The sequence below is a fragment of the Anas platyrhynchos genome, chromosome 34 (assembly GCF_047663525.1).
Source record: "Anas platyrhynchos isolate ZD024472 breed Pekin duck chromosome 34, IASCAAS_PekinDuck_T2T, whole genome shotgun sequence".
Classification (NCBI taxonomy): Eukaryota; Metazoa; Chordata; class Aves; order Anseriformes; family Anatidae; genus Anas; species Anas platyrhynchos.
In genome coordinates, this window is record NC_092622.1 from 641,531 (window position 1) to 1,159,723 (window position 518,193).

The 518,193-nt window shown below is 63.7% G+C and overlaps 56 protein-coding genes, 2 long non-coding RNA genes and 2 other non-coding genes across 116 annotated transcripts in view; 37 read left to right on the top strand and 23 right to left on the bottom strand.

Moving 5' to 3' along the window:
• The first annotated feature begins 4,713 nt into the window (after window positions 1-4,713).
• On the top strand, window positions 4,714-8,905 carry AQP5 (aquaporin 5). The gene is made up of 4 exons (XM_005030608.6): window positions 4,714-5,566; window positions 7,004-7,168; window positions 7,428-7,511; window positions 8,048-8,905. Exons 1-4 carry the CDS (start codon window positions 5,204-5,206, stop codon window positions 8,231-8,233), a joined length of 798 nt encoding a protein of 265 aa, XP_005030665.1. The 5' UTR covers window positions 4,714-5,203; the 3' UTR covers window positions 8,234-8,905.
• Window positions 8,906-19,047: 10,142 nt separating this feature from the next.
• LOC101800338 (exendin-3-like) lies at window positions 19,048-22,627 on the top strand. Its single transcript, XM_005030627.6, has 5 exons — window positions 19,048-19,966; window positions 20,522-20,630; window positions 21,182-21,334; window positions 21,684-21,752; window positions 22,178-22,627. Exons 2-5 carry the CDS (start codon window positions 20,530-20,532, stop codon window positions 22,185-22,187), a joined length of 333 nt encoding a protein of 110 aa, XP_005030684.2. The 5' UTR covers window positions 19,048-19,966; window positions 20,522-20,529; the 3' UTR covers window positions 22,188-22,627.
• Window positions 22,628-22,979: 352 nt separating this feature from the next.
• On the bottom strand, window positions 22,980-44,582 carry SLC4A8 (solute carrier family 4 member 8). Of its 2 annotated transcripts, none has more exons than XM_038171585.2 (25): window positions 44,416-44,582; window positions 38,854-38,935; window positions 38,105-38,239; window positions 37,576-37,711; window positions 37,213-37,373; window positions 36,123-36,311; window positions 35,843-35,931; window positions 35,553-35,710; window positions 35,056-35,143; window positions 34,463-34,609; window positions 34,287-34,378; window positions 33,714-33,888; window positions 33,365-33,498; window positions 32,247-32,492; window positions 32,051-32,156; window positions 30,970-31,131; window positions 30,316-30,429; window positions 30,022-30,183; window positions 29,174-29,425; window positions 28,279-28,347; window positions 27,561-27,734; window positions 27,332-27,469; window positions 26,788-26,888; window positions 26,182-26,286; window positions 22,980-25,955 (listed from the first exon to the last, which is right to left on the bottom strand). In XM_038171585.2, the coding sequence occupies exons 1-24, from the start codon at window positions 44,458-44,460 to the stop codon at window positions 26,199-26,201; spliced, it is 3,243 nt and encodes a 1,080-aa protein (XP_038027513.1). In that variant the 5' UTR covers window positions 44,461-44,582; the 3' UTR covers window positions 22,980-25,955; window positions 26,182-26,198. The 2 variants fall into 2 exon arrangements, with proteins under 2 accessions (XP_038027513.1, XP_005030663.1); XM_005030606.6 differs by lacking the exon at window positions 44,416-44,582 and adding an exon at window positions 40,985-43,600.
• A 775-nt stretch (window positions 44,583-45,357) lies between these two features.
• LOC101796470 (uncharacterized) lies at window positions 45,358-54,618 on the bottom strand. Of its 3 annotated transcripts, none has more exons than XM_038171601.2 (6): window positions 54,500-54,618; window positions 52,796-53,212; window positions 51,958-52,025; window positions 50,167-50,289; window positions 48,625-49,133; window positions 45,358-47,568 (listed from the first exon to the last, which is right to left on the bottom strand). In XM_038171601.2, exons 3-6 carry the CDS (start codon window positions 52,004-52,006, stop codon window positions 47,404-47,406), a joined length of 846 nt encoding a protein of 281 aa, XP_038027529.1. In that variant the 5' UTR covers window positions 52,007-52,025; window positions 52,796-53,212; window positions 54,500-54,618; the 3' UTR covers window positions 45,358-47,403. The 3 variants fall into 3 exon arrangements, with proteins under 3 accessions (XP_038027529.1, XP_012964888.1, XP_038027528.1); XM_013109434.4 differs by having other exon boundaries at window positions 54,391-54,592; XM_038171600.2 differs by having other exon boundaries at window positions 52,796-52,880; window positions 54,500-54,590.
• Window positions 51,171-64,965, top strand: GALNT6 (polypeptide N-acetylgalactosaminyltransferase 6). Of its 5 annotated transcripts, none has more exons than XM_038171597.2 (11): window positions 51,171-51,323; window positions 56,708-57,298; window positions 58,223-58,395; window positions 59,524-59,673; window positions 59,783-60,017; window positions 61,584-61,701; window positions 61,808-62,008; window positions 62,465-62,596; window positions 63,405-63,506; window positions 63,644-63,796; window positions 63,914-64,965. In XM_038171597.2, the coding sequence occupies exons 2-11, from the start codon at window positions 56,811-56,813 to the stop codon at window positions 64,025-64,027; spliced, it is 1,866 nt and encodes a 621-aa protein (XP_038027525.1). In that variant the 5' UTR covers window positions 51,171-51,323; window positions 56,708-56,810; the 3' UTR covers window positions 64,028-64,965. The 5 variants fall into 5 exon arrangements, with proteins under 5 accessions (XP_038027525.1, XP_027301260.1, XP_038027524.1 ...); XM_027445459.3 differs by lacking the exon at window positions 51,171-51,323 and adding an exon at window positions 52,105-52,262; XM_038171596.2 differs by lacking the exon at window positions 51,171-51,323 and adding an exon at window positions 53,754-53,875.
• A 1,364-nt stretch (window positions 64,966-66,329) lies between these two features.
• On the top strand, window positions 66,330-68,316 carry CELA1 (chymotrypsin like elastase 1). Its single transcript, XM_072031856.1, has 8 exons — window positions 66,330-66,396; window positions 66,517-66,599; window positions 66,695-66,795; window positions 67,039-67,164; window positions 67,293-67,429; window positions 67,669-67,814; window positions 67,891-68,040; window positions 68,186-68,316. Exons 1-8 carry the CDS (start codon window positions 66,357-66,359, stop codon window positions 68,201-68,203), a joined length of 801 nt encoding a protein of 266 aa, XP_071887957.1. The 5' UTR covers window positions 66,330-66,356; the 3' UTR covers window positions 68,204-68,316.
• A 477-nt stretch (window positions 68,317-68,793) lies between these two features.
• Window positions 68,794-73,878, top strand: BIN2 (bridging integrator 2). Of its 2 annotated transcripts, none has more exons than XM_038171590.2 (12): window positions 68,794-69,094; window positions 70,150-70,230; window positions 70,408-70,462; window positions 70,583-70,677; window positions 70,824-70,919; window positions 71,004-71,111; window positions 71,192-71,277; window positions 71,727-71,802; window positions 72,234-72,316; window positions 72,528-73,296; window positions 73,482-73,562; window positions 73,650-73,878. In XM_038171590.2, the coding sequence occupies exons 1-12, from the start codon at window positions 69,017-69,019 to the stop codon at window positions 73,731-73,733; spliced, it is 1,692 nt and encodes a 563-aa protein (XP_038027518.1). In that variant the 5' UTR covers window positions 68,794-69,016; the 3' UTR covers window positions 73,734-73,878. The 2 variants fall into 2 exon arrangements, with proteins under 2 accessions (XP_038027518.1, XP_038027519.1); XM_038171591.2 differs by having other exon boundaries at window positions 73,656-73,878.
• A 306-nt stretch (window positions 73,879-74,184) lies between these two features.
• SMAGP (small cell adhesion glycoprotein) lies at window positions 74,185-78,008 on the top strand. 4 transcript variants are annotated; one of them, XM_072031860.1, is made up of 4 exons: window positions 74,185-74,440; window positions 76,946-77,033; window positions 77,161-77,238; window positions 77,348-78,008. In XM_072031860.1, the coding sequence occupies exons 2-4, from the start codon at window positions 77,003-77,005 to the stop codon at window positions 77,518-77,520; spliced, it is 282 nt and encodes a 93-aa protein (XP_071887961.1). In that variant the 5' UTR covers window positions 74,185-74,440; window positions 76,946-77,002; the 3' UTR covers window positions 77,521-78,008. The 4 variants fall into 4 exon arrangements, with proteins under 4 accessions (XP_071887961.1, XP_071887958.1, XP_071887959.1 ...); XM_072031857.1 differs by having other exon boundaries at window positions 74,190-74,546; XM_072031858.1 differs by lacking the exon at window positions 74,185-74,440 and adding an exon at window positions 74,656-74,912.
• A 98-nt stretch (window positions 78,009-78,106) lies between these two features.
• DAZAP2 (DAZ associated protein 2) lies at window positions 78,107-81,797 on the bottom strand. Its single transcript, XM_038171593.2, has 4 exons — window positions 81,677-81,797; window positions 80,688-80,809; window positions 79,979-80,221; window positions 78,107-79,423 (listed from the first exon to the last, which is right to left on the bottom strand). Exons 1-4 carry the CDS (start codon window positions 81,687-81,689, stop codon window positions 79,295-79,297), a joined length of 507 nt encoding a protein of 168 aa, XP_038027521.1. The 5' UTR covers window positions 81,690-81,797; the 3' UTR covers window positions 78,107-79,294.
• Window positions 81,798-87,165: 5,368 nt separating this feature from the next.
• On the top strand, window positions 87,166-99,918 carry POU6F1 (POU class 6 homeobox 1). 4 transcript variants are annotated; one of them, XM_027445454.3, is made up of 13 exons: window positions 87,167-87,314; window positions 91,445-91,509; window positions 93,841-93,950; window positions 94,249-94,447; window positions 95,498-95,610; window positions 96,159-96,295; window positions 96,384-96,508; window positions 96,892-97,139; window positions 97,452-97,580; window positions 97,700-97,906; window positions 98,266-98,404; window positions 98,515-98,689; window positions 98,817-99,298. In XM_027445454.3, the coding sequence occupies exons 3-13, from the start codon at window positions 93,897-93,899 to the stop codon at window positions 99,160-99,162; spliced, it is 1,872 nt and encodes a 623-aa protein (XP_027301255.2). In that variant the 5' UTR covers window positions 87,167-87,314; window positions 91,445-91,509; window positions 93,841-93,896; the 3' UTR covers window positions 99,163-99,298. The 4 variants fall into 4 exon arrangements, with proteins under 4 accessions (XP_038027530.1, XP_027301255.2, XP_027301257.2 ...); XM_027445456.3 differs by lacking the exon at window positions 96,384-96,508 and having other exon boundaries at window positions 96,070-96,295; XM_038171602.2 differs by lacking the exons at window positions 96,384-96,508; window positions 96,892-97,139 and having other exon boundaries at window positions 87,166-87,314; window positions 96,070-96,295; window positions 98,817-99,918.
• Window positions 99,919-100,773: 855 nt separating this feature from the next.
• TFCP2 (transcription factor CP2) lies at window positions 100,774-112,658 on the top strand. 4 transcript variants are annotated; one of them, XM_072031903.1, is made up of 15 exons: window positions 100,774-101,170; window positions 103,349-103,500; window positions 104,048-104,124; window positions 104,353-104,458; window positions 104,599-104,705; window positions 105,298-105,450; window positions 106,437-106,547; window positions 106,953-107,041; window positions 107,525-107,696; window positions 108,171-108,264; window positions 108,872-108,962; window positions 109,122-109,228; window positions 110,314-110,456; window positions 110,800-110,851; window positions 110,969-112,658. In XM_072031903.1, exons 1-15 carry the CDS (start codon window positions 101,049-101,051, stop codon window positions 111,004-111,006), a joined length of 1,614 nt encoding a protein of 537 aa, XP_071888004.1. In that variant the 5' UTR covers window positions 100,774-101,048; the 3' UTR covers window positions 111,007-112,658. The 4 variants fall into 4 exon arrangements, with proteins under 4 accessions (XP_071888004.1, XP_071888005.1, XP_038027510.1 ...); XM_072031904.1 differs by having other exon boundaries at window positions 100,776-101,170; window positions 107,525-107,666; XM_038171582.2 differs by having other exon boundaries at window positions 100,781-101,170; window positions 107,618-107,696.
• A 424-nt stretch (window positions 112,659-113,082) lies between these two features.
• Window positions 113,083-120,723, top strand: CSRNP2 (cysteine and serine rich nuclear protein 2). 3 transcript variants are annotated; one of them, XM_027445476.3, is made up of 5 exons: window positions 113,083-113,243; window positions 117,458-117,711; window positions 118,033-118,292; window positions 119,217-119,513; window positions 119,792-120,723. In XM_027445476.3, exons 2-5 carry the CDS (start codon window positions 117,561-117,563, stop codon window positions 120,674-120,676), a joined length of 1,593 nt encoding a protein of 530 aa, XP_027301277.2. In that variant the 5' UTR covers window positions 113,083-113,243; window positions 117,458-117,560; the 3' UTR covers window positions 120,677-120,723. The 3 variants fall into 3 exon arrangements, with proteins under 3 accessions (XP_027301277.2, XP_071888003.1, XP_038027507.1); XM_072031902.1 differs by lacking the exon at window positions 113,083-113,243 and adding an exon at window positions 115,781-116,940; XM_038171579.2 differs by lacking the exon at window positions 113,083-113,243 and having other exon boundaries at window positions 115,781-117,711.
• A 605-nt stretch (window positions 120,724-121,328) lies between these two features.
• On the bottom strand, window positions 121,329-127,477 carry LETMD1 (LETM1 domain containing 1). Of its 2 annotated transcripts, none has more exons than XM_038171580.2 (9): window positions 126,931-127,477; window positions 126,185-126,347; window positions 125,982-126,097; window positions 125,607-125,689; window positions 125,018-125,204; window positions 124,805-124,906; window positions 124,423-124,575; window positions 124,221-124,317; window positions 121,329-123,923 (listed from the first exon to the last, which is right to left on the bottom strand). In XM_038171580.2, the coding sequence occupies exons 1-9, from the start codon at window positions 127,123-127,125 to the stop codon at window positions 123,853-123,855; spliced, it is 1,167 nt and encodes a 388-aa protein (XP_038027508.2). In that variant the 5' UTR covers window positions 127,126-127,477; the 3' UTR covers window positions 121,329-123,852. The 2 variants fall into 2 exon arrangements, with proteins under 2 accessions (XP_038027508.2, XP_071888006.1); XM_072031905.1 differs by having other exon boundaries at window positions 126,196-126,347; window positions 126,931-127,089.
• Window positions 127,478-128,912: 1,435 nt separating this feature from the next.
• SLC11A2 (solute carrier family 11 member 2) lies at window positions 128,913-143,251 on the top strand. 2 transcript variants are annotated; one of them, XM_072031900.1, is made up of 17 exons: window positions 128,913-129,067; window positions 131,648-131,728; window positions 132,645-132,775; window positions 133,187-133,312; window positions 133,615-133,734; window positions 134,695-134,801; window positions 135,499-135,569; window positions 135,650-135,717; window positions 135,812-135,967; window positions 136,333-136,491; window positions 136,723-136,809; window positions 137,251-137,370; window positions 137,589-137,738; window positions 138,022-138,095; window positions 138,226-138,379; window positions 138,811-138,864; window positions 142,525-143,251. In XM_072031900.1, exons 2-17 carry the CDS (start codon window positions 131,692-131,694, stop codon window positions 142,600-142,602), a joined length of 1,692 nt encoding a protein of 563 aa, XP_071888001.1. In that variant the 5' UTR covers window positions 128,913-129,067; window positions 131,648-131,691; the 3' UTR covers window positions 142,603-143,251. The 2 variants fall into 2 exon arrangements, with proteins under 2 accessions (XP_071888001.1, XP_071888002.1); XM_072031901.1 differs by lacking the exons at window positions 128,913-129,067; window positions 131,648-131,728 and adding an exon at window positions 131,794-132,125.
• On the bottom strand, window positions 139,304-145,712 carry LOC140000886 (uncharacterized). The gene is made up of 3 exons (XR_011806105.1): window positions 145,207-145,712; window positions 143,658-143,816; window positions 139,304-143,538 (listed from the first exon to the last, which is right to left on the bottom strand). It is a non-coding gene; the product is annotated as an uncharacterized lncRNA (long non-coding RNA).
• A 421-nt stretch (window positions 145,713-146,133) lies between these two features.
• TSFM (Ts translation elongation factor, mitochondrial) lies at window positions 146,134-148,619 on the bottom strand. The gene is given in 10 exon segments (XM_072031887.1): window positions 146,134-146,355; window positions 146,358-146,400; window positions 146,403-146,458; window positions 146,461-146,691; window positions 147,070-147,112; window positions 147,114-147,155; window positions 147,234-147,356; window positions 147,442-147,570; window positions 148,137-148,301; window positions 148,468-148,619. Coding segments are annotated over 10 exon segments (1,002 nt in total). The 5' UTR covers window positions 148,498-148,619; the 3' UTR covers window positions 146,134-146,215.
• A 468-nt stretch (window positions 148,620-149,087) lies between these two features.
• EEF1AKMT3 (EEF1A lysine methyltransferase 3) lies at window positions 149,088-151,977 on the bottom strand. Its single transcript, XM_072031813.1, has 4 exons — window positions 151,960-151,977; window positions 151,029-151,283; window positions 150,546-150,657; window positions 149,088-149,903 (listed from the first exon to the last, which is right to left on the bottom strand). Exons 1-4 carry the CDS (start codon window positions 151,975-151,977, stop codon window positions 149,503-149,505), a joined length of 786 nt encoding a protein of 261 aa, XP_071887914.1. The 3' UTR covers window positions 149,088-149,502.
• Window positions 151,978-153,750: 1,773 nt separating this feature from the next.
• METTL1 (methyltransferase 1, tRNA methylguanosine) lies at window positions 153,751-161,063 on the top strand. The gene is given in 8 exon segments (XM_072031814.1): window positions 153,751-153,879; window positions 154,185-154,449; window positions 155,070-155,255; window positions 155,344-155,456; window positions 155,734-155,844; window positions 159,754-159,945; window positions 160,469-160,668; window positions 160,771-161,063. Coding segments are annotated over 8 exon segments (1,458 nt in total). The 5' UTR covers window positions 153,751-153,766; the 3' UTR covers window positions 161,049-161,063.
• A 3,323-nt stretch (window positions 161,064-164,386) lies between these two features.
• CDK4 (cyclin dependent kinase 4) lies at window positions 164,387-168,186 on the top strand. The gene is given in 10 exon segments (XM_072031815.1): window positions 164,387-164,733; window positions 165,105-165,240; window positions 165,326-165,493; window positions 166,245-166,358; window positions 166,550-166,599; window positions 166,846-166,901; window positions 166,904-166,957; window positions 166,960-166,982; window positions 167,045-167,110; window positions 168,151-168,186. Coding segments are annotated over 10 exon segments (1,050 nt in total).
• An 871-nt stretch (window positions 168,187-169,057) lies between these two features.
• Window positions 169,058-170,686, bottom strand: LOC140000876 (uncharacterized). The gene is made up of 3 exons (XR_011806092.1): window positions 170,526-170,686; window positions 169,451-169,617; window positions 169,058-169,188 (listed from the first exon to the last, which is right to left on the bottom strand). It is a non-coding gene; the product is annotated as an uncharacterized lncRNA (long non-coding RNA).
• A 1,121-nt stretch (window positions 170,687-171,807) lies between these two features.
• On the top strand, window positions 171,808-175,279 carry LOC140000880 (uridylate-specific endoribonuclease C-like). The gene is made up of 6 exons (XM_072031884.1): window positions 171,808-172,270; window positions 173,122-173,324; window positions 173,409-173,525; window positions 173,897-174,003; window positions 174,531-174,673; window positions 175,132-175,279. The coding sequence occupies exons 1-6, from the start codon at window positions 172,062-172,064 to the stop codon at window positions 175,244-175,246; spliced, it is 894 nt and encodes a 297-aa protein (XP_071887985.1). The 5' UTR covers window positions 171,808-172,061; the 3' UTR covers window positions 175,247-175,279.
• Window positions 175,280-176,033: 754 nt separating this feature from the next.
• Window positions 176,034-186,963, top strand: LOC140000878 (arf-GAP with GTPase, ANK repeat and PH domain-containing protein 2-like). 3 transcript variants are annotated; one of them, XM_072031881.1, is made up of 12 exons: window positions 176,034-176,359; window positions 183,548-183,606; window positions 183,689-183,776; window positions 184,015-184,100; window positions 184,217-184,358; window positions 184,455-184,589; window positions 185,227-185,348; window positions 185,420-185,572; window positions 185,835-185,921; window positions 186,012-186,116; window positions 186,200-186,362; window positions 186,452-186,963. In XM_072031881.1, exons 1-12 carry the CDS (start codon window positions 176,200-176,202, stop codon window positions 186,946-186,948), a joined length of 1,797 nt encoding a protein of 598 aa, XP_071887982.1. In that variant the 5' UTR covers window positions 176,034-176,199; the 3' UTR covers window positions 186,949-186,963. The 3 variants fall into 3 exon arrangements, with proteins under 3 accessions (XP_071887982.1, XP_071887980.1, XP_071887981.1); XM_072031879.1 differs by lacking the exon at window positions 176,034-176,359 and adding an exon at window positions 179,743-180,280; XM_072031880.1 differs by lacking the exon at window positions 176,034-176,359 and having other exon boundaries at window positions 183,043-183,606.
• A 48-nt stretch (window positions 186,964-187,011) lies between these two features.
• LOC140000850 (arf-GAP with GTPase, ANK repeat and PH domain-containing protein 2-like) lies at window positions 187,012-190,744 on the top strand. Its single transcript, XM_072031816.1, has 7 exons — window positions 187,012-187,174; window positions 187,536-187,595; window positions 187,852-188,003; window positions 188,081-188,171; window positions 188,506-188,728; window positions 188,946-189,729; window positions 190,739-190,744. Exons 1-7 carry the CDS (start codon window positions 187,096-187,098, stop codon window positions 190,742-190,744), a joined length of 1,395 nt encoding a protein of 464 aa, XP_071887917.1. The 5' UTR covers window positions 187,012-187,095.
• Window positions 190,745-196,354: 5,610 nt separating this feature from the next.
• Window positions 196,355-200,417, bottom strand: OS9 (OS9 endoplasmic reticulum lectin). The gene is given in 16 exon segments (XM_072031817.1): window positions 196,355-196,477; window positions 196,564-196,647; window positions 196,650-196,683; window positions 196,773-196,848; window positions 197,155-197,215; window positions 197,298-197,402; window positions 197,404-197,577; window positions 197,719-197,758; window positions 197,760-197,805; window positions 198,435-198,622; window positions 198,690-198,811; window positions 198,900-198,923; window positions 198,926-198,981; window positions 199,068-199,128; window positions 200,252-200,275; window positions 200,277-200,417. Coding segments are annotated over 16 exon segments (1,359 nt in total).
• Window positions 200,418-204,112: 3,695 nt separating this feature from the next.
• On the top strand, window positions 204,113-210,652 carry B4GALNT1 (beta-1,4-N-acetyl-galactosaminyltransferase 1). The gene is given in 17 exon segments (XM_072031818.1): window positions 204,113-204,204; window positions 204,251-204,419; window positions 205,112-205,153; window positions 205,155-205,247; window positions 205,649-205,681; window positions 205,911-206,010; window positions 206,013-206,087; window positions 206,841-206,937; window positions 207,034-207,076; window positions 207,078-207,107; window positions 207,109-207,177; window positions 207,180-207,224; window positions 207,900-208,049; window positions 208,676-208,824; window positions 208,826-208,856; window positions 209,523-210,236; window positions 210,632-210,652. Coding segments are annotated over 17 exon segments (1,953 nt in total).
• Window positions 210,653-211,198: 546 nt separating this feature from the next.
• Window positions 211,199-215,213, bottom strand: DTX3 (deltex E3 ubiquitin ligase 3). Its single transcript, XM_072031819.1, is given in 9 exon segments — window positions 211,199-211,276; window positions 212,157-212,296; window positions 212,299-212,362; window positions 213,523-213,656; window positions 213,659-213,902; window positions 213,982-214,025; window positions 214,028-214,169; window positions 214,172-214,215; window positions 215,195-215,213. Coding segments are annotated over 9 exon segments (909 nt in total).
• A 14,532-nt stretch (window positions 215,214-229,745) lies between these two features.
• Window positions 229,746-238,064, bottom strand: LOC140000854 (kinesin heavy chain-like). Its single transcript, XM_072031820.1, is given in 20 exon segments — window positions 229,746-229,956; window positions 230,290-230,494; window positions 230,497-230,521; window positions 231,053-231,121; window positions 231,322-231,533; window positions 231,648-231,796; window positions 232,348-232,373; window positions 232,375-232,497; window positions 232,624-232,728; window positions 233,277-233,401; window positions 234,076-234,108; window positions 234,111-234,162; window positions 234,278-234,333; window positions 234,941-234,989; window positions 235,098-235,202; window positions 235,288-235,361; window positions 235,958-236,015; window positions 236,017-236,046; window positions 237,922-237,995; window positions 237,998-238,064. Coding segments are annotated over 20 exon segments (1,833 nt in total). The 5' UTR covers window positions 238,050-238,064.
• Window positions 238,065-239,872: 1,808 nt separating this feature from the next.
• DCTN2 (dynactin subunit 2) lies at window positions 239,873-246,275 on the top strand. Its single transcript, XM_072031878.1, has 14 exons — window positions 239,873-239,977; window positions 240,658-240,726; window positions 242,998-243,094; window positions 243,197-243,258; window positions 243,975-244,073; window positions 244,175-244,335; window positions 244,458-244,605; window positions 244,684-244,749; window positions 244,832-244,870; window positions 245,169-245,246; window positions 245,385-245,456; window positions 245,571-245,673; window positions 245,779-245,870; window positions 245,957-246,275. Exons 1-14 carry the CDS (start codon window positions 239,942-239,944, stop codon window positions 246,041-246,043), a joined length of 1,209 nt encoding a protein of 402 aa, XP_071887979.1. The 5' UTR covers window positions 239,873-239,941; the 3' UTR covers window positions 246,044-246,275.
• Window positions 246,276-252,515: 6,240 nt separating this feature from the next.
• Window positions 252,516-255,996, top strand: LOC119715302 (tubulin alpha-1A chain). Its single transcript, XM_072031876.1, has 4 exons — window positions 252,516-252,677; window positions 253,805-254,027; window positions 254,111-254,259; window positions 254,840-255,996. The coding sequence occupies exons 1-4, from the start codon at window positions 252,675-252,677 to the stop codon at window positions 255,818-255,820; spliced, it is 1,356 nt and encodes a 451-aa protein (XP_071887977.1). The 5' UTR covers window positions 252,516-252,674; the 3' UTR covers window positions 255,821-255,996.
• A 2,384-nt stretch (window positions 255,997-258,380) lies between these two features.
• LOC119715301 (tubulin alpha-1B chain) lies at window positions 258,381-262,534 on the top strand. Its single transcript, XM_038172586.2, has 4 exons — window positions 258,381-258,523; window positions 260,161-260,383; window positions 260,467-260,615; window positions 261,352-262,534. The coding sequence occupies exons 1-4, from the start codon at window positions 258,521-258,523 to the stop codon at window positions 262,330-262,332; spliced, it is 1,356 nt and encodes a 451-aa protein (XP_038028514.1). The 5' UTR covers window positions 258,381-258,520; the 3' UTR covers window positions 262,333-262,534.
• A 641-nt stretch (window positions 262,535-263,175) lies between these two features.
• LMBR1L (limb development membrane protein 1 like) lies at window positions 263,176-269,169 on the top strand. The gene is made up of 17 exons (XM_038172533.2): window positions 263,176-263,593; window positions 265,385-265,469; window positions 265,727-265,763; window positions 265,929-266,068; window positions 266,158-266,261; window positions 266,336-266,462; window positions 266,584-266,652; window positions 266,767-266,831; window positions 266,962-267,037; window positions 267,137-267,220; window positions 267,349-267,425; window positions 267,531-267,608; window positions 267,691-267,764; window positions 267,864-267,954; window positions 268,138-268,204; window positions 268,289-268,450; window positions 268,534-269,169. Exons 1-17 carry the CDS (start codon window positions 263,522-263,524, stop codon window positions 268,590-268,592), a joined length of 1,467 nt encoding a protein of 488 aa, XP_038028461.2. The 5' UTR covers window positions 263,176-263,521; the 3' UTR covers window positions 268,593-269,169.
• A 23-nt stretch (window positions 269,170-269,192) lies between these two features.
• Window positions 269,193-270,520, bottom strand: LOC140000855 (uncharacterized; the record flags this gene model as incomplete). The annotated part of the gene is made up of 1 exon (XM_072031821.1): window positions 269,193-270,520. A coding segment is annotated over one exon (1,023 nt), but the record flags the coding sequence as incomplete, so codon positions are not given.
• DHH (desert hedgehog signaling molecule) lies at window positions 270,500-275,131 on the top strand. Of its 2 annotated transcripts, none has more exons than XM_038172534.2 (3): window positions 270,500-271,368; window positions 272,833-273,094; window positions 273,673-275,131. In XM_038172534.2, the coding sequence occupies exons 1-3, from the start codon at window positions 271,057-271,059 to the stop codon at window positions 274,380-274,382; spliced, it is 1,284 nt and encodes a 427-aa protein (XP_038028462.2). In that variant the 5' UTR covers window positions 270,500-271,056; the 3' UTR covers window positions 274,383-275,131. The 2 variants fall into 2 exon arrangements, with proteins under 2 accessions (XP_038028462.2, XP_038028463.2); XM_038172535.2 differs by having other exon boundaries at window positions 273,715-275,131.
• Window positions 275,132-276,790: 1,659 nt separating this feature from the next.
• KMT2D (lysine methyltransferase 2D) lies at window positions 276,791-303,277 on the top strand. Of its 9 annotated transcripts, none has more exons than XM_072032003.1 (55): window positions 276,791-276,971; window positions 278,721-278,803; window positions 278,896-279,022; window positions 279,114-279,346; window positions 279,473-279,579; window positions 279,687-279,849; window positions 279,958-280,123; window positions 280,232-280,346; window positions 280,434-280,600; window positions 280,730-281,658; window positions 281,812-281,946; window positions 282,031-282,860; window positions 283,101-283,214; window positions 283,637-283,747; window positions 283,834-283,938; window positions 284,167-284,348; window positions 284,432-284,596; window positions 284,914-285,023; window positions 285,129-285,173; window positions 285,264-285,479; window positions 285,560-285,703; window positions 285,796-285,912; window positions 286,092-286,216; window positions 286,341-286,530; window positions 286,691-286,765; window positions 287,015-287,119; window positions 287,207-287,452; window positions 287,718-287,802; window positions 287,914-288,158; window positions 288,321-288,394; window positions 288,484-288,534; window positions 288,708-290,429; window positions 290,690-290,863; window positions 290,950-291,098; window positions 291,314-293,376; window positions 293,541-293,664; window positions 293,756-293,843; window positions 293,998-294,064; window positions 294,175-294,407; window positions 294,490-297,474; window positions 297,564-297,707; window positions 297,785-297,949; window positions 298,047-298,203; window positions 298,296-298,377; window positions 298,483-298,658; window positions 299,071-299,219; window positions 299,318-299,453; window positions 299,534-299,673; window positions 300,015-301,188; window positions 301,331-301,467; window positions 301,624-301,754; window positions 301,837-302,122; window positions 302,237-302,310; window positions 302,402-302,510; window positions 302,639-303,277. In XM_072032003.1, the coding sequence occupies exons 2-55, from the start codon at window positions 278,755-278,757 to the stop codon at window positions 302,729-302,731; spliced, it is 16,284 nt and encodes a 5,427-aa protein (XP_071888104.1). In that variant the 5' UTR covers window positions 276,791-276,971; window positions 278,721-278,754; the 3' UTR covers window positions 302,732-303,277. The 9 variants fall into 9 exon arrangements, with proteins under 9 accessions (XP_071888104.1, XP_071888102.1, XP_071888106.1 ...); XM_072032001.1 differs by having other exon boundaries at window positions 287,914-288,157; window positions 288,311-288,394; XM_072032005.1 differs by having other exon boundaries at window positions 287,207-287,410; window positions 287,914-288,157; window positions 288,311-288,394.
• Window positions 303,278-304,886: 1,609 nt separating this feature from the next.
• On the top strand, window positions 304,887-308,610 carry PRKAG1 (protein kinase AMP-activated non-catalytic subunit gamma 1). Of its 3 annotated transcripts, XM_038172536.2 has the most exons (12): window positions 304,915-304,995; window positions 305,192-305,270; window positions 305,960-306,063; window positions 306,193-306,274; window positions 306,356-306,414; window positions 306,507-306,552; window positions 306,682-306,736; window positions 306,828-306,954; window positions 307,301-307,466; window positions 307,588-307,625; window positions 307,717-307,863; window positions 307,971-308,610. In XM_038172536.2, the coding sequence occupies exons 1-12, from the start codon at window positions 304,990-304,992 to the stop codon at window positions 308,073-308,075; spliced, it is 1,014 nt and encodes a 337-aa protein (XP_038028464.2). In that variant the 5' UTR covers window positions 304,915-304,989; the 3' UTR covers window positions 308,076-308,610. The 3 variants fall into 3 exon arrangements, with proteins under 3 accessions (XP_071888112.1, XP_071888113.1, XP_038028464.2); XM_072032011.1 differs by having other exon boundaries at window positions 304,887-304,995; window positions 306,193-306,414; XM_072032012.1 differs by lacking the exon at window positions 305,192-305,270 and having other exon boundaries at window positions 304,903-304,995; window positions 306,193-306,414.
• Window positions 308,611-308,745: 135 nt separating this feature from the next.
• DDN (dendrin) lies at window positions 308,746-310,978 on the top strand. The gene is made up of 2 exons (XM_038172537.2): window positions 308,746-309,702; window positions 309,811-310,978. The coding sequence occupies exons 1-2, from the start codon at window positions 309,533-309,535 to the stop codon at window positions 310,874-310,876; spliced, it is 1,236 nt and encodes a 411-aa protein (XP_038028465.2). The 5' UTR covers window positions 308,746-309,532; the 3' UTR covers window positions 310,877-310,978.
• Window positions 310,979-315,689: 4,711 nt separating this feature from the next.
• WNT1 (Wnt family member 1) lies at window positions 315,690-318,066 on the bottom strand. Its single transcript, XM_038172615.2, has 4 exons — window positions 317,843-318,066; window positions 317,283-317,536; window positions 316,837-317,102; window positions 315,690-316,582 (listed from the first exon to the last, which is right to left on the bottom strand). Exons 1-4 carry the CDS (start codon window positions 317,941-317,943, stop codon window positions 316,094-316,096), a joined length of 1,110 nt encoding a protein of 369 aa, XP_038028543.1. The 5' UTR covers window positions 317,944-318,066; the 3' UTR covers window positions 315,690-316,093.
• Window positions 318,067-320,915: 2,849 nt separating this feature from the next.
• On the top strand, window positions 320,916-324,397 carry ARF3 (ARF GTPase 3). The gene is made up of 5 exons (XM_038172591.2): window positions 320,916-321,059; window positions 322,130-322,312; window positions 322,425-322,535; window positions 322,746-322,870; window positions 323,313-324,397. The coding sequence occupies exons 2-5, from the start codon at window positions 322,165-322,167 to the stop codon at window positions 323,472-323,474; spliced, it is 546 nt and encodes a 181-aa protein (XP_038028519.1). The 5' UTR covers window positions 320,916-321,059; window positions 322,130-322,164; the 3' UTR covers window positions 323,475-324,397.
• A 1,598-nt stretch (window positions 324,398-325,995) lies between these two features.
• FKBP11 (FKBP prolyl isomerase 11) lies at window positions 325,996-327,932 on the top strand. Of its 2 annotated transcripts, XM_038172589.2 has the most exons (6): window positions 325,996-326,202; window positions 326,628-326,693; window positions 327,220-327,307; window positions 327,397-327,430; window positions 327,544-327,614; window positions 327,694-327,932. In XM_038172589.2, exons 1-6 carry the CDS (start codon window positions 326,095-326,097, stop codon window positions 327,909-327,911), a joined length of 585 nt encoding a protein of 194 aa, XP_038028517.1. In that variant the 5' UTR covers window positions 325,996-326,094; the 3' UTR covers window positions 327,912-327,932. The 2 variants fall into 2 exon arrangements, with proteins under 2 accessions (XP_038028517.1, XP_038028518.1); XM_038172590.2 differs by lacking the exons at window positions 325,996-326,202; window positions 326,628-326,693 and adding an exon at window positions 326,725-326,835.
• A 220-nt stretch (window positions 327,933-328,152) lies between these two features.
• CCDC65 (coiled-coil domain containing 65) lies at window positions 328,153-330,791 on the bottom strand. 2 transcript variants are annotated; one of them, XM_072031873.1, is made up of 8 exons: window positions 330,586-330,791; window positions 330,039-330,206; window positions 329,788-329,957; window positions 329,490-329,628; window positions 329,163-329,360; window positions 328,861-329,067; window positions 328,615-328,767; window positions 328,153-328,504 (listed from the first exon to the last, which is right to left on the bottom strand). In XM_072031873.1, exons 1-8 carry the CDS (start codon window positions 330,688-330,690, stop codon window positions 328,253-328,255), a joined length of 1,392 nt encoding a protein of 463 aa, XP_071887974.1. In that variant the 5' UTR covers window positions 330,691-330,791; the 3' UTR covers window positions 328,153-328,252. The 2 variants fall into 2 exon arrangements, with proteins under 2 accessions (XP_071887974.1, XP_038028515.2); XM_038172587.2 differs by having other exon boundaries at window positions 328,849-329,067; window positions 330,586-330,790.
• A 228-nt stretch (window positions 330,792-331,019) lies between these two features.
• RND1 (Rho family GTPase 1) lies at window positions 331,020-333,770 on the top strand. The gene is made up of 5 exons (XM_038172588.2): window positions 331,020-331,203; window positions 331,296-331,383; window positions 332,508-332,617; window positions 332,749-332,883; window positions 332,969-333,770. Exons 1-5 carry the CDS (start codon window positions 331,084-331,086, stop codon window positions 333,212-333,214), a joined length of 699 nt encoding a protein of 232 aa, XP_038028516.1. The 5' UTR covers window positions 331,020-331,083; the 3' UTR covers window positions 333,215-333,770.
• A 2,499-nt stretch (window positions 333,771-336,269) lies between these two features.
• Window positions 336,270-341,706, top strand: DDX23 (DEAD-box helicase 23). 2 transcript variants are annotated; one of them, XM_038172541.2, is made up of 17 exons: window positions 336,270-336,428; window positions 336,816-337,033; window positions 337,156-337,254; window positions 337,416-337,512; window positions 337,620-337,685; window positions 337,814-337,952; window positions 338,071-338,204; window positions 338,290-338,402; window positions 338,520-338,663; window positions 338,817-339,042; window positions 339,163-339,308; window positions 339,432-339,609; window positions 339,723-339,965; window positions 340,124-340,275; window positions 340,417-340,525; window positions 340,823-340,997; window positions 341,092-341,706. In XM_038172541.2, the coding sequence occupies exons 2-17, from the start codon at window positions 336,816-336,818 to the stop codon at window positions 341,313-341,315; spliced, it is 2,463 nt and encodes an 820-aa protein (XP_038028469.1). In that variant the 5' UTR covers window positions 336,270-336,428; the 3' UTR covers window positions 341,316-341,706. The 2 variants fall into 2 exon arrangements, with proteins under 2 accessions (XP_038028469.1, XP_038028470.1); XM_038172542.2 differs by having other exon boundaries at window positions 338,074-338,204.
• A 204-nt stretch (window positions 341,707-341,910) lies between these two features.
• On the bottom strand, window positions 341,911-348,686 carry CACNB3 (calcium voltage-gated channel auxiliary subunit beta 3). Of its 4 annotated transcripts, none has more exons than XM_072031999.1 (14): window positions 348,435-348,686; window positions 348,140-348,232; window positions 345,351-345,473; window positions 345,144-345,266; window positions 344,936-345,051; window positions 344,802-344,863; window positions 344,670-344,689; window positions 344,393-344,473; window positions 344,163-344,221; window positions 343,955-344,064; window positions 343,723-343,874; window positions 343,543-343,638; window positions 343,295-343,444; window positions 341,911-343,193 (listed from the first exon to the last, which is right to left on the bottom strand). In XM_072031999.1, the coding sequence occupies exons 1-14, from the start codon at window positions 348,474-348,476 to the stop codon at window positions 342,879-342,881; spliced, it is 1,542 nt and encodes a 513-aa protein (XP_071888100.1). In that variant the 5' UTR covers window positions 348,477-348,686; the 3' UTR covers window positions 341,911-342,878. The 4 variants fall into 4 exon arrangements, with proteins under 4 accessions (XP_071888100.1, XP_038028472.1, XP_038028474.1 ...); XM_038172544.2 differs by having other exon boundaries at window positions 344,802-344,866; window positions 348,435-348,673; XM_038172546.2 differs by lacking the exons at window positions 348,140-348,232; window positions 348,435-348,686 and adding an exon at window positions 347,100-347,216 and having other exon boundaries at window positions 344,802-344,866.
• A 2,222-nt stretch (window positions 348,687-350,908) lies between these two features.
• Window positions 350,909-361,614, top strand: ADCY6 (adenylate cyclase 6). The gene is made up of 22 exons (XM_038172540.2): window positions 350,909-351,176; window positions 351,947-352,790; window positions 353,985-354,134; window positions 354,259-354,380; window positions 354,476-354,587; window positions 354,691-354,818; window positions 355,310-355,468; window positions 355,573-355,714; window positions 355,802-355,930; window positions 356,383-356,408; window positions 356,506-356,653; window positions 356,933-357,030; window positions 357,112-357,199; window positions 357,295-357,411; window positions 357,498-357,656; window positions 358,316-358,491; window positions 358,593-358,622; window positions 359,210-359,339; window positions 359,427-359,690; window positions 360,405-360,609; window positions 361,227-361,351; window positions 361,436-361,614. Exons 2-22 carry the CDS (start codon window positions 351,948-351,950, stop codon window positions 361,565-361,567), a joined length of 3,483 nt encoding a protein of 1,160 aa, XP_038028468.2. The 5' UTR covers window positions 350,909-351,176; window position 351,947; the 3' UTR covers window positions 361,568-361,614.
• Window positions 361,615-362,343: 729 nt separating this feature from the next.
• CCNT1 (cyclin T1) lies at window positions 362,344-372,433 on the top strand. 3 transcript variants are annotated; one of them, XM_038172543.2, is made up of 9 exons: window positions 362,373-362,727; window positions 363,566-363,647; window positions 363,957-364,085; window positions 364,677-364,737; window positions 365,954-366,016; window positions 366,309-366,354; window positions 369,105-369,268; window positions 369,613-369,683; window positions 370,021-372,433. In XM_038172543.2, exons 1-9 carry the CDS (start codon window positions 362,552-362,554, stop codon window positions 371,455-371,457), a joined length of 2,229 nt encoding a protein of 742 aa, XP_038028471.2. In that variant the 5' UTR covers window positions 362,373-362,551; the 3' UTR covers window positions 371,458-372,433. The 3 variants fall into 3 exon arrangements, 2 of the variants coding, with proteins under 2 accessions (XP_038028471.2, XP_071888099.1); XR_005262425.2 differs by lacking the exon at window positions 369,105-369,268 and having other exon boundaries at window positions 362,344-362,727; window positions 370,021-370,162; XM_072031998.1 differs by lacking the exons at window positions 362,373-362,727; window positions 363,566-363,647; window positions 363,957-364,085; ... (1 more) ...; window positions 365,954-366,016; window positions 369,105-369,268.
• A 637-nt stretch (window positions 372,434-373,070) lies between these two features.
• On the top strand, window positions 373,071-383,459 carry KANSL2 (KAT8 regulatory NSL complex subunit 2). Its single transcript, XM_072032000.1, has 10 exons — window positions 373,071-373,135; window positions 374,289-374,547; window positions 375,378-375,556; window positions 376,012-376,126; window positions 376,526-376,693; window positions 377,738-377,900; window positions 378,380-378,476; window positions 380,642-380,895; window positions 382,171-382,365; window positions 383,042-383,459. The coding sequence occupies exons 2-10, from the start codon at window positions 374,297-374,299 to the stop codon at window positions 383,114-383,116; spliced, it is 1,497 nt and encodes a 498-aa protein (XP_071888101.1). The 5' UTR covers window positions 373,071-373,135; window positions 374,289-374,296; the 3' UTR covers window positions 383,117-383,459.
• Window positions 378,543-378,679, top strand: LOC113840051 (small nucleolar RNA SNORA2/SNORA34 family). The gene has a single exon (XR_003492734.1). It is a non-coding gene; the product is annotated as a small nucleolar RNA SNORA2/SNORA34 family (small nucleolar RNA).
• LOC113840052 (small nucleolar RNA SNORA2/SNORA34 family) lies at window positions 382,833-382,961 on the top strand. Its single transcript, XR_003492735.1, has one exon. It is a non-coding gene; the product is annotated as a small nucleolar RNA SNORA2/SNORA34 family (small nucleolar RNA).
• Window positions 383,460-383,801: 342 nt separating the features above from the next.
• On the top strand, window positions 383,802-392,204 carry NCKAP5L (NCK associated protein 5 like). Of its 2 annotated transcripts, none has more exons than XM_038172578.2 (12): window positions 383,802-383,921; window positions 386,631-386,843; window positions 387,156-387,224; window positions 387,336-387,374; window positions 387,481-387,600; window positions 387,710-387,823; window positions 388,224-390,103; window positions 390,499-390,661; window positions 390,752-390,830; window positions 390,913-391,209; window positions 391,358-391,491; window positions 391,655-392,204. In XM_038172578.2, exons 2-12 carry the CDS (start codon window positions 386,742-386,744, stop codon window positions 391,889-391,891), a joined length of 3,234 nt encoding a protein of 1,077 aa, XP_038028506.2. In that variant the 5' UTR covers window positions 383,802-383,921; window positions 386,631-386,741; the 3' UTR covers window positions 391,892-392,204. The 2 variants fall into 2 exon arrangements, with proteins under 2 accessions (XP_038028506.2, XP_071887940.1); XM_072031839.1 differs by lacking the exon at window positions 383,802-383,921 and adding an exon at window positions 385,235-385,344.
• A 749-nt stretch (window positions 392,205-392,953) lies between these two features.
• Window positions 392,954-396,204, bottom strand: TMBIM6 (transmembrane BAX inhibitor motif containing 6). Of its 2 annotated transcripts, none has more exons than XM_038172585.2 (10): window positions 396,054-396,204; window positions 394,614-394,712; window positions 394,402-394,510; window positions 394,179-394,299; window positions 393,963-394,011; window positions 393,783-393,880; window positions 393,620-393,699; window positions 393,392-393,492; window positions 393,241-393,313; window positions 392,954-393,098 (listed from the first exon to the last, which is right to left on the bottom strand). In XM_038172585.2, exons 2-10 carry the CDS (start codon window positions 394,667-394,669, stop codon window positions 393,075-393,077), a joined length of 711 nt encoding a protein of 236 aa, XP_038028513.1. In that variant the 5' UTR covers window positions 394,670-394,712; window positions 396,054-396,204; the 3' UTR covers window positions 392,954-393,074. The 2 variants fall into 2 exon arrangements, with proteins under 2 accessions (XP_038028513.1, XP_071887943.1); XM_072031842.1 differs by lacking the exon at window positions 396,054-396,204 and adding an exon at window positions 394,788-395,007.
• A 641-nt stretch (window positions 396,205-396,845) lies between these two features.
• On the top strand, window positions 396,846-409,337 carry FMNL3 (formin like 3). 5 transcript variants are annotated; one of them, XM_038172580.2, is made up of 28 exons: window positions 396,847-397,157; window positions 399,865-399,948; window positions 400,037-400,117; window positions 400,201-400,277; window positions 401,375-401,458; window positions 401,732-401,884; window positions 402,550-402,658; window positions 402,741-402,817; window positions 402,898-402,991; window positions 403,189-403,263; window positions 403,381-403,491; window positions 403,584-403,730; window positions 403,844-403,945; window positions 404,048-404,294; window positions 404,416-404,484; window positions 404,766-404,890; window positions 404,989-405,191; window positions 405,361-405,595; window positions 405,687-405,755; window positions 405,879-405,959; window positions 406,056-406,185; window positions 406,275-406,435; window positions 407,267-407,368; window positions 407,450-407,539; window positions 407,627-407,738; window positions 407,859-407,957; window positions 408,809-408,843; window positions 408,943-409,337. In XM_038172580.2, exons 1-26 carry the CDS (start codon window positions 396,999-397,001, stop codon window positions 407,948-407,950), a joined length of 3,069 nt encoding a protein of 1,022 aa, XP_038028508.1. In that variant the 5' UTR covers window positions 396,847-396,998; the 3' UTR covers window positions 407,951-407,957; window positions 408,809-408,843; window positions 408,943-409,337. The 5 variants fall into 5 exon arrangements, with proteins under 5 accessions (XP_038028509.1, XP_038028508.1, XP_038028510.1 ...); XM_038172579.2 differs by having other exon boundaries at window positions 396,848-397,157; window positions 403,581-403,730; XM_038172581.2 differs by lacking the exon at window positions 407,859-407,957 and having other exon boundaries at window positions 396,846-397,157; window positions 403,581-403,730.
• Window positions 409,338-410,648: 1,311 nt separating this feature from the next.
• Window positions 410,649-412,864, bottom strand: ATG101 (autophagy related 101). 2 transcript variants are annotated; one of them, XM_027445755.3, is made up of 3 exons: window positions 412,704-412,864; window positions 412,048-412,318; window positions 410,649-411,379 (listed from the first exon to the last, which is right to left on the bottom strand). In XM_027445755.3, exons 1-3 carry the CDS (start codon window positions 412,838-412,840, stop codon window positions 410,975-410,977), a joined length of 813 nt encoding a protein of 270 aa, XP_027301556.2. In that variant the 5' UTR covers window positions 412,841-412,864; the 3' UTR covers window positions 410,649-410,974. The 2 variants fall into 2 exon arrangements, with proteins under 2 accessions (XP_027301556.2, XP_027301555.1); XM_027445754.3 differs by having other exon boundaries at window positions 412,048-412,315; window positions 412,704-412,837.
• A 2,314-nt stretch (window positions 412,865-415,178) lies between these two features.
• On the bottom strand, window positions 415,179-422,472 carry NR4A1 (nuclear receptor subfamily 4 group A member 1). Of its 2 annotated transcripts, none has more exons than XM_027445747.3 (7): window positions 422,369-422,472; window positions 417,226-417,992; window positions 416,816-416,945; window positions 416,567-416,718; window positions 416,268-416,470; window positions 416,009-416,187; window positions 415,179-415,913 (listed from the first exon to the last, which is right to left on the bottom strand). In XM_027445747.3, the coding sequence occupies exons 2-7, from the start codon at window positions 417,988-417,990 to the stop codon at window positions 415,663-415,665; spliced, it is 1,680 nt and encodes a 559-aa protein (XP_027301548.2). In that variant the 5' UTR covers window positions 417,991-417,992; window positions 422,369-422,472; the 3' UTR covers window positions 415,179-415,662. The 2 variants fall into 2 exon arrangements, with proteins under 2 accessions (XP_027301548.2, XP_027301547.2); XM_027445746.3 differs by lacking the exon at window positions 422,369-422,472 and adding an exon at window positions 420,477-420,636.
• Window positions 422,473-423,968: 1,496 nt separating this feature from the next.
• TAMALIN (trafficking regulator and scaffold protein tamalin) lies at window positions 423,969-428,564 on the bottom strand. Of its 2 annotated transcripts, none has more exons than XM_038172593.2 (8): window positions 428,381-428,564; window positions 426,882-426,931; window positions 426,450-426,504; window positions 425,978-426,080; window positions 425,793-425,886; window positions 425,639-425,705; window positions 425,471-425,537; window positions 423,969-425,318 (listed from the first exon to the last, which is right to left on the bottom strand). In XM_038172593.2, exons 1-8 carry the CDS (start codon window positions 428,537-428,539, stop codon window positions 424,900-424,902), a joined length of 1,014 nt encoding a protein of 337 aa, XP_038028521.1. In that variant the 5' UTR covers window positions 428,540-428,564; the 3' UTR covers window positions 423,969-424,899. The 2 variants fall into 2 exon arrangements, with proteins under 2 accessions (XP_038028521.1, XP_038028522.1); XM_038172594.2 differs by having other exon boundaries at window positions 423,969-425,315; window positions 428,381-428,563.
• A 4,419-nt stretch (window positions 428,565-432,983) lies between these two features.
• On the bottom strand, window positions 432,984-448,588 carry ACVR1B (activin A receptor type 1B). Its single transcript, XM_027445751.3, has 9 exons — window positions 448,414-448,588; window positions 439,295-439,534; window positions 437,848-438,096; window positions 436,395-436,625; window positions 435,911-436,078; window positions 435,277-435,433; window positions 434,671-434,795; window positions 433,870-434,000; window positions 432,984-433,692 (listed from the first exon to the last, which is right to left on the bottom strand). Exons 1-9 carry the CDS (start codon window positions 448,553-448,555, stop codon window positions 433,567-433,569), a joined length of 1,569 nt encoding a protein of 522 aa, XP_027301552.3. The 5' UTR covers window positions 448,556-448,588; the 3' UTR covers window positions 432,984-433,566.
• Window positions 448,589-450,246: 1,658 nt separating this feature from the next.
• ACVRL1 (activin A receptor like type 1) lies at window positions 450,247-460,388 on the bottom strand. The gene is made up of 11 exons (XM_072031874.1): window positions 460,322-460,388; window positions 458,964-459,183; window positions 456,179-456,249; window positions 455,119-455,343; window positions 454,555-454,769; window positions 454,354-454,453; window positions 453,913-454,059; window positions 453,558-453,833; window positions 452,856-453,053; window positions 451,483-451,613; window positions 450,247-451,219 (listed from the first exon to the last, which is right to left on the bottom strand). The coding sequence occupies exons 1-11, from the start codon at window positions 460,371-460,373 to the stop codon at window positions 451,085-451,087; spliced, it is 1,770 nt and encodes a 589-aa protein (XP_071887975.1). The 5' UTR covers window positions 460,374-460,388; the 3' UTR covers window positions 450,247-451,084.
• Window positions 460,389-462,302: 1,914 nt separating this feature from the next.
• Window positions 462,303-466,492, bottom strand: ANKRD33 (ankyrin repeat domain 33). 2 transcript variants are annotated; one of them, XM_027445750.3, is made up of 5 exons: window positions 466,116-466,492; window positions 465,153-465,550; window positions 464,770-464,899; window positions 463,911-464,051; window positions 462,303-463,379 (listed from the first exon to the last, which is right to left on the bottom strand). In XM_027445750.3, exons 2-5 carry the CDS (start codon window positions 465,444-465,446, stop codon window positions 462,610-462,612), a joined length of 1,335 nt encoding a protein of 444 aa, XP_027301551.1. In that variant the 5' UTR covers window positions 465,447-465,550; window positions 466,116-466,492; the 3' UTR covers window positions 462,303-462,609. The 2 variants fall into 2 exon arrangements, with proteins under 2 accessions (XP_027301551.1, XP_071887976.1); XM_072031875.1 differs by lacking the exon at window positions 466,116-466,492 and having other exon boundaries at window positions 465,153-465,948.
• Window positions 466,493-485,776: 19,284 nt separating this feature from the next.
• FIGNL2 (fidgetin like 2) lies at window positions 485,777-503,145 on the top strand. 2 transcript variants are annotated; one of them, XM_027445717.3, is made up of 2 exons: window positions 485,777-485,924; window positions 499,462-503,145. In XM_027445717.3, the coding sequence occupies exon 2, from the start codon at window positions 499,473-499,475 to the stop codon at window positions 501,630-501,632; it is 2,160 nt and encodes a 719-aa protein (XP_027301518.3). In that variant the 5' UTR covers window positions 485,777-485,924; window positions 499,462-499,472; the 3' UTR covers window positions 501,633-503,145. The 2 variants fall into 2 exon arrangements, with proteins under 2 accessions (XP_027301518.3, XP_038028537.2); XM_038172609.2 differs by having other exon boundaries at window positions 485,836-485,914.
• Window positions 503,146-503,268: 123 nt separating this feature from the next.
• TMDD1 (transmembrane and death domain 1) lies at window positions 503,269-506,950 on the top strand. Its single transcript, XM_072031855.1, has one exon. It carries the CDS (start codon window positions 506,087-506,089, stop codon window positions 506,780-506,782), a length of 696 nt encoding a protein of 231 aa, XP_071887956.1. The 5' UTR covers window positions 503,269-506,086; the 3' UTR covers window positions 506,783-506,950.
• A 2,113-nt stretch (window positions 506,951-509,063) lies between these two features.
• The window catches only part of SCN8A (sodium voltage-gated channel alpha subunit 8), a 54,507-nt gene continuing 45,377 nt past the window's right edge, over window positions 509,064-518,193 (bottom strand). For all 4 annotated transcript variants that reach the window (XM_072031849.1, XM_038172607.2, XM_072031851.1 and 1 more), the window contains 6 exons: window positions 517,839-518,123; window positions 517,361-517,414; window positions 516,349-516,486; window positions 515,560-515,664; window positions 514,823-515,093; window positions 509,064-513,881 (listed from right to left, as the gene is read on the bottom strand). In XM_072031849.1, coding sequence (XP_071887950.1) covers window positions 512,734-513,881; window positions 514,823-515,093; window positions 515,560-515,664; window positions 516,349-516,486; window positions 517,361-517,414; window positions 517,839-518,123 — 2,001 coding nt within the window. In that variant the 3' untranslated portion in view covers window positions 509,064-512,733. The remainder of the gene's footprint in view (window positions 513,882-514,822; window positions 515,094-515,559; window positions 515,665-516,348; window positions 516,487-517,360; window positions 517,415-517,838; window positions 518,124-518,193) is intronic.

Here is a 518,193-nt window from a genome sequence, read left to right on the forward strand (position 1 = left end):
AGACTGCAAGAGGGAAAATCGTGTTCGGGTGTAGTCCAGGAAAGGACCACAGACGTTTGCAGAAGGTTGGGAATAGGCGGCGCTCCATGGGGAGCTTTGGGGAGCTAATCCCCAGCTAATTCCTACAGCTTCAAGGCTTGCAGCGAGCCCTGTTTCACAAAGCTCTGTTGATGGGTCTGGGTACAAGACCAGAGGCTCTGCTTCAATTTTCAAATCAATTTTTCAGGAACGTGAGCAAAATCAGACATTTCTTAAGAGACCACTCAATGCAAGAGTCTTTAGCTCCAACTGCAGATGATGGTACCACCACAAGTCTCTTTAAATCCTAATCAGTGTAAACTATCTGTAACTTTTTAGGTTGAGAAATTTTGTCTGGGTCTTGGAGGCAGGACGGGGTGAAAAACTTGTTTTCCAGTTCACGGAGTTAACTAACCGCATATTGTCACCAACATTTCATTTTGCAAGGTCCTAGGCTCTTGGAGCAATTATGCGAGAATTTCAGCTTTTGAGTTTCCAGATTACTCTCTATTATGTTATCTACTGCATTCAGTTGCTTTGGAGCCTGGTTGTGCTTTCAGCTCCCCTCTGCACAGATGTAGCCCAACAGCCTCCACCCATTACACCCCCATTACACCCAACAATGCGACCCGGTGCCAACCCAGCACTCTCCAGCCAGCCCTGTGCCTCCCCATCCCAGCAGCGTGTACACTACAGGATGCCATCCCGCCTGTCTCACATCCCCGTGCCCAGGCAGAGGTGACACTTCTTTCCTGCTGTCAGCTCTCTCCCCAGACCATTTCAGTGTTTATTACCATGCGTGTTCCTTGCAATCCTAAAAAGAGACAGCATGGGTGAAGACAACACTTCCACAGTAAACACGTTTCAAGAAGAAAACCACCTCCCAAAGGCAGGTCTGTCTGAGCCCCGAGGATCCTGGTGAATGGCTGCTGGCCCATAAGAATTCAAAGCATTTACCTAGATGAGCAGAAATGCAACCTCTTAATGTCGCTGATGCAGGTGGCCTTGGTGGAAAGGGCTAGACCTGAAAATCAGGACACCAGAATTTCAAACCCAGCTTTCTCGCTGTGTGATCTTGTACAGATCTCTTTTCTAATCGGGCTTTGCTTTCCCTGATACACATTATTATCCCCATGTGTCAATTTAATGATGATTATGATGCAAATTAATTATTAAGGATGCTGGCATTTCCATTGCAGGCCAGCCCCAAAGCGTTTGCATGCACTTACTTGAATGCCTTAGAGACTGCCAAGTAATTTCTAAGTGAAGAGCAGAGCAATGTTGTTATTAAGCATTAACACTATTCAGCATTTAAATGGCATCATCCCTGTTTACAGACTCATGGGCTACAAGGTCAGCGACCAGCAAGGGCTGGATGGCAGCTTCAGGACTGGCTTTGCAAGCCAAAATGGCAGCTGCCACACAGTGGGATGGCAGCAAGGGACATGGGGACACCCTCAAGGCCAAACCTGGCCCCTAAACCCCATCCCCAATCCCACCTGCCTGCCCCAGCGAGTGCAAGAGGGTTTCCCAAACTGAATGCAGCTCAACATGGGAAAACAACCCAAAAGTTGCCACAGAGACACCTCCACGGCAAAGGTTCCCACAGCCAGCTGTGGTGGCTGGTTGCTTAGTCGACCTCATGGGCTTTTTGCTCCAAGGAGCTGGATCAGGTTACTGAGGGAAGCAAAAACCTCATTGCTCTGGGGTAGATGAGGGTGGAAGTACCATCTGCCTCAGGCCAGCAGAATAATCCCTTGCCTTTAAAGCAAGCACTAACAGATCATGGGTTAGATTAGAGAAATCCTTGAAAGCCCCATCTGAAACACCTGTGCAGAGACATCCCGGAGCACTAGAGAGCGGCGAGGCTTTACCCTAACCCCACCACGGCAAGCAGCAGCCCCAGGACCAGGATGAGGAAGGGAAAGTTTGCCGGCTCTTGCTCTACATTAAATTCCCAGTCCAGATCACTTTTTTTCTTGCTGAAAACTCCCAAAGCTCAGCCAGCAAGAAACACCCTTTCTTTTTAAACAAACTAAACCAAACTTTCTTCTCCAGCCATCCAACCCCAACTAATTCCAAATTCCAGCAGGAGCTGTCTCTGGTTACTGTCTTGTGCCAGTTTTAAGGTCTTTGGTTAAGGTACAGAGCCAGGTGAGAGGGCAAGACCAAGAATTGGACCAGTCTGGATATCAGCAGCATTTGTGATCTGAATTCATCCACCTGCAAGCCAATCCACCAGGTTTGAAGTCTGACACAGGGTTGAACTCATCAGAAATCTGGGCTGCAGTGGAAATGACAAATTAATAGCAGCGCTGTGCGGGCTCAGAAAATGCAATCAGCAAACTGGGGACGACAGGGACCAGCACACGTATCCAGTTAATAACACACACGCCTCCGTGGGTGAGGCAAAGCTGCAGGAGGGCCCCAGGCGAGGATGAGGCTCTGGCTGCCTTCCTCCTGCCCAGACACCCTCAGCCAGTGGGGGGCACAGGTCCCTGTCCCCCTCCAAGCGAGCTGTCCCCAAAGTGCCACCAAGCCACGCAGCTGTGCAATGGGGTGGTAGAAGGGGGTGATTGGGGTTGCAATGTTTGCTCGCTGATACCAGCAATGAAGAGGAAGAGGAGGAGGAGGAGAAGGAGGTGGAGGAAGAGGAGGAGGAGGAGGGAATGGCTGAAGCTCCTCACAGCGCCAAATCCTCCTGGTCTCCTTTCCTCCAAAAGCCTAGGGGAGAAGTAAGGTATGCATGACCTTACCACGTAGGTGTCCGTCTGTCAGCAGGGCCCTGCGCAATGCCTTCTTGCCCAATTCAATTATATTTGACACATCAAAGGCACTTCCAGCTCGCACAAGCTCCTTGGAGGACATGCAGCCGGTGAGAGGAGAAGGAGCCTTCCCACTGCTCAGCATAGTTAGACATCAGAGAAGCCAAGCAGGAATGCCCCAGAGAAGAAAGTCTAGCAAATTATCATAGGAAAATACGTTTCGGAAGACCTATAGTTAGAAAAACAACCTGCTTCTCCATGGAAGTTTTTCCCCATCATTTTCAGCATTATTTGATTACATCCTCTAGTTGGGCCGGAGGACTTTCTCTCCGGACAGAGCCCGGCTAGGTTATTATCCGCAGCTGGGATCCCAGCAGAGCGTCTTTCGGCTCAACACCACTGATGTTAAAGCCAGGCGTGAGGTGGAGGAGCCTGCAAATGCAGTCACCTTGGAAGAAAAGCCACGTTACGAAAGGGTTTGGAGGATGGGAGCAAGGCGCATCTAATCCAGAAGGAACTACAGGCAGGTTTGAAGGGAAGTGGCAAGCAATTACTCCGGCTGGAATCTGGCCAGGGTATCTTGAAAAACCAGCTTGCAAAACTTTCACCAAAACACGCCAACGGACCAGGTGTTTCTAGGATAACAGATCTGGTTTTTAACTCGGCAATCTCCCCAGGACCAGCAGAACCGGGAGAAAATGATCGTCAGGAATTACACTGTAATGAATCCTCGGTCCCTTGAGACTCTCTGGGTCTGTGTGCTGAGCTCAGGGCTTTGGGTACAGCTGGAGGAAAAGGACTCGTGTACTTTTGGCTCTGGAGGAAGGAGTGCCCCTCTTCTTGCTCTGAAGGGGAATCCCTCCTAGCTTTTGACCCCAAATGCTACAGGAAATGTGTAAGTCTGACTGCACCCAGCAGAAGGCAGCAGTGAATACAATTTTTTAGCACTTGTTAAATTTTTAATTTTGGTTTAAATTTAAAGAGGATTTTAAATGATTTTACCACTCTCCTACACAAAGAGATTTGCTCACTGAGCATTGGATCACGACTGTTTCTGCAGAAGCACACGGCAGCTGTGGATAATCCTGGCCTGAGCTCACTGCATTAGGCACGGAGAACGGAGTTGCTTGAGAAAGGCGATATACAACCAGCCGAGCTGGAGTCCAGCAAGGAGAACAGAGCTGGCACCCAAACCCATTTGAAACAAATATAAATCCTGGCACAAAACTGCAAAGGGATCAAGAATTCATTGTTAAGTGTCACCAGAGCCTTTTCCACCCCAAAACCTCAGTGCCCAACAGTTCCCTGCCACAGAGCACTGAGAGCCTCCCACCTCCGCTCGCTGCCAGCCAAGGATTTTCAGCCAGACAGATTTAGGATGGAGGCCAGCACCATGGGAACATGAAAGGAGACATGCAAACATGGCCTGTGCCCATGCAAAGTCTATGGCTTTGTGCTGGCATTCCCAAGAGCAAAATCCTTGACCTCATTGAGAAAGAGCTTGAAAAGCAAAAAGAACAGAGACGACAGAGGTAGGATGCACCCTCCCTGGCGATGGGCACGGAGCACCCAAAACACCGGCGAAACCCACACCCGATGCTTATCAAGCTCCAGAAGGAGCAGCAAAGCAGAAAGGCAGCAAAGGGGTTTGGAGCCAGGCTCGCCAGGGATTGCTCCCCTTTATCAGGGCCACCCCATCCCATTCAGCCTCCACCTGCACACTGCAAGGAAACCCAAACTTGGCAAAGTGCCCCCTGAGCCCTGCCCAGCTCCCAGGAAGATCTCAAGCCACTCGTTTTTTGCCGTTGAGCTATCTTGATAGCCTGGGAGCAGCTCCAGGTGCTTAACTTTGTTTAACGTTTTGACACCCCATCTAAATTGCCTGTCAAAGTTCGGAGCCCTGCCCCAGGAGAGCTCCTCCAGCCTGACACCAGCAATGAGACTTTCCAAGCAAAGCTCCAGTGCCCTCCACTCCGCAAGCAAATGGAGGACGGGAATAACAAGAACACCTCTGCTAACAAAACACCCAGCACCTGGTGGGAGGGAGGTAGTAAAAGGGAAACACCGAGGAGGGAGCACGGCGCCGTTATGCAATCGCGTTATCTAACGACCACAGAGACACCCTATAGGGGCTCTTTGTTTGCGGAGGGTAGGAGAAAGAAATGCCACCAATATCTGAGTCACTGGTTCACCAAGAGGCTCCGAAGTTATTTTCAGATGGAAACTTTTCCAGTTTCACATGATAATTTGGGAGGCCTGGCTAACTCCTTGGCTCCACCCCCCGCCTTGTAACACAGCTCCCTGCTGCTGTTGCATATATAGATAGGTATGGCCCTACAACTCGGTGCAGACAGAAGAGCCTGGAGACAGAGGAAACCTAAACTTCCTTCCTTGCTGGCCGCCCTCTACCCACTCCCACTATGAAGAGGGAAATATTAACCTTGGCCTTTGCTCGATCCGTCTTTGTCGAGTTCATCTCCACGCTCATCTTCGTCTTCATCGGCCTCGGCTCAGCCCTGAAGTGGCCGTCTGCCCTCCCCAGCATCCTGCAGATCTCGCTGGCCTTCGGCCTGGCCATCGGCACACTGGTGCAGGCGTTCGGCCACATCAGCGGCGCCCACATCAACCCCGCGGTGACCATCGCCTTCTTCGTCGGGAACCAGATCTCCTTCCTCCGGACGCTCTTCTACGTGATCGCCCAGCTGACTGGGGCCATCGCCGGCGCTGGCATCCTCTACGGCGTGACACCAGCCAACACCCGCGGCAACCTGGCCATCAATTCGGTAAGTCTCCCCAGCTGGAGGTGATCCGCCGTGATGATCACCTCCCATGCAGGCTTTGCTTCCCTTGTAAGCGAGCAGCTGGCACGAGCACCAACCCGGAGGGCCAAATCCGTACGGATGGCTGGTGTTGGCACGGTGTCCCGCATGCACGGAGGGACGGGAGCAAGATAGGAGCAAACGTCGATGTAGCCAGCAGAGTATTGACATGACAGGTTTATTGTGTGGGGTAATGAACGGCGTGGGTTTTTCTCCTTTAATAAGTGCTTCCTTTATCCTAAGGGCCCCAGTGAGTCACCAGCACCATTGAGATGTTCTTGACTGCAGCCTCTCCACCTGGAGATTAGTGTCAGGATAGGAGCTGCACCGGGAGACAGAGGGGGAGGGCAGAGAGCAGAGCCCAGTCAAACCAGTATGGGCAGGGGCAGCAGAAGCCCACTGGGGAGCTGGGAAATGGCTGTGGATGGAGAGAGGGTGGGGAGAGGAGCAGGAGAAGGTGAAAAAGGAGAAATGGCTGGGAGGGCACAGAGGGGCTGTGAGGGGAAGGGGCTGCTCTTGGAGGAGGAGGGGAGACAGCGGGACCCTCCAAGAGCAGCAAGGCCAGGGAGCACGTCTCAAACCCTCGGGGCAGCGCTGGGAAAGCAGCTGAAATGGGAGCAGTGGAACTACTGCTTCACCTGAGCCCAGGTCCGGACCCCTCGGAGCAGCACAGGCACATTGCAGAGGGTTTGATCACTGGGATGAGGTGCTGCAAGGTGCCTTACTGCCACATGCTACGTGTCCCAAACCAGTCACCTTGAGGTGAAAAGAAAAAAAAAAAAAGCCACCACAGCTTAGGTCACTTCGTCCTTCCCATGCCTGTTGAGGTTGAGTCCACCTGACACAGTCCCCAGAGGCTGGGGAGGCCCTGGGACAGAAACAGCCCAGTTTACCCCCACGACGTGCCCCGTTGTCCCCCCCAGCCTGTACCCTTCCTCCCCTGCCCCTCTGCAGCGGCTGCTCCCCAGCCTCCTGGGGAGGTGCTCCACAAAGCAGAGGGGGGAAGAGCCAGGATAAATTGGCTTGCAGTGAGCAAGGGGGAGAGTAGTGCAGGTAAAAAAGGACAAAGTGTGCAGGTGGAAAAGCTCTGAGTGCTGCAGCGAGAGGCAAACGAGGAGAGATGTGGACTGTCAAAGGAAAGAAGGGGCTTGGGGGGGGGAAGAGAAGGGTTAGGGGGAAGACTTTGGGGAATTAAACAGAGAGAAAGAATTTCTTCCCTTGCAGAGAAAGGAGCAGGGAGCCTGAGCAGCAGGAAGCTCCGTGCCCTGCAATCTGGGCATGGGCAGACCTGCTGGGGCTTCACACGCATGGCTCTGCCATCCCAAATCCACCAGAAAAAGCCCTCCCAACGCTGCCAAGCCCTGTGGACGGTTAATTATTGCCATTCTTGGTGGTTCACAGCTCAACAACAACACAACCCCAGGCCAGGCCCTTGTGGTGGAGATCATCCTCACCTTCCAGCTGGCTGCGTGCATCTTCGCGTCCACAGACAACCGCAGGAACGGCAACGTGGGCTCCCCAGCGCTGTCCATCGGCCTCTCTGTCGCTGTCGGCCACTTGGTGGGGGTGAGTGTCCAGGCAGGAGGACAGGGCAGGCACTGCCACCGGGATGGGGCTCCCCAGAATGGTCTCACACAGTCGGTCCCAGAGGGACCTACCTTAGAAGCAACAGGGGTTTGTCCGCGATGCGTGGCTCCCTGCCTCCCTGTGAGAGAAACGGCATCAAGGGCCACTTCAGCCATTCCAGGCCCCAGTTCTGCAAAGCTGCTCGTGTTTCCTAAGCAACATGACACCCGCTAACCCCGTCTCCTTTCCTCACCAACAGATCTACTTCACCGGCTGCTCCATGAACCCAGCCAGGTCCTTTGGGCCCGCAGTCATTGTGAGGAGGTTCAGCTCCGCACACTGGGTGAGCATCAGCTACGTGCTGGGACGGGCTGGCTGGGGAGACACCGGGGCCAGACACAGGCGACAAGGGGGAACAGGCAGTAATTCCCATGGGAATACGGCGCTGGGAGTTTCAGAGCCCATCCTGGACCTGCAAAGTCAACAGGAGGGAGGTTGTTCCCCCAAAACACAGGGAGGAGGGATCAGATTAGCCCCATGAGGTGCAAGGAGAAAAGGATGGAGAGCATTGAGCTAGGGCATCACCTGAGGTCAATAAAGCACACAGAAAAGCCCAGGCTAGGCTTTCTGCTCACCCAGCACCATCTGCAAGCTCATCCCCAGCCCTCCAGCACATCAGAGCTCTGCGCTCACAGAGCTTGGCCTCTTCACCAAGCAAAGGTGGAGGGGACTTCAACCCACGAAATCTAGTGGAAGGGGTATTCGCATCTCTCTGGGGGCTGGGAGACGTGGGGCAGCAGGGGGGTGCTGGTGTGATGGCTGCAGCTGGGGCACCAGCCTCTGAGACCTCCTCTCACCCTCTCCCCTGTTGCTTTCTAGGTGTTCTGGGTTGGGCCCATCCTTGGGGCTTGCTTGGCTGCTCTGCTGTACTTCTACATCCTCGTCCCCTACTGCATGAACATGTCAGACAGGGTTGCCATCGTCAAGGGCACCTACGAGTCAGAGGAGGAATGGGAAGAGCAGAGGGAGGAGAGGAAGAAGTCCATGGAGCTGACCCCACCGTAGGAGCAGATGGGGAAAACAAGCAGAAGGAGGGGAGGACACCCCACACGTGGTGTATGCACCAAAACCAGGAATGAACACATCCAGCTACAGTAGACTCTTAAGCAAAAGTCTTCTAACTCAAAGGCCATCCATGACTAAGAAAGAAGAGAACATTGCAGTGTGTGTATATAATCTCTCTACATGAGCACGAGTGCTAGAAGCTCTCCTACCCTAACTGCAGCCAGCTAAGCCCAGCGAAGGAGTCTCAGCCCAGGGCAGCCCTCCGTTGTGCTTTCACACCCAGTCGGCTGCATCCATGCCCTTCTAGGTGTGATATTTGCACAATTCAGAGATGCCTAAGACCACACATTTGGCCCACGCAGGATTTCAGCCCTGCCTTTGGTGGCCCAAGGGATGGAAACACCACTTAGACACCAGCAAAGAAGAATGACCACTTTGGGCAGGTGGGTGCAGCAAAATCCCCCTTTTTCTCCCCACCCACTCTGCTCATAGATGCTCTTTCATGCATTAACTGGTGCTGGTGGGTCCTGTTTATTCACAGCTGCAGAAAGAATGCAATTTATTTTTTTTTTTTTTGATTTTGTGTGAGTTCTTTGTAATATAGTGTGTTATTTATTGTGAATAAAGGAAACTTAAAACACATCATGGGTGCAATCTCACTCAGGTATCAAATTTTTAGGAGCAAAAATGGATTTAACTGGACGCAAAGCCATCTCAATGATCCAGGGAAAGAGCAGGCAGCTGAACCCAAAATCCTGCAGCAGCGGATGGCTAGGGCCACATTTGCCACAGGGGAAGCAGGCATCAAGGGCTGCTTTCCCTTGAGGGCATCTCCCAAGGACTGGAGCTGAAGCAGAGGTTGCCAGGAGAGGTGACACCTTAAAATTAGTCCCACTGATCCTGCTGAAGAAAGCCAGTCCTGGGCAGGACCCGAAGGGGGAACTGTCAGTGCAGCCGACTTGGACACACAGACACTGAAAGCACGTCCCGAGGTCCGGTTTGGTTACGCTTATCTTGCTGTGGATAAAGGGGAGAAGAAGGCAGCTTGGAAGGTGATAAAGTCCTTAATCCTGAGAGAGAAGGAGGAACAGTCACCGGTGCTGGAGTGGGGAGAGAGCAGGGGGTGCCCAGGCGCAGGGCATTGTGAAGCCCATCTCCCGAGGAGGGTGCGAGCTGGGAGGAGCCCAGAGCAATCCTCCTTCGCCGGTTTGACTCAGGCACGGCTTTCTGCCATACCAGTTCTCCCACAAGGTTCCACAGGTGCCCTCAAAAACTGACCCGCAACGCTCCCCAGCCCCCTCGCCGGTGGCACCGATCCCAGGTGCCAAACCCACACCTTCACCCTGACCTTCTGCTGTGGCCCTGCTCTTCCAGTTCTGCCACCACCTTCTGCCAAAGCATCTCACCCAGGCTATCCTGGGCTCACTGCAACATGGGTGCACTGAGCTGGCACAGTCCTGGCCGTCCCTCCTGCCAGCTCCCTAAATCCCGTGCAGAGCTCCACCAGCACTGCCCCTCCTCGTGCTGCAGCAATGAGGTTTCCCCCGAGCACCGATGCCCAAGGTGATGCTTTCCTGCGTGCTCCCAAATACCAGATACAGCTCAAATGTGGTAAGACAGGTCACCTGTAGGTCAGTGCCAGCTGTCTGAGCATGCCAAAGCCATTTTGCAATCCAGGCGATGGCACCGGAGGAGCCTGGGTAGCAGCAGCCCCTTGTCTTCCTCTGCCACCCCAAAGTTCTCAAAAGAAGAGGCAGCTGACAAGCAGGAGCAGAGGAGGTGGAAGAGCTCTTAGCTGGGGTCACACAGATTGGTGGCAGAGCTAGGAAGCAAAACCGCAGTGACCCAGAGCTCAGCATGGGGCTGGGGAAGCACCCAGTGCCCATGGAAGCAGGTTGGCATCCCCAAAAGCCACATCCCAGTCTCCTACAGATGCACCCCTGGAAACTGAACACACCGGGGCTGTCCCTGGGCATCCCTCATTGCTTTTTTGACCCCATCCACCTTTATGCTGAGAAAGGGCCCACGGCTGCTCTGGCAGACCCCACACCCCTTCCCATGGTGGGAGGACAGGGGGGCCCAGCACCCACCAAGGGGCCCAGCCCCGGCAGTGTGATCAACAACAGGGAGAAGAAGCCCGGCCTGGGTGTGAGCCCTCCATGGGGATGAATCAGAGGATTCTGAAGCAGCAGCTTTGCGTCACCACAAAAGTCAGCAAGGGCACGGCTAGAAAACACAAGCAGGATGGCCCCACACAGGGCTGGGGACAGCGGGAAGGGGGGTGCTGCCTGTTGAGACCCTTCCCCTGTTCGTAGGCAGGGGAGGGCTCTGATAAGCCAGGGATGAATTCATCCACTGGTGCCAGCACCATCCCATGCTGAGCACCAGCATCCTGCACTGCACAAGCCCCTCGCATGCCCGACTTCCCAATGGTCCCTGTTGCATTTAATGGGGCAGAGAGGTTGCATTTAATGCATCCTGCAAGCACCGTGACCTCACCTTCACCAGGATGGGAAACCCTGAGGTCCTCCTGCCTGCTCCCATGGATGGGAACAGAAATGCTGTAAAACAAAGAATGGGTATTTATTTTGATTTTTCCTCTCAACACTCACAGCTCTTCATCCCCATTTTTGATGGGCCTGTTACCACAGAACACGAGGTTTTCAACACCCCTTTGCAAAAATAGCCATTTTGTGGGAAACAACCTTATTTCAGCAGATGCAGAAAGGGCTGGTATTATCCCTGCACATTTGAAACTGGATATACCTACAGTGCCTAATACTGGGCTGTGGTACATACCCGAGGACACAGTCACAAGGTGACATGCTTGTTTTCCCAGGCCCTACTGAGAAACAAGAGTTTCAATTTCTGGAACAGCATCTCCACATACCTCCAACCTGAACACCTACGCTACTGCCTGCGTTTCCTTGCAGCCATACAGATCCAACACCATGGTAAAAAGCCAGCTATATCTGTGCTTCTTGTTTTTAAAAATATATATATGAGATATTTATTGCCAGGCAAAACTGTTACGCTAAGGCACCTCAGCATGCCATTCCTGCAGTGCCATTTGCTGTAATTAAAGATCAGGGGTGGGGGGAGTGGTGGTGGTGGAAGTGGATGCAGTTATTTCCTGAGTATACCCATAAGCAATTTCTTTGCACTAAGAAGATTACGCAGGCTGTTTCTCATCCTTAAGTCAAGTATCTCTTCCACTGGTAGGTAATTACCACAGAATTTTCAAGATTTCCGACTTTTTTCTGGCAGGGAGCAAAAACCCAGCTATTTTCACGTGTTGTGACAGCTCAGAAACCTTTTATGTTTATATGCATCAGAGGCCCTTCCGTCTATGCAAGGAAGGTCTCCAGCAGCTGTCTGTGAATCATTTTACACCCCTGAAACACAAGTTGCCAGGCTGTTGTAGAGGCAGGGGAGGGACCAGGTGCTTGAAGAAAGAGAGACCCAGAGGCAATATCTCAAACAGAATTCTTCAGTGGGTTGCAAAGAGGCACCTGCAAGGGGCCAGCCCCAGCTCTCTCCAACACATTGCCCAGGTGAAAAGGGATAAAATGTGGTGTTAATTGGGAGTGTATCCCTGCTGGACTGGTGGCAGGGTGGATTATTTTGCAATTCTAGATGCTTTGCTTAAAGCCACAGTTTCTGACTTCACATAGAAAGCACGAGGCTGTTTTTTCACTTGGAGAAAACAAAACAAACAACAACAAAAAAGAGAACAAGTGCCCAATCCTGCTTGTTGAAAAGAGGATGACAGATGAAAAATCCAGAATAACAACACACAGAATAGCACAGCAATGCAGCAGTATTGCAACAGACTGACACCAGCAGGTCCGTGTGGCAAGGGACGGCAGATGTCCCCTCCAGGAGGATTGCTACCACTTTGCTGCAGAGCACCAAGCATCCAGGAGCCAATTCAGGATCTGCGTGAGCCACCAAAAAGCCAGCACAGAGACATCCTCTCTCTGTGCATGACTCTGCCCAAGGCTTGCAAATAAATCAACAACAACAACAAAAAAAGTTCCCAGTGCATCGCATGCGGCTGATGTGCAGAAACACCACCGGGAAAGGTGAGCTCTCGGCACAGAGACGTGGCAAAGGCTGGCACGGGTGCTGGCATTAGTCATGGCACTGCCTGTGCCAGCACCCATCTCCTCTTAAACACAAGCTCCAAGTCCTCCCCCTCCTACTCAGCCTCTGCCCAGCCTACAGCCGCTGCAGCGCCATTTCGGTACGAGCCAGGAAACAGCTCACATGGACGTCAGGGGCAGACAGCCACCCTTCCTGTTGTCAACAGGCATCACCCTGGCTCGGTAAAGCAGCCTCCGCCTGAATACCGGGTGCCATAATTTGTATTTTGGTTTCTGGGCACTTATCAGGGATGGTTTGGGGTTGACCAGCACTGAATGAGCACGTTGGGTCAGGTTCATGTGAAGCCATCAGAGCCCTGCTTGGCCTTTGTTGCTCCCAGCAAGTCTGCAGCACACAAAATCCCAATGGGTGCATGGCTAGAACAGGGAAGATGCAGCGCTGACACTGGAAATACAGGAAAAGATGAGCACTGAGAAAGCATGCAGTTAAAGAAAAGATCAGGTGGAGACATCCAGAGACCAGGCAGGATCCAAAGAGAGCTTCATGGTGTCTCAGCTCCCTCCAGCACCCTCTTACAGCCCCAAACTGCCTCTGCAAAGCCCAGCAGAGCTCGAAACTATTCGGAGGTGCCCCAAGGCTGGGGACCTGAAGGGGATGGGGCTCAGCTCACCCCAGCACCAGGCACAGGTGCTCTGAAGCAGCACCCATGGGAGAGCAATGGGTGCCCAGGGCACCTCCTGCTGCCCTCTGCTGGGATGCACCAGGGAAAAGAGAAAGAGGACCTGGAAACCCTCCCCAAAACAGGTGCACCCCATACAAAAACCCTCTTGCTTCCACCCCAAAGCCCAGGCAGGGCACCCCATGTGAAAGCAAGGCTTCCTCACCCCGGCATGCGGAGAGCACAGGCTCAGTGCCGGCTGGATCAGGGCCGCCTTTCCACTGCCAAGCTTCCTCTTACTCAAACCTTTGGCCTCCGCTTTCCAGGATACAGCCCACCACTGCCCATTTGTTCCTAATCTCCCTCTTGCAAACAAGCAAAGTCCAGGCACGGTTCATATAATGGGTCCTTGTGTTTCTGGGTGGTGGTGACATTAAAAAAAGAGTAATAAAGTAAAGAAGGGAAAATAAAAAAGCCTGCAGCCCAGAGGGCTGCCTGACAAAGGCAGCTTTGTTGGGAAAGGTCAGCTCCGGAGCCAGAAGGGTTTCCCAGGCACAGCTGTTGAGAGCAACAAGGATGCGAGGACTTAGCAAATAAGAAGGGAATTAAACACATCTTTGTTAAACCACAGCCCCTTGGAGGCCTCTGCAGTGTCCAAGCTCCTGTCCAGGAGAGACGCACGCTCAGGATTTGGGCTGGTTTACTGCAAAGCAAAAGGTTGCCAACATCAGTGCCTGGTCTCAGCCTACAACCAGCACAGTGCTTTGGGGTGGTGCAGGAACAAGGGACGAGTCCTCAAGGACCCTTCTCATGCAGCAGAACTGCAGGGCTGCATATGAGGGCTGGGAACCAGCTCAGCTCAGAAGCCACCCCAAAAAATAACCACTAACAAACCAAATAAAGCCTCTGGCATGTGTCCTCCAGCATACAGGCCCTTCTCTGCTGGCTTGACATTAATCCTATTTGGCAAGCCAGCCAGAGCTCTTTTGCCCACAAGCAAGGTGCAGCTGCAGGTTTGTATAATGCCCTCTTGTGCAGACTCAAGAAAAAAAAAAATAATGGACGAGAACAAACTCAAAACGTCCTACACAGTTTGCCTTTTAAAAAGGCCATAAACAAAACAAATAAATTCCCCTTCCCCAATAATTCTTTCAGTTTTTAACAGCCGGGAGTTTTCCCCCATCCCTAGAGCTGTATTAATTTGGTGCTGGGGCAGCCCTTTTCCTGCCAAAGCAATGTCAGCTGGAGCAAACCAGCCTTTTCTCGGCTGTTTTAGAAGTCATTACTTTTTAATCCAGTTATCCAAAGTGCCGATTGCTTTCCCACATCAACAGCCATTGCTCTCCCCGCGTAAAGCTCAGAGTTCATAGGAATTATGGTATCTTTAATCAGTGCTAATCGCCATTGGAGAGGAAAAGGATATAAATGCTATCAGCTCGCTTTGTTCCAAGGGCATAAAAAAATATTTGTCGGGTGTTTCATAAAGAAATCCTGTAAGAACAGTTAATCAGCAGTTAAAGGCTCCCTTTTAAGTGTGGTGTGTAAATATGCACCTATTAGCACTAGTGACATCAGCAGGCTTGTTTTCCATACGTCTTTGTCCTTGGTTTTGCCCCATTGTCTGTTTTATGATTTTGTTTGGATTTTGAGCTAAAAGCCACAGCTGAACCTCGCTAACAGCACAGCTCAGCTCTGCCTCTCTGCAGGCAGCATCCCTGTGCTCAAGTTTACTCCTCCCTTCTGTACCACCCAGCTCCCAAATACTCTTCTACGTGGAAAGAACAATGCATCTAAGATCGCATCTTGGCTCCAGCAACCACTGCATCTCAGCAAGGCAAACTCCGGTTCAAGCACAGCAACGTGGTTTGCTTTAATTAACAAGGCTCTTCCCCACCGCAGAGCTCACCAACCCACATCCAGGCGTGCTCAGGGACTGCCTGTGAATGAGACTTCCCTTGGCACCAGCATCGCCAGGAGCAACATCCAGCAGCCGATTAGCTGCTGGGCTTCAGCTTGTGTCACATTTATTTAGCACCAGCCCTGCTGTCTCCAACAGACCAAATTGGCCAGAAGAGGTACCCACGATTTCTAAGAAGGTTTCTACATAGGCATGGGAGCTGCAGGTCTGAAGGCTACCGCGGCATCCCTTCAGAGGGACTCAAATCCTCCTCTGCAAGGCTTGAGCATAGCAAGAATAAATTTTGCGCAAACATCGTGGAGAAAGGAGGGCTCAGCTGGGTTATTTGAGAACAGCATTGACACTTGGTGCAAGCAAGCAGACAAAACTTGAGTCTCTGGGGCAAGGAGCTGAGGCCAAAGGGTCTGAATTGTGCAGCTGGAGCAGGATGCAACTCCCGGAGTTTATCACTCTGTGTCCCCTGGGGTAGATTGAAAGACATAGCCAAACATCCCCGGCTGAGCAAACACAGCTTCCCTATCTAAACAAGCAAGTGAATCTTGAGGCATAATTTGTCATCTAATTGCACCTACACACCCAGAGTTAATTGTTGCATTTGAATGCGAAGGAGTTTTGATTTATGGCAAGATCAGGTTTCATCAGCTGGTCACCAGAGATGGCTGCCAAACTAAAAGCCACTGCAAGCAGCCAAAGGAGGTTTCTGGTAGGCAAGATTTTTGCAAATCTAAAGACACAGGGGTTATTTAATCTCACAGAAGCCTGTTAGGGGCCCACAGAGATCAAGAAGGTGAAATTAAAACCTCTGCCACATGTGCTCCAGACTCCACTGAGGACTTTTTAGCTAGTGCACAAAGGTAAACTTGTCTCGTTAGTTTATGCAAGATTTTGATAATGTTACAGGCACAACCAGAAAGCAGATAAGAAAAACCTGTCAAAGTTTTCCACATATCAAAGCCATTAACCACCATCTCTGTCTCAGATAATGAAATGGAATTAAATAAGAATCCCCAGGCCTAAATTGGGATTTTGGCAGGCTGCAGACACATAACCACCGAGGCAGTGAGCCAAACCTTTTTACAGCCACAGGAGCACCCAGTCCCATGGGCACTTCCCAACACACTCACAGTTCTGCCTGCCCAGAACTGCCCCAGCTCAGCTCCCATGGGGCCCCAGAATGAAGCAGCAACCACTTGGTGCTGGGCCAGGGTGCCCTGAGGGACCAAGCCTGCTCACCACAACCTATTAGCACAGCTGACATCTCTTTCCTTCAAAAGCAAGAGGGAAGCACCCACCTGTCACTGCAGAGCATCGTTTCACTGCGGAGCATCATGCTGAGGGCCCGCAGAGAGCAGGGAAGCCACCAGGCTGGCAGGCTGAAGGCCTTGGAGGGGCTGAGCACCAGGATTTAGAGGCATCAAGGGCTCAGCCAAGTGTCCTGCATCTTGCCCCTCCTGCTGATTGCTGGGTTTTCAGCAAAAGCCTCTGACCTGGGCTTCACATGGTCCCCAGTAACCAGCACCTCCTGCTGATGAGAAGGATGCATGGAACGGGAAGTGTCAGCACTACGGGACGCCCACAGCGTGTCCCAGTCCCAAATGTCAGCTCCCCAATGGCCCTGATGTGTTTTGCCAGCAGTTCCCCACTAGTTTCCCATATGGGAAGTTTGCCCTGGATCTCACCCATTTTCCTTCCATTCTTTTAGCACTGAAGGGAGAACAGTGACAGATTCAGCCAAAACAGAGATCCACCACGGGGTAGATGCAGTCTGGACATGGTTTGGGGATGGGCTGCATGGCATTGACCACCGTTCCTAAGGGCTCATGGATCCAGGTGAGCTCATCACAGCCTGCACATCACCCAGCTCAGCCCCACCTCTGCTTCCCTGGCAGTGGAGGTCAGCCCCAAGGGGGAGGCTGAGGACCCTCAGCTCTGCAGCATCAAAGGCAGAGAGTGGTTTCTGCCTCAAAAAACATGCATAAAGGGGAAAAAAAGGCAGGAAAATCAGCCAGCATCCTTAGGAGTTGCCAAAAACCTCTCTGGGAACACAGAGTATCCTTTTTAATGGACCTCCTTTTACTGTTAAAGAATACCTGCGAAGGAAAACACAGGAAAAAATCCAAAAGAGGCTGAAACTGAAACCGTGCACTCAGCGTCACCCTGAAGGAGATGTTTCAGGCAAAACCACTGACCCAAGAAGGTCTTTCTTTGCTCAGTTATGCCTTGGCAGTAGCAAGCTCTGACACACAGGTATAAGATTGCATTTAATTGTGACTGGGGAGGGAGGAGGCCACCAGCACCTGCAGCAATGGGGACAGTGAGAGCGTGGGGAGCTGATTCATGGGGCACTGGGCTCTGTGTCGTGGGGCTGGGAGGTGTGCACAGGGGGTTGGTTTCCCATCCCCTGCTCTCCGGAGCAGGGTGGGACCCGAAATGCACCCTGCGGAGCTGTGGGATATGACAGGGCTCTTTGCAGAGGATCCAGGAAGGTGAAGTCAAAGCCTTTATTCCTTCTTAATCACAGTAAATCCCTCCAAAATTAACCATCACCTGGTTTGATTGTGCCTGCGGCTACAGGGTGAGAATATCAGAGCAGTTTGTTGTGTCTAAGGTGGCTTCAAGCTTGTGCAGGGGGGCAGCTGGGGATGCCATCGTGACCCCATTGCTCCAGGCAGGGAAACTGAGCCCCAGGGCAGGAGCTGGCTGGTGACAGCATGAGGCTCCACGGGTCTTTGCTGTATTTTAAGGACCAGTTTAAACCTCAATGCATCTTGTTTCCAGCCTGATTTTGGACAGCCCTGGATGGCCAAGTCACACTGTCACCATCGGATCAGCCTGGCAACTCTTACCTCTCCCGGTGCTTGCAGATACCAAAGCTGGAGGCAGGAGGGCAGACTGGCCACACACCTGGTCCCGGGGGGACCTAACGGGGAAATGTCCTTCATCAGAGGATGGATGGAGCATGGATGAATTTATCTAAACGCTGGTAAAACGGGAACATGGAGCATGGTCCAGGAGTTTTCCCATCACTTCAGTCCTTGCAGGGTAGGTGCACCAAGCAGGACAGACTGAGCGCTCTGGGATCCCCTAAGCCATGGGGAGGAAGCAGCGAGGCAGAGGAAGGACAGGCAAAGGGCAGGCAGACAAAGGCTGCCACCTGCTGCCCATAAAATCCTCTCCAAGCCCTAAACCAGGACAAAATCCAGATCTGTGCATTCATTTGAAAACAGGTTCAAGCTCTCACAGTGCCATCCCCCAGCACGGGAGAGCCACCAGCAGCTCAGCCCAGGTGCAAAGACACTTGGAAAGAGAAAACTGTCACAAAAGGCCCAAAAAAGTCACCAAAGGGACAGTGAAAATCACCCCGGGTAGCAGAGAAGGAGTCTGATATGACACTTCCCCATCCCACTCTGACACTGGGAGCCACTATTAAGAAAAGTGAGAAGCAGCACAGGAGCATTGCCCTGGCTGAGCTGAATTTCTCTCCTCCCGAACCCTGCGCTGCTGCAGAGAGTTCGTGTGCCTTCCAGGCCGGGGGGGACATTGCAAACAGTGTCACCAGGAGCTAATTTGGTAGCGTTAATAAATATTCCGTTCCAGTGATGGGTGGGAGATCTGGACCTCTCCTCTGAAGGTTGAGCTAATTAATCTCCTACCTTCCTCCTCTGATGTCAGGCTTTCTCATGAGGCCATTGCTGGCCCTAATTAAAAGGCTCTTCAAGATGAGTGTCCCCGAACACCAGCCGCATTTTGGAAGTGACAATAATTACAGAAATTTCTTTGGTAGAATAATAATAATTACCCAACCACGACAAGAAAGGTCCCAGGCAGAGAGAACAGCAAATGGTGGAGAAATCATGGATTAGAGCCCTCGTCTCTTCTGGTGGCTGGTGCTGGGCGAGGGAGACGCACAGCCCCGCTTCCTTAAGGCTTTCTGTTCTCTGCCCATTGACTCTAAACCTGTTAGAAGTGCATATTTGGCCCCCCAAGCACTGAACTGCAGAGTTCTTTATGCTAAGAGCTCCCCCAGTGTCTCCAAACCATGCAGAATTGCAGTCTGCCATCAATCCTCCAGCCAAGCAGCCCTAAAAACCTCGTCCAACCTCCCGGCATCCCCAGGGAGCTCAGGGCTTTGCTCTGTGTCCATAGGGAGCTGTCAGCACCAAGCACACCTCTCCTCTGGGACCAGCTCCAGTTCTTTGGGGTTTCCATCGCTTCTGCTGTTTTCCAGCCTTTTTTCTATGGCTGGAATTGGGGATTTAAAAAGGACGAGCCCAGTTCCCAGGAGACGCCCCTGCAAAACTATTGTCCTTGGCCTGACGAGTTGCAGATGTTCCCCGTTTCTGGTCTGAGCCTGGATGTCCCATGGGATAAAACGCTGACCCAGATCCACAGCTGCCCATAGTGCTTCCAGTCACCCCCAAACTGATGAAATGACACTGATCACCAATTCAGATTTGGTCCCAGGGGGCAAAACTAGGCTTGGTTGGAAAGTGGTGTCTGTCCATCTTATAAGCTGAGCTGTAAGCCTGAGTTTTACCCTGCAGAAGACAGCAGCAAGTGCTTCTGTGCTTTTTTTTTTTTCCTTTTTTTTTTTTTTTTTTTTTATGTTTTTAACTCATACCAAAGGTGTTTGGAAGGGCAGCCCTGCAGGCACAGAAATCATCTCTCCGTGCAAGATGTGCTGTGGCAGTGAGGGGGGCAGCTCACCTGAAAGGAGGAAACCAACGGGTCACTCCTGTGGTCCAAGCAGTGAAAAAAATAAAAGATAAGAGAAAGAGCAATGACAAAAAAATCCACCTCCTCCCTAAAGGCGTAAGCTGAAAAATATGGCAACAACTATATTTTTTGCAACAGCCCCTCTTAAAAAATCCTGTAATGATTCATAATGACCCATCCAACTAAAAAGAGGAGTACCGGTGACCTACCTGTCAGCTTTTAGCATCCTGCTAACAAGCTTAAAAGCACCGGTAAGGAGTAGAGTTTAGCCACAACCAGCTTGAAGGAGGAAAATAGGATCTTGCTTTTAGGGGAACGGTTGTCCCTGCGGAAGGTAAGTGCCTTTCCCTCCCTTCTTTTCTACCAATCTACAAAGAAATTAAAGCAGAGTAACGAAAGTGCTTGATGATAAACCAAAAGCCTAATTTTCTGCAAACAAGGGGGGGGGGGGGGGGGGGGGGAGTAGCATTTTACTCCCTTAACTGCTAAGCCATCCAGCCGAGATAGGAAATGTAAAACTCTAATTAGCCAACTCTTCTGAAAGCAGCTTTTCTGAGCAGATAATGGCCAGGAAAGTTCTGCAGTATTGCGGTGATACGCGTGAGATAGAAATATTGCTGCTGGATGGAAAGGGGAGGCTCACGGTAAAGTTTATTGCAATGAAGGATGTCGTTGGGTTACTCAAACCCAGTCCTGTGGCTGTGTGCCTATGACTGGGTAACACCGTACGGATAGATAACGATGGGATTTTCCACATGCACCCACCAAAACGCTGCCAACGCACCTGGAAAGGAGGCTGTGTCGTGCTGCACCCTCCTGCTATGCTGCAAGGATCTGGGGGGGGATCAACGGTAATTGCAACCCAAGACTTTTCCATCTTGACTTCCAGGAAGGCAAATGAAGATCATCCGCTGGCTGTACCTCTCCGGGCTGGTGTTTGCCGTGCTGATTCCGGCAGGGTGGCAGATGGGTCTCAAGGACCTGGCCAACGCATCCAGGTACGGGTGTCAGCAGAGGTGGCCGAGGGCGCAGACAGCGGCTGTCGGAGCAGCTCAGCTCTGCTGCCGGCTGAGATGTGAGCGTTCCCGGCTCAGGGGCAGCCTTGCAATTAAAATGTGCCTGATTCTTTCATATTAGTCTGGACAAGCTCCCTCCTAGCACTCTGCCAGCCCACGCAGGGACATTGCCATGTCCCCCGGGGATTTCACGGTGCCCAGACCTGGGGGTTGCGTCAGCAGCACAGGGAGCAAGCCTGACTGCTGCTTTCCTCCCCACTTATAGGGGGCACTGGGCCCCCGAAGGCCAAAGACAGCTTGTGTCAGGAGCTATTAGCTAAGGCAGATTTGCTGGACATTGCAAGGAGCAGAGACCCAGGACGCGGCGATGCTGTGGGCACGGTGCTGAGCCCACCTCCACCCTGGGTTCCTCTGTTTCCTGCTATGGTATTTTGCAGCCCCTGCACAAAGAGGGCACAGGACCCCACCTATTTTATATGCATCAAACCCTGTGTTTTCACCCATCTTTCCCCCCATCCTTCCCTCCCGAGCAGATGGCACTCGTACAAACCCCAGAGTGCCCACAGCTTCCCGTCCAACACCAAGCGGCACTCAGAAGGCACCTTCACCAGCGACTTCACTCGCTACCTGGACAAGATGAAGGCCAAGGACTTCGTGCACTGGCTCATCAACACCAAGCGCTACAGGTAGAGGGGCCGGGAGAGTGGGATGGTGCTGGGAAATACCCTCCCTGATGCAAACTGATGCACAGTTTTAGATGTTTTCTACATTTTCTCTTGCCATTCCTGCAGAGGCCCATATTTTAAATTTGGGTTTCTGGCTATATACCCTCATTCATCATATATCCAAAGGAAAAAAAGCACATTATGAAATCATCCCCGGCTCATTCTTATTTAAAACATCCTTGTTGGCTTTGGCCAAGTGCCATGGGGCAGGCGAGGCGCTGACCACAGCTCTGCCTACCCTTGAGCCCATGCAGGGCTGCGTAGGGCAATGTCTGCAGCGGGTACCACGGCAGTGTCTTATTTTCGGCAGCTCCACGAAGAGGTACCTGAAAGAAGAGCCCCACAGCATCCCCTTCCCGGCCACTGTCCTGCCAGCAGCGTAAGTCATCTCAAACTGCATAAAGAGAGTAATTTCAGACTACATAGACCAGATGGGGTTGGGGCAAAGGCAGCAAAGTGCCGCTTCCTGAACCTACCTTTCCTTTTTGCTGTCTCACGTGGATTTTCCAGCATTTCCACGCAATGAAGTAAGGAAAGTGAAGCCGTTTTGGGGCAGGGTCTTAAAAAGTTTATGACAGACAGAGGCAGTGTTGTTCTCATGGTGCTCTGTTCTGACATTTTTGCTTCATTTCTGATTTAACATGGGGGGGATCTGCATTTGCAGGGGATATTATAAACGCTTCACCAGAGCAAAGTGGTCCTTTGCCAAATGAGAAAATTGCCGATGCTTTTTCAGCGTTCATAAACTTATTTCTGTTCTGTGAAGGTCTTCAGTGTTCATTGCTTCTTTCCCCTTTTTTAAAGGTACAATTAAGCAGCAAACCAAGGCTTCCCAGCAGCATCACCCTGTGCTTCGTTTCCCAGCCACCTCCCAGGAGCCTGCACCCTCCACCACTGCCGCTCAGCTTTCCCTTCCAACCTCTTCCCCACCTGTGTTTTTTCTGTACCTCTTTCTGCAGCGCTGCAGGTCCTGCAGCTTTCCCCAGCTTGCAATAAAACCCTTGCTAAAACTGTTTTCTGATGTCTCCAGCCCGTTCAAGCACCCCATGGGGATCCCACGTACTGCTGGCTGGGGGGCTTTGAGGCAACCAGGCTCCGAGTTCCAGTTCAGCTCAGGTTTTCCCATTTTTCTCCAAATTCTTTGAGATTTAGGTAAAAGAGCAAACAGGATACACCTGCCTGACCCCATGAGGAGCCCATCCTGCACAGACCTGTGCCAGATGGGGTGTTGTAGGACACAATTAAAAATAAATGAATGACTATACAAAAGACAACTAGAACCATTCTGCTCCATTTCTATGGAAAATGGTACCAAAAAATCCTCCCAGGGAGGAGAAACTGCTTGTTTTTTTGTTTTTGTTTGTTTGTTTTTTGCTACAGATCAAGGGATATAAGTGACATTGCTCAAAAAAAAAAATATATATATATATTCAAATCTTTCCCCAATCAGCTGGTTCATGACCAAGCTCCAAGGGACACAAATTTCCCTAAAATCAGCACTGCTCACTCCCCCATCACCTCCAAGACACCTGTAAAAATCTCCAAAAAACACCTGCAATTCCTCTGTCAGCAACACAGCCCTTCAAAAGACACGGGAGTGGCACAGTGAGACAAACGAGACTTTTATTGGATTATTTTCCCATTATGTTCAATGAGCAACAGAAAAACCAAGGCAAACAGCGCTGTGACGGGTGAAAGACGTCAATCGACAGCCACGATTTGCAGACAGGAACCACGAGACAGCGACACAGATTGATGGTGTTCAAGTTTCACAGAATAAGCCATATGTAAATCAAATTCTTAACAAAAAAAAAAAAAATCAAAACTTTGAACTGGCAAATAACACAGATTTGGTCAGATATTTTCTTTTCCTCCCCATTTTATTTACAACACTGAGCATTTCCAAACTAGATCATCTCTTACAAGAAAATAAATATATTATATTTCAGTTTCTCTGAAACAAAAATAATTTCTCTATTTCTACATGTAGCATGCCAGGAGGAAAAAAAAAAAAAAAAAAAAAAGGAAAAAAAAAAGTCAGCATCTTATTTATTACCTTTATTCTCCCCCCTTTCCCCCCAAGAGCTTTCCGTGCATTTTATTTTGGGGAATTTTTTCACAAGGGCCCACGGGAGGTCAGAGCTTTGCTTTTTACATTGCTGGCTTGGCAAACCTTCCTCCTCCTCCTTGCACCCCTGGGTGCTTTTAAAGCATCATCCTGTAAAGAAGCAGCTCTCGCACCTCACACATTGCCCCGGGGAGCTGTTTTAAGGCACCAAAGATGAGGATAACACCCAGCACCCTTTCTGCATCAAGGGGAATGGGGTTTGCTGCCAACCAAAACATCATGGGTCATGTTAAGGAGTTTTTTTTTAATCCTAAAGCAACTCCTGGAATACCTTTGGGAGGGTTCTCCCCACCCCCTGCAATTTTTCTCTGCACAAATCCTCTCAAAATATGGAGTAATCCACAGATTGATGGCGCATAGATGGGAGAGGCAGAAGCAGTGCTAGGACATGCAGTGGGCCCCAGGGGTGATTGCAATTTCATTATTAATGAGGCCTCATCTTTTATTTTAAATATATATATATATATATATATAAAATAAAAAGAAAGAAAAAGACTAACCCTGTAAATAGGAGAAAAGAAAAAAAAAAGGTTGAAATCCAGAAGATGATCGTGCGCCCCGTGCGAGGGCACGCTGAGGAAGCCTGGCTTGCTTTTTAAATAAGGAACCAGCAGAATTTTCCAGCAGCCCCGAGGCCGTTGGCAATGCAGACCCGAGTGAGCCCGCTCTCGCGGAACAGCGGCCACGCTCGCCTTCGGGCTGGTTTCTTTCTTGCTCTGCGAGGGAGCGCTGCCAGCTGCAGGAAACCGAGCGCGTGCAGAAAACAATCCCAGCCTCTGGCCCCGGTCCCTGGACCACAGGAGGGAACGGCTCTCTTCTCTTTAAATAGAGGCAGACAGAAAGAAAGCCATTGTCCCAAAACTCGAGGGGCAACAATTCCTTGTTGGGGGCTGCTGGCGAGCAGCAAGCGGAGCCCAAGGGGTGCAGGAAGGCAGCGGGGCCGGGATGTGCATGGGTATTGCAGAGGAGCAGGCACCAGCTTTCATGCAAGCAGCTCGGTGAGAAGCCAGGCATTGCACCTTTTCCTTCCTCCAAGCTAATTTTATTTTCCCCTTCGAGAACTAAAGCAGATCTCTCCCTCTGTCAACCACCACGCCATGCTGGCAGCCATCAGAGCACAGCCTGCAAAACCAAATCCACGCTTTTTTGCCCCACTTGCAGATGTACCGCTGGCATCCTTGGAGAGGAATTCTTTCCTCCGAGGAGCACCATTGTGTCGTTGGCCCTTGGGATTTGTGCAATGCACAGAAAGACCCCACGGAGCCATCCCATCAGATAAGATGGTGGCAGCAGCGCTCGTGCACCCATCCCAGCTGCGCTCATGGCACCAAGAGCCTGGAGCCAGTTTGGACAGGGATGGGACCACTCTATTTTTCTTTTTTTCCTCCTGGGTTCTCCTCTCTTTCCAGGCTCTGTGGCCCCCACAAAGGACCTTGACTTGAGCACACATGCCTGGGGTGTCACCCAGCCAAAAAGACAAAAAGAGCACGGTCACCATCCCTGCTCAACAGCGTTTTCCTGCAAGGCAGCAGGGAGAGCAAAAAGGAAAAGGCATCTTCCCACTTTCCTCCTGCTTCGTCCTGCCCTGTGGAGGAAAAGGCTCTTTGCAAAGAATGGGGCAAAAAAGAGAGCCCTGGGGATGTAAAAGGGAGGAAAGCAGATGAAGCTGGCTGCTCCCACAACCATACAGTGGATCTGAAGTCCTGGGTTTTAAGAGCTCCCTTATCTGAATTTACAGCCAGGGGACAAGAAGGTGGCATTTCTGCTGTTTGCTGGGTGGGTGCTGCAGCCTCCAGGCTGATGACAGAACCAAAGCAAAAATAAAAAAATAAAAATGCAAAACTGGAGCAAATCCTTTTCCTAAGCCATAGCCCAGCTGCTCAGGTGATTTCCATGCTCCCTGCCATGGAGGGCATCCCTCTTGTACCAATAACAGACATAAGAGTGAATCAAGGACCCCAAACCAGACCAAAAACCTGGCAGTGACGAAGAAGAAAGTGGAGAATGCGTCAAAAATAACAGAAAAAAATTTCGTACATTCAGAGTTTATATTTGGAAAAAAAGGGAAAGGGGAGGGGGGGGATTAGATATAAAAAAAATAGCACTGAATGATGAAGCGGTAGCCGTCCCTCTACCACTACAAAACCGCAACAACACACGCACGTACACACGGAGGCTGAACAACACCGAACTCCCACGGACTGCGATGTGCACCTCAGTTTGCTGGTCTAGAGATACTGAATGCCTGAAGCACACCAAGGATAACAGGAAATGTCTTGAAAATGGCTTTAATGGGAATCCTGCTACTCGGAGGAGAAAACCAGGGAGGGCTTGTGCTCACTTGTTTCCTTTCCTCCATGTGAAACAGCATTTTGTCCTCGCTTCTGCGCTGGCTCATCCCTGAGTCACGTTCTCACTCCTCTCCTTCAAAGCCAAGATCCCTAAAGAGGAAAACTGGGGAAAAAAAAAAAAAAAGAGACCATCCCCAAGGAGAGGACCAGTCAGCATGCATAGACTCACAGAATAGAATCACAGAATTGTCTAGGCTGGAAAAGACCTGCAGGATCACCACGTACAACCATCACCCTGTCCTACCAAGTCCCATCACTAAAACACATCCCTCAGTGCTGCGTCCACACCTCTGAAATATTCCTTCACATGCACCGTGCAATCCTTTTACCTCTTTCCTCCTCGGATTCAGAGTTTTTCTGTGTTCATGGTAAGAGCCTTCCATACGGTTGTTTTCGACATTTCATCTGAGATGTTAATCTCAGAGGGATCAGTCCTGCAATAAATATTTTAGATAGCAATCACTGTGCTAACAGGAACCAAAGCCACCAACTACATCAGCAAGGAGAATGGGGTGACCCAAAGCACCGAAGACCAGCACAAGCATGGGAGGTTTCACTGGTGATGAGTCTGGGGAAGCAAGCCTGAATGCTGTAGAGCAACAGCTCTGTGCAATTCTCTTGCAAGTGTTTAGCCCTGGCCTGGCCTCCCACTGCTGGCACAGGTCATGCCTGCAACAATTCATTTTGAAGCACGAGGATCTCCAGCTGCTGCAGACACACTGATGATGCAAGTTTTTGGGGTCAAGCATGAGTCGTGCAGTCACTCTGCTCAGAGCCCTGCTATCCCTTCCTGCAGCTCTGCCCAGAAGCCTGATTTTCACACCAAGCTGACTGTTGTTTCTAAGGGATGCTCAGCAAGGTGCAAGCAGAGCAAGTTGTGCCAAACCCCTACAAACTACTCTTGCTGGGGGTCCTGGCACTTGGTGGGGCTTTACCTGTCACTGTTGTTCTGCTTTGGGACATCCAGGTAGCTGGTCTTCACCAGGTTCAGCTGGACTGAATTTGCAGCAGCAGCTTCCATCATCTTCTGAGACTCCTGGCATCACAGGGACAAATCACCTGTTCTGCCTTTGAGCAAAGGGCAGATAAACTAAAACCCCGTACAGCCATCATGTGCTGCCCCCTCCTTCTGATTCCTGCCAGTTTTAGCTGTTGGTGGAGCAGGATAAAAAACTTCCACTGCAAACATTTTGGGAGGTTAAACACCCACCGTGAGAAACTATTTGAAATACATAATAATAACAACAACAAATAACAACTTTCTTTGAAAAGACATTTTAAAATTATATGTCTGTTCTAGTGGTAAGCTCACTGCTAACTTGGGGAAAAAAAAGTGGTTGCGATGTGGGGTCCAGGCTACTGGGATCTCCTTCTGTTTAGTTCTGATCTTTCCCAACTTTTAACAAATGGCTGCGCTAGAAATGGGCAACCTCACAACCCCAGGGATACGTCCAACCCCAAGCACATAGTAAATGTTACCTCTTCTTCTTTGGCTTCATTTTTGGCATCATCCAACTTCTTCTTCTTGCTTTCTGGCATAAGGTCATCCAGCCAGCTGAGCTCTCGCTTTGAGAAGCAGAAATCCATGACTTTCCGGACAAAAACGAGAGCCAAAACCTTCCCAAAAAAATAAAAAAAGGAAGATGCAGTGAGGCCAGAGGCAGTGCTACACCCCGCTGCAAACATCCCACTGAGAAGCACCTCCTACCATCATGGGAAAGACGATGGCAGCCCGGGACACCTTGATGACCCAGAGCAGGACGAGGCAGGTCAGCTGGATCAGGGTGAAGAGATGAACCTTCCGCAGGGGCACGTGCCGCAGGTAGATGAAATCTGGCTGGTGTTTCGCCGGCATCCCGAACAGCTTCAAGCGATCGAAGAACTGCAGAATAACAGGGAGAAGTTGCCACCTTGGGGCTGCAGAATGGTGCTGGCCTGGCTGAAATCTGTAGGGATTTTTCGGGCTCTCAGTTGCAATGAGGAAGCGTTGATCCCACCACCTTCCTCCTGGGAGCTGCACCCGTTTTCCCTTAGCTCTGTCTGTAAACCAGCTTGCCCACCAGCAGAGCTGTCCACCAAATTGCAGTTATTCCTAATTATTCTATAATTATAATTTCTTCGCTCCCCCAGCAAGGATTTCCAGCAGTGGGAGAAATTTCCTCCCATTTGCACTAAATTCCCCCATTTTCACATCGCTGAACGCTGACCTGCCCTAACACCATGAAACAGCGCTGAACCCGCCTGGTCCTCCTAGCCCCACAGACCTCTTGTGCCTCCACCAATTTCTTTGTTATACAAAATATTTTCATTGCTTGCTTTTGAAGAGGCTTTTCCCAAGCCACTGACTATCAGATTTTTTTTTTTTCTGCTTCTATTAAGAGGAAATAGCAGGGAGCAGACATGCTGCATGCTTTGAAAGTCCACACCTGGATTCCTCTGAGCGATGATACACCCATGTAGAGAAAGACACCGTACAGCACAGGCATTGGTATAAACTGCAAAGAGAAGACAGTAATTCTAAATAAAATAATTGCATTTTCAATTACATTTAAGTTTAATTTAATTTAAATTTCAAATTTAATTGCATTTTCATTACCACTTCATTCTACAGGCACTACAGAAAGTTTCCTAAAGCTTTCCAGTTTCCACAGGGTTGCAGATGCTTTAAATTTTATCCATTAGACATTTTGTGTATTTGCCTGTGAGTTAATGCTCTGCTTTAGGCTGAACTTTTGAGCTACATTTCATCGAAATAATCCTATTTTCCAGAAAGGTTGGAGGAAAATAGGTGATTTCACCCATGCTACCATATGCTGCGTTCTGAGATGTCAGAAAAACAGTTCTACATATTCCTGTGGCAACACACAAATGCAACGTGTCTCCTTTTAGCCTAGAGATGAGATTACTTTGTGGGAGGAACGTGCAAAGGATGACTGCAGCATGTTTAGCTATGGGAATGGCAGTTCTGAGGCATTTGGGGTGCAAACTGCAATCAATTAGCTTGCTGCCTGACTGAAAGAGAGCAGATGTAGTGGTCTGGATAGGCTAGATTGTAGCCCATAAACACAGGCAAGCCCAAAAAAATAAAGCAGTGATGCGGCTTGATGCCCTCAAGCACAGCAGACCAAGGTCTGCAGGGCTGGAAAGCCTAATGGGAGCTGGTTCCCACCATGGGGCATGCCCCAAGGTTTAGGATCAGCTCCTCCTGTACCCCACAGCTACCCAGGCCTAGAGAGAAAGGACTGGTTTTGGTTTTGTATAATCTCCAAAAAATACAAATAAAAAATCAAGGCTGTTGGGTGTTTTGCATTTTCCTCCTACCTTTAATACAGTGGTCAAGAAGACGGAGCAGCCCATGAGCACAAAGATCATCAAGCCAGTGACTCTCTGCTCTCGTATCCCCAAAAACCTGGGTTGTTCTCCTGGAGCTGAGCAGCCAGACTCAAGTTTGAGGCTATTCACGTGGGTGATGGACAGGACGGTCGCAGCCACAAACCACGGCAGGCCCATGACAGAGCACACCCCGAGCATCACAGCCACCATGAAAAGGTCCAGGTGGTACCCGCATCCTTTCTGCGGGAGTGAAACAAGAATCAGAGCACCCCACGGCACAAGAGCAAGGACAGTGTGGACAGCCCAAACCCTGCTGGCTCAAGTCAACTTTTTGAAAATTAAAAAAAAAGAATCGGAAATAACTAAGGATGTATCCAGTCTTTGAACAAGCACCCTGCATGAAAATCTGGCCAGACAAAGTAATTTGTGGCTTTTTTTTTTTTTTTTTACAACTCCTACCTCTATCAAGAAATACTGACTTTTTTTTTCCATTCATAAAAAAGTCACACTTGCAAGCAAGATGTGACTCTGAGTTATCCCTGGCAGCGCGTCAAAACGATTCATTCCCCCAAGCATCTGCTGACATTTTAAAACAAAAAAGCTCTTCTGTATTGCTCTAAGGTTAATTTGCTGCTCTGAAAGATTCCTTGTCCAACTGCCCCTGTCTTTTGCTCCCTGTGTCGTCACCAATGCAGGAGAGCAGCCGTCAAGCAGAGCTCCATTGTCCCAAGCCAATTTGCAAATTTGCTTCTGCAAAGCACTTGGAAAAGGAGCTTCTCCCCACACCTGCAGCCCAGAGTGGGTTGGGGATGGAGTCACCTCTTGCAGCCCCTTACCTTCAGCCTGTGCTCCTTCCTGTTCACGATAACAGCGGTGATCTGCTGGTCCATGAAGATCAAGATGGTGCAGAGCAGGGCTGGGATGAGCGCAGCCAGCACCGTCCACCAAGGGTTGGGTCCTATGGGGCTGATGAGCCACCCACGGTCATCTCTGGTGGGCTGTGACAAAGCAGGGACGTCAGCTTCATCTCCCAGCCCAGACACTTCGCTGGCTTTTGTTTTCCCCTCCATCACCTCAAGGTGTCCCCAGGGGCACAAGGTGAGGCCAGCTGTGCCAAGACACCCCATTACCTTGAACATATGGGGGACGTGGAGCTTCGGTGAGGGGATCCCAATCAGGAAGTCAATGAGCACCATGACGACGATGGTGAGGAAAACAGCAAAGTCGCTTATGGTGGACCGTACCTGCGGCAAGAAAGCAGAGCAGAAAGGGTCATGGCACGAGACAGACAAATTAGGGACATCAGCAGTATCACAGCTGGTTAACAAAATCCCACCACTCTGAGGACATGCAGCCAAACCCCTTGGTTAGAAACTGTTGCTGTGTTTGTCCCTGTGAGATCCGGTGTCAGACTTAAAAGAAAACAGTTTAATTAGGGGGAAAGGTTTGTTTTTGTTTTTTTTTTTAACTGCCTTTTTTTTTAAATTAAAATATTTGGAAACAGACACCTGCCACTACAGCCACTCTCACAGCTGCAATGGGAATAAGGCACTGAGGCATATTTGTTCCCTGCAAGGAGGAAATAATCTCTTTCTACAGCAGCTTCCCATTGGAATCAGCTTTTCCCTAATGCAAAGATGGTGAGGGGAGGAAAAAAAATACAAACAAACAAACCAAACACAAACAATCTCTGGAGGACCTGATTTCCCACTGCCTGAGTGCAAATTTGCTCCGGGACAGGTCATAAGGTAGGTGGGATCACTGTTCCACCATCTTCTACCTACTCTGGTTGGGAAATAGCGGCTGGTTTTAAACATCTTCAAGGAGCTTGACAGGACAAAGGTGGAGAAGAAGAGGATGCAGGACCAGAAGAGGACATTGGGTGTGTAGGGGCCGTTGTGTCCACAGGCAGGTCCGTGAAATTCTCCGTGCAAATGCCGACATTCCTGGAGAAACAGAGCATCAGGACACAACGGCAGTGCACATGCAGCAGGGAAACCTTGAAAACTGGGGGAAGGGTTAAGGATTTGGGTCCAAGATCCACGATTTTGTACCTACTGCTGCCAAGGGAGATTTGTATTTAATGAGCAGCAGCAGCTTAATGAGTGACATGTCACACTACACGGAGGGGAAATGCAGAGATGTGATGGGACACCACATCACAGGCCCATGGCACATCCTCCACCTGAACAGGAGGTGACTGTGGCTGAAAAAGACACCACAGGGGAAGGACACATCCAGAAGAGGACGCTGGAAACTCTTGGGGACAGAGAAAGAGGGAGCAGGGAAGGAGGGCTATGACCACCGTGGTAGGAAGGAAGACACAAATTGTCCCTTCCCAGGGGAGGACTCACAGAATCTGGCCAAAAGGGGCTGAAGATGTCCATGAGAGCCTCCATCCTATGCCTGGGCTCTGCTTCCAGCACCAGCAGCCCGGGAGGCTGCTCAGACATGCAAATTTATGCACGTACTTACAGACAGCGCTGAATAAGAAACCGGGGCCTGGAGTTATTAAGGACCAATTAAAGAACCAGTTACTACCTTCAAGCATGAACTTAAGTCCTCCAGCACCTACAACATTCAAACCACCCACTTAACCTCGCTCCCAGCCAGAAGTACTGTCCTGCAGAGGGCTGAGGACGATAGTTATCACCCGTAATGCTGGTAACAAGGCGGACTCCCCTTCCCAGGACAGACCACACGTCTTGCACTTAAGGACTGATTTTTCAGAGCAGCCCCGGCACTGTTTGAAGCATGCCATCACCCGGAGGGCGCTGATTTTCGCACCACATCAGCGCCCACAGGAGGGTGCTTGCAGAGACGCGCACACCCCGCGGCACAAGGAAGCGGCAGCCAGGGACTTACGGTCACCGTGAGGTTTCCCCAGGCGATGGCAGACACGTTGATCTTGTTGCTCTCCCAAAAGCGCAGGGTCTCGTTGCTGGGATGGGTCGGCGCCTCACACTTACAGCTGGGAGGAGAAAAGCCAAGGGCAGGGGTAAGGCGGCGGAGGTGCAGCCCTAAGCTCCTGCCGAGGAGCGTTTTAGGCCAAAAAACCCACTAGTAGATGGTGAGGAAGTCAAGCTTGCTGTGCATGTGCACAGGGTAGGTCTCTCCCAGGCAGATCAGCTTCTCCAGAGCCTCGTAGATGAAGATGATGCAGATGAGGGCAGCGAAGGCTTCTTCGGTGAAGCGGGTGATGTAGCACACCAAGCAGCTGGCATCCGTGGCCACCAGCACCACGCAGAGGAAGGCGGTCCACAGCCCTATGCACGTCCTCAGGGAGAGGTAGGAGAGTGCATAGTCCCTGGGAAAACAAAATAAAGCAAAGGGTGGGAAGCCCAGCAGGAAGCTCCAAGACGTGCCATCCTTCGGGGAAAATCCGGAGCTGTTTCGGAACGTGTCGAGCCTGTGGATGGTGAACGCGGTTTCGTTGTACTACTACAGACAGCCTCGGGGCTGCAGTGCAGGGTGTGGGCCCACGAGAGGAGAGGCCCATTAGATAATTATCATTATTTAGCAATTATGCTGTGTTAACGCCTTGGAGGCTAATTGAGGTCAGGTGCTTACTGGGGAAGGCGCTGTTCTCACCCATCACCCCATGCCCGAGCACAGAAACCAGCTGGCTTGGCACCCAGGCACTTGCTGCCAGCACGGTGGGGCTTAATAATAGAAGTGACTAATTACAGCGAGGGTGGTTAATCAAAGTCATCACAACAAAGGGCTGTCATGGAAAATATGCATTTCACATGAAAAGCTCCTACTTTCTCAATAATATCATCAAAACTCAAAATATTTCAGCAAAAAGGAAAACTATTTGGATATTTGGGCAACATATATTTATTCCCACTTCCAGCAAAAAGCAGGCTAAAAAGTGCTTAGCTTTGTGCTGGGAGCAAAGCAAATCTTCCTACTCCCAAACCAGTGTGATTTGTCTCCTTTCCCTCATGCATCCCATCTTGGGCATCCTCATTCCTGTGGTTTCTCCTCCTCGTGCTTCGATTTAACTCTGCAAACCCTTTAGTCCTCCAGAGGCCAATTGCTCTTGCACCATCACTAACAAAAGCAGGAGCACACAATGTGCACAACACAGAAATTAACTTCAATCTTACAACTACCTCTATGAAAAATAACCAGAAAAAAACAACACATCTTTTTGCCATCACTGCCCCTCCTTACTTGCAGAACTTGTAGAGGATCTTCTCAAACACGAGGACGGGGCCGGTGCTGCCGAGGATGGTGAGAGGTTGGCCGGCAAAGAGCGAATAGACCACACCAGTCATGGATGCGCCCAGTAGCGACTCCATGGCACTCTGGCCAGGGAAAAGAGGAGCAAATAAATCATGTGAGCAGAGCTGCAGCAAAGACTTTTTCATAGAACAGGTTGGAAAAAGACTTTCAAGATCATCAAGTCCAACCATGAGTGTGACCTGACAAGTCCCATCACTAACCCACGTCCCTCAGTGCCACATCCATGCACATTTCTTAAATACCCCTCCGTGCCACCCCACGGAGGAGAGGCACTCACTATGTGGCCATCGGTCGCCTCCCCCAGCAGCCCCCCGAAGGTGATGACGGGGGACATGCAGGCACAGTAGAGGAAGAGGAAGGATGCCAGACACTGCAGGCTCAGAGCATCCCGAAAGTCGCTCCAGAACCATGGGACTTTTCGCTTCACATCCAGGATCAGACCTCCAAAGAGCCTGGAGGAAGGACAAAGAAATAGGCTGTTGTCCTGGCAGACCACAGTGAATTTTCTTTGCTGCAGAAGGGCAATCACGAGCACAGAGTATTGCTAAAAACCAGTGTCTTTCTCCCAGTTTACACCCAGTAGGAACTGAGACACACACAAAAAACACCCTCCAACAACAAAAAGGAGCTAACCTGACACCCCATCCTCTGTTATTGCAACAGCCCCACACATGCAATGATGCAGTGGCTCAGCCCAGCTGCCCCAGGCCCCCCAGCTGCCTGGCCCAGGGACCCAAGCAGGTAACATGGAGCCCCTTTGCTGCAGCAACTAACCCCAAAAAAACACTAGAAGGGAAGGTGCATGCTCAGTTTTTAGAGGCAAAAAAAATGATAACATTAAAGCTCACACCTTCCCGTTCGCTCTAGTTCAGGGCCACTGTGTTTTTCTGGCTTTCTGTGAGAAGCGCTGTCATCAAGAAGTCCTGGCGTCTTCCTTTTTTTCTGTCAAAAAGGAAACAGAGATACGTATTTCTTTGCAAGCCTCCTGCCCGTCCCCCTCACACCTCCCTCCACCACGGCACCCACCTGTGAAGGGAGATTTTTGGGGGGCTCGATTCGGATCGATGGATCCCACTCTCCCGGCGGCAAGACCGTGACCTGATCCAGGAACTCGTCGATGCCAGCCACGAGGTCTGCCCGGTTCTTGGCTTTATAGGCAACGTCATGGAAAACCTGCCGACAGGAGACAACAGCTCGGATGTCCTAACCAGTGCAATAAGCTCTTAGCTAAACACAAGATAATTTCCCCCAAATTTCGTCAAAAGGAACAATCTGATGCATTTGTGGCCATCTCCTCCACAGGGATCCCGTCCCTCACAGCACTCCACAGCTTTTTGCTTAAAAAGGAGAGGTTTTGCTGGCCCTGGCAATGCCTGGACAGCATGTTGGGGATCCCAGGGAGAAGGAGAAGGATGAGGTGCAGGTCCCGGGTGGGATTTCAGGCTCTGGGACATGGGGTGATGTAGATCCAAGTGTTTGCTTTGGATGCAAACAAGGGGTGGGTTATCTGGAGAGCTGTGGACGGCTGGGAAAGCAAATGTGCTTCTTCACCACAGTGCAGAAGGGGAGAGAGGAAGATAACTAAAAAAGACCCAGAGATCTCTCTTATCTCATCACACCTCATCCGTCATGAGAGTAGCCATGGACCTGCCAATCTCGTGGTACTGATGGGCTTTTCCTTCTGGTCCCAGCAAAATAAACAGGAACCTGGGCGAGAAAAACAGGAGAGAGAAGAACATGCCCTTGCTTAGAGAGTGCCCAGAGAAACTGCCAGGAGCACCCAGCCCAGAATGCAGCTTGAGATGGGGAACGCACGCTCACCGCCTCCGGCAATGAATCTGAAATTCATCAAAACTTGCTAACTGGATTTTTGGGCTGACTCTCATTAAAGATAGCCAATGCATTTTTTTTAATGTTTGGGTTGATGTTCATTAAAATTGAGGAATGCATTTAAAAGCTGCGGTAGGGAAGGGAGAAGCAAAGGTGAGGAGTGACAGAGGTGGGAAATGTGCTTGTGGAGTCGCTCCTGCTGGCCCCATTTCCTTGGGATGAAATTTGATTTTTTTTTTATTATTTTTTTTTGTTATTTCTAAATAAAAACCTTGGGCATTCGGACCTGGTTGGGATGGGAACTTCTGTCATGCCTGAGAGGAGGACTGCCGGGGTCAGGCGGGCAAATGCCATGATGGGCTGGTGAAGGAAATCCAGCTCTCCTACGAGCACGTTTGCTGCTTCAGCCCCAATAGGAATTTTCTTCATGAAGTGCAGCTCAGCCTGGACACAACAAGCGATTTTCAGGCAATTACCTCAAAATGAAAGCCCACAGCACTCTGCTGCACGTTCTGCAGCCAAGTTTGCAAGAGCAAAGCCAGCCCTAAAGGCATAAGAAAGCTCCAGGTATCTCACCTTGCTTAAATCCATTGGGCTGGTGTCATGGTTCACCCCATTTTTAGCTTCTATGGTGGTGGGAGGAGTGTGGGGGGTGAGTGTTTGGGCTGGCAGGAAAAAGAAAAACAATCAGAAAGACAGACAAGGAGCAACTGGGACGCTCAGTCAGGGCAAGTGTAACGGGGCCAAAGCCCTGCAGAAACCTTCACCTGGTGCCAAAGCCCCGCAGAAGCTTTCACCTGGTGCCAGACCCTGCAGAAACCCTCTCCCGGTGCCAAAGCCCTGCAGGAGCCCTCACCTGGCTTGTCGAGGGGGTGCAGGTCTGGCTGCCTCTTGCTCACGTCGGCAAACGAGCGGACGATGGGGAGGAGGTTGTTTCTCTTCTTCTCGTTCTGATGGTGGTGCTTCTTCAGGAGGACTTCTCGGACTTTCTCCCGCATGCTCTCGTCAAATTCGCTGGACTGGTTTTGCTGGTCCAGGATCATATCTGAGGGTGGAAAGGGAAATGAAGCCACCAGAGGAGAAACCCCCAAATCCCGGGGGGAATGCAGGAGAGCCCAGCATAGGCCCAGCCCTGCTTAGTGAGACATTTTAATACAGTTGAGCCTTTGCAATGAAAGCAAGAATTTTCTTTTGCTAAAACCCATCATCAAAGTGCTTATTCATCACTCAGCTAAGATCATTATTTCTCATTCTAAATAATGCAATTTCCTTGCCCGATCTGGCCTTTCTGTATTACTCCACACATTTAACCAAATTATAAGCAATCTATAGCGCAGACTTTCCCTGAGTTCCCCCGGCCAATTGACTGTAATTTGCTGAGCCCAGGGAGAAATGTGCTAAGAATGGCGCTGACTTCACCAGCTTTTGAAAAGGTTGAATGGAGACCTGCCAGTCAAGGATAATTTCTCCAAAGCTGTTTTTTCAATTAACTTCAATTATCTTCCCCACAGAAACACACTGCTTGGTCATCTGCCAGATAAACTCTGCCTTTAAAGCTCCTAAATCCTGGATGTTAAGGCAAAAGAAAAAAAGAAAAAAAAAAGAATGAGAGGAAATGGCTTGTAATATATAGTTTATTTAAAGAGGTTCAGCTCTTAGACAGACTCTGTATTTCTAAGAGCAGACTGCTAAGCCCTGGTGCACACTCCCTTTTTGGCTCGAGAACATTCTCTAATTGTTTCTCTAACCCCACAGATTGCTTTCAAAAGGATCCCCTATCAGAAGGAAAAGCTGGTGTGACTGCCACACACTCAGGCTGCAGCCGGGCCGAGGCAGCACAGTCCTGCACCCAAAAAAATCCTTCCTGACTTAAAAAAGCAATGGGATTTCTGGAAGAGAGGACTTGCCACTGGGTGAGGTTTGGGTCAGAGGCAGGCGGGTGCTACCTGCAATCTCCTCGGTGCTGTTGGCGCACATGTCCAGCAGCACCGTGCCTTTGATGATGCAGTTCCTCAGCTCGAAGAGGCTGTGCAAGGAGAGCGTGGCCACGTAGGGCTTGCTCCAGCGCTCGCCGCCGTCTTCCACATCCTCCTCAAACTTCAGCCACCTGCGGACATCACCCAGCATCAGCCCCATTGCAAGAAAATAGCCCCGCTCGGCAAGCCCTGCCTTAACAGAGCTGAGGGGTGGCAGGAGGAGGAAGTTCCTCGCATCGGCACCCCAAGCTGCAAGCTTCGTGCCCTGGCAGGCAGAGCCCGTGCGTGCTGCCAGCACGGGGACTGCTCTCCCAGCTGCAGGACGGGATTTACCTCGCCGTTTCCTTCCACTCTGCATCTTCACGCTCCTTCACGCAGATCTCATCCAGCTCAGTAAATAAGTCGTGGGGGACGTGCTGCTCATCCTCCTCGGTGCTGAGGATGAACTGCACCCGCTGGGACGGGGTGTCTGGCAGAAGACAAAGCCGCATTCCATTACTGGGCCTGAACTGTGCAGTGAGCATTGGACCAGCACCAGTTCAGCCCTGAACACTGGGGCTGGTCCCTGTCCCCTGTGTCTGCCCAGGCTGGGCATGCACACAGCCGTGGGGAAGCATCTCTTCCACCTCCCCATAAGGAGGGGCTGCCTGACTTCCCCACATTTCCATTTTTAAAGCCAGAATCACTAAGGAAGGCGAGCCTAAATTTGCTATGCATTTAACTGCCTAAACAAACAAACAAATCCTGGGAGAAGTTTGGAATAAGAGGGCCTTGCTAAATAAAAGTTTTCCCTCAAAATAGCAGCTAGCCACTCAAAGCAGCCACGCTCGCCCAGGAGACATTTAGCAAATGTGGGACTTACAGTGGTAGCCCTGGTCCTCGGGGGCTGCCCCCTTGGCCCGCTCCCGTTTCCGATGCTTCTGGCTGCGGGGCCGGTGGTGCCGGTGGCTCTGCCTCACCAGGGGCATCTGCACACCCACGTACAGGGTCCGGTGGCCTGCAGGAAAGCAGCAGTGGCATCATTTTTGGCAGCATGATGACAGTCAATGCTCGTTCTTTCTTCAGAGACCGTTTTACTTCGGCTTTGTAACAACAGACCAAACAAAGCGACGGCTCCAGGTTATCTAAAATGCCCCCGAAGCATTGAACCTTTTCCCAAACTCCTGCTTCACCTGGACAGCACTCAGACTTGCTCATTAAGCGGCGACCAAATGTAATTATTTTTAAAATCTCTGTATGGCGCAAGGCGGCGGGAGGAGATCAGATCAACCCCATGATAATGAGCTCCGGAACAATAAGGGAAAAAAAAACTGCAGCCCTGTGTCTGCAGCCGTCAAATTATTCTCCTGACCTCGCCAAGCCAGGAGCAGCCTCGGCGAGAAAACGAGCCGTGAATCATCTCACCCCGTGGCTGCAGCTCACGCCGTGGCCTCTGCGGGGTTTTTTTCCCTCTGTTTTAAAAGTTACATGAAAATCATGAAAAACAACCGTGCTCCTTGATGAAGAGGCACGGCAGGTTTTGCTGCACGCAACACAACACCGAGCAAGGGATGGTTTAGGGGCTACAGGCAATGGGAAAATGACCTGGGCTGGGGGTCAGCAGGGTCTCACCTTCCAGCTCCTCCTTCTCATAGTGAATATTGACTACGTTGCTTGTTCCCCCCTGGTCGACCACCGCCTCTTCATCAGGTCTCTGTTGGGCAAGGAGAAGAAGGTCAGTGGGGCTGGGGACACGGAGCTCCCGTACATCCTCCCAGCTGATCTAACGTGGGCTTGCAGGAGGCAGCCCCGGAGCCAGAGGCCAAATAAAACAGCTCACAGGACTGCTTATTTTTTGTAAGAATTGAAGCTGGAAGAATTTGCTGCAGGGAGAGAGGGCAGAGCATTTCAGACCCACACCCCCCCAAAAAAACAACAAACAACACCTCTCCCGCCTTGTTTGTGCAGCTCCTTTGCAACTTTCAAGAATAAATAAATAAACAGAATTTTCCAAATCGGAAAAAAAAAAAAAAAGCACTTTGCACGGCCGTGAGTTTCAGTCTGAAAATACCAGTTGGCTACGTGCTGCTGTGCTGGAGATACCTGCACGACTCACTAGATGGCAGCTGGCCACAGGACATCACCTCCACCAACCTCCAAAAGCAGCAACCTGCAAGGGCAGCTCCATCTTCCGCCCAAGGAGGCTCGGGCTTCCTTTGGTGCAAGCATGCTTTCCACGGAAAACGCAATTTTATTCCTTGCAAAAGCCAACGGCTTAGAGCTAACGCCTTCCTAGGCTGAAACATCAGGCCTCGGACAGAGTCTGTGCCTTGAAAGCTGAGCAAGAGCTGCAGGACCAACTGCTCGCTGCGAGCAGCGACGGAAACAAACCCCTCTTGCTTCTCTTTTCTCCTTGCCACAGGGACGGGGAAGGGGATTGCCAGCCTCCACTCAAGGAACTAAAAACCCGGCCGCGTCTCATGCTCAAGATGCCACTGCAGCTTGGTGAAGGGCTCTGGGTCAAACTCAGCAACTTTTTTCCCCTCTTCGGGGTGTATTTGGTCTTCTAATTTCTGTGCATCTCTTAAAGATGTCTCCTTCCTTGGACAGTGCTGCCATCCACATCCTCTCATGGACAGGAATTAATTGAAGACCAAAACACGGTCACCAGTGCAAAGAAAACTCTGCATTGCCCAAATGAGTGCCCTTGAGTTTTCGCTGGTTTCCAAATTACTCTGTTATTAAAGGCACAAGGGGGCCATCAAAGGCTGGGGAGTTTTGAATTGCCAAGGTTCACATTCACAAGCCCCCTGCTGACATCACAGCAACCAAAAGCTTTTTGTCTGTTCAAACCCCAAAATAAATATCTGTGGTGGTTTTTTGTTTGTTTTTTTTTGTTTGTTTGTTTTTTAGGTTTTTTTTGGGGGGGAGGAGGGTATTTGTTTGTTTGTGTGTTTGTTTTGATTTTGAGCACCCAGTTGCTTGGTTCCTGAAAGTCTGAACAAGAGACTGGGGACTGAACTGGGGAAACCGGCTGAGCTGTTTTATGAAACTCAAGAAGCAAGAGGTTCACCATCCACTCAGATACAGCCCGAACCAGCCCAAATTCTGCAATGTTCAAGCAAAACTCGAAATGCCACATGCGCCTGTGCTGCCCGTTGTAGCAATAATGACACAGCAACCTCGAGGGCTTGTTCAATAAATAAGGAAATGATAAATAAATAAATAAATCGCTCCTTATCGCTTAAGCTGCTGACACTAATCTGAAATCTGCCCTTTTTCCCCCAGAACAGTGTTCCCTCCTGGCCAAAGCAGCACGCTGGTGGCGCCCACGCACCCCGGTGGCCGCGTTATCACGCGCTGGTGGCTTTGCCATCCTCCACCCGGTGACAGCCTCTGCCACCCTCCGTCCCCTCTTAGCAACGCGTCCGGCTTCCCCCGGTCCGGGTTGCAGAAAAACAACCACGGGAGAGGCGTGGGGTGAAAGGCCTTCGGGAAATCACCTCAAATTTGCAAGCCTGAGTGCGTCTGGTGGGCGCTGCCGGGAGGCAGAACAAACAGAGCGACCTGCAGGCCGCAGAAAGCTGCCTGCTCCCTCACAAAGCCTTTTGCCCCCCAGGACCCAACAGGTGATGCCAAACCTACCCCCGGACCTCTCACCCCGGTGCCAACCATCTCCCCCTGGCACGCCGGCTCTGGTTTTTGGGGAGTTTTCACGTTTTTGGGTGGGAGGCGCCTCTCGGCCGAGGCCTCGCCATCCTACCTGCAGCTCATCCAGAAGAGTCACGTCCAGCCTGTCGCGCTCCCGTTCGGCCTCGCGTTGGTCACCGGCTTTCCATGGAGCCTTTGGGCCATGCATGGGGCCCGACTGCCCCGGGACATCCGAGCGGATCCCGCGCCTCCTCGCCAGGAGGGCCCCAGCGCCACGGGCGTCACCGGAGGCACAAACACCAACGGCCCTTCCAGAACCAGAACCCCCAGGCAGATCCCAGCAGCAATTTAAACCCTCACATCCCGAGACTGGGAGATGCCAACAAAACTCCTGTTCCCACCAATGCTCACACCGCTACCACACCACCAGCCCCTGGGGCTGCTGCGAAATTCAGCTCTCGCATCCTACATGGCCGGAGATATCTCAGCCAAGCGGCTGCCGAAATTCCCTCGGGGGTTAGGATTTGACTGAGCCAAGGGCATCCGTGCCCAAAGCGCTCCCGGTTGAAGCCCATCTGTTAACACGTCTGGAAAAAGGAGCAGCAAGTTTGTGGACGTGCTGAAGGTCATCGGAGAGCGTTTGCCCATTGTCAGCACAGCCAAAGCTCGTGCTGAAATCAAGGGACAGGACAAACCCGGCTCCTCTTTGAGCAAAAACTGTTCCCGATGGAGTAAACAGAGTAAATGCTTTGTCCTGCTGGGCCAAGAGGCGTGTAATGTGCTTGGGTGTACGTAAAAGCATGAGCTGCTGAAATGCAAGTGAGGTGCAAACTGGTGGGAAAATAAATGCTGTGGGACAGTACTGATTTTTGTCAGCGTTTCCTTCAAAAACCACAGCATTTCAAGAAGGTCTCGCTTTGGCGTGGCCTCCTTTCAGGTTTCTATTAGTTAAAAATCCTTGTTAGTCAAAGCAAGTCCCAGCATGGCACTGAAACACAGAGCTTCGAAATGGCTCTTGGAGTACATGAAAGAAAAAAAACCACAACTGTTCCAAATTTTAAAATAAAGTCTATCTCCAACAGTAGGATTTCCTACCAAGCAAGGACACAGCAAGGCAGAGCCCCTTGCAAAGCGCACCCTTCCCTCCCCATGCTCCTGCTGGTTTCTTCTCCCCAGCACTTGCTGCCTTCCCGAGGGGTGAAATCATTTCCCGAGAAACCCTCACAAAGCGCGGGGCTGGGAGACGCATCCAGATAAGCAACGTTTTTACTCGTCTCGCTTCCCCTGCTCACATTGGCCAGCTGTCTCCAGCCCCACTTTATTTTCTGATCGGAGCTAATCCATCATTTCTATGATGCAAATTCGCTTGCTCCGATGAACTTCCTCCCCGGCGCCGCTCGGCACAAAGGTTAAGTGCCCGGCTTGCCCTGAAAGGTGACACGGGGTGTAAAATAACACGGAGAAGGAAGCTGACACCGAGGTCTAATCAGTTAAAATCTCATCATGACCCAAGCTCGAATCCCCGCTGCTTTTTTATTATTTAGTGTTAATGCTTAAAGAGCAAATACAAGCACAAACTGGACAAGCGGGCACCTCCCTCTGCCAAAAAGTCCCAGGTTCTGCTGGGTCTGTGGCAGGATGCTCTGAGCATCCCATCGCCCTTCCCTGCCCACTGCAGCATCCCCAAAATCACTGCAAGCCTTGCACAGAGATGCTATCAAAGCCAATGGCCCTAATCAAAACTCTCTGGGACCCAGTTAGGGCACCTGAATGGGCCCCGAGGGGTTATCTCACTGGGGACACTGGAGGATTTAATGGTTTAGGAGAGCCATGGCAGTGTGGAGCCATGGGATGGGACCGTGGGATGGGGCAGGGCAGGAAGGAGAGGACCCGGGACGGGCACCAGCCCTTGCAGACGCTTCGCCCTCCCTCTCTGTCCTTCTCCACCACTGACAGGCGCCTGGAAAACATCAAATCATCGAAAATGAGCCGGGAAAGGGGACGCTGAGCTTTGCAGGGCATGTCTGTGGGCTTCGGAGCAGCCAGAGTTGTTCCACTTCACTATTTTCTAAGCGAAAAGCTCCGTCTGGCTGCTTCCTAGCTGGTTTTGTCGGGAAGCAATTAGTGCTTGTAAAAATGAAATCAGAAATCACTGGAGCAAAGGAGGAAGGCTCGTTTTGACACAACTGCAGTGAACCCCTTAGTGCTGTGAGTTCAGCGCACGCCTCTCCCCGCACCCATCTCAAGAAAACTTCTCTAAATTATTGTTTTGCAGTGATTTTTTTTTTTGACCCAGCAGGAGAGAGAGGGATTTTGGAGTGCCCTGCCTCAGTTTACCTGCCCCAGGGCAACTCCTCTGGTTGAGAAAGAAAAGTCTTTCCCCAGGGAAACTCTGGTGTAATTGAGGACTGGAAAAAGCTCAAAGAGGAGGGTCAGGTCTAGCTTGGAGCCCTCCTGGTGTGGGGGAGCACCAAAAACACTGTGTGAGCAGGCAAAGCTCGCGTCCCGTCCCCCTGGTCCCACCACGTGCCAGCAGCCATGGGAGGGATGGGGTCCCTGCAGCTCCATGAGCCAAGCCAGCTGAATGGACTTAATGATGCCCCAGATGTAATTAACGAGGCTGATCCCTGTGTTACTGCGGGATGAGGATGCTGCCTGCATGGAGCCGAAGCAGGGAGGGAGCTGGGGGATGCTCCGGTTGCTTTCCCTTCGCCGCCTCCATCCCACTGTCCCCGTCTCCCCGGGGGTGAGGAAAGGTGAATTAATTCCCCCCCCCCCCTTGTCTGTCACCCAGAGCTCCCCCAGTGGGGCCAGGCCCTGCAGGAGGACTTGGGGCCACCACTCGTGGGGCACGGGGTCCCTGGGGTGCTCAGCAGCGAGGGGACGGGCGCTGCAGGGGGGGCAGGAGGCGCTCCCCAGGGACCTCCTGGCCAGGATGATGCTAAAAGGGGGGTGGGAGGGGTGGGGGCCACCTCCCCGCTGCTCCCTGCCTGCACCCCAACACCAGGCACTTGGGGGGGACAATGGCAGAGCCCCCCCTTGGCTGCGTGGCACGGGGACAGTGGCCTTTGTCCCCCTCCGACAGGCTGCGGCCTCAAAGGGGGGGGTCACAGACAGGTGGGGGGGGGGGTCAAGGCATGTGGGAGATGCTGCCGGCTGGGGCACCCCCTCACTAAACACCTTGTGCCCCCCCAGCCGCCTCACACCCCCCTCGCACCCACCTTGAGCACCCACTTGTGCCTCCCCCGCCCCCCCCTTTCGGCCTTGCAGATGCTTCGCAGCCTCCCCTCGCACCCCTTCAGCAGCCTGCCCCCCCCAGCCCCATTTTCCAGATGCCCCCCCCCCCCATTTACGGACTCCTCCTTTACAGCCTGCTCCCCCCCCCCCTCCTTGCAGACGCCCTCCCTCCCCCAAACCCCCCCCGAGCCCCCCCCTTTTTCCCTCCGCCGGCAATGCCGCAGTGAGCAGCCACCGAGCATCCTCCGGCCGCACCGGGGGGGGGGGGATGATGTGTGCCCCCCCCCCAGGGCCGCTGCCCCCCACCTGGTAGCTGAGGATCCCATCGGGCTCGTTGCTGCCGGCGGGCATGGCTGGGCCGGGGTCGGGGCTGGAGGACCGGGGGGGGATGGAAAAGGAAAGGGGGGGGTCCCGGGCTCCCCCCGCGGCTCGGGGGCCAGGGGGGGCCGCAGCCGGCTGCAGCCCCGGTGCCGCTCACACCGGCTCCACCATCTCCCAGAGCCGGGGCCAAACCCCGCCCAGGGCCGGGAGGAGGAGGAGGAGGAGGAGGAGGAAGGAGGAGGCAGGGCCGGGGCTGGGGGGGTCCCAGGGGGTGGGGGGCAGCGCCCGGTGAGGAACCCGCGGCCTCGATCCGGGCACAGCCCCCCCCCGGTCCCCCCCAGCACGGCCCCGGCCCCAGCCCCAGGAGCCCCTTTGGGGTCTTCGAGGTCTCCCTCCAGCCCCCCCCCAGCATCACCCCCCCAGCACCACCAGCAAGCCTCCTCCAGCATCACCCCAGTCCAGCATCACCCTTGTTCCCCCTCCAGCATCATCCCCCAGTCTCTCCCAGCATCACCCCCAATCCTCCTCCATCACCCCCCAGCATTGCCCCCCCCCCAAGCATCACATCCAGCATCACCCCCCCCAAGCCCTCCAACAGGCATTTTGCAAAGTGCCAGCGAACACTAAAATGCTGCTTTTCCCCCAGCCTTTTGGGGCTCAGCTGCTAGAACTTCACATCCTCTACAACCCCAAAAGCATTTCGTATTTTCAAGGGAAACCAAGCACTAAAATACCCTCAAATCCTGCTGACGAGGGACCGGCCGCGAGGCTCGCCCTGCTGCAGGGATTGCCTCTCTTTCCCTTCCCATTAGCCCCATGTTTTTCCCCAGGAAAGGCCTGTGGCAAATCTCGCATTAAAGGCAAAAGCCCCCCCCAAATTCAGCAGCCCAAGACATTGCTCTGTTTTCATACAGAAAACGCTCCAAATGACCGTGTTGTAAAGTTCTTTCATTGACTGGAAATGTACGTCCTGTGCTCCGTGTGCCAGTTTCAGACTCCCCGAGTCCATGGCCAAACGAGACGGGATAAGGAAGCATTTCTCTTCCATTAGTGGGAGATGACAACAGAGGGCTGGTCATTAATTAACAGCCGGTAACGATTTCCCATTCCTGCTGGTGGCACAGGGGGGTCCTGCTGCAGGTTGTGGGGCGATGATCCCCCTTCCCCTTATTGCTGATGGCAATTCCGGGAACGAGGGAGAGGCTGGGGACAGCCACAGTCATCACAGAGCTTCTTTCCTTCAAGAATATGTGTTATCACTTTAGGAAATATAAATATTTCGTAACATTTGTGGGTGTTCGTACAGAGTTCGGGGTGCATGTGCACGCACGTGTGTGTGTGTGTGTGCACGTGCATGGGTGCATGCACATTGCCCCAGGCTCTCAGCCCCCTCTCCCTTCCCACATCCCAGGCTCCTCGAGGAGAAAACTCAACAAGTGAACATTTTCCACCCAAATCTGGTGTTCAGCTGCTTTTGGGCTGGCTTGGTTCTCACTGGGAAGCACTGGGGTCTCCTTCTTCAGCTGCTTTAAGCCTTGAAAACAAGAGCCGTGGGAGGATGCGCATATTCCTGTGCTTGCCCGACGCACACGCCCAGCAGCCAGAATTACAGCAGGTTTAATCCGGCGCATCAAGCCTTGATTTTCCAATTTCTCCTTACTGGAAACTGCCATCATTCTGCTCCTGCCTTTTCAGAAATGACACCCACTGGAGCCCTGGTGAGCCGAACCTGGGGAAAAACAATAACACGCCGCCCACTCTCTGCAGCTAAAACAAACACCCTATACTTAAGGTTATTTAGGAAGCAGAGGCATGCTCATGCCAATGGAAAGTGTTGGATTAAAAAAAGAAGCTCCTGTGTCACCGTGGACCATCTGGCTGGGAGGGGGGTGACTAATTGCACCGCACAACGCGACATCTAAAAATATAACGAAGCGCGTCGAAGTCCACGCGGTGAAGTTAGTTGGTCGAATTTGGACAGCTCAAACGGCCTGAGTCACCAGGGATGGAGCGCAGGCGGAGCATCACGCTGAAATTTGGGGATGGGTGACCCCAAATGCGCCCGGTGTGATTTTTTTGTGTCATTTCGTGCAATGCCACGCACAGACACACGCGTGGCTCATTTCAGAGCACAGCTCATGGAAACCAGTGTGCCACGACTGCTTTTACTCTTGAGAAAAGCCATCTGTGCCTGGGATTTTTAAATTAAATTTACTGGACTTGCTCTTAGAGCAGGAGGAACTGGGATGGTTTTCTTCCTTCCGGCAAGTTTTGGATGGCTGTTACAATTTTATACCAAATAAATTTATGGCCCTTCTTGCTCTGGCTCTCTGTTTGAGCTGGTGCTTCCAGTAACTTAGCATGTTGGAAACAGATATATTCTTCCAGGTTCTAAACAAGAGCACAAAACACTATAAAGTCATGCCACAATCTAATTAATTTGAGGAGCCATGGGATAAAACTTGGAGCTGGAGATGCAAACGGGGAGGTTGCACCATGATGGGAGAAAACCCACTTTGACCTCCAGCCAAACAAGGGCCTGATCCTGCTCATGGAGCCACCCAAGCATCCGCATGAAGATGAACTGTGCTCCGAGCTGAGACTTCTCATAAAAAGCCAAAGCTTTTCAAATGTCTCTATTTACAGAAAAAGTATTTCAACCTTTGTGGTTATGGAGAATTTTGAAAAATGTTCATTTCCCGTTGAGTTACAGCTCCCCACATCCCCCACACACCTCCAGCCTCTGGCACAGAAGCTGCTTTGATATCCACAAAGCTCAAAAAGCCAAAACACACCCCGAGCCCCCAGCCGGCCCATCCAGCAGGGCACAAGGGACGGGAGCACCAGTTTGGGAGCACGCCGGATTACTCGGAACAGGATTGCTGCCTGAGCTGATCCAGCAGCAGGATCTCATGAAGGTCCAGAGCCCATCGTGGTCGCGGTGCAAATACGCAGGTTTACGAGTGGAAAGTCCTACTTCATATGGGTTAAGACTTCCTTTAAATAGTCTGCTTGGGCTGCCGCATCCGAGGGGAAAATCGCCTGGCAAATGTCATAAGTCTGAGCGGCCTCGGAGGTGAGGACGTCACCTTGCCCGAGCGGAGCATCCTCCAGCATCCAGCCTGGTGTCCAGGACGTCTGCAGGGATGGGAAGGGAGAAGTGGTCAGTGGGAAGGGCAGAGGCAGCCTCTCTCAAGCCCCTAATTGTGTCTCAACCTCCACATCCCAGGGCTGACCATGCTGAAGCAGAGCCTTTCAAACCACCAGCAGGTTCTGTGCCCACAGGAGGGCTGGGCGAAGGGCTGCTGCCCTGGGCTGGAGTCTGGGGGAGCTCAAGTCTCGCCTCGCTCCATCCTCGCCCAAATCTGCCAGAGGATGCTGTCTCCTGAGCCTCCCCCATCACCCAACGCTTTCCCCTGAGTGCTACAATCACTACCCAAGCAAGAACATGAGAAAAGTGCTTTTGTAAGAAGCAAACTTGAGAGCATTTGTAATTTCCTTTTGTGCCATTATCATTTAAGTGCTGATAAGGCACATTAGGACTTTACCAGACAGACACCGCTTCCTCTTATTTCTTTCTTCTCCTCCTTCTTCTTAAAAAGAAACTAGCTTCTAAATAAAGCCCAGGCTGAAAATCAATAGCTTTCCCCATGAATGTATAGCCACAGCAGTCACGAAATAATTTTAAGGGCCTCATATGGGAAAAGAAATTAAAGGAAATGGGCTTGGCATTATGGGGACACTCACTGCCATTCCAGCATTGGTGTCCCGCCTATAGCACACTGCGAAGCCTTACCAGAACCTGATAAATCGGAGAATAAAGGAAATATTTAAGAACTCATTTAATTTGCAGATCCCAAGGAGGTCGATACAGGCCTTCCCAGACTGAATCAATCACCTCAAGGTTTCCCCAATGCCTCAGACAGGAGCAGGAAGGACCACGGGAAAGGTTTCACTCATCAGGTGCTTGGCAGCCAGATCCCAGGGACTTTCATGGACCTAATTCCCCTCAAAACTGGATAAGTGGGTGCCTAGAAGCCTTTTCAGGACATAACCATAAACCTCTGCTCTGCCAGAGCTCCCCACGTTACCCCCGGGTTGATGGAGAGGATGATGAAAATTGGCAGATGCTGTTGCACTGGGAAGAGCGGGCAAAACCCCCAGACAAAAATCCCTGCCAGCCTCAGCATTTACCTTCATGGGTCCTCGGATCTCTACTGGCACCTTTTCCTCAGCAGCCGGAGCACTTTCACTGGGAGCATCTTCCTTCTGAAGGGCTTCTGGGCCTTTGTAAAGGTCCAAGAGAGTCAGGAAGGAGTCCACAGCCTCGGCATTTGGTGCCACGAACTCCTGCGGGCTGCAGCAAGCTCTCACTCCTTCCTCGGGGCTATTCACGACAGGAGGCATCCTGCAGTTCTTCAGCCACGTGTCTAGATCCATCTTCTCACTTCTCTCTGCCTTGTTGCTGCCAAAAGCCACAGCAAGAGCTGCTCTGCCAGCCCCGCCGTCGAAGACGCTGCCGTTTGGGGCACTCGGTGGGTAGCTGCTGTCGAAGCCGGGCACGTCGGCAGCGTGCGGCTGCACCAGGGGGTGGGCAGAGCCCTCCGGGGCCTCGGAGCACTTCTGTGGGCTGCCCGGTGGCCTTTCCCCTTCCTCCGTGGCCATGTCCTCCGTGCACTGGACCGGCAGCGACATGGGGATATCTTTGAAAGGAATCAGGTCATTTCTGGGGGATTGTGGCATTTGTGTTTTCCCTTCCCCGTGTTTCATTCTCCTTTTGTGCTGCAGTGAAACTACCAGGTATTATCTCCTCAGGGGGGGAGTGGGCAAGCAAAGCTCACTGCCCCTCAGCTAGGGGGTGGCAGCAAACACAAGGCTGGAGCAGCAAAGAAACAGCATCTGAGGAGAGCCAGAAAGGGAGGCGAGTTGGAGGAAGAGCAGCAGCTGTCCTAGGAGGGGAAATGCTGCGATATCTGCGTCCCTGCATAATGACGTTGGTCTGGGCACTGTTTGGAGCTGCTTATCTGCGTGCCAGCCCCGAGGGAAGGACGTGCAGATGGTGATGCTGCAGGCTCGCCCCCTTCCTCATGGGGGAAACGAGGCTACCGCAGGGCTGGGGAGCACGCGGGGCTGCCCGGCTGCAAAATCAGCACATGGCAGCCCTTCGTCTGGGCAAATCCCTCCTGACCACAGAAAACAGCCTGTAAGGTCAGGAAAAACTTGCAAAACCCTGCAAGATTAATGTGACTGTGGGGGACAGGGGGAAGCAGATGAGCACATGGGCCATGGTGGGGGACCAGGAGATTTCTTGGAAAACCAGGCAGGCTGCTGGGCAAGAACATTCACCCAGGCAAACCGCAGTCCAAGGAGGCTCCACCACCACCCCTGCCTTCCAAAAACGCTCTAGGCAATGAGTACCATCTGCCCCAGCTCCTCCCCACTCTCCCCAGGGGAGACACATGTAAATAGCAGCCTGTGGTGGTTTTAACACGCCTCGAAGCAGACACACACATGTTACTCCTGGTTTGGTGGTGAAGGCGAAGCCAAAAAGCTAGGACAGCCAGCACAGGGAGTGGAGCACGCGTGCCTTAAGCCTGCTTTAATGTTACCCCCACTTTTGGCAGCAAAGCTCTTGCCAGCATGAGGATGAAGGTTCAAATCACTCCCATCAGCGTAGATCTGCTCTTTTTAGCGAAAGAGCAATTTCAGCACGCCCTCCCCAGCCCTGCTGCTTACCGAGGACAGGGCCCTTCCTGGCAGTCAGCTTCTGGAGGAGCTTGCCCTGCTTCGCACACAGATCCTGCAGCCTGGTAACCTCCTCACACAGCTGGAGGAATATTTTGTCCATCTCCATTGTGCCTAATCAGGAAAAAAAAAAAAAAAAACAAAAACGAGAGGAAATGACCCACTGGGTGTTTTTCAAAGGCAGCAAGGAGCCGCAGAGGTTCCCCAGAGCTGGGGAGGACTGTGCTCAGTCATGGTGCAAGACCTCCAGAGATCTCAGCTTGTGCGTATGGGACTGTGCAGAAAGAAGCGTTGCCAGTTCCAGTTCTCTTGCTATTTACATAGAAAATAGAAAAACTGAAAAGGGAAGTGATTCTGTCCGAATCAGGAGATAACTCAACAGCCAAGTTGGGCTCTTCCATCTTGCAGCCCGCAGCTGAGCTCCAAAACACCAAAAAGTCCCATTTATGTAAAAATCTACTTGGAAACTTGCATTTCACATTCATTTAGTACCAAAGGCTGTGTATTCAGGGGATTTATTTTTCTTGTGCAGTGGTGTGAGAGCAAACAAACTCCTGGCAACGAACACCAGCAGGGAAGGAGGTCCAAGCACAGGGGCTCAATTCCCTTTTCTTGAGATGCTCAGCCCTGAGCTGCCCCTTCTGCTCCTGAAAATACTCTGCAAATGAAAATCCAGCTCATGCCCACATGGTATGCTTTAACCAAATATTGTTACTACAAAGAAAATTCTCCCTGTGTTGTGTTCAGTACATTTCTCACTGCTTTAACAGCTGTATTGTGGATTAGACTTTCCAGTTTTACCATATTGCACCAATTATTACCAGTCTGAAAGATAATAAATAAAACCAAAGTGTGGTATAAATCTGCAAGCCATCTGCAAAGTACATTTTGATTTGAAAGATTTGTGCAATCTCGATAATCACAGACATGCAAATCAGCTTTGCTTCCTGTCATGTTTTCCAGGTTCGCTGCTGCTTAGTGCTGTGAATTTAAGCTCCGGCTCTGTAATTAGAGGCTCAGCTGATGGGTTTTATGAAACCTCCTCTGGCACCCGGAGTGTTGTGGATTCCCCAGTAGGGGCGAAGGGCAGAAATCCCAGCCGACGTGAAGGAAACGCACCGAGCGCAAAGAAAACTTCAGACCAAATGGTAAGGTCCGCTTCCAGAGCAGGGTATTTCTGCGCTTCTTAGCCCACAAACAAGCCGTGATGATAGCTGGCTTGTATTTTCAGCTGTTTGGGTCCCACTGATTCCTAAAAGCCAAGGATATAAACTTCGCAACCTCCAAAGCAGCTAACGCCATTGGTAACATATCAAATTAAAGATTAAGGGGATATATTTTGCCTAGGAGTTATATATAACCATGCCAATTAATTATTAAGAAGTGTGTGATTTGGAGCTGTCATTCCCAAGTAAGCCTGTATTGATTTTTTAAGATTCCTGCTGTTTTTTCAGTCGCTCAACGCTTCTTAATTTCCCCCAAATTACTACTGTAATTTAGGAGGGCAGGAGATTTTAATCTCCTGTGTAACCTTGAAAAGCGTTTTTCAAATCGCAATTAAAGAAAGCAATCCAAGAACAAAAACAAAAACTCGGGGACCCGGTCGCTCACCGAGTGACTCGGAGGGGAAGGACGTGCCGTCAGCCGCGTTCCCCCATGGCACTGGGGATTGGGGCTGCTTTAATGAGGAGAAAAACCCATTCCCACCCTGTTCCCCGCGACACAGACCTGTGTGGACCCCGCGAAGCCCCAAAGCTCCCTTCTCCGCAGGACCACACTTACTCTTGGGGGGGGCCCTCCTTCCCCCAGCCGGGTAGCTGCGGCGTGACATCGGGCTCGGCGCGTCGCAACTGAAAAAGATCAGTAACAGAAAAAATTGGGGCAGGGAATTTCCCTTCAGTTTTTTTGTGTTAAGAGCGAAACCTCTGCACAGCAGCGAGACAGGAAATAAAGCAGCAGTGAATTACAGGCGACTGCTGTGCAAACCCTGGGTTTAAAATTAGCTCTGAAAAGCACAGGAGACTATTATGGAGGCCATGGGTGGCCTTGTGGCGGGTGAGTTTTGGCTCTTCTCTGCACCATGCCAGGTAAGACACTCGTCTTTTCTGTTACTTAGCCTTCCCCTGCCCTTCTCGAGCAATTTGTTGCTGCTTTAATGCGGAGGCTGCCGGGTAGTTGTGCATCTACGAAACTGACCGCCACAAAGCTTATCCTCTGTAAGGCAGCTAATATTCAAGCTAATATCCCAATAATCCAAATTAATACTCGCTCCACCCCAGCTCAAATCCCCAAATCCTCGGTACAGCACAGGAGCCAACGAAAAGGCTCTGGCGGGTGTTAAAATCCTCCCAGCACTCGTCCCTTCTGCCTTTGGGAGCCCGGAGAAAGCCGCTGGGGTTTCCCCGGTGCCTCCAGCACCTCCCTCGTGCTCCTCTGCCCTTCTGGATGTCGCGACAGAGATGCTCGGGGAGGCTGGGGGCTGCTTGTGCCCTTCCTTCGGTGTGCAGAAAGCCCCTGCAGAAAGGGCTGCCCGTGCCTGTAGCTGCCACATTGTCCCCAGCCACGTCCTTCCCCCACCCACGCTCTCCGGAGGGTCTCTCTCCCACCACCGCTGTCTCACCTGGCTTTTCCAGGGACTTTTCCTGCCCCAGCAGTGTCGGGCAGCCAGCAGCGCTCAGCCCGCAGCTCCAGGAGGACACCACCACCTAGCGTTAAGCACGGGGCTTGAGGACGAGGGGGACGGGGTGCGCGGAGCGGGGCTCAGGGCTCGGGGCTGCTGCCGTGGGGACGCGTCCCCGGCCCGGCCCGACCCCTCCGCGCTGCTGGCGAGCAGCAAACTGGTGCCATCAGCAGGTCAGTGAGGAGATAAAGGCTGAACAGGGCCGGCAGAGAGATGGGAATCATCAGCGAGTGCCGGTGTCCGTGCTCTGTTGACCCACTCGCACGCGGAAACACGAGCGGCAATTACCGCAGCCCGATAAAAGGACCGTAAATATCCAAGCTGCAGCCAAACGCTGCCGCCGGGCTGGGAGCTCCGCTGCCGCCACGGAATAATTAACAAAGGAGAATAATTAACGCACCGCGAAGCAAGGGGAGCACCAGCGGGGAGGGCACCGCGGCGGGCCGGTGCCGCTCCCCCAGTGCCCAGCCCCGGCAGCCCCCGGCCGCTGGGTGCTGCGGGACACAGAGCACTGGGACCCGGGGCCTTTACTGGTGCCCACAACCCCAGGATCAGGCCCCTGGAGCCCCCTATGGCCCCGTGGCTCCCAGCACCCTACAGATCCCGCCACCCCCCAGACCCCCGGCTCAAGCCCCTCTGGGTCCCCCCCGCTCCCAGGACCCCCGGTGCCAGGTCCCTGCAGCCCCTACAGGTCCCCGTGGCTCTCAGGACCCCCAGCTCCATGCCCCGGTGTCCCCGACGAGCCCCGCCGTGGCCGGTACCGGGGTGTCAGACCCTTACCGCCCCCCCGTCCCGTCCCGTCCCGTTCCCCCGGCCGGGCTATCCAGCGGGCGGCGCTAGGACCGCGGCTGCGCTCCCTGGCGGGCGGCGCTAGGACCGCGGCGCGGGCGCCGTGCACCTGTGCCCCGGGGCGGCGGCAGGTGGCGGCGGTGGCCACGCCCCCCGGCCACGCCCCCCCGGCCACGCCCCGGTCCCGGTCCGGCACCTGCGGCCCCGCGCCCGCCGCCGCCACGGAGCCAGGTGAGGGGGGGCGGGGGCTGGGGAGGGGGTGGGTCCCGGTCCCGGTCCCGGTCCCGGTCCCGGTCCCGGTCCCGGTCCCGGTCCCGGTCCCGGTCCCGGTCCCGGTCCCGGTCCCGGTCCCGGTCCCGGTCCCGGTCGGTGCCCGGGGGAAGGTGCTGGGGACCGGGACGGAGCCGGTTCGGTGCCGGTGCCGCAGGCTCGGGGCCGGCACGGAGCCCCCCGGTGTAACCCAGCGGGTCCCGGTGCTGCGGGGCTCGGGGCGCTGAGGTGGGCAGGATCCGTCCCTCAGCCGGCCGGGGGTCCCGGTTCCTTTTTCAGCCCCCGGTAGGCAGAGCCCACGCCACGCTCCTGGCCCCGGTGTCCCGGCTGCGGAGGGACCGGAGCCCTGCCCGGAGCCCCCATCCCGGCCAGGGGACGGCGGGGGCCCTCCCACCCCCTAGGGCCACCCGGGTCCGTCCCGTAGCACCGAGCCGCGCTCACGTTCCCTTTCCCACCCCATTTTCGCTGTTTTTTACCAATCTGCTTAAAACTAAAGCCGCGCCGCGATGCTCCGGGGAGAAGCGGAGGCTCCGATAGGGGGACCGGGACCGGGTTTCCCCCGGTGTGCACGGAGCGGGGTCTCACCGGGGGGCTGCATCCCCCCGGCGTGGTCCCAGGGGGCCGTCGGCACCCGGAGCCCGCCGGGGCCGTGACTCGGGGCGCGGCGTCGAGGTCCCTCAGCTCTGCCTTGGTTTGTTCCCCCCCGCGGGGCTTCCTTCCCCGGAGGAAGGTCCCGATTTGGGCTCCGAGAGCTTCCCCACCCGCCCCGATTCCTCCCTCGGGCGTCAAAGAGGAAGCGTTGGGTGTCGCAGCTGCGTGGGAGCCCCGGCCACTCGGGCTCTGTCCCGCTGCCACCCTCGGCCTGACCGTGCTGGTGATTATTTCAACCCACTCTCCTTTTTTTTCCTCTCTTTTTTCCTTTTTTTTAACCTCTTCTGAACGCAACAGGCCCCACTGGGGACCGACGCCACGCAGCTGCGACGCGCTCGCTCCGCCGTTGGTTTTGCTGGGTGTTGGGCGAGCCCTGTCCCAGGGGGGGATTTTGGGGTGCTGTGGCCAGGAGGGAGCTCGGGGGACGATGCCCAGCGGGGTCGGTGGTGGCTCTGCCCCGTGGGAATGGGTTTGTGGTGGAGGACTGGGAGCAGAAAGCAGCGCACGGGAGTTCCTGCTGCAGCTCGTTGCAGAAGTCACCCCGGGGACCCATCCTGCGCCGTGACTCAGTGCCTGCACTGCTGCGGGGGTGTCACTCGGTGGTTTTGGGGAGGAAACGTCCCATGGCTCATGTTTGTCCCCTCGATGCCATGTCCACAAACCCCACGAGCTCCGCTCTTCATGGCTCGCTTACAGCACCTGCCAGAGGTTAAAGCAGGGAGAGAGCCCTCTGAGAAAGGCTGGCCTGAGATTTCAGCGTGTCGAGGGGTCGTTTTGCTGCTTGTCGGGGTTTTTTGTTGCTTTTGGGGCAGGGGATGGGGCTGCGGTTTGAGGTAGGAGCCCCCCCGGGATGGACCCTTGGGGGCTGCAGCCGCTGTTGTGCGCTAAGCGGTGCCCTGGCCCTGGGTGCCGTGCTGGGGCTTATTAGCGGGTAACGAGCGCTTCATTAGTGTGGTCACAGCAACGTGGCAGGCAGGGGATTATTGGAGAGATGTGGGGATGGTGGAAATAGGCATTTCTCCCCAAAACAGGTCACTCCTCACTGCCTGATGCTGCCTTGCCACACGAGGCTTTGAGAACCTCAGGACCCAGAGGTTCAAGTGAGGCGGGAGCTCAGCTCTCCAACAAGTGAAATGGGGAGAATTGGGGTTTTTTCCTTACTCCTGCTTTTTGTTTTCCCCCCTGTGCATTGAGTGGTTCTCAGCATCCTCCTCGGGAGCCGGGACCCCTCGCTGCAGGCGCACTTGGCAGTGAAGCGTGCTCTGGCTGCCGGCTTTGATCCCGCAGCCCTTCGGCACTAAAAGCGGTGACCTCGGGTGCAGGGACCGGGCTGTCCCCCTCCCTCCTCCTCCTCCTCCTCCTCCTTTACAAGCCCGCTGCTTTATTCCCCCAGCCCATAAAGCCTCGCATGGCCACAGAAGAATAAGGAGCCCCGAGCTGAGCTTCCTCGCCCTTGAAGTTGATGGCAGGTGCCCTTTTCCACTCCAGGGCGCTGTGGGGGGCTTCGCAATTTTCAAAGCATCAAAAAAAAAAAAAAAAAGGAGGGGGAGATTCTGAAGAGGAGGAGGGGAGATGCCGGTGAATGGCTCCCACGGAGCTTGTCCATGCTCTGGTGGCAGCAGCTCACAAAGAGCGGCGGGAGGCAGAGCTCGGCGGTCCCGGCGGCATCGCGGAGCGCTCAGCCAGGCTCTGGACCTGCTGCTCCCCTTCAGCAAAAAGCAAAGCTCTGGGGGGGACTCGCACGTCTTCTCCTTCCCAGCAATGCTGCAGGCAGGAAAAGTATCTGGGAAAGGCTTTTTCTGCATATCTGGGAATATTAGAGGGAAGTTAGTGGCTCTTTTAGCTCCGTTGCGTGGCTCCTTCCCCGCGCGCAGGGTTGCGGGGTGATGCTGCAGCAGCCGGCACAGCTCGCAGCTTCCCTCAAGCCCCGCTTTTTGTGTGGGGTTTTATTTTCAGCGTGGGTTTGTGGGCTGGAGGCACTGGGAGGTGCCACGTGGGAGAGGCTCCGCTCGCTGGCAGCGATGCCAAGAGCCAGGCTCATTCGCTGCCCCGCCGAGAGTGAACTTTATATATCGCAGCCAAAGTGCATCCTGCTGACTGCGGTCTGGGAATTAACCTGCGGGTGTTTTTCCTCCTCCCCAGGCTAGCAGAGCGCAGCACGTCACCATGAAGCGCCTGGAGACCCCGTGTCCCTAAACGCACGTCGCTGACACGTGGGGAGGACGGCGCGGCCGCCCCGTGGAGGATGAAGCTCCTGCGGCGCCGCTACAGCCCGCTGAAGGTGGCTCTGGTGGGCGCCATCTTCGTCCTCTTCCTCTTCATCCTGCAGAGGGACGTCGGGGACAGAGACCCGAGCGAGGAGCCCTGGCTGAAAAACATCGTCCACGGGAAGGACCAGGTCATCGACCTGATGCTGGGGGCGGTCAACAACATTCGGGACTCGATGCCCAAGCTGCAGATCGGGGCTCCGGTGCAGCCGGAGGAGCCGCCCCGCAGCGCCCGCTCCTGCCTGCCCGGCTTCTACACGGCAGCGGAGCTGCGCCCGCTGATGGAGCGGCCCCCCCAGGACCCCAACAGCCCGGGAGCTGATGGCAAAGCCTTCAAGAAGGACCAGTGGACGCCGGAGGAGACCAAGGAGAAGGAGCGGGGCTACGAGAAGCATTGCTTCAACGCCTTTGCCAGCGACCGCATCTCCCTCCAGCGAGCGCTGGGACCCGACAGCCGCCCGCCGGAGTAAGAGCCCCCTCCACTGCCCTGGGCTCGTTTGAATCTTCATTTGCTCCTTCCAGGGCAGGTTTAAGGGGAAATAAAAGCGAGGCTCACTGCCTCCGCTATCAGTGGGGTAGCAGTCCGGCACAGGAGGCAGAAATTCACTGTTTTGGGGCCGGCGGGCTGGGGAGCCAGAATTTCCCCTAATTTCTGTCTGCCTCATGCTTGGTTTTTAATTGCAAGGGGTGAAAGCGTGCGGCGGCTCTTTGTGTCCCCAAGTACCTGCTCCTGGCCCCACGGCCGGCTGGCTCCAGCATCTCCCCCAGCTCCTCCCTTCCCTCTTTTATTTCGGCCAGCTCTGCCGTAATCTGACTTTTTCTTTTCTTAGCCGAGTGGAACAGCCTCAGAGCCGGCCAGGCAGGGGGGCGAAGGAAGCGGCCTCAGCTCCAGAGACTGCACCGCCTGCCCTCCGGCGCTGGGCCGCCGGATTAGAGCGTGCCCCCAGCCCCTGCCTGGTCGGGGGTGGGTCTGGGGGGGCTCCTGGAGAAAAAAGGCTTGAATAGGAGGTAGAAACCCAGCCCTGGTGCGCAGACCGGCCCCCCAGCCCCAAGCCGGCAGGCGATTATCTGTGCCTAGCAGGTGTAGCGGTGACAATGGGGGGACACCGGGTCTGGGGTGGGACGGGAATGTTATTCACTCAACCGGAGGTGGCGGCGACAGGGCTGGGGGGGAAGAGGTAGAAACCAAGAGAAATCAAAGCGATGGCAAGCCGAGAGCCGCGGGGGCTGCCGGTGCTGCTGCCTCGCCATGCAGAACGCCCCAGCAGGGGGACGAGGGGTATTTTGTTTTGGCATCCCTGCCCCGCTGGTTCTTCATGTCCCATCCATGCTGTGCTTAAATTCTGCTTTATTTATTTTTTTTCCAACCCCCACCCACCCCCCCCCTTAGGTGCATCGACCAGAAATTCAAGCGCTGCCCGCCCCTGCCCACCACCAGCGTGGTCATCGTCTTCCATAACGAAGCGTGGTCCACGCTGCTGCGCACGGTGTACAGCGTCCTGCACGCCTCCCCGGCCGTGCTGCTGAAGGAGATCATCCTGGTGGACGACGCCAGCACGGACGGTGGGTTGGGGCTGGCAGCGGGGGGACACGGGACGTTGCGGGACGGGGGGCGAGGAGCATCGCTGCCACCCCGTGAGCAGCTGGGAGCGGCGCTGAGCAGCTCTGAGGAAGAGCAGAAAGCTCTGATGGGTGGCTCAGGGCACGGACGGGTGTTTTTCCATCTTGTTTCACACCTGCTGTGAGTGCTGTTGGGTTTTTTTCCTTCCACGCTGCTGGTTCCTTTTAACAAAGCCCCCGGATAAACCCGGGCACTCCTCCCACCTCCTGCAAACACCTTGCCACCTCAGCAAACAGCTCGCTCACCCGCTACACCGCAATTTGGCAATCTTAATTAGTTACACCCAAAGCAAACTAATGACATGTTTCAATGTCAGGAGAGGAGCAGACTTTACCCTTGCCCTGTCCCGGAGATAAACGCTCCGTTTCCGCCCGTGGCAGCTGTGTGAGCTTCCAGGGCGCAGAAACCTGTGTGTGCCACGACAGCACCTTGGCATAAAGGGGTTTCTGCACCCAAAACATCCCCCGGGGCACGCGGACATCCTATGGGGCAAGAGCAACATCTTGCTCAGCAGGCAGCATCCCCGGGAAAAGCACTTTGGGGCTTTCTCACGCAGCAGCTATTCTTTCCTGGGTTTTCTTGCCCCAAGCACAGGTCGTCCTCTCCATGCTCTCTGCGCGGGGTGACACTGGGTGACACTGGGTGCAGCTGGGTGCAGCTGCCTTTCCGCCCCAGCGAGCTCTCGGCCGGTCCTTGGCCAAGAGGTTGTGGCCTGGCTGCATGAACGCGGGCAGCAGGTGTAAGCTGAGGGCAGGGCGGGCGCAGCCTCTCCCCGGGCTGCCGGGAAAAGACCTTGGGAAAGGCAAGGCGTGGGTCTGGGAGCTCGTTTCCTCGGGTCAGGGCAGCGTGGGGGTTTATCACCCACCTAGTTTTTAGTAACTAAAACCTCTTGGGCCGGGGGAATGGGGATTTGGGTTTCCCCAAGCTCGCAGTTGGACCCCAACCCGAGTGCAGGGTCCAAGCAGGACCGGGGAAGCCCCTACCCCAATTCCAAGGGGCAGGGACCCAGTGGGATGAACACCCCCGCTCACCTGGAGCCCGTGGCTCTCCTCCCTCCCTGACTCCCCCAGACTACCTGAAGGATGAGCTGGAGCACTACGTGAAGCAGCTGCAGATCGTGCGGGTGGTGCGGCAGGAGGAGAGGAAGGGGCTGATAACGGCCCGGCTGCTGGGGGCCAGCGTGGCCAGCGGGGAGGTGCTGACCTTCCTGGACGCCCACTGTGAGTACCCCCCTCCCTGTCCCACTGGCGGGTGCCCCCGGGTCCCCGAGGAGAGGGGAAGGGGACGGTGGTGCCCGCGAGGTCGGTTCACCCTTCCCCGTGCCCCCAGGCGAGTGCTTCCACGGCTGGCTGGAGCCCCTCCTGTCCCGCATCGCCGAAGAGCCCACGGCCGTCGTCAGCCCCGACATCACCACCATCGACCTCAACACCTTCGAGTTCTCCAAGCCGGTGCAGTACGGCAAGCAGCACAGCCGGGGCAACTTCGACTGGAGCCTGACCTTCGGCTGGGAGGTCATCCCGCCCCGGGAGAGGCAGAGGAGGAAGGACGAGACCTACCCCATCAAGTAAGCCTTGGCAGGGGGCGTTGGCGTCCTCTCCGGACCCAAAATCTGCAAAGTTTGCTGGCCGAGCAGGCGATGCTCAGGCGAGGTGGCAGAGCTGGGTGCGAGCCCCGGCTGCCCAGTGCCAGGAAGCTGCCGGCTCCTCCGGTCGCTTTTCCTCCTTTCCCAGCACGCTGGGGTTTTCCCCGGTGTTTTTCTCTCTGCAAGCCACAGCTTTGAGGCCCGGCGGGTGAAGCTGTGTGTTCCCAGGGGATCCCCCCCATGGGATGCTCGGGTCAGGGCCTCTCGGGCAGCTTTCCCCCAGCAGAGGATGCTCAGGGAAGGTCAGGGCCATGGAGGTAGCAGAGGGGAAACCTCAGGGAAGCTTTGGTGAGTGCAGAGCCACAAACATCTATGAAAAGAGCTTTTAAATCACCTCCAGCTGTATCTCGGTTCTTGCACAGTCTCTCATTAAGCGCTTAATTGCTGCCTTTTATCTTCTTGCACTTGGAAATCCTGGGCACCGGTGGCTGCCTGCGTTGGCGCAGCACCCAGGGGATGTTACCTGTGGGTCGGGCTGTGCACAGACACCTCGGGTTTTCTTTCTTCCCACCCCATCATACATGCAGAGAACCCCCCCAGCGCCCAGGCACGCTGCTTTGCTCGCAGGCTGCAGCCTGCGGGCCACTTCCATGGGGTTTTCTTCTCCCCGTGGGGTTAAACAGCAGGAGAAAAATCCTCCCCTCGGGGAGCTGGGGCTGTCTGCAGGCAGAGACCCCATGTGGGTTGGAAATAATGCAGAAAGGATGCCCGACGGGTCAGTGTAACCCCCTAAAGCAGGTCCCTGTTCATCCCGGCTGTTCAAAGCAGCCGGGGGGATTTTGGCAGAGCTGCAAGACCACAGGGGTGTTAGAGGGGGGGAGATTTCCCTCTGCATCTCCGGCCGGTGCCCCCAGCAGCCCCGCCGGGAGACACCCGACACTGTTTGGCCGTGGCCGCATCCTGCCCGCAGCAGGGCTGGCTTTGTGCACAGGTCACCCGGGCGACGTCCCTGCCCCAATAAAGGTCCCTTTTTCCGACGGTTTGGCTCCCAGCAGCGTCTAATCTCTCTCTGCTCCTCTCGGCAGGAACGCAGCCACTCAACAAGCCCCCCCTTTTTTTTCCCCCTCCTTTTTCCTGAATAAAAGCAAGTTTCTATTCCAGCCTCCCTCTTGTAAAGATCAGATGGAGCAGATTAGAAAAGCCGGAGGAGTGAATAGGGTGCCCGGTCACTGAGCTAATCTCTGCCTTTCTTTTCTGCGATAGGTTTTCGGTAATAAAATCCTCCTCTCGCTTTGGCTCGCAGACCAGCAGCGAGGCCCCTCGGAGTCATGCTGCCACCGCGTTCCTGCTGTCCCCTCCTGGCAGCGGCTCTGTCCTGGCCGTGTCCCCCCTGCCAGAGCTGTGGGAGCTGCAGCTGCTCTGTGGTGTCCCCAAAATTCAGACCTCTGCTATTTTTTTTTTATTTTTTTTAACCCATTTTGTGGGTGGAGGCGCAGGGGGGTGCAGGCAGCCTCCCTCCAGCCCCCGTTTTCTCTCTCTCTCTCTCAGATCTCCGACCTTTGCCGGCGGCCTCTTCGCCATCTCCAGGTCCTATTTCGAGCACATCGGCTCCTACGACGATCAGATGGAGATCTGGGGGGGCGAGAACGTGGAAATGTCCTTCAGGGTGAGGGCCAGGCACCTCCTTTAAGACACGGCTCTGGGGAATGCCCTTTATCCGGGGGCACCGATGCCCTCGGGGGGTGCTGGAGCCCCGCGTCTCATCCCCGCAGGTCTGGCAGTGCGGGGGCCAGCTGGAGATCATCCCCTGCTCCGTCGTGGGCCACGTCTTCCGCTCCAAGAGCCCCCACACCTTCCCCAAGGGCACGCAGGTGATCTCCAGGAACCAGGTCCGCCTGGCCGAGGTCTGGATGGACAGCTACAAGGAGATCTTCTACAGGAGGAACCAGCAGGCTGCGCAGATGGCCAGAGAGGTACCGTGCACGCCGGCGGGGCTTTCGCTGTCCTGGGGGCCGGATCCTGCACGGAGCTCAGGGCTGAGCAGAGGGAGATGCAAGGGATCTGCGTGCTCAGCCCGGAGCTGGGCAAACAAATGCGGGTGGAAGGATATAGCCCAAAAAAAGCCCTTTTTTGCCATACCCGTTTCCAGCAGAAAAATACACATTCTTTTACAACACCAAAGGGTTTTTGGCAGCTCGGCTTTGCTCTGACACCAGAACATCCCAGGTGTGAGCAGCCAAATCCTGCCTGGGACCAGCGGTGTCTCGTGGGACCCCAGAGCCTGTCTCGGTCCCGGCTGCTGCGGGACTCGGGGGCGATGTGACAGACGGTGGCAGAGCTGGGAGGACAAAGCTCTGTGCTGGCTCGGGGGGGGTTTCCTGGCTGGCTTCGGAGGTTAGTTTAATTTTCTCACGTGACTTTGTCGATAGAAGACGTATGGTGACATTACAGAACGGCGCAAGCTGAGGGAGCAGCTTCACTGCAAGAACTTCACCTGGTACCTGCAGACCATCTACCCCGAGATGTTCGTCCCCGACCTGACTCCCACCTTCTATGGGGCGGTAAGTAGGGGGGGTGTGGAGCTCCTGCCACCCCCTGGGCTGCTCCCTCTGTTAGAGTGGTGGCAGCAACGTCCCCAGCAGGCTGGGCTTTGCTTTCTGCATTTAGGGCAGCCCGGAGCAGGGTGCTGGAGGGGCCCCTGCCTGTCTGGTTCAGCTGATGGGGCTGCTTCAGGCTCCGGCTGACAGCGGAGAGGTGAAGCTGGGAGCTGGAATCCAGCAGAGCTGGTTTCGGGGCCCTGGAGGGGCCGTGGCATGGGTTAAATCAGGCAAAACAGCTGAAAATTTCCCCAGCTGAAAGTTTTCCTAACCCATGCCATCAGCTCTGGGCATTGACAGGCGGACCCCAAAAAAATAAATGAGCTGTGCCAAGAGACGAGGCAGAGGGGGACGGGCAGGACGTGAGGCACTGGCCCTGCCTGCGGGGAGGGAGCTGCCAAAAATCCCCTACTCCAAGCTGGCACCCGATGGTCTGTGTGTGTGTGTAATTCCTCGGGCTCGTGGGACCGGCTGCAGGGAAGCTGAGCGTGGTTACGTGTCCGCCGAGGGCTCGGCGCTGGCTCCCACCCGGGTTTAAATCCGCTTCTATTTCCTGAAACTTTGGCCGGGCGGCTCTCGCCCTGAGCCGCGGGGAGGAGGCGCTGCCGCGGGCGTTCCTGGTGTCCTGGAAAGGACGAGGGACCCGGACCTGGCACCGGTGCCAGCACCGTGTTTGCACGGCGATATTTAGGTGCCCTGCGACCCCAGCACCGAGCGTGGCTCCATCCGCTCTCCCTGGTCTTCTTCTTATTATTATTTTTTCTCCCTGCAGATTAAAAATGAGGGCACCAAAAGCTGCCTGGATGTCGGTGAGAACAACCACGGTGGGAAACCGCTCATCATGTACCCGTGCCACGGGATGGGGGGCAACCAGGTAGGCACCTGCATGACCCCAAGGAGCACTGCCCCTCTCGCAGCCCCTCCATGCTTCCCCCAGGGGTTGTTTTATCGGGGTGCAGCTGGCGAGGGGCTGACATTCCCCCTCCCTCACCCTGCTCTTGCCCCCCACAGTATTTTGAGTACACAACGCAGCGGGACCTGCGGCACAACATCGGCAAGCAGCTGTGCCTGCGGGCCGGCTCGGGGCTGGCCGAGCTGGGCGAGTGCCAGTACCGGGGGAAGCCCACGCGGGTGCCCCCCAACGAGGAGTGGGAGCTGGCGCAGGTGAGCAGCCCCCTCCAGCCCCGTCCCCGGGGAGCGCCGCGGGATGCGGGTGCTTCACCCCTCACTCCTGTCCTTTGGGGTGAGCTGAGCCAGGCACTGTCTTTTGTTTTTGGCCAGGACCGGCTGATTAAGAACCCAGCCTCCCGCATGTGTTTGACGGCACGAGGCAAGCACCCGTCGATGGTCCCCTGCAACCCCTCGGACCCCCACCAGCTCTGGTCCTTCACCTAGTGGGCGAGTGGATCGAGCCCCGGCCAGCCCCGACTGCGCTCAGGAAACCAGGATCCAAAACTTCCCCCTGTTTATTTTTATTTTTATTATTTTAATTTAAAAGAAGCAAAAGCCTTAAATATGCTGCATTTCACATCTGCCTTGAACTCAGTCCTGTGCCTTTTGACCGCTCCCGTTTGCGAATTTCGGGGGCACGGCAATAACGCAAGGAGCCTGGAAGGGGGTTGTGGAGGAGCCCAAAGGCGTTTTGGTGCCCAGATGTGGAAGGAAGGCGCTGGACTCATGCCAGGGCCCCTGGACTCCTTGGAGAGACTCCGAGCTTCACGTCGGGCATTCGAGAAGCTGCGTGTGGAAGCCGCTGGGAAGCTCCTGCAGCCAGGAGGAGGGCAATGACCGACGGCCACGCAACCCAAAAGGGCCGTGGGGTCAATCCTGCAGCGGGGCTGAACCAGGGGCTCAACCCAGGTGGAGAGGAGCCGGGTGCGTGGTGCCGGGACGCGCCTGTCGGCCGCCAGGATCCAGCCCTGCCTTGCTGCCAGCACCGGGCATCCCTGCTCCTGGGAAGGGAGAGGGATCTCGGGCTGCTCCTCGGGCTGTCTGCGTTAGATACCAGGCTTGATTTTGGGGGGGGGAAAGCATTAGATGATTTTTTTTTTAATTATGATTTCATGATTGTTATTTCTTGGTGAGGTTCTGCTCGTGCTGAGCAGGAGGAAGGGTCCCTGCCCGGGCTGCTCGCACCCCCAGTGAGGGTCTCAAAGGTGAGGTCTGGCTGGGAGCGATGCCCCCGGCGCTGCCCGGAGCCCCTCTTGTCCTACGTAGCTGCCAGAACTTTGTCACCATTCAGTTTACGGGAGAGAAACCCTTCCTGGAAGTAGAGAGGGAGAACTCGTCTTTGGATACACAACCTGAAATAAAGAGATGATTTATTTTACAGACAGCCCGTCTCTGCCTGTGCTTCCTCACACATTGCGGCAACAGAACCACCAAAACCCCGTGGGCTGCCCCAAAGCTCTGCCCCCACGCTCCCGCCCCTGCTCTCATTCCCTCCACAGCTCCCCCTGGGAACTTCCTTTAGCCAAAGCATCCGTCTCTAATTCCACCTGTGCAATAAGGTGTTGAACTGGGGGGGGATTCAGCTTTATTGTGGGAAGGGGAGGGTTTGGGGCAGGGCTGGGGGGTGTCCATCAGTGACACCAGTGACACTTCTGCACCAATAAAAATAGTAAGTGATTATTCAGAAACAATTTTCCGAACAAAATCTTTTTTCTTTTTTTATCCTGTAGAGATAAGAGCAGGTGCATTTTTTTCTTTCCTTTTTCTTTTTTTATTCTTTTCCCCTTCAAAACTGTCAAACCTGGGACAGGTGTTGGCTGCTATCTCCAATGCTGTTTTCCATCACCTGCTCCATTTGTGGAGGAAAACCCCAGCACTGCTGGTTTCATCAGATGGAGGATGCCCGAAGAGCAGCGTGCGATTGCCAACATGCCCCAGAACAGTCTCCTTTTTAAAGGGAATAAATAAATATGTACATGGGGGGTTGTTTGTTTGTTTGTTTGTTTTCTTTATTTGCCAGAATTCAGATTTTTACTACGCCCTGAAGCCATGCTGACATTTCATTTAACCTCAAACTGTCCCGTGTAGTTGTCTGGTTCCAGCCCCATTGCTGGCTGTGCTCAGTGGCATTTTTTTTTTATTATTTTTATTTTTTCTTGTAGGGGGTGAAGGTCTTGCATGGCATTTGTCTCCATTTTCCCACCCTGGGGTGTTGCAAGTGCTGCTGTTGTGCTGGGTAAAACAATCAGAGACACCCCCCAGAGAAATCTGATGCAAGAGCTTTGGGTTGGGCACCCACAGGGCTCAGGACTGGGATGAACGTGGGCTTTAGAGAGCAGAAGGTGAGAGCCCGTCCTTGTCTCCCCGTGGATTTCTGACGCCCGTACAAAGTCGGTGGAGGCTTGGGGTCAGGGCTCTGCATCCCGCTTTGCTGATGCCTTGGAAAGCTGCTGGAGAAGTGTGGCAGGGCAGCTGTGCCAAGCTGCTGCTGGCAGGAGCCAGGTGAACGCATCCTGCCTCGGTTGTGTAAATTGGGACAAAACCCACGTTTATAATTAGTAACTTGCCTAGAGGTTGTTTTTTTGTCCCTGGCACCTCTAGAGCTCCAGTCTGACCTTCGTGGCCCCGTATCTTTCGGAAAAAGGACAAAGGCTGCTCGATAGGGCCGAGCCACCTGCTTTCCTTCCCGTCCCTCCTTCTCTATCCCCTATAAAACCAGCTCTGGGCAAGGGTTTGGTCACACAACGGGTCCAGCTCCGAGGTGATCACCACGATGCTGCAGCTCCTGCTCCTCGCCACCCTCGCCCTCTGCGGTAAGTCCCAGCTCCCGGGCCCCTTGGGCTCGTTAGCGGCTGACGATCCCTCATTACAATTAACCCCCACTTGCTCTCGGAACCGGGGGGCTGCTGCCAACACCACCCCTTTGCCCGCAGGATGCCGCGCCGAGCCGGTGCCGGATGGGTCGGAGCGGGTGGTCGGAGGGAGCGAAGCGCGCTCGCACGCCTGGCCCTCGCAGGTGGGTCCTCGTGGGGAGCAGTCGGGGGTCCCGGTCCCCTCGTGGCCGCTTGGGGAGACCCCCACGCCTCACCCCACACCATGTCCCCCCCCCAGATCTCCCTGCAGTATTACTACAGCGGCGGCTGGCACCACACCTGCGGAGGGTCCCTGATCCAGAGGAACTGGGTGATGACAGCAGCTCACTGCGTGGACAGGTGAGCGGGCACGGGGGCCCGAACACCTCTAAAAACTGCCATTTTCCACCAAAAACCTTGCCGAGGGGAAGCGTAGGTTGACCCCACTCAAAGAGCAGCAGTTCTTGGGTGTCTTTGCTGACCTTTCTGTTAAGGAGGGCTGTCCCTGGGGAAACCTCCTTGTGTTGGTGATTCTCATTGTGTTAATTCTCCAAATAATAATAATTTGGAACCCAACCCTGTGCTGCCTTCCCTTCCTGGCAGTGACAAGACCTATCGCGTGGTTGCTGGTGACCACAACATCTACCAGAGCGAGGGCACCGAGCAGGTCTTCAGCGTCAGCAAGATCATCATCCACCCCTACTGGAACAGCAACAACGTCGCTGCAGGGTAACGCACCCGGGGAGGGATTTGCTGGGGGGGAGGCAGCACAGATGGAAATGTTTTTTTTCCCCCGTGCACCCCTCGTTTCCCTATCCTGGGGGGTCTCTGCAGTGCAATTTGCATCTTCTCCGCAGCTACGACATCGCCCTGCTCCGCCTGTCCAGCTCTGCCACCCTGAACAGCTACGTGCAGCTGGCGGTGCTGCCCCAGGAGGGAGCCATCCTGGCCAACAACTACCCCTGCTACATCACCGGCTGGGGACTCACCCGCAGTGAGTGCCACCACCATGGGATGGGATGCCCAGGGGCACATCTGCCCCCAAATCCCACAAAAAAAAAAAAAAAATGCAAAAAGAGGGGGGGTAACCTTTTTTTTTGAAGTCAGTTGAGGTCCCAGGGCGCAGAACCTGGGGTTATGCTCCAGGTATGGGGCTCCCTGGGGCTGGATGCAGTTGTGCAAAAATTTGGGGGCATTTTGTGGGATAAGAGGTGCTCATTCACTGCCTTGCAGCTAACGGGCAGCTGTCGAGCGTGCTGCAGCAGGCCTACCTGCCCGTCGTGAGCTACCAGATCTGCTCCACCGCATCCTACTGGGGCTCCACCGTCAAGAGCACCATGGTCTGCGCTGGCGGGGACGGCGTGCGCTCCGGCTGCCAGGTAGGGCCCCAGCACCCGGTTCTCCCACCCGGCACCCCACCAGCACCCCCTCTCTGACGGTTCCTCGGTCTGGCAGGGTGATTCGGGCGGCCCCCTGCACTGCGCCGTGAACGGGGAGTACCAGGTCCACGGCGTCACCAGCTTCGTCTCCAGCTTGGGCTGCAACTACAAGGGCAAGCCCACGGTCTTCACACGCGTCTCTGCCTACAGGACCTGGATATCCAATGTAAGAGCAAATTCTCAAATTTGTCGCACGTCACACTGCCTTTTCTGCACCCTCTGGGGCGATGCTAGCGAGGCACTGGGAGAAGAAGTAGATTTTGGGGGGTTTTGTGGCGGTGACCCCAGCCCCGTGGTGCTTCTCCTCCCAGGTGATCGCCCAGAACTGAGCGGCCGCGGGAGGAGGACCCGAACCCCAGCCCAGGTGATGGACGAGGAGCGTTTCAGTCGGAGGTGTTTAACTCTTGGAGCTGGTGTCAATAAATTCTGTTCTTCATCAAGAGTTCTGGCTGTTGTCTCTGTCCTTCAAGGCTGAGGGTGCTTTGCCCCACTCCTCCCGCATTTTTCCCAAACACACCGCGTCCTTCACCCTCCCGTCTTTGGGAGCATCCCTTTGGCCAGGTCCCTCTCCTGCCTTGCACAGAGGCTCAGAAGAGATCCGCAGGGAAGAAGCAACCAGCCCCGGGCAGCTGGAACGCCCCTGGGCCAAAGGGAAAAACCCTGAGCCACTCTGGAGCAGCGATGCTGTGGGGGGACAGGGCCAGGATTTCTCCCCGGCCCCAAGCTTTTTGTCTTCCAAAACTTTTTTGCACTGAGAGGGGACGGATGCGGTGTCTGCCTTCGCCTCGCCTAGGGCTGCAGGGCCAAAGCCCATTTACGTGCTGTTAGCACCAGGCTCACGGCGTCACGCCCCAGCCTGGCTTGGGGTGGGGAAAAAAAAAAAAAAAAAATCAAGAGAATTGCAGAACTGACTCCAAAAGCAAAATTAAAACCCCAAACAGAAACTCGTGCCGGGGTTGCCGTGGCTCAGCTGTGCCCGTGCCCCCTGCTTCGTCCCACCCTCATTTTTCGTGTTTTTTTCGGGGTGGCTCGCAGCGGGGGGTGCCCGGGTGCTCGGCGGATGCCTCGTTTCGAACTTCCGCAGCAAACACTCGACCACAAGTTGATGCCGAAAGCAGAAACCGCGCGGCAAAGCTGCAGCCATGGCAGAGGGCAAGAGCGGGGGAGCCGGGCTCTTCGCCAAGCAGGTCCAGAAGCGCTTCAGCCGGGCACAGGAGAAGGTACGGCCCAGCCCCCCCCCCACCCCCCCATCCCTTATTTCATCTTCCCATTGAGCTTCTCCCAGGGTGAGGGTAAGGGTGGCACCGAGGGGCTGCTCCTGCTGAGCACGGCACAGCACCCATGGGTGCTCTTGGGGCGTTATTTGGGGCACCTCTGCGCGCTCGCACGCATCCCTGGGCAGACTTCACCCTTGCTGCAAGGCTCCGGGTGTGCAAACTTTTCTCCAAAGCCCCTCAGGGTGATTTGGTAGCCTCCAAAAGCAGTTTTATTCCAAAAAAAAAACAACATCTTCCTGTGCAGGCTGCCAGGCGGTGGGCACAGGTGGCAGCGGGGTCCCTTGTGCTGGGGCCGTGTCCCCCTGTGCTTGGCAGCGCCGGTGACAGCAGGGACCTGGCACCAGGGTGGCCCCCCCAGCGCTGCAATAGTGGCAGGAAGCAGGGGGAAGGGCTGCGGAAGCAGGTCAAAACGGGGCGATTTGATGCTCTTTCGAGACCATCCCTTCTATTGTGTTTTTTGTTTTTCCCCCCAAAAAAAGCAAGGAGCAGCTCTGCGGTTCCTGGCGGGGGGTCAGGGCTAAATTCAGCCCTTCCGCAGCCGTATCAGCCCGGGCCAGGCCCCGGTCGCTTCCAGGGACCAGCCTCTTCCTGGCCTCCCCTCGCACTGCGCTGCGGGGATGGGGAAGCTGAGGGTGGCCTTCATCCACGGCTCCTCCTCCTCCTCGCAGCAGCGTCACCGGTTCCCAGTGGGGCAGCGCCCGGGGGCTTTGCCTGCGCCTGGATCCACCTGCAGGGATGTTTTGGGGAGCGCAGACCTGTCGGGTGTCATAAATGAGGGTGGTGAGGGCGCTGCGTTGGCCGGGCTCCCCAAAAGCCACTCTTTTCCCCCCAAAATAAAAACCACCACGTTGTTTTGTGCAGAGGTTTTGCAGCCCTAAGGCAAACCCCCAGCCCAGGTGGGCTCCAAGCTGGGGCCGTCAGGTCCTCAGGAGGGGCCCCCCCGGCCGGCAGAGCTCAGCCACGCTCCGTGCCAACGCGTCCCCCTCTCCCCATCGCAGGTTTTGCAGAAATTGGGCAAAACCGTCGAGACCAAGGACGAGCAGTTCGAGCAAAGCGCCTACAACTTCCAGCTGCAGCAGGTTGCACCGGGGAGCGGAGGGGACCTTGGGGGGGATGGGGGACAGGGCCACCCCGTGCTGTCCCCGTGCCCACAGCCTCTTGAACTTGTCCCCAGTGGGCTTTTGGCCCCCACCGCCCCTGCCCATGGGGTGCTGAGGTTCTGTTCCCCCCCCCCCCCCAATGCATTTGATTTGCAGAATGAAGGCAACAAACTCTACAAAGACCTCAAGGCTTTTGTCAGCGCGGTGAAAGGTAGGGTGCAAGCCCCCCGCCCGCACCCCCCAACCCCAGGAAATGCAGCTCAGTGGAATCGGGGGGGGGCCCGAGCCCCGCTGCCTTTCCACGCTCTGAATTTTTGCAACCCCACTGCAGTGATGCACGAAAGCTCCCGGAAAGTGGCCGAAACCCTGCAGGAGATTTACAGCGCCGACTGGGACGGCCACGCGGAGCTGAAAGCCATAGCAGATGTGAGCCCCCCCCCAGGGACAGCCCCCGCGGGTCGGGGGGCGCAGAGCCAGCTCCCAGGGGAGCCAGCCCGGCACGTCCAGCCGGCGGGGGGGGGGGACCAGGGGCTCTGCCCCCACCCATCCCCGTCCCCTTTTCGTCCCTGCAGAGCAATGACCTCCTGTGGGACGACTACGAGGCGAAGCTGGCCGACCAGGCGCTGCGGCTGATGGAGAACTACCTGGCACAGTTCGGGGACATTAAGGTACCCCCCGGGGGGGTGGCACGGCGCGGCACACAGCGGGTGGTGGCTGAGCCCCCAGTGTCCCCCCCCTCCACAACCCCTCAGGAGCGCATCGCCAAGCGGGGCCGCAAGCTGGTGGACTACGACAGCGCCCGGCACCACCTCGAAGCCCTGCAGAACGCCAAGAAGAAGGACGAGGCCAAAATCGCCAAGGTTGGAGCCCTGCCCGGGGGGGGCGGGGGGGTCGTGCATCGCGCTGGGACCCCCACGGCCCCCTCCTCGCCTCCCCGCAGGCTGAGGAGGAGTTCAACAAAGCCCAGGCGGTGTTCGAGGACCTGAACAGGGAGCTGCGGGAGGAGCTGCCCGTCCTCTACAGCAGGTATCAGCAGGGATGAGCCTGCTCTGCTCTGCCCAAATTCACCTTCTTGGGGGGGGGACGGGACAGGGCAGGAAATGAAGCCCCCACCCCAAAACCCAAGCAGACCCCTGGGCATGGCGTGGTGGGAGCGAGAGCCTTGCAAATTCCCGTGTGGCAGCTCCCCAGACCTTGGCCGATAACCAGCAGCAGTTTGTCCACTGCTGGGGAGAACCGGGGGGGGTCTCCCCCGAGCCCCCATGGGTGCTGCCGGCGGTGCAGTGGTTTGGGGACGTGGGGCTGTCACAGCCGGGAGATGGCAGCACTGCCCCCACCGCGGGGACAGCCCGGGACAGGCACCCAGGTCCCTCTGGTCCCCCCCCCTGAGGATGGGTGCTCGTGGCTGGGGGGGCTCCGCACCCCCTCCCCACCGCCCTCCTCCCTCCGCCTCCACCCCGGTTTGTGTCCCGCAGCCGCATTGCCTGCTACGTGACCATCTTCCAGAACATCTCCAACCTCCGGGACATCTTCTACAAGGAGATGAGCAAGGTGAGGCCCCCCCAGATTCCTCCCCCCTTCTGCTGGCGTCGCGCTGCTCGCTGGTGTCGGTGTTGGGGGGTGACGAGTGCTGGTGCCTCTCCCCCAGCCTCACCTGAGAGCAGTCCTGGGGCTAGGAAAAAAAAAGCTTTTTTATCAATTGATTCGGTGGTGGATAAATAGAGGGAGGGTGTGGGGGGGTGGGGGGGCTGCTTGCTTCGCGTTGATGTCAGCCCTGGGAAGTTGCACTGGGGTAAAAGTTTTTCCTGACTGCTGCCTCGAGAGCCGGGGAGAGGAAGGATGGGAGACGTGACTTCCTCGGCTGCTTTCCGGTCCCAAACCAGCCGCTTTTTAACTGAGATTTGCCCGGGGGCATGGCTGCGGGCTCCGAGCCCACGCGGGGTTCCCAGGGGGGCTCTGAGTTTTCTCTCCCGCCCGTGCAGCTCAACCGCGACCTCTACGAGGTGATGGGCAAACTGGACAAGCAGCACTCCAGCAAAGTCTTCATCATCAAAGGCGTCTCCAGGTACCGGGGGAGGCTCACGCGGCTGAACCGCCCCCTCCCCACGGGAGCAGATGGGTGCTGCACCCCCCAGGCTCTGCCCGGGGTCCCTGGGGATGGACGAGCCCCTCCCGGTGCAGGGCGCTGCGGTGCTGCTGCACGCACCCAAGGGGGACCAGGCTGCGTTCGGGGGCTCACAGGGACTTAAAATCCCCTCTGCCCTCCCTCCGTGCAGCAACCGGCGCTCCCTGGTCATCTCCTCACCCGTGAGCCCCCCAGCCATGTACCCATGCCCAGGGAAGGCACCGGGAGAGCCACTCAGCTCGCCAGCCCCGCGCCCGGACTGGGAGCCCGTGCTGGAAGCGGAGGCGGCCGCAGCATCCCCCGAGGACAGCAGCGACACCGCCGAAAGCATCTCCAACGGCCCTGCCGAGATGGGCGCTGCCGAGCTGGGTGCTCCCGTCCCTGGTCCTCCCCCAGCCTCCCCCGCGAGCATGGGGTCTGCGTCAGAAACCGCATCGGTGTCCAGCGAGGAGTCCCAGGAGCCCGCCCTCAGCCCCGAAGCTCCGTCCCCTGAAACGGGGGTGTCCAAGGGCACTGGGGCCCCTGGGCTCCCCAAAATCCAGGCTGAGAGCCCCGTGTCTGCTGGTCCGGAGGCTTCAGGGGCTGACGGGGGGGTGCAGGCAGGAGCCGAGGGCATCGCCGCCTCCCTGGCCTCACTGATTTTATCCGAGGCGATTGCCACGGCCACCGGCACCGCGCCAGAGGGGCCAAAAAGTGCCACAGAGGAGCCGGACGGCGCCGACAGCGAGGGTCACGCACGTCCTGAGAGCACCGGGGACAGCTCGGGGGGGGACCCGCCGTCCCCAGCCAGCACCCACGGTGCCACCGGGCCCACGGCAGAGGCAGGAGGGTGCCAGCTGGCTGGGGCCGAGGCGGAGCACAGCGACTCGGAGGAGAGCGTGGAGGTGGTGGACGTGTCGCCAAAGGTGGCCAAAACGCAGGTGAGAGCAGCGAGGGGGGGGACGTGCCATGAGCTGGTGTCCCGAGGGGGCAGGGGGGGCCAGGACGCCATGCTGGGGGCTGCTCCCAGCGGTTCCAGCCCCATCGCAGGGATTTGGGGCTGGGGGCGTGGAGGGGGGTGCATGGGGGTGAGTCCCAGCCCGGTGCGTTGCTCATCCGGCTGCAGATGGGGCTGGAGCTGACCCCCGAGGAGGGATCAAGAGGCTGCATCCAGGACAGCGCCGCCCCCCCCGGCCCCCAGCCTGAGGTGGGTGCAGCGAGGGCTCTGCTTCATCCCCACCGCCCGAAGCACGAGGTCTCCAGCCCGGCGTCACCCCGCTCTCTGTGTCCCCAGGAGCAGGGGACACCCGGGGCGCTGGAGCAGGACCCGAGCCAGGACCCCCCCCAGGACCCCAGCGAAAACCTCACGGCCCTGTGAGCCCAGCGCCTGCGGGCAGGAGGGAGGGGAAGGAGCTTTTATGGGGCTGCCTGCAGATAACTTTGTTTAACCGAAACGCGCTTTACAACCCCCCCGTCACGTCTGAAATAAAGGCAGAGGGCAGACACCGGTGCCTGAAAACGCAGCAAGAAGAGGTGGAATTTTCTGGAAAGGCGACCGAGGGCCGAATGTCAGCGCCGGGCATCTCGTCTCCATCCTCAGAGGCAGCTCGGGGGGGGGCTGCAATGCGGCACAGCTGGGGCAGCCCACCCAAAATTGCCAAAAAGCAGAGCCTGGGGATGCCCAGGCATCGTCTCCGGCTCACGTGGGGGCTCCCTGCCCGCGGGTTTAGGGCCGGATCCAGGTGGGATTTGTTTCCCCCTTCTGCCCCGGCACCGCCGGGCTGCCGCTGCGGTTTTGGGGTGACTCACAAGGAAGGCGTCGGGCTGGTTGCTTCACGCCAGGCTGGCTGCTCCTCTCCCCCAAACCTTCTGCCATGCAGAAAAAGAGCCCCAATTAGCTCTGAAATCCCACAAATTGAAGCGGACCCCTCTGGCCGAGCCCCGTGCGATGCGTGGCCGCTCTGGGGCGCACCCAAAGCGCTCGGGTGGCCACGGGGCTGCTGCGGGATCCCCGCTCCCTCGGCAGCAAGGGGTTAAGCAGGGAGGATTTGCAGCCTTTATCATCGGGGCAGTGGAACTGGAAAGGTGAGGCAGGAAGGGGAAACGCCTGGGCTGCGCCCTGCGAGGCTGCACAGGCAGCGGCGAGCGCACATGGTGCCGGCAGCCCCTCGCCGCGGCGCAGCGGGCACAGGTACGGGGAAACGTGGGGAGATTTGGGGTCCCAGGGGTGTTTCTGCACGCGTGGGTTTGCAACGCAAATGGGCACTCGACGAGGCACGAGGTCCTGCATCGGTGGCTCTCCCGTGGGGCTGCTGGGTGGTGAAATCGGCTCGGCCCCACTGCAAGGGGGCCCGGCTGCCGTGCCAAAGCATCGCCGCCTCGGTGGGTGTGCGGCCGCGGGATTTCAGCTGGGGAGCAAACGGGAAGCGGAACGGCCTCAGCCCACCGCGGCGAGAGGCGGGAGAAGCTGAAACTGAGCTTCAATCAGCAGAAACCCGAGCAGAAGCCCAGCAGGGCGCTGGGAGAGCACGAGGCGCCGTTCCCAGGATGTAGCGCGGTGAGACGGGGCAGGGATCGGGGTCACCCGGCGGGTGCGCTTCCCCCAGCCTCTGGGTTTGGGGTCTGGGGGCTGCGAAGGTGCCGCCGAGCATCCCCTGCACCCGCCTGCTCCCGAGCTTTTTGGGAGCTGCGGGACGGGGAGGGCTCCGCTGTGGGAACCGCTCTTGAGCAACGTGGAGGATTTGGCCAGCACGCAAGAATGAGGAAGATTCGGGTTGGGTTTTTTGGTAGCTTTTTTTTTTTTTTTTTTTTTCCCCAAGTCCCGCTTTAAAAGCCCATGGAGCTCTGTAGGGATCCGGTGCGCTGCGGGAGCTGGGTCAGCCTGGCTGCAGCACAGCTCCCTGCGTGCCCCCGACCCCACACCAGCTCGTGGCTGCATCCTGCTCCCCCCCAAGGTACCCCCCGTGCCGCGATCCCCGCCCTGTTGGGCCCCCCCATGCCGAGCACGGGGGCTCCATCCTGCGGTGCCGGTGCAGTGGGGAGGGATACGGGAGGGGTACGGGAGCGATGTGGGGTGGCCAGGCTCCTGCTGGGATGCGGCACGGGGTGGGCTTTGCTGTAATGGTTGAGTGATGGTGTTTGTTTTCCTGCCGGGGTCTCTTCCCACTTTTTCAGCTTTGGCTAAACACCTCACAGGGACCCCTCTCCTCAAAGCACCCAGCTCCCTGTGCAGTCAGCAGCGGTTTTTTCCTCCTTTCCTTGAAATCCCAGCAGTAGGCTCTTACGGAAATCTTATCCATCCCTCGCCCCAAAGCAGCCCAAGCTGCTGCTGCTCCACGGCCTTCGAGGCTGTGCGCTCGCAGGTTGTGCCCAGGCAAGGCAGGTTGAGCCCCAGAGATGGGCTCGTTCCCAGCCCCTCCGCCCAGACACCGCTGTCGGCAGAGCTTTAAAGCAAATTTCCTGCTTTAAATGCCATGCAAGCCTCTGCGCTGGGCTTTGAAACTTTGTCCCACATCGCTGGGCTCAGACGGGTTTTTTTGCAAGGCTGGATTGCAGCGGCGCTGCCAGCGGGGCCGTCTGGTCTGCATCGCACTGGAGAAACTGGTTCTGAGCTCTCCAGCCCGGCCGGGGCTCGCCTGAGCCCGGGGCAAAGTTGTCGAGGTTGGGGCACAGTTGTGGAGCTGGGGGTCCCGGCATCTCGGGGGTCCCGGGCCACCAAGCGGGCACGGAGCGAGCACCGCCGCACGGTGCCGGGCAGGGGGCTGGGTTCCCAAATTCACCCCGCTGGCGGCTGGGCGCAAACCCTGCTGCTGTCAGGGCTGCTGTGCACGCTCAGGCTGAACAAGCCCCGGCCCGGCAGCGCTTTGAGTCACACGGGCACACGGCAGGACGAGCAGAGAGCAGCTCCCGGGGGCCGCCGGAGCCTCGCCTGGCGTCTCCAACCCTCCCGGCATCCCCATCGTGCCGGGGGGGCCACATCCAGCAGCTCCCACTTTGGGCACGCGGCCAGCGCTCGGCTCGCTCCTGTGGTTCAATTTGCTTCTTTTTTTGTGTTTTTTTTTTTGGGGGGGGGGGGTGATTTATTTGCTCCTGACATCTAGCGGTGTCTCTCCGCAGAGCCGCTGAGTCACTTGTGCCCGAGCGCAGGAGCCGCTGCCCTGGGCCTGCCAGCAGCAGCAGCGACCACTTAATTTTGGGGGCTGCCAAGGTTGTTGCTCGTCCCCCGGCACGCTCAGGAGGGAGCTTTGCAGGGGCAGAGTTTGGGCTGCAGCAGCTCCGGGTGCCAGAGCCGCGAGGTTTTGCAAGGCTTTACAGGCACAGGCAATTCGGCTCCGCAAAACTTTAAACTTCTGAGAGCAAATTGCCAAACCTGCAGCCCCTTTCCTCAACGCACACCCATGGGCTGGGATTCACGGCCCCAGCACAGCTCCCTCCAACCCTCAGCACCAATTCCTGCCCCAGCCAAGCCCCCGCAGGGTTTCCCAGCTGTCCGGCACCACCAGTGCTGCCCCAGCACCGAGCCCCTCGCAGCCCCGCGCTGTGCCAGCCCCCGCCCCGCTCACTCACCGCTTTTCTTCCTTTTCTTGGTAGTCGTGCAGGAGCCCAGACCCTCGCCTGGAAGGAGCCGGCAGCGCCAGGGCCGATGCCATGGAAGGAGCTCAGCCCCCGCTAGCTGCAGGTAAGACCCCGGGACCCCCTTTTGTGCCCCCAAACCCCCCAGGAGCCCTCGCCCGGGGCCGCTGCGTGCCCAGCGCGGCTCAGGGACGGCCTCGCTCACTTTCCCCTCTCCCTCCCCGTGTCTGCAGAGGAGCTGACAACCCCAGGGCTGAAGAAGGCGCACACCCCCCCTCTGCATGAGGACGCCAACACGGCCGTCATCGCAGGTAGGGGCTCCCCACCACGGCCACCCCACCGAGACCGGGCGGCAGCAGCTCCGTACGGACCCCCCCGGGGCTAAACCCTGCTCCTCTCCGCCTTTCCCCCCCCCGGCAGTTGTCATCACGCTGGTGTTCATCACCCTGCTGACGGTCCTGGTGGTGATCATCATCTACCTGTACAGAAACAAAGGCAGCTACCTCACCTACGAGCAGCCGGCGGCCGAGACCGAGGTGTCGGTGCAGATGGAGGACGCCCCCTCCAAGGAGAAGGAGGAGTATTTCATCTGAGCCCCCCCCGGGGCCAGCGCGCACCCCTCTCTTGCACTCAGGTCTGATGCCATGTGGCCTAAAACTCTCAGAGTCTGGGATCTAGAAGCTTTTTTTTTTCTTTTTTTTTTTTCCCCTTAATTTATTAAGCAAACCTTTAAGATAAAGCCAGGCGTGGCAGAGCGCAGCCCGGCTCCGGCTGCTCGCAGCCTGTCCTCCTCCCTTTGGTGCTTTCTAATACAGCCCAGTGACAAATGCCTGAAGAATTGCTCTTGTTTGTTTTTTTCCTTATCTCCCAAAACAATTAAGTTATTCTGCTCTGGGTTGAGGGTTGGGGTAATCGGCATGGCTCATTTCGAGGCTAAGGGGGAGAACGCTTGTAAAGCAGCCCAATCGATCACCCAAGTCACGAGGGGCTGCTGGCAGGGGCAGTTCCTCCTTTAAATCAACCCCCCCCCCAAAAAAAAATAAAAAAACAACACAAACACAGAAGGAGGAAGTTTGCAAAACAGCAGCAAAGAGGAAACAAGTGAAGAAACCCTAAGGCGTGGGACGGGCAGGAGCCACGGGGGTTTATTGGAAGTCGAACAGCCAGTCTGCCACTTCATTCAAATTTTCAAAATAGTCTTTATTCTACTTTTTTTTAGTATAAAAAAATCCACAAGTTAAGTGCACCACAGTGTATACAGAGAGATACGTAATGCTGAACTTCCATAACAGTCAGTTGGATGGTTAAACACAACATATACAGGACACAGATTTAGATTAAACTGAAACCTCGAGATAAAATATATTTGAATCTGATATTTTTCTTCATAAAACAAAAACAAAAAAAAAAAAGAGAAAAAACACTGAGGATCCCTGAAATATTCTTCTTAACCCTACTAAGACTTCATTACACCCAAGTCATTTCTGAAGTATGCATTCGTAAAACAACCGATTAACCAAGCTAATTTGTGTGTTGATTGACAGTTGCTACACACCCCTGTGCAGATGGTGACCAGCCTCTGTTTGAACAACAGCCTTAAGGAGTTTTGGTGTCAGGACACCAGGTTGAGTTCAAAAAAAAAGAGGAAAAAAAGAGTTGGTTTATTAAGCGTCGTCCTAAAAGCCTAGTTAGCATTAATGAAATGTTCAAACATGAGTTGCATTGTGTTTCTGGCACCAAAGCATGGCTTTGATTAGATCTAATGTGCAAAGAAATCCAAGATTACTTGGAGTGTACAAAAGAAACCCCATGACACACGCCAGCTGCGCCTTCCTGGAGGGGAGCGAAGGGCGACGGTGAGCACAGAGCGCCCCGAGGGATCCGCTCTGCAGTGAGGTCGGGCAGGAAGCAGCGCCGAGGTGCCCCCGGCGTGGGGGGGGGAAGGTCGCCTCGCCCCCCACACAGCACCTCGGCTTCTCTGGAGGGGAAACCCCAAGGTTTTCGGGGCTGGCTCAGAAGGATCGCGAGGGGAAGGGGTCGCGCCCTGCCTCCAGCTCGCCCCCCTCGCCCTCCCCAAAGCAGCCGATCAGTAAAGCTCAGCGGCAGCGCTGCGAAACGCCAGGGAGAGGCTGAGGGCTGCCGTGGTTTGGGGAACCCGCCTCTCCCCCCCCCAAATCAGCAGAGGCCCCGCTCAGCATGGGGGTCCTGGCCAGGAGGAGCCCTGGCGTTGTGTCTGCGCTGCAACCTCGGGTTAATATGGACTAAAGCAGTTACATGGTGAGAAGTGCTGACGGGATGTGATGTCTTCCCTTACACAAACGTAGCCCCCCCACCCCTTCCCGCTCCCCCCCCGGCCCCTTTCCTTCTTCACCAGATGGTGTAGCCGCCGTCCGAGCCTCCCAGGAAGAAGTTCCCCTTCCGCTGCGTCACCAAGACGTTGGCTCCCTGCATGACGGCCAGCTGGGCGGCGTTGGGGGGGCACCCGGGAGGGGGGGGCTGCAAAAAAAAGAGAGGAGCAGGGGGCTGGAGGAGCGCCGCAGCTCCTCCTGGCACCCATCTGCAGCGGGGTGCGGGCACCCGGCACCTGCTGCTGGTGGCTGCCAGGCAGGGATCGAGGCCAGGGGGGGAATCGCTGGGCTTCCACGCCCTCCCTCTGCTTTTTAGGGGTTAGGGTTTTTAGGGGTTTTAGGGGTTAGGAGGCTTTTTGTGTGCGCAGAGGAGCAAAACCCTGGCGTGGTTGTGAGTCTGAGGAGCTGCAGGGCAGCGGGGAGTGAGGCTGAGCTGCAGGCAGGTCACTCAGCTGCTGCCTTGCCCCCCTCCGGGGCACCTTATAGCGGGGTCCCTGGGCTGGACTGGGGTCTGCGAGCAGACGGAGCCCCGGAGCCACCCGTTGGCAGCTCTCAGCTGAGCTCGGGGACAGCAAAACCCCCCCGCACGAAGGCAGGAGGCTCCTCGGCTCCCCAAAACGCGATGAATTCGCTCTGCTCACAAACCCAGGCTCGTCTCCGCGCGCCCCCACAGCCGAAGCAGCCGGGTTGTGGCCGTACTCACCGGGATGCTGGCCGTGCCGCCGGCCCCAAACCTGGCTCCAGCATCGAAGCCGCCTTCCACCAGCACCGTGGAGCCGGGGGGGTACACGGGGCCCACGGGGTAATAGGCCATGGGGACGGAGGAGCCGATGGGACCCACGGCCACGGACTGGGCCACGGGCAGGAAGACCGAAGCGCCCGGGTACGCCGCGGACATGGTGGGGACGGTGGCGGCCCCCAGAGGCACGAAGCTGGGCCGGTAAAGCTGCAAAAAAATAAAATAATAATTAAAAAAAAAATAAAAAAGCCACGCAGGCAGGTTCAGAGCTGGAGGACTCCCCACACCCACTGCGTACTCAGAGCCAGCCCTGAGCTCGACTTTCACCCTCCCGCCCGGCCAGGGGAGCGCTGCCCCGGGGGATTACCTGTGGGAGTCCCGGGGGGGGGGCAATTTCCCACTGCTGCTGCTCGGGGCCAGGTCCCCACACCCCCAGGAGCCCACCCAGGACGTTTCCACAGACGGGTTCTCGGCTGGGGATCCCCTGGGCTCCAAGGGAGGCTCCGAGCAACGCCCGGGGCTTCGATTCAATTCGAGTTGGGGCCAGGGGTAGGAGCAGCAAACCAGCCCCCCCGGTTAAAAATAATAATAATAATAATGATAATAATAATAATTAATAATAATAATAATTTAGCCCGGGATTGCTTTTTTGGGAGGAATCTCCCCCACCTACCTCGGAGTACGCGGGCGGGGCGTCCGTGTAGGGCGGCGGCTGGGGCAGCGGCAGGGTCTGCGGGTACACGGGGGGGTTGGCGGGGGGCTGCACGGGGTAGGCGGGCTGGGGGGGGAACTGCCCTGCGGGGAAAAAAAACAGAATTTAACCCGAGTCAGAAACGCGAGAATTCACCCCAAAACTGAAACGCGCGGCAGAGCGGCACCGGGGGGGCACCGAGACCCCCCCCGGGACACCGGGACCCCCCCCAGGGTCACTGAGACCCCCCCCCCCCCAGCATCCCCCCCCCGGGGGTCCTCGGGGCTGCCCGGGGGGGTCCCAGGCTCTGGGGGCGGGGGGGGGGGGGGGGCAGGACACGGAGCCCTCCCCCCGCCCCTTTTATTTTTGGGGGGCCTCAGCTGCCCCCCCCGCCGCCCCCCGGGTCCCCAAATCACCCCGGGGGGGTTTCCCCGTGCCCCCCCCCACGTGACGTCATCCCGACGCCCCCCCCTTGCCCCCTTCCCTGCGAAGCGGATCCCCGATGACGTCACCCGGGGGGGTTCCCTGACGTCACCGGGGGGGTCCCCACTCCCTGCCCCCCCCCCCCTTTAGGCTTCCCCCCCCCCGTCCTGCGGGGTCGTCCCAGGGACCCCCCCGTTACCTCACTCGCCCCCCGTGACGTCATGCGGAGATCCAGTGACGTCACCCGAGGGCTCCCCCCCCCCACCCCAGCGCTTAACGCCCCCCCCCCCGCCCCTTACGTCACCGGGCTTCACCCCCCCCCCCCCCACCGCCCGGCACACACAGGGTTAACGGCCCGGCCGAGCCGCTCGGCGCCATGGCAACCGCGAGCCCGCCCCCCCGCCCGCCCCGCTCCCATTGGTCCGCCCGGCCCCGGCCCGGCCGCGCGGTCACGCGCTGCGGCGAGGCCCTTAAAGGGGCCGCGGCCCCCGGTAGGGGGGGCGCCGGGTGGGGCCGGGGGGGGGGTCGCGGCGCGGCCCGGTCCTTGCCTTTGCCGTTCATGGCGGCGGCGGCGGCGGCGGCCCGGTCCCGGTGCCGGTCCCGCTGTGCCCGCGCCGCGCGCGCTCCCGCCTGCCTGTCACTGCGGCCCGCGGGGGCGCGGGGGGGGGGGGGGGAAGGGGCGGGGGCAGGAAGCGGCCGCTCCACGCCCGCTGTGGCGTCACCGCGCGCGGGGGCGGGGCCGAGCGCTCTTAAAGGGGCCGCGCCCCCAATTTACAACCAGACCTGGGGGGGGGGGGCTCAGGTTGGGGGAGGGGACCTGAGGTGGGGGGGGGGCTCTGGAGAGAGCCCGGGGGTAAAAGGAACCGGGGGGGGGGGCAGAGTTGGTCTGGGGGGGTCTTGTATGGCCTGGGGGGAATTTTGGGGGGGGGGCACCCTGTGTGGCCCATTTGGTTTGGGGGGGGTCACCCAGCATGGCCCAGGGTCATTGGGGGGGGGGGGCACCCTGTATGGGCCAGAGGTGATTTTGGGGGGGGGGTCACGCTGTATGGCCCATTTGTTTTTGGGGGGGGTCACCCAGCATGGCCCAGGGTTTTTTTTGGGGGGGGTCACTGTGTATGGGCCAGGGGGATTCGGGGGGGTATAACCCTGTATAGCCCGGTGTGATGTGGGGGGGGGGGGTCACCCTGTATGGGTACGGCCTGGGGTGATTTGGGGGTGCCCCAACCCAAGGAGGCTGCTCCAAAACGTGTCCCACGAGACACGGCGACGTTTGGGAGCCTCACGCGAGTGCCTCAGGAGTTCCCGGTGTCCCAGTTCCCCGCTGACACCTTCCACCGCCGTGTGGAGGTGTCCGGGCCCATTTATTCAATACCAGCCCCATTCAGCAAAACCCCGGCACCCGCCTCTGATCCCAAACTGGGTTAGGGAACGAGAGTGAGGCTTCCTGTGAAAACACTTAAATTTGGTGGGAGTTTAGGGCTGATTGCCACTCCAAAAACCTGTTGGAAGCAATAAACCGCTGAAGATCCAGGAGCAGAAGGTTCAGCCAGGGGGCTGGAGCTGCGCTTCAAGTGTGGTGCAGTTCTGTGTGTGAAGTCTTCCTTTAAAAAAAAAAAAAAAAAAATTTAAATATATATATATAGTAATGCGTATGGGTGGCAATAAAAGAGCACAAAAAAAAAAAAAAGCCCTTTCCATTCCTTTTGTGATTTTGATGAACTTTCTGGCTGCGTTTTGCCCAGCGTTTGAGGGCACAGCCGCCTTTTTCAAGCCCAGTCCCAGGCATCTCAATCACCAACATCATTGTTCTCTCCCAATTTCAGCGAGCCTCTCATGAATAATGTACCGGCTGCCTGATGAATATGCACGCTGGCTGCTGTGCCTGGGAGGGCTTCATAAATAATTCATGCCCAGAAAATGTTCTTCACCTTGTAACAGCACAGGAACTGTAAAAAAATATTTACCCTTTAAAGTGGGAGAGAAGATGGCTTGGAACTTGCCCGTGGAAATGCAGAGCGAGGGGGGTGAAAGCAAGGGAAGGGGAAGGAGCTGCACTGGGAAGATTTCCGAGGGACCAAACCCTGATGTTTTCTCCCCAAACCCAACCCTGCAAAGCCCTGGAACCTGCTGGAGCAGCCGGGGGTTAAGGCTGTTCAGCAGCTCCTGATTTATTCTCAGAAATGTGCCTTTTTCTGCTCCCCTGATGCCGTTATAAGGAAAACTTCCTTGCAGAGGACAAGTGGAAATGCTCTGCGAGGTGTGAAAGGCGAGGAGAAAGCGTCTCCAGCCAGCAGAGCCGGGCTCCTCTGCAAGCACCAGCCTTCAGACGCGCTGGGATTGTTTCAGTTGTGGTTTTGTCACCCATTGCCTTCGTTAAGGGTCTCTTGTGACTCCAAGAGGAAACCTCCCATGAAATCCCCAAGCTGTGTAAAATCAGCTCATGGCTCCTCATGCCCTGCAGCCCTGGGATGGAACCTGGAGGAGGTTTCGGGATGCCCGCCCACGGACTTTGCTTCCCAGGCCGGGCACGGCTGGAAGGCGAAGGGGCTGCTGCAGATAACAGGAACCAGATAACGCCCGGACAGAGGCCTGGGCTGGGAATCCTTATTTACACAGCACGAGGTTGTTTGACCGCTATTAAAAGCCGAGCTGGCTGGGGTAACGTCTGCTTAAAGCCTAAAAAATGTGCTGGTGACATCCGTGGCCTTAAAATCAGAGCTGTGGTTGTGAAACTGCTCATGTGAGTGACTGGGGGCCAGAGGCACTTTGAGACAGGAGGCACGCTATGGGTGCAGGCCTGTAGTTAATTATATAAAAGCAATGAATAATCATTTGCTAATTATTTAATGATGTCTCCCACCTGGAGAAAATCCTGCCCTTCCTCCCCCTACCACTGAAATCGAGGGGATTTGTACTTGGATTTGCCGGGACTGGATTGCGTCCAACACAACAAAGTGGCCTGGAAAAAAAACACGGAAATTTTAGAGTCTATTTCCAGCTCTAAGCAGAAAAGCAGAGCAGAGGCCGGATCTATCGGAGCACCAAAGAAATCGTGTGCTTAACTCAGGGGTGTGGAGGGTTTGGGGGCAGCAGGAGTCGCTTTGCAGTGCGGAGGCCAAAATAAAACCTGGCTCCCTTTTTCCTGCGCTCCCAGTCATGAAGTTCTTGGAACATCTGGACGAGGCTGGTTTGTGGTACACGCGTCCCTGGCAGGGCTGGAAACCTTTCCGCAGCAAATTGGATGTGCCAGAAGCAGTTGGGTCAGGTGCAAACCCTTCCCTAACCCATGGCTGCGTGTGCTGGGAGCAGCGAAAGAAGCGCGGGCAAGAAAGCTGCGGTGTTAATTTGGGCACCTACCAAGAGTTCTCGTCGGCAGAGCGAGCTCTGGAACAAAGGACACATTCTTGCAGTCAGCATTTTAGTTTTGCCAGCTCTTCCTGTCAAACAGTTAATTAAAATCCACCCCCCTCTCCAAACAAGCTATTTTCCCGGGGAAAAAAAAAAAAAAAAAAAAAAAAAAAAAAAAAGCTTTTCAGCACTCATAAAATCAATTCCTCTTCAAGAAAAATTAAAAATGCAATGTGCACCCTGTTCCCCGTATGCATTATATTAAGCAGTATGCCAATGTATGTAAATGAGCCTGCAATTCAACTCGATGGAGGTATTTAAATATTCATAATCACAGCACAGCATATGCAAACCAGGCTCTCAGCAGAATTGCGCTGCAGCCTCAGATAGCAGCTGTATGCAAGGGAAGATGCTTTCACCTATCCAGTTCTGTTTTTAACAAAAATGTGGCCGGTGCCGGCTGCCCGTTGGCAGCATTTGTGGGCACTGCCTCGGCCGGGCACGGAGCTGTTTAATTCCTGTTGAATGTGAGCGTGAGCCCCCGTGCCCCCTGGGCTCCTCCAGTTTGGTGTTAACCAGCACAAAACATTGCCACGGTGTGTTGCGAGATGAGGCTCGCCGAGGGTAGGTTGCAGTAATTCAGGAAACCTTCCTGTACACCCAGGAAGGGACGAGGGGCAGGATTTTAGGCTGGGAAGAACCGCCCGTGGCATTTACACTTGTTTTTTTTTTTTTTAAACAACAACCTAATACAAACTTCAAATACTTTTTTTTTTTTTTTTTTTTTTTTTTTGCATTCATCAGAAGTGCATTTTGGAAAAAAAAAAAAAAAGTTATGAAATCTTACGATGGACTGAAAAAGCCGTATTACAAGAGAAAAATATAAACCAGCCCACTGTTTTTTTCTGCAAGGCCAGACGGAAGGTGTAATTCTTCCAGCTAACATAGATGTGAAAGAAAAATAATTCAGCCTTGTCAAGCCGTGCTCGTTTTTAAGCGGCACCAATAACTGAGTTGCTAAGTTGGAGATTTTGTCTTTGTTTTCCTCCTTTTTTCCTGCTGGGAGGTAAGAAGAAAGTCGCAATTTAAAAAATTGTAAAAGACACAACAGGCAGGAGAATGCACTTCGCTGCCTTCCCTTCTGATGGTTCCAACCAGGCTGTAATTGGTCCGCAAGTTGGCTTGAAAAGCCACAGAATTGCACCTGTGCTCCTAACGAGCTTTGCAATTACAGGAATAGTTTTCCTCCTTCTTTTAATTGCGTGGTGACAGGGTTCACACTGCACCTGAGTTCCTTTTGTGTGCCTTTCCTCGCTCCTTCCCCCGGTGCCCCCCAAGCCTGGGTCCCCCCGAGCTGGCGGAGGGGCCCGGGGAGCGGCACAGTTTTGGGGCACATTGCACGGCTCTGCACAGCTGTGAGCAGAGCTGAAACCTGCCGGTAGGATCCCAGAGCCTCCGGTGTCCTTGTTCCCGGTCCCCAGCGGGCAGAAATCCAGCAGTGACCCCAGCACAGGGCGCTGGCACTGACCCCATACCCCGTACCCCCGCGCTCCGTGGCCGGTGGGCGCGAGCAGCCAGCAGCATCCTCGCTTTTGCCCCCTAGGACAAAACTTCCCCCCCACAGCCCCCTCCCAAGGCTCCGAGCGGGTGCCCCGAAGCCCCCCGACACCCCCCAGCCCCAGGGAGGGGAGGCTGCGAGAGCCGAGCGTGGCTCCGAGCTCAGCCTCCTGCATATTCCAGCGGGAGGCTGGATCTGAGGCTAATGCTATGCCGCGAACATGGAGCCTCTTGAATTATTACTGGGGCTTCCCCGGGCCTCCAGCTCCCTCCTCGCAGCCTCGGCGAGGCTTTTTGGGGTGGTTTTGGGGCAAAGCCCTCGAGCCCCGTAAAGGGTTTGGCCCCGGGGTTTTATCCCGAGACGCAGCCCCCAAAAGGGAAGTGGCTGACGGGGGGCACCCTGTTTGTGCTGCCCCCGGGAGCTGCGCGTTAATGTGACAATTAATTTCTGGTGATCAAATGCCGAATTAGGGTGACGATGAGCCGGCTCGGAGCCAGAGGGATTGAGGGGTGGCGCAGAGTGGGGGGCTCCCCGGCTCTGCAGGGGGACACGGCTGCTGGGGGGTTGCAAAGGGTGACCCCAAAGCGTGGGGGTTGCTGCTGGGAGTGGGGTCGGGGGGCTCTGGTTTTGGGGAGAGGTGGGGATTTAATGGGGTTGGAGAGGCTGGGATTGGGGTTCAGGGGGAATTTGGGGTTTTAGGGGTCGGTGGTTTTGGAGGAGTCTGGAGGTGGGGGTTTGGGGGGGGGTTATGGCACTTAGGGGTCTCAAGGTTTGAGGGGCTGCGGTGCGGTGGACTTGGGGGGCTCTGGTTTGGGGGAGCCCTGACTTTGGGGGTCTCGGGGCTGAGGGGGGGGGGGGCTCCGTGCGCCCCCGGCGGCGGCGAGCAGCGTGGCAGCCCGGGGATGCGGCAAAGGCCTGCGCATAAATTATGTTCATGACGCAGCAGCTAAAAAATCCCACCGAGGGAAAGGAAAAAAGAAAAAAAACGAAAAAAAAAAAATAACACCAAAAACCCCCCAAAACCCACCCCAACCTCCCTTTTTCCCCCCCAAAAAACCACCACCACCTCCCTCCTCGGGTTGCTCCGGGCCGGGGCCGTCCCCCCTTAATTTTATTTTTTATTTATTTATATTTTTTTTTTCCTTTCCCCCCCCCCCCTCCTCTTCCAGCCTCCGGGCCCCGCTCGCCGCCTCCCTCCCCTTTGTGCCGCCGCCGCCGCCGCGATGAATTTTTAATTCTCGCCGGCAGCGGAGCGGGAGCGGGGCCGCGCGGAGCCGCCGGTGAGTGCGGGGCCGGGGCCGGGACCGGGGCCGGGGCCGGGGCGGGGGGCGGCGGGGCCCCGGCGCGGTGAATATGCAATGCCGTAATTAGCATAATTTATATATTTATGATAAAGAGAGCCCGGGTGAGTTCGGGCCGGGGGGGGGGAACGGGGGGGGGGAGAGGGGAAAACGGGGAGAGGCGGTGGAAAGAGGGGAGGGGGGGGGCACCGGGGAAAGTGGGGGGCACCGAGGGGAAAAGGGGGGGGAATGGGGAGGGTGGGGGGGGCACCCCAAGCGCCGGGACCCCCGTGCCCCCCCCCTCCCGCACCCAGCGGGGAAAATGTGATCGTAGCGGGGTTGGGGGGGGGACACGGTAATAATTTGGGGGTGAGGGAGGTGGGGGCTGGGGGGGCAGCAGGAATAAATCGGGGGGTGAAGGGTGCTGCGGGGGGGGGGGGGCGGTGTTGGGGTGCTGGAGGTGCAGGGCAAAGGGAGCCCCCTCCCCGGGTGGGAGGGGAAGGGCCCCCCCCAGCTCGGGGTGAGGGGTCCGGGGGGGTGCAGGTGCTCGGAAGGGATTTGGGAGCCCGGGGGCTCCGGGGGGGGGCGAGCAGAGCCCTTGGGGGGGGGGACACGAGGGGGATGCTGCACCTCGGGGAAGGATGGAGAGTACAGCTGGGGGGGGGCAAGGACATTCGGGGGGGGGGGGGCATAGTGTGGGGCTGGGCACAGCGTGCGGCAAAGTGGAGGGGGCCGCGTGTCCCTGCGGGGGGGTCCCTGCCCCGGGGACATCTCGCCCCTTGGGGGGGGGGACAGCTCGTGCTGCTGCTCTGAGACCCCCACTTGTATTTTTTTTTGTTTTTTTGTTTTTTTTTGGGGGGGGCACTTTCCATGGTGCCGCAGAGCCCCAGCTGGAGGAGCCGGGGATGGGGGGGCTGCCTCCCTCCTCGCCCCCCTCCCCATCCCGTGCCGCCGTCACGGGCTCCATCTTCACCCAGGAACCCCCTTTTAGCCCCCCCCCACCCCACGGAGGGGCAGAGCACTGCCCCCCCCCCATTACATTCCACAGGACCATAGTGTTATTTTTTTTGTGTGTGTGTGCGGGGGGGTCCTGTCCCCCCCCAGACCCACTGTGCCGTCCCTCCGAGACATCCTGGGCCCCCCCAGGGTGCCTCTGGCGTTGGCAGCCCCGGGCAATGGATGCTGCGGGCGCTATTTTTGGGGGGAGCCAGATGGGAGCTTCGAATGCAGCGGCTCGGGGGACGGGAAATCTGCTCCTGGTTTTGCCACCCTCCTCTGGCATGACCTTGGGAGGTGAACTTCATCCCTCGCCTCCCCGGCGGCGGCGGCGCAGCGGGAATAAAAATCCTTCTCCCGGCTCTCCGGGGAGACCAGCGGGTCCCTGGGAAGTCACCGCGCGGCTGCTCCCAGTGCCGGGGGAACGGGGGATCCCCATCGTCCTCCGAGGTTTTATTTGGGGTCAGGACGGGTTTTTGACCCCCAAGCCCCATGGGGGTGGAAGTGATGGGAGGTGAAGTGATGCAACCAAGGTCGTGCGAGCTGTCGGTGGCGGAGGTGGGCGCAGGGCTCGGGGCTGCCCCGCACCTTCCCGGGGGCGTTTTAGGGCAATAGTGGCCGGAAAGGGTAAAAGCACAACGCAGCCAGCAGAAAAATCTTCATTTTCAACGGCACAAAGAGGATTTTGCGAATAATGGAGTTAAACCCCCAAGCTGGCAGGAAGCTCTGCTCGACTGATTTGGGGTCTTTCCCCTGCGAGGTTGTGCTTGGGCTGGGGTCCCGCAGTGCGCGGTGCCAGCACCGGGCTCCCTTTGGTGCCCCGTCCCACGCAGGTGTCTGCACGCCAAAACGCAGCCCCGGGGCGAGGGGCTGCAGGCTGGGACGTGCCGGGGGCTCCGTTTCAGCCACGCAGACCCCTCCCCACGCTCGCTCCTGCCATGGTGCCTGTGGGCACGCAGCCAAGCTCGGCTCAGCCCCGCTCGCTTCGCTCAAAGTGGCTCTCGCTGGCTCCAGGCAGCCCCTGCGTCTTTCCGCTCGCCTTGGCAGGGCTCCCCTTGGGCTCGTCGATGCCTTTTCCCGGACTCGTCTTCAAGATTTGGCCGGCCCAAGCCCTGGCATGGGTTTTTCCAGGAACGAGCTTGACTCAAGCCATGGATGAGTAACCAGGAGCACCGGGAAGCTGCTCCAAAGCCCTCCCAGCAGAAGCAGCCTCTGTCCTGAAGCCTTCGCCGTCTTCCAGTTACGGCTGACGCCAGCTTTCCCTCAGAGCCCCAATCTCCAGGAATTTACAGCTGGCTGTAAAACCTCGCTCCCTGCTGCTGCCAGCCCGGCAGGGCTTGGACCGGGGACCGAGGAGCTGCTCCTGTAACGGGACAGCAGCGTTTTGCAGTCCTGCGCCAGGAGCCGGGGTCCTCGTGCTGTGCCACGCTGGGGTCTGGGGCCTGATTTTGGGGTGAAATCAGCTCAGCAACCTGGGAACGCAAAGGGATGTGCCGGTGGCTGGAGCCCTGTGCGCCCAGGGGCCGTTTCACCACGACCGAGCGATGCCAGCGGGCTGGCCCGGAGTCCCTGCGGCGCCAAAATTATGGGGCAGAAATCAGATTTGCATCCTGTCGCTGCTTAGTGGACAGATTTTGATTAGGGCACGTGTTTTTAAGCACAGCCGAAGGAATTAGAGGCTCATCTCCTGGGGCTCCGGGTCCCGTAAGCCTCTTTGCCCGGCCAGGTTGCGTTAAGGAGCCGCGTTCAGGTCCGGCAGCGAGATGCTGCGGGGCTGAGCCTCTGGGGTTCAAAGAGAAAACCCCAACGGCCGTGCTGTGCAAACCAAAGAGGTTTCAGGGGCCGGATTTCCCCTTTGCAAAGGCCGGCGGGCGCACTGCGATCACCCACGATTGAACAGCGGGTCAGCCCCGCACTGACACGTCTCAGGGGCCATGAACTTCAAGAAAGGGTCAAGAAAGGGGAAAAAGGCGCGCTGGGTCCTGCCCCGGCCACGTTGGGGTGCGAGTGTGAAAGGCCCAGCTGGGGGGGGATCGGTGTTACCGCGGTTTTGGGGCTCGCCCACCTGTGGCAGGGCCTTTCCCCCGCCAGGGAGCTTGGAAAGTCCCGAGCCTGGGGCAGGAATGGGCGTCCAGAGGAATTAATCTGGGGTGATGACAGCGAGTAATTAGCGAGCTGGAACCGTGTCCAAAATGTCTTCTGTCCGGACCGGCCCTAATTAAGCTCTGAGGGTTCCTCACCTGTGGCAAGTTTGTTCAAACTTAGATTTCTGCCCACTTGGGATCCGAGTGGCCACGTTTCTGACTCATCAACGCTTGTAATTAACATGGCAATTATATTCACAGTGAGACTCAGAGCATCTTAAATTATCCTCTCCTTTTTTACCCCCCTCCTTTTTTTTTTTTTTAAATATTATTATTATTTTGTGCATTTCATTTCCTTGTCGCCATCTGTTGCGAAATGGCTGTCTTCTTGCTGCGTGCACTTAACACCACCATCTGGACAAATTATTTGTCCCATTAATTGCGAAAAATGTGTGAAGAAGGAAAATGAAATGGTAGTGCCGACCTGCAGAAGGGCTGCTGGAGGAGAAGCAGCCCGCTCCCAAACCCAAAGCGCCGCCAAAGCGCGCCGAGCCTGACATGATGAAATGTCTGTTTAATCGTCTAGCGCACTAATTGGTCTCTTTGCACAGCACCGAGGAAAAAAAAAAAAATATCTCTCTCTCCTCTTCTCTCTGCGTTATTTGAGTCTTCCCCCGCGGGGCAAGCCTGAGCGGATCGAAGCCCCTCGCGGCGATCGAGGCGGTGGCTGGCGCGGGCGCGATGCCCTCCGCAGCCTCTCGCTGCTCCGGCCGTGCTGGGAGAAACCCAGGGGCTGGAGAGGGTCCCGGCATCGCCTCCCCTCGTGGGGCTGGGGGCTTGGATGGGTGGAAACGAGCCCTGGTGCTTGCGGGGGGGTCCCTGCGTCGCGACCCCCCAAGTCCCCGAGGGAGGCGAATTCGTGTCTTAGCTTTTAGCTGCTGCGCGTGCTGGGGACGGTGCTGGGGACACTTCGCTTCTTGGGCTCGGGGCTCCTTGTCCCAGGGCTCAGCCCCCCCCTCCCCTCCAGCCCTGCTTTCTCTCTCCCCACAGCACTGCGTGAACCCGAGGACCGGCCCCGAGCCCCTCCAGGAGCCTGACTGCACCCCGAGCAAACCGTGAGTGAGCGCCGGCGTCCCCTTCCTAAAGGCAGCCCCGGTGCCCCCCCGGGGACACGGTGACATCCCAGGCGGGGAGGGGACGGGATGGGACCGAGAACCTTCCCCAGCTCCTGGGTGCCAGGGGACACATCGCGACATATCGCGATATGCAGCACCCAGACTGCAGCCGGAGGGGGGAGTCCAGCAGCAGGCAGGGCAGAGCCCCCCGACCAGCGCCTGCCCACCCGCTGCGAGTTTTCCTTCCCCCTCTCGCCCTGCACGGAGCAGGACCCTTCGCACCTCGGGTCCAAGAGCTTTCCTCCCCACCTGCCCCTCACAGGCAGCACAAGCATCCCCTGCTCCGGCTTCCTCACCACTCGCCCAGCTCTGGCTGCCGGGGAGCTCATTAACTTTTAATTACGCCAGCTGCCTGCGTAAGCCGCTAGCTCGTCCCTCGCTCTGCTCTCCGTTGCACCGGAATAAATTGTTAATTAAACCGTGCGCTGGCATCCCAAGGTGTTTGTGTGCTCTGAAGCTCGGGCCAGGTTTAAAAATTCGCAGTGGGTACCGGGGAGCAGTCACCGGGTGTGGGGATGCCCCCCCCAAATCCGGCCATGGGGCTGAAGCTCTGCAGCCCCCCAGCCCTGGGTGAGGTTTTGGGATGAGCCCGGCAGGACCATGGCAGGGGCAGGCGGCTGCCGAACCCCGTCCTGGTGCTGTGCTGGGCCCCCCGGCATCGTTTGGCTGCCGACAATAAATGATGAGCAGTGGCTGAAAAGCCTCAGGGAGCGAGATGCTCGGCCCCTGGTGAGTTTCAAATGAGAATTTGGCTCCTAATTCCATTTGGGCACCCTTGGAGTGACGGGATCCAAGTGATGTTTAGGAACTGCAGATGCTGGCCCCAGCTCAGGACGCAGGGCAGAGGCAGGATCAGAGGGCAGAGGGAGCTGCAGGACCCAGCGTTTTGGGGCATTTTGGGCAGGTTGAGCTGGGGTCTGGCTGCTCCCACCAGGATAAACACGCCCCAGGCACCTGCGCAGCTCCACAAACAAGGACACCTTCGCACATGCATCAAGTAATTTTGAATGTCATCCAGGCCGGCTGGTTAAATGCGTCCCAGAGACATTCCTAATAAAAAATTCATAAGCCTCTTATAAAGGCAATTATGCTCCTGTAAGGCGGCGAGGGGACACTACGTGACCAAACGGGATAATGAGGGGCGCTGGGGGAGGAGGAGCCGCCTGCCAACAGGTGTGCCGAGCCCCTGCCATCGGCAGCGACTCATCTCATCCCCAAAAACATCAGCCGAAGCACCACAGCGCCCCAGGTCCCCTTGGGATGGAGCAGGTCATGGCTCCTGCTGCTGATGTTCGGCACTGGGGGCTTGGGAGAGCCGGGGGTGTCACCGAGACCCCTGGAAACCCGCTCCGTGCCCAAGCAGCCGTGGGTTCACAGCTGCTTTTTGAGGGTTTTTGAAAGGGGATGCAGGAACCCTAACCCTAACCCTAACCCTAACCCTAACCCTAACCCTAACCCTAACCCTAACCCTAACCCTAGCCCTAACCCTAACCCTATTCCTAACCCTAAACCTAATGACCCTAACCCTAACCCTAAACCTAATGACCCTAACCCTAACCCTAGCCCTAGCCCTAACCCTAACCCTAACCCTAACCCTAACCCTAACCCTAACCCTAACCCTAACCCTAACCCTAACCCTAGCCCTAACCCTAACCCTAACCCTAACCCTAACCCTAACCCTAACCCTAACCCTAACCCTAACCCTAACCCTAACCCTAGCCCTAACCCTAACCCTAACCCTAACCCTAATGACCCTAACCCTAGCCCTAACCCTAGCCCTAACCCTAACCCTAATGACCCTAACCCTAACCCTAAAACGGATCTAACCCTAACCCTAACCCTAAAACGGATCTAACCCTAACCCTAACCCTAACCCTAACCCTAATGACCCTAACCCTAACCCTAACCCTAATGACCCTAACCCTAGCCCTAACCCTAGCCCTAACCCTAACCCTAGCCCTAACCCTAATGACCCTAACCCTAACCCTAACCCTAACCCTAACCCTAACCCTAACCCTAACCCTAACCCTAACCCTCATCTCCCCAAGCACGGTGGGAGAGGAGAGGGGAAGAGGCTTGGCCCCCGCTGTGCGTTTTGACCCTCACCAAACAAACTGGGCTAGCCCCACAGCCCCAGCCCCTCCTGGGGGGGGGACACCGACTCTTCCGCAGCCTCCTGGAACGTTCTCCTCCAGGCACGTTCGGCTCCCAGCGCGTGGCCCCGCGGTGCCCGGTGGCTCGGGGACAAACTGCGGTGTCCCTCGCTTGCAGCATGAGGAAGGTGTGAGCCGCCTCCCCCTGCCCTCTCCCGCCTCCCCGGGGACACCATGGACCCCGAAGCCGTGCAGACCCAGGAGGCCCCGCTGACGGTCAACGAGCAGGTAGGGGCACACAGGGCAAGGTGGGGGGGGGCAGCAGCTGCAGGAAAACTGCTCCACGCCTCGGCTCCCCGCAGCCCTGGGAGCTGCTCTCGGTTGCTTTTGCATCCAGAGGAGCAAAACTGCAGCTGCAGGAGCAAAATTCCAGCCACAGGAGCAAAACTGCTCTGGGCTCCCCACGTTCCCGTGCAGGAGGTGGGGTACCGGGGGCTCGCCCAGCCCCAGCCCCATGGGACGGGGGGAGCCCAGCAGCCGGGGGCCAGCCCCTGGAGCTGATGGGTGTTTGGGGACACCTCTGCAGGTCATTGTCATGTCCAGCCACGAGACGATCCGCGTGCTGGAGGTCGGCGTGGACGCCCCGCCGCCAGCCGAGGAGGACAGGAAACCTTCGGAGATGCCACCCGGGGAGGGCGCACGGGGCTCCCCGCGAGGGAGCGGCGACCCGGGCAGAGAGGAGGTGCCCCCCAGCACCGAGACCTCGAGCAGCACGGAGGCGGCCGGTGAGATGTTCTCCTGCCCCGCTCCGGCCAGCCCTGCAGGCAGGCTGGGCTCCGGGGCGCTCAGTGGGACGAGCAGCTCCCATCCCTCACTCCAGAGCATCCCCGTGCCGAGCTCCATTAGGGTTCAGCAAAATAATTCCCCCTCCGGCAGCTGCGAGAGGGGAGGATCCTGCACCCAGAGCAACGCTCAGACCTTGTCTTAGAACCGCGGCAATTTTGCTAAAAAAAAAAAACCTTCGTGGACCTGTAGCTATTTCTGGGCAGCGACCCAAATCTGAGAAATGCCTGGCTCGTAGATGAGAAAAGTATTTATTTGGTAAAAGTTTTTTTTTTTTTCTGACGAAGGAGAAGACAGGAAAACGGTGTCTTTCTTTTTACAAAAATAGAAGAGGATTATGAGGATTTTGTACCCAAGGGCTGCCCTTATTAGAAGTTGTGCAGAATAAATACAGGAGGTTGCTCAAAAAATAAACAGGTCTTTCAAAAGTAATAAATAAGGATTAGGAACGAGGTTTCCTCTTACCTGGATGTTAATGATAGCTTAGAAATCTTACCATCTCCTGTGCATTTGGGTTGGAAAATGCAAATTAACTGAAACAGCTTTAGCAGGAGAATGCAAGATTTCAGCCGCGCAGTGAATTGCCTCCATTTTCTGGGAACTGTTTTTGTGTAGTTACAAAACTTCCACCGCCCCAGGGTGCCCCCGTCGGGTGCTGGCACCGCTGCAGCCGCTGCTGATTTGGGCTGGGGGGGGGGGAACAGGCGCATTGTGCACTCCCCCAGATCTCCTAACCCCTTCCTTCCCCCTTCTTGGGTCCCTGCCCCGTAATAAGCCCCAAACTCCCTTTTCCTGCATCCCATAACCAAGGCGACGACCCCCCCAAATCCCATGGGGGGGCTGCTGCTCCGGTGCTGCCCCAGCACCATCCCCGGGGGGGGGACAGGGACAGCCCTGGGAGGGCCGCTCATCCCCGGGGGGGCGTTGTGGCTGTGATTTGGGTCCCCCCCTTATCCCAGCGCCTCTCGAACCCTCTCCTCTGCCCCCCCAAGGCAAAACCAAGCCGGCAGCCGGAGCATCCCCCAGCAGCGGCCCCCCCAGCGGCACCTTCGGCCACGCCGCCAGCCAGCAGCCGCAGCCCTTGGCCCCGCTGGCTGCCCCGCAGGTAACTACCCCGGGGGGGGCATGGACGGGGCTGGGGCACTGGGGGGGGGCTGGAGGGGCAGGGGGAGCACGGCAGCTTGCAGGGGACCCCGGGGGGAAGGGGAAGGAACCCAGGGATGGGACTTGGGGGGGGGGGGCACCCGTTGGTGGTGGGCACCCGGGGCAGCGACGGCGGCTGCTGGCACGGGGCGCAGGAGCTGCCTCCCGGACCACGCCGCCCGAGGTGCTGCCAGAGCCACGGCCGTGGTGGTGGTGGTGGTCTGGGGGGGGGGGGATATGGGGGGCATCTCCCCCCCTCGGGGGGGTCGTGGGGGGGGGCTCCGCGGAGCTGGGAACCCAGCTGCTGAGATGGGAGGGACCCCGGGCCAGCTGCGCGCCCCTTTGCTCGCTCTTGCCTCGCTGATGCTGTCTGCAGTGGCGTTGATTTTTGTTCTTTTTTAAATCTTGTTTGCTTTTGCAGGTCTTGACTCAGGAAAACTTAGCAACAGTTGTGACAGGAGTAATGGTTCCAGCAGGGACAGTTACTCAACCTCTTCTTATCCCCATCAGTATTGCAGGTCAAGTGGCAGGTCAGCAGGGGCTGGCTGTGTGGACATTTCCTACAGCAACGGTCGCTGCCCTTCCCGGACTGACGGCTGCTTCTCCTACAGGGGGAATTTTCAAACCACCTATAGCCAATCTGCAAGGTAACCGCTGCTCTTCTGCTTTGCAGCATCCTTAATTGCACGCCTGGTCCTCCCCGGCTTGTTGCCGACCCGAGGCCGTCCTCTCCAGGAGGGGTCTGAAACGGTGTTTAATCGCGGGCGCTGGAAGAAGCAGGGTTTGTGGCGACCCCCCCGAGGCCGAAAGGTGCTGGGAGCGTCGGAGAGGGGCGGCGAGAGGGAGGGAGGAAGGAGACGGTGAGGGGGAGGAAGGCAGAGGTTGTGGGGGGGAGGGGAGATGAGGCTACAGGGACAGTGCTGGGGGTCTGGGGTCCGGGGCAGCTTTGGGGCTGTGGCCGTGTCACACCACTGCAGCGGGTGCAGGTCCCCAGGGCTGTGACCCTCCCCAAGGGGCAGCGCCGTGGGGGCTCTGCGGTGCCCGGGCAGGGTCTGTGCCCGTCTGCAGCGGGGCATCGCCTCCTCTCCTCTGGGCCGTGCGAGGAGCACCCGGGCGATGCGGTTCCCTTTGGGTGGGGGGCAGACCGGGGACCCAGCGAGCCTCGGGTCCCATCCTGGAGCCTCCCCGCCGTCCCCACTGTCCCCTGCTCCCCCCGGCTCACGCTCTCTCTGTCTCTTTGCAGTCGCCGCCGTCCTCAACACGGTGATTCCGGCCCCAGTGCAGCCTGCCCAGCCGCTGCCGGCCGCGGTGCAGCCCCGGCCCCCCCTGCAGCCTCAGAGCGTGTTCCCCCCGGCGCCCGCCGTGCCCAGCCAGCCCCCCATCCTGCCGCAGCCCGCTGCAGCGCCCACGCCGCCCGTGGCGAAGCCGCTTGAGCCGCAGCCCCAGCTCGCAGCAGTGCAGCCCGCGGGATTTGCCTTTAACCCCGGCATAGTAAGGAGCTGGGCAGCCCCAGGCCCGCGCCCGCTCCCCTTTCCCGGCACCAGACCCCGGCCTCAGTTTCCCCATCCCCGTTGGATGCTCGTCCCCCTCCGGCGGCCTCATGGGCAGCCCCCGAGTGGCTTGGGGAAAAAAACCCTCGGGTAAAGGACTGGGAGCAACCGCTTCCCATCACGGCAGCGAGGCGGGGGCCGCCCTGCCACGGGGGGGGACGCGGTGACCCCGGGATTAGCGGTGGCCCGATGAGGGGGGGGACGAGCAGCCCCGAGCCCCCGTCCCTAACCCCTGCCTTTCGGTTCTCCGCAGATCAGCGCCGCCTCCCTGGGGGGGCAAACACAGCTCCTCAGCTCCCTGGCGGCCGCCCCCGTGATCGCCAACACCATCTCCAGCGTGCCGGGCATCACGGGGCAGATCCTCACCAACGCCCAGGGCCAGGTACCGCCGGGGATGGGGAGGGGGCGTCCCCAAGGTGCCCCCCACCCTTACAGCGGCTCTGGGAGGGGCGCTGGAAGGACGTGCCCCCCCCGCAGCCCCCGCTCTCCTCCCTCACGCAGGTGATCGGGACCCTGCCGTGGGTGGTGAACCCCCCCGGCATCGCGGCCGCCAGCCCGGTGCCGGCCCCGAGCCTGCAGGAGCAGGCGGTGACGCCGCAGCTGCTGCTCAATGCCCAGGGCCAGGTGATCGCCACGCTGGCCAGCGGCACCATCCAAGCGGCCGCCATCAAGAAAAGCGGCCCCCCCGAGCCCCCCACCAAGAGCGAGGTGAGCTGGGGCTGCGCCGCGAGCCCTTCTTCTACCTACTTCTCCTTCCCCCTGCACGTGGTGGGCTGCCAGTACGGAACTGGGGCGTCCCAGCACAGAACTGGGTGGCTCTGTACTGGGTGGCTGGCCGGCCACTGGGACACGGTGCCAGATTGGGGACACGGTGCCAAATTGGGGACACGGTGCCGGACTGGGGACACGGTGCCGGACTGGGGACACGGTGCCAGATTGGGGACACGGTGCCGGACTGAGGACACGGTGCTGGATTGGGGACACGGTGCCAGACTGGGAGCACGGTGCCGGATTGGGGACACGGATCGGGGTGCCAGCCCCGCTGCTGACCCTCGCTGCCCCCCCAGGTGCAGCCCATCCAGCCGGCCCCAGCTCTCCCGCAGCCGGCCGTGGTCATCGCCAACCCTGCGCCGGCGGCGAAGGCGGCCTCGGCACCCGTCCCCATCACCTGCTCCGAGACGCCCACCGTCAGCCAGCTGGTGGCCAGTGAGTCCCTCGTGGGGGGGGGTACTGGGATTTGGGCTTCCCTACTGGGGGAGAGGATCCCCCGGGGGGGTCACCGCCGGCCGCCTTTGATGCCACCCCTCCGCTCGCAGAGCCCCAGGCCCCCAACAGCGGCGTGGAGGAGGACGGCATCAACCTGGAGGAGATCCGGGAGTTCGCCAAGAACTTCAAGATCCGGCGCCTGTCCCTCGGCCTGACGCAGACCCAGGTGGGCCAGGCCCTGACGGCCACCGAGGGCCCTGCCTACAGCCAGTCGGCCATCTGCAGGTACCGGCACAGGACCGGGGGTGCCGCGGGGTGGGGGCAGCGATCCAGGAGGAGGAGGAGGAGAGGAGGGAGGTCGGGACGAGGCAGCAGCCCTGCCCCCACAACGCCTCCTGCTCTGTCCCCGCAGGTTCGAGAAGCTGGACATCACCCCCAAGAGCGCCCAGAAGCTGAAGCCGGTGCTGGAGAAGTGGCTGAGCGAGGCCGAGCTGCGCAACCAGGAGGGGCAGCAGAACCTGATGGAGTTCGTGGGGGGGGAGCCCTCCAAGAAGCGCAAGCGCCGCACGTCCTTCACGCCGCAGGCCATCGAGGCGCTCAACGCCCACTTCGAGAAGAACGCGCTGCCCACCGGCCAGGAGATCACCGAGATCGCCAAGGAGCTCAACTACGACCGCGAAGTCGTCCGCGTGTGGTTCTGCAACCGCCGACAGACGCTCAAAAACACCAGCAAACTCAACGTCTTTCAGATCCCCTAAGGGAAGGGGGCCAAGGGGGGGCCCCCCATGCCCGGGTGCCCTCCCCGAGCCCGGGCGCCCTCCCCGAGCCCCCCTATCCCCCCTCCCCGCCCCCAGCCTCCTGCCATCAGCACTTTGTGACCGACTTTCCCCGGCCCCCGCCCCCTCTGCCCGGCTCCGGCGGGGGGCTCGGGACCCCCCCAGACCCCGCGCCTTGGTGTCCGTGCCCCCCTCCCGCCCCACACGTGGCCCAACCGTGTTCGCCTCCCGTGTGCCTCGTGGCCCCGTTCTGTGCGTGGTGCCGGACCCCCGCCTGCACTCACCGTGTCCCTGGGTGAGGGGGGGGCCGCCCTCCCCGCCTTTCCATGTCAGGTCTCCCCCCCCCTCCAGGAGTGATTTTTCATTTTTTTGGGGCCGTTTTCTCCCTTCTCCGCGCCTTCTCTATGTTTCCGAGGCCCGGTAGCGGTGAGCCCCGGTTGAGTTTCACCCCCTTTTTATTTCATCGCCCCCCCCCCCCGGTTCCCAGCCCTCTCCCCTCGGAGCAAACAGAGCCGCGGGAACCCGAAAACGAAGGCGTCGAGCCCCCGAGGAGCTGCTGGACCTCCAGAAGGGTGGCCCCGTGCCCGTGCCCCCCCTGTCCCCGTGGGGACATTGCACTATGGGGGGGGGACCGCGCGGGGTTAGCGGGGGGCAGAGCGAGCCGGGAGGAGGATTTGGGGGTCCCGCAGCGGGGGGAGCGCCCCCTCCGAGCCCCCCGCCCTGAGCCTGGGGACAGACAGACGGATGGGGAGCGCGGTGGGGGGGGGGGGGGGCAGGCCCCGCCGGGGTCACGGCAGCCTGATGCACTTGATGTAGTGGTGTGAAATAAACAGTATTTTTCTTTTTTCTTTTCCTTTTCCCTTTTTTTCGGAGGGGTGCGGGTGGGGGGGGGGGGCTCTCCCTTGCCCTGGGTGCACTCCCACTGCCGGGCTGCTCCCCCCCCCCGCCCCCCCCCCCGTGCCACCGGGGCCTGGGTTTTGGGGGAGGGGGGGGCTCGGAGCAGCCCCGAGGCCGGAGCGGGGCCGTTTCCATCGGGTTCCCCCCCCCGGGCTGAGGCCGCGCAGCTCAGCGCACGAATGAGCCGGGCCCGGGCCTCGAACCCGCGGCCTCAGCGGCTCCGCTCCCCGCCGGGGGGACCCCGAGCGCCCCGCGCCGCGCCGCTCTCGCCCCGCCCCCCTCCCCCCAACGACCAATCGCAGCCCACCACCGCGGCCCCCTCCCTGCGTCACCAGGCCGCGCGGGGCTCCTATTGGCTGAGGGCGGCCGAGGGGGCGGGGCCGGCTCCCCGCTGGGGGCTGGAGCGGGGGGTCCGCGGCGCCGCCGCCTCCATTTTGAGGGGGCCGCGGCCCGGGGCCCTCGGCGGGGCCGCAGCGGGGCCGGGGGGGTCCCGGGGTTGGGGGGGGAGCCTGTGGGGGCTTGGGGGGGTTGCAGCCCCTCGGGGGGGGCTCGGCGGGGCTGGGGGTGCAGCTCCTGGGGAGGGGGCTGCGGGGCGGGGGGTCCCGGGAGGGTCCCAGAGGGGACCGGGGGGGCTCGAGGGGGTCCCAGAGGGGTCCCTGGGGGGGGTCCGAGGGGCCCGGGGCTGGAGGAGCCCAAGGGGAGGGGGCTGCAGGGCTCAGGGGGGGTACAGATAGGTGGGGGGGGGGCGCTGAGACCCTGAATTGGGTCTGGGGGCGCCCCAAAGCGGCCCGGGGGGGGGCTCGGAGCCCCTGAGGAGGGAGCGGAGACCCCCGGAGAGCCCCCGGCCGGCCCCCGCCGCCTGCCCCTTACCCTAAGGGACCGGGACACCCCCCCCAAACTCGCCCCCTTACCCGGGGGGGGGTCCACAGCCGACCCCGGGGCCTGCCCCCCATTTGGGGGGGGTCAGGATCATGGCCTGGGCGCTGAAGCTGCCGCTGGCGGACGAGGTGATCGAGTCCGGCCTGGTGCAGGACTTCGATGCCAGCCTCTCGGGCATCGGCCAGGAGCTGGGCGCCGGGGCCTACAGCATGAGGTAGGAGGGCTGGGGGCTTGTGGGGGGGGGGGGTCGCCCCTGTGCCCCCCCCCCAGGCTCCTGGCACACCCCAAGACAGCGCCCGGCGCCCCCCTCAGGGCGGTTTTGTGCCATTTTGTGCCTGGTTTGGGAGGCTCGGGGGGGGGATCCACGCGTCCTGGTGCTGTGCCAGCCCCTGGGGGTGGTGGGGACGTGGGGGGGGGGGGGCTGCAGCCGCACCGGGACCCCCGGGAGCCACAGTTGGGTTCATCGGGTTTGGGACTGGAAGGGCTGAGCTCGGGGTAGGGCTGGGGGTGGTCGCTGGAGGTGTTTTTGGGGGCCGTGGCGCTGCCAGGTGGGGGTTGAGCAGTGCACAGCCCCCCCCAGCCCGCGGCTCGTAGCGGGACCATGGCACCGGTGCCGTGCCTCTGGTGCAGGGGTCGTTGGCAGAGCCCCTTCCCCATCCCCTGGCTTTGTGTTCCTGCCCTGACTGCCCCGGGAGCTCTGCCTTGCCACCAGTAATCCCCTCCGGACCAGCTCTGAGCAGAGCCGGGAGCCCAGGAGAGCACCGGGACCCCCGGGGGTCCTCGCGCCAGGGCAGGGAGCAGCAGCAGGACCCCCGGGATCGAGACCGAGCTGCTCCAGCACGTGGCACGGGCTCCGGAGGTGGCTTCGTGCCCGCTTGGCAGCTCTGCCCGGCTGCCCCCAGCTCCGTTCCTGGCCGGCGGTGCTGGGAGCTGCAGGGACGCAAGGTTTGGGGCCAGGTGGGATTTTGGGGTGAGCTGGCACGGAGGTGAAGCTGTGGGAAGCTGCTCCGGTGTCCCCTGCAGCCCAGAGGTGCAGCCAGAAGGAATTCCACGTAAATCTTGGGCCGTGCCCCCCGTGAGAGGTTTTCTGGGACGAGCTGACGCAAGGCTTGAGTTTTTTGGGAGTGATGCAGCTGGAAACGTTGGGATTAAAAACAAGGCACTGGGAGAGGGGGAGCCAGGAGGGAGGAAAGGTGGTGGGGAGAAGGAGCTGCTGGCTTGGTGCCCCCGGCCTTCCAGAGACAGGGAGAGGCAGCGCCTTCCCCGACTGTTCCGAGTCCCCTCCTGGGACCCCAAAATCGTTTGGTTTTGTTTAATCGAGGCCCCCCCAGGCTGCTCGCTGGCCAAATCGCAGCCAGGCAGGAGCTGAGGGGAGCACGCCCGTCCCCTCTCCATCACGGTGGCCGTTTGGGATCGCTTCCTCCACTCGGGAGCACCACGAAGCCGCCTGAAACCCGACTCTATTTTTTTTTTTTTTCTTTCCCCGAGACTTTTGTTGACCTCAGCTGCCCATAAATAGAGCGCGTACCCCCCCGGAGGTGAGCGTGCTGACCTTTGTGGGGCCTGACCTCTGGCATTTTCCTCCCGTCTCTCGCGGCACCGCGCTGCAGGACGGGGAGGGGGGGACGTTTTTCCACGGGACCCCCCAGTTTCGGTGCCCACCCGGGGCTCTCCCCATGGAGGAGGCACGCTGCTCCCTCGGGGCCGAGCGCTGGTAGGTGGCTGCCTGGCCGGCGTGTGCAGGAGCCTGGGGATTTGGGGGGAGAAGCGGTGTTTTGGGGGCGATAACGGGGCGCTGAGCGGGCGCTTCCAGCTGCAGGGCTTGGCTGCAGCTCCTCTGCTCCTTCTGCTGCAGGAGCTCCTCTCCCACACCACGATGGGAAGCGTGGAAGCGGAGGCTTCCCCCAAAAGCACGTGGGGTTGGCAGGGAGCTGATGCTGTGGTCCAGGGAGCTGTCCAGAAGCCTCTCCCGGAGAAGGAGCAGGGCTTAACCTGGTGGCAGAGCTCAGCGCTTCGGTGCCACCCCAAAAATGGGCTCCGGGGGGGCTCTGCCCCACGCCGCCTCTCCCCGTGTGGCTCCCGTTCCTGTGCCGTGCTGCCCGAGGAGCTGGGCTCGCTTCTGATGGAGCTTTGAAGCAGGAGAGGTGTGACAGGGGGACAGCTTGAAAAAGCTGCAGCAAGAGCAGGAGTCAGGGCCTCTCCCCAGATCTCCTTGGTCTGCTTTAATGCTCCTCTGCAGCCCTGCAGGGCTGTCACAGCTCGTGGTGGTGCTGTGCCTTGGTTTTGGTTTAATTTAAAAGCCCAAAGCTCTTCCTCGCAGGAGGAACTCGACGCCTGCCACCCCATCCCTGGAGCCAGGGCCGAAATGAATGCCCGTCACCTCTCTTTTCAGTGACGTCCTTGCCCTGCCCATCTTCAAACAGGAAGAATCAAGTTTGCCTCCGGAGAACGAGAACAAAATTCTGCCCTTCCAGTACGTGCTGTGCGCGGCCACGTCCCCTGCGGTGAAGCTCCACGACGAAACGCTCACCTACCTCAACCAAGGTGGGCGAACCCCGGGGGCTTGGTTTAACCCCGCCATGATTTAACCCTAAAGCTCTGCCTCTGGCTGTTTCCCCAAACCCCACGCTGCTCCTGTTTAAAACCACCGGCTCCTTCAATGGGGTGCAGCCAAGCTCTCCAAGCTGCTCCGTGCTGCCAGAGCTGGGCAGCAGTGTGCTGGGCTGCCCTGCAGTGGGCACACGTTGCAGTTTCCAGCTGCAGCCATCACTTCTGGGTAGGATCAGGAGGTCGGGGCTGGTGACTGTGACCAGATGAGGCTGAGTGATCGATTTCTGCCCCGTGCTGGGGCTGCACGCGGTTGGTGAGGGTTTGCCAGGACATCCTCCAGCAGAAAGGGAGAGGATTGCCTGTCGCTGGAGAGGGTGTGGGGCGGTGAGACGGCTCCTGCTCCTGGGACCCCACACTGAAACGTGGCAAGGAGCTGGGGTGGCGTGGTGCAGCACCAGAGGGTGTCAAAACGCGAGGGAGGGAGGCAGCAAAGGCTCATAACGTGGTGAACAACAAGGAGCCTTCGTCTTCCTTCCCTCAGGGCAGTCATATGAAATCAGGATGCTGGACAACAGGAAAATCGGGGAGCTGCCAGAGATCAATGGGAAACTGGTGAAGGTAAGCGGAGAGCCTCGGTGCGTGAGTCCAGCTGGGGCTGTCGGGAGCAGCACGCGAGGTCTTGTCCTGGCAGGGGTCCTGCTGGGCTTTGTTTTGTTGTCCTGGCTTCTCCATGAGGCTTCAGGTCCCTCCGGTTCCCTCTCTGCTCCTTTTCTTGTGCTGGGAAATGCCCTGAGGACGGGGGCTTTGCTGGGAGAGCCGCAGCTGCTGATGGTTTGTCCCCTCCAGAGCATTTTCCGGGTGGTGTTTCACGACCGGCGCCTGCAGTACACGGAGCACCAGCAGCTGGAGGGCTGGCGGTGGAACAGACCCGGGGACAGGATCCTGGACATCGGTGAGTGCCCGGGGCAGCACCTCGGGGTCTGCCTCCGAGCCCCCAGAGCTCTGCCGCGTTCTGCAGTCGGTCCCAGATTCCCCGTGACCCCTCTGCTTCTCCTCCTAACAAAACCTGGCTCTCTGCCTGTGCTCCTGCAGATATCCCCATGTCCGTGGGCATCATCGATCCCAGGGCGAATCCAACACAGCTCAACACGGTGGAGTTCTTGTGGGATCCTTCCAAGAGGACCTCGGTGTTCATCCAGGTGAGGGAATGGACGGGGGAGCTTCCACTTGCAGGGGTTTAGGAAAAAAAAAGAAAATTATCCTAGGGGAAAAACAGAGATGGTTTTTGACTCAGAGCTCTGAAATAGCAGCCAGATGCTGCAGTGGCAGAGGCTGCAAACTGAAATTGCCTCGCCTCTACCACAAGCAGTGCGAGAGGGCAGCAGCTTGTGGGTTGGCAGCAGACAAGCTCGGCTGGCCACCTGCGAGTTGTTCCATTCGTGTGGTGGTTTAGGCCCTGCTGGTGTGGGTGATGTGCTCTCCATCCTGCTTAGATGCTTTTGCAAATCTCCCCGGCTGCCTCAAACACCTCCTGGCCACATCCCAGCCCCGCTGCCCAGAACGAACAGGCTGCGGCGCGCAGAGGCTGGTGCAGCTGAGCTCTCTGCCCCGCCGAGCCGGGGGCTGCTCCTCACAGCCAGGAGCTTGCCAAACTCGCTGGAAGAGCTGGAAGAATGCGGCTCCACCTCTGCTGCTGCGGCCCCTTAACTCCTTACCAACCCTGGTGCTCTGTGAGCTCTGCCTTGGGCCCTTCTCACGGCACTGACAGCAGGGCGCCGTGCCTCCCCCCAGGTTCACTGCATCAGCACGGAGTTCACCATGCGGAAGCACGGCGGGGAGAAGGGGGTGCCCTTTCGGGTGCAGATTGACACCTTCAAGGAGAACGAGAACGGGGAGTACACGGAGCACCTGCACTCGGCCAGCTGCCAGATCAAGGTCTTCAAGGTACCTCTGCCCCGCTGTGCACCCGGCGTCTGCTGCATCCTGCCCCTGCTGGCTGCAGCCCCAGCGGGACGTGGCCGAGCTTGCAGGCGGTGAAAACCCTCGGTCCTTCTGGTGGCTCCTCCTTTCCTGGCCTGGTGGAGCCTGGGCGCAGTTGTGGCTCCAAAATCAGGAAGCCAAGGACAACGCAGTGGGGAGTAAACGGGTTGTGGTGCTTCCCTCCCAAAGTTCCCACATTCAGCTTTGAGTCTTACCCTCCTGGGAGGTCCTGGGGGGGTTTTGATGTCCCTCTGACCTCCTCACCCCATTATTACCAGTTCCCGTTGTGGCTGCTGCCGGTCTGTGTGCGTGCAGCCCCTCCAGGCCTTCCGAATCCTTTGCAGGGCACCCAAACCCACATCTGGCCGTGGCAGCACGTGCCAGCGAGGTGACTGCAGCACCACCCAGGCATCGTGCCTCGGGGCACTGACATTGTCTGGAGGAGCCTGCCCTGTCCCTGCCCTCCCTCCAACGCCACGCAGCCTCTTTGGCCGTGCTCCCTCTGCCCTGGTCCCCCCCCAGGGGTGCTTGGCTCTCTGCAGGTCGGCTGCCTGGCTGGGAGCCTGCAGCACTCGGCAGTTTTATCGTGAGGTTGCTGTAGGACGTCGGGCAGCGTGCCCTGCTGCTGGTGACTTGGCTTCTTTCCCCTTCTCTCTCTCCTGCCTTGCTTGCATTATAAAATTTCGAAGGCAGGGAGGGTGATTTGTTAGGGCTTGTTGGAGCTCTGGCTCGTGTCTGGATGGAAATAGCCCCGCGAGGGTGGCAGCGGAGCTGGGAGCTGAGAGGCTGAGGCTGGCTGCAGACGAGCACCCTGAGCACAGGCAGTGGCATGGCCAGCATCTGGCGCTGGGTTTCTGCTGAGCTGCAGCTCTCTTCCTTCCCCCCCATAAAAAAACAGGAGGGAGAGCAGGAGGCTGAGCCCCCTCCTCACACCGATATCTCCTCCCCAGCCCAAGGGAGCTGATCGGAAGCAGAAGACCGACCGGGAGAAGATGGAGAAGCGAACGCCCCACGAGAAGGAGAAGTACCAGCCCTCCTACGAGACCACCATCCTCACCGAGGTGGGGCGCGTCCTCCTGCGGGGGGGGGACGTTGTTTGAGCAAAGCCTGAACTGCCCTGGCCATGAGGGGCTGGCTGCTCTGCTCTGAGGTGTTTGCCTCAGTTGTTTGTGGCTGCAAGATAAATATTCTAGGTAGAGGAGGTAATTTTTAGCAGGCCTGAAAAAGGGCTCTTGTGCCTCGAGTCTGATCTCCCTGCACTTGAATTTGGGGGCTTTGGGCTTTTTGAGATTAAGGACTGCTTGGCCTGAGGCTCCTTTAGGAGCGGGGCTCCTTTTAATCCCCGACTTTGTTCTTTAATTCTCTTTTGTCGCCAGCCAGCAAACGGCTGTAAACCTGCGCTGAGCAGAGCGGCCGCGTGGCCTTGTCCAAAGCCACCTGTGACCCTTCTGGCTTTTTCTTTCCAGTGCTCTCCCTGGCCAGAGATAACGTACGTCAATAATGCGCCATCCCCTGGCTTCAACAGCTCCCACAGCAGCTTTTCCATCGGAGAAGGGTGAGTGTGGAGGGGAGGCTGCCTGCCTGCCCGCTCCTGGCTCGCCGGAGAGGTCGATGCACCCCAGCTGGCAGCAAAAGGAAGAAGCTCCCGGTGCCAGGGCGCAAGGAGGCAGAAGCAGCCCGCACAGAGGCAGCGTCAGGGTGGAAAAAAGGAATGAAAACCCTCGGAGCTGAGCGCTCTGCCCTGTCCTTGCTCCCAGAGAGCTCAGCTCTTGCACGAGGAGCGTGTGCGCGCTCCATCGGCAGCCCCCTGCTTTCGGCTTCCAGCCTGCTTCATTTTGCCTTCCCCCGTCGCGTTACTGCTCTGAACCCGAGCCATTTGAGCTTGTGAAGTGTCCCAGCTGAGCCGTTTGTGCTTGCAGAGTGTTTTGCTGCAGCAGTGGTGGTGCTGCCGGTGTGGGGCTGCCTGCAAGCAGCGGTGCCCCCGTGCTTCCGCGGTGTTGGAGCGGCACTGGCACCAACTGGGCGCTGTGCTTTGCAGGGCGGTGTTGTTGCCTGCGGGCATCCCGTGCCAGGAGGGGAAGGGCAGTGCTAACCACGTGTTGTGCTCTGTCTGGCTCTTTCCCCCATCTAGAAACGGCTCCCCCAACCACCAGCCCGAGCCGCCCCCTCCGATCGCAGATGTAAGTCACACTTCAGAGCTTGTGCTTGTGGTAAGGATGGGACACAGGTCGCTAAAGGGGCTTTGCTGTGATCGAGTGGTGGTGGGCTCGTGGGTGGCTGTGCTGCGGTTTGCCTGGGATTAGACTGCTGTAGTTTAACGTCTTTGGGGACTTACAACTTCATTTTTATTCCTATTTATAAAGAAGAGGTGATAGTGATAAATGTCCAGTACGGCAAGGCGGAGCTGGGAGCAGGCTGCTCGGAGCTTGCTGCGATCTTTGCTGATCCATTTATCTTTGTTGATGCTCTCCCTGTTGCTTCTTTCCTCCCCCTCTGTCCCTCTGAAGCCTTTTAAACCAAAACCCATCCAGGCTGCAGTCCTTATTGCATGTGCACGGTGAGCCCAGCCCACTCTGCTCTCGATGTGCAGTTACAGACACCGAACCAGCTGGCCTGTGCTCGTTCCTTGGTGGAAACGTCCGTGCCACCTCTGAGGCTGTGACCCTTCTTTTCCTGCCTTGCAGAACCTCTTGCCCACGAGCACCCCGCAGGAGGCCCAGCAGTGGCTGCACCGGAATCGCTTCTCCACCTTTTCTCGGCTTTTCCGAAACTTCTCAGGTAGGTTCCAGCGGCCCCTCCGTGTCCGTGCCGAGTCTCTCTGCTTCCTCCTGCTCCCCAGGCCACCTTCCTGCCCCCGTGCAAATTCGTCTGTTTGAAAAGCTCCTGTCTTTGTAACGCAATAAAGCTTGGCTACCTGAAAGCTGTCGGCTTCATTTCTCACCTCGCTCTCAACTGACAACGCCGTGGGGATGGTGGAGGCTTCTCTTCCAAAAGCTCGCAGCTTGTGGTCTTAAAACAAGCTGGGAAATGCTGATCTGGGGCGCTGTGTGTAAAGGACTGCTCGTATTTATCTTCCTCTCATTCCCTGGTGATGCAGTCTCCACTATCCAGGGTCACCGAGGCACTGGGTAGCAGGCTGTAAGAGGGAAAAGGCTGATCATGCCCGCCGTGGGGTTGTACCAAAGCACATTCTTGCAAAACCAGCCTGCAAAAACATGCAAATGTCCTTCTGTGGGAAGCGGGGGGGAGGTTGTCAGCAGAGGGCTGAAGGCTTTGGGGTGGGGTGAGCTCTGCAGGGGGAGCTGCCACAACCCTGAGGTCCGGGGCCCCCACCCCAGGAGCTCTGGGCTGCTTTTGTGACTCTCCTCTTGCTGTCAAACTGCAGGTGCAGATTTACTGAAGCTGACCAGAGAAGATGTTATCCAGATCTGTGGCCCTGCGGATGGCATCAGGCTCTTCAATGCCTTGAAAGGACGGTGGGTTTGCTCTAAAAGCTGATCGTGCGTGGCAGGGAAGCGAGGTGAATTCCTTAATCTGCTCGGTTGTTTCTGAGGACAGTGGGGAGAAGAAGGCTGCTGGCTGAGTGCCTCGGGCAATCCTGCGGGTGCTGCGCTCACTCGCTGCTCTGTCCGTAGGATGGTGCGGCCCCGGCTGACCATCTACGTGTGCCAGGAGTCCCAGCAGCTCAGGGACCTCCAGCAGAAGCATGAGGACGGGGACACCGTCACCAGCACCTTCTTCGGTAAGGGCTCTGGGGCACCGCTGCGGGCACGCACGCCTGGGTGGTGGCGAGGAGGAGGAAGCAGCAGCAGGGCTCGGCAGGCAGAAACGCAGCAGCAGTGGGGCTGCTCCCCAGGCTGCTGTCCCTGGGGTTTTGAGCTCCCCTCGAGCATCCCCAAACAAACAGCCGGGGCTGTCCATACCTTACCAGAACACGCTGAGTCTGCGTAGCAGCTCAAGGAGGGTTTGTGGCTTTGGCTGTCAGCTCCCGTGCCTCGTTTTGGCTGCTTTCTCATCTCCCTGCAAGGAGGCAGAGAGTTCCCCCGCAAGCTAATGCAGGCTGTGTGTGTGAGCCAGGGCGCTGTGCACGCTCTGTTGACCAGGGTGGCCCAGGATTGCAGGGAGCACTCCTCTTACTTGCCCCAGTCCTACCCAGCTGAGTTTTTTTTCCCCTTGCTGACCAAACGGGTGGCTGCAGACTGCGACTGTTGGCGTGCTGCCTGCTCTGAGCCGGCAAATGATAGCTCCTGCGAGAACCCAGCCTTGCCCAGACAACAATGAGTGACCTACATTCGTGGAGCAGCCAGGCGCCGGTTTATCCACCTCTGGGATTGGAGCAGCAAGCACAAAAGCCAGCGGCGGGGCCTCTCCTCGCCCTGCTCCTGTCTGGGTCCTTTCACATCCCCCCAGGACCCGCTGCAGGAGTGGGAGACCGAGGGGGCTCAGGGGTGGCTTTTCCACCCTGCTGCGACTGCAAACCCTACCAGGAGTGGTGCAAAGTGCTGCTTAGCTGGTGGCAATTAAAAGAGAAGCTTTTAGGGGTGAGGACTGCATGAATGCAGATTGAGCATTGACGATGGCCAGGTTTTATAGCTGGGGGCACGTTGCAGCCACGTAGCCAAAGCAGCCACCGGAGAGCAGCTGCAGTCGCATGACAATTTAGCAGCTTGGGCTCGGGAAGCTGACAGAGCAGGTAGCCCACTGCTGAGAAGGTGCACGGCCCTTCCAGGGGGCTGGGGTGTTCCTGCTCGCGGTGCTGCTCTGCACACCAGCAGCCCAGCAGGCAGGGTGCAGGCGCTGAGGCTGCTCCCTGCCCTCTCCTCGCAGTGTACCACGCCATTTACCTGGAGGAGCTGACGGCGGTGGAACTGACGGAGAAGCTGGCCCAGCTGTTCAGCATCTCCTCGCAGCAGATCAGCCAGATCTACAAGCAAGGCCCGACGGGGATACACGTGCTGATCAGCGACGAGGTAGCAACCTCACAGTGCTCCTTATTCCCTGCCTCTTGCCTCCGCTGGTTTGTGGCTGATGCTGCCCAAGCAGGTCTTTGGGAAGGGCCCTGCTCGGCTGTGCTCTGGCTTTGCTGTGAGAGCAGGGTGGGGAGCTGCTGTGGGAGGACTTTGGTTCACTTGGCTTGTTGGTTCGGATCTTCAGCTCTGGAGAGCTGGATGAAGGAATAAATATTTATGGCTGGTGCATCTCCTGCCTCCCAGAGCGCTGAGCTCCTGAGCAAGCAGCTTCCAGCCCTTTGTGTGAAACTTGCCGTGTTTAAATACAGCTTCAGACTCAGCTGCTTTTCATGGCTTCTTTCAGATGATTCAGAACTTCCAAGACGAATCCTGTTTTGTTCTGGACACCATGAAAGGTGTGTAAGTGCCCGGGCTTTGTGTGCTTCCTGGGGAGCTCTTGTGTCAGATCCGCTGAATCCAGTGGATCCCTTTGCTCTTAGGAGTGTCTCATGAGCTTTTTCCTTCTTTTGCAGCTGAAACCAATGATAGCTACCACATCATCTTAAAATAGAAGGAGACGGGATAAGAGACATCTGTGATCCTTCTGTCACGCATGAAGACCCCTCACTTCCAGCACAAGGACACGAGCAGAGATCTGGACGCTCCTGGGCACCCTCTCAGCCCCGAGCTGTTGGTTTCTGGGCTGCCTTTCTGGCAGGGGAGCGCCTTGCTCTTACAGCCTGCGAGCTGCCGGTGATGGAAACGTGCTGCTTGGTCGCTGGAGCTGCGAGCCCGAGGTCACCAGGCTGCACTCTCCTGGAGCTCTTGGTAGAAATTTGTCATCGGGACCTAAGATTGTGAGGGCTTTTCTCTGGCAAGCATGCTCTGCTTTTCGGAGAGGCACCAGCTCCTGTGACGCTCACAGACAGGCAGGAAAACATGAATTGAAGTGGTCCAGCACACCCAGCTGGCCCTCTGGCACGTGCTGAGCTGAGCAGGTCTCACACACGCTGTGTGCTGTGCTGGCAGAGCGGTAGGCTAGGGCTGGGAGGGATTTCCTTAAAGATTTTGTTAAGCTTTCATTTCATATTACAACGCATCTGTTAGACAGAGGTGGTGACTTCTTTTTTCTCCTCTCCACCCACCCTGGAAATGTGTGGCCGTGGTGCCATCCTTCCCTCGCAGGTGTGAGGCTGTCACGAACTTTCTCTACAGATTTAATTCATGTGGACGTGTAAAGCTGGAGCAAAACGTGGAGTGAAGCAAAGCTGGATAAAGAAATCGCTAACGAGCTCGGTCTGTGGGATTCCTTTCTGCATGTCTTAGGGGTTTCAAGGGAAAGGGAGAAAGACTTGGATACCTTCATTGAACATTGGGGTGATCTCTGTGTGCTGCCGTTTTCTGCCCCTGCGCTTCCCCTGCCTGGCCTCTGCGGCTGACCCAGCGTTGGTGGAGCCCTGCATGCACTGAGGAGGAGTTAAATGAGTTCAGGGGATCTGATGGAGACGAAAGTGCCTGTGTGGAGCTTCCCAGGACAGCGGCTGCGCCTCTGGAGTGAAGGGTCTGCTGTGTGCTGCGGTGATGGATCCTGCTCCCCACCTGTGAGATGCCCTGGGTGACACCTGCCTGCCTCCTAACCCCGTGGGACTGCAACACCAGAGTGGTTTTGGCCAAAAAAAAGTATCTTGGAGGGAAAAATACAGCATAAAGCAGACCTCTTGCTTTAAATCGGGCTTCAGCAGCACCCAGAACAAGGCGGATCCTGGAACAGGCCGGGGGGAGAAGGGAGGCAGCGGTGTGCACGACAATCCCCTCACCTCCCTGCTGCTTCTGTGTTCGTAAAGCCATAACCGAGCCTGTTCCCAGCCTGCTCCCCTGGCTCCTGGGGGCGGCTTCTCGGAAATTGGAACCAAACCCCGGGGCTGGGGGGCGAGAAGCGAGGAGGGGCCCCGGCACCCCCAGCACCCAGGGCAGGACCTGGGGCTGCAGCTCTGCAAACCCCCTGCTCCCCTGAGCCCCCAAAACCTCCCCCACTGCAGGGATGGAAGGAGCCTGGGGGATTTGGGGTAAAAACCCCTTTTCTCTGTGTTTTAATTCATCCTGGGCTATTTTAACCCTGTTTTTTTTTTTGTTGTTTTATTTTTTTCTCTGTTAGTATGCGCCAAGTGTAACGGATGTGTACGGCAGCGACGCGGGCTCGGTAAACTTTTTGTATGGATGCTTCTGGCTGCGTGCGGCTTCTTTTAATTAATTAAAATTAATTGCGGTGGGGTTTTTGGGGGTCGTGCAGGGCGGCCGCGGGAGGCGATGGAAGCCCCCAGCTGGAAACAAGGGGGGACGAAGTGCTTGGAGTGGGGGTGAGGAGGAGGGTTTTTAATTACGGAGCACATGATTAAAGGCGCCTAATTAATAACTCAGGTAATCAACCAGGCCAGGCCCGGCGCCCACTTCCGCACTCCATTTCCCATCGCCCCCCGCGGCCCTCCCCGCTCCCGGCTCCCCTCACGCCTCTTTGGACTCGCTTTCCCGACACCCCCTGCGGCGGGCGCGGCGGGGGCGGGGGCGGGGCCGTCACGTGACGCGGGGTATATAAGGGGCGGCGCGGGGCCGGCGGCCCCATTGTTGTCGGCGAGCGGCGGCGGGGCGGGACCGCGCGGCCGCAGCCCCAGCGCCGAGCCGCCCCGGGGGCCGCCCCCGCCCCGCCGGCCCCGCCCCGCCGCCGGACCCTGGCCTCGGGGCCCCCCCACGGACCCCTCCCGGGACCCCCCCATCCCGAAGGCCCCGCCGCTGCCTCGCCCCGGGGAGACGGTGAGTGGGGAGGGGGGGGGGCGCTGGGGGATGGGGCCTGGGGGGGGGTAGAGGGGGTCGGGGGGGGGGCTATAGGGGATGGGGGGGGATGTATGGGGTGAGGGGGGGCTATAGGGGATGGGGGGAATGCAGGGGATGGAGGAGCTATAGGAGATTGGGGGGGCTGCAGGTGGGGGCCTGTAGGGGATGGGGGGGGATGCAGGGGGCGAGGGGGGGCCTATAGGGGATGGGGGAGCTATGGGGTATTGGGGGGATGCAGCTGGGGGCCTACAGTGGATTGGGGGTCTATAGGGGATGGGGGGGATGTATGGGGTGAGGGGGGGCTATAGGGGATGGGGGGGCTGCAGCTGGGGGCCTGTAGGGGATGGGGGAGGTCTATAGGGGATGGGGGGCTATAGGGGATTGGGGGGGGGGCTGCAGCTTGGGGCCTATAGAAGATGGGATGGCTATAGGGGATGAGTGGGGGATTATAGGGGATGGGGGGGCTCTGCAGCTGGGGCCTTATAGGGGATGGGGGACCGTATAGGGGATGGAGAGGGGCTATCGGGGATGGGAGGGGGCCTATAGGGGTTGGGGGGGCCTTTAGGGGATGGGGGGGCTCTCTGCAGCCGGGGGCCTGTAGAGGATGAGGGGGGGATATAGGGTATCGGGGGGGGCTCTGCAGCTGGGGCTGTATAGGGGATTTGGGGCTATAGGGGATGGGGGGGCTCTGCAGCTGGGGGTCTGCAGCTGAGGCCCTATAGGGGATGGGGGGGCTATAGGGGATTGGGGGGGGTTCTGCAGCTCGTGGCCTCCAGGGGATGGGGGCAGCTGGCATCGTCCCTTTGCTGTCTGGGGGCCTGTAGGGGATGTGTGTGTTTGGGGGGGCTGTGGGGTGGGGGGGTCGTGGCTGTCACCCCTCAGAATTGGGGCACCAGGGGAGCCCTGGGCTTTTGGGGAGCCCCCCAGGAGGACCCCGAGTGGAGGGGACGAGGTCATGGAGGAGACCCCAGGCAAGGAGGGGCTGGGGGCAGCTCAGGGGGGTCCTTGGGGTCAGGGGCTGCCCGGGTTCCCCCCCCCGGCCGTGTGGGTGCCCGGTGGGGTTTCGGGGGGAGCCGTGAGGGTGGGGGCACGGCTCCGAGCCCCTCGGGGTGCCCTTGGCCTCGGGGCGAGACCTCCCGGGGTGGCCCCGGGCTCGGTGCTCACCGGGCGCAGGCCCCGCGGTGCTTTTTGGGGTCAGCCCTTCCCACCCTGCCCGCTGAGCCCGGCCTGGAGCCGCGATTTTGGGGCTTTTTCTGCTGATTTGGATGCTCGTTGCGTAAGGCGCTGCCGGGGGGGCCTTGCCCGGATTGATTCGCTGCCTCTGCTTTTAGGGTGGGAAAGAAACCGAATTTGGGGTGGTCTGGGGGGTTCCTCAGGACACTGTGACCCAGGGGGGTTCCCCGGGGCACAGCACCCCTGGAACGGGGTCGGCTCGGGGCGCAGCGGGTCCCTAAATCTCGGGGCCAATGACCAACCCCTTTGGGAAGGCTCTGAGTGGTGCCCCCCGAGCTCCTCGCCCTCGCCGAGCCCAATTACCCCGTGGGTGCCGGCGATGCTCCCCGACCACCCCACGGCCCCGGGGGTGCTCCTCAGGCTTGGGAAGGGAGCTCAGCGCCCCGGCATTTTTGGAGGAGCTGCGGAGCGGGGTCCAAGGGTTTTTTTTTTTTTTGGCCCCCCCTTGGCCTCAAGCAGCCCCTCTGGGGGCGCGTGGGGGGCGCGCGCTCATCCGGGCAGCCGCCAAGGGCGCCCGCAGCGTGCCACGGCCGAGCTGCGGGGCTGCTCCCGGCCTCCCTCCATCCGATCCCCCCCCGTCCGTGTGTCCGAGCCCCCCCTGTCCATGTGTCCGAGCCCCCCCCGTCCGTGTGTCCGAGCCCCCGGCTCTCTCTGCAGCTTTGCTCCGGGGCCGGCGGCGCTGCGGCTGCTCTGCGGCGCTGCTGCCGCGTCATCCCCGGCTCCTGCTGCAGCGCGGCGAGCGCCGGCCGAGCCCCTGCGGGGTGGGATTCCAGCCCGGGGAGCAGGAACCCGGCCCCCGGCGGGGCCCTTGGCCCCCTGCCACCGCTGCCCCTGCTCCCAAAGGAAGGGAAATGGCCCCAAATCCGATCCCCCGGCAGCCGCGGGGGATGCTGAGCCGGGCGCCGCAGCGGAATGAAATGGGAAAATGGGCTCCTTGGGGTTTTTCTCCTCGCTCCCGGCTTTTTTTTCCCCGTTTCTTCATCCCTCCCGCCCTGCTGCGGCCTCAGACATCAGCAGTGGGGTCGGGGTGCTTTTGGGGCATGGGGGGGCTCGAGGGCTGCGCGCTGCCCTCTGCTCCTGCGGGGCCGATGCCCGCCTGAGCGCGCCCCCAGTGACCCCAGTTCATCCTGGGCTGCTTTTTCCACTGGTGTCAATAAACCGGGGGGGGGTCTCCCCGCTGCTCACCCCTCCCCCCCCGTCCTCTTTCCGCAGCCCCCTGCGGGTGTCTCCGTCCCCCCCCTCCCTCCCTCCCTCTTCTCCCCCATCTGCTGAAACAATCGGCTTTTGCTGCCTCGCGGCCGGCCGAGGAGCTGCTCTCTGCTGTGGGATTCGTGGGCAGGGGGTGGGCGGACGGACAGACGGATGGATGGACGGACGGACGGATGGACGGACAGACGGACACCGGTGTCTCTCTGGTGCCGGGCTTTGTGCAGGCTCAGCCCCCGGGAGCTGGGAGCAGGAGGGCTCCTTCCCACGCCCGTAGGTCAGCAAAGGTCGTCTCCCTTCCAGGCTGGAATTTGGGGTTATTCCGCGCAGATTGGGTGTCGGACACTTCTCAACATCATAAAACCCAGGAGGCTGTGCGGGTTTTGGCCTCTTGCTCTTTTCAGGCCACTTGAGAACCCAACCCGGCCCCCTCCAAAACCCCGGTGCCGCTGCACCCAAAGGCGCTGCTCTCACTCCAGCCCTGCGAGGTGCTGGGCTCGAATTTCTGCTTGCCTCCTGCCCCAAAATGAAGGAAACCTGCAGGGGATGGCAGGGAGCACGGGGGTGCCACAATGTCACCCCCACAACACCCGGGCAGGGTCCCAGACCCCACGGGGACGAGAAACCAGCAAGGCCAGGGGCAGGGGGCTGGTTTGGAAAGGGACGTGGTGGCACGGGGGATTTGGTGCTGGTTCGTTGGGGCAGGGGTGCTCGAGCCGCTGTTTTCTGCCCTCACTTTAATTTTGGGGCTCATCCACATCCGTCTGCAAGCACCGCGCTGCTCCCAGAGCTGCTCCTTCCCCCTCCCCAGCACCACGATTACCCAATTCCCCTAAAAAAAAAAGCTGATTTTAAGCCTGGGCTCAGCCAAGCTGGGGCAAATCGTGCTCAGACAGTGCTGCCTTTTTGGGGCAGAAAACGAGATCCTCTGCAGTGCTGGGGGCTCCTTGGGGCGCATCCACTCCGGCTGCACCTTCCTGGTGGATGGATGGACGGACGGACAGACGGATGGATGGACGGATGGATGCAGTCTCCCGGAGCCGTTTGTTCCGTTGCCATGAGAACCGGCGCTGCCGCACCGAGGGACGGGGATGGAGCCACCCGCATCCACAGCAGCCTCGGCTCTGCCTTTCCCCAGCCGGGGGGCTCCCCAAAACCCCCCCTTGCCCAGCCCCTCCAGGCTTCCCAGTGAGATCCAGCAGCTCCCCGTCCCTCGGATGCGTCCGGGTGCTCCCAGGCAGGGCTCTCCCTCTGGTGGGGGCTACAAATGGGGATGAGCCCGGCTCTCGGCCGGTCTGCGGCTAGGGGGAAGCGCTGCGGTTGTTTAAATGGGAATAAAACGTGTTAAATGGGAACGAAATGTGGGCAGGAGGAGCTCACCTCTGCTCCTGGGCCCTCCCCAGCTCTGGGCTGGGTTCCTCCACCCCGCGGGTCCCTGCGCCCTCCTTGCCAGGCTCCATCCCGAGGGCTCTGCCTGAAAATTGGCCGTTTTTTAGCAGCTCTCGGGGCCTCTGAGCCGGGTCCTGGGGGTCTCGCAGCTCTCCTGCCTGTTTGGGGGAAGCTTCGGGGCACCCCAGGTGTCGCTTTGCTTATCCACGAGCGCTGCCAAAGCACCGCAGCTCCATACCCCTGAGAGCAGGGCAGTGGGGCTGGGGACCGCCACCCTCCCCGGGCTCGGGGTGCTCTGGTGAGGAGGAAGGGATCGGGATGGGGCTCGGTCCCTGGGTGCTGACTTTCTTTCCCCGTGCCCACAGGTCCGTGGCGAGCCCGCCGGCAGCTGGGGCTGGCGCCGGGGAGCCGGTGGCAGGTCCCCCCCCCGCCCGCTGCGCACCCCCTCTCCATGCGAGCCGCGGCCAAATGGATGCGATCGCGAGCGGCGGCCTCAAGAGGAAGTTCGAGGACGCGGACGTGGGCTCCCCGGCCTCCAACTCGGACGATGAAATCTCCAACAGCGACAGCGCCGACAGCTGCGACAGCGTCAACCCCTCCAGCTCCACCGGCTTCATCCGTGAGTGGCCTGGGATGGGGACGGGGACAGGGACGGTCCCTGGAGGTGCCGCGGTGCCACGCTGCTGGCTCAGCTCTGCCCACGCTCAGCCCTTTCCAGCTGGGAGATGGCGAGCGTCCGTCCCTGAGCCTTTATTCCTCCCGCTCCTTTCCCAGCCCCTACCCAAACCTTTGGGTGTCTGAACGGGGCGAGCAGCCCAGGGCTGCTGGCACGAGCGAGGGGCGCGGAGACGCCGCTCTCCGGGGGTGGGAGGCCAGCACGGGGCACCGAGGGGGCTTCTCTTCCTGCTCCAACCCCTCCTGGGGCTCGTCCTCCCCGCAGCCACCTCCATCCTGAAGAGGCAGAAGCAGCTGCGCAGGAAGAATGTGCGCTTCGACCAGGTGACGGTGTACTACTTCGCCCGGCGCCAGGGCTTCACCAGCGTGCCCAGCCAGGGCGGCAGCTCCCTGGGCATGGCGCAGCGCCACAACTCGGTGCGCCGCTACACGCTCTGCGAGTTCGCCCAGGAGCAGGAGGTGAACCACCGGGAGATCCTGCGGGAGCACCTCAAGGAGGAGAAGCTCCACGCCAAGAAAATGAAGGTACGGCCGCGAGCTGCAAAGGGAGCACACGGGGAGGGGGGGACCCAGGCTGCTGCTTCGTCTGGATTTTGGGGTAGTTCAGCTCTGTTCTGTGCCTTCTTTTTTAACTTCTGTTGCCACTGCTCTTGCTGCCTGGTTACTCTGATGCTCCCCCCTTCCCTCCTGGAGAGCCCGGACAAACCTCTCCAGGGCTGTGCCGGTGGAAATTCCAGTCTGGGAAGTGGCTGTGCCCGGGGAGGATCCGGATCCAGGTCCGGGTGGCTCTGCCCGTTCCCGTTCCCGAACCCGTCCCCAATTACAGGCGCAGGGTGCGCGCCCTTGGGCGTTGCCTCGGGGCCGGGCTTCGTTTCGCAGCGATGCTTCGTTTAGTGCCAGCCTTTAATCAGGCTGCTGCTGCCATGACAACGCGCTTGGCAGAGGGACGCAGGCCCAGCCGGCCGCTTCAGTTTTATCATTTTTTATCATTTTTTCTTAGCATTTTGCTTTGCTGACGGCTCCACGCGCTGCCCATGGAGCCACGGGGGCCAGAGGGGCTGGTGACAGCCCCTGGGTCCGGCTGCATCTGCCCAGGGAGCAGCGGGGCTGGGGTTTGGGGGCTGAGAACAGGCTGGACCCCAGCAGGGAGGCGAAGTTGTGTCCTCAAATTCCTCCTCTCCCAGGGCCCAGGTATTTTTAGGAAGCGGCGACCTCCTTTTGTCGTGCTCCTTGCAGGGAGGAGGGAAGGCGGCGGAGCCTCTGCTCTGATCTCCTTCATGTTTTTTTTCTTGTAAACTGCTGTGGGACCAGGGGGCTGGGGGTGGGCTCGATCCTTCCCGCTGGCTCTGCCCCGAGGCGCGCAGTCGGGGTCGGCGCTGCCCCCCAGGGGACCCACAGCCCCCCCCCAGCATCGCTGCGGGGTCTCAGCCCTGTCCCCCCGCCCCGCAGCTCACCAAGAACGGCACGGTGGAGTCCGAGGAGGCGGAGGGGCTGACGCTGGAGGACGTCTCGGACGACGACATCGACGTGGAGAACGTGGAGGTGGACGACTACTTCTTCCTGCAGCCCCTGCCCACCAAGCGGCGCCGGGCGCTGCTCCGCGCCTCCGGCGTGCACCGCATCGACGCCGAGGAGAAGCAGGAGCTGCGAGCCATCCGCCTCTCGCGGGAGGAGTGCGGCTGCGACTGCCGCCTCTACTGCGACCCCGAGGCCTGCGCCTGCAGCCAGGCGGGCATCAAATGCCAGGTGAGTCGGGGAGGGAGCTGCCAGCACCCAGCCTTCAGCCTGCCCGCGGTGCCGGGCTCTCCGTGAGACGTGGAGAGCTGAGAAAAGGGACTGGAGGAGAGGGGTGTGCGGCCCCAGCCTTGTTTTGGGGACCCCTCGCAGGGAAAACCTTCCCGGGGGTCGAGCCCCTGTTGTGGGGTGGCGTTTGGGCAGCGGTGGGGCTGGTTCAGGAGGCAGAAATCGGCGTCATGCAGGCTCCCGGCGCCGCCGTCCTCAGCTGCGGCGTCTCCCTCTGGCAGGTGGACCGCATGTCCTTCCCCTGCGGCTGCTCGCGGGACGGCTGCGGGAACATGGCCGGCCGCATCGAGTTCAACCCCATCCGCGTGCGGACTCACTACCTCCACACCATCATGAAGCTGGAGCTGGAGAACAAGCGCCAGGGAGCCCGGCCCGCCGAGGAGGAGGCGGTGGCGGCAGCGGTGGCGGCAGCGCAGGGCTCCGGCAGCGCCTGGCCGGGGACGCAGCCCCCGGAGACGCAGGACTTCCAGGAGTTCATGGCGGAGAACGAGACGGCCGTCATGCACCTGCAGACGGCGGAGGAGCTGGAGAGGCTGAAGGCCGAGGAAGACTCGAGCAGCAGCTCCGGCGTGGAGAGCTTGGGCGTCTGCATCCTGGAGGAGCCCCTGGCCGTGCCGGAGGGTTTGTGCCCCGGCCTCGCCGCCCCCATCCTCATCCAAGCGCAGCTGCCGCCGGGTTCCTCCGTCCTCTGCTTTGCCGACGGCGCCGAGCAGGCGGCTGCGGCGGGCAACCAGCCCTACCTGAACGGTGGCCCCGTGGTCTACTACCAGGTGGAGCAGCGCTCCGTGCTGGGCACCAAGGGCGAGAGCGGCCCCGAGGAGCTGGAGGTGCCCCCGACGTACCCGAGCGAGAAGGACCTGGGCGTCATCTCCGTCCCCGTGGCGTCGCTGGTGACTTGCGGCCGCGCCGCCGCTGCTCCGAGCAAGGGAGAAGCGGCAAAAGCCCCGGCTCCGGAGGCTGCAGCCCCGGGCGAGGGCTGCCGTGGGGCCCCCGCCGCCCCCTTTGGCACAAACTCTCCGTCCCCTGCACCCGAGCAAGCCCCGGAGCACGCACGGGAGCCGCCCGCCGCCGAGGAGCGCGCGCTGGGAGCCGCCCTGCCCGTCTGAGCAGCGGCGGGCGCCCCTTCCTCTATTTATTGACGGTTTTTGACGGACCAGCAGTGGCCACGTGAGGTTATTTAATTGGGGGGGGTGGGAGGGGCGCGGGGCTGCTTTGTACAGGGGGGTTTTAGACGGACCCAGGCGGGTGCTGTGCGGAGGTGGCTCCTCGCGCTTGGCGCTGGGCGCGCTCCCCGGGACCACGGCGCGGAGCAGCGGACTCGAGGCCCCCGCGCTTGGCTGCTTCCAGGTGGCAGCGGCCCCGCTGCTCCCCCCCCCCATCCCCAGCCCAGCAGGGACGGTTTTGGGGGACGGTTTTGGGGCCCGGCCACCGCCCGCGGCTGCTCGGTTGCCGTCCGCATGCGCACGCAGCCTCCTGCTCCCCCCCCCCCGTCCTCTGCAGCTCCCCGCTGCAGCGCCCGCCTGGGCACCTTTCTCCCCTTTTAACCAGAAGACGCCGTTTTTAGTTTTTTTTTTTTTTTTTAATGTGTTGAATGTTTACGGGGCTGGGCCGCAGCCAAGCAGCTCTCCGGGGGCCGCGCTGCCCCCTCGCACCCCAGCAGGGACGGGGCGGTGAAGACCCCGCACCGCTGGGAGGGGGCCCGAACCCCCCCTTCAGCTGCACAGCACGGGGCGAGGACGGCCCCCGGCCCCCCCCAGAAGGTTTTTTTTTTTGGTTCCTCACCTCGTTGCTTTTATCGACGCCGCGGGGGCAGCGTGGCAGGAGGAGAGCCCGGTCCGGCCACCAGCTCCGTCCGTCCTGCAGGAGGGGCAGAGGCGAGCGCGTCCCCTCCATCCCCTCGGCGGGTGGTGAAAGCACTTTGCAGCCCCCCCCTCGGGGCTTCGTTCCTTCGAGCTCCTCGCCCCAAACCCCGTGGGGCGTTTGGCAGGTGGGGGGGGGCAGGACCCAGCGTTTTCCAGCTGTCCCCCGGGGCTGCTCCCCAGCCGGGGGGGGGGCACGATGCCATCCCAGCTCGGGATGGGCCCCCCCAGGAGCTCGGCGCTGCTCCAGCCCCAGCCACCCTTCGAGCACCCCCTGCCCGAGGGGCGCCATCCCCTGACCCCCCCGTTGGGCACAGACGGACTCCAGCTGAGCAAACCTCGCAGCGAGGGGGAGAAGAGGGGCACCCGGACCCCCCCCAAGACCCCCCCCCCAGGACCCCCCAGCGGAGGAGAAGCTGCCGAGCTCCGAAGCTGTTCCTGATGGGAACCCAACGCAGCCCCCGCGCCACCACCGCCAAACGCTGCTGCTGGCAGGAGCCCCCCCCCTGCTCCAAAGGGCCGTGTGTGTCCCCCCCCCCAGCCCTGGGGAGCGGGGGGGGCGGCCTGGGACAGACTGCGTCCTGCACAAGTGCTTGAATTGCTCGGCCTTCGTTCGGTTTCACGGCTCCTCTCCTGCTTCTGCTCCGCGGCCGCTCGCTGGGGTCCTGGGGGGGGGCACCTCCGAGCTGCTCCCCCCCCTTGGGACCTTTTGGTGCCCGTTAGGGTTGGGGTTAGGGTTCTCTGAACCCGTTCTCTGAAGCTTTGTGCAGAGCCCGGGGGTTGCAGCTTTGGGGGGGGGGGGGTTTGGGGCAGACCCCCAGTGACTGGGGGGGGGCTCCAGCTTTGGGGCTCGGTGCCTCCTGCCCCCCCCCGCGCTCCCTCCAACCTTACCCAAGGGCTACGTCCCCGCGGGGGCTCTGGGGGGAACGAAGCCTTACCCGGGGCCGTGCCCCCCCCCCACCCCCAGCTCCCCGTCCTGGGGGGGCTGCCGTGCCCCCCCTGTGCAAAACTCTGCCAAGGCAGAGCAAACGCTGACACTTGAACAGGTTTAAATCTTCTGAGATTTTTTGTTTTTTGGGGGGTTTTCTTGTTTTCTTGTTTTTTTTCTTCCTTTTAAACGAATTCAGCGCCCCCCCAGCTCCCACAACGCAGCCAGGCCGGGCTGGGGGGGTCAAGGGGGGGGTCTCTGCTCCTAGGAGTGACTCTGTTTTTACAGCTCGTTCGTGGTGCAATCAAAGCGTTTCTGCCTCCTGCCCCCTCAGCTGCGTGACGAACTGGTCAGCCCCCACTGGTGCTACTGGGCTGCTCGGGAGCGGTGGCACCGGCGCCCGGCCCCCCCCCTCCCCCTGGCCCCATTTAAATCCTATTTAAATCCCGACCCTGCTCCCCCCGCCCTCGCCCCCCCCCTCACACTGTACGCAGGTGGCATTTCCCCCCCCCCCCATTTCCAGTGTGAATCCAAAGCTTGTCAGGTCCTCAGCATTATTTTGGTTTTTTTTGTTTGTTTTTTTGTGTTTTTTTTTTTTGGCCTTTTACGTTCTTTTCATGGTGACAATGCTGTATTTAAAGAGAAATATTTAAGTGTAAAAATAAAGAAATGCTCAAACTTGCACCGGGAGTCGCTTTGGGGCTTGGAGGGCGCCGAGAGGAGCCCGGGGGGGGGGGGGGCAAAAGCAGAGCAGGGGCAGGGCCGGGGGGGGGCCAGGGGGGAGCCAGGCGAGCCCTGCGCTTGCTTTTTTCTTTAATAAAACACAAAAAGCGGGGCCGAAACTCACTCCGGAGTCTCTCATGCACAGACCGCGCTAGGACAGGTGGTGAGGGGCTGGGTTTAATCCCTCGGGGAGATGGGGGGGGCACGGTGCAGGCTGCCCCCAGCCCCCCCAAATCCTTTCCCGAGGAGCCCAGAGTGGGGCAGGGCACGGAGGGCACCAGGCGCTGCTGGGGGCTGCGTCCTCACCACCAGTACAGCCCAGTCCTTCCCAGCGCCGCCCGTGGCTGCAGCCCTGGAACAAAACACAGGGACCACCCCCACACCTAGGGGGGGCCCTCACCCCCCCCAGGAGCTGTTTGCATTAAGACTTCAGTGACACCCCCGGGATCCCCTCTGCACAGGGAACAGAGCAGCAGGGCCCAAGCTGAGCACAGCCCACCACAGGAAGCTCCCAGGGGCAGGGGGGGGCACACGCCTGTTCCCCCCCCCCCATCCATAAAGTGCCGCAGTTCAGGAGGTGAAAGGGAGCCGTGAGGGGCAGCGGGGACAGCGCGGAGGGACGGGGACCCCCCCTTCACCTGCGTGGCAGCGCCTCGGGGGGCAGCGGGGCTCCAGGCTCTGCCCGAGGTGCCGGGGATTGGGGGGGGGGGTTGCACGAGCCCCCCCCGGCGATGCCGCAGGCGAGGGGTCGCAGCCGGGGCCCCCCCCGTGCTCACTCCTTGGCCCTGAGGTAGTTGAGGCTCAGCAGGACCATGCTGTTGGCCAGCAGGGACACCTCGGACACTGCACGAGAGAGAGAGGCTGAAACCAAACGGCTCCCGGCACGCTCAGCCCCTCCCCGGGGGGGGGGGGCTGGGGGGGGCTCCCCAGGGCCTTTTTGCTCTGTTCCCAGCCCTTTATTTCCCCCCCATCCCCATTTTGCCTCCCCCCACCAGGACCCCTTCCCACCACAAGCTCCCCAGGGGCTGCGCCCTGAGCCTTTTCCCAGCCAAATTCCAGCGAAATCTCCCCAAAACGCGTGTCCCCCCCCCGCCTCACCCCCACCCCAGCAGGCAGGAGCTGCCTCTGCCCCCCCCTCACCTTGCAGCTTGCAGGAGAGCTGCAGCCACTGCTCCAGCCACGCTCTGCACTCTGCCAGCCCGAGCTGCGTCGAGTTCAGACCCCGGAGGTAGCAAGCCTGGGGGGGGGGGGTGGAAAAACAGACAGGGGGGGGCAGAAACAGACCCCAGGGTCACACAGGGGACGGCCCTGGGCCCCCCCCGGGCACTGGAGCCTTCCTCACCGCCCTCAGCTCCTCCTCGGAGAGCTGCCCCAAGCCCAGGCGCAGCAGGGCCCGGTCCAGGTGCCGGATCTCCAGGACGTGGCCGCGCAGGCGGTGCCTCAGGACGAAGGCGGGCAGGCGGGGGGTGAGGAACAGGACCCGGCTCAGGGCCCTCTGCAGCAGAGAAAAAGGCACCGAGCCCCCCCGTGAGACCCCCCCCCGGGCACAACCCGAGCCACCCGATGGGAGCCGTGAGCACAGCCAGGAGGAAAACCAAGCAGGGAAGCGTTGGGAGCGCTTCTCCGAAGGAGAAATTAAAAAAAAGGGGGGGGGAAAGGAGAAATTAAAGGGTCAGAGGAAAAAAAATCCGCAGCCGTGGGGAGGAGGAGGGGGGGGCGCTCACCACGTGGGACGCGTGCAGCTTGCTCAGCCCCAGGGGGGGCCCCGAAAAAAGGCTCCTGAGGGCGTACAGCTCGGCCACCTGCGGCTGCGCCCCCCGCTGCACCTGCAAGAGCCCCCGGCGCTCATCACCAACACTTCCCGGGGGGGTGCCGGGCGCTGCTGAGCCCCCGGGGGGGTGCTGAGCCCCAAGGGGGGGCCGCAGCCCCCCACCCACCTTGGTGCAGAGCTCCTGCAGCTGGGTTTGGAGCCGGGGCTCGGGCAGGGAGCTGGCGGCCAGGGCCAGGCTCTGCAGCACCTCGGTGTAGGCGGCGCTGCGGATGGCGTGGTAGGCGGCCAGGAACTCCCGCTGCTGGCTCGGCGTCCAGAAATAGCGGATGAGGAGCTGCCGGGGGAAAAAATACCTGGGGGGGCACAGGTGGGGGGGTCAGGGGGGGCAGCCTCACGTGTGAATGAGCTGGGAAGGGCCTCGCTCGCTGAAGCAGTGCCCTGAGGGGGGGGGGCAGCCCCTCTCCCAGCCCCTCTCCCTGGATTTGCTCCTCCAAAGGCCACGGCGAGCTCCTGAGCTTCACGGGGGGGGGGGGGCACGGTGCTGCGGGGGGGCTGCAGCCCCGTGCCGGGGGTGTTTGTGCCCCCAGGGCACGGAGCTGGCCGGGCCCCGGGCACGCAGAAGGGCAGGATTGCGAAAACGAAATGCCAGCCAAGCCAAAACGCCAGCAGGGAGAGGAGGAGCCCGCAGCGCCCCCCCCGGGAGGTTTTTTTTTTTTTTTGGGGGGGGGGGGGAAGGGGGAGGGGGGGGTACTCACATCAGGACGATGACCAAGAAGTTGGCGAAGGGCGGGATGGCGAGCAGCCCGACCGGGATGGCCTTGAGCACGTCCCTGCGGAACTGCGGCCGAGAGTGAAGCAGCAGGAAAATCAAAGAGCTGGGGGGGCTAAAACCACCCAGCCCCCCCAAAATCCACCCAGCCCCCCCCAAAAAAAACACCCAGCTCCCCCAAAACCCACCCAGCCCCCTCCAAAACCCAACAGCCAGGCACCGAATCCCACCCAGCTCCCCCCAAAAGCAGTGTCCCGGCCCTGAGCACAGCTCCCAGGCCCTGATTTTGGGCAGGAATCACTCATACACGTCCCCCCCCCCCCAAAAAAACCAGCCCTGTTCCCCCCCCCCCCCCCCGTACCTGCCGCAGCCTCTCCATGTCCCTGTAGGGCAGCTGCTGGGGGCTCAGCCTCTGCCGGGCCATGTCCTGCCGGATCCTCCGCACCTCCCTCACCTCCAGCAGCACCGACCGGACCCCTGCGGAGGCGGCGTTGAGGCTCCCCCCGGTGGGGGGCACCGGGCAAGCTCCGGTGGGGGGGGCCGTGTGCTGGGGGGGGGTCTCACCGTGCCCCCACCTCCGGTGAAGAGGGCGTAGAGGCCGTAGAAGCGGGGGAAGGAGCGCTGCAGGAAGCGCTCGTAGCGCCCGTTGAGCCGCTTCAGGCCCCGCAGCACGGCCGCCAGGGCGCCCCGGGAACCCGCCTCGGCGGAACGGCAGCGAACGGAGACCCTGGGGGGGGGAAAACGGAGGGGGGGGCAGCCGGTTTTGGGGCGGGGGGGGGGGAGGAGATGGCCCGGTACCGGGCTGCTGGTACCCGGCACCCTCCCTCCTCCGGTGCTGGGGGGCGTGGGTGGTAACCGGGGGGTGGGGGGGGTCTGGGGGTGGTACCGGGGTTGGGGGGGGGGCACCGGGGCCGGTAACCGGGGGGTGGGAGGGGGAGCAGGGGCTGTACCGGGGGTCTCAGGGTCGGTACCGGGAGCTGGGGGGGGTACAAGGGGCACCACGGCCGGTACCGGGGGGGGAGTCGGGGGCCCGGGGGTGGTACCGGGGTGGGGGGGGGGGGCACGGGACACGGCGCCGGTAACCGGGGGGTGTTGAGGGGCCCGGGGGTGGTACCGGGGGTGTCACGGGAGGTACCGGGGGCTGGGGGGGGGGCACGGAACACCACGGCCAGTACCGGGGGGGTGTCGGGGGGCTCGGGGGGGCACCGGGGGCACGGGGGGCACCGCGGCCGGTACCGGGGGGAGGCACCGGGGAGGGGAGGGGGTCCCAGGGCCGGTTCCCAGGGCCGGTACCGGGGGTCCCGGCTCACCTCAGCGCCCCCCGCGGGGGTCGCGGCTCCAGGAGGCCCCAGGCGGGGCTGGGCCCGGGGCCGAGCCTCCAGAGAGCCCCGCGGGCCCCCGCCCGGCTCAGCGCCATCTTGGCGGCCGCCCACGTGACGCGGCGGGAGGCGGTGCGCGGAGCGGTCACGTGAGCGCCGCCGGAAGTGGCCGCTGGGCGCCGCCATCTTGGGGGCTTCCCCGTGTGGGGCCGGCCCGGGAGGAGCCGGGGGGACCGGGAGGGGTCGGGGGGGGATGGGGAGGGCTCGGGGCTCTCCTCCGACTCTCGGGACCCCCCCAGCGAGGCGCGGAGCCGCTCTGTGGGCCTGTTCCCCCCGCCCCGGGATGCTGCCCCTGCTCGGTACCGGCCCCGGTGGCAGCGGCCCCGCTGACCTGCACCGAGGCCTCCAGCCCGTCAGGCCCCGTTGGGCCCCGGTGGACGCTACAAGCACCGCAGGGACCGGCCCTGCTCCACCACGGCTGCTCCTGGCCCCCCGGTGCCTTCCCCGTCACCCTCCCCAGCACCACCGGCACCGGGCCCCATCCCGGCACCCCCCCGGGGCCCCGGGCGAGGCCTTCCCAAAGGAAACGACGTCCCGGAGGAGGGCCCGGAGCCGCCCTCGGCCGCAGCCGGTGTGCGTGGGGCCGGTCACGCACACCAACATCTCCTACGTGCTGGCTGCTGCGGGGCTGCGCACTCAGCGCTTGCTTATCGGAGGCACCGGGGGCACCGGGGCCTTTTGCCGGTGTCAGAAAGCCGGGGGTTATCGCGCTGCACCCCTGGGCTTCAGGCCACTGGGGCTCGGTGATAATTCCCCGTATTGATCCGGCCCCGGAGGGATAACGCTTTATCAGCGCTGCACGTCCCGGCAGCTGGGGAACGCGCGGCGGCGGCGGTTGGGTCCCTAATCGGTGAAACAGCCCCGGTGGAGCAGAGTCCAGGTCCCGCTCACTAATTACAGCCGCGCTCCCGCTGCTCCACCAAAAACCCTTTCAGTTGTGCCGGGAGCCGATAACGCCGCCCGGGAGCACACAAGGCCACCGGCAGAGGCCCCGCATCAAAGCTGGCGGCCGCCCGGGGGGCGTTCGGCCGGCGATAGCGCGGGCATGGCCGGGGCTGCTGGGCCCACAGCCCCCCGGGGGACTCTGCCCGTGGGGTGCAGCAGGGCGGGGACGCCTCTTATAGCCGGCGGCCGCGCGCCCGGTAGCAGCAGCGGCGTCGAGCCTCGCGCCATGCCCCACCGGCACCGCCTGGAGCCCGGCCCTGCCGCCTGCGAGCTGGGTGAGTGCCCCGCGGCTGGGCCACACGGGTTTTTTCTCCAGTTCGGGTGTTTTTGGGGATATTGTTCGGGCAGAGGTTGGACTCGATGGTCTTGAGGTCTCTTCCGACCTAGACGATTCTGTGATTCTGTGGATGGCATTTTTGGTGCCTCTGCAGCACAACCCGTCAGAGCCTTTGGGAGAACTGGGCGACTTTCCAGCCGGAGTGCTGGAAACGCGGCGTTTCTCTGCTGAAAAACAGCCAGAAAAAAACAACAGGACCCAAAACTGGGCTTTTTTTTTATTTATTAAAAAAAAAAAAAAAAAAAAAGTTAAGAAAAGAGCATTGTCTGATGGCTCCGGGTGACTTGCAGCCGCCGCATGGGGCGGGCTCAGCCTCGGGACCGGGCCGGGCCGGTGCCACCGGGACCGGGACCCGCTGGTGTCACTGTGACCGGGACGGGCTGCGGACACCGGAGCCGAAGGGAGCCGAAAGGAGCCGAAGGGAGCCGAAAGGAGCCGAAGGGAGCCGAGCGCTCCCGAGCCGAGCGGCGCCGAACAGAGCCGAGCGGCTCCGAGGGCTCCGAGCGCAGCCGAAGGGAGCCGAACGGCTTCGGTGTTTCCGAGCCGAGCGTAGTCGAAGGGAGCCGAGCGCTCCCGAGGTCTCTGAGCCGAGCGCTGCCGAACGCAGCCGAACGGCTCCGAGCGCTGCCGAGCCGAGCGGTCCCGAAGGGAGCCGAGAGTTCCCGAACGGCTCCGAGCGCTGCCGAACGGAGCCGAGCGGCCCCGAGCGCGGCCGGCCCGCTGTGGGGGCCGCGGCCGGGCATGAGGCGGCGGCGGCGGCGGGGGCGGCCGGGGGCGGCCGAGGCGGTGAGAGGAGGGACCGGGCCCGGGGGAACCCCTGGAGGCCCGGGGGGGGGCTGGGGAGGGGTTTGGGGGGGTTGGGGAGGGGTTTGGGGGGGCTGGGGAGGGGCGTGGGGGGCCCCCCCCTCAGGGTGCCAATGGGGGGGGGATCCCTGAGGGGAGCGCTGGGGAGGGGGGGGCCGGTGGGGGCCCTGAGGGGGCCCTGAGGGGGCCTTGGGGTGCTGGGGCTGGGCTGGGGGGGGTCTGGGGGTGCTGGGGGGGGCTGGGGTGCAGAGCTGGGGGTCCCTGTGGTGCTGGGGGGGGGCTGGGGGGTCCCTGGGATCCCCCAGAGCAGGTGAGGGACGGGGTCAGGCCGGGGGGGGGGCTGATGCCCCCAGACCCAATTTGCTGCCCCCCTACCCCCCAATCCCTGAGCCCCCAGCACCCCCACCCAGGGACCCCCGCGACCCCCCAGCCCCGGGGGGGCTCCCCCTGGGTGTGAGCAGGGCGGGGGCCCCGGCACCGCCTCGGGACGGGGGCTGGAGCCCAGCACCAGGCCGGGGGGGGCCGGAGCTGATGGGGGTGACCCCACTGGGTGCTGGGGACGACCCCAGTGGGTGTCGGGGTGACCCCATGGGGTGCTGGGGGTGACCCCGGCGCCGCAGGGGCCGCGTTCCCGTTGTCCTCCCGGCCCCTCGTCTCTTCGTTTCGTCCTGAACCGACCCTGCCTTCCTTCGGCCTCGTTTTTGGAGGGCGTTTCCGAGCCCTGAGCCTCGCCACCACCTTGGGGCTGCCACTTTTCGGTGGGCTGGGGGCGGCTCGGTGCCCTCCTGGCCTTGGCCACGGCCTCTCCCGGTGCAATTAGCAGGGAGGAGCTCGACTCATTAACCCGGCAGGCAGCCGGGCGACCTGGTGGCGCGGCCGAGGGTTGAGCAATGCCGAACCTGCGGGTGAGAGCTCTCACCGGGGCGTGCAGGGCATCCCGCAGAACCAAAGCAGGCAATGCCATAGGGTTTTGCCCAAAAACCCTGGTTTTTGGCCCTAGCTGGTGCTGCCGTGGCACTGGGTGGGCACAGAAGGTGGTCAGGGGCTGGGGCAGGAGGGTGAGGGGTTGGTTTCCAGTCCCCTCTGCTGTTGTGGTGATGCTCTTAGGGCTGTAGCATCCGTAGGGAATGAGGCCGGGTGCTCTGCACCATTGCACGAAGGGCTGGCCCCATGGGGGTGCTCCGGGAGAGTTAACGGTGCCCGAGGAAAGCTGCAACATCAAAGCTCGACAGCAAATGCCACAACCTCGGCGGCAGGAACTGCTCCCAGCGTGGGACTGGGGCTGAGCGATAACCGTGCTGAGCGTGCAGCCCTCGTGACAGAGCACGGCCCTGCCTGCGGGGAGAACGGCCCCAAAGGGGGGCGAGTTCCATCCGCAAAAGGACGGGCATCAAAAGCCCGGGCAGCAGAAGCAGCAGCTTTGCCTTTGGAGCAGAGCAACAGCGCGATATCCTCGGCTCCTTGCCCCGTTTCCAAGCGGGTTTCCTCCTGGGAAGGCGGCCGCCGTGCCTGGGGGTGAATCCGGAGTGAATCCGGAGCCAGACGGTGCCGGTGAGACCTGCAGGGACCAGGGTTAGGAGCGAGACCGAGCCCCAGCCCCCCACATCACTTCCAAACCAAGGAGCTCGCGGCAGAGATAGCGGCGCCTGTTTGGCCCCCGCCTGCGCGGGGCCGCGTTTGGCAGGGAGATATCGGGGTCAGGCAGCGCCGTGCCCAGCCTTCGCCCTCCTCCTCCTCACCAGTGCCCGTGCAGGGAGCATTTGTGGGGCCGGCAGCCGAGGCAAGAGCTGCTCCTCCACGGGGAACCGGGGAAAAGACGGCTCGGTGCCGAAGGCTGATCTGAGGAGCCCTCAGGGCAGCGCTTTCAACGTGAGCCTAGAAGGAAGGAAATCGTGGAAGCGTGCGCGGGAGGAAGGCTCCGTGGCTCCCCCGGGCAGGAGGGGTCTCGCTGCCCTCCCCGGGTTATTTTTGTGGTCAGGCTCGCTTGCTAATCGTCTTTGTAGCCGGGGGTTTGGTGCTGCTGGGGGGAGCAGCAAGTGAATCTTCACAAACCTAAAATGGGTTGGAATCACTTAAAATGAATTGTTCTTGAATGTTGTCCTTTGATGTCTCCGTATTATGAGGAAATCCCCCGTTAATGCACGGGGTCGTTGGTGGAGATGAGAGGCGCTGGTGGTGCGTCGAGGTGTCCGTGGGGCTCCGCGGTTGACTTTTGGGGCCAGCTTCGTGCGTCCTGCCCCAGCTCCTGGCACCTTTCTGCCCGGATCAATGGTGCAAGGGCCGCGTCCTGCTCCCAGGACAGCCCGGGATGCCTGTGAGGGCACGGTGTGGATCCCACACCCCTGCCCGGAGGGAAGGAATGCGGTTTTTGTGCACCCTGAGGGAATTCCCCTCTAGTTTCCGTAGCTGGGGTTTCACAAGAGGCGTGCAGAGCTGCCAGGTGCTCCGCTCCCTCCTCGAGCTCCCGGGGGAGGTAACCCTGTCCCTGCCGGCCGCTCTCCCGGGGGATTTCGTTCTCCTCCTCAGCACCTGCAGTAACCAAACCCTCTCCTCTCCTTGCAGCCAACAGGACCCATCTAGACCCGGGGCACCAGGAGGGCTCAGCCATGGGGACCTCCGACACGGACCTGAGGACGCCAGACGGTAAGCACACCCCGTGCGTCTCCAATCACCCCCTGCTTCACAAAAAAAACCCAAAAAAACGAAAAAAAAAACCACCGAGAGGTCAGCGTGTGCCCGTTTCTGCCCCCATTTCTGCCCCACCGGAGCTCCTGGGGCTCGCCCAGCCTTGCTCAACGCGGGCAGCCCCGGCACCGTCGGCTCTCCCCACGCTTGGCTGGCTCCAGAGGCATTATGCAAACGTGCCGCGAGGTCTTTGGGAGGCCGGGAGGAGGCCGGGAGGAAGGAGGAGCTGCCGGGCTGCAGTTTGCTCTGATGATGCAATAGGAAAGTTGGTAAAAGAGCGGCCGGTGGCGGCCGGCCCCTTCCAAGGGCTGCGAGCTGGGGAGCAGGAGCAGGATGCCGCGCACGGAGAGCAGCAGTGAGTACGGCCCCGCTGTGCTGCTGGGCGGGGGGGGGGTTGGCTGATGGCAGGGGGTCTTCACGGGTTGTTACGTGTCTGAAGGGCAGGAATTTGCAGTTTCTTTGCCAAGGTGACCCCGCACACCCCGCTCACAAGTAGAAACTGGCCCAAAAACTCTCCTGCCAGGGCAGCTTGGGGCGAGGTTCTCCATGGAAGCAGCGGCGGCTCCGCTCCTTGAGGTTTCCTTGCTCCTTGCTCTTGGCTCTGGCTCCCCGATGATTCCGGTCACGCGCTGGGGCTGCCCTGGTGTTGAGCAGTGCCCCCAAACAGCTGCGTGGCGAGGGATTTAAAAAAAAATACGTGGGAGGGGGGCGCAAAGAGGCAGGTTTGGAGCCCGCTGCTCTTTTTGTTGATTGTCTTCACAAAGAGCCCGCCCCGCGCCAGGACACGCAGGGTTTGCTTTGCGGAGCCTCTGCCAAGTTTCCCTGGGAGGTTTTTCACTCTCTCCTTCCTTTCCTCCTCTGTTCCTCCCCCCAGAGGATGGCTCCATGGACGGCATCAGCACCATCTCTGGCAGCAGGAACCCGCTGCAGCCCGCGGACACCTCCTCGGAGGAGCCCTTCACCACCTACTTCGACAGCAAGATCCCCATCCCCGAGGATGAGACGGTGGGTGCCTCCCCAGCGGGAAACGGGGTGGAAAAAGGCCTGCAGGCGTTGGGTGCAGGCGTTGGGTACGTTGGGAGCGTGCCCCAGGGGGGTCTCCAAGCTCGCCCTGGGGTTAATGATTCATCCCAGGTGATTTGGCTCAGGAGCTGCCAACGAGCAGAGAAATCCCTGGGTTACAAGCCCGAGGGAGGGGAGGTTGGCTCTTTGTTCCCTTATCAGGGAAAGGGAGCACACAAAAATGGGGCTTTGTCCCCCTCTTGGAGCACGGGGGTGACATTTCAGCTTCATCTCCCTGCTGGGTTCTGCCTGGGGTGATGAACATCCAAACTTTTGGCCCGTCGGTTGCTCTGGGGCACGCCACATCCCTGTGGCAGAGCTGGGCACCGATGTCCCCGTCCTTCCCCGTCACAGCACTCGTGCTTCAGCTTCCGCAAGCTCTGGGCTTTCACCGGGCCGGGCTTTCTGATGAGTATCGCCTACCTGGACCCGGGCAACATCGAGTCGGACTTGCAGTCTGGGGCCGTCGCAGGATTTAAGGTCAGCAGGGAAACCGGGGAGGGAAGCGCTGGAAACGGTGCCCCTGGTTGGTTTGGGGCAGGGGTGCTGGGCTGAAAGCAGCCTGGGGGGTGTGGGGAAGGGGGAAACGAGGCACCCACATGCCCTCTGCAGCATTTGGATCCTTCCCGTGCCAGCTCCAAGCCCGAAAAAAAAGCCTCCAAATGCTCATAATGTATATATATATATTTTTTAAATAAAACCATTCTGATTCAGCAGGCGGGTGTGGGATGCAGGGACCCCGCTGCGCCCAGGCACCCACTGCTGCCCTCCTCTCCCCCCAGCTGCTGTGGGTGCTGCTGATGGCGACGGTGATGGGGCTGCTCCTGCAGCGGCTGGCCGCGCGCCTCGGCGTGGTGACGGGGCTGCACCTCGCCGAGGTCTGCCACCGCCAGTACCAAAAGGTGGGTGCTCCACTGCCCGGGGGCTCTTCCACCTCCCCCTGCCACCATTCACGGTGCCAAATCCTCCGTGGGAGAAGGTCTTTGGGTTGCTAAAATACGTTTTCAGTCTCGTCTCTTTATTGTTCGGGGAGCTGGGGGATTAAGTGGATTTCTTCTGCATGGTTGGAAGGAGGCAGGTTTAGAGAGAGGCTTTCAGCGCAGCCCGAGAGCTGCCCTGGTGAAGGAGAGCCTGGGTGGGTGGCTCAGGGACACTTGAGGTCCCGTCGGTGTTTTCCCCGTTTGCAGGAGGAGGGAGGTGTGGTGAGTGTCCTGGCACTTGGCAGTGAATCGCAGACAGAGCCTGAAAAAAAAAAAAAAAAACACCCTGATTTCATTGGCTCTGTCTGGATCCTCCCTCCCGAAGTCCTGGAGGCAAGCTGAGATCCGTGTCGGTTAGATAAGCACAAGGCATCACGAGGAGAGAGATGGCATTTGTAGCAGCAGACCCTTTTCTCGTGGCACATCCCCCTGCTGCAGGAGCCGGCGGGGCCGTGCGTCGCCCTCCGCTGCGGCTGGGGAAGTCGGCGGCGTCCCCAAACCCTCGAGACTGCGGCGTGACCGTGCGAGAGGGCCCCCGGCTCCTCGGCAGGCAGAGCCGGCTGGTTTCACTCTCGCAACGCGCCGTATCTGTTAGGACGAGTAATTGGGGTTATATAAGTGACCCGGGAGCCTCCCCTGGGGATTGCCACAGGTAACCTGCATTTCTGCCCCACACCAGCCCCGAGTGCCGCTTGGCAGCGTGTTTCCCGCACCTTCATTCGGTGTGGAAGAAGCAAAGCTGGGAAAAAGCAACAGGTCCCGAGTGGGCAGGCCCCATAATCACACATTCCTCGTGGAAATGACAGGGAGAAGCGAGCTGCTCCCTCTCGTTGTGGATGCTGCTCCCTCTCGTTGTGGATGCTGACGTTTCTGCCCCCCCAGGTTCCTCGGATCATCCTGTGGCTCATGGTGGAGCTCGCCATCATCGGCTCCGACATGCAAGAAGTCATCGGCTCGGCGATCGCCATCAACCTGCTGTCCATGGGGAAGTGAGTCGGGTTTGTCGTCACGGGGACGCAGGAAATGAGTGCCCCCCCTCTAGGATTAAGAAAGGGACATCGTGCGTGCCAAATGTGCTCGGTTATTTCCTATAAAGCTCCCGAAATAAGCTGTTTGGGGAGGGTGATTCACCCACGCTGTGCTGGCTCTCTGTCCCAGATGACTCAGCCGCTGGTGCCCGATTTATTCGGGCTCGAAGGAGAGCTGTGGGTGGCTGCCTTTTATTTGAGCTGTAATTGATACATGCCAAAAACTGGGCTGCAGCCTCCCTGGCAAATTTTGTATTCCCAGTAAAGGACCGCCAGGAAGATGGCCCTTTCTGGCCACAAAGGTGGGAAGTCAAAACAGAAAAGGAAGCTCCCTTTTTGTACCAGCTTGCTGCTGAAGTCTCGCTCGCTCCTGTCCTTGCTGCGGACGTGCAGTTTGCTCGCTAGATTTGGGGAAAAAAATCTTATCAGAGCTATGCTGAGCTCTTAGCTGCTTATTTGCTGCTTTGTGCAGAAAATAAACCTCTGGGGTCTTGTCCCATGTAGGCAAACTTCTCATCAGACTGCAAACAAACCCCTTCACAACGTGGTTCCTTCCCCAAACAGATGACCTAAGTTAGAAGAGATTTTTGACCCCGAAGTGCTGGTGGGGGAGGTGGGGGGGGGTTCATCAGCTGACGCCTGCTCTCACCGCCTGCAGGATCCCGCTGTGGGGCGGCGTGCTCATCACCATCGCTGACACCTTTGTGTTCCTCTTCCTGGACAAATACGGTAATTCCTCCGGCGGAATCCTGGAAGGGAAATCGGCTTCGGCCCTCCCGAGCACGCTGACGGCCTCTTTCTCTTTGCAGGTTTGCGAAAACTGGAGGCGTTCTTTGGCTTTCTGATCACCATCATGGCTCTGACGTTTGGATACGAGGTACTTGAGTGTTTTCAGACGGGCGGGCCGAGGTCCAAGCTGCTGCGTGCTGCACCTCGCGCTAAAAATCCCCCTTCCTTGTGTTTGTGCCCAGTACATCACGGTAAAACCCAACCAGGAGCAGCTGCTGAAGGGGCTCTTCATCCCCTACTGCCAGAACTGTGGCACGCCGCAGCTGGAGCAAGCCGTGGGCATCGTGGGCGCCGTCATCATGCCCCACAACATGTACCTGCACTCTGCCTTGGTCAAGGTGAGCAGCTGCTCTGCGCCGTGCAGAGAGGGGAACGCCGTGTGCGGTGCTGAGCGGTCACAGCCACGGAGCTCTGCGGGTCAGCACGTGGGGACGCAGAAACCTCAGGCTGGTTGGGTCCCGGGACGTCGGATGTGTCCGGTTCTGAGCTAGCACAGCCACGCTGACAAGGCTGTCAGCATTTTAGTTGCCGACTCATTGCTCGTTCTGCACATTTTGTAGTTTTGCTTCCCTTCAGCATGTTCTCCATACTTTCGGTGACCTGTGTCCCACTGCCGGGCCCGCAGAATGTACTCAGAGTTAGCAGCAGTGGAGGATCCAGTTCCCATTTCTCAGACTTGCTGTTGTCACCATCTCCCTTTCAGTCCCGCCAAGTGAACCGTGCAAACAAGAAGGAAGTCCGAGAGGCTAACAAGTATTTCTTCATCGAGTCCTGCATAGCCCTCTTTGTCTCCTTCATCATCAACATCTTTGTGGTGACCGTCTTCGCCGAGGCTTTCTTTGACAAGACGAACGCGGATGTGGTGAGTGGGGCTGGGGCACGGCTGTGATTCCTGGGCCGATGCCGAGCCGTGGGGCTGCTGCAGGGGGTTCTGAGCCTTCTCAGTGCCCCCGTGTCAAGCAGAGCCCGCTTATTCTGCGTGTTGCTGGGGGGGGGAAGATGACAGGTGCTGAAGCTGCCCGTGTAAACCAGCCCAAGGGGCCCCGGCGCTCCTGCAGAGCCGGTCGAGCCGCCTGCCCTTGTCTCCTTGCAGCACGAGGTCTGCGCCAACTCCAGCAGCCCCCACTCCTCCCTCTTCCCCAACAACAACGAGACGCTGGCGGTGGACATCTACAAAGGGGTGAGGAGCTGCGGGGCGGGACAACCTTGGCTGTTAAGAGCTGCCCCTCCTGGGTAAACAGAGACGGGAGGTTGCTGAAAGCAGAGCTGGAAGAGGGCTCAGGAGGTCCTTGAGCCTCGCCCTTTGCCCAAGCACAATTATCAATCCCTTTGCTAATTGTGCTGCATCTAACCTGACCCCAGAGACACCCCCGCTCTGCCTCTTGCCCTCTTTTATTAGCTTGGCCATGACAGAGTTTTCCCTTAAATCCATCCTGAATCCCCGTTCTTACAATGGGAGCCCGCGGGGCGTTGCCTAACTTGCAGCAGATGTGGGGAGAGCTTTTCCTTCTCCAAATGGATCACTGCTTCTCCTCCAACTCCATGCCCATGATGGGAAGCGCTGGCCACGGGGGATTTACTTGGGACTGAGCAGATGGGAACCTGCAAATCTCTGTTCCAGGGCGCTGTTCTGGGCTGTTACTTTGGCCCCGCTGCTCTCTACATCTGGGCAATCGGGATCCTTGCTGCAGGCCAGAGCTCAACAATGACCGGGACGTACTCCGGCCAGTTTGTCATGGAGGTAATGAGCACTCTAACAGCTGCCTCTGTCCCTGCTCTCCCTCTTCGTGAACCTTTAGAGCTAATTTTGGTCATTTCCCTTCACTGAGCACACGGAAGCTCTGTGAAACTCCCTTACGCGCCTTTCAAACCAGTCAGCTTTTCATCCTGCCCTCACTCCCCACACACACTTGATGTCTCCTTGCTCTTCTCACCCACAGCTGCTCTTTTTCTCTGCAGGGCTTCCTGAATCTGCGCTGGTCCCGCTTCGCCCGGGTGCTGCTGACCCGCTCCATCGCCATCACCCCCACCCTCTTCGTGGCCATCTTTCAGGATGTCCAGCACCTGACGGGCATGAACGACTTCTTAAACATCCTCATGAGCCTCCAGGTGAGGGACGGGGCTCAGAACAGCGCGTGGAGCCCTGAACACCTCGGGCTCTGGTGCTAAGCCGAGCAGAGAAGTTGGCGTTGATTGATTCTGGTCTGCGGTGGGAGGTGAAGACGTTCCGCCAGGGTTTCAGATTGCTTCCTTTTTCCAGCCAGGGGAAGTCCCTTTGACTCGCTTTACAATAGCCGTGGGGAAATGCTGTCAGCTGTGAGCGGTGTTTGTCCGCGCCGAGATAACCCAAACCATTTCCACTCTTTCTTCTGCCTTTTGTTGCATGTTCCAGCTTCCTTTCGCTTTGATCCCGGTCCTGACGTTCACCAGCCTGTCCAGTGTCATGAATGACTTCGCCAACGGACTGTAAGTACAGAGAGGACGGGGAAGGCGCGGCGCTTTCTCAGGCACGCCTTTCTGACCTCACCTCCCGACCCTCCGGATGCAAGCGTGGCCCCTCCGTTTCACCCCCCCTGTGCCCTGATTTTGCTGGCAGGTTCTGGAAGATTGGCGGCGGTGCGATGATCCTTCTCATCTGCAGCATCAACATGTACTTCGTGGTGGACTATGTCAGGTCTCTGGACCACCTGGGTTTGTACATCGGGGCGGCACTTCTCAGCGTGGTCTACCTGTCCTTCGTCGCCTATTTGGTAAGTCTGGGAGGTCCCTGGAGGGGGGACACTCAGCGGACTCATTTTTTCACTGTTGTGTTAATATTGTCACGTTTGGCAGGCATTAAACTCTGCCAGGGAGTCAGAGCAGATGGGGAAATGGAGGCTTTTGTGGCCAGATTATGGGAACCCTCTGTGCTGCACCTGCACAGCCTCTCCCTGGCCCTTTCAGCTGTTCCTGGAGCAATTCTCTTGGCTGCTTCCCAAAGGGAGCATTTACCAGCTACAGCAGGTGCAAAGTTAGGGGAGAACTTGTAATAATGCCAGAGGTGCAAAATGCCATCGGTGCCTTGTTTGTTTTGCTTCTGAACTCCGCTTCTGCTATTCCAACGGGCTGTTTCTTTAGCTGTTATCCCAACGGGCTGCACACCCCGGGTCTCCCTGATCCCCGGCGCCTCCTTCTCTTGCAGACCTGGCTGTGCCTGATCGCTCTGGGCGTCTCCTTCCTGGCCTGCGGGAAAACGGTAAGCGTCACCCGGACCCTGCTGACGGAGGAGTCCCCGTCGCACGCCGCCAAGTAGCCGCGGCGCCCTCCGCAGCGAGTAGCCATCAGAGCCAGTGCGTTTCTATGGTTTACCGTGTGAACAGATCCAAGTGTATGTGCGGTTTGCACAGGGATTTACTGGTGCAGTTCTCTGCTTGTCGCGTGGGAAATCAGATGTACATACTGGGAAATGCGTTGCTGCTAAAAATACTAAGAAGTCAGTTGTTTTCTTTGCTGAACGCCTCCAATCACGGCCGTAAGAGCGGCACTGAGCACGACAGGACCCGCACGCGGGCTGCCTGCTTGCAGACACTAACACGTAGCAGAGGGCAGGGTGCAGTGCTGCTGCTGTGACTCCTCGTTGTGGCTCAGCCCTGCCTCAGCCCCTTGTTTTTGCATTACAGCCAGCAGGCTCTCTCCTCTCCTTGCATTTTAATCCAAGTAGCAGAAATTCTGAAGCACAGCGAGAAGCCAGCCCCGGGTAATTGCTGGGTCTCAGCTGCAGAATCAAAGGAGCAATAAGCTAGGAAATTCCAAGTGCGCCCTTCGGGCCACGTCGGAAGGATGCTCCTGCAGTGACACTACGTTCAGGGTCTACCTCTGCAGTCAGCTCACGGCTCTGCATCGTGAGCTGACTGCATTTGATGTTTCGCTTGAAAATACTGAGGGGAAACATCTCCAATTCGCCGTGAGGCTGAATGCCACCTGCAGCTCCCGTGTGGGTGGGAGCTGGGATGCCAGAGCAGCGTCCCCTGGTGTAAGGACAGGAAGCCTCGGCGTTAGCATGATCACGTTGGTTTTTGAACTCGCCTGGCACGTGATTTTGGTGGTCAGCAAAGGAAAAAAAAAAAAGAGTTTTAATCTGTCTGGTTATTTATGGTTTTGTGAATTAATTTCCTATGGCTGTGATTCATGGAAACACTCCAGTTCTCAAAAGTCCCTGCCGTGTGGCTCACAGGGTCACATTGCAGGGCGTGCCATCAGCCTGCGGCGCGGTCATCGCTGTAACACAACCTCAGGGCCTGATGTGCAAATCCTGTCTTAAGCTCACTCCGTGACCTCCCTCGCTGCCCTTCTCTGTCAGCACGGAACGCGTCCCCTTATCCTCTGGGGAGAACCAACCCTTCACCTGGGAGGCAGCCTCAGTCTGACGGTGCCGAGAGCAGCACCCTCGGCTCCCCGAGGAGACAAGGCAGGCTGAGGCAGATGAGTTGTGAGGATTTTCTCCTGAGGCAGATGAGTGGTGAGGTTACATCCTGCTTGGCCTCAGTTAGGTGTCCTGTGTCTGATCTGATCATGAAAACCGTGCTGGAACTGGAAGGCAGGGCTTACTGGTGAGGTTTCTCCCCTTATCTGGGAGATGTAGCGCTGTCAGGGCACAGCTCCACGAAGATCTTTAGGTACAGAGCTGCTCTCGTGGATCTGAAGGACCCAGCACGAGTGGTTTGGTGTCAGCAAAGAGCCTGCGTCCACAGACGCTTGCACTGAACAGAGCTGCTGGCAGCTCTGCCTGCCCTCCCCGGCCCCCCGCAGGGCTCAGCTCTCACAAAACGTGGGCTCAGGCCGGGCTCCGGGCCCTCCTCGGGGCTCTCGGCACCTTCCTGGGTGCTCCCTGCTCGCAGGGCGGCGATGGCTCTCGGAGGGGCCTCGCTGGGACACGCTCTGCAGGCAGCCGAGCCCTGGTTTTGCTCCTGGTTCTCCTACACGGAGCTCTCCTGCAGAAGGTGACGGGCGCGTTGGGGACACGCCGCAGGTCCCAGAATTGGTTGCAGCGGCAGAGCTGGCACGGGAGGCAGGCGCAGGGCAGGGCAGGGAGCAGAGGGTGCACGGAGCGCAGGGGAGATGCTGGGGACGTGTTAGAAGCAGGTGACACGATGCCAAAAGCCACCGCAGGGTGCTGCGGCTCCATTTTAGCTTGGACAGGGCCGTTTACACCGTTCCTACCCTTTACAAAGCCAGCTGAGCTTTACTTGCTCCCCTCTCAAACCTCACGGGCATTAGAAAACAAAAAGTGCATGGGAACAGCTGGAATTAACGCCCCTACCGCAGCTCCCACGGGTTCTGTGCCTAAACCCCCTGTCCTAGGGTGCGAACAAAAAGCCAGAGCCTGAACCCGTCTGTGAGCGGGGGGGGTTCTGCTTTCCGCGGCCGATGACTCGTGTAATTGTGCTGTTTGGATCATCTCTGATTTCGTCTGTTTGGGATTTTGGGGTTGTAACAGCAGAGGGGATTTTCCTGGCTGCTCTGCTGACGTTGTAACGTGCCGACCGGAGCTCGGAGCAGGAGTCTCTGCATCACGCTGTCCCTCGTGGCTCCTGCTCCTCGTGACCCTGATTTTTCCCCGTATCTGCCTTTGACCCAGTTTGTACAAACTAACGTTTTCGATTAAAAAGACAGATACTTTTTCCACTTGGCTCCTCGGCTCTTTTTTGTGGGGTTGGTCGGAGGCGCGAGCTGCGCGTGGCTCTAACAGAAGAAGGGTTTGTGCCTGCGGGATGGGACAGGCTCGTGTAACGACCGAGCTAATTGCCCCTTTGGGGTCTAAAACCCTCCTGCAGACAGAGGCCGAAGCTGCCACCTGCCCGTGCCCCCTCCTCCTGCCTCAGGCCAGCGCCAGCTCCTGCTTTGGCGTCCGCATTTGCTCCGACCTGGGGCCACCCAACCCTCCACGGCCTCCCCATCCCCTCTGAGGGAGCTGGGCGCTGCTCCTGGCTCTCGGGGAGCTTTGTTTGGGTTTTGTTTTTTGTTTTTGAAGAGGAAGGATTGCTCTGTAAGCCTGCTCCGCTACCCTAGCCAATGCCGTTTAGGTTTTGTGTCTGTCTGGTAAGACGCTCGTGGTAAGTCCCGCCGAGCCTGCCGGTCTGATTGGCTGCAGCCAAATCTCCTGAGCCAAATCTGATTGAATCGAGCACAAAAATGAAGTCTCCCAAGCGGCGTGGGGGGCGCCCGGCCACGTGGATAGAGCCCAACGCGCTCGTTGGTGCCGGCAGTGGGGTGAAGCAGTGCCTGGGGGGCTGCTCCCCCCGAACCCCGCTGCCGTCACACAACCCTACCCAGACTGTGATCGCATCGTGCTAATTGAGGCTTATCTACACCCAAAACTCAATTAATTTCCCTCCTTGTTTGAATTAAAGCTGCCGAGGGGATGCTCTGCAGACAAAACTGGCACTTGCGGAGCATCGCTGCGTGTAGCCCTGCCCCGGGGCTGGAGCGGTTTAATAAACAGCAGCGGCTGTTTGTGGCACATCGAGCTCTGCCTTCCTCTGCTTTAACCCCTAATTAGCAGATAATTAGCGATCCCATGTCTTAAGCAATGGTCAGCGCAGTGGCAGAAGGCACCGCGGCCCCTTCCCAAGCTGCGCGTGGCCTCGGTGATTCCAGTGACGCTCCCTGCAGATTAATTAAGCAATTGCAATTAACTAGCGCCATTAACAGCTCAGCCAATCTCCAAGAGCCCTAATCTTTCATTTTTTACAAGAGCCCTAATATTTTATTTTCTCCTGTTTTGCAAAAAACTCGCTCTGACGATGCAGTACGTGAGAAATTTGGGGAAAAAAAGAGAAACCCCCCACCCAAAGCTCCGATTCCTGCAGCCGCCGCGGTTCCCAGCCCTGACCCGTTTCTCCTTTGCCTCTTCCAGCAGCAGCTGGGCTTCGCCATGCGCCCCGAGCTTTTCCTCCTCAACAACGTCGACTCGGACTCGGTCACGGCTCGATGACGCCGGCAGCGCAGCCGTTAACGGAGACCTCAGGACCTCAGGAACCCCCCCGGCAGCCGGGCTTGGCGCAGGACCGGGCAGGATGGGGGCCGGGGAGCGGAGCCCAGGCTTTGCCCCCGGGGAGCTCTGCGGGGTCGAGCGCTGGGCCGGCGGCTCCAAGCACCCGGGAAGCTCCAGCTGAAGACATCGCCGCCGTTGGGGTTGGTGCTGTGCTTTTAGGTACCTCCGAAATTTTTATATTTAACAAAAAAAAAAGCCCGGGAAGGGCTGCTCCTGCCCAGCACGGCTCCTGCGGGTGCTGAGCGCTCCCTGCTCCGGGCTGGGCCAGGCAGAGCTGCGGCTTTGCAGGCGGGATGTGCTCCCTCGCAGAGCCCTCTCCCAAAGCTGCCCCCGTTTTGGCACCTGCTCGCTGGTTTTGTGCCATTTCACAAAATTTTGGGTGCTGCCGGGACCCTCCCGCGGCCCAGAATCGATCCTCAGGCAAAGTTTAAATCAACACCATGATTTTTCCTTCTGTTTCGGTTGATTGTTTGCGATGACGCTGTTGGGCCCCAGACGGCTGCAGTTTCACTTGTCACATCTCCGCTTTCCTTTAATGAAATCCCTGTTTTAATGAAATCTCTGTTCTAATTAAATCTCTCACCAATTACGCCTTTTCGTTTGCATTCAGTGCTCTGCGCTGACAGGGCCGGGTGTTCCCCGGGCATCTCTCAGCCCCCGTTGAACCTTTCCAGGTTCCACCCCCCTGTCCCCAGGAGGAGTCAGGGCACCGCCGCGGTTTTGAGGCACAAATTGTATTTTTTGGCTGTCCCAGAGGTAAGCGGGCGCGTTGTGCCCTGGGTGCTGGGATGTTCCACAAATTGGCCTTTTCCTCGTTAACCCCTAACGAGCGGCCGTGCGGGGGCTCCACGGGGGCTCAATTCTCCACGAATTCACCTTGAAAAGAAACGAAGCTGAATTAAATCAACAGCACCCCCCGGGGGGGGCCCTTCCAGATTTGAGGTGGTGGCTGGAGATGCCGCCCCCCGCTCGAGGCCGTTAATTTAATTAATTACCCGCGCTTCGTTAGCGGGCCGGGAGCTCTCCCTGTGTCCCTCGTTTGCCTTCGTGGTGCCATTAACAATTACCATTAGCAATTAACGGAGCTGCGGCCGAGGGACCCCTCATCGTGCCCCCCCCCGGGCCAGCCCGGCCGTGTCCAGGAGCAGCGACCCCTGCGGATGTTAATTAGCGAGCGGTGGGTAATTAACGCCGGTGGGAGCAGGGTTGGGCCCGGTAAGGCCGGGGGGGGTCTGGGGGGGCTCCGTGGTCGCAGGGGGGGGCTCTGGGTGCGAGGGAGATGGGCGGGGGGGGGGCAAAAATAAATGAATGGGAAACGGGGAGCGAGCAGCAGCCCCCCCCCGCCCCAAGCCCCGCCCCCCGCGCGTAGCCCCGCCCACCCCAGGGGAAGCCGTGAATGGGCGTGGGCGTGGCCTCCCCGCGAGCCCCGCCCCCTCCGGGAATTGTTTTCGCGGCAAAGCCCCGCCCCCCGCCCTGGCCCCGCCCCCCTCTCCCCAGCCCCGCCCCTCACCCAAGCCCCGCCCCCCTGGCGCAAAGCCCCGCCCCTCGCCCCGCCGTCCAATGGGCGCGCCGCGGCCGTTTCAAGGCCCCCCCCGACCCCCCCCCCCGGAGCGCGCGCCGCCGCCGGTGCCACAATAACAAAGCGGCGCGCGCCGCGCCCCTCCCCCCCCCCCCCCTTTCCTCCCCCCCTCCCCCATACCCCCCCCCCACTGCCCCCCCCCTCCGGGGCCGGACCGGGCCGAGCGGCGCGGGGGGGGCCTGGAAACCGCCCCCCCCCCCCGGTACCGGACCCGCGGCGCGGAGCGGCCCCGAGGGGCGCGCAGGTAACGGGGGGGGGGGGAGGGGGGGGCACGGGGGGGGGGCGGGGCCGGGAGCGCGGGGTCGCCCGGGGGGGGCCTCCCGGGATGGAGGGGGTGGGGGGGGTCAGGCCCGGGGAGGCGGATCCGGTGCCCCCCCCCCCCCCCCGAGGTCGCTGCGGCCCCCCCAGGCCCTGCCCCCCCCCCCCCAGCCCCGGATAACCCCAAGCGCCCCCCGCGTGCCCCCCCCACGACCCAAACAGCTCCCACCCCCCCCCGTTAACCCCTCCGCGACCCCAAAACGCCCCCCCCGACCCCAAAAAGCATCCTCCCAACCCCAATAACGCCCCCAATCCCCCCCGGTACCCCCCTACCCCGAAATTACCCCCCCCAAACACCCTTCTTACCCCCAGTAACCCCCCAAATACCCCCCAGGTACCCCCAGCCATGCCCCTACCCCTCAATAACCCCCCTATCACCCCCCACCCCCCCCCTTGTACCCCCCCATAACCCCCCAAATCCTCCCCTGCCCCTAAATACCCCCCCTTGTACCCCCCCAACCCCTTTCTCACCCCCAATAACCCCCCTAACACCCCCCCACTCCCCTAACACCCCCCAAACACCCCCCGGTACCCCCAACCACCCCCGTACCCCCCAATAGCCCCCCTAACACCCCCCCACCCCCCAAATACCCCCCAAATCGTGCCCCCCCCTTCCCCAGGCAAAGTTCGGGCCCCCTCCCGCCCACCCTGGCAGGGCAGCGACAGCTCCCACGGGGTCCCGGGGACACTGGGGGGGGGGACAGCCTTGGGGGGGGACGGGGACACCCCGGGGCGGGGGGGGGGCACCCGGGGGGGCCGTCGGAGCGGCGCGGAGGTGGCCGTGGCCCGGTTCAAGTAATCCAGGATAGGCGCTGAGCGCCCGGCCTGTCCTGGGTCACTTGGCCTGGGAGGCGGCCGCAGGCAGCTGAGGGGGGGGGACATCGGGGGGGGGGGGCGGGGGGGGAACCGGGGGGGGGGCACCCTCGGTGCTGGGACCCCAACCCCGCGGGGGTCGCTGCTGCTGGCCCCACAACGGCCTGGCCACATTGGGGGGGCTGGGGGGGGTCTCCTCCATCACCATGTTCCCCCCCCCAAAGCCAGGAGATGGGGATGTTGCCCCCCCCCATGGGATGTGGGGTGCTCCCCCCTAAATCGGGGGGTACTGCTGCTGGGGGGGTCCTGTGCCAGCTGTGGATGGCCACAAGCCACTCCCCCCCCCCCCCCCCAAAAAAAAATAAACCCCCATCCCCTGGGTTCTGGTTGTGCTGGGCCCCCCGTGCTATTTTTTTTTTTGGGGGGGGGGGGGCATTGATTTTGGCGTTTTTTGGAGAAATTGGAATTAAAAGAGGAGGAGAAAGGAGCCAGGCTCTGTGCTGGGGGGCGGGGGGGGTGGAAATTGGAGTGGGGGGGGCACACGGGACCAAAAAGGGGGGGGAATGGGATGGGACAGGGGGGAGGGGACAAGAAGGGGGCACAGCACCAGAATGGGACGGACGGGGGGGGGGAAATAGAATGGATGGGGGGGGACACAGTGGAAAGGGGGGGCATGGGGTGGCCAGGACAGATGGGGGGGGCACAGGACAGACTGAGGGGGGGGCACTGAGGACACCCCCGACACAAACCAGACGCCGTGAGACCGCTGTCACCTTCCTTCCATTTATTCCTCCTCCTCCTCAGCATCCCGGGAGCCCCCTTTTTTATTTATTTTTTTTTTTTTTAGGGGGGGGGGGGCGTCACCTTCCCCGCTGCCCCCCCCTCCTCCTCCTCCTCGGCCCCCTCCCCGCAGCGGAAGCGCACGAAGTCGAGCACGGTGACCCCGTGGGGCTGCAGGACCTGGGCCACGGAGCTGCCAGGGCCAGCAGGAAATCCTGCGCCAGCAGCCGCCCCTCCCGTCCCCCCCCCCCGGCTCGTCCTGGGGGGTGCCCAGGGCCTGGGGGGCCATGCCCACCACGTGCTGGGCAGCTGCCGGCATAGGGTGGCCACCTCCGGGCTCGGGGGGGCGGCCCCCGGGGCTCTGCAGGCCACCAGGGCGCCGTATTTGCCCAGGGAGGGGGGGGCGGGGGGGTTATCGGGGGGGGGGTTTTGGGGGTTGTCCTGGGGGGGGGAGCCGTGGACGTACCAGGCGATGTGGCAGCCCTGGGGCACCGCCAGCCAGGCCGCCCGCCGCAGGGCCATGTTCTCGCCCATTTTGCCTGTGGGGGGGGGGAAAGGGTCAAGGGGGGGGCAGAAAAATGGGTTTTCAACCCCCCCACAGTAAAAAAACTCATCAGGTCACTGCCCCCATCCCCTGCGCTGTGCTGCTGGGAGGGGGTGTCTGGTGGGGGGGTTGAATGGAATGGGGGGGGGCAGAGGCACAGCCCCAGCCCTAGAAGGATAAGGGGGGGCTGGGGGGGGGCAGGGGGGGGTCTATCAGCCCCCCAACCCCCCCCCAAGCTGCTGCCCCATCCCTGATCCAGCTTATCCTGGGCTACAAAGCCATAAAAAATGGGGCTGGGGGTGGGAACGGGGGCACAGCCCTGGGTCTGGGGGGGGTTAGGGGGGGTTGGGGGGGGTCAGGGGGGGGCTCTCACCTATGGCCAGCGCCAGGCGGTCGCGCAGCTCCGGCCCCCCCGGGCTCCATCCGCACCCGCAACAGCTCCTCCGTGCCCAGGAAGCGCTGCAGGACGCAGAGACCGGGGCTGAGCGCTGCTGAGGGGGGGGTCACGGTCACGGAGGGGGTCGGGGGGGGCCTCACCTTGGTGCAGGCGGCGGGGGCACGTCCCCCCCCCCCGCAGTGAGCCATGGTGGCCAGCGCCACGTCCCGCACCAGCTGCTGGAAGTTGGCGTTGCGCGCCACGAAATCCGTCTCGCAGCTCACCTGGGGGGGGGCAAAAAAAAACCCGGGGGGGGCGAGATTGGGATCCGTGCCCCCCCCGACCCCCCCCACCCCCCCCGGCCATTACCTCCACCATGAGGCCGGCCCGGCCGTGCTGCAGCAGCCCCAGGAGCCCCTCCCGCGCCGCCCGGCCCCGCAGCTGGGTGGCTTTGCTCCAGCCCTCCTCCTGCGCACGCTGCGCCAGCCACGCCTCCGCCTGGGGGGGCAACGGGGGGGCACCCCCAGGGGTCATTGGGGGGGGGTACTGGTATGAACTGGTGCGCACTGGTGCGGGTCAGGGCTCACCGCAAGGCGCCGACCCCAGCAGCTATGGGTGCCCCCCCCCCAGCTCCCCTCAGTGCCCCCTCCTGTTTTTTGCCCCCCCCGCCCCCCCTCCTGCCCCTCCAGCCCTTTGTGTGCCCCCCCCCAGCCCCTTGGGACCCCCTCCCTCCCCCTTGCCCCCCCCCCATTCCTCCAGCACCAACGCCCCCCCCCCCCCCCAGATCCCTCCCCAATACCCCCCCGGGACCCCCCCACCTCCCCCAAAAATCCCCCAGCCCCCCCCGTGCTCCTTTCCCACCCCCCCTTTCCTCCAAGCCCCCCCCCCGGACACCCCCAGACCCCGATTCCCCCCCCCTCCCCTCCCCTCACCCCCCCGGTTCCCTCCGAGCTCCCCGCCCCCCCCCCAGCTCCCCTTTTCCTCTCCCGGTTTCCTTCGAGCCCCCCCCTGGTCCCCAGCCCCCCCCAATCCCCGGTGCCCCCCCCGGCCCCGGTGCCCCCCACCTGCCGCAGGTCGGTCCCGAATCGCAGCAGGGCCTCCCTGCAGTGCACGAAGCTCAGCCCGGTTCGGCGGCGCAGGGCCAGCAGCGCCTCCTTGTCCGCCGCCAGCACCGGGCGGGAGCCGCCGAAGGCCCGGGCCGGGGGGGGGGCGCAGGGCCGTGGGCCCGCCTGGGGGGGGGAGAACGGACACGGGGTGGCACCGGGAGCCGGCCGGGAGGGGGGACCGGAAGCTCCCGGGGGGGTACCGGAAGCTACCGGAGGTTACCGGAAGTTACCGGGGGGGACCGGAAGTTCCCGGCCGCCCCCCGGGCCCGGGCCGGGCCCCGCCGCTCACCCGCAGCGCGCCCAGCGCCGCCCGCTGCATCCCGGCGCCGGCGTCTGACGTCACGGCGGCGCGCGCGCGTTTGACGTCACGCGCTACGGGCGCCGCCGAGGCTCAGCGCCGCCTGCGGGGGGCGGGGCGGGAGGGGGCGGGGCCGAGAGCGGAGGGGGGCGGGGCTTGTAGTTAGGGGCGTGGTTTGGGTATCGAGGGGCGGGGCCTGGAGCCCAGTGGCGGGACTGGGAGTTCAGGGGGCGGGGCTTGGGGCTCGGGGGCGGGGCTTGGACTTCGGGGGCGTGGTCAGGAGCTCAGGGGGCGGGGCCGAGAGGGGCTGGGCCCCCCCCAGCCCCTATAGAGCCCCCCCTGGCCCCTATAGTCCCCCCCTTCCCATTTTAGAGCCCCCCCCTCCCTGGTTTTCGCCCCTCCCCAGCCCCCCCCCACCTTTTTGGAGCCCCCCCACTTTGCCCAGCCCCCCCCCCCCCCAGAGCCCCCCCAGCACCCAGCAGAGCCAGGCCGGTCCCACCGAGCCCCTCGGGGCCGTCTGAGCCCCCCCCCCCCCCCCCGCGCTGTCCCCGTTACTGGGGGACGCAGACCCAGGGTGAGGGGGGGGCGCCACGACACTGAAAAGGAGCAGATTTAGGTGAAATGGTAAAAAAAAATCTTCACTGTGAAGGCACTGGGGGCACTGGGAGGTGGCTGAGGGGGGCTGGAGGGGACAGGGGGCCACCCGGGATCCCTCAGACCCCTTTGTCCCCAAAGCGTCCGGTGTCCCCTGTGGCCCCCGCAGGTGGCCCGGTATGGCTCAATGGGATGAGGAGGACACGGGGCCGGCAGCTGACGACCTCCAGGTCCCTTTGTCCCCAAAGTGTCCCCATGTCCCTGTGTCCTGATGTCACCCGCGGTGCCTGGGGGTGGCCAAGAGCATCCCCACGTCCTGGTGTCCCCATGTCCCGGTGTCACCCGTGGCTCTGGAAAGAACAAGGAGCCACCCAGGATCCCTCAGGCCCCTTTGTCCCCACAGTGTCCCCAAAGCGTCCCGGTGTCCCGGTGTCACCCGATGTCCCCGCAGGTGGCCCGGTACAGCTCGACGTCGCGCTGGGGACAGCGGCGCAGCAGCTGGGTGCGGAAGTGCCGGGGCAGCAGCTGCTGGAAGAAGCGGGCGGCCCCCAGCTCGCGCCGCATCCCGCAGCACAGCAGGGCCACGGAGCGGGGGCCGCAGAGGTGGCGCAGGGTGGTCAGCAGCGCCGGGAAGCTGCGGGGGTCGTACACCACATCCGCGCCCAGCACCACGTCGTAGCCCCGGGGGAAGGAGCCGTGGTCCAAGCCCCAAGCCAGGGCTCGCACCCGGGGCGGGGGGCACGGGGCCGCGGCCCCCCCCGGCACGTTCCTCCGCACGTTCTCCCGGATCTGCTCCAAAGCCAGCGGCAGGTCCGTGATGGTCACATCCCCCCCTAGGGGATCGGTAAGGGGGAGGTGAGGGGGGGGGTCACACCTCCCTCGGACTCTCTGCACCCCCAAATCCCCCCCACACCCCTAAATACCCCCCAATACCCCCCAGTACCCTTCTTACCCCAAATAAAATCCCCAAATACCCCCCTACTCCCCCAATAACCCCCCCAAAACCCCCAGTACCCCCCAAACACCCTTCTTACCCCCAATAACCCCCCAAATCCTCCCCACCCCTCCATAACCCCCCCAATAAACCCCAAATCCCCTCCCACTCCCAAATATCCCCCCAGAACCCCCCAAATCCCCCATATCCCCCCATTAACCCCCCCCAAATATCCCCCTACCCCCCAATACCCACCCAAATACCTCCCTACCCACCAATAACCCCCCCAATAGCCCCCAAATCCCCCCAACCCCAATAACCCCCCCATCACCCCCCCAAACACCCTTCTGACCCCCAATAACCCCCCAAACACCCCCCCTCCAGCAACCCCCCCCAACCCCTCCCTACCCCCCAATCCCCCCCAGTAGCCACCAGCCCCAGGGGGTGCTCACACCAGTGACCCCCACCGGCTCCCAGTCCCTTACTGGGCTCCCTGGGGGGGTACCCCCGGGGGGGGCCGTGCTGCCCCCCCCCCCCTCACCCAGCAGCGCCGCCAGGATGCCCACGATGCCGGTGCCGGCGCCCAGCTCGATGACGGTGCGGCCGCGGAAGTCGAGGTTCTCCTCCTCGAAGTAACGGCACAGCTCCAAGGCCTGGGACGGGGGGGGGACACACAGGGTTGGGGGGGGCACAGGGGACCCCCCCATGTCCCTCTGCACCCCCTTGGGGTCCCCCCACCTCCCGGTGCTCCTTGAGGTCCCCCCCAGCAGCCGGTGTCCCCGTGCTCCTGGGGTCCCCCTGGGTCTGCCCATCCCTTGGGGTCCCCAGAGCCCCCCCATCCTTATTGCACCCCCCCCCACGTGTCCCAAGAGCCCCCCAGTTCCCAAGAGCCCCCCAATGCCCCACAATCTCCCCCCCCAACACCCCAGGACCCCCCCCCAATGCCCCAGGACCCCCCCCCCATGCCCAGAGACCCCAGGGTGCCCCCCAGCCCCCCCCACGTCCCCCCCCCCCCCCCTCGCACCCCGTCCCAGACGGGCGCCGCCAGCCCGAGCCGGGGGCCGTGGTGCTGGGCGATTCGCAGGACGTGGCCGCAGAAACGGAAGCGGCTCCGGGTCGGGAAGGAGTCGGCGAAGAGAGCGGGGTCGCGGGGGAACACGGCGGCCAGCGGCCCAGACAAGCCTTCCTCATCATCATCATCCTCATCCTCATCTTCATCATCTTCATCCTCCTCCTCTTCCTTTTTCCCTTTCCCCTTCCCCTCCGTCTCCCCTTTTCTCTTTCATTTCCCTCCCTTTCCTCTTTTTTTCCCCTTTCTCCCTCAATTCCCCCCCTCCCCGCCTTCCTCCCCCCCCTCCTCCTCCTCCTCGTCCTCCTCCTCCTCCTCCTCTCCCCTCCCGGCCCCGCCGCTGGGCGCCGCCATCTTGCCGAGGGGCGGGGCCTCGCCGCTGCCCCTCCCCATTGGTCAGAGCGGACGTCGCTCCCGCCAAGGGGGCGGGGCCTCTCCCCAGCCCCGCCCCCGTCCCGTGTCCCCAAGCTGCTCCCAGTGGCCCCAGTTTCCACTAATGGTGTCCCCCAGCCCCGTCCCAGTGTCCCCTGCCCTGTCCGGTGTCCCCGTTCCATCCCCGATGTCCCCAAGCTGCCCCCCCGTGTCCCCTATTTCCACCAGTATTGTCCCCTGCCCCATCCCAGTGTCCCCTGCTCAGCCCCAGTGTCCCTCCCTGGTGTCCCCCAGTGTCCCCTGCCCCATCCCGGTGTCCCCAAGCTGCTCCCCGTGTCCCCTCCTGCATCAATTCTGTCCCCTGTCCCATCCCAGTGTCCCCAGGCCTGTCCCTGGTGTCCCCAGGCCTCTTCCCAGTGTCCCTGTCCCATCCTGGTGTCCCCACCCTGTCCAGTGTCCCCAGGCTTCTCCCCCAGTGTCCCCTCCTGCATCAGTGCCGTCCCCTATCCCATACCGGTGTCCCCAGCCCCATCCCAGTGCCACAGCCCCATCCCAGTGTCCCCTGTCCCATTCCAGTGTCCTCAGGCCTATCCCCAGTGTCCCCTGCCCCATCCCAGTGTCCCCCATCCCGGTGTCCCCCATCCCCAGTGTCCCCAGTGTCCCCAGTGTCCCAGCACCAGGAGAGCCCCAGCCCGCTGGGATCAGGCCCAGCCCTGCCCGGTGGCAGTGGGTGCGATGACCGGTAACCGGGGCACGCAGCCCGGTGTCCCCCCCCCAGTGCCACCGGGGTAATGAGCAACCAGCCCCGGCCCGACCCCCCCGGGACCCCCGCGGCCGCCTGCGTCACCACCATGGCCCCGGGTCACCGCCCGCGGCCCCGGGACCGGGCTCAGGCCCCGTGTCCCCCCCCCGCCGCCCTCCCCGTGACTTCCCGTGACTCAGCCCCGTTCCTGGAAGGCCCCGGGGCCCCGGTTCCCGACACGGCCCCCCCCCGGGGCCCTGTCCCCATCCCCCCTCCCCCCCCTCCCCCGCCCCCCGACGCATTTTGGGGACGGTTTCCCGTTCTGGGGGGTTGGGGATGGACGGACGACGGGATGGACGGACGACGGACAGCCCCGGGCCCGGTGTGCTCAACCCCCCCGGGGGCCTTCTCAGAAATCGCCCCCGGTTTCGCCGCAGCCCCGAATTCCCCTTCGGGCCTGCTGCCGGGAAGGGCCCGGCCGTGGAGCTGGGAGGACTGGGAGGACTGGGAGGCACTGGGAAGGGGGTGTAGGGGTGATCCTGGGGGGTCACTGGGGACTGGGAGGCACTGGGAGGCACTGGGGGGGGGGTAGGGGAAGAGGCCTGGCCCTGGGAAGGGCTGGGGGGAACAGGGTGGGAGCCATGGGGGGTTACTGGGAGGACTGGGAGGCACTGGGGGCACTGGGAAGGGCCCTGGGGGAGCGCTGAGGGGTGAGGGAGGCACAATGGGGAGGACTGGGAGGAATGGGGAAAACTGGGGGACGCCAGAGGGGACATACTGGGGGAACTGGGGGGATGGGGAGCACTGGAGAGGACTGGAGACCACTGGAGAGCACTGGGAGAGGCACTAGAGTGGACTGGAGGTCACTGGGAGGCACTGGGGAACAGCAGTGGGGCACTGAGGAGCACTGGGAACAGTCGGGGGAGACACTGGGGGGTACTGGGGGTGGTGGGGGTGCAGTGGCAGGGACTGGAAAGCACTGGGAAGCACTGGGGGACACCAAGATGCAGAGAGTGCCTGTGGGGGGTACTGGGGAGCACTGGGAGGCGCTGGAGAGCACTGGTGGGATACTGGGAGGGACTAGAGATGACTGGGGGGCGCTGGGGGAGCACAGGGGGGCACTGGGGGGATCTGGGGGGGCACAAGGGGATACTGGGAGGTACTGAGGGGCAATGGGGTGGCGCTGGGGGGCACTGGGGAGCGCTGGGGGGGCACCGGGGGAGCACTGGGTGGCACTGGGGACTGATGGGGGGGCACTGGGAGGTACTGGGAGATACTGGGGGGGCACTGGGGAGTACTGGGGGGGCACTGGAGAGTGATGGGGACACTGGGAGGTACTGGGGGGGCACTGGGGAGCACTGGGTGGCACTGGAGAGTGATGGGGGACACTGGGATGTACTGGGAGGCACTGGGATGTACTGGGCCTCACAGACACTCTGAGGGGCGGCAGTGGCCTAAGCCCCGCCCCTCTCTACAGGTGCGCGCCCAATTCCTCCTCCCGGCGGCCGTGACGTCAGCGCGCTGCGCCGCGCGGTGACGTCACCGTGGCCCTGCCTCGACGCCGCTCCTGGGGGCCGCCATGATGGCGGCGGCGGAGGCGGAGGAGGAGGCGGCGGCGGCGGCGCCCCCCCAGAAGCGGTTCTACCGGCAGCGGGCACACTCCAACCCGCTGGCCGACCACACGCTGCGCTAGTGAGTGCGCCGGGGCCCCCGCAAACGGCCCGGCCTCACCGGGAACCGGAGCACCGGGAACCGGACCCCCCCACGCCGGCCCGGCCCGGGAACGGAGGGAACCGGACCCCCCTTATGGCCCCGGGGCACCGAGCCCCCATCCCCCTCACAGCCCACCCAGAATCCCCTCGCAGCTTGTAATCTGCGCCCGGTATCACTGGTACCCCCCTCTGCACGGTATCACTGCAGTCTCCCCCCATCAGGTCCCGTTATCACCGAGACCTCCTCACCGCCCTGTATTACTGGCACCCCCCCACCCCCACAAGTCCCCCACCGAGCACCCTCGGGACCCTCCGGTACCTGCCAGCCCCAGCCCCCCCCCGCGGTGTCCGCAACGGATCTGGTGGGGGCAGCGGGATTCTCCTGCAGCACTCGTCCCGTGTCCCCGCAGCCCGCCAGGCCCAGGACATGGACTGGGCCTCGCTGTTCTCTTGGCCTTCTTCCTGCTGCGGCTCCCCCCGCGCCCGCCGCCGAGCCCCCCCCCAGGGGTGGAGCTTCGCCCACGTGGGCTGCGGTGATGGGGGCTGCTGGGTGAGTGGGGGGAACTGGGGAGCACCGGGGGGACATTTGGGGGGGTGGGGGGGTGTTGGGGACGTGGCCCTGGGGGGCTTGTGGGGCATGGGGGGCACAGGACTGGGGGGGTTCAGGGGCGAGGGGGGCTGGGGGGGGGCACCAAGGGGGCATTTGGGGGTGGGGAGCTGGGGGGCACTATGGGGACATTTGGGGGTGGAGGTCATTGGGGGGCACCAGGGGGCACTTTTGGGGGGGAGTGGGGCCGGAGGATCAATGAGAAGGGGAATTTGGGGTGAAGGGCTTGGGGGGGTAACTCCGGGGGGCATTTTGGGGTTTGTAGTGGTTGGGGGCATCCGGGGGCATTTTGGGGGATTATGGTGGTGGGGCGGCTGGAGGGTGCATTTTGGGGTTTGTTTTACTGGGGGCATTTTGGGGTTTGTGTCTGCGGGGGGCATTTGGGGATTTGCGGTGCTGGGGACATTTGGGGTTTGTGGTGCCGGGGGGTCATTTTGGAGCAGAAATTTTCCTCAGCCTTATTCCTGATGGCAACACCCGGCAGTGAGTCGATTGGGGGCATACCTTGGGGGGTGCGTGTTGGGGGGGTTTCCTGCTGCTCCTCACCCCTTTTTTGCCCCCAGTGGAAGCTGTTGGCGCTGTTCCCCCGCTCGCTGGCGCTGGGCCTGGAGCTGCGGCTGAAGGTCAGCGCCTTTGCCCGGCACCGCATCCGCGCCCTGCGCGCCGCCAACCCCGGGCGCTTCCAGAACATCGCCTGCCTGCGCGCCAACGCCATGAAGCACCTGCCCCACTTCTTCCACAAAGGCCAGGTGGGCTCCGAAAATACTCGGTTACACTTTTGGGGGCTCGCTGCGGGTACTCCTCTCCTTGTTTGTATTTTGTCCCCCCCCCCCCCAGCCCTAGCAGATGTTTTTTCCTTTTCTTTGACCTCACTTTGAAGCGCACTCAGCACAGTGGCGCATCATCAGCACGGCGCTGCTGGCGGACTACGGCTACGTGCTGCGCCCGGGGTGAGCCCCAATCCCTTGTCCTCTCCCACCCCATTTCACCCCATTTCACCCCATTTCACCCCGTCTTGCTCCCCCCCCAGGCCCGGCGGGACACCATCACGGACGGGCCCGAGGTGCATGAGTGGATGGCGCCGCTACTTCCGCGCCCACCCCGCCCTCGAGGAGGTGCCGCTGGAGGAGAAGCTGGTGAGCGAACGGGAGGGGGGGAGCCCCCTGTGACCCCCCCCCGGTCCCGTGACCCCCCCCCGGTCCGTGACCCCCCCCCGTGTGTCGGCAGAGCCAAGGACCCAGTGGTGGCGCTGTTGGCCACGTGCACGGAGGAGGGCCGCAAGGTGCAGCGCGGCGGGGGCAGGACCTTCCCGCTGTCTTCCTACGCCTCCTGGACCTGGCCCTGGGGACCAGGCGGCCACTTTTTGCACGGGCAAGGGGCACTCGCCTCGGGCTCCCCGGCCCCCCCCCCGGGACCTTCCTGCTGCTGCAGGGCCCCCCCCGGGGGCTGGCGCCGCCCACAACCCCAGGGTCCCTTCCGCCACCCCAGGGTCCCCCCCCCCCGGCACCCGCCCCTCACCCCAAAGGTCCTGCTCCCCCAGGGTCCCTCCTGCCCCCCCCCGCCCCCCGCCATCCCACGCCGACAAGTTCAGAGAAAGCCAGCCCCCCCCCCCCCCCCCCCCCAGGCGTCATTGTTGGCTTTGCTTCCTGCACCCCCCCCCCCCCCGCGAGAGTTTGGGTCTCCAATTGGGCTGGGGGGTCTTCACCCCCACTCTGCTCCTCCCCTCCAAAAAACCTGCTCCTCTCCAAAATCCCTCGCCCTGCCTCAGTTTCCCCCTTGGCCGCTGTTCAGGCTCAGCTCACCCCCAGGAACTCCTGGTGTCTGCCAGGTGTTCCTGTGCAGCCCGCCAGGCCCCCGGGCTCCTGTCCTGTCCCTGTCTCCCCCGTTGCCCCCCCCGCGGGTGTCTTCCACAGGCCCGGCCGCTTCTGTGTCGCAAGGCGGGGTTCCCTGAGAAATCAGGGGCTGGGGTACGTTCCCCTTCTTCTTCCCACCTCACAACCCCAGGGACACTAAGTGCCGTGACTCCTCTTTCCTCCTCCTCCTGAGTTTCCTCCTCGGACTGGTTGAACCTGCTCAGCAACGGCCTCACTTCCCTGCTCCTCCCCCATTCACCACCCCCATGGGCCACGCCCCCCCCCCCCCCCCTTCAAAAACTTGGCCTGCCTCCCAGTTCAGGGGTACCGGGGCTCAGTATGACCAGTATGGACTGGTGGGTGCTGGGGGGTCTTGGAGGGGGGGAGGAATTATGTGGGGGGGGTTAATGAGTAGGGGGCTCATGGGGCTTACCGAGTTAATGAGTGGGGGCGACTGTTTCCTGGGGGGGTCGTGGGGGGGGTCGTGGGGTGCGGTGCCCACCTCATGGCTGTGCCTCTATGGGGGTCTCATTTCTGCCCCTCTCCTGGGAAAATTGGGTGGCTGGGGCCTCCCTTTGGGGGCGGGGCTTACAGAGGGGGCGGGGCTTTGGGGGGGTCCACGTGGGTGCCTATAAAGCCCTGGGGGCGATGCCGCCCGCTCAGTCGAGGCCGGTCCCCGACCCCCCCCGGACCCCCCCCCGGCCGTGTCCCTGACCCCCCCCAGCCCCCCCAGCCCCCCGCCATGCCGCAGAGCCTTCCGCCTCCCCTCCCGGGCCGCCCCGCTCCGCCCGCTGCCTGCCCGAGCTGGGCTCCCCCACCGCCCCTGCCCCCCCCGTCTGCCCCCCCCGCAGCCCCCCAGGCCGCAGCCTGGCTGAGATGCCCGGGCCCAGCCCCTCCGCCTCCCACTGTACGACCTCCTCTGCCCGGGGGCTCCGGAGGCTGCACGAGCTGCAGAAAGGGGGCAGGGTGGGCTGAGGGCTTGGGGGCATGGGGAAGGGATCCTGGCCTTGTTTTTTTCAGGGGGCATCCTGTCCTCACCATCCTGGGGGGCTTGGGAAGGGCTGGGTGGGGGGCATGGTCCTGGGGTGCGGGTGGGACAGGGGGGCCCTGCTGGGGCAGAAGGAGATGGGTCAGGGGGGACATGGAGGGGGCAGGGGGAACCCCCAGTGCCACGTCTTGGGGGGCTTGAGGGGTCAGAAAGGGGGTACCTCCCAAGTGCAAGCTCAGGGGGGCTTGAAGATGATGGGGACAGGAATCCCTTGAGGTCACCTCCGGGGGGGCATTGGGGGTGATGAGGGACCCCTGGTGCCACCTCAGGGGGGCTTGGAGGTGACGGGGGGACCCCAGTGCTACCTTGGGGGGGCTTGAGGGTGGTAGGGAACCCCCAGCTCCACCTCTAGGGGGTTTCAGGATGACGGGGGGACCCCCAGTGTCACACCTGGGGGGCTTGAGGGTAGGAGGGGACCCCCAGTGTCAGGTCTGGGGGGCTTCAGGGTGCCAGGGGACCCCCTGGTCCACTTTTTGGGGTCCTGAAGGTAGTAGGAAGACCCCCAGTGCTATGTCTGGGGGGCTTGGAGGGGGACAGGGGGGACCCCAGTGCCACCTCTGGGGGGGGGTTAGGATGACAGAGGGACCCCAAGTGTCACATTTGGGGGGCTTCAGGGTAGTAGGAGACCCCCAGTACCACCTCTGAGGGGCTTGAGGGTGCCAGGGGACCCCAGCACCACCTCGGGGGGCCACTTACAGCTAATGGGGAGCCCCCCGGCGGTGCTCAGAGGGTCTGGGGTGGGCTGGGGGCTGCTGCCCACGGTGCCCCCTGTGCCCCCCCAGGTGGAGGGCTGGGCGCGCTATGGTTGGTGTGGAAGGGCAGCTTCGGGCCCATCCTGACCGTGCACGTGGCCGAGGCCGGGCTGATCCAGGAGGTGCTGCGGCAGGAGGGGCCCTGCCCCGTGCGCTCCCACCTCTCACTGGAAGGATTGCATGCACTGCTGTGGGGCATGTGGCGGGGCGCTGCCCACCGCGTGAGTGGGGCTGGGGGGCTGGGGGCGCCGGGAGGGGGCAAGGGGGGCTGGGGGGCTGGGGAGGGATTACAGGGGGGCTGGGGGGTGAAAATTGGGGCTGGGGGGATGTTTGGAGGGGCTGGGGGATGCAAGGGGGGGAAATGGGAAGGGGGCACAGGGGGCTGGGGGGTGAAAATTGGGGTCTGGGGAGTGTTTGGGGGGCTGGGGAGGGGGCATGGGGCTGGGGGGTGCAAGGTGGGGGTATGGGGAGGGGGTGTGGAGCCTGAGGGCTACAGTTTGGGGTCTGGGGGTGCAGATGGGGGTCTGGGGTGTTTGGGGGGCTGGGATGTGAGGGGGGGAGATGGGGGAGGGGTGCAGGGGCTGGAGGCTCGGGAGCCGGGGGTCTGGGGGCGGCAATTAGGGAGGGCTAGGGGAATTTTGCTTGGGGGGCTGGGGGCTGTGAGTGGGGGAGCTGGGGAGGGGATTTGAGGGTCTGGGGTGCAGATCGGGGTCTAGGGGGCTGCAGATGGGGGTCTTGGGGCACAATCAGGGTCTGGGGGCTGCACGTGCGGTCTGGTGGGGTCTGGGGCCGGGGAGCCCCTGCCCCATCCCCGCCTGCTTCATCCCTTCCTGGGCTTACCGGTTCTGGCGTGACTGAGCCACTATCCACAGGCCCCCCAGCCCCGCCACCTCCCTGCTTCCCCAGCCCCGACTCCCTCCAGCCAGCGCAGGATGTGAGTAAACCCGAGGGGGTGCGCCGCCGCCGCCGCGTGGGCAGGGGGCCGGGGCACGGAGCCCTGGGCACGGCACGGCCCCAAAGGCAGCCTCACCCTTTGGGCTGGCCCCCACCCCATGGGGAGCCCCCTGACCCACGTGCAGCCCCCCAACGCCCAGCCCCCAACCCCTTGTCCAGCCTCCCAACCTACAAGCAGCCCCCGACCCAAAAGCAGCCCAAAGCCTCGTGCCCAGCTTCCCAACCCAAAAGCAGCCCCCAGCCCCTGTCCAGCCTACAACCCGTGCCCCAGCCCCCGACCCCACAACAAGCCCCCCAACCCCATGCCCCAGCCACCTGACCTTCACAATCAGCCCCAGCTCCCCGACCTGATGCGGACCCCCGACCCTAGAGCAGCTCTCCAGCCCCTGCCCGGCAAGCCCCGAGACCCCACAAGCTCCTCCAGCTCGCTGCACAAGCAGTGCCTCCTCACCATCCCGTGCACCCCCTCCTCCGGCTCCGAGCTGCTCCCGCGGCGCACCGCTGCACCTTCCTCGGCCGGCGGCACCGGGGACGTGCACGGACGCGTAGGGCCGCGGTCGCTGTACGTCCCCACACGCCACCCGCGTGTGTTTGTGTGTGTGCACCCCCCACCCCTCCATCCCTTTCTGTGCCCCCCCAGGGAGGGCGAGGAGTGGCAGCGGCTGCGCAGCCTCGTGGGGCGCCTCCTGCTGCGCCCGCGGGCGGCCGAAGCGTACGCGGGGGCGGTGGGGGCCGTGGTGGGCGACCTGGTGCAGCGCCTGCAGCACCTGCGGGACCGCCACCCCCAGCAGCTCGTCCCCGACGTGGCCGTCGAGTCGACAACGGCTTGGAGGTGAGGGGGGGGCTTCCCGGGTGTCCCCCCTGCCCCCTTCCCATGTTCTGGTGTCTCGCCCTGTTCCCGCAGCGCTCGCTGGGGTTTCTGGAGGATCCCCGGGGAATCCCTTGTCTCCCCAAGGACTCCCGTGTCCCCCAGGGTGCCCCTCGTCCACGCCACGTCCCCAGGGACTCCTGCGTCCCCTGGGGGTCCCCAGTGTGCTCCACGTGCTCTTGTCCCCACCACGGCCCCCATGCCCTGAGGATACCCCGTGTCCTCATCGCGTCCCCAGGGCTCCTGTGTCCCCATGGCCTCCCATGTCCCCACGGCTCCCATGTCCCCAGGGCTCCCAGTATCCCCATAGCTCCCCAAGTCCCCGTGGCTCCCACATCCCCAGGGCTCCCGAGGCCTCCCCGTGTCCCACAGGCTCCCCCTGTCCCCAGGACTCCCCAAGACCCCCGGGATGTCCCCCAGGCTCCCCACATCCCCAAGGCTCCCTGTGTCCCCACCTCACAGCTCTCCGCCCCCGTCCCACCCGCAGGCATCCTCCGTCCTCCTCCGCATCGCGCCTGGGCTGCCTGCGCCAGGAGGTGCCGCGGGACACGGAGGCTTTCATCCGCGCCATCGGCACCATGTTCGGCATGACGCTGCTCACCATGGCCATGCCCAAGGCCCTGCACCGCCTCTTCCCCAAGCCCTGGCGGACCTTCTGCGAGGCCTGGGACTTCATGTTCGCCTTCGGTGAGGGGCGCCGGGTGCCGGGGGGGGACACACGCACACGGTGGCATCACCCAAACCCCCCCGGGGGTGCTTACGGGGTTTTGTCATCCCCCCCCCATGCAGCCAAGCGCCACGTTGACCGGCGCGTGGCCGGGGCGGCCGGGCGGATGTCCCGGGGGGAGCCGTTGGAGCAGAGGTGCCTGACGGATCAGCTGGTGCGGGAGGAGGTCCCCATGAGGGACATCTACGGCAACGTCACCGAGCTGCTGCTGGCCGGCGTGGACACGGTGAGGGCAGGAGGGACGCGGTGGGGACGGGGAGGTCACGATGGGGACGGGAAGGATGGGATGGGATGGGAAAGTTGTGGTGGGGACAATGGTGCGATGGTGGTGTGGGGATGATGGGGTGGACATGGTGGGGATGGTAGAGGGGGCAGTGGGGACGGGGAGGTCGTGGTGGGGACAGGGAGGTCATGGGGACAACGGGGTGGACCTGATGGGGCCGGGGTGGAGGCATTGGGGACGATGAGGTGGAGGTGGTTGGACGGGGTGGCAGTGCTGAGGATGGGTGGACGTGGTGCGGACAGGGTGGACGCAACGATATTGGGGTGCTGGCTGCTCCTCACCCCGCTGCTCCACCCCCCCCACACCTCCATACCTGTCTGTGGAGCTGTATGAGCTGTCGCTGTACCTCGGGGTGCAGGCGGCGCTGCACCAGGAGGTGGTGGCGGCGCTGGGCCCCGGCCACGACCCCCCCGTGGCCGCGCTGGCCCGAATGCCCCTGCTGAAAGCCGTGGTGAAGGAGACGCTGCGGTGAGCACGGGGACAGCGGGGACAATGGGGACGGGGCGGTGGCACCCGCTGACACCCCGCTGTCCCCCCCCCAGGCTCTACCCCGTCATCCCCAGCAACGCCCGCGTGGTCCCCGACCGCGACATCCGCGTGGGCGAGGACCTGGTGCGGAAAGGTGAGCGCGGGGACGCACGGGAGGGGACACGTGCGGGGGGGACATCCCGGCCCCCATCTGCCCTGTGCACCCCCCTACCCCCGCAGACCCTCATCACACGCTGTGCCAATGACGCTGCGTCCGCGACGGCCGCTTTCGCGGCGCCCGACGCCTTTGTCCCGGAGCGCTGGCTGCGCCGCGGCGCCGCGCACCACCCCTACGCCTCGCTGCCCTTCGGCGTGGGCAAACGCAGCTGCGTGGGGAGGCGCCTGGCAGAGCTGGAGATCCACATGGCCCTGGCGCAGGTCGGTGTCCCCGTGGCCCCTCCGTCCCCGCGTCACCTCCATCCCTGCAGCCCCTCCGTGCCGGTGTCCTCGTGTCCCCGCATCCATCGTGTCCATGCCACTGTGTCCTCCTGTCCCATCGTGTCTCTGTCTCCGTGCCCCCGCTCCACCCCACGTCCCCATCCCTCCCGCCCCATGTCCCCCGCGCCCCACCCTCACCCCCCTTCCCCCACAGATCCTGCTGCACTTCGAGAGGTGCGGCCGGAGCCTGGGGGGCCCGGCCAAGCTCATCACCCGCACCCTGCTGTCCCCGAGACCAGCATCACCTGCCAAGTCCCTGAGCCGCGGGGACACGGAGCCTGGTGGGACCTCCTGCCCTGACCCCCACCCCGTGATGTCCCCTCAGGGCCGTATTTAACGCCCGAGGGCACCGGTTATTTATTGCTCCTGCGGAGACGTGGCGGCCCCTCGCCTCCCGGCTTATTTAAAGCTTTATTTATTAATTGATTGCTCTCGCCCAAATTAAACCTCGGCAGCACCGCGCCGGTGACTCAGCACCCCCACCCGCTGCCCGGGGGGGGGTGCGGGGGGGGCGCTGCCTGCCCCGGCGTGCCCGTCGCGGGACCCAGACGTGACGTGGCTCGATCCCGTTCTAGCGGCACCCCCGCGGCCCCCGGACCCCCGGGCTGAGACGGGGTGAGACGGGGCTGGGGGAACAAATGGGGGTAACTGCAGGTGTGGGCACCAGGCCTGGGAGGGCACTGGCAGGTGGGAGGGGACCAAGGGGGTCCCGGTGGGCACTCGCAGCTGTTGGCCACGTTGGGATGGGGAGGAGGGCAGGTTAATGGGGGGGGGAAAGGGAAAGAACCAGGCTGTCATTGTAATTAATTAGTGGTGTTAATTAATGCTGGCGGGGGGCACAGGTGTCGCATGGGCTGATCCTAGGGTGATGTCAGCGGGGGATGGGTCCTGTGTGTCCCTCACTGGTTTGTGTCACCCTCCCTGTGACACTGCTGTCACCTCCTGTGTCACCTTGATGTCTCTTGTGTCCCTGATGACTTTGCTGTCACCCTCCTGATGCTCTCCTGTCCCACCCCGGGTTATGCTGCCCGCGGTGGGTGGCATCGGGGGGGACAGACGGGACGTCCCCGCCCCACACTGGCCGCCGCGACGATGGCACGGTGGCATCGTGCTCCCAGCCGGGGTTAATGTGCCCAACGAGGCCGGGGATGGGCTGACGTCAGCGGGGAGACTCTGGACTCCTCAACGCCGAAAAAAACGCGGCCAAGCGCGGTGAAACACCCACACGGGGCCAGCGCTGGCCCCACGGGGACTCTCCACCCTGGAGGGGGGACATGGGGCTGGGGACAGCGTGGGCATGGGGCCGGGGGCATTTCCACGCGCGTGTGCCCGCCGGGGAGGCCACACGCGTGGGGTGGTGGGGGAAAATGAGGCCCGGGCTCCCCCGTGCTCCCGCCCTCTTCCCTTTGGGGTCTGTGTCTGTGTGGCTGTTTTGGTCCCAGGACACGATCGCGCGTGGGGGTCCCCGCCGGGCCCTTTAAGAGGGCACCACGGACAGGGCGGGGCGGGGCTAGGGGAGGGGGCGCGGCCAGGGGTGGGGTGTGGCCTGGGGAACAAAGGGGGGCGCGGCCGGCGGGGGGGTTGGCGGGGTTTCGATGGGGGGCAGGGAGGCGTCCTCCTCAGCCCCCTTCCCACGCGTGTCCGGGCGGGGCCCCCCCCCAGCCTCCCTGCACTCCGCTGGTGGGGGCTGCGTCCTGGGTCCCCGCCGTCCCCTCCGACCCCCGCTCATTCTTGTCTCCGCGTCCCCCGCCCCCGCCCCCGCCTTCTGGCCGCCGTCTCGGTCAGTTCCGGTCCTTCAGCCGCTCTTGTCCTGCCCGCCAGCCGCGCGCCGCCCCCGCGTGAGTCCCGGGCCCGCACGTGGCCGTCCTCCCCCTCCCCGGGACCCCTCCGGGGTACCCCCACCGCGACCCCCGGGTCCGGGGGAACTGGGCAAGGAGGGGGGGGAGAGAGGGAGGCTTGGGGGTTGGGGGGGTTGGGGCTGCTTTGGGGGTCCCGGGGGTTGGGGGGAGCCGGGGGATGGGGGGCTGGGGGTGAGGGTGGTTTGGGGTGGGGGCTGGGGGGGGCTGCTTTGGGGTGGGGGGGTTTGGGGTCGATGGGGTGGGGGGGCTGGGGGCTGGTTGGGGGGTGGGGGGCTGTGGGGTCTGGGGGTCTGTAGGGGTAAGGGGTGTGGGGGAGGCTGTTGGGGGCTGTTTTTGGAGCTGGGGGGTTGCGGAGGAGGGGGGTTGGAGGGTTGTGGGGGTGCTGGGGGTTCTGTGGGTTAGAGGGGCAGTGGGGGTTTGGGGGGCTGGGGGGTGTTGGGGGGTGGTCCATGTGGGGGGTGCTAGGGGGTGATGGGGTGTCAAGGGGGGTGCAAGGTGTCACTGAGGGGGGGTGTCCAGTGGGCACTGGGGGGACTGGGGTGTCACCGAGGGGGTGTCCAGGGTGTCACTATGGGGGGTGCCCGGGGTGTCACCCAGGGGGATGCAGGGTGTCACCGGGGGGTGTCCGGGTGTCCGGGGTGTGGGGGGCTGGGTGTCACCGGGGTGTCCGGGGGTGTGCGCAGGGCTGCGGCGCAGGATGGCGCAGGAGGGGCGCCGGCGCAGTATGAGCTGGTGGCCGAGATCGGGGTGGGCGCCTACGGCACCGTGTACAAAGCGCGGGACCTGCGCAGTGGCCGCTTCGTGGCCCTGAAGAACGTGCGGGTGACGGCCACCGAGAACGGGCTCCCCCTCAGCACCGTGCGCGAGGTCGCCCTGCTCAAGCGCCTCCAGCACTTCGACGACCCCAACATTGTGCGGCTGAGCCCCTGAAAAAAATCCCCCAAACAAATCCCCCCAGCCCCTCCCAGGTGGCGGCTCACGGGGTTCCGCTCGCTCCAGGGTAACGTGACCCCGGGTCCTGCTGCTGTGCCGTGGGGGTAGGAGGGGCGGGTGCTGTCCCCTTGGTTTTGGGGGGTTGTGGGGTTTTGGGGGGGGGGGGGTAGGGGGTAGGGGGCTGTACCGTCGTGCCCTCGGTTCGCCCCGTGGTCCCTTTGTGGGGACGGGGACACAGGGGATGGGGCCACCTCCTGCCCCGTGGCCGTGGCTGGGCCACCTCCTGGCCACGGGGACCATGGTGGGGGACACCACGTTGAGGGTGGTCCCGGCGCCACCGCCCCTCCCCCGGCAGGCTGATGGACGTCTGTGCCACGGCGCGCACGGAGCGCGAGACCAAGGTGACGCTGGTGTTCGAGCACGTGGACCAGGACCTGAAAACCTACCTGGACAAAGCGCCCGCGCCAGGGCTACCGCTGGACACCATCAAGGTGGCCACGGGGGCCACGGGGTTTTGGGGGGCACGGCGAGGTGCGGGGGTGCTGAGGGTGATGTTTTGGGGGTTGTCTCGCCCAGGACCTGATGCGGCAGTTCCTGCGTGGGTTGGATTTCCTGCACTCCAACTGCATCGTGCACCGCGACCTCAAGCCCGAGAACATCCTGGTGACCAGCAGCGGCCAGGTCAAGCTGGCCGATTTCGGGCTGGCTCGCATCTACAGCTGCCAGATGGCCCTCACCCCCGTGGTGTGTGCGTGACGGGGGGTTGGGGGTGTGGCGGTCACCCTCTGAAGGGGCTGCGGGTCTCATGGCCTCGTGGCCGCGACGCTCTGGGGCTGGGTTCTGGGTGGCCGCGGGTCCTGGTGGCCATGGGGTGGGTTGGGGTGGCCACAGGGTAGGTTGGGGTGGCCGTGGGGTGGCCATGGGGCACATTGGGGTGGCCACGGGGTGCATTGGGGTGGCCACGGGGTGCATTGGGGTGGCCACAAAGCCAAGGAGCCCCCGGGGATCCAGGTGGCCCCAGGACCACATTCGGTGGCCACAGGGTTGGGTGGCCACCGGGCTGGCCAGGAAGCCAAGGAGCAGCCATGGGTGGGGTTGGGCTGGCCACGAGGCCGGGGGACTCCGGGTCCTGGTGGCCACAAATCTTGGTGGCCGTGGCTCCCGGGTGGCTGGGTCCTGGGTGGCCACGAGCCTGAGGTCCCAAGTGGCCACGGGTCAGGCTGGGGGTGACCCCGGGAGCTCTGGGTGACCCCGGGACCAGGTGGCCACCAAGTTGGGTGCCCACGGGTGCAGGTGGCCACCAAGTTGGGCAGCCACGAAGCCAGAAGGAGCCGGGAGGGGGGACCCCAGGTGGCCACGGCTGCGGTGGCCGTGACGCTGCGGGTCCAGGGTGGCTGTGGGGTGGTCTGGTGGCCGTGGGGGTCCAGGTGGCCATGGGGGGGTCCCATGGTGGCCACGGTGGCCACGGTGGGGGTGTCTGAGCCGTGCGCCGCAGGTGGTGACGCTGTGGTACCGGGCGCCCGAGGTGCTGCTGCAGTCGACGTACGCGACCCCCGTGGACATGTGGAGCGTGGAGCCGCACCCCGAAGAGATGTTCCGCAGGAAGTGAGTGGGGGATGGGGGGCCGGTCCCCCTGCACCCCACCCCTGGCTGGAGCCCACTGGTGGCCACGGTCACACCCTGGTCTGGGTTCCCCCCGACCCTGCCCAGGGTGGTGCTGGGGCCAGCAGCCATGGGGGGGGTCTCGTGTCCCCCCCCCCCCAGGTGATGTCCCTTTTGTCTGTTTCCTCCTTCTCCAAGCCCCCTTCTGCCTGGTAATCGGAGGCCGACCAGCTGGGCAAGATCTTTGAGTGTAGTCTGGGGGGTCTGGGGGGTCTTGGGATGGGGGGCTCTAGGGGTGTGGGGAGGGGTTTGGAGGTGGGGGGCTGAAAAATGGGATGGGGGGGTCCTGAGCTCTGGGTGAGGGGTCCTGGGGGGTCCTGGGAGGGACCAGGAGGGTCCTGGGAGGGACCAGGGGGGTCCTGAGGGATGGGGGGGTGGGGCAGCTGTGGGGCTGGATTTTTTTTGGGGACCTAGCTAATGCTGCCCCTCCTCAGCCTGATCGGGCTCCCCGTGGGCTTACCGGAGTGGCCGCTGGACGTGGCCCTGCCCCGCCTGCGCCTCCACCGTCCGCCCCCAGCCCGTGGGAGGGCTTCGTGCCCGAGATGGAGCCCCTGGGGCACAGCTGCTGCTGGTGAGGTGGGGGGCACCAAACTGGGGGGGCACAGCACACCCCCCTGACCTTGTGTCCCCCAGGAGATGCTGACCTTCAACCCCTACAAGCGGATTCTTGCCTACGACGCCCTGCGGCACTCGCTACCTGCAGGGTCAGGGGCAGCCCCCCCCCTGGGGGCACAGGACTGGACTCTCGAGGGGGTGGGGCCATGTGGGTCCTCCCCCCCCCACAACCTCCCAAGTGCTGATGGACATATGGGTTGGGGACGGGGGTCCTTGTGGCTCCCCTTGCACGAGGAGGGGGCTGAGCGCGGCGCCGGGCGCCGGCGCCCCTCTCCCCCCCCCCCCCCAAAAAAAATCTTGTGCAGAAAAGTGTCGCCCGTGCAAAGGCTCCCCCCAAATCTCTTTGCGCGAGCTCGCGCGGCAGGGGCGGCGACCTCTGCACTGGTGCTCTGCTGCGCGGGGGGCCTCCGTGCAGGGGGGTTGTGTGCAGGCTGTGTGGGGGGGGGGCGCCATGAGGATCTTGGTGCTCCCCCTCCAGCAAAGGGGTGGGGGTGAGCCCCCATCCTCCCTTCCGTAGCCCAGCCGCTCTCGTACGCCGTGGGGGGGGGGGGACACAGACTCAGGAGACCCAGAGGCGCCGGTGGCTGGGGGGCGTTTATTTATTCTCAGTACCCTTTATTTTGGGGGGGGGGGGGGACGACAGCACACTGCCCACCCCGGGGGACACGCGGTGGTCCCCCACGGCCACACAGCAGGGAGGGGTGGGGGTCTGAGCCCCGTGCAGCAGCAACCACACCACGAAGTTTGGGGGGGTGGCCAAACTGGGAAGGTGGGGGTCCTGGGGGGGGGTCTCGGTGTGGGGGGGGCACGAGCTGAGCTTGAGCCCGCGGCGTGGCCGCGTGGGTTGCGGGGCTGCCTCGTGCCCGAGGCCTCCATGTGGCCGCCAAGGGCCCGGTCAGCGGCTCGGGGACGTGGGGGACAAAGGGGTTGGGGGGACAACAAAGGGCTGGGGGGGGGGCGCACCAGGCTGGCCACGGCCCACACAAGAAGGCGCTGGGTTTGGCCCGGGTCCTTCTGTGAGGTTGGAGCGCATGGTCAGCGACACCCCCAGGATCTGCATTGAGGGGGGGGGATACAGGGTGGCTAGGGGGGTTGAGAGCGTCGTCCCCCACCCCCCCCCCCAGGACCCCCCCAGCCCCATCATTCAGACCTCTGGCTAAGCTGAAGGCAAGGTGCCCCGACCCCCCCTCAGGATCTTCAGCGCCTCGCTCGAGTGCTGCAGCACTCCCCGCACGTCAGGCACGGGGGCGCCTGGGTCCCGGCCAGCAGCGCCTTGCACTTCTGGCGGGGGGTTCGAGGAACATTTTTAATTTTTTTACTGGGGGCACTGAGAAGGTCCTGCTCCCCACCCACCGCCGGGCAGGCGCTTAACTCAGCCTGGAAGGTGCGGAAGGCGCCGGGGTCGGCGGTGCTGTCTGAGCAGCCCCTCACACAGTTCCCGAGGCTCCCTCCAGCTCCGTCTTGGTTTTGTTGTCCAGCAGGGGCCAGGCCAGCCCCCAGCCCCTCTGAGGATGGGGCACAAAGCCAGCCCCCGGTTAAGATTCTTCTCCCTCAATTTTCTTTCTCCTACCCATGGGGACTGTGCCTGGGAGGCCACCCCTAGGCCAAGGGGCTGGTGCCCCCCCCCCCAAAAAATAAAACTGTGTGCCCCCCCCCGCTCCCAAATTGTGCCCCCCCCCGCTCCCAAATTGTGCCTCCCCTCCCCATGGGGACCATGCCCAGAGGTGCCCCCCAACCCCTCTCCAAGGTGTCCCCACGGGGACCAGGGACACTGGTGCCCTCCCCAAAATTGTGCCCCCCCCCCCCAAAAAAATTGTGTGTACTGCCCCCCAAATTGTGCCCCCCTTCCCCCAAATTGTGTCCCCCCCCGCTCCCCAAATTGTGCCTCCCCCTCCCCATGGGGACAGCGCCCAGTGGTGCCCCCCAGCCCCTCTCCAAGGTGTCCCCACCGCGGTGCCAGGGGTTGGGGCAAGGGGCTGGTGCCCCCCCTCCCCAAAATTGTGCCCCCCCCAAAAAAAAATTATGTGTACACCCCCAAATTTGTGTGTACACCCCAAATTGTGCCCCCCCCCCCCCCTCACCTGCCGGCTCCTGTTGATGGCCAGGCAGGAGCAGGAGACCCCGAACTGGAAGACGAAGACGAGGCCCAGGATGATCATGTACTGGGGGGGGGTGCAGTCAAGGAGGGGGGGCACCGAGATGTGCTTGTCCCATTGAGGGGGGGGCACCCCCTGCCAGCCCCCCCAACCCCTTTATTCCCCCCTAACCCCCCCCCAACCCCCCCAAAACCACCGCCACCCCTCGGGTCCCCCTTCCCCTCACCATTACCCCAGGGGATTTGGGATTTTTTTTTTGGGGGGGGGAGGTTTTTTTTTTTTGAGGGGGGGGAATTTTTTTTTGGGGGGGGGTCCAAGGGAAGGATACGAAGAAGAGCAGGACCTGGTGGTGGTGCACGGCCCCCACCAGCCCCACCACGGCGATGAGCAGCAGGAAGACGCCCACGGCGATGACGCCGCCGATGATGTGGATGCTGGACACCAGCCGAAGCCCTTGCCCCAGGCGGCCACGGCCACCAGCAGCAGCCCCACCAGCTGGGGGGGGGGCACAGCGTCAGCCCCCCCCCCCAAAAAAAAATACCCCAATACCCCCCCCAGCAGCCCCCTCCTCTCCCCAGGGGGATGCGATGCCCCAAAGGACACCCCCCTCCCCCCAAAGGGACCCCCCAGTGCCACCAGCAGCAGCCCCACCAGCTGGGGGGGCGCACACAGCATCAGCCCCCCCCCCCCAAAATTCCCCAAGAGCCCCCCCCCATCCCCAGGGACACGTGAACCCCCCCAAAGGGACATGTCACCCCCCCCAAGGGACCCCCCCCCCATCCAGGGACCCCCCAGTGCCACCAGCAGCAGCCCCCACCAGTTTGGGGGGGGGCAGCATCAGCCTCAGGACCCCCCCCCCGCTGGAAAATAGCCCCCCCCAGCAGCCCCCCCCTCATCCCCAGGGGGACAGGACCCCCCCCCCCCCCATGGGGACACCCCCACCCAGGGGATGGTGCTGGGGGGGGGCTCAGGACCAATGTGCCTGCTGGGGGGGGCTTTGGGGTGGGGGGGGGGAATTGGTTTTTGGGGGGGGGGGCACAGCTTGGGGGGGGGTCTTTGGGGCCATCACCTTGGGGGGGGGCACTGGGGGAGGGGTCCCCGGGGACATTTTTTTTTTTTTTGGGGGGGGGGGGGGGGGCACCGGGGGACCGGGCCCATTGCGGGGGGGGGGTCCCGGTGCCCCTCCCCCACCCCCCCAAACCCCCCCAACCCCCCCCCATCCCCCCCAACCCCTCCCCCACGGGCCCAGAGGGGCCCCGAGACCCCCCCCCTCCCCCCTCCCCCCTCCCCCCTCCGGTCCCGGGTTCGCCCCTCCCCCCCCCCCGTGGGCCCCTCCCCCCCCCGGTTCGCCCCTCCCCCCCCCCACGGTGCCCCCCCGGTGCCCCCCCCCGCCCCCCGCTCACCACGTAGACCACGTTGAGCGCGCAGAGCGCGTTCCGCGAGCAGGCGAAGCCGCCGCAAACCATCGTGGGGCCGCCCCCTCCCCCCCCCCTCGGTCCCGGTGCCGGTCCCGGGGCCGCCGCCGCCGCCTCCCGCCCGCTGCGGCCCCTTTAAATCCCGGCCCCGCGCCCCGCGCCGCGCCCGCCGCACTGCGCCTGCGCAGCGCCCGGCCACGCCCCCTCCCCTCCCCTCACCGCACCGCACCGCGCCTGCGCACCGCGCAAAGCCGGGCGGAAGAGCGCACCCTTCCCCCTCTACTCTCCCAGTCCGGAGGGTTGGCGCATGCGCGCTGCCCCGCGCTGACGCCGCCGCCGGGAGGGTGCCCGGATGGGGGAGGGGCTGAGCGGGAAGGGGGCGGGGTCTCGGGTAGGGGCGGGGCTTCGGGCGCCCTCCCCGGCCCCATGGCCCCGCCCAGGCCCCGCCGCTGTCACGTGACCCGCGGGGAGCCCCGCCCCCCACAGCCCCCCTATAACGCCCCCAACCCCCCTATAACGCCCCTAGACCCCTTTTAACGCCCCCCAGTGCCCTATAACGCCCCCTGGCCCCTTATAACCCCCCCAGCCCCCCTATAGCGCCCCCCCGCCCCCTATAACGCCCCAAACCCCTCATAACGCCCCCCGCCCCTATAATGCCCCCCCAGCCCCCCTCCCCCTCCTGCATCCCTCCTATCCGCCCCCCCCCGCTCCCCATAGGCACCCTACACCCCCCCTGCCCCCCCCAGAGCCCCTCCAGGCTGTCCCACGCCCCCCTCACCCCCCTCACCCCCCCCCCCCAAACCTCCCAGGTGCCTCTGCCCCCCCCCCCTCGCCCCCCAAGCTCTGCCATGCCCTCCCCCATAGCCACCCCCTTCCCCGCTACCCATGCCCCCCCCATAGCCCCAGCCCCCTCCCCCCACTACCCCCTGTGTCCCCCAAGGCACCGCTGTGCCCCCCCCTTCCTGCCCCCCCCCCCACTATTTATCCCCCCTGCCCCCCCTGGTCTCCAGGTACCCCCTGGTTCCCCCCACCCCACCAAACCCCCCCTAACCCCCCCTGGGTGCCCCCATCACCCCCAGCCCCTTTCCACCTCCTCCCCCTGACCCCCCCAGCCCCACATAACCCCTGTAAAGTGGGGAGGGGGGGGTGTGCCAGGGGGGGGCTGCCCCCCCCAGCCTGGGAAGGCCTTGGCGGGGCAACATCTGCTCCCTGACACATTAACCGCCCCGCGATAAGGGCAGCTCCTGGGGGGGGGCAATTTGGGGGGGGGGGCACCCCCTCCCCAACATCCCCACGGGGAATGGAGGGGGGGGAACGGGACCCCCCCACAGCATCACCCCTGGGTGTCCCCAAACCACCCGAAATCACCCCAAATCCTCAGCACCGCGCCCCCACCCCGCGCCAACCCCCCCCCGGTGACCCCGGTGACCCCGTTCCCGGCCTTGGGGTGGCAGCGATAGGGGTCGGGGTGGGGGGGGGATAAAAGCGGGGGCGGTGGCGGGTCCCCGGGGGGGGGTCCCAGCCATGGGGGTGCTGCGGGTGCTGCTGCGGCTCCTGCCCCTGCTGGCGGCCGCCGGGGGCTTCTCGGTGTCGGACCGGGAGCTCCGCGCCGTGGCCGAGCGGCTCCACGCCAGCGACCGCGACCGCGCGGCCCCCGGGGACATCGTCCTCAACCTGCAGCACCGCGTCCCCGACGGGCAGAGCGGGGCCGGACACGACTACGCCCCCGAGAAGTGAGGGGGTGGGAGGGGGGGCGCTTCCACCCCATTTCCATCCCCTTTCCACCCCGTTCCCACCCCATTTCCAATGCCCCATTTCCATCCTGTTCCCAATGCCCCATTCCTGCCCCATTTCCCACCAATTTCCACCCTGTTCCCAATAATTCCATCCCCTTCCAATGCCCCATTTCCACCCCATTCCTAATGCTCTGTTTTCACCCCGTCACCCACCCGTGTCCCTACCCCCACCTCGTGTCCCCGTCCCATCTCCTTACCCCACATCTCTCCGTCTCCCCTCTCTCCATCCTGTCCCCATGTCCCATGACCCGTCCCATGTCCCATCCCCATCCCATATCCCATTCCGTATCCCTTCCTTGACCCCGTGTCCCACGACCCCGTGTCCCATCCCACCCCCATGTCCCATATCCCCATGTCCCCCATCCCATCCCCATGTCCTGTCCTTGTGCCCCATCCCCGTGTCCTGTCCCCGTCCCCATGTCCCACGTCCCCGTGTCCCATGTCCCCATGTCCCATCCTGGTGTCCCATGTCCCCGTGTCCTGTCCCCGTGTCCCACATCCCCATGTCCCCCATCCCATCCCCGCGCCCCATCCCCACATCCCATCCTCATCTCTGCGCCCCATCCCCGTCCCCGTGTCCCACGTCCCCATGTCCCATCCTGGTGCCCCATGTCCCCGTGTCCTGTCCCCGTCCCCATTCCTGTGTCCCATGTCCCCTACCCCATCCCCGTGCCCCATCCCCGTCCCCACGTCCCACATCCCCATGTCCCATCCTGGTGCCCCATGTCCCTGCGCCCCGTCCCCATGTCCCACCCCCCGTGTCCCCGTCCTGTCCCCCCCGTGCCCAGGCTGTTCTCGTGGGTGGCGGAGGCGGCTCTGTTCTCGCGGCCGACGTTCTCCCGGCTGCTGGCCCTGCTGGACAACTTCCAGGCGCCCACGGGCAGCGGCGAGGCCGTGACGGACCCCGAGCGGCGCGAGGTGGCCGCGTTCCTGGACGCCGTGCTGGACACCCCCGTCATGGCCACGCTCAGCAGCTTCTTCCTCGAAAAGGGTAAAAGGGGGGGCCCGGGGGTGGTGGGGGGGGGGGCTCAGGGTGGCTGTGTCCCCCCCCCCTCATTTTGTGCCCCCCCCCCAGGGCTGTACGATTCGGAGGCTGCGTTTCGGGAGGACCTGGAGGAGATGTGGTTCGGGCTCTACTCGCGCTCCGGTGGCAGCGCCCTCGATTCCTCCGGGTTTGAGCACGTCTTCCACGGTACCGGGGGGGGCACGGGGATGGGGACGGGGTGGGGGGCGCGGGGAGGGGGTGGGGGGCACAGGGAGGGGGTGGGGAAATGGGGAGGGGGTGGGGAAATGGGGCTGGGGGGACACGGGGGACATGGAGAGGGTGGAGGTGGTGGGATGGGGGACACGGGGACAAGGGGGGTGTGAGGATGGGGGGACAGGGGATATGGGGGGGGTTGGGGGGACATGGGGGGGGTGCTGGGGGCACAGGGGGACATGGGGAGGATGGGGCTGGGGGATGGTTTTGTGGGACTGGAGGGCAGGGGGAGCGGGGGCAGCTTGTGGGGACGGGGACAGGGACGGGGTCAGGGCCCCCCCGCCCACCCCCTGCCCTGCCCCCAGGGGAGATCAAGAAGGGGAAGGTTTCGGGCTGCCACAGCTGGGTGCAGCTCTACCGCCTGGAGAAGCTGGGGCAGCTCAACTACCTGAGCTACAGCTACGACGGGCCCGTGAGTGCCCCCCCTGGACCCCACCCCCCACCCCAAACCTGGCCCCAGGGCCCCAGCCCGGCCACCAGCACCCCTGAGCCCCCTCCGGGTGTCCCCAGTGTCCCCACTCCTCTGCGCCCACCCCCGGTGACTGTCCCCAGAGACCCCCCGATCATCCTTGGGTGTCCCCACCCCATGGTCCCATCGTGTCCCCGTGCCCGTCCCTGCGCCCTGGGGCCATGCCCGTGGTCCCTTTGTGTCCCCATGCCCGTGATCCCAAAATGTCCCTGTGCCTGTGATCTCAATGTGTCCCAGTGACCACAGTGGGACATTCCCTGGGGCCATGCCCCTGGTCCCATCGTGTCCCCATGCCTGTCCCTGCACCCTGGGGCCATGCCCGTGGTCCTAGTGTGTCCCCATGGTGTCCCCATGCCTGCAGTGGGACATTCCCTGGGGCCATACCCCTGGTCCCTGCGTGTCCCCATGGTGTCCCCATGGTGTCCCCACGGTGTCCCCACGGTGTCCCCACGCTGTCCCCATGCCCGCAGTGGGACACCTTCCCCGACATCCTGGCCCTGCAGTACCTCTGGGACGGGCACCTGAAGAGCATCGGCTCCACCTTCATGGGCTCCAGCCCCGAGTTCGACCTGGCCCTGTACACCCTGTGCTACAAGGCCCGGCCCGACCAGGAGTGAGGGGGGGCGCGGAGCCGGGGGGGCGCTGGGGGGGGCCAGGGGACGTGTCCATGGGGGGGGGAGCTGCGTGGGGACAGGGGTGGGGGGGGACGTGGGGGGGGGATGCAGGTGGGGGGGGTCCCACGGTGGGGGTAGGCAGGTGGGGGGGGTCTCACATTGGGGGTAGGCAGGTGGGGGGGTCCCACGGTGGGGGGAGGCAGGTGGGGGGGTCCCACGTTGGGGACCTGCAGCAGGGGGGGGTCTTGGGGCCACGTGGGCAGCCTGGGGGCCACACTGGGGACCCACAGATTGGGGGGGGACCCTCAGAGGGGACCCACGGATGGGGGGGGGCACCCACACTGGGGACCTGCTGATGGCGGGGGGGGGCGGTGGCAGCGTGGGACCAGCCCTGCCGTGCTGGGGGGGGGTCCCGCGTGGTCCCGTTGTCACCGTCTGTCCTGTCCCCCCCCCCCAGGTGCCACGTGACGCTGGGGGGCAAAGCGGCCACCATCCAGACCTACTCCTGGACCAGCTCCTCCTACGGGAACGGGCAGCGCTTCGTGGCCTCCTCCTACCCCGTCAGCCCCTGACCCCCCCCCAAATTAAACCCAAATTCGCCCCCACCTCCGCCTCAGGGTCCCCGTTCCCCCCCACCCCCACCCCTGGGGCCGTCCCATGGGTGCCACGTGGCCGTGGCAGGAAGCCACAGGGCTGGGGGGGGGCAGCTTCCTTCCCCCCCCCACCCCCCCACCCCCACCCCACAGGGCTCAGTGTGGGGCTGGGGGGGATGGGGACGTCCCTGTGCCCCCCCCCAGTGACACAGGGGCTGTGCGTGTCACCACACGCGTGTCCTTAACGTGTCCCTGCCACCACACGCGTGTCCCTGCCATGTCCCTGTCACCTCATGCGTGTCCCTAACGTGTCCCGGTCACCGCACGCGTGTGCCAGGAGCGTGCCCGTGTGGCTCCATGCGTGTCCCTCGCGTGTCCTCATGGCCACACGTGTCCTTAGCGTGTCCATGTGGCTGCACACACGTGTTCCTCGCGTGCCCGTGTCCCTGCACACCCATCCCTGGCCCACCCGCACCCCGGCACACGCGTGTCCCTTGGCACATACGTGTCCCTGCCGCGTCCCCACCCACGTGCGTGTCCCACCCGCTCCCTGGCGTGTCCCCATCCCGTCCCCCCCCCGCCCTGCCCGCCACCCCCCTGGGGCACCCCAGCGCGTCCCCAGCGCGTCCCCGTCGGGGCGCGGGGGCGCAGGGCAGGGCCGCCACGGCGAGCCCCAGCCTGCCCCGACGCGCCGGCGGGACGGGCAGCGCCGTTCCCAGGCCCAGCCCTGCGCCCCTGCCGGCCCCACGGGTGACGCCAGCCCCACGGGTGACACCGGCCCCACGGGTGACGCGGGCCCCACGGGGTGACGCCAGCCAGGAAGCGCGGCGAGGGCGCAGCGGGGCCGGATGGGGCCGGGGGCCGCGCGGCGGGGACGCGCCCCGGGTGGTGCCATGGCCCCGGGGCCGCGGCGCTGAGGGCGGGGGGCTGCCATGGGCCCCCCCCGGCAGCAGGTGCTGGCCGCCATCCGCGCCGAGGTGAGGCGGCACGAGGGGGCCAAGCAGCACCTCAACAACCTGATCCGCCTGGTGGGCACCGTGCCCGACCCCCACCTGCGCGCCAGCCTCACCGCGTCCCTCAGCGTCGTGCAAGGTACGGGCATGGTGCGGGGACCAGTACCGGGACTGGGAATGGGAATGGAGCTGGGAATGGGACTGGGAATGGAGCTGGGAACCAGTGCCGGAACTGGGAACTGGTGCTGGAACTGGGAACTGGTACTGGGATGGACTGGAGCTGGGAACTGGTGCCGGAGCTCGGAACTGGTGCTGGAACTGGGAACTGGTGCCGGAACTGGGAACCAGTACTGGAGCTGGGAACCGGTACCAGGAACTGGTACTGGAGCTGGGAATTGGTACCGGAACTGGGAACCGGTACTGGGAATTGGGCACTGGGAACTGGGAACCAGGCCCAGAGGCCGCGGTGGCGCCTGGAGGTTGGGGAGGGGGCGGACGGACGGATGGACAGAGGGAGGACGGACGGACGGACGGCGGGAAGGGTGGGTGGACGGATGGGTGGACAGAGGGGAGGATGGACGGACGGACAGATGGACGGACTGATGGATGGATGGATGGATGGATGGACGGACGGACAGGTGGGGGGGTGGATGGACAGACGGATGGACAGGTGGGGGGGTGGGAGGGTGGATGGATGGACAGACGGACAGGTGGGGGGGTGGACAGACGGATGGACGAGTGGCACAGCAGCGCCTGCCGGAGCAAGGCCGGCACCTCCCAGGGCCCGAAGGTGCCTCGGGGGGGGGTCCCCATCCCCATTATGGGGGGGCCCTGGGGCTGCAGCAGGCCCCCCCCCCCAATATCTGCCTGCGGGGGGCCCCCAGCACCTCGGGGGGCCCCAGCCCCATGGGGGCCAGGCCTGCGGGGGCGGCGGGACTGAGGCTGGATCCAGCCCCAATGCTGGGGGTACGGGGGGGGGGCACTGGGTGGGGGGCACAGGGACCCGCCTGAGGGGTCCCAGGGGGGGAAAAGGGGTGTGGGGGGGTCGCACCCAGCCCCCCCTTCCCCCCAGCTGCGCCGTCGGGCGGTTTCCGGTGCAGCAGCCCCGGCGCTGCGGTCGCTGACGTCGGCGTTTCCTCACCTCCGGCGGTCGCTGTGCCCCCCCCCGCTGCTGGGGGCCCCACTTTGCATGGGGGGGCCCCTCCGCTCAATGGGGCCCCCCCCTCCACCCCCAGCCCCCCCCCTTCACCTCCCACCCCATGGGCATCCGCAGGGGTGGCAGCACCAGGTCCACGGTGCCCCCCCCCCGCCCCCCCCCAGCTTCATTCCAAACCCCCCCCCCCCGCATCCCCGTGTCCCCCCCCTCCCCACCGCCCCCCCCCCAGCCTCGTGCTCTGGCATCTCCCCATCGCGGTTGCCATGGCGACGGGAAGCAGGGGGATGCCGCGTTGCTAGGCGCCCGCAAAGTGGTACCCACCGCCAGCTCCCGCGGGGGGGGGGCACAGAACCCCCCCCAACCCCCCCATCATCCCCCACACCCCCCCCAATGGGCGCCCCCCCGTTGTGCCCCCACCCCCAGGGTACAACCCCTCCCCCAAATCCCTCCTGCCCCCCCCCAGCCCCCCCACATCCAGGGTTTTTTTGGGGGGCCCGGTGGTGATGGGGAGGGGGCACGGCTGTCCTGGGGGGGGGGCACACCTGGTGACCCCCCCCCGGGTGGGACGTGGGGCTGCCACTGCCACCCCCAAGCGATGGCGAGCCTGGGGGGACTGGGCTGTACTGGGGGGTGGTCCAGTGGGGGGGTGCCAAGCCCCCCCCCCAGCCTGGCAGGGGCATGGGGGCAATGTGCCACCCGTGGGGGGGGGACAGGGGGTGGCAGAGGGGGACGAGGGGGGGTCGAGGGGGTGACGGGTGCACGCCCCAGCTGGGGGGGTCTGGGGGGGGGCACACGCCTGCGGGGGGGGGGCCGTGGGCGGGTTGCTGCGACAACGCACCCGGCTCCGTCACGAGCACCCCGGGGGGGGCACGGGGCACGTGCCAGCTCCTGGGGTCCCCGCGTGGGGGGGGGGCAGGTCCCCCGCATCCCCTCGGGGAGCTCCGTGTCCCACGGGGGGGGGGGTGTGGGTCTGGGACCCCCCCCATGTCCCTGCCAGCACCTGGGGGGGGGGCGCAGAGGGGGGGGTCTTGTGCTGCCGAGCCCACCTGGGGGGGGCTGTGGCTGTCCCCGGGTGCTGCGTCCGTCCCCGTCTGTCCCCAAATCCGTGTCCGTCCCCGGCGCCGTGGCTGTCCCCAAATTCGTGGCTGTCCCTAAATGTTGAGTCCAGCCCAAAAGCCTGTCCCCGTGTCCCCATGTCCCAAACCCGTCCCCGTGTCCCCAACCTGTCCCCGTGTCCCCTCTCTGCCCCCTCTCTGTCCCCTCTCTGCCCCCCTGCCCCATGCCTGGCCCCAGTATCCCCAGTATCCCCCCAGTATCCCCAGTATCCCCCCAGTATCCCCAGTATCCCCCCCCGGGACCCCACGTCCATCCCCAAGAACCGTCCCCGGCCGTGCCCACGTTGGGACAGGGACACGGGGGGGGGACAGGCCGGGGACAGCCCCCGGTGTGGCGGTGGCCCCGCGGGCTCGCTGCAGCGCCGGCCCCGTTGCCGTGGTAACGGGATGCAGCAGGATTCCTGCGCCGCTGCTAAAAATGCCAGAAAACGGGGCCTGGCCCCATTCCGGCCCCCGCAGCCCCCGCCGTGTCCCCGCCGTGTCCCCGCGGTGGCCCCGTGGTGCTGGGGGTCAGCCCCGGGGCTGCTGCTGCGAGGGGGGGGGCGGATCAGGGTGCCGGGATGGGGATGGGGATGGGATTGGGATAGGATTTGGGATGGGATGGGATGGGATAGGGGTGGAATTGGGATGGGATGGGGATTGGGATGGGATTTGGGATGGGGTTTGGGATTTGGGATGGGATAGGGGTGGGAAGGGTAAGGGGATGGAGATGGGGATGGGATTTGGGATGGAATTGGGATGAGATGGGATTTGGGATGAGGAGGATGGGATGTGAAGGGGATGGGGTTGGGAATGGGGTGGAACTGGGGATGGGGATGGGATGGGATGGGATTTGGGATGGGATCTGGATTTGGGATGGGATTTGGGATGTGAAGAGGATGGGATTTGGGATGAGGACGGGGATGGGGACAGGGATGGGATTTGGGATGGGATTTAGGATGAGGACGGGAAGTGATGTGAAGGGGATGGGATTTGGGATGAGGACGGGGATGGGATTTGGGATGTGAAGGGGATTGGGATGTGGTGGGGATGGGATGGGATGGGATTTAGGATGAGGACGGGAAGTGATGCGAAGGGGATGGGGATGGAGGCAGGGGGACGCCGGGCTGCCCGGACAGCCGGGTGGGTGGGGGGCTGTGGGGGGGTTGGGGGCCGGTCCCGGTGCCGGGGGGGGGGCGCCCGGGAGCGCTCGCGCCTGCCCGGTAGCACCGGGGCCGCCGCCCGCCCCCGCCCCTCCCGCCGCCGCCCCGGCCCCGGGAGCGGCGCATGGCGGAGAGCGGCGGCTCCGGCCCCCCCCGGCCTCTCAGGGCCCCCCCCCCGGCCGCTCAGGGTCCCCCCCCCGGCGGCCGCCGGCCCCGCCACAAAGGAGGAGCCCCTCGGGCGCTGCCCTCAGCCCCGGGGCCGGACCGGGAGCCCCGGCCATGGCCCCCCCGTAGCTCCCCGGCCCCGCCGCCGCCGCCCCCCCCCTCTCCGCCGCCCCCCCCTCCCCGGTCGCTAACCCCGGGTGTGCGAGGGGCGTGGAGGAGGAGGGGGGGGGGCGGGGGGGGCGCACCGGGAGAACCGGGAAAGGCGAGGAGTGGGGGGGGGGGGGCGGCCCCGATCCCGGCGGCGGAGAGCCCCGGGGGGGGTTTGGGGGGGGGCGGCGGCGGTGCCAACCCCTCCGGGGGCGGGCGAGCGGGGAAGGCTTCGGGGGGCAGGGCCGGGGGTGGGGACGGCGGCGCCGAGCATCCAGGAGGCACCGACGGGCGCGGAGCCGCCGCGCCGAGCCCCGACCGGTGCCCGGTGCCCGGTACCGGGAGGGGACGGGAGGGGAGGAGGGGAGGGGACGGGACGGGTTTGGGGGGTGGGGGGGGGCTCCGAGCCCCGAGCCCGGCCGGGTCGGGGGGGGCCCTGCCCGCACCCATGAGCAGGGCCGCCGGCCTCCAGCGCCGCACCACCTACCTCATCTCCCTCACCCTGGTCAAGCTCGAGTCGGTGGCAGCCCCGGACGAGCCGGAGCAAACGGGGGCGGCCGATGGACCCCCCCGGGACCCCCCCCGGGCTGAAGACGGCGGCGGCGGCGGCAAGAGCAAGAGGCCGGAGCGGCTGTTCCAGCGCCAGGACGCGCTCTGGATAAGTACCGCCGGCTCCGGCCCCCCGGACCCGCCGCTGCCCCCCGGCCCCCCCCGCGCCCCCAGCCCGGCCCCCCCCCGGCAACGGGGGCCCGGGGGGCAGGGGGGGCCATGGCTCCGGCCGCCCCCGCTCGCCCGCCTCCACGCCCCCCGCCGTGCCCCCCAAGCCTGACCCAGCCCTGCTGCCCCCCCCCCCCCCCCGCGCCGCCCGCCGTGCCCCCAAACCCGACCTCGCTCTGCTGCCCCCCCCCCGCGCCGCCCGCCGTGCCCCCCAAGCCGGACCCCGCTCTGCTGCCCCCCCCCCCCCCCGCCCGCCGTGCCCCCCAAGCCCGACCCGGCCTCGCTGCCCCCCCCGCCCGCCGTGCCCCCCAAACCCGAAGCCATCGCCCGGGGGACCAAGGGCACCTTGGAGGCACCGGGGGAGCGGGGCCGGGGACCCCCCCCGTGCCCCCCCAGCCGCCCCCCGCTGCTGGCCCAAGCCAGCTGGGGCTGCCCCGAGCCCCCCCCGGAGGGCTCCAAGCCCCCACCCACGCGGCCCCGGGGGTGTCGTCCCCCCACCCGTCCGCCGGCCCCCGCCGCCTGCGCCTGGCCGGCACCAAACCCTTCAAGACGGTGACCACCAGCGGGGCCAAGGTGGGCTCGGAGCCCAAAGCCCCCAAAGCCCCCCCCCACAAAGGCAGCCGCCTCTCCTGGCCCGAGGGCGAGGGCAAAGGGCGCCCCAAGGCGGGGGGGGGGGCCAAGGCGGCGGGTGCCGAAGGGGGACCCCGGCCGCCGGCCAGGGCCCGGCTGTCCCCGCGCAAGGGCAAGAGCAAGACCCTGGACAACAGCGACCTGCACCCCCTGCCCGGGGTGCTGGCGGCCGCCCCCCCCCCCGGCGAGGTGGGCGCGGGGCTGAAGCGGGGCCGGGAGGGCGGCCGAGCCTCCACCCGCGACCGCAAGATGCTCAAGTTCATCAGCGGCATCTTCGCCAAGAGCCCGGCGTCCACCCCCACGCACCCCGCGCCCCCCTGGGCTCTGCTCAGCACCGACCTGGGCAGGGGCGGCCCCCCAGTGAGTACCGGGCCGGGGGGGGGGAGGCCCCGTGCCTCAGTTTCCCCTGGGACCGCGGGAGGGTTGTTGGTTTTTTTTTTGGGGAGGGGGGCGGGGGGGCTGTGCGGCAGCGCCGTGCCTCAGTTTCCCCCGCATGGGGCTGTGACGAGCGGTGGGGTGAGGAGCGGGGTCCGGGTGCCGGCTTTCTCCTGGGGGGGGGGTTGTGGGGAAGGACCCGTCTGTGCCCCACAGCTTGGGGGGGCCTCGATGGCTGCGGGGAGGACGGGGGGGGTGTGGGTGCTGCGCCCCCGCATTGTGCGGGCAGGGCCGTGGGGAGCCGTGCGTCACCTGCGCCGTGCGACACCCCCGGGAAAGGCTCCCCCCAACCCCCCCCCCCAACGGTTCGGGGCCACCCCCGTGGTCCCCGGGGGTGCCAGTGCCACCAGGCTGTGGGCGTCCCGTCCGTCTGTCCGTCCGTCCATCGCTCGACCCGTCCGTCCTTCCATCCATCCCGGACACATCCGTGCGTCACGCACCCGTCCATCCGTCCGTCCGCGCACCCGCTCGTCCCCCCCCCCCCGTCCGTCTGTCCCACCACCCCATAGCCAGCTGCGGGCCCCCTGCCCGTCCGTCCGTCCATCCGTCCGTCCGTCCGCCCTGCCCCAACCCCGCCGGTCGGGGTTCCCATCCCCGACCCCCCCCACCCCCCCAGGGGGTGTGTGGGCAGCGCTGCCGGGGGTGGCAGCCGGGACACCCGTGGGTGGCAGCGCGGTGACGCCGCGCGGGGTGCCAGGCAGCAGCGTTAACCCCTCCACTGCTGCACACCTCGGAGCCACCCCGCGTGTGCCACGGGGGAAACTGAGGCACGGGAGGGTGCGTGGGGGGGGGGGGGGCACCCCGCCTGTCCCTGCCTCGGTTTCCCTCCCTGGTGGCGCAGGAGCCGTGGGTCGTGCCGTGGGCTGGGGGCGTGGGGGCCCACGCAGCGTCCTCGTGGCCTCATGCCGTGCCACGTCCCTGCGCCGTGCCTCCCCCTCGTGCCCCGTGCCCGTGGTGCCTGCCACGTTCCCCTGTGCTGTGCCCGTGGTGTCCCTGCGCCCGTGGTGTCCCTGTGCCACGCTGCGCCCTGGTGTCCTCGCCCCCGTCGTGTCCCCGTGCCGTGCCACCTCCTCCTCTCTCCCTGCATCTTTGTGTCCACCGTGTCTCCGTGTCACCTCCCCCCCCATGCCATGCCCGTGGTGTCCCTGTGCCGTGTCCCTGTGCTGTGCCACGTCCCCGTGCCACGCTGCAGCCCTGTGTCCTCGCGCCATCTGACACCCCTGTGCCACGCTGCGTCCTCGTGCCCATTGCCACCTGGGATCCCTGTGCCACACCACAGCCCTGTGCCACGCTGCCGCCATGCCCCTCGTGTCCCATGCCACGCTGCAGCCCTGCGCCCATCGTGTCCTCGTGGCCGCTGTGTCCTGTGCCGTGCCACATCCTTGTGCCCCCCACGCTGTGGTGCCACCACAAGGTGCCCCTGTGCCCGTCACATCCCTTTGCCGTGCCACGTCCCTGTGCCACGCTGCAGCCTCATGCCTATTGCACCACCCTCCATCCTCGTGCCCCGTGGCCTGTCCTCGTGTCCACCGCATCCTCGTGTCCACCGCGTCCTCGTGCCCGTGGCGAGCGGGGCAGGACGGGTCCCGTGGTGCCACAGCCACGTCGGTGCCACGTCGCATCCCTCCCGCCGCCCCCACCGGGCTCGGTGCGGTGCCGTTGCCTGGTGACAGCTTCGTGGCCGCCCACGCAGGGAGCTGCCGGCGGCACTGCCGCAGGGCTGGGGGCGGCCGTGGCCCCCCCCTCACACCCCAGGGCTGGGGGGCTGGGGGGGGTGCCGGGGGTGTCCGGGCACCGCCTCACCCCGCTCCTCCCTGCAGAGGCCTTGGTGAACAGCCAGGAATGGACCCTCGGCCGCTCCGTCCCCGAGATCCGCCTGGTGGGTACCGTGTCCTGGTGGCCCTGCCCCGTGTCCTGGTGGCCCCCCAGCCGTGCTGATGTCCCCTCTGTCCTCCCCCCAGGGCGTCCTGGGCAGCAGCAAGAGCGGGAAGTCGGCGCTCGTCCACCGCTTCCTCACCGGCTCCTACGTGGGGCTGGAGCCCACGGAGAGTGAGTGGCCGTGGGATGGGGGCGGCTGCGGGGTGGGGGCTGCTGTAGGGTTGGCCATGGCCATGGGACACGTGTGGCCATGAGGTGGCCGTGGCCATGGGACAGACGTGGTGGCCAAGAGAGGGACATGGCCATGGGATGGATGTGGTGGCCATGGGATGGACGTGGCCATGGGATGGACGTGTCCGTGGGACAGGCCGTGACCGTGGGCCCCCCCCTGTCCCCCCCCCTGCTCCAGGTGGGCAGTTCAAGCGCGAGGTGCTGGTTGACGGCCAGAGCCACCTCCTGCTCATCCGGGAGGAAGGAGGCGCCCCGGACGCCAAGGTCAGCGGGGGCCGGGGGAAGGGGGTCCAGGATGGGGGGGTTGGGGGGTTGGGGGCTGTGCCGGCCGGCGCCGAGCCCTGACCCCCCCTTCCCCCTCCCCACACCACCCCCCCCAGTTTGCCAGCTGGGCGGACGCCGTCATCTTCGTCTTCAGCCTGGAGAACGAGAGCAGCTTCGAGGAGGTGACGCAGCTCCACGCGCTGCTCAGCGGCTACCGGGGCGCCAGCGAGGTGGCCCTGGCGCTGGTGGGCACCCAGGGTGAGCCAGGGGACGCGGTGACAACCCCACGGGGACGGGGAGGGGTCGGCCCTCGCCTCAGCCCCCTCCTGTGTCCCGTGTGTCCCCCCCACCCAGACAAAATCAGCTCCTCCAACCCGCGGGTGATCGAGGACGCGCGGGCGCAGGCGCTGTGCGGGGACATGAAGCGCTGCCTCTACTACGAGACCTGCGCCACCTACGGCCTCAACGTGGACCGGGTCTTCACCGAGGGTGGGTGCCCGGGCACGGGGGGGGGGGTGGGAGGGGACGGGGGGGGGGGGCTGGGGTTCGTGGCAGGGTGGGATTTGGGGTTGGGGTGGGTTAAGGAGAGGGGCTGGATGGAGAGGGGGCTGTGGTGGGGGGCGGGAGAGCATGGGCAGGTGGGGTGGGGGGCATGGCTGGTGGGGGGGGGTTGGGATGGGATTGGGATGGAATTGGGATGGGGATGGGATTGGGATGGGGATGGGATTGGGAATGGGATGGGGATGGAATTGGGATGGGATTGGGATTGGGATGGGGATGGGATTGGGAATGGGATGGGATTGGGGATGGGATTGGGATGGGATGGGGATGGGGATGCAGATGGGATGGGGATGGAATTGGGATTGGGATGGGATTGGGGATGGAGATGGATTTGGGATTGGGATGGGGATGGAATTGGGATGGGATGGGGATGGGATGGGATTGGGATTGGAATAGGGATGGGATGGGATGGGATGGGAAGGGAGGGGGCCCATGCTCGGGTGCTTGGGGCACAAAGGGGACCATGTCCACGTTGGGGGGGGTCCGTGGCCGGTGTCAGGCGGTCCGGGGGGGTCCCATCAGCCCGTCCCAGCTGAGCTCCCTCCCCCCCCCCCCCCCGGCGCAGTGGCCCAGAAGGCGGTGGCGCTGAAGAAGCAGCAGCAGCTCCTGGCCTCCTGCAAGTCGCTGCCCAGCAGCCCCAGCCACTCGGCCGCCTCCACCCCCGTCGGGGGCGCCCACCCTGGCCAGGTACCCCCCAGCTGCCCAGCCCTGTCCCCCCCCCGGGGCAGGAGCCAGTGCTGAGCCCGTGTCCCCCCCAGGCCAGCAACGGGGGCCACACCAGCGACTACTCGTCCTCGCTGCCCTCCACCCCCAACGTCAGCCACCGGGAGCTGCGCAGCGAGACCCCGGCCCCCCTGGGCACCCCCAGCTCCCTGCACCGGGGGGCCAAGCGCAGAACCAGCCTCTTCGCTGTGAGTGGGCAGCGGGGGGCACCTGGATGGGGGGGTGACACTGGGGGGAATACGAGGCACGTGGGGTGTCCCCATGGCACTGGGGGCACGTGGCACCGGGGTGACCCCCGGCAGGGCGGTGATGGGGGTGCAGGTGGCACCCGGGGTGGGACCGCAGTGGACACGGGGTGGGTGGCACCGGGGCCGTCCCAGCAGCAGGGCACCCCAGGGTGCCCCCCGCAGCCCCCAGGCGTGCCACCCCCCCTGTCCCCTGTCCCCTCAGACGCGCCGGGGCAGCGACTCGGAGAAGCGGAGCCTGGACAGCCGGGGCGAGGCGGCGGGCAGCGGCCGCGCCATCCCCATCAAGCAGGTGGGCAGGGCGGTGGCGGGTGGGGACGTGTGTGTGTGTGTCCCCCCCGGCCCCTCGTCCCCGTCCCCCTCACCGCCCTCCCATCCCCAGAGCTTCCTGCTGAAGCGCAGCGGCAACTCCCTCAACAAGGAGTGGAAGAAGAAGTACGTGACCCTGTCCAGCAACGGGCTCCTCTTCTACCACCCCAGCATCAACGTGAGTGTCCCCGTCCCTGTCCCCACATTCCCCGTTGTCCCCAGGGGTGCCCCGCTCTCAGCACCCCCCTGTCCCCGCCGCAGGATTACATCCACAGCACGCACGGGAAGGAGATGGACCTGCTGCGCACCACCGTCAAGGTCCCCGGCAAGCGCCCCCCCCGCGCCATCTCCGCCTGCGGCCCCTCCGCCAGCATCAACGGGCTGGTGAAGGACGTGGCGGGGGGCACAGCGCCCGAGGCTGGCGGTGAGTCTGGGGGCGGGTGGCGGTGGCCGTGTCTCCCTCGGGGGGGGGACACACGGACGCCCGGGTCACCGCCCTGTCCCTGCCCGCAGCCGGTGCCTCCCCCGTGGGGCTCAGCCTCCCCCCGGAGCCAGGGATGAAGAGCACGGGCAAGGGCGAGCGGTCCCTGCAGCGCTGCGCCTCCGCCTCCAGCGCCAAGCTGTCAGGATCTGGTGAGTGCCCTGTCCCTGTCCCTGTCCCCGTCCCCGTCCCTGTCCCCATCCCCGGCCACCTTGCTGGGACGGAGCCAGGCACCCGGGCTGAGGTGGCCCCGCTGAGCCCGGTGGCACCCAGGGAGCCGGAGACCCTGGGGACCGAAGTGGTCCCTGGTGGCCTTGATGCGCCCGGTGGCCTCAGTGATGCCGGTGGCACCAGTGGCACCGGTGGCCCAGTAAACGCCGTGGTGATCCTGGGGGCTGCAAGGAGTCCCAGTGAGCTGGTGGCCCCAGTAAACCCAGTGTCCCCAGTGAGATCAGTGACCCCAGTGACCCCAGTGACCCCGGTGACCCCAGTGATCCTGGTGGCCCACTCCAGTGTTGGCACTGGTTGAACTCATTGACCCCGGTGGCCCAGGTGACCCCGGCACGCCCGGTGTCCCTGAGCCCCCCCAGCCAGCGTCTCCCTCGGCAGACGGCCCCCCGCCTCTGAGGCCATATCCAGCCCCGGCAGCTCGGGCAAAGACCCCCCGCCGTCACCCATGGTGGACAGGAAGAAGCACCGCAGGAAGAAGCTGTCGACACCATCCAAGACGGAGGGCTCGGCGGGGCAGGCGGAAGGTGAGAGCCGTGGGGACGGGGGTCCCGAGAGCCCCCCCCCCCGGGCATGTGGGGACGGCGGCCGCAGAGCCGTGGGGACAACGCCAGCGTCCCCGTCCCCCCTCCATGGGGACGATGCCCCCAGGACGCCGCAGGGCTCCGGAGCCTGGAGCCGACCCCCGCCACGCTCAGCCACGCCGCCCTCCCCACGCACCCCGCCCTCACCTCGCTGTGCCACCGCCTGCCACCTCCCTGCCCCCGGCGCCGTCCCCCCCTCCCCACCCCCCCACCTCACCGTCCCCGGGGGCTTTGCGGGCTCCTCTCGTGACTCTCTCTTCCCCCCTTTCCTCTCTCTGCTCTCGCTGCCCCGGACCCTCCGCAGCCAAGCGCAAAATGTGGAAATTAAAAAGCTTTGGTAGTTTAAGAAATATTTATAAAACAGGTAACGTGGTGCGTGGCGCGTGGCCTGCTCCACTCATGCATGTGGCTGTGTCCCATCCGCGCTGCCGCCCCCGCACCCGCTGCGTCCCCGTCCCCTCCCCGCCCGGTGGCCGCGGCCGGGAAGAGCCGGGGGGGGTCCCGGCCGTTGGGGGGCTTTGGGGGGGGACCACGGGGAGGTGTTGAGCCTGGTGGGGGGGGGGTCCTGCCACACCATCTGAGCCCCGTCCCACCGCTCACGGGGGTCTCTGGTCCCACAGAGGAGGAGAACTTCGAGTTCATCATCGTGTCCAGCACGGGGCAGACGTGGCACTTCGAGGCCAGCAGCTTCGAGGAGCGCGACGCCTGGGTGCAGGCCATCGAGAGCCAGATCCTGGCCAGCCTGCAGTGCTGCGAGAGCAGCAAGAACAAGGTAGGGTCCGGAGGGGGGTGTGAGGGGGTGTGGGGGGGGCTCTGTGCCCCCCTGCTCACCCTGCTGTCCGTCCCCAGGCGCGCATGGACAGCCAGAGCGAGGCCGTGGCCATCCAGGCCATCCGCAACGCCCGCGGCAATTCCCTCTGCGTGGACTGTGGGGCGCCCAGTGAGTGCCACGGGGTGCTGGGGGGGGGGCGTGGGGCGCAGGGCGGCGTGGCCGTGGGGGAGCCACAGGGTGTGGGGTGACGGGGGCACGTAGGGACACGGGGTGACCTGGGGGTCATGGGACGTGGGGTTCCGTCGGGCACACGGGGCCGTGGGACACGTGGGGCCACGAGCCGTGGGGTGCTGCTGGTCACGGGGGGCTGTGGGATGTGTGGGGACGGTCGCAGGTCCTGGGGGGCCGTTGGCTGCGGTTCCGCAGCGCTGTCCTTGCCTGTGCGGTGCCATTTGTCCTGTCATGCCGTGGGTCACACGGGGCCGTGTGTGTCACCCCCCAGACCCCACCTGGGCCAGCCTGAATTTGGGGGCTCTGATCTGCATCGAGTGCTCGGGGATCCACCGCAACCTGGGCACCCACCTGTCCCGCGTGCGCTCCCTCGACCTGGACGATTGGCCCCGGGAGCTGACGCTGGTGCTCGCCTCCATCGGCAACGCCACCGCCAACAGCATCTGGGAGAAAAACCCGCAGGGACGCTGCAAACCCACCCCCGAGTCGTCCCGGTGAGCAGCGCCCCCCCCCCCCATGCCATGCGTGTCCCCCCTGGTGCCACGTGTCCCCTCCTGTGCCATGCGTCCCCCTGGTGCCACGCGTCCCCTCCTGGTGCCGCGGCTCTCCGCGGTGCCACGCATCCATCCCCCTGGTGCCACGCATCCATCCCCTTGTGCCACGCGTCCCCCCCGTGCCACGCACCCCCTGAGGCCACTCGTGCCCCCCCAGGGAGGAGCGGGAGTCGTGGATCCGGGCCAAGTACGAGCAGCGGCTGTTCCTGGCGCCGCTGCCGGCGGCCGAGGCGCCGCTGGGGGAGCGGCTGCTGCAGGCGGTGCAGGACAAGGACCTGGAGGCCGTGCTGCTGCTGCTGGCACACAGCAGGAAGGAGCAGCTCGGGGCCAGCGACAAGGAGCGGCGCACGGCGCTGCACCTGGCCTGCGACACCGCCCTCGTGGTCATCACCCAGCTGCTGCTGTGGGTACGTCCGGGCAGGGGGCTGGGGGTGGCGGGGGGCAGGGGGTGGCTGTGGGGCAGGTGGGGTGGCCCTGGGGCACATGGGGTGGTTGTGGGGCATGTGGGGTGGCCATGGGGATGGCGACATGGCTCTGGGGGTCGTGGCATGGTTATGGGGTGGCCATGGGGTACGTGGGGTGGCTGTGGGGCACATGGGGTGGTCATGGGGCATGTGGGGTGGTCGTGGGGCGCGTGGGGTGGCCGTGGGGATGGTGACTTTGCTCTGGGGGTCATGGCACGGTCATGGGGTGGTCGTGGGGCAGGTGGGGTGGCTGTGGGGTACGTGGGGTGGTCATGGGGCACATGGGGTGGCCGTGGGCATGGTGACATGGCTCTGGGGGTCGTGGCACAGTCAGCGGGACCATGGGGTGGCTTTTGGGGAGGTGGGGTGGTGGCGGGGGTGATGGGATGCCCACGGGGAACGTGGGGTGGCCTTGGGACGCCCAGCTCACCAAGGGGGACACGGGGACACGGCATGGCCGTGGGGGGAGGTGGCATGGCTGGGGGTCGTGGTGTGGCTCTGGGGGTCACGGCACGGCCATGGGGGATTTGGGGTGGCCATGGGGGGACACGTGGGGACTCGGGGTGGCCGTGGGGGACACAATGGAGTGGTGGCCGTGAGGAGTGCCTCATCTCCGGATGGATGGCACAGCCGGGGGGACCACGGCATGGCTTGAGGGGACGTGGCATGGCCACGAGGGACATGGGGTGACCTTGGGAGCCCGGGGAGCCCGGACAGCCGACCCCGACCCCCAGGTGTCCTGAGGGATCCCCCTGCCCGCAGTCCGGCGGGGTGCGTGCTTCGGGACGGGCAGGGTCGCACCGCGCTGTTCTACGCCCGCCGCGCCGCAGCCCGGGAGTTCCGCGCCGAAATCCTCCTGCAGCACGGCTGCCCGGGGAGGGGCTCGGCGGCCCCCCCGGCCTCGCCGCAGGCAGCACCACCAGCGTGGGCCCCTGCGAGCCCGGACCGCCCTGGGTGTCACGGGGACCCCCCCCCGCCCCCCCTCCCGCCCTCCCCCCACTCGCCGCCTCCCCCGCTGAGCTCTGGGGGGCCCGGCCCTGCCCCCCATTGTTGGTGCTTATTTATTATTATTCAGCTCCCACTGGGGTCTCTTGTTGGTCCTGTGTCCCCCCCCTCACCCCCCTAGTCCTGGGGGATTTCCCCCCCCCCATGCGGCACTGCATGGGGTGGGCACCGCATTTGGTGCCAGCCAAGACGTTTTTTTTGGGGGGGGGGCTCGGTGATGTCCCCCACCTCCACTGCCCATCCCCCCTCCCTCCCATCCCACCACGGGTCCCCCCCCCACTTCCTGCCCCCCCACCCCCTGGCACAGCCCAGCTGCGTGGCAGGAGCAGAGCAGACCCCACCGCCCCCCCCGTGCTACGACCTTTTGTACAACCCCCCCTGCTCCCCCCGCACCATGGCCCCTCCCCCGGCCTCCCCGTCCCCATCTTTTCTCAGCATCCCCTTGGGAACCTCGTTAAATTTGCTTTACTTTTCTCGTTAGCGTTAGGATCAAGCCAGCCCCTCGCCGTGGCGCTGCGGTGCCCGGCGGGGGGGACACCAGCGGGGCCCCCCCCAACCTCTCCTGCTGGCCACGGGCCTTGGGGGGGGTTGGGGGGGGGCCGGGAAGGGAGGGGAGCACGGTGCCCACCCCATCCCCTGCCCCGGGACCCCCCATGAATGTAGAGGGCGCCCGCTGCCGTGACGCCCCTGTGCCCCGGCAGCGCCGGTGGGTGACAGGCCAGGCCCCCTCCGTGGGTGCCTGGGGTTTGAGGGAGGGGGTCGGGGCAGTGTGGGGGGCCATAGGGCCATGTATGTACAGCGTTTCCTCTCAGGGTTGTAACTGTGAGTCCGTGACAATGTGGGTTCAGGCACTGACCGCGGCTGCTGCTTCGTGCCGGCACCGGGGGGGGCAGGTGGCGGGGGGGGGGGGGGGCTGCTTTGGGGGGGGCTTCTTAAGAGTTTGGACCACGGAGCAGTGCCTGAGAGCCATGGGGCTGTGGGGCTGGGCCATGAGGTGCGGGGCCTGATCCTGCCCCCCACTCCCCTCCAGCACCCCAAATCTGGGTGCCACCCCCATGGGGACCCAGCCCCCGTGGGGACACAAGGGGTGGGGGGAGGGGCTAGGGACCCCCATTGAGGGGATGGGGTTTGGGGTGGCCATACTGGTACCACTGGTAGTGGTGGTGCTGGTGACAATACTGATACCAGTTATGCTGGTTGTACTGGTGGCCATACTGGTACCAGTGGTGCTGGCACCAGTGGTGCTGGTCATCATGCTGGTACCAGTGGTGCTGGTGCCCATGCTGGTGGCCATACTGGTACCAGTGGTGCTGGTTGTACTGGTGGCCATACTGGTACCAGTGGTGCTGGTGCCCATGCTGGTGGCCATACTGGTACCAGTGGTGCTGGTTGTACTGGTGGCCATACTGGTACCAGTGGTGCTGGTGCCCATGCTGGTGGCCATACTGGTACCAGTGGTGCTGGTTGTACTGGTGGCCATACTGGTACCAGTGGTGCTGGTGCCCATGCTGGTGGCCATACTGGTACCAGTGGTGCTGGTTGTACTGGTGGCCATACTGGTACCAGTGGTGCTGGTGCCCATGCTGGTGGCCATACTGGTACCAGTGGTGCTGGTTGTACTGGTGGCCATACTGGTACCAGTAGTGCTGGTGCCCATGCTGGTGGCCATACTGGTACCAGTGGTGCTGGTTGTACTGGTGGCCGTACTGGTACCAGTGGTGCTGACGTCCACATATCCGTGCCCCCCCACCATCCCCACAGACCCACCCCCAACAAGGCCCCACCCCCCCCCACCCCCCAAAATACTTTTATTATGGGGAGGGGCCCATGGTCCCCAGACCCCCAGCTCCCCAAGCGCCCCCCAGCCCCCCAGTTTGACCAGTGCCCCCCAGCCCCCCATTTTGTCCAGCGGGGCTCCGTGCTCACGGGCCGTGCCCCCCGGTGGAGGCATTGTGGGGGGCGGCGGGGGGGGCTGGTGGGTGCCGGTAGCCGTAGGGGCGCAGGCGGTGGGTGAGGTACTGGGGGCTGCACCTGCTCCCGCTCACGTAGTGGAACGAGCGCGCGGGTCCGAGCGGCGCTCGGATCGCTGCAGGGGGGCGGGGCTCAGTGAGAAGGGGGCGGGGCTTAATGTAAAGGGGGCGGGGCGGGGCGAGAGGGAAAGGGGCGGGGCTTAAGGGAAAGTGGCTTAATGAGAAGGGGCGGGGCTTATGGAAAGGGGGCGTGGTTTGATGGGAAAGGGGCGGGGCATAAGGGAAAAGGGGTTTAATGGAAAGGGGGCGGGGCTTAATGGAAAGGGGTGGGGTGTAAGGGGAAGGGGGCGTGGCAAAAAGGAAAGGGGCAGGCGTAAGGGAAAGGGGGCGGGGCTATGAAGAAAAGGGGCGGGGCTTAAGGGAAAGGGGGGCGGGGCGTAAGGAAAATGGGAGTGGCTTGGGGAAAAGGGGTGGGGTGTAAGGGAAAGGGGAGGGGGGTAAAGGAGGGGGAGTGGCTTAAGGAGAAGGGGGGCGGGGCTTAAGGAAAGGGGAGGGGCTTAAGGTAAAGGGGCGGGGTGTAAGGGAGGGGGGCGGGGTGTAAAGGGGTGTGGTCGTTATGGGGGTGGGGTGTGAGGGTGGGGCTGGGATGGGGTGCGGGGGTGGGTGGGGCGAGGTGGGCGGGGCTTGGATGCAAATGGGGTGGGCGGGGCTCTGGGGGGTGGGGAGGACGGGAGGGTGCGGGGGGGATGCAGGAGACTAGGGGGTGAGTGGGAGACGGGGGGGGGACATGGGGGACACAGGGGGTGCGGGAGGACATGGGGGGGGTGTGGGGGACATGGGGGGGACATGGGAGATGTGGGGAGGACATGGTGGGTGTGGGGGGGGGGCACAGGGGTGTGGGAGGACATGGGGGGGGTGTGGGGGACACAGGAGGATATGGGGGGGGTGCAGGAGGACATGGGGGTGTGGGGGGACACAGGGGGGACACGGGGGACACAGGAGGATGGGGGGGGTGTGGGGGACACGGGTGTGGGGGGGGGCACAGGGGTGTGGGGAGGACATGGGGGGTGGGGGGGACGGGGGGGTGTGGGGGGGACATGGGGGGGGGTGCAAAGGGGCATTGGGGGTGTGGGGAGGACACGGGGCTGTGGGGAGGGACTTGTGGGACACAGGGTGGGGGGGGGGGGCCCACGATCCCCGCAGGTGAATTTTTTTTTGGGGGGGGGGGGGGGGGGTCGTGTGCAGCACTCACCCACGGGGTAGTAGAAGTGCGGGAGGGGTAGAAGGGGTCCGGGACGCGGCTGCGTGAGGTGGCGCTCGGGGGGGAAGGGGTGGAAGGTCTCCAGGCCCCGGGGGTCCGGGCGGATCCCCCGCCGCCACCCCCAGGCGCTGCAGGCACTGCCCCAGGGCCACGTCCTCCACGGGGCTGCTGTGGCCGCAGGCCCCCGAGGGCACCGGCGCCCACGAAGCGCCCCAAGGCCTCCCGGCTCAGCACGTAGCCACGGCCCGCTCCATGTAGCCCTGGGCCACGAAGGGCCGACGTTACCACGAAATAAACGGGGCTGCGGGGGCTGTGGGGGGCCAGCAGCCGGCGTAGGTTGGCCACCACGGAAAGATGTCATCACTGAGCCTTCAGGAACCAGTCGGCGCGGTGCCGGTGGGTGCGGGTGGACGCTTTGGAAGGCGCGGATGGTTTTCCAGTAGAGCTGCTCCCGGCCCTCGCCCACCGGCAGCCCCACGGCCGGGAAGTGAGCTCGCGCCCTGGAGCTCATGAACAGGGCCAGGTCGCAGTGCCGGGCCCAGGTGGCTTCGTGCTGACGGGCCCGGGTGGCCAGAATCCCGGGAGCCGTCATCACCCCAGCACAGGATCCGCACCCGGCGCTGCAGGGCCTGCGCCTCGCTGGAGTTCACTGCGGGGACAGAGATTTGGGGGGGGCTGGGGGAGAACTGGAGGGATTTGGGGGGATTGAGGGGGTTTGGGGGGGTTGGGGGGTAGTTGGGGGGATTTGGGGGGATTTAGGAGATTTGAAGAAATTTGGAGAAATTTCGGGAGATTTCGGAGAGATTTTGGAAATTTCGGAAGATTTTAGGAGATTTGGGAGGATTTCGGGAATTTGGGGGATTTGGGGAGATTTGGGGGAGATTTTGGGGAGATTTGGGAAGAAATTGGGGGAGATTTGGGGGGATATTGGGGAGATTTGGGGGGATTTGGAGGGATTTGGGGGGAGATTGGGGGGGAATTGGGGGAGATTGGGGGAGATTTGGGGAATTTGGGGGAGGTTGGGGGGGATTTGGGGGAGATTGTGGGAGATTTGGGGAGGTTTGGAGGGATTTGGGGGAGATTTGGGGGGGATTGGGAGATTTGGGGTTTGGGGGGGTGGTGGCACCCCCAGCAGCACCAGGTGTTTGAGGGACCGGGGGACAATCGGTGGCCACCCGGTCCTGGCTGCACCACCCCCTGGTGTCCCAGCGGTGACCCCCCCGCCGCGGTGCCACCCGCTCCGAGCTGCCCTGCCATGGGGTGTGACCCCCCCCCCCCATGGTGACCCCCCCCATGGTGTCCCCCTCCCCACGGTGTCCCCGCGGAGCTGTGGCCCTGTCCCCATCCCCTGGTGTCCCCCCAACCCAGAAGTGCCCCACCGCCCCCCCCCGTGTCCCTGCCACCACCTCGGAGCCACCTCTCCGTGTCACCTTGTCCCTTCATTGCCCCCCCCCAAAAAAAAAAAAACCACCCACCCTACTGTCCTGTCCCTGTCCCCCCAGAGCCACACCACCCTGGTTGTGTACCATGTGCCCCCCCCCCCCCCCGTCCCCTCCTCTGTCCCCCCCCCAGGTGCCACTTGTCACCCTGCTCAGGGCGTGCCACGCCGCACCTGCCACGTGGCCACGGTTCCGGGATGCATGCGCCCCCTCCTTATTTTCCCCTGTGCCCCCCCCCCGTGATTTACCTGTGGGATGGGGGAATGTGGGGGACAGGAGGAGCATGGGGGGGTGTGGGGGGGCCAGGCCAGCTGCAGGAAGCCCCCGCCAGGCCAGCCCCACGGCGAAGCCCAGGGGGAAGGGGGGCACCTTGGGGGGGCGCAGCCACATGGCCCCGGGGTGCTGCTCGCTGGGGGGACACGGGGTTGGGGGGGGGGGACACAAAGTGTTGGGGGGGGCTCCCCAAATCTGCCCCCCCCCCCATCCCTCCTCTGCTCCCCTCCCAGTGAGTCTCCCCCTAAAAAAGTGCCCAAAAATTCATCCCCCCCCCCCAAGCCGCCACCACCCGGTCCCATGAGACCCCCCCCCAAAAAAAAACCGCCCCCTACCCCCCGTTATAACCCCCCTGTGCCCCCCCCCCGGCCGGCTCAGGGCCCCCCCCATCCAGCAAACTTCATTGCCGGCCCGCTAATTAGGGGCTGGGGGGCGCCGCGAACCCGGGGCCATGCTGGGGGCAATTGCTCCCCCCAAAGATCCCTCCCCCACCCCAAATCCCCCCCCCAGCCCCGGTACCTGTCCCTGCTCAGTCCTGGCCCCTCCCGCCCAAGCCTGAGCCCTGCCCAACCAGGGCGGGGGCAGCCCCGGGACGGCCCCCCCCCGAGGCTGCCACCCCCCATGGGGACACAGCCCTGGGGGGGGGGGGACACAAACAGAGCCCCGGGGGGGTCACACAGCCCCTGGGGGGAGGGGGGGGGTCGGAACGACACAGCCCGGGGGGGGGGCGAAGCGAGCCACGCCTGGGGCTGAGCTCAGTTTATTGATAAAAAACAGGGCTGGGGGGGGGAATCTAAGAAAGCGCCCCCTCAACACCGCACGGGGGGGGGCATGGAAATGGCTCCAGCAACACCCCCCAGGGCCCCCCCCTCCCCTCCCTTCCCCCCACCCCCCCTCTCTTACCCCCCATCCTGCAGGGCAAGGGGGGGGCACAGTGCACTACCCCCCCCCCCAGCAGTGCGAGGTCCCCCCCCACTTTGAGTCAATATGGGGGGGGGGCACAAATAACTGCCCCCCCCCCCAACATGAAGCACGGGGCCTGCCCCCCCCAACCTCCCCCAGCCCCCCAGCCCCCCAGCCTGCCCCATTATTTTTTTTTTGGTGGGGGGGGGCACAGCCCCATTATTATTATTTTTTTTTTTTTGGGGGGGGGGTCAAAACTCAGCGTCCTCCGAGTCGCTGGGGGGCTGCATCGGCGCGCCCCAGACGAAGCGGTAATTGTCCTCCAGCGCCTGCTGCCGCCGCCGCTCCTTCTGCGCCTCCTCCGTGCCCTGGATCTGGGGGGGGGGAACTTCCAGTGGGGGGGGGTTATGAGACCCCTGGGATCTCGGCGGGGGGGGGTCCTGTACCCCAGCCCCTGCACCAGGATGTTGAGGAAGATGTCCTTGAGGTCTTTGGTGTCCTCGTCCGACAGCCACTGCGCCTCCTCCTCGTCCCCCGCGCCCCCCCCGCCGTCACGATCTTGATCTCGATTTTCCCTGCAAGGGGGGAGGACGAGAAAGAAGGGGGGGGGTCAGCAGAGCCCCCCCCTCTCCTTTTCAAATCCACCCCCCCCCAAAGCCTCCTCCTTCAGCCCACAGCCCCTCCTTGGCCAGCAGCTCGCGGACCTCGCTCTCCAGGTGCTGCAGCTGGGGGGGTCCCGCGCCCCCTCTTTAGGAGGGGGCTCCGCGTGCCCGGCGGCTGGCGCGAACCCACACCCCCTCCTGGAGGGGAGGGGACAGGGGTTGTGTTTGGGGAGTCGGGGACGCAAATACGGGGGGCGGGGGGGGCACAGGGGACACGCGTGGAATGGGGTGGGGGGTGGTGGGGGGGCGCCCCCTTGGGATTACCACGGTGCTTGGAGCAGGGGGGGGGCGCGCTGGCCTTCCTCCTGCCCTCCTCCTCCTTCCTCCTGTTGACGGGCTGGGGGGGGGGCGTAGAGCTGTCCATCAGGCGGTTGAGGATCAGGGGAAGCTGGAGGCGCGCTGCAGGTCAAACTCCCCCTTCAGCCCCTCGGGCTCCAGCTCGTCCTCCACCTGGGGGGAGACGGACGGGGGGAGTAGGTTTTGGTGGTTTTTAGATGTGAGAGGGTCACGGGGCCACAGGGCAGGCCCCCACCTGGTTGATGATGTTGTCGAACTCCTTCTGCATCTCGCTCTTCACCTCCTCCTTCAGCTGCGCCATGCGCTCGGGGGGCAGCAAGACGCCCCCCCCAGCTCCTTCTCCAAGCCCCCCCCAGGAGCTCGCCTTCCTCCTCCTCCTCCTCCTCCTCCTCTTCCTCCTCCTCTTCCTCCTTCCCCTCCTCTTCCTCCTCCGGCCAGCTGCCCCTGCCGGGGGCTCCTGGGGGGTGGGGGGCTCGGGGGGCTTCCCCCCCCTCCTGGCTCGTCTTCTCCCGAGCCTGGAGGCACCGCAGGAGCTTGGGGAGGGGCCAAACCCCCCCCAGGAGCCAGAGCAGCCCCCCCACGACCCCCACGGGGAAACCGAGGGCGTGGGGGACCACTGGAACCCCCCCCCGCAGGGCAGCCCCCCCCACACCCACCTCCCTGGTGCTCTCCTTCAGCTCCTCGATGGAGTTCAGCATCCCCGGGGCTGCGGATCACCTTGAAGTGGATTTTCTTCCTGCCGCCTGCAAAAAAAAACGGGGGGGGAGCCAAAAAAATGGGCACAGCAGCGCGGGGGGGTCACAACGGCGGGGGGGGTCACAGTGGCAGTTGGGGGGGGGCACAGGGACTCACAAGGTCTCCATGAGGGGTCAGGCTCTTCCTCCTGGGATGGACGTGGTGGTGGGACGGGAGCCCAGCTCCTATTCCTCCCCCGCAGGTGAATGGCTCCCCTCACCCCCAGTGCCCCCCCCCCCAGGACTCACCGTGGCGCCCCGTTTCTCCCGGTCAGCCTGGGCCCCGCTCCAAAACGCCGCCTCCTTGGGGTCCTGCTGACCCCCGGCTGGGCTATGCGGATGGGAGGGGGGCCTGGACACGTCACACCCGGCCGTGCCCCCCCCCGGGGGGTGTACGATGACGGGGGGGGGGGCCTTTTTTCATCACCCCGTGCTTCTGCTGGGGGGGCTGCGCGTCCCTCTCTCGCTCCACAGCCTCGTGTCCAGCGTCTTCAGCTCCTCCGAGATCTGCTCCACCTTGCGCTTGCATGTAAGGCTTGGAGGGGGGGGGGGGACCCAAAAAAAACCCAAAAACCCATCACCCCCGCCCCACATCCGGGGGGTGCCCCCAGTTCTCGCCGCCCCCCAGTGCTACTCACAGACTTGTGCGCGGACGTACTGGGCGTGCTGGGCCGGGCTGAGGGCGGGCTGGCACAGGATGGGCTGGGGCGCGGCACCGGGGGGGGGGCCAGGTGGGGGTGGCGGCGCGGCCCGGGGGGTGTGCACGGTGGCACACCATCAGGAGCACGACTGCGGCTCGTCCACCCGCGCCAGGTAGTCCCCGCCCCTCCTCCGCATACAAACTGCGGGTGGGGGGGGGGGAAGTCCGTGGCGGCCCCAAAAAGGAGGATTGCGGGGGTGCCCCCCTCCTCAGTACCCGCACTTCGGCCTCGCGGGGCCGCCCGGTGAGGTCGCAGCGAGGGCCCGTGGCGTGGCTGCTGGCTGTGGTAGCGCTCAGGCGGTGCTGCTTGGAGGCCTAGGGGGGGGGAAATAAATTTTGGGGGGGGTCAAGGGCAGACACAGCCCCCCTGCTGTTTTTTTGGGGTGTCTGGGGGGGGCCGGACCTTGGCTGTCTCATCACAGTCCCAGGATTGAACGCCGACTGGTAGTGGCCGAGGAACAGGACGGAGCCTTTGATCTCCGACTCTGGGGGGGGCAATGGTTTTTTTTTGGGGGGGGGGGGTCCCGCCCGCCCCAGACCCGCGGCACCCATGGGTGCTCTGGGGCCGGGCACCTTCAATAATGTCTGGATGTGTTCCGTGGGCCGGTTAACAGTCTCCACCAGTCCTTGGTCTGAAGAAACTGTGGCTTTAACTGGGAACGGGGGGGGGTGTGCAAAGAAGGGGGGGGGGTCCCCATTTTTTGCCCCGCCCCGGATTCCTTGTAACGAGGCCGGGGCGGCCCCATGGGCCGCGGGAGCTCCGGCGACGCCGGAGCCGTTGTAGAGCTGCGCCTCCTCCGGGGGGGCCGGGGGGGGCCGCAGGGCGGCGGGGGGCAGGCGGCCTGAGCACTACTTGAACTTGGAGGCCACCGTCACCACGTCCTCACCGCGCTGCGGGGGGGGCACGGGGGGGGGCACGGGGGGGGGACACGGGGACAAATCAGAGCCGCGGGAGGGCCCCGGGGGGGGGGACGGGGGGACGGGAGGGCGGTCAAGGGCAAGCTTGGGGCCCTGCTGGCCCCCGGGTAAGGGGGGGTTAAGAGGAAGAAAGAGGGGGGGGGCACGGGGGGGGTACTGGGGGAGTACTGGGGGGGTCCGGGGAGGGGGGGGGGCTGCTGGTGTCTTGGGGGGGTCCCATTGGGACCCCTGGGGGTGGGGGGGGGGGGAAATGAAAGCGGAGGGGGGGGGGGGGATGGAGAAAAGTAGAAGTGAAGGGGGTGTGGGCACGGGAACGGAAATTGGGGGGGGGTCAAAGGGGCAGCGAGGAACTGAAACCGGGAGGGGAACGAGCAGGGTGAGGGGAACGGGGGGGCACGGGGGGGGCACGGGGGGACGGGGGGAGGCACGGGGAGGGTATTAGGGGGTACGGGGGGGGTATGGGGGGGGGCCTGGAGCACGGGGGGGTAACGGGGGCCAACGGGGGGGTCCCAACTGGGGGTACGGGGAGGAACGGGAGGGGACTGGGGGGTAACTGGAGCGAATGGGGGGGTCTGGGGGGGTACGGGAGGGAACGGGGGGGTCCGGGGGGGCCCCAACCCCTCCCCCTCCCCCCCCCGGGGTCCGCCTCCCCCCTTCCCGGGCCCGGTGCCCCCCCCCGGCGCCCGGTGCCCCCGTCGTGCCCCCCCCAGCGCCCCCCTCCCGGCCCCTTCCCCCGGGGCCCGGCTCCTGGCGAGCCCCAGGCCCAGGCCCAGCCCCGGTCCCCCCCCGTTCTACCCCACCCCCCTCCCGTGCCCCCCCCCGGTGCCGTTCCCGCACCTGCCCGGCCAGCACGGGCTCAGGCGAGGATCTCGAGGCCGTACTTCAGCTCGCTGAGCTCCGCCAGGTCCAAGGCGGCCCCAGCCTGCCCCGCGGCCGCCCCCGGGCCCAGCACCGCCCCCGCCAGCAGCAGCAGCGGCAGCACCGGGCCCCGCCGCGCCGCCATCTTCCGCAGCACCCGCTCCCGCCCCGGCCGCCCTCCGCGCCTGGTCCGCCCCCTCGGAGAGGCGCGCGCGCCGGTTGGTTCGTCCGACGCCGGTCAGCGAGAGCGCGCTTCCATCGCTGAGCACGGTGACGCAACGAAGCTGAGGCCGCTGCGGGAGGGAGTGGAGGAGGGTGCCTGGAGCCAGGCGATTGGGCCGGGTCGGCGGGGCGATGACGGAATAGGGCGGCAGGACCCGCCCAGGCGCGCTGACGTTAGAGGAGGCGGGGCGAGTTGGCGGCCCGTTGGCTGAGCGGGATGCAGGCGATCCCGGGCTCCTGATTGGCTGGCGGGGACGGACGTCCCGGCCGGGGTGCGGGGGGGGGGGGTGGGTGCGGGGGGGGGGGGCGCTGATCACGTGATTACCGGCACCGGGAGGTTTGGGGGGGGCTGGAGGGGAGTTGGGGGGGGGGGGGGGGCTGTGTCCCGACCCCGTTTGGCCACCGGCGGTGGGCGGCGGGGGCCGGGGGGGCACTGGGGGCCCCCCCGCCCCCCCACCCCTGCGGACCCCCCAATTCCCCCCCATCCCCCCCCATGACCCCCCCAGATCCCTCCCCCACCCCCCCGCACCCCCATCCCCCCCCGTTCCCCCTCCCCCATTCCCACCCCGTCTCCCTGCCCCGACCCCCCCTGGTGCCCCCCCTCCCCGCCCCTATTGCCCCCCCAAATCCTTCCCGCCCCCTCCCCCATTCCCCTCCCCCCACCCCCCTCACCTCCCCCCCGCTGCCCCCCCCGCCCCCCATCTTCCCCCCCTGCCGTTTGCCTGCCCCCCCCCTTTTCCCACCACCCCCGCCGCCTACCTCAATGGCTCCGTTGTGCGGCCCCGGCGCGGTGCGGCGCTGACCCGGCCCCATGCCCCCCACCCCCGGGCGGCGCCGCCCCCCTCCCTTTGTCCCCCCCGCCGCCGTTCAATCTCTCCTCCCCCCAAAAATCCTCCCCGCCCCCCTCCGCCCCTCCTCCCCGGGACCCCCCCCCCAGCCGCCGCCGCCCGCTCCCGGTGCTGCGGCGCTGCCGTTCCCCCGGCCGGTGCCACCGGGGGCGCCCTGCCCCCCCTCCGCCCCCGTCCCGTGTCCCCCCCCCGCCGCCCGGTGCCGCGGCCGCCACGAGGGGGACCCGGGAGCCGCCGCGAGAGCCTAGGTAGGGCCCCGACAGCCCCGTTCCCCCCCTCCGGGGCTGTCGCGACATGTCGCGGCGGGGGGGGGCCTCCGCCGACGCCCCCCCACCCTTCCTCCCCCTCCAGCATCGGCCACCCCGCATCCCCCCGCCCCCCAGGCCTCCCCGACACCGCCCCCCCCCCCGAGCCCCCCGCCCCCCCCGGCCCCTTCTTGGCCCCCCCAGCCCCCCATTCTCCCCCCGCTCCCATTTTTGCCCCCCCCCTTCCCTAGCCCCCCGAGCCCCCTGCCCCCCTCAACCCCCCCGGCCCCCCCCATCCTCTTCTTGCCCCCCCTCCATCCAGCCCCCCCTCCCCCCTTTCCTTGCCCCCCCCCCAACCTCGGGCATCCCTGGGGGGGCTCCGGGGGGGGTCTGGAGGGGGGAGTGTGGGGGGAGGTGCGGTGCCCGCATCCCTCCGGGGGGGGGGTTGGGGGGGTTTCACTGCCTGTGCCCCCCAGTTTGATACTCCGGCTGAGGGGGGGGCTGGGGTGTGTGCCCCCCAGACCCCCCCCCCTGACGCCCCCTTCCCCGTTACAGGCCGGTGCCATGGGTCGAGCTCCGCCCCGCCCCCCCCCCGATCCCCGGGACCCTGGGCCTCCCCCCCCCCCCCGAGGTGAGGGCGGCCGGGGGGGGCTGGGGGGCACTGGGGAGACTGGGGGGGCGGGGGCTGGGGAGACTGGGAGGCACTGGGGGGGGCACTGTGGGGTAGTGGGGGGGCACTGGTTTGTACTGGGTGGAACTGGGAGGCATGGGGGGGCTACTGGGGGCACCAGGTTACTGGTTTGCACTGGGGTGGTGGGGGGCACTGAGGAGATACTGGGGGCACTGGGTGGCAACTGGGGACACTGGGTGGCATTCAGAAGGCACTGGGAGCTACTGGGAAGTACTGGGAGCACTGGGAGAGAGTGCCAGGCACTGGGAGGTGCTGGGAGGAGCACTGGGAACACCAGGGAGCGCTGGTTTGCACTGGGAGCACTGGTATACCTGGGGGGGGGGGGTGTTGGCATGCCCAATTGTGTGGTTGGGTGTGCACTGGTTTGTACTGGTTTGTACCGGTCCGCACTGGTTTGTACTGGTTTTTACCGGTCCATACTGGTCTGTACTGGTCTGGAGTGGTATCTACCAGTCTGTACTGGTCCGTGGTCCATACTGGTCTGTACTGGTCCGAGGTGGTCCGTACTGGTCTATAGTACATAGTACCAGTCTGTACTGGTCTGGTAGTCCATAGTGGTCCATGCTGGTCTGTGCCAGTCCATACTGGTTTGTACCAGTCTGTACTGGTTCATGCTGACTGGTCCGTGCCTGTACTGGTCTATAGTGGTCTGTACTGGTCCATACCAGTCTGTAGAGGTCCGTCTTAGTCCCATACTGGTCCATGCTGGTCCATACTGGTCCATACCGTGCCAGTCTGTACTGGTTTACACCAGTCCGTACTGGTCTGTACTGGTTTATACTGGTCCGTACTGGTTTATACTGGTCCATACTGGACCAGGATGCGAGCGGTGCCGAAGTCGCTGTGCCTGCTGCTGCTGGCCTGCGCCTCGCTGGCCAGCGGCTGCTGCACCCTGCGCCCCCCGAGCTGCCCCCCGCAGCGTCGACCTGCGCCACCCCCCCCCCCGAGCGCCTGCTGCCCCCAGGCCCGGGCCCCCGCCGCTCCTACCCCCACATCGCTTTCCCTGCGGGAGGTGATGGGGTGAGGCTGGGGGCTGCTGGAGGGTATTGGGGGGCACTGGGAGCACTGGGAGTGCTGAGACACCCGGAGAACTGGGAGTGATTGGGGCACTGGGAGCACTGGGAGTACTGGGAAGACACTGGGAGTACTGTGAAACACTTGGAAGTACTCGGAAGCACTGGGAGGTACTGGGAGGCTCTGGATGAGCACAGGAGGGCACTGGGAGACACTGGTGGGTACTGGGAGCACTGGAGGGTACTGGGGGGCACTGGGAGGTGCTGGGGAAACTGGGGGTGATTGGGACACTGGGGGCACTGGGGGGTGCTGGGGGAGGCACTGGGAGCACTGGGGAGTGCTGGGAGCCACTGGGGCCATGCTGGGGGTGCAGGGACCATGGGAGGCCTGGGGAGAGCTGGGAGACACTGGAAGATGCTGGGAGACACAGGGGAGTACTGGGGAACACCAAGAGGTCGGGGGAACACCGGGAGACCTCTGGGGGACACTGGGGGGCACTGGGGGGCACTGGGAGGGTGGCAGGGAGGTGAGGTGGGCGTGGTGGTGGTGGCACCATGGTGACATAGTGGTGGCGTGGTGGCCGGGCAGCTCTGGGCTGGTTGGGGGGAGGTGGCAGTAGCAGTGACGGTGCCGGTACCAGTGCCAGTGCCATGCTGGTGCCAGTACTGGTACCAGTGCCACGCCAGTGGTAGTCCTGGTGCTGGTATCGGTACTGTCGTTGGTGGTGGTGCTGGTGGTGGTACTGGTGCCAGTGGTGGTGCTGGTGCCATGCCAGTGCCATGGCATTACTGGTGCCAGTGCCGATGCTGGTACCGGTGCCATGCTGGTGCCGTGGCGGTACCAGTACTGGTACCAGTGCCGTGGCAGTACTGGTACCAGTGCCATGCTGGTGCCGTGGCGGTACCAGTACTGGTACCAGTGCTGTGACAGTGCTGGTGCCGTGGCGGTGACGCGGTGCCCCTCAGGCTGCTGCCCGGAACGGGTGCTGGTGCGAGGCGGAGCCGGGGCTGGCGCTGCCGCTGCCGGGGCCGCTGTTCAGGGCAGGGCCGCAGCGTGGATTTGGCAGCGCCTTCGCCCCCGAGGAGCTGCCCCGGGTGCGGGGCGAGCGGGAGCGGGAGTACCGCAGCCACCGCCCCTGATGACGGGGCCGGGGGGCGCGGAGGGGGCAGGGCTCAGAGCCAGGGGTGGGGGACGGGACCCCTGGGACCCAGGGCAGGGTGGGACCCTTGGGGTGGGATGGGGCAGGATGGGGGCCCTTGGGGTGGGGCGGGACCCCAGGGAGGGATGAGAACTGGGGTTGTGGTGGGGCAGAATGGGACCACTGGGGCGGGATGGGGCAGGATGGGACCCCCAGAGCAGGATGGGACCCCTGGGGACCCCGGGGCAGGATGATACCCCTGGGGCAGGGTGGGACCCTTGGGGTTGCTGTGGGGTGGAATGGGACCCCTGGGGTGGGACAGAAACCCGGGGAGGGATGGGACCCTTGGGGTTGTGGTGGGGCAGGATGGGACCCCTGGGGGCAGGATGGGGCCCCTGGGGTGGAATTGGGCAGGATGGGACCCCTGGGACCCCTGGGACAGGGAGGGACCTTTGGGGTCATGGTGGGGCAGAATGGGACCACTGGGGCGGGATGGGGCAGGATGGGACCCCCGGGGCAAGATGGGACCCCAAGGGGCAGGACAGGGCCCCCTGGGACCCCCATGGTGGGGCAGGATGAGACCCCCCGAGGCTCCACCCAGCGCAGCAGGAGGCCTAGGGCACAGCAGGGGTCCGGATGAGGCCCCCCCAGTGCCCCGAGGTGTCCTGACCCCCACCCCCATTTCTGCCCCCCAGGGTGCAGTCCCCCGCCGACCGCCTGCTGGTCGGTCTGCCGCGCCAACTCCCCCCTGGAGTACCGGCGCAGGAGGTGGGGGGTGCAGCCGCTGCAGACGGTGCTGGTGCCCGGTGAGGGGGGGGCCGGGGGGGGGGCACGGTCAAAAAGGGGGGGGGGGCACTCATGGAGGGTATGGGGAGGGAGGGGGGCACTGGGGATGGAGGAAAGGGAGGGTTAGGGGGGCATTTTGGGGGTTGGGGGGTGTCTTTGGGGGGTTGGGGGTGTGTGGGGGGGTCATTTTTGGGGGTGGGAGGGATTTTTGGGGGGGCAGGGGGTGAGGTTTGGGGTGATGTTTGGGGCTGGGGGGGCGTTTGGGGGTGAGGGGCGGGGCTGTGTTTGGGGATGGGGGTAATTTTTTTGGTGGGGGGCAGGGGGTGGGGGAGTAATTATTTGTGGGGGTGGGGGGGGGGCAGGGGGGGATGCCCTGGGGTTTTCAGCCCCCCTCTTCCTGCTGCCCCCCCCCCCCCCGTCCCGGTTCACGAGCTGGCCTCGGCAACGGGCAGGAAATCCTACGAGGTACGGGGGGGGCTGGGGGGGCTGGGGGGGGCACGAGGGGCTGGGGATGCTGAGGAGGGGCATGGGGGGGCTGGGGGTGCTAGTGGGGGTCTGGAGAGGTAGGATGGGGGTGCCCGGGGGGGGGGCACAGGGGGGTGATGGGCTGGGGTTGCACATAGTGGGCATTCGCGGGTCTGGGGGGAATGGGGAATGTGCCCTGTTTCCCCCATGACCGGGGTCCCCCCCCCAGGTGAACCTGACGGCCACCATGGGCACGCTGGCGGTGGCGGCGGAGGTGGAGGGGGTGGCGCTGCAGGGGGAGGGGGAGGCCCGGCTGTCGCCCTCCTCCCCCGCCTCGACCACCTCGACGAGCTGCAGTTCGTCACCTACACCAACACCCTGTTCCACCCCGACACCGCCGACGTCGGTGCGGGGAAGCCGGGGATTTTGGGGGGGGGTCCCCGGGGGTGGGGGTGGCCTTGGGGTGACATTGAGTACATGGGACCTGGGGGGGGGGACCTGGGGTGGCCTGGGTGGGGCTTGGCCATGGGGTGACACTGGGGGGAGCTGGGTGGGTGGGGGTCCAAAGGGGTGACACTGGGGGGGGTTGGGGGTGGGGGCCATGGGGTGACATTGGGGGGGACTGGGGGGAACTGGGGGTGACCTGGGTGGGTGCAGGTACCAAGGGGTGACCTGGGGGGGGTCCCTTGGGGGCCTTGTGGGTGTGACCTGGGTGGTGGTGGCCATGGGGTCAATGAAGGGGAGCTTGGTGGGGTGGGGTCCCAAGGGGTGACCTGGGGGGGTCCCAGGGGGTGGTGGCCCTGGGGTGACATTGGGGGGACACCAGGGGGACCCCGGGGGTGGCGGCCATGGGGGTGCACCAATGGGACTGGGGTGGGTGCGGGTCCCAAGGGGTGACATTGGTGGGACCTGGTGGGGCAGGACCCTTGGGGGGGGTCATGGTGGGACCCGGGGGGGTGGTGACCACGGGGGTGGCACCACGATGGCACCTGGGGGGGTGCTGGCGCTGCTGGGTCACCTCCGGGCGCCCCCCGTCCCTGTCCCCATCGCAGCCCCCACGGCAGGACCCTGAGGGAGGGGGGTGGGCTGGGGTCCCCCACTCTCCCCGCCCCCCCCCCCGTGCCCCCCCCATGACCCCCAGCCCCCCTTTGCCCCCCAGTGCACTTCTCCACCACCGGCCACGAGGCCGCCTTCGCCATCCGCATCCGCCACCCGCCCACCCCCCGCCTCCAGCGCGCGGGACCCCGGGGGACGGCGACGACGGGGACGAAGGTGTAGCCCCTCGCCACGGGGAGGGGCGTCCCCACGGTGTCCTCTCAAAACACCCCCCCCCCAAAAAAATAAAACCCAGGGTACAACATCACGGCGCTGGTGACGGTGGCCACCAAGACGTTCCCTGCCGCTCGACAAGCTGCGCGCGCTCATCCGCCAGCATCCGCCGCTTCTACCCCTCCCTCACCATGGTGACGCATGACAGCCAGCGCCCCACCAGAGCCCCTGCAGGGCCCCCACCCTCGAGCACTACCTCATGCCCTTCGGCAAGGTGGGCCGTGGGGGCTGGGGGGGGGGCAGGGGGGGCGTGGGGGGGAGTGGGGGGAGGGTGGGGTGGGGGATTTGGGGAGTTAGGGGGTGTGGATGTAGAGGGGATGGGGGTTCCTGGGGGAGGGGGTGGGGGTGCTGAGAATGGGGGGTGGGGGGGTGGTGGTGCCTGGGGGGGGGCATGGGGGGGCTGGGGGGGCCGGGGGGCGTGGGGAGGGGATGAGAGATGGGGCTGGGGGGAGTCAGGGGGTGTCAAGGGGATGGGGGTCCCTGGGGAGGGGGTGGGGTGGGGGTCCTGAAGATGGGGGGTGGGGGGGGGTGTGCCTAGGGATGGGGGACACGGGAGGGTGGGGGGTGCCTGGGAATGGGGGGGGCGGGGGGGGGGGCAGGGGACAGGGGAAGTCTGGTGGTCCCCAGGGATGGGGGGCACCAAGGGGCTGGTGGTCCCCTAGGGATGGGGGACATGGGGGGGCCGGTGGCGTCCCTGGGGGGGGCACGGGGGGGCTGGTGGTCCCCAGGGACAGGAGACAGGGGAGGTCCGGTGGTCCCCAGGGGTGGGGGGGGGACACCGAGGGTCTGGTGAGCACCGCGGTGCTGGAGGGCACGGGGCCGGAGTGGGGGGGAGGTTTATTTTTTTGGGGAGGGGGGGTCCACGAGGTGCTGACGGGGGGGCGCACAGGGCTGGTTCGGGAGGAACCTGGCCATCTCCCAGGTGACCACCAAGTACGTGCTGTGGGTGGACGGCGACTTCATCTTCACCCCCCGCACCCGCCTGGAGAAGCTGGTGGACGTGCTGGAGCGCCGGCCTCAACCTGATGGAGGGGGGGGAGCAAATGGGGGGGGGCAAATGGGGAGAGGTGTCCATGCCCCCTTCCTGCCCCGGCTCTGTCTCCTGGGGGTGCCGGTGCCTGGTGCTGTACAGGACTGGTATGGGGGGTCCTGGGGGTCCCAGTACCTGGTGTTGTACAGGACTGGTGCCTGGGGGGGGTCCTGCGGGGTCCAGTGCCCGGTGCTGTATGCGTCCAGTCTGGGGGGAGTCCGGGTGTCCTGTACGGGACCAGTACAGGGGGGTCCTGGGAGTGCAACCTGGTGCTATCCGGGTCTGGTACCGGGGATGTCCTGGGGGTCCCAGTGCTGTATGGGGGGGGGAGTCCCAGTGCTGTATGGGGTCAGTATGGGGGGGGGGTCCCAGTGCCCGGTGCTGTACGGGGTAGGGTCCGGGGGGGGTCCTGGTGCTGTAAGTAACAGGTACCGGGGGGTCCTGGGGGTCCCAGTGCCTGGTGCTGTATAGGGGGGGGTCCCGGTGCCCGGTGCTGTGTGTGTCCAGTATGGGGGGGTCCCGGTGTTGTATGGGACCAGTACAGGGGGGTCCTGGGGGTCCTCATATGGGTTCCACGGCAGTCTCGGGGCTTTGTGTCCCCGGTGTCATGTGCCCCCCAATGGGGCTGAGCGCAGATGCGGGAGTCACGGGCTACACCGGTGCAGAGGGTCCGGCTGAGCGTGCGGCCGGGGGGGCCGGGGGGCGGCCTCTCCTCCCGGACGCAGCAGCGGTTTCCACGCCTGGCCGGCTTCCCCGGCTGCGTGGTCACCGACGACGTCATGAGACTTCCTGGCGCGCACCGACAAGGTGCGCCAGGTGCGGCTTCGACCCCACCTGCAAGGCATCACCTCGGTGGGGGGGGGGGCCTCAGGGGGGGTCCCAGGGGGTTGGGGGCCTGGGGTGGGGGTCCCCAGGGGGTCAGGGGAAGAGCTGGAGTCGAAGGGGGCGAAGGGCTGAGCTGGGGGGGTGAGGAGGGAGGGTCCCCAAGGGGATGGGTGGGATGGGGGATTGGGGATGGAGAGGGGTGGGGGGGTCCTCAAGTGGGGTTTGGGGGGGTCCCCAGGGGGTTGGGGGGGGATGGGGGATGGAAGGGGGCGAAGGGGTCATCTGGTGGGGTGCTGGGAGGTGAAGTGGGGGGGTCAAGGGATGGCTGGAGGGGGTTGAAGTGCCAAGGGGGGGGTAAAGGGGGTGTTTGGTGTCACCTGGGGGGGGTTGAGGGGCCTCAGGGGTGCTGGGGGTCCCAGTGGGGACGTGGGAGGCCCTGGGGGTTCTTGGAGTCTGCTGGGGTCCCAGTGGGGGGCCTGATGTCGGGGGTCCCTGGGGCTCTGACATCATGGGGGGGTCACAGGGTGGGGTCAAGAAGGGAAGGGAGGGGGGGGCAGGGTTAGTATCAGGGATCGGGCTAAATTGAGGGGGGGATCACTAAACCGGGGGGGTGTCACTAAATGGGGAGATGACTAAAACGGGGGGGGTCCCGCACAGCTGCTCGTCGGCGGCCTGGGGGTGCTGCACGTGGGGTCGTGCGAGGGCGTGGTGGTCGACCACGCGTCCAAGCTGGCGCTGCCGTGTGGCGGAGAAGTCGGAGAGCGAGCGGCTTTGCCGCTGCCGCTACCCCGCGACGCCGCCGACAGCCAGCGCCTCAAGTACAGGACCTTCTTCTTCAAGAACCACTTCCAGATCATGGTGGGCAACTTGGCCGGAGCCGCTGCTGCCGCCGTGGCCAACGCCGTGGTCAATGCTACAGCCAACGTTGGGGTCAACGGCACGGCCAACGGTGGGGTCAATGCCATGGCCAAGGCTGTGGCTACCACCATGAGCACTGTGGCTACCGCCGCCGTGGCCACCATGATCACCACGGCTGCCCTGGCCACCACCATGAGAACTTTGGCCACCATGACCGCCACCGTGACCACCGTGATCACCAACATGACCACCATGGCCACCATGAACACCAACATGACCACCACGGCCACCGTGACCACGACTATCACCACCCTGGCCACCAACGTGACTACCATGACCACTATGGCCACCATGACTACCATGGTCACCATGACCACCGTGGCCACCACCATGACCACTATGGCCACTGTGCCCACCACGGCCACCACCGTGCCCACCACGACCACCATGGCCACCACCCCGGCCACCGTGGCCACAGGACTGCGGCGTTTTTATCTCTTTTGTACCAGGCTGGTGAGGGGGGGGACCCCCCCGCGCCCCCCTGGGGGGGGGCCCTGTCCGGTCCCCACCCGGCTTCTGTTTTCTATTGCCCACCCCCGCCCCGCGCTGCGGTGAGGATTCTGTGCCAAGTCTCTGCTGCCCCCTCGCCTCCCCCCCCCCAACAAGCCCTGGGACCCCCCCCAGTGTGGGGGGGGGCAGCCCCTAACCACCTCCCCCCGGCCCTTTTGTACCCAATCGTGAGATTTTAATGAGATCCCGATGCTGCTGTCTTTGTTTATAAAAAAATAATGGGAAAAGGAGGAAAAAATGGGAGGGGGGGGCACCCAATAACACCGCGTGATGGGAGAGTGCCTCCCATAGCACTATCCCCCCATACTGCACGTGTCCCCCCACGGTGTCCCCATCAGGATCCTCAAACCATCCAGTAGGCCCCCCATGTCCCAATTGTGGTGTCCCCATCCCAATACCCCCCCCAAAGCCCCCCCCCCCAAATGCCCCCCACCCCAAATGCCCCCATTCCTAGTCCCCATCCCAGACGTCCCCCCCACATCCCCCCCCCCCCATCCCAAAGCCCCCTCCCGTGTCCCCCACCCAGGACACGCAGTGCAGGGGGGGGGGGGACACACACCCACAGCCCCCAGGGCACCCTTTGCATATTATGGATCGGAGCCAGAGCAGGGAGGGGGGGGGGGGCGCGGAGGAGGGGGGGGGAATGGAAACCAAAAATGACCCGAAGCCCCGACACCCCCGCGGGGGGGGGCACGCGCCTCCACACGTCCGTCTGTCTGGCGGGGGGGGCGGGCAGGGGGCTGGGGGGGGGGATGCTTCCGTCGCCGTCCGTCTGTCCCTGCCAGGCCACGGGGGGGCTGCCTGGCACCGTGCCCCCCCCCCCAGCCACAATCCCCGCACTGGCCCAGGGCCTGGGGGGAGCCCTCGGTGCTGCCCCATGGGGGGGGGGCACGTCCCAGCCCAGTTCAGACTGCCTCAGGTGATGCCCTGGCCCGCAGCTCCTCCTGCACCCGGGCCAGGTACGTGGGGTCGGGGTCCCAAACCTGGGGGGGTGAGGAGGGGGGGCAGGGGTCACCCCCTCTGTGTCCTCCCCCAATGCTTTGGGGGTGACCCCCACAGCCCCCCGCTGCCCCCAGGCAAGGCAAGGGAGGTGCCCCCACCCATGCAGCTTGAGCCCTTTGAGTGACCCAGGAACAGACCCCCCCGACAAACGCCCCCCAAGGGGTACTTTCCAGGATCGCCCCCCCAGGGATGTGCCCCCCAGGAGCAGCCCCCCTTCGACCCCAGCACCCCTCCCCACGCAGCATCCCCCCATTCTCCCCCCAATCCCCTCCCCACCTGCACCTCTCCCCCCACCCACCCCCCTAGGAGTGCCCCCCGCCCCATGTGCCCCCAGGAGTAACCCCCTAGGGGTACCCCCCCTGAGGACCAGCCCCACTCCAGGGCTGCCCCCCCCAGGAGCCCATGCCCCCTCCCCCACCGCAGCAGCCCCCGCATACCCCTAGGTCAGTATCTCCACCAGGGGTGTCCCCCCTAGGAGTGCCCCCACCGCCATGTGCCCCCCCCAGGTGCCCCCCCCAGGTACCCCCCAGGATCAGCCCCCCAGACCCAGCACCCCCTCCCACACAGCAACCCCCCATTCTCCCCCAGTACCCCTCCCCAGCTGCACCCTCTACCCCCAGACACCCCCCCCAGACACCCCCCACTCCATTTTCCGCCCCCCAGGAGTACCCCCCCAGTGCCCCCCCGGGCCCCAACCCCCCCACAGATCCAGCACCCCTCCCCACGCAGCATCCCCCCATTCTCCCCCATTCTCCCCCATACCCCCTCCCCACCTGCATCTCTCCCCCATCCACCCCCTAGGAGCGCCCCCACCCCATGCACCCCCCCCCCCCAGCACCCCCCAGTGCCCCCAGCACCCACAAGCTGAGGCCCGCCAGGCGCAGATGGTCTTGCCGTGGTGACGGTGATGACGTTGGCGCGCCCGGTGGTCATGGAGGTGCCGACGGTGAAGGTGAGGCGCTGCTCGAAGAGCTTGAACAGCGCCAGCACCTTGTTCCCTGTGGGCAGTCGGGCAGGTAGGCCACCCGCGTGGTGCCCGGGTACCGCACGCCGGGGTTGGATCTGGGCTGGGGGGGGGGCAAAAAAATCGATATGTTAAAAAAAAAAATAAAAAAAAATAAAAAAAGGGGATGGGGAGGCATGGGGAGAGATTCGGGGGTGGGCAGTGATCAAGGGGTTATTGGGGAGTGGGGGAGCGGGGGTTGGGGAAGGGGGAGGTGGAGGGGTTCGGGGGGTAGCTGAGGGGGGGCACCCGGATGCAGACTTGGGGGATGCCCACAGCAGGGTTTGGGGACACCCAGGGGGCACCCAGACAGGGTTTCGGGACAACCCCGGTCGGGTTTGGGGACACTTGGGGGCACCCAGTAGGGAGGCTTGGGGACACCCAGGGGGACCCCAGGGAGGGTTTGGGGACATCCAAGGGGCACCCAGCGGGTTTGGGGACACCTGGGGGCACCCCGAGGAGGGTTTGGGGACACCCAGGGGGTCACCTGGCAAGGTCTGGGAACACGGGGGGGCACTGGGCAGCCCAGCTGTGCAGCCCAGAGGGATCTGGGGACACCCCAAAGGCTTTGTGGTGCACCCCAACACCTTGGGGGGTGCAGTAGGGGGTCAGAGTTCACCCCAACCCCTTAGGGGGTAGCAGCAAGGGCTCGGGGCCCACCCCAACCCCTCGGGATGAGGGCAGCGGGGATCAGGGTGGCGGGATGGCCCCCAACCCCTTGGGGGGGTATGGAAGGGGGTCAGGGGGACACAGTAGGGTGTTGGGGTGTTTCCTACCCCTTGGGGGAACACAGCGGGGAGGGGGCTCGGGGTGCACCCCAACTCCTTGGGATGAGGGTAGCAGGGAGTTGGGGTGGTTGGGGTGCACCCCAACCCCTTGAGGGGTCACAGCAGGGGCTCAGGGCGTACCCCAACCCCTCGGGGTGGGTCATGACAGGGTGTTGGGGTGCACCCCAGTCCCTTGGGGGGTCATGCAGGGGCTCGGGGCGCACCCCAACCTCTCGGGATGAGGGCAGCAGGAGATCAGGGTGGTTGAGGGGTGCACCCCAACCCCTGGGGACCCGACAAGGGTCTCGGGGTGCTTCCCTACTCCTTGTGGGGTGGCGTAGGGTCTCAGGGTGCACCCCAACCCCTTGGGGTAGCCGACAAGGGGTCAGGGCGCACCCCAACCCCCCAGGGGCAAATCAGGGCAGGATTCGGGGGGCCGTGGCCGCCCCTCCCTTACCCCTTGGACGCCGGGCGGGAAGACGTACTGGATGATGATGGTGCCGAACTTCTCGTAGCCGGGCAGCAGCAGCCCCGCGTCGCGGCTGACCAGCATGCGGCCGTTGGGGGGCTGGTTGCCCACCAGGCGGCCGTGAAGCGGCCGCACATGGGGCAGGCGGTCTTCACCTGCAGCGCCCGCGTGATGCAGGCCTCGCAGAAGGAGTGCCGGCACTCTTCCAGCGTCTTCATCTTCTGGATCTCCCCCAGGCAGATGGGGCACTGCCGCTCCGGCTCCTCCTTCGCCCCTCGAGCCCCCCCGGGACACCGCCGTGGGGGTTGTGGTGGTGCCTGTGTCCCCCCCTCCTCCTCCTCCTCCTCCTGCTGCTGCTGCTGCTCCTCCGTTACTGCCTCCTCCTCCTCCTCCTCCTCGTCCCCGCTCCGTTCAGCTCTTTCTCCGTTTCTGAGCAAGCTTCAGGGCTTTGCGGGCGGCGCAGAGGCGGCCCGGGGGGGCCGGGGGGGGGGGCGCAGCTGCAGGACGTAGATGTCGGGGGTCTCGCCGTCCACCAGCACGCTGACCTGCGTCTCCTCCGTCAGCCGGGCCAGGCGGGCGGCGCGCTCGCGGCTCAGGAAATCCAAGCGCCGCTTGAACACCCGCAGCTTACTTCTTCTAGCCGCCCCCCGCAGGCGGCCATCCTGGACAGGACGAACGACACTGGGGGGGGGGGCCCCGGGGTTCAGGAGCCCCCGCCTGGGTATAACCCCCCCCCCAGGCCGTGCCAGGCCCCTCCAGCAGCCAGGTACCCCCCCACCTGCCCCCCATCCAACCCGGCACATCCCCCCCAGCCTCGCCCCCAGCTCGGTAGGCGAGCTGTCCCCCCCCCGTTTCAGCCTTGGCACCCCCCCCCCGGCTGGCTCCCTGCCCCCACCCCGGCCTGACACCCCCCACCTTGGCCTGCCCCCCTTCAGCCTGATGCCCCCCCCAGCCTGCTCCCCCCAAACCTGTCCCCCCAGCCTGACGCCCCCCCAGCCTGACCCCAGCCCCAGGCCCACCCCCCATCCAGCCTGCCCCCCGGCCTGACGACCCTCAGCCCCCAGCATCCCCTGGCCTGCCCCCAGCTTGACCCCTCCAACATGCCCCCCCAGCCTGCGACCCCCCCCAGCCTGCCGGTGTGGGGGGGTGCGGGGGGTCAGGGTCCCGGGGGGGGGGCACCCGCCCTGGCGAGCCCATGGGGGGCGGCGGCAGCCTCGGACAGCGGCAGGTAAGCAGCCAGGGGCTAGGGGGGGTTGGAGGGGGGGGTGACCGGAGGGGGGGGTCGCCCAGCAGCCCCCCCCCCCCCCTAAAGCGACCCTACAAAAACAAAACCCCCCCCCCCACCCCCCCATCACCGTGTCCCCAGGAGACCCTACAACAACAAACACACGGGGGGGGGGGCTCTGGTAAGGGGTCACCGTGAGAGGGGGGAGCCCAAAGGGGAGGGGGGGGGGCTGAAAAATGGGGAAATTTGGGGGGGGGGCCTTGGGGGGAGCCGCCTGAAGGCGGGAGGGGAGGATAACGGGAGAGGCCTGCGCGCCGCGGGCAGGGCCGGGCCGGGCCGGGAGCGAGCAGGAGGGAACCGGGACCCCCTGGGACCCACCCGGGGTTTTTGGGGCTCCTCCAGACCCCCCCCCAGGACCCCCCCCCCCGGACCCACCATGGGGAGGCCGCAGCATGGCGGGGGCGGCCCTGCCCCGAGCCCAGCCGGAGCCCGGAGCCGCCGCGCGTCACGTGGCACGGAGGGGGGGCGGGGCCGCGTCGCCATGGCAACGGGGCGGGGACCATGGCAACGGCGGGGCCGGGCGGGACCATTGAGAGAGATTGGGGGGGGGGGGAAAAAAGGAGTGGGGGGGGAGGCGTCATGGCAACGGAGGGGGCGGGACCATGGGGAGGGAACACGGGGGGGGACCTGGAGATGGGGGGGGTCCCGGGGGGGGTTGGGGATGGGGGGGGGTCCCGGTGGTGTGGGGGGGGCACTGGGGGGGTCTGGGGGACCTGCCATGGGGGGGGGGCACTGGGGGGGGGGGTTGTGGGGGGGCACTGGGGGGGGTACTGGGGATGAAATGGGGCCAGTGTTGGGGGGTCCCAGTGGGGGGGTCTGGGGGGTCCCGGTGGTGGGGGGGACCCTGGGGGGGGCTCCCGGGGGGGGGCACTGGGGGGGGTCTGGGGATGGAACCAGGGCAAATGGGGGGGGGGGTTCTAGGTACCGGGGGGGGGGGTCCTGGTGCTTGGGGGGGTCTCCAGGACCAGGGGGAGGGGGTCCCGGGGGGGTCCGCTGCCACCCGGGGGGGGGGCGGGAGGTGACTCATCAATTTCTCAGCCAGACTCAATGATTTTCTCAGTACACGGGGGGGGGGGGGGGCCCTGCTGGTAACCGAGGGGGGGGGCAGCACCAGGCTCAGGTGTGACCCCCCCTCCAAAAAAAAAAAAGGTGCCTACAGGGGCTTTTGAGCGATGGGGGGGGCTCCGGTGCCCCCCCCGGTCCAACTGCGACCCCCCAGCACCAAAAACCGAGGGGGGGGCACCCAGGGCCCCCCCTCGTGCTGGGGGGGGGGGCTGGGTGGTCCGCACCCCCCCCACACCCATTGTGGGGGGGGATTAGTGTTTGGTCACCCCCCCCCCCCGAGATGTGGGGGGGGATTTTGAGGAAGGGGGGGGGATTTTAGGGAAGGGGGGGGCTGGAGCAGCGGTCACCGCGTGCCCCCCCCGCAGCCCCCCCCCAAAAATTCTGGGGGCCTGAAGAGCAATGGGGGGACTGCTGGGGAGGAGGGAGCCCCTGCTGGAGGAGGGGGGGGGGGGCAGCCGGGATGGGGGGAGTGAGACCCAAGTGGGGGGGGCCCGGGGGGGTGAGACCCAGGTGGGGGGGTCCCGGGGGGGGTGGGCTCCGCGAAGATGTTGGTGATGAAGTCGAGGAAGCGCTTGGCGTACTGCTCGGGGTGCCCCGTGGAGATCTCCGCTCCTGCCTGGGGGGGGCACAGCGATGAGGACCCCCCCTGGGATGGGGGATAGCCCTGTGCCCCCCCCAAAAAAATGGGGGGGTCATGCTTCCCCCCAGGGGGCGCAGGACCCCCGAAAGCCCCCACCCCCTTCAAGGCCCCCAACACATCGCTGGGAGCCTGGCACCCCCAAACTGCCCCCATAGACCCCCCCCATAAGACCCCCCCAAAAAAAAATGCCCCCCCCCAGAGCACCTCCCCAAACACACACTCCCATAGAGACCCCCTCCAAAGGACCCCCCCAAACACCCCCCAAAGCAGGGCCATAATCAGCCCCCCCCCTGCCCAGACACCCCCAGCCCTATCTATTTTGGGGGGGTCTCCTCACACCCTCCCTATATTTTTTTTTTTGGGGGGGGTCAGCCCCAATGCTGTCCCCCTCCCTATTCTTTTTTTGGGGGGGCTCCCCGTACCCTGTCCCTATTATTTTTTTCTTGGGGGGGGGGTCTCCAGACACCCCTATTTTCTGGAGAACGTCTCCCCACGTCCCTTATTTTTTTATGGGGGGGGGTCTCTATAACACCCCTCCCTTAGTTTTTTTGGGGGGGTCTCCCCACACCCCTGCCTATATTTTTTTTGGGGGGGGTCTCCCACACCCCCTATTTTTTGGAGGAGGCCCCCCCGCCCCATATTTTTTAGGGGGGGTCTCCCTGTGCCCCCCTCCCCCTATATTTTTTGGGGGGGGGTCTCCCCGCGCCCCCCCTCACCCCGTGCTTGACGGTCTTGGCAGCGTGCGCGGCCTTCTTGCGGGCGTCGTACTGCGTGACTACATCGATCAGCCCATGAAGTACACCTCCTGCCGGGGGGCTCCTGGGGGGGGGGGCAAAATGGGGGGGGTCACCAACCCAGGACCCCCCCACCCCAAAACAACCCCCCCTCCCGGCCCCAAAACCGCCCCCAAAACCGCCCCCGGATCCCAAAGGTCCCCGAACCAGCCCCAAATCACTGCCCCCCTTGAGACAAAAATCACCCCCCCTCTGCCCCAAAAGTGCCCCCCCCACCCCCAAAAATGCCCCCAATCCAGAGCCGCCCCCACCCCCAAAAATTGCCCCCCTCTGCCCAAAAGCTATCCACTTGGACCCAAAACCAGCTCCCTGTGCCCAAACTACCCCCACCCCAAAATCAACCCCAAAACAACCCCCCCACCCCAAAACCACCCCAAAACCCAGCCCCTGGCCCCCTAAACAATCCCCTGGCCCTAAATCTACCCCCCACCCCAAAAACTGCCCCCCAAACACTCCTAACCCCAAAACCGCCCCTCCACCCCAAAACCACCCCAAAATAGCCCCCACCCACAAAACCTCCCTTAAACCAACCCCCCCCACCCCAAAAACATCCCCTTGGCACAAGAACTGCCCCCCCAGCCCCTAAAACACCCCCTCGTCCCAAAATCGCCCCAGAAACAACCCCCAAACCGCCCCCCCAACCCAAAACCACCCCAAAATCACCCCCCAGCCCCAAAACAGCCCCCTCAGCCCCCATGCCCCACCCAAGCCCAAACCTACCCCAAAATCGACCCCCACCCCAAAAACATCCCCCCTACCCCAAAACCACCCCAAAATCGCCCCCCCCCGGCCGCAAAACCGCCTCTAAGCCGACCCCCCAACCCCAAAACCGCCCCCCATCACCCCAAAGCCCCCCCAAAACCACCCCCCTGGCCCCCGTCACCCCCAACCCCAAACCCACCCCAAAATCCCCCCCCAGCCCCATCCCACCCCCCACCCCAAAAACCCCTCGCCCCCCCTCACCCTGGGCGCTGCGGGATCACGTCAGCGTCGATGGCGAGGTAGAATTCCCCGGGGGCGGGGGGGCGGTGGTGAGTGGAAGATGGCGCCAATGCCCTGGGGGAGGTCCCGTCAGACTTACCCCACGCCCCCAGCCCTCATCCGCCCCCCCCGCCTTCTTCTTCCTCCCCCTCCTCTTCCTCCTCCTCGGGCCGCCCGGCCTCGTGGATGCCCAGCAGCAGGCTGTAGTCCATGATCTTCAGCTGCACCGAAAACTGGGGGGGGGGACACAAAATAAACAACGCAAAATTGGGGGGTCCCCAGGGGGTGGGCTGTGCCCCAGCCTCAAATTCCCCCCCTTCACCTCCACCTGCCCGTTTGAGCTTCTCCATGAAGTCCTTGCGGGCGGCCTGGCTGACGTACACCTTCTCGCTCTTGTTGAGGAAATCCACGTCCTTCAGCGTCGGCAGCTCCTTGCCCTGCGCCGTGGGGGGGGGCCACAGACTTAAAACGCCCCCCCCCCATCTCAATAAACCCCCCCCAGCCCCTCTGACGCCCCCAAAGAGCAAAGGAGCCGTTGTGCTCCTTACCTTCTCCTTCTTCGCTCGCCTCCGCGACACGAGGGACCCCTGAGGATTTTTGGGGGGGGGAGCAGAAACAAAAAGTGCTGTGAATGTGAGAGAGCTCCGGGGGGGGGTCTAATTTTTCTGGGGGGGTTCAGGTCCCCATTTACCTTGAGGTGGTATCTCCTGCTGTCACGGCCAGGCGGTGGCTGAGGGTCTGCGCATGGCCAGCAGGTAGCTCTCCTCGCTCTCCACGCTCGCCCGGTACATGCCCAAAAACCGGGGCAGCAGCGTGCTCCGCTGACACTGCACCACGTACTGCCGGGGGGGGGGACAAGTTAAGACCTCGTGACCCCCAGGAATTGGGTTTCCCCGAGAGCCTTTTCCTGGTGGTAGTGGGCCAGCAAGCCGTGCACGTCGGCCACGTCCTCGCTCGACAGCTCCTTCACACCAGCGGTGCGGTCGAAGGAGAGCAGCAGGCGCCGGTCGCTGCCCTCGCGTGGGGGGGCTGCGGGGTCAGCGAGGCCTGGGGAGAGGCGGGAGGGGGTTAACCGGGACCCCCCCCTGGGGTTAACGGAGCCCCCCCGGGGATTAACGGGACCCCGCCCCCGGGGAGTTACCTGGTAGTCCTGGTCGTCGATGCCGAAGCGCTCGCGGAGGTTGTTGGGAGCCTGGGGGCAGTACTCCTTGAACTTGAAGTGGCTGGGGAGGTTTTCCCTTGGGCGCCCGGGAAATGTCAGCGGCCCCCCCGTTATCTCCCGGGGGTCCGGTTGCCTTCCAGGGGTCTCCGGTAGCCTCTCCGGGGGTCTCAGGTGTCTGTGGGTGCCTCCCGGGGGGGTCTGGGCACCTCCCCGGGGGTCCGGGTTACCCCACGGGGGTCTCCGGGCACCTCCCGGGGGTCTCCGGTAACCTCCGGGGGGGTCCCGGTGCATCCCGGGGGGTCCCATCACCTTTGGGGGTACGGACACCTCCCGGGGGGTCCTGGTTACCCCCAGGGGGGTTGGGCTCCCTGCTGGGGGGGGGTCCTGCCACCTGCCAGGGGTCTTCCGGTCCCCCCCGGGGGTCCGGTCCCCCCCCCGGTGTTTCGGTCCCCCCCGCCCCGTGCCGCTCCAGGTTGAAGAGGTGGTTGTTGACCTTGATTTTGGAGCTGGCCTTGAAGTGGTGGGTCTGCAGCGGACTGACGTAACGGGGGGCGGCACCTGGCTCAGCTCGTTGATCTGCGGGCAACGCGAGGCGCGGGGGGGTCTCTGGTTCCCCCCACCCGTTACCGGAGCCCCGGAAACACCGGGGGGGGGGAGGGGCAGGGAACCACGGAAACCCCTCAGGTTTGGGGGGGGGAGGGGTGGAGGGGCAGCGCGGGGCCTGCTCCCGGTTCTGCTCCGGTTCCGGTTCGGGTCCGGTGCCGGATCCGGGGTCCCGGTCCCGGTTCCAGTACCGGTCCCGGTCTCACTCGTCGTGACCGCCCAGGGCCGAGCGCGGCGAGCGGGGTCGGCAGCCGCAGCCTTTGACGCGCTGCGGCACGAATCACTCTGTCTTCTTCTTCGTCTTCGTCCGCGGCACCCCCGGCCCCGGCCCCGCCGCCGCCGCCGCCGCCGCCGCCATGGCCGCCGCTTCCGCCAGCCCCGCCGCGGCGACGGAAGCCGGAAACAGCGAGACGGAAGTCGCCGCGCCGCCTAGCAGAGGGGCGGGTCACGTGGTGTGTAGGGAAGGGGCCGGTCACGTCTCTTAAAGCGGTGCTTAGGGTTCCGCCCTCTGTGCACCGCTGCCGGGCGTTCCGAGCAGGTAGGCGCCCTATGGGCTCTATAGGGTTCTACGCGCCCCCCTCTCGGGGGGTGCCCATGGGGGGGGGGGGCCCATGGGGGTGCCCGTGCTCTGTGGGGGGGCCGAGTCCCTTGACAGGGCTCCGTCAGTCCCTATAGGGGCCTGCACACCCCATATGGGGCCCACTGGCTCCATCTGTGGGCACCCTATGGGGTCCCTGGGTGCCCCTAGGGGGTATTGATCTCTAGGGGTCTGGTGCCCCCTATAGGGGTCTGCGTGCCCCCTATGGCTGTCCACGTGCACACTCGGGGGGTGTTGTGCTCTCTATAGGGGTCCATATGCTCCTTATAGGGTCCATGTGCCCCCTATAGGGGCCCATAAGTTCCCTATAGGGTTTGTGAACACCCTATAGGGTCTCTCTCTCCCTATAGGGGTTAGTGTCCCCTGTCCCTGCGTGGGCTGTGGCCTCTGCCTGGGGCACTACAGATCCCATTGTGTCTGTGTGACCCCCAACGGTGCCCTGAGCCCCCTATAGGCCCCGTGTGCCCCTAGGGTCCCTGGGCCCCCCCTATAGGGCTCCAGCTGCCCCTATAGGCTCCCCTGTGTTCCTATAGGGCTCCATGTGCCCCCTATAGGAGTCCCAGAACCCCCCATCCCCCTCCAGACCCCAATCCCCCCCCGACTCCCATGGGTCCCTAACCCCCTATGAGCTCCCAGGGCCCCCCCATATGTCCCAGCCCCCAGAAACCCCCCCCAGACCCCCAAACCCCTCCAGCCCCCCACCTCCTTCCAGCCCCCAGCCCCCTGACCCCCTAGACCCCCAGCCCCCACAACCCCCCGACCCCCTAGGACCCCCAGCCCCCACGACCCCCTGACCCCCCCCAGCCCCCACACCATCTTTCAGCATCTCAGCCTTTGGGTAGCCAGTGGCCCCCGACAGCGAGAGTGTGTGCGGGGACATGCAGCGCTTGGGGGGGGGAGGGGGCACACACACACACATTTCAGGGGGGGGCACAACACTGCGCTGCCCCCACCCCCCCGATTATTAGGGGGCTGGGGGAGGCCGACATTCCTGCAGGTCTGGACTTGTGGGGCCAGCATGGAAGCAGCCCCCAGCCGGGTGATGCCCCCGGGGGGGGGGTCGGATGGGAATTTTTTTGGGGGGGGGGGTGGGAGTGTGTGTGGGGTCTTTTTTCTGGGGGGGGCCCTGGGGGCACAGGGCGAGCGCGGCGGTGGCGAGCACACGGGGCATCCGGAGCGGTGCTGGGGTCCGGTGGGACCTGGGGGGGGGAAAGATGGGCTGGGGGGGGGCACAGGGCATGGATGCCCCCCACAGCCCCATGACCCCTCCCCCAAAAGGAACACTCCGGGGGGGGCTGGAGGGGTCCCCGGGGGCTGCAAGGGGATGGGGGGGGCACAAGGGATGGGGGGGGTCCCCAAGAGGGAGGGCTGGGGGGGGGAACGTGGAAAGGGGGGGGCACCCAAATGATATGGGGGGATCCCAAAAATGGGGGGGGGGGCAGCTGGGGAAATTGGGGGGGGCAGGGAAATGGGAGGGGCACTGGGGGTGAGGGTCAGTGGGAGGCACTGGGGGGGTAGGATCCTGGGGGAGGACATGGGGTGGCTTTTTTTTGGGGGGGGGGCTTGGAGGGATGCTGGGGGGGGGATATAAGGAGTAGGGGGTGGGGGGAGATGGGAATGGGTTAGGGTGGGAGGGGTCCAAGGGGTGGGGGGGCATCCTGTGGGCTTTTGGGAGGTCCCAGGAAGTGGGGGGGGGGGGTGTCCAGGGAGTGGGGAGGAGTACCCGGGGTTGTGGGGGTGTACAGGGGGTGTGGGGGGGGGGCATTACCTGGCGGGGGGGCCATTGGCTGGCACGGTCCCTCACCAGGGGGAGCAGCGGGGACGGCTCCCTGACCCTCGCAGGCGCAGGAGAGGTCGCTCCTGGGGGGGGGCACACACGGGGGGGGGGGGGGTGAGCCCCCAGCCCCCCACAAGCCCCCCCAACCCCCCCCCACAGCCCCCCTCTACCTGTTGTCGTTGATGTCTGTCACCACCTCCCTGCAGGGGCAAAGCAGCAGCTCCCAGTGGGGGGGGGGCTCACAGGGACCCCCCCCCTTGCACCAACACCCCCATCCTGGGTCCCAAAGTCTCACCCCTGGCTCTGCCACGTTCAGCTGGTAGCAGTTTGGGGGGGCTGCTGGGGAGGGGCTGAAACAAGGCAAAGCTGGGGGTGTGGGAGGGGCCACTTGAAGACCCTCTGCCTGCCCCCGTGGCTCCTGTGCCCCCCATCCCCCGTTCTCCATCCCCCCATCCCTCTGCCCCCAGCCCTTGTGGCCCACGCCCCACCTCCTCAGCCCCAATTCCCCTGTGCCCCCCCATGCCCCCCATCCCCCCATTCCCCTGTGCCCCCTCTGCCCCCCCATGCCCCACATTCCCCTGTGCCCCCCCTCGTGCCCCCCCACCCCTGTGCCCCCCCATGCCCCCAATGCCCCCCACCCCGATGCCCCCCTTTGCCCCCCACCCCTGTGCCCCCCCCCGGTGCCCCCCCCGTGCCCCCCTCACCCGATGCGTGCGCGGGGGGGGGGGTACCCCCTGAAGAGGCGCTGCTGTAGCTCAGCCCCTCGGGGCCGGGGGGCCCGGTGGACATGGGCGACGTGGCCCGGAGCTGCCCCGGCCGCACCGGCTTGGCTGGGGGAGGAAAGGGGGGGGGGTGAGGGGTGCTGCTGAGTCCCCCCAGTGTCCCCCCATGTCCCCCCCCCGGCCCCAGCTCTCCCAGCACGTTGTGCCCCCCAGCTCCTCTCAACCCCGCCCCCAATGAATCAGAATGGTGCCAGTGTCCCCCATGTCCCCCCGTCACCCCAGTGACCCCAGAGCCTAATGACCCCAATGCCCTGTCCCCGTGTCCCTACACCTCCCTATCCCCATGACCCCATGACCCCAATGCCCTGTCCCCGTGACCCCATGTCCCCGTGTCCCCCCACCCCGTGACCCCATGACCCCATGTCCCCATACCCCTGTCCCCTGTGTCCCTGTCCCCATCCCCATGTCCCCATGCCCCACGTCCCCATGCTCCCTCTTCCCCATCCCCGTGTCCCCACCCTGTGTCCCCATATCCCCACACCCCTCACATGTCCCCACGCCCCATGTCCCCATGTCCCCATACCCTATGTCCCCATGTCCCCATGCCCCGTCCCCGTGTCCCATCTGTTCCCATGCGCTATGTCCCCACACCCTGTGTCCCCATGTCCCCGTGCCCCCCCATGTCCCACTACCCCCATCCCCGTGTCCCCACCCCCTTCCCATCTCCCCATCCCCATGTCCCCATATCCCCCTGTACCCTATGTCCCCACGTCCCCATGTCTCCATGCACTATGTCCCCATGCCCCTTGTCCCTGTGTCCCCACTCCCCATCCCCATATTCCCACATCCCGACATCCCCGCGTCCCCATTCCCTTTTCCCCCCGTACCGATGTGCTGCACTGTGCCCCCCTTCACCCCCTTGGCCCTGACGGCCTCCTTGATGCGCTCGACCTCCCTCTGGTAGCGCCTTCTGCCTGCAGGGCGCCCTCCTGGCCCTTCCTCAGGGCGCCCTCCAGGGCCTGCACTCGCGCAGCCGTAGCCCGAAGGCGTTTCTCCAGCTTCGGAAGCTCCGCAGCGCAGATCTGCATTGTGCACGCGCCGGCTCCCCCAAACCGGTCGGCACCCTGCGTGGGTGCCCCCCCCCAGGGATGGGCACCCATGGGGCCCCCCAAAACCCACCCCACCAATGCAGATCTGCATTGTCACGCACCAGCTGCCCCCCGAAACAGGACGCGAGCGCCCCTGCGTGGGTGCCCCCCCCGGATGGGCCCCATAAGACTGCAAACGCGCCCCACCAATGCAAGTGCGTTGCTGCGGGCGCGGGCCGGCTCCCCCCGGGAAGGCGTCAGCACCCGGGTGGGTACCACCAGGATAGGCACCGACTAACCCCAAACCCGCCCCACCGGATGCAGATATTTGCGTTGTCACGCACCAGCTGCCCCCCCCCCCGAAAACCGTCAGCACCCTGCGTGGGTGCCCCCCGGGATGGGCACCCATCCAACCCCCAAACCCCACCCCATTAACGCCTCAGGTGGGTGCCCGCCCCCGGATTGGGACCCGCGGCAGGAGGTGGGGAGCCCATGGGGTGGGTATCTATGGGAGGGGCACCCAAAGCTGGACAGCCGGGGTACCCCCCAGGATGGGCACCCATGGGATGGGAGGTGGGGAGCCCATGGGATGGGTGCTCATGGGGTGGGAATCTAGGGGATGGGTACCCCAAGACAGGCAGAGATTCACAGATCCACAGGTACATAGGGACAGGAACCTATGGGATGGGTACCCCAAGAATGGGACGGGGCACCCCACAGGATGGGCACCCATGGGATGGGAACCTATGGGACGGTCACCCCGGAGCAGGGGCCCCACGGGGATGGGCACCCAAGGGACAGGGGCCTTGGGGACACCCATGGGAGTGGGCACCCCGTGGGGATGGGTGGTGAAGCCCATGAGGATGGGTGCTCATGGGGTGCCAGGAGATGCTCTGGGATGGGCCCCCCCAAAAATGGGCAGCAGGCACCCCATGGGAACGGGGCCTCCCATGGAAACGGGCACCCCCAAAAGGGGGCATTGGGGCACCCATGGGATGGGCATGGGATGGGGCACCCCATGGGTGGCCCATGGGTGGCCCATGGGTGGCCCCTGGGGCTACCCCTGGACAATGGAGACCCACGAGGAGGGGGTGCCCCTGGAACGGGGGAGGGAGGACCTATGGGAACGGGGGGGCGCCCATGGGAATGGGGGCCCCCCCAGCACCAAGCCCAGTGCAGAGGGGCACCCATGGGTGCTGCAGCAGGTGGTGGCACCTGGGGGCGATGAGCTCCTCCAGCGCCTTTTTGGGGGGGGGGCAGCTCTCCAGGCCCCTCCAGTGTGGGTCCGTGGGGAGGTCCCCGGCCCTCCCCCCGCAGTGCCGTGGCCTCATGCAGCAGCGGGGGGGGGTGAGTGCGAAGCTGGGGGCGGGGGGGGGGGGGGCAGAGACCTGGGGGAGGGGCCGGGGGGGGGCAAGTGAGGGTGATGGGGGGGCCCTGATGGACACAGCAGCAAGAAGGTGAAGTGGGGGGGGGGGCAGGAAATGAGGCCTGGGCAGTGCCCCCACTGCCAAAGTGGGGGGGTGGTCGTGGCGGGGGGGGGCGCAGTCCCTTTGGACACCCAAGGTGCGGCTAGGGAGGAGCAGCGGAGGGAGGGCGTGGGCAGCTGTGGCCCCCCCTCCCCCCACCTCAGCTGTGCTGCATGGGGGGGGGGACACACAAAGCGACCCCCAGGAGGATGTCCAGCAGACCAGTGGGGGGGGGGGGGGGCGTTACTGGGAGGACTGGAAAGTGAGCAGGGGGGGTGGAGGGGCGAGCAGCACAGCGGGGGTTGGGGGGGGGTGGGTCGGCTCCCCCCCGGGGCCCCCCCGGCCCCCCCCGCCCACCTGTTTTCTGAACCTTTGTAAGCTGCTCCAGGTTGTTCTCAAGAAAGGAAATCTTCTGCTTCTGGGAGTGCAGCCCCCCGCTGTCCTCGGGCTCCAGCTCTGCGCTCTGCGGCCACAGCTCAGGGGGGGGGGCCCCCCACTCGACCCCCCCCCAAAAAAGTTTTGACCCCCCCCCCCAAAACCTTATCAGTGACCTCCCATCCCAAACCAGACCCTAAAACCTCCCCACTAAAACCTCCCACTGGTCCCCCCTATCCCCACCCTGGGACCCCCCATCCATTTTTCCCCCCTTCCCAATTTCCCCCCACCCCCACCTGCCCCCCCCATTCTCTCCCAGCACCCCCCAACCCCCACCCTTCCCACCTCCCCCCTGCCCCCCATTTCCCCCCCGCTCCTCCCCCCATATTCACCCCCCATTTTCTGCCCCCCATTTTAGAGCCCCCAATTTATACCCCCTCACTTTTTGGTTTGGGACCCATGATCATCTTGAACAAAAAGCTTGCGCAGGTTGTGGAGGGTCTTGAAGTCACGGGCCTGGGGGGGGGGGGCGGGGGGGGGTGAGGGGGTGCGCAGTGGTCCCTGCCCCCGCCCCCCAAATCCCCCCCGCCCCCAACCTCCCGGCAACCTCCCTCCAGCCTTGAGGTCCTGCTTGGACTGCTCGTGGCGCTGAGTCAGAGAAATCTGGGGAGGGGGCAGGACTAAGAAAAAGGGGGGGGGTGACAAGGGTGCTGGGGAGGGTGGGGGTGGGGGGGGGGTCATGGATGTCCTGGGGGGTGTCGGGGGTCTGAGATGGGGGGGGGGGCAGCCCCAGGGTTCTTGGTGCAGGGTACTGGGGGGGGGCAGGGATGGTGGGGGGGCAGTACTGGGGCTCAGGGGGGCACTGGGGGGGGCATGGGGTGATGGGGGGCTGTCCCAGATGGGGGGGGGTCCCAGATTGGAGAGGGGGGGTCCCAGGTGGGGGGGGGGGGGCTGCTGATGTCGGGGCTCCCAGTAGCAAGGGGGGGTCCCAGGGGATGTCAGAAATCCCCCAGGACTCTTGGGATGGGGGGGTCCAGGGGTTCTGGGGGGGTCCCAGGGAGGGTAGTTTTTTGGGGGGGGGGTCTCACGTCAGCTCCTGCAGCCAGGCCTGCTGGCCCGCTCCTGGCCCCGGCCAGCGCCTCGTGCTCCGGCACAGGTCCAGCTCCACTCCCAGTTTCTGGTTCAGGCTGGGGGGGACGGGGGGGGGGATTGGGGGTTTGGGGATGGGGAGCCACGAGAATGGGGACAGGAGGGGGACAGGGATGGGACTGGGCTGGGATTGGGAAGGGATGGGGACGGGGTCCAGGAGAGGCTCCCAGTGGAACTGGTGGGTCCCAGTGGGGTCCCAGTGGAGATCCCAGTGGAGGTGCCAGTCGGGGTCCTACTGGGATTCCCAGTAGGGTCCCAGTGGGGTTCCCAGTCTGAGGAGCCAGTTTGGGGATCCCAGTGGGGATTCTGGGCTGGGGGTGGCAACTGAGACTGTGGGTGCACGACTGGGGAGCCAGGGGACGGGGATGGGATGGGAATGGGGACGAACGGTCACAGGACAGGGACGGGTTTGGGGACAGGGCTGGGGATGGGGACACAGGATGGGGCCGGGGCTGGGTCTGGGTTTGGGGCTGGTTTCGGGGCCGTTTGGGGCCGTTTCGGGGCCGCTTTGGCTCCGCGCAGCTCGTCGATGGTTTTCTGCTCTTCGTTGATCTCGTCCCGTAGCCGCGCCAGCTGCTTGTGCTGCGCCTCGCGGTGGCTCTCCAGCTGCAGCTCCGAGCCTTCTGCGGGGGGGGGGTGCGAGCCCCGGGGGATCTGTCCCCCCTCCGAGCCCCCAGGGGTCCCCCCAGCCCCTCGCACCTTGACCTCGTCGGTGTCCTGGGTCTCATCCTGCTCCCGCTCCTTCCTGGCCGCCTCGTGTGCCGTCTTCTGGGGGCAGAGCTCGCACTCTGGGACCACCCAGTGCCCCCAATCCCTGACCCCCACTCCATAACCCCCCCCCCAATTCCTCTACCAGCCCCCAGCCCCCAATTCTCCCCAAATCCTGATTCTCTGCCTTCTCCCCACCCCTCAGCACCCGCTGTGCCCCCCGAAGCACCCCAGCTCCCAATTAGCCCCCAACTCCCCCCACCCCAACCCCAAATCCCCCACAGCCCCCGCTTTGTGCCCCCACCCTGGGCCTGCAGCCGGGCCAGCTCCCCGCTCAGGACGTCGTAAGCCTCGCCTCCAGGTTCCGCTACTTCAGCTCCACGTTCTGCATGTCTGGGATTGCACGAGCGGGAACTTGACCTCAGTGCTGCGGGACCGACCTCAGCCGGGGTCACCACGGGTCCCCAGGGGGGGGTGGGCCACAGCAGCCCTACCCCCGCCACCAGTTCCAGCCCCGTCCCCCCGTCCCCCACACTGGGAGATGAGGAGCTGGCAGGAGGAGAGCTCAGCGCCCGGTCACCTGGGCTTCTTGGGGTGGCCTCCACCTGCAGGTTCTCCAGCTGCCGGCACCGCTTCACCACCGACTTCACCTCGGATTTGATCTTGCTGATGTAGAGCCGCGCCACGGTGAACTCCTCCTCGATGGCCCCGCTGGCCACCACCAGAGCTCCAGCACGGGGCACGGGTAGGCGGCACGAGCACGGGTGGCACGCAAGCACGGCACGGGCATGGAACGGGTACAGCACGGGCATGGCACGCACGGGCATGGCAGCGTGGGCATGACAAGGATCGCTCGCCATGTGCGCACAGGCATGATTGTGGGGACGCACAGGCAAGGGGGTGCTTGCAAAGGCCAGGTGTGCATGTGCACACAGCACGCACGGTGTGGCACGGCACAGCACGGCACAGCACAGTATGGCATGGCACGGTGTGGCACAGTACGGCACAGCTTGGTACAGTATGGCACAGCACAGCACGGCTCAGGACGGCATGGAATGGCACAGCACGGCATAGAACAGCTCGGTATGGCATGGCGCGGCATGGAACAGCTCGGTGCAGCATGGCATGGCACAGAACAGCTCAGTGTGCGGCGTGGCGTGGCGCGGCACGGCGTGGTATGGCGCAGTCTGGTGCGGCGCGGAATAGCATGGCGCAGCGTGGCGCGGCGTGGCGTGGCGCGGAACAGCTCGGAGTGCGGCATGGCACAGCATGGCACGGCAGGAACAGCTTGGCACGGCATGGCATGGCATGGAACAGCTCAGTATGGCATGGAATGGCATGGCACAGCATGGCACGGCATGGCGCAGCTCAGTACGGCGTGGAATGGCCCAGCCTGGCCCTCACCAGCTTGATCTCGCCGTTGCCCACGATGACGCTGAACTCGCTCCAGCTCCTCCATCAGCCCGTTGAGCACCTCGACGCGTCGCGCCGCTTGCGCTGCCCCAGCTCCCGCACCCCGCTCCAGCTCATCCCCGCGACCCAGGTCGCGTGCGCCTCCAGGCACCGCTGACCCGCACCCCCCCCCCCGCACCCCCAGCCCCCCCGTCCGGGCTTCAGGGTGGCCCAGGAGCTGGGCTGCTGTTTTGGGGGGGGTTCTGGGCCGGGCATCCCGGTTTGGGAGCTCTGGGTGCTGCTGGTTCAGGGGTGAGGGGCCCGGTTTTGGGTCTGGGGGGCCCAGTTTGGAAGGGTGTTGGTTCTGGGGGTCCCAGCTGGGGTGCTGCTGGGGGTCCAGGTCCATTTAGGGGCCAGTAGGGGTCCCAGTGGGGGCTGCTGGTGGGTCCCAGGTGGGGTCCCAGTGGAGATCCCAGTTGAGGTGCCAGTCCAGGTGACTACTGGGATTCCCAGTGGGGTTCCAGTGGGATTCCCAGCTGAGGAGCCAGTTGGGATACAGAGGGGGGTCCCAGTGGGGATTCAGACTGGGGTAGCAACTGGGGTTGTTGGGGTCCCAACTGAGGAGCCAGTTAGGGGGGGGCTCATGGGGTTCCAGTTAGGGGCTGGACAGCCTAGGGACCCAGCTGGGTCCCAGTGAGGTTCCCGTTTGGGTGCCCACCAGGGCTCCCAGTAGGGTCCCAGTGGGGTTCCCATTTGGGTGCCCACCAGGGTTCCCAGTAGGATCCCAGTGGGGTCCCAGTAAGGTTTCCAGTTGGGGTGCCCACGGGGCTCCCAGCAGGATTCCCAGTGGAATCCCAGATTGGGTACAGATGTGGAGTCCATAGGGTTCCATTGAGGTGCCCACCGGGAGGCTCCCAATAGGATCCAGATTTGGGGTGGGGGTTCCCCACCATGGGGGCAGGGGGGGGGTCCCCACCTCGGTGCGGGCCAGCTCGTCGGCCAGCCGCCGGTTGTGGCGCCCGGTGTCCTCGGCCTCCTGCGCCTTGCGGTCGTAGCTGCGCGCCAGTTCCTCCAGTGCCGCCAGTACCTCGGCCACCTCCGCCCGTGCCGCCCCGTGCTCGGCCCGCAGCGCTGCCAGCTCCCGCCGCGCCGCCTCCCCCCGCCCCGTGCTGCCGCCAGGACCTTTTTGGTTTTTTTTTGGGGGGGGAGAGATGGGGTGAGTTAGTGGGGGAGGTTTGGAGAGGCTCCAGGGGTCAGGGTGCGGATTGAGGAGGGGTCAGGGTGGGGGTCCCAAAGGTCAGGGGGGGGTTGGGGGAGAGGTGTCAGGGGTGGGGGTCCCGGGGGGGTTCAGTGGTGAGGGTGGGGGGCTCAAAGTGGTCAGGGTGGGGGTCCCAGGGTGGGGGTCACAGAAGGGTCCCGAAGTGGTTATGGTGGGGGGCCCAGGGGGGTCCCAGGGGGGTCCCAGTGGTCTGGGTGGGGGTCCCAAAGCAGTCAGGGTGGGGTACCAGGGGGTCCCAGGGCGGAGGTCCCAGCAGAGTCCCAAAGCAGTCAGGGTGGGGATCCCAGGGGGGTCCCAGGGGGTCTTGGGTGACAGCCTGGGGGGGGGGGCCGGAGGGCTTCCTCAGGGGTCGCCGCAGGTTTGGGGCCCACCGGATGGAGATGGGGGGCGTGGGGCTTTGGGGGGGGGGGGGGGGACAAAAAGGGGCCCCTCACCTCCTCCTGGTCCAGCATCTGCTGCTTGAGCTTCTCCATCAGCTGGCTCTGCTGGTTGATCTCATCGTCCTGGGGGGGGACAGGGTGGGGGCGTCACCCAGAGGGACCGGGGGGGGGGCACCAGGACACCCCAGGGCATCCTGAGGGCCCTGGGGGGGGGGATGGGATGGGACTGGGAGGTCCTCGAGGGTCCTGGCAGAGTCTGGGGGGGGTTTGGGGGAGTTCTGGGGGTCCCCAAATGATGGGGGGGGGTGAGGGGGGGCCCCCACCTTGTCATCCAGCTGCTTGTAGAGCTTGCGGATCTCCTCCTCGTACTTGTGCCGTTCCTCCTCGGAGATGTGGATGACGATGGAGGAGCTGTTGTCGTTGCGGGGGGGCTCGCTGCCGACCCCCCCCCGCCCTAATTCCTCGCCCCCCCCGGTCTCCGTCTCCGTCTCCGCCTCGGCCCCGCTCAGCTGCTCCGTCTCGGGCACGGCCTCCCCTGGAGGGGGGGGGGCACAGCCTCAGTTTCCCCACCCAGCACTCAGACGGGATTGGGGGGACAAGGACGCCCCCCCCACGCCCCCCCAAATGCCGGGGGGGGGTCCCCGCTCACCGCTGCGCCAGCGGCTGAGCTCGGCCTCGAGGCGGGCGATGGTTTCCTTCAGCGCCTTGTTCTTCTCCTTCTCCTTCTCATATTTCTTCTTCCACTGCTCCGCCGTCAGCTCCAGGTTCACCGACGCCGTGTTCTTGATGGTCTTGGCCCTGCGCCGCGGGGGGGGGGGGACACAGAAAAATCCTCAGCCGTGACCCCCCCCTGTCCTCACCAAGCCCCCCCTGCCCTCACCGTGCCCACCCTGCGCCTCCCTCCCCAGGCAGCACCGCCAAGGACCCCCCAGACCCCATAATGGTGACCCCCCCCTTCTCCCAGTGCCCCCCCCCAGCCAGTGCAGGACCCGATAATGCAGCCCCCCCCACTTTGAGGAGTGGGGAGGGGTGGGGGGCTGCATTTTGGGGTGTCACAGCGCACGGGGTGCCGGAGAGGTGCGATGGGGACCATGGGTGCAGGGGGGGCTACAGGTGCAGGGGGGGGCTATGGGTGCGGGGGGGGGGCTGTTGGGGTGCTGGGGGGCAACGGGTGAGGGGGGGGCAATGGGTGCGGGGGGGGGCAGGGGCTGAATTTGGGGTGCAGACAGGGCGCACTGGAGGAGCGCTCTTGGAGAGGGCGTTTTGGGGCGCAATGGGATGCAGGGGGGGGCTTTGAGGAGCAGGGGGGGGGTCCTACTGCCCCCCCCCTCACCCCCCCCCCCCCGTACCGCTGCCCGAACATGAGGGTGGATTTTGGTCTCGGCGTCGTTGTAGCTGGAGGGGGAGCAGCAGATGAACATGGTGGTGCGGCAGTTGCCCCCCAGCGAGTCCTGCAGGATCCGCGTCATCTTGCTGTCCCGGTAGGGCACGTAGGCTTTCTGGGGGGGGGGGGGGGCACCGAGCCTCAGGGGGGGGGGCACCCAGCAACCCAACCCCCAAAACTCGGTATAGGGACCCCCGAGGAGTTATTGTGGGGATATGGGGGGGGGTCTCGGGGGTCCCACCGTGCCCTCGGCCAGCGCGGAGATGACGTTGCCCAGCGCCGACAGCGACTTGTTGATGTTCTTGGCCTCGTCCAGCACCGCCCCCTCGGCCCCCGTCTTGCTGACCTGGGGGGGGGGCGAGACTCAGAGGGACCCCCATGGGACACCCCCACCCCACCCCAAAACCCTCAGTGCCCCCAAACCCAGGGATACCCCCAGAATCCCCCCAAGACCCCCCCCCAAGACCCCCCCAAAGACCCCAGTGTCCCCAAACCCAAGGATATCCCCAGAGACTCCCCCAAGACCCCCCCCAAGGACCCCCAATGCCCTCAAACCCAGGGATACCCCCATAGACCCCCCCAAGACCCCCCTAAAAATCCCCAGTGCCCCCAAACCCACAGATACCCCCAGACACCCCCCAAGACCCCCCCCAAAGACCCCCCCAGCACCCCAAAACTCATGGATACCCCCAGAGACCCCCCAAGACCCCCCCAAGCACCCCCCCAACCCCCCCAGCACCCCCAAACCCCACAATACCCCCAGCCCCCAGCCACCCCCCTCCCCAAAGACCCTCCCTAGCCACCACAAACCCTCCTCCCCTGCCCTCCCCCAGCCCCCCTTGCCCCCTCCTCACCCCCCCCTCACCCCCCCTTACCCCCCCACCCCCCCCAAACCTTCTCGCTCCCGGCCAGGTCGACCAGGTAGAGCTTCCCGCTGAGCTTCTGCTCGGTCTCCACGTTCTCCTGCTTGATGTTGATGAGGAAGATGCTGTGGCTGCGCGAGCTGTGCTCGTTCATGTCTGCGGGCACACCACACCGCTGCGCCCCACCGGACCCCCCCCCCCAAAAAAAAAAAACAACCTCCCCGGACACCCCAAACACCCCCAGGGCACCCCATAGTGCCTAAGGGACCCCACAGTGCCCCAGGGACCCCACAGACCCCAATAACTCCCATGGCACCACACCGCTGCGCCCCACGCCCACAGGACCCCCCCCAAAAAAATAAAAAACAAAAAAAACCTCCCCAGACACCCCAAACACCCCCAGGGCACCCCAGGAACCCCTGGAACCCCCAGGAGCCCACAGACCCCAGTAACTCCCAGGGCACCCCAGGGACCCCACAGACCCCAATAACTCCCATGGCACCACACCTCTGCGCCCCGCGCCCACAGGACCCCCCCCCAAAAAAAACCTCCCCGGACACCCCCAGGGCACCTCAGGGACCCCCTGGAACCCCACTATGTCCCCCCCACAGTCCCTTACAGTACCCCAATAACTCCCAGGGCACCCCAGGGACCCTACAGCACCCCAGAGCCCCCCAACGACCCCAATACCTCCCACAGCACCCCAGAGACCCCACAACCCCCCAGAACCCCCCCCCCGCGGTGCCCCAGGGTGGCACACCGAGGACCCCGGGGACCCCCCAAGACCCCCCCATGCCCCCCCCCCCCCAGTGCCCCCCCCCAGTGCTCACTGGTGACGGCCACGTGCCGGTTGGATTTGCCTCGTCGATCACGTCCAGGATCTCCTCGGGGCTGGACACGAAGCGCTCCGTGCACCCCTGGGGGGGGGGCAAAAAATGGGGGGGGGGCAAAAAGGGGGGGCTCAGCTCAGCCTCCTGCCCCCCCACACAAACACACACCATGGGGGTTGCCCCCCCCCCCCCCCGACCTCACCTTGACGTAGGGCACCCGGTTCTTGTCCTCGTGCACCGACAGGTTGGTCTTGGTCACTGGGGGGGGGCACGGGGGGGGCACGGCCCCAGTGCGTGACTGGGAGCCCCCAGTGCTGCCCAGTTCAGCCCAGTGCTGCCCAGTGCATCCCAGTACTGCCCACTGCATCCCAGTGCTGCCCAGTTCCCAGCCGGTGCCTCCCAGTTAGTCCCAAACAGCCCTTGGTACTCGCCCAGTATTTGCCTGATGGCCACCAGTGCCTCCCAGTATGCTCCCAGTGTGCTCCCAGTACCCTCGCTGTCCCCCCGTGTTTCCCAGTATCCTCTTAGTGCCTCCCAGTACCCTCCCAGTACACTCCAAGTACTCTCCCAGTGCCCCCACTGCCCCCCCAGTTCTTCCCAGTACCTTCCCAGTGTCTTTCCATGCCCTGCAATGCCTTCCCAGTACCCTCCAGTACACTCCCAGTGCCCCTGCTGTCTCCCAGTACTTCCCAGTAACCTCCCAGTACTCTTCCAGTGCCCTCCCAGTACCCCCGCTGTCCCCCAGTGCTTTCCAGCACCTTCCCAGTACTCTCCCAGTACCCTCCCAGTAACTTCCCAGTGCCCCCGCTGTCCCCCAGTACCCTCCCAGTGCCTCCCAGTACCCTCCCAGTACCCCCCCACTCACTGTCCAGCAGGTCCCGGATCTTGTCCAGATAAATTTCAAAGTAGGAAACCTGGGGGGAGGGAATCGGGGTGAAGTTGGGGTGTGTGGGGGGGGTGCACCCAGGCCCTAACCCCCCCCCTCCAGTGCTCCCAGTGCTCCCAGTGCTCCCAGTGCCCACCTTGATGTGGAACTCAAGGTTCTCGTCCATGGCGTAGATGTGGTTGAAGATGTCCTGGGCGATGCGGGGGATGATGCCCATCTGCTGGGGGTCGTGCAGCTTCCCCTGGGGGGGGGATTCAAATTTTGGGGGGGGGGGGGTTCTGAGCCATCCCCCCACCCCCATAAATCCCCCCCCCGCCCCCCCTCACCTCCATGGTGTGGGTTTTGCCCGACGAGGTCTGCCCGTAGGCGAAGATGGTGCCGTTGTACCCCGCCAGCACGTCTGGGGGGGGGGGGCGTCAGTGTGAGGACCCCCCCCCACCTCGGGGACCCCCCCCCAGACACCCCCAAACCCGCCTGAGATGCCCAAGGGATGCTGAGCCCCCCCTCGCAGAGCACCCCGCAGCCCCTGAGATTGCAGAGCCCCCCCCCAAATCCCAGAGCCCCCCCCAAAACCCACAGAGCCCCCCCCAGTCCTGCAGACCCCAAAATCCCACAGAGTCCCCCCAAAAAAAACATAGAGCCCCCCCATCCTGCAGACCCCCCCAAGTCCGGCAGAGCCCCCCCCAGTCCCAATGACCCCCCCCATTCCTGCATAGCCCCCCCAAACCCCACAGAGCCCCCCCAAATCCCACAGAGCCCCCCCATCCTGCAGACCCCCCCAAGTCTCACAGAGCCCCCCCCCCAAAACTCCACCCCACCCCAGTCCCACAGACCCCCCCCCAAATTCCAGCCCCCCCCCGACCCACTGAACACCCCCCCCCTCACCTTCCCCCATCCCCAGAGCGGAGGGGGGGGTGGTCCCAAGGCTGGGTGCCCCCCCCCATGGTGCCCCCCTCCCCATGGTGCCCCCCCCCCATGGTGTCCCCCCCCGCTCACCCTTGACGATCTGCATGGCGCAGGCATGGTAAACCTGCTCCTGCGTCGTGTTGGGGGGGGAAGACGCGGTCGAAGACGTAGGGTTTGCCCTGGGGGGGGGCACAAAAAAAAATGGGGGGGGCCATAAAGGGGGGGGGGCTGTGTCCGGCAGGGCCCCCCCCCCAAAGTGCTGGGGGGCAGCGCCAAGCTCAGGGCTCCCCAAGGGGCACCAGTATGTTCCAGTGGGGCCCAGTAAGGAGTGGGGGGGTGTGCTGGGGGGGGGGTGAGTGCTGGGCTCCCCTGTGCCCCCCCCATATTTTCCCTGCCCCCATATTTTCTCTGCCCCCCCAGCCCCCCCCATGTCCCCATATGCCCCCGCCCCCCCCAGGTCCCTCCCCCGTACTCCTGACCCCCCCGCGCCCCCCTCCCCTTACACAACCCCCCCCAAGACCCCCCCAGAGCCCCCCCACACACACCCCAAGACCCCCCATATCCTTGCATACACCCCCATAGCCCCCCCATAGCCCCCCCATAGCCCCCCCATAACCCAGACCCCCCCAGACCCCCACATAGCCCCCCCAGACCCCCCCATACACCCCCAACCCCCCCCATACACCCCATAACCCCCCCGCCCCCCCATTCCCCGCCCCCCCCCGCCCATTCCCCGCCCCTCCCCGCCCCCCCGGGCGCTGTCCAGGCCCCGGTGCTGAACCCCCCCCATCCCCCCCCCCCCGCCGCAGCCCCCGCGCTGCGGGACCCAGGGGACGGGGCCACACCGGGGGGGGGGGGCACCGACCCCCCCACATCCCCCCCACCCCCCCGTGCCCCCCCCACGCCCAGCCCCTCCCCCGCAGCACCCCGCATTGCGCTGCCCCCCCCCCCCCCCCAGCGGCGCAGCATCACCGGCCCCCCCTCGCCCAAATCGGCCCCCCCACACACACCCAGGGACCCCCCCCCCCACAACCTCCCCTTCGCAGGACCTGGGGGGGGTCATTTTGGAGGGGGGGGGCGGGGGGGGTTGGCCGCTGTCCCTGAGTCCCACCCCCCCCATGGTTTTATCGCGGGGGGGGGGGCGGCGGCACCTAACAAAGGGTTGGGCCGGGCCACAGCCGGGGGGGGGGGGATTGCGGGGTGGGGGGGGGAAGATCTGCGGCAAACGCCCCCCCCCCCCGCAGACCCTCACGGGGCCTCTGATCGTGCTGGGTGTGGGGGGGGGGCACGTTGTAAACAACCCCCCCCCCCCCGGTACTGGGGGCCATGGGGAGCGCCCCCCCGGTGACCTTTACAAAGGGATTTTTTTTTGGGGGGGGGATAAAAAAAGGGGGGGGAACGCCCCGGGGGGGGGCTGGGCACATTTGGGCACCAGCTCTGCGGCCACACCCAGGCCGATTTTTCGCCCCCCCCCCGGCCATTCCCCACCCCCCCCTGCAGGCTCTATTCCCCCCCCCCAGTCTGACCCCCCCCATCCATCCCAGCCCCCCCCATCCTCCTACTGCCCCCCCTCTACCCCTGACCACCCCCAAAAAACCTCTCTGCCCCCCCCCAGCTACTCCCCCACCCTGCCGCATCACCCCCAGCCCCCCCCAAACCAAGTCTGGGGGTTCCCCCACGACCCCCCCAGACCCCTCCTGGCCCCCCCCCGGAAACTCACCCCCCCCCCCTCACTCTATCTGCCCCCCCAAGCTCTCTATTCCCCCCTAGCTATCCCCAAACCCTGCCGCATCACCCCCAGGCACCCCCAAAAACAAGTCTGGGGGTGCCCCCACGACCCCCCCACGACCCCCCCCGGCCCCCATGACCCCCCCCTGCCCCCCCCCGGCACTCCCCCCCCCACACACACACTCTCTACCCCCCCCAGCTACCCCCTCACCCTGCCGCATCACCCCCAGGCACCCCCCAAACCAAGTCTGGGGGTGCCCCCACGACCCCCCCACGACCCCCCCACGACCCCCACGACCCCCCCCCGGCCCCCCCCCGGCACTCACCCCCACCACCACGCTGTCGTCCCCCTGGAAGACGGGCAGGAATTTGTCCCCCCGCAGGATCTCCGCCTGGTTCAGGGCCGGAACCGGCACAGGACCTTGATGCTGCACTCGGTGCTGGGCTCCGCCATGCCGGGGGGGGCGGGGGGGGGGCACCCAAGGGTGCTAGCGATGGGGGGGGGGGCCCGAAGGTGCTGGGTGGCGCCCGAAGGTGCTGGGGGGCACCCAAGGGTTATGGGTGCTGGGAGGGAGGGGGCGCAAAGGGGTGCAGGATGGAGCTGGAGGGTGCTGGGGGGGGGCGCCCAAGGGTGCTGGGGGGCGCCCAAGGGTGCTGGGGGGTGCCCAAGGGTGCTGGGGGGGCGCCCAAGGGTGCTGGGGGGGCGCCCAGGGGTGCTGCCTGCAGCCTAAGGGTGCAGGATGGTGCCCGGGGGTGCTGGGGGGGGGGGGGAGCCCAAGGGTGCTTGGGGGGCGCCCAAGGGTGCTGGGTGGTCCCCAAGGATGCTGCGGGCACCCAAGGGTGCCGGATGGAGCCCGAGGGTGCTGGGGGGCACCCAAGGATGCTGAAAGCGCCCGGAGGTGCAGGATGGAGCCCAAGGGTGCTGGGAGGGGGGGGACAGCGCCCAGGGGTGCTGGTGGGGGGGGGTAGCCCAGGGATGCCGGATGGAGCCCAAGGGTGCTGAGGGGGGGGGGGCGCCGCCCAAGGGTGCAGGATGGGGATGGGGCCCGGGGATGCTCCGCAGCGCTCCCGTCGCCGTCGCCACTGCAGCCCCGGTACCGGAGATGCGGGGGGGGGAGTCTGGGAGGTGGGGAGGGGAGGGGAGGGGGGGGGCGGGCATGGGGGGGGGGGGAGGTTGAGGCCGCCCCCCCCCGCCCGCACACGCCCCCCCGTTAAGGAGGAGCCGCCCGAGGCCCTTAAGGTGGACGGAGATGGGGAGGGGGGGGCCCAAGCTGCCCTCCCCCTCCCCCCCGGTACTGTTTGTTGTTCCCCCCCCCCCCAAAATGCTGATTCACTGGCGGGGGGGGCGGAGGGGGAGGGGGGAAGGGGGGAGACGTCGGGGTCCTCCCCCTTCCTGTGCCCCCCCCCCCCTCCGTGTCCCTCCATATGTCCCCGTGCCCCCCCCATATACTCCCCAATGTCCCCTTGTCCCCCCCAGTGTCCCCCCAATGTCCCCTTGGCCCCCCCAGTGTCTCCATCCCCCCCAGTGTCCCCCCGGTGTCTCCATCTCCCCCCATGTCCCCTTACACCCCCGTGCCCCCCCCAATGTCCCCTTGTCCCCCCCTTGTCCCCCTCTCCCCCAGTGTCCCCTCAATGTCCCCATGTCCCCTTCCACCTCAGTGACCCCCCCCATGTCCCCCCAATGTTCCCATCTCCCCCAGTGTCCCCTTACACCCCCCGATGTCCCACCAATGTCCCCCCGCCCCCCCGTGCCCCCCAATATCCCCATGTCCCCCCTATGTCCACCTGTCCCCCGTGTCCCCATCTCTCCCAATGTCCCCCCAGTGTCCCCCAATGCCCCCCAGCCCCTCCGTGTCCCCCCAAGTCACCATGGCCCCCCAATGGCCCCCCAATGGCCCCCTGTCCCCCCAGTGTCCCCTCAATGTCCCCCACCCCCCAATGTCCCCCAGTGTCCCCCCAGTGTCCCCCTGTCCCCCCAGTTTCCCCTCAATGTCCCCCCAATGTCCCCATGTCCCCCCCATCCCCCCAATGTCCCCCACCCCCAATGTCCCCCAATGTCCCCCAGTGTCCCCCTGTCCCCCCAGTGTCCCCCCAATGTCCCCCACCCCCCAATTTCCCCTGTCCCCCCAATGACCCCCCAATGGCTCCCGTGTGCCCCTAATGTCCCCCTGTCCCCCCAGTGTCCCCCCTGTCCCCTCCTATCCCCCCAATGCCCCCCAACGCCCCCCAACGCCCCCCAATGTCCCCCCGTGTCCCCTTCCCCCCCCCAGGACTCCATTTCCCAGCGTGCCCCGCGCCGCAGCTCTCGCGCGAGCGGCCCCGCCCGGCCCCGGCCCCAGCCCCACCATGGCCGACCCCAAATACGCCGACCTGCCCGGCATCGTGAGTGGGGGGCGCGGGGGGGGACACGGGGGGCGCGGGGGGGAGACAGGGGGCTGGGGGGGACGGGGTGGGGCTGGGGGGGGGACACGGAGGTGTTTGGGGTGGGGGCATGGGGGGCTGGAGGGGGTTATGGGGTGTTTGGGGTGTTTGGGGTGGGGGGGATATGGGCTGGGGGGGGATATGGGGTGTTTGGGGGGGGGACAGGGGGTTGGGGGGGAGGATAAGGGGCTGGGGGGACAGAGTTTTTTTGAGGGGGGGTCATGGAGGTGTTGGGGGGGATATAGGGCTGGGGGTGGGGACATGGGGTGTTTGGGGTGGGGGGATATGGGGGTATTTGGGGGGGACAAGGGGGACATGGGGCTGGGGGGGAGGATATGGGGCTGGAGGGGACAGGGTTTTTTTTGAGGGGGGGGTCATGGAGGTGTTGGGGGGGATATAGGGCTGGGGGTGGGGACAGGGGGGTGTTTGGGGTGGGGGTACCTGGCATGCAGCAGGGCATGGAGGGGGGGGGCAGGGGGGACAGGGGGGGAAGTGGGAGCTGGGGGACCTGGGGGGTGTCCAGGAGAGCTGGGGGGGGGGGGCAGGGTCGCCATCTGAAGGCGTTTTGGGGGCAATTTGGGGCAGTTTGGGGCCGTTTGATGAGAAACGGACACCGAAAAAGGAACCTTTTTGTCCCCCAGGCCCGGAATGAGCCTGATGTGTACGAGACCAGCGACCTCCCCGAGGATGACCAGGCCGAGTTCGAGGCGGTAAGGCTTTGGGGGGGGGGGCCCCGTGTGGGGCAGGGCCAAGCCACGGTGCCGGTGCCCCCCCCCCCCCAAGGGGGTGCCAAAATCAGCTCCTGGCCCCGTGGTGCCGCGTCCCAGCCTGGGATTGCTGGGGGGGGGGGGGCTGGTCCCCATCCCCAGGCTCCGAATCCAGCCAGTGGCACGCGGAGGATAACGGGGGCTGGTGGGGGGGTGCATTGTGGTGCCCCCCCCCCCAAAAAAAAAAAAAGCACCTCCTGGGGTCCCGTGCCTAAATTTGCCTCGCCACGGCCACCCCCAAGGGTTCACACACGCTGCCGGCTGTCATCAGGGGGGCTCCCAGCCCAAAGGGGACCCCCGCTGAGCTCCTGGGGGGGGGTCTGTGTGCGCCCGGCCTGCGCCTCGTGTGTCCCCCCCCCTCGGTGCCACCTCCCCGCTGTCACACCGCGCATCCCGTGCTGCCTGCCGGGCTTCGCTCCGGGTGCTCGCGGGGTCCCCAAATGGCAACGGGGACACCGCAGCCTCACATCTCAGAGACGGGGGGGTCCGAGCACCCCCAAACCCCCCCCACCAAGGGGTGAAAACCTCGGCAGGGCGCTGAGCTCCCCCCCCCCAGACCCAGCGGGGCGGCTGCCCCCCGGCGGCACCTCGCCACGCTCAGGGGGACCCCGGTGACCAAGCGGTGCCGGGGACGTGCCCACCCCCGCCGGCTGCAGGCAGGAGCTGAAGGGTCCCGGGGGGGGGTTTAATCGCTCTCATCTCTCCCGGGAGCCCCCCCCCCGGCCCCCCGGAGCCCCTCGCGCAGCTTCCTTCTGTTTCCTGCCTCTCTCGCGCTGAACTGACCGGAGTTTTCCCCCCGTTCCTTCCCTCCCCTCCCCGCTCCCCACCTTGCCCGGACATAGTTTGCACAAGTAAGCCCGTTTGCTGCTTCTGGTTTTCTTTTATTTTCCTTTTTTGTTTGTTTTTCTGCATGCCATTTGGGGTTTGTTTTTGTTGTTTTTGTTTTTTTTTTTGCATGGGGCACCCCGCAACCCGACGCTGAGCCCCCCCTCCCCTAACACCGACTGCGACCGGGGCCGGGACGTGGCCGCGACCTGCTCCAGGCTGAGGACGGAGGGGGGGGTGCTCAGCAGCCCTGGGGAGGGCTTGGGGGGCTGTTTTGGCCTCCAGCACCCGCAGGGACCCCCCCTCCCAGTCCCCGCAGCAGGGTCGTGGCCGGTGCTGCTGGCTGCTAAAGGGGCCACGACTGGTGGAGCGCAGCCAGGGGCCGTCCTCGTCCCCCCCCCAGAGCTGCAGGGACCCGCCAGGGACAGGACGGGAAGAGAAGAGCTGCAGCAGGAGGGAGGAGGCTGGCGGAATTGGGGCTCCCCTCCAGCCCCAAAATCTTTGTGGAGCCCTCGGAGCCTGGCTGCGAGCACCACCCTGGGTGCCTCGGGGTGCCCGGTGCCGGAGCCCAGCCCGCTGCCGCCCCTCTTGTTGCCCTCGCCTCCATGCTGGTGGCCCCCTCCCCGTGACCACCCCCCCTCCCCGTGGCTCCTGAGCCCTGGTGCGGGGCTGGCGGGCGGCCCCGGTGGCAGAGGGCCGTGGGTGACGTGGGGCCAGGCGTGGGACAAACCTTCTAACGCCGTTTTTTCTCTTTCCTCTCCTCCTAACCTTGCTCTGACTTTCTCACCTCTGGGAAACGCAAGGAGCTGGTAAGAGCCCGTCCGTCGGCTGCCCTAACGCTCTGCTCTGCTCGCTGCCCCTCCCCGCAGCTGGACAGCCCCCCTCCCCAAAAAAAAAACACCCTGCCGGAGCGCTGCCCCCACTGCTCTCACCCCTTCTCCTCCACCTGCGCTGCGCCAGGGCTCCCTGCGAGTGCTTCAGGCCACGGCCGGGCGCAGGGGCTGGAGAGGGGAGCAGGCGGGGGGGGAGGTCCTCGGGGGGGCGAGGACCGCCCCGAGTCACTGTCTGTGTCTGCGGCGAAGCCTTGGAGTGGGCTCGGAGGGGTCCAGGTCCCACAAGCTGCCAGCACCCCTCACGGGGCTCCCGGCACCCCCAAAAGGGTGCTGAGCCTCGGTGCGCCCCGCTGCCAGGCCCTCCTGGGGGGTTTTCCTGCCCTTGGGGGGGGGCCGTGCCCCATCCTGGGGGCAGTCGGGGAGGACGGGGCTGAGCTCGGCCCCGTTTCCTGCCATCCTAGCCCCAAAAAGGCTGCCGGGGCTGCAGGGGGACGGCAGCCCCGCTGCGAGACCCTCGAGTCCCCCCCTCGTCCTTAGCGCCGTGTCCTGTGCGCAGGAGGAGCTCACCAGCACCAGCGTGGAGCACCTCATCATCAACCCCAACGCCGCCTTCGAGAAGTTCAAGGACAAGCGCCTGGGCACCGAGGGAGTGGGTGAGCTGCGGGGGCCCGGGTCGCCGAGGGGACCCCGGGGGGTGGCATAGCCGCACTGGGTGTTTTTGGGGCTGATGACCCCCCCCTGCTCTCCTCTCCCAGATTTCTCTGACCGCATCAGCAAGATGAGGACGACGGGCTACGAGGCCGGGGAGTACGAAATGGTGAGTGCAGAGCTCGTGGGGACGGGTCCTCAGCGTGAGTTTGTCCCCAGGGACGTCCCTGCTGGGGACCGTGACTCTGCCCAGGGCCGTGGCTCTGCCCCCAGCCCCAAATCACGCCGCAGAATCAACCTCAGATGGGTCGAGGTGGGCAGGGAACCCTCAGTCCTTGTGGTCCGACCCCCGTGCAGCCGTCTGGAGCTGCTGCCTGGGGCCACATCCCGGTGGCTTTTGGGGCTTTTCACTTGGTTTGTGCCCATTTTTTCTTGTCATGGGCTTTGGACCCAGACGATCCTTCAAGGCCCCTTCCAGGCAAACCAGTCCGTGATTCCCAGTAAGCCCCTCGGTGCTGGTGAGGGTGGGGTCCGGCCCCAACACCTCTCCTTGTGGGTTCTCCTTAACCCTTGGGCGAGGAAGCTGCCGTTGGCACCCCCCAGGACCCCCCTGGATTGCTGATACCTTGCAGCGTGATCCCTCCAGCAGTCCCCTGGGAGGCCCGGGCCCTGCGAACGTGACATTTCTCCTACCTATCTGTAGAGGGACTCAGCTACTTGTTTTTTTTCTGTCCAATTCTTTTCCTTGCACAGGTGCTGGAACCACCAAGGGGAATTGGGTCCCGGTGTCCCAGCACTGCCAGGTCCCTGATGGCCATGGGCAGGCCCCAAGTCCCCGTGACACCCCCCAGCTTTTCCTCACCCCCCCTTTTTATCTCTCTGCAGCTCGGTGAGGGCGTTGGTGCCAAAGAGACCCCTCAGCAGCGGTACCAGCGGCTGCAGCACGAGGTGCAGGAGCTGGTCCAGGAGGTGGAGCAGATCCAGGTGAGCATCCCCGCTGCCGTTTGGGAGCCGCGGGCAGATCGTCCCCGGGGGGAGGCTGACGCTGCTGCCTGTCCCCCCCCCACCTCCACCTCCCTTCACAGAGCGCGGTGAAGGATTCGGCGGCCGAGGAGGAGCTGACGCCCATGGCCTTGGCCAGGCAGGTGGAGGGCCTGAAGCAGCAGCTGGTCTCCAGCCACCTGGAGAAGCTGCTGGGCCCTGCCGCAGCCATCGACTTCGCAGACCCCGAAGGCGCCCTGGCCAAGTGAGTGCAGTCCTGAGGCCTCGTGGCCGCGCTTTGGGAAGCTGGGGGGCAGCGGGGGGAGGATGCCAGCGACCCCACGAGGCGGCACCAGGGCAGCGTGCCCAAATTTTGCTCTCTGCCAGGCGCCTGTTGCAGCAGCTGGAGGTGGCGAAGTGCAAGAAGGCAGCGGCGGGGAAGAGCCCTGCCAAGGCGCCAGCCCCCGCCGGGGACATGCTCACCTTTGAGCTGTACTGGAGGCCGGAACAGGACCAGTTCTCCCAGGCTGCCAAGGTGAGCGTGTGGAATCACGGCGTTTGACCCCAAAATGGGCTGTCCTGCCCTCTCAGCCCTCCTTTCCCTCGTTTCCAGATTGCGGAGCTGGAGAAGCGGCTGGCACAGCTGGAGGCGATGGTGCGGTACGAGCCTGACAGCCAGGTACGGGGCCGGGAGCTCCAGCCCTGCCACCCCCCTGCCCCCCATCCTCCAGGCCCCGCTGATGTGATTTTCCTCCCCGCAGAACCCGCTGTTGGTCGGGCTGAAGGGGACCAGCCTCGTGGTGAGTCCTAGAATCCTAAACCAGCCTGAGTTAAAGTGACCCATGAAGACCCTAGGGTCAAACTCCTGGCTCCACGCTAAGAATTAAGCCATAAATCTCAGAGCGTTGTCCCAACGCTTCTCAAATATCAGCAGGCTCGAGGCCATGGCCCCCTGCTTGGGGAGCCTGCTCTGCTGCTCCACCACCCTCTCAGCGAAGATTTTCTGTCCCAATCCCCCACCTGAACTTGCCCTGGTGCAGCTTTCAGCCTTTCCCTCGTGCCCAGGCACCCCGCAACCACCCTGTTCTCCTTCCCCAGGAGACCGTGCAGATCCTCCAAGCCAAAGTCAACATCCTGGACGTGGCTGTGCTGGACCAAGTGGAGGCTCGGCTGCAGGTGAGAGGGGATAAAAGGAGGCTGGGGATAAGCGGCACAGAGCCAGGGGAGAGCCAAGGGAGGGCACCAGCAAAGGCTATGAAGTTTGGGTGGATGCTGCTGGATTTGGTGTCTCACATCTGCCTCCCCCCTCCGCAGAGCGTCCTGGCGAAGGTGAATGAAATCGCCAAGCACAAGGCCGTTGTGCAGGACGCTGACACCCAGAGCAAGGTAAGAGCAGCAGGGCAGGCCCCCCAAAGCAACTGCAGCACGGGGGGCTTATGTGGAATCCCCCTGCAGACTGTGCTTACGCCCTCCTTTCTTGCTTTCCGCCCCTTGCCCCAGATCCACCAGGTCTATGAGATGATGCAGCGCTGGGACCCCGTGGCCAGCAGCCTGCCCGATGTAGTGCAGCGACTGCTGACCCTCAGGGAGCTGCACGAGCAAGGTGAGGGGCAAGGAAGGGGGATGCTGGGGACAGTGGCGTGGTGTGACAAGGGGGATCCTGGGGCCTGGGGGCCCTCCGGTGCTGAGTTTTCGCCTCCCTTCCCAGCCACACAGTTTGGGCAGGTCCTTGTGCACCTGGACACCACGCAGCAGGAGATAGCTGGTGCTCTCAAGGACAACACCGTGCTGCTGGCAGAGGTGAGCCCCAGCAGCATGTGCTGGGGTGGGAGGGGTCCCCATCCTGTCCCCCCTGCTCACTCCCTTCCCCACCGACCCCCCTGCAGGTCCAGAAGACGATGAAGGAAAACCTGGCCATTGTAGAGGACAACTTTGCTGACATAGAAGCCCGCATCAAGCGGCTGCAAAAGTGAGAGCACCCTGGAGCACCTCCCTCAGCATCTGCATCCACCCCCCCGGCGTCGTGGTCCCCTGGGAATCTCTCCCTCTGCCTGCAAGTAGCAGTCCCTGTTTGTGTGTACCTGGCCGTGCTCCCCTGCGCAGAATGGGGCTGTGGAGGGGCCCTTCCCACCCCCCAGTTAGCACATGGTGGGAGGCCACTGCCCCCCGTTCCTGGATTTACCCCAATAAATGTCCTGGATCGAAGCGCGTCTGTGCTGGCATCTCCTTCAGGCTGCGGGACATGAGCAGGGCCCAGCTGGGGTGTTTGAAATGCAGCTTTTACTGTGCATACAAGCCCTCCGAGCACCCCCAGTGTAGCTCGAGCTAAGACTTTACGCTTTTTTAGTTTAAACCCATTAGCCCTCGTGCTATCAGAGAAGAAATATTTCTCCTCAACACCTGCGGTGTGTTGGAGACATCATTGCGTGGGGCAGCACAGGAGAGGGGGCTTTGGAGAAAGGGGACAAAATCATCCAAATGTGGCCGGCTGCCTTTGTCCTGCTAAGCAGAGTAAGGTGAAAGGACGTGCGCTGGAACAGACCTTTATTTAGGAATAAACGGGCAAGATGGAGGGCACCAGGTCCCTGTGGAGGCGCTCAGTAAAGGAGCAGCTCCGAACCGGCCACCGCTGCCGGCTGCGTGATGCCTGCACGGGCCCCCAGCCCCTCACCTCCCTCCTCCGCACCCCTGCTGCTGAGGCTGTTTTTGGGGGCGTTGGGGGCACGGACACGCCATATAAGGTCATGTGGCGGCATCCTGCCTTTATGACGTCATCTCTCCCTTATGACGTCACAGCCACGGCACAGTATATAAGGCCCGCTCGCGCCCACAGGGCCAGCAGTAGGGATTGCCTCTGCTGCTGTGCGGTGCTGGTGTTTGCTGGGGGCTCAGAGCCTTCTGTCCCTCTCAGGCCCAGGCCGTGCGATTGCTGGTGGCTTTTGCTGGCGGCATTTGGTGACTGTTCACTGAGTTCCGGTAATTTCTGGTTATTTATTATTCGTGGTTATTGAAACCATGACCGGCGGTGGTGACGGCCAGGGGCCTGTGGCTCGTGGTCAGCCCTTATCCCGTCGGGGCCCTGTGCAGCAGAACGAGCACGGGCAGGAGCTGGAGGCGCTGTGGGCTCAGCTTCAGGCCGAGCGTCTCCGCTCCCAGGAGCTGCAGCGGCGCCTCAACACCGAGGCCCGGGAGCTGAAGAAGAGGGCAGAGCAGGAGCGGCAGCTCCTGGCCCAGCAGCTGCGCTCCAAATGGGAGCAGGAGCGGGCGCGGGAGCTGCAGCAGTTCGAGGAGCGGAGCCGGAGGCAGCGGGCGGTGGAGCTCCGGCAGCTGCTGCAAGAGAAGGAGGCCGAGCGGCGCCGGGAGCAGGAGCTGCTCCAGAAGCAGCGGGAGGACGCCGCGCAGATCCTGGCCCTGAAGAAGATGAGCCTGCAGAGAAGGCTCTTCTACAAAGAAATGGTGAAGAAGGCCGAGTGCGGAGCGCCTGCCTCCCACGACAGGGACAAGGCCGCGGCCCGGCGCCACGTGGGATTTCAAGTCTCAGGGCAGCAAGAGCCCTGCACCCCCGGCAGCGGAGACGGACGGCTTCTAGAGCAGAAAGCCAAACTGCTCAATGAACTGCAGGAGCTGAGGAGGCGATACGGGCTCCTGCAGGAGCAGGCCTGCCTTCTGAAGGACGAGGGCTCCCTGCTGGAAGCCAGGGAGAAGGCAGGGAGGCTCGCCAAGGACGTCAGCGAGCTGGGCCTCCTGACCAAGAAGCTGAAGGAAAGAGTCAGGCAGCTGAAAGAGCTTGCCGCGAGATTTGAAAATCCTGCTGCGAAGACTGAGGAGGTCGACCAGCAGCTGGTTGAAAAGGAGGCGATGGAGAAGCTTCGGCTGCAGAAGAAGCTGGACCTGGAACGCTCCCGGCTGAAGAACAGGAGCAAGGAGCTCAAGGTGCATCTGGCACAGATGCTGGAAGAAAAAGCCGCACGCGACCAGGAGAACTCTCAGCTGCTCAGGCAGAACGAGAGGATAAAGGAGACTGAGGCTGAAAACGCTGCTCTGAAGCAGGAAGTCCTGCAAGTGTCAGAGCAGCGAAATGCTAAACAGCTCATAGACGTACTGCAGTATCTCAGTTGTGAATTTCAGAACATGAGCCAACTGGCCAAAATAATGCAGCAACAGGAGATGGAGCGAGAGGAAACAGAGCTCATGCTGCAGAAGAAAGAAGAGGAGGCGAAGCATTGGCAGAAGGCTTGGGCAGAGCGACAACGGGCACATGAGGAAGAGCTGCAAGCGTTACGAGCGCAGCTGACACAATCCGAGCAGCGGTGTCAGCAGCAAAGGCAGCGATGTGAGCTGCTCTCACAAGGACTTGAGCTGGAGAAAAGCAAAAATTCCAACCGGATCATCTCACACCTGCCCCAGGAGACGACAGCTCCCTCAGCACAGGCCCGGGACCTCACGGACCACGAAGACGGCTCTGATGCTTCGGAAAAGTCAACCATCATCTACGCAAGCTCCACGACGTCAGATGTCACCCTCGACATCCCTGGGTGCTGCTTTTCCTCGGACGAGGGCTCTGTAGACGGGAGCGAAGAATCGGAAGCATGGCGCGTGTCCTCCACCCCACAGTCCCTGGGTCCGAACGAGTGCTCCCAAATGAAGTTTCCTCTGGCTCTGGGAAACGACGTCTATGTCTTTGGGGACAAGGAGCAGTGCTTCAAGCTGCTGAGGGAGCTGCAGGACTTTAGGAGAGGAATTCTCTCCTCCACGGCAGCTGCAGAAGGCTCAGCCCACAGCCAGGCGTCGGCTCTGGAGCTCCGTGACCCCGTGCCGGACAGCGGTACCGAAGCGAGTTCCTGCAGCAGAAGGGGACGGAAGAGCTGGAGAAGCAATAAATAAGGAATAAATCGTGATAAGAATTGGGGTCTGCGTGGTGCTTGGACTCGGGGGGGTGCTCGAGTTCCACATCAGCCGCTCCCTCCCTCCCCAAATAGGACACGAAGGGCTCAGGGGTTGAGATAACGCCGATAACGCTGCCGGTTGGGGGGGGTCGGGGGGGGGGGGGGGTGCTTGGGCTGTGACGTCATAGAGTGAAATTTGGGGTGGGGCTTGTCGGAGGGGCGGGGCTTGACTGGAGGGGGCGGGGCTTGGGTAGGAGGGACCGGAGGGGGAGGGGGAGGGGGAGGGGGAGGGGGGGACCCCGGTACCGGGCGGGGGGGGGGGGCTCCGGGCCCCCCCCAGCCCCCACCGCAGCGACCCCGCGGCCCGGGGATGGGCCGGGGGCTCCCGAACCCCCGTGGGAAGCCCCTCGGGGCCCCCCCGCGCCGCCTCCCGGCCGCCGCCTTTGTTCTGCTGCCAGACCCCTCCGGGGGGGGGCAGGGCCGGGGGGGGGGCCCGACGTTTCCACCCCCCCCCGCCCTGCCCTGCCCTGCAGCACCCCGGCGTCTGGCCCTGGCTTCGGGGTCAAGTTCCCAGGGGCCGGGGATGCGGCAGCCCCCCCCCCCCCCCCTTTACTGCCCCTCCCCGGGTTGGGGTTTGCAGCGGGGTCACCGCCTCGTGCCCCCCCCATCATGAAGAGGAGTTTCGGGATGCCCCCCCCCGCCCCAGGGAGGTTCCTGAGAGCAGCCCCAGCCCCCACGTCCCCCCCCCAGGATTTCCCTGTGCCGCCCCCCCCCAAGGCTGTGTCCGGCCCCCCCTGCTCAGCGCCATGCACTGGGTGCCCCCTGCCCCCCCCGGTGCCCCCCCCCCCATCGTTGGCACTGTCTCACTCATGGGGCCCGAGCACCCAGTGCCCCCCATGATGCCCCCAACTCGAAGCCAGCACCACCGGAGCCCCCTGAGATGGGACCCCCCCCATGGAGATGTGCCAGCTGCGGCATCACCACCCTGCCCCCCCCAGCACCCCCCCCCCCCCGCAGCCACCTCCCCACGCCTTTATCCCAGGCTTTGCCGCAATGCGGAGCCGCGGCTGCAGCCCCCTCCCCACGCCCAGCAGACTCAGCCCCCGCTGCAGCCCCGCAGCCCCCCCCATCTCCTGCCCCCCCCCCCCGAGCTCTGCCCCACATGCCCCTTTCACCCCCCCCCCCCAGTGTCCTTTCTGTTGTGGCTCCCTTGGGGGCTTTGTAGTGCCAGCAGTGCTGGGGGGGGGGCACGGAGCACCTTGGTTGTGGGGACACACTGTGCCCCCCCCCATGGGGATGGGGTCCCCAGCAGCTCGGGGGGGGGCCCCCACACCCAGCTCTTTGAAGGGGGGGCAGGCTGGGTGCTCCCCCCCCCGCCATGCCCCCACCACCCCAGGGCCCCCCCATCCTGCACCCAGGCGAGGAGCAGCCCCGTCCGTCCGTCTGAGCGAACCTGTCACATCGATGCTCAGGAGACAGACAGACGGACAGACAGAGCCGGGGGGGGCGGCTGACGGCACGGGGGGGGGCACACAGAGCTGGAAACCTCAGCCGGCCCCGAGCCAGCGCCGGCTTCCCAGCTCCGGGCTGCACTGGGGGGGGGGGAGCGGGGCTGGGTGCTGAGGGGGGGCTGGCTCATGGGGTCCCCATGGGGACACCCAGATGTGGAGGGGGGGTCGGAATGGGGGGGTCCGGGGGGGTCTCGTGGCCTCTGTGCTCAGTCATTCCTGGGCTGCAAACACGGCGGGGGCCCAGCAACCATCACCAGGAGCTGCTACCAACAGTCAACAGAGCACAGGCGGCCGAGGGGGGGGCTGGGAGCCGGGGGGGGGCAGCTGGGAATTGGGGGGGGGGCTGAGAGTTGGGGTGGGGCGCTGGGAGATGAGGGGGCAGCAGGCAGCGGGGCCAGCCCCCCCCCTTACCCCTCAATCAGTGCACATAGGGCTGGGTGTTGGGTCCAGGGCTGGTGACCCCCCCGTACCATGGGGGGGGGGTAAAGGAATGGAGTTGCCCCCCCTTCACCATAGCACAGGGGGGGCAGGCAGTGGAGGAGGCCCCGGGATGGCGTCACCCCCCCCTGCAGCACAGCACTGGGGGATTTGGGGCCCCGACCCCCCCAGCCCCCCCACCCCGGCCCTGCAAGGTGATGGATGTTGGGGGGGGGGTCCCAAGGGGGGGTCGCAGCCCGTGTCCCAGCAACTGGTTGCCTGGCAGCAGTGCCAAGTGGCCTCCCATACCTAATGATGGGAAGGGTCTGGGAGGGGCCACCCCCCCCCCCCGCCACCCAGAGCCCTTCGCCCTTCACCCTGCGTCACCTGGGGGGGGGTCCAGCCGCCCAGCCCCCCCCCCCCCCGCCCACAGCTTGGAGGCATTGAAGGGCAGCCCCCCCCCCCCAACCCCCAGCCTGGAGCTGTTGGGGGGCTCAGGGCCACGTTTCCCATCGGGGAGGGGGGGCAGGACCCCCCCATGGAGCACCAAACACCCATGCACAGCCCGGGGGGAGCCCAATCTTGTTGGGGGGGGGGGCACAGCCTGGCTGCCTTTGTTCCTGTGGGCGATGCCCAAATCGCGGCTCCTCTTTGTCTGCAGCCCCATATTGCCGGGGGGGGGGGGGAGCCCCAGCCCCTCCCTGCTCCCTGCCCCGGTTTAGCAGCACCCCAAAAACACTGGGGGGGGGGGTGAGGGGGGGCAGAGCGTGGGGCAGGAGGGTGGCGGGGACGTGGGAACAGGGACCTGGAGCTGCCCAAAAATCCGCGTAATGCGGGAAATGCAGAGAAAAAATGTGATTTCTCAGCGCGGGGGGGGGCGATGCTGGCAGCTCCACCTGCAGCAGCTGGGGCCAGCCCCCCCCGTACCCCACCCCGGCCACTGCAGGGACCGCTGGGGTTGGGTGGGGGGGCAGTGGCACGGCGGGGGGGGGCTCGGGGGGGCGAGCAGCCGATGTCCCAGCTGTGCCCCCCCCCCCACACCAGCTGCCGCAGAGCAGCTGCCACTTGGTGCCTGGGAACGGTCCCAGGACCCCCCCCCCCCCCTCGGTGGCCCCCCCCGGGGGTGGCGCACAAAGAGGCGGCTGGGAGGGAGCGGGGACGGGCACGGGGCCACGGCGGCACCGGGGGCCGGGACGTGGCTGGGAACCAGGGCACTGGGGCACGGCCGGGAATGGGGACGGGGACAGGGACGGGATGGGGACAGGGACACCCCAGGGCTGGGGACAAAGCCGTGGCCACCCCCATAGCTGGGCACCGGGACCCGGGGACACCCGGTTGGTGGCACCGGGGACGGGACCGGGACCAGGGCACGGCGGAAAATGCCCCCCCCGGGGCAGGGCCGGGGCACTGCAGGACAGGACCGGGACCAGGAGGGGGGGGGGGCAGCGTCGCGACGAGCCGTGCTGCCCCCCCCTTGTCCCCCCCCCCCGTTCCTGCAGCCCCCGGCCCCCCCGCCCCGAGCCCCCCCGCCCCGCCCGGCTTTGTCTGCGGCTCCGGGGGGGTGGGGGGGGGCATTACCTCATCCCCGCGCCGCCAATGGCAGCCGCCACCGCCGCCCCCCCGCCCCGCCCCGGCCCCCCCCCCCCCCCGGTTCCCCCGCCCCTCCCCGGTCCCCCCCGTCCCGTCCCGGCCCTATAAAGCCCCGCGCCCAGCCGCCGGCTCTGCCGCGCCTCTTACATCGACCGCCTCAGCGTCGTGCTGTGAGAAAGCCCCGGAGCCGAGCAGCCGCCATGGTGAGCGCGGGGGGGGGCACCGGACCGAGGGGGGGGGGGCGGACACCGGAGCCAGGATCGGGATCGGCCCGGGCCGTGCGCGCCCCCGCCGGGGACCCCCGAGCCACCGCCTTTGTTCCCGTTCCCCCCCCCCACCGAAGCCGGCGGAGCTGCCGAGCCCGTAATGAGCCCCCCCCAGGCAGGACGAGGCCCCCCCCGCCGGTGCTGAGCCCGCTCGGGGCGCGGTCCCCGTTAAACGGGGCAGGATCGGGGCCCTTTGTCCGGTGCTGAGCCCGCTCTGGGTGTGGCTCCCGGTGAACGGGGTGGGATGGGACCCCCCCGGATCCCGTTAAATAGGACAGGATGAGCCCCCCCCCCCCGGTGCTGAGCCCGCACTGGGCGTGGCTGGGGTTAAATGAGGCAGGATGGGACCCCCGGGGCCCGTTAAAAGGGGGCTCCCGGTGCTGAGCCCCCCCCGGGTGTGGCTCCTGGCAGATGGGTCTCAATAGGAGCCCCCCTGGCTGGGGCTGAGCCCCCCCGGGTGTGGCCCCTCTTAAACTGGGCAGGATCCAGCCCCTGGGTGCTGGGGGCAGGATGGGGTCCCCGGTCCTGCCCTGGGTGTGGCCATGGCTCAATGAGGACCCCCCCAGGGCAGGATGAGCCCCTGGTGCTGAGCCCTCAGCCCACACGGGCTGTGGCTGCGTCCCCATGGGGGGGGGCATGGCAGGATGTGACCCTGGGGGCTCCCATCTCCTGCTGGGTGCGGTCACGGCCCCCCAGGGCAGGATGGTGCTGAGCCCCCGGCTCATCACAGGGTGATCCTGCTTGGTCTGGGCAGAGCAGGATGGGCCCCCCCTGGGTGCTGAGCCCCCCCCTGCACTGGGTGTGGCCATGGTGCTGAGCCCCCTGCAGCCCCCAGAACAATAGGATGGGGCTGGGCAGGACCCGGCCCCATCCTGGCATGGGGTGGCCCCATCCTGCCCTGCCCAGCTCAGCACCAGCCCCTCCGGGGGGCAGCATCCAGCATCCTGGGGGGGGGGCATGGGCTGGGGCTGCAGCTGGAGGGGGGGAATGGGACATGAGTGGGGTACAGCGGGGGGCTCGGCCGGGCCACGGGGGGTGACGCAGCACCACGAATGTCCCCGCAGCGCGAGTGCATCTCCATCCACGTGGGCCAAGCGGGCGTGCAGATCGGCAATGCGTGCTGGGAGCTGTACTGCCTGGAGCACGGCATCCAGCCCGACGGGCAGATGCCCAGCGACAAGACCATCGGCGGGGGGGACGACTCCTTCAACACCTTCTTCAGCGAGACGGGGGCCGGCAAGCACGTGCCCCGGGCCGTCTTCGTGGACCTGGAGCCCACGGTGATCGGTGAGCGTGGGGAGTTGGGGTGGGGGGCGGTGGGTGCCGAGGGGGTGCCCGGTGCTAACGGGGTGCCCGGTGCTGTCCCGCAGACGAGGTGCGCACGGGGACGTACCGGCAGCTCTTCCACCCCGAGCAGCTGATCACGGGCAAGGAGGATGCGGCCAACAACTACGCGCGGGGGCACTACACCATCGGCAAGGAGATCATCGACCTGGTGCTCGACCGCATCCGCAAGCTGGTATGGCCGGGGGGGCCGCACGGGGGGCGCCGGTGGGTGGTGAGATGAGGACGGAGGCTCCGGTTCTGGGTCTCGCCCTTCCTGCAGGACTAGCCAGGCTGGGTTTAGACTTAATATATTAATTAATGGTAATCCTGCTCTGCAGCGGCTGCCATTGGCTGGCGGCGGGACGTGGCGCAGCCGGGGCGTTGGAGCTGCTCCACAGCGCCGCGTCCCCAGGCGCCCGGCGGTGCTGAGCTCTGCAATTCCTCCTTTGTTCCTCCTCGGCTCTGGCTGCGGCCGCATCCAGCTGCACTCAGCGGTGTTGGGAGCCCGAGGAGCTGCATGGGGGTGGCAGCAGAGCCATGGGCTGCGTGCCCCCCCCCCCCAAAGCGCTCTGGGGGCAGAGGGGCTTCCCTGGGGGATTCACGCGCGGAGAGTTTCCAACAACAGGAGTCAGGCTCACCCCATTCCTGGTGGCTTCTGCTCTGCTGTTGGAAATCCCCCAAATGTCATCGGGAGAGAACATAAGAGAGGAAGGAATGAGCTCTGCTGCTGCCCAGCTTAATAATGGCCCCCCCACCCCTTTCTCTCCCTCCAGGCTGACCAATGCACAGGGCTGCAGGGCTTCCTGGTCTTCCACAGCTTCGGGGGTGGCACCGGCTCCGGCTTCACCTCCCTGCTCATGGAGCGCCTCTCGGTCGACTACGGCAAGAAGTCCAAGCTGGAGTTCTCCATCTACCCGGCCCCCCAGGTCTCCACAGCCGTGGTGGAGCCCTACAACTCCATCCTCACCACCCACACCACGCTGGAGCACTCCGACTGCGCCTTCATGGTGGACAACGAGGCCATCTACGACATCTGCCGCAGGAACCTGGACATCGAGAGGCCCACCTACACCAACCTCAACCGGTTGATCGGCCAGATCGTGTCCTCCATCACGGCCTCCCTGCGCTTCGATGGGGCCCTCAACGTTGACCTGACCGAGTTCCAGACCAACCTGGTGCCGTACCCACGCATCCACTTCCCCCTGGCCACCTATGCCCCTGTCATCTCGGCCGAGAAGGCTTACCACGAGCAGCTCTCGGTGGCCGAGATCACCAACGCCTGCTTCGAGCCGGCCAACCAGATGGTGAAGTGCGACCCGCGGCACGGCAAGTACATGGCGTGCTGCCTGCTGTACCGCGGGGACGTGGTGCCCAAGGACGTCAACGCCGCCATCGCCACCATCAAGACCAAGCGCACCATCCAGTTCGTGGACTGGTGCCCGACGGGTTTCAAGGTGGGCATCAACTACCAGCCTCCCACGGTGGTGCCCGGGGGCGACCTGGCCAAGGTGCAGCGTGCTGTGTGCATGCTGAGCAACACCACGGCCATCGCCGAGGCCTGGGCCCGCCTGGACCACAAGTTCGACCTGATGTACGCCAAGCGTGCCTTCGTGCACTGGTACGTGGGGGAGGGCATGGAGGAGGGCGAGTTCTCGGAGGCCAGGGAGGACATGGCTGCCCTGGAGAAGGATTACGAGGAGGTGGGGGTGGACTCGGTGGAAGGGGAGGGAGAGGAGGAAGGGGAGGAGTATTAAACCTTCACAACGGTGCTGCTCGTACAGGGAACAAACGTAGTTGAAGACCCCCCCAGTGGGTCTGTAGCAGTGGGTGCACTGCTGGCTGTGCTGTTCAATGGTCTGTGAAATGGAAAAGTCTTGTCCCGGACCCACCCGTCCTCTCCCGTGGGTCTGAATAAAAAGCATTCCCTGTCCTTGGCTCTGTGTCTGGTGTCTTTCCTCCGTGCCGTGGGGCCGTCACCCCCTGTGCTGGGGGCTGCCCCGAGCCCCCTGCCCCTGGGGGTGCTCCTGGGGGGGGGGCAGGCTGAGCCCAGCACCCTGCAGCCCCAGCTCCCCCCTTTTTGGGGCTCAGCCCCAGGAGGCAGCTCCGTGCCCCCGAGCTCCCCCCCCCCATGAGGTGGGGAAGGGAGATGCCTCCAGACGTGTCCAAGCTCCGGGCTGGAGATAAAGCTGGGTCACGGTGCAAAGCAGGAGCTGCGGGGGGGGGGTGAGCAGAACAAGGAGCTCATTCAGCGCTTCCCGGCAGCGCTCAGCGTGCCCAGCCTGGGGGGGGGCAAACACCATGGCCCTGATCGTCCCCTTCCTCCCCCTGCCTTTATGGCTGAGCGTGGGGTGGGGTATCAGGGGACATCCCCCAGCTGTGGGGGCAGCACCCAGCTGTGACCCCTTTTGCTGGGTCTGGGGGGGGGCAGAGCTCACCCTCCCCATGGAGAGCAGCACTGGTGCAGCACCCACGGTCCCCCAAACCCGTATCTGGGGAGGGGGCAATGCCAAGGCCCTGACACCCCCCCCGCCCCCCCCCCAAAAAAAAAGGGCTGTTTCCTACTGCATGTCCTGCAGCAATACAAGGCGAGGAAGGAGAAGGGGGGGCTCTCCTCGCAGAAATATCTGTGCCCCCCCCACCCCAGTCCTGCTTCCCGAGTCATGGCTGAAAATCGCCCCCTGGGGGGGGAGCACCAAATAATTTTCTCCTTTTGCTTCCGGGGGGGGGGCTCTGTTTACTTCTTCCATTAAACTGCTCCAAGCACGCAGTGTTTTGTTTTTTTACATCGGATTTTCTTCCCCCCCCCCCCCACCTCCACCCTTTGAGGGCAGCCTGGCAGAGCCGAGCTGCTCGGGGGGGGGGTCGACCCCCCCCCTCCCGGCCATGTGAGCAGCAGCGCAGTCTTTGAGGGCAAAAATCCCCCCCCCGCAGCATCCAAGTGGCTGATGCAAAGCAAAGGGACAGGGTGCCCCCCCCCCGCCTGCTGCTGGGCTGCGGTGTGCCCCCCCCGTTCATATCCCCCCCATGTGCCCCTGCAGCATGGCCAGGGCTGGTAGCAGCAGCCTTTTCGGGGGGGGGGGGGGCACTACTCCTGGGGGCTCCCTGCTGCCCCCCGAGGCTGGCAGAAGCCCGTGGGTGACTTGTGTGACTTGGGGGGGGCACGGGGGGGGGCACCAGGGCCGAGCTGTTTTGCTCCATGAGGGGCTCAGTGCCCCCCCCCGCGCCCCAAATTCTCTCCCTTGGGGCGAGGACCTGCGGGGAGGGGGGGGGCGCGATGCAGCAGCAGCCCCCGGCCCTGCGTGAGCATGTTACCCCCCCGGCCCCCCCCATCACCCCCTCCCGCCCCCCCATCACCCCCCCGCCCCCTCCCATGCTCCTGGCTCCCTACAGGGGGAAATAACGAAGGGGAAGCTGAAGGCGATGCGAAACTCGAGGGGGGGGGGAAGGGCGTGCCGCAGTGCCGGGGGGGGGCACCCCAGCTCCTGGCCCCCCCCCCGTGCCCCCCCCCTCCCCAAATCCGCCATTTCCCACCCCCGCTTGCCGGCGGCCATGCGGCAGCGCCACGTCAGCGCTGCAATGCGGCCCCTCCGGTGCTCCGGGGGGGGGCCACGGACATGGGGGGGGGGCTCCCGGTTAAGGGGGGGGGCGGCTACCGGGGGGGGGGATACGGTGGAGCAGCGTCTCGCGGAGCTCCGGTTTAGCGCGAACAAATAGCGCCGGGGATTACGGGGGGGGGGGGGGCGGCAGCCTCCATGCTGGGGGGGGGGGGGGCAGGTTTTGGCTGGGGATAGGGGGAGGGGGCAGGCGCAGAGGCCAGGTCCCATGCCGGGGGGGGGGGCGCAGGGGGGCGGCAGGGGGGGGGGTGGAGGTCCAGATGGGGCCGGGGGCCCCCTGTGGGGCGGGGGGGGGGCAGGCGAGGGAAGCCGATTAAAGGCTCTGGGGCTTTGGGGGGGGCGAGGCAGCACGTGCCGCAGGCTCCCCCCCCCTGCGCCCCCTCCCCCCCCCCCCCAGCACTGTCGCAGTTTTCCTCTGCAGCAAAACCGCACCGGGGCGGGCGGGGACTGGCGGGGGGGGGGCGGCAACGGCCACGGTTCCCCCCCCCCAGCACACAGCGGGCAAGGGCAGAGCTGGGGGGGGCCTCCAGGGGCTCTGCAGCCCCCCCCCTCGAGCTCCCACTCCCCCCATAAGCCCCCCTCGGGGGTTGCACCCCCACGGCTGGGGGGGGGGGGGCAAAGCGCTCGCCCTGCAGCGGGGGGGGAAGGTGGAGCGCGCCACGCGGCGCAGCCAATCAGCGCTGGGGTTGGCTCGGATGGACGGGCGAGTTGACCAATGGGGGGGGCGATGCGCGGGCGAGGCCCGCCCCCAGGTGCTGTATAAGAGGGTGGCCGGGGGGGGCCCCAGCTCGGTACTTGCGTCGACTCCTTGGTGGTCGGGACGAGTAACAGCCTGCAGCCATGGTACGGGGGGGGGGACATGGGGCTGGGGGGGGGGGCAGTATGGGGCTGGGGGGGGGGCAGTATGGGGCTGGGGGGGGCAGGAGCAGGGCGAGGATGAGGAGGGTGGGGGCTGAGGGGGTCGGGGAAGGAGTTGGGGGGGTTGCAGATTGGGGGGGCTCTAGATTGGGGGGGTTCTGGGCAGAGCAAAGGCTGGGGGGGGCAGCGGGGGGGGGGCAGAGAAGGAGTGGGGGGAAGGGGAACCGCCCTTGGGTTGGGGGTGGGAAGGGGGGGGTAACGCAGGAGGTGGGGGGGGGGGAGAGCAGGGACTAGGGGGCTTGAGTAGGGACTGGGGGGGCAGAAGAAGGGCTGGGGGGGCAAAGCAGGGACTGGGGGGGCTTGAGTGGGACAGGGGAAGGTAGAGGAGGGGTTGGGGTCTTTAACGGGGCGGGGGGGGGGCAGAGCAGGGGCTGGGGGTGCTGCCTGTGCCTGGAGGACCCCTTCGGGAGCAGCACGTGGTGCCAGCCCCCCCATTTTCCCCCCCCCATTACCGGGTGGGGGCGGGGCACTGGTTCATTTTTGGCGCCCAGCCCCGACCGTTACCCTTCCCGCGCGCGGGAAGGCGCGGGTGCGCTCCTGCCCCCCCACACCCAGCACCCATCCTTGGGTGGATGGGGGCCCAGCCTCCCCCCTCCCGCGGTACCACAACCCCCAAATCCCATGCTGAGCCCCCCCGCATTGCCAAGGGTTCCCCACATTCCCACCTTTGTCCCAGTTTGCTCCTTGCCCCCAGCTGAATCCAAGCCAAAGGAGACCCCATGGGGCTAATCCTGCCTGGGGCTGCTGGGGGGGGGCCTCCTGTGGTCTCCCCACCACTAAAACCCTAAAACCTGGGCTTAGCCCCCCCCTGGGGCGGGCACCATCTGCCCTGCCGGGGCGGGAGGAATGTGCTGGAGCAGGTGGTGCCGCACTGGGTGCGGCTGGGAATGTGCTGGATCGGGGCGGGGGGGGGGCAAAGGGGGAGGATTGGGGCAGCTGGACCCCCCCCCACCCCCCCCTCCCAGCTGGGTGCTGGTGGCTTCAGCCCTCCCTGGGGGTTTTGGGCCATGCGGTGGCTCGGCGTGTGGTCCCCACCGCCCGCAGCGCCGCAGTCACGTCCGCGCTGCTGCGCAGCCTGCTTCCTCCTCCTCGTCCTCCTCTTCCTCCTCCTCGCCCGGCCTCGCCCTTCCTGCGCTGTGAGGCTGCGAAATGGCCTCCCCAGCCCCTGCCCGCTGCGAGGGCGCACGGCTCAAAAGCAGGATGGAGCCCGCTGCCGGGCTGGCACAGGGACTTGGGAGGTCCTGGGGTGCTGCGCCGGGGCTCGGCTGGGAAATGGTGGCTCTGGTCTGTCCCCAAGCACGTGTCTGACCCCCCCCCCAGCTCGCCACTGTGTTGGTTTTGAGGCTTGGCCACGCGCAGCTAAGCTCTCCGGCTGAGATGAGCTTTCTATGCCCTTTGGAGCTTGGGCACAAAATGGTTGCCCCGTGGTGACGCTCGCCTGCCCCAACCCATGCCGGGTGGCACCGCCGCGCTGCTGCTCCCAGCCCGGGCAGGATTTGTGCCCCCTGCCCATGCTGCTGGGGCTGTGCTGGTGACCGCTCTGCCCCTGCTCTGCCCCGCAGCGCGAGTGCATCTCCATCCACGTGGGCCAAGCGGGCGTGCAGATCGGCAATGCGTGCTGGGAGCTGTACTGCCTGGAGCACGGCATCCAGCCCGACGGGCAGATGCCCAGCGACAAGACCATCGGCGGGGGGGACGACTCCTTCAACACCTTCTTCAGCGAGACGGGGGCCGGCAAGCACGTGCCCCGGGCCGTCTTCGTGGACCTGGAGCCCACGGTGATCGGTGAGAGCGGGGAGTTGGGGTGGGGGGCGGTGGGTGCCGAGGGGGTGCCCGGTGCTAACGGGGTGCCCGGTGCTGTCCCGCAGACGAGGTGCGCACGGGGACGTACCGGCAGCTCTTCCACCCCGAGCAGCTGATCACGGGCAAGGAGGATGCGGCCAACAACTACGCGCGGGGGCACTACACCATCGGCAAGGAGATCATCGACCTGGTGCTCGACCGCATCCGCAAGCTGGTGGGTACAAAGCCTCGGGGGTGCCTGCACCACCGCAGCCTTTTGGGGATGGGGGAAGCCCCCAGAGGAGAGCGAGGAGCTGGGCTGTGCCTTGAGGTCTGGGTGCGTTTAACCCCTTGTGGGTTCTCCCAGTGCCAGGTGATGGCTCCAGGTAGTGCCAGTGCTCGGGCACTGCAGATGTGTCACTGCTGCCAGCCCTGGACTTGGCCCCGGGGTGGCCGTGGCAGGACACACGACAGCCGCCTTCTGCCCTTGGGGAACTTCACTTTCATTCTGGGTTGGGTCATGTGAGGCTTCCCCTTGACCCGGACTCTGATCCTACTTTCCTGACGGCTCGCCAGCAGTCAGTGCTGAGGGTTTAACTCCCACGGGGGAGGCTCGTGCCTGCCCTCTGTACATGGAGGGCAGTGCTGATGTTGGCTGCTGCAAGGCTCCTGCCCGTGTGCCTCCAGGGAATGCTGGCTCTAGGAGCCTCCATGTGCTCTATAAAGCACAGCCCCAGGCAGCCGTGTGCAGGTTATACTGGGCACGGTGCTGGCTGCTGTGTGTCCCCAGGGTCCTCTGCTCAGGCAGACCCTGCCAGCGCGCGCAGCCTCTGCTTGTGTTCCTGATCTGAGATGCCTCCAAGGCTTGAGATAACAGGGCTCAACGCTTTCCTTCCTGGACAAATCGGGAGTAGCTTAAAGTCACAAAAACTGGTACTGATGTCTTGTCTTCTCTTTTTCTCTTCCCCCAGGCTGACCAATGCACAGGGCTGCAGGGCTTCCTGGTCTTCCACAGCTTCGGGGGCGGCACCGGCTCCGGCTTCACCTCCCTGCTCATGGAGCGCCTCTCAGTTGACTACGGCAAGAAGTCCAAGCTGGAGTTCTCCATCTACCCGGCCCCCCAGGTGTCCACTGCCGTGGTGGAGCCCTACAACTCCATCCTCACCACCCACACCACGCTGGAGCACTCCGACTGCGCCTTCATGGTGGACAACGAGGCCATCTACGACATCTGCCGCAGGAACCTGGACATCGAGAGGCCCACCTACACCAACCTCAACCGCCTCATTAGCCAGATCGTGTCCTCCATCACAGCCTCCCTGCGCTTTGACGGAGCCCTCAACGTTGACCTGACCGAGTTCCAGACCAACCTGGTGCCGTACCCGCGCATCCACTTCCCCCTGGCCACCTATGCCCCTGTCATCTCGGCCGAGAAGGCTTACCACGAGCAGCTCTCGGTGGCCGAGATCACCAATGCCTGCTTCGAGCCGGCCAACCAGATGGTGAAGTGCGACCCGCGGCACGGCAAGTACATGGCGTGCTGCCTGCTGTACCGCGGGGACGTGGTGCCCAAGGATGTCAACGCCGCCATTGCCACCATCAAAACCAAGCGTAGCATCCAGTTCGTGGACTGGTGCCCGACGGGTTTCAAGGTGGGCATCAACTACCAGCCTCCCACGGTGGTGCCCGGGGGAGACCTGGCCAAGGTGCAGCGTGCTGTGTGCATGCTGAGCAACACCACGGCCATCGCCGAGGCCTGGGCCCGCCTGGACCACAAGTTCGACCTGATGTACGCCAAGCGTGCCTTCGTGCACTGGTACGTGGGGGAGGGCATGGAGGAGGGGGAGTTCTCGGAGGCCAGGGAGGACATGGCTGCCCTGGAGAAGGATTATGAGGAGGTGGGGGTGGACTCGGTGGAAGGGGAGGGAGAGGAGGAAGGGGAGGAGTACTAAAGGCTGGGTTCCTTCTGTCGCTGTAGCATGTCCACAAAGTGTCAGCTTCAAACACTTCAGCTTTCTTGTGCACCAGGTGTGGGTCTGGGTACCGGCCCTGGCTAGAAGGATGCGCTGCTCTGGCTAAGCGCTCACTCCAATGTGATCCTGTCTGTTTTACATGTGTCTGCACCATGTCTGTGAATAAAAGGCTTTAAGAAAAGCTGCCTCTGTGTTGGATACAAATGCCTCTGGTTCAGCCCCTGCGGCTGGCCGGCCCCAGCCCCGTGGGAACACGCTGTCCCCATTGTCCCTGCCCAATGAGATGACCGGGGGGGAGGGGGTGGTGCTCCTGCTGGAGCTGGCTCTGATTTCCCCTGCTCTGGGGGGAGAATTTCCCACTCCCTCGTGTTTAGAGCGTGGGGGGTGCTGGTTCTGCTGCTCCGGGGGGGACTTCAGGGAGCTACTGGGGGCCAAGACCCCGATGGGAGGAGGAGCCGTTCCCTTGCTGGGGGCCTCACAGGGGATTCTGTGCTTCCCCCTGCCCTGCCCGGGAGGGATACAGACGGATTAACCCGCGGATTAGCCCTGCCCGGGGGATCAGCTCTGGCCCCCGCGCTAATCCCGGTTTCCTGCCCTCGGGGGGAGGGGGCTGGGGGCGTCCGGCGGGGCCGTGGGAGCGGCGGGTGGGAACGCGGCGGCGCCTCCAGCCAATGGGAGCCGCCCGCGCAGCCCCCGGCCAATGAGCGGCGCCTCATTCAAAGCCGGCAGCCAATGGGGGCGGAGGCCGGGCCCTTTGAGGCGGCAGCCGAGCGGATACATTGTAGCGAGCGCCGGATGCGGGGGGCGGGGCCGGGGCCGGGCGGGAGGGGGCGGGGCCTCGCCTCCTGGTGCCGCGGGCGGCCCCGCACGGCTCGGCTCAGCCCCGCGCTGTGCCCGGATCCAGCCCGGCCCGGCCCCGAGCTTTGCCCTGACCCGGCTCGGCTCAGCCCTGTGCTGTGTCCGGATCCGGCTCGGCTTGGCCCGGCCCGGCCCGGCTCGGCTCAGCCCTGCGCTGTGTCCGGATCCGGCTCGGCTCAGCCCCGCCATCTGTCCTGACCCGGCTCAGTTCAGCTCGGCCCGGCCCTGCCCTGTGTCCGGATTCGGCCCGGCTCCCCCCTGCGCTTTGTCCTGCCCCGGCTCGGCTCGGCACGGCCATGCTGGCCGCCCCATGGCCCCTGTGGAGCACGACGCGCTGGCCGTGCGGGAGCAGCTTTTCCACGAACGGGTCCGCGAATGCATCGTGAGTGCGGGGCGCGGGCGGTGGGGAGGGGGCGTCCTGCGGGGCTGGGGTCCTGCTGGAAAGGGGGAGGGGGGGGCTGGGACCCTGCACACCCCCCACCGGGGCAGCTGCGGTGCCAGAGCCGCCGGGGCTGAGCCCCACGCCCGGTTCTTATCGGTGCCAGAGCCGCGCCGTGCTGCCGTGCGCCCCGCTGATAGCCCGGCTCGGCTCGGCCCGTCCGGGGGGCGTGGGGAGCCTGGCCCGGGCAGAGTGGGACCCCTCGGCCCGGCAAGAGCCCCCCCTGCCTCTGAGCACAGACAGGGCTCGCTCCAATCTCCCCTCCCAAAGGGATGGGGGGGGCATGGGATGCAAGTGGGATGGGACATGATCTCTGGTCCCTACCTTCCCCTGGAGATCTGGGGTCCTGCAGTGCCCCAGCACCTCCTATGCCCACAGGGAGTCCCCAGCCGTGGGGACTGCTGGGTTGGGTACAAAGCTGGGTTGGGTACCCGCTTCTGGGTCGGTGGAGCAGTGTCAGAGTTGTGCCAGACTCAGGCCAGGTGCCCCTGTCCCTGCCTCAGGGTGCTCAGCACCAATGTCAGCGGGCAGGGGCCCTGCAGAGCCCCCCAGGGCTGGGGACACTGGAGGGGAGTAGCTGGGGCTGCTGCTCTGGTCCTGCTTCATGGGGCGGGGATGTGGGGGGACCACATGTTCTGGCCCTGACATCTCCCGAGGGTCCCTGGGATGCTGCATGAGGGGTGACCAGAGCCAAGCGTCACTGCCCTGGAGCTCCCCAGTCCTCCACCCTGCTGAGCTGCCTCTGCCCTGGGAACTCCTGGCTCAGCACAGCCAGCGTGGAGTTCGCTCGACCTTTCAGACTTTCCTGAGCCACGTTGTGGAGCTCTGCCTCACTCCTGCCCCGTGGTTGCGTCAGCGCCGCTGGGGAGCCCTTCCCCTGCACAGGGATGGAGCAGGGACACCTCTCCCCTACCCGCCCTGTCCCAGGCCTCCTTGGGGGCCTCCTCACGAGGCCCCTTTCTTGCACCCTTTTTGGGTGAAAGTATTTGGTGTCCCTTGGTCAAGCAGAGCTTTCCACTTTGGGATGCAGCCCATGGGCAGAAGGAAACACACAGCTTGTGGTTCTTCCCTGGTGGGAGCAGGGACTGGAGACCACCCTTGGGGGGCTCCGGGGGCTTCCTGCCACCCAACTGGGCATCCCCCCACCCGTGGGACTCTCGGCCAAGCCTCCAGCACGAGGGAGGTGCCAGGGCAGCTCCAGTCCACCCATGCCAGGGCGGTAGATTCGGGCGACCTTTCCCTATCCCGCCGCGTACCCACAGGGATGAAAGGTCGCTGTGTTCCTCGAACATCGCCTGCTCTGGCTGGGCCTTGGCGTGCTGGCGGGGGCGGGGGGGGGGGGATGGACAGACGCTGCAGCCGGCCTTGGCACCTGGCCCAAAGCTGCTCCCACAGCCCCGCTGGGTGCTGGTGCCAGCAGGATGAGGGCTGTGGGGTTTTGGGTCTGAGCTGTGGGCAGCTCTGTTAGCGCAGGCTGCCCTGGAATTGTTGCCTGTGCTCGCCCCATGCTCCCAAGCCCTGTGGGACCTCCTGGCAGCTCGCAAGCACCCAGTGGGTGAGCCCTGGGTGCAGCCCCCGTGTGTGGGTAGGGCCGAGCACACGTGTGGGGTGAGTGAACAGGGCCAGGACTGGAAAAACAAATAGGGTGGAGCTGGCAGGTCCCAGTGGCAGAGCCCAGGGTGGGAGCGCTGCCCTCTGGGTCCACCGGTGCTGCCCACACTGCTCTGCCCACAGATCTGCGCCCTGCTCTTCGCCAGCCTCTACATCCTCTGCCACTTCATCATAACCCACTTCAAGAAGCAGACGGACTTTGCGGCAGGTAGGGGAGGCTCGATTTGGCTGCCACCCCCCTGAGATGCTCCTCCCCTGCTTTCTGCCTCCCTCGGCAGCCCCAGTCCCACCCCAACCCACGTTCCTGGGGCATCCGTCCCTATGGAGAATCCCCCAGGGCTGCTATGGAAGGGGAGCAGGGTCCCAACTCCCTCGGGAGCACTGCTGGGCTTTGCAGCTCTGTTTTTGGGGAGGATGTTTCGGGGGGAGAGCAGGGAGTCATCCTGGCGGTTTGTTCCTCCGCAGTTCACGATGACGAGGACGCTGCTGTCAACAGGATTGCGTAAGTTCCTCCCCTGTCCCGCTCCTGCTCAGCCACTTCCCTCTCCCTGCCCGGCCGGGACACGGCGTTCCGCAGCTCCACGGGGGTCAGTGACCCCCCCAGGGGGTTGTGGCCGGGCTGTGACATCCACGCAGGGGCTGGAACTGACGCTTGTCCTTCCCGCAGGCTGGGGATGTGCACCTTCACCCTGGCCGTGGCGCTGGGTGCCGTGCTCCTGCTCCCCTTCTCCATCATCAGCAACGAGGTGCTGCTCTCCTTCCCCCACAACTACTACATCCAGTGGCTGAACGGGTCCCTCATCCATGGTGGGTGCACGTAGGGTGGCCACGGGGTGCTGAGGGCTGTGGATTGGGGCTGCCCCCAGCGGGAGCTCACCTTATTCTGTCCCTCCCAGGCCTCTGGAACTTGGTCTTCCTCTTCTCCAACATGTCCCTTGTCTTCCTCATGCCCTTCGCCTACTTCTTCACTGAGTCGGAGGGCTTTGCGGGGTCCAAGAAGGTACGTGGCCCCACGGGGCCTGTCCCCCACCCTGTGTCCCTCTCCCTGGCTTGCTGCTGATCCCGTTCCCTCAGGGCATCATGGCCAGGGTGTACGAGACATCGGTGGTGCTGCTGCTGCTGACGCTGCTGGTGCTGGGCATGGTCTGGGTGGCCTCTGCCATCGTCGGCAACAACGCGGCCAGTCGCCAGTCGCTCTACGGTGGGTGCTGCCAGGGCTCGGGGGTCTGTGCTGCTGGGGCAGGATGGGGCCCCTGGTGCTGAAAGGGGCAGGGGGAGGGCTGCCCTGGGGGCCTGCTGCATCCTGCCCCCTCTCTCCGCAGACCTCTGGGAGTACTACCTGCCCTACCTCTACTCCTGCATCTCGCTCTTCGGCGTGCTGCTCCTGCTGCGTAAGTCCGGGTCCTGCGGGGTCACTCCCTGGCATGGTGGGGGCAGCTCAGGACCCTTCTGGTGGCCCAGGGAGGGGTAGGGTGCCGGGGCTCACCCTCTCCTCTCACCCACAGTGTGCACTCCATTTGGCCTCTCCACCATGTTCACCGTCACGGGGAAGCTGCTGGTGAAACCCCGGGTAAGGTGCCACCCCCCCCCATGAGGCCCCGCCTGGGGTCTTGGTGTCCCTGAGCTGTGGGGCTGTCTGGCCCCCCAGCTCCCGGGGTGTCACTCGTGTCCCCTGCTCATGGCTCCGGGCCCGTCCCCAGCTCCTGGAAGACCTGGACGAGCAGCTGAGCTGCACGAGGTTCGAGGAAGCCGCCGTGTCCCGCAGGATCGCGTCCGGTGGGTGCTCAGCGCAGGCTGGGGAGGTGCCTTGGGGTGCCCAGGGACCCCAATCCCTCAGCATGTGGGGAGTGAGCCCCTCGGTGTCTCCCCCTGCAGGCAAAACTTCCTGCTGGCTGAACCTGAACGTGGGGCTGCTGCGGGAGCAGCTCCTCGCCATCCAGAGCAAAAGGCGGAAGCTGGGTAAGGAACTGGGGCGACCGGAGCTGGGCACTGGGAGCGCTGGGAGCACTGGTTCTCTGGGAACCTGCGCCCCAAAGAGAGAGGGATGGGGGTGCCGTGGGGCAGGGGCTGTAACATCCTCCCCGCAGAGCGGCGGCACCGAGCGTCACCCTGGCAGAGGAACCTGGGCTACCCCCTGGCCATGCTGGGCCTCCTGGCGCTGACAGTAAGTGTCCCTGGCCGGGTCCCCACCTTGTCCCTGTCCCCTTGTGTGTCGCAGGGCCCCGCAGACACCCTGACCCCCTTCTCCTCCTCCTCCTTCTCTTCCCAGGGGATCTCGGTGCTCATCGTCTGCTTCCACGTCCTGGAGCTGTTGCTGGATGACGCCGCGATGCCGCGGGGTATCCAGGTACCTGGGGGGGGGGGGAAAGGGGACAGCGAGGAGCCCCTTCTGCCGGGCTTGTTCCCACAAAGTGCCTCCTGCCCCGCAGGATGCGCCCCTGGGCCAGGTCTCCTTCTCCATCTTCGGCACCTTCGGAGCTGCCCTGCAGGTCGTCCTCATCTTGTATCCTTCACGCGGGCACCGGTGGCTGTCCCCTGCGCTGTCCCCTGCGCCACCCCCTCTGTCACCCCCTCTGTCCTCTCCTTAACGCCCCCCTCGCAGCTACCTGATGCTCTCCTCCGTCGTGGGCTTCTACAGCTCCCCCCTCTTCACCCGGCTGCTCCCTGAGAGGCAGGACACCCCCCTCACCAAGGTGAGAGCCCCCCCAGGTGTTGCGTGGCTGTCCCCGTGTCCTTGTGCACTGTGCGGCGTCCCCACGCGAGGGCACCACGCGTCCCTCCGGCTCCCCCTGCCTCCAGCACGGCCCCGGGAGCAGGTTCAGGACCGTGGGGCTGTGCCGCGGCTCCTTCAAATTCTCCTTTTTTTTCCCCCGCAGATCATCGGGAACTGCGTGTCCTTGCTGGTGCTCAGCTCTGCCCTGCCCGTCTTCTCCAGGACGCTGGGTGAGATGCGCTGGGGCTGGGGCTGGGACTGGGGCAGCCCCCCGGGGCCGGCATGCCCTGACCCCCCCACCCCCTGTCATGCAGGGATCACCCGCTTTGACCTCCTGGGGGATTTTGGCCGCTTCAACTGGCTGGGGAACTTCTACATCGTCTTCCTCTACAACATGGGCTTTGCAGCGCTCACCACGCTGTGCCTGGTGAAGAAGGTGACCTGGGCCGTGCAGGAGGAGCTGCTCCACGCCTTCGGTGAGGACGGGGACAGGGGGGACGTGGGACAGGGCGCTGGGGCCGTCCCCTGCCTGCCTCTCACCCTCTCCCTCTGCACCCAGGTCTGCACAAGCTGCCGCTGCCCGTGCCGCGCTCCCGGCCCCTGGGTGAGCGCTGCTAGGGCTGGGGGCACGAGGCTGTCCCACCCCCTCCCCGAGAACGGCCACGGCGCTGGTCCCGATGCCGCCGGGTGCGTTGTGGATGCTGGAGACCCCCCCAGGAGGAGCTGAGCCTCCAGGAGGGGGCCTGGCTGTGCCCCCCCCGCAGCCCCATCTCAGTCTGTTGCGCTACTGAGCCTCGGCCTCGAGCCATGCCCCTCTCAGGGGGCTGCAGCCCCCGGGGCTGTGCTGGCTGCAGCCCCCCCCCTCTTTTATATACCTCGTGGGGCCGGGCCTTTTGCCCCCCCCCGCCCCAGTGCTGCCCTCTTGGAGTTTGTGTGGTTTTCAATGTCTCCCCCCTCCCCAGGCATCCCTCTTAACACTAACGGGGGGGGCCCCATGCCCCCCTGGTCCCAGTCACTCCGCACCCTGTCCCCCTTGTTGCTCTGGGGGCTGCCAGGGGGCGCTGGTTGTCCCCCTTCCCCCCCCCCAAGAAGGAGCAGGGCTGGGGCAGGGCCCCCCCCAGCAGCTGTGTGATGAGTTGGTCAGGTCTCTGTTACCACGTTACTTGTTTGGAGCAATAAACAAACTCTCTTTTTTTTTTTTTTTTTAATATATATAGAATATTTTCACGCTACATGGCTTGGTTCCACCTCAGGGTAGGGCTTGGGGGGGGGGCTCGGGGCAAGGATTAGAGTTCCTATGGGGGGGGCTCTGCTCCTGCCCTCTCCCTGGGGGCCGTAATTAACCCTCTTCCTGGCTGTGGCTAACGAGCCCACTCCAGGAAGGGCTGAAGATGAGGGCTGCTCCTGGCCCCGGTTCCTGGTGCTGATAGCCCCAGTCCTAAATGGGGGGGGCAGCACCGGGTGGCTTTTTTGGGGTGTGGGAAGGTGGGGGCTGAGCTGCTCTGACCCCATCTGCCTCCACCTCAGGGGTCTGGGGGGACTCTGACCCCTCCGTGGCTGAGGGAGGGGGGCTCACGGAAGCTGCCCAGGAACAGGCCCCCCACCCATCCTGCCCGGGCTGGGGCTGCGCCAGGCTGCCCCCCCCCTCCCCGTGCATAGGGGGGGCCCTTGCCCCCCCCCTCAACCCCTCCCCGAACCAGGGCTGAGCAGGAAGCACAGGAAACTGGGTTTATATAGAAGGAAATGAGGCCATCGGTGCCCGCGATTTCCCTGCGCCCTGCTCCCCTCCCGGTCACCCTGGGCTGGCACGGGGGCTGCGGGGGGGCTGGGAGCCGGGCCCCAGCCCCCCCTCCCAGCCTGCCACTGCCTCCTGCCCTCACCCTGGCTCCTTGGCACCCTTGGGTGCCTCCCTGTCGTGGCTTGGGGTGCTCTTGGGGAGGGGGCCACGGGCGGCTCCCTGGGGTGCCGGGAGGGGGGGGGACACCCGGGGCTCGGAGGGGCCGTCCCGGGCAGCGCAGCCCCGGCGGGGGCGGCCCCGGGGGATGTGGCCGCCGCTGCCGCCGCTCCCGGGGGCCGGGCTCCGAGGCGGGGCCGGAGGGACCCGGCGGCGCTGCCCAGTGCCGGAGCCGAGCGGGTGCAGGTGGGGGGCACCCGGCCGGGGCCGCCCGACACGGCCCGGGGCGGCTGCGGGCAGCCCGGTACCGGGGGCAGCGCCAGGAGTGGGTACCGGTACCGGGGGCGGCAGCAAACGGGGGAGAAGTGGGGAGAGGCAGGAATTGGGGCTCGGTACCGGCGGCTCTGCCAGGGGGTGGGGGAGCTGCCGGTACCGGCGGGGCAGCCGTAGGGTAACGGGCGGCTCCGGTGCCAGGGGGCGGCGACGGGAACGGTGCCAGGGGGTCCCGGGAACGGGGCGCGGTGCCGGGGAAGCGGGGACCCGGTCCCGGAGGGCAGTGACAGGCGAGGGGAGCGGGACCGGCACCGGATAAAGCGGCGAGATAAAGAAAAGGGGGGGGCTCGGTACCGGAGAGCAGGACCCAGACGAGGCGTGGGGGGGGGACCGGAATCGGGGCACGGTGCCAGGAGCGGGGAGAGGTCCCGGTGCCGGGGCGGTGCCAAGAGCGGGGCGGCCGGGGCCGGGCCAGTGCCAGGAGCGCGGTGCCCGGGACCGGTTCCCGGTGCCCGTCCCGGGGCCGCAGCGGTAGGAGGAGGGGGCTTTTCCCGTCGGGGACCCCCCCGGGAGCAGGGTGCAGCGCCAGGAGAGGGGGTGCCGGGTCCGTGGGCGCGGGTGGGAAACGCTCCGGTGCCCGGGCGCTCCGAGTGGGTGGTGGCGGCCCCGGGGGGGGGGGGTGCGGGGGTGCTTGGGGAGGGGTTGTCACTCGTCCCGGGTGGCCGCGGGTCCCGGAGCGGCGACGGGCCCGTGGGTGTGAGAAGGAAACGCCGCCGACCCGCCCCTGGCACCGGGAGCCGCTAAAAGCCCCGGGGCCGCCGCGCCGGTGCCATGCCCGCCCCGGCCGCCCGTGCCCCCGGTGACTGAAGCGGGGGTCGCGGAGGCAGCGGGGCCCGGCGGAGCTCGGCGGCCGGGATGCCCCGGTGCAGCCGGTTCGCCCTCGGCCTCCTCGGCCTCGCCGCTTTCCTGCTGGCCTCTCCGGTGCTGGGCTGCGGGCCGGGCCGGGGGCCGGTGGGGCGGCGGCGGTTCGGGCGGCGGCAGCTCTCGCCGCTGCTCTACAAGCAGTTCGTGCCCAACGTGCCCGAGCAGACGCTGGGGGCGAGCGGGAAGGCGGAGGGGAAAGTCCTGCGGGGCTCGGAGCGCTTCAGGGAGCTGGTGCCCAACTACAACCCCGACATCATCTTCAAGGACGAGGAGAACACGGGGGCGGACCGGCTCATGACCGAGGTGGGGGCTGAGCCCGGGACGGTCCGGCCGCGCTCCCCGGGGCGCGGGGGCGGCGGGGAGGAGGCGGGAGGGAGCGCCCCGACCGGCCCCCGGTGGCACCGACCGGCCCCCGGTAGCCCCGACCGTTCCCCGGCGGCCCCGACCCTCCCGGGGCGCGGGGTCCCCTCCCCGGCTTCTCCCGGAGCTTCCCCCCGGGCCCCGGTACCGGTGGCACCGGGCGGGCCGCTGAGGACCCGCGGCGGGGATTAACGGGGAAGGGGCGTCGGGGGCTGCCGGGGATCCCGGGGCTGCCGCTCCCGGTCCGCGGAGCCGCCCCTGCCCGGCCCCGGGGCGGGCCAACGGGGAGGGGGCGGCCCCGGTAGACGTCTCCCGGGGGTCCGGGGCTGCGCCTCGTCCCGCCGGGATGCTCGCCGTTGCCATGGCGAAGGGCGGCTCCGCGGTCGCCATGGAGACGGGGGATGCTGCGAGTGGTCCAGGCAGCGCCGCGGCTCCCTCGGCCCGGGGCGGCGGGGGCGGCGGAGCCGGGGCGGCGGAGCCCGGCGGGCCGCGGGCACGGAGCCGGCCCGGGGTGCGGGCGGCTGAAAGGGGCCTTTGTGGCCGTGCCGGCATTCCCGGAGCCTGAGGTCAGAGCCGGGCTGGAAGGCGCCTATTGTCGCCGGGCCGGGCCGGGCCGGGCCGGGTGCATTCCTACCCCCCCGTCGCATGCCGGGCCCCCCCCCGGGCCGGGCAGCCCCGGGACCGGGCCCCGCACTCCCGCCCCCGCTGCCCCACCGCTCCCGGGAGCGGCTTTGTTGCACGGGGAACCGGGGGGCACCGGGGCACGGAGGGACGCCGCGACCTCGCCGGCTGCTGGGGCGGATGGGAGCGGCCTCCATCCCCTGCGCCCCCCATTGGCACCGCCCGAGCCCCCCCCCGCTGCCCCCCTCAGCTCGTGGGACCCCCCCCCCCCGTGCCCCTGCAGAGCCCTGCTCTCTGCAGCGTGGGAGCTGCACGCATCCTGCCCTGCTCTGGCAGGCGCTGAGCCCCCCCCCGGTGCTGCTGCAGGACGTGGGGCTGGTTCTGCTCGGCTGCACCCCCCAGCTCTGCCCCGTGCCCCCCCCCCACGGCCAGGTTAATCAGTCACAGCCATGGCCAAGGGGAAGGTGACACCCGGCACCGTCCCGTGCCCTTTCCGCCTGACTGCCCGGGCTCCCCTGCAGGACCCTGGGACACGTTAACCTTCAACCTGCACCTTTCTGGAGGGGGGCAGCTCAACTGTGCCCCTCTGCAGGCTGAGGAGGGGTCCCATCTGCCCCCCCCAGCCAGCAACCCCTTCGGGCTGCCCCCTTCCAAACCCCCCTAGCCTCCCAGTGTCCGTCTGTCCGTCCACACTCAGGATACCCCAGGTAGGGCTGCGGGTGCCACGGGGGGGGGGTCAGGACTGACCCTGGTGCTTGTCCCGTGTCCCCCCCCCCCCCGATCCAGCGCTGCAAAGAGCGGGTGAACTCGTTAGCCATCGCGGTGATGAACATGTGGCCGGGGGTGAAGCTGCGGGTGACGGAGGGCTGGGACGAGGACGGGCACCACCTCCCCGACTCGCTGCACTACGAGGGCCGGGCGCTGGACATCACCACCTCCGACCGCGACCGCCACAAGTACGGCATGCTGGCACGCCTGGCCGTGGAGGCCGGCTTCGACTGGGTCTACTACGAGTCCAAGGCGCACATCCACGTCTCCGTCAGAGCAGGTACAGCAGCACGGGGCTGCCAGGAGGCTGCCTTCCCCCTCAGCACCCCAACCTGTTGCCCCCCAACACCCTCTGCCCTCCGTTTCCATCCCAGGGTGGTGTGGGATGTAGCCCCCAGCCTGTCCCAGCTCCATTCAGCCACCAGCTTGGCAAAAAATCCTATTCCTCCCCACCCCAAAGTGGCACGGACAGAGCTGTCCCCAGGGCTCGCCTCCCATGGGGGCACAGAGTATGGTGGGGGGGGGGTTTAAGACACTTTGGATGTGCCCCCCCCCCCCAGCCCTGCGGCCGCTCCGGCCAGCAGCCCTGGTCCAGGCCAGAAGTGACAATCGACAGAAAGTGAAAGTGGCCGCAAATGTCACCGTCCCCAGCGGCAGGGCCAGGCGGAACAAAGGGCATCAGTGCGGGCCGGACAAAGGGGCCCTGCAGCACCCGCTCAGCCTGGATCCTGCTCACAGGAACCACGGGGGGGGGGTGTTCGGAAAATATCCGCTTTGTTTCAGGAGGGGGGGTAGATTTCGGGTCCGGTCAGAGCAGCTCCGCTCGGGGCCTTTTCCCTTCTGCTGCTCCCCCCCCAGGTGGCCGCGGGGACCCACCGGTGGCGTTCTCCACCCTCGCAGATAACTCCCTGGCCGTGCGCACCGGCGGCTGCTTCCCGGGCCACGCGACGGTGACGCTGCGGAGCGGCGAGCGCCGGGGTTTGGCCGACCTGCGCCGGGGCGACTGGGTGCTGGGCGCCGAGCCCGGCGGGCGCCTGGTGCCCACCGAGGTGCTGCTCTTCCTCCACCGCGACCTGGGCCAACGCGCCTCCTTCGTGGCCATCGAGACGGCCAGCCCGGCTCGCCGGCTGCTCCTCACCCCGTCCCACCTCGTCTTCGCCGCCCGCGGGGCCGCCAACGGCTCGGCCGCCTTCCTGCCCGTCTTCGCTCGCCGCCTGCGCCCGGGGGACGCGGTGCTGGCTCAGGGGGCTGGCGGGCAGGGGCTGCGCCCCGCGCGCGTGCTGAGGGTCTCGCGGGAGGAAGGCGTGGGGGTCTTCGCCCCCCTCACCTCCCACGGGACCCTGCTGGTCAACGGGGTGCTGGCATCCTGCTACGCCGTCCTGGAGAGCCACCGCTGGGCCCACCGTGCCTTCGCCCCCCTGCGCCTCTTCCACGGGCTCCTCTCGCTGCTGCCTGCCCGCGCCGAGGGGGGCAACGGGACGGCACCGGAGGCGGGCGTGCACTGGTACTCGCGCCTGCTCTACCGCCTGGCCTGGGGGGTGCTGGGCCACGAGGCTGTGCAGGCGTAGAGCCCCCCCCCAACCTGCAGGGCTCATGCAGGAGCACCAGGACCAGCGCCAGACCCCTCGCACCCATGGGTGCCAAGGAGGAGGTGTGGGGGCCCCCCAGGGAGGTTGGGTGCCCCTCGGCTGGGCACTGCTTGGGGTGAAGAGGGGGGGCATGGTGCAGGGAGCGGGGCTCAGCCCCCTCCCATGTTCTGGGGGCCACCCCACAGCACTGCTGGGGGGCGTTAGGTGGCCCCCGTGCCCCAGCCCCCCCCCCCCCCCCCCCCCCGTGTGCTCCCCCCGTATTTATTGCTTTATTAACCACTGCGCCTGGGGACTGGGGCACTGCCCCTGGAGCTGAGAGGTGTCCCCATCACCTGCGGTGTCCCCGTTACCCCCGGTATCCCTGTCACCTATGGTGTCCCCAACACCTATGGTGTCCCCTTCAGCTGCGGTGTCCCCACCACCCGTGGTGTCCCTGTCACCCACAACGTCCCAGTCCCCCAACGTTGTCCCCACACCGCTCGGGGCTGCAGGGCAGGGAGGGGGCCCAGCTCTAACCCGCGCTAACCGCTAACCCGCCCTGCTTGAGAGTTTTATTTTTCTATTTATAAATGTAATATAAACGTCCTCCGGCCAGCCCCCCCACCCCACCCCCAGACCCCCATCGGGGGGCAGGGGGGGCGAGCGTGCTTTTAACCACTTCTGTCCCCCCCCAAAAAAAAGAATAATACTATTTAATTGTTTTCGTAAATAAAGAGAAATCTATGGCCCATGCGGAGCTGTGACTGAGGGGGGGACTGGGGGGGTCCCGGGGGTCTCCGGTACCGGGGGGGGGGGAGGGAAGGTGGGCGCCCTCCCGCGTGTCCCCCGCAGGTGAGCGCCAACCACGTGGCCGAGCCGCTCTCGGCCTTTTTCATGAATGGAGCCGCGGCCGCCCAGGCGCCTGCGCGCGCGCCTCGCCCCGCCCACCCGCCGCCCGCCGGCCAATGGGAGCGCCGAGCGGGCGGTGTTGTGGTCACGCGGCGCGGGAGCGTAGTGGCGGAGGCCACGCCCCCTTCCCTCCCCTCCCGGCGCGGCGGGCCGCTGATTGCGCTGGGTGCCGCGCCCGCCCGCGCCGCTTTTCCCTCCCCACGCGTGGCGTGGCGGGGGTCGTGCCCCCGGCCCCGGGACCGTCGGGGGCTCCTCGGGGCCCGCCGCGCCGTGGGTCGCTCCGGGGGGGGCGGGCGTGAAGGGGCGTGGAGGGGCTCGGCTCAAGGCTCCCACGCGTGACGCCGCGTGGGGTTGCCCCCCCCGGGGTGGTTACCGGTGGCGTGGGGTCCCGCTCAGCCCACCCCCCCCCCCTCCAGGGGCCGTGACCTCTCGCAGGGTGCTGTGGGTGCTCACCCGGGGGGGGGGGGGGCACTTCCCGCACCCACGCGTGGGGGCGGTGATGGGGTCCCCCCCCAGGCCGAAGCTCGCGGGTCGTGGAGGGGAAGTTTGCGGAGCGCCACGACCTCGGGGGGGGGGGGACACAAGGTGGGGGGGGCTGCCAGCTTAGGGACAGCCCCTCCCTGGGGACACGCGTGACAAGAACGGACGTGGCCCCGTGCATCGGCACCCACGGTGAAGCCCCCCCCGGATGGCGGGGCCGGGGGGGGGGGGGGGGGGGGGGGGGGCAGCACCCTAGGGTCCTGGCAGGTCCCTGGGGGGGGTGGGCAGCACCCTGGGGTCCCGGGGCTGGGGGGGGGGGGCAGTACCCTGGGGTCCCTGCAGGTCGCTGGGGGGGTGCCAGGGCTGGGGGGGGTCCCCGGGGTTGGGGTGAGCGGGGGGGGCTGGGGGCCGCGCTCCCTGCTAATTGTGGCTAATTAACGCTAATTGCCCAATTAGAGATGGGGGGGGCAGGAACTGGGGTATTGGGGGGGGGGTGGGCAGGTGCCGGGGTACGGGGGGGGGCCGTGCCCAGGAGCTGCCCCCGGGGTTACCGGGGGGCGCCCCCCAAAGCGGGGCAGCCCCGGGGGCTCCCCGGTGCCGCGGTGACCCCACGGCCACGCGGGACCGGGACGGAGCCTGCCCCACGCACCCACCCGGGGCGACCCCCGGGAGAAACGGGAAGGGAACCGGGACCGGAGCCGGGTGCAGAACCGGGAGCGGGGCCGGGACCCCCCCGGTCCCAGATCCGCACCCCCACCCCCCCCCCGCCCGCCCCCTTCCACCCACGTGCGCGCCTCGCGCCCGCCCCGGCAGCGCTGGGGTTAACCCTCGCGGAGGGATCCCTCCCGGCAGCAGCGTGCACTGCGGCCCGCGCCGGCCCCCCCAGCACCGCAGCGCCGCGCCCTCCGCGCTCCGTCTCCCTCCGCCCGAGCCCCCGCCGACAAAGTAGTGCGGGCGCGGCGGCGGCGGCGGCGCCCCCCCCCTCACGTCCCCCCCCTCCCCCCCCCTTTCCACGTCCCCGTTTCCGTTTCCTTTCTCCCTTTTCCTCCTCCTCCGGCAGCGGCGGCCCCGGTGCGGCGGGCGGGGCGAGCGGCGGGGCCCTACTTTCCTCTGCAAATGGCCGCACCGGGGAGCGCCTCCCGCCCCGCTGCCCCGGCCCCGGCACCGGAGGCGGCGGCGGCGGCGTAGGGGAGGCCGCGGGTAAGAGAGCGGCGGTGTCGGGACCCCCCCCCCCCCCAATTTTCCCCGGTCGCCCCCCCCCCCCCTCCCCTCCCGGGGCCGGGCCCCGCGTTTTCCGCTCCCGTTTTCCGCTTCCCCCTTTCCCCCCCCGGAAGGGAAAAGTCTCCCCCCCCACCCCCCCCCCCGCCGTTCTCCCGTTTTGTACCCCCCCCCCAAGGGTTGGGGGGAAAAAAGGAGAAAAAAAAAAAAAAAAGGAGCCCCCCCCCCCCCCCCTCCCGGGAGCTTCCCCCCCCCTTTGTGTGAGCCGGGGGTCGTTGTGTGCCCCCCCCCCCAAAAAAAAAAAATCCTCCGGTTCCCGGGGATGCCCGGGCCTGGAAAGGCCTCGGTTTGGCGGGGGGGGGGCCGCCTCCGAGCCGCCGCCGCCTGAGCTGAGAGGAACGGCCCCGGGTAGGCCGCGGGGGGGGGGGGGGGGCCGGGGCCTGGCGGTACCGGGGGTGGAGGGGGGGGGGGGCTCGGGGGTACCGGGGAGGGGGTGGGGGGGGAACCGGGAGGGGGTCCGGAGGGGAGCGGGGGGGGTCTCAAGGCGCTGCCCCCCCCCCCCCTCCAAGCACACCGGATCCGGTGCCCGCTGCACGCCGGGGATCTTCCGGGCAGCGCGCGGCCCCCCCCCAAATTCACCGGGGGGGGGAACGGGAACCAGGATTTGACCCCCCCCCACTCCGTGCTGGTAGCACCCGGTGGAGCCCCCCCCCCCCCCCAAATCGCCCCCCCCCCCCGAAAAAACCGGGCCTCGGTGCGCAGCCGCGGTGGGGCCTGACCGGAGGGGTGGGGGGGGGGGCTCGGTTTGGGGTCTCCGGTTCCCCGGTGGGGGGGGTGGGGGGGGCCGGTATGGAGCTGGGGGGGGTCCGTACCCAACCGTGCCCCCCCCCTTTCCTCCGGTTCCCGGGGTCGTGCTCCCGGTGTGCGGTGGGGTCCGAGGGGGGGGGTCCCGGTGGGGGGGGGGCGCGTGGGAAATCCTTTACCGGGGAGGGGTGGGGGGGTGGGGGGGGGCACGGTTCTTTACCGCCCCCCCCACCCCCCGCGTGTCTCGCCCTCGTGGTCCTGGGGGGGCTCAACTGGATCCCTCCCCCTCCCCCCTCCCCGGGGAAACTGAGGCACAGGGGGGTGGTTTTCGGGGGGGGTGGGGGCGGTGTCGGAGTCCTCCCGTTCCCGTTGTGCCCCCCCCGGCCTGTCCCCGTGCCCCCCCCCCCCCAGGTTTTAATGTAGGCGCCGGGGGGGGCTTTGGTCCATGGAGCCGATGGGTCCGCGTCCCTGCTGGGGGGGGGTATTTGGGGGGGGGGGGAGGGCCCTGGGGGGGGGTTTGGTGATTCCTACACCCGGGGGGGGGGCACATGGGGGTTGCCCCCCCCCCTCCCTGGGGTTTAATTGGGATCCACGTGGCCTCGCTGGTGGGGAATGCGCTGCCCCAGATATGTGGGGCTGCCCCGCTCGCCCCCCCCCAGGCATCCTGCGGCGTGTCCTGGGGGGGGGGCATACCCGGGGGGGGGCTCACGGTGATGGGGGGGAAGGGAGCAGGCTGTGGGGTGCGGGGTCTTAGAGACCCCCCCCATGGGGAACGGGGATGTGGTTCTGGGTGCTGGGCTGAGCCCCTTTGTGCGGGCTTTGGGGCTGGGGGGGAGAACCGAGAGGTCTGGGGGGGGCACCTGAAGGTCTGGGGGGGCACCCAAGGGGTCTGCGCCCCCACTCACGGCTCTCGTGCCCCCCCCGCAGCCGCGCGCCTCTCCGGAGGGCCGCAGGAGGCAGGATGGACGAACAGAAAGCGCCCGGCGAGGACAAGGACGCGGACGCGCCAGGTGAGCAGGGGGCAGGGTCCTCTATTTTATTTTTTTTTTTTTGGGGGGGGGGGCTCGTCCCGACGGGCCGCTGAGGGTCACCTTCCCCGCAGCCGATGCGGCCGCGCCCTCGGAGGAGATGGGCAGCGCCGAGGGGGACCCCCTGAAACCCCCCGAAGGAGCCTCCGCGGGGCCGGGGCTGGAGAGCGCGGACACCGGGGGAGCTCCCCAGGCCGGCAGGTGAGGATTTTGGGGGGGGCTCGGGGGTGGCCTGGGTTTTTGGGGGGGCTTCTGCACGTCCCCAACGCCCTCTGTCCCCCCTCCCTCGCAGCGCGCCAGCCCGCCGCTGCGCCCTCTGCAACTGTGGGGACTGGAGCCTGCACGGGCAGCGGGAGCTGCAGCGCTTCGAGCCGGAGCCCGACTGGCCCGAGCGACTGCGGGGGGGGCTCGAGCCCCCCGAGGGTCCCGGCGAAGCCCCCCAGGAGCTGGAGCCGGCGGGCGATGACCTGGCACAGGTCGGGTTCTCCGAGCGAGTGTCCGCGGCGCAGCTCTTCGAGCCGACGGGTGAGTGGGGGCCCCGTGGGGGATCCCTCGTGCCATGGGGGGTCCTAAAGCCCCGTGGGGGTCCCAAAGCCCCTTGGGGGTCCCTATCCCATGGGGATCCCGGTTCCTGACGCCCCCTCCCCGCAGGGCACTGCTGGGTTCACCGCTGGTGCGCAGCCTGGTCCGATGGTGTGGAGCGTGCCACGGGGGGGCTGGCCGGCGTGGGCAGAGCTGTTTTCTCAGGGATCTCACAGGTGAGCGGCTCTCAGAGAAGGATCAGGGGATAAGGGGGGGGGGGCAGAATGTCCCCCCCCACCCCCAGTCCTCAGCCCTGACCCCGCCGGGCTGCTCCCCCTTCCAGAAATGTGAACACTGTCGGCGGAGGGGGGCCACCATCCCGTGCCGGGCTGCCGGCTGCCCCCGGCTCTACCACTTCCCCTGCGCCGCCGCCAGCGGCTGCTTCCAGGCCATGAAGAGTTTTCGGCTCCTGTGTCCCGAGCACGTGGCCGAGGCGGCGCAGATGGGTGCGTGCCGGGTGCTGGGTCCTGCTCCCGAGGGGACGTGGAAGCACGGAGGGGGGGGGGTGGTTTGGTACCCGGGGGGGGGTCCTGACGCCCTAATCTCACGCGCAGAGGACGCCCGGTGCGTGGTGTGCGACGGGCTGGGCGACGCACGGGACCTGCTGTTCTGCACCAGCTGCGGGCAGCACTACCACGGCGCCTGCCTGGACATCGCGCTCACGCCCCGCACGCGCTCAGGGTGGCAGTGCCCCGACTGCAAAGTGTGCCAGACCTGCAGGTGGGTGAGCCCGGCTCCCCGGGAGCCACCGGGGGGGACACACGCAGGAGGACGGTTCTCACCTTTTTTTCACCTTTTTTTTTTTTTTTTCCCCCTCGTGCCCCGCAGGCAGCCCGGCGAGGACTCCAAGATGCTGGTGTGCGAGGCGTGCGACAAGGGCTACCACACCTTCTGCATGGAGCCGGCCATCGAGGGCGTCCCCGCCGACTCCTGGAAGTGCAAGGTGCGCCCCCCCTACCCCCATCTTTTCTTCGGGGAGCTCTGGGGGGGTGCCTGCCCCAGCTTTGACGCCCCTCTGCCCCCCCCCCAGAACTGCAGGGTGTGCTCGGATTGCGGCCGGCGCCCACCGGAGCTCGACCCCGGCTGCCAGTGGCACCGGAGCTACTCGGTGTGCGAGGGCTGCCAGCAGCGGCGCGGCACGGAGGGAGCCTGCGGGGCGCAGGGACAAGCCCCCCCACCCGACCCTGCGGCCCAGGCGTGAGTTGGGATGCATGGGGGGGAGCGGGTGGGCACCCCCCTTGGTAAAAAAAAAAGGGGAGTTGCTGGGCTGGGAGGACCCTGGGGTGGCTGCAGCCCCGCTCCCCTCACTGGGTGCCCCCCATCCAGGTTGGTGGCCCCCGATCGCAGCGGGCTGGCGGAGGTGCCCGTGCCCCCAGTTGAGCCTGAGGGGAGCAACGAGGAGCTGCAGCCGGGGGGGGACCCTGAGGTGGCACCCCCAGGCCCCGAAAAGTTGCCCCCCGACGAGCTGCCCCCCGATGAGCCGCCCCTCGAGAAGGTGCCCCCCGAAGAGCTGCCCCTCAAGAAGGTGCCCCCCGATGAGCCGCCACCCCTTGAAGAGCTGCCCCTTGAGAAGCTGCCCCTCGAGAAGACCCCCCCCGAAGAGCTACCCCTTGAGAAGACGCCCCCTAAAGAGCCGCCCGCCGAAGAGCTGCCCCTCGATGTGCGCCCCCCGGAGGAGCTGCCTCCTTGCGTGCTGCCCCCCGACGAGCCCCCACCTGACGAACTGCCCCTGGAGAGGTCGCCCCTTGTCGAAGAAGCGCCCCCCAACGAGATGCCCCTTGACGAGGCGCCCCCCGACGAGCTGCCCCCCAGCGAGCTGCCCCTCGCCGTACCACCTCTGGAGGAGCTGCCCCCCGACAAACCTCCGCTTGCCAACTCGCCCCCTAACGAGCTGCCCCTGGACAAATCGCCCCCCGACGAGCAGCCCCCCGATGAGCCACCCCTCAAGGAGCCTTCCCCCGTTGAGCTGCCCCCCGACGAGCTGCCCCCCAGCAAGCCTCCCCTTGATGAGCTGCCCCCCGAGGAGCCCCCGCTGGACGAGCAGCCCCCCAGTGAGCTGCCCCTCGACCTGCAGCCCCCCGACGAGCCGCCCCGCAGCGAGCAGCCCGTTGATGAGCTGCCCCCTAACGAACCAGCCCTTGATGAGCTGCTCCCCGACAAGCCTCTCCTCGAGGAGCTGCCCCCCCCTGAAGATCTACGCCCCGCCGAGCCGCTCCCCAGCGAGCTGTCCCCCGAGGAAGACCCCAAACCACCAGGTAAATGGGGACCCCTGTGCCCATGGGGGTCCCACACTTGGGTCTTCCCCCTCATCCCATTACCTGTCCGTGTGCTTTGCTGCCCCTCTGGGGGTGCAGGGGGCGAGGGGACCCCTGTGGCCCCCCCTCCCTGACCCCTTCCCCGTCCCTCAGGTCTCCTCCCCGAGGTGGCAGTGGCAGAGGAAGCGCCCGCCCTGGCCCCGGAGGTGCCCTCGGAAGAGGAGATGGAGCTGGAGCCCGAGCCCTTGCTGCTCCCCGAGGCCGCGCCCCCGCCCCCTGCTCCCCCAGGTGGGTTTGGGGACATGGAGGTCGTGGCGGGGGGGGGTCTCTGCTGCGGGCTGCGTCACCGTCCCCTCCTCTGTGCCCCCCCAGATCTCTGTGCTGTGTCACCCGCTCGCCCCCCAGAGCCCTCGCCCCACGCCAAGGAGGAGGAGGAGGTGCCCGAGCCCCCCGGCAGCCCTGGCACTGCCATGGACACGGAGCCCCCCGGCTCCCCGCCACCCCCCCTGGGCTCCCCCGCCTGCACCCCAGCCCCTGCTGAGCCCCCCGAGGATGAGGAGATGGAGACGGGCGGCGGTGAGGGGGGGTCACCGAGCAGCCCCCCTGGAGATGGCCCCCATATCAGCCCGGCCCCAGAACTGGGGCCCTTCCCGGGCCTGCCTGAGGAAGAGGAGGAGGAGGAGGAAGAAGCGCCCAGACTGGAGCGGGAGGGCACCAGCGGGAGCTCCCCGCCGCTGAGCGAGGAGGACGGGCTGGAGGAAGGCCGGGCTGGGGGGGACCCCGAATCCAAAGGGTCCCCCCTGCTCCTGGAGCCGGAAGAATTGGGCCCCGAGACCCCCATGGAAGTGTGCCCGGCGGGGGAGAAGCTGCTGGAGCGCGGCGACGAGGGGGGCCCCGAGCCCCCCGCCCTGCGCCCCCGGCCCGATATCCTCAACGAGATCTCCAACCTGAGCCAGGGGGACACGAGCAGCAGCTTCCCAGGCTCCGAGCCGCTGCTGGGCTCGCCGGACCCCGAAGGGGGGGGGTCTCTGTCCCTCGAGCTGGGGCTGGCCTCGGCCGACGCCAGCCTGCAGAAGGAGGACGCGGGGTCACTGCCGCTGGGCGCCGAGACCGACGACTCGCTGCTCTTCGAGCCGGCCACCAAAGGGGACGGGGACAAGAGCCGCCGGCGCAGCTCCCCGGGGCGCTCCCGTGTCAAGCAGGTACGGGGGGGGACACCCAACCCCACCCCGCTGGGGTTGTGCCCCCCTTCCCCAGGCTGCCCCCATTAGGCGAGGGCCGCGTGCGCGTGATGGGGTGGGACGGGGGCCGTGCCCCGATGCTGCCTCTGCCCCAGCCGGGACGCGTGGGGAGGTGGTGGTGGTGGGGGGGGGGGGGGGGGGTTTGGCCGGGTCGCCCCCAGCTTGCTGTAACCCCCCCCTCCCCTCTCCCCTTGGCCCTAGGGTCGCAGCAGCAGCTTCCCCGGGCGGAGGCGCCCCCGAGGTGGGTCCCACGGGGGCCGGGGCCGGGGCCGTGCGCGCCTGAAGTCGACCACCTCATCCGTTGACACCCTAGCAGTAAGGCTGGGCTGGGGGCAGAGGCTGGGGGGGGGGGGTTGGGGGGGCCCGGGGGTGTCCCAGAGCTGTTAGGTGGCAGGGCTGAGAGCCGAGAGTCCCCCCCCTCACCTCCGTCCCCATCCCCAGCACCCCAATCCCTTGGAAAGGCTCAGGAAGCCTCGGGCCGATGGGCGGGCAGGGGTCCCGGGGGAGGCCTGGGGGGGGTCTGCCTGGGGCTGCGCTGTGGGGCTGGGGGCTTCACCCCACCGGGGAGGGGCTGGCTTGCAGGGGGCTGCTGCTCTCGGATGTTCTCGTGCACCCCGTTGTAGCACCAGGCTGTGGCCAGCGCTCCCCAAGCCATGTGGCAAGCTGGGGGGGGGCCTGGCGCTGAGCCCCCCAGCTTTGCCGCTTGCCCTGAGCCCCCCCCCTCGCTCTACCCGCAGCTCGCCGACGTGGAGAGCTCGCCCAGCAAGGAGGAAGATGAGGATGATGATGACACGATGCAGAACACGGTCGTCCTCTTCTCCAACACCGACAAGTTTGTGCTCATGCAGGTAACGGGGGCGCTGCGGGATGAGGGGACGGGTGCCTGTCCCCGTTGTCCCCCCCCCAAACTCCTCTCACGGCCCCCCTCCCGCAGGACATGTGCGTGGTGTGCGGCAGCTTCGGGCGCGGGGCCGAGGGGCACCTCCTGGCTTGCTCCCAGTGTTCCCAGTGCTACCACCCCTACTGCGTCAACAGCAAGGTGAGGAGGGCTGTGCCCCCCCATGCCGGGCTGTGCCCCCCCCCACGCCGGGCTGTGCCCCCTGGGGGGCTCGGGCTGGGAGCTTTTGGGGTGTGCAAACAGGGTGATGTTGGGCACGTCCACGTGGATGCGTTGCCCCATGCTTTGGGGCGTCCCCCGTGGCTGTGCCACCCCCGGGACCCCCGTGGCCGCACTGAGGCTCACGTGGCCGCCCCCCGCCCCCCCCAGATCACGAAGGTGATGCTGCTGAAGGGCTGGCGCTGTGTGGAGTGCATCGTCTGCGAAGTGTGCGGCAAAGCCTCCGACCCCTCCCGGCTCCTGCTCTGCGACGACTGCGACATCAGCTACCACACCTACTGCCTGGACCCGCCGCTGCAGACCGTGCCCAAGGGGGGCTGGAAGTGCAAATGGTGCGTGGGGTTGGGGGGGAGCCTTTTTGGGGGGTGGTGAGGGGTCGGCGCTGAGCCTTTTGCGCCTCCCCCCCCCCCTCCAGGTGCGTGTGCTGCGTGCAGTGCGGGGCGGCTTCTCCTGGTTTTCACTGCGAGTGGCAGAACAACTACACGCACTGCGCGCCCTGCGCCAGCCTCGTCGTCTGCCCCTTCTGCCGCGAGAAGTACGTGGAGGACGACCTGCTCATCCAGTGCCGGCACTGCGATCGGTGAGCCCCAGGGCTTGGGGAAGGGGGGCTGCAGCCCCCTCGGTCGCCGCACACACCGAGGGCTCGCGGTGGTGCTTGGGTTCCGTGCGCCTTGGTCGAATTTCGGTGCTGCGCAGGTTTGGGCTCTCTCTGTACGTCCTGCGGTGTTTTTGGGGTCTCGCCCCAAAGATTTCTGCTCTTGGGGTGGTTTTTGGGTTCTGCGTGGGGCAGCAGGCCCTGCTCAGGACCATCCCGACAGGGGCAGCTTGGGTTTTTTTTTGTGGGTCTGGTGATTTTTGGGGTGATCGGGGCACGTGATGGGTCCCCGCTGTCCGCAGGTGGCTGCACGCGGCGTGTGACAGCCTCTTCACGGAGGAGGAGGTGGAGCAGGCGGCTGATGAAGGCTTCGACTGCAGCGCCTGCCAGCCCTACGTGGTCAAACCAGCTGGTGAGCACCCGCGGGGGGGGACCCCGTGAGGTTTGGGGTCTTCTGTGAGATTTGGGGGCTGCGGGGCAGCGTGGCCTCACCTCCGTGCCTGCTTTTCCCCTGCAGTGCCCGCGCCTCCCTCGGAGATCTCCGCGAAGGCCAAGGAGCCAGGTACACGCGGTGCCGTGCTCGGTGCTGCCGGCTTCCTGGCGACCTTCCTGGCACCGGTCACACACCCAGCTCCCGTTTTTGTCCCCGCAGAGCCCCAGTATTTTCGCTTCGAGGGCGTGTGGCTGACGGAGACGGGCATGGCGGTGCTGCGCAACCTCTCCATGTCGCCCCTGCACAAGCGGCGGCAGCGCAAGGGGCGCCTGGGCACCCTGAATGGGGAGGGGGGGCTGGAGGGGGGAGACCCCCTGGGCCCCGACGACAAGAAGGACGGCGACCTGGATGCCGACGAGCTGCTGAAGGCCGAAGGTGTGTTTTCGGGGAGGGGGTGAGCCGGGGAGAGGGGTTTTTTGGGGGGCACCCTGCTGACGCTGCTCCCCTTTTGGCAGTGGGGGTCGAGCACATGGAGTGTGAAATCAAACTGGAGGCGCTGGCCAGCCCCGACCGGGACGTGGGGGCCGATGTGGACTCGGGGAAGGGGCTGGAGGACCCGGACGAGTGCAAGAAGAGGAAGCGCAAACCCTACCGGCCCGGTGGGTGCTGCCCACAGCCGCTGCCCCCACGGCCGGGCTGCCCTGGAGCTGCTGTGACCCCCTCCTCACCTCTTGTTCTGCCCCCCCCCTAGGCATCGGTGGCTTCATGGTGCGACAGCGCAAGTCCCACATGCGCCTGAAGAAGGTCCCGGCGGTGCTGGCTGAAGTGGGGCGCGAGGGGCTGAGCGCCGAGGGGCACCCCGAGGATGGTAGGGACCCCCAGAGCCCCTTCCCCGTGTCCCTGTCCCACCTGGGGTGGCCCCAGGGGACGGAGAGGGCCAGGAGGGGTGCGCCCAGGCGGTGGGGCCGTGCTCGAGCCCTTCCTGCAGCACGAGGACGGCCCCGAGCTCCTTTGTGGAGAGGAATTTAATGGGGTTGCCGTTTGTAGGGACTCCTGGGGACCTCCCCGCGGAGGGCGGCCTGGATCCGGGCTCGGCAGAGGGGGACGAGAAGAAGAAGCGCCGGGGGAGGAAGAAGAGCAAGCTGGAGGACATGTTCCCCCCGTACCTGCAGGTGGGGGGGCGAGGGACAAAGGACGGGGGGGGGACACCGTGCTGGGTGGGGTAGAGGCGAGGGGATGGCAGCGGGGACACGGTGACACCGACTTCTCCTCCTCCTCCTCCTCCTCCTCGGCCAGGAGGCGTTTTTTGGGAAGGCGCTGATGGACCTGAGCAGGAAGGCGCTGCTGACGGCGGGTGGCGTGGGGGACGGCGCCGCGCGCCCCTCCTTGGGCCAGGGAGCCCCCCGGCACAAAGGGGATCCCAGCATGGCCGGGGCGCTGCAGGGAGCCCCCCCTGACAGGAGGGACCCCCCCGTGCACCCCAGAGGTGAGCAGGGAGCGACGGGAGCCCCAGCCTTGGTGGCAGGGGTGTTACTGGGGGGGGGTCACTGGGTTATAGGGACCTGCTGTGGGCACCAGGGGGGTGTCAGGGGGCACTGGGGGGGTCGCCCCTCTCCCTGGCCCTGCTGAAGCCTGGTGCTTGGCAGGGGACGACAGCACCGACGGCAGCGCCACAGCCCCCGATGATGATGGCAAGGACGACGCAAAGGCCGAGGACCTGGGTGAGCCCTGGGACCCCCCCCGGACCCCCTCATCCTCGGCCAGGGCTCATTAGGAGCCTTCCAAGGCCTTTGAGGGGCAGCTTAGAACTCCAGGCAGGGTGGAAAGAGGTGACCCCAAGTGGTGCTTTGTGTGCCCTGGGGGTCTGGGGGCTTCTGTCTACCCAGTGGGTCTGGGGGCTGCGGGGGGGGGTCATGGGGGAAGACACCCAGACCGGCCACTGAGGGCATCGCGCTCGCTGCTCCCTGCAGGGACCGACGACCCCAAGAACTCCCCAGACCCCGGGGACGCCGAGAAGCCGGCCACCCCCGGGGAGGGCGCACTGAGCTCCGACCTCGACAAGATCCCCACGGAAGGTGAGGGTCCCCCAAGGTCCCCCCATGGTCCCCCATCACCGCTGGGGGTCAGGGGGCCAGGATGCCCCCCCCCCGTTCCTTGCTCAGCTCCCTCTTGTCCTCCCGCAGAGCTGCCCAAGATGGAGAGCAAGGACGTGCAGCAGCTCTTCAAGGACGTGCTGGGCTCGGCCGAGCGCGCGGAGCAGCCCCTGAACTGCGTGGCGCCGGGGATGGAGGCGGGGGGCGCGGGGCAGGACCCCAGCCGGGCGCAGCGGCCGTTCCTGCCGGGAGACCTCCAGCTGCCGGGGCAGGGTGGGTGGAAGCAGCAGAGCCCCGAGCCCCGGGGAAGTCCCGGTGGGTGCAGGAGGGGGGCAGTTCCCTCCCTTTGCCTTGGGAAAGCTGCCGTGCCGCGTCTTCCTCCCCGCTTTGTTCCCCCGACGGGAGCAGTGGCTGCAGCCCAGCAAAGGGCTCAGGCTCCTGGGTCTTCCTCCTTGCTCTGGGAAGGGGCGTGAAAGCTTTTGGGGGGGCGCATGGGGGGGGGTCTTGTACTGCTAAAGGCTGATCAAGGGGGCTCGAGGCCGTGCTCTGCCCCCCGTGTGACCCTCTCCTTCTCTTGCAGGGAGCGTCTCCCTGGGCTCTCTCTCTGGAGCTGTCTCCTTGGAGTCGTATTCGGGAGTCTGCCAGTCCCCGTTCCTCGATAACCGGTGAGTGGCTGGCTGGGGGGGGGCTGAGGTTGGCTCCTCAAGCACAATTGAACACCCAGGGCTCCCTTTTTCCCCGTGCCCTGCCCGTGACACCCTGTGCCCCCCCTGCAGGGAGCGGAGCGGCTTCTTCAGCCCGGATCACTGCGAGCCCGAGAGCCCCTGGGCCAGCAGCTCGGCCACCACCACCCCCTCGACCCCCACGACGCCCACGACGGAGGGCGAGGGGGACGGGCTGTCCTACAACCAGCGCAGCCTGCAGCGCTGGGAGAAGGACGAGGAGCTGGGCGAGCTCTCCACCATCTCCCCCGTGCTCTACGCCAACATGAACTTCCCCAACCTCAAGCAGGATTATCCAGGTAGGGCTCTGGAGGGGTTTTGGGGGCCCGGGGGGGGGAGGGCAGGTGGAGTTGCTGCCTGGATAAAAAGGGATCCCAGGGTTTGGGGTGGGCTCCTGGGGTGCGTGGGCTGACGCTGACTTTCTCCTCCTCTCGTGCCCTCTGCTGCTACCGGACTCCCAGACTGGTCGAGCCGCTGCAAGCAGATCATGAAGCTCTGGAGGAAGGTCCCCGCCACGGACAAAGCCCCCTATTTGGTGAGTGCTGGGGGATAACGGGGTGGGTGGGGGGGGGGCACGGGGGGCTCCCCGGGGCTGCGAGTCAGCTGCCTTCGTGTTTTCGTTAGCAAAAGGCCAAAGATAACCGGGCGGCTCATCGCATCAACAAGGTGCAGAAGGTACGTGCTGGGGCGAGAGGTGCCCGGCGGCCCCGTCCTAGCCCTTGGGGGGGGGAGGGTGGGTTGGAAACCCGGCACCCCCCCCTCCTTGCCCTGTTAGCCCCTTCCCCAGCCCGCAGGGAGGGTCGGCGTGCTGCGTCCCCACGGCCCTGACGGCCGGGCTCTCTCTGCAGCAGGCCGAGAGCCAGATCAACAAGCAGACCAAAGGGGAGGGACTGCGCAAGCCGGAGAGGCCCTCGCTGCACCTACGGATCCCGGTGCCGCCGGGGACACAGCCCGTCTACATCGGCAGCCCCCCCGCCGCGGGCGAGGGCTTCCTGAAGCCCCCCTCTGGGGCCGCCGGGGGGCCGGAATCGCCCAGCGAGCTCTTCCTCAAGCTCCCCCCCCAGTCCCCTGCCCAAGTGCCTTCGCACGACCCCTACGGCGCGGCGCCCGCCTACGCGCTGGAGCCCCGCTTCCCCTCGCCCCTGGGTCAGAGCCCCACGGCGGGCGCTGCCTTCCAGCCCTTCCCCGCTCAGCCCCTCGCCGGTCCCCGCGCTCTCCCCGGTGGTTCCCAGCCCCCCGACTTCCACCCCACGCCCCCCGGTACCCCCCGGCACCAGCCCGGCACCCCCGACCCTTTCCTGAAGCCCCGGTGCCCCTCCTTGGACAACCTCTCGGTGCCGGGGAGCCCCAGCGCCCGCCCTCCCGAGGCCCTGCTCTCGCCCCTGCCTTTCGGGGAGCAGAAGAAGGGCCTGGAGGTAAAGAAGGAGGAGGGAGGGGGGAACCTGGGGGTCTGCTCGCCCGGCTACGCGCCCACCATGGGCTACGGGGACTCCCCGGGCGGCCCCCACCTCTCCGCTGCGGAGCTGAAGGCGGCCGACGTCTTCAAAGCCCCCCTGACCCCGCGGGTTTCTCAGGTAGAGCCGCAGAGCCCGGGGCTGGGGCACCGACCCCAAGACCCCCATCCCTTGGCCCCCTCGCCCCCCAGCCACCCCGACCTCTACCGCCAGTCGCCCTACCCCGACCCCTACGCGCAGCCCCCGCTGACGCCCCGGCCGCAGCCCCCTCCCGAGGGCTGCTGCGCCCTCCCGCCGCGCTCCCTGCCCTCCGAGCCCTTCTCCCGCGTCCCCGCCAGCCCCCAGTCCCAATCCAGCTCCCAGTCCCCCCTCACACCCCGGCCGCTCTCCAACGAAGCCTTTTGCCAGTCGCCCGTCACCCCCCGCTTCCAGTCCCCGGACCCTTACTCCCAGCCCCCCTCCCGGCCCCAATCCCGGGATCCCTTCACCCCCCTGCACAAACCACCCCGGCCCCAAATGCCGGAGCCGGGCTTCAAGTCGGTGCCCCTCTCGCACAGCCCGGCGGCCGGCGGTGGGGGTTTTGGGACCACCCCAGCGGGTGAGCCCCACACCAAGGTGCCGGGTGGGCAGCAGCAGCAGCAGCCCCCCTTTGCCCGTTCCCCCGGCGCCAGCGTCTTCCCGGGCAGCCAGCCCCCCATGCGCTTCACCTTCCCCCCGGCCGTCTCGGAGCCGCTCAAGGGTTCCCCGTCCCACCAGCCCCACGGGATCAACAGCCATTTCGTCCCCGGCAAGCCCCAGAGCTCAGCCTACGCCTCGTCCCCCGGTTTCCACCAGGCCGGCAGCCCCTTGGGGCCGGGCACCGGGGCTGCCGACACCACCTACAGCCTCTCACCCCTCCGGCCGCCCTCGGTGCTGCCCCAGCAGCCCCCAGCGCCCCCCCAGCAGCCGGATGCCACCATCGCCTTCCTGCCCCGAGCCGCCCTGGGGGCTGATAAGAGGGAGGAGGCGGCTGCGGGGCTCACGGCACCCCCAAACCGGGACCTGGCCGAGCTGCCTGGCGGCCAGGACGGGGCCATGGCCACCATGAGCCCTTCGGAGCTGGAGAAGCAGAGGCAGGTGAGGGCTCGCCAGGGGGTCGCGTGGGATCCAGTTGGGTTTGGGATGGGCTGCGAGGGAGGAACGTGGGGCGTCACAGTTGGTAACGGGATCAAAAAGCCCAGCTCCACGTTTTATTACCCCTCCGGAGCCATGAAGGGAACGTGGGCACCGGGCTGGGGGCAGCAGCCAAAGCTCTGCGTTGGTTTGTCCCCCGGCTCGGGGCCGGCGGGGGTCTTGCTCTGTGCCCCTGCTCGCTCCTAATTCTCTGCTTCTCCCAGCGCCAGCGGCTTCGCGAGCTGCTCATCCGCCAGCAGATCCAGCGCAACAGCCTGCGGCAGGAGAAGGAGAGCGCGGCGGCCGCTGCCACCCCCTCGCCCGCGGGCTGGGCCCCCGAGGCCGGCAGCCAGAGCTTCGAGCTGAGCCGCGGCATGGGCGCCTACCAGCCGGCACAGGTAAGGGGGGACACGGGGACACACGGCCTGGCTCGGGATTTGGGATGGACTGACGGCCATGGTGACGTTGTGCCCTTTTCTTTTAGGATAAGGGTCTTTTAGGGTCGCTGGCCACCCCGGCCGGCAGCGGGAAGCTGCCCGGCTCGGTCATGGTGCAGGCGGCGTTTGCGCAGGACGAGCGGCTCTCGCGGCCCCCGCCGGCCGCCACCCCGGCTGCCCTGGACATCAACGGGAGGTGAGTGCCCCGCATGCGGGTCAGAAACGAGCAGGACAAAAGGGTCGTGTGCCCCCCCAGCTCCTGCTCACGGGACTTATTTTGGAGGGATGGGGTAGCTGTGTGTCCACAGGATGCAGCTGGAGGGGATCGGGACACTGTGGGGTGCCCTGTGCACAAGGGGTTGGGGTCGGGGCAGTGCCGAGCTGCCCCCCTGACACCACGGTGTCTTGCAGGGCGGCAGTGGGCCCCCCCCAGGCCTTTTACCCTCGTGGGGTCTTCCCGGCGCCGTCCCCGCAGCAGCACCTCTGGCAGCAACAGCAGCAGCAGCAGCAGGCAGCCGCAGCCCTGCGGCTCCCCGTCACCTCCCGCTTCGCCCCCCCAGCCGCCGGCACCCCCGTGGGCAACCTGGGCGCCCGCCTGCCAGCCCCCGCCGAGCCGGTGCCCGCTTCGCCCGGCACCCTGGGCGCACCCTTCATCGAGCTGCGGCACAACGTGCAGAAGGGACCTGGGGGGGTCGTGGGCTCCCCTTTTGCTCCCCAGCCTCCCCGGCCTCGCTTTTTCCTGCCCGGGGAGGAGGGCGCCCCGCAGCCCCTCTGCACCCCCGCCATGCCTATGCAGGCGCTCCCCGCCCCGGCGCTGCAGCCCCAGAAGATGCCGGTGCCTCTGCCGCCCGCTTCACCGCAAGGCGCCGAGATGAGCAACAGCCACCACCAGCTGCACGCCAAAGCGGTGCCCCCCGTGCCGCTGCCCACCCCCAGCCTGGAGCTGCAGCACGTCCCCCCGCGCCCGCTCTCCTCCAGCTCTGCCCTGCGCCCCGAGGGTCCCAAGGAAAGCCCCGCACCAGCTCCGGCCCCGGGCAAGAGCCAGCTGAGCCTGGAGGGCGGGCGGCTGCCCTGCGAGGTGCCGGTGGAGCCCGATTTGGACGACGACTTCGGCTCCCACAAGGACCTGGAAGACGACGACGATTTGGCAAATCTGAGCCTGGATCCGGACGTGGCCAAAGGGGACGATGATTTGGGCAACCTGGACAGCCTGGAGACGGCCGACCCCCACCTGGACGACCTGCTGAACGGCGACGAGTTCGACCTGCTGGCCTACACCGACCCCGAGCTGGACACGGGTGACAAGAAGGACATCTTCAACGAGCACCTGCGCCTGGTTGAGTCGGCCAACGAGAAGGCTGAGCGTGAGGCCCAGCTCAAGACGGAGCCGGCGGGACCCAGCTTGAAGCTCCCCGATCCTGGCGATGGCAAAGACCCGGCCCCGTCGGTGGAGAACCAGGAGGTGCCCAAGGAAGGGCTGGTGCCGGGGGTGGGCTTGGGGCCAGCTCCCTGCGCACCCGGCACCGCGCTGGCACCTGAGCCAGACTTCAAGGCGCAGGGTTTGGAGGCAAAGGCTTTGCCCACCGACGTCAAGCCCAAGCTGGAGGAAGGCTGCCTGAAGACATCGCCCTGCCAGTTCACCGCCGGTGGCCCCGAGCGGCTCCCAGTCCCCGTCAAGTCGGAGGCCCTGCAGGGCACGGATAAGATCTCTGCCTCTTTGGGGCTGACCATCAAGCCCAGCCAGACCCTCCTGAGCCCCGGTGCTGGCCCTGCTCGCCTCGGCTTGACTCACTTCCCAAACAGTGGCTCTGTGCTGGAGAAGGACCCTTATGCTGGCCCTGGCCGCGGGCTGGCCCCTGCCCAGCTGGGCAGCCAGAGCAACCCTTTGCTGGAGAAGTTTGAGCTCGACAGCAGGGCGCTGGGCTTGGGCAGCGCCCGGCACTCGCCAGCCGATGACCTGGATAAAATGGAGAGCTCTCTGGTGGCCAGCGAGCTGCCGCTGCTCATCGAGGACCTGCTGGAGCACGAGAAGAAGGAGCTGCAGAAGAAGCAGCAGATGTCAGCCCACCTGCCCCGGGGTACCCCGCACCTCCCGGCCCCAGGGCACCCCATGATGCACACGGCAGCGGCCGGGCAGCCCCTGGAGGCGCAGCCACCCCGCATGGGCACCCCGCAGGCCCCCCTCCAGCTGGGGCTGGTGGCCAGACCGCAGCTTATGCCACCGCAGCCCCCCCGGCTCGGCACTCCTCAGCAGGGCCCGGCATTGGCCCCCCACATGGGCATGGCCCCAGGGCAGCCCCACGTCCTGGCAGCCCCCCACGGCGTGCAGGTGGCCCTGGCGCAGCCGCAGCAGAGCCAGCAGCAGGTGCTGGTGCAGAAGCCGATGGCCGGGGTGCAGCCGCCCACCCTGGGCCTGAAGCCCCCCCAGCTCGTCATGCAGCAGCAGTTGGCCAACAGCTTCTTCCCAGACACAGGTAGGGCCATCGCCTTCACCCCAACCCAAATCTGGCCCCGGCAGCTGCTTGGGGTGGTCCCGGAGGCAGCTGGGGTGGTTGGGTTGTCTTTTTGGGGCACGGGGCTCTCGTGGGTCGGGGATGCGGTGCGGCAGAGGGTGAATTCCTTCCCAATTCTCTCGCAGACCTGGATAAGTTTGCTGCCGAGGACATCATGGATCCCATTGCCAAGGCGAAAATGGTGGCGCTGAAGGGCATCAAGAAGGTGATGGCCCAGGGCAGCATCGGGGTGGCCCCGGGCATGAACAGGTAAGGGAAGGGGCACGGTGGGCAGCGGGGCACGGGGTGGGCGAGTGCTCATCAGCCTCAGCTCATCCCTTCTCCCTGCACCTCCCCAAAGACAACAGGTTTCCCTGCTGGCTCAGCGGCTCTCGGGAGGCCCGGCCGTGTCGGAGATGCAGAACCACATGCTGGCAGGGAGCGGGCAGGTGAGTAGGGGGCACAGGGGGATGGGTCCCCCCCCCCAGGGCTGCCTGGCTGTGAGTGAGGGGCAGGAGCTTCATGGGCCCCTGGGGAGCTGTGGGGAGGGCACAGGGACACCGAGAAGGGGGCACATGTCACCAACGCTCCCCTCTGTGCCAGGAACGGAGCGGCACCGACCCAACGCAGGCTCGCCCCAACCCCCCCACCTTCGCCCAAGGCGTCATCAGTGAGTACCGAAATGGCACGGAGAGGGGGGGCACGGCTTCATCCTGCCCGCACGGGCTGGGCTGAGCTGGGGACCCTGCTGAGCCCGAGCTCTCTTCCCTGCTCCCGCAGACGAGGCCGACCAGCGGCAGTACGAGGAGTGGCTCTTCCACACGCAGCAGCTCCTGCAGATGCAGCTGAAGGTGCTGGAGGAGCAGATCGGGGCGCACCGCAAGTCGCGCAAGGCGCTCTGCGCCAAGCAGCGCACGGCCAAGAAGGCCGGCCGGGAGTTCCCCGAGGCCGACGCCGAGAAGCTGAAGCTGGTTACGGAGCAGCAGAGCAAAATCCAAAAGCAGCTGGACCAGGTAGGGGCTCCTCGGGCGGGTGGGCTCCCCGTTTTTTTGCAGGGTGCCCCGGTGCTGACGCCCCCCTGTCCCCTCCCCGCAGGTGAGGAAGCAGCAGAAGGAGCACACCAACCTCATGGCCGAGTACCGCAACAAGCAGCAGCAGCACCAGCACCAAGCCTCGGCCGTCATGGCCCTGAGCCCCTCGCAGAGCCCCCGCCTCATGTCGAAGCTCCCCGGGCAGCTCCTCTCGGCGCACGGCGTCCAGCAGCCGCCGGGGGCCGTGGTGGGTGCCCAAGGCCTTGGCCAGCAGCCGGGGCAGCCCGGGGGGCTGCGCCTGCCCCAGGGCGGTGTGTCCATGGCCGTGCAGCAGGGCTTGTCCTTCATGGGCCAGCAGGCGGTGGGGAACGCCCCAGTGCCCGGCACCTCCAACACTTTCTTCCCCGGGAACCCCGCGCTCCGCGGGCTGGCTGCCGACAGCCGTCTGATGCAGGAGAGGCAGCTTCAGAGGATGCAGCTGGCCCAGAAATTGCAGCAGCAGCAGAATATGCTGGGGCAGGTGTCCCTGCAGCAGCAGCAACAGGGCGTGATGGGACAGGCGTCCATGCAGCAGTCGGGTGTGATGGGACAGGCGGCGATGCAGCAAGCGGGCGTCATGGCACAGGCGTCGATGCAGCAGCCGGGTGTGATGGGACAGGCATCCATGCAGCAGCCGGGCGTCATGGGGCAGGTGTCGATGCAGCAAGCGGGTGTCATGGGACAGACTTCAATGCAGCCACAGGGCATCATGGCCCAGACTTCAATGCAGCAGCCCGGTGTCATGGCACAGGCACCGATGCAGCAGCCGGGCGTCATGGGACAAACTTCGATGCAGCAACCCGGTGTCATGGGACAAGCTTCAATGCAACAGCCCGGTGTTATGGGACAAGCCTCCATGCAGCAGCCGGGCGTCATGGGACAAGGCTCGATGCAGCAACCGGGTGTCATGGCCCAGACCTCGATGCAGCAGCCCGGTGTCATGGGACAAGGCTCCATGCAGCAGCCCAACGTCATGGCCCAGACCTCGATGCAGCAGCCGGGCGTCATGGGACAAGGCTCGATGCCAGCAGCCATGGTAGGGCAGCAGCAGGCGGCAGCAGCCCCGCAGCCGGGGCCCGTGGGGCAGCCCATGGTGCCAAAACAGCCGGCGGTGATGGGCAGCCAGCAGAGCCTGCTGGTGCAGCAGCTCTCACCCCAGCAGCAGCAGCAACAGCAGCAGCAGCAGCAGCCGGGTTTGCTCGGCCACGCGCCGGGGCTGCAGCACCAGGCGGTGCTGGGCCACCCCGCTCCCCAGCGCCAGGTCCTTCTTGCCCAGCACCAGCAGCGGGTGCTGGGGTCGCCCCAGTTGGCCCCGCAGCCTCCGGGGATGTTGGGGCACCGCCTCGTGCTCTCCCAGCAGCTGGGGCAGGCGCGGGCGCTGCTGGCCCCGCAGCAGCAGCAGCAGAACTCGGCAGCCGCCCAGCCGAGCCTCCTGGGGTTGGGCCAGGGGCAGCCCCCCATCCAGCACTTTCAGCAGCATGGGGCGATGGGCCAGGCTCCCTCCGTGCTGCACCTGAGTCAGGGAATGCAGCCGGCCCCGGTGGTCCTGGCTGCCAAGGACCAGCCCGGAGGAGCGGATGGCAGCGCCCTACCCGCCGAGGGCAGCGAGAGCGGGGGGCAGCTGCACGCAGGGGGCCCTCAGGAGCAGCAGCAGCAGCAGGGAGCCCTCAACCCCCCGGGGCTGGGGGGGCCGGAGCCCCAAGCCCCCAAGCACCAGGCTGAGTTAGGGCAGGGTCAGCAGCTCCTCTTGGGCTCCCCGCAGCCGGGCGTCCTGGGCTCCCTGGCCGCACAACCAGGGCTGCGGGCGGCCACTGCGCCGGGTCCCTTGCTAGCCCCACCGCAGAGCCCCGGGGCCACGCGCCCCGAGCTGCCCCAGCTGCACGGGGACACCGCTGGGGCTGCAGAGCCACAGCCGGGCTGCGGGACGGGCAAGGTGCCGGCAGGCTCGTTGCAGGGCCAGGCACAGCCCCCACGGCTCCAGAGCCCTGGGCAGCCCAAAGCAGGGCCAGCGCCGCAGCCGGGGGCCACCGCCACCACCGCACTGTCCCCAGGCCTCCTGGGGCAAGTGCCGGGGCCGGTGATGGGCCAGATCCGGGCTCAGCTTCAGGGCGTCCTGGCCAAAAACCCGCAGCTGCGGCACCTCACGCCCCAGCAGCAGCAGCAGCTCCAGGCCCTCCTGGTGCAGCGGCACCAGCAGAGCCTCCTGCAGCAGAGCCAGGCGCTCCGGCAGCCCGGCCCCTTCCCCGGGCAGGCCCCGGAGCACAGCCCCCAGGCACGCCAGCAGCCTCCCCGCCCGCTGGGACCCCTCTTCCAAGCCCGGCCGGGTGCCCCGGCAGAGGAGCAGGGTGTGGGTGGGCAGGCACGGGGGCAGCCCCCCACCAGCAGCCCTCAGCAGCCCCTGGCTGAGCTGGTGCAGGCAGCCCTGGCTGCCCGTGGCCCCCAGCCTGGCCTCGTCCGGCTCCCCACACCACCGGCCCCTTCGCCCCTGGGCACGGGCTGCATCCCCCAGCACCTGGCCAGCCCCGAGCAGAGTCCCCAAGAGCCAAAGAAGACGTCACCGGGGGTCCCGGCCTCGGCCCCCAGCCCGGCGGAGCAGGGGCTAGCACCTGATGCAGCGCGTGGCCCCTGGGACCCCGAGGCACCCGCTATGGACCCGGCTGACCCCGGTGAGACCCACGTCAACGGGGCTGTGCCGGGGGGTGAGGCCCCCCAGGTGTTGGTGAAGCAGGAGCCGAAGGAGGAGGCGGCAGCGGTGGCAGCGGCGCAAGGCGAGCTGGAGGGGGATGAGGCAGCCAGGCTGGAGGCCAACGGGGACCCCGGGGCTGCCCAAAGCAGCAGCCCGTTGGTGCCGGGAGGCCGCTCGGAGGCCGGTCACCTCCTGCTGCAGAAGCTGCTGAGGGCCAAGAACGTGCAGCTCTCGGCACAGTGCCCCGGAGAGCTCAACGGGCACGCCGAGGGCCGGGGCACCGGGATGGAGCCGCGGCCGCAGTCGGTGCTGCTGGGCCGGGAGGTGAGCAGGGTGCTGCGGGATGGGGATGGGCACCGAGCACCCCCTGGGACCGTGCTCAGCACTGCTCCCGTTCCTCTTTTCCTCCCCAGGACCCCTCCATCGCCCGCAAGCCAGCAGCCACCAAACCCAAGCGGGTGCAGAAGGGGAACGAGCGGGTCCCGGCGTCGCGCAAGAAGCTGCGCAAGGACGAGGGGCTGCGGCCCGGCGAGGCGCTGATGAAGCAGCTCAAACAGGTACGGGGAGGGGGGCCAGGGCTGCGGCACGGGGCCGTCCCCGGCCTCGTCCCCTGCTCACCTCTCTGCCCCCCCAGGAGCTCTCGCTGCTGCCGCTGACGGAGCCGACCATCACGGCCAACTTCAGCCTCTTCGCCCCCTTCGGCAGCAGCCCCATCAACGGCAAGAGCCAGCTGCGGGGCGCCTTCGGCAGCGCCGTGCTGGACAGCGTGCCCGACTACTACTCCCAACTGCTCACCAAGGTGAGGGGGGGGCTGTAGCTGCGCCCCCCGCCCCGATCTGGGGGTCCCGGGGCACCGCAGCGTGCTCACACCCCGCTGTCGTTCCCCCCACCCTCAGAACAACCTCAGCAACCCACCCACGCCGCCCTCCTCGCTGCCCCCCACGCCGCCCCCCTCCGTGCAGCAGAAGATGGTGAACGGCGTCACGGCCCCCGAGGAACTGGGCGAGCAGCCCAAGGACGCCGAGCCGGCCCGCGAGCCCCATGGCCAGAAAGGTGAGCTTGGACAGTGCTGGGTGGCACGGCACCCCCCCCACCACCTTTGGGGGACCCCCGACCCTGGTGCCACTCGTCCTTTCCCCCCGCAGACACATCGGCTGTGGAGGTGAAGAGCCTGGACCTGCTGGCAGCTCTGCCCACCCCCCCGCACAACCAAACCGAGGACGTTAGGTGAGCCACCGACCTCCTGGACCCCCCCCCCAATCCCAAGGGGGTGGGTGACACCGGCTGCTTGGCCAGCACCGGCACGGCTGTGACCCCCCTTTGTCCCCGCAGGATGGAGAGCGACGACGAGAGCGACTCCCCCGACAGCATCGTCCCGGCCTCGTCCCCTGAGAGCGTGCTGGGCGAGGAGCTGCTGCGCTTCCCCCTGCTCAGCGAGGCCAAGCCGGAGCTGGAGGAGCGCGTGCTGTCCCCCATCATCCCCATCATCCCCCGTGCCAGCATCCCAGGTGGGTTTGGGTGGTCCCGGGGGGGGGCACGGGCCTGGAATATGCAAGGCAAGGCAGGAGGGGGGTGCGTGGGCACGTGGATCAGTGGGGAAGGGGGCTGGGGGGCACGTGGACTGGGTGTGGGGGGGTTGTTTGGATCAGGTGGGGGTAAGGGAGGGCAGGGGGGGTCTGCAGGGGGGCGCAGATTGGGTGGGAGGGTGTCTGTGGGGTGTAGGGACCGGTAGGAGGGGAGCTGGGGATGGGTAGGGGCGAGGTGGGGCAGGAGAAGAGTCCCTGGGGAGGGGTCCCAGCTGCTCCCTGCACCCATGGGTGCTGGGTGTTCGCTGTTCCCATCGCCGTGCCCTGCTCTCTGTCCCCCGGGCGATCGGGTGGGATCTGTGAGGCTCTGACCCCCCTCTTTTCCCCACACCAGTGTTCCCTGACACGAAGCCCTACGAGGCCGCGGAGCCTTTCGGGGCACCTCCGGGGAAGGTGGGCGCAGCCGGCCTGGGCGCCCCGTGGGAGAAGGGCAAGAGCAGCGAGGTCTCCGTCATGCTGACCGTGTCTGCGGCAGCCGCCAAGGTGAGCCAGGGGCCAGCAGGACACCGGGGGTGTGCCATCGGTGTCCCCATGCGGTGACGGCCGGGGACGGGGACCCATCACATCCCTCTTTGATCCAGAACCTCAACGGGGTGATGCTGGCCATGGCCGAGCTGCTGAGCGTGAAGATCCCCAGCTCCTACGAGGTGCTGTTCCCGGACGGCCCCATGCGAGCGGCCGTGGTCGAGGCTAAAAAAGTGGAGGTGGACGTGGCCGGTGAGTGTCCGCCGTGTCCCTCGTCACCACGGGTCCCTCGTCCCCGTGTTGGGTGCCCCGTGACAGGCTGTCCTTCGCAGGGATGCTGGGGGGCAAGGAGAAGGCGGCGCTGGCCGGGAAGGTGCCGGAGAGCAGCTCGGAGTGGCTGAAGCAGTTCGACGCCGTGCTGCCCGGGTACAGCCTCAAGGGCGAGCTGGATCTCCTGACGCTGCTCAGACAGGTCAGCGGGGCCTGGGGTCCCCGGGGTGGGGGCTCTGAGGACATGAGAGAGGAGTTGGGGGGGTCTCTGTGGGGCTGCGGCCATGGGAAAAGGGTTTTGGGGTGCCTGTGAGGCTACGTGGTGGCACTGGAGGGGGGGCCTTTTGGGACTGAGGTGTGTGGGGGTGCCTGGAGGACTGGAGAGGTGCTGAGGCCCTTGTGGGACCGTGTCACCCTTGGGACCCCGTGGAAAGGGTTGGGGAGGTCCTTGAAGGTCTGGGAAGGCGATGGGGTGCTGCAGGGCTCCCCGTTGCGATGCGTGGGGAAGATGGGGGGGGTCTGACAGCGTCCCCCATGCCTCAGGAGAGCCCTGTGCCCGAGAAGACCCTGCACCACGGCTACGTCAACAACGTCTCCAACCTGGACGTGCGGCAGCTCTCCGTCATGCCCCAGGAGCCCTCGCCCCCCTTGTCCCCCTCCGTCCCCTCCCCATCCAGCCCCGCCGAGGCCGCCAGGGTCCCCGACCCCGAGGCTGCCCACGAGGCAGCCCCGGCACCCCCCTCGCCGTTGCCCCCCGCCCCCTCGCCAGCCCCCGGGGAAGAGGGGGCCGCGGCCCCCCACTCGCCGCCCCGCTTCAAGCCGCGCTCGCGGCCGCCGGAGGGGGACGGGGACGAAGCTCGGCCCCGGCTGAAGAAGTGGAAGGGGGTGAGGTGGAAACGGCTGCGCTTCCTGGTCACCATCCAGAAAGGGGGGGCCAAGCGGGACGGGGACAAGGAGATCGCGGAGTTCATCGACAAGCTGGGCACCACGCTGCGCCCCGAGAAGGTGCCGCGGGACCTGCGCAAGTGCTGCTTCTGCCACGAGGAGGGCGACGGGGCGACGGACGGGCCGGCCCGCCTGCTCAACCTCGACCTCGACCTCTGGGTCCACCTGAACTGCGCCCTGTGGTCCACCGAGGTCTACGAGACGCAGGGGGGGGCCCTGATCAACGTGGAGGTGGCCCTGCACCGCGGGCTGCTCACCAAGTGCTCCCTGTGCCAGAAAACCGGCGCCACCAACAGCTGCAACCGCATCCGCTGCCCCAGCGTCTACCACTTCGCCTGCGCCATCCGCGCCAAGTGCATGTTCTTCAAGGACAAGACGATGCTGTGCCCGCTGCACAAGCTGAAGGGCCCCTGCGAGCAGGAGCTCAGCACCTTCACCGTTTTCCGGCGCGTCTACATCGAGCGGGACGAGGTGAAGCAGATCGCCAGCATCATCCAGCGGGGCGAACGGCTCCACATGTTCCGCGTGGGCGGGTTGGTCTTCCACGCCATCGGGCAGCTGCTGCCCCACCAGATGGCCGATTTCCACAGCGTCACGGCCCTCTACCCCGTGGGCTACGAGGCCACGCGCATCTACTGGAGCCTGCGGACCAACAACCGCCGCTGCTGCTACCGCTGCACCATCTGCGAGAACAACGGGCGCCCCGAGTTCGTCGTGCAGGTCATCGAGCAGGGCCTGGAGGATTTGGTCTTCTCCGACTCTTCGCCACAGGGTGAGCGCCACGGGGAGGTGCCCGGAGCTGGGGCTGAGCCTCTGGGTGCTTTGGGAAAGGGGGGGGGGGAACGGGGTAAAAAGCGTCCTCGAGCTGCGGGCGCGCAGCTCAGGTCCCCGCTTTTTTTCCACCCCCGTGGCAGCCGTCTGGAACCGGATCATCGAGCCGGTGGCGATGATGAGGAAGGAGGCCGACATGCTGCGGCTCTTCCCCGAGTACCTGAAGGGCGAGGAGCTCTTCGGCCTCACGGTGCACGCGGTGCTGCGCATCGCCGAGTCGGTAGGTCCCGGGGTTGGGGTGGGGAAGGGGGTGAAGGGGGTCTCCCCTCTGCAGCCCCCTCACGAAAGGACCGGCAGCAGTGCCGGTGGGGCTGGGGGGTGGCCCCGTGGGGCTGCCCCTCAACCCCCGGCCCCTCGGCTCCCTCTTTTTTGGCAGCTGCCCGGCGTGGAGAGCTGCCAGAACTACCTGTTCCGCTACGGGCGCCATCCGCTCATGGAGCTGCCGCTGATGATCAACCCCACCGGCTGCGCCCGCGCCGAGCCCAAAATCCTCACCCACTACAAGCGGTGAGCACCAAGGGCTGGGAGATCCTTGGGGGAGACCCCCCGGGGCACCCCCTTTTGGGCTCTGACACCCCCTCCTTGGCAGGCCCCACACCCTGAACAGCACAAGCATGTCCAAGGCTTACCAGAGCACGTTCACGGGCGAGACCAACACGCCCTACAGCAAGCAGTTCGTGCACTCCAAATCCTCCCAGTACCGGCGCCTGAAGACGGAGTGGAAGAACAACGTCTACCTGGCGAGGTCCCGAATCCAGGGATTGGGGCTCTACGCCGCCAAGGACATTGAGAAGCACACCATGGTCATCGAGTACATCGGCACCATCATCCGCAACGAGGTGGCCAACCGGCGCGAGAAGATCTACGAGGAGCAGGTAGGGAGGGGGGGGTTTGGGGGGCCCTGGGGGATTTTGGGGGACCCTGGTGGCAGTTTTGGGGGGTTGTGGGGGTTTGGAGCAGCAGTCACACCAATTCTGTCCCCTCCTTAGAACCGTGGCATCTACATGTTCCGCATCAACAACGAGCACGTCATTGACGCCACGCTGACGGGGGGCCCGGCCAGGTGAGCGTGGGGCCATGAAGACCCCCCCCCCCCCCGGTGCCTCACTGCCCCACAGCTCGGTGCTGATCCTGCTGTGCCCCCCCCCCCCCAGGTACATCAACCACTCGTGCGCCCCCAACTGCGTGGCCGAAGTCGTGACCTTCGACAAGGAGGACAAAATCATCATCATCTCCAGCCGGCGCATCCCCAAGGGGGAGGAGGTCAGGCGGGGGGGGGCACACGGGGCGGCCGGGATTATGATGGGGGGGTGTTGGGGAGGGATTTGGGGTCTGGGGGGGTGATTTTGGGGCGCGGGGCCGTGCCGTGCGTGACTCCCCGCTCCCCCCAGCTCACCTACGACTACCAGTTCGACTTCGAGGACGATCAGCACAAGATCCCCTGCCACTGCGGAGCCTGGAACTGCCGAAAGTGGATGAACTAGCGGCGAGAGAAATTTGGGGGGGGGGGCCGGGGGGAGGCCGGGGATGTCTCGGAGCCCTCCCAGGGACGCACCGGTGTCCCCCCCCCCAAAAAAAAAAAGAAAAAAAAAAAGGGGGGCCCTCCGCCGGGGGGACGGGGCCCCCGGGGGCCATGGAGGTGCCCCGGGGGGGGGCGGTTGGTGGCGGCCACCGGGGCACGGAGGTCGCCGGCCCGGCCCGAATGGGGACGGACGGACGGACGGACGGACGGACTGGCAACTCAGGGTTTTCTTTGCTTCGTCCTGCGAGGAAAAAAGCGGGGAGGTGGGGGGGGGGGGGGGGCCGGCGAGCCTCCCCCCGTACCCCACTCCCCAAAAAAAAAAACCGACCCCCCCCTCACTCCCCCCCGCCCGCCTCCCTCGTGGCGGGGGGAGCCACGGAGGTGGTTTTGGGGCGGAGGGGGGGGGGAGCAGGAGCGGTCCCAGCGGAGCCGGAGCGAGTTGGGAGCCGCCGGCCTGGATTTTTAGAAACAAACCTTAATAATATTTGCTCGCTAATTACCAAGGTAACACAGACTCCTTGAGCTCGACAATCCGGGCTCTGCCCCGTCGCGCGCCGGCGGCGGCCAGAGCTCGCCTCGGTTCCTTTTTTTTTTTTTTTTTTTGTCGTTTTTTTCCTTTTTTTTGTGTGTATTTTGTTTTTTTTTTGGCTCTCTTGTTTTTTTTTTGTTTTTTTTTTATTAATTTTTTTTTTGTGCGTCTCGGACGAGCCCCGGAGCGAGCGGAGCGACGCGGGAGGAAAAGGCGCGCGCGCGGCGAAGGGCCCCCGCCAGACACAAGGAGCTTCTGCACCCAAACCTACCTCATTTCAAGTGTTAGATTTTTCGTTGTTTTTAAATATGAGCCCCCCCCCCCCCAACACCCCCACCCCCCCCCAATACCCCCCCCTCCCCCCAGCCTCCCACAGGGGGCGGCCGTGCCCTAGCACCTCTTGTTGCCCCCCCTTTTCTCTGCTCCCCCCCCCCCTTTTGTCCCCATCCCCTCTGTGGCTGCAGAAGGCCCCTGGCGGGGGGGGTCCCTACGGGGGGGGGGGGACATGGGGCACCCCCGCCCTCCTGTGTTGCCCCCCCCCCCAGCCGTGTGATGTGCCAAGGTGCAAGGTTGGGGGGCTTGGGGGGGGGGGACGTACAGGGGATGGGGGGCACTGACCCCGCTCCCCCCAAAAGCTGGGGGTGAGGGGGGGGCAAAGGGGATCATCCCGCCCCCCCCCTCGCCCACCGCTGGGGCTCCGCTGTTGGCACGGGGGGGGGGGGCAGGTTATTTATCTATTTATACCTTATATTGTATATACTAGATGGGGGGGGAGGGGGGGCTCTTTGTGCTCTGCTGGGCTGAGATTGGGGTTGCAGGGGGCGCACGGGGGGGGGGGCACGGCATTTAGGAGCCCCCCCCTCCCCCCCCAGGCAAGGGCGGCCTCGGGGAGCGGAGCAGCGAGTGGGCATTATGCGGTGCCCCCCCGGCCCTGGCACCCCTGGGGGGGGGTCCCTGGCTGTGCCCCCCCCCCCCCCGCCCCAGAGCACCCTGGGGGGGGGGTCCCTGGCTGTGTCCCCCCCCCTCCTCCTCCTCCTCCTGGCCCCCGGTGGGGCACGGGGGGGCCGCACGGCTCGGGGGGAGCCGGGATTTTTTAACGCACAAACACGCGGCGAAGAGCGGGGGGGGTCCGGGGGGGCCCCTCCCGGTACCGGAGGAGGGGGATTTGAGGGGGGGGGGGGCCTCCCTCAACAGAGGGGGTGTTTGGGGGGGGGCCGGTGCAGGGGATGGGGGGGGCCAGGCAGGGCCGGGGCGCTCTTGAAAGCTGCTTCCGCAACTCGTCAAAAGCTGCAAAAAGGTTTTAAGGTATAAAAAAAGAAAAAAAAAGAAAAAAAAAAACACACAATAATAATAATTAAAAATTATTAAAAAAATAATAAAATAAAAATAAAAACGAGCAAAACACACCCGGTTTGGGGGGAGGGGGGGGACACACCCCGTTTTTATGACCCCCCCCCCGAGGCCGGCCCGGGCCCTGCTGAGCCTGGGGGGACCCCCCCGGGACCCCCCCGGGACCCCCCCCCCCCCCCCGCCCCCTCCCGGTGACCCTGTGGGGGGGGGGGGGGAGGGGGAGGAGGGAAAGGTCGCCGCGCGGGCAGGGCGCGCTTCCGGTCACGTGGGCAGTGCTGGCGGAAGACGCCGCCGAGAAGCGGGCGGAAGTGGGGCGGCGGGACGGGACCCAGAAGGGGGCCATGGAGGTGGGGGCGGCACCGGGAGAGGGACCGGGGGGGGCGGGGGGGGGGCTGACGGGACCGGGGGGGCGCTAAAAGGACCGGGGGGGGGGGCTAAAGGGACCTGGGGGGGGGTTAAAGGGACCGGGGGGGGGGTCCCGGTAACGGGAGCGGCGGTAACGGGAGCGGGGCCGCCCCCGGCCCGGTCCTTGTCGCTCTGCAGGATCCCGGCCCCGGCCCCGGCCCCGGCCCCGGCCCGGCCGCGGGGAGCCCGGCGGAGCAGAGCCCCCCGGGGCCTGAAGGTGACGCCGCGGCTGACCCCGGGGCCTTGCGCTGGGCTCCGGGAGGGGGTCACGGGGGGTGTGTGGGGGGGGTCCCGGTGTTGGGGTGTCCCCTTTTAGGGTGTCCCGGTGTCAGGGTGTCCTCTTGGGGTGTCCCGGTGTCCTCTTGGGGTGTCTCGTGTTTTGGGGTGTCGGGGTGTCCCGGTGTTGGGGTGTCCTGTGTTTTGGGGGTGTCCCGGTGTTGGGGTGTCCTGGTGTTGGGGTTTGTCATATTTTGGGGTGTCCTGGTGTTGGGGTGTCCCGTTATTGGGTTTTCTCATATTTTGGGGTGTCCTCGTGTTGGGGTGTCCCGTTGTCAGGTTGTCCTCTTGTCGGGGTTTCTCATCTTTTGGGGTGTCCTCTTATTGGGGTGTCCTCTTGTTGGGGTGTCCTAGTGCCCTGGTGTTGGGGTTTCTCATGTTATGGGGTGTCCTGGCATTGGGGTGTCTTCTTGTTGGGGTGTCCCATGTTTTGGGGTGTCCCATGTTTTGGGGTGTCCTGCTGTTGGGATTTTCTCATATTTTGGGGCTGTCCTGTTTACCAGTGTCTCATTTTTTGGGCTGTCCCATTACCGGGTTTTCTCATGTTTTCGGGGTGTCCCGGTGTTGGGGTGTCTCATGTTTTGGGGTGCCTTGTGTTTGGGGTGTCCCTCTCATGCTGCGGGTCCCCAGGGGAGCCTCGCCGCGGCGCCTACACCGCCTTCATGAAGTCCCACCGCTGCTACGACCTCATCCCCACCAGCTCCAAGCTCGTCGTCTTCGACACTTCCCTGCAGGTGGGGCCGGGGGCAGGTTTGGGGTCGTTTCTCCGCCCCCGTTAAGGTTTTACGACCTGGAACGGGGGGGGGGGGACTGGGCTGCCTGAGGGTGCCCCGTCCCCCCCCCGTGACACCCCCCCACGGCAGGTGAAGAAGGCTTTCTTCGCGCTGGTCACCAACGGCGTGCGGGCTGCCCCGCTGTGGGACAGCAAGAAGCAGAGTTTTGTGGGTGAGCGAGCGGGACGGGGGGCTTGTGGGGCTGGGGGGGGGGGCCAGCAGGGGGGCTCTGCTCACCCCGCCTGCCCCCCAGGCATGCTGACCATCACCGACTTCATCAACATCCTGCACCGCTACTACAAGTCACCCATGGTAGGGCCGGCGGGGGGGCTCTGTCCCCACGGACCTGGGGTCTGGCTCCTGCCGGGGTCGGGGTTAACCCCGGGTTTTCTGCCGGGGCCCAGGTGCAGATCTACGAGCTGGAGGAGCACAAGATAGAGACATGGAGAGGTGAGGGGGGGCTGCCCCCGGCTGCTTTCCCCCCCCCCCACCCCCCAGACCTGCCTGGGGCACCCCAAACCCCGTGGCTCCGCGTCCCGCGGCGCCGCTGCCCCCCCTCAGCACCTCCTCTCCCCCCAGAAGTCTACCTGCAGGACTCCTTCAAGCCGCTGGTCTGCATCTCCCCCAACGCCAGGTACCCCCCTGCGGCGGGGAGGGGGCTGAGCTCGTGGGGGCCCCGGGTGCGAGCCCCCTTCCCCATCCTCCTCCTCCTGCTGCCCCCGCAGCCTCTTCGACGCCGTCTCCTCGCTGATCCGCAACAAGATCCACCGCCTGCCCGTCATCGACCCCGACTCCGGGAACACGCTCTACATCCTCACCCACAAGCGCATCCTCAAGTTCCTCAAACTCTTCGTAAGTCCCAGCCCTGCCCCGCGCGGTGGTGGCGGCGGTGGCGGTGCCAGCATGCTCCGGGAGGCCGAGGTGGGTGCAGCTCCGGTGCCCTGCGGCGGGTACTTGAGGTACTTGAGGTACTCGAGGTGCTGCCACGGGCACCCCGCCGCCCCCTGCTAGCGCCAACGCTGCGCCGTGGCCGCCTGGGGGCCGCGCTCCCACCCAGCCCTCTCTGCTTTCGCTCCTAGGACCCCGGCCCAGGCCCCCCGCGAGCCGGGGCAGCCGGAGCCGGCAGCACCGCGGGGCCTGGGGCGCGCCGGGCCGAGCCAGCGTCAGCATTGTCCCCCCCTCCCCGTCCCCCCTGCAGATAGCGGAGGTCCCCAAGCCCGAGTTCATGGCCAAGACGCTGGAGGAGCTGCGGATCGGCACCTACGACAACATCGCCGTGGTGCGGACCAGCACCCCCATCTACGTGGCGCTGGGCATCTTCGTTCAGCACCGCGTGTCTGCCCTGCCGGTCGTCGATGATTCGGGTGAGGAGGGGGCACGGCACGCACCGGCTGTCCCTAAATGTCACCTCGGGGTCGGCACCGGCCCCTGGCACGCGGGACCAGCCCCGAGCATGCCTCTCACGGCCCCTTCTCTCCCTCCTAGGGCGGGTGGTGGACATCTACTCCAAATTCGACGTTATCGTGAGTACTGGGGGGGGGTAGAGGCTGGGTTGGGGTGAGGGGGGGGCCGTGTGGGGCCCGGCTGCATCCCCAGCACCTCTCCCTGCCCCAGAACCTGGCGGCCGAGAAGACGTACAACAACCTGGACGTGACGGTGACGCGGGCGCTGCAGCACCGCTCCCACTACTTCGAGGGCGTCCTCAAGTGCTACAAGCACGAGACGCTGGAAACCATCATCAACCGCCTGGTGGAGGCCGAGGTAACCCCTTCCCTTCCCCCCCCCACACCCCACCCCGGGCACCAGCTTGGGGCGGGTGGGGCCCGGGGGTCCCCGCGCCAACCTCAGCCCCTCCGTGTCCCCCCCAGGTGCACCGGTTGGTGGTGGTGGACGAGAGCGACGTGGTCAAGGGCATCATCTCTCTCTCAGACATCCTGCAAGCCCTGGTTCTCCCAGAGGGCTCCAAGCCCTGACGTGGTGGCGGGGGGGGGGGCTCAGCCTGTCTCGGTGCCCCTGCCCTCCTCTCCTGCCCCCCCCCCCCCCCCCAGGATCTTGGGGAAGGCTGGGGGGGTCCCCACTCACCAGCAGCATCCAGCAATAACCACCACCGTGGGGCTCCCCGGGCAGGGAGAGCCCCTGGCTCCCCCCTGGAGCCTCGCCGTGCGCCCTGCGCCCACGTTGGCCGTGCCGGGGGGGCGCTGGGTCAGCCCCCGGCCCCCCCAGGGGTGCTCCCCATGGGGCACCGAGCCCAGCTGGGAAAGGGCTGCGTGGAGCCGGGCCGGGATCAGCCCCCTGCGGGCTGGGGCTGTTCCACAAGTGGCTCCCGGACCCTCGTCAACCCCCCCCCACGGGGATTTGTCCCGTTCCGTTTTAATTGTTCCGTGTTAATTGTCCCCACTCGGCTCCGTCCGGCCCAGGGCTGTCCCCGGGCCCCTCACTGCTGCGTCTTCACCTGCCACCGCCTCGTGTGCGGGGGGAACCCGCGAATAAACACCGACCTGGCACCAACCCGGCCTCGCTGTGGGCTCTGTGGGGGTCACCGGTGGAGGGGGTGCCCCAGGGAAGGGGGTTCAGCCCCTCCCTGGGCTCGGGGGAATCTGCTGAGCTCACCCAGACCCTAAATCCCTGTTTGTTCCGCCCGTGGCTTTTCTAAAAGGCCGGGATTGGGGACGGGACGGGGAGCAGGCAGGCTGCGGGGACCCTCCCGGCGCTGAACTAAGGGGGGAACCGGGACTGAGGAAAGGCAGCGGAGTCCGGTGGGGGGCTGCGACCCCCTGGGGGTCCCCACAGGGCTTGTGGGGGGGTCACCGACCACCCCAACGCCAGGATCTGCCGTCGGTGCTGCCCGGGGGAGGCGCGAGGCTTGGCCATGCTGAGCGCGGCACATTCCCGGCCGGGGGGGAGGCCGAGCGCAGCCCCTGCCACCGCCAGCTCCGGGGTCCGGCGCGGGGTCCGGCGCAGCGTTACGAGGTGAGGGCCGCGGGGGGAGCCCAGGGGGGGGCCAAGGGAGCCGAGTGCCGTACCGGGGGCTGGTGCCAGTGCCGGTGCCGTTGCCATGCCGCCGCCGGAGGGTTGCTAAGCTCCGCTCCGAGCCCGCGTGGGCTGCAGCGCTCGGTGCCAAACCTGGCAATCGCCTCGCGCTGTCGCAGGGGGGGAAGGGATCCCGGGGGGGGTGAGGGTGTGGGGGACACGTTTGGCCCCCCCCTGGGACAGCCGGCGACACCGGGACCCACACACCCTGGCGGGGCCGTGCCCTGCATCCCCCCGGCCTGGCGGTGCCACCGGGTGGCTCGGGGGTCCGGGGGGGTGCACGTGCGGCGGTGGCTGCGCCTGTGCGGGTGGGCGCGTGGCTCCGCCGAGGCTCCACCGAAGCGGCAGCACCGGGCCCCCCCTGGCCCCCCAGCACCGGCAGCCTCCGGTTCTCCGGGCTATGCTGGGTGGCCCGGAACGGGGCGCGGGGCGCCTGCGGATCTGCGAGCGGACCAAGCTGCTGCTGGTGGAGATCAACACGGTCTCGTGTTGCAGCCCGGCCACCGGCATGGCCGCGGGGTGCCGGCCCGCATCCCCCTGGACCTACCGGAGCTTCGCCGGGGAGTACGCGTGAGTAGGGCCAGCGGGGTGGTGGTGGGGGGGGGGGTGGGGGTGGGCTCCGTCCCATGCCCCCAGCCCCTGTGCGCGGCGCCCTTCACGCCCCTCTCTGTCTTGCAGGTACCTGGAGAAGCGTTTGGTGGCAGAGCTGGCCCCCCCTTGGCCCCCCGTGCCCCGCGGTTGCCCTGTTGCCACCCCCTGCCCGCCACAGGACTTCACCTACCGGCCCCCCCCAGGCCACGAGAGCCGGCCCCGGGCCCCCCCAGCCCGCTGTACCCCTGAGGGGTCAGGGTGCAGCTCCCCCCGGGGCCGGCACCCAGCAGCCCCCCCCCGCAACCCGGTGCCGGGGGGCAAACTGGGCCCCCCCAGCTACGAGACCCACATGCGGCGGATGCAGGCGGCCCATGTGCGCCGGGGGGGGCCGCCCCCCTACATCTCGCCCCCCGCCTACGACGCACCCCACCGCACCCTTCAGCCCCGGCCACGCAGCGGTCCCTGGGGGCCACGCAGCCCCCCCGCCCCGGCACCAAGGGGCTGTGGGGCTGTGCTGGGGGGCTGGAGCCACACGCTGCCCCGGGCGGCCACCGAGGTTGGTTCCCGGCGGCCCCGTGGGCTGCAGACCCCCCCTGGAGGAGTGGGACCCCCCCGGCACAGCCAGACCTTGCCCCGTGCGGCAGCTAGCCGGGAGCGGGGCCCGGGGCGCAGCGGAGGACGGCGGGGGCAGGGGGGGCACGTCCTCATCGATGCCACCCGCGTGGTGGTCCGGGCCCAGTACGTGCCCCCCCCGCAGCGGCAGCAGGTCCGGTACGCCGGGGGGAGCCCTGGGCCCGCCGCCCCCCCGGGCAGCCCCCCTGCGTCCCCCAAAACCCGCACCCCTCCAGCAGCACCCTCGCCCCCCCGCCAGCCGCCGTGCAGCCCCCGGGGCCCCAAGCAAAGCCCGGGGCCAGGAGGGGGGCCCCGGGGACGCCCCCCCCCGCGGCGGCCGGTGCTTTACGCCCAGGCGCTGCGGGAGGCTGTGTCCCGCATCCGGCGGCACACGGCGCCCGACTCCGACTCGGAGGCCGAGGGGGGGTCCGGGGGGGGCCGGCGGTGGCCGTGCCGCGACGCCCTCGCCTACAGCAGCAGCAGCAGCAGCCTGGAGAGCACCGGAGCCCCCCCCGGAGCCGCCAGCCCCCCCCGAGCCTGAGGGGCGGGGCCTGGAAGGGCGTGGTGCGATGTGGGCGGGGCTTGGGAGGGTGTGGTCGGAGGGGGGCGGGGCCTGGGGGGGTGTGGTCCATCTGGGGGCGGAGCTTGGGCACGGTTTTGGCGGGCCGGGGGTGGCGCCGACCCCAATAAAAGCTGTGGGATCCCACTGCTGAGCCTCTGCCCCTTGCGTGCGTGGGGATGGGGGGGACTCAGTCCCAAAGTGGGGGGATCTAGCCCCAAAAATGGTCCCAAACCGGGGGGGGGGACCTGGCCCCAAATGCGCCCTCCGCAGGTGTCCCCCCCACCCCTCCCTGCACTGGTGGCTCTGTCCCCATCCCTAGCAAGGACCTGGGATCCCCCCCGTGGCCCCCCAGACCCAGGGGACCCCCTGCAGCCTCCCGAAGCGTCATGGCCCCCCCTGGGCCCCCCCTTCCCGGGTCCCCCATAATGAGTAGGTGCCTGCGCCGGGGCGGCCCTCGGGCTGGCCCATGGCCCCGGGACTGACGTCAGGGCCGGGGGGGGACCCCGGGTGAGTCACCGGGGGGGGGGACGGGACCGTTCCCCCCCCCCCCTCCCCAGGACGGCCGCCACCTCTTAGTCACGCTGCGGGGGGGGGGGAGGATCCCCGTGGCCAGAGGAAACCGCAGAAATAACGTGTCCAATTTGCACGTTATTTAAAAACCGGCTCCTCCTCCGCCCCCCTGCGCGACCCTGTCATTATCCTGGTGACACCGGCCCGGAGGTCACGGCGCGGGGCAGCCGCCACTGCGGGGGACCCAGGCGCCCGGGGGGGGGCTGCACACGGGGCTGTCCCAGGCCACGTCACCCCCGCACTGGCACAGGGCCCCGAGGTGGCCAGCACGGCTGGGGGGGGTCCCGCACATGGCCCAGCACGGCTCAGGATGGCCCCATTTGGATTAACAAAGCTTGGTGACGGCCTGGTGTCCCTTGGCATGGCTTGGCACAGCTTGGCATGGCTGGCACAACTCAGCAGCCTGGCACAGCTCGCCACAGCCTGGCGCAGTTTGGCACAGCCCGGCACATCTCAGCATGGTTTGGCACAGCCTGGCACAGCTCAGCACAGCTTGGCACAGCTTGGCACAGCCTGGCACAGCTTGGCACATTTTGGCACAGCTTGGCACAGCCCGGCATGGTTTGGCACAGCCCGGCATGGTTTGGCACAGCCTGGCACAGCTTGGCACAGCTTGGTACATTTTGGCACAGCTTGGCACAGCCTGGTACGGTTTGGCACAGCCTGGCACAGCTCAGCACAGTCTGTACTGCCTGGCACAGCCTGGTACCCCTTGGCACGGCCCATCTCAGCTGTGCCCACGACCCCCCGTGTCCCACAGCCCTTCCCGTGCACGCCACTGCCCAGACACTTGCCACAACCCCCCACCCTGAGGAAACGAGCCGCTGCTTCGGACCCCACCGGCCCCTCGCGCCGTCCCCCCGCTGCCGGCAGATGTCGCAGCGCAGCCAGTGACAGGCAGGACGGGGAGGGGGGACAAATAGGGGGGGCACCGGGGGTCCCGGCCCAAGCGCAGGGAATGATGCGAGGGGACCGGTGGGACCCTGCCCTTGGCATCGCCGTGGCGGTGCCACCCCAGCCAGGACCCCCAGGGACAGACGTGGCCACGCACGAGTGGCCCCCAGGGAGCCGTGTCCCACGCACACACTGGTCCCAGCGATGTCCCCAGGCAGCCGTGACCCCCCCCCGGGTCGTGCTGGCCCTGCCATGGCCCACGCATGACCACTGTGTGCCTGCGGTGCCGGTCACGCCAGGGCTCGCGTGGCCACGCGGTAGCTGTGGCACGACACACGCGTGCTGGCCATGGCCCTGCGGAGCCGTGACCAAATGTGCCCACGGTGCCAGCTGTGTCCCTGGCGTGCAGCGGCCAAAAGGTCCCAGCGGTGACCCCAATGTCTGGTGGCAGCAATGGCAACCCCGTCCCTAGTGTGTGGTGGCCACGGTGCCAGCCCTGTCCCTGGTGCTTGGTGGCCACGGTGCCAGCCCTGTCCCCGGTGCGCGGTGGCCACGGTGCTGGCTCTCCCAGGCCGTGCGGAGGAGCTGGCGGGAGGGGGGGGGGGGTGCGGTGAATGCGGCATTGTTGCGCGGGGTTGGAGTCACAGATAATTACCTCAATTAGTTACAATGGAAGAGTAATAAATACAGGCTTAGCGGCTCCTACCCCACTGCGGCTTCTCAGATTAATCCAGCCCGGGCGAGCGGAGCTGAAAGGAGTGATGGACAATTCATTAAACTCGCCGAATGCCGCACAAGGCACCCGTGAAGGCCGGCGTTAGCCCCCGGCGGCTCCGGCTTTGTCCCTAATTGTTCGTCTCGGGCATTGGTCACCTATCGGGGAGTGGGTGACGGCGACGGTCCCCCCGGGGCTGGCATGCCCGGGGATTAGAGGCCAGCCCTGCCACGGTTGCTGGGCGCGCTGGCCCCGCGCTGGAGGAATGCAGCGGCCGAGGGGGGGGGGCGGCCGGACAAGCCGGGCGCTGGCGGGGCGCGGGCGCGAGCACCCGGGGCGAGGGGGAGCCGGGACGGGGCTGCCACGGGCTCGTGGGATGGGGACGGGGATGGGGATGTTCCTGCAGCGGGCAGTGAGCTGTCCCTCTGTCCTGAACCTCTTGGGCACGGCTCTGTCCCTCTGTCCTGCATCTCTCGGGGCTGTCCTTGTCCTGTCCCGCACCTCTGGTCTCTGTCCTCTGTCCTGGAACTTTGGGCACGGCCCTGTCCCTCTGTCCTACATCTCTTGGGATGTCCCTCTGTCCTGAACCTCTGGGCACGGCTCTGTCCCTCCGTCTCACATCTCTTGGCACTGTCCCTGTCCTTCTGTCCTGCGCATCTGACCACTGTCCTCTCCCTCTGTCCTTCACCTTTGGGCACAGCCGTGTCCCTCTGTCCTGCACCTTTTGGTTCCATCCCTGTCCCTCTGTCCTGCACCTCTGGGCACACCCTTACGCCTGCTTCACCCCGTCCCTGCAGGCCCCCGCCGGCAGCAGGTCCGGCTTGCGGCTGCCACCCAGATGTTGCCCGGCTTCCCAGATGTGACGGGCTGCCCGAGGCGGGGCCGCCCTTTCCCCGCGCCGGCCCCGGCGCTGCGCCGGGAGCTATTTCCAGCAGCCGGGTGTATTTGTTCAAGGTCTGCACCCTGCAGCCGGGCACCCGCCCCGCGCCCGGGGTGCCCCTGCCTGCCCGGGGGTCGCAGCTGCCCAAGGTGCCCGGCGGTCACCGGCGCGCAGGAAAAGCTGAGTAACAGAGGTGACTTATAAGAATGTCATTATCTATATTCCTGACTCGCTACCGCAGGAAAACAGGCTATTTTCATGCCCTGTGCGTGTGCAGAATTTAGCAGGCAGATAACTCCCGGCAGGCGGGAGATGCTCGGAGGGTTATTTCGGGCTGTGTTCCTTTCCAGTCCTTTTTTTCTCGCGTTTCTTTATTTTATTTTACCACGCCAGGCAGTGTTTTTACCTTGGCACGGACAGCGGGGCCCCTGGGGTTTTTTCCCCCCCCGCCTCCCTTCGGTCTAAACATCAACTTTTCCACTATCGGCCCTGGGGGATATTTCTGGCCGCGGAGTCAGCCCGCAGCCTTTGATGTGCACTCCCCGGGGCCCCGCGAGGTTCCCGGCTTCAGCCCCCGGGCAGCCGGGGCTGCGGGAACCCTCCCGGGGGCTGGCGCTGGCAGGGCCGGGGGTCCCCAAGCAGGGCCAGGTCCCAGCCCCCTCCCCAGGGGCTGGATTTTGTCGGGGCCCTGTGGTGTCCCCAATGATGGAATTAATTGGGGACAGGGTTTGCAGCCTAGCGCTTCACCCTGCCCTGTCCCAGTGGGTACTGGGTTCTGTGTGGTTGGGAGGTGCCCAGCCCAAGGGGAGACGTGTCCCGGGGGGATGCCCATCTGGGGGGGGGCACCTGTCCCGGTGGGAAACCCGTCCCGGGGTGTGCTCTTCCCAGTGGATGCTCACCCTGAGGGTATGCCCACCCCCACGGGATGCTTATCCCTGGGGAAAACCGATCCCAAGGGGATTCCCCCCCTGGTTCTGGGGGGGAAGCCTGCCCCAGGGGGATGCCCACCCCGCAGGACCCCATCCCAGAGGGACGCACACCCCACAGGATGCCTGTCCCAGCGGGGTACCCCTGCTGCTCGGGACCTGCCAGCCACGGAGCTGCGCCCCACCTTTGCCACCTCTTTTCCCACTCCAGCTGCAGCCAAGCCCCACGCAGGGCTGTGGGACCGGGTGCAGGGCCAGTGGCCGGTGCCAGCCCCCACGGTCCTGGCCCCGGTAACCTCCGTGCCCTCCCTGGCCCCCCTCCTCCCCCAGAGCCGAGGGGAGCCGTCAGCCCTGGCCAGGAGCGGTGATGGACGATGCTCATTCCCTGTCTGCCGTCTTGTACCTCCCGTGGCCGCTCCCGCTGCCTGGCCCCGGCGGCACCAGCCCCGGCAGCCCGGCAAATTCCAGCGCCGGGGATGCTGCAGCCCAGGTGCCATGGTGATGGGCGCCACGGCCGTGGGGACAGGCGCCACGGCAGGGACAGCCGGGATGGAGACGGGGCACGGCGGGAGAAAGGAAGGGGAGGGTGGCCCTCCCTCTCCAACACTTGGGGAGGGCAGAAGGAAAGGGAACGTGGGATGGACGGACGGACAGACAGAGGGACTGATGGACAGGGGATGGGTGGTGGAGGATGAGGAGGGAGGCAGGGGTAGGTTGGCCAGCGGGGGCGGTTTGGGGGACATTGCTCCTCAAACTGCTGCTCCCCTCCCACCCTGGAACCCCTGAAAGAAAACGGGGCAGGACTGATAAAAATATATCCTTTATTCTTCTCTAGAGGCTATCAGTGACACCTGTAACAAAGCATTATTATTATTATTATTATTAATTATTATTATCTGTAATTATAAAAAAACAGGGCCTGGGGCCAGCGAAGCGCGGGGCGAGTGGGGAGCCCCGGCATCAAACCGTCCACAATAAATATTTTATTTACAGCGAGAAGAAAACCCCGCGGAGCCAGCAGGGGCCGGGGGCAGCCGTGACCACGCGCGGCGCTGGACACCCAGGTTGGCTGCTGGCCCTGGGGTGGCTGCTCTGCTCCGGGTAGGGGTGTCCCAGGGCGCAGCCACACACCCGCCCATGGGCGCCTTCCATCCAAGCGGGCACCCGTCATGGGGGGCGGCGCAGACCCCCTCTGGGGCAGCGCGGGGGGCTCACAGGCACTCGTGCAGCACCTGGGTGTTGGTGCAGTTCAGGCAGCTGACGTGGCAGCACCAGTGGAAGGTGCAGTTGCAGCGCTCGGTGACGCGCTGGGTCCGCGTGCGGTACCCGCGCCCGCAGCACAGCAGCTCGCACCCGTCCAGCCCCGGCGAGGAGCTGTTGCAGAAGCGCCCGGCCGTGCCCGCCGTCCCCATCTTCCCGCTGTAGGTGCAGAAATTGGGCGACTTCTCAAAGTAGACGAGGTCGTGGGGCGAGGGCGGCTTGTGTGCCGGGTTCTCGGGCTCCAGGTGGTGCAGCTCCACCCGCGAGGCCCGGTTGCTGCCCTTGTTGCCGTAGATGACCCGCGAGGCGCCGTCGAAGCGGTCCTTGAGGACGTCGCCCACGGCGCGGAAGGTGGGCAGCCGCATCCAGCACGTGCGCACGGTGCACGAGCCCGACATGCCGTGGCACTTGCACTCCTGGCGCATCTCGGAGAAGACTGTCTGTGGGGAGAGGGGGGCACAGGGTGCCGTGAGCAGCCTGCGCCCCCCACCCTGGGACCTCTGCGGTCCCACAGCAACAGGGCCCCCGCAGGATCTGTCCCCACAGTATTAGGCGATGTTGAGCCCACCCAAAGCCAACTGGGAAACCTCTTGGTGGTTTCCAACCCATGCAGGGGGATGAGCTGGGGGTCTCCACAGCCATGCCCAGCCCCAAACCCCACCCCAGGACTGCCCGAGGCCCCCGGTGCCCTCACCATGCGCCCGGCCTCGTTGTTGTGCAGGTTCATGAGGAAGCGCAGGTCGCGGCCCTTCTCGCTGGAGTCCACAAACTCCCTCCCGAAGAGCCGCCCGAAGTCAATGTTGTCGCTGCAGCCCCCCCAGTGCCAGTCGGGCCCCCCAGGGCCACGGCGCCGGTAATCGCAGGTGCACGACTCGATGGAGCCCTCCGAGCAGGAGCGGGCCACCGAGTGCGTCACGCCGGCGCTGGTGATGGCAAAGATGAACGCCGTCTCCCGGCAGCCTGCAGAGGGGAGCGGGACCTCAGGGGCTGCGGGGACCCCCAGAGCCCCCCAGCCCCAGCAGCGCCCTGCTGGGGGCAGGCGGGTGGGAGACGGCTGAACCCACGGGGAACCTGTTGGGTGCTCCCACGCAGGGAGATGCGGGGAGCCCCCCGCCGCCTCCCGCCGCCCCGCAGGCTCACCCCGGTTGACGATTTTGCCGAAGATGTTGGGGCCCTGGGAGGTGGGGCAGTTCCAGCGGCGGTTGCGGAATTGCCACTTGCACTCCTTGATGGCGGTCTGGAGGCCGGAGCTGACGCTGTGCAGGATGCCGGGGTTCTGGCGGATCAGTTTGCGCTGCTTGCGGCTCAGCAGCTGCAGGCTGGGGTCCAGCACCAGCTGCACGTTCTTGGAGTCCGTCAGCAGGTTGGTGGAGGAGGCCACGTTGATGATGCCCCTGCGGCACACACGGGGCTCACGCCAGGGCTCCCGGCACCCCGCTCCCCGCCGCCACCGGGGCACCTCCTCCGAGGGCAGCCCCCGCCGCTCCCTGCCCCGCACCGGGGGCTCGGTGCCACCGCTCCCACCCACCGGGGCAGCGCGGGGGTCGCGGCTCTGACCCCCCGACGGTGCCGGGCGCTGCCCCCAAGCCGGGCGCACCTGCGCTGCCGCAGCCCTGGGGCGTGCGAGCCGGGACAGCGGCGGGGCCACCCGGTGCCGGTGCCAGCCCCGCTCCCTTCCCGGTCCCGGTGCGGGCACTCACCACCATCGCCCGCTGTTGTTCACCGCCAGCGTGTTGGAGAGGGAGGAAAACGCCAGCGCCCAGAGCGTGCGGAGGGCCAGCAGCAGCGCGGCGGCTCGCATGGCTCCGGCGGCCGCGGGAGGCCCCGGCAGAGTGCGCGGGCGAGCGGCCGCCGGGGTATTTATGGTGCCGCGGAGCCCCCGGCCCGGCCGCTACATCCACGCGTGTTTCCGGACGCGCGGGGCGCGGGCAGGGCGGGCGGCTCCGCCGAGGGCGGCCGCGGAGGGGCCGCGGACAGCGCCGAGCGGGCGGCACCGGCACCGGCACCGGGGCCGGTGCCCGGGGCCCCGGGCGCGCGGCGTCGGGCGGCCCGTGCGCGGTGCCCGGTGCCCGGTGCCGGTGCTCGGCGGCTCCCCGGGGTGGCGGCGCGGCGCGGCTCGGCTCGGCTCGGCGGGTGCGCAGCGCTCAGCACCCGGGAGCATCTTCCAGCCCCTTCCCTCTTATAGGGGCGGCGCGCAGGGTCCCCATGGGCCGGTCCCGCGTCCTCGCCCTAACAATGGGGAGCGGCGGAGCCGCGGCACCTCTTATGGGGCGGCCGGAGCGGCGGCGCCGGGCCTGTCCGTCACGGCCCGGATTAGCCCGGCGGGTGGCTGCGTCCCGGCCCGCCGCCGCCCGACCCCGTGCCGACAGCGCGGCCGGGCCCCCCCCGGCTGCCCCCGAACGCCCCCCGCCCGGCTCCGCGCTCCCGCTGCACCGGCACCGGCGGGGGGGAACGGGGAACGGCGTCCCGGGCCGGGCCGGGGCAGCTCCGGGCGCAAGGGGGGAGCAGAGTCCCGGGACAACCCGGGACAGCTCCCGGCGCGCGGAGGGAGCGGGGACCCGGGTTAGCCCGGGATTTCCTGGGCCAGCCTCGGGCACACGGGGGAGTGGAGAGCCGGGAATTCCCGGGACAGCTCCGAGCGCCCGAGGAGAGCGGAGACCCGGGACAGCCCTGGAGAAGCCGGGACAGCCCGGGACAGTCCCAGGGCACATGGGGACAGCAGAGACCCTGGGCAGCTCGGGGCACACGGGGTGAGCAGAGACCCGAGACAGCTCGGGACAGCCCGAGGACGCCGGCCCGGGACCCCCGATATTTTTGGGGTGGGAGACGCGGGGCCGGGACCGCCCCGGGGCCGCTCCGGTGCCCGCGGAGCCCTGTCCCGGTGCGTACCCGGAGCTGTCCCGGACACCGACCCCGTCCCCCAGGAACACGGCCGTGGGCACCCGGGGGGCTGCAGCCCCGTGGGGGCGTCCCGGCCCCTCACGTCGGGGGGCAGAGGAAGGAGCAGGGGACGGAGGGACACGGGGCGAGAGGGGGCTGGGGGGGGGCGTGGGGGGCGGCGTGGTGTGCCCGGGGGTGCCCGGGGGGTGCCACCTCGTGGCTCTGGCAGGGCCAAGGCGCTGTCCCCGCTGTCCCCCACCCGGGGGTGGTGGCTGAGCCGCTCTGGGAGCCCCTTTTGTGGAGGGGGGGGGCACGGAAGGGAGCGGGGGGGGGGGGCGCTTAATCCCCCCGGCCGCGGTTTCCCCGGACCAGTCATGCGGAGGGCTGGATTAGCCCCGCTCGGCCCGTCACGGCCCGCACCCCTCTGACACTTCCAATTAAAGCCCGGACAAAGCCTGGGGCCGCGGGGGGGGGGGGGGGGACACGGACCCCCCCTCCCCATTGCACCCCAGCCGGGGGTAGGGTACCGGCCCCCTCCCTCCCTCCTCGTTTCCATCCCCCTCCCCGTGCCGGGAGGGGCTGCCCTGGCTCTGCGGGGGCTCCCGGTACCCTCTCCCCTTGCCCCCCGCCCCCCATCTCCGGTCCCCGTTCGGGTACTGGGGACCCCCCCCAGAGCGCAAACGCCCCCCCCCCCCGTCCCTCCCTCCCTCTCCCCGCTGTCCCATCCCGCCGGCTCCCCCGGTGCAGGTGCCCCCGGTCGGGCGGTGGCCGGGCCAAGCGGTGGGCGCGCCCTCGGGCCGCCGCCCCGTCGGGGCTCCCGGGGGCTGAGGTCAGCGGCCGCGGGGAGGCCCCGGGGCGCGGCCGGGAGGGCCCTGCCCGGGGCCGTGCCACCAACGGTGGGGCCCGACCCCCCCCCTTCCATCCCCGTTATACCGGGGGGGGGGCTGCTCTGGAGGTCTCCCACTGCGCCCCCCCCGTCCCCGAACCCTTCATCCCCGTGCTGCCTCCGGTTCCCCCCACACCCTCTCTCCTCTCCCTTTCCCCGTTCCCGGTCCCCCCCCCATCAAGTCCCCGTTGCCCCCCCCCGCCCTCCCGGGGCTCCCCCCTCTGCCTCCCCCCAGCCGGTGGCACCGGGGGGCGGTGCTCGGGACCCCCGCCCCTTCCCGGGGCGTTGTCGGGAGCCCGGCAGCGCGGGGCGGCTCCTGCAGCCGTCGGGGCTCCCGGTGCTCCCGGTGCTCCCGGTGCTCCCGGTGTCCCGGCCTTACCTGCCGGGGCGGAGGGGAGCCGGGGCCCGGGCTGGGAAGGAGCCGCGCGTCCGGTCCCATCCGTCCCGTCCCGTCCCATCCCGTCCCATCCCGTCCCATCCCGTCCCGTCCCGTCCCGTTAGGTCCCGTCCCCTCCGTCCCATCCCATCCCACCCGGTCCCGTCCCGTCCCATCCCGTCCCGTTCTATCCCGTCCCGTCCTGCCCGGTCCCGTCCCGTTCACCCCGTCCGGTCCCGTCCCGTCCCGTTAGGTCCCATCCCCTCCATCCCGTCCCATCCCCTCCGTCCCGTCCCGTCCCGTCCCGTCCCGTCCCTCGACGGGACTTTACCGGTGCCCGGTAGCACCGGGACGCCCCCTCCAGCACCGGCCACACGGCCCCCCCCCCTCCATGCACTCCCCAGGACCCCCCTCCCGTGCACCCTCGACGCCCCCCTGCACCGCCAGATCCCCCCCACGCCCCCCCCATCCCCGACGTGCCCCCCATCACCCCCCCCCTCGATGCAAGCCCCCCCCCCGCGCTGCTGCATCCGCTGCCATGGAAACGGCCGGGACCCCTCGCCCCCCCGCCCCACCTCCCGGGGCCGATATTGGGGGGTGGCTGTGGGGGGGGGGGGGGGAAATTTAAAAAAAAAAATAAAAACGGGGGGGGGGGGGAGAACCGGGAGCTCTCGCGAGATCGGCGCGCTCGGGCCTCCGCTTCCGGCGGCGGGAGCGGTGCAGAGTCAGCTGCGGGCGGGGGCGCCACCGGCACCGGCACCGGCACCGGCTCCAGGTGCGGGGCTCGACGGGGGGGGGGCGCGGCGGGGCCGTTTTCCCTCCTCCCCCCCCCCCTCCCCTCGGGGGAAGGGGCGCTGCCCGCAGCGGGGCGCAGCGTGGGAGGAAGAGGAGGAGGAGGAGGAGGATGGAGGGGGCGGGGGGGGGGCGCCGTGCACCGGTGGGCGCAGTGCGGGGGGGGGGATGCAAAGTGAATGGGGGGGGGGGCATCGTAATGGAGGGGGGGTATTGAGGCTGGGGGGGGGGTGATGCGGTGACCGGGGAGGGGCGCGGTGTGATGGGGGGGGGGCGTGAGGAGCGCTCGGGGAGGTGCAGCACCGGGGGGGGGCACGGTGCGGGGGTGGGGGGTGATGCGGGGGGGGCGCAGCGTTTTAGGGCCGCGTTGCGGTTCCGGGGGGGGAATGCGGGGGGCGGTGCGTTGGAGGGGCGCAATGCGGGGGGGGGGGAGCGACCCCCGCACACACACACGCACACACCGGGGGGGGCGGCAGGGCCTGGGGGGGGGGCGCGGGGCGGGGGTCGGTGCCGCGGGGGGGGCGCGGGGGTGTGCAGGGGGCGGCGCGGGGCCCCCCTGGGGGCGGGCAGAAGATGCTGGGGGGGGGGGGCTGGGGCTGGGGGCGGCCCCATCGGTGTGGGGGGGGCGTTGGGGGGGTGGGCTGGGCCCCCCCTGCTTGCTTCAGGGCTCCTGCAGGGCTGGGCGGTGCACGTGAGGGGGGGGCGTGGGGGACCCCCCCTATAATTTGGGCAGGGAGCCAGCCCCGTGCCTCAGTTTCCCTCCGTGGGGTGCCCTGGCTTGGCCCCACTGTAGGGCAGTGCATTGGGGGGGGGGGGGCACACCCCCAGAACAACCCCCCCCCCCCAAAAAAAAATCTGCGCACGGGCAACCCCAATGGGCTGCACGGCCCCAAGGGGGACCCTGGCGCTGGCCCCCACCCTAAACCCCGCAGCACAGCCCACCTCTACCCAGGATCTAGGGCTCAACGCAGCCCCCCCAGGGGTTGTTTTTTTTTTTTTTTGGGGGGTGGGGGGGCCACCCCTGTCCCCAGCGCCCGCCCTGTGCCCCTGCAGGATTTGGCCTCGCCGTCAGCAGCGCCGCCGTCACCATGGGCAACATCTTCGGGAACCTGCTGAAGAGCCTGATCGGGAAGAAGGAGATGCGGATCCTGATGGTGGGGCTGGACGCCGCCGGCAAGACCACCATCCTCTACAAGCTCAAGCTGGGCGAGATCGTCACCACCATCCCCACCATCGGTGGGCGCTGGGGGGGGCACGGAGCTGGGGCTGCCTCAGTTTCCCCCAGCTGGGATCTTCCCCCCCCCCATGGGGTTGCCCTGAGTTTTCCTCGTCTCTTGCTCCCCGCCAGGGTTCAACGTGGAGACGGTGGAGTACAAGAACATCAGCTTCACCGTGTGGGACGTGGGTGGGCAGGATAAGATTCGGCCCCTCTGGCGGCACTACTTCCAAAATACCCAGGGTAGGTCCCCGCGGGGCCGTGGGGGGCACGGACGGGGCCGTGGGGGGCACACAGAAAGCGGGGCTGTGGGGGGCGCACGGGGCCGTTGGCGCACGGGGCCGTGGGGGGCGCACGGGGCCATGGGGGGTGCGCAGAAAGCAGGGGTGTCCCGGGAATGGCCGCATCCTGAGCTCCCAGCACCGTTGGGGGTGTCTTCGTCTTGCCCCCCAGGGCTGATTTTCGTGGTGGACAGCAACGACCGGGAGCGGGTGAACGAGGCGCGGGAGGAGCTGATGCGGATGCTGGCGGAGGACGAGCTGCGGGACGCCGTCCTCCTCGTCTTCGCCAACAAGCAGGTGGGGCTGGGACCATCCCCGGGTGTCTGGGTCGTCCCCCCCCGTGGCAGGACCGTGCCCACCCCGGTGACATCGGGGCCGGTACCCAGTGACACCCGTGGCAGGACAGTGCCCGTCCCCGAGATATTTGGGGTGGTGTTTTAGCAGCCCCCTGCAGCGGATCCGTGCCCACCCCCTCAATATCAGGGCCGTGAGCTCCTGTGGCGGGGCCGTGCCTGTCCCCACGGCGTCGGGGTTTCCATTTAACCCCCGTGGGGTTTCATTTGCCCCCCCCCGTGGCAAATCCGTGCCCAATGTCTCCGCACCAGGAGCGGAGACGCTGGAAATTGCGCCCATCCTCGCGGCATCGGGGCTGGCGTTGGCCACACAGCCGGTACCCATCCCCATGGCGTCACGGGGGGGTGCATGACCCCCCCTTATAACCCCTCCACCTCTTCCCTAGGACCTGCCCAACGCCATGAACGCGGCGGAGATCACGGACAAGCTGGGGCTGCACTCCCTGCGCCACCGTAACTGGTACATCCAGGCCACCTGTGCCACCAGCGGGGACGGGCTCTACGAGGGTCTCGACTGGCTCGCCAACCAGCTCAAAAATAAGAAGTGAGCAGGCGGCCGCCGGCCCCGGCCCCCCCTCCCCGCACGCCCCACCCGGCCCCCCAAACCCCCGGGGGCTTTGCCAGGCCCCCCCTGGCCGGCCGGGGCCACCCCTTCCCTGCGCCCCCGGCCGCCCCCTCCCCGCCCCGGTTGGGTTTTGCTTTCTTCTGGCACCGGTTGCTGTGGGGTTTTGCCTCTTTTCTCTGGGGTCTTCGCGGTTCCCCTCGGATCTCGTGTGTGCGTGCGTGGAAATATATCTATATATAAAGTATCTGGGGGGCCGGGGGCCCCCCCCTGCTGGGGCCGGGGGCAGAGCCCTGGGGAGGGGGACAGGGAAGGGGCCCACGCAGGGTCGGGGGCGTGCTGGGGCGCCTCGTTCCCGTCCCCCTCCCCGTGCATGTCCCCGTCCCCCATCCCCTTCCTGTGGACCAAATGTGGGGGCCCCCAGGGCAGGCGTGGGGGCAGCGGGGCCTTGTGGGGAGGGGACATTGGGACCACCCTTCACCCCCAGAACGTCTCCCAGCCCCGTATGCCCCCCCCCCCACCCGGGGGTCCCACACGTCCCCAGCCCCCCGATGTCACTTCGAGGCAGGTCTCCTCCCCGCGGCGCGACCCCCGGGGTGTGTGTGGGGGGGAACGGGGCGGTCCCTGCGGCTGTGCCCTCTCCCCCGGCCGCCTGCACCCCCACCCCATGCCAGCATAGTGATTGTATGTCCCTGCCCCTCACGGACGGACGGACGGACGGACGGCCCCGTACTGTAGCCCCCCGCCCCCCCCCTCCCCGGCACTGTATTTATACCCCTGGTCTGTGCTTGGTGTGACGTGTCGCTGCGGCTCTGCCCCGTCCGGGGACGTGTGTACTTGCCCCCCCCCACGCCTGAGACGCTGGGTGACCCCTGCCCCCCCCCTTGGATATTAAACATGTTTTATGTAGCGCTGCCCCACGGCTCTTCTTCCGCAGCCCCCACGGTGATGGGGGGGGGGGGAGGATGAACGCCTGGACCTGGGGAGGGGGCCGGTGATGGACAGCCCTGGGCTGGTTTTAATTAGAAAGAGCTTAGCGGGGTGAGGGGGGGGCCAGTGGGGGGGCGGGGAGGGGATCCCCCCCTTCCCAGGCCCATCTTTAAGGGAATAGGGGATGAAACGGTAAATCCCATTAGCGTTAATCCCGGCCGGGGTGTGGGGACGGTGCCAGCGCTGGGCTGGGTACGAGTGGGGCTGCGCCCCCCCCGGTGTCCCCCCCACTTTGGGCCAGGGGCTCCTCGGAGTCTTCCTTGCTGCCAACGCCGCTGTCCTCGTCCCCGTGTCCCCGTGAGTCTGGGGGTGTCACCACCCCGCTGTGGGGGGCACGGGGCTGCCGTGTGGGTTCCCCGGACACCGGGGCTCCTCCGGGACGGGGTCTGGAGCTATAGGGCCGGGGTCCCCGCTGAGGATGGGATGCGGTGGGGGCGTGGGCAGCCGGCACCCCCAGCCCGGAGCCGACACCGGCGCGTTCCCACCGGCCGTGCCGGCGGCTTTGTCTGGCGGAGGCCAGCCCCGTGCTGACCCCCCGGCCCTAATCCCATTAGCTCCCGGCCCCCGAGCCGCCAGCCCGGCTTCGCCACCTCTCGGCAACCGGGGCTGGTATGTGGGTGCCGCGGCGGGGCCGGCGTGCCGATGCCGTCACCCGGGAGCTGCACCGGGGCCTGCGCCGGCACCGCTGCCAGCGGGGCCGCTGACACCAGAATGGGAAAAGGGGGCCAGGATGCCCCAGGCATGCATGTGGCCCCCCCCCAAATATTAGTGTTGCCCCCCCCTCCCCGAGAGGGGCTGCCCTTGCTAACCAGGCCCACCGGGATGCCCCCGTGTTGGAGCTGCCCCCCTCGCGTGCCCCTCACCTGGGGATGGTGTCCCGTGGGCATGGGGACGTGAGGACATTTTTTGGGGGGGCAGCTCAGCCCCAAGCCCCGTGGCTCCCCCAGGACCACCGGAGGGGTTTTTTTTGGGGGGTCCCACCCGCCCGGTGCGCGCTATGGGGGTGCTGGGGGGCTGTGTGTGCGTGCAGCTGGAGGGATGCTTCGTGTGCCCGGAGGGGTGCTGAGCCCCCCGGGGGGGGGGGACACCGGGAGGGGTTTTTTGGGGGGGGGGGGGGTGCCGTGTGCCGGTTTCCCCAGGCTTTGCTGCCGCCTGCTGGCACCGGGGCCGTACGGCGCCGGGACACCGGGACCTCACCAGCCGGTGACCGGAGCCCCCCCGCACTGAACGGGGACGGACGCGTGTCCCCTGGTGCTGGGGGGGGCATGGGGGGGGACAAACCCAGGGGCATCCCCGGGACCACCGGGGGCTCGGGGCTGTCCCCCCCTCCCCACCGGCTGCGCGGTCCCGGGAATGCGCACCGGAGCGGGAGCGCCTCGACGGCCACCCCCGGTACCGGGACTCGACGGGAATCCCCGGTACCGGGGGCTCCCCCGGGGGGGTTCATCCCCGGTCCGGGCTCGGGGCAGCCCCGGTGTCGACCGGGGGCGGGGCAGCGGGGCCGGGAGGCGGCGCCCCGAGGGTCCTGGGAGTGCCCGGGGCCGGGCGGGGCGGGCTCGGTACCTCCGCCGCCGCCGCCGCCGCCGCCGCCGCCGCCGCCGCCGCCAGCCCCGACCATGCCGCCCCCCGCCGCGCTGCTGCTGCTCGCCCTCCTCCTGCCCTCCGCCGCCGCTACCGAGAGCGAAACCGAAAGCGGAGCCCGGGGGCTGCGCCTGGAGACGCTCGTGAGCACCGGAGGGAACCGGGGGACACCGGGCGGCCCCGGTTGCACGGGGGAGCTGGGGAACCGGGGGGTACCGGGGGGAACGGGGGAGACCGGGGGCACGGGGAGGGACCGGGGATATGGGGGAGGGGGAGAGAGAACGGGACGGGACGGGACGGGGCGGGGGGGTTGGGGGTTAACGGGAGCACCGGGGGGACACACCGGGGACACCGGGGAGCTGTGTCCGCGCCACCGGGTGGGCACGGGGCGGGGGGGGGGGTCCCGGTTGCGCAGAGCTCCCGGGGGCTCCCGGGGCACGTGGGGCTGAGCGGGTCCCGGGGTGAGGGGGGGGGTCCCGTGGAGCCGGGGCCACGTGGGGGGGGACTTTTGGGGAGGGGTCCCGGCCCCACCGCCCCGTGACCCCCCAACCCCCCCCCCCCGTTACAGGTGGCGCCCCCCGAGGGCTGCACGGAGCTGTCGGCGCTGGGGGACACGGTGCACATCCACTACACGGTGCGGGCGGCGAGGAACACGTCAGCACTGCGCTCCGGAGGGGGGGGGCGGGGGGGCGGGCCGGGGGGCGGCACCGGGGAGGCACCGGCACCGGGATCGGCACCGGGATCGGCACCGGGATGGGCACCGGGAACGCTGCGGGGTGGGCTTGGAGTGGGAACGGGGCTGGAATCGGGATGGGCACGGGGGGGGCATCGAGGTGGCACCGGGTGGCACCGGGTGGGGACCGCCCTGGGGAGCCCCGGTGCTGGCACTGGGAGCGGTGTGGGTGTCCCTGGGGGGGTCTCTGGGGGGCACTGGGTCCAGTATAGGGGAGGCACTGGGGTCAGCCCTCACCACAGCATGGGGGTGGCACTGGGGGGGGCTCGGACCAGCACCAGCGTGGCAGTGAGTGGCAGTGGGGTAGGGTCGGTGCCGGCACAGGGATGACCCCGGGGCAGCACCGGGACCCGCATGGGGACAACCCCGGGGCAGAGCCCCCCCTGCCACCCCCCCGGTGACCGTCCCCGTCCCCGTGTGGCCGCAGGGCAGCCTGGAGGACGGCCGCATCATCGACACCTCGCTGAGCCGCGACCCGCTGCAGGTGGAGCTGGGCAAGCGCCAGGTGATCCCCGGTGAGCGCTGGTTTTGGGGGACTGGGGGGGGGGGGATAAAAATGGAGTCTGGGGTCCCGCTCACACCCCCCTGCCTTCTCTCCTCGCAGGCCTGGAGCAGAGTCTGCTGGACATGTGTGTGGGGTAAGGCCGGTGGCGGGGTGAGGGCGGTGTCCCCAGCGCTGTCCCCTGTGTTGGGGGGACACCGGTGGGGTTTGGGAGCGGGTTTTGGGGCTGACGGCTTCTCACCGGGGCAGGGAGAAGCGGAGAGCCACCATCCCCCCGCACCTGGCCTACGGCAAGCGGGGCTCCCCACCGACCATCCCCGGTAAGTGCAGCCCCCCCGGGGGGATCCCGTAGCCCCCCAAAAAAGCCCTGCTGAGGCGCCGTCGCCCCTCTCCCCGCAGGCGACGCGGTGCTGCGGTTCGAGGTGGAGCTGGTGGCTCTGTCGCGGGCCAGCTACTGGCAGAAGGTGGTGAACGAGGTCCTGCCGCTGCTGTGCCTCGGGCTGGTGCCGGCGCTGCTGGGGCTCATCGGGTACCACCTCTACCGCAAGGCCAGCAGCCCCAAGCTCTCCAAGAAGAAGCTGAAGGAGGAGAAGAGGAACAAAGCCAAAAAGAAATAAAACCTCCCCTCGGTAGCCACAGATGCTCTGCGCCTGCTCTGTCTGCCTCAAGGGGTGTGTGTGGGGGGGATAAGAGCAGAGAGAGGGGGGCTCAGCGCCCCCAGCTTGGCGCTCCCCGCCTGCCTTGGGACGCGGTCGAGCCAAGGAGCAGAAAATTCGGAGCTGAGAGGGCACTGACAGGACTGAGCTCATCCAACAAAGCTCTGCGTGACCAGAAATAAGACCCGGAAGATGTTTTGGGCACAGTTTAGCTCTTTTATGTCAGCTTCATGGTGCCCCCGAGCACCAGGCACCCCGCTCCGCGGGACAGTTAGGCCAATTCTCAGCTCCAGCCGGTGCCGTCAGAGCTGGGGACGGGGTCTGGGGGGGAATCGGGGGACACGGCTCTTGTGCTCGATGGCCAGCAGTGGGTTGGGCTTGCTGAGCACCTCGGGGCTGACGGAGAGCCCCTCCAGGTACTGCTGGAGCAGCCCCCGCAGCCGCTGGTTCTGGTGGCTCGCGGCCGCCCGCTCCCGCGCCAGCGCCTGCTCCTCCAGCCTCGCCTTGTTGAAGCGCTGCCAGAAGCGCTCCAGCCCCACGTAATCCTGCAGGGCCTGGGAGAGAGGCAGGGAGAGAAGGGCAGCGGCTCCTGGAGCTGCCCGTGAGTGAGCCAGGCTGCCCCCAAGGGACCTCTGTCCCTCGGAGCCCACCGCAGCCTCCTCACCTGGGCCAGAGGCTCCGCAGGTTCCTCCTTGAGAACCCTGTCGGCGTCAAAAAGCTCCCCCTCGGCCAGCGAGGACGGGTAGAAGGGCAGCACCTTTTCCACCTCCGTCTCCAGCCGGCGGCACATCTCGGCCAGCCGCAGGACGCGCTCTGCCTGCGAGGAGGAAGGAGAAAAAGGGGCAGGGAGAGGGGACGGTGGCACCCCAGGCCTCATGAGGGGTGGTCCCGGCCTCACCTTCTCCACAACCTGTGCCAGCGCCTTCAGGGCGGCGTTGCTCTGCGCCGTGAGCCTGGCCAGGTTGTCGTGGGCCTCAGCCCGGGCTTGGTTCATTTTGTTCTTGAGCTCCTGGAGCTGCCTGAGCACGGCTTCCTTCTCCTCCCGCGCGCGCCAGTTCCGCTCCTCGTTGTCCCGGAGCTGAGCCGCGAGCCGAGCCTTGGTGGCCGCCACCAAATCCTAGAGGCAGAGGAGCCGTGAGCAGGACAGGATGGGGTGTCCCTGCTCCTGGGGTGTCCCTGTTCCTGGGGCCCCCACCTGCCCTTTGGCACCACCTGGAGTTTCTGCAGCTTCTTTGCCTGCATCTCTATCTCCCTGGAGCTCTTCTCATCCTTCTGCTTCAGCCCCTCGAAGGCCGTTTTCTGGTGCTCGGTGGCCTCGGCGTAGCTCTGCATGGCGGCATGGAACTGCTCCCAGAGCGCCTCCATCTTCCCACTCTGCTGCAGGCGGCTGTACTGCTTCTCCTGCAGGCTCTGGGGACAGAGAGCAGCGGGTTCCCTTCAGCTGTCCGGACCCCACTGTGTTCTCCTGACCCCTAAAAACCTCCTCGACAGAGCCAGCTACTCGGTGGGATGCTGAAGAGCCCGGCCGGTTCCTCGTGCCTTGCTCTTGATGTCGTCCCGGGCACTCTGGAAATTCAGCGTGGCCTCGTGATCGTCCTGGGCGTAGTTCTGCTCCAGGGCCAGCACCACGTCCTGCAGGTAGCGGATTTCTTCCTCGTGCTGCTCCAGGATGGCTTTCCTGGGGGGAAATCACCGGGGAGCTGCTGAGAGCAGCACGGGACGGAGGCGAGGACGCGCCAAGAGCAGCCACAGCCGTCGGGATCAGGCCGGGAGCGGGCTCAGCACCCAGCAGGACACCCAACAGGTACCACTGCTGTCCCCCTCCCCTTCTCGATACCTCTCCGTCTCAAATTCGGCCTCCAGGGCCTTCAGCTGGGCGTCGAATCCCTCCTGCAGGCAGGCCAGGCGGCAGCGCTGAAGCTGCAGCAGGCGCTCGATGTTCTGCAGGTGGCTGCCGAGCGCCCGGGCGTGCTGCGCTTCCGCCTCCTCCACGTCTGTGACCAGGGACTGCAGCGGGGGGTGGGCATCACGCCGGGGGTCCCGGCACGGTGCCCCCCCCCCCCCCCCGCCCGCCAGCCCCTCGCTCACCTTGATGACGCTGTCCTTGCAGTCCAGCACCCGGGCGAAGGCCTGGCTGAGCACGGCGATGTCCTCGCGCAGCTCCTTCTCCTTCACCTCCCGCAGCACCCCCCGCCACTGGGCGCTGAGCTTGTGGAGGCTCAGGGCGCTGCTGCGCTCCTCCTTGGCCAGCTTGTCCTGGGGGGGGGGGGGGGGGACGTGAGCTGCAGACCCCCCGGGACCCCTCCTGGATCCGCCCAGGACCCCCCTGGCACTCCCCGGGTCCCCTCCAGGCCACTCCCGGGGACCCCCTCCAGATCCCCCCCGAGACACCCCCAGGATCCCCTGGACCCCCCCCCTCAGGACTCCCTCGGGCCTCCCCCGGGATCCCCCCCCCCCACCAGACCCCCCTGGGACCCCCCAGGACCCCCCTCGACCTCCCAGGGACCCCCCTGGATACCCTCAGGACCCCCCCAGGCCACCCCCTGAGAACCCCCCGAGACCCCCTGGGCCCCCCGATCCCCCGCGACCCCCTCAAGACCCCCCCCGCCCCCCCCCCCCCGTGCCCCTCCCTCACCTTCAGGAACCTGACCAGCAGCTCCCCCCTCGCCTTGGCCGCCTCCTCCTCGGCCAGCGCCTGGCTCTGCAGCTGCAGGAGCCGGTCCTCCCCCGCCACCGGCATGGTGCCCCCCCCGCCCCCGCCCCCGGCGCGGTCCCGGTACCGGCTGCGGCCTCCCAACGCCCCCGACCCCGCCGCCGGCGTCGCAGCGGTCTCCTAGCAACCGCCACTTCCTGTCCGGCCCGGCCCCACTTCCGGGAACCGAGGGGCTTCGGGCGGAAGAGCGCCCCCTAGCTCGGAGGAGCGCCCTGGCGGTCCAGGGGGCGTGGCCACGCTGCCATCCGACGCTTCTCTATTGGCCGGGATCCCGGGCGCCTCCACAGCGATTGGCTAGCGGGAGCCGCCGTGGGCGGGGCGCGGCGGGCGGCGGGGGTATATAAAGGCGCTGCGGCGGCTCGGGCGCGGGGTTGGCGGGCGGGTGGGAGCGGGGTGGGCTCCGCTCGCGCTGCCGCCGCCATGCGGGAACGGAGACCGCCGGCGGCGGCACCGGCTCGGTGCAAGCTGGTGCTGGTGGGCGACGTGCAGTGCGGCAAAACGGCCATGCTGCAGGTGCTGGCCAAGGACTGCTACCCCGAGGTGAGCCTCGCACCGTTTACCGGGCACCGTTTACCGGGCACCGTTTACCGGGCACCGTTTACCGGGCGCTGACCGTGCCGGTACCGTTGCAGACGTACGTGCCCACCGTGTTCGAGAACTACACGGCCTGCCTGGTCAGCGAGGAGCAGCGGGTGGAGCTGAGCCTCTGGGACACCTCCGGTACCGGGAGGGGGCGGTCATGTACCGGGGGGGGTGGGGGGGGGGGCGATAAATGCTCCTCCGGTACCGGGAGCTGGGGCGTACCGGGGGAGCGCTGCGGAGCGGGGGCAGCTCCGGCCCCGCGCGGGGGGGCGTTTTTTTGGGGGGGGAGGGAGGTTTTGGGGCTGGGGGGGGGGGCGGCAGAAGGGGCTGCGGCAGAGGCAGCCCCGCAGTGGGGATGCTGCGGTTTTGGGGGGGGGGGGGGGGACATAGCGGGGGGGGGAGGTTGGCTGGGGTTGCCCTAATTCTGGGGGCTGAGGGATTTGGGGGGGGGGTCCCTGGGGGCTGGCTCAGTGGGAAGGCACTGACATAGGGTGGGGGAAAGGCAGGGCTAGGTCCTGTTTGGGGGGGTGCTGAGCACTCCTAGGACCCCCCCCTCCAGGTCCAGAGCCGCCCCCCCCCACATCATCCCTGGGGGATTTTTGGGGGGGGATAATGGTGGGTCCTGGCATCGCCCTCCCCCTGGGCATCCCCAAAGGGCTGTGGGGGGGGTGTCCGGGCTATGTGGGGGGGTGCGGGACAGCCCTGCCCTGGTGCTGCAGTGTGTCCCCCCCCCCGGTTGAAGGGGGGGTCCCCACCACCCGCCATCCCTGCGTTGCCATGGCGATGCGCTGGCGCAGCCTCTTTGCTATTCCGCGCACGGAGCGTCTGGGCTGCAAAACCCCTCCGAGGCCTTTTGGGGTCGGGATGGGGGGGGGACACAACGCGGGGGGGGGGGGGGCACCCGGGCCTCCCCCATATCCCAAGGGAGCACCCTGCCACCCCCGCAGCCCCCTCCCCCAGCTGTCCCCCGCATGGTGCCGGTGGCCTTGGCTCCCCGGGGACCCCGTGGGGGTGGCAGCTGCCCCCCCCCCCGCCCCGGTCCTGGCTGCCCCCCCCCCCCCACACACACCCCCGGCTGCTGCAGGGCCGTTATATAAATGCCGCGGGATCCGTTTGCTGCTGCCTCGTTAGGGGCGATGGGGACTTCAGTGGGGTGGGGGGGAGCACCGGAGGCATTTTTTGGGGAAGGAAACCCTCTAGGACTGCATGTGGCCTCATGGGGGGGGGGGTGGCAGTGCGGTGACACCCCCTTCTCCCCGCAGGTTCCCCCTACTATGACAACGTGCGGCCCCTCTGCTACAGCGACTCGGACGCCGTCCTGCTCTGCTTCGACATCAGCCGCCCCGAAACCCTGGACAGCGCATCCAAGAAGGTGGGGGTCACCCGGTCCCCGTGGGTGCCTTCTTCCCCCGCTTCCCTATATCCTAGAAAATGGGGGGTTAGGGGGGTGTTTTGGGGTTACCCCGGGGTTCCCTCAACTGATGCCAGCTCCGTGCCCCGCAGTGGAAGACGGAGATCCTGGATTACTGCCCCAGCACGCGGGTGCTGCTCATCGGCTGCAAGACAGACCTGCGGACGGACCTGAGCACGCTGATGGAGCTCTCCCATCAGAAGCAGGCACCCATCTCCTATGAGCAGGTCGGGGGGGGGGGGGGGCTCTGGGATGGGGTGAGGGGGGTGTTTTTGGGGTGCCGTGCCGGCCTGACGCCGCGTTGGGTTGCAGGGCTGCGCCATGGCCAAGCAGCTGGGAGCCGAGAGCTACCTGGAGTGCTCGGCCTTCACCTCGGAGAAAAGCGTCCACAGCATCTTCCGGACCGTGTCCGGCATCTGCCTCAGCAAAGCCCCCCCGCAGCCCCCCAAAAGTCCCGCACGAAGCCTCTCCAAGAGACTCCTGCACCTGCCCAGCCGCTCCGAGCTCATCTCCTCCGCCTTCAAGAAGGAGAAGGCAAAAAGCTGCTCCGTCATGTGAAGGGGGGGGGGGGGACACAGGGATGCCTTCCCCCGCACCCCCTCGCCGAGCCCCCAGTGCCTGGGACAGGCTGGGGGCCAAATGGGGCTGCGGTGCCCCCCCCGAGGAGGATGGGGTGCTCGCTGCCCTCCCATCACACCGCTTCCCCCACCAGTGCGTGCTGGGGCCCCGGGGCTGGGGGGCAGCCCCCCCAGAGCTGCCGTGTGTGTGTGTGTATCAGGTTTTGGGGGGGGGGACACCTGGGGAGGGACCTTGCTCGGTGGCTGCTCCCGAGCCCCCGGCCCAGCGGGATTCATCCACGGACTCATCCTTTTTTTCTTTGAATGCCCAGTTGGTGTCCGGCTCTGCCCCATTCCTCATCTGCTGCTTGGCCCCGAGATGCCTCGGGGTGGCCCCCCCCCCCCCCCTCCCTCCAGCCCCAGTGTGGGGAGCGGGGCTCCGGGGAGGGGGCGGCTGTTTTATAGACTGTCTCTTGGGGTGACTCTGTTCAATGTTCAGTGTTATTAAAAAGCTTATTTATTATCAGAAAAAAAAATATAACAACTACCCACGTGCAGCAGGTGCCTGGTGCTGTGTTTTGGGGGGGGCAAGGGGGAGGTTCAGCCGTGGCACTCCCCAGGGCAGGGTCCTTCCTGGGGTGCCAGCAGGGAAAGGTGACGCGATGCCAGCAGCTGGCTGCGCTGTCACCCATGGGTGGTGACGTAGGGTGTCCCAGGGTAAAGTCCCTGGGGTGGGGTGGGAGCCCTGGAGCTGTGTGGGCCCCCCCCCCGGGCTGGGCCAGGGCTCTGCCTGGGCACTGTGGGGCAGCCTCGGGTACCCCATAAGGGTCCCTATGGGGGTGTCCTGCTGCCCCATGGCTCTACCTGGTCCCCCAGCAAGGGGACGGCTTGGGGATGGGGGGGAGGTGACGGTGGGGGGTTAACTGTAGGGTTAGGGGGTTGGGGCTGGATGCGGTGCTGGTTGTGGGGCTCGCATGGAGCAGTGGGGTGTTGGGGGGTGTCACAGTAGTGGGTTTGTGGGATTCTATAATACCCAAGGACACAGAGGCTTTTTTTCTTTTTTTTTTCCTTTTTATAGAAACGTTGCCAATAAAGCCAGTGTTCAGTTACAATTATTTACTCGTAGGTACACACACGTGTTATTTTGGGGTTTTATCAGTAGGGCACCAGGGAGCAGGGCCCGTTGCTGATGGACGGAGCTCTCCGGTGCTCTCCTTGCCGAGTCCGAGGATTTGGACTCCCAGCACAAATCCTGCCCTGTCCAGGTCTCCTGCCACCACATGGAGACGTGTAAAACCCAACAACTTGGCCTTCCCGCTGCGGGGTCAGACACTTGGTGCTTACTACGTCACCCCGTGGCTGCGTAGAAAGTTAAAATATTAAATTTTGGAGCTGGAAGTGTCTGGGGAGCAAGGCGTGCTGCGGTGCAGGCGCCCGCCCGCTGCGGCAGGAGGCTCCCCGGTGCTGAGCCGCTCGTCGCCGGCTTTGCCAGGAGTCATTGCGCTGTTGGCAGCCAGCACCACGGCTTGGAAGAACAATGGGATTTTTTTAGGCGTGTTGGGCTTAATTGGATTGTCCAGAAGGGATTGTGACCTATCCATGCATATATGTTGTCAGGTCTGCATATTTCCCAGTTGTTATTAGTGCTTGGCCAGCCATTGCGCTGTAGACTACAGCGTGTAGGGCCAGGATGAGTGAAATTACGGTATCTTTGGTAATTCATGTTATTAACAACTCAATCTAAGGTTCCGGAGTTCCAGACCATCAAAAACATCATCACTAGTAATTGCTGATTCATTATTACAGGTCCACGAGGTTTCTAGGTCAGAATCATCACGAGCTCATGTTGTGGTGTTAAATTTTAATTGAAATCGTGTTTGGGTTCAATTCTAACGCAAAGACTAATTATGATTGCTTGTAATCCCCGCACAGGTTGAAGTTGGGCCCTGGGGCACCCTAATGAGCTGCGGGCTTTAAAAGGTGGTCGATAATTTGTGGGGCTGGGGCTCGGGGTGCCAGATTAGGTCGGCACCAAGGTGTTCAGGGACCAGGTTCTGCCAAACACCCGAATTCTGCCCCCAGTGACTGAAGGTGCTGTAAGCAATACCAACCATCTCATTCCTTATCTGCTTGAGAAATTATGAGTTGAATAACACACTGAGCACCACCAGGTGCTGGGTACAGTCAGGATCAGGGGGAGTTTCACAGGAATTAGTTTCCTGAATAAACCCCTGATGTTTGAAATCCCAAACGACAGCGGTTACACCCAGGGAAGCTTCAGGGCTCACCCGATACTGTACAAATCCCAAACTCCTGGGGTTGTTTAGGGGTGGCCTGAGCAGAGCCCTCGCTCTGTGGCTCACCCATGGGGACTGCGGGGGCCTGAAACGGAGCGTTGGGTGACGGAGGGTTTGGGATTTTGCCCACCCTGGTGCTCAGCACCTTGTCCACAAGGAGACGACGTTTAACAGATCCCACCAGTGCTATGGAGGCTTTTATTAATTAAGTGATAAACCAATCAACGTCAGCCTTGTATTAAGTGATAAAATAATCAACGTGTGGCTTTTATTAATTGATATAACAATCGTGAATTTTTTATTAAGTGATAAAACAATCAATGTGAGATTTTTATTAAGTGATAAAACGGTCAATATGAGGCTTTTATTAATTGATAAAACAATCAATGTGAGGCTTCTATTAATTAATTGATAAAATAGTCAATGGGAGACTTTTATTGATTGACAAAATAATCAATGTGAGACTTGTTAAGTGATAAAATAACGTGAGATTTTTATGAAGTGAGAAAATAATCAACGTGAGATTTTTGTACTAAGTGAGAAAACAATCAATGTGAGACTTATTGATAACACCGTCAATGTGAGGCTTTTATTAATTGATAAAATATTCAATGTAAGACTTTATTAATTGATAAAACCATCAATGTGAGGCTTTTATTAATTGATAAAATAATCAACTGGACGGATCTGGGCCGCTGGGGGATCCCTGGGCCAGCGCAGGGCCGGCCTAGGCCTGAGGGTACAGGAACGGGGAGGCCGCGGGGGCTGCTGGGAGTTGTAGTCCATTTGCGGGGGGTTCGCTGCGCGGGCTGCTGGGAGTTGCAGTCCCCGGGACTCGCTTTCCCGGCGTGCCCCGCGGCGCTCGGCGGCGGCTATGGCGGCGGTGATGGCGGCGCGGCGGAGCTGAGGCCTGCGGCGGTGAGACGGGGCCGGGGACAGGCAGGAAGGCCCCGGGGATCCTCCCGGGACCGGGGGGAGGCTGCAGGACCCTGCTGTTCCCTTTCCCGAGCCGGGCTCGCAGGCAGGGCCTGGTCCCCGGTGCCCCACAACGACCCCCGGTTCTCCCCGGTGCCCCCCCCCTCAACTCCCGGTTCCTCCCGGTGCCCCCCCCCCACCGGCCCCCGGTGTCCCCCCTGGCCCCTGGTTCTGCCCGGTGCCCGGTTTTGCCCAGTCCCGGGTCCCCCCCCGGCCCCCGGTTGTCCCCCCCGGTCCCCGGTTCTGCCCGGTTCCCGGTGTCCCCCCCCCCGGTCCCCGGTTCCCCCCCCCCCCCCCCCCGGCGGCCCCCGCTGAGCCCCCGTCCCGCAGATGGCTGGAGAAGTGGCGGACAAGAAGGACCGGGACGCGTCGCCCGTCAAGGAGGAGAGGAAACGCTCCCGGTCCCCGGACAGGGACCGCGACCGGGACAGGGACCGCGACCGGGACCGCAAGGGGTCCCCCGGCAAGGATAGGAAACGGCACCGGTCCCGGGACAGGAGGCGAGGCAGCCGCTCCCGCTCCCGGTCCCGCTCCAAGTCGGTAGATAGGTGAGCCCCGTGAGCCTCTTAGCGAACCGTTCTCCCCCCTCGGGGGTCCGTGGAAGCCTCAGGAGGGGCTGAGGAGGTGGACACGGGGGTCTCACTGTTACCGTCCCCGTCCCCTTCCGCAGGGACCGCCGGCACAAAGACCGAGATCGGGACCGGGGCAAGAAGGACCGGGACCGGGAGAAGGATGGGCACCGGCGGGATAAGGACAGGAAGCGCTCCAGGTGAGCGTCCTCTTGTTTTGGGGCGGCTGCGGCCCCGTTTTGCTGCGGGGTGGCAGCGTCCTGGGCTCTGCTCCGGGGGGATTTCCCCCATCGGAGGGGACCGGGTGGGCCCGGGGCTGTGTTCAGTGCCTGATTTCCCCCCTCCCCGTTTTTCTGGGAAGCTTGTCCCCAAGCAGGGGCAAGGACTCGAAGTCCCGGAAGGAGCGGGACTCAAGGAAATTGGAGGAAGAGGAGGAGAACGCGCTGAAGAAGGAGAAGGTGAGGAGCGGGGCCTTGGTTCGCAGCTCCTGCAGCGCTTGGGGTGCCTCTGCTGAAGCAAACTCCCCCCCCCGGGGGCTGTTAACGATCCGGCCCCACGTTTTCAGGCCCAACCCCTGTCCTTGGAGGAGCTGCTGGCGAAGAAGAAAGCTGAGGAGGAGGCAGAAGCGAAGGTAAAAGGGGGAGCCCTCCCTTCCCACAGAGTCCTGGCTGTGGCAGCTGTACGGGATGGGTGGCTGGAGTGGGGCGTCGTGTCCTGGGGTGGCCAGGCCAGGTTTGAGCCTTTTTTTTCCTTCCACAGCCCAAATTCCTGTCCAAAGCAGAGCGGGAGGCCGAGGCTTTGCGGCGGCGGCAGCAGGAGGTGGAGGAGCGGCAGCGGCTGCTGGAGGAGGAGAGGAAGAAGAGGAAGCAGTTCCAGGAAATGGGGAGGAAGATGCTAGGTAAGGTGTCGTCCCTGCCTGCTGGGTGCGAGGGGCTGTGCTGGGACCCCCCCTGGAAGCCTCCCCAGCCTCGTTGGGGGGCGCTGGGCCCCTCTGAGGTCCTTCCCCTGCTCCCCAGAAGACCCCCAGGAGCGTGAGCGCAGGGAGCGCCGGGAGCGCATGGAGCGGGAGACCAACGGCACGGAGGACGAGGAGGGCAGGCAGAAGATCCGGGAGGAGAAAGACAAAAGCAAAGAGCTCCACGCCATCAAGGTGCCGCTTGGGGGCTGGCCTGGGGGGCAACTCTTGGGGCCGGAATGCCCGGGTTCCTGCCCTGCTGATGCTCTGCTGCCCGCAGGAGCGCTACCTGGGAGGGGTGAAGAAGCGGAGACGGACGCGGCACTTGAACGACCGCAAGTTTGTCTTCGAGTGGGATGCATCGGAGGACACCTCCATCGACTACAACCCGCTGTGAGGGCCTGGGGGTTCCCCAGGGGGGTGCTGGGGTTCCCCAGGGGGGTGTTGGGGTGCCCCAGGGGAGTGCTGGGCAGCCCCAGCCCTCCTCCTAACGCTCCTGCCCTCCCCTAGGTACAAGGAACGGCACCAAGTGCAGCTGCTGGGCCGGGGCTTCATCGCTGGGATTGACCTGAAGCAGCAGAAGAGGGAGCAGTCGCGTTTCTACGGGGACCTGATGGAAAAGAGGCGAACCCTGGAGGAGAAGGAGCAGGAGGAGTGAGTGCGCTTAGCTCTGGGGAGAAGCTGGGAGGGCACAGAGCTGGGGGGTGGCAGCAGGCTGCAGCGTGTCCCTCTGGAGGTGGAGGGACAAATCCCGTGTCCCCAGAGGTGTGGGGTGAACCCTGTCCCCTTTTTCCGCCCCCCACTCAGGGCCAGGCTGCGGAAGCTGCGGAAGAAGGAGGCCAAGCAGCGCTGGGACGACCGCCACTGGTCCCAGAAGAAGCTGGACGAGATGACAGACAGGGACTGGCGGATTTTCCGCGAGGACTACAGCATCACCACCAAAGGGGGCAAAATCCCCAACCCCATCCGCTCCTGGAAGGACTCATCCCTCCCTCCCCACATCCTGGAGGTCATCGACAAGTGTGGCTACAAGGTGGGCACGGGGAGCAGGGGCCCTCGTGGGGAGCAGGATCGGTGCTCCTGGGTCTTTTTTTGGGGTAATTCATGCAAGGGGGAAGTTCTGCTCCCAAACCTGCCTCTCCCCTCTCTCCAGGAGCCCACCCCCATCCAGCGCCAGGCCATCCCCATCGGCCTGCAGAACCGCGACATCATCGGCGTGGCTGAGACAGGCAGCGGCAAAACGGCCGCTTTCCTCATCCCCCTGCTCGTCTGGATCACGACCCTGCCCAAAATTGACCGGTGGGTGGCACGGGGGGCACGGGGATGATTTGGGATGGGGCACGGGGATGATTTGGGATGGGGCACGGGGATGCTGCGGAGGCGGTCACTGCGTCCCCATGGCCGTATCCTTCCTGCTGGCAGGATCGAGGAGTCGGACCAAGGTCCCTACGCCATCATCTTGGCCCCTACTCGAGAGCTGGCCCAGCAGATCGAGGAGGAGACCATCAAGTTTGGGAAGCCGCTGGGCATCCGCACGGTGGCCGTGATCGGAGGGATCTCCCGCGAGGACCAAGGCTTCCGCCTGCGCATGGGCTGCGAGGTGAGGGTCAGGAGGCTCCACAGGGTCCTGTGAGGGGCTCTGGGGGCAGCACCAGCCCCCCTGTAGGGGCCAGGTCCCAACCAGGCCGTGGACATCAACCCTCTGGCCCCCAGATCGTCATCGCCACGCCGGGGCGTCTGATCGACGTGCTGGAGAATCGCTACCTGGTGCTGAGCCGCTGCACCTACGTGGTGCTGGACGAGGCGGACCGCATGATCGACATGGGCTTCGAGCCCGACGTGCAGAAGATCCTGGAGCACATGCCCGTCACCAACCAGAAACCCGACACGGACGAGGCCGAGGACCCCGAGAAGATGCTGGCCAACTTCGAGTCGGGGAAGCACAAGTACAGGCAGGTGGGTGCGGGCAGGAGCCCGGAGCAGAATTTAGGGTGCTGCCTCCAGGCTGCGGGATGGAAAAAGGACAATTTGGGGGCTTTGGGGACTGGGATGAGAGAACTGGGGCTGCGTTCCCACCCCACGGGGCCTCTGCTCACTGCTCTGATCCCTCGCAGACCGTGATGTTCACGGCCACCATGCCGCCGGCGGTGGAGCGCCTGGCCCGCAGCTACCTCCGCCGCCCGGCTGTGGTCTACATCGGCTCCGCCGGCAAGCCACATGAGCGGGTGGAGCAGAAGGTCTTCCTCATGTCAGAGTCGGAGAAGAGGTGCGGAGAGGAGGGGGGTCGGGGGCGTTTTGGGGGCGAGAGAGCTCCGTGGAGGGGGGAAATGTGGGATCCCGGAGAGCGGAATGGCTCTTGGGGCACTGCAGCTTCTCCCCCTTAGCCTAACTCTCCTCCTCCCAACAGGAAGAAGCTGTTAGCCATTCTGGAGCAGGGCTTCGACCCGCCCATTATCATTTTTGTCAACCAGAAGAAGGGCTGCGACGTGCTGGCGAAGTCGCTGGAGAAGATGGGGGTGAGTGGGGGGCCTCACCCTTTTGGCAGTGGTTGTCATCCCACAGCCTGTCTCCCTCTTTCCATCCCTCAACCAGAAGCTTTTGCATTTTGTGGTGCTGTCCCCAGGCCCCACAGGTCCCAGTGATTTGTCTTGGGACCAAATCATCACAGGGATTTAACCCAGTCCTGTCCCTGGTGTCCTTCTGTCGTCCTCCACGCCACGACAGTGCCATGGGAGTGTGGACACCCCCCAGCTCCCCTCCGGTCCTCCCAGTCCCCATTTCCACCCCCTGCTGACCCCCTTCTCGTCCTGCAGTACAACGCCTGCACCCTGCACGGCGGCAAAGGGCAGGAGCAGCGAGAGTTCGCCCTCTCCAACCTGAAGGCTGGGGCCAAGGACATCCTGGTGGCCACGGACGTGGCCGGCCGTGGTATCGACATCCACGACGTCTCCATGGTCGTCAACTACGACATGGCCAAGAACATCGAGGGTGAGTCCGAGGCCTGGTTTTGGCTAGGATGGTTCATTTTTGGCGGGGGGCACGGGGTGGGGTGGCCCTGCCTGACTCTCCCACCCCCCTGCAGATTACATCCACCGCATCGGGCGGACGGGCCGCGCGGGGAAGAGCGGCGTGGCCATCACCTTCCTCACCAAGGAGGACTCCACCGTCTTCTACGACCTGAAGCAGGCCATCCTGGAGAGCCCCGTCTCCTCCTGCCCCCCCGAGCTGGCCAACCACCCCGACGCCCAGCACAAGCCTGGCACCATCCTCACCAAGAAGAGGCGGGAGGAAACCATCTTCGCCTGAGGCCCCGGGGATGGTGTTCACCTCTCGGCCACCCCTTTGGGGACAGCAGGGCCACCGAGGGCCGCCGGGACTTTGTTGGCTGCTCCTTCCCCCAAACCCCAGGCCCCGGTGCAGCCAGGACTGCTGACAGCAGGGATTGGGGCCGGGACTGCCCCGAAACGTCCCCTGTGTGCTCCCACTCCCTCTCCCTGCCTTCACCGTGGACTTTTGGGGCTGCCGGAGGCTTTTTGGGGGCAGGTTCCTCCCTGCCCCCCTGTTCCCCAGGCAGGGTCGGGGTTGGGATCCTTGCGCTGGTTTGTAGCCGGGGCTGTCCCTGGAGCTGTGTTCCTTTCCTCCCTTTTTTAGCGAAACCTCCAAGCTGCAGGAATAAACCTGCAGCAGCGTTGCCAGACGTCGCCTCCCCGTGCTCTCTGTTCCTGTGGCACCTCCTCGTGTCCTCGCCGGCCTCTTCCCTGCACCCTGAGGTGCTCAGAGGTGGCCGTGCCCCTAAAAGAAGAGCCCGGGACCCGTCCCTCACCCACCCCCGGCTCCTGCAGTCCCCCTGATTCAGCTTTTCCCCCTTCCCCAACTGCCAGAAAACCGCCACACCGCTGCCTCCGAGCACGCTCGTGTTTCTGAAACAAGTTACAGGGCAATTCAGTGCTTTCTACAAAAAGAAATTATAACAAATCTGTGGCTCCCACCCCTTCCCCTCCGCCGGCTGGGGACAGCTCCCTGCGGGGGGAGCAGCCGCCGGCCGAGGGCCGTGGGCGCTGTATTTACAGGACGGCGGTGACGTGCGGGGACAGGGGGGTGGGGAGGGGGGCAGCGAGTGCAGGTGGGGGGCAGCAGCCCCCTGTGGGGTCCAGCAGCCCCCTATAGGGTCCAGCAGCCCCACAGGGGGTCCCCCTGTCCCCCTCTGTCCCCCTGTCCCCGGGGGGAGGAAGCAGTTTGGCTACTGTGAACAGGGGGGGCCGGGGGGGGAAATTGGTGCAGAGCGAAGCAACTGGTGTGGCCCCCTCCTCCTGGGGGGGTCCCATGCAGGGGCAGGGGAGGGGACAGGCCCCGGGGGGGGGAAGGTGAGCGCTGTCACTGTCCCCTACATCTTCAGGGCAGCGGGATGGGGGGGATGCTGCTTGAAACTGTGCCCCCCCCCTTTTACCGAGCCTATGAGTCCTTTTTTTTTTGGGGGGGGGGGGCCCTCTGCTGATGGCGGCTGCCCTGCGGGGAATGATGCTGGGGGGGGGGGCAGGCGGGGAAACTGAGGCAGGGAGAAGGCTTGTGGCTGCTCTCGGGTCACCAGGAGCCAGGGAGGGGGTTGGATTTTTGTTTTTTTGAGGGGGGGGGGGCCCTGGCATCCTGGCCGCCGGCCCCCTCCTGTGCTTATTATGGCTGAAGACGGTGCCCGGGGCCAGGCGCCGGGAAGCTGCCGCTGCCGAGAGGAGTTCCCCGAGAGAAGGGGGGAGATTGTCTGAGCACCCCCAGCGCGGGGCTGGGGTTGGGGTAAAAAGGGGCGGCGAGGACCCAGGGAAGGGGCCCCAACCCCTTTTTTCCCCTTTTCCCTTCCCCTTTTGCCCACCCGCCCTAGTAGCTGTCCTTGGCCCAGGGCCGGCTGCGCTGCCAGTTCCTGTCGTGGTCGCGCTCGGGCGGGCGCTCCAGCAGGCGCTCCTGCGCGGCGGGGCCGGGGGGGCCGTGCAGCCCGCTGTTGTGATGCCGGTGGGGTTGGTAGAGGTCGGGGTAAGGCTCCCCGTACTCCTCTTCCTCCTCCAGGTGCCGGGAGCCGCGCTGCGAGGAGGCCGCCCAAGGTTTGGGCGAGGGCTCGCTGGCCTCGTCCGAGGGCATCAGGCTGTCGTGCTCCAGCGGCGAGTGCTCGCCCCGCTCCCCCAGCAGCTGCTGGCTCTGGGAGAAGGAGGGGGGGGCAGAAACGGGGCTGGAGGGGGCCACCCCTTTCCTTTTAACCCCCCCGGGGGGTGTTTGCGGGGGGGTTGGTTTGCGGGTACCTGCAAGCCCGGGAGGCTGGTGGGCGAGGGCACGGCGTGCGGGGCGTGCGGCGGGTGGTGCGTGGCGCGCCAGTACACCTCCAGGTACTCGGCCAGGTGCTCGCAGGCATCCTCCAGCTGGTTCTCATCCAGGATCACATCAAAAAGCTCCTGGGGAAGGGCAGGAAGGGGTGAGGGAGGGCACGGGGAGCCCCCCCCAGGGTGTTATCCTGGGGTTTTTGGGGGGAAGGGGGGAGCTGAGGGCTCACCGGGGGGCACTGCACCAGCTTATCCGCTGCCATCATCTGCACGTTGAGGTGCTTCACCTGGGACTTGCCACGGGATTTGATGAGCCGCTGCAGGACCTGAAGGGGGGGGTGGACAGGAGGGTGATGGCAGCCTAGGGACGAGCTGGGACCCCCCCACCCAGAGCCCCAGCCCCCCCTCACCTTGGGGGAGGACACCTTGACGTAGACGATGATGGGCGCCAGCGAGGTTTTGGCCAGCTGCGCCGGGTGGTTGATGGTGTCGGCGTCCAGCACCACCAGCTGCAGGGACTTGGCCAGCTCGAAGATGCGCTCGATCTCGCTCTGCACCTCGGCTTGGGGAGGGGCGGAGAGGACCTTTTAGGCCCGCCACCCCCCAGGGGAGACCCCCCCCTCAATGCCCCTGGCCCCTCACCGATGCTGGAGCGGGTGGTGGAGCGCTCCAGGATGGCCTGCTTGCCCAGGTTGTTGAGGATGGAGCGCTTGGCCAAGGAGAGGTCGGCCGTGATGTGGGTGATGGAGATCCTGCGAGAGGGGAGGGGGGGGGCAGAAGCAGCGCTGGGGGGCTCGTGTGCGGCAGGGGAAGGGGCTTTGGGGGGTCTGGGGGGCTGGGGGGGGCTCACCTGCCGTCAAATCTGTGCTTGAGGAAGTCGAAGAGGGCTTTCTGCATCATGTCGGTGACCTGCGGCGGGGCGGCCGCGCGGTGAGCCGGTGGCAGATGGCAGCGGCGGGGAGGTGGCAGTCGTGCGGTGCCCCCCCCGGCCCTGCCATCTGCCTGCCACCGGCACGGAGAAAATGGGGGGGGGGGGGGGGACAGGATGGGATGGGGTAGGACCCCCCCCCAAAAAAATACCTCGTATCCTTTCAGCGAGGGTCCCACCAGCACCACCGGCCGCATGGAGGGGACCACGTCGTAGGGTGGGATGTGCTGCGTCTGCGGGGGGGGGGGGGCGTGGGGATGGGTCAGTGCTCTGTGATCCCACCCCCGGGGGATTTCAGTGAACAGGGGTGTCCTGACCCCCCCCAGCCCAAAAACCAGCTGGGGAGAGGGGTGTAGCTCCCCCCCCCCAGCCCCAAACTCTGCCTGCGGCCCCCTCCCCATCTCCCCCAGCCCCCTCCTGGGGCCTCACCTGCTTCTGCTTCTGCTTGGCTTGGGGGGGGGAGAGAGAAAAGACAGAGGTTGGTGACAACGCGGTGGACCCCCCCAGACCCCCCCATGTCCCCTGGACCCCCCCATGCACCCCCCCCCGACCTTCCCTTACCTAAGGAAGGGGGAGGCGATCGCCGGTTCCCGCTGTCGCCGAGGCCCAAGGCGTTGCCAGCTCTCCTGGGGCAGACAGGAGGTGAGTGGGGGCCGGGGGGGGGCAAGATGCCGGGGGGGGGGGCCGCTCCCTACCTGGCTTTCTGCTCCTGTTTGAGCCTCATGGCTTCCAGGCGCTGGGGGCTGGGGATGAAGGCGATGTCCCCCCCCTCCTTCACTAGGCGCCCGATCCACCAGTCATTGCTGTATTTCTGAAAAAGGGGGGGGGGGGGGAAGGAGGCGGGTTGGGGGGGCCCTGATCCTGCTCCCCCCCCCAAAAAAAAAAAAATGAACCCCGTCTCACCTCCTTGATGTGCAGGAAATCTTTGGCTTCGAAGTTGATGGCGGCTCCCTGCACCGGGCACTCCTCGTCCAGCGCCCCGCAGTAGCTGACATTGGTGCGCACGGCGAAGGCGACCGGCTTGTGCTGGGGAGGAAAGTGGGGGGGGGGGCTCAGCGCCTTCCCCCCACCCCCAAAAAATAAATAAATGAGCCCCCCCCAGTCCCGTACCTTGGCCCTCTCGAGCTGCTGCTGGGCCTGGCTCTCCACCTCGCGCCGGGCGCTCTCGCGATCCTCCTCGAGGGACACGTCGGAGTCCAGGGACGGGCGGCTGGTGTAGGAGTCGGCCGAGCCCTGCGGGACGGGGCTGAGTGCTGGGGGGGCTGCGGGGACCCCCCCACAACGGGGTGGGGGTGTCCATGTTGCCCCCACCCCCTGCCAGCAGGGCCAGCCTGGAAAAGGGGTCCCCGGTCCTCCCCATCCCGCTTTCGGTGTCCCCGGTGCCACCAAACTGGGAGCCCGCGCGTGGCATCAGCTCCGCGTGCTGGGGGGGGGGGGAAACCTAGAGCCCCCCCCCCCCAGTATGGGATGTAGGGCTGAGCTGGGGGTCGTGGGACCCTATCCTGTCCCCCCCCAACCACGCTGTGGCCCTGCCCAGGCCCCCCCCCCAGCCCCATTCCCCAGCCCCAGCCCTGGGGTACCCAAGTGCGGGGCCTCGGTGCGGCCCCCCCCCGGTTTTTCCCCCCCCCCGCCGGCAATTAGCGGCTGCCTGCTGCGCCCGGAACAGGCGCAGAAGCTGCAGTGAAATATTTATAGGTGCCTGGATGTGGCTGAGCCCCCCCCCCGCGGCCCCCCGCCCGCCCCCCCCCGAGGAGCTCCAGGCCCTGGCGAGCTGAGCTCAGCAACGTGGCGCGCCCCCCCCCATGCCCCCCACCCTGCGCATCTCAGCTTCGCTCATCCCCGGGGGGGGGTGGTGTTAGAGCCCCCCCCAACAGAAGCAATATGGCTTTCCCAGCATGGCCCCCCCCCAACATGGCCTCCCCAGCACGCCTCCCCCCCACCCCCCCCAGCATCTCACCAGCCCCCCCTCAGCATCCCCAGCGCGGCGTCTCCATCACCGCCCCCCCCCCACCATGAAACCCCTCGGGGGGGGGTCCGCGGCCACGGAGGGGTTCGAGGGGGGGGCACCTGCCCGAGGGAGGGGGGGGGACAGCGGCGAGGAACAAAGGGCCGGAGGGGGCGGGGGGGGACACACACGAGGGGCGACACAAGGCGAGGGGTGACAGCGGGCACGGCCCCCCCCCGCCGCGCACGGATTCCCCCCGGTCCCCACATCGCGATCACGGTGTGTGTCCCCCCCCCCGGTGCCCCCCCCGCCCCCACCCCGGTACCGGGCCGGTACCTCGTTGAGCAGGAAGGTAGCGCTGGAGTCAGAAAACGACATAGACGGGGCGAGCCGAGCCGAGCCCCCCCCCGCCCCCCCACCGCCGCCACCCGGTTACCGGCACCGGCTCCGGTTCCGGCTGCGGCTCGGGCTCGCCTGGCCCTGCCCGCTCCGCTCCGCTCCGCTCCGCCGCCCCTCCCCGCCCCTCCCCGCCCCCGCCTCCCGCCGCCCCCCCCCCTCCAATCCCCCCCCCGCCACCTCCCCGGGGCTCCCGGAGCCGCCGCGCTCGGGGCCGCCCCCGCCGCACCGGGATGGGGATGGGGGAGATGGGGGGGGGGACACACCGGGGAGGGGGGCGGCTCCCTATTCCCCGGGGGGGGGGGGGGTTACGGACCCTCTCCGGTGTGCCCCCCCCCCCCCAACTATCCGCCGGGGGTCCCGAGCGGCTCCGGTGCTGAGCACCGGGACGGGGCTACCGGGGAGGGGGGGTCCCGGGGCAGCAGCGGCGGGGCCGTGCCGGTTCCCCCCCCCCCCGGAGCCCCCTCGGCCGGTGGTACCGGGGAGGGGGGCGGTGTTGGGGGGGGACCCGTGGGTACCTCCATGCTCCGGTGCGGCGGCGGCGGCCCCCGTCCTGCCCCGAGCCGGCAGCAGCCCCGTTCTGCGGGCCGAGCCCTGCGGCGGGGCCGGAGCCGCTCCCGCCCCCCCGCCGCGCCCCCCCCGCCCCCGAGGAGGGGGGCAGCTGCGGCTCCCGGGGGACCGGGCCGGCCCGCCCCGTTACCGCACGGCGGGACGGGTACCGGAGGCACCGGGCCGGCCCGAACCGGGGAGCCCCCGGGTGATGGGGGGGTGGGGGGGGGACCGGGTTCGGTCCCGGGGGGCACCGGTACCGGCCCCGGGGCAGCGGCGGGGCCGGCCCGGGCCCTCTCCGAGGTGCTGAAGGCACCGCGCTGGGGTCGGGGATGGGGCGTACCGGGGGCTCCGGGGGTACCGGGAGGGGGGCAGGAGGCACCCTGCGGGGGTTACCGGGTGCTCCGGCCACCCTGAGACCCCCCCCCGAGCCGTCCCGCGCCCCCCATCCCCTCCCCGGTGCTCCCCGGTACCCCGGGCGGAGGTGGGGAGGGGGCGCCCGGTACCGGGGCGAACCGGAACGGGAGCGGGACAGGCTAAGGGAGCGGGGAATGGGGGCGGCCCGGGGACACCCCCCGGTATCCTGACGCTGCCTCAGTTTCCCCGGTGCCGCCCCCCCCACCCCCCCCCGGCGCCGCAGTGCCGGTGCCCGGCGGGGCCGGCCCGGCCCTGACGCAGCACTCGCTATTTTTAGCCGCTGCGATGCCACCGGAGCCCGGTACCGGAGCCCGGCTCCGGTCCCGGGGCGAGGGGGGGGGGATGAGGTTGAGCACCGGCCGGTCGGGTCCCCGCCGTACCGGGGGCGAGGATTTTTTTTTTTTTTTTTTTTTTGGGGTGGGGGGGACACAAAAGGGAACCGGGCGCTCCCTCGGCCCGTGCCTTACTGCGGAGCCGCAGCGCCGCCGCCCCCGAGAGCGAGCTGGGGAGGGAGGAAAGGAGAGAGGGGGGGGGGAAAAAACGGGGCTGGCGGGGCTGCCCCGCCCCGGTGCCGGTGCCGGTGCCCGCTCACCTGCCTGCGGAGGATGCTGGAGGTGGTGTCGGACGAGGTGCTGCCGTCCGAGCGCTTGAAGCGGCTCTTGCGCTTCGGCAGCCTCCGGGGGCTCTGCGAGGGGATGGGGGTGGTGTGGGGGGGGGGGGGAGCGGCGGGGGCGGCCGGTGAGTACCGGGAGGCACGGCCCCCGCCGCTGCGGCGTTACCGGCAGCCCCCCTCCCTCTTTCCTCCCCCCCTCCCCCAAAAGAACCGAATGGAACCGAGCCGAACCCAACCGGCCCCTGGAGGACCGGGAAGGCTCCGGCTCGCTCACCTGGAAGGAACCGGGAGCGGCGGGCTGCGGCGAGCCGGACATCCCCGGCGGCACCCCCCGGGATCCCGGCGGGGCCGCCCCGCACCGGACCGCGGCGCTCCGCCGGGAAGGGCCGCGCCGCCGCCGCCGCCGCCGCCTCGCTCCGCATCACACGGGGCCGCCGGGGCGTCCCGGTCGTCCCCGCCCCCGCCTGCCCGCCCCCGCGCCCATCCCCGTGGCGTCCGGCTGCGCCCCCGGAGCTGGGCAGCCACCGGGCGGCGGCGGAGGGGGAGAGGGGGGGGCACCGGGTTACGGCTCCTCCCCGCAGCCCCCGGTGCTGCCAGGCCCCGGTGCCGCCGCCGTACCCACGCGTGTCGGTGTCCGGGCCCCCCCCCCCCCCCACGGTTCTGTCCCCGTATCCCCGCGTGGGGCCGTGCCCGGGGTTTGGGGTGTTCACACCGGGTCCCCCCCCCAACCCCCCCTCAAAATCCCCGGTGTCCCCGGGGCTGGCCCCATCCTGCCCGGCCCCGCGGTGCTGCGGCATCGCCGCGAAGCCGCCCGCGATCGATGGAGGCGGCGCCGGGGCTGCTGCGGCCCCTGGGGGGGGGGGTGGGAGGGAGGGGGGCAGCGGGGCGGGGACCGGCCCCAGCGGTCCCGGGGGGGGGGGGTCGGGATCCGGCCCGGGGAGGAGCAGAGTGGGCAGGGGCAGGCCCGGGGAGCTCCGGCACGGCCGAGGTTTGGTCTGGGGAGTGCCAAAAGGGGAGGGATGCGGCCCGGGGAGCCCCCAGTAGGGTCAGGATCCGGCCCCAAAAACTCCAGCAGGGTCAGGATCCAGCCTGGGGAACCCCAACAGGGTCAGGATCTGGCCCAGGGATCCCCAGCAGGGGCAGGATGCGTTCCGGGGAGCCCCAGCAAAGGTCGGGATCTGGCCCAGGGAGCTCCATCAGGGTCAGGATCCAGCCTAAGAAGCCCCAGTAGGGTCAGGATCTGGCCCCAAAAACTCCAGCAGGGTCAGGATCCAGCCTGGGGAACCCCAACAGGGTCAGGATCTGGCCCAGGGATCCCCAGCAGGGGCAGGATGCGTTCCGGGGAGCCCCAGCAAAGGTCGGGATCTGGCCCAGGGAGCTCCATCAGGGTCAGGATCCAGCCTAAGAAGCCCCAGTAGGGTCAGGATCTGGCCCCAAAAACTCCAGCAGGGTCAGGATCCAGCCTGGGGAACCCCAACAGGGTCAGGATCCAGCCCCGAGAGCCGCAACAGGGTCAGGATCTGGTCCAAGTGAGCCCCACTGTGGCTGGGATCCAGCCCAGGGGTACCCAGTAGGGTCAGGATCTGTTCTGGGGGTCCCCAGTAGGGTCAGGATCCAGCCCAGGGGTCCCCATCAGGGTCAGGATCCGGCCGGGGGCAGGATGGTGCCGCTGGGTGCCGACCCCCAGGGGGGTGCAATGCGGCCTCCCTGGGACCAAGGACCCCCCCCAAGCCCCCGGGTGCCCCCAGCCCTGTCCCTGTGCCGGGCGCTGGTGGCCTCCCGGGGACACGGGTGGCACTGCCACCCCCCCCTCTTCCCCCCCCAGCCCGGCGGCACTTCCTCACGGGGCCGCGGGGACACGGGGACAGCGGCGGCGCTGGTAATTAATGATTAATCTGCGTTCCCCGGGGCCCAGCGCTGCTGCGGGGGGGGGATGGGGGGGTGCTGCTGTTAAGGGGGGGTTGCACGACCCTTTCCTGCCCCCCCGGGATAACGGGGGGGGGGGGGAGCAGGAGGCCCGGGGCTGGACCCCTCCTGGGGCTGCGGGTGCCCCAAAGCCTGATCCGTGCCCCCCCTGGAACTGGGGGGGGGGGGCAGCATGGGGGGGTGCCCTGCGCCCATAGGTGCTGGTGGGGGTGTGCGTGAACAAATGGGGGGGGGGGGGCACGAACGAGGGGGTGTGCAAAGGGGTGTGTGCATGCTGGGGTTCTTTGTGCAAGGGGGTGAGCGTGCAAGGGGGGGGTGCGCGCGCTGGGGAGGCATGGGGGTGCGTGGGTGCAGGGGGGGTGCGTGTGCAAGGAGGGGGGGCAGTCTGCGTGTGCAAGGCGATGCGCGTGCAAGAGGGGCCGAGCGCGCGTGCAAGGGTGCACGAGCGCGTGCGTGCGCGTGCAAGGGGGCGCGGGGATGCGCGCGGGGGGGGTGCGCGCGCGCGCGCGCGTGCGAGTGAGGGGCTGAGTGTGCAAGGGGCACGCACCGGGAGGGGGGTACGGGGGTGTGGGGGGGGGGGGCGTGTGTGCGTGTGCCCGCGCGTGTGCGGGGACACGGCCGCGCGTGTCCCCGTTGTCCCCGCCATGTCGGTGCAGGCCGGCGGCGCGTGTGGCCGTGTCTGCGCGGCCCCGGGGGTACCGGGCCGCCCGTGCCCGCGCGCGCGCCCGCCGCCCCCGCGCGCCGCCCGCGCCTCCCCCGCCGCACCGGGCCGTACCGGGCCGTACCGGGCCGTACCGGACCGCCGCCTCTGCGCCTTTAAGACCGCCGGCCGGGAGCGCCCGGGAGCGGATCCGGCCGGGGGGGCGGGCACCGGCCGGGGCGGGCCGGGGCTGCGGCCGGGACCGCGACCGGGGCCGGTACCGGGGGCCCGGCCTGGGCGCGGGATGGGGCGGCGGGGGCGCAGCGCGGCCGCCGTGTAAGAACGGGCGGCGGCGGCGGGGTCGGACCGGAGCCGGACCGGGACCGTACCGGGACCGTACCGGGGCGCGGGGCCCCGCGGGCGGTGGCGGCGGCGGCGGCGGACACGGAGGTGAGCGGGGCCGGACCGGGCGCACAGGGCGCGGCGACCGGAGGGGGGGACCCCGGGGTACCGGGGCGGGGATCCGGGGCGGTGGCGGCGGAGACCGTGCCCGGGGCCGGGGCGCGCCCGGTGCGGCGGAGCGAGGGCCCCCGGGGCAGCGGGGGCTGAGCGGCCCCGAGGGCGCGGGGCGGTGCTCGGGGCCCCGGGAGGTGCCGGTGCCGGTGCAGCGGGGGCTCCTCGGGGCTCCCCGGGGTGGGAGGCGGTGGAAGGGCGCTGGCGGGGCCCGAGGCGTCCCGGGGTGCGGCGGCCGGGCCCGGGGGGGGTCCCCGCGGCCGTGCCCGGTGCAGGGGAGGAGGGAGGCGGCCGCCGGCTCCGGGGCCCGGCCCTTCCCGGCGGCCGTTCCCTTTCGTTGCGCACCCCGGGGCTGCCACATCCCGGGTTGGGCCCCGGTGCCCCGGGGAGCCGTTTGGCCGCCGTTCAAGACAAACAGGGCCGGGACGCCCGGGGACGGTTCCAGTTTCGCCGCAGGTCACTGCGCCAGGGAGGCCGCGGCGGGGCCCAGCCTCGGCACCCGCCACCGGGCACCTGCCGCCGGCACGGGCACGGCACCGGTGGGGCTGGAGGGAGAGCCGGTGCCACGGTGCCGTGGGCTCCAGCTCCCCGGGGAGGGCCGGGTTGGGACGGAGAGGGTCGCTCGGTGCTTCCCGGAGGTAGCGGTCAGGGGTCCCGGAGGCAACGGGCCCCCGGTTTGGGTGCTGACCCCCGGGCGGTGCCCGCAGCATGTCGTGGTTCAGCGGCATCCTGGTGCCCAAGGTGGACGAGAGGAAGACGGCATGGGGGGAGCGCAACGGCAAGAAGGGCAAGCGCCCGCGCGCCGCCCTCTGCGGCCCCCGCTACATGAGCTGCCTGCAGGACCCTGAGATGGAACGGGGCGCGGGACCCCCCCGGGCCACCCCGGGGCTGCGCTGCACCTGGCAGGAGGACCACTACGGCAAGAAGGGGCCGGCGGGGGACCCGGGGCTCAAATCGGGGGACCTGGGCTTGGAGGACAGCGAGGCCAAAGCGCCCAAGGGGGCCGGGGGTCGCGGCGAGCGGCTGTCGGCCGGCGAGTGCTGGCGGCGTTTGCTGCAGGTTTTCCGCTCCAAGCGCTTCCAGTCGGCCAAGCTGGAGCGGCTCTACCAGCGCTACTTCTTCCAGATGAACCAGAGCAGCCTGACGGTGCTGATGGGGGTGCTGGTGCTGGTCTGCGGGGTGATGCTCCTCTTCCACTGCCTGCCCGGCGCCCCGCACGTGCCGGCGGCCGCCTCGCTGGCGGGCGCCACGGGGCTTTTCCTGCTCCTGATGGTGCTGTGCAGCCGCAGCGCCTTCCCCCAGGACTACATGTGGGTGGTGAGCTACGTGGTGCTGGGGCTGCTGGCCGGGGTGCAGGCGTTGGGCACGGTGGCCGCGGCGCCCCGCAGCGCGGCCGAGGGCGTTTGGTGGAGCGTCTTCTTCATCTACATCACCTACACCCTGCTGCCCGTGCGGATGCGGGCGGCCGTGCTGGCCGGGGCGCTGCTCTCCGCCCTGCACCTCGCCATCGCCTGGCACCGCAACGCCGCCGACCCCTTCCTCTGGAAGCAGGTAGGACCCTCTCGGGACTGGGGGGGGTGTTGGTGATGCGGGGCTGGGGGCGGTATTTGGGAAAGGGGGACCCCCCCAGTTCTGCCCCAGTTCTGTTGGAGTCACCCCCTGGCTGCCAAATTGGCTTTTCTGCCCCCTTCTGTGCCTGGAAGGTTCTGGATGCCCACTGGGGGGGTGGGGTGGGGGGTCTGTGGGTGCTGCCGGCGGCACGGCTGGGGTCGCCCCCTCCTCCCCGCGCTGGGGCCACGCACAAACCCTCCATTGTGGGCCGTGCCGGGGCGGGGGCACCCACAAAGCCCCCGTTGTGGGGCTGGCGGAAACCCCCGGGGGAAGGCACGGGGCCAGAGAGCTTGGGGGGGGGGGCCCCCATGGGGGTCTCCAAAGAGGGCACCGTCCCCCATTCTGCCCCCCAGGGCCAGGGGCAGAAAGGGGGGGGCACAGGGGCTGCATTGGCCCTGGGGCTGTGTGTTCCCAGGCCCTGGCTGTGCTTCTCGCCCCCCCCCCCCCCCCCAGCTTGGGGCTGTCACCCTCGCCCTGCCTGGCCGGGGTGGGGGCCACGTGCTGTCCCCATGGGGCCGGGACAGGGAAGGGCGATGCTGGAGCCAATTCGGGTCAGGGGACACGGGAGGGGACATCCCCACCACCACCACCACCTCCTTTGCAAGGGGATGACCCCGCGTGGCAGGCAGTGGGGATGGGATGCGGTGGGAGCACCCCCCCCAACCCCCCAGCCCTATAAATAGCCCTGGCCCTGGTCCCAGGGGATGGGGACGGGGAGGGGGGAAACCGCAGCGCTCCCGCTGCAGCCATCTCCGCTTCCCGGCCCTCCCCCGGCTTCCTCCGCTTCCCAAGGGCCTGTGGGGCCTGGCTGCAGCCCCGTGCCCCCCCCCCACAACCTGCCCCCCCCCAGATCCCCCCCCATCCCCTGATCCCCCGTGTTCCCCTTGCACCGGATCCCCAGGCTCCCCACGCTCACCTCATCCCCCTGGGCCATATTTTCCCCCGTGCCCCCCTCACCCCCCTTCCTTGAGCCCCCACGTCCCCCTTGCAGCCCCCCCACCCCGGTCCTATCGGCAGCTCCCCCTGCGCTCTAGAGCCGGGATTTTGGGGTGTTGGGGGTGGGTACAGCACTGGTGGTGTGGGGTTTGGTTTGGGGGTCCTCGGTGGCCGCGCTGAGCCCGCCGTTGTCACCAGCTGAGCGCCAACGCCCTGATCTTCCTGTGCACCAACGTGGTGGGGGTCTGCACCCACTACCCCGCCGAGGTCTCGCAGCGCCAGGCCTTCCAGGAGACCCGCGGCTACATCCAGGCACGGCTGCACCTCCAGCGGGAGAACCGGCAGCAGGTGGGACAGGGCTGGGGACACCACGAGGGGTTGGGGGGGGGGGGGGTCCCTGGGGACAGCGGGGACCCCGGGGTGGCGGTGGAAGGGGTGACCCGGGGGGCTGACGGGGTGGCGGTGGGCGCAGGAGCGCCTGCTGCTCTCGGTGCTGCCCCAGCACGTGGCCATGGAGATGAAGGAGGACATCAACACCAAGAAGGAGGACATGATGTTCCACAAGATCTACATCCAGAAGCACGACAACGTCAGGTACCCGGGGGGGGTGTGGGTGAGGTTTCGGGGCGGGGGGGTGGTGGTGTCCCCCTCCCCAAGCCGTTTCCAGCCCGTGCCCTTCCTCCCGGCAGCATCCTCTTCGCGGACATCGAGGGCTTCACCAGCCTGGCGTCGCAGTGCACGGCGCAGGAGCTGGTGATGACGCTCAACGAGCTCTTCGCGCGCTTCGACAAGCTGGCGGCGGTGAGCGGTGAGCCGGGGTAGGGGGTTCGGGGGTCCGGACCCCCCCGTCCTGACCTGCCCGGCCTCTCTGCTGTCCCTTTTTCCCCCCCCCCACCCCCCCCAGGAGAACCACTGCCTGCGCATCAAGATCCTGGGGGACTGCTACTACTGCGTGTCGGGGCTGCCGGAGGCGCGCGGGGACCACGCGCACTGCTGCGTGGAGATGGGGGTCGACATGATCGAGGCCATCTCGTGAGTGGGGTGGGCACGGTGCCACCGAGACCCCAGGGGGCTGTGCCCATTGCTGGTCCTGGCACGTCCCCAGTGCCACTGGAGTCCCAAGGGGGGGCTCTGTGCCTGTCCCTAGTGCCGGCGTGTCCCCGGTGCCACCAAGACCATGCGTGTCCCCAAAGCTGGCGCGTCCCTGGTGCCACTGGGACCCCAGGGGCTGTGCCCATCGCTGGTGCTGGCATGTCCTCAGTGCCACCAGAGTCCCAAGGGGGGACTCTGTGCCTGTCCCTAGTGGCAGCGTGTCCCCGGTGCCACCTCAACCCCACCAATACCACACGTGTCCCCAAAGCTGGCACATCCCCAGTGCCACCATGAGCCCCGGTGCACGTCCCCAGCCCGTTTTTACGCACGTCCCCGGTGCTGCGTGGACACGAGGACACGACCGTCCCCGGTGCCCACGGGGGTGGTCGTGGCCACCGGGTGACGTGGTGCTGGGGGGGGGCCGTCCGCAGGCTGGTGCGCGAGGTGACGGGGGTGAACGTCAACATGCGCGTGGGCATCCACAGCGGGCGCGTGCACTGCGGGGTCCTGGGGCTGCGCAAGTGGCAGTTCGACGTCTGGTCCAACGACGTGACCCTGGCCAACCACATGGAGGCGGGGGGCAAAGCCGGGTGAGCCGGGGCAGGGCGAGAAGGGGCTGGAAAGGGGGGGTCCAGGATTATGGCAGCAGGGCTCAGTGCCTTTTTTCCTCTCCGTCCTGGGCCCCCCCTTGTAGGCGCATCCACATCACCTGGGCCACGCTGCAGTACCTGAACGGGGACTACGAGGTGGAGCCGGGCCACGGTGGCGAGCGCAACGCCTACCTCAAGGAGCACAACATCGAGACCTTCCTCATCGTGGGCTGCAGCCAGAAGCGCGTGAGTCAGGGGGCTGGCGGAGGCGGGGGGGGGGGGGGGACAGGGGGGTGTGTGGGGTGCCCCCCTCATGGCCTCGTCGCCCCGCAGAAGGAGGAGAAAGCCATCCTGGCCAAGCTGCAGCGCGCTCGGGCCAACTCCACAGAGGGGCTGGTGCCGCGCTGGGTGCCCGAGCGCTCCTTCTCCCGCACCAAGGACTCCAAGGCCTTCCGGCAGATGGTGAGCGGCCCCCGGGGGGGGGCACTGGGTATGGGACCCCCCCGCCCCCCCCGTGGCCATATCAGCCCCCTGACACCTTCCTGTGGCTTCCCCATCTGCGCCCGCAGCACTTTGCTGCTTCCTCCTCCTGGCCACAGCCGGGATTCCCTGAGTGTGTCCCCCCCACACATCCTCACTGGGGGCAGGACCCCCTCATCGTGCCCTTACGGACCCTTGGGACGCCCCCCCCCCATTTTTTGCCAGGCTTTGGGGACCCTTGGGGACGTCCCCAGGCCTCGTCACTCTTGTGACTCTGTCCCCTGTTCTTGCTGGTGGCTTTGGGGATGCCCCATGCCCCCCCCCCCAAGGGTCACCCCAGGGGTCTTTCCCCCATCCTTACCAGCCCGGGGACCCCCCCCCAATCCCTGCCAGTGCCCCTGATGCCCCCCCTCGCCTCCCTTGTGTCTCCCCAGGGCATCGATGACTCCAGCAAGGACAAGTAAGTGCCCCCAATGCTCAGTGCTCGGCGTTTTGGGAAGGGGGCCGAGCCTGGGGGGGCCACAAAGAGCCTTGACCCCCCCCTTGCCGTGCTCCAGCCGTGGTGCCCAGGAGGCCCTCAACCCCGAGGACGAGGTGGACGAGTTCCTGAGCCGGGCCATCGACGCGCGCAGCATCGACCAGCTCCGCAAGGACCACGTCAAGAAGTTCCTGCTCACCTTCCAGACGCCCGATCTGGAGAAAAAGGTGGGGACCCCGTTGGCCCCCCCCATTGCTCCCCCTCCCTCCCCTTTATCCTAACCCTATTGTCACCTTGGTCCCCTCCATCCCCTTGGGTCACCTTCATCCTGGCCCCGTGGTCCCCTCCATCCCAGCCTGGGGTCCCCTGGCCCCTCTCCATCCTTTTTGGGGCCCCTCTCCATGCTTTTTGGGGGTCCCCTCTGTCCTTTTTTTGGGATTTCCATCCCATCCCAACCCTGTGGTGTCCCCCCCCCGTGTCCCGGCTCACCCTCCTCCTCCCCGCAGTACTCCAAGAAGGTGGACGACCGCTTCGGCGGCTACGTAGCCTGCACCCTGCTCGTCTTCTGCTTCATCTGCTGCCTCCAGTTCTTGGTGTTTCCCCCGTGAGTGCCACGACCCCGGTGCCCCCATTTTTTTCCCCCCCCATCGCCCCCCCCGCCACTCACGGCCGCCTCTCCCCGCAGCTCCCCGCTGATGCTCGGCGTCTACGTCGGCATCTTCGTCCTCCTCTCCGCCATCCTCTTCGTCTGCGCCATCTACTCCTGTGTTGCTGTGAGTAGTGAGTGGGTGGGTGGCTCGTGGGGGGGGGCCCGGTGGTGCCTGACCATTTTATTTATTTATTTTTATTTTTTTTACCCCCCCTCCAGCTCTTCCCCGCCGCCCTGCAGCGTCTCTCGCGGGCCATCGTGCGCTCCCGCGCCCGCAGCACCGCCATCGCCGTCTTCACCGTCCTCCTCGTCTTCGTCGCCGCCTTCGTCAACATGGTGAGGGCTCGGGGACGGGATTTGGGGTTGGGATGCATGGTGGGGGGGCTCGGGGCTCACCCCCTGCCTCCCCCCATCCCTCCCAGTTTGCCTGCAGCCGGGTTCCCCTGCGGGACTGCGCCGCCCGCGAGCTCAACATCACCCCCGCGGCGGTGGGGCCGTGCCAGCTCCGTGCCCTCAACCTCTCTTTGGGGACCCCCCCGGGGCCGTGCCGCCCCCACGGGCTGGCCTGCGACTTCCCCGAGGTGAGCGGTTTTGGGGTGCTGGGATGGGATTTCCCCTCCCCTCAGGCATGGGATCCCGTTGGGGTGCTGGTGTAGGGCAGCCAGCGGGGGCCCTCGAGGGTGCCGGGTGCTGGTTGTGGGGTCCTGAAGGTGTAGGGACCCCAAGGGTGCTGGTATGGGGTTTCTGAGGGTGTAGGGTGCTGGCACGGGTCCCTGTGGGTGCAAAGTCCTTGGGGTGTGTTGGTGGGGTGGGGGCTGAGTGAGTAGGGTACCCCCCCAGGGTCCTTACTGTGTCCCAAGGGTGCTGGCACAGGGGTGCAGCGTGTCACTGTGAGGTCCCCAAGGGTGCTGGCATGGGGTCCTTGAGGTTATAGGGTGCTGGCATCGGCCCCTATGGGTGCGAGGTCCTACATGGTGCTGGCATGGGGTCCTTGTGTGTGCAGGGTGCTGGCACGGGGTCCCCATGGGTGCCGTGTCCCCAAGGGTGCTGGCACGGTGTCCTTGAGCTTATAGGGTTGCTGGCATCAGCTTTATGGGTACAAAGTCCTGCACCCCACAGGTGCCAGGTCCCTGCAGCTGCAGGACGGCCCCGGGGATGGGGTGGGGGTGCCCACGGGTGCCACCGCAGCCCCGCGCACCCCCTACCTGTGTGTCCCATGTTCCCCCCCATCCCCCCGCAGTACTTCACCTACAGCGTGCTGCTCAGCCTGCTGGCCTGCTCCGTCTTCCTGCACATCAGCAGCATCGGGAAGCTGCTGCTGATGGTGGCCATCGAGGCCACCTACCTGGTGCTGGTGGAGGGCCCCCAGGCCCCCCTCTTCGACAACGCCGACCTGCTGGTGGTGGCCAACGCGCTGTGAGTGCCCCCCCTGGCCCCCCCCCCCCCCACCTTGGGGGTCCTTCCCAATCCAGGGTCCTCACCCCGCTGACCCGATCGCCCCTCTGTCCTCCCTGCAGGCCCTTCTTCAACGTGACCCAGGGCGAATGGTGAGGGGGGAACTGGGGGAACTGGGAGCAGTGGGGTGCTGGGAGAGGAGGGGAGCGGGGAGGTGGTGGGAGGGACTCCTGGGGGGCTGTGCTGGGAGGGAGGGGGCGTTTTTGGGGTCTTTGTGTGTCCCTTTGGTGTCTCTGTGTGTCCATTTAGGGTCTCCGTATGTCCCTTTGTTTTTTTTGTGTCCCTTTGGGGTTTTTGTGTGTCCCTTGGGGGTCTTCGTGTGTCCCTTTGGGGTTTCCACATGGCACGGGGGCATCTTCGGGGCTCTGGGCACATCTTTTGGGGGCTCTGGGAGCTTTTTTGGGGCTTTGGGTTCACCTTCAGGGACGCCTCGGGTCTGGTTACATCTTTAGGGGTACATCTTTGGGATGTGGGTGCATTTGGGGGGGGTGTCTGGGTGCATTTGGGGGGGGTCTGGATGCATCACTAGGCTCCTGTTGGGGTACAGCCTTGGGGTCCGGTGCCCGCTGCTGTGTCCCCATCCCCACGGCGGGGCCCAGAGGCTGCACCCCCAAGCCCCCCTACCCCACCCTGGGGGTCGCGGTGTGCTCAGCCTTGTGGGGGGGGGCTCCTCCCGCAGCCCGGCGGAGGGCAAGGTGGCCCTGCGCTATGTCACCCCCGTCGTCCTGGCCGTCTTCGCCCTGGCCCTGTACCTGCACGCACAGCAGGTCGAGTCCACCGCCCGCCTCGACTTCCTCTGGAAGCTGCAGGTAGCAAGGGGGGGGACACAAAAAAAACAGGCACGGGGACCCCCCCACATCCCCCCGGCGTGGCTCCAAGGGTTGTTACGGACGCAGGCGACGAGCGAGAAGGAGGAGATGGAGGAGCTGCAGGCCTACAACCGGCGGCTGCTGCACAACATCCTGCCCAAGGACGTGGCGGCGCATTTCCTGGCCCGCGAGCGGCGCAACGACGAGCTCTACTACCAGTCCTGCGAGTGCGTGGCCGTCATGTTCGCCTCCATCAGCAACTTCTCCGAGTTCTACGTCGAGCTGGAGGCCAACAACGAGGGCGTCGAGTGCCTGCGGCTGCTCAACGAGATCATCGCCGACTTCGATGAGGTGGTCACGGGGCGCTTGGCAGGCCAAGGGAGGGGGTGCGGGGGGATGAACCACATGGGGTGAGGTGTGGGGGGACCCCTTGGGGTCTCCTTGGGAATCCTTGACTCCCCTTAGGGACTTCTTGGGTCCTCTTGGGGTCCCCTTGGGTCCTCTTGGGTCCTCTTGGGGACTCTTTGGGGACTCTTGGGTCTCCCTTGCCTCCTCTTGGGTCCCTCTTGCGTCCTCTTGGGTCCTCTTGGGGTCTCCTTGTGACTCTTTGGCTCCCCTTGGGGACTCCTTGGTGACTTTTGGGGTCCTCCTTGGGTCGTCTTGGGGACCCCTTGGGGACATTTGGGGACCCTTTGGGTTCTCCTTGGGGACTCCTTGGTGACTTTTGGGCACTCCTGGGGTCCTCTTGGGTCCCCTTGGCTCCCCTTTGGGGACTCTTGAGGTCCTTTTGGGGACTCCTTGGGGACCCTTGGGTCCCCTTGGCTCCTCTTTGGGGACTCTTGGGGTTCCTTTGGGGACTTTTGGGGACTCCTTGTGGACTTTTGGGGACTCCTTGTGGACTTTTGGGGACCCATGGGGACGGGGGAGGCCATGGAGCAGCACACGAAGGAGGACGAGGAGCACAGGGCCGGGGCACGTAGGCCCCAGCGGGGCGGTGACGTAGCGCTGCGGGTGCTTGAGGGTGGGGGGGGGGGGCACAAAACCAGTGCTGTTTCCCCCCCCCAGATCATCAGCGAGCAGAAATACCGGCAGCTGGAGAAGATCAAGACGATCGGCAGCACCTACATGGCGGCCTCAGGCCTCAACGCCGCCACCTACGACCGCGAAGGCCGCAGCCACATCGCGGCGCTGGCCGACTACGCCATGCACCTGATGGAGCAGATGAAGTACATCAACGAGCACTCCTTCAACAACTTCCAGATGAAGATCGGTGAGCGGCCCCCCCTTGGCCCCCCCCCGGACCCCGTTTCCCCCTTTCGGCTGCCCCTTTTCCCCTCTTTGCCCCAATTTTCCCCTTTCCTCTCTCCCCTTTTTGTGTCTGCCCCCGTTTTCCCTTTTTTTGGCCCCTCCTTTTCCTCTTTTTTGCCCCCCCCTCCCCCTCTTTGCCCCCTTTTTTGCCTCCCCCTTTCCCCTTTTTGGCCCCCTTTTCTCCTTTCCCCTTCTTGCTCCCCCATTTTCCCCTTTTTGCCCCCCCTTTCCTCCTTTTTGCTCCCCCATCCCCCTCTTTGGCCTCCTTTTTTTGCCCCTTCCCCTTTTTCCCTTTTTTTGACCCCCTTTTTACCCCCCCTTTCCCCTTTTTACCCCCCCCTTTCTCCTTCTTCCTCCCCCTTTCCCCCTCTTTCCCCCCCTTTTTTTTTTTCCTGTCCCTTTTCTCCTTTTTTTTGCCCCCCCTTCCCCATTTTACCCCCCCCCTTTCCCCTTTTCACCCTCCCCCTTCCCCCCCTCCCCACCCCACTGCTTCTCCGTCTGTCTGTGTGTGCGTGTGTTGCTGGGGGGGTGTCCTTGACACTCTGCCTCCCCCCCACCCCTATTTTGACCCCCCCCCAGGCCTGAACATGGGCCCGGTGGTGGCGGGGGTGATTGGGGCGCGCAAGCCCCAATACGACATTTGGGGCAACACCGTCAACGTCTCCAGCCGCATGGACAGCACCGGCGTCCCCGACCGCATCCAGGTAAGCTGGGACCCGGGGGGGGACACGGACATTTTCCAGCCCCCCCCCAAACCCCCTACTCACCTTTTTGCCCCCCCCCCCCAGGTGACCACGGACCTCTACCAGGTGCTGGCGGCCAAGGGCTACTCGCTGGAGTGCCGGGGGCTGGTGAAGGTCAAGGGCAAGGGGGAGATGACCACCTATTTCCTCAACGCTGGCCCTGGGGGGGGCAGTTAGGACCCCCCCCCCCTCCCTTTCAGCCTGCTCCGGGCTCAGGCAAAAAAAAAAAAAAAAAAAAAAAAAAAAGAGGACCCCCCCCCCCCAAAAAAAAAAAAAAGGTGAAAGGAAAAGCCAAAAGGGAGGGAAAAAAGGGAGAAATTGGGGGTGGGGGGGCTGGGATCTCACCCCCCCCCCCGACCCCAGGCGCTGTTTTTTTGGGGGCTGCCCCCCCCCCGAATGAGGGGGTTGGGGCTGCTCCCCCCCGCAATGGGGGGGTTAATTGGGGGGTTGGGGGGGGGGGCAAGGTGCAGCCTTTATTGAAATTTGCCCCCCCAGTGCCAAAGAGGGGGGGTGGGGACCCCTCCCTTGCCCTCTCCTCCCCCCCCTCATGGTTTGGGGGTCCGGGGGGGGGGGTCCCAGCCCCCCCCGTGCCCCCCCCCCCAAGCTCTGGGGGGGGGGCGTTGGGGGCACGCTCTGCAGGGGGAGGGGCAGCCCCCCCACCCCCACCTTTTAATGCAAAAAAAAACCTGACTGAAGTGACTTTTTTTTTTTTTCTTTTATTTTTCCTTTTATTTTTTATTTTCAAGCAGCTGGGGGGGGGAGGAGGGGGGGGCTCAGCCCCTTTACCCCCCCCCCACCCCACCGCGGTACGGACCCACCCCCCTCATACCCCCCCCACCCCCCCAAAAAAAAAAAAACCTTTTCCTGTACAGATAAATTATATAAACGCACTTTGATACAAGCCGTGCCGTGCCCTTGGGGGTCAAAGGGGCGGGGGGGTCAAAGGTCAAAGGGTTAAAGGTCAAAGGTCGGAGGGTTTGGGGAGGGGGCGCGCGCGCGTGTGCGTGAGGGGGGGGTCACACAGGGCCCACCGCCACCCCCCTACTGAAGCCACTTCCGGCTCGGCGCTTGCGCGCATGCGCCGTGCTCCACTCTCCTCCGTCCGTTGACGTCAGCGCGTGCGTGCGTGCGTGCGTGCGTGCGTGCGCGCGCGGATCCGCCATGGAGGCCTCGGCGGGCGGCGGGGCCGGCGGCGCGGCGGGGCGGCGCTGGTACTTCAGCCGCGAGCAGCTGGAGCGCAGCCCCTCGCGCCGGGCCGGCCTCGACCCCGACAAGGAGCTCTCGTACCGGCAGCAGGCGGCCAACCTGCTGCAGGACATGGGGCAGCGCCTCAACGTGTATCCGGGCCTGCGCTTCGGGCCTACACCGCCGCCGCTGCCGCCGTTGGCGGGGCCTGCGCTGAGGGGAGGGGAAAGGGGGGGGATTAAAGGGGGTGGGGGGGAACGGGGAGAGGTTGGGTGTGGAGAGGGGGGAGCAGGGACTGGAGAGGGGGGAGCCGGGGAGAGCCGGGCCTGGAGCTGGGGAGAGCCGGAGCCGGGGGGGTTCCGGGCCCGGAGAGGGGAGAACCGGGCCCAGGGGAGCGAGAGCCGAGGAGAACCGGGCCCCAAAAGGGAGGAGCCGGAGCCTTGGGGAGGTGGGGAGAACCGGGGCTGGGGGAGGTTGGTACCGGAGAGCAGGGAGCCGGGCGTGGAGTTAGGGGGAGCCAAAGGGAGCTGGGGGGAGAACGATTGTGGAGGTGGGGGGCTGGGGATGGAGTGGGGAGGGCTGGGGGGCGCTGGGGGGAGATGAAACCGGAGAGGGGAGAGCTGGGAGGAGAGAGCCAGGGGGAAGCCGGGTCCGGAGCAGGGAGAGCCAGGAGGGTCTGGGGGGAGCCAGGCCTGGAGTGGGGAGAGCTGGGGGGCACTGGGGGGAGACAGGACCAGAGAGGGGAGAGCTGGGGGAAGCCTGGCCCCGGAGTGTGGGGAGCAAGGCCTGGTTCTGGGGTCAGCAGGAGCTTAGGAAGCTGGTTCCAGCCACAGGGGAACCGGGCTTGAATTTGGGGGATCCAGGCTTGGTTTTGGGGATCCGGATCCATCTCAGCAGCAGGGCCTGGGGGAGGGGGCTGGGCCCAGCCTGGTGTTTTGGGGCTGGAGGTGTTCCCCGAGGGGTCGTGCCTTTCCTTAGCCCCGCCACCAGCTCGCAGCTCACCATCAACACGGCCATCGTGTACATGCATCGCTTCTACATGGTGCAGTCCTTCACCCAGTTCCACAGGAACGTAAGTGCTGGGGGGGGGGGGCTCCGGGGGTCCCTGGCTCTGCTCCTGCTGCCAGGAGGGGCTGGGGGGAAGCTGGGGGGGGTCACGGTGACGTGGTGGGACCTGCCCCAGGGAGGGGGCTTTGTATCTGCTGCGAGGCACCAGAGATCCTTGATCTTCCTGGTGGCGTGTAGCCTTGTGCAGGCTTTATTTGGCAAAATTAAATCTTTATTATGTATTTTTTAATTAAGGTAAACATTCGTCTGATTTTATTTGCTCTGATTTAAGACTTCAGAACTTAAAAAGAGTAAATTTTTTTTTCCCCCGCAGTCGGTGGCACCGGCGGCTCTGTTCCTGGCAGCCAAGGTGGAGGAGCAGCCCCATAAGCTGGAGCACGTCATCAAGGTGGCTCACGCCTGCCTGCATCCCCAGGAGCCTCCTCCGGACACCAGGAGTGAGGTGAGCTTTGGGGTCGGGGAAATCACCCCGATGTGAGGAGCTGGGGCACGGGGAATGGGAAGGGGCTGCCCCCCGAGCAGCTCCTCCTTAAATTTTGTTCCAAAGGAGCCGCTCTAGAAGCACGTGGCTGCGCCCCGGGGTGGGCAGTGGGAGCTTTCAGGTTCTCCTCTGAGCTGCTGAGAGCTTTTGGGCAGAGGATGGCCTGGGGCAGCTGGGGCTGCTCCGTCCCCACACCTTCAGCAGTGGGTTTGGTAGAAACATTGCCAAATTTCTCAAGGCTTAACCCAAAACTGAGCAGCCAGCCCTGTGGGAAAGGGGAAGCTTTATCTGGGGAAGCTTTAGGACAAAAGCTGCCTCCTCTCCTGTGAGGGGCTGGGACCGAGAGGGTCTGGATCCTGTAGCTCGAGCTCTGGCAGGGCAGCGGGTCTGCCCTGCTCTGCATTTTTCCCCCTCTGTCAGGGAATCTGTGCCAGGTGGGCACAAAGATTTCCCCTTGCTGTTTTCGCCTCCCTGAGAGAAGGGTTTTAGAAACGGGCAGGCTTCATGGGGAGTGCCTCGTGGCGAGTAACTTGCCTGTCCTCTCAACCCCAGGCTTACCTGCAACAAGCCCAGGACCTGGTCATCCTGGAGAGCATAATCCTGCAGACCCTGGGTAAGTTTTTCAAAGCGGGCGGGCTGCCACACGAATCCCAGAGCCAGGAGTGCTCCACGCAGCTGGGGGGAGATGTCCAGCTGTCAGGACAAGAGCCCGGGCAACAAACTCTGCTCTCACCCCACGCTGCTCCTGTTTTCCTTTTATCCTCAGCATTTCCAGGTGTAACTCGCATCTATTTCAATCCTCAGAGAAACCCAAGTGTGGAAGCGTGGCTCGTCTCTTTTTTTTTCCCCCCACAACAGGTTTTGTTCTGCTCAGACACTGGTTGGAGGTTAACGTGATCTGATTGCTCTTTTATTCCCCTCCCAGCCACGTCTTGGTTTTGAAAGCAGAAGCTGGGGCCTGCGCTCGGGGCTGTGACTCCTGGATCCAGCATCCTGCTTCTTCCGAAAACGTTATTTTTCCTAACATCTCGTCTGCTGCAGATTCAGTTTGTGTGTAGCCCCTCAAAATGCTCAGCTCTCTTATTTCTTTTATTTTTCTGACTGGGTTCGGAGTAAATCCCTGCTGATCCCCACCTTAGGAGGGGTTTGGAGGAGCCAGGGGTGTACAGGGTGCACGTGTTGGCCTCCTGAGCGGGGGGTGAAGCGTGATTTGAGCTATTCTCACTTCTCCCTGTCCCTTTTCTAACTTCCCAGCTCATCTGGAATATTCTGGGCTATTCTGCCTGGAAGGAACCGAGTCTGTTGCCCAGATGGACCGACGGGATTTTTGTCTTTTCTTTAAAACCATAATGCACCAAGTGAATAGGAAACCGAAGCGGGGATTAAGTTCCATTGACTCTTAGGGCTGCAGGCTCCTTCAAAGGGAAAACGTCTGCTTCCTCTTAGCTCTTTGGGTGACAGAAATTCCTTTGAGCAGATGCCATTGTCTTCTCCTTCCTCCCAGCTGCTGGAAGAGGCTTTGTCTTGCTATTTTTAAATTGCTTCATGGTTGTTTTGTTTTCAGCGAGGCCTTTCAAGGCGCAGGACTCGTTGAGCTGCTTGGATGGAGGCCTGGCAGCAGTGGTGACCTTGGGGTTTTGTGGCTGGAGGTCCCGAGCCTTCGGGATAAAGGACAACGGGTTCCTCTTCCCCTGCCCGCCTCCGAGAAGGGGCCGTAGGAGGGAAGGGGAGCAAACCTTGTCCCCCGGGAGCAGGAGACACGAGGTTCGTAGATCTGTTGGTCTCTGCTGCTCGTTACCTGACGGCCTTTTCTCTCTGTCTCCTTCCAGGCTTTGAGATCACCATCGACCACCCCCACACCCACGTGGTGAAGTGCACTCAGCTCGTGCGAGGTAAGAGGCGGCTCCTGCTCGCGACCCCCTGCTGCAGGAGAGCTTGCCCGCGGCCAATAACCGTAGCCAGCATCAAAACAGAGCCATTTAGGAGCACCTCTGGCTCTGCTGAGCCCCCCAGAGCTCTCTGTCTGCTTCTAAAAGCCTTCCCTAGACGTGGCGTGAGCTGATCCAGCTGCTGGGGGCTCTTATTTTGCACGCGGTGGCAAAAAGCTGATGGTTTTTGGAGTAAAACGTAGCAGTGTTTTGTCAGAAGGGCTAACTCCCTGCTTTTTTTCCTTTTCTCTTTCAGCCAGCAAGGACTTGGCGCAAACTTCCTATTTCATGGCTACCAACAGGTTATTATTTTCTGATTAATTAATTCCTATTTGGCAAAGGGTCTTACCTGGAGGAGAGAAGCCCCCGGTGACCCCTGGGGCATTGCTTAGCCAGTGAGCAACCGGGGACTGCTGGGTTTGGTTCGGAGACGGCCGGAAACCTTTCCCTTGCTGGCTTCTGACCCAAACCAGCTGCAAAATCAGCTGTGTAAGCGAGGCAGACGGGCTGCTGTAGAACCTCGCTGCTTTATTTTCCCAGGGTTAGGCAGCTGTTGACAGTTCCAAAAAGAAAAACAGACGTAGGGTGGATTTGAAGCACGGTTTTGCTTGCTTAGTACCTAGGTGTCAGAGAGGGAGCTCTCGCTGGACTGGGTGCTGTGCAGATTCTGAAAACGTGCAATCTGTATCCCCAAAGAAAGCTGATTTGGAGTGTAAAGGGAGAGAAACAGGAGCTGGACACCGGCAGGAGGGATTTCAGGAGAAAAGCACAGCCTTGCCTGGCCTGAATGGCTGCGCTGGCAGGCCAGGAAGCGCTGCCTGCAGATGGAGTTTGGGAAATTAAAAAAAAAAAAAGTCTTTTTTTTCACCTTCAGAGGTCCGGGTCGTTCTGTCAGGTGCCACCTGGATTTTCTTGGTGAGGCCTGTAGCAGTCCTGGTGTTGGGACGTCCATCTTTATTTATTTTTTGTAATTTTTGTGTTCTGGATTACCAATTTCAGGCAAATTCCGAGTTGTGGCGACAGAAAACATTGTGTTTCTGGGAGACAGTTGGCAGAAATTAAAAGATGGGAGAAAAAGCTGGGTTAGGAGTCGGGTCTGCCCCGTGTGCTGCCTAGAGAGAGATGGAGCTTCGTTGTTCGTAAAACACCAAACGAGGAGGCTAAAACAGCAGAAATCTTTGCCTAAACCCAGAAAATAGTTTGGGGGAGGGTGGCAAAGCGTCGCCACATCCCCGTCGTGGCGGAGCAGCGCCCAGCAGCACGCCGCTAACGCAGGGAGGCAGCAGGACAGAGAAAACTCGGTGTCACGGCTCCAAAGGGCACCCTGTGGGTTTCCTTCCTGCACTGGTGTGAAGTGTTAGTCCTGCGTGGGGAAATAACCTCCCCGGGACGGGTTTTATCCCTGCAGTGGTAATTGCAGAACCAAAAAACGAGGAGGTCAGGTTAGACTTGAAAGAAATCCAAGCAGCAGGTGAGAAACGCGGCCAGGCAGCCCCGGCTTTGCCCTAACGTGATGCCTCGAAACACCCGATTGAGGTGCTTGAGCAGTAAAGTAGACAAATTCAGGAGTAGCTACAAATATTGAACGTTTTTATTCTTCCTGGCATCGTCGTAGGGCAGAGTTGAGGCTCTTGGGGCACCAGGACTTCACTTCTTAGGTATGCTGGATAAGGGGATAAGTCTTTTTTTTTTCTCGCTCTGAATTTCCCAGGTTTGACTTCTTGGTGTGTGGATAAATCCGATACCCATGAAATGATTTCATGCTTTCTTTTGCCCGTTGATGCCCAGCTCTGTGTCTCCACGTTGCGTGGATAGAAAAAGGTTTTGAGTAACCCCCGCGTGGTGAAGAGATGGGGCTGCCGTTACCCTGGAGGGGCTCAGCAGTGTGCTTTGTAAGGGGCTTGTCCACAGGCGTGGCAGCTCTGCCGTGGCTTTTAGGGCCTGGTGGGGTGTTCCTGCAGCTGGAGAGGAAGCTTGTGGGGTGCTGCTGCATCCCACTTCTCAAACGCGCTGTTGGCTCGAGCTCCCCGTTGGGATTTCTGAGGTTTTGGTGCCCTCCCGTCCCAGCTCTGCCATCTGAGCAAATTTCATTTACTGCTGGAAACGCTTGAGGTGTGGCCGGGCTGCCTTTTAGACACTCCTGAGTGGCTGCAGGAGGGGAGGGAGAGCAGGGCCTGGCGGTGGCAGGAGCTCCGTGAGCCCGTTTCCTTACGGCAGGCTTCGTGGCTGCAGCATCGGTGCTTTTCCTAAAGCTCCCTGGGGAAAGAACGAACCCTTCCTAAAAGCCCACGGTAGCCAGTTGGAGAAGGCGCACGTCCAACGAGCAGGGAGGTGACTTTTAGCACTTTTAATATTTTTTTTTATTATTATTTTTAATGGAGGAACGTCAGGTGGGTCTGTGCAGAGCGCTGCAGTTCTCGTAGCCAACAGGCCCAATCCTGCTGTGGCTCAGATTTGGGGTAAACAGGATTCAGGGTGAGGTTTAATTTGAAACGCAACCGGTGCAGATCTCTGCAAATTCGGCTCCTAACTGCAAAACCAGACGTGGGCCTTAAGGAATTCGGTGCTTCTGCTGTAAACTGCCCTGACACGAAGGCGAGATCGCTCCCCTCGGAGAGTCAGGAGAGGATGAGCGCAGATCCTAGGAGCTTCCTGCTCAACCTGTAGGTTCTTGGAGCGGTAACGACGCCCTTTGCCCGTGGTGTTGCCTTCCCAGGAGCTGCACTGGGACATTTTTTTTGTTGTTTTTCTCAGGCTGAGCAGAGCCAGCAGCAGAGGTGGGGGCTGGCAGGTACCCCAGCTGCTCCCTCAGAGGAGGGCGTGAGCCTTGAGCTGCCAGAGGTGCCCGGAGCGCAGCGGGGAAGGCAGGAGCAGCCTGGCAGAGTGGGACAGAGACGCCTGTAGGGTTGTGCTGGGGGAGGAACGGCAGGGAACTTCCCCCCCCACCTCCACCTCTTCCGCAGCGTCTCTCCAGTTGGGCGATTGTGTGTGCTGAGGTTCAGGCTTGGGAGTTCATGGCTTTCTGTTTCTCTCTCCCTGCTGGTGACGTCAGCCTGCACCTGACCACCTTCAGCCTGCAGTACACCCCTCCTGTTGTGGCCTGCGTCTGTATCCACCTGGCTTGTAAATGGTCCAACTGGGAGATCCCAGTCTCCACGGACGGGAAGCACTGGTGGGAATACGTTGATGGCACTGTAACTCTGGAGCTCTTAGATGGTAAGTTTTGGAGCAAGGTCCCCCAAAGGCTCTTGTATTATCTTGGCATCTCTGTTCCTGCCATTCCAACACGGCCACCGGCCGGTTCACGGACTCAAAGGGCTTCTGGTTTTGCCAAAGTTTCCAGTGCAGCAGCTGCTATGGTACAACAGAGATGGCAAAAGGCGCACAGTGAGATGAGTTAACCTGTGGTCAGTGGTTCTAGCTGTCAGTATTTCCCCTCCTGGAGTAGCTCCATCTCATCAGTAGCTCCGTTCATCAGTAAGTAGGGGGTTGCCCTGATGGATTTAGGGCTGGCCTGCCCGCCTCTGACCATCCTGCCTGGCTTTGTGTCTCCTCTGCAGAACTGACTCATGAATTCCTGCAGATCCTCGAGAAAACTCCCAACCGGCTCAAACGCATCCGGAACTGGCGGGTAAGAGTCTGCTTTGTGGCTGCTTGCAGGAGAACGCGGGCCCTGAGGTTTTTTGTGTGGTGTCTCCAAGCATTACGAGGCCTGGAGGGCACGCGTGGGGGGGAGCCGAACACCGTGGGTCTGCAAAATGTTCCCTTGGCACTCGAGTGTCTCGTTTTTGAATTAATTCTATAGAAACTTTGGTCCTTAAACTGCTTTAGCAGCCCCGTGCCTGGTTGTTTGGCATGAGGAGAGAGAGAGAGGGGGGCAGTGGGTGTCTGTCAGCCAGCAGGGAGGCTGCTCCCGCGTCCTTTCTGCGCCAGCCCCAGGTCAGTAACCGCTCGCTGCTTTCATTCAGGCCTCGCAGGCGGCCAGGAAGTCGAAGGCCGACGAGCACAGCGAAGACAAGAGCCTGTCGGAGCAGACCATCCTCAACATGATCTCCAGGAACAACAGCTCGGACATGAACATCGCCGGCCTGATGAGCATGTCCACGTCCTCCACCGCCACCGGCACGGGGCCGGCCCTGCCGCCTTCCACCGAATCCCCCCGCGAGCAGAGCGGCACGGAGGCGGCGGCGGGGGCTCAGCCGGAGCACTGGCTGGCCCAGCATCCTCCCCCCAAACTGGAAAGCTCCCAGGGCCACAGGACTAGCGACGGCTCGGCGGCCGAGCACCCTCTGCAGCAAGATGGCGCTGCTTATCAGAAGCAGGGCGGCAAGAACGCGCCGGCGGCCAAGGTGTCGCTGAAGGAATACCGAGCCAAGCACGCCGAGGAGCTGGCGGCGCAGAAACGGCAGCTGGAGAACATGGAGGCCAACGTGAGGTCCCAGTACGCCTACGCCGCGCAGAATTTGCTGGTCCAGCAGCAGCGGGAGAGGGAAGTCCAGCAGGAGAGCAACCCCTCGCCCATCATCTTGAAAATCCCCATCGGTTCGGAGAACCCCGAGCGCCCTCCCGGCCCCGAAAAAGGTGACAAAGCCTCGGCTCTCAAGCTGAGGATCCCGGTGACGGGCGGAGGAGGGGGCGAGAGGCCGCTCCCCTCCAAGCAGGAGGAGATCAAAATGCGCATCAAGGTGCCGAGCGCCGCCGACAGGCCCGGCTCCCTGGACGAGAGCGGTGCCAAGAGCCGGGAGCACAAGGAGAAACACAAGGGCCACTCTTCCAACCACCACCACCACCACCACAACCATCACTCGCACAAACACTTGCACCCCCAGCTCGCCGCCGGCCCCAGCGGCGTGGTCAACAAGCGCCCGGGAGACTCTAAACACCTCGCCCCCCCCAGCGCCGTGCCCCACAAAAGCTACGGCCTCTTTGGCTCTTCCCGCAAGAGGCCCCCGCCGGAGGAGGTGGCGGCGGCAGCGGCGGCGAGCGCGGCGCCCCACGAGCACCAGCCCAAAATCAGCAAAAGCTCCAAGGGCTCCGGGGCTCAGTTCCAGTATCCTCACCTCCCCGGTCACGGCTCGGAGGCTGGAGGCCTCCCTTTACCAACCCCAACGCCCAAAAACCGGGGACCCCACGGCAAATCGGACAAGGGGCCGGCGGGGGCCAACGGGCACAACGCCAACCAGGCCAGTGACTACCAGGATACGGTCAACATGCTGCACTCGCTGCTGAGCGCCCAGGGCATGCAGCCCACCCAGCCCCCAGCCTTCGATTTCCACGCTTACGGCGAGCTTTTGAACCCCCCCTCCCGGGCAGCCGCCGCTTCCAGAGCCGCCAACACAGACAGACCCCGGCCCCCCCCACTGCCCTCAGAACCGCCCCCGCCGCTGCCTCCCCTCCCCAAATAATTCCTTTTTACTACTGAATCGGGACAAACCGGCCTGCCTGCCCCCTTTTTTTCCCCCCCCAGCCCCCATACCCTGCCCCTGCGGTGGAGGGGAAGGGCTGTTGGTGTTCCCCACCCACCCCCCCCGAGAACTCTTTTATTAGAACTTTTCTTATTTCCTCGCGAGGAGCCCTCGAAGCTGTGAAAGGACAAAATCCCTTTCTCTTCCTCGCTTCCCTCCCTCGCCGACTTCCCAGTTAACAGCAGGGTTTGGCCCTGCTGGAACTGAACCCCCCCCCAATTTGGGGAACACATCGGGTGGGGGCCCGGGGAGGGGATTATTTAAAACGTTGCAGAAAAAAAACCACGAGATGTTTTACAAATAATTTAAGCAGTAACTTATATCTTTTAGACTTTTTGTTCCTTTTTAAGTTTTGTGATGCTGGCAGGTGCTGCGGGGGCTCTCCCAACCCCCCCGGCAAGACTCGGGGCCCCGCTCGCGTGGCTCCGCTCGAGCTGATGGTGACAGAAAGTGGGTCGAGGAGCTTTTTGGGGTCAGAACGGAGGAAAACGGTGCGTGGGGAGGGAAAGGGGCCGCCGGGCTGGGCAGGCGGCTTGTGCCGAAGGTTTTTGGGGTGCTCCCGGTTTTGGGGTGCTCCTGGTGGTGGTGGAGAGGGGGTGGCGTGCGAAGGGCCAGCAGGGTGCTGAGCCCTGGTGTCTGCAGGACGTGATGCGAAGCCCAGAGCCCGCTCTGGGTGTGGGAGCGAGGCACTGGTGAGACTGGGCAGGGCTGGAGGGGGCCGCGGGGCAGCTCTGGGGGGAGCCCTGCCTGCGCCGCAGCTCCTCCCGCCACCAAAACGCGAAATTAAACCCGAAATCTGTGGCCGAGGGCGCCTGCCTCGTGGTGGTGGGGGGGTCTGACGTTTTTGGAAAATCCGAACTTGTTTTGTTGTTCAGCCTCTCACTTTTCCAGACTTCAATAAACGTTATCGTCTCCACCCGGCTTCTGCCAGGCTCCTTCTCTACGCCGAGCTCCGCGTGTTCCTACACTTGCTGCCATCCCTAGGGGTAAATCCCTGCAGGTTTTGGGGTCACTTCCCACATTTTGGTCAACCTGGGTGTAAATCCCTGCAGTTTTTTGGGTCAGTTCCCACAATTTGGCCAACCTGCATGTAAATCCCTGGAGTTTTTGGGGTCAGTTCCCACATTTTGGCCAACCTGGGTGTAAATCCCTGCCATTTTGGGGTTGGTTCCCACATTTTGGCCACCCTGGAGGTAAATCCCTGCATTTTTGGGGTGATTTCTGTGTTTTGGGCTCATCCTTCCTTTGACCTTTTCCTTTTGGAGCCTGGGCTGGGAGCCTCCAGCTCCGGAGGGGTGGTTTTGGACATCTCCAGGAGGCTCTGGGGTCATCGAGGCTTTCCCTGGGGGGGGGTTTGGGGCTCTGGCTTTTGCCCCAAAGATTTTGGGACCGGCCCCCGGGGGGCTCTCCCCCAACCCCAGCCACGTGCAGGCGCGGCCACGTGGCGGCTGCCCCTCACGTGCCCCCCTTCCCCGGGGCGTGGCTTCACTGAGTGACATCGAGCTCAGCCAATCGCGCGCCGCGGGCCGGCGGCTGGGCGGGCCAATGAGGAGGGGCGTCTGAGGTGAAGGGGGCGGGCTGTGCGGGCAGGCGGCGGGGAGGCCGCGGCGGCAGCGAGGTAAGATGGCGGCGGCGGCGCCCGCCCGCTTAGGACCGGCGGGGCCCTTCCCTAACGGCCCCTCCGAGCTCCCCGGGAGGCTCCCCCGGGATCCTCTCGTTCCTCCGCCGCTCTCCTGCTCCGCCGCCGGCGCCGGGATGCGCTGGGGGAGGGAGCGCCCCTCACGCTCGCCGCCCGCGGACAAAATGGCGGCGGCCGGGGCCGGCCGGGCGGCGGCGCCAGGGCGCATGCGCGAGGACCGGCGCGGGGGGAGGGCGGCGGAGCACGTGCGGGGAGGGGGGGGGAGGGGGGGCGCTAGGACCCTGCGGGGAGGAGGGGTTGGGGCCTATTGGGGGGGGCCCAGGGGGTCCTAGGGGGGTTTAAGGGGGGATTAAGAGGGTCTGGGGGGGGGTCCTGGGGGGGCAGGGGGTCGGCAGGGGGTCCTAGAGGTGTTTAAGGGGGGTTTAAAAGCGTCTGGGGGGGTCCTAGGGGGGAGTAGGGGGTGCTGGGGGGGGTGCAGGGGGTCCTAGGGGGGGTTAAGGGGGGTTTAAGAGGGTCTGGGGGGGGCAGGGGGTGCTAGGGGGGTTTAAGGGGGTCTAGGGGGGAGTAGGGGGTTCTGGGGGGGTCGTGAGGTGCTGGGGGGGAAGAGGGGGTTCTGGGGGGGGTGCAGGGGGTCCTGGGGGGGCTAAGGGGGGTTTAAGAGGGTCTGGAGGGGTCCTGGGGGTGCTGGGGGGGGTGCCATGGGGTAGGGGAATTGGGGTGTCCTCCGGGGATCTCTGTTTTTTCCCTGGGGACCCATTTGGACCCATTCCCCCCCACCCCCGGGACCCCCCTGTTTCCCCCCCCTTATCCTCCCGGGACCCCCGTTTCACCCCCTGGAACCTGTTTCTAGCCCCTGGGGGCCCCCCTTTTACCCTGGGTTCCCCCATTTTTTCCCTGGGGACCCGTTTCACCCACCAGGAACCCCAGTTTCTGCACTGGCGACCCCCATTTCCTTCCCCAGGGACCCCTCTTCCCCCCCCTAAGGGACCCTTCACTGTAGGATCTTCTTCATCCCCCCCCCAATGCCTCAGCAGGACGAGGATTCGCACTGGGATGCCCTGGCAGGTGTCAGCGTGGGCCGCGTGGTTCATTTCCTTCCTCCTAATTCCTTTGCCCTGCTTTTTTTTTCCAGCTGTTGGCATGAACAGAATCCGCATCCACGTCTTGCCTTCGAGCCGAGGCCGCCTGACGCCGGTGCCGCGGCCCCAGGAGCCTCTGGCATGCGCCTTCAGCCACCGGCAGTGCTCGCAGCCGCGCCTGGAGGGCCAGGAGTTCTGCATCAAGCACATCCTGGAGGACAGGAGCGCCCCTTTCAAGCAGTGCAGCTACGTCTCGGTCAAGAACGGAAAACGCTGCCCCAACGCTGCCCCCAAACCGGAGAAGAAGGATGGGTGAGTCCCGCTGGTTCTCTGCTCCCCCGTCAGAGCGAATTAAAACGGGCAGGGGAAGGATTTTTGCGTTCAGCGTGGGTGTTGCGGGGCCTTTTCCTTCAGCTGCTGTGCTGAAGTTAACCTCAGGCAAGTTTTTGAAGCGTTTCTGAGCTAGGAGAAGGCTCCACAAGCGCTGGGGACTTGGCCTGGAGCCTTTCTGCTCCCCATCTGCCCTCTGCCATCACGAGGTGGCTGCACCTTGGTCAGAGCTGGCCTTGCACCCACGTACGTGCCCCAGCAAATTGGAGTCTGTTTTTACGGCTCATCCTCAGCATGTGTGCTCTGCTTGTGTTGGATTTGGACTTGCTGTGGCTGGAAGGAGCTCAAACATCAGCACATCCAGCCAGCACGTCAGGGGGGGGGGTTCATTTTTACTCCTGGGTGCATCTCAACCCGCGTCTCATCCTCGGAGGTTACCAAGAACAGTGCTAGTCTTGATTCTGCCCTCGGTCCCTCTGCGATAAAAAAATCTCCCTCAGCTTTGGCCAGCCTGAAAAGTCCAGTGTGGACGTTTGGAAGCAGAAGAGCTCGCCTCAGTGGCTTGAAGTAAAAAGCTCTTTTCTCTCTCTGCTCCTGTGCCGCGTGGCTGCCAGCTCCGCAGCTCGGGCTGGTGTCGGAGCGGCGCTGTGCGGTCTGCGAGCCACCTGGGGCTCTCTGGCATTTCCCTGCCCTACCTGCAGCCAGGGGCGGGCGGTTTTGTTCCTTCTGGTGAGAGGTGGGGGCAGGCTGAACGTTTCTCAGTGTCTCGCTTGTTCGTTTTGCTGGCTTGAGCGGGTGATTTATCCCTGCAGCGTGTCGTTCTGCGCCGAGCACGCCCGTCGGAACACGCTGGCGCTCCAGGCTCAGATGAAGAAATCCAACCCCGGGCCCGCGAGCGAGACGCTCCTCTGCCAGCTCAGTTCTTACGCCAAGAGCGAGCTGGGCTCCCAGGCCGCAGAGAGCAGCCGCAGCGAGGCCAGCCGCATCCTGGGTAAGCACAGAAAAAAAAAAGCAAAAACCACGACCCGGTGCTCTCCTTGCCGTGGAGAAGTGAGGGTAGGGCTTGGTAAAGCCAGCGAGGAAAAGATCCACGGGGACAGGACCGTGTTCTGCAGCCCCTGCTGCGTCTTGGTGCAGGGGAATCACACCACCAGCCCCAAAAACTGCAGGTTTCCTTGCAGAAACCCTAGCTCGCTTCCCTCTGCGCTGCTTGGTGCCTGGCAGACCCCGGTGCTGAGCTCCCCAACCTGTGGGGTCGCTCGCTGGGCACCACCGTGGCCCCTAGCCGGGTGGGTGCAGTCAAAACAGCCCCCAGTTGGTGCATTTCTTCTCATTCCACGTCCCTGCTGGGGAGGAAAAGCCTCTTTTTGGCACGAAACAGAGCAAATTCACCTCCTGGGGGGCTGTGGGGCCGTGCCCCGTCTCTCAGTGCCCCTCGTTCCTCAGATGAGGACAGCTGGAGCGACGGCGAGCAGGATCCTATCACCGTGGAGCAGACGTGGCGAGGGGACCCGGACAGCGAGGCTGACAGCATCGATAGCGACCAGGAGGATCCCTTGAAGTGAGTGGGTGGCTGCTGTGGGTGACACAGAGCCTTAGCTCGGGGTGATAGCGGGAAGCAGCCGTTAACGAGGTGATTTTATTAACGATGCTGCGCTGGGACTCGGTTCTGGGGTGAGTTTCTGGGTGTGAATGCTTGCCAGGGCTTTGCCTGGTGGTTTTTGGAAGCCTTTGGTGCTGATCCTCCTTCAGCCTGGAGCCAGCCATGCGAGCTGCACTCTTGGGGTGCTCCCTTCATTGAAATTAGGACTAAAAATTGATATTTCTGCTTCTCACCCCCTGCTCTGTCTGCCTCAGCCCCTCTCCAGCAGCATTTCTGCCAACACCTGCATCACCCAGCGAGGGGAACGGCCCCGAGGGCCCTCCCAAACCATCCCCTGCTTCTGTGGGTGTTTTCCAGGCACGCTGGCGTGTACACGGCCGAGGAGGTGGCGCTGATCATGCGAGAGAAGCTGATCCGCCTGCAGTCCCTCTACATCGACCAGTTCAAGCGGCTCCAGCACCTCCTGAAGGAGAAGAAGCGGCGATTCCTGCACAGCCGCAAGGGCGAGCACGAAGCCATAGGCAAGTACCGGTGCAGGCAGCCACTGGTGCGTATCCTTCCGTCCGAGGGCACCGTCTTCTCTAAAACACGCAGAAATCTACCTTTAAAACATGTTTTTATTTAAAAAAGGGGTAGCCAGGGGATTTCTGTGGCTGGCCCCGCGCCTACAGATCGGTATCGTTTGGGTTAGAGGGGTTGCCGGATTTCTTTGCTCTTCAAAGTTTGCTCTCTTGCCAGGAAATGAGACTACAAAGTTAATTCGGAGACAAAAGTGCTTTTTTTGTATGGGATTTCCTGTTTTTGGTCTTATAAACAACACAAAAATTTATTCATCTGCAGGCTCCTGTCTGCATGGGTAGAGGTTTGTTTCGGTAGCTGCACCGGTGCTGCTGTAATGACGTCGTCCTTAGCACGGATGCAACTTTTTTTTACAAAATCACTGCTGCCTGGCTTGGATTTCTCCCTAAAAATGGTGTCAGATGCTGGAGCTGGTGGCTGAGCAGAGGCAGGCCCACGTTACAGAACGGGCTGAGAGTTTACAGAGCAAGGAACGCTTCCCCAGCGTGCTCTTATAATAGCTCGTCTCGGAAAGTAAAAATAACTGGAAGTTTGGTACATAACAATTTGGGAGGACTCGTTTTAGCAAAGCAGAGCTGCAGATCCTGACCGCTGCCCTGTAATTACAGCTGGGAGGACTTACGGGAAGCTTCCAGAACTTGCACGGGAGCGAGCTGAAATTTGAAAAAAATTGATATTCTGCCTCTAGAAATCACACTCAGCTTCGGCCAAATTATTTTTAAAAGAGGGTTAAAAATAACCAGCCTGAGAACTCCTTGCAGGCACAGGGCAATCGGGATAAGTTTCGGGATGGAGTTTGCTTTGTCATCCTCTGGTGGAACCCCAAGATGAGCTCCCTGTGTCAACTCCTGTCACCAGCCAGCTGCTGGAGCTCTCCAGGGCCGATTTTGACTCTTGGAACCCAAAAAAAACGAAACAGGAACAGCGGAACAGCGTGGCAGGTGGGTGCGTGCTGTTTTCACTGATCCCTCCCTCGTTTCTCACAGGCAGCAGCCTCCTGACGGGCCCCGAGGGGCTCATGGCCAAGGAACGCGAGAACCTGAAGCGCCTCAAGTGCCTGCGGCGCTACCGGCAGCGCTACGGCGTCGAGGCCCTGCTGCACCGGCAGCTGAAGGAGCGCAGGATGCTGGCGACCGACGGCGCTGCCCAGCAGGTACGTCGCCAGCTCAGGGCCTGCTTGGGGTTTGAAAAGAGCTTTTTGAAAGGGGGAGCTCTGACTTTGACATGGAAAATGTTCCTGGGCGTGGCGGTGATGTGCAGACTCCTCCCAGACCTGTGGGGACCCGAATTCAGGCCCTTGCAGCGTACACAAAACTAAATTTGGAGCTGTTTCAACCAAAATTTAAAGCCTTCCCTTAACTGGCTCCTGAAAGTTAGGAGATAAGTCGGAGAAAACCCATTCTCTGCGACAAACTGATGAGGTGAGGCTCTTTGGATGTTGACTTTCCGTGTTATCTCAGCCCTGTCTCAACAAAAGCATGAATGGGAAGGAGATAATGAGGGCGAGGATGCGCTGTAGTGCAGGAGACTTTAATCTTGGCGCGTGTTGAAAGCAGAATCCGGGTGTTGTGTGGCTGGGGGGGGGGTTTTGGAAAGCCCACAGAGCTCTGAGCTGTTCTCCTGGCCTTGCAGGCGCACACCACCCGCTCCAGCCAGCGGTGCCTGGCCTTTGTGGATGACGTCCGATGCTCCAACCCGTCCCTGCCGATGACCAGGCACTGCCTTACTCGTATCCTTTCATCTCAGGCCCAACTTCCAGGGGTTTGATCCTCCTTTTTTTTTTTTTTTTCCCTTTTTGGCCCTGAATCAAGGCCGTCGGTTTGCTGTAGCCGTTGGTTTCAAACAGGAGCCCAAAGGAATTTTCTTCCTGTGGTCCGCTGGCCGAGCCAGAGCATCTCCGGGGTGCGGCCAGGTCACTTGGAAGTGACAAAGGGACCTCGTGAAGCCCGAGGCAGGCCCGAGCTGGCTGCCAGCTGTGGTAAGGGAGGATGAAAACAAACCCACGCTGCCTAAATCCCTGCTCCTGCCTTGGCTCTGAGTGCCAACAGCCATCGGAGCGGGGTCTGCCGAGCTCCTGGTGCAGGAGGTGGGTGTAGGAAGGGATATCTGAGCGCTGCAGCACTGCTTTGGGGCAGGAATTGAAGGAAGGGGTAAATTTCGGCCTGGCTGGGGCTCCCTGGGCCAGTTGTGCCCCTCTTGTGGCATTGGGACAGGGCGGATCCGGCCAGGAGCAGCTCGGGGCCGTGCTCGCAGCTGCTGTGAGTCAGGAGCAGCCCCGGATCCCGGAGCAGAGCTGGCAGGCAGGGGAGGATGAGCTCTGGGTTTGTTTTCTTACTGGAGCTGGCAGATCCTCCTCCAGCTCTGCGCGGGGAGCAGCCCGGGGAGCAGGAAGCTGCCATTGTTTCTCTCCAGCGGCCGTACACTTGAAAATAAAGGCAGGATAAATACCTACAAAACGCTTCGAGCCAGTTGCTGTTTGCAGGTGGCTGGGAGCAGGGGCAGGGAGTGGAAAAAAGGTTTTCTTTCCTCGTGGCTGAGCCCTCAGCTGACTTTGGCTGCCACAAACAAGATCTTTGCTTCGAGTAGCCCCGGCGAGCCGATAACATCTGCAGCCTGCCGCGCTTTGCGCCTTGTGGGGAGGCTCTGGGGCTTTGTTTGGTTTTCCAGAAGCTCGATTGTTTGCCACGGGGCGTTACGGGGAGCGCAGCAGCTGAGCTGTCAGGCTCCAGGTGGAGCTGGGGCTTTCGTCGTCTTGGCAGCCGCTGCTTTTTGGCTACCAGGAGAGCGAGCGCTTGAGCTGGAGTCATCGGGAGAGATTAAAATCTGGCATCCCCGCCCTGCCGCTCCTGCAGAGACGCTTTCCTCACCCCCGAGTGCCTGCTCAGTCTGGCTTCTTGGGGCTGAGCTCTGCACCGTTAGGGCCAGCACTAATTAGGGGCTCTGCCAGGAGGCTTTGAGAGCCCGTGGATGCTTCCTCAGTGCACAGAGGTGAGGGGGGAAGAGGACAAATCCGAAGGAAACCTCGTCAGCTTGGGGGACGGGGTTAAACTCGGCGCCTCTGGCCACCACGTGTGGGTTTGGAGGTTTGGTTTTCCTCTCCCACCCCGCGTAGTGTGAAGGGAGCTTGTCAGACGTTGAGGACATCAGCCTGCCGGGTGTTTGGGTGGGTTTGTTGGTGAGATATCCATCCTGAAAGCCTTGCTTCATGCTCGAGATGTGCTGTGGCACCCAGCGGGGGTTGTCACAGGGTGGAGAGACCCCGGGACACGACCCCAGGGGTGTGGGGAACGCCGCCGCGTGCATCTGGTGCTGGATGAGGATGGGGTTTGGGCTCCTGCTGCTGCTGGGGGATCGCTCTGCGAGCGCAAACGCGATCGGAGCAAAGCCCTCTGGTTGTGATTAAAGGCAGGAAATCCCATTTACACCTCTGGCAGGAATAGGTTTTCCACTGGGAAGGAAAATGCAGTGGGAAGCTGGAAATAACCGGAACCCAACTCCTGGCGGTGGGAGCAGCATTGTGCGCGCTGCCGTCCCCGCTGCCTGCTGGACCTGGAAACCGGTGCAGACGCCTCTGAAATGGACGTCTGCAAATCAAAGTGAGCCCGGGCATGTGGAATATCTTCCAGCTGAGGATCTGCGAGTGCTTTACGGGATCCAGCTAAGCCTTCCAGTCCCCCCCCCGGGGGGCCGTAGCTGTTGTCCCCGTTTTCCATCATGTGAGTACCGTGGCTCAGGGCGCAGCTGCGGAGCCTGGGCTTTGGCCTGGCACAATTGTAGGGTTTTTCACCTTAATCTGGAGGGCAGGAGGATGCGTGGGGAGCCCGGCAAGCTTCGTAGTCCTCGTCTAGCTTGCCCGCTGCAAGGCGCAGGTTTCCCTTGACCGCATTTTGCCAGACATCTGCCAGGACGCTAACCAGACCCTGTTCAAGCCGTGTCAAGGCTCGGAGGAGGTGCCGTGCAACAAACCCGTTCCCGTCAGCCTCTCCGAGGAGCCCTGCTGCCCTCTCCACCTCCGCCTGCCCCCGCAGCTCTACGTCCCCGAGCAGGTGCTCTCTGTCCCCGAGGAGCTGGAAGCGGCCCCCACGGAGCTGTACCTGAGCGCTGCCGAGCTCCAGCCCACGGAGAGCTTGCCCCTGGAGTTCAGCGACGTAAGTGGGAGCGGTGGCCAAAAAAAAAAAGGGTCCTGCAGGAAAACTTGCCCAAAATTCGCTGCTTTCAGCACGTGCTGTGAATCCAGGCTGAGCTGCTGGTCCCAGAAAGCCGCTGCCTCTTGAAAAAATGAGCAGGAACCCAAAGGGTTTGAGAGATGCTTCTTTCAGCAGGGTTTGGAACAGCACAGGTTGTGACTGCTCCTTTCGAAGGGCCCTGCTCTTATTTAAATCAACATTCAGCTTTTTTTTATATATATATAAAAAAAGCAGATTTCTGCCCGCCTTCCTCTCCCAGGAGGGTTTTAATCCCCAGATTATTCCCATGTCCTGCCTGGGCGTTAAGCCTCCGTGCTTCAAATCCTTTGAAATTTGCTTGAGCAAAAAAAATCCCGTGGACATCGGGAGCTTGGTTTTCTATTCGGGTGTCCCCGAGACCTCGAGAGCTTCGGTCAGAGGGCAGATCTGACAACTGCTGCCAGCGAGGGCTCGCTCAGGGGCCGGGGGCTGCGGCGCAGAGCTCGTGGCGCTGCCGTGGGGCCGAGCTGGACCTGGCAGCACCGAGGTCGGCGGCGTTGGAGCTGCGCCCGGCTCCTTCCTGTGGGGCCGAGCGGTCGCGAGGCAGAGCCAAAGTGCAGCGGCGTCAACGCGGCCTTTGTGGGAGAGATTTTTTTTCCAGGGTAGAAAGGAGAAACAGAGCCGCTCTTCTCCCCCCAGCCTGTCCCCCCAGAGGGCTTTTTAACTCTGTAGGATTTCAGGTGGTGCGGGCAGGAACCCAAAAACCCTGCCCCGTCCCTTTCAGGATGCATTTCCCCTCTCTTGGAGGCAGCCCTGTGGGTGCGGGTGCCCCCTGTGTGCTGCTGGAGCGGGGTGCTGTGGGGCTGCCTGCTGTGGGGCTGCCCCGAGGCTTTTCCCCCAGAATTTGGGTGCCCCTGGAGAGCCCCACGTCCTCAGCTCGGACTGGGAGCTGTGGGGGTGTCCCGCGTCCTGGCAGCTTTGGGAAGTTCCACCCGGAGTCGTGGGCATCCCACCTCGGCGTTGGACACCCTCTGAAGCCCACCCAGCCTTTAAAAAGAGCCTTGTAGGGCCCCCCTGCCTCCTGCAGGAGGGTGTGGGCGGCAGAGAGGAGTAAGGGAGGAGCTGGAAACCCCAAAAAATAGCGGGGGAAGCAAAGTTTTGCTGAGTTCTGCTGAGTTTTGGGGAGGGGATGAAGCCGAGGGGCTGCCGGGAGGGCTCCTCCTTTGACAGGGCCGCTCTCCCTGTCCTCTCTTGTAGGACCTGGACGTGGTGGGGGACGGCATGCAGTGTCCCCCGTCCCCTCTGCTCTTCGATCCCTCCGTGGCCCTCGACCAGTCCCTCAGAGACGTGGCCGAGGCCCCCGTAGACATCCTGGCCCTGGAGGAGCCGTCCCCTCCCGGAGGAGCCGACCGAGGGGGCTCTGCCCACGGCTTCCCCGAGCCTCCTGCGCAGGTATGGATGGAGCAGCGCATCTGGGGGGGGGGCTCCAGACCCAGCACGGCCCCTGCTGCGGGCAAAATTTTGTCCCCAAAGCTGTGCCCGAGCCTGGGCGGTGCCACCACGGTCCCTGCGTGCCCGTGGGTGGCTGCTGTGTCCCCACGGCTCTGGGGGGGGGGACCAGTCCTCCCCCCGGGTGGCATTGTGGCTGTGATGGGGTAGGGACTTCTCAGCTGCAGGCTGGGGATGGGATTTGGGGCTTTTTTCTCCCTGTTTGGGCAATTTGGGGGCAGCAGTTGCCTTTGTGCAAAGGGCTTGGATTTTCGTTCCCTTCACCCTGCTCTCAGCGGGGTGGTTTTGTCCCTTGTGTGCTCACCATGGGGGGGTTTTGGGGTTTCTCTCAGCTGCCCCATCCCGTCTGCTGTCCCCCCCCTTTGGCTGATGCCCCCCATAGCTGGGTTTAGGGACGGGGATCCCCCCCCCAGGCCCTGAATGAAGGCCGCCGGTTTGCCGTAGCCGCTGGTTTCAAGCAGGAGCCCAGAGGAAAATCCTCCCGGTCTGTTGGCGTTCCCGACCCCATGGAACAACCAATTCGTGTGGGAGCGACACGGGGCCGAGCCCCCAAACCCCTATAACCCCCCTAAAACCCCCCCGCACCCATCCCACTCTTTTCTTTTTCTCTCCTGGCCAGAACCTCCTGCGCCCAGGGCCCCCCGAGGAGACGGCGGCCGCCAACGGGAACCCGGAGCTGGCGGCCGGGAGCTGAACTGGGAGCGAGCAAGGGGCTTCCCTACAGCACAGAGCCCCCCCCAGTACCACCAGTAGCACCAGTAGCACCTCTGGAGGAACAGAAAGAGGCTGCAGACCCCCCCCGTGTAGGGTCCTGCCCTGTGGTGGTTGTGGGGTGGGGGGCGAGGACCCACCCGCGACAAGGAGGAAGCCGGAGGGGTCCCGGGGGGGGGATTTTTTGGGGAAGGGGGGACACGGAGCTGTGTGGGGGCACCGGGGGTGATGCTGGGCTGTCCCCATGTCCCCCCTGTCCCTGTAGGGTCGGGGGGGTGGTTCCCCCCTGCAGGTGACCCCCCCTCAATAAAGATCTTGGACCTGGACCCCAAAAGTGTCCCCGGGTCGTGCTGCGAGGGTTGGGGAGGGATAAATGGGGGGGGGGGGGCAAGCCGGTGCCCACGGGGGGGGCTCGCGTTATACCGGGGGGGTGGGTACGGGGGTGGGCGACCCCCCCAGGGTCCTTCCAAAGCCCCGGGCCCCCCCCCAGCCCCGGTACCGTGCCCGGTGCCAACCCCGGGGGGGGTCGGGGAGGGATGCGGGTGGGGGGGGGGGGCACCGGGACGTGCTCGGGGCGACCCCGGCCGTGACCGGGGGATGCGGCGGCGGCCCCGGGACCCCCCCCAAACCCCCCCCGCCCCCGGGCTCGGATTGGCGGCGGCGGGGGCGCAGGGCGGGGCCGGCCCGGTGGAGCCATGACATCACCGCCGGTCCCAGCCCCGGGCCCCGTCCCGAGCCCGGTCCCGGCCATGCCGGCCCGAGCCGCCGCCGCCCCTCCGTAACCCCCGGTGAGTCCGCGGGGGGGGTTTTGGGGGGGGGCAGGAGGAGGAGGAGGAGGAGGAGGAAGGGGAGGGGGAGGGGGGAGCGGAACGGAGCCGCCGCCGCCGTTACCGGCGGGTCCCCGGGGAAGTTGGGCCGCAGCTCGGGGGAAACCGGGAACGGGGGAGCCGCCGCCGGGCAGGGCTCTGAGCGCAGCCCCCGGGGCTACCGGGCCCCGGGAGGAGGAGGAAGAGGAGGAAGAGGAGGAGGAGGAGGCGCGGGGCGGCCCGACCTGGCCCCCCCCGGGATGTCCCCGCAGCGTCCCGGCCGCCCCGGTGCGTCCTCGGTGGGTCCCCGGTGTCCTCCCGGTGCATCCCGGCTGTCCCCTGTGCCTGCCTCCTCCATCCCCGGTGTGTCCCCGCTGTCCCCGGTGCGTCCCTGGTGCATCCTGGCTGTCCCCAGTGTGTCCCCGGTGTGTCCCCGCCGTCCCCTGCCCGTTGTTCCCAGGTGTCCCCGAGGTGTCCCCCCCCCCGTCCCCTGCCACATCCCGGCTGTCCCTGGTGTCCCCCCATCCCCAGTGTCCCCCCCGCTGTCCTCCATCCCACCCGCGTGTCCCCGCTCCATCCTGGCTGTCCCCTCCGTGTCCCCACTGTCCCCAGGGCATCCTGGCTCTCCCTGCCGTGTCCCCACCGTGTCCCCACCGTGTCCCCACCGTGTCCCCAATGTGTCCCCAATGTGTCCCCACGGTGTCCCCGCTCCCCTCAGGCTGCTCCTCCAGCGCATCCCGCTTGTCCCCAGAGCATCCCGGCTGTCCCCGGGGTGTCCTCGCTGTCCCTGCCGCCTCCCAGCTGTCCCCAGTGTCCCCAGCACATCCCGGCTGCCCCAAAGGGACCCCAGCAGCAGCACGGCGGGGCTGGGGGCGCTCAGGGCCGTCCCCCCGTGTCCCCAAATTTGTGGTGGTGACGTGGGGCAGGCCGAGGCCACCCTGGGGGACAGCAGGGTGGCTGGGGACACTTCCCCGCCGTGCTGGTGTCCCCGCAGCCGGGTGGTTTGGGCACGTGCTGCGTCCCCGGTGGCCGCTGTCCCTCAAACCAGGGTGACAACGGGGCCCTGCTGGGACTGGGGAGGGCGAGCTGGGCTCCGAGCCCCCCCGGCCCTGCTGCGGCCACGTCCCTGTCCCCTCCTGCTGCCCCAACACCGTCCCCGCTCCATGTCCCCGTGCCAAGGAGGGAACGGCCGCAGTGGCGAGGCCTTGGGGGGGCTGCGGGCGGCTCTTCCCCTCCAGACAGAGCCTCACTTCCCCCCCGTGACGCAGCCGGAGCCGCTGGCCCCGGGGCCGCTTCCTGCGTCGGGGGGCTGAGAAGGGGCCGGGGGGGACACCACGTGCAGCCCGGGGGTGCAGAGGGGACACAAGGGACAGCACGGGGACGGCACGGGGACGGCACGTGCGAGGTGCGGCTGCGTGGTGGGGCGCGGGGCCGAGGTCCCGCAGTGCCTCGTGGTGGGGAGGGGGCTCTCGGGAGAAACCCCCCCAGGCCCTGCTGGGGAACACGGGCACGCTTCGGGCACCGGTGCCACCCTCGTGGTGCCGAGAAGGTGGCGGAGGTCGCACCGGGGGGCTCGGCTGCTCCCGGCCTCGGCCTGGATGGCGATGGCGGGGTCTGGGGTGGCCTCGTGGGGTCCCTGGGGGGGCTGAGGTGCTGCGAGAGCTGCACCCCGAGCTCGGCCCTTCCCCTCCTGGCTGGGGGTGAGCTGCTGGTTGAATCCCTCCTTTGTGGGGTGGCCGCACGGCCCCTCACCCACCAGCACCCCAAAAGCCTCCCTCTTACCCTCTCCGCTCATCCCGGTGCCGACCCCGCAGCCAAACGGCACCGAGGCCCCCGATCCCCGCCTGGCTCCGCCTGGGTTATGGGGGTCCCGACCCCCCCCCCTCTTCCCACAACCCTGCCGAGGGTCCTGCCCCCCAAAAAACAGAGCCGGGTGCCCTGCGGGACCTCGCTCCGTGGGGTGCTGGGGGGCTCCGAGCCCCCTTTTTGGGGAGGATTCCCGGTTCCCCCGGGTGCTCGGTGCCCCGGGGGGGGGGACGGGGACCCTGGGGCGGTGCTGCCCGGTTCGTGGCCGGTTCCCCGGTTTCTCCCCGCCGGGGGCTGCGGGGCCGGAGCTGGCGGAGCCGCGCACCGGGGGCGGCGGCGGCGGCGACCCCGGCTCCTCCCCGGCCGCGGTGGGAAGGCGGAGCTGTGCCGCCGCCGCCTCCCAACAATAGCGCGGCCGGGCCGGGCCGGGATGCAACCGGGAACGCCGCCGGGACCGGCCCCGGGGCTGCGGGGAACGGAGCCGGGAGGAGCCGCCGGGAGCTGCGGGCTGTGAGTGCGCGGGGCTCGGTTCTCGGCTCCCGGTTCCCGTTTTTCGGTTCTCGGGTCCCGGTTCCCGGGGCCCGGCCGCGTTCCGGCGCGCACGGAGCGGCCCCGGGGCGAGCAGCGCGGGGAGGCACCGGCACCACCTTGAAGGGGGGGGGGTGGGGGGAAAAACTCCGGTGTAACCGGGCTGCCCAGCCCCCGGGGGGGCCCCTCCGCACCCTGGGGGCTCCGTGAACCCCCCCGGTGCCAGCCCCGGGCTCCGCACCCACCGTGGCCACCCGGTGCGCGGCGACGCCGGTGCCAACCCCGGTGTTCCCCAAAAGCACCGGGACCCCCAGTGTTCCCCCCCCCCGACATCTCAGCCCCCGGTGTCCCCCACAGGTGACGCTGCAGAGGGGACGTCTGCGCTGTCCTGGGGGGGGATTCTGGGCCTGGCAGCGCCCCAGGAGGGGGGGACACGGCGGCCTCGGCTGCGTCCCCTGGCAGGCAGCGATGTCGGAGAGCGCGGCCGAGGCGCAGGGAGATGAGAGCCCCGCGGCACGCGGCGACACCGGCAGCAGCCAGGAGCTCCTGCAGCGGCTGCGGGAGCTGGAGGTAACGGAGGGGGAGCGGGAATTGGGGCCACCGGGCAGCCCCGGACGGTGCCACCACGCAGCCGGTGTCACCACGCAGCCGGTGCCACCACGCAGACGGTGCCGTGGTGCCAGCGCCCTGGGGACACTTTGGGGACAGCTCCCACCTTCTCATGGTGCCCCCATTCCCGGGGTGGAGCAGCTGGGGACAGCCCCGTCCCCCAATGTGCAGCCCCCAGCAGGCAGAGGAGGGTTCCCTTGGTGCCACGGGGGGGTCACCAAGCGCCCAGGCCCCTCGGCAGCGTCCCCTGAATTGTCCCCTCCCTGTCCCTAGGCGGAGAACTCGGCCTTGGCTCAGGCCAACGAGAACCAGAGGGAGACCTACGAGCGCTGCCTGGATGAGGTACTGGGGGCACTGGGGCTCGCTGGGGGGGGGGGCACACGCGTGTGCCAGGGCACGGGGCTGCGTGTGCCCTCTGAAGCCCCCCCCCCAAGATCCTCTCTTTTTCCCCAGGTCGCCAACCACGTGGTGCAGGCGCTGCTCAACCAGAAGGTGGGTGGCTGGGGGGGTGTCCGTAGGGCTTGGTGGGGGGGGGGGGTCCTGGAGGAGCTGGGGTGACGCTTCCATCGTTGTGTCCCCCCCCCCCCCCCCATTCCAGGACCTGCGTGAGGAGTGCATCAAGCTGAAGAAGCGCGTCTTCGACCTGGAGCGCCAGAACCAGGCGCTGAGCGACCTCTTCCAGCAGAAGCTGCAGCTCTCGGCCGGATCCCTGCCCCAGGTGCCATGATGGGGGGGCTGTATTAATGCTGGGGGTGGGCTGCGGGGGGTGGGTGCGAGGCACAGCCCCCCCCCCTCAGCCATTTAACCTGGTGCTGCCTCCCCTCCAGCTGCCGCTGCACCCGGTGCCGGTGTCCCTGGATGTGCCAGGAAGCCCCCAGCTGGGCTCCACCGAGGAGCCCCCCGCCTTGCTGCCCCCCGGCTGCTGTGCCCCCCCGGCAGAGGTGGGTACCGGTGCCTCCGCCCCCCCTGCATGCACCGTCCCCATTTCCATTGCCCTTTCCAGGCTTGGGGTGTCCCCAAGGCCGTGGTGAGCCCTCTGCGAGCCCCCAACATCCCCATCCCTGAGCCCCCTGCCATGGGGTGGGGGCTGCCCGCGGTGTCCCCGTCCCCATGCCCACGGTGTCCCCGTCCCCATGCCCATGGTGTCCCCTTCTCCAGGTCCACAGCGTCCCCTGCTCCTCCTGTGATGTCCCCAGTCCCCAACCCCTTTGTTCTGTCCCTGCCCCCAGTTCTGTCCCATCCCTGTCCCCAACCCCTCCACCCCTGGTGTCCCCAAGCCCGTGGCACCCCCCTAGCCCACCCCCACCACTCCCACGGGGTGACAGCGCCCTGTCCCCACAGGCCACCCCGCTGGGACCCTCGGGCAGCCCCGTGCTCAGCCCTGGTGCCCCCTCCCTGGACGCCCTCTCCCCCTTCTTCAAGAAGAAAGCGCAGATCCTGGAGGTGCTGCGCAAGCTGGAGGAGACGGACCCTCTGCTGGGACCCCCCCCGGGACCCCCCCACTCCCAGGGACCCCCCGATTCCCCCTGCTCCCCTGAACCCCGGGCCGGGGCCGATGCACCGGGCTGGCCCCCCTGCCCTCTGCGGGGTCTGGGGGCAGCTGCGGGGTGGCGGGGGGCCGAGGGGAGCCCCTGCTCGTCGCCGGAGGAGGCCGTCCCCCCGCGGGGGGCTCTGCTCAGCGCCTTGGCCGAGCGGCTGCTGCGGGGGGACGGGGGGTGCTGCCGCCTCAACGGCGAGCCCCCGGCCCCCCCCCGGCAGCGTGGCGGCGGCCCCGAGCACCCCGCTTTCCTGGGGCTCTACGCGCCGTGCGAGGAGAGCCCCGAGGGGGGCTTTGCCCCTCTTTCCCCCCGCCTGGGGCTTCCTTCCCCCGGGGGGGGGGCGGCACCCCCTTTGCCTTCCCCTTCCAAGGTGCTCAAGGCGCTGAAGCTGCCGGGCCCCCCCGGGGCGCTGCGCCTCAGCCCCCAGCTCGCCCGCGCCTCCAAAATCCCCTGCCGCAGCACCAACCCCGAGGCCTCGCCGGTGCTCAGCCGCCGCGCGTCCCCCGATGCCCCCCCTGAGCCGGGCTCCCCCGAGCCCCCCGTTTTCCCCCCCCCTCACCCTTACGAGGCAGCCGAGCAGCCCCTGGGGCCGCTGCCCGTGGGCCCCCCCGCCGGTGGCGAGCGAGCAGCCGCGTCCCCCCCGAGCCCCCGGCGTGGTGCTGGGGGCTCGGCCCCCTCCCGCCGCCCCGGGAAGAAGCCCCCCGAGCCGGGCTACTTGCCCTTCAAGGAGCGCCTGGCTGCCCTGGGCAAGCTGCGGGGTGCTGACGGCCGGGAGCCCCCCCCTGGGCCCGGGAGGCCTGAAAGGGGCCACGGGGCTGAGCCGCGACCCCCGGCGCGGGGGTGTTTGGGGGGCAGCCTGAAGCACCCCGAGCCGGCGCACGGCGCGGAGCCCCTGGCGCGCTGCTACTCCTCCGGCTCCATGGGCGAGCACGGCAAAGCGGGGGGCAAGGGGCGCCCCCCCGGGGGCAGGACCCCTCCGCGCGCCCCCCCACCGCCCCCCGCCAAGGCTGCCCGCAGCCCCCACGGCAGCCCCACCAAGCTGCCCACCAAGGCGGCCGGCAAAACGGGGGGGTCCTCCCGGGGCGAGGAGCCCAAAGCAGCTCCGACGACAGCGGTGACAACGGCGGTGACAACGGGGGGGGCCACCAAAACAGCCGGGGGTCCCCGCAAGGCACCATCTGGCCCCGAAACCCTCGGCGCGGGGTCTTCGGCGGGGGCCGCCGGGCATTCGGCCATCGAGGAGAAGGTGATGAAGGGCATCGAGGAGAACGTGCTGAGGCTGCAGGGGCAGGAGCGGGCGCCGGCGGCGGAGGTGAAGGTCAAACCGGCCGGGGGCTTGGCCAGTTGGTTCGGGCTGCGGCGCAGCAAGCTGCCGGCGCTCAGCCGCCGCGCCGAGGGCGCACGGGGTCGGGAATGGTCCGGGGCTCCGGCACCCCTGCGGAGGGAGGTGAAGTTGGCCGCCCGAAAACTGGAGGCCGAGAGCCTGAACATCTCCAAGCTGATGGAGAAGGCGGAGGACCTGCGCAAGGCGCTGCAGGAGGAGCAGGCTTTCCTCCACGGTTTGGCTTTGGAGAAAGGACGGCCCCGGGCACGCGGTGCCGGTCCCGAGCGCAGCCCCGGGCAGCTGCAGGTGATGTACCAGGAGGTGACGGCCGAGAACTTCATGCAGCAGCTGCTCAACAGGTCAGGGGTGGCCCCAAAGCCAACGGGGAGCTGGGGACACCGGGGGTTTGGGGACACCGGGGGTTTGGGGACACTGGGGGCTTTGGGAAAACCAAGGGCTTGGGGACACCATGGATGGATGGAGAAGGGGGCGACAGGGTTGGGGATGCGATTGGGTTGGGAACAGGGACACTGGTGGCTTGGGGACACCATGGGCATTGGGAAAACCGTGGGCTTGGGGACACTGTGGGCTTGGGGACACCATGGAGGGAAGGAGAGGGGGGCGACAGGGTTGGGGATGCGATTGGGTTGGGAACAGGGACAGCGTGGGTACAGGGGTTGGGTGCTGAGTATGGGGGTGCTGGGTGCTGGGGGGGGGGTCCCCAACGTCCCTCCCGCTGCCCCCTTGTCCCCAGGGTGGACGGGAAGGACGTGTCCTACGAGAGCCGCCTGGAGCACAAGCGGGACCTGTGTGACTTCCAGCGGGTCTCCCCCGACGCCAAAGACCCCCGGCTCTGCCGGCCGCCCCGCAACGGGATCGTGGGCCACCTGCGGGGCTGCCAGGACCCCCCGGAGAAGGTTGGGACCCCCCCACCCAAATCCCCACCCCTCACCTCTCTCCATCCATCCCAGCTCCCTGGGGGCTCACCCTCTCTTTTTTCGCCCCAGGTGCCCGACGTGGGGCTGCGGGACGAGCTGCCGTCGGACGAGAGCCTCTCCGAATCGGGGACGGCGCAGCACTTCGCGGGCAAGTTGCCATCACCGGGGGGGATCCCTTGGGTATTTTTGGGGCTTCTCCTCATCCCTCACACCTTTTTGTGTCCCCACAGCGTGCGGCTCCCTGACGCGGACCCTGGACAGCGGCATCGGGACCTTCCCACCCCCGGATTATGGAGGGGTCCCCACGAAGAGCACCCCAAAACCCCGCGGGCGCCCGGAGCCGCTGCCCGGTGCGGTGCCGGGGAGGCCGGCAGCCCTCACCAAAGTGCCCCGGAAAGCTCGGACCCTGGAACGGGAGGTGCCCAGCGTGGAGGAGCTGCTGGTGCCCGGCAAACACCGCGGCACCGGGGCCCCCTGCCGCGCCGCCGGCCCCCCCGGCGCTCACAGCCACCGGGGCTGTCCCCAAGGTGCGTGTCCCAGCGGGTCACCCGGTGGCCGTGTGAGACCCCCCCCGATGCTGCAAGGTGCTCACCGGTGCAGCGGGGAGGGTCTTATAATTTGGGGAGGGGGTGGTTTTGTTGGTATTGACCCCCCCCCGGTCTCTTTTCGCCGCAGACGCCGATGCCGAGAAGCCGCGGCGCGTCCAGCAGAGCAAGAACTGGACCTTCCCCAACGCCAAAGCCTGCGGCAACACCGACCCCTTCCTCTGCCCCCCCGGGGGGCTGGAGGGGCTGCACCGGCCTGCGCTGGTAAGTTGAGGGGGGGGCACTGAAATTGGGGTCCCATTAGGGTGGGGGTGGCCGTGGTTTTAAGGATGTAAATAGCGCGGTGAGGGGTGCACGGTGAGCCCCGCTCGTTATTCCGCTCGTTATTTTGCTCATTATCCCCCCCCCCCCCCAAAAATCCTCTCAGGCACCCGTGTGCAGCCCGGCCGGGCACCGAGGGGCATCCCCGGAGGCCCCCCCGCCGCTGCCCCCCGCCCTGAGCGCCTGCAGCAGCCGCACCCCCAGCGCCTCGGACGTGGGGGACGAGGGCAGCACCGAGGCGCGGTCGCGGGACGCCGGCTGCGGCCCCCCCGGGATGGAGCACTCGGAGTCGCTCAGCGATTCGCTCTACGACAGCCTCTCCTCCTGCGGCAGCCAGGGCTGAGCCCCCCCCTCCCCAAAACCCCCCCCCCTCCCTCACCCCTTCCACGGGTCCATCCTGTTCTCCCCCATCCCCAAATCCCGGGTCGGACTCGAATGGCTTCCACTTCTCGCCCCCCCCCGTGCAACATTGCACAATTTGGGGGTAGTGGGGGGGGAAGCAGGGCCCGATTTAGGGGTGCTGCCCCTTTTGGGGGGGGTCCCAGTGCCCCTTGTCCCCCCCCCACGCTCTCTCTGATGGTGCTATTGCAGTGTACAGCCCCCGCTGCCGGGTTTTTAACTCAATAAAGCCGCCCCCCCTGGTTTATTTATATAAATCCTCGTCAAGCCGCTGTCATCTCTCAACTTTGAGCCCCCCCCCCGGATTCACAGTGCCCCCCCCAGGGCTGAGGGGTTGAAACCCGAGCGTTTTATGGAATTATTTGGGTGTACAAAGCCGAAGCAGGGCCGTTTCTTTCATTTTTTTAATAGAGCTCTGAATCCAAACACCGTCGTCTTCACAGTCCGAGCGTGCGGCAGCGGGGCTGCGCACGGGGGGGGGGGGTTAAAAGGAGAGGGGGGGGGGAAAAGGAATTACAGTCAGCGCTGGGGCAGACCTGCTGGAGGCTGAGTTCTTTTCCATCGTGTTTCTTGGCACTGGTGCTGAAGGAGAGGCTCCTCCGGGGGGGTGGGGGGGGGTTTGGCTTCAGGTGCTCAGCCCCATAGGGCAGCTGGGGGGGTGGTGGTGGCCCTTTGCCCCCCCCCCCCCGATGGCACAAGGAGGGGCTCGCAGCCACCTTTTGGGGCGTAACGCCCTGGATCTATGCACGAGGGGTTGGCAGGGAGGTGCCTGAAAGGTTGGAGAGGGGGGAAACCCCCCCCCCAAAAAACGAAAGCTCCCGGCTGCGGGATCACCCTGACGGAACCCGGGCTGCGGAGCCAGCAGCTGCTGGCCGCCAGCCCGGGCTGTGGGGGAGCCAAACTCCAGCAGGATCTGCAAAATCAGCTGGTTCAGTAATCAAAGAAAAGCTAAACGAGAGGAAAAAAAAAAATTAAAAAAAAAAAAAAATCCACAAGGTGCGAAAGCTTCTGGGCTGCTTTTCATCGGCAGCAAGCACAAAACCCCTTTAATGAACCGGAGAAGGGTCGGGGACGGGGTGGGGACGGGGAGCGGGGCGGGGACAGCTCCACCTGGACGCGGGGCAGCTTCATTTCTTCTCCTTCTTCTTGTTCTGCGAGAGGAGGAGAGGGAGGAGAGGCAGCCGTCACCGCTGGGAACGCGGCCCCTGTCCCCATCGTGCTGTCCCACCCCCCTAAAATCAGCTTGGGGATCTCGAGTGTCCCCCAAAAACGAACCTGGGGCCCCGCACCCACCTCGTTCATGCCCAGGATCATCAGGAGCTCGCGGAAGATGTTGACGAAGTCGAGGAAGAGATCCACGCAGTGCCTGCGGGGACAGAGCGGGGGCGTTTAGGGGGGGTCCTGGCTCATCCCCTCCCCTCCCAAATCCGGCCCCGGCCCCCACCAGATGTAATCCTTGTCGCCGCTCTCCGCCTTCTCGATGATGAGCTGCGTGTCGAAGAGCACGAAGCCGCACATGAGCATCAGCCCCAGGTAGAGGTTGGCCTGGCGGGGAGGGAAAAAAGGTGTTAAATGGGGGGATCCCATCCTGGGGGGGCCATGTCTGCGCTCTGGGGGGGGGTCCGGAGATGGCTCCTGGCTTTGGGGGAGGTCGGTGTGAGGTCGGACTCACCGTGAAGAGCCAGGCGGAGCCCACGAACGCGTTAACCAGGGAGGAGAGGAGCATCAGGGTGAGGCCGGAGAGCAGGAAACCTGCCGAGAGCGAGCAGCGAAGTCAGGCCCCGTTTGGGGGGCACCCCCCAGCCCCAAATGAGGCCCCCCCCCGCCCCTCTCACCTCCCAGGTAGAGGAAGCTGCGGCGCCGGGCGTAAAGGGCGCTGAGCGAGAAGCAGGCGAAGACGGTGGCGGTGCCCAGGAAGGCGGTGGGGATGATGCTAGGAGAGAGCCAAGGGGGTGAGAAGGGCCCTGGGGACATTTTGGGGGGGTTTAGGGACGTTTTAGGGGGACTGCGCCTACCTGGGGTTGATGGCGATGCACATTTGCAGGAGGGGCCCCAGGTTGATGCCTGGAAGGGCAGAGCAGGGCGTTAGGATTTCGGGTCTCTCCTCCCCCCCACCTTGGTTTCTGACCCCAGGGAGAGGCAGCGGAGCGATTTTGGGGCCACCCAGTCCTCTTGTCGTCCCCCCCCCGCTAAATTTCTCAGATTTGGGGTGCTGCCAGGCCCCCACCTACCCGTCAGGAAGGCGAAGCCAGCCAGCATCCCCAGCCTCTTCTGCTCCGTCTCCCTGCTGTGGGGGGTGGCCGTCAGCCAGATCATCAGCCCCAGGGAGCCCAGGCCGGTCAGCAGGCTGAACTGCGGGGTGAGACAGACCCCGGGGGGGCCTGGTGTCACCCCCTGGGGACAACCCACGCCCTCCCGGGGGGGGCTGCCCCCCGTTATTCACCCCCCCCTCACCTGGAAGAGGTGGGTGACCACATTGATGTACGCCCCCAGCGCTGCCACGAGCATGCAGAGGGCGAAGCTGGCGTAGACCCTCTTCAGGTGCTCCTGGGTGGAGGCCGAGCTGCGGACGAAAAGATCACGAGTGAGGCTGTTGTTTTTTTTTTTTTTGGGGGGGGGGACGGGATTTGCGTGGCCCCCACCCCCCCATCCCGCCTGCTGCTCACATGTGGGAGAACTTGAAGAGGGCATCGAAATTGATGTTGCGCTCGAAGACGTTCATGGTGCCAGCCGGGAGCAGGCTCACCGCTTCGCACAGGTGCAGGCTGCAGGAAAAGAGGCGAATTTTAGGACCCCCCCCCAAAAAAAAAAAAACAAAACCCACACCCTGCCCTCCTTACCCCCCCCCCCCAAGGTGCCGGAGGAGCCCCGAGCTGCTGCGTGGCCGCCGTGCTCTCTTATGGGGCGGGTTGGGGAGCGCGTCGGGCTGCCCCCCCCCCAGCTGGTGCAAGCCTTGCGGGCTGTTGCGAGACCGGGGGCGGCCCCGGGAGAGGCCCCGAGCCCCGGGGGGGGCTCCGGAGGCAGCTGGAAAGCGGCTTTGTGCCAGGCCCCCATTAGCGGCCCTAATGCCGTCCCCAGCAGCCACCCGGTTCCCCCCCCGGGGGCCTCCGGTTCCCATCCGGGTCCTGTTTACAAGGGAGAAAGCGAAACCGGGCCCGGGAACCGGGTGGGGGGCTCGGGGGGGGGCTCCCGGTTGGTTTTGGGGGCTCTTTCCCACTCCCGGGGCTTTTCTCCGGGGTTCCCACCGAGGTCCCGGTGCTCCCGGTGCCACCACCCAGGGCCGGGCGCTGCCGGGCGACCTTTACCCGGTGCCCGCCCCGGCCCCGCCGCTGCCCCCCCCCGCCCCGCACCAAACCGAAAGGAGCGGCCCCGGGGGGGGTCCCCTGGGCACGGGGCTGGGTCTGAGCGGCCCGGGCCCGGTGCCCGGTTCCCGGTCCCGGTTTGTGGCCCCGGTCCAGGTCCCGGTCCCGGTCCCGGTCCAGGGCCACGGTTTCGGTTCCTGGCCCTGGCCCACGGTCCCGGTCCCCGTCCACGACCTCCCGGTCCCGGTCCAGGGTCACGATCCCGGTTCCCATTCCCCGGGATCGATCCCGGATCCCGGTCCCGGTCCTGGTCCCCGGTATCGGATCCCGGTACCGGTACCGATCCCGGTCCAGGTCCAGGTCCAGGTCCACGGCCCGGGTCCCCACCCCCGTCCCGCTCCCCGATCCCGGCCCCGTTCCCGGTCCCGGTCCCTGATCCCCGCCGCCGGTCCCGGTTCCCGGTTCCCGGTCCCGGTTCCCGGTCCCCGTTAACGACCCCGGCCCTGATCCCGATCCCGGTCCCGGATCCCACTCCCCGTTCCCATTCCCGTTCCCGTTCCCTGACCCCCGCCCCCGTTCCCGGTCCCGGTCCCGGTCCCGGCCCCGCCGCCCTGGGCCCAGCTGCGAGGGGGCGGCCCCGGCCCCCCGGAAAGGCCCCGGGGGGGCTCAGCTCTGCCCAGCCCCGGCCCCCCCGGTGCTGTAGGGGGGCTCCGAGCCCCCCCCGCGTCCCAAAACCGCCTCAGGGGCTCCGGGGCCGTTACCGGGGCCCGGTCCCTACCCCCCCCCCCCCCCCCCGGCCCTCACCTGCGCCGCGCTCCGCCGTCCGTGCCAGGCCTCGAACGCTCCTCACTGCGCCCCGCCCCCCGCCTCCCATTGGCTGCCTCCACCCCAAGTCCCGCCCTCCGCCTCTTCCCATTGGTCCTCCGCCCGTCGCTCAAGGAGGGGCGGGGCGGGGGGAGGTGGGAGAGACGCTGCCGAAGCTCATTGGTCAGCGGCCGCGCCCGAGCGCTGCTATTGGATGGGATTCGTCCCGCCCCCCCTCCCCGCGCGGGGCTCGTTGGGCGAGGCCGGGCCAATGGGCGCCGGCCGCTTGCTCGGTGCTCTTGTGCGCACCCTGGCGGCGAGACGGGGGATTGCAGGCGGGGCGAGAAGGGGGGCGTGGCCTAGTACAAGAGGGGCGTGGCCTGGTGGGGCGTGGGCGTGGCACGAGTGTGGTTTGGCGGAGGGGGCGTGGCCGGGCGGAGAGGGGCGTGGCCTGGCTGGGCACGGGTGTGGCTGGGTGGAGTGGGCGTGGCTTGGATGAGAGGGGCGTGGCCTGTCGAGGGAGTGGGCGTGTCCCGACGGAGTGGGCGTGGCCTGGCGGAAAGGGGCGTGGCTTGGCAGAGTGGGCGTGGCCTGGAAGAGTGGGCGTGGCCTGCCAGGGCGTGGGCGTGGCCTGGCGGAGAGGGGCGCGCCCTGGCGGGGCACGGGTGTGGTTGGGCGGAGTGGGCGTGGCTTGGAGGAGAGGGGGCGTGGCCTGGCGAAAACGGGCGTGGCTTAACAGCGAGGGGGCGTGGTTTAACAGCGAGGGGGCGTGGCCTGGCGGCCGGGGCGGGCGCGGGAGGCGGCGGCGGCGGCGGCGGGCGGACGGCACGGGCCGGGCCGGGCCGAGCCGAGCCGGGCAGGGCTGGGCTGGGCTGGGCTGGGCTGGGCTGGGCTGGGCTGGGCTAGGGCCTCGCTGAGCCTCCCCGAGCCGCCCCGGGGCTGGGGATGGGGAACGTGGAGAGCGCGGACGGGGAGCCGCTGTCCCGGGGCCCGGGAGTGGCGGTCGCCGCCGCCTCCCCCGCCTCCCCCGGGGGGCTGCTGGCCCCCGGGAAGATGCCGATGCCGGAGCCGTGCGAGCTGGAGGAGCGCTTCGCCATGGTGCTGGTGAGCCCCCCATCCCCGACACCCCCCCCAACCCCCCCCAACCCTCTCCCGGTGCCCCCCCCCCCTCCGCCTCCGGTCCCGGTAATTCCCCCCCCGGTCCTGCTGCTCCCTCCCGGTGCTCCCCTCACCCCCCTCCTGCCCCCGGTTCTCCCCGCGTGGACGAGCCCCGGGGAGCCGCGGGTGGGACGGAGCCACCGGGGACCCCCCCCCGCCGCCACCGGAGCCCGGTAGGAGCAGCCGGGGGGGGGCAGCGGCTGCGGCACCGAAGGGGACAGCCCCGGGGGAACCCCGGCCCGGGACGGCCCCTCGGGGGTGACGCCTCTCCCGGGGCACCGGGGAGGGGGGGGGGGGGCTCTGCCACCCACGCCCCGTGCCGGGAATTTCTCCGGGAAAGCCCCGTGGGGACGGTGGAACCCCGGGGTTTGGGGTCCCCAGGGGCGTGGGGTCCCCAAAAGTTTGGGGTCCCCAAGGGTACGGGGTCCCCAGGGCTGTGGGGTTCCCAGGGGCACGGGGGTGCCATGCCCTACGTGGCCCCCCCCAGCCTTAAAAGCCCCCCGGTGGCCACCGGGGCCGTACCGGTGACGGGGACCCCATCAAGGTGTGGTGTCCCCCCCCCGGCTCCCCGCTGTCCCCTGTCCTGGCACCGTGCCGTGGCCGTGCCGTATCCCCGTGGTGTGGCCCCCGTTTGGTGGTGCCAGCGGATAACGGGGGGTGTGGGCCACCACTGGCCACCGTGGGCCACCAGTGGCCACCAGTGCCACCGTCCTGCACAGTGGGGTGGCCCCACAGTTGGGGGTTTGGGGTTACCTGCGCCAAGGTGTCCCCGGATACGGTACCGGGGAGCGGGCGGCTTCGGGGACACCGTGGCCGTGTGACAACCGGGGCGCGTGTCCCCGGTGCCTGGCTCTGTCCCCGTGTCCCCAAAAGCCATCGCAGCCCCGGGCCCGGTGGTGGCCGTGGTGAACGGAAGCCGTGGCGGGCAGGAAATGCCGAGCGCGGCCCCGTGGGGCTCTGGGCTGCAGCAGCCAGGACTGGGGGACACTGGGGGGGGGGACACACAATGGGTAACGGGGCCGTGCCCCCAGCTCCCGGTGGCACACGGGGCCGTGGCTCAGCCCAGCACCCTTGGGGCTGGTCCCCATGGGGCTGGGGGGGGCGCATCCTGCTGGGCGCATGGGGATGGCACCAGGGTCCCCGTTGGCACCGGGGTGGGGGCACGGCCGTGGGGGCTTCACCCATGGGTTCTGCGGTGCCACCCTGTCTGTGCCACCCCGGCTGCCCCTCGCCGTCCTCCTGCTGCCGTTGGGAGGAGAAGATTTCCCCGTGGGATGGGGCGGCAGCACCGGGACCAGGATCCAGCCCTGTCCCCATCCCCAGGTGTCCCCCCCCTGCCCGCCCCCAGCTGGGCTCTGTCCCCACGCAACCCCTGGCCCCGGTTCATCCCCATCCTTTGGGGGCTCCGTCCCCATCCCGGGGGGCTCCATCCCGGCTCAGCCGTGTTGGGGGGAGACTTTTAGGGAGGGTGGGGGTGAAGGAAGTGCCCCGGCCGGGAGCGGCCCCGCTCCCACCACAAAGGCAGGAAGCGGAGCAGCGGGAACGGGCGGCGAAGGCGCTCGAGCTTCAAAGCCCCCGCAGCCCCCAGCCGGGCCCCCGGCCCCTCCTCGGCTCTGTCCCTGGGGGTCCCTTTGCCCGGGGAGGGCTCGGAGCCTTGAGGGGGGGGGGACGGGGACTGGGTGGGAGGCGCTGCGGGGGTGTCGGGCTGGGCCCTACAATTTTGCAGGCGGCGGCGGGAGCGAAATGAGAGTGGCCCCGTGGGGAGGGAGGCACCGGCCCCGTTCCCGTCCCGGCTCGCCAAGGGCACGTTTGGTGGAGGCGCCGGGGTCCCCGTCCCCGTCCCCATCCCCGTGGGGTTGTCCCGGGGGTGCTGAGCCTCGCCCAGGCTCTGCCCCTGTTTCCTGCAGCTCCTCGGGGCCGGGAAGGGATAATTTTAGCTGCCACGGGGCGGGTGGAGCGCTGGCACCTCCCCGCTGCGGTGGCGGCTGGATTCGGCTAACGGCCCTGCCCGCCAGCCACCTTGGCTCGGTGGCAGCACCCGAGGGGGGTGACAGCACCCAAAAGGGTGGCAGCACCCAACAGAACGGCACCCGCAGCCATCCGGCACCCCCGGCACCCATCGTTTCCACCGTGGCACCTCGTTTTTCCCAGCTCATCCTTGCCAACACCGTCACCGCGGGCCATGTCCTTGTGCCAGCGGGTCCCCAGGTCCCTCTTGGCACCCGGGAGAGCCCCGGCCCGGCCGTGCCGGCGCCGCGGTCGGCGTGCCGGAGGCTGCGGTTTGCCGGCGCGGAAGCAGACGCAGGCAGGAAACTTGGTTGGTGGTGGTGCTGGGGAAATTTGGGGCTGTGGGGCACGTGTCCCCATGTCCTCGTGTCACCGTGTCCCCGTGTCACTGTGTCCCCGTGCCCCAGCGCTACCCGCGGTGCGCCCTGGCCGTGCCATGGGGCTGGGTGCCGTGGGGTCGCTGCGGGAATGCCGTGGGCTCGTGGGTGGCACGAGTCTGTCACCAACAAAAGCCACATCCTGGGGCTGGTGGCCCTGGGTGCCACAGGTCCCGCGTGGCTCAGGCTGGGGGGCAACGGCCCCGTCTTGCCCCCTTTGTCCCCACCGTGGGATGCGGTGACCTGAGCAGCCCCCGCTGTGTCCCCAGAGCTCCATGAACCTGCCCCCGGACAAAGCCCGGCTCCTGCGGCAGTACGACAATGAGAAGAAATGGGACCTCATCTGTGACCAGGTGCGGGGCCTTGGGGGGGGCTGTGGGGCCGGGGGGGGGGGGCTGCGGGGCCGTGCCAATGTCCCCATCTCCCCCCGTCCCTCCCCAGGAGCGGTTCCAGGTGAAGAGCCCCCCCCACGCCTACATCCAGAAGCTGCAGAGCTTCCTGGACCCCGGTGTCACGAGGAAGGTGAGGGGCTGGGGGGCTGCGGGGGTGTGATGGGGGGGGTAAAAAGGGGGGGCGGCACGGCTCAGGGCTTGCTCTGCCCACAGAAATTCAGGAGGAGGGTGCAGGAGTCCACCAAGGTCCTGCGCGAGCTGGAGATCAGCCTGAGGACGAACCACATCGGGTGAGCGCGGGGCGCAAGGAAGGGATTTTTATTTTTTTTTGGGGAGGGGGGGGGGGGGTGAAAGCGCAGGGTGCCGGGGGGGGGAGCATGGCACGGGGGTGCTGCAGCTGCAGGGGAAGTCGGAGCCGGTGCAGGAACTGGGCTGGTTCCTGCTGGGCCGTGCCGAGGGCAGGTCCCGGGGGCGGATGCCGGGACGGATGGGACGCGGCGCTGACGCCCTGCGCCAAGCAGCGCGGCCAAATCCTGCCCGGCTCCTCCCCGGCACCGGGGGGCTCGGCACCCACCCTACAGCCCCCCCAACCCTATGGGGGAGCCCCGAGGATGGATGGAAATGGGGTTGACCAAAGGGCTGGGGACCGGAGGGCGGTGGGGACCTCCCCGTCCGTGCCCGCATGCTCGGGGGGGTTGGCGCACGTGCCGGGTTGCGCCCCCGCGGCGGCCCCCGAGCGGCTGCGGGATTCGGCTCTCCCCCACCCGCGGCCCGAAAATAGCAGCAGCCTCAGACAGGAAACGCGCTGGGGCGAGGGGCTGGGGCCGGCAGGAAATAGGCGGCCGCGCGGCCCCGGCTGCTCCAGCTGCGCCCTGACTCACCGCCCAGCGGCACGCGGCGTGGGGACGCACGGGGACGCACGGGGACGCACGGGGATGTGGGGCCGGGCACCGACACCCCCCCCAACCCCAACCCCAACCAACGCGTCCTGGTCCTCTGTGCTGCTCTGCGTCCTCGTGCACCTCCATCCACGCACACCCCGTGCACGCCCGAGCCCCCAGCACGTGCCCCCCCCACACACACACGCGCGTGCCCCCCGGTGCTCTCCGTGCCCCCCACCGGGCTCCCGGTGCCGAGCACCAGGCTGTGGGGTTGGTTTCCCGCCTGGTGCTGAGCCCTCCCCCCCCTGCAGCCAGCAGATAACGCCCCAAGGGTGCTGCCGTGGGTGATAGCATGGGGGGGCTGCACCCACCATCGGTGCCGGGGAGCCCCCGGGACCCTCTCTGTGTTTTTGGGGTGCCCCCGTTGGTTCAGGGCATGGTTTCGGGGCATGGTTTTGGGGTGTAATCAGCCCCCCCCGGGCTCTGACTGCTGCGTGCGGCCGCAGGTGGGTGCGTGAGTTCCTCAACGATGAGAACAAGGGGCTGGACGTGCTGGTGAACTACCTGTCCTTCGCTCAGTGCGCCGTCATGTGAGTAGGGGGCTCGGTTTCGCCCCGGGGGGGGTGCGGAGGGACCGGGTGCCTGCTGAGATGGCTCCTGGCTGCGGGCCGGCGCTTTGCCCTGTCCCCAGGGGGGGCACGGGGTGCTCAGCCCCCTCCTCGCCCCGCTGCTGCCGCGCTGCCTCCGCTTCAGCGCTTGCTCCGGTGGCTGTGCCGCTCCCGCGCCAAAGCCGCCCCCGTCCCCACCTTTCCCCCCCCCCATTCCCCCCCCCCCGTTCCCCTTCTCGTGCGTGTCCCACCCAGGTTTGATTTTGAGGGCCTGGAAGGCGGCGAGGACGGCGCGCTGGAGAAGCTGAGAGCCTGGAGCAGATCCATTGAGGATCTGCAGCACCCCAGTGCCCTGCCTGCCCCCTTTGCCAGCAGCCTGGCCCGCTCTGCCCGCCAGACCGCCCTACGGTACGTACCCAACCGGGGGCTGCCGGCCAGCCGGGGGGGGGCACGTGCCCAGCACCCCGTGCCGTGGCCGAATGCTGCTGCCCGTGCCATGCCCACGGTGCCCACGGTGCCCGCACCCTGCGCTCTGCACCGCGCTGCGACCCCTCGTGCCGCAGCGTGTGCCGTGCCCTCCGTGCCCGCAGCAGCACGGCACCGCCTGTCCCCCCCCCGTCCCCGTGTCCCCATCCTGCCCGAGGTCCATCCATGGTCCCCCCCCGGTCCCCCTGCTCTGCTGCAGCCGTGCTGTCTCTCCTCTCCTCTCGCTCTCGCTCTGCCCCCGGGTAACGTGCCCGTGTCTCTGCCCGCAGGGCCGGGCCCGCTCGCCTCTCTGGCTGCGCTCTCTCTCTCTGTCCTCTGCGCCCGCCTCGCCGCTCGCCGGGTAAGTACGGGCAGCACTTTTGCTCCGTGCCTCTGTCCCTCTCGCGCTCCAGCCACTTCTCTCTGCCTCTGCCCCCCCCCCAAAAAAAAAGCCCCGCGGTCCCCTCGCCGTCCCCACCGTGGTCCTGTCCCCATCTCCTGTGCGTGGCCCCGGGCACCGCCGGGTGCTCCGGGACGCGGCGCGGCACCGGCAGCGCCGGGGTCCCCCCCTGCTCACCGTCACCGTGCGTGTGTGTCCCCCCCCCCAGCTACGGGACGCTGCCGAGCCGCAAGGCGCTGAAGAACTCGCGCCTGGTGAGCCAGAAGGACGACGTCCACCTCTGCATCATGTGCCTGCGTGCCATCATGAACTACCAGGTACGGGTGGGTGCCCCTGGGGGTGCCGCCGCTGCCTGCACCGGGGCTGCTGCCTCATCCCCGCTCCTTTCCCCCCCCCCAGTACGGCTTCAACCTGGTCATGTCCCACCCCCACGCTGTCAACGAGATCGCCCTGAGCCTCAACAACAAGAATCCCAGGTAAGGGTTGGGGGTGCCCAGGGCAGGCGCGGGGTTCCCCTCCGCCGCCGGCTGGGGACGATGGCTCTGCCGTGCCCCAGGACCAAGGCGCTGGTGCTGGAGCTGCTGGCGGCCGTGTGCCTGGTGAGGGGCGGCCACGAGATCATCCTGGCGGCCTTCGACAACTTCAAGGAGGTGAGGACGGAGCCGGGAAATGCCAAGCGGGGTTGGGGACGAGCAGGGAGAGCGGGGGACGTCGGCGTGGAGCTGGGATGGGAGAGCCAGGATCAGGGGGAATGGGAAAAACGAGGCCAGGGCTGGGTTTGGGAGGCTGGAAGCAGCCGGGCTGGGGGGCGGCGGCCGTGCAAATTCCTCCACCCACCTCCTCCCAGGTGTGCAAGGAGAAGCACCGCTTCGAGCGACTCATGGATTACTTCCGCAACGAGGACAGCAGCATCGACTTCATGGTACCCTGCCCGTCCCCGGGACATCCCCGGGGCTGTGCTGGGGGTTAAAGGGGGTGGGGGGCAGGAGGATGGGTCAGGGGCTCCCGGCCCCCCCCCTGACGCAGCCCTGCCTTGCAGGTGGCCTGCATGCAGTTCATCAACATCGTGGTGCACTCGGTGGAGGACATGAACTTCCGCGTGCACCTCCAGTACGAGTTCACCAAGCTGGGGCTCGAGGAGTTCCTACAGGTACCTGGGGGTGGATTTAGGGTCTCTGGAGGTGCCCCCCCATCTCCGTGAGGAGTCCCCCAGCCCTCGACGCCGTCCCCTGCCCGCAGAAGTCGAGGCACACGGAGAGCGAGAAGCTGCAGGTGCAGATCCAGGCGTACCTGGACAACGTCTTCGATGTCGGGGGGCTGCTGGAGGACGCCGAGACCAAAAACGTGGCCCTGGAGAAGGTGGAGGAGCTGGAGGAGCACCTGTCCCACGTACGTCAGCCACACGGGGTGCCCCGAAGGGCCCGGTTTTTGTGCCTGGGAGGGGTTGGAGGTGGCCAGGGGGGTGATCCCGTGGTCCACGGCTGCGTGTCCCCCCCCGGCAGCTGACGGAGAAGCTGCTGGACCTGGAGAACGAGAACATGATGCGGGTGGCGGAGCTGGAGAAGCAGCTGCTGCAGCGGGAGAAGGAGCTGGAGGCGGTCAAGGTGCGTGGGAGGGGGGAAAAAAGGGGGAAGGGTCCCGATCTTCTCCCCCTCCTCCCTGACCCCGACTGATTTTGTGGTGTCCCCCCCTGCCCCCCTCCCCAGGAGACCTACGAGCACACGAGCCACCAGGTGCACACGCTGCGGCGGATGATCAAGGAGAAGGACGAGGCTTTCCGGCGGCGCTACGGCTCCGAGCCCCCCCCCGTGCTGGGCGTCGAGCCCCCTCCCCAATCCGAGCCCCAAGCTCTGGATGAGGCCCCGAGGGTCCCCGTCCTGCCTCCCCCCGAGGCTGCGCCCCCCCCGCCGCCTCCTCCACCTCCCCTGCCGCCCCCTGCGCCCCCGCTGCCAGGTGAGGATGGGAAGGGGGGGGGAGCTGGGATAGGCCCCAAATTGGGGTGTCCCTGGGGCTGGGGACCCCAAATGGGGACAGCCATCCTTGGGCGTGGTGTCACCCCCTTGTCCCACTGCAGGCAAGTGCCCGCCGGCCCCCCCGCTGCCCGGGGCTTCTCCCTCCATCGCCCTCACCGTTGGGCTCTCGGGTAGGTGGGGAGGGAGCAGGGGTTGTGGGGTCGGGGAGGGTGAATGGGGACGAGGATGGGGAGGGTCCAGGAGCTGTGGGGACAAGGAGGGTTCAGGGACTGTGGAAACGGGGACAGGGAAGGTGCAGGGACCATGGGGACAAGGACAATGGGGTCGGGTGGCCCAGGGCAAGGGGACAGCGTGGGGACTGCTTCTCCGGGGCTGGGTGGCTCAGGGTGGGCTCGGGATGCATCCCCCTGCCCCGGGGGAGGCTGAGCCGGCTCCTGCGTGCCCCCGGCAGCCATCCGGATCAAGAAGCCCATCAAGACCAAATTCCGGCTGCCCGTCTTCAACTGGACGGCGCTGAAACCCAACCAGATCAGCGGGACGGTGTTCAGCGAGCTGGACGACGAGCGGGTGCTGGAGGTGAGCCCGGGGCCACAGCGGCTCGGAGAAAATCAGGGTGGTGGCGGGGGGACGCCGGTGGCACCGCTGAGCCCCCAAAATCCCCCCCACCCCCGCAGGACCTGGACCTGGAGCGTTTCGAGGAGCTCTTCAAGACCAAGGCGCAGGGCCCGGCGCTCGACCTGGTGTGCGCCAAGAACAAGGCGTCGCACAAAGCCGCCAGCAAGGTGACCCTGCTGGAGGCCAACAGGGCCAAAAATTTGGCCATCACCCTGCGCAAAGCCGGCCGAGGCACCGAGGAGATCTGCAGGGCCATCCACACGTACGGGCAGCGGGGTTGGGGTGGGGGCCGAGGGGTCCGGTCGCGGCGCCACGGTGCCAAACTCACGCGGTCCGGTGGCGCACGGAGAGCGCCACGGTGCCAAACGCATGCGGGGCGATGGCGCGGGGAGAAGGGGGCGTCCGGGTCCCGATGGCAATTTTTGGGGCAGGTTCGACCTGGCGACGCTGCCGGTGGATTTCGTGGAGTGCCTGATGAGGTTCCTGCCCACGGAGGCGGAGGTGAAGGCGCTGCGGCAGTACGAGCGGGAGCGCAAGCCGCTGGAGGAGCTGGCGGACGAGGACCGCTTCATGCTGCAGTTCAGCAAGGTGGAGAGGCTGCCCCAGCGCATGGCCATCATGGCCTTCCTGGGCAACTTCGCCGAAAACCTGCAGATGCTGACACCGGTAATGAGCCGGGGAGGGCGCCCCGAGGGGTCCCACCGCGGCCCCACACCCCGCTGAGCCCCTTCTCCCTTATCCTGTGCCCCCCCTGCAGCAGCTCAATGCCATCATCGCGGCATCGGCCTCCGTTAAATCCTCCCAGAAGCTGAAGCACATGTTGGAGGTGGGCACGGGGGGGGGTCCTCGCCCTTCAGCCTCGCCATAGCTGGGTGCAAAAGTCCCGTTTGGGGCTGGGGAGGCTCCTCCCTGACCCCCCCGTCCCGTCCCCTGTGCTTCACCCCTGCAGATCATCTTGGCTTTGGGCAACTACATGAACAGCAGCAAGCGCGGCGCCGTCTACGGCTTCAAGCTGCAGAGCCTGGACTTGGTGAGGGGCCCCCTCCCCTGGGGCTGTGCAGGGGGTGTTTGGGGGTGTGGGGGGGTCCCATCTTACACCCCATAATACCCCTGTGTGGCCCCGCAGCTCCTGGACACCAAATCCACGGACAGGAAGATGACGCTGCTGCACTTCATCGCGCTGACGGTGCGGGAGAAGTACCCCGAGCTGGCCACCTTCTGGCAGGAGCTGCACTTCGTGGAGAAGGCAGCCGCAGGTGCCCCCCCCCGAAATTTTGTGCATCCCCCTCCAAACCACCTCCAGCCACCCCTCGGGGGTCACCCTGAGCCTTCCCTGTCCCCGCAGTGTCCCTGGAGAACGTCTTGTTGGACGTCAAGGAGCTGGGCCGGGGCATGGAGCTGCTGCGCCGCGAGTGTGGGCTGCACGAGAACGGCGTCCTGCGAACCTTCCTGGCCGCCAGCGAGGGCAAGCTGGAGCGGCTGCAGAAGGACGCGCGGACGGCTGAGGTGGGGGCGCTCAGCCCCTCTGCACGCCCCCCCCCCACCTCCCCGGGCACGCGTGTGCCGTGCCTCGTGTGTGTGTGTGCGCCGCTTTGCCTGCCCCGGTGTGCTCGCCTCGCTTTGCACGCCCACGTGCGTGCCGTGCTCTGCACGCCTCGCTCTGCTTTGCACGCATGCGTGCCCCTCGTGCACGCCTCGCTTGGTGTGCTCCCTGTGGACTTCTTGCTGTGCACACACCTGGCTTTGCACGCTACTCATGCATGCTGGGCTTTGCACAACCCTCGTGCACACCTGGCTTTGCACGCCTCTTGTGCACACCTGGTTTTGCATGCCCATTGTGCATGCCTGTCTTTGCACACCCCTCGTGCAACCCTGGCTTTGCACGCCTGTTGTGCACACCTGGCTTTGCATGCCCATTGTGCACACCTGGTTTTGCACATCTGTTGTGCACACCTGGCTTTGCACACCCCTCATGCAAGTCTGGCTTTGCATGCCCGTTGTGCACGCCTGGCTTTGCACACTCTGTGCACACCTGGTTTTGCATGCCCCTCATGCACACCTGGCTTTGCATGCTCCTTGTGCACACGTGGCTTTGCATGCCTGCTGTGCACTCCTGGCTTTGCACACCCCTTGTGCAAGTCTGGCTTTGCACACCTGTTGTGCACACCTGGTTTTGCACACCCCTTTGTGCACACGTGGCTTTGCACGCTCCTCGTGTGCTCCTGCCTTTGCATGCTCCTTGTGCACACGTGGCTTTGCACGCCCGTTGCACACCTCTGGGGAGCCGGGGGGGGGGGGCACACCCAGCCCCTCCCTCACCACCCGTCCCCGTGCCAGGACGCCTACAACACGGTGGTGCGGTATTTCGGCGAGAGCCCCAAGACCACCCCCCCGTCCGTGTTCTTCCCCGTCTTTGTCCGCTTCATCCGCTCCTACAAGGTACGGGGGGGGTCAGGAGGGGCTGGGGGGGGGGGGTCTCGAGGAGGGCTGGCCCCCAGTGCCACCCCCTCGCTGCGGCAGGACGCGGAGCAGGAGAATGAGACGAGGAAGAAGCAGGAGGAGGTGATGCGGGAGAAGATGCTGGCGCAGGAGGCGAAGAAGCAGGAGAAGGTGAGTGGGGGCCAGGGGCTTTTTTTTGGGGGGGGGTCTCTGACGTGTTTCGGGGGTCTCTGATATTGGGGGGGGGCCCTCTCGCAGCGCAACAAGTGGCAGCAGCAGGAGCTGATCGCGGAGCTGCGGCGGCGCCAGGCCAAGGATCACCGCCCCGTCTACGAGGGCAAGGACGGCACCATCGAGGACATCATCACCGGTACGACCCCCCCAGACCCCCCCCCAAAAAAAAAACAAAAAACCCTCTGGCATTCCCACGAGAGGGGCTGATGGTGTCTCTGTGCCCCCGGCCCCGTGCCCCCCCCCCCAAAAAATGCAGCTCTGAAGAGCGTCCCCTTCACCGCCCGCACCGCCAAGCGGGGCTCGCGCTTCTTCTGCGACCCGTCCCACCACGACGAGTCCAGCTGTTAGCCCCCAGGTACGGCCGTGCATGCCCGGCCCCCCCCAAAAAAAAAACAAAAAAAACCCCTGCATGCACCCCCCAGAGTCCTGCATGCACCCCCCAGAGCCCTGCATGCACCCCCCCCCCCCAGAGCCCTGCATGCCCCCTTCCCCAAGCCCTCCCTGCATGTGGTCACCCCGGGGCTCTCCGGCACAACGCTGGGGTCTGGTACAGGGCATGGCACCAGATCCCGGCACTGGATCCCTGTGGGATACTGGATCCCAGTACAGGGTCCCAGTAGAACACTGGATCCCAGCACTGTGTCCCGGTGCGAAGCTGGATCCCGGCACAGGATCCCAGTGGGACACTGGATCCCGGCACAGGGTCCCCATGGGACACTAGATCCCAGCACAGGGTCCCAGTAGAACACCAGATCCCAGCACCGTGTCCCGGTGCAAAGCTGGATCCCAGCACAGGGTCCTGGTCAAACACTGGATCCCAGCACAGGGTCCCAGTGGGACACCAGATCCCACCAGTGCAAAGCTGGGCACTGGCCGGGTCCCAGTAGCAGATCCCAAGGCAGTACAGGATCCCAGCAGTGGATCCCAGTGCAATAGGGGATCCCAGCATGATACCGGATCCCAGACCAGTATGGGATCCCAGCAGTGGATCCCAGGGCAGGAGGGATCCCAGCACGCTGCCAGCTCCCAGTAGCAGATCCCAGTGCAATATGGGATCCCAGCAGCAGATCCCAGTACAGCACCGGATCCCAGTTCAAGGCTGGGCTCCCAGCAGGGGGGGGATCCCCGTGCCGTACCGGATCCCGGGGCTGCCTCCCCCCCCACCAGGGCTGCCCCTGATGCTGTTTTCTCTCCCCCCCCCCCCAGCCCGGAGGCGCCGGATCCGCCTGTAACACACCAGGGTAAGGCCCTGACACTATGGGGGGGGGGGGGGGGCACAGCGGCCCTATTGCCCCCATCACCCCCCCCCCCCAAAATCACCTCCTTCTGACCCCCCCCAGGTCCCGCCGGTCGCCTCCATCCCCTGGAACCCCTTAGGGTGGGGGGGGGACACCCCGGTGCCACCGTCCTCATCCTCGAGGGCAGCATCCACCCCTCCTTGTCCCCCCCCCAAAAAAAAAATAATCTGGGGGCTTCTCCTCCCCCCCTCAAAGCCAAGCAGGGACCAAATCCTGCTCCTGGTGCTGGGGGGGGGGTAGTGGAAGGGGGACATGGGGGGGGGGCTGTGGGGTTGGGGGTCCCCATCCCCAGGCTCTCATCTCCCTGAAGCCACTGGGACCACAGTGGGGGGGGGGACAGGGGATGGTGCCCCCCCCCCCACGCTCGTCACTTTGACCACTGATGAACACTAATTGCCAAAAATTAATAAAAACACCAAAAAAAAAAAACACAAAAAGGGACCAAAGCCAGGCTGGGGGGGTGATGGGGGGGGGGGGGCAGGATGGCCCCCTCCCATGCCCTGTTGCCCCCCCCCCCATCCCCATCCCCCTCCCCGTGACTTTTTGTACATGTGAAATATACCCAGGAGTCTTTTACGCTGATGGTGTCTTATTTTTTTTTAGGGTGGGGGGGTCCTGGTGTGCGGCCCCCCCCATCAAACCCCCCTTTTCCCTGCTGCAGGGGTCCTGTGTCCTCATTTGGGGTGGGGGGGGGGGGGGCGTTAATATAAATCTCAGCCGCCCAGAGCTTATCCCTAAAACAGGGCAAAATAATAAAAAAACCACTTTTTCCCCTAATCCTCTTGCTGGGATTACCAACCACACCCGCGGCTGGCCCCAGACACACCCAGGACCCCCCCCCCATTTCCCCCCAACCCCCCCCCCCACCCAAATACCCCCCCCCCGTTGCCTTTTAATCCCTACAAACCCCAAAGCCGCAGCCCCTGGTGCCGTCCTGGTGCTGTCCATCCGTCCGTCCGTCCATTGGATTTGGGGGGGGGTCCCACTCGCTATACCCCCCCCGTGGAGCCTTCGGCCTCGCGGGACGGACGCCGCTCGCGGGCCGGGGGGGCCGCCAAGCTCTCGGCTTGCAGCAGGAGGTGGCGGCCCAAAAAAAAGACCCCGAAGGCGACGGCGAGGCAGAGGACGAGGGCGACGGCGATTTGGGCCCCCTCAGCCCCCCGGCTGCTGGGTTGCGCCCTCGTGGAGTTCATCTCCTCTTCCTCCTCCTCCTCCTCCTCCTCCTCCTCCTCCTCCTCTTCTTCCTCCTCCTCCTCTTCCTCGCAGTGCAGTGCGGGGGGGTGGCCGGGGAGGGTTTAAATGATGTCACAGCTCCCCGAGCAGCGCCCAGTAGGTAAAAAACCCACAAGGACCCTTCTGTGGGGTGGGGGCAAGTGGGTTTGTCCCCCCCGTAAGGCTGGGGGGGCCTACAAAACGGGGAGCACCCCACCCTCGCTGCTGGAAGAGGCCTCGGTTTGGTTTTAGGGTAGAAAAGGGGTTTAGGGCATCCTGGGGGGGGGCTCGAGGGAACTGGGGGTCACTGGGAGGCTTGCTGGGGGAGCTGGGGGTCACTGGGAGGCTTTCTGGGAGACCTGTGGGGGGGCTCAGCCCAGACCAGGGGGCTCAGCCCCCACCCCACAGCGAGGCTGCCCCATTTTAGACCCCCCCTCACCAAGGGGGTACACATGAGGGTCTCCCAGCTCCTCCTCAGCACCCGTTCCCTCCCCACCCTGCGGATGGCGGCCCCAAAACACAACGGGACTCCCCAGGAAGGGAAAACATTTTATTTTTCCACCCCCCCGGAGGAAGGCAGGACGCAGAGCAGGATCCCCAGCGCCGAGGCGGTGCCGTGCCGAGCAGCAGCCACCCGGCTGGTTCTCCGAGCCGGGCCAGCTTTGGTGGCCAGCACCCCACAAAAACACTCACCCCAAAACCAGCAGCAACCCCCAATTAAAGCCTGGGCCGAGCCCAGCTCCTCGCAGAAGCTTTTCAAGAGGCGGGGAGGATGGAGACGCCTTCCCCCGGAGCCTGAGGCTGCGCTCTGGGGGGGGTGCGCGCACGTGGGGAGGGGGAAAAGCTGCCCCAAAAGCTGCCCCTACAGAGCCAGCGTGTCTTTGATGAGCCGCCGCATGGTGGTGGTGACCGAGGTGCCCAAGGAGTCCGTGATCTGGTAGGAGATCTTGTAGAGGTAGGGCTGCACGTCCTTCAGGCTGGTGTCGAAGACGTTGTCCACCTCGGACTGGGTGGGCATTTTGGGCAGGTACTCGTGGCGGTTCATCACCTCCACGATGTTGATGATTTTCTCGCACAGCTTCTCGCCCACCTTCTCGCGGCAGATCTGCCGCTCCTGCTCGTTGGCCAGGTTCACCACGTTCACCTTGATGGTCCACAGCTCCCAGGGGATGCACTCATCCGAAAAGGGCCAGCGGGATTTTTTCTTCTGGTAAAACTCCAGCGAGATCTGCCCCATCCCGTCGCTGCCCGAGCTGCGCAGCGCGTCCTGCCGAGGCACAGCACCCTCCTTAGAAGGGGGGGGGACACACACAAATCCTGGCTGCCCCCCATCCCCAAGTCCCATTGGGGTTGTGCTTGGGGTTGGCACCGCAGCCGGGCTCCCCCCAAACCCCCTAGGTCAAAAAAAAAATCGAGGAAGAAACGACTCCTGAGCTAACCCAACCCAACCCCGGGGTGCTCCATGCCGCCTGAGGTCACGTTCATGCAATAAAAGGTGGAAAAAGGAATAAGGGGGCGGGCTCAGAATTAATAAATCTCCCCCCCCACCTGCAGCTGAGCTGCCCAGGAGAGGGATGGAGCCAACCTCGACCTTCCCTTTGCTCCTGATCCCACAGCAGGAGCCGGGAGGTTTTTCCACCCCCCTTTTTCCACCCCCTTTTTTCACCCCCTTTTTTTTCACCCCCTTTTTTTTTCACCCCCCTTTTTTTCACCCCCTTTTTTTCAACCCCCTTTTTTTTCACCCCCTTTTTCCACCCCCTTTTTTTCACCCCCTTTTTTTCACCCCCTTTTTTTTTCACCCCCTTTTTTTTATCCCCCTTTTTTTATCCCTTTTTTTTCACCCCCCTTTTTTTCAACCCCCTTTTTTTTCACCCCCTTTTTTTTTTCACCCCCCTTTTCCCACCCCTTCCGCCTCGTCCCCGCCGGGTTCCTTGCCTTGAACTCCCCGACAGCTTTACGGAGAGCCCGGTCGAGCTCCTCGGAGGAGACGCGGACGTAGGCGAAGTCGATGAAGTCGCAGTCGACGTCCTGGGTGCCGACGGTGCCGATGGAGTAGGTGCCCTCCTTCTTGTAGTGGAACTTGCCGGTGCTGCGGTGCAGGAGCACGGTGTGCAGCACGGCCAGCGCCGCCTCCTCCACCTGCCGGCCCTCCACCGACACCTCCAGCACCTCGGCCCGGCAGTTCATGGCTGGGGGGCGGCCGCTGCTGCCGGGAACGGGGCCGTTATGGGGTGGGGGGGTCGCAGATCCCCTCCCGTAGCCCCCCTGTACCCACCTGGAGGGCCCCGGGCTCGCCCTCAGGGCTTTATTCCCGACCCCCGGTTCTCGGTTTCTGAGCTCGGTCCCTGGTTCTGGTCCCGGTTCCCGATCCCCGACCCCAATCCCCCACCCCGGTCCCGGTCCCTGCTCCGGTCCCCGACCCTGGTTCCCCGTTCTCAGTCCCCAGGCCCAGTTTCCAGGCCCAGTCCCCGGCCCCCAGCCCCGGCCCCGGTTCCCGTTCCCGGCCCTGCCCCCGCTCCCGGTTCCGGGCCCGGTTCCCGGTACCGACTCCGCTTCTCGGTCCCCGACTCCGGTTCCCGGCCCGTACTCACCCCCTGGCCCCGGCCCCGGCCTCGGTTCTCGGCCCCGCTCCCCGCTGGGCCCCGGCCCCGGTCCCGGTCCCGGTCCCCGAGCACCTGACGGGGCTGGGAGGGGGGGGGGGAGGGGGGGGCGGAGCGGGCCAGCCCATCCGCTTTTAGGGGAGCCCCAGGACGTCACCTCGCGCTGCTCGGCTCTTTTCTCACCCAAACCGCCTTGACCGACCCCGAGGCTTTATTTTGGGTATTTCTGCCTCTTCCTCAGCCGTTCCCGGCCGCGGGGCACGGCACGAGCACAGCCTCCGGGCGGGGATCGCCGCCGCCCCCCCCCCGCCAGGTCCATTTGGTTCGTTCCGAGGCACGGTACCATAGAGTTGGCCTCCCGCGGCGCAGAGCAGCTCCTAGGGGCGCTGCCCAGCCCACAGCGCCCCCTGGTGGGGAGGCCCCGCGGGAGGACCGCACCGCGCCGGTGACCCCCAGTGACCCCCAGTGACCTGAGGTGACCCCGAGGTGACCCCGAGGTGTCGCACCCCTGGGTGCAGGGACACGAGAATGGGGTGCGAGGAGACAAAGGGGGTGGGGGGTGGAGGGGGACACTGGGCATGTGGATGGGGATGGGGGACATGGGGACACGGGGATATGGGGACAGCTGGACACAGGTGATGGGGACAGGGGGACGTGGAGACGTGGGGACAGATGGATAGGAAGGACAGGGGGACACGGGGACAAGGGACAGATGGATCCAAAGGACAGGGGGACACGGGGATGGATGGGTGTGAAGGACAGGAGGACATGGGGACAGAAGGACCAGGGGATATGGGGACAAATGGACCCAAAGGACTGGAGGACACGGGGACAGAAGGACCCGAAGGACAGGGGGACATGGGGTACAGGGACACGGCAGACAGGTGGGTGGGGACACGGGGTGCTGGCCTGGCACTGCGCTGTGCCCCCTGCCCCGTGCCACCAGCAGGACACCCACACCCCCGGGGGACACAGCAGGGCGCGACCCTGGGCGCACGTCCCCACACGCGTGTCTTTGCCACGCGGGGCTGGGCACACGCCAGGACACGTGTGTGTGTGTGTGCCGGGCAGCCGGGGGGAGCCGTGCAGCCCGAGCCAACCCTTGGGGTTATTTTTACCCAGCCCCGTTGGCACCGGTGGCCCCAATCCTCCCACAGCAGCCCCTACGAAGGAAATGGGGAACGCAACGAGGTGGCCAACGGCCTCGCTGCCAGCTCCATGGCACGGCACGGCCATTCCTGCCCCATAACATGGTCATCCCAGCCCCACAGCGTGGTCATCCCAGCCCCACAACGCGGTCATCCCAGCCCCATGGCACCGTCATCCCTGCCCTACAACACGGCAATTCTGTCCCAAGGAAAAGCTCGAGCCCCAGAGCCGTGCCGTGCCATACGGTGCCGGCAGCCCTTGCCGTGCCCACCCTGTCCCCCCCCCGTTCCCGTTGCCTGCAGCTTTCCCGTCTCCCCCCAGCCACCCCCCCACCCCGCCCGCGGCCCCACCGCTGGGCTCAGCGCTGCCCATTGTGTGCGGGGTGGGTGCTGTGGGCGTGGGGGGACAGAGGGCGCCTTGTTGTGCACCGCCGCGGCCCCCCCGGCCCCGCTGCCTCAATGCGCCCCTTGTTCTGCGCTGGCCCTTGGTGGCCCCAGGAACACTGCTGCGGGGGCGGGCTGTCCCCGGCAGGAGGAAGGGGACAGTGCCAACCTGGTGTGTGTCCCCCCCCCGCTGTCCCCATGCACCAGGACTCCCACCCCATCCCTGTCCCCATGTACAGGACACCCCCCTATCCTGTCCCCACTGTCCCCATACACCCCTGTCCCCATGCACTGGGACACCCACCCCATCCCTGTCCCTACTGTCCCCATGCACCAGGACTCCCCCCATATTCCTGTCCCCATGCATGGGACATCCCCCCCATCCTGTCCCCACACACCCCTGTCCCCATGCACTGGGACACCCACCCCATCCCTGACCCCATTGTCCCCATGCACCAGGACTTCCCCCCCCCCATCCCTGGCCCCCTGCATTGGGACACCCCCCTTTCCCTGTCCCCACAAACCAGGACACCCCCATCCCTAACCCCAAACACCCTCCTCCCTCCCTAACCCCCCCCCCGTGCATGGCTGCAAGACCCAGGCTGCGAGCAAGCCCCCCCCCCCCCCCCTTGGTGCCCTGCCCCTTGAACGTCCCCTCCTGGCACCGTCCCCGGAGCCTCGTCCCTGCACCCCAGCGGGCTGGGGGGTGGCGGTCACGCTTCCCGGGTTATTTTGGGGAGGATAAATCAGGCGGGCGACAGGTGCGGGGCCGCTGCAGCCGCCGCCACGGGGGTGAGCGAGGGTTCAAGGGCAGCGGGGCCGCGGCGTGGGCAACGTGTGGCCGCGGCCCCCCCGGCTGTCCCCGTCACCGACACCGGAGCCACCGCTGCCCGCACCCCGTCCCGGCTCAGAGAGGGGCAGCGGGCAGCACTCGTCCAAATTTCAATATATTAAATATAGAATATATTACTTGGGGGGGGTGGGGAGAGAGGGTGAAAGAGCCCTGGGGGGGGGGTGCACAAATATAAATGTGGGGTGGTGCTGAGATTGTACGTACAAGTTTATATACAGAAAAAGGCCAAAAGAAACGAGAAAAAAAAAAAAAAAAGGGGGAGCAGGCGGAGGCTGGGGGGGTCCGGTGCAAGCCCCCCCTCCCTGCACCCCCTGCTCTGTACAGGATCCGGCCTCTCGGTATTTACAACGCGGGCGTTTGTACAGGGAGGAGGGGGCACCGCGCCGGCTGGCCTCACGCTGCCGGCGCCGTGAAGGCACAAGGGGGGGACCCGGGCGTCCCCAAGGGGGGACCTGGACATCCCCAGGGGGGGACCCTGGACACCCTCGGTAGGCGGGGGAGAACCCGGGCAATCCCCGGGGTGAGGGGTGGACGGGGTGGGGGGTGTGTGAGCCCCTGGGGGCGCTCAGAAGGGCAGCGTGTCCATGAAGATCTTGTCGACGATGGGCGGCGGCGGCACCAGGTCCTCCAGCTTCAGGTAGAAGATGCGCTGCAGCCCCTGGGTGCAGAGGGTGCGCAGCTCGGGCAGTTTGCCCAGCAGCTTGGAGAGGCAGCCGGGCCGACCCGGCTCGCCCGCCGCCACGTGGTCCTTGAGGCAGCCCACGATGCGGTTCTGCAGCTCCTCCACCCGTTTCGGCTCCTTCAGCCCGTGGCGATCTGCGCAGGGACGAGGTGTGAGGAACGGCGGGGCCGGGGAGGGGACACCTGCGTGGCTGGGGGGTTTGGGGAGGAAAATCCCAGCCCCGCCTCACCTGTGATGATGACGAGGGCGGCGAGGCAGGAGAAGGAGGGCACGTCCACGCTCATGCGGTGCAGGCTCTGGGAAAACTCGAGGATGGCGTCGATCCACTCGCCGAAGCCCCGCACGCACTGCAGCCGGTGCAGCACCACGCCGTTGCAGAAGATGAGTTTGCCTTCCTCCGGCCTGGAGCTGCGGGCACAACCTGATTGTCAACCCCCCCTGGCACAGCCCCAAACGTCCCCGCCACCCCGCACCGTGCCGCGGCTCACCGGTACGCCAGGCGCAGGATGAAGAGCTCCAGGAAAGCCGACTCCAGCAGCAGGTCCTGGTCCTCCTTGGGCAGCTCGGCGAAGCCCTGGATCTTCTCAGCCCACTTGCGGATGACGTCCATGGAGCCGGTGAGGAGGTCGTAGAATTGCTGCACGTCCACCGAGTCCTCCTTCTCGAACTGGCACGGCGCCGCCTCCTGGAACTGCCAGGACGGGATGGGGACGGGGTGGTGAGGATCAGACCCCCCCAGGAGAGCTCAAGGTGGCACGGGGGTGGCACCGGGTGGCACCGGCCCTACCTTGGAGTAGTCGAGCTTGGTGGCGCTGGGGACGGAGTCGATGTGTGCCCGCACCAGGGAGGTGATGAGGCTGACGGGGGACGCGTCCGGAGGCTGCTTGGGCTTGGAGGGCAGGCGGCCACGGCGACCCTTCAGGCTGTCGGTCCGGACCACTGCGGGCAGCAGGACGTGCAATGAGCGCGGGTGTCCTCAGCCGGGCACCGGGGGGTGCCCCCAAGCTGTGCCCAACCCCCCCATCAACCCTGGTACCTTCTTTGACCATGCCCACGGCCAGGCACTTCTGGAAGCGGCAGAACTGGCAGCGGTTCCTCCGCCTCTTGTCCACGGGGCAGTCCTTGTTGGCCAGGCAGATGTACTTGGCGTTCTTCTGCACCGTGCGCTGCGGGCGGGGAAGGAGCGAGCGAGCTCAGCCCGGGGCGCGGAGCCACCGAACAAAAGCCCTTCTGTCCTCTGCCGCCCGCTCCGGCCCCGCATCCGGCTCCAAAGCTGCTTAGGGGGGGCCCCGCTGTGCCACCGGGACATTGGGGCTGGGGACATCAGGGCTTGGGCCACTCTCCCTGCCCCATCCCTCTCGGGGTGACCCGTGGCTGGGGAGGCGACGCAGCGTTGTCCCGCTGCTGCGGGGTGCGGTAGGAATTATCCCTCGTGGTGGTTCTTACCTTGAAGAAACCCTTGCAGCCCTCGCAGGTGCGCACGCCGTAGTGCTGGCAGGAGGCGTTGTCCCCGCAGACAGCGCAGCGTCCCTCGCCCGCCCCGGGGCTGCGCGTCTTGGCGGGGGCCAGCGTGGGCCCCTCCAGCAGCGGCGAGGCGGGGGCCAGAGGCAACCCGGAGAAAGCCCCCGGGGAGCCCTGGGGCAGCGCGAAGGCGTCCGTGTCCAGCAGGCGCGGGTCCTTCAGGGGCCCGGGGGAGCCACCGGGGCTGGGGGCCGGGGGCCCGAAGGCGAAGAAGGGGGGCTGCGCCGCGCCCCCCTTTGCTGGCTCAGCCCAGGGCCGCCCGCCCTCGTAGCTCGGCGGCGGCGAGTACGCCCCGAAGGAGCCCTCCCAGCCTGGCATTTGGGGCGCCTGGAAGCCCGGAGTGGCCGGCGAGGGGACGGAACAGGGGCTGCCGTAACAGTCCGACCCGCTGGAGGAGAGGGTCTCCTCGGGCTGCCCGAAGGCGCCGGGGTAGCAGCCGTACACCTGGAAGTCCTCCAGCTTGAAGGCGGCGGGCTGGCTGCTGGCCGGCAGCTGGTAGAGGAAGGCGTCGAACTCCCCGGCGTAGCTCTCCATGAAGGTGCTGAAGCTGGGCAGGGCTGGAGCAGCCGCCAGGTCGGCACCGGCCACCTCCATGGGGAAGCGGCCACCGTCGGGGCTCAGCAGCTCGCTGGGGCAGCGCTCGCAGGGGCCAGAGCCGGCCGTGCCATACTGCGCCTGGATGCAGGGCATCTCTGTGGGGAGAGCGGGGTGTCAGCGGGGACCCTGCTGCTCCTGCGCCCACCCTGCTGCCCGCACCCACCCCGCCTGCCCCACGGAGCCTGCGCCGAGGGATGGAGAGGGGTGAGAGCCACGGCGCGGGGCTCGGCGCGTGCCAAGGCATCCCCCTCGCAAGCCCAGGGCCCTGTGGCAGCCGCTGTTGTCCCCAAGAAAGGTCACGGCGCAGCCAATGGGAGCAAAGGACATTCCCCAAAACGCTGGGTTAGCAAAGCCGACGAAAGGGAAGGAGGGAGGAATGCGGCCGGCAGATTCCCGAGCTCCGGTCTGGCTGAGGGAAGCCGGTCTTTGGGCCGGGGGGGGGCGGGGGGCTGAAGCTGGCCCCGAGACGAGGCTAAACCAGGGCGCTCGGCTCCCCCGGGAGCCTTTTTGGAGCTCGGTGGAACAGCAAAAGCAGCCCAGGGCAGGCTGCAGCCGGAGCCGCTGCATGGGGGCAAGGAGCCCCCAGCACGGGAGGCACAGGTGGCCGGATCCAGCCCCGCGGCCGCGGAGACGCGTAACAGGAGTCTCAGGTCCAGCTGAAAGCCAAGACAGTGGTGACCCTCATGGCAAGACGATAATGTAATTCATCTCGCAGACCTTTAAAGGTCACACCGCGCCTGGCACCGAGGCCGCGGGCTGGAGCCCCCGGCACAGCGCGGTGCCAGTTTGCCCCCATGGCCACCCCTCAGCCAAGTTCCTGCAGCTCTCGCCCTGCGCCGTCCAGAAAGCTGACACCCACCCGGGGAGCCGGGTAAAAATACCCCGCGTGGGCCCAGCCCCGCTACCCCCTCGGTGCCACCAACCCCAGCCTGCTCCCGGTGGCCCTGTGCCGCCGTGGGGTTTGTCCCCATCTGTCGGGGCTGAGGGGGATCGTGGCTGGCGTGCCGCACAGACACAAAGTGTCCCCCGCCGAGTGCCACCTCCCCCTGTGGGCTGGCTGTCCCGTGCTCCCAAAATAGAGCCTTCGGCCTCCTGGGACCGAGCCACACTGGGATTTACCGGGCAGACATGCGCGCCCCCCCTCCTTTTCCCCCCCCCTCGTGGCACCTTTCCACCAGCGGGACCAGGCCAGCACAGGGAAGCGCAAAGAGCTCCCACGGTGCAGATTTTTCCGAGGGGCTGGGGAACGCCGGCTGCCTCCTGCCACGCAGCAGCGGGGCACGATGCCGGGGACACGGCGGGGGCCGCAGCGGCTCTGCCGGCAGCTCGGTGCCATGCAAATCCCGGCTGCAAATTGCTGCCCGGCCGCTGCTCCATGCAAACCTGCAGCCCGTTCCTCCAAACCCCGCGGGGGCTTTGTCCAGCGGCAGCAGGCAGCGCTTGGCTCAGTTGCTGCTTCCTCTCCTTTTGCCTATTCAAATGCCGGTGGCTTTTGGGGTCCCCAGCACGAAATCCCCCAGGGACAAGGCACAGCGGGCGCCCAAATTTCTGCCAGCAGCCCCCCGCAGCTCGAGGCGTGCATTAATTGCAGGATCCTCGTCGGGGAGTGCGGGAAGCTGCCCAGAGCCCTGCCCGGAGCCCGGTGCCAACGCAGGCTGGTGGCAGCCCCTGGCACCGAGCCCTGGGCTGCGGGCGGGCGAGAGCAGCTGGCGGCGCAGGGGGGAGCGCTGCCCACCTCCCCCCGGCACCTGCTGCCTTCTGCCACGGTGCAGCCGCTGCCAGGCCCCTCACGGTGCTGCCTTCCCGGTGGCACCGGGGATGGGGCTTTGCCCCCCCCCCCCCCCCCCCGGCTGCAGGCGGAGGTTTTGGGCGCAGGGAGCAGCCGTGCCCTGGCCCGGTGCGGTTGGGGGCAGCCCCAAAAAACGCGGTCCCGCCGCTGCCCGGCTCCCCCCGCGGAGCCGCACGGGGCACCCCGGGACCGCTCAGCCCCGGCTCTCCCCGGTGCCACCGGAGCTCCCCAACCCCGCACACCGTGCACGGAGCCCGGCTGTCCCGGTGCCGGCGGGACCCCTCGCTCCGTCTGCCCGCGCCACCGCTGGCTCCCGGGGCTCCCCGGTGCTGCCGGGGCAGCCTCCGTCGCGGCTCTCCCCGGTGCCACCGGGACTGCCCGTGCCGGGGATCCCGCACACCTCCCGGTCCCTTTCCCGGACTCCCCCCGGTGTCACCACCGGGCCGCCCGCTCTCCACGCTCCTTGCTCGGCGCTGCCCTGACCCCGTTACCGGCGGTGCTATCGGGGCGCTCCATCCTCCGGTTCCCCCGGTACCCCCGGCAACCCCGGCACCCCACTCCCCGCGCACCTTACCGGGCGCGCACCGCCCGACCCCGCGCCCCCCTCGCCCCCCGCCCCACTGGGACGCCCCATCCCGACCCCCCCGGTGCTCCCGGACCACCCCAAACCCACGCACCTTGCAGAGCGCGCACCGCCCCCTCCCTCTCCCCCGTTTCCACCGGGGACTCTCCATCCCGGTCCCTCCACCCCCACCTCGGGGCACCCTCCCGGTGCCTCCCCAAGCCGTACCCGGGGTGCCGGGGCGCGGCGCTCCGGTCCCGTTCTGCTGCCGCTGCCGGTTGCTCCGCCGGGCTCGGGCCCCGCCACTACTTTCTCTTAAGCGCTCGGTGACGCGCGGGGCGGTGCGCGGGCCCGTGACGCACGGCGGCACCGTAGAAGGAGCGGGGGGGCGGTTCCGGCGGGGGCGCGGCCGTGACGCACGCGGGGTTCCATTGACGCAACCTCGGCGCCCGCGCTAAAAATACCCCTGCGCGGCCCCGGCTAAAAATAGCGCGGGCGCCCCCCGCTTCCCTCCCCTCCTCCTCCCCCCCTCTTCCCTCTCCGGGGCTCCCGGGACCGCCGCCCGGGTGCCCGGTGCCGGTATTCCCCGTGCCGTCCCGGTGTTGTAACCCCGGTGCCGGTGCGCCCCGTGCCCTCCCGGTGGCAGCGTCCCCGGTGCCTCCCGCTGTCGGTAGCTCCGGTGCCGGTGTCCCCAGTGCCCTCCTGGTGTCGGTATCCGCGGTGCCGGTGGGAACCGGAGCCGGTGTTTTCGGTGCCATCCCGGTGCCAACTTTCCCCTGCCCTCCCGGTGCCAGCGCCCCTGGTTCCCTCCCGGTGCCGGTACCCCCGGTGTCCTCCCCATAGCCCCGGCACCCAGAGAAGCTCCCGGGACCGCGGGCACCGGGAGGACCCCGGGGCAGCTCCGGCCGTGCGGGACCCGGTTACCGGCCGGGACACCGGGGCAACAGCGAGCTCTCTCCCGGTGCCACCGGAGCATCCCCGGTCCGGTCACCTCCCTCCGCCCGTCCCTGGAAGCCAGAAGCGGGGCTTTCAGCGCCTCCGATCCCCGTTCCTGGACGCACCGGTGCCGGTTCCGACGGTTCCCGTATTTTTAGCGCGGGTCCCGGTGCTCGCAGGTGGCCGAGAGCCGCGCAGCCGGGACGGGCTCGGAGGCGCCTTGGTGCCGAGCTGCTGGCGGCCGGCCCGGGCCGAGCGGGACCGCGGGGGGCCCGGGACAACCGGGGCGGAACAAACCGGAGTGTGGAGGAAGGGGGGGCACCCTCCAACCGGGGGGGCTGCGGGTCCCACTCCCACCGGGGCTGGGTTTAGGGTTAGGATTAGGGTTAGGATTAGGGTTAGGGTTAGCGGCTGCCCCCGTGCCCCGAACCACTGGGAGGTGCCACCCTGAGGGCTCTGCGGGAGCCCCCCCTGGGGCCCCCCCTTCCCGGCTGTGCCCCCCCCCCCGGGGCCGCCCTGCCCGCGGGGAGACCCTGGCCGGGCCGATGGAAACAGCGGCGGCTGCTGGCGGCCGCCCAGCACCGCCCGGCCGGGGGAACCGCTTCGGGCCGGGGAGATGAGCTCAGCCCCCGCGGGACCGGGGAGGGGGGGTGGGGGGGGGCCCGGGGCTGGGCGGGGCGGGGCGAGACCCCCGGTGCCCCCCGGCTGCAGCCCCCCACCAGCCCTGGTAATGCGCCCCCCCGGCAGCGCCCTCGGCAATGCCGCCTGCTGCCGTGCCGCCCGGTAGTGCCCCCCCCGCCCCGAGTCCGAGCCCCCCCGGTAGTGCTCCTCCCCCCCCCCACGCCCAGTCCGAGCCCCCCCCGTTAGTGCCCCCCCCCAGTTCAATACCCCCTCCACTCAACGCCAGCCTTCTGTCCGGTGGCACTACCGGTGCCCCCCGGTAGTGCCCCCCCCCCAGCACAAAGGGACCCCCTTGGGGGGTCGCCATCGGGACCCCACCGCCGGCTCTGGGTGCCCCCCCCGGACCTCTCAAGGAACGGCGAGGGGCGAAACCCAGGACCGGAGGGGCCCGGGGACACCGGCAGGGGGGTGTTGGGGGGGGCGCAGAGCTACCGGGGGGCTCGGGGGGAACGGGGCCGGGGGCCGGGCGCTGCCGCCGCCGCCCCCTCCGCGCCTCCCGTTACCTCGCCCCGTCCCGGTGCCGGTCCCGGCTCCCGGCGCCGCCGCCGCCGCTCGCCACCCGCCCCGAGCTGGGGCCCCGTGACGTCATGCCCGCCGCTGACGTCACGGAATCCCGGCGGCAGCCCCGGGGCCGCCCCCGCGGGGATTCCCTCGGGCAGGGTCGGCCCCGGAGCTCGGCGGAACCCACCGGGGCCCCGCACCCCGAGGCTGGAGCCGGGGCAAAAACCGGTGCCGGGCCGGGGATTGTGGCCAGGCATCGGGAAACCGGAGCCGTCGGGGGGGGGCCGGGGCAGCCCCTCGGTGCCCACGGAGCCGGCCCGGGAGGCTCGGCCGGCGGCCCCCGCACCGGGATTAGCTGTACCTGCAGCACCCGCCGCCCTACGCCGGGGGAGGACACGCTCACCCCGTAATCCCGTAATCCCGTAATCCCGGCGAGGCACGGCTGAGGGGCCCTAGGGGACAATAGGGCAGCCATAGGGATGTGGTGGCCACCCCGTGTCATCGGGCACCCTGTGCCATCAGCCACCATGTGCCACCAGCCACGCCGTGCCACCAGCCACGCCGTGCCATCAGCCACCCCATGCCATCGGGCACCCCATGCAATCCATTTCCCTGTGCCATCACCCTGTGCTGTCACCCCATGCCATCTGTCACCCCATGCCATCTGTCACCCCATGCCATCGGGCACCCCGTGCCACCAGGCACCCTATGCAATCTGTCTCCCTGTGCCACCACCCCGTGCCATCACCCTGTGCCATCTGTCACCCCGTGCCATCGGGCACCCTATACAATCCATCTCCCTGTGCCATCGGTCACCCTGTGCCATCCAACACCCCGGTGCCATCAGTCACCCCATGCCATCCATCACCCGGTGCCATCCGTCACCCCGCACTGCTGCACCCACAGCCCGGCTGCCACGCTTGGGGCAGGAGCAGGGGGTGGGGGATTTTTAGGCTGCCCACGGGCCCCCTGCCACCGGCCTCGATTTGCCCGTAACGAGAGGCTGCAGCGGGGCGTCCCCACCCTGCACCCCATCACGTCTGGGTGCCACGCGTGACCCTGCAGCCCACGGGGCCGGTGCCCAGCCCGTGCCCACCAGCTCGTGCCCAACCCGGGCACGTGGAGCTCCAGGTTGGGGCTAAAAAAAGCCCCCGCGTGGCGCGGCAGCTGCTGGGGGAGGTCCCGTGACGGGGACGGGGTGCCCTGACCCTGGCAGCGCGCGCGCGGGCGGCCCCGGGAGCAGCACCATAAATGTCCACGCACGGAGTCCTCCTGGAACTGGGACAAGGCAGGAGAGCAGTGGGGAGCTGGGGGGGGCCCAGGCACAACAACCCCCCCCCCGGGCACGTGGTGTGCAGCACACACACACACACACACGCGTGTGCACGGGCATCAGGCGTGCGCACACGCACACATGCACCAGGCATGCACATGCAGCCCCCACCCCAAAACCCTTTCATCCCCCAAATCCCCCAGGCAGCGAGGCTGTGCCCGGGTGCTGAGCCCCCGCTGGACCCCCTCGTGCTCCCCCCCCCAGCTGGGGGTGCAATGGGGCACGGTGTGGGGCCACCCTCAGGACCCCCAAGACCTAATTTTAAGGGGTACAAGGCAATGGGGAAACTGAGGCACGGAGTGGGACCCCCCCCCATTCGCCTGCACCACGCTGGGGGGTTCTCGGTGCACATGGGGCAGGCAAAGCCCCCCCCATGCAAAGAATCCCACGGTTGCACCCCAAAAAAACACCCCATTTTTTTGATGCCCTTTGTGGGCTGGTGCTGGGCACCCAGGGCACACCGGCAGCAGGTCCCAGGGCACCCATGGGTGCTGCTGGAACAGCCCAAGGGGGCTCAGGGCACAGCACCTGGGAGCTTGGGGTGCAACAGGGCAGGGATATGATGTGGGGGACCCCGGTGCCCGTCCCGTTCCCCCCCCCGGGCACCCCAGGAACGGAAGGCCAGGGGTGGGAGCCGCTTCCCGTGGCTGCCGGAGGAAGCGGAGCAGGAAGGGGCCTGGCAGGGACCCAGCGGGGCCATGGGACCGAGGCCACGGGCAGGCAGGGGGAGGTGGGACTGGGGTGTCCCCACGCAGGCCAGAGGGTGACAGCAGTCACCGTGATGGCCAAAACTTTTTTTTTATGCTGGGGGGGCGCAGCCATGGGGGGCTCCTCGTGGGACACTGTCCCCAAAGGCCACCTCTGCCGGAGTCACAGCCACACACGGGTGCAAAAAAAGTCTCTGTATTGGCGAGCAACGAGTGCGCCACGCGGTACAAAACCCATTTTTTTTTTTTTTTGGGGGGGGGGAGGGGTAGGAGGCACAGTGCCCCCCCCCCCCAGCACGGAGGCCACCAGTTCCTGAGATGAGCGGTGGCTTCAGAAGCCACCTCGGGACCTTGGGAACAGCCCCCGCTTGCGTCCCTCGGTGCCGTGACCCCCACGCCTTGGGGTGGGGGGGGGTGGGGGGGCTTCTCGCAATAAATAAATAAATTAGGCTCGGGGGGGGGGGAGGGATATGGGAGGGAACAGCACCCCCAGCTAGAGGTGGCTCTCCTCCTCCTCCAGCGCACGGTTCAGTCCCGGGATGAATTTGAGCAACCGCTGGCGGAAGCTGCTGTGCCGAGCCTTGTGGGGGGGTCCCACGCCCCCCCCGGGCCGGGGGTCTCCGGCTCGTGCCCACAGCAGCCCCGCGGCCCCCGCGCCCCCACTGCATTTCAGGCTGGAGCTGCGGCTCAGGGCTGGCCGGGAACGGGGCGGAGGGGGCGCGGGGCTCGAGGTGCCCCCCTCGTCCCCGTCCTTGTCGAGGGAGTCGGCGAAGACGCAGGTTTGGTACAAGGAATCGTCGCTGCCGGCGGCGCTGGCGCGGGGGGAGCCCGGGGGGGCCCCCCCACCCTGCAGGCACCAGCGCAGGGACTCGAGCGTGTCGTAGATGCTGGGGTCCTTGGCCACCACTCCTGCTGGGGGGGGGGTGGGAGGGAGGTCAGAAGGGTTTTTTGGGGGGGATTTGGGGCACCCCGAGGAGCTGCCCCACTGCTTGCGCCCCCCCCTTCTCTCCTGGGACCCCCCCCCTTTATTGGGACCCCCCCTTTATTGGGACCCCCCCACTCACCCCGCACCAAGCGCTGCTCCTGCACCATCAGTGAGCGGTACTCCCCCCACTTCTCGTAGAGTGTTTGCTGTGGGGTAAAAAGAAAGGGGGGTGGGGGGGTTAAGGGTTGCGTGGAGGGGTCCCAGACCCCCCCCCCGACCCCCCGACCCCCCCAGCCCTTCCCCTCACCTTTAGGTACTGCAGCCGTGCCTCCAGCTCAGCTCTCCGGATGGAGGTCCCATAGAGCGTGTCGAGCCTGTGGGGCAGCAGCCGTCAGCACGGGGCTGGGGGCCACCTCGGGACCCCCCCTCCCGGCACCCCTGGACCCCCCCCCCAGGCTCACCTGAGCACATTCCCCGAGCTCTTGATGATCTCCACGATCTCCCGGTGCCGGATGCCCTCCACGTTCAGCCCGTTCACCCCCGTGATCGTGTCCCCTGGAGGTGGGGGCAGATGGGATCAGGGATGCCAGCCCCCCCCCCCGGGGACCCCTCTTTTTTTCCCGCCCCCCCCGGGGGCTGTGCTCACCAGTTTTGAGTCCTGCAGCCTCGGCTGGGCTCCCGCTGTGCACTTGGCACACGAAGGTGAACATCTCCACGCTGTTCCTGTCCTGGTGGTGCAGCCCGTAGGTCTGAAACAGGGGGTGGGGGGGTTAGATTAGGGGAACACCCCCCCCTTTAAAAAAAAACAAACAGAGTTTCCCCCTACAAAAGCCACAGGGCCTGGGGGGGGGGGGAAATTTAAATGTTTAAGCAGCACCTGGGGCTGCTGCCCTGGCTCTGGGGGGGCTTGCACCAAATTCCTGCACCCCCAGGAAGGGCCCGTCCGTGTCCCCCCCCCCCCCCGCCACCCCCACCAGGGGAGGCTTCGGTAAGCAGGCAGCTCCGTCACGGCTAAAAATAAACCGTGGCTCAGAGACAATTTAAAAATACCCCTCCATGCAAAGCAAGGTGCGGGCTGGCAGGGTGGGGAGCGCGGCACGGCACGGCGCGGCACCCACCTGGATCTCGAAGCCAAAGGTCTCCTCCGCCTTCTTCTCCAGCGTCACCACCCTCCTGGGGGGGGGGGGGGGGAACACAAGGGTGAGGGACGAGGCAGAGCCCCCTCCCGGCCCGCGGCCCGCTGAGAGTTTGGGCACTTTTCTAACTAAACGCTGCCTCGGGGTTTGGGTTTTTCTCGGTGCTGGGTGGATGAAAGCCCGGGGAAAGCCCAGGAGTTGTGGATGGGACCCCCCCAGGGGGGGGACCTTGGGGGGTCTGGGGGTGTCAGGTCCTTGTGGGGAGCTGTGCCCCCCCCGCTGGCAGCTAATCCTTTACCCACCCTGGGCTCCCCTCCGTCTCCACCCCACTGTGGGGTGTCTGGGGGATGCTCCAACCCCTGCCCCACTCTTCCAAGTGCCCCCCCCCATTGTCACCCGCACCCTGGCCCCTACCTGTGCTCCTCTGGGGACTCGCTTGGGGCCATCCACTTGAACCCCGCATCCTGCAGCAGAAGCAGAGCCATCAGCAGGGCGCACCGAGCTGCTCGCGTTCCCCCGGAACACCCCGGGGACAAAACGGGGCACCCCATGGGGACGAGCACCGTGCCAAGCCGGCACCGGACCAGCACCCGTGCACCCAAGAGCCCTGTGCCCCCCCACCCTGCCCCGGCCGTTGGGGCATAACGAGGCTTTTATCCGTGCTCAAAGCCGCCCTCACATCTGCTCTGCGCTCGCCCCACGCTTTGACGTCGGCTGTGCCGAACCCCAAGTCACGCTCGGGGCGGGGGCGGGCGGGCACAGAGGGGCCCTGTTGGGATCTCGGCGTCGGGCTTTTCATGCCGAGCCGCCTCCTGGCCCCGACAATCGGCCCTTTGTGGAGGGCACCGAGGCGTGGGCAGGCAGCGGGACCAGCGGGACCCTTGCCACGGGGTAGGGGTGCCAGAGCTTTCCCCCCAAATGCCCCAAATGGAGAGGTGCAGGCGGTCACATCGCGAGCAACGCATGCGGCTCGTCCCGGGGGGGTGCCCAGGTGCCACCACGTCCCCATGCCCTGCCCCTAACGGGTGTCACCGAGCCCATGGCTGGGAGCTGGCGGCTGTCCCAAACGCAACCCCAAAAATCTGAGCGCCCAACAGCCGGCGTTGGCTACGTGACCCCGTCGGGAAGGACGCAGCCCATCACGTCGGCACCCAAAACGTCACCCTCAGCACGGGGAGGTGACGCAGGACGCCCTGGCCCCGTTTGGGGACGTCTCCTGGGGTGGCTTCGGTCAGCGGGAAGGAGCCAGGGCCCACGGCACGTGACGGCAGGGCCGCGAGAGCCACTTCTGCTCCGGATGTCGGCTCCACTCTCGCTTCCCTCCGACGCTCAGGAAGCGCCGTGGGGCCCGGGGGGAGCACAAGGGCGGTGACGGGCCCGGCGCTGCCACCGAGGGGCTTTCCCAAGGCACGGGGACCGCGGGGACGCCCCCGTCCCGGTGGTGGCGCGGGCGCGCACATGGGGAGCGGGGACCCCATCCCCGGACCCCAAAGCCAGCGGGGAAGGGAGTGGGGAGGAACTGGGGCAGGGCGTGGGGCTTGGGTGGGGGACACTGGGGCAGGACGGGGGGACACGATGGGGATGGGACCCCCCCGGGGTGGGGGTGCTGAGCCAGGGACGCGCCCCTCTGCAGCCCGGTCCCGATCGCGGCTCCGGGGCACGAACTGGGAGGTGCTGGTGGTACTGGTGGGGGGGGGGGGGACACCGGCAAACGACCCAACGACCCCCCGGGACGGGGGTGCAGGGACAGCACCGGCACGGGACCCCCCCGGGGTGGGGATACTGAGCCCGGGACGCGCCCCCCTGCAGCCCGGTCCCGATCACGGCTCCGGGGCACGAACTGGGAGGTACTGGTGGTACTGGTGGGGGGGGGACACCGGTAAACGACCCCCCGGGGGGGCCAAACCTCCTACCTTGCGCACGCGGGGCAGGGTCCCACCGGCGGCCGCCAGCGCCCGGTAGACGGCGGCGGGGCCGGGGCGCTCCGGGACCGGGGCCGGGGCCGGGGCCGGATCCTGCTCCTCCTCCTCCTCCTCCTTCGGCCGGAGCCGCCGCAGGCGCCGCAGGGTCATGGCCGGGCCGCTCCGCCCCGTGCGCCGCTATATCAGCCCGAGGGGGCGTGGCCAAGGGCGAGGACACGCCCCCTTCTCACCAGGCCACGCCCACAAACCAGGCAGACCACGCCCACAACCAAGCCACGACACGCCCACAAACCCGCCAGGCCACGCCCCCTTCCCACAAAGCCACGCCCACCATCCCGTTAGAACACGCCCCCTTCCACCGAGGACACGCCCCCAATGCTAAAAGCCACGCCCCTCGCGCTCCTGGCCACGCCCCTCCTGGTTTTGGCCCCGCCCCCTCACGGCTTTGGCTCCGCCCCTCTCGGTCCTGGCCCCGCCCCCAGGTCCGGAGGTGCCCAGAACGGGGCCCCCTTGAGCTGGGGGGAGGGGGGGGGGGATTTTGGGGTCCCCCTGGCCCCCTCCCAGCCCCGGGGAGGGGGCTCCAGAGCAGGGCCAGGGGCCCAGCAGCAGTGGGGAGGGGACGGAGGCCGAGGAGGGCTGAAGGGAAGCCGGGGAAGCCCCCCCCTTCCCCCTCATTTTTCATAATAGCATTTTTGGGTGCAGAAAGCTTTATTTCCCCAAAATAATGACTCACATTTCCCGAAACGGCCTCGTTTGAAGGTATCAGAACAAAAAAGGTGACCCCACAGAGCAGTTTTCTGGGCTTTAGGGTTAAGCTGGTAGCGACGTGGAGGGGACTGACACACAAGGAGAGAAATTTGGGTCCCTGAAATTTGGCTCCGCGGCGAAATTCGGGTCCCAGGAGCCAAAACAGTGGCTGGAACTTCACAGCTCCGGGTTCAAGATTTACCTGCCCCAAAAACTCAAGAAGGGTCACAAAGGAAAAATGTATTGAAAAGACACAGATTTAGTGCAGAGCAGCACTCGTGTGCCCAGAGAAGTAAAAATGGCAGAAAAAGCACAAATTTTGCCCAATTCTGCACAGGGACCGCATCCCCCCCCCTCCCTCCCGAGCCACCCCAGCTCTCCGCTGTCTCATTTCCTAGAAAAAGAGGCAAAAGTGGATTTTGCTTTAAAACAAAACCAAAACGAAACCCACAAAAACAACCAAAAAAAAGCATTCACTCCGCTCACCCAGTGCCTCGTTGTTTTTTTTTTCGGATCGGGGTTATTTTTGCAGCAGACCCGGGGGCTGCAAACGAAGCCGGGTGAGCCCAGCTGGGGGCTGCCCCTCGGTGCCACGAGGGACCCCCCCAGGCACCGGGGGATTTCGCCCTTGATCCACTCACGTGCTCATCACCAGGAGGCTCTAATTAGGGAGAATTAATCCAGGAGGCATCGAGGCACCAGCCCAGGGGCTGCCTCGGAGAGGTTCCTCTTCCTCCCCCTCCTGCTCCCGGTCACTGGACCTGGGCTGGGACCCCCCCTCTGCCCCCTCATCTTCCAGTGGGATTATTTTAGCAAGCCCCACGGGATCGCTCCCGGGCTCAGGGGACAATTCCTTGGCCAGACGCGGCCCCAGCTTCACGCCAGGGTCACCAGGGACAGAGCTGCCCCCGAGTGGCTCTGGTCTGGTCCCTCCTGGGGCTGAGCAGATGTCTGGGTTGCTGCTGTTTTTCAGCAAACAGCCGAAAAATTGGGGGTCTGGGGTGGAGCACAGCGGTCCTGGATTCGGGACACCCCCCTCCACCTGCCCCATAGCACCGGGGGCTTCGCCCCACAGCACCCAGCTGGGTCCCGGCCGCTCGGTTCCTGCCCCTCCGCAGCAAACAGCGAGAGACTCCAACACCTCAGGTGAATAAAACAAACTTTTAATAATGTACAGCAGAAATCGACAGCCTCGTTTTATATTAAACAAAAGATTTCCTATATTACATCGTATTTACATTTGCATACTGAAGAGGTAAAGTGTCTAAGTGGCTATTTTACAGTCCGTTTTCTAATAAAATATACAAAAACCCAAAACAAATAAAAAGGGGCAGATTGAGTACCATGAGATCTGTTCTGAAGCCAGCGTACCACCGATTCACCCTGCGCCACAGACAAGAAGCACGAGCTCTGGACCTCTGCCCCTCCCCAAGGCGATTTCGCAAGTTATCTGACGTCTCCCCTCCTCGTCCCCAACCGCTGCGGCGTCAGCCTCTCGTCCTGAACTGTCTGTAGTGTTTGCATTTTTATTTTTTTTATTTTTTTAAAACAGCTGCTGCAGCCACCTGAGCCGGGCACATTTCGGAGCCGGGCAGCGATTCCTATGTTTGCTACCAGTCAGCTAAGTAAGCACTGCACCTCCCCGGCACGCGTTTTGCATGAAAAGTGCTGGATAAATGCTACATAAAGTTCCCACCTCAGATCCTGCTCGGTTTTTGAGTGTCTTCGGATGGCGTTTCTCTACCAAAAACAAGGCTTCTCTACTCCTCCTGGGAGGGGATGCCCTGCCGTCCTGCCCTCACCCCTTCTAACCCGATGGGCTCCGCTGTCTGCTGTTTGGTTTAGCGCTGAGGCAGATGCATGTGTGGCTACAGTTGGAGGGGCGGCTGAGGGAATCAGTGCAAGTCACGTAGCTGATTTAGTGTCCTCGAAAAGCAGCCTGCACAGTTAACAGGGACAGGAGACTTCGTACTCTGGAAGGAAAACGCGCGGCGCTCGCGGCGGAGCGCGCGGCGGACGTACCTAGCGGCGCGGTGGGCATTCCTACGGCAGTTTAATTCACGGGCCCTAAAAATTCCTCCCCAACCCGCTGGGATGGGGCCATCGCCAGGGTCCCGTTCCAGCAGCTGGAGAGGTTTTAGGGTTGTCTGTGAAGCGCCCACCAGCGCGGTTTCTAAATGCAGAAGGGTTTGGTGAGGGGACGGACGGTACCGGAGACACGAGGTAACCTCTGGCTGGGAAAGGAGTCAGAACAAATCGGACGGGGAAGGGGAGCTGTACATTCACAAAGCGCACACACTTCCACGCTGCTCCACGAACCAGGCCCTCCCCAGGCAGCCTCGTGCTGCCCGACAGCCAAAAAATCCACGGGAGGATGCAAAATGGCTCCGAACACGATGCAAAAAAAAAAAAAAACACTCCTCACTTTACACGGATAAAGTCACAGACAAGATCGGGGGTCTGGGGAAAGACAGACACACAGACATACACAGACAGCAAGAACAGAGTGTTTTAAAAAAAAAAATAATAAACCCCGGTGGCCGGAGCAGAGATGAAACCTCACCTTACAGAACAGGCGCAAGGTTTGAGTAGAAACAGTTCCAGTGTAAATCGAGCTGTGTGCATTTGGTTTTCTTTTTTTTTTTTCTTTTTTTTTTCTTTTTTTTTTTTTGCAGTGATTTCTTTACAAACAAACAGGTCAAGAGGTAATAATCATAGATTGTTTTTTTTTTTTCTTCTCTTATAAAGAATTAACAACATTAAAAAAAGTTAAAATCCAGGCCCTCCCAGAAAATAATAATAAAAAAAAAATAATCAAAAACCACTCCAGTTAAAAGTTATGGCTTCAGAGTTATATACCATAGATACTGACCTAACCAACAACCAGGACTTCCCAGATGGCCTGAGGTGCTGCAGGCAGCACGACAGACTCAGTCCTCGAGCTGCTTCTGGTTTCGCTAGGTCCAGCTGCAGACAACAGTCGAACCGACTCTACCTCACCCTGATTCGGCATTTAATCAAAAAAAAAAAAAAAAAAAAAAAAGTCATGCAGTTCCCCCCACCCCACAAGTTATACACAGCCACTTCCAGATTATGAGATATTTATATATGTATATTAAAAAGCTGGACGTTGATTTCCAAACCCCACACCCCACCGTCAGCTCCTGCCAAGTGCCGAGCGCCTCTCGGGAGGCGCAGAGCAGCGCCGGACACCCGGCCCCTCGCGCTCTGCCCCAAGGGTGCCTCGATGGTGGGCTCAGGAATCGCGTTCCTACAGGAACGGTCTCCTGCGTTTCCCCGTGGCCTGATCTCCTTCCAGCCGGGCGCAGTGCCTGCTCCGTCTCTGACACGCAACTCAGCTCCGTGGCATCTCCCCCGGCTTTCTTTCCACGCTACCAAGAATTCAAACCCCAGGGGCTCAAGGCAAAAAGCCCGGGCTCCGGAGTGAAGTCAGTTCCTTGTTTGTTTTGTTTTGTCTTAAAAAAACAGAAAAAAAAAAAAAAAAAGAAAAAGAAAAAAGGGAGAGGGTGGCAGTGAGGCAACCTGATGGGAAGTCCCTGCAGCCGGCGAACGGGCGGCAAGGCCACAGCACCCATCGGAGAGCCAAGGATCTGGTTCTAAGCAGCCTGTCCAAGCCAGACAACGCTCACTACGGAACAAGGAGAGCACCAGCACGCACAGCTCAAAAAAAGGACACTCTAGATTTGCACATGCACAGAAAGCACGAACGGAGATGAGCCACCCTACGGGCAGACACTGCACGTCTACGGAAGGAGATGAACAGGCACAGGGGACACGCGCACCTTGCGCATGCATACACCATTGCGCACACTGACAGCCAGTCAGGTTTTTGTTTTCTTTTTGTTTTTTGTTTTTTTTTTTTTTTGACTTAGAATTTTTCAAGCTTAAGAAAAAGGAGGGAAACGGTTTCATGAAGCTGATAAACTGTTCAGGCTCAGCCTCTCAGAAGGGAGCACCATTTGTTTTTGCAATGCTTTTTCTGCATTAATGTGCCAAGTCCTCGGAAAAACCCTCGGAGCATGGCAAGAAAACCTTCCCTTTCCCTTCCCACTCCCAGCACCTAGCACCCCGGCCTCAAACACTGCCAACGGGTGCGTCACGCGCACTGAACTTTACAGGGATTTCCATTAAAGAAACAAGAGTTACGATCATGGCTGAGATCCCTCAGGTTAAAGTCCCTCTCAAGTCTTCATGCTGTTAGGAGGTGATCATAAAAAGGTTTCTGATTGTTTCATACCCAAGCAGGGAAGAGAGCAATTCAAGAGGCTCTGTCACCCCACCTAGCAGCCTGTAGGTCCCGCTGTCTGGTTGGTAGCAGTAGATTGGGCAGAAACACGAGGTAGGCCTCCATCACACGTCTACTCTAGCATGGCAGCTTTGTGCAGTTTCCTCATGCTGGGGCTCAGAGCCTAGATTTTCACATCTTCCTGGACACTGAGCTGTGAGAGGGTTTTCTTAATGCGGAGGGCGGTGAGTCGAGCCGCTCCGTTGGCGTACCAGCACTCTCGCATCATCTTACCCATCACCCGTAGTGCCTAGGCAAGAAACAAGGGCAGACATCAGTCCTCTCCTCGACCCCAAGACTACAGATGCCCAGCTGAGGCAGGCACAGCCCTCTGCCCCTCCTAAAACTAGAGCTCAGCCCGTGGTACTCGCTCTTTCCTCACCTTATCGAGGGGAAAAGGGGATGTGAAGGTGAAAGCTGATCTTACCTCGTAGCTTTGCCACCAGTTTGGGATGTTAGGCCTTAATTTCTGGTCACATACAACCTTCCGCATCTCCTCAATCGAAGGATCAGAGGGTACGAGGTCATAGTATGGAAGCTGATATTCTTCGTGGATACCTGAAGGGAAGGGAAGGGGAAATGCAATTCCTGGGAGGGTGGCTCATCCCCACAGAGCTCACTGAAGGCAGACAGATTCTGGTTTAGACGACATGACTCACTGCTGAGATGCGTCAAGGCTTTGCAGCTATTTAGAACAGAAACGAAGAATCTGGGATTCGAGTTTACAAGAAAAAAAAAATCAGGGAAATAAAATACAGCTGCCCAAACTGGAACAGAGTCAGCGTGCCGCGATCGACACCTCCCACCACAGAGGGAGGGTCGAGGAACCTCGATTTGAGCTGCAGTTGGCAGGACGGCTGCACGCATGACAGCACAGCGCTCCTGCTCGCAGCTGGATGTGCCAAGTCACTCATTCATACCAATTCAAGGGGAAGAAAGTTAGCCACGGGATTGGCACCACCACTTACTTAAAAGCCATCCAAAAAAACAGCCACCGCCCGGAACATTAACTCCCACTTCCCCACAAAAGCCAGCCTTAACAGGGTCACTTTTTTGGGTCACTTTTTTGGGTCACTTTTGTTGACTCCCTTGGTAGCAAGGCACACGGACGGATCTTCCTGCAGCCCTGTGCTCCAGGGTCTCCAAAACCCAACCAGCACAGACCATCGAGGATGGGGAAGCCAGACGCAAGCCAGGCTGTTGGCACAAGCACCTGAATGGGTATTACCTCCTGCGTTGCACCTTCGAGCAATCTCCCAGTAGACCAAGCCCAAAGCATAGATATCGGCACACTTGAAGGAATCAAAATGCTTCATGTTAATGGTTTCATCCAAGACTTCAGGTGCCATGTATCTGCAGAAAGAGAAAAGGACCAGCATGTTAGTTTGGAGAGGGGATTCACTCTAAGGCAGTAAATGGCAAATTCTCCCGCACAGCACTTCTCAGCAGATGAAACTGGGTATTGTGCAGTCTTAATCAGTACAGAACTGGGCCCAACGGTGCGATGGAGCGAACAAAACTCAAAAGAGAATAGTTGGGAAAGAGGCAAAAACATCCAAAAAGCACATCAAGCTCCAGACAACAGGCCCCCAAAGGCGTCTGAGAACGCCAAGCGTGTTGTCAAGGATTATAGGAGCCCCCTGGTGCTGAGTTTACAAAGCTGGCCTACACCTCCCAGCTCGATGGCACCCAGAGACGAAGGGACACCAGTTCTGAACACAATGCTGACGCTCTGCAAGACACTGGAAATACTGAAGACAGAAAATTTCACCAGTGCTAAACAGCATTTGTCAGAGATGCCTTCAAATGCTGGCCAGGAACGCTGCTCCCCTACCGTTTGGTTCCGACCCTTTGGTTCGGTGCAATATCAATCGTATCCGTAACCGAATCGTGCCGGACGGCCAGGCCAAGGTCAGCGATGGCACACGTGCCATTCTTCTTCACCAAAATGTTCTTGGATTTCAAGTCTCTGTGAGCAATGCCAGGCTTTCCTAAGAGAACAAAACAGTAAGTAGCAGGGAGCAAGGTCTGGTGAAAGCCGCAGGACTGGATCTCATGGCGTTAAATTCTCAGTGTTGCAACACATTTTCCTGTTTGGATACACTTCAGCCATGAAAAAAAGAGCAGTGCTGCCCGCCCATGGTTTGCAAAGGCTCCATTTACGCTTCAGAGGTACTGCTGATGCAGTAGCATCCAGAGGCCTCAAGAGGGACATGAACTCCATCCCAGGCATCAGGCACGTTTAAGGGGACTTCAGGAGTTTAGAACTGCTGCTGCCTGTGCTACCTTCCCACCCAAGTAGCACCAATTTTAGGATGCAGATGTGAAATGCTGGTCTAATTCCCAGAAGGAAGGCGAATCCAGTTCACCACCAGCAAAAATAATCAATCCATTGCTGGTCAATACCAAAAGAAAGCAATTCTGCTTTATTCTCCCTGTAAGAACTCCCTTCTTGACTTTGCTCTTACCTTGAGTACCCACAATTTCCATGTGTAGATGGGCCAGCCCGCTCGCAGCAGACAGGGCAAGCTTGATCATCCCCTCAATAGTCACCGTGTATCGATTAAGGTAGTCGAAGAGAGATCCATGCTCGTGGTAATCGGAGACAAGCCACAGCTGAGTCCACGTTCCATTATCTGCAGCAGGAAGGAGACTGCTCAGATGGGTACCACGCAGGGACAGAACAAAACCCCCGAGCATCCTGCACCCCTTCTTTTTGGTACAGAGAACTACTGGGTAAGGCTGCAGCTCAACAGCCAACCTGGGGGCAAGCGAGTCAACAACAGCAGTAAATTTTACCATCCTTTGGTGGGAAAGTTGAATATGTAGAGCTTTGAAAAGCATGTAGATGGTTTTCTTTAACCATTTAACTGCAAATCCAAGCGAAGAAGCAACTAGAAGCAGGCTACACGCTAATAAAGTCTCTGCTCCTAGGACTGGGGAACATTTTACCTTTGTTATCTGCAGCGATAAATCCCAGGATGTTCTCATGTCGCAGCATAACAGTTTGATAGATTTCCGCCTCCCTAAACCAGGAACGCTCCTCACGTGACGAGAAGATTTTTACAGCCACGTCACCTCCACGCCACCTGCCACGCCACACTTCCCCGAAACGGCCTTTGCCGATGATCTCCTGCAGGACAATTGTTCGAGCCACGGTCCGCTGGACGAAAAGTGGCAAACCTACGAACAAGAACAGGGAGAGCTGAACGTCTGCTGCAGCAAAAGGAACTTCTGAAGCCCCGGAGCATTATTTCAAACCTAGAAGGCTCTGCATTTGGTAACGCTCAGCTTGCCTAAGACCCAAAACAGCAAATGGTGGCAGCTCCTGTGCCTGTGTAGGATGTACCATTTGGCTGCTCCGAGAGCATCTGCATTTCGCTTTGAAGTAGCTTGCAAACCACCAGTGATTAGGCAGACAGCAGCCAGGGAACTACTGCTCCACAGCAGATCAAAGAAGCTTCAGCCTGAATATGGAGAGGGGAACTCGAAGACAGATTCTACTAAAAAGCAGTAAATTCCCAGAACTTCTCCTAAGAAAGCAGTCCCAACGAAGTTGCCACCTCTTACGTAAGTTGCAGAGCTCACCTGCGGACAGTGAGTGCAGAAGAGATCCCCAAACACTTTATATATAGCAGATGTGGTGCTAAAGGTTTATTCCCTGGCTGAATATCAGGTTGCTATATTCTCTGCCGCTGTGGATTATCCTACAGTTTCCATCTGCTGTAAAATTCAGTGTTTTGTGTTTTTTTTTTTTCTTAACCTAACTGCTTTCATAGTTCAAAGCCATGAATAAAATGATGAGTCCCCTAGCTATTCTAGGAATGGCTTCTTTTAACTGCTATGAAAGTAGCAGTAACTGAACACTGTACAGTTCACAAACACACTGTTCACTTTGAAATACCCAAGGACTCTTTGGGATGAAACAGGCTGCGCAAAGAGCATTTGCACACTAACGTTTTCAGCTGCTGGAATCTCTCCTGTTTTCCTGCCAGATTTGATGCAGGTGAAATCCTGCACCTCCCCTTGAAAGCCAATAACCCACGGGTTAGCAATTAATGTTTGTTTCCAACCCAAATCCAATTTCAGGACTGAATTTGAAATAAATGCAGCTGTGTGAGTTATCCTTTTGCAGACAAGGAGGAAAGCCACACGAAGCTGTTTTTACACATCACCAATTAAAGAGGAGTTGAACCATTGCTCTTACCTGGTCTAAGCACTGAACACTGACGTTACAGACTCTGCTGCGTGACCAAAACTAAAATATTACTCACGACAAGCCAACCTGAACAGGCTGATGAGGCAAGGACCTTCCACCAGTGCAAAGCTGTGAGGACTAGAGCCAGAACAGACTGCTCCATTACAACGACACGTTACCAGGTCATTTCCAGTCCTGTCTTAATACCTGAGCCAGAGCCAGAGGTGGAGAGATCATAGACCAGATCTTGCAAAGTCTTATCCTTCGACAGGCACATCTCACAAGAGGGGTCTTCCATATCCAGCCGCTGACGGTTGTGGTAGACTCGTTGGTGGTGGTGGAAAACGAAGACGACGATGATCATGACCACGAACACGAGGAAGACGGGTCCAGCAATCACCGCCACCAGCTCCACAGGACCCCAGCTGGATGGGGGTTCGTTATCTTTCAGGTGTCCTTGGGAGAAAAGGGAGGAGAGAAAAACACAGGCTCTTTTAGAAAATTGTCACTCCTCCAGTGTTCTTTAAGGACCTTCTTCTTGTGTTTTAATTATCCTCTCAGAGCCAAGACTATTTTAGCTTGCTGCTCCAGGATGGTAAAGGACACATCAAATAGCAGTGGTAACATGGGAAGGATCAGTTCAGCAGGCAAGCAAACTACAGGGAAAACCCACAGAAGATGATGGTGCTTCATTTGTGGCATCGGGGACTACAGCACCTGCTATTTAAAAGGGGGTGGGAGCCTGTTCTGGGCCAACTTTGCTAGAACTGCCTGCGTTCTACCTTCCACTAGAACTCTCCACGTGGGAGAAAAAAAAACAACCAGAAGGAAGGACTCAGCTCTGCCTCTGTCCCCTTCTAAATACCCCACTAAATATCAGCCCCAAACGGAGAGGAACAAGGTATGAGAAAGCCCTGCGTGCCTTCTCTGTCCCAAGAGCTGGAAAGCAGCAGCCTTTTCCCACACCCTCACTCAAAGGCAGGGCTGTTTCCTCTCTGTGTGCTCAGAATTCAGGCACCCCTCCACCCCACACGCTCTCCTCCAGAGCTCTGCACTGTTCCCATCCTCGTGCCTCATCACTGAAAAGATCTGCGGTCCTGGAGGAAGGAAAGCAAATCTATCAGATAAAAGGCAGGCTGCAGAGCAAGGCAGCGCCGGAAAAGGGATCCGAGCCGTGCCCAGAAAACATGCACTGACCTCAGGCCATCGCAGACACAGAGCACCGTGCAGCAGAAGCTGAAATTGAACTGCAGATGAACGAATCTGCTGCTGCTTTCAGGAGCCTGTGCGGATATCAGCAGCAGGGCTGATAAGGCCGGAGGAGTCTCATAACAAGGAGCTGCTGACTGAAGGTTGTGGGGGGTGAAAACCACAACCAAACATTGGAAACTTCTCCTACCCTAAAGTACAACCTCATCATCTGGTGACATTTTGTCTGCCACAGGGGAGCTCGAGCAACTTCACATTTTAATTTGAAGTAGTTTGTTATTATTTCCACTTTACAAATCAAGGGAATAAGCCAAGCACTCGAGTTCACACAGCAACCTAAGGGAAAAAGTGAAAACAGTGCCAAGAACACCTCATTCCCGACCCCAAACAGACAGCTTCCATCCTCTGCGCTTCAAACAGACGATTTATTTAGCTCTCTACTCACCGCTGGGAACCATTAAATCAATTTTGTTGCAAAAATCGGAGTAGCAGCAGTGAGTGTTACGCAGATCTTCCGAACTCAGGCAATAGAAGGGTTTCCCAGCAGGAATCAGTTTTGCTTCAGGAATGCAGGTCCGAACGTGATGTTTGACGCCGTCCAGGTTGAAGACGGACACCATGCACGCGCCGTCCGTCTCGCACGTGGAGTTTGCTTGCTTGCAGTCGGAGCACAAACAGGTCAAAGCTGCAGAAATCAAAACAGGATCAGCTCCTTAAAACTCGCCACAAACCACATGTTCAAGCAAAAAGAAAACTTTCTTCCTCAGTCTGCCCACTCCATAGGTCTGGGAAGAATTGGCTTTAGGAACAGCACAAGTCACATTTGATGCTGTAGACGCACGAACCTGCCTTGAGCACCGCATGCAACGTGGAAGAGCAACGCCTTTCCAGAAGGTGACTTGGCACTGCCCTCGTCTTGCCCTTTTTGCAACCAACCATTAGCAGAGATGACCCGAGTCATCCCTGCAAACTCGGCTACGTTTTACCAAGACTCACTCCCAATCCGACCTAGGGGCGGAAAGCAAACCGAGGCAGAGCTCTCGCTCCCCTTGGCAGGCTGACAGCACCCAAAGGTCCTGCGTGGACCTCGGATACGCCACGGATGAGCTGCCCGACGCAGCCCAGTGAGGGACAGCCACCTCCACGGGCAGCAGGCAGATGCCAACCCAAAACCCAAACCAACTCCACAAGCCAAGCGTGCTACACCCAACCAGATCGGGCACTTATTTAGTAACTGCTTTCCCGATCCGAGACGCTTCCTTGGGTCAAATACATTCCTGGCTTTCTGCCTGCTCTCCGTGAACATTATTTGGGTAAGGAGCGCAGGAGACACTCCGAGGCGGATTCCCACATTTTTCGGCCTCCCCAGCTGTCACTGGGCTTTTCTCAAGCTGCCTGAAAAACTGTAAGCAAATCCCCAGGCATCGCCCGGGTTGGGAACAAAGAGCGAGTACAACAATGTCAAGAAGAAGGGTGGGGCTTGGTGAGCAGCACGCAGCTTTTTCTTCGCCTTTCATCAGATCCCTCAGCCTCCCTGGAGGGATTCCGAAACATGTACTTACCCGCTGCAGAAATGGTCTTTCAGGTAGAGAGGGTTTGAAGAAGGGTTTTCAAAAGATACAAGCAGCACGGTTAACTCTCCCCAGCCCGGCAGCTAAATCCTCTCTGCCTGTTCGTGCTCTGCCAGTGGCAGGACACGCATGAAAGTCACGAAGATGCTCGTGTGTGTGTCAGACACCTTCCTGCAGGACAGGGGGAGCGCAGAGCCCTCTGTCAGCACCATCACTGCCATCAGCACGTTTACCAAACCTCCAGGGATATTCACGGCCCGGGGAGAGCCCCTTTTCCCCCAGCCAACACAGCAAAGTCGGGCTGCAAGGGGCACCGTGAGCCAAAGGGAAAATAAGCAGGTCCTGAGCAACTTCTTTGGGGTTTGTTTGGGAGGAAGACACCCGTTAGCCCTTATCTCCAGTGTCCTAGGTAAATCAGTTAGGCTAATTACGTTGCTACTCACTCAATTCTCCCTGGACGCTGTGCTCTTCATTTCCTAGCTGTTGCCGTGTGCTGCTTAACAGCTCCGAGGCAGGCTGCGGTATTTCAGAGAGGCTGAATGCGGGCACAAGTGGGTTTGAACCGACAGATCCAGAACTAAAGCAGCAGTGAAAAGCCAGTGAAATACAGAGGAGCTGCTGAGCGAGGTGGCTTTAAAACCACCGTAAGCAAACGCAGCTTATTACAAGCTGAAAAGGGATGTAGGACAGAAAACAGACAGGGATGACCCCAAGATCGAGCCCTACGGAGGAGAGCCGAGCACACTGTACCCAAGGATTGCTCAGCTTTTATGGGGTGATGTTCACAAAGGGCAGCCCCCTGTGTTCACCCACCCCACAGCTCAGAGCACGTCGCTGTCCAGTGGTCAGCGGGGCACAAAAAGGACAGGTCTTCAAGAAGACACGTGGCCAGGGGAACAAAGGTTGGTTATAATGGAGCTTTTAGGAAAACACGAGAAAGGAGAGAGCAGCCAGGGCACATTCCTACCTTCAAGTCTACTTAAAAGGAAATAGTGTTTTAAAGCATCTCCTTTATTACTTTATCAAAACCTCAAGGTAGAAATTAAAATCATTTAAGCAACACGTTCCACCATGCAGGCTCTTTGCAACTTGATTGAGATGCAGTAAAACCGAACTCGGTTCCTGTTAGACTCATTTCTAAGTCAGAGATTAAGGCTCCGGCAATTTCACTTCCAGAAGCTCAAAAGTAAACAAAACACTTCAGTGCTCTAATAAAGCTGGGTTTGGAAACTTTTTCTTTCTTCCGTATCTGGCCCGAAACTGAGCATCCTTTCAAGAACAAAAGCCGAGGCACTGGCTGCATCCTCTCGGTTTCATTTGCGGAGTTAAAATAAATAAATAAATAAATAACAAAAACACAAACACAAAGCAATCGGTCTACCTGCAAGGTACGATACCAAAATCCCCCTGTGCACAGGGACCGGAGACAAAAGATCCTTATCTGTTCTGGGCAGAAAGACAAAGTTTCTTCCCAAGGAGGGGTAAGCCCCACAAAGCCCGGCCTCGTTTCCCCCTTGCGGTGCTGCCAGCTCCCCCTCCGAGCCGGCTGCTCTTTTTTTTTTTTTTTTTATATACAGTTCTCCAAAACCCCTAGGGTAAGGAGAGGAAACAAAGGAAGCGAAGACTCCAGCAGGCACATGTGCTGCTGCTACGCCACCCATGAGACCCTCGAGGGGCTCTCCAGACATTCCAGGTGGCCACGGGAGGGCTGCAGGCAGGCGCCCTCCGATTTTAGGACTTATTAAGTCCTCGGTAGACCCCGCAGCCTAGCTCCAGCCTCCCTTGAGCAGCCAGGAGCCAATTCTGCCTGCATTTTTATCCTGCAAGAGCCCACCTCCAGGCCTGCCATCGCCTGGAGCCGAATTCCTCCCCAGGCATCACCCACCGAGGGCCGGTCCTGCCGCGGTGCCGGAGCCCGGGATTCCGGCAGTCAGCACAATTACAGGGCAGCCCCTGCACAGGGCTTGCATTTCAGGTTTGATGAACCAGAAGGGAAAATTCTTCACGTATCAGTAGCACCGTAGTTGTTCTTTCCCTTTGGATGGGGGACGGAGAAGCGACAGGTAGAGAGCCCCACGCCAGGGCTCTCTGCGGGGCTCCCAAGAGCAGCCGGGGCCACGCGGGCAAAGCCAGGAGCGAAGGAGAGAATTTTTCATGCCAAACAGCGTTCCCTTCATTGGGGAAGAAAAGCTCCTATTGAGCAAAACATATAATCTACTTAATAAAAGCAACCGACCGGGCCGAAGGAAAATAGATGGGGCAGAGGAAAACAAAAGAGCAGCTCCGAGCTCAGGCGGTGCCGCGCTCCCCTCTTGCAGGAGCGCCTGGGGATGAGTCTGCACGAAAGGTGCTGCACAAGTTGGCAGCCGAGCCTGCTCTATCTGCTCCGTGCTCTTCCTGCCATTCTGCTCAGAGACAAACCCAGCCCTTACACGAAGCTGTTTAAACAAGCCTAGCATTAAGCTGCGGGTCCTCCGAATGAAAGCTTTGTTCTCCCAAAGAGGGACGGATCGGGCTCGTGGCCCTTCTGAAGCAAAGCCTCGCAACCCCAAGCATCCTCCCGCCCTAATTGCAGCAGGGGGGGAACAAGAGAAGACCCCCTCGTACCAAATCCCCCCACTAAAGGTACCCTGATTTCGTAAAATCAATCCCAACAAGCAGGTGGGGGTCCTTGGATTAGAGCTCCAGGCTCCAGGGAGCTAAAATATTAAGCTTTGACAGCCAAAGAACATTTTCTCTTTTTCCTTTTTTTTTTTTTTTTTTCAGCAACTATCTGAGCTCATTTTGCACATATTTATTCTCGCACAGGAATGCATGTGTCAAGATGTCTATGCAGCTAGACAGGGGAAAAGTTTCACAGCGAAATCTAACGTAATGGTGTTAACCACCTCTTGGAATACATTTCCCCAAATCTCCCCAAAGCTGCGCTCTGCAAGATGACATCTTCCCGGGGGAAAATGCTACCTGATCAAGATGTATTAAGATAATTAACCTGAAGATGATCATTGGTAAAATTGCCAATACCCACCCACGTATTTACCAGATAAACAGATTTTTTGCCGAGATTGTAAGCTGCTGTTCTTTTTCAACAGTTTGAATCGAGGCTGGAGGAACAATGATTCCCCTGACTTCTGAGCCTTCATAAGGCTCTGGAACAGGAGCTGCAATTTATTATGTCTCTGTACAGCACCTAACTTAATGAGACCCAATCTGGTAGCGATGTTTTAATGCTGCAGCAGCATAATGTTAGCAAGAGAAATGGAAAACAATTGGGTTTGTACCTCTGCTGTTTCTTTAGATGCTATAATGAAGAGGGACATGTGTAAACATGCTCGGAAGAAAGAAATACCTTTCAGGGTTTCATTATATGCTGTGCTGAAATAAAGAATAACCATTATCATCCAGGGTTTTGCCCAAGAGTCGAAATAAAACCCATTCTCATGTGGCGAGGGAGCCGAGGACTGTTCTGAGCCTCTGCATGCTCCTCGTTCAACCATACGGCCCCAAAAATGATACTTCAAGAAAACAATCAGGGCTTCATTTCCAAAAAAGCAGGGAGGACAATACCCAAAGCTCTCCAATGAAGATTTTAGAAACAAAGCTGCTACCCTGCTGAGAGACAGAAGAAACCAGAAGATTTGCTCTCCTGCAGATACAGAGCCACCATCTCGAATGCCTTCCCTACATCTCGCTGCCTCATCAGCATCTCCATCTACTTTCAGATCTCAACATCTCTTCTGTTCCTTGCTGGCGCTTCTGAAATCTACTGACCCACTGCTGCTAAATGAAACAGAGTTAAAATTAGCTGTGCTATGAAGAAAAAAAAAAAAAAAAAAAAAAAAAAAAAAAAAAGCACTTGCACGCAAGTCATCCAGAAACTAAAAATTATACCAGGATATTTAAAGTTAGCAACAAGAGTCCCGACTTTTTCAAGCTGGCTGCAGTCCCCTGGCATGCACTGAACCCAACACGAACATATCGTGGCTGACTCGAAGACATACTAAATGGAAAAAAAGAAAAAAGGGAGGGGGAAGGATGTGCTTTCACCTTTTAAGAAGGGTTTTTCCTTGCATCTAGTCAAGTAACACAAAAGGAGAGCTTTAAATGAATTTTAAGCAAGCGAATTGACAGGAGCCTCATCATTAATAGGGTAATTAGAAGAAGCCTTGACATTTCTGCTGCTGTTGCTCTTCAACTCAGAAAACAGACATATGGCTCCACACTCCCTCTCCATGCTCTGGTCTGACACCTATTTTGTGTTTTGGCTTGTTCAGAAACCAGTTCAGGAGCCACCCATGCCCTACCAGCACTGCAGAACAAAGTCCTGCGAGCCAGGCAGATGGACAGACCCTTACTGATGGTTTCCAGGACTCTATTCTCAGGCAGCTAGCACATTTTGGGGGTCTAAATAACCAGCTGCTTACTGTGCTGTCAATATTCCAACACCTAGCAGGCCACAGGTTACTTCTAAGAAGCCCAGAGAAGGTAGCAAGCGTTCGAAAAGCAAAGCAAACATTGTCGGGGGGCCTCGATGTGCAGCAAAATCTGCTTTTCTGCTGGAATGAAAGAGGAAAAAAATAATCCACAAAGAAAAGGGAGGCTGGAAAGCTCGGGCTTAAATAATCGGGACAAAAGAGCACTCACACCCCTGCAAAGAGCCCGCACGCAGCAGCCTGCCTCCAAAGGCTCGGCCCCAGTGAATGCCAGCGCTGCTTTCTTGCCCCTTGAGCCGAGCAGACAGAGCAACTGATAAGCGCCCCGGCCGCGTGCTGGGGAGCAGATTTCCACCCAGTTTCCACCCAGTGAACTTTGGCGTTCAGAGAATTGACGTTTTTCACTTCGCTCCTTTCGCAACTGCGATTTCCGGCGCATCCACTGCTGGCAGCGGCCGCGTACCCAGGGAAAAAAAAAAAAAAGAAAAAAAAAAAAAAAGAAAATCCGGGCTGTCTGGCCAAGGAGCCGAAGGAGTTGAAGAATGCTCGTTGGACACTGGTTTTAATTTCCAGTTGGAGGAATCTTTCTTGGAAAGTTCGAAGATGTAACTCACGGACCCACGCTCCGTTTGGTCTGATTTATCTGGGTGAATATGTACTCGAGGCAGGTGTTGAGAATAAAACGTGCTGGTCTGAGATTGCTCCCAAAAACCACTCTTTTTGCTTCATTTCAGGCCAAAAAACGAAGCCTACCTACAGCCACCTGGGACGAATCACTGCATGGGCACTGTGCATTTTCTTTATAAAAAGGAAAGTGGCGGCGGGGGGGGAGGTTTCCCCTCTATTTACCAACGCACATGCTGGGTTTACAGCACCCAAACACTGCAGAAATTCGGATGTTTTCTCCTACCGACACCAAAATAAGCAGCTAAGATCCCTCACGGAAAGCACAACAGCGAGGGCAGCCCCAGAGGCACGCCGAGCTCGCATCATGGCTGCTCAAGCAGCCGACACGGGCAGGATCGGAGGCTCCAGTCCCTTGCATGGCACCGTCAGAACCGTGACCGCGATGCCAGACCCCAAAACACCTCCCTGGGGTCCCCAAAACAGCTCCCCGGGGGTCCCCGAGGCTGCAGCTTTCCGGCAGGCAGCGTGGCTGCGTGCGCTGGGCGGAAACAATAGGAGCCCGGATCAAAGGCACGGCCGGGTCCGCCGAGCTCCCGGGGTCAATTGGCCCTTTCCTGTTTGTTTATAGATTTATTTTTTTCCCCCCCAAACACCAGCTCGGAGGAAAACCTGATGGCAGAGCCGTGGCGAGGCCCCTGCGGTCCCCCCCCCACCCCAGGAGAAGCCGGCGGCCTCGCTGAGGCGCCCACGTCCAGCGGGGCTACTCAGGGAGGGGGGGGGGCAACAAGTCCAGATCTGCACGAGGAGAGGTGAAAACCTCCCCAAAAACCACCTCCGAGTGCCCAAAACGACAGGCGAGAGGATGAGGAGGAGAGGAAGGCTCCTCCTGCAACAGGCACCGGCCTCGCACAAGCGGCCATCACCCCCCACACACACCCCAAAAGCGAAGCCCCTCGGTGGCCGACCAGGCCGGGGCCACCCTCCCTGCCAACAGGTGCCCCCCCCGAGGCATCAGACGCCACACCATGAGGAAAAAGGGCTTATTTTTCCTCATAAAAAGCACAAATGTGGGGATTTTTGCTTCCCCCCCCCTCCTCAGGGAAAGGCAAAGGCGCGCGGCGAAGGCCGCGAGCAGCCGAGACAAAAGAGTTCGCCCTCCCTCCAAACAAATATTTGCCAACAACGCCATGGCGATTTCTTTTTTTTTTTTTTTTGGGGGGGGGGGTGTTTTGTTTGAAAGAAAGGTTCCTTTGCTAAAAAAACCCAAAACACCAAAAAAAACGGCAGCCCGAGGAGGGGGCACTGGTCCTGCAAAGGGTCAGCCCCCCCCCCCCCCATTTCGGCCTGGTCACGGCCACCAACACCTCTCTCAGCATGGACATGGGGGAATTTCTGCCCCCCCCTACAATCGGGGGAGCCTCAAAAGCCTTTTTGGGCCCCACAAGGCCCCACAGACATGCCCAGGCCCCCCCTGGCCCCTTCTCATTCCAGAACCCCCCCCCCCTCCCAGCCGGCGGGTCTCTCCCCAAGCAGCCCTCACAGACCCAGCAGATCCCCCCAAATCAGCCCCCATTTCCCCTCTGTGCCCCCCCAAAGGCTCCACCAGCACCCTACACGCCCTTGATGCCTCCAGACCCCCCCCTTCAGCCCCCATCTCCCCCTTCCCTGCACCCTAAGCCCCCCTGGGGCCTCCCCTGTATGATGAAGCCCCCCCTTTTTTAAGGGGGGGGGGAAAATGTCATGATAGACCAACAAAAGACCCCAACCCCAGACCCTTCCTGGCCCCCCCAGCTGACCTCATGCCCCCCCACAGCCCATCTCTCCCCCCAGTGCTTCCCCTTTGGTTCTCCCCCCCCCAGCCCTCCTAATATGCTCCCCTAGACCCCCCGTTCCCCCCCCAGCCTCCCTAGTTCCCCTCTAGAACCCCCAAAGCCTCCATCAGCTCCCCCAATTCCCCCCTAGAACCCTCTCAGTTCCCCCTCAAATCCCTCAATTCCCCCCCATAATGCCCCCAGTTGCCCCCCCAGCTCCTCTCAGGCCCCCAAGTTCCTTCCTAGAGCCCCCACCCCACCCCAAGCTCCCCCCATAACCCCCCCAGTTGCCCCTAGAGCCCCCTAAGCCCCCCAGCTCCTCCCTAGAGCCCCCCTAACTCCCCTAGTTCCCCCCAATGCCCTCCCAGTTCCCCTCTAGCACCCCCAACCCCCCCATCTCCCCCAATTCCCCCCCATATCCCCTCCAGCTCCCCCAGTTCCCCCCTAATACTCCACCAGTTCCCCTCTAACGCCCCCAACCCCCCAAAGCTCCCCCAATTCCCCCATACCCCCCCCAGTTCCTCCAGCTCCCCCCCAATACCTCCCCAGTTCCCCTCTAGCGCCCCCAGTTCCCCTCTAGCGCCCCCAGCCCCCCCCAAAGCTCCCCCAATTCCCCTCCATATCCCCTCCAGTTCCCCCCATAACCTCCCCAGTTCCCCCAATTCCTCCCAATACCCCCCCAGTTCCCCTCTAGCGCCCCCAATTCCCCCCCATAACCACCTCAGTCCCCCTTTAGCGCCCCCAATCCCCCCCCATATCCTCTCCAGTTCCCACCTAACCCCTCCAACTCCCCCCTAACCCCCCCATATCCCCCCCACAATCCCCCCAGTACCCCCTAGAGCCCCCAAAGCCCCCCCAATTCCCCTCCCACCCCCCCCATAACCCCTCAATCCCCCCCACAAGCCCCCAATCCCCCCCCACAACCCCCCAATTCCCCCCACAACCCCTCCAATCCCCCCCCATCACCCTCCTAGGGGTCTCCCCTCCCCTCCCCAATTGCCCCCCCCGGCTCCCCCCTCCCCAATTGCCGCCCCCCCCCCCCATTTCCCGGTGCGGGCGGGGGCGGGGCCGCCCGCCATGTTACAGCCGGGCCCGGGGCCACCCCCCCCCACCCTCACTCACCGCGAGCCCCACCGGGAGCCCCGGCCAGGAGCAGGGCGAGGAGGGGCAGCAGCAACGGCGGCGATAACGGGGGGGCGGGCGGGGGCCGGTGGCGGCGGAGGAGGAGGAGGAGGAGGAGGAGGGGGGGGGCGGCGGCGGCCATGGCGAGCGCCGCGGCCTCGGAGCCGAGCGGGCGGCGGCGGAGCGGGAGGGGGAGGGGAGGGGAGGGGCAGGGGGAGGGGGAGGGGAGGGGTTTAAAGGAGCAGCGCGGCTCGGGGGGGGAGGGAAAGGGGGGGGGGGGATTGGGATTGGGATTGGGATTGGGATTGGGATTGGGATTGGGATTGGGATTGGGGAGATGGGAGGGGGGACTGGGGAGGACTGGGGGGAACTGGGGGGTACTGGGAGGTTGAGGAGGGGGGCTGGGGGGGTGGAAAACGGAGGTGGGGGGGTGAGGAGGGGTGAGGAGGGGGGCTGGGGGGGATTGGGGGGGATTGGGGGTACTGGGGAGGACTGGGGGGTATTGGGGGGCATTGGGAGGTTGAGGAGGGGGGCTGGAGGGGGGTAATGGAGGGGTTATGGGGGTGGTATGGAGGTTATGGGGGGGCTCTGGGGAGCTGGGGAGGAGACTGGGGGGTACTGGGGGGCACTGGGAGGTTGAGGAGGGGGGCTAGGGGGGTGGAAAGGGGAGGTGGGGGGGTGAGGAGGGGGGCTGGGGGGGTTATGGGGGGGCTCCAAGGAGCTGTAGTTGTTGAAAAGGGGAGCTGGGGGGGCTGGAGGGGGTAGTGGGGGAACTGGGAGGGGGTGTGCGTGTGCACAGCAGCTTGTGTGCACGCGTACACGTGCACGTGTGCACGCACACTTCTTGCATGTGTGTGTGCATTAAGACGTGTGTGTGTGTGCATGTGTGTCTGCATGAACACGTGTGTGCACATATGTATGCACACGTGTGCCTGCGAGTGCGTGTGTGTGCATGCATGCACACGGGGTGCACACGTGTGTGCTGGTGGGGCTTGGGGATGCCGGTGCTGAGCCACCTGCAGGGCTGTGCACCGTGGTGTGTGTGCAGTGCGTGTGCAATGCATGCACAGCGTGCAGTGCATGCACAGCATGCAGCGTGTGCACAGTATGCAGTGCATGCACAGCTTGCAGTGCACGCACCGTGTACAGTACATGCACCGCATGCAATGCATGCACCATGTGCAGTGCATGCACAGTGTGCAGTCCGTGCACAGTGTGCAGTCCATGCACCGCATGCAATGCATGCACCGTGTGCAGTGCATGCAGCGGTGCAATCCAGGGCTCTCAGGGCGCTGCGTGCTGCAGTCCCGGTGCAGCTCCCACATACCAGGGTCTGATCCATGCCCCCCTCAGGACCCCTTGTCCCAGCCCGCCCCCCACTTCCAAGAGCCACCCGTTGCCCACCAGTTCCTCCCAGCTGCTAACTGGGAGCAGGGCACCCGCTGCAGGCTGTGCCTGTGGTGTCAGCGTGCGCCGGGCGCGTGTTCTGTTCCAGGCCAGGCTGACATCCCGCACGGGGCTGAGCCGGAAAAAAATCCCCATGTCAGCCCAGCTTTTCCGAGCAAGTTCCCCTTTCATCTTCGGGGGTGTTTTCGTGTTCCCCCCCCCTCTCCGGGCTATCAGCAGGAACCTCCTGCGCACCCGCTGCGATAAGGCGCCCGGGCTATCCTGCCTGAACAATGTCAGCGCTCGCAAACAGGACCTGGCCTTTGTTGTCTGCGCTTTCTTGGCATCTCGGGATCCTATTTTTTTATTTTATTTATATTTTGGTGCAAATTCCTAGAAGCACGAGGGCGGGCGGCCCTGAGCTCGGGCGGTCGCAGAGGAGAGGGGTTGCGGAGAGGCTGGAGCGAGGTTTATTGTGGGATCCGATACACGACGGCTACACCCGTGTCGAAGCCATAAATTAAGCCATGCACAAGCTCCGGGCCGCGGGGTCCTCTCCTCGGTGCCCGGTGGGGGAGGCCGTGCAGCTGGGAAGCGATAAAATAGCTTGATGCTTTATTAAATATATTAAATCTTAATAATTAAATAATAAAGGCGCGCGTCTCCTTCTGTTGAACGCCCTGGGCGAGGCCGTGAGTAGTCCCTGACCCGACCAGGGAGCGAGCAGGAGCCGGCTGGAGAATGTAGGAAAATGCCTGGAAAACACCAAAATGCTGAGAAAACACCCAAACAGCTCGGAAAGCCAAAGCTCATCAGGTGAGGGCTCGGGCCCCAGCAGTCTCAACCCCCGGAACCTTCCCGTGGCTCCGTGGGATCCCCAGGACGCACAGCTCCAAGCGGCCCCGAAGCACCCTGGGACCAGCCTTTTCCAGCAAAACCCCCCCAAAAAAACCCAAAACCCAGAGCTGTGCCAGGTCCTGATGGGGAATTCCTGGTGCTGCCCTTTTGGGGCACAGCACGGGGATGGATCCGGCTGGGTAGGGGGCTGTGGGGTGGGATGGGGCTGGGCGCAGGCTGCCCGCTGTGCTCCCCAGCCAGCATCAAATTTCGGCTCCGGGGGATATTTTTATAAACAGGCTGGAAGATTTCTTGCTTGCTATTTTTTTTTCTTTTTTTCTTTTTTCTTTTTTTTTTTTCCACCTTGCGGATTTAGAAGCCACTGGGGTGGGAAAAGCCAAGGGGGCCACGGTGATGGGGGGGGGGGGGTGGTCCGCAGCCCCGGTGCTCAGCACTCCTGCTTGGGTTTGTCCAGGGAGTGGTGCAGCTTCTTCAGCGTCTTTTTGATCCTCAGGGCCGTGAGCCGCGCCGAGGGGCTCTGGTACCAGCACTCCTTCATCACCTTAGCCAGGGCAGACAGAACCTGGGGGGGGGGGGAGCGAACAAGGAGTGATGCTTCGGGTGATGCCAGGGCTCCCCAAACCTCCCCGGGCTCCCCAAACATCCCCAGGCTCCCCAAACCTCCCCCAGGGTTTGCAAAAGCTTTGGGGTGGGGGTCCCGGGTTCCACCCATCCTCGCCCCCGCTGCCACCCGGAGCTCGTGGCCCCTCCGTGGGCACTTTGCAGCCGGGTACCCCAAAACTGCGGCCCCCGTGAGGCCCCCCCGAGCCCTCGCCGAAGCCTCACCGAGTCGGAGAAGAGGCGGTTGGGGATGACGGGGGTCTGCTGGTCGACGCACACCACCTTCTTCATGTCCTCGAAGCTGGGGTCGCTGGGCACCACGTCGAAGAAGGGCGGCCGGTACTCCTCCACGATGCCTGGGGGGGGGCACAGGGAATGGGAACGGGGGCTACGGGGTGCCCAAGCTGCCCCCTGTGCCCGTCCCTAGGGTGGCACGGGCACAGCCCTGGGTTGGGGTGCACCGCTCCGGCCCCACCACGGGTCTTGGTGGGACGTCTCGGGAAGGCGAGGGGGGGCCCAGCACCGTCTCCAACCCTAATGGGGGCTCCGGCACCAACTCCAGCCCCAATAAAACCCCGCAGCCATGGCGAGCCCGCCAGCTGGCCCTGCTAATCCTTGCTTAGTGCCTCCATATGGCCGTGCAGCCATGGGGTTTTCCCTCCCCCCAGGCTGCCCCGAGCACCCCACAGCCCCGTGTACCCCCGGGGTACCGGTGACCCCAAACCCCATCCCGGCTCCTCGGTGCCCCGGGGCCGTGCACGCGTGCCCGGGTTCCCCGCAAGGGTTAAAGCTGGCGGCTGAAGGTCGTCCCCTGCACATGGCCACGGTAATTCGGAGTAAATGTTTAATCTGAAGGAGCCCCAGGGCAGTAAATGAGATTATCCCGACCAGACTGCGCCTGGGGGGGACCTGCTGCTTCACCCTCCAGCGCCCACCATTTAATTAATGCCGCTAATGGGCTCTGCCGGTGGTGCTGAGCGGCGCTGGCTGGGGCAGGAGCCTCCTCTGCGGGGGTCCCCAGCTCTGTCCCCGTCCCCGAGCAAAAACCCCGTGGCCGGAGGTCCCGGCCGTGGCCGGCTTCCAGGCAGCGCTGGATGCTGCTTGTTTTCTAATCAGCACTGAACAAACAGAACGCTGATTGAGTCTAATGGGCCCTTTAATCAGGGAGCCGGGTGCTGACACCAGATTACAGTGTTTATAAATTTACAGCTAATCTGCTGGGCGAAGGGAAAAAAAAAAAAAAAAAAAGGAAAAAGGGAAAAAAAAAGAAAGGAAAAAGGGGAAAAAAAAAGGAAAAGGGGAAAAAAAAGGAAAAGGGGGAAAAAAAGGAAAAAAGGAAAAAAAAAGGAAAAAGGGAAAAAAAGGAAAAAAGGAAAAAAAAGGAAAAAGGGGAAAAAAAAGGAAAAAGAGAAAAAAAAGGAAAAAGGGAAAAAAAAAGGAAAAAGGGAAAAAAAAGGAAAAAGGGGAAAAAAAAGGAAAAAGGGAAAAAAATAAAAAAGGAAGAAGGGGGAAAAAAAAAAGGAAAAAAGGGAAAAAAAAAAAGGAAAAAGGAAAAAAAAAAAAGGAGAAGGAGGAGAGAAGGAGGGAGGAGCGCTCACCGTTCACCGCCGTCCGCCGGGTGATCTCCCAGAGCACCAGCCCGTAGGCCCAGATGTCCGTCTTCTTGTAGGACTCGAAGCAGTCGGTGCGGATCTGCTCGCTCAGCACCTCGGGGGCCATGTAGCGCTTGGTGCCCACCCGCGGGTTGGTGCCGATGTCCAGGTAGTCGCTGCCTTGGGAGTGCATGACGGCCAGCCCTGGGCGGACAGACAGACGGACGGGTGGATGGGTGGATGGACAGACGGACGGACAGACGGATGGATGTATGGATGGATGGATGGACGGACGGACGGACGGACGGATGGATGGATGGGTGGATGGATGGATGGAAAGATGGATGGACGGATGGATGGACGGACAGATGGATGGATGGATGGATGGATGGATGGATGGACGGACGGACGGACGGACGGATGGATGGATGGATGGACAGACGGATGGATGGATGGATGGATGGATGGATGGATGGATGGACGGACGGACGGATGGACAGATGGATGGATGGATGGATGGACAGATGGATGGATGGATGGATGGATGGATGGATGGACGGACGGACGGATGGATGGATGGATGGATGGACGGACGGATGGACAGATGGATGGATGGATGGATGGATGGATGGATGGACGGATGGATGGATGGATGGATGGCGGTCAGAAGGACGTCACCATCACCCCCCCGGGGGAGCGGGGTCTCACCCAGGTCGGCGATGCAGCACTGCCGGTTGCTTTTCACCAGGATGTTCCTGCTCTTCAGGTCGCGGTGGGCGATGGCGGCCTTGCCCTGGGTGCCGAAAATCTCCACGTGGAGGTGGACGAGGCCGCAGATGATGGAGGCCGCCAGCCCCAGGCAGGTCTCCACATCCAGGGCCGTCCTCTGCAGGTAGTCGTAGAGGGAGCCGTTCTCGTGGTAGTGGGTGATGAGCCACAGCTGGGTGCTGGAGTTCCTCGAAGTCATGTCGGAGGCGATGAAGCCTGGATGGGGAGAGGAGCGGGGTCACGGAGCCACCGCGCCGCCGTCCCCAGTGCCCCCCTGTGTGACCCCCATCCTCACCCAGGATGTTGTCGTGCCGGAGGAGGACGGTGTTGTAGATCTCCGTCTCGCGGAACCACGACTGCTCGTCCCGGGAGGAGAAGATCTTCACGGCCACGTTCTCCCCGTGCCACACGCCTCGCCACACCTCGCCGTAGCGCCCTTTGCCTGCCCCAACCACGGCATCCCCTTAACACGGCCCCTCCGGACCCCAAGGGATCCCAACCCCGTCCCCGTCCCTCTGTGATAAACCCAGCTCCCAGTGGGGAATGGCAACGGGGTGATGCAGGACCCGTCATATCGGGGTGGGCTGACCTCGGGCAGGTGCCACCCACCCCAAGAATTGGGGTCTCTATGGGGTTTTGGCTACAGGGCTTGGGTCCAACCCCTCCCCGTGGGTTTGGCATCGCGGTGCCACCACTGGCAGCTGCGGGAAGGGGCTCCGGCCCCTTCTGTCCTCACCCACGCACTCCACGAGGGTGATCTGCCGAGCCACCGTCCTCTGGACGAGGAAGGGCAGCCCCGAGCCGCTTCCCGTGGTGCAGTCATCGTTCAGCAGGTCCTGAGGAACCAAGGCAGCCGGTGAGCCCGGTGGCCACCCCGCACCGCACGGCCCCCTCTTTTGGGGACAGCCGGGGGTCTCCCCCCTTGGTGCCCACCCACCTCCAGCGTGCTGTCTCCCACCAGGGAGGCTTTGAGCATGAGGTCGGTGTCCCCCAGGTCGCTGTGCTTGAAGAGGAGCCTCTCGCGGCGGTGCTGGGCCAGCTTCCAGAGGAAAAGCGCCGTGAGCGCCGCGAGGACGAGGAGGGCGAGCAGCGGGACGAAGATCATCAGGAGGAGGTTGGACAGGGACGGCGCCTTCTCCAGGGCTTCTTCTCCTGGTGGAGGGGAAAGGATGGGGGGGGGGAAAGGAAGGGGGGGCTTGGGCTTGGACCTGGGGAGGTTTTGGGGTTTGGGTTTGGGTTTGGGCATGGGAGGGGGGCTCTGCAGTGGGGCCACCCCCATGGATGGGGGCACAGCACAAGGAGAGGCACTGGGGGCACCTCGCTCGCCCCATCCTGCATTCAAAAGGGGGACCCTGGCAATGCCGGGAGAGGAGAGGGATTATTTAGAGACCCAAACACATCTCCACACCCCCAAAAAACCCTTCCCCTCTCCCTCTGACTCCTCGAAAAGGGAAGGGGGACAGCCCGGAGGCGAGGCTGGGGCAGCCGCGGCTTCCCGTACCTGGCAGGTAGAACTCCAGCTCGGCGTTGCACATGTTGGAGTCGCAGCACCTGGTGCCGTACTGCTCCATCACGTACGGGCTGCAGTTCTCCAACAGGTTGGTGGAGAAGCAGCCCCGGTGCTGGACGATCCTCCCGTCCTCCCGCCGCTTGCTGACGAAGCACACCTTGCCCGTGCAGTTGGGCACGCTGCAGTGCGGCACGTCGCACGCGCACAGCAGCTCGTCTGCGGGCACGAGGACAGCACGCGTTGCGCCACGGGGCCGGGATGCCCCGTTCGGGGTCAGCCGCCACCCGTCCTAGGGATGCTGGTGGCTTTGGGGTCAACGGGATCTATGCTCAAGACCCTAGAAGCAGGCTGGGACCACCAGGAGGCAGCAGAGGGGATGCGCGGGGAAAACGCATCCGTGCCATGGGCTGGAACAACAAATTGGGCTGCCCGAGCTCGCAGCGCACAGCCCGGGGGTTGAATCCTGCCCATGGAGCCCCAGGGAGTTTTGGAACCTGAGTTTTGGACTCTGGGGGTGTTGTGTTTTGGGATCCAGGCACCGAATGTGCAGCCCCTCGCCACGGGGCCAGGGGGCGGCTGCGCTCCCGCCTCCCGATTTAGCTCTGCCCTTTGGCGCAGAAAATATCCCTCCTGGAATCAGCAAGTTCAGCACGAGGGCAGCCAGACGGACGGTGGCAAGGGGACAGACAGACAGCCGGCCGGCCGCAGCCCCCCACGGCCCCATGCTGGTGACCTGGGCTTGGTGGCGTGGGCTGGGGACCATCCCTGGCGCTCCTCGGGGGCTCCACGTCCCCCCTGCCCAGAGCCGGGACGATCCCAGCCTGGATCCACCCCGGGTCCCCCCGGTGCTCTCTGGGGACCACGAGCAGCTCCTTGCTGCTCCCCACCACCAGCAGCACCTCCCCGGAGCCACGTCCTGCAGTTGGTTATTTTGAGCAGAGCAAGCGATTAAGTTTCCAAACAGCCCCGAGTTTATTTTAACCGCCCCGCGTGGGGCGGAAGGCGTCGGGCACGGCCCCAGCTTCATTTTCTGCTCCGTTTTGCTACTCACCGGCAGCAAGGCCGAGGGAGAAGGTCAGCAGTGCCACCATGGCCCCGCCACAGGCTTCTTGGGACATTTTCCTGCAGGAAAAAAAAAAAAAAAAGGGGGGTGACGGTGGCAGCCACAGCCCTGGGGCACCCCCAACATCCCGGGGCTGGCGGCCGGGCAAAATGTGGGCACAGCCCCGCGGTGGCTTTGGGAAGGAAGCAGCGGGACGCGGTGTCCGACGGGGAGGGAGGGCAGCGAGGCGAGGTAGGATGTGCTGCTTGCAAGTGGAATTCGGCTCCGGACGTCCCGGTTGCAGCCCTTCCTGCGAGCAGTTCCCCGGGACGGCTGCAGACGCACGCGGAGCCGGTGGGATGCCGGGATGCCCCGTACGGCCCCACGGCACTCGAGATTTGGGGTAGGAAGGGGGCATCGCCACGGCCACAAGGCCCCCACAGCCTCCCCCGTCACCACGAGTGGTACCTTGGTGTGTCCCACGGACATCAGTGGGGCTGGAGGTCTGCGGGATGGGGCTGGGAGCCCCCACGCCCCGCTGCGCACCCCCAGGTCCCCGCCGCAGCCGGAGCCGCCCCGGCAGCTGGCTGCAATCCGGGGCTCAGCGCCGGGAGGGGGCTTTTGTACAGAGCTTATCAATGACACAAGCGGAGTCACTGCGGGCGGCCAAGAATTCCCCAGCTGCGCCTTTGGGGAAGGTTTAGCCATGATTTTTTTTTTTTAATTATTATGACTTTTTATTTTTCAATAGCTCCTCGGAAAAGGAGGAATTTTGGCCAAGCCCCTCGCGGCACCGCCGCGCGTTCCCTTCCCACGAGGCCGGGACCTGGCTCCCCAACCCCACCTCGCTCCCTTCTCCGTCACCCGCGATTCCCAATATAAACACGCCGAAGTCGCCGTTTCCTGCAATTCAAGGAGCCCTGCCCATGGCAGCCAGGACAGGAATCAAGATTGTTTAGATTCTGGCCTTGATGGGGAAAGGCAGTCACGCAAACACGGCCGCGCGGAAAGGCACACGGACGTGGCCGTCCCGGGCAGAGCTGCGACGGCTCCGGCCGCTGCGCAGCATAAAAATGGGCTTTTCCTCCCCAAAATAGCTCACTTTGTTGTAGCTCGTGGAGAGGAAACGGTGACCCGAGCTCAGGGCTGTGGTGAGAGCAGGATCCGCCCCGGTAGGAGCGGTGCCTGGCCGCTCGCAGCGCTCCTCACCGGCCGGTCCCTTGGTTAGCAGGGGGTCAGCCCTACAAGGATGAGATTTGGGAAATAAATTCAGCTGGGGCCGTTCAGCTCTCGGGTTGTGAGCCCCTGGGATGCTCCTAGGCATGCCGGTCACCTCGCAATTTGGTGTGCTGGGGAATGAATCTTTTTAATACGGAAACGGAGACTCCCAGGCAGTGAATCCCCTCCTCGGAGGCGCTTCCAGGACGCCACCAAGCAAAACCCTGGCTTGTCAGAGCCCTGCGGGGTTTTCGCCATTCAACCCAAAATGGTCCGGACCTCACCGAAAACCTCACTGCCCACGAGACAAAATTGCAAGCAAAGCAAACCCTAACCCAGAGCCGTCCCCAGCACCGAGCTGTAGAAAACCAGGGTCAGAAATATCCCGGGACACATCTGCAACGGGTCAAAACCAGCCCTGACGCCCCCCCCCAGTCTCTTCCCATTTCAAGCTGCGGCGTTTGCACCCCCTGGGGGTCCTCAGCAGCACCTCCAGCCCCGAAATGCTGGCAGCGAGCCACCCCACAGCTTTACGTCCCGTCATCCTGGGGGATCTGCAGCAGCTTCGGCCACAGGGGGAGGAAAAAAAATTGGATAAATCCCCCCTGGGGGGGGTTAGGGCTGGGCAGGAGCATCCCTGGCCAGGCAGAGGCTGTAGCACTCGCTGCCTTATGCACCAGAGGGGCTGAAATGCTGGAAGTCCCTGTTGTTGGGAAGGTCTTGAGCAAGACCCAGTGTGGAGAAGAGGAATTTCCCTGCCCTGGAATGGAGGCAGAGGCCAAGGGGCTGCTCGGAAAGCAGCACCGGGGACAGGAGCCAGCAGGAAAGCCCGGACCCGCTGGGTACCTGGGCAGAAATGGGGCTGCAGCTCCCCGTGGCCACGCTTGCACGCTTCCAGCTGAGCAAACCCCGTTTCCTCCAGGAGAGCAAACCCCGTTTCCTCCAGGAGGAACATTTCCCAAACGGCACAAGAAGGATGGAGGCGAAATTCAGGCGCAGCGGGGACCCGCGGGGACAGGCTGCGCACCCCGGCCCCGTGCACCACCGTAGGACGCACGCAGAGAGCAGCAAAACCAGCTCAGACACATTAATAAGAGAAACAGGAACATGATGCCAGCTCTCTCATCAGCTCAGGGTCTTGTTAGCAGCTGTATAATATTTTAGCTCTTTGCTGAGGACCCGGGGTCGGATCCTGCTCTCAGCCACGCTGCCGTAAATCCAGGTTTATGTCCCCAAAATCCAGATTCCGGCATCTGCTACCCTGACGTAAACCCTGGTGTCCCACCGAACGTCATGGAAACGGGGCCAGCTCCTGATTTTGGCCACGCTGGTGAAAATCCAGAGGGAAACCGGCCGATCTCCGAGCCTGGAGACGTTCGGCAGGGATCAGCCCCTGCCCTGGGCTCGCCAGCAGCTGCCCTGGGCATTAAAAAGTGATGGAGGCTTTGAGGAAAGAAGACGGAGACCCCCGGGAGCAGAAGGCAGGACCAGGCTGGGGGGTCCCGACCCCACAGAGGTGGGGGTCCCACATGGCCCCGCTCTGTGCAGCTTCCCCCGAGGGCGCTTTGGGACTCACCTACAGCATCCGCGCCGGCCCCGTGGGTGCTGCCCGGCTCTGCTGCTGCTCCTGGGGAGGATTCCTGGTTGTGGCCCCCCCGTGTCCCACACCAGGCTCAGCCAGGGACGCTCCCAGCCGTGCCCTGCACCCCGAGGAACCTCATGGGGACCCCAAAGAGGTTCAGCTCCCGGCCCGGCCCCGCTGCCCCGACGCGGCCGCCTGGCGAGCGCTCTGTGGTCTGGATGTGGGAGAAGTCAAAAAAATGTTTCTTATTACTGCCTCTTCCTGCCTGGCTTTTCTCCACCACTCCCAGCTAATAAAGCATTTCCTATTGCTGAGCACACATCCCCATCCAGCCTCCCTTCCTCCCGCACACCGGGCCCCAGCTCCATCCTGGTTGCTCTCCCTCGTCCCGCTCCTCCCGCCCCTGTCCCTCCCCAGCTGCTTCCCCAAATTTTCCTGAATTTTGAGCCCGGGAGAGGCCCCGGGGCTGCACCCTGCCAGGTCCAGAGCACCCAAAGCCTCCTGCACCCGGCGGAGTCGCAGCCGCTCCATTTGTGGGGTTTATTTGGGGGTACCAGGGGTAGGGAGGATGCTGTGGGTTGGCGTTAGAGCACCGGGCACCTCTCCCACCACCCCAATGCTTGTCCCCCATGGGTATGGGAACATTATGGGGGAGCAAAGGGGCTTCCCAGCTGTCCAGTGCTGTCCCCAGTAGGATTTTTGGAGCTCAAGGAGCACTGCACCGAGGGGTGCTCGGCCTTCTCTGCAGGGCTGGGACAAAGGGACCCACGGGCACGTCTCCCATATGTGCCACCACCCTCGAGACCCCCCAGCTGCGCTGGGACACCCGCGGTGGTGCCGTTCCCACGGCGTGGGGCGCACGGAGCCAACCCCACCGCGGGCAGCGGAAACGCCGCTTCCCCTTTTGCTGCCCCGGGGTTGCAGTTTCAGCCACCCTGGCTGGGGTCCCGTGTCCGTCCCCCATCCCTCAGCTCCTCCCCAGCACCCCCCAGCCCCAGCTTTCTCCCAGCTGCTCCTTGCAGACACCTCGAGCAGCTCACGTGGAGGCAGCCGGCAGCCCCCGGGGCCGGCGTCGCATCCTCTTTCCTAACCCAGCTACGTGGCCTGATTTCCCTCGCCGTTCCCCGTTTCATCACAAACCCCAATTGCATCACGAGCCCAAAATTGCAGCACGACCCTTCCTGGAGCCGTCGCGGCCTCTCCGCCTGGGCACTGGCGGCAGAGCTCGGCCGTGGAGCTTTGAGGTCCTGCCCGAGGTTCCTCCGCTATCTCCCCGATCACCCTCGACGGAGGAAGTGAGACAAACAAGAGCACAAAACCAGGATCAAACGCGCGGAGCCTTCATGCGTGACCTTGCCCGTGGCGGAGGCGGGAGGAATTTTCGCCGAGCCGGCGTCCACGCATGGGAAACGGGCAGTTTCCATCAGATAGCAGCGCCCGTCTGCCGGAGGAAGTCTGTGCCGCAGCCGCGCTATCGCCGTGACCATCTCTGCCCCGGCGCAGATTGCAGCTGCCAGCCCTTCCCCGTTTTTTATTTTTGGGGGGGGGTTCAACAAGGGGGGGGGGACAGCGGACCCGAATTTTGCCCTCAGCAGCCGGGTGCTGGATGCGCAGTGTCCAGCAAGGGCTCTGCTTCAGGCGCTGCTCTCTTCTGCACTGTTTTTTTTTTTTAAGCGCTGGGGGAAAAAAAAGAGATTTTTAAAGACCTCGAGAAGCTGCTGTAACAACAGGCAGCCCAAGGAGGTTTTCTACCCGGTCTGCCACCGGAATTTCAGCAGGGCAAGGATGGTTCTGAGAGATTTCCAGCACCGGGATGAGAAAAAACTGGGAGATGGAGGCTGAGCAGCAAGGAGAGGGGAGGAGAAGACTCGTGCCCAGTGCTGCCTGCCTCTACGGGCAGACAAACCGTGGCCATGCCGAACCCAGGAGCACCAAACCCCTGCCCTGACCCGAATATTTCCTCGCCTTTGCACAGCTCGAGGCCACCCCTAGCTCGTGGTGCAGCAGGAGGCCGCTGCCTCCCACCCGTTGTGCTCCGTGCCGGGCTCTGGGGGTGCCAGCCCCGCGCTGAATCACAGCGGGATGGGTGCTGGCGGTGCCGGCCACGCCGGGGCTGTGCCGCCGGCACGATGGCGCAAGCTCCCCACCGCTCCCACCTCCAAGCCAAAAACAAAAAATCAGCCTTTATTAAATAATTCCGGCTTCTTATGGCCACGTGCTGCAGTTTCGCCCCGCAGAGCAGCCCATGCGCCCATGGGACCACAGCCAGCCACCCCTGCGGGTGTCACCAAGGGGCCGCGAGCCTCCATCCTCCGCTGTCCCCGGCTGTCCCCGTCCCCTGTGCGGCAGGAGCGTGGCACGAGCCAAGGTCTCTCCGTGCACGTCCGCCCCCGGCTCATCTGTGAGCCGTGGCAGAAGCTGGCACCGGAGGAAGGCGCCGCGGGGAGCCCGGCGCGAGCCAAGGCTGGGGGGGAACAGGAGGGAGGCGGCGGCGCCTGGAGCCCCTGCGAGGCACAGCCCCAAACTGGGGAGGACTGGGGGGAGCGGGTGGCTTTGTGCCCCCCAAGAGGACAGGGCAATGATGGGCTCGGCTCTGGGTTGCAGGTTCTGCCTGCCCACAGGGAAGGGTTATTTATTTTATTTATTACCAGGGGATTTAAGTGATTCGAGTGCCTCTTGCTGCAAGGTGCTCTCCCTGCCACCAAACCCTCCCTGCCTGCAAGCTGCAGGAGGCAGCGAGGGCTGCTCAGGATCCGGATTTCACCTCCCCGCATCCCCACGGGGTCACGTCGAGGCGTTTTTAGGAGGAACTTGAAATATTTACACCACCAGCAGCATCCCCGTGACTCAGACATGGCTGCTGGGGACCCGTGATGTTCACAGGGAGCAGAGCCAGGACTGTCCCTGCCGCCCCCAAACCTGCACAGGGTGAGGACCCCACGGCCCCTTGCTTTTGTTTGCAGCTCAAATCCTCGCTCAAACCATTCTGGTGCACGAATCAAGAGCTGCATGGGGAAGATGTCCTGCTTTAACCACATCTGGGTGGCTGCAGCGTGACGGCAAACTTGAGCTCGCTGCCATCCCGGCACGTGGTGCGGCACGGCTGGGGAATGCACCAGCAAAAAAATAACTGCACAGAGGGGAGCTGGTGCTGGGGGGCACCAGAGGTCCCTGTGGGTGCAAGGCGAGGTGTTTTGGGACAAAGCAGGAGCAGGGAAATTGATGCCACCAGGGCAGTCGGGCCGCCCTGGCTGGGGGATGCTCGCAGCATGGGTGAGGCTTCGCTGCCAGCCCGACGAGCAGCCCTGGGGTTTATTCATTAAATCAATCCCGTTAACATGGCAACTGCTCCCACTTTAATTTGCACAGTCACGTTCCGCCACACTCCGCGAGATCCAGATCTCCGTAAGATCCAAGAGGCAAAAAAAAAAAAGGACAGGAGGGAGCCCCCTTCTGCCCCCACCCTGCCCCGGCTCCTGGCGGAGGGCAGGATCCCCCCCCCAGCACCATGGGGCCGGGCAGAGCCAAGGCGTGGGATGACGAGGGGCTGGGCAGGGAGCAGGGACCTGGGCTCATCCCCTGCCAAAACCACCCAGCAGGTCCCGAAGCAGTTGGGGCCCTCGCCCCGAGACCTCCCACCTTAGGGTCCCTTTCCCCCTTTCTTCCTTTTCTTCTCGTTCCCCGCTTCCTTGGCAGCTCTCTTCTCCTCCTGCAGCTCCTTGTACCTCCACTTGGGCGGCTGCAGCAGCTCCTTGTCCTTGGCACGACGCCTCCACTCCCTCCTGCTGGCCGGTGGCGAGGAGGCCTTGGTCAGCTTGATTTTCGGGACGTGCTCCCCGGGGAAGATGCTGTTCCCGCGCAGCAGCAGCAGCCGCCGGGGCAGGAAGCCCAGGAGGCGATTTTGGGGACAGCGTGGAGGCAGGAGCCGGATCTCCGACACCGCTTGGCCGTTGCACGATGCTGCCCCGGCCACGGGGCTGGCGGTGCCCGGATCTGGCACGTGCTGCTGGAGGATCTCCGGCACCGACAGCCGGCGTTTGCCCACCTCGGGGGGGCTGTCGGGGCAGACGGTTTGGCAAGCGGTGGCCACGAAGGGGCTGGCCAGGGCGGTGGTCATCCTCACCATGTGGTCCATCACGCCGTCCTCCTCGGGGTCGTGAGGGAAGCGGAAAGTGAAGAGGGAGCGGATTTTCTCCGACAGCTTCTGGCTCCGGGATTTGGGGCTCAGGGCTTTGGCCACCAGCCCGGCCAGCGCTGGCCACTCGGGGAGGTAGCGGGTGCCGAATTGCTCGGCCCGCGGGCGCCGCAGGAGGCTGCGGATGCGAACGGTCGTCTCGAAGCGGCCGGTGAAGGCTGCCCACTCCCTGGCCGTCTTCCCTTTGATGGGATCCACTGCCTGCAGGTCGGCTCCTGGTGACACCGGGATGCAAAGGATGTCACCGCAGGTGTCCCCGCTCCATCCCCAAAATCACCCCGGAGCTCAGGCTGCGCGCACGAGGCAGCACAAAAATCAAAACAAGAACCCATCCATCCAAAAAAAAAAAAAAAATGTATTTGGGCTGCGTTCACAGCTCAGCATTTGGGGGCAGTGACCAGCAGGTGTCACCACGGCCCAGGCTGGCACTGGACGGACAGCCGGACAGCGTGCCGGACAGACGGACAGCCTGGTTAGGGTCAGAGGAGCCGCAGGGAAGGGCTCAGAGCCCCTGCCCTGCATGGAAGGGCTCTGCAAAGCAGCTTTGGGCTGTCCAAGTTGGGATATTGGGATATTGGGATATTGGTGCCACAACACCCCAGGGTAGCCGTGACCCCCCTGGTGTCCCCCCCTCCAACCAAGAGCATCAGTGCAGGCCCTTCACTTCCCAACCAGAGCTTCAGGAACCAGAGGGGATGCCCAAAAGCATCAGAGCTCAGGCTCCAGCAGGTGCCGGGGCCGCTCACCCGCCAGCAGCAGGGCGGCCACGCAGTCCTCCTGCCCCTGCACCGCCGCCTTCATCAGCGCCGTCAGCCCGCGGCCGTCGCGCCTGTCCAGGTCCAGCGCCGGGAAGTAATTCAGGAGGTAGTTGACTATCGTGATGTGTCCTTCGCAGAGGAGAAGCCTCGTTAGCGTTTGGGTGGTTAACGAGGGTTAATTGTTAGCGCCCGCTTTGTAGGAAGGGGCTTGGTGGGGGCGTCTCGAACGCAAACGCGGGGCAAGGTTGGGGGGAGCTGGACCTGACCCCGTCTTGGTTTGCTTTGCAAGAGGCTGGGTGGCAACGTGCAGAGCACGGTGCTGGCTCGCCAGCTGCTTCAAGCAGGTAATGCAGGAAAAAATCAAAAATAATAATAATAATAAAAAATCACCAATTCTAGCAATAATTAGAAGCAGGAATAGGGCACGATCCCACCGCAGCGCACTCCCTCTGCGGCTCATCAGCCCTGGATGGCCCTGGGGGAGCAGAACTGATCCACAAAGAGAAAATTGGGATTGGAACAGAAGTTTTGGTTCCCAGAAGTGGAATTTACTGCTCAGGCCTTTTGCTGGTGTGGATCTGTGTGGCTCACTCGGCTTTTTTTTTGGTGAGCTGCTGGGCTGACCAAGCGCAGGGTCTGGCTGAGTTCTGCTGCTCAGGCAGGACTGGTTGCAAGGGAACATTTCTGTAAAATCTCTGCTTTTACACAATTTAATCATTTTTAAGACTGCACTGACATAAGCCATAAGGTTGTACAGGGCAGGTCACTTTGCTTTGGCCCCTTGTCTTTCCTGGCTGCTCGTTTTTTGGGGTTGCAGAGGGAAGGGATGGGCACGAGGGGCGCCTACCTGCTTGTGCTGCCATCATGAGCGCCGTGTTCCCCTCCTTGTCCTGCTGGTTGACATCGATGTGCGGGCACTGCCGCAGCAGGGGCACGATGTCCACGAAGCCCTTGCAGCAGGCGACCATCAGCCCGTTCTGCAGGGGACAGCGCTCAGAGCGGGACCACCACCGCCCTCCCCACCCCAAACCCGAAGGGTCCGGGATGGGAAGGAGGCTGTGGTTCAGCTCTGTGGGTCCACACAACCCCAGGAGACCCCAATCACCCATCCCACAGCTCTGGGGGCTCATCCTGAGCTCTGCCCCCTGCTCACCCTCCTTCAGCAGCCACCACCCTCCAGAGTTTGCCCGTTCCCAGGACACCCTCTCCAATCCTCCCCCAGCCACTCACCCTGCCGTTGATATCCAGCTCCGTGGCCTCCCTCCTGCTCACCCCGCGCTCCAGCCTCTCCCTCACCAGCTTGGCATCGTTCCTGAGGCAGCACTGGTAGAGGCTCAGGTCCTCGGCACCACCGGTCTCCGCAGGGAGCTCAGTGCAGGGGTAAACGGAGTCATCAGAGAGGATGCTGCAGGTGTCCGAGAGCTCGGACTCCGCGCTCGACTCATCCTCCTCCTCCTCCTCCTCGTAGGACAGCTCAGGGTCGGAGGCTGCAGCACGTTCTCCTCTTCCATGCTCATCTGTCATCCGGCCCGGGCAGCGAGTCCTGCTCGGCACCGAGCCCTGCTAGGGGCCGGCTGCGTCTGCTGGCTCGGTGGGACCGCGAGCGCTCGCCGTGCGCTCACTCCCCGCTGCGCAGACACAGAGTGGGGCGTGGGAAGGGGCCGTGGGGTGGCTGCGATGCCGCGGTTCCCATCCTCTCCCCCCAGCCCCGTGCTTGCACTGGGAGCTCAGCTGCTGGGCAGGGAACGGATCCTGACACCGCTGGGCAGGGCAAGCGAGGAGGCACAAGCAAAGCAGCTGGGGGAGAGGATGCGGCTGAGAAGGGGGAGAAAGGAGAAAAAATTTGGTCCCACAGCAGCCTCTGCTTCACTGGGTGACATGAAAGCAGCTGCAAAAGGCCCTGCTGGCAGCAGGAGAGGGGCAGCGAGCAGGCACAGCTCTGCTCCCCGCAGCCAAATCGCTCCAGGAGCCAGGCTGGAGCAGCCCAAAGCTCCCATCACAGCTCCTGGGTCTGGGGCAGGCTGCAGCAATGAGGGCTCTGTGCTTGGAAGCAGAAGCCAACCATTAATTGATCGCAGCTGGGAGAGGGGTAAAAAGCCTCAGCAATCCCATTAAATTCTCCCATCCCTCCTCAAAATCCCACAGCAGACCGTGGGGGTGAGGGGTGCTCTTCCCTCCATGCCCTGACCTTACCTGGGGCTGCGCAGACCTTCGCCACGAGTCCCCCCTTGGCTGGGGACCATCCCGGCTCCCCCCAAGGAAGAAAATCCCTGTGAGGCTCCAGAGCCAGCAGGGAATTGCCCTTTTGGTGGGGAAGAGGCTTCTGCCTTGGATCGGGGAGAGCCTTTGCGCACCTCAGCTGTGACAACTCGCGCGTTGCCACGGGCTCAGCAAGTCAGGACATCTTAATTTAAACCGTTGCTTAAAATGGCTCCATCCACCTTGAGCAGGATCAGGGCTGCTTGGGTAGGATTTAGGATCCTTAGCCGAGGAGCTGCTGCGAGCCCAGGGCTGTATTTTTACCCACCTCAGCTCAGGAGGGTGCCGCTGCCTCAGCGACCCCAACCACCCCCAGCAAAAACCCCCAGAGCCCCCTCCCAGCTCCCTCTGTGCACAGGTGAATTTGCTGATGGGGTAAGCCTGGGGGGGTGCTGCTTTTTTGCAGGATAACCCAATGTCTGCTGGTGCATTAATTAATCTCCTGTAATCCCCTCCCGAGTGGTGTGGCAGAGCCGTGCCTCCAGCCCACCTCCTTCTCGGGGCACTGCATTGCTGAGCCATCGGGGCAGCCGCTGGCTGAGGAGCTGCAAAACTTCTTCCCTGAGCTTCCCATGCAGCCCGGCTGCTTCTCTTATCATGATTTATTATGTTTTATTTTTTTTATTATTATTTTTTTGCTTGGTTTTAAGTGTTTTCTATGGCATGGGGACAGCTGTGAGATCCGGGAAAGGGTGCGCTCTGCCTCCGGATCGGACGTTCTCATGGAAAAATGCAAAAAAACAAGGCTCAGAAGCAGGAGTTTGCTGGGTCCCAAGGCGGATCGCAGAAGGCCACGCTCTGCATTTAAAGCAGCGGCCAAGGCAGAATCCCAAAGGTCCCTTTGCTCGTGCCCTTCCGTGCGACCGCAGGGAGCAGAAGAAGGATCCCAGCTGTCTCCTCTGCTGCGCTCATCCCCGCTCCGACGCTGGGTTTGGGCTCTGTGCCCACGGTTTCCTCCCAAGCCCTGTGTCCCCCCTGCCCTGCCCACCCCTGCAGGGTGCCAGGACCCCCCCTTGAGCCCTTGGGTGCCATCGCCAGCCCCGTCCCAGCCCAGGGGCAGCCTCTGCTGCCCCCAAATCCACCCCTTTCCCTTTGGGGTGCCCCGTGCCAAGCTGCGCCCCTCTGCTCCAACGGCACAGCGGTGTCACCGCGGTGTCACCCATCCCGCAGCCTTCCTGCCTGATCTCGGGAGGATGCCAGGAGCAGATTTGGGGCTTAGGGAGTTATCGGGGGCACCCCGGGCCATAATCTCCCGCGTGGCTCACGCGGCGGGCGCTGAGCCGGTTGCGTAAGGGCGAGGTCCCCGGGTGCCGGTGGCTTTTCGCCCTCTGCGCCTCCGCGGCGTGGGCGAGCGAGGCTTGTGGCACGCGTGGGGCTTTCAGTGGGGCGACAGCGGGGGGGATGAGTCCTTGCAGAGCTTTTTGCTGCCCCCCTGGGGGCTTTGCAGAGCCGCCGGCTGCCGCAAGGGGATGCCGGAGGCTGCGGGAAGAGGCTGCGGGAGGAGAGCGGGGACGGGACCGGGAGCGCACGGGTGGGAGAAGGCGGTGGGCAGGGGTGGGAAGGGCGGGCGGATTTTTTTTTATTCCTCGTGTTTATTTGAAGAAGTTCGCGCAAAAGACGTGCCGGCATCCTCCCAGCTGCCCTCGCATCCTCCCAGGTGTCCTCCCAGGTGTGGTGGAACCATCCCAACCGGGACAGCATCCTCCTAGGTGCCACTGCATCCTGCTGGGTGCGCGGGCATCCTCCCCAGCACCACGACATCCCCCAGCCTCGCTGCCTGGGAACCCATTCCTTAACCCCATCCTCTGCCCGAGGCAGGGAGCGAGGCTGGCCTCGGAGGCCGAGAAGCCAGCGGATGACGAAGGAGGCACCACGGGGGCCTGGGGACGAGCTGCCAGGAGCGGTTCTGGCGGCGGCGGAGCATCGCTCGCTCTCCCGCTGAACCCGAAGACACTAAATCACCGCTGACGCCCAGGAGCATCCGCGCAGGTGGGGGGGCCGGGAAGGGGCTGGAGGGAAGCCCTGATCTTTCACCCCTCGCTCAGGGTCCGTCCGGGAGCGCCGAGCCCGGTGGTCTGGCCCAGGTCACTCATCCCTCACTGCCCGGTCATCTCCATCACAAAACCAGGGCGCAATAACTCAGCATGGAAGGGAAGTGGAGGGCGTTGATTTAAACCCACAGCCGGGCTCTGCTCACCCCAGCCCACCTCGCCGCGGTCAGGGCTGGGTCATGGCCGAGTGCAGCTCCTGCCCCGCATCGGGGCACGGCTGTGGGGATGTGGGGTGTTTGGGAGAGGTCTGGGGGGGGAGTCTGGTGATATTTAGGGCGTCCGTCCCTCCCAGCAGCCCTTCCCTGATGCCACGTGCTCAGTTCCCTCTGCTGGCCCAAGGGGAGACACGGTCCATCCACAGGGCAGCACCGGGGGGCATGGAGAAACCCAGGGGTGCCTGCGTTTTTGGGATGCCGGGGTCCCCACATCCCAGGCATCCAAGCTGGCTGCTTCCAGGAGCGTGGGCAACTCCCCAGCCACGCTGCTGGGACGAGGCTGGGCTCAATCCATGATTTACATCGCTGCAGTTGTGTGGTTGTGGCTGGGATCGGGGCAGCTCCTGCACGCACAGCAAAGGCCGCGCTCTGCGGGGTGCAGAAGCCAGCTCGGAGACCACTTTGAGCCTCCAAGTGGCGATGAGGTTGCAAAGCCCCTGGCACCGAGGCCAGCCCTGAGCCAAGAGATCTGCAGCGTGATGTCGGAGAGGGCTGAGCAGCCTCCCGGTGCCAGCACAGGCTCCGGACCTGGGAATTGAACTGGGATTTACCACCAGCACGCACTGAGACCATAATCTGACTTATCCATGACGCAGCACAACGGCACGAGGACTAACAAGGGGTGCTGGGAAAAGACGTCTTGGGGACTAAAATAAAAATCGAACTCTGGATTTCGTTCCCTTCCTTAACACAATCACATTTTCACAAACCCCGTGCAGGTAAAGTGGACACCAGCCCAGCACGGCCGATCAGGGACCCGTGCATGTTCCTTACCAGCCTTTTCTGTCTCTTTTCTGCTCACGGAGCAGCAGCATCAGGCCAAAAAGCTTTTGGGTTACAGCTCTGGAACATGTTTTTTGCAGCCCAGTTTGAGGCTTTGGAACCAAAGCAGAGAAGAGCCCCTGGGGCAGGGGTTTCTCCCAGCCCCATCCTTTTTAATGTAGGACCACGGGGTTAAAAAAAAAAATAAAAAATAAACCCAAAGAGAGCAGCTTTTCTGATTAAATTACAGATGGCCAGAGATCAATTTCAATTTCTCCTTTTTTTTTTTTTTTTTTTCAAGTGTGGGGGGGGAAGCACCGTGCGTGGCACAGAGGAGGGGGCAGAAAATTAGACTTGCTAATCCCACGGCCGTAATTGTACATAAAGAGAGATGGTGCCGCACTGGGTCCCTGGTGGGCCAGGGGTAATTTAGGGTTGCTTTACGAAGCCTGGATGAAATTTGGAAGGAGAGGGGCTTCCCCCCCCCTTGCAGTAATTGTATTTCTGGTGCCGCAGATGGTGCTGGCTCCGGATCCTTGCTATAAAGAAGATGGATCGCAGCGCGTGGAGGGAGGCGGTCGGGGCCGGTGACCGCACGGCGCTCCGGCTCGCAACTCGAGCCTTCTCCATCAAGCCCCTACAAGGCAGTGGCACGACGTGGCAGGTAAAGGCCACCGTGTCCCATGCTCTGCTTCCCCCAGGGTTATTTCCAGCCCGTCCCCACGTCCCTCAGCCCTCCCAGGTACCTGCGTTCGGCTGCCCCTTGAGCTGTTGGGTTAATCTCGTAGCACTTTTGGTGACCCCCCTGAGCGGGTGCCCAGGTCTGGGGTTCGTTAGCAGGGTGATGGTTGGGTGGCCAACACAACGCAGCTGTGCTCAAGCACCTGGCTGCATGGAAGGAGACCGAGAGCCAGAAAATTTCTGGAAATCCTGATTTTGGAAGCAGGTGAATGCGCTTGATGATGTATGGCTCTCAGGAGCTCTAAGGAAGATGCTTGGGAGGAGCTGCAGAGCCACCCCAGAGCCCCCAAATCCCCACCTCGGGGTGCTCACGGCTCCTGCCCTGCTCCTTGGGGGCAAGGCAAGAAGCAGGGGCTGCAGAAAACCTCAGGGGCAGTGAGCAGGCTCCTAACAGAGGAGCCCGGTCCCTCTCTGTGTCAATAAATGTCGGGTTATCCGAGCACGCAGGCAATAAATAGAAGCCAGCAGCTTCCCCGAGCATCCCCACGCTCCTAGGACCACGCTGCCCCACAGCCACGGGGAAGGGACGTGTGCGAGGACCCAGGACTGGGGACGGAGCCGGGGCTCTGGTGATTTACAAGATGTGACAACGCCAGCTGAAAATGATGAATAGGAAGTTGCTAATGCCGCTCCCCAGCTGGGCTCAGTTAGTATTAGCGGAGGGGAGAGGACATCCCCAGCTATTTATCATCTTTCCCCAGGCCCCTCTGCCTCTAGGACTGTGAACACCCAGTACCCAGCGCCTACTGGCTTGGTTAACCCTTTCTGAGGCTGCCTTGGGGTGGGTCCCTGCTGCTCCCACCCTACCTGCAGCAGCAGGATGTGGGTTTTGCTCTCTTTTGCTCTCTTTCTGCCCCAAAATGCCCTGCAGGTGGTTCTGAGGCTGCCGGAGGAAAGCAGGTAGGGGTTGGGAAGGCTTTGCAGAAGCTGTTTCTAGGGCAGAAAACAGAGTTTTTGCCTTTTTATTGTTATTTTTGGTGCTAAAGGGGAGCCCCTGCCTGTAGGGTGGGCAGCACTGGGTGGGCTGAGGCTTGGCAGCTCCTTACAGCAGTGAGGGGGCTGCAGGGGGAGAGGTGAGGGAGGGGGCTGCAGAAAGCCGTGAAACACAGCTGGGGCCACGGCCAGAAAAAGAAACCCAACACACCCAAAAAGCTGTCCAAACACAGCCGGCAAAGCTGCTCCTGGAGCCGGCCGTGCACAGGGCACCCCCAGCATCACCCGTCCGTCCCTCCTGCAGCCCTGTGGCATTATTAGATTTTGCAGGATAGCAGGCGGGTGTTTGGGAGGTTAATTAAGCCAAGGCACTGCTGCCTGGGAAGCCGGAGCCGCGGGTGGCTCAGCCATCGGCCTCCCTGGCTGAACCAAAAACTGCCCCAGCACCGTGCGCCCAGGACCACCCGAATTGCCAGGGACCCCACAGGAGTGGGGTGGTCCCCTTGGAGCAGAATTAGCCCCATCCTTCCTGCTATGGGTTTTGCAGTGTCAGAACATTGTGCAAATCAAAGCACCCCAACCGCATCCCCGTTATCCCGAACTTTGGGGACCAGGCACGGGGGGACCAGCTGGGTTCCTCGCTGGGGAGCTGAGCCAGGCTAACGCTTGTATTCAGCAGCCTCTGGGCTTCTCCTTCCCACTAGGGTTGGATCCAGGGATTGGGGAAGCCAGGGGTGAGAAGAGAGGAGCAGGAACCGTGGTGCCCTTCGGGGCTGCTGTCGCTGCTCTCGGCTCACGCCGCGGGCTCGGGCGCAGCGTGTAACCCGACGCTCCCATTCCTGTCATGTTTTACATGGCTGGGCATGTGGTTATATTTTGTTTTGCCAACCTTTGCTTTCCCCAAAGGAGGGAATGAAAGGGCCAGTGTGCCGCCAATTTATTGTGCCTCATGAGAGCCCCATGGCTGCCGAAAAAGCAGATGCCTTCTGCTCAATCTGGCCTGTTGCTATGTAAACCTCCTTCCCGCTTTGATGTCCCCTATAAATACTCCATGTGTTTCCAATAAACTGGCATTTTTATCACTGGAGCTGTTAAAGGCAGATCTGTGTCAGATTTGTCCCTAGGCTCGGCTGGGGGCTCGCTCGGGATAACCTTCCTGCCCTCGGAGAGGAGCTCGGTGGATCTGGAGAGGGGTCCGGAGGGGCTGCAGCGGTGTCACCTCCCCGTGGTGTCACCTCCCCACTCTGCTGCTGCGTTGCTGGGTGCAGTGCAGGCTGCAAGCCTGGCACGCCGTTCCCGGGAGGCAAAGGAAAGCTCTTGTTATTTTTTTGGGGTTTTGTTTTCTTTCCTAATTTGCAGCTTACAGGAGGCAACAGCCAAAGGGTGCGCAGGAAACGCAGCCTCGCACCCCTCCACGGCTTCCCTTTTATTTATTTTTTTTATTATCGCACGGATCTATTAGGACGAAAGCCACCTCACCTGCTCACAAAACACCTTCTTAACCTCCCTGCGGTTCCCCCCTGCCCTTTCCCGTGTATAAATCTCCCTGATTATCATTGTCGCCCAAGGACAGAGCGCGAGCCCTCCCCCAGCTCTGGGCACCTCCTCCATCATCTGCGTGAAGCCGACGCGCTCCCCGCTCCCCGTAGCGGATTCTCCAGCTTTAGGTGATGCCCACAGGGATTTGGGGTGCTCACCCCCAGACCAGGGGTGCCTGGGCTGCAGCCCATGCAGAAGAATCCCTGCAGCACCCAACATGCTCATGGCCAGGGCTATCGGCAGGGGTTTGAGTGCAAATCCCTCAAGTTTGGGTACGAGGTCCCCATGTCTGAGCTCTCGCTCTGTGGCTGGGTAGCGAACATTGGGAAGCTGGGGGAGGGTGTGTGTTTTTTTTTTTCCTTTTTTTTTTTTTTTTTTTCTGATTCCCTATTTTGGCCTGAAACGTGGTGTCAGAAGCCTGGCTGATATATGCTGCAAAAAAAGGGGTCGGCAGCGCCGGTATTCTTTATTTTGACAGGGCAATGAAAGTGTTATGTAGTCGTGACGCCTCCCCGCTGCTCCACCCCCCTCGTCCTTTATCAACCTGAAAGAGCCCAGGACCCTATTTATAACCTAACCTGAATTGTGCGATGCATGGGGAACGGGCCACAAAGAGCGGTGATTTATGGATGAGAAAAACAATGCTGACCCTCCAGGCTCTCCCCCTTGCCTGGCTGGGGACACCCCTTCTGCCCCCACCAGAGGCATCGGGGATTTGCCACCTTCCCCCTTGGTTCCTGCAGATGCCCAAGTGCCAGCACGGATCAGCTTTGCCTGGAGCAGAGGAGACCAGAGGCAAACAAACACCTGACTGTGTTTAAATGCCAAATATCTGCAGTCACCCCTGGAAATTAGTGGTTTTTGTTATATTTTTACGGCCACGAGGTGAGAGTACTTCGGGACTGGGTAGGAGAGCGTTTGCTGCCCCTTGCTGCGTTGTTTCTGCTGGGGTTGCTTGTGCACGAGGCATGGGGCAGCCTGCTGCCCTGCACACGAGTACTCTGGTTTTATTTCTTTTTTTGCTTTTCTTGCACGGATCTGCTGAAAAAGATGAGCGCCAGAAGTGCCACCAGCGGGCCTCTCGCCCCTCGCGAGTACGCGAGGTTATTGCTGATGACATCTGAATTTGGTATGTGAAATGCCTCCGCTCCAAGCTGTGACACGTTGATGCTTGAAGCAACCCAGCAGGGTTTTGCCTTTCCCCACATAATTACTGCCAGATCGCTGCCCGGTCGCTGCGCTCCCCGGGGATGCTGCGTGGGGGATGCTGCGCGGGGAGCACGGGAAGCTTTCCGTGCAGAGGGGATGCACTGGATGAACAATTCTCAGGGCAAAAGCCTCTCTTTCTCTAGAAGTTGTCCTAACCACAGCACCACTGATGCACAAACTGCTGCTGGAAATCTCCTCCATCCTCCCAGCCTCCAGTGCCCTCCGCTGCTCCCGGCACAACCGGCGCGCTTTCCTTGTGCGCTGAGGAGCTTAACGAGGGTGTTTCTTCTATCTTAACTAATTTACTCTCATATACATCGAGGTCAGCTAGGGTGCAGGGCACTGGAACCGGGGTGAGAAAAGCTCTTGACAAGAGCAAGCTTGCTCTGCTTTCCGTCAAGCGCCAGCCCCGCCGCCTGCAGCGTTTCCCTTTGGTGCCGGGGCCGCGGCACCTCCCTGCAGCCCCGTGGCTCCGAGCGGCTGCACGAGGAGCACCCAGAGCGGGGCAGAGGAGCTGTGACGGCAGCACGGCTGGAAACGGGATGCCAAAAAGGAGGATCCCTCCGTCTGTCCATGCTGGGGGCTCACCAGGTTTCGTGCAGAAGAGCAGAGATGCTGCCGATGCTCGCAGGACCCAGCCTCACCCGGATTTGGGGACGCAAAGAGGGTGAAGGGTGGGTGCAGCCTGCTCGGTGCCACATTCGTGCAGCTTGAGGTCCCTGCTTGCTTTTTTGGGGCTGCAGGGAGCCCCGGGACCAGCAGCACCGCCTGGAGCTGGGGGCAAAAATAATAATCAAATGGTTTTTACGGGGCAGCTGCTTGCAGAGGCTTGTTGTGGGAAAAGCAGATCCAGGTGCTGCATTCAACCAAGCGTGAAAAGAGCGAAGGGGAAGGGCGAGCGCTGCAGCGTGGGCTGCGTTGCACCCAGGATGCTCGTCTCTTGTCTCCAGGGGTTTGAGGAGCTGGGTGTGGAAATGTACAGGGTAGGTAGGCAGCACCTCAGTCTGGAAGAAAGGACCAAAATTGGGCTCGCATAAGACAGGAGATGTTTGTACCATTGGGGTTTTCTCCTAAATTCAATCACCGTTGGCAGTGGTGGAAACCCACACTAGATCCAAAGCTTGCACAGAGTTGTAGAGTCTCCAGATTTAGGACTTTCTTCATCACAATGCTGTTCTTTCCTGGGGTCTGCAGGTTGGCGGACAAGTCCATGACAAGTTTAAGGTCCTGCTGTCTAACCAAAAGTCTTGCAGAAAGTCAAGAGCTTCCTCAACGGAGACCCTCAAAATGTCCATAACAATGCGCGCAGAGTTCATGTTTCATTGTGCGTTGATTTATCATCCCTTGAGTTAATTATTGACCTTAGCTTTGCCTCGGTCAATATTTACCTCCCCAGGTCAATAAATCTTGACGTTCACCTCAACAGAAGTCAATATCTGCTTAGTGTTTATCTATTCCCTCTGTTGCTAATTTTGCTGAAAGCTTTTATTTATTCTTATAAAGCGTGCTGGCTTGGCGCACGGCCCGCCCGGGAGGAGCGCCCCTTATTTACCCACCGTGGGCAAAGCCTGGGACATCGTGGACAAAAGCCACGGGTGGTTTGGCTCCAGGCGAGGCAGGGCACTGCTTGTCCTCATCCCGTTGATGGGACTTGGCTGATTTTCAAGCATCAGCAGTGCCGGGGTTCGTGGTGGGGCTGACTGCTTTGCTAGGACCACGGGCACAAGGCCACCAGCCAGGCTTGGGGTGGTTGAGGGTTTGGGGCAGGAGGAAGGATCACAGCTCATTATGGAGAGGGCAAAGCTGGGGGACATCGTGCCCACTTTGGTGCTTGGGCCTGGAGCTTTGCAGGTGTTTTTGGGTGCTGTTCTCCCGTCCCTGCTTGTAAGCGAGGGAAATTGAGGAAACCGTGCCGGGAATGGATGAGGGAGTCACGATGTTGTAGAGATTATTTCCATGAGTGCATCACTGGGGTGTGAACCTTTTCCCACTCCCGTCTGGAGCCCCCATGCTGCCCCTCCCAACCTTGGGGTGCTTGGGACCCTCCTGGGTGGTGCCCCAGCCCCATGAACCTGCCCTTCCCTTCTTCCATTCCACGGAACTGGGCGAATCGCTGACACAGCTCTGTGCCTGTCCCCTCCTTTTGATTACTGCGTGACAGAGACAAATTGGCGTGACTGCAGGGGTGGCGGGTGTGGGGAGGGGGCCAGGGGGGGCTCGTTACCTGATGGTGTGAGTGGGCTGCGTGCAGCTCCAGCCACTGGGACCTGGTGAGCTCCACCGGGACCTGGTGCGCTCCACTGGTGCCGTGACCACGCATCCCAGCCGCTGTCACACTCCTCACCAGAGGAGCCCAGAACCTCACGGAGAACCCACAGCACGTGGACACCACCTGCCCTGCACCCCAAGGACCTCCCCACCCAGGGGTGCAGCCCAGCAAACCCTGGGGGTGCTGCTTGGTTTGGGAGCAGAGCCGTGTCCCCAGCCACGGCCCTGTGGAAGCCAATGGCTCTTTTATGGGGTGGGGACCTGGGGTCTGTCCTGAGAACATGACAAGGTATAACCAGAAAAAAAAACAGCCTAGTGTGAAGCTGCTCTGCTCTGCTCGGCCATATCCCGTTAGCAGGGAAATGGGATTTGGTCGGGGCAGGAGGATGCTGCGAAGCCTCCTTGGTGGAGCCCAGGTGGTGGCAGCAGTCTGTCTGCAGCAATCCCCGGCTCTCCTGGCCGCTCTTTTCCTCGCTGAGCTTTCTGTGCATGCTGAGAGGGGCGAGGTGGAAGGTGGGACACGAGGTGCAGCCTCAGGGATTCCCCCTTCCATCCCCTAAATGCAGGCTCTGGGCTCCGGGGCCAGCCCTGAAGGATGCTGCGGAGGGCTCCCAATGATGGGCTCTGCGGCACTGGGTATGGCCAGAGATTTTGTCATACCATCATCTGACTTAGGAATGATTTTCTCTCCTCCTCGCCTCTCTCTGCATGTCCTCCTCGCCCACCAGGACCCCCTGACACAATCCCTAATCTCTCTCTCCCCGCGAGGAGGAGCGGGGAATAACCTCCATCTCTACGCTCCTGCCTCGAACTTTTAATATTTTAATTGAGTGAATTGACCTGGAGTAGTCTATTGAACTCTGCCTGACCTTTTAAATAACAGGTCAAGGATTTAGCTTTGCGGTGCTGACCTCTTCCCTTATCTGCTAATACTGCTCCTCTCTCAATTAGCTGCCGTCCCCCGGCCGCCCGATGCTGGGACCACTTGGCCGGCGTCGGCGTGGCTTCCTGCATGCACCAGTGGGCACCGCCGTGGCCCTGAAACGGAGCTCATTGGTGCTCCTGCCAGCCTCCTTTCTTGGGGACAGGCCTCCGGGAGGGGATGTCGGCCAGCTCGATGGCACCTGGAGAGAGCGTTGTCCTCTTCGGGACGGGGAAATTCGAAACTGGGCAGAGGAAACTGCAAAGCTGGAGGTGCTGGGAGGGTCCTGGAGCAGTTCCAGCTTCATGAATCACACTGGGGAGACTTCAGGGGCGTTTCCCCATCTCCCCAGGTCATCAGGAGGAACGCTGGGTGCCCAAGGGTCCCACTCTGTCCGGTGAACCGAAGCGAGGGGACCCCCTGGGGGCCAGCTGGAGCTGCTGCTGGGCGTCCTTCCCCAGGACAACAGTGGCAAATGCTTGCTAGGGGAGCTGAGCCGTGCTGAGGACCATAAAAGAGACTTTTTTGGTGTAGCACCACCTCTGGGACCGTCCTCAGCCACACCAGCGTGAGCAGGAGGTCCCGTGCCATCAGCCACAGCCGCCTCTGCGGGCACAGCTCCGTGTGTGCTCCTGGGCATCTCCCGTGTCTGGAAAACAGCCTCAGGCTCAGCTGAACAGCGAGGGGCTCAGGACCCCTCCGTTAGCCCCGTGGAAGCACCAGGAGCCTCCTCGCAGCCCATGTGGGGGCCACCCTCTCCATCCCACGCAGCCGCCGTGTCCGTCTGCATCCGTTCAGCAGTTACGGGGAGCACGCAGGAGGGTTTGTAAACCCCCTAAAACTCCGCCTGGTCCAACTTTCTCTCTGCTGGAGCCCGGTTTGGAGAGCAGGCCGTGGTTACCCAGCCCTGTTAAATTAGCGCTGGGCTCCGCATTCCAGAGTATAAATATCTGCCATTGTAGTGCTGAGGAATGCAAGCGCGTTGGAGTCTAAAATTAAAGAGCTGGGAATAAGGCATCTCGGGTTACCAGAAACAAGACTCCATTGTGCTCCCATTGGGGCTTCGGCTTGGTACGGGGAAGCGGACTGTTAGTGTTTAGAAACCGCCTGGGTTAAAAGCAAGGGGCAAAGCAGGCTTTAATTGCAAAAATTTTGATGCGTATCTTCAGCCGGAGCCCTCCCCAGCGCCGCTCCGGAGGGCAGGGTGCCCACAAGGTGCCGTGCACAGGATGCTGCCTGCAGTGGGGTTTTGTGACAGAGCCAAATGGGGCATTTTCCAGGTTTTTTTACAGCATCCCTGCCCGTGTTGGATGCTCCTGTCCCCTTCTGCTCTGCCTGTCTGTGGTTAAATTCTCCCCGTGGCACACGCTGGTGGTAGCAGCACAGAGCCAGGGATGCTCTCGGGTCCCCCCAGGGAGCTCCCTCCCTGGTGTCACCACTTTTAGGAGGAAAGGGAAAGCGCAGAGATTTTTTTCTGCTGCGTCCCCAGCAGGCAGTTATCAGGATAAAGCCCCAGATAAAATGTGCTGGGATCTGCTGAAGTCGCTGACCAAACTGGAGACATCTTCAAGGGTCGAGGCTTCTCCCACCTCCCCCGGCCCCTGCTGGCATCCCTCAGGAGATCACCCAAAGCTCCCTGATATTTGCTGCCGATGAAGCCACTTGTGCAGAGGAATTTCTGGCCCCTGGAGAAGCTGGTGCAGGAGCAATCTGTGTCTTTTATTTTTTTTTTTAAATGATACCCCGTGCTCTAGAAAGGAGTAGAAAATGGGTCAGGGTGGGACTGTGCTGGCGCAGTGCTGGGGATGTGCCGGCTGCTGCATGGACACAAATCCCCCAGGAGAAATCTCCCCTTCCCACTGCGGGTGCAGGTGTCAGGGCGGCTGAAATAGAAAATGGGGTTAGCAAGGAGACGGGGGTCTCCTTGATGCAGTTTTTTGGAAGTGGGGGGGTCGAAGCTGCTCCCTTCCCGGTGTTACCTGCCCTTCCCAGCTGCTCTTCTGCTTCTGCGCCCTGAGGACAGGGAGCGCTGGCACCGGGGTTTGGAGGAGCTGGAAGCGATGCTCGGGGGCAGCGTGGTTCGAGGGGTGCTGCAGCCGAAGGGAAAGCTCTGCTGGGAAGCTGGATTTCCCTTGGCTTGGGTCCGTTCGATCCCACTCCACGGACGTGCGCTTCGGCTGCGACTTCAGGCGCACGAGCCCGCTTGGCGAGCGTGCCTCCGTGACGCAGAAAAAACACAGAAACCTCCGTAAATATGGGGCTGTTTCCTGTTGCCATCGCGGTGTCCCCTGAGCAAGCAATTTATGGCCCCTAAAGCTCTTCTAAGTGGATTTAGCCTCTCAAGATAAATCTTTTCCCTTTGTGCACGCAGAGCCTGGCCCGGCTTCTGCAGCCGCTGCTGCTAAATCGGGCGGGCGAGGATTAGACCCGAGCCCAGCCAGCACCAAGCCCCGTGCCGGTGGCTGGGCTGGATCCTCACGGGATGCTCATCCCCAGGACACTTTCCCAGCCACGGGACTGCCTTTATTTTTTTAAACCAAGGTGAGCTATTTGCCCAGGGGTAAGATATTAGGGTTGGAATCCCGATTTTCCTGGGAGCCCAGGGTTCCTCCGGTCCCCCTGCCCTGATCCTTCCTCTGCGCCGGAGGCACAGATAAGCACCCAGGGACCCTCAGCAGACCCAGAAGGGGCCGGGCTGCAAGGCACAGGCTCCTGGGGCTGCTGTGTTTATCCCTGGGAGCCACTTTAAGTAAATAAAGCTGCTAATGGAGCCTCTGCTTTCCCCAAAGTGCGAAGCCGCCCCGCGAGGCTCCCGGCTCCCGCTCAAGCAGAAGGGGACGGAGGCAGCGGGCGCGGGGCTGGGGGGAGCCCTGGTAGCCGCACGCGTTTTAAGCACAACCAGATGTGGGAGATGAAGCTGTTAAAGTCCTTTTGTGGCTGCCTTGGAGGCCGGGGGGGCCGCGGGGCCCCCGCACCTCCTCGGGCCCCTCCGCCGCGGGGCACTGAAACCAGAGGCTTCGCTCGGGGTGGGGTGGGGGGGGTGGAGCGGTGCGCTGGGGGCAGCTCCAATATTTCACATCTGACAATTCGGGGAGCCTCTCGCCGCTGAGAGCAGGCGTTGTGCCACGATCTCCCTGCCCAAGCTCTGAAATTTCCAAGCGCCGTCCCTGCAAATTCATTTCGGGCTCTTTATGAGCAGGAGACCCACGTGCCAGCAGGGCGAAACGCGGCTTCTGGATGGCGAAGGGTGAGGTCTGCGATTTCCAAAAGCTGGGGGAGGGCACAGAAAGCCCAGCAGGGAAATTGTCCTTGTTAGGAACCCGCGTGAGCTCGATCCCATCCCGCAGGTATCGCCGAGCCTCGGGGGAGGATGGCGAGCTGCGAGGATGCGGCGGCCACGCTGGCAATAAATCAGCAGCTCTCTGTAATTTTATGTAACGTTAATAAATCAGACAAATGAAAATAGCTCGAGCCTTGTAAGGCATAAATCAACCCCCTGCTCTGGCATGGTGCTTTAAAATAATTTGTAGATTGATGGTTGTCTGGCTGAATGAGTGGGTTGGGGGCCTGGGAAGATTGTTAATGACCCCTGAGCTGTGGTGTCCCCCGGGCAGGGTCTTGGCTCCCCCCTCCCCAGTTTGCCAGAAGCAGCTTTGGTCATCATCTGAGAGCGAGGAGACAGCCGAGGAGGTCAGAGCCAGTCGCAGGCACAGCTGCAAGTCCAGGGACCCCATGTGCAGCCTTCAGTGGGGATCAGCAGCTTTTCCCCAATTTCGGGGGAAGCTGGGGTCCCCTAGGCTCTGGATGTGAGCTCGGAGGGATCAGGTCCCTCTCTGGGCTCTTCTCTCCCTGCCTTGCCCCCATCCTGTGCTGCCAGCTCGGAGAGTTTCGCAGTGCTGACGTTTTGAAGGAGGACGAAGCAGCACGAGGGATGCAGCTTCGCAGAGTTTCCCACGAATCCTCCAAAAGCACCGCTGGTGGGAGGGAGGGCAGGGAGCCAGGAGCTCTCCTTCCCAAAAAAATCCCACGCGTCGTCCTTTCCTGCCCTCGTCTGCAGCTCCCATGGGCTCGCCACGATGGGACTGCTCTGAAAGGCTCCAGCATCACCACCACCACCAGCATCACTGCCAGGGTGCTGCAAGGTGCCAGCTCTGGGTGGTCCCTGGGTGGCACAAAGCACGGCGGTGCACACACGTGGGTCTTCCCCAAGCTCTTCTCCACCCAGGTTTTGTTTCCTGGGACGAGCTCTCAGGGCAGGTTGAGCGCATAGGAGCAAGGACCTTGCCCTTGTGGTAGCACTGATCTTAGGACAATGCTGGCATCCAAACCAAATGAAAAAAATAAAAAAATAAATATATATATACATTTCCTGCTTGTTCCTGTAACCCATTTCCATTCTGTTTTTAATTTCTGGGCTCTGGGTTGCTGCACTCCCTGCCCCAGCTCGTCCCTTGGAGTCTTGTGGCCAGCACCGGGACTGCTGGCAGAGCATCAGCGTGGGGTCAGGACTCCTGGGTTCTCTTCCTGGCTCCTCTGCTTGCTGTTGGGCAATCGTTTAACTGTTCTTGGCCTTGTTTTACCCATCTGAGCACTGAAAATAATGCTCCTTCCTTCCTCAGGGCGCTGACTCCATTAGCTGTTGTTTGCAATTAGACCTGGCCAGCATCCAGCCTTCGTAACTGGTTTTACTGGCACAACTGGTGTTCTTCAGCCTCCTACAAGGACTGGATGCTCAGCACCAAAATGAGCTTGGGGTCACCAGTGGGGCTTTCAGTCCTCTTTGGCTGGAGCCTGCGTGGCGGCGGGGCCGGCCCTGGGCTTGGCAGGATCCGACCTCGCAGCTGGGCTCTTCACCAAACAAGCAGCTCTCAGCCCCAGGACGTCTCCAGTGCTGGAAATTCGGCTGCCTCTTGCCTCACGCAGCTTTGCAGGCTTCCAAACAGGTCGAGGCAGTGCAGCCACCCGTGTCCGGACAGCACCCACATCATGGGATGTTTTTCCCTGGGGGGAATCGGGCTGCGCCCCGAGAGGGACCACGCGCGGTGCCCTTTTTGCGGTGCCGCCTTTCTGAGGGCTTTTTGGAGGTGTGAGGAGTTAAGTGTTCGGCCGGAGGGAAGCGGCTGGCGGTAATTGCTCCCTGACACGAAGGCAGCGTGTTCCAGCAGGATAATCCGCTCCGCCTTTGGTTTTTATTCTTGTGCATCGGGCTTCCAGCAGGATCCCCTGTGCACCCGCAGCTCGGAGACGCCGCCAAAGCAGCGGTGCGCTCCGGGGCCCTGCTGGCAAGGGTCCCCTGGGCCAAACCCACGGCTCCTCAGCTCCAAAACTGCCTCCAAGGCAGCTTTAAATCCTCTCTATAACACTCATCGGCTTTAGATGAAGCCTTACAGCCACGGGGCTCTGCACGCTGACCCTTGGTTCTTTTTAAGGGCTGCTGGAGCTGGGGATGTCACCGGGGCCACCCTCGAGGTGCCTGCCCTTCCAGCTACGTGGTGGCTTCCCCATCCCAAGGTGGACCTCAGCCCCGTCCCACCCCTGGGATGAGCAATCATCACCCTGTGGGATGAGCCCTCCAACTCCAAACGCTTTGCAGGGGGAATTTATAGCTCTTCCCAATCCCTGGAGCCCAGGGAACAAGGATGGGAAATAATTAGGGGCCTCTTCAATTCCTGGCACCCGGTAATTTCGGTGAAGTGCGTCGAGCTGCTCGCTGCCGAACGAGGAGCGAGCCGGGCTGGCGAGGTGTCACCCCGGCACAAAATATCAGGCATCACATGGCAGGAACCCGCAGCCCTCGGATTATCATATTTTGTTGTTCAAGCCTAATGGGATCTGTGGAATGCCAGCCTCCCTGGGGGAGCAGGGAAGCCCTGGTGTTTTTAAGAAGAAGGTGTCAGCATGGATTTCTGCTGATGGTTTCTATTGCTGATCAAACAGAGGAATAATTAACGAATTCGGACTTTTGATTAGGAGTTTATTTTTTAAAGGAATCATGGGGAGTGATTAGTGAAAATAAATTGCGTGACCCCGTGGTTCACATCCAGCGTTTCCTTGGCTAATGAGGTGAGTTTGAACTCTGCGAGCAGCTCTCGAAATCCGGCTTCCCGGTTTAATAAAAGGCAGCTTACACCTAGCGAGACCAGAACCAGGGCAGAAGGAAGACCCTTTTTGGAGGGTGTCCGGCCGTGCATTGTGCCCGTGCTGGCTCTGAGCAGCGAGCTTTGAGCTGAGCATTCACCTCCCGGAGGGGTTCAGCGCTGCGACAAGGACGCGAGGAGGCGAAGTGAGCGGTCTTGGCTCTCCGACACCTGAAATTGGTGGTGACCCCGCAGCTCCCCACAGCATCCCCACAGGGATGAGGATGAGGTGTGGGGCAGGGCAGTGGGAAAAGCATGGCTTTGTGCCCACTGTGATGTGCAAAACCAGGGGAGAAAACCCCTGAGGGTGCTTCCAGGGGGATGCTTGCCCCCAAACCCTTGGTGCAGGGCACCCCGACCCTGACCGCTGCGGCTGGGCTCCCAATTTCTGCGCACTTCAGCCTCTCGCTGTGCTCACACTCACACAATTCCCTGCTCCCTCCGCTGGCAGCTGCTGATGCGGGACCAAGCCAGGCACCCCTCCGGGAGCAGCAAGAGGCCAAGCTCCTTCCTTTTCCCATCGAATGCAGAAAAGCCTGGAAGTCCATCCCGGAGCACGTGGTGGTCAGAAAAAAAAAATCAGCAGTGGGTGCAGGGGTGGGTCGTGGTGCTTGGGGGGGTCAGTTACAGGCATTTTCCCTGATAAAAAAATAAAATAATGATATTTTGTGGAGATTAAATGGGAACTTTTGGTGCCTGGCGGTTTCATCCCAATATGGGAAGAGTGGGGAAAATCCTCCTGGGTCAGTGAGCAGCTTCTGCGGGAAGCCCCGGCGCATAATCCTTCCCTAACCCTAAACTGGAGCAGAACTGAGCCTCCAGTGTTTAACTGCCACGTCCACGCGCGCTCCCAGCTCCGTGCGTGTTAAATAACGGCCTGTGCTTTGTCCCATCCGAATTAAAAAGCACAATGGTGCATTGTTGTAACTGGGAAAAAAAAAAAAAAAAAAGGAATTTTTTTGCATGTAAATAAGCTGCACTAAGAGAATTCAAGGTAGGAAGCAAAATGTGCTCCATCTGCGAGCCCGGCAAGGACCCGCAAGCTGCCAGAGTTCGTTTCCATGGGAGAATGGCGAAACCCCAATTAGTGAAATTGTGTCAAAGCGCTCAGGCCCCCGGTGCCCTCCTGCAGCCGTCCCTGCGGATTTCCCAGCCTGGGAGCAGCTGCCCGGCGTGGCCGTGCTCCCCCGAGCCAGCAGCGTCCCGGAGCGTTCCCATCACGGGGAGGTGGAAATGGGGCACAGCCCCACGCACCCCCCCCCCGCCCACACCATCCCTGCACTGCTCAGGGTCCGATGGATTTGGATTTGTCCTTTCTGTGCTTTTATTACATCAGCCCCAGAGGTGATATTGCACATGGGGTTAAAAAAAATAATAAAATAGCAGAGGGTATTTCTCTCCCCACCAATTTTGGGGCTGAGCTGCGGCGTCGCATCGCTTGTGGGTAGGGGCTGGGGCAGGGAACCGTGGCCGTGGCTCCAATATCGGCTGCTCCTAAGAGGAAAAATGTGTCATAATCCCTGAGGGATATGACACAACATCGGTGCGGGGGAAATAGCGCTGTAATGTGATTACATCGGGGAAGAGCCTGATCAAATAAAACCAACCAGGGGCTCGGGTAGCAAAGGCGAGGCAGCTGTGGGGCGTTCTTGGTGCAAACCGACCCAAGAAGGTGAATTTTGGGGCCCGGAGAAGGGAGAGCATCTCACACCGCCCCAGCTGATGCCGGGCAGAGCAAAGCCCGTGCGGGTCCGGTGGGGTGGCTAAATCCTTAATAAATGGTTGTCCTGCGGACACCTCCCATTGACACAGTATCCTTGGGGCAACTGTTTTATTTTTTGCGTGGTAAACTAATAGTAGGAAACTATTCCAGGTATTTGGGATTCCTCCGAGCGCAGTTCAGCAGCTGAGGACCCAGCCTTGGGCTCCCTGCAGCCACAGCTGGGTCCTTGGGGTACGGGCAGGGCCGGAATTGGGGTGCTGGGGGTCAAGGACAGGGTGCAGGGCAAGGGGATGCTGGAATATGGGGGGGCAGGGTGCTGAGGTGCAAAGGGATGGGGTGCAAGGATGTTGGGGTGCCAGGATGCCATGGGCTGGGGTGTCGGAGTGTGGGGGTGCTGGGGTGTGGGGGTGCAGGAGATGGGGGTGCATAGGTGTTGGGTCTTTGGGGTGCAGCAGATTGGGGTGAGGGAGCACTGGGATGGTAGGGCACAGGAGACTGGGGTGAATGGGCTGATGAGTGCTGGGGTGCAGGGGTGCAGAAGGTCGGGGTGCAGGGGTGCAGGATGTCGGGGTGCAAGGGTGCAGGATGTCGAGGTGCATGGGTGATGGGGTGCAGGGGTGCAGGAGGTGGGGGTGAATGGGTGCTGGGATGCTGGGGGGTGAGATGTTGCAGTGTGTGGGTGCTGGGGTGCAGGGGTTCAGAATGCCGGGGTGCTGGGGTGCAGGATGTCGGGGTGCTGGGGTGCAGGATGTCGGGGTGAATGGGTGCAGGGACACAATCCACTGGGGGCCAGCGATGCCCAGCGGGGTCCAACCCTCCCTCTCCACCCCCTCCTCCCCGCACCTTTGTGCCGAGCCACCCCCGGCCGGGCTGGGAGCCGAATCCATCCCCAACCCCTCTCCAGCACCACCCCAGCTCCCTTCCCCCGTCCTCCCCTTACTCCCCCCCCCCCCCAAAGCCCCCCCACCCCCGCCGCCCCCTGGGGGCCGCTTCTCTCTCTCTCTCTCCCCCGCCCCGCTCCGCCCCAGCACCGCCCGGGGGCGGGCAGTGGGCGGCGGGCGGGGGCCCCAGCCCCAGCCCCAGCCCAGAGCCGGCCCCAGCCCCAACCCCAACCCCAACGCCGGCCCCCAGCCCCCGCCGCCCGCGGGCCGCCCCGCATTGTCCGGGCGGCAGCGGGGCAGGATGCGGCCCCCCGCACGGCCGCCCGCCGCCGGGCTGCGTTAGGATCCGCCGGTATGAGGAGGTGAGTGGGGGGGCCCCGGGAACAGGGAGGGGGTTAAGAGGATCGAGGGGCGGCTCCTGGGAAAGCATCCCCTAATCCTTCCCCCCCCCACCCCCCTTCTCCCACCCATCCCATCCCATTACTCGCTCCCCCCCCCCCTGCTCGGGGCCGCCCGTTCGTTTCTGGGCGGAATCAGCCGAGCTTGGGTGTTTTTTTGTTTTTTTTTTTGGGGGGGGGAACCGGCCGAATTTGGCGCTGTTGGAGGCAGGGAGGCGGAGAGGCACCGCGCATCCTCCTCCCCCCGCTGCTCCGGCCGTTGCCCTTTTCCTCGCCTCTTCACCCCCCCCACCAAAATAAAAGAAAATAAAACAAAAATCGGGGAGCCACGAGGGAACGGGACGGGCTCCGGAGGGGCTCGGGGAGGGGGTGCCGGGGGGGGGTCCCGGCCCCAAACAATGCGCGCCCCCCGCGCCGCCGCACGTCAAGCACCAAAACAGCCGCGGCGCTGCGAGCCCTTCCCCAAGCTCCTGCTTCAGCTTCTGGTGCTGCTTCTGCTCCTTTTTTTTTTTTTAAGTGTGCTTCTTCCACTTGGAGGACAAAAGGCTCTGGGGAGGAAAAAAAAAAAAAAAAAAAAAAGCAGAAAGGTTATTAAATAGCTTTGTAGGGTGTCCTCCAGCGCACAGCCTCCTGCTCCTGGAGACTCCGAGCGCACGTTTGCATCCCGCTTCATTTCCCCCCGCTGTGATAAAAATGAACGGTGCCATTAATTGGAGCCCGTGTTATTATTATTATTATTATTATTTATTATTTTTTTTTTGCAATGAGCGGATTGCAAAGGTGCCGCCGTGATTTTAGAAGAGCACTTGAGCTGCTGGTGGGCTTTGAGCCTCCGTAGAGGGTGTGTGAGCGCACGAAGTACCGGCTGGGAATCGATTTGCTGGTTTCGTGCCTTGGAATCGAGGATTTCCCCGAGCTGCATCCCGGTGCCGTGGAGCCCGCGCGGCGATGACAGGGGGCTGGGGTCCGGCGCTCCCGCGGTGCCAGCACACGGCTCGTGTGCGTGGTGGCTCTGCACCAGGCATTTCTGCGGGGTGCGAGGCCCAGGAGTTGTTTATCAAATTAAACATTTGTTTTAGGTCTCTTTAGCAGAAGTGTGTTGACATTTTCTCTTCGGGGACTGCCGGGGATAATGAATGGCACATACTGTATTGTGTGCCTTGGAAAGCCTCGGGATCCTGCAATAACATAAACACCCCGGCCTGAATTCATCACAGATCTGAGCGGAATGGACTTGGTGTTTACATCAGTGATGGTTCTGAGCTGCAGCTTACATTTAAAGTTTATTATTGATTATGAAAACGTCCGTGTTAATACTTGTCAGTTGTTTTTTTATTTTTATTTTATTTTATTTTATTGCTGACAGCTGCAGTTTCACTTACGGAGCAGTAACTCGCCGCTCTCCCAAACGCTCCGCGGTTTATTTTTAAAGCTTTCAGAGAGGAGAAGGAGAGGGCTCGGGGTGGGGTTTCGGCACGGCTTAGCCCGCGGAGGAGCAGCGCGCTGGCTCTCCCCTCTCACAATTAGTTTTCTTTTAACCGGGCTGCAGGGAAGGGTTTAGGCAGCCGCCTTTGTTCTCCCGCAGAGCCCCCTCCGCATTCTTTCCTTTTGCCATTATCATTTTGGTTAAACAGAAAGGCAAGTTGTGTACCATATGGATCATGTTAACAATTGCTTATCTGGAACTGGTGTTTTCTCCTCCCTCCCTTTCCCCCGGCCTTTTTCTTCCTCCTGACATCGGGGTTGGGGTTTTAGCAGCATCCTCGCTTCGGTGCCGGTTCGCCGCGGTCCTGTAACACAAAACGCTTGCTCTCCTCCTCCATCCTGCCAGGGCTAATTCCCCAAGTAAAAACGTGGAATAAACGCCGAGAAGGCTCCGAGGCAGGTTTCACCACGTCTTCGGAAATAAGGCAAACTCTCCAGGAGGGGCTTATTGAAAGAAACAGCAGAAATTGGTGTCTGCGTTCGTAGCTCCATGCCTCTGGTCAGCAACGTGCTTCCCCCTGCGTGGCTGGGGCTCTGTTTGCCTTTATTTGTTGATTGCCAGGAGATGATCCAGAGGATGCTTTCCGTGTTTGTACAGCCTGATGCAAGCAGGGGCTGTGATTTTCACAAATGCCCACTTCGGGCTGCTCCCAGACCTGTAATTAGGCGTTCGAATAAGCGGGTTGAAAATTTGGGGTCCTCACCCCACGTCCATCCAGGGGATTCGGTAGCTGCTGGAAGCCAGGCTGTTGTTTTGGGTGCCCGAATCCAGCCCCGAGGGCCTAACCTCAGGCCGGGGCAGTGCCCGTGGGGTCGCCCCATTCACCTCCTCCTCCTTCTCCATCAGAAAAGGTAAACAAAAAAGGCTCGAGGAGCCATCCCTTCCGAAGCCGGCGTCGGGTCCTGCTTCAGTGGAAGCAATTTAGGAGGAACCAAACCGTTGTGCACAGCTTGATGTTCGTAGTGATGAGATTCCTAGCGATATTTTAGAAAAATTCCTGGAAAGAGGCTGGATGTGTGTGCTGTGCCTCGCGGGTGCTTGCAGATGTTTCATCCTTTTTGTATCCTCCCAGGCGAGGAGATATTCCTGAGGGTACAAACGCCAGCCACGGGTTTCTCCGCAAATGGCCAGATGTGCTCCTTCCTTCCCTTCTGTCTTTCTGCTGTCCTGGGTTTTCTGCTCCTCTGCTTTCTTCCCTGCAGGCCAGTGGTGTGCAGGGGAAGGGGATGCCTCCAGCCACAGCTCCCGGCGGTGGCTTTGCCTGTGGATTCCTAAAGGGAATTTCTCCGAGATGACATTAATGCATCTGGAGAAGCGATCGTGACCCTTGCGTGAGGCTGACCCTTGCATTTATGCCATTGTAAACACTTTTCAGCTGTAGTTTTTGAGCTCCACTGATTAGATGGCTCGAAGCAGGGCTCAGCCGTGTGGCGGGGGCTGTTGGGGCGCTGCCTTTGTCATCCCGGGGCAGATCCCCGCACATCTGCCCAAATGTCAGCTGTAATTTTGCAGCGTGCAGCAGAGCTTGAGCCTCGCGGCTCAGAGCATCTCATTTGCTCGGCGCGCCCCCTCCCTCTCCCCCCAGCTGCAGAAAACAGCCCCCAGCTCGGGTGCCAGCGAGGCAGAACCTTCTCTTCTAGGTTTTTTTTATGGCAAACAAAGATGTTTTTCTCCCTCTTGGGCCGTGCTGGCCCCTCAGGCAGCTGCTAGGGTGTGAGCAGTGTGCGTGTCCCCGTGCTCCGGTGCACCGAGTTCTCCTCCTGTCCATGCCGGCTGGGAGGAGAACCCGACTTAATGCAGGTTTTTAGCACCGTTGTCATGCCCACGCCCTAAAAACCTCGTTACCGCTGCTGCTGTGCTCGGGTTTATGGCGCTGGGCCCAAACCAGAATTGATCAGCATCAAGCAGGAAAATTCCCACTGCGGGATCAGGGAATTCCCAGCTTCTCCTTCCCAGCCCTGGCAGTTCCCGCTCTGGAGGAAGAGTTTGTCCTCGTGCTGCCACCTCTGCTGTGGGTTCCCAGCATTGCTGCTTGCTGCGATCGCTGCTGGCCGTCCTCTTTTTTGCCTCCTGTTGGTTTTTCTTTGGAAAAACTTGTTCTCCTGCTCGGGGATGGCGAGAAGGACTTGCACCCTTTTCATGGACATTTTGGGGTTTCTCAGCTGCGGTGTTATTTCCCCATTAAGTGAACATTTGCAGCTCCATCCCATGTCCCCACAGCACTTTTCCTCCTGTCTTCATCAGCAGAGGATGCTGCTGCTGGCCACCAGCTCCGCTCCAGTGCTGGCCACCGGTGCCAGGGCTCGCAGCTTCCCCTCCACGGCAGCAACAGCCTTGAGTCAGCCCCGGCTCTCCGCAGCAAAGTTTATTTTGCTGTGTAACGAGGCCGCTGTAAAGTCTTTCTGCTGGCCTTGTGGCCTGTCATCAGCTGAAGTTAATGTTGGTTAAATTGTACAGATCGCTAGCACAATTTTTCCTGCAGTGGTGCATGCCTGGGGTCACTTATCAGCAACCCCTGATCTTTATGGGGGCCCTAATAAACCCGGCCAAGGCCTCACGGACGTTGCTGACTTACATCTGAGAGCAGGGCAGGGTGCAAATTATACGTTTTTCTTTCCAGCTGCCTTCTCCTGAGCACAGGTAACTCGATCAAGGAAAAATTGGGCGAGTTTATCACATTACAGCGATGCCGTCACCGTCTGCATTGCGGAGGTGCCTGGGGCCCCGAGCCCTGGACCAGGACCCCCCATTTTGGGTGCCATTTAGGGACCAGCCAGGAGCAGCAGAGGCGTCCCCAAGCTGCTGGGGTTGCAGTGCCCAGGCGAGTGTTTTCCTTCAAAAGAGCCACTTTTTTTTTTTTTTTTTTCCCCCAAGAAAGTGAAAACTAATGTCAAGACAAATTGCACTTTAACCCACACTTGTCTTGCCTACAAAAAAAAAGCTGAATAATAGCTGAATAAGTGCCCCTTTCTCCTGCCCTGGCCAAACTCATAAGAGGAGGCTGTCCCTGACAAAGAATTTGCTGTGTAAATAGATGAGAGGTGCGGCAGCACCGAGCTGGGAAGGGACTCGTGGCAGCAGGGGACGCGGGAGCCTGGGTCCCCTCGTCCCCCGGCCGGTGGCTGAGCAGCTCAGCTGCTCTCGCTGTCATTAATCTCCCTTCGTGTTGCTTTAGGCCTCCGAAAGCAGCAGCAGCAGCAGCTGCCGGATGGCTTTGTCTCCTGCCTTGTCCTCTGCGGGGCCGTGGCAGCTCCGTGGTGCAAGGGGACGTTGTCAGCTGGGCTTGCGGCGAGCCCCGGCTCCTCTCCTTGTTTGTCACCGCCTGTCTTGTGAGGGCTGCACGCAGCAACGCTGCTCTGCGAGGGAAAGGAGGAAGGGATGAGTGCAGGGGAGCAGCAAGGTGTGCTCATGATTTGGGGAACCCATGGAGCATCCATCTGCGTCCCACATCCCGACACCTCCCGGGACGTGGTGGTGTGGGTGTGAGCGGTGGGGAGGGGACCGGTGGCTGCAGAGCGGGGTAACGAAACGCCAGGGGTGATGTGCTGGGAACCTGAGCTGTGTGAGAGGTGTTGGAGAGGTTGTGAAGGGCTTGTCCCAAATGCCATGGGCAGGTCCTGCCTGCTTGGGGCATTGCTCCGTGTCCTGCTCCCCATGTCACCGGTGGTGACGCCAGGCTCCCGAGCTGGCCCTGTGTGATCAGGCAGCACAAAACCCAGCACCAAAACCTTGCAGCATTCCTGCTTCTGATGCTGAGACGTGGGGATTTTCTTACCTATTCTGCATAGTTTGGTCAGATCTGGGACCACCACACCCCTGTCCCATCCCTGTCCCATCCCCATCACGTCCCCCATGCTCCAGCCCCATCCCAGCCCCGTGCTCCAGCCGGTTCCCAGAGCATCTTCCCCTCCTCCTTCGAAATGCTGAATCAGGCCACATGTTGCAAGCATAAATCTGCTGAAACAATAACGTGCTGCGAGCCGGCTAAACCTCGTGGCCCCCGTTTGTCGGGCAGGGACTCGCCTCCTCCTCGCCTGCAGCTCCGGTGCCCAGGGGAATAAATAACAGCGCCGGGAAGGATTTTATGTGCTGAGTGGGTTTGTAGTAACCCGAGAGCGCGCTGAGGTGCCCGAGAGCGCACTGAGGTGCCCGGCATCGGCTCCACGTGTGAATGAGCCCCGGGGGCTCCCTGCTTACCGGGGTGAGGAATGCAGGAAATGGATTTACGGGGTGGGCAGCCCTCGTGCTCGGGGCGAAGGCTGCAGCCGTGTGTCCCGACAGGAGGAGGAGGATGTTGGTGCTGGCTGGGAGCTGAGGAATTGGGCGGTGAGGAGGGGACGGGGATGTGGCAGCTGAGCTGGATGCGAGAGGCGCGTGGGGCTGCGGGTGGCAGAGCTGCTGGTGCAAGCAGCACAGCTTCCCTCCTGTTATTTCGGCATTTTCTCACCTGTACCTTACAGTTTTATCTTACTCTTTGCAGCTTCACCCTTATAAAGCAGCCAAGTGCCAGCAAGGTGAAAATAAAGAATATTTCCACCCCCTTTAGGCGTTGCGGGTGCTTGGAGTGGATGGAGAGCGACGTCCCCGTAGTGTGATGCGGGTGCTCTGGTGGGCAGCACTGGCAGAGGGCTGGTGATGTGAAGACGTTTCCACCTTCATCTTCCTCTTCCTCAGCTCCAAGCTGTGCAGTGGGGCAGGGCTCAGATCCCGGGGGGGGGGCAGCAGGGCTGGGGTCAGAGCGTGGCCGTCGGTCGCCCGAGCCAGGTATGTGCTCCAGAAATAACGCAATTATGGATCTGACCTTGGGCTGTTCATATCCTCCTCGTACAAGGTGATTACTTTTTAATGAGTGGCTGCTGAAAAGGGAGGAAAATGAATTATTTCTGCCCTAGGATTAGCTCTCGGAGACAGGCCCGGCGCTGCCCGATCGATGCGCTCTCGGAGGCTGCGTGGAGCCAGCGTGGCTCAAAACTTCGCCCCAATTTCCCAGCACCGGGGAGCGTCGATGCCTTCACTCCGAGGCTGCCGTCGGGGTTGGGGGTGAAGCCTCCCCAGGGATGTAGCAGGGTCTGGAGCAGCAATTTTCAGTCTCCTGGTGTTTAGGCTGGACCTGCCATCCCCCAGAGCTCCTGTTTTTGGAGGCGAATTCCCAACTTGTTGTTGTTTAACCTATTTTTGTTTTTGAGCAGGAATGCGCAAACGTGTAATAACTGGCAGAGGTGCTCGTACCCTGCTTTAACAATAAGGCAAATAACTGTGCAAGAAGATTTAGGAGCTGTAGGAGCTCCGAGTGCAGCACGTGGGTCCCCAAAGTCAGCGTCCGTCCATCCGTCCCTGCAAGCAGAGGCGCATTGCAGAGGGGAGATGCAGCCTGGATGAGGGCAGCGGTGTCAGCAAAGAAAGCAGCCCAAAAAGGGAACTTCTGGAAAATCCATTAGTGAATGGAGTGCAGGAGGGACCTCTGCTTTTCAGGCTGCTGGGGCGGTGTTTAAAAAAGAATCAGCGAGTCAAAAGGCTTGTGAAAACAAAAGGCACCGAGAGGCCTCCCCCAAGGCGCTGCGCGAGCGGGGCTGGACGCGTTGCGGTGCGTGATGCTCCGGGAAGCACGGGAAGGTGTTAAACAGGGGCTGGGGCTGGGGTCTGCCCTCCTGCCAGGCACAGAACGGGGGCACAAGGAGACCGAGAGGATGGAGATGCAGCGGTAAAAAGAGGGTTTTTTTGCTCAATTCCCCCCGGAGCGTGCTGCCTGGGGAAGGCACCGAGGCAGAAAATACAACCGCGTTTCTAAAGGCGCTGGATGGGGCAGGGAGGCTATCCAGAATTAGAGTTAATTAAGATTGATTCGTTCCGTGGAGGATATGAGCTGGAGCGTTACAGCTACCGCTGCGACAGGCTCCGGTGCACGCGGCAAATTATCTCCCTGCTGCAGCCCCGCTCCCACTTCCTCCACAGCCTCCAGCCACGACCTGGCTGCAGCCGAGATATTGGAGCAGATAGAGCAGGAGGGGGACCTGGGGCTGGTGGCTCCTGGCTTGGCTTTGCCCCCCCGGGGGAGTTCGTTATTGGAGCTGCAGCGTGAAAAATACCCGGGGAGGAGAGGTCCTGGGCTGGGTGAAGGGACTGGCGGTGCCACAGTGTCCAAAATTGCTCAGTGCTTGTGGGAAAACCAAACGTAGCCGTGATGCTTTCTTCTTGCAAAGGGAAATACTGAAAATCGCCCTCAACCTTTTGGGTTTCACGCATATATCCGGGCTCACAGACTGCAGAGGGTCTGTCTGAGGCTTGGGTGCGCGCACAGTGCTGGGCACAAAGCAAACCGTGGCTCCTTGGGTGCAGCAGCACCGATCCTTGCTGTAAACCTTCCTCCCCCTGGTATTTATAGAAAAATATCAAAAAGAAAATCTGGGCCTTGAGCTGGCCCATGACAGGTTGAGCTGTGTTGGCCAGCAGCATCGCGTGCATTAGGGGGGGACCACAACTGTGCCCATGCTGCTCCCTCGTCGTGCCAGCCTCTGGGCTTTGCCTCTTCCAAGCTAGGGACTTGTAGCCTGCAAAATCCCTCCGGGGGCTCTGTCAGCCTCTGGGAATTCCCGGAACCCATCACCACAGCACAGCACGAGGACAGCTGCTGGCCCTGTGCCACTGCTTGCACGAGCACCGCGTCCTGATCCCAGCACCAAAACCCACTTCTGCTCCGTGTGGGACTGCGCACAGCAAGAATTCTTCCCCCTTCACATCCGTGGCAGCAGAGCAGAGCCCCAGGGCTGCGTCCGGCCCCATTACGCTTCTGCTTTGCTCCTTGTGGCACAGCGAGGATCCCACAAACCAGGAGGGTCCCACGGTGCTGCTGCTGCTGCTGGCACCACGGAGCCGTGGCAGGAAGGGAAGAATCACGCAGGGCGCGTTGCATCCACGATGCCTTTCACAGCACCCTTCTTTTGGGACCACGGGGGGATGCGGCACGTCCTGATGTCTTTCAGCAAGTGGCTTTGAATGGGGTGAGGTCAGGACATGAAGCTCTTCAGAGCACCTTCTCTGGTGATGCCAGATGCCTCTGGACCATATCCCGACGTCTTCCCATCGACCCCACAAACCTGCAGGGCCAAAACCCAAAACCGGGTGCTCCAGGGGCATGCTCGCCACCCTCCCTTGTTATGCAGATCGCATGCAAATTGGGTCCGTTTGACCTCCTGACCTTTTTATGGGGCCACGTCTGCTTGGGGAAATTGTTCTGCTGATTAGAAATGGATTTTCCTCTCTAATGTAATCCTTGGAAAATGGGCTGGGCCCAACGTGCTGCAGCCAAGCCTGGCTCTGGGGAGCTTGCCTGGCATCGAGGAATGAAATTTTGGGGCAGGCCTTCAGTCCCAGAAGGGACCTGAGCAGCACCCATGGGCCACGGCCCCGTTCTCCAGGAAAGCTGAGGTTTCTCCTGCACCTTGAGCACCCACCCAGAGACCACCTCAGGGGACAGCAGGCTTTGATGACCTAAATGCTCAACGAAGCTTTTACCAAAAACCTCCTTCCTACCTGGGAACTCTCCTTCAAGCAAGGGTCTACCGGGAGGTCACAGCTGAAATGTCTCCCCAGTGAACTTCCTATGGAAAACGAGGGCTTTTAGGGCAGGCGAGTGGGAAGCAACGTCTGGGGGAGGCAATGAAATTCCTCAATCCACTGATTTAACCAGCCTGTTATTAATAACACCCCGATTTTGCTGCCCATACCCCTGGTTCTGGGGACTCCCGGGGCACCCCATGCGTCCAGCTTCCTCCCGTGACATTTAGCGGCGAGTTTCGGGTCCTGCCTTGACAGATGGGTGATGCTCAGCTGCTGCCAGGCCGAGCGGACACGTATTAATTTTTCATTTGCTGGCTGGGTCGTGGAGCAGCACAGATGGGCTGTGGCCCATTGGCCGGTCTCCGTTTCGTCCTGATGTCCAGCTGCTCTGCACTTGATATACGAGTGGGCAGCGCGGATGCTCCAGCCTGGGGCTGGGGGGGTCCCTGCCCCGCTGCTTGGCCTGGCGTGGACCCACCAGGGCATGGAGATGCCCAGGATCTGGCTGAAAGGCGTTCATCAGCGTGCAGAAATGCTGGGATCTACAGCATCGATGCTAAAAGGTTTCTCGGGTCCATAGCGGGTGTCATAATTCTCATTTATTGCCGGGATCTGACTCGCCCGAACGCCGTGGCGCTCTGCCTACGCTGCGGTTGTAAGGCAGGGGTGAGCCAACCCAGGGCGAGCTCCTCGCAGCAGCAGCCAAAAAAGATCATCAGGAAATGCCTCATTTAAAAGAAATACAGTCGCTCCTGCGGCCTCCCGCGCGCGCTGGGCTGAATCGGGAAAGTCTGTTCTCCCTTCCTGCATTTTTTTTCTGCCTCGCCTTTCGCCTCGAAGCTCTCAGTGCTGCTCAGCCTCCAGCGGAGCAGCGCGTCTCCCGCAGCTCCGAGCAGCAAAGCGCTGAACCGTGGCCGAAAACCCAACGGCCGTCCGAGTGCTGAGGCACGCTGCAAGACCCGGAGTGTCTCTGCACAGACACAAACCCCTCTCGGTGCCGCAAATCCAGCTGCAAAGTGGAGCTGTCGGCTCGGGGGGGGGTCCAGGTTCTTGTCTGGATGCAGCTCTGGGTGCTGATAGCAAAATCCCACATGGCAAACCCGTGCAGCTGGTAGAAGAGATCTGTGTTAGCAGCATTCATAAGGGCTGTGGGAAGTGTTTGGTGAGGGGTGGGCTGAGAAATGAGACCCCCCAGCAGCTGGGTTTGCTCCCTCTGGGCCCAAAGTTTTCAGGTGGGGGAATTAAAGCCCAAGCAGGCTCAGGACAAGAAGCTGCTGCGGATGGTGCGGCGATAATGAAACTACCCAGAGTATTCTTCAAAAGCACAGATCCTCCACGACCGAGGAGCTCTCGGCAGATGAACCAGGAAGGCAGCAGCAGGATGAGCAAAACCCAGCAGGAACGGCTGAGCAGAGCAAGGGGGAAACTGAGGCACGGCCGGCGCTCTCAGGGCTGGGGCTGCTCCTGCGTGGCTCTTGGCTGGGTTTAAACCCCAGCTTGAGCGCTTCCTCAGCTCGAGCCAGTTTGCTTCATGTTCTCTGCCCCCTTCTTTGCCATCCAAATCCCTTCGACCCCTCGCTGATCCCTTGGGGTTGCTGCTGCCACCAGCGCGCGCTGCCTCGTGTCATTCGCCCGCCTTGGCTTTGCATCCAGTGCTGGCCGTGCCGTGGCCGCCCCGCGAGCCTCCAACAAAGGCAGCCACACCAGGACGATGCTGGGGAGCCCAAAGCTTCATGGCTGGCCCTCAAATCGCTCGGCCTGAGCTTTCCTTGGGGGTGGGACAGCGTCAGGGAGCGCACCCCGTCCCCAAGGCCGAGCGGTTGGACACCCTTGGCGGTGCGCCCCGGTTGTGCGCGGCTAAAAAGCCCCCTAACAAAAGCCCAGTTCAGAGTTGCTGCTGAATAGATTAACAAGATTTCCATAATTAGGGCGGGAGGGAACAATAGGATTCTCCCCTGCCCAGCCCCCCCTCCCCGCCTTTGTCTTGCGCTTTAGATAATGGGCCAGCAGCGAGGGTGGGAACCGGCCGTGCCATTTGGTCACTGGACAGTAATTTTCTCACACTGCCAAGGGGAGCATTGAAACATCTGTCCCGCTCTGAGAGCTCATTCACGTTACATTGCAGCCCCCTGACAACTTCTCCGGGGCCTGCCAGCCCTCCCCCTTCGCCGGCCGGTCGGGTTTTTAAGGGTGTGATGGGGTTTTCGCTCGGTTTTACGTCTCCCGACTGCGGCTCATGTTTAAAGGGGTCAGATGGAAGCGGTTTTCGGTCTTTTCACGCTCTTGTTTGCTTTTCTCGCTGCAGCGGTGCCCTGAACGTCTCCTGCTGGCAGCAGCGCAGATGCACGGCTGTGTTGATGTGCCCAGGGAGACCCCCAGACCCCCCCTGCCCCTTTTCTCGCCGCTGCTTTGCCGCGAGGCTCGGTGCTGGGGATGGAGCTGGAGGACCAGCCCCGACCACCACCACATGGTGACATTGGGCTGCCAGCCACCAACCTTGGGGTCACTTTAGGCATCCAAAAACTCCTAGCTCTGTGCCTGCTTTTAGACACCCAGCTCTTAGCTGGCATCCAAAGGCTTCAGGTGCCAGCATCAGCCCATGCTATGGGGAAAAAAAGCAGAGCACTGCTCGGAGAAATAACCCAGAGACTGTGCTCATCCTTGTTGGGGTGTTTTTGTGGGAAATTAAGCTAGCACTGCCCGGATTTGTGAGTTGCACACCAGTTTTGGGTTTGCACCTGGCTCCTGGTGCAGCTGCAGTCCCTGGATTTGCATCCCCAGTGTGTCCCCCCCGGACCCGTGCCCCTGCCTTTGCAGATGCGTTTTGCTGCCCTGGGTTTCCAGCACAGAGGGGCTGCTGCGTGGCTTGGCATGTGCCAGAGCCACTTTGAGTACCCATGGGATCTCACCGCTGGAAGCTCTTTTGGGCCAGAAACAGCTTTTTCTTGCAGTTTAGCAACACGCTGGGGTCCTGACCTAGAAAGGGGTTTCCTGGCTGGTGTCACAGCATGGAACAAGGATGGAAACTCCTGGTGCTTTAGTGTCCTCCAAGAAAAATTATGTGTATATAATGTTTTCTTCCTCACCCCAAACCTCATTTTTCCTTTTAATAGCTTCTTCGTGCCTTTTGCTCCCAGCCAGAGGGGAAAGGTCCCCCTTGGCCACTACCACCTCTCTCTGCCTAGCCAGAGCCCATGTACAGCTCGGGGAAAATCTGCTGCGGGAGCAAAGGTTTATTGGAAAGCGTTCTCCTTTGTGCTCATTAAAAAGGGCCCTTTCCCGCAGGCTGTCTTGGCTGTCTCTGTCTGAACGTTTATCTATCGGTAGCACTTTAATAATGGCAAGTAAATGCAGGGAGGATGCCGGATAAAGCCACGCAAAGCCGCCATTTAAATCCTCTTGTGTAAGTTTGATATCCAAAGTGGAAGTACAAATGCCATATAAGTCAATTAAAGCATTAAGTAATCTAATTGTGCTGTGGTCACAAAGTGGCTTAAAGGCTGAGCGCGGCGGTGAATGGTGCGCGAGGGCCCTCCCGCTCCCGCTGCAGCCGTCCCTGCGGCTTTGTGCAGGAGGGCAGGGGGGCTGCTGGGGGGGCGCGGGGGACCCGCATGCAGATAACAATGGGGCACGCTGCCGTGGCAGGGCTGGGTGCTGGCCGGCGCTTTTCGCTCTTCCTCTTTGCCGAAAAATGTTGCCAGCAGGCAGCGGGGCGAGCGGCTGAGCGGAGGGATGCTGGCGAGGCTTGCGCTGAGCCCAGGTGGAAGGGCTGCTTCCCACGTGCGTGTGCAAGCGTGCAATGCAAGCCCCTGGGCCCCAACCACCTTGGAAAGCTGGAATTTGCACGGCTCCCACCCGGGCTTTGTTCCTTGGGCAGGAGCCGTGCTGGATGCTCGGGGCTGCGTGGAGCTGCTCGCATTGTCTGCACTTTACCCCAGCCCTCTTCGTGCTATTAATATGCGAAACACTATTAATGTGCTATTAATACCACGTGCATTATAATTATCACGAGTGCCTTGGTATGCTATTAATGCTGGCTTTGCAGTGGCCAGCCAGTGCATGGCTTCTGGGCCCTGGAAAATAAAGGGAGCGAGAGGGATGCAGGGGCTGGAGCTGCCGGTGGGCTTTTGGAGGTGGAGGTGGGCGTCCCGAGGGCACGGGCTGGTGCCGTGGCTGTCACATTCTGTTGGGCGACGTGTTCTGTTGCTGGTAGTCGGGGGTGATTTCATCACTGGTGCAAGATTTTTGCGTTGGTTGTGCAAGATTTTTGCATTAGTTGATGCAAGAGGGCGGTCAAGGGGCTTTTCGCATGGGAGGTGCATAATTCAGAGGGTGCATTTGGAGCTGGGGGGTGCAAAGTGGTCCAGATGGATACCGTGGTACCGTGGGGTTTGGGTGCAGAGAGGCGTTTGTCCTTCTATCATTGGTCTCACCCTACCTCCGCCCTGTGTCCCACAGGTCTGTCGAAGATGCACTGGTCACCAGAGCATGCCCAGTCCCTGAACCAGTGGCCGGAGCAGCACCTCGACGTCTCCTCCACCACCTCCTCGCCAGCCCACAAGTCCGACCTGTACCCCAGCACCCGCCAGCGCTTCAACTACGCCTGGGCCAACGACGACATCTCGGCCCTCACCGCCTCCAACCTCCTCAAGAGGTACGCCGAGAAGTACTCGGGGGTGCTGGATGCGCCCTACGAGCGCCCGGCGCTGAGCGGCTACGGGGATGGCGCCTTCGGGCCGGTTAACGGGCAGAAGGGGGACGGGGAGCCCTGGCCCGTGCCACACGGCTCCGACGGTGCCTACCCGCTGACCCCCATCCACGATGGCCTCCCCGGTGCCAAGGCGGTGGTGCCACCCGCCGTCCCCGCCGGCAGCGCGCCGCTGGGGCTCGGCGGCTCCCCGGTGGTGTCCGCCAACCTCGCCGATCCCATCTACCCCGGGAACTCGTGCGGAGGAGCGGCCGGCTCCGGCGGGCTGGGCTCATCTCAGGAGTACCCCGCAGGCTACGGCGGCACCTACTTGCCCTCTGGCTACTGCGCCCAGCCCAGCACAGCACTTGCCCCCCCGCACCCGCCCGCCCTGCACGGCTCGGGGCTCCTGCAGCCCACGCACCCCTCGTCCGCCTTGGTGCCGGGCTACGGCTCCTCCGGCCCCGTCTACAACTACGCCTCGGGCAGCTACGCACCGCAGCCGGGCTACGGGGCCATCCACCCGCCCCATCCCTCTGCCTCCTACCTGCCCTCGGGCATCGCAGCGCCCACCCCGCTCCCGGCCCCGCCGCCTGCTGCCCGCCCGCCCGTGGTGCCAGCGTACGGCTACCAAGGGGCCGGCTTGGCCCCCCTGGCCGTGCCGCCCCTGGGCACCGAGGCGGCGGGTGCCCTGAAGAGGAAAGCCTTCGATATCTCCGGCGGGGAGGACGAGGCAGAGGGCAGGTATCGGAAATACAGCTACGAGCAGCCAAAGTCCCCCTACCCCATGTCGGACAACGGCGAGTGCCGGGGCAACGGGTTCCCGAGTGCCAGCAAGAGGCCGGCGGGAGCGGGGAGCACCGAGGAGCACAGCGGCAAGTACGGCGGGCAGCCGATGAAGAGCATGGTCTCGCCACCCTATGGCACCGGGGAGGCCCCGCTACGGCCGGCGGAGCCCTTCGAGAAGTTCAGCCCCCCCCTCGCCAACGGGGAGCGGGCGGCCGAGCTGGGGCCCCCCTTCCCGCTGCGGCTGCCGCCCAAGGCGCCCGTTTTCGGCAGCCCGCCGGTGGAGGAGCAGCCCAAAAACGTCGACCCGCTGGTGTTGGAGCTGGTGAACACCAAGATCGTGGAGCGCGGGCCGCCCGTGCAGTGGACGGACATCGCCGGGCAGGTCTCCGTGAAGGCCACCATCGAGGAGGAGCTGGTGTGGCCCATCCTGCGGCCCGGCGCCTACACCGGGGCGAGCCGGCCACCCCGCACCATCCTGCTCTTCGGGCCGCGTGGCACGGGGAAAACCCTGCTGAGCCGCTGCATCTCCACCCAGCTGGGCTCCACCCTGCTGAAGCTCAGCGGCACGGCCCTGCTCTCCACCTGGAAAGCCGAAGCCGAGAAGATCCTGCAGACCGTCTTCTTCGTGGCCAAGTGCCGGCAGCCCTCGGTGGTGCTCCTCACCGAGGCGGAGGCCCTGCTGGTGGCCCAGGACAGCGGCCAGGCTGGAAACCTCAAGTCCCAGCTCCTCTCCTACCTGGACAACGTAGCTACCTCGGCCGAGCAGAACGTGGTCATCATCGGGACCACCTCGCGGCCCGGCAGCATGGACGAGGCTTCCCACCGGCGCTTCGCCAAGCGCTTCTACATCTCCCCGCCGGACAGCATCGCCCGGCGGCAGATCCTCCACCACGTGCTGGCTCAGCAGGGCTCCTGCCTGAGCGAGCGGGAGATGGCCTCCCTCGTGCAGCACACGGAGAGCTTCTCGGGCGGCGAGCTGATCCAGCTCTGCCAGCACGCCGGGGCCACCACGCTGCACGGCTTGCCGGGCCAGATCCAGCCCACCTCCTACAAGGACTTCGAGAAAGCCTTCTGCAAGGTCCGCCCCGCCACCTCGCAGAAGGAGCTGGACTTGTTCGTGGAGTGGGATAAGATGTACGGGTCCAGGCACTGACGGCGCGGCCCCCGGGGGGTGACCGCCCGCCGCCCCCCGAACCGCGCGAGCCTCCCCGGGAAGACCCGACGACAACCACCGTACCTCTTTCTCATGGTTTCTGACGTGACTGGGCTGGTTTGGTTCTTCGCTTTTTGGAAGCAGTCGCTCACTGAACTCAGGATAACCTATTTATTATTCGCCTGCCTCCCCGGGCAGCCGCTTCCAGACCAGCGACGCGATGAGCGGGGCTGGGGGCGCGCCGGGATTCGGCTTTCCGCCGATCCGATCGATGCAAGAGCCCCGTGCCTGTTCGCAGAGGCTCGGGTTTCCATCATTTTTCCTTGTTTCCAACAAAAATTGCCCAGGGCAGCGATGCCCTCGGCCCGGAGGAAGCGGCACGGGGAGGGGGGAGGCGGGGGGGGATCACAGAACCCAGGGGTTTGGAGTAAAATGCTGTAGATTGTTTAATATACTAGACTTCGTTTTTATTTTTGTAAGGTATGTAGTATTTTTTTGTTTTTCTTTTTAACTACTCAGGAAAAGAATTACCTCAGACAAAAAGAAAAAAAAAGAATGTGTTTTTAAAAACTCTTTTTATCTTCTCAGAAAAGGAAAAAGAGATGTGAAGGGTTTGCAGTCTTAGGACAAAGCTGTCTTGTGCATTTGCTTCCAAAAAGGGTGACAGAAAGGCGAAAGAAAAGAAAAGAAGAAAAAAAAAACTTGAAGCTGTTACAAAGATGAAAGTTGAATGTATTTTGGGTGCTTTTCACATATATTATGCCATAATTTTATTTTGCTTTGTTTTGTTTTGTTTTTGTTAACATTGTTATTGTAGTGTTTGGTGGAGTAACGTGTCTTCGACGGAAGGAGTGCTAGTGCCGTAGTTTGAGAGCTGTCGCCAGCACCGCTTTTTGGATAAACCTCAGCTCGCCTCCCCCCTTTGGCCTCCATCACCACCCCGTCGGCCTCGTGGGCTGGCGGGGTTTTTGGGTTCAAAAGTCATTTTTTTAGCGCTATGTCTTGCGCTTGGGAGGCAGACCCCCCCCCCACCCCCCCCCGAACCTCAGGGTCTGCGCATGCAGAGCAGGAAAAGCCTCGGTGGGGGCGCGGGGCCGAGTGGCGGCTTCACCCTCCCAGTGCTCAGGATGCCAAAGGAGCCAGCTTTTGGGGGGGTTCCCCAGTTTTTTTGCAGTTTCCCACTGAAGCACACGCGTGCAAAGGGCATTACCGGGGAGGCCGGCGCCGGGCTGCTCCGGGAGCCGCCTCCTCCCCATCGCCTCCAAAAAGTGGTACTGGGTTCCTGAAGACTTTTTATTATTATTATTATCATATTTGACTTTGTACACTCTCTGTAACCACTTCTACCTCATTTTGCAACATATTGTACATGAAAGTATTTAATTCATGTCTTATTGATGTCTGAAAAAAAAAAAAAAGAAATGCTTTTGAACTGTAATGGTCTACCTCAAGAAATACTGTATTTTAAAAAGAAAAGTATTACACAGTATTAAAGAGATTACATGAAAGCCCTCCTGAGAGCTCACGGCTCCTTGTTCCAGCTCTTGCATCCCCCAATTTTTTCAGCCCTAAGGGGGTTTTGGCACTGGGGGTAAGGGTGGCTGTGGGATACGAGGGGACGAGGGACAGTAGGGACATGGGGGGGTCCAGGTGTGCCCCATACCCTCGTTAGGGACAGTGCATGGGGGTTATTGGTAAGAGGGGAATTTTAACCATGGGGCTTGCAGGGAGTTTTGCTTTATGAAAAAAATGCAATTTCCTGCTGCTGCTTGGTGTGTTTTCATGTCTGTAATTAGTGTTTGCTGCTGCATGGCTGTGGGGCAGTTAGCTTTGGGGTATCAGTGGGGTTTTAGCGTCGGTGCTGCTTGGGTTTTTGCTGCTGCTGGGTTATGTTGTCTCTCTGTCAGCACCAGGTGCAATTTTTCGTTTTTTTTTTAAGCTGAGTTAGCTGAGTTTTAAGCTGAGTAACAGCAGAACACCTGCCTCTGCTGTTGCTGGTGTCAGTTTTGCTGGTTCAAGATCACACTTCAGGGCTGGAGGTTTTTGGAAAGGGAAGCTCTCGGTTATGGATGGGGACCCTGCAAATCCGGGCGGATGGGGGAATTGAGGCAGTTTCCTCCTGAAACTCCGTGAGATTCCCATCAAACGAGCATGCGCAGCCTTGGAGGGGAAGCTGTGCTTTGATGCTCTCATTAACAGCCGCCTTCGTTAATGAACGTCAGGGGAAAAGCCGGCTGGGTGCCTGCTCGCTCCTTTTCCCACGCACCTCGGTGGGGCTGGCGGGCGGCATCGCCTCTCCCTCTGGGCTCTGGGACCGCGGCGGTGCCAGGCGAGCAGCCTGGGTCGTGGGGCAGAATTAATTGTGCTAATTAGCTGGGTGACACCAGGGTGCCTCCGTGGGCAGGGGGGTGAGGAGCTGCGGAGGGCAGGGGGGCCGTGGTGGCGTTCCTGGCTCTTGTTGGTGTCCGTGGAGGTGCGTGGAGCCCTTTGTGCTCTGCCTCTGTGACAATGAGGCCAGCCCTGGCCTTTTATTGGGACCCCCTGAGGTTTCTGTGCTATGAATAAATTACTTGGTAGATGGGCTGCCGAGCTGCAAGCCTGGAAAATGGGAAGAAGGCTCCTTCCTCCTCCTCCTCCTGCAAAGGGAGGCTTGGTTCCGCTGTTCCCCACCTGCTGCGAGCATCCCGAGGCCGAGCACGCAGAAGCTGATGGCACCTCACACCTTTCCTTCATCCAGCCAGTGGGGTTTGGGGTTTTGCAGTGCTCCCCTCCCCCTGTCCCTATACGGGCCGTGTTGGGTTTCAGGGGCCCCTTGCTTGGGCAGCAGCCTCTGCTTTTGTTCCTGAGCCCAGCCACGGCCAGCAAAGTGCCTCCATGTGCTGGCGAAGCCCCCTGGCAGTGGCTGAGCTATCACTGCTGGGGGGGGGGACCCAAAATACTGCCTTGGGACCCAGCTCTGCTCTCCCCAGAGCATGGAAAGCTCAGCTGGAGGCTGCTTCCAGCTGGGATGTGATGGCAAAGGCGGCTGAGGTGGATGTTTCCTGGCACTGCAGAGCACTGAGATGAATTTGCAGCCGGGCCCTGAATTTTGGAGGGATTTGGAGACTTGAAAACAGAAAGCATGCGTGCAGCTGGGTAACCCCACAAAGCTGGTGAACCCTGCCTGCTCTCGTCTGAGCCAGCCCAAGCCCCTGGCGTTTTGGGGGATGCTCTGATGTCCCCAGCTCCTCTGCTTCTCCCAGCAGGAGAAACCCCCCTCCACGTGGCAGCAGGAATGGGGCAGAGAACAGGTTTGTTTAAAAGAGACTTTCTGTAACAAGCTCTGATAAGAGCAGCACAGAAAAAGTGATCTCACTGAAGGCCTCTGTGACAGCAGTAGTCCACGGCTGGATTTGGGTTTTTGTCTTGTTGGTTGATTGCTTTTTTCCATGCAGAATTCATTCAGTTTTGGTAGGACCACGGTGCTGGGTTGGGTGCCTGGTCTCAGGCCACTCAGCTGGGTGGCTCCATGTGAACCTGGCCAGGTGTGTGCCCCGTTTAGACAGAGGGTGAGCTTTTGGTGAGGTGAAAACTGGAAATGCTCTCCAGCAGGGCACAAAGCAGCCGTCCTGACCTCACCATCACCCTCTGGACCTCTCCTTACCGAAGCTCCTGAAGGTCCTGGACCAAAATCTTGGAGAAATCCGTTCTCCAGGGGCGATTCTTCTCTGATCTTTGCAATGGGATTGAAAGCAGCCTCCATAATATGTGGTTTGCCTCTGTGAGTCTGTGATAGTCCTCGTCCAGTGGCTAAATCCATCTGAGGTGGCAAAGTCAGCTCCAGACCCATCCCTGCCATGCCTGAGCCCTGCAGCTTGAGGGTTGCGGGGTTGTGATGATGGAGTGAGCCAGGAGAGGGGATGCTGGAGGACAGAGCCCCCTAATGCCAGCCTCACAAGCCTCCGGTGAGGGCATCGGTCCCGCTCCTGGGTCCCTGCCTTGTGCACCACCCCGTGCTGGGGCTGTTTGGGGAGAAACACGCGTGTCCTGGGAAAAAGGAGCCTTATCACGATATGGGTATAAAGTGTGAGTGCCTGGGGAGGCTGCTGTCGCCAGGGCTGCATTGCCACCTCGTGGTTACGGCTCCTCGGCTGCTCCCTGTGCAAAATCCCCTCGGTTGAACCCTGCTCTGCTTTCTGCACCCTCTGACTGTGGGGTGGAGAGGGGAGCGGGCCCCATTTCCAGCCCAGTGGGATTTGCAGGGCTCTGCAGGGAAATGGCAGCTTCTGCCCTTGTGTTTAGGAGCGGGGCTGAGGCTGGTGGAGGTGTCCTGGCTGAGCCGAGGCCAAATCCTCTCTTGGAAAAAGCAGTGACAAATTTCTGGGGACAACGGGACCCTGGAACAACGAACTGATGCTCAGCCCTGGGAGGGACAAGGACAATGCCACCAGGGTGACAGGGGACACGTCCCTGGAATGTGCCAGCTTGTGAGGTCACCTGGAGCTGTGACGATGTCAAGGGTACCCGCAGCACTCATCCTGCTCTCGCTGGTGGCAGGCAGCCGGTGCGAGGACACGGTGGCAGACAAGGTGGGACGGCACACCATGAGCCGCATCGCCGCGCTGCTGTCCCTGTCTGAGTGCCGCCAGCTCCAGGGACAGCTGCTGGGACCCCAGGAGGACCTGGGGGAGACGGAGCTCCCGGGGGGCAGCCACCGCCACCGCCCCGGCTGCTCGGAAGCCCTGCGGAGCTGGCTGGAGTCGGCGGGAGAGGGGATGTCCTGGGACCTGCTGGTTCGCAGCCTCCACCAAATCGGGCGCCCCGACATAGCCCGGGAGCTGGGGAAAAACCTGAACCAGGACAGGAGCCTGGAGCTGCGCAGGAACGTGGAGGAGTACGGCCGCACCGTGCAGCACCTCACCTCCTCGCGGCTGCTGCTGCAGGGTGAGCAGCCCGCGGGGGCACGGGGCAGGAGGGCCCTGGCCGGGGGCATGGGAGATTTGGGGGAGCTGCGCTTCGAGAGGCGGCCGCCACCCCCGTACACCCGCAGCCCCCTGGGCTGGGTCAGCTCCGTGGTCTCCGGCATCCTCGGGGGGTTCCTCGTCTCCGTCCTCGTCACCCTGGCTGCTGCCTACTCCTGTCGCTGGCTGCTGGGCTCAGGCAGCACCTGAAGCAGGGACATCACCCGGACCACAGCATCTAGGTGCTCAACCTGTGGCCAATGTGGGGGCTTTGGTTGCTTGTTGGGCTGTCTGCTACATTGGGGCTGGGCTTTTCTCTCCATTTCTTAGCCAAGGAACTGCTGTGCAGTAAATAAAAACCTTTTGCTTTGGATCTGATTGCTGACATTCGAGTTAAAAATCTTTATTTTGTATCAAGAAACAAATCGTATCAATCCAACCACCAAGCAGCGGAATACAGTAACAGAGAAGAAAATAAAGGACAAATATCACCGACTCATCATTTATTTTTTCTTTTAAATGAAATTGTATCTCCTGCCCTTTAGAGAGTGCTGTTCCCTGAAGCAGCAGCGCGGTCGGTTCCTGGCACAGGGCTGCTCCTCTCGGGGCTGCTCCTTACAGTAAGCGAAGGTCAGAGCCCAGCGGCCGCCCCGCTCGTGCTGTTACCGGACCTGGGGGAGCTGCAGGAGAGGCGGCTTTGCCATCTGCCACGCTGCAGCACATCGGCCGCAGGAACCGGGGCGTTTGAGGGGGCATGGGGAGGTAGGGAGCAGAGATCTGAGGACGCTGCGTCCCTGACAGCCTCGCTGCAGTGAAGGATGAGTGTATTTACTCTGCAGGGATGGTTTTGTGGAAGCCCAAGGTGCTGCTGCTTTGGGGTTACAGATCTGCCCCCAGTGCCGTCTGTTTGCAGGGGTAGGCTGATGTCCAGAAGCAAGCACGCAGCATTTATGGCAGGATGCTTCCCCCAATGCATTTTAGCACTTGGCCTCCTTGAACACTAAAAGCCCGTTGAGCAAACAGCCAGCCTTGAACCCAAAAAGCTCAGCTGCACGTACATCCCTGTATCACTGGTACCACGTCCCTGGTCAGAACTAGGTCATGTTATCACTGTTGTCCTTTGCATGCTTTTTGGGATAACTCAGCCCCATTGCTGCGAGCAGGAAGAGGACTTCGCACCTCCTGGTTTCCAGAGCTGCCCAAGCACTGAGGCAAGTTCGTGTGGTGCTTTTGGGGCACAGGACAGGCATTTACCGTGCTCAGCTACATCATGAAGGTAACAGGACGATAGGGCATCCAAGAGAGAGAATGAAACCAAGCTGGACACAGCTTTTTATTGCAAATTCCAAAGTCAAAAGATGTACAATACAAAGGAACTCAAAGTCCAGACATTGAACTCTCAGCCCGCTGCATTTCCCTGTGCTCGTTCCTCCCTCCCACCCCCGGCTGGTCCCATCCTCCTCTTTTCTTCCCATAAAGCAGAGAATAAAACCTGGGGGTGCTGGGGGAGCGAGGCTGCCATGGGGGCCTTGGACCAAGCCCTGAGCAAAGCGAGCAGCGGGGGTCTCACCCCGGCAGGGGGAAGCTGCCTCAGCTGGAGCATTGCTGGCCAAGAAGGGTTTTTGTAGCAGCATTTTTATGGGCCAGGCCGGTGCTGTGCACACCGTGGTGCCTGTGCTAGCTGCATGTCCCAAATCGTTACACTTGGTCGCTAATTAAGCCTCACAACACCCCTGTGAGGTAGGTCATGAGATGCCCATTTTACAGACAGGTAAAAGTGGGAGCAGAAGGCAGGGGTCCTGCTCCCTGCACTAAGAGGAGCCGATGTGGCTTTTGCTGGAGACTGTGCCCTTCGTGTGCATGATTACAGCATGCAGCCACCTGGCAAAGGGGAAGTGATTTTTTGTTTCAACTGGACTTTTTTTAGAAAACGGTTGTTTTGTTGTCTATGTCGAGGTGCCCAAGTGAGCGGTGTTGGCTGGGGTCCTTGGCACCGTCCTCGGTGCTCGTCCTGCTTGGCCGTGGGGGTGCTGCGTGGCCAGCAACATGGGGAAGGGCTTGTGCTGGCTCGAGATCAGTTCTGGCTCCTCTTTTTAGTGCAAACGAGAGGGGTCTTCAGGCTGAGTGCTGCAGGATGAAGTCCTCCGGTGCCAGAGCACGCTGGATGCAGGTGACAGCAGCAGAGCCATCCCCTGTGTGTGGGGAGTGCTGCTGCCAGCACCTGCAGCCCGAATGGATGAGGGGCACCGTGCCCACGTCCAGGAGCCCTGTGGCCACCAAGCCACCAGTCCCCAGGGATGCCCTGAGCATGGCACAAGACTGGGAGCAAGGGCGAGCCAGGCACTGGCAGGAGCTGAGACACTGACCTCCCCCCATCAGCATCCTACTCTGGGCTCTCTTGCACGCTTTCAACCAAAAAGCAACCAAAAAAAAGAAGTATGGAGGGGAAGGAGAGTGCAACCAGGCAAATAACTGGGACACCGAGACAACCTTACCTTGTACAGTGAAAAGGGTAACGTTTATTTTATTGTCTTTTGGCTTATAGTAACGTAATTCTTAATCATGTTGGGTAAGAACATTATGAGCCACCATGCAATTTCTAATACACTAATCTTCACTATTGATCTTGTACAGCTTTAACTTTTTTTTTTTCTTTTTTTTTTTTTTTTTTTGCGGCGGAAAATTAAATAAGTCAAACTCGGGTGTGGCCTCTAACATCATGGTTTTTATTAATTTTTTGTTGTTGTTCAACATTGGCTTCTATATTTTAAAAAAAGGTGAACAGGAGAAGTGAATAAAGCAGCTTAAATTGGTATTTCCTTTTCTTGCCCTTCCCCTCTGCTCTTTTCAGAACATGGTAAGAAACTAACCAAAAAGGGGAATTTTATAAATGGGGGGAGGGAAGAGAGCTACTTGTTGTAGTCTTGACTTCTTGGCTATGCCCCTTTAATTGCCAACACCACCCTCACTTTATGCCCACAACCCTGAATCTGGAATATAAACCCTGTGTATGCCTTTGAATTCAGACTTGTGTATGACACCGACGTCCTTAATGCTTTTGGACCCAAGTTCCCCTCTGTCCTTGGCTTCACCTAGTGAAGACGCACCGAAATGCAGATCCGTTTTCTTCAGCACCTGTGCTGATGGCGCTGCCTGCCCCGAGCAGCAAACCGAGATGAAGAACAAAGCAAAAACCCTGCAAAACTTTTCTCTGAGCAGAAGGACTTGCCTCCAGCCAAAGAACAGGTGAAGACACTGTTTGTTCCTCTCCCTTTTTAAGCCATACCGATTAACGACACCACCGGCCTCTCGCGTTTAATACAGATCTAACGTTTAAAAAAATAAATATATATACAGAGTCTGAAGGGATTTTTCTGAAAGTAATTGAGCAGCTTAATGAAAGTGCCAGCATGAACGCTAAATGTACCAAGCTTCACCTACGAGTCAATAGCCCAGCTTAAGAACAATTATGAAGTTTAGCCAAATCTTGCATAGAAGTGGTCAACTTATTGCACATTGGAACCCAAAAATACCTACTCCTGATGTTGCAAAGATCACTTGCAATAAAGCCTTTTGTTTGTTTGTTTAAATCTATTTATTATTTTTTGTTGGAGGGTAGGGTTTTGTTTTTTTCTTTGGGGGACATTTACTGGCTATCTAAAGTCTAAGGACAACAGAAAGATATTAAAAAAATAAAAATAAACATGGACAATGGCATAAGCCAGAAGCCATTCTATTATTTTTGTAGTTCTTTGTATTTACAAAAAGGCATGCTGATAAAATAAAATGATATATTACAGTATTTATAATATTCTCTTAAAAAGTTCAACCACACTTTTCAGCTATTTTTTTTTTTTTCTTGTGCTGTTTACAATGGAGCCTGTACATATGTATGGTTTTTTTTTCTCTGTTATTATACATCATATCCTAGGAGCGACTGGGGCAAGAGCTGACAGGATAGAAAAGGTTCCTTGCTGTGTGCCTGGGCGCAGCGGAGCTGCTCCCGGCACGGCGATGGCTGGCCTGCGTGCGGCGAGCGGCTGACTTGGCACGGCTGCTGCGTGGCTTCCTGCGCTGCGAGCGACTCCTGGAAAAACGTCATGGGGTAGGGGGGGGTGAGCTTACGCCAACCAGGATTCCTCCTGCCATCGACAGGTTCTGGTGTCTTTTTTTCCCTTGGTTTTGGTCCACGGTCCAACACCGCGCTCGCGTGCGGCGCAGCCCGCGAGACGCCTGGATGGGGTCGGCAGCGGCGCCGACCCCGGTGTCTCTTTGGGGCTGCGGCGCTGCCAACCTTACCCTGTGGGGAGACCCGTGCTGGCCCTGAAGAAAAAACAGCGCCCAGAGCACTGGCTGAGAGCTGGCTTAAGTCAGGAGGACACCGCGAAACGTGCCGGGGGACGGCGGAGAGGCTGGGATCGCTAGGAAAACAGAAATGTTTGACCTTCTCTTCTGTGGCGCTATTTACTGCTGCAGCGAGAAGACTAGGCAAGAGGTAGCTCTGATTCCTACCCACCCTGCAGGGCCTTTTTAGTTGCCAGTCCGTGAAAGCGTAAGAGATGGGAAGGAGGCGAAGGCACCTGACGCCCGGCTTGCCCCCCCTGGCACCCCCGGGCTGGTGCTGGTCCCACCGCCCACGGGCACGCGATGCCTTTTGCTTCCAACAAAAAATAAAAAAAAAAGCAAACCACAACTCATGGCTACAGAAGCATGAAAAAAAAAAACAAACCCAAACCCGTGCAGTGCTGCAAAAGCCAACGGAGGAGTGGAGGAAGGGGTCGGGGCTGTTGAAAGCTGCCTGGAGCGGGGATCCCAAGGGCCGGGGGCCAGCTGAGTGCGGGGAGCTCCCTGCAAGCTCCCCACGTCTCTACCCATAGAGATGCCATGCTACGGGCTTTAGCACTTATCTCCACAGGGGAAGGAAAAAAAAAAAAAGTGTCTACGCTGCAGGATGGAGGCTGACTAATAATTAATATTATGCTAAATATCGCAGGATACAAATTAACTTACTGGCTGGTATTTAAGCCCTAGATTTTGGTTTTACAGTGACAGAGTATAACGAGCCATTCTCAGGTTTTAACATCTCCCCTTGGATGAGGTCCAGAGCAGCATTTAGTTTTGTTATATTTCAGTGTGCAAAAGACGGCTGTATGGGAAAAAAAAGACACGCTGTTAAACATACACACACACAAGTATTTCATCTGCTTGTTTCATTTTTTTTTTTTTTTTCTACTGGCAGGTCTATGAAAGATTGCTAAGAACGGGTAAGTACCGGTGAAGGGCATGATTATTGTTAAAGTTTATCTCCAAATACAGTGTACGGTAGTCAGTGGAGTGCCTCGAATTTATGGCTTAACACACTGCTGTGGACAGATTACTGAGTGTCTTGTGGCTTAATGATTCCTCATGCATGGTTCCTGGTCACGGCATGCCATCATGCAAATCGTTTCTATGCATTGAACGAGCACTTTTAGTTTTGGGGAAATCAGCCTGCGCTGGTTGCAGGCTGAAGGTACCCGATTACCCCATCTCCCAAACCAAGTAAAGCCCATGTAGAAAGTAGAATGCAGATAATAAATATCAAATAAACTATGACAATTAATTAAATGGCATGGGCTAAATGGGTGGTTAGTTTCTTTTTTTGTTGTTTTGCTTATTTTCACTTTTTTTTTTTGATTTTGCTGCTTAGCTAAATGCAAATCTAATTTTGCATGAACAAACCCTTTAACATCGTGACTTCTGGGTTTTCTTTCAATAATAATCAACAAAATGGGAAAATAAAATCCATTTTTGGCTGCTTTGGAAAATATATGAATCCCAGCAGCGGGTTTTGTTTCTGTGTGTGTGTGTTTTATTTTGCTTGTTTGTCCTAAGTTGCATTGACTGATGTGGAACATGCAGTATCCACCTGCCCAAACAATAGAAAATCCATTTTTTTTCCTTTTTTGTTTTTAAATGTTTGTTTACAAGGGTCCTTTAAACAGGTGGTAGGTCACTGCTTTAGATGCAACGCTGTCACATAGTAAGCAGACTATGTTTGGTATAAGATCTTCAGGTAAGTGTCTCCACAGCTGTTCTGTATTGATATATTTCATAAAGTTTGTAAACAATCTTTTTCACTTGCAAATATTTTTAAATTTGTACAATTCTATTATTTTGTCTCAACACTTGGATTCCCTGACATCTTTTTGTCTTTTTGCCTTTTCTCGTCTTCCTTCCTCTGCCCGTTGCTGTTTCTCCTTCTCAGGTTTAGTCACACTGTCATATGACGGGAGAGATGCCGTGGATGGGGTGCCTTCTTTTTTCTCCCTGTTTGTTCCTCCGTTTTCCAGTTTTGTGGGGACGGGCCTTCGGCTAACAAACCCCCGTCTGGCTAAACGAGCCCTGTAAGCCCTCTGCATAACCACTGCTGAGACTTCTTCCTGCTTACGCCGCAGCGTAGTTGTGATGGGCTCATAAGACACTTTGGAAGGGTTGGATGCCACAAATCTTTCCTCCATCTGTTGTCTCAGTATATCCAGCTCTCCACTGTCCCCCAGGACACGTTTGGTGAAGGCAAACAGGATGTCTAAACAGTGGATCCTGTCTCCACTTACCATAGGCAGGTCCATGGCAATGAGTTCAATGGTGTTGGGTTTGGGGACCCGGAGAGGATGTTCCAAAGCATCAGCAAAGTCCGCGAGCTTGCTGTACTCGATGAACTGCGTGGCGTCGGGATCGAACTTCTCCCAGATCTCGTAGAAAGTTTCAAAGTCATCCTCACTCAGCGGATCCGCACTCTCCTCTGTCGCCACGCTGAAGTTCTCCAGGATGATGGCAATGTACATGTTGACCACGATCAGGAAGGAGATGATGATGTAACTCACAAAGAAAAAAATCCCCACTGAAGGGTTCCCGCAATCCCCCTTAAAACCACTCCCGGGATGCTCCTTGTCTAGATCGCAGTCTGGAGGCCGGTTTAGGATGGGCAGCAGCAGGCCATCCCAGCCGGCCGACGTGGTGATCTGGAACAAGCAGATCATGCTGTTGCCAAAGGTCTCGAAGTTGAACATATCATCTATGCCAGCCTCATGCTTGACGTAGGCAAAGTTTGACATGCCGAAGATGGAGAAGATGAACATGACCAAGAACAGCAAGAGGCCGATGTTGAACAAGGCGGGCAAAGACATCATTAAGGCAAAAAGCAAGGTGCGGATTCCTTTGGCTCCTTTGATCAAACGCAGGATACGTCCAATACGAGCCAGGCGGATGACTCGGAAGAGCGTGGGTGATACAAAATACTTCTCAATGATTTCAGCCAGGAACATTCCTAAAGAAGAAGGAAAGGGACAAGAGTGACAATGCAGTGACGTGCAGCCTGCTTCCTCTTCTGAACCTAGGCAGGGGACTGGGAACACTAAACACCTTGATTTTCAGAAGGGCTCTGTGTTTATGAGGCCTCACTTTCAGGCATCTGAGTCTTGGCTGGCTGCTCAGGCTCCCCAGACAGCTCCCCTGCCTGGAGAGTAAGAGAGGTACAGCCCCAGAGTGATTAATTCCACCTGTGTAAGGATGGATGAGCTGTTTCTTAAGAGGTGTCTGGCTGCTCAACTCTGCCATGGGATTCTAGACAACGCATTCAGGTTATGGGCTCTGTTTTGAAGATGCTTAAACACACATAAGACAAATCTTATTTCGAGCAGCAGCCAAATCTTGATTTAAGTTTTACACTGCAGGACAGCCTCTGAGTTCTAATTTTGTTTTGTCAGTATGCCTGGGCACAGCTGCGTCCAGCCAGGTCTTTAAGCAACCCCGTAGTATTTGTGAGGTTTCCTGTGTTTTACAGATTAGCTGCTAAAAACAAAAACCTGTTGGAGGAAACTGGTTGATTCAACATTCAACTGAACTGAAAACAAGAGTGCAAATCACATGCTGATGTAGGAAGCACTGCAATGCTATTTTCAGTGGTTAGTAAGCATTATAACATTCCAACGAGGTGAGTAAAATTTCTGTTTTTAAAGACAAGGAGAGTAATTGTCAAGTGTTTTACTCCATACAACTGGAAATGAATGCCAGAATAGAGGGAGAAAGGTGCATGAGTCAGGACTTCAAGCTGCCAAACTCTGCCACCGTCTCTTCACATGGCTAAAAAGAGAAGCCAGAAGTCCTGGTACCTATACATCCTCTTCAATGACAAGAACCTGCCTTACTCTGCACACACCAGGAAAAACAGCCTGACACTCACAGCCTTCTAAGTTGCGTTGCACTTACCCACAATGGACAGAATCACAACCACGAAGTCAAAAATGTTCCACCCGATGGTGAAATAATAGTGCCGCAAGGCGAACATCTTCAGCACACACTCACAGGTGAAGAAGATGACAAACACCAGGTTGATCCAGTAAAGGATGTCCTCCATCTGCTTGCTTTGTGTGTCTGTCTCCACCATCATGGTCACCATGTTGAGGCAGATGAGCATCATGATGACTATATCAAAAGCTTGCTGAGTTACAAAGTCAAAGACAGCTCCCTGAATACGGTTCTGTGCAAATGGGGAGAGACAATGATCCAAACAGGTTTGAACACAAAATCTACTGTTAAGACAGCAAGTTGTTTTCCTTTTGGTAACAACGTGCATCAGGACATAGTTTTTCAGAATCCTTTAAGGCTTTCAAGGCATCCTCTAGCCTCAAATCAATTTGTTTATGGGAAAGGTAGGAAAATGCTACTATTTATAATAAAAATGGACTACCACAACCCTACTACCAGCGCATATCTCACTCTTTGTTGGAAGCAAAGGCATTTTCAGATTGTTTTGTTGATTCAAGTGAGCCAACTGATTAACACCAACCACAGCTGTAGCATTTTAACCTTTCTCAGATCATACCTGGATTATAATGACAAGAACATGGTGATGTGCACTCCAGCCTGAGTTAGAACAAAGGCTGCTTTTGGAGCTGAAACTCCTTTGAAAGTCTATTCTGCAGTTCCCTTTATAACATACTCACCAGAGGTCGGGGAATAGGCTTTTGAGGCTTCTTTGAGCCCAGTTTTTTCATGGCATTATAGTACTTCTTTTGTTCTTCTGTCATGAAAATATCTTGACCTCCAAAGTAAAGGGGCAAAGGAAAACTGGTTACAATCAGCTCATGCACCAGAAAGGGAAGGAATAACATGCTAACTAAGTCATGAGGATACCTGCCATATGGGAAGTTGGTGGCAGCTATTTTAGACAGAAATAACTTATACTAATACCCAAGATCTACTGATTTTCCTTTGAAGAAAACGGAATATTTTTTCCTATGAATAACCCACTTTATTGCGCTATATCCTTCCCCAGCCTCGCTATCTCATTTGTGATAAAGAGGTAGCAGAGGTGTTGTTTGTTTTTTTTTTTCTTTTTTCTAAAACGGAGGCCATTTAGCAGGTATTCCATACACACAAATCCTTAGCTTGACTTCCAAAGAAGAAAAGCACAACTAGAGAGAGAGTGAAAACAACAGTGGCAAGGAGGGTATCTTACATCCAGTTTATATATTTCAGTCAAGGAAAAACAAATAAGGAATTAACAAACAAACAAACAAACAAATGCATGTGGATTTATTCTACGGAAAAGTTCCAATCTAGCTAGAGTTTTACATAAAGCTTTGGGTCACTTTGTACTCTTTTAGTCCCAGTGGGGCTTGTGTCAGGAGCTCAAGGTCCTGGGCCTTAATATGCAGAAAACCCCCACTGGCTTGAATTATCAACATTCCTCAAATGGGTCTCAGCTCCCCTGCTAATAAGCAAATACTTATCTTTTTCTTTTGTTGATTGAAGTTGTCAATGATGACACCAATGAACAAGTTCAGGGTGAAAAAGGAGCCAAAGATGATGAAGATAACAAAATATATGTACATGTAAATGTTGTCCTCGTACTTGGGTTGCTCTTCTTGCTGCAAGGGAGAAGAGAAATAAATGACACTGCAAAGAATCATACAAATATAGTCAAAAATGAGATCTTGTTTCTTTAAAAGTTTCATTTTTGTCTAAAGACAGCTTTCTCGTAACTTTCTACACTTTAACTGTAATTCTGTGCTGAGGGGAGGTCCCCATTCTTCTCCCCAGCACTCTACCTCCCACCTGTCTCAGAAGCACAGCTCAGCATCAGCCAGGATGAGGTCAGTGCTCCTGTACGAGGCATACACAGTATATAGTAATTTGTAAATCACAAGGGAAATGATCACTTTAATGACAAGCACTGTCAAAGTGAAGGCATTGTTCTTTCTTTTGAAGAGGGGAATATAAATCCATCGGTTTATCAAAAAGGGAAAAACATTTTTACGCTGTCTTAACGTTGTCATGCTGTTTGCTTCCAGCCTTGCACCCAGTGTAGGACAAGAAAAATCCATTCAAAAATATTTTCTTACAAGACCAAGGAAAGAGAATAAAAAGAAGAAAAAAGGAAGTATTTGCATGGTTCCAGCATGTACGAACAAGAAAAGTGCCTGAAGAAAGAGCTCCAAAAGAAAGAATATCAAAATTCAGTCACTTGGGTACTTGTTGATGAAGTGATGAAGGTTCATTGAGGATCTTCTGGCTAATTCCCCCCATAATATATGAGTTTCCCTGCCTCTAAAGCAACCAGGGGACAGCCCTTTTGGGGATTTGCTTGGGCATCTTTTATCTCACCACAGTAACAGCAGCAAACGAAGCCACAACATGAAATATGTTGCATAAGCATAGTTCTACAATTTTTACTGTTCACTTTTAGCAAAATAGCAGCGTGAACTACAGGAAGGCGAGCTTATGAGTGGTCATGCACTTTACCTTTCTGGAATCTACTGCTGCATACATGATGTCCATCCAGCCCTTGAAAGTGGCCTAGCAAAGAAAACACACATTCTTTTAGAAATCACCTGAAATAAAGATGAACAAGCCTGCTTTGTGCCAGCTATGTCAGGGATTCCCTGGCCCTTGTCACCTCCCTTTATAAGTAACTTTAATATTACTTAAATATTTATCTTTTCATTTAACCTAAATGTGCAGGTTTACTGTCAGCTCATGGATGATTTGGTTTGCCCTTTTAAAGAGTGGAGCTGGGGCCACCTGCTGAGCTGGGAGCCCCACATCAGCAAAGGGATGAAAGCTAAAATGGTGTTTTTTTTCTTCCAGAACCAAACCTGGATGGATTTATTTAGTGGGATGCTGTATTTCATGGAGAGAGGGAAGCAGTCCAAATGCAGAGAGTACATCAGAAAAATCTTGGGTTTCCCACTACTAGGGAGGCAGTGAAGGCAAAACTTACAACTTGCAGGAGAGCCAGGTATCCTGCCCCGACATTGTCGAAGTTAATTTTCACATTCTTCCATCGAATCTCAGTGGAGTTGGGCGGCATCAGGGCTTCGCAGTCTGTCTTGTTGTTAACAATATCTATTTCAAAGCGCTCCTCGGATGTTTCATTAAAGCAGTAATGATATTTCCCGGCAAACAGGTTAACCCCCATAATGCTGAAAATCAGCCAGAAGATAAGGCAGACCAACAACACATTCATAATGGAAGGGATAGCGCCAACCAAGGCATTGACAACCACCTGTGTTGGAAGGGGTGGGAAAAAGTTTCAGTACAAAACACAAGGCAGGAGACAGCAAGCATTAATACAG

Bases quoted from the DNA above. Each gene is read 5' to 3' on its own strand.
- AQP5 (XM_005030608.6), top strand. From the start codon at position 5,204: ATGAAGAGGGAAATATTAACCTTGGCCTTTGCTCGATCCGTCTTTGTC. The intron at 7,169-7,427 runs GTGAGTGTCCAG...CCTCACCAACAG, and splicing joins CTGTCGGCCACTTGGTGGGG to ATCTACTTCACCGGCTGCTC. The intron at 7,512-8,047 runs GTGAGCATCAGC...GTTGCTTTCTAG, and splicing joins GGTTCAGCTCCGCACACTGG to GTGTTCTGGGTTGGGCCCAT.
- LOC101800338 (XM_005030627.6), top strand. From the start codon at position 20,530: ATGAAGATCATCCGCTGGCTGTACCTCTCCGGGCTGGTGTTTGCCGTG. The intron at 20,631-21,181 runs GTACGGGTGTCA...CCTCCCGAGCAG, and splicing joins GACCTGGCCAACGCATCCAG to ATGGCACTCGTACAAACCCC. The intron at 21,335-21,683 runs GTAGAGGGGCCG...TATTTTCGGCAG, and splicing joins ATCAACACCAAGCGCTACAG to CTCCACGAAGAGGTACCTGA.
- SLC4A8 (XM_005030606.6), bottom strand. From the start codon at position 41,080: ATGCATGGCCCAAAGGCTCCATGGAAAGCCGGTGACCAACGCGAGGCC. The intron at 36,312-37,212 runs GTAGCACCCGCC...TTCCACCCTCAG, and splicing joins CAGCACCGAGGAGATTGCAG to ATATGATCCTGGACCAGCAA. The intron at 35,932-36,122 runs GTGAGGGCTCCT...TTTTCCTGCCAG, and splicing joins GCACCCCCTCGACAAGCCAG to CCCAAACACTCACCCCCCAC.
- LOC101796470 (XM_038171600.2), bottom strand. The intron at 52,026-52,795 runs GTGAGACAGCGG...GATCTTTTTCAG, and splicing joins AAAGTCCCTGGAAAAGCCAG to TTGCGACGCGCCGAGCCCGA. The intron at 47,569-48,624 runs GTAAATGCTGAG...CCATCCCTGCAG, and splicing joins AGATCCGAGGACCCATGAAG to ACGTCCTGGACACCAGGCTG.
- GALNT6 (XM_038171597.2), top strand. From the start codon at position 56,811: ATGAAGCTCCTGCGGCGCCGCTACAGCCCGCTGAAGGTGGCTCTGGTG. The intron at 60,018-61,583 runs GTAAGCCTTGGC...TCTCTCTCTCAG, and splicing joins GACGAGACCTACCCCATCAA to ATCTCCGACCTTTGCCGGCG. The intron at 63,797-63,913 runs GTGAGCAGCCCC...GTTTTTGGCCAG, and splicing joins AGGAGTGGGAGCTGGCGCAG to GACCGGCTGATTAAGAACCC.
- CELA1 (XM_072031856.1), top strand. From the start codon at position 66,357: ATGCTGCAGCTCCTGCTCCTCGCCACCCTCGCCCTCTGCG. The intron at 66,397-66,516 runs GTAAGTCCCAGC...CTTTGCCCGCAG, and splicing joins CGCCACCCTCGCCCTCTGCG to GATGCCGCGCCGAGCCGGTG. The intron at 66,796-67,038 runs GTGAGCGGGCAC...CCTTCCTGGCAG, and splicing joins GCAGCTCACTGCGTGGACAG to TGACAAGACCTATCGCGTGG.
- BIN2 (XM_038171590.2), top strand. From the start codon at position 69,017: ATGGCAGAGGGCAAGAGCGGGGGAGCCGGGCTCTTCGCCAAGCAGGTC. The intron at 70,920-71,003 runs GTACCCCCCGGG...ACAACCCCTCAG, and splicing joins CACAGTTCGGGGACATTAAG to GAGCGCATCGCCAAGCGGGG. The intron at 72,317-72,527 runs GTACCGGGGGAG...CCCTCCGTGCAG, and splicing joins ATCATCAAAGGCGTCTCCAG to CAACCGGCGCTCCCTGGTCA.
- SMAGP (XM_072031860.1), top strand. From the start codon at position 77,003: ATGGAAGGAGCTCAGCCCCCGCTAGCTGCAG. The intron at 77,034-77,160 runs GTAAGACCCCGG...CCGTGTCTGCAG, and splicing joins TCAGCCCCCGCTAGCTGCAG to AGGAGCTGACAACCCCAGGG. The intron at 77,239-77,347 runs GTAGGGGCTCCC...CCCCCCCGGCAG, and splicing joins CAACACGGCCGTCATCGCAG to TTGTCATCACGCTGGTGTTC.
- DAZAP2 (XM_038171593.2), bottom strand. The intron at 80,222-80,687 runs GTAGGTGGGGGA...ATTTTTTTGCAG, and splicing joins CCCCGCCCGCGTACTCCGAG to CTTTACCGGCCCAGCTTCGT. The intron at 79,424-79,978 runs GTGAGTACGGCC...TTTTTTTTGCAG, and splicing joins GCGGCACGGCCAGCATCCCG to CCCCCCCCTCCCGGGTGCCC.
- POU6F1 (XM_038171602.2), top strand. From the start codon at position 93,897: ATGGACCCCGAAGCCGTGCAGACCCAGGAGGCCCCGCTGACGGTCAAC. The intron at 93,951-94,248 runs GTAGGGGCACAC...ACACCTCTGCAG, and splicing joins CGCTGACGGTCAACGAGCAG to GTCATTGTCATGTCCAGCCA. The intron at 97,907-98,265 runs GTGAGCTGGGGC...CTGCCCCCCCAG, and splicing joins AGCCCCCCACCAAGAGCGAG to GTGCAGCCCATCCAGCCGGC.
- TFCP2 (XM_072031903.1), top strand. From the start codon at position 101,049: ATGGCCTGGGCGCTGAAGCTGCCGCTGGCGGACGAGGTGATCGAGTCC. The intron at 104,706-105,297 runs GTGAGGGAATGG...GCCTCCCCCCAG, and splicing joins GGACCTCGGTGTTCATCCAG to GTTCACTGCATCAGCACGGA. The intron at 107,697-108,170 runs GTAAGGATGGGA...CCTGCCTTGCAG, and splicing joins CTTCAGAGCTTGTGCTTGTG to AACCTCTTGCCCACGAGCAC.
- CSRNP2 (XM_072031902.1), top strand. From the start codon at position 116,795: ATGGAGCCACCCGCATCCACAGCAGCCTCGGCTCTGCCTTTCCCCAGC. The intron at 116,941-117,457 runs GCAGGGCTCTCC...CCGTGCCCACAG, and splicing joins ATGCGTCCGGGTGCTCCCAG to GTCCGTGGCGAGCCCGCCGG. The intron at 119,514-119,791 runs GTGAGTCGGGGA...TCCCTCTGGCAG, and splicing joins AGGCGGGCATCAAATGCCAG to GTGGACCGCATGTCCTTCCC.
- LETMD1 (XM_038171580.2), bottom strand. From the start codon at position 127,125: ATGGCGGCGCCCAGCGGCCACTTCCGGCGGCGCTCACGTGACCGCTCC. The intron at 126,098-126,184 runs GTGAGACCCCCC...CCGCCTCCGCAG, and splicing joins TCACCGGAGGTGGGGGCACG to GGGTCCGGTCGGTGCTGCTG. The intron at 124,907-125,017 runs GTGGGTGGGGGG...GGGCTCTTGCAG, and splicing joins TGCAGGAGCTCTGCACCAAG to GTGCAGCGGGGGGCGCAGCC.
- SLC11A2 (XM_072031900.1), top strand. From the start codon at position 131,692: ATGGGGACCTCCGACACGGACCTGAGGACGCCAGACG. The intron at 134,802-135,498 runs GTGAGTCGGGTT...CACCGCCTGCAG, and splicing joins AACCTGCTGTCCATGGGGAA to GATCCCGCTGTGGGGCGGCG. The intron at 138,096-138,225 runs GTAAGTACAGAG...TTTTGCTGGCAG, and splicing joins AATGACTTCGCCAACGGACT to GTTCTGGAAGATTGGCGGCG.
- EEF1AKMT3 (XM_072031813.1), bottom strand. The intron at 150,658-151,028 runs GTGCGAGGGGGG...CCCCCGTCCCAG, and splicing joins CGGCGCCCGTCTGGGACGGG to GCCTTGGAGCTGTGCCGTTA. The intron at 149,904-150,545 runs GTGAGGGGGGGG...CCGATCCCCTAG, and splicing joins CATCCTGGCGGCGCTGCTGG to GGGGGGATGTGACCATCACG.
- LOC140000880 (XM_072031884.1), top strand. From the start codon at position 172,062: ATGGGGGTGCTGCGGGTGCTGCTGCGGCTCCTGCCCCTGCTGGCGGCC. The intron at 172,271-173,121 runs GTGAGGGGGTGG...CCCCGTGCCCAG, and splicing joins CACGACTACGCCCCCGAGAA to GCTGTTCTCGTGGGTGGCGG. The intron at 173,526-173,896 runs GTACCGGGGGGG...CCCTGCCCCCAG, and splicing joins GTTTGAGCACGTCTTCCACG to GGGAGATCAAGAAGGGGAAG.
- LOC140000878 (XM_072031879.1), top strand. From the start codon at position 179,758: ATGGCGGAGAGCGGCGGCTCCGGCCCCCCCCGGCCTCTCAGGGCCCCC. The intron at 180,281-183,547 runs GTACCGGGAGGG...TCCTCCCTGCAG, and splicing joins CGACCGGTGCCCGGTGCCCG to AGGCCTTGGTGAACAGCCAG. The intron at 183,777-184,014 runs GTGAGTGGCCGT...CCCCTGCTCCAG, and splicing joins GGGGCTGGAGCCCACGGAGA to GTGGGCAGTTCAAGCGCGAG.
- LOC140000850 (XM_072031816.1), top strand. From the start codon at position 187,096: ATGGTGGACAGGAAGAAGCACCGCAGGAAGAAGCTGTCGACACCATCC. The intron at 187,175-187,535 runs GTGAGAGCCGTG...GACCCTCCGCAG, and splicing joins CTCGGCGGGGCAGGCGGAAG to CCAAGCGCAAAATGTGGAAA. The intron at 188,172-188,505 runs GTGAGTGCCACG...GTCACCCCCCAG, and splicing joins CGTGGACTGTGGGGCGCCCA to ACCCCACCTGGGCCAGCCTG.
- DCTN2 (XM_072031878.1), top strand. From the start codon at position 239,942: ATGGCCGACCCCAAATACGCCGACCTGCCCGGCATC. The intron at 244,871-245,168 runs GTGAGTCCTAGA...CTCCTTCCCCAG, and splicing joins TGAAGGGGACCAGCCTCGTG to GAGACCGTGCAGATCCTCCA. The intron at 245,247-245,384 runs GTGAGAGGGGAT...CCCCCTCCGCAG, and splicing joins AAGTGGAGGCTCGGCTGCAG to AGCGTCCTGGCGAAGGTGAA.
- LOC119715302 (XM_072031876.1), top strand. The intron at 254,028-254,110 runs GTGAGCGTGGGG...GCTGTCCCGCAG, and splicing joins CCTGGAGCCCACGGTGATCG to ACGAGGTGCGCACGGGGACG. The intron at 254,260-254,839 runs GTATGGCCGGGG...CTCTCCCTCCAG, and splicing joins TCGACCGCATCCGCAAGCTG to GCTGACCAATGCACAGGGCT.
- LOC119715301 (XM_038172586.2), top strand. The intron at 260,384-260,466 runs GTGAGAGCGGGG...GCTGTCCCGCAG, and splicing joins CCTGGAGCCCACGGTGATCG to ACGAGGTGCGCACGGGGACG. The intron at 260,616-261,351 runs GTGGGTACAAAG...CTCTTCCCCCAG, and splicing joins TCGACCGCATCCGCAAGCTG to GCTGACCAATGCACAGGGCT.
- LMBR1L (XM_038172533.2), top strand. From the start codon at position 263,522: ATGGCCCCTGTGGAGCACGACGCGCTGGCCGTGCGGGAGCAGCTTTTC. The intron at 266,653-266,766 runs GTAAGTCCGGGT...TCTCACCCACAG, and splicing joins CGGCGTGCTGCTCCTGCTGC to TGTGCACTCCATTTGGCCTC. The intron at 266,832-266,961 runs GTAAGGTGCCAC...GCCCGTCCCCAG, and splicing joins AGCTGCTGGTGAAACCCCGG to CTCCTGGAAGACCTGGACGA.
- DHH (XM_038172534.2), top strand. From the start codon at position 271,057: ATGCCCCGGTGCAGCCGGTTCGCCCTCGGCCTCCTCGGCCTCGCCGCT. The intron at 271,369-272,832 runs GTGGGGGCTGAG...CCCCCGATCCAG, and splicing joins CGGACCGGCTCATGACCGAG to CGCTGCAAAGAGCGGGTGAA. The intron at 273,095-273,672 runs GTACAGCAGCAC...CTCCCCCCCCAG, and splicing joins CCACGTCTCCGTCAGAGCAG to GTGGCCGCGGGGACCCACCG.
- KMT2D (XM_072032001.1), top strand. From the start codon at position 278,755: ATGGACGAACAGAAAGCGCCCGGCGAGGACAAGGACGCGGACGCGCCA. The intron at 285,024-285,128 runs GTGAGCACCCGC...TTTCCCCTGCAG, and splicing joins CTACGTGGTCAAACCAGCTG to TGCCCGCGCCTCCCTCGGAG. The intron at 297,708-297,784 runs GTACGGGGAGGG...CTGCCCCCCCAG, and splicing joins TGATGAAGCAGCTCAAACAG to GAGCTCTCGCTGCTGCCGCT.
- PRKAG1 (XM_072032011.1), top strand. The intron at 306,553-306,681 runs GTGAGGGGGGGC...CTCTCCCCCCAG, and splicing joins CAAGATAGAGACATGGAGAG to AAGTCTACCTGCAGGACTCC. The intron at 306,737-306,827 runs GTACCCCCCTGC...CTGCCCCCGCAG, and splicing joins TGCATCTCCCCCAACGCCAG to CCTCTTCGACGCCGTCTCCT.
- DDN (XM_038172537.2), top strand. From the start codon at position 309,533: ATGCTGGGTGGCCCGGAACGGGGCGCGGGGCGCCTGCGGATCTGCGAG. The intron at 309,703-309,810 runs GTGAGTAGGGCC...TCTGTCTTGCAG, and splicing joins AGCTTCGCCGGGGAGTACGC to GTACCTGGAGAAGCGTTTGG.
- WNT1 (XM_038172615.2), bottom strand. From the start codon at position 317,943: ATGCGAGCCGCCGCGCTGCTGCTGGCCCTCCGCACGCTCTGGGCGCTG. The intron at 317,537-317,842 runs GTGAGTGCCCGC...TGTGTGCCGCAG, and splicing joins AACAACAGCGGGCGATGGTG to GGGCATCATCAACGTGGCCT. The intron at 316,583-316,836 runs GTGAGGGCACCG...CTCTCCCCACAG, and splicing joins ACAACGAGGCCGGGCGCATG to ACAGTCTTCTCCGAGATGCG.
- ARF3 (XM_038172591.2), top strand. From the start codon at position 322,165: ATGGGCAACATCTTCGGGAACCTGCTGAAGAGCCTGATCGGGAAGAAG. The intron at 322,536-322,745 runs GTAGGTCCCCGC...CTTGCCCCCCAG, and splicing joins CTACTTCCAAAATACCCAGG to GGCTGATTTTCGTGGTGGAC. The intron at 322,871-323,312 runs GTGGGGCTGGGA...CCTCTTCCCTAG, and splicing joins TCGTCTTCGCCAACAAGCAG to GACCTGCCCAACGCCATGAA.
- FKBP11 (XM_038172589.2), top strand. From the start codon at position 326,095: ATGCCGCCCCCCGCCGCGCTGCTGCTGCTCGCCCTCCTCCTGCCCTCC. The intron at 327,308-327,396 runs GTGAGCGCTGGT...CTCTCCTCGCAG, and splicing joins CAAGCGCCAGGTGATCCCCG to GCCTGGAGCAGAGTCTGCTG. The intron at 327,615-327,693 runs GTAAGTGCAGCC...CTCTCCCCGCAG, and splicing joins CTCCCCACCGACCATCCCCG to GCGACGCGGTGCTGCGGTTC.
- CCDC65 (XM_038172587.2), bottom strand. From the start codon at position 330,690: ATGCCGGTGGCGGGGGAGGACCGGCTCCTGCAGCTGCAGAGCCAGGCG. The intron at 329,958-330,038 runs GTGAGCGAGGGG...CCCCCGCTGCAG, and splicing joins GCAAGGACAGCGTCATCAAG to TCCCTGGTCACAGACGTGGA. The intron at 329,068-329,162 runs GTGGTGCCAAAG...CTCTGCCTCTAG, and splicing joins AGAAGCTGCAGAAACTCCAG to GATTTGGTGGCGGCCACCAA.
- RND1 (XM_038172588.2), top strand. From the start codon at position 331,084: ATGCGGGAACGGAGACCGCCGGCGGCGGCACCGGCTCGGTGCAAGCTG. The intron at 331,384-332,507 runs GTACCGGGAGGG...TTCTCCCCGCAG, and splicing joins GAGCCTCTGGGACACCTCCG to GTTCCCCCTACTATGACAAC. The intron at 332,618-332,748 runs GTGGGGGTCACC...CGTGCCCCGCAG, and splicing joins TGGACAGCGCATCCAAGAAG to TGGAAGACGGAGATCCTGGA.
- DDX23 (XM_038172541.2), top strand. From the start codon at position 336,816: ATGGCTGGAGAAGTGGCGGACAAGAAGGACCGGGACGCGTCGCCCGTC. The intron at 339,610-339,722 runs GTGAGGGTCAGG...TCTGGCCCCCAG, and splicing joins GCCTGCGCATGGGCTGCGAG to ATCGTCATCGCCACGCCGGG. The intron at 340,998-341,091 runs GTGAGTCCGAGG...ACCCCCCTGCAG, and splicing joins CATGGCCAAGAACATCGAGG to ATTACATCCACCGCATCGGG.
- CACNB3 (XM_038172544.2), bottom strand. From the start codon at position 348,476: ATGTCCGGCTCGCCGCAGCCCGCCGCTCCCGGTTCCTTCCAG. The intron at 348,233-348,434 runs GTGAGCGAGCCG...ATCCCCTCGCAG, and splicing joins CCGCTCCCGGTTCCTTCCAG to AGCCCCCGGAGGCTGCCGAA. The intron at 344,065-344,162 runs GTGAGCCCCCCC...CCCCTCTCGCAG, and splicing joins AAGCACAGATTTGACGGCAG to GATCTCCATCACCCACATCA.
- ADCY6 (XM_038172540.2), top strand. From the start codon at position 351,948: ATGTCGTGGTTCAGCGGCATCCTGGTGCCCAAGGTGGACGAGAGGAAG. The intron at 354,135-354,258 runs GTGGGACAGGGC...CGGTGGGCGCAG, and splicing joins AGCGGGAGAACCGGCAGCAG to GAGCGCCTGCTGCTCTCGGT. The intron at 359,340-359,426 runs GTAGCAAGGGGG...TTACGGACGCAG, and splicing joins ACTTCCTCTGGAAGCTGCAG to GCGACGAGCGAGAAGGAGGA.
- CCNT1 (XM_038172543.2), top strand. From the start codon at position 362,552: ATGGAGGCCTCGGCGGGCGGCGGGGCCGGCGGCGCGGCGGGGCGGCGC. The intron at 364,086-364,676 runs GTGAGCTTTGGG...TCTCAACCCCAG, and splicing joins CTCCGGACACCAGGAGTGAG to GCTTACCTGCAACAAGCCCA. The intron at 366,355-369,104 runs GTTATTATTTTC...TGGTGACGTCAG, and splicing joins TATTTCATGGCTACCAACAG to CCTGCACCTGACCACCTTCA.
- KANSL2 (XM_072032000.1), top strand. From the start codon at position 374,297: ATGAACAGAATCCGCATCCACGTCTTGCCTTCGAGCCGAGGCCGCCTG. The intron at 376,694-377,737 runs GTACCGGTGCAG...TCTCACAGGCAG, and splicing joins GAGCACGAAGCCATAGGCAA to CAGCCTCCTGACGGGCCCCG. The intron at 380,896-382,170 runs GTAAGTGGGAGC...CCTCTCTTGTAG, and splicing joins TGCCCCTGGAGTTCAGCGAC to GACCTGGACGTGGTGGGGGA.
- NCKAP5L (XM_038172578.2), top strand. From the start codon at position 386,742: ATGTCGGAGAGCGCGGCCGAGGCGCAGGGAGATGAGAGCCCCGCGGCA. The intron at 390,104-390,498 runs GTCAGGGGTGGC...CCTTGTCCCCAG, and splicing joins ATGCAGCAGCTGCTCAACAG to GGTGGACGGGAAGGACGTGT. The intron at 390,831-390,912 runs GCAAGTTGCCAT...GTGTCCCCACAG, and splicing joins GACGGCGCAGCACTTCGCGG to CGTGCGGCTCCCTGACGCGG.
- TMBIM6 (XM_038172585.2), bottom strand. From the start codon at position 394,669: ATGAACGTCTTCGAGCGCAACATCAATTTCGATGCCCTCTTCAAGTTC. The intron at 394,012-394,178 runs GTAGGTGGGGGC...CTGCCCTTCCAG, and splicing joins TGGCTTCGCCTTCCTGACGG to GCATCAACCTGGGGCCCCTC. The intron at 393,314-393,391 runs GTGGGGGCCGGG...CTGTCCCCGCAG, and splicing joins GGCGACAAGGATTACATCTG to GCACTGCGTGGATCTCTTCC.
- FMNL3 (XM_038172579.2), top strand. From the start codon at position 396,999: ATGGGGAACGTGGAGAGCGCGGACGGGGAGCCGCTGTCCCGGGGCCCG. The intron at 403,946-404,047 runs GTGCGTGGGAGG...CCCCCTCCCCAG, and splicing joins AGGAGCTGGAGGCGGTCAAG to GAGACCTACGAGCACACGAG. The intron at 405,756-405,878 runs GTGGGCACGGGG...TCACCCCTGCAG, and splicing joins AGCTGAAGCACATGTTGGAG to ATCATCTTGGCTTTGGGCAA.
- ATG101 (XM_027445755.3), bottom strand. From the start codon at position 412,840: ATGGGCTGGCCCGCTCCGCCCCCCCCTCCCCCCCCCCCTCCCAGCCCC. The intron at 412,319-412,703 runs GTGAGTACGGGC...CGTTCCCGGCAG, and splicing joins GCCGGGGCCGGGGCCAGGGG to CAGCGGCCGCCCCCCAGCCA. The intron at 411,380-412,047 runs GCAAGGAACCCG...GTGCCTCGGCAG, and splicing joins AAGCTGTCGGGGAGTTCAAG to GACGCGCTGCGCAGCTCGGG.
- NR4A1 (XM_027445747.3), bottom strand. From the start codon at position 417,990: ATGCCCTGCATCCAGGCGCAGTATGGCACGGCCGGCTCTGGCCCCTGC. The intron at 416,719-416,815 runs GTACCAGGGTTG...TGCTGCCCGCAG, and splicing joins CGTGGGCATGGTCAAAGAAG to TGGTCCGGACCGACAGCCTG. The intron at 415,914-416,008 runs GTGAGGCGGGGC...GTCCCTGCGCAG, and splicing joins CGCCCTCGTCATCATCACAG to ATCGCCACGGGCTGAAGGAG.
- TAMALIN (XM_038172593.2), bottom strand. From the start codon at position 428,539: ATGACCCTGCGGCGCCTGCGGCGGCTCCGGCCGAAGGAGGAGGAGGAG. The intron at 426,081-426,449 runs GTGGGTGCCGCG...CCCCTGTTTCAG, and splicing joins CCTTTGGCTTCGAGATCCAG to ACCTACGGGCTGCACCACCA. The intron at 425,319-425,470 runs GTGAGTGGGGGG...CCCCCCCCCCAG, and splicing joins GGAGCAGCGCTTGGTGCGGG to CAGGAGTGGTGGCCAAGGAC.
- ACVR1B (XM_027445751.3), bottom strand. From the start codon at position 448,555: ATGGCCGCCGCCGCCCCCCCCCTCCTCCTCCTCCTCCTCCTCCTCCGC. The intron at 439,535-448,413 runs GTGAGTGAGGGT...TGATTTCTGCAG, and splicing joins GGCTCCCGGTGGGGCTCGCG to CTTTGACCTGTTTGTGCTCC. The intron at 436,079-436,394 runs GTAAAATGTTCC...TTCCTGCTGCAG, and splicing joins TATCGCTGCAGATAACAAAG to ATAATGGAACGTGGACTCAG.
- ACVRL1 (XM_072031874.1), bottom strand. From the start codon at position 460,373: ATGCGTGGACGCCGGCTCGGCGAAAATTCCTCCCGCCTCCGCCACGGG. The intron at 454,770-455,118 runs GTACGGGAAGCC...CCCCTCCACCAG, and splicing joins GCTGGAGTTCTACCTGCCAG to GAGAAGAAGCCCTGGAGAAG. The intron at 453,054-453,557 runs GTGAGACCCCGC...CTGTCCGCCCAG, and splicing joins GTGCTGCATCGCCGACCTGG to GGCTGGCCGTCATGCACTCC.
- ANKRD33 (XM_027445750.3), bottom strand. From the start codon at position 465,446: ATGACAGATGAGCATGGAAGAGGAGAACGTGCTGCAGCCTCCGACCCT. The intron at 464,900-465,152 runs GTGAGTGGCTGG...TGTCCCCTGCAG, and splicing joins AGCTGGATATCAACGGCAGG to AACGGGCTGATGGTCGCCTG. The intron at 464,052-464,769 runs GTAGGCGCCCCT...TCCTCTGCGAAG, and splicing joins CATGATGGCAGCACAAGCAG to GACACATCACGATAGTCAAC.
- FIGNL2 (XM_027445717.3), top strand. From the start codon at position 499,473: ATGCACTGGTCACCAGAGCATGCCCAGTCCCTGAACCAGTGGCCGGAG.
- TMDD1 (XM_072031855.1), top strand. From the start codon at position 506,087: ATGTGCCAGCTTGTGAGGTCACCTGGAGCTGTGACGATGTCAAGGGTA.